The sequence below is a fragment of the Sarcophilus harrisii genome, chromosome 1 (genome assembly GCF_902635505.1).
Source record: "Sarcophilus harrisii chromosome 1, mSarHar1.11, whole genome shotgun sequence".
Taxonomy (NCBI): Eukaryota; Metazoa; Chordata; class Mammalia; order Dasyuromorphia; family Dasyuridae; genus Sarcophilus; species Sarcophilus harrisii.
Genome location: NC_045426.1, coordinates 677,186,192 through 677,718,219, shown reverse-complemented (window position 1 = coordinate 677,718,219; position 532,028 = coordinate 677,186,192). Strand labels below are relative to the sequence as shown.

The 532,028-nt window shown below is 37.5% G+C and overlaps 1 protein-coding gene and 1 long non-coding RNA gene across 4 annotated transcripts; one reads left to right on the top strand and one right to left on the bottom strand.

Annotated features, from left to right (window-relative positions):
- The first annotated feature begins 44,759 nt into the window (after nt 1-44,759).
- On the top strand, nt 44,760-481,792 carry ADGRD1 (adhesion G protein-coupled receptor D1). 3 transcript variants are annotated; one of them, XM_023496952.2, is made up of 26 exons: nt 44,760-45,523; nt 45,663-45,699; nt 64,116-64,199; nt 66,737-66,832; nt 69,634-69,747; nt 81,602-81,781; nt 86,045-86,299; nt 89,817-89,869; nt 90,550-90,705; nt 98,277-98,333; nt 102,745-102,862; nt 104,676-104,786; nt 107,290-107,365; nt 122,319-122,460; nt 284,319-284,392; nt 294,269-294,392; nt 349,004-349,107; nt 355,842-355,953; nt 374,367-374,520; nt 395,001-395,067; nt 418,673-418,739; nt 441,189-441,280; nt 467,397-467,523; nt 470,811-470,852; nt 474,976-475,068; nt 477,994-481,792. In XM_023496952.2, the coding sequence occupies exons 1-26, from the start codon at nt 45,458-45,460 to the stop codon at nt 478,087-478,089; spliced, it is 2,697 nt and encodes an 898-aa protein (XP_023352720.1). In that variant the 5' UTR covers nt 44,760-45,457; the 3' UTR covers nt 478,090-481,792. The 3 variants fall into 3 exon arrangements, with proteins under 3 accessions (XP_023352720.1, XP_031804251.1, XP_031804249.1); XM_031948389.1 differs by lacking the exon at nt 66,737-66,832 and having other exon boundaries at nt 44,762-45,523; XM_031948391.1 differs by lacking the exons at nt 441,189-441,280; nt 467,397-467,523; nt 470,811-470,852; nt 474,976-475,068; nt 477,994-481,792 and adding an exon at nt 424,340-424,580.
- An 80-nt stretch (nt 481,793-481,872) lies between these two features.
- On the bottom strand, nt 481,873-512,231 carry LOC116420816. The gene is made up of 4 exons (XR_004231265.1): nt 511,772-512,231; nt 506,480-506,632; nt 504,594-504,745; nt 481,873-482,050 (listed from the first exon to the last, which is right to left on the bottom strand). It is a non-coding gene; the product is annotated as an uncharacterized LOC116420816 (long non-coding RNA).
- Between the last annotated feature and the right edge of the window lie 19,797 nt (nt 512,232-532,028).

The following is a 532,028-nucleotide window of genomic DNA, read 5'->3' as shown; positions in this document are numbered from 1 at the left end:
TAATGTTTTCATTATGAATTTGGGTGCTAAGGCATTTAGAGTACATAAGTTTAATGTTAATATTAGTTGTTGCATAATGTGTTCCTTATTTATCCCTTTTAAATTTGTGAGCATTTGTTTTTTCTTGGTCAGATAGCATATCATGATTGCATTTTCTATCTCTTTACATTTACTTGATACACAGTAAATTTTCTTCCATCTCAGTTTTATTCTGTTCTGGTTTTGTTTTTAAAATATGTTTCTTATAAGCAATAAATTGTGGGGTTTTGTGATTTTATTGGACTGTTTAATCTATTCATTAAGATAATAGGAATTAGATTTATATTGATTTTTATTTGTTTCTAATATTGATATCTTTTTTTAGGTTATGATTTTTCCCCTTTTCTGATATAAACACAATGCTAAGTCTATGCTTATTTTAGGTTAATTTTTTTAAAAAGTTGGCCCATCATTCTGCTCACTCACAACCTCCCCCATCTCTTTTTTATTACCCCCTTGCCTTTGGATTTTTGCTTATTTGTTAAATTTCATTTTTTTGGTATTATTTTCCAGAAAAGATTTCTCTCCCTCACTCTCTTCCCTGTCTATCCTTCCTTTTCATCTACTCTAGATCTTCTTTCTCTTGTTCATAGCCCCTATACTAATCTAGTCCCTTTCTACTTTCTGGGCTCCTTGTGGAAGCAAACTATTTGAATTACTTACTCTAATCATCTTTCCTCTAAATAATTTTTGCCACTGCCATATAGAGCTTGCTCCTGACTCCCACTTTTCCTTTGTTCCTCACTTCCAGAAAATGGCAATTCCTGCAGTTGATAGAGAGGACACTGTCCCATATCTTTAATTTTTTTTGCCCACCACTGACATACACCCTCCCCTTCAACTCACCCTAATTTTCCAATCCTTCCCTTTCCTTTGTACCTATTCCTCTTTTCTTCTAGATAGATCTTAAGAGTCACTTTCCTCTCATTGTTAGCCTTCAACCTAAGTAGGTGACAACATATTCCCCTCTATTCTCTTCCTCTCTCTCTTCCACGAACCCTCTCTCACATTTTGTAATTTATTCTCAACACCCCTCCCAAATGGAAAAATCACATCAGTAGTTGTGATCCCTTAAGGTTGTGTTCATCATGCTCATGGGCCACTTCTCCATCATTATCTTCATCTGACTTCTTCTGACTCCTCCATCTCCTCATATACATTTAGAGAGAAGTTTCTTACTGTTTTCTCTGTTGTCACTGTTACTAATACTGTCCTTGGCTATTACAATCATTTATCCCTCTTGTATTTCTGTTGTATGGGTGGTTCAAGAAACAAATAATATTTTTACATTTGGTTTTTTCCCCCTAAGAATATTTCAAATACTTTTTTATTATTAAACGTCCATCTTTTTTTCATTTATGGTTAAACTGAGATTTACAGGGTAAATCACCTTGGGCTGCATATTGAACTCTATTGCTTTTCTAAATACATTATTCAATTTCCTCCTGAATTTTTTAGTGGGTGCAGAATAGTCTAGTATTAATCAATTTTCCTTTCCTTTGTATTTGAAGGTCTTTCTCCTGGTTGCTTGCAGAATTTGTCATTGTGAGGATCAAATGAGATAATATTTATAGAACAATATGCAAATTTTAGAGTAAATATAACTATTATTACAGAGCAGGAGATTGAGGCTCAGCCAAATCATCATCTAACATCACATAGGAAGTAAGTGCAGGGGGAATTCCAAATCCATCACTCTTTCCACTGTATCACACTGCCTCTCCTTTTCCTTTCTCAGCACACCAAAACCTGTTGTATTCTTTTCCTTCTTTCTTCCCTTTCTTTCCTTCTTTCCTTCTTTCCTTCCTTCCTTCCTTCCTTCCTTCCTTCCTTCCTTCTTTCTTTCTTTCTTTCTTTCTTTCTTTCTTTCTTTCTTTCTTTCTTTCTTTCTTTCTCTCTCTCTCTCTCTCTCTCTCTCTCTCTCTCTCTCTCTCTCTTTCTCTCTCTCTCTCTCTTTCTTTCTTTCTTTTGCAATTGAGGTTAAGTGACTTGCCCAGGGTCACACAGCCAGGAAGTGTTAAGTGTCTGAGACCAGATTTGAACTCAAGCCCTCCTGACTTCAGGACTGGTGCTCTATCTTTAGACTAATGGTCCTGTATCCAGATTGGCCCCCAATAATAGTGAAGAGCAGTCCTTAGCTGCTGATTAATTACCACTGATAAGTAGCTAAGTTCAGTGGTACCTGAAATAGCAGTGGGAGGCAGACAAATGGTGCAGTGGACAGAGCACCAGCCTTGGAGTCAGAAGGACCTGAACTCAATCCCAGTTGCCTCAAAAAAAAAAAAAAATAAGCCAAACCCCCAAACTCAGAAATAACAGTGGCTCCCTAGATCACCAGTCCTGTGACCAGTATGGACTCTGTATCTATTATTAAGAGAAGCAGTGTTTGTGGAGATGTTAGCCGTCAACTGCTTCTGCTGATGGGGCAGCCCCTGCCTCCTTAGAAGCAAGCCATAGTTACTCAGGACCTAGAAAAGAAAGTTTTTGTCATCAAAGTCCTTGGCACTGTCAAATGGTTCAGTATCAGAAATAGGCAAGGTTTTATTGATGGAAATTGCTTTAAAGATGCATGGCCATCTGCTTTGTTTCTGCACCATAAGGATCATGGGACCTTTCCATCCCATTTGCAGCTAATTCATGTGTTTTCTCTATTAGAATGTGAGCTCCCAGAGAAGAGGGATTGTCTTGCTTTTCAATTTGACTAAAACAGTGCTTTGCAACTCTGTTAAGTATTTAACCATTTATTTTTTCTTCCATTCCTCTCTCCTTTTTTTCTTCCTCTGCTTGAAGATCTCCAGAGTAAAATCACCACCGTTAGAAGCAGCATTAACATCAAGCCTAATTTGCCTTCTTGACCTTATCCAGTCAATCCTCTCCTGTTCTCTCCTGTCCTATCATTTCCTATCCTGTCCTTCCCTGCCCTTTCCTGTCCTGTCCTGTCCTCTGCCCTTTCCTTTTCTCTTCTCTCCTGTCCTCTTTTGTCCTTTCCTCTCTTGCCCTTTCCTGTCCTGTCCTGCCCTCTGCCCTTTCCTTTCCTCTTTTTTCCTGTCCTCTCTTGTCCTTTCCTTTCTTGTCCTGTCCTGTCCTGTCCTTGTCCTCTCCTGTCCTGTCCTGTCCTCTCTTGTCCTTTCCTTTCTTGTCCTGTCCTGTCCTGTCCTTGTCCTCTCCTGTCCTGTCTTGTCCTGTCCTTGTCCTCTCCTGTCCTGCCTGTCCTGTCCTCTCTTGTCCTTTCCTGTCCCCTCTTCTCCTCTCCTCTGCAGGCCCCATGATTCCAAGTCTTGGGCTTATTTCATAGCATTATGATAGAGCTTTGCTCTTACAGGAAGAGTCTTCAGAGAACTCACTGTCAGAATACATCAAATACCTTCAGATATGGCAAAGAACTTTAGAAATGAGGTGCAATAATGTATAGACTAGTTATGGATTATAAGAGCTGAGAGAGATGTCAGACATTATCCAGTCAACTGAAATAAGGTTTAGCAATAAAAATGCTGAGGAAGAATCCCAGATCCAAAGTTCCTATCCAGATCTTCTATGCCCATAGGCTTAGGCCACAAGATTATAAACTATCAAACCCCAAGACCTAAAAGAAACTTGCCTGATTCCATTCATGCTAAGTGGAAACTGTTCCATTTGGAGCCAAAGGATCTGGATTCAAATTTTGACTCTTTCATACTATCTGTATGACCTTGGGCAGATTAGTTAGCCTCTCAGTTAGCCTCATGTGTATTAAGGAAAGGACTGGTCTGGATGACCTATGAGCTCCCTTCCAGCTAGCATTTATATACCTTGAGAATTTGCAAAGCACTTTATTTATCCTATCTCTAGATCAATGATGTTGAACAAATCACTTTTCTTTCTTTCTTTCTTTCTTTCTTTCTTTCTTTCTTTCTTTCTTTCTTTCTTTCTTTCTTTCTTTCTTTCTTTCTTTCTTTCTTTCTTTCTTCCTTCCTTCCTTCCTTCCTTCCTTCCTTCCTTCCTTCCTTCCTTCCTTCCTTCCTTCCTTCCTTCCTTTTTATTTAATAGCCTTTTATTTACAGGTTATATGTATGGGTAACTTTACAGCATTGACAATTGCCAAACCTCTTGTTCCAATTTTTCCCCTCCTTCCCCCCACCCCCTCCCCCAGATGGCAGGATAACCAGTATATGTTAAGTATATTAAAATATAAATTAGATACACAATAAGTATACATGACCAAACTGTTATTTTGCTGTACAAAAAGAATCGGACTCTGAAATATTGTACAATTAGCTTGTGAAGGAAATCCAAAATGCAGGTGGGCATAAATATAGGGATTGGGAATTCAATGTAATGGTTTTTAGTCATCTCCCAGAGTTCTTTCGCTGGGCATAGCTGGTTCAGTTCATTACTGCTCCATTAGAGCTGATTTGGTTCATTTCATTGCTGAGGATGGCCAGGTCCATCAGAACTGATCATCATATAGTATTGTTGAAGTATATAATGATCTCTTTGGCCCTGCTCGTTTCACTCAGCATTAGTTCATGTAAGTCTCTTCAAGCCTCTCTGTATTCATCCTGCTGGTCATTTCTTATAGAACAATAATATTCCATAATTTTCATATACCACAATTTATTCAGCCATTCTCCAACTGATGGGGATCCACTCAGTTTCCAGTTTCTATCCACTACAAAAAGGGCTGCCACAAACATTCGTGCACATACAGGTCCCTTTCCCTTCTTTATGATCTCTTTGGGATATAAGCCCAGTAGTAATACTGCTGGGTCAAAGGGTATGCACAGTTTGCTTTTTGAGCATAGGAACAAATCACTTTTCTAGGCCTTTGCTTCCATTTTTCTGAGGAACCTCCTTTTTACTAAGGAAGCTCAGTCATAGGCCTATAGTTTATTATATCTGAGAGTTTGTAATGACCAATCATATTTCCAGAAGATTGATGAGGAGTCATACTTCTCACCTTTTGGCAGAGAAGTGATGGATGAGGTGCATTAATGTTTATATCCAACCAATGTATGGATTTGTTTTGCATGATTAATTTTTTTTTTAACAAGAGAGGAGTATTTTTGTTTTGTTTTGCTTTTGAAAGGGGATACGGTAGAAGGAGATGGTAAATTGGTACTAAAAAAAAGAAAATAAAAAAATAAAAATAAACAAAAGGGGCAGCTAGGTGGCACAGTGGATAGAGCACCAGCCCTGAAGTCAGGAGGACCTAAGTTTAAATCTGACCTCAGATACTTAACACTTCCTAGTTATGAACCTGAGCAAGTCACTTAACCCCAATTGCCTCAGCAAAAAAACAAACAAACAAACAAACAAGTAAATAAACAGAAGAGAGCAGATGAAAATTCTAGACAAATAGAATTGTTTGGGAAATATGTTCAATTTGAAATATTTTTAAAATTTTATTTTTAATTAATGGAATAAAACAAGCATATCTATAACGTAATACAAAAAAGATTTGTATGTCATTTTACATTAAACTACAAATCTACTATGTGCAACTTGCTATTTCTTTTAACTAGACAATAAAATTATAATATAAATTATTTTTCTTTTAAAAAATTATTTTACAAAACAAACCAAATCCAAGATGTACATTGTGGGGACTCAGTTCCATATACAGCCATCATTTTATGTTCTCCTCGGAACAAAGAAATGTGTATATTTATTTATCTTTGGCAATTTCATAAAAATAAAAGGAACATTTTTTGTTTTAGAAAAGTTGCTTTAACATAGTATTCACACCAGCCACATGGTGGTGCTCCGTCTCCACACTTGTGGTTCCTAATCCCCTGCACCAATTGTGTTGACCTGTAGGAAAGAAATGGAGCGGTATTCCTTTTATTGGGTAACCTCCACAGCAAAGGGTTTGGATGCACACTTATTAATTAATGATCCGACTTTGGTTTTTCAAATTATAAAGAGGTGGAGAGAGCTGCAGCCAATGTGCTCTCATGCTGGAAGAAGAAGGAGATACTCTAAGGAATTGCTGTTGCAGATGGGGCAGCTGATTCCAAACCAAAGGACAGGCTCCTTTCTCTCTGCATCACATTTCTGTAGTTCCCCGAGAACAATCTTGATGTAATTGCATTTTTATGGAGTTATTTGTTCATACTTAATGAAATCCTCCAGCATTGCAAGGCAGTAGGTGGGAGGTGCTCTAGGAAGGGAGCTAGGACTGTGATCGGCCTTCTGAAATGCCAAATGAGGAAGTGCTGCGAGTAAGGATGGCTTTACACATGGTTAATTTTTTCTTATTCCTCTTCTCAAGAGGAAGTATCAGTCCCTTCTGCATAAATGGCCAGTGGAGGAATAATAGGAATAATTATATCATAAATAAATAAAATTTTAAATGATGGCAGAAACATTCCCTCCAATAGCTCTCAGCACATTAGGCAAGCACATACAACAGGGTTTATGCCAAATCCTTTTAAGTCAACAAACAAAAGAACCTAAAAGGAATCAGCCTTAACCTCATTGTGGTGGGGTGGATGGAATATTACTATTTGGAATCAGAAGAACTGGACTCAAATCCCCTCTCCGCCAGTTGGCTTCTGAGTGACTTTGGGCAGGTTAATCCATCTCTTGGACCTCAGTTTCCTTTTCTGTAAAATGAAGGATTGACACTAGATAATCTCTAAGATCTCTTTCTGCTCTAAAACTAGGATCCTTTAAAAGACTGTGTTTTAAGCAGGTCAAGAGAATACAGTCATAATAAAGACATTTCCCAAATGACAGTCAACTATGGCAAAGTCCGGACAAAAGGTCACATAGCCTGGTGGACATTTTTGTGGGACTCTAGAAAGGCTTGTGGTTTGAGGCATTTCTCATGCTTAAGGACAAATTAAGTTTTGGTTCTTAGATAAAAAAGGGCAAGAGTTTGAAGCTATCTTTAACAGAGAGTCTTCTGAACATCTGTGAGCTGATACATTTTTCTGGGAGGGTCATTCATTCATTTATTGATAGTATTTGTTGTTCAGTTGTATCCAACATTTTTGGATCCCATTTGTGATTTTCTTGGCAAAGATGCTGGATTTACTTGCTATTTATTTTCTTCTGCTGCTCATTTTACAATGAGGAAATACTGGCAAACAGGGTTAAGTAACTTTCCTAGAGTCACATCTAAGAGATGTCCCAGGTCAGATTTAAATTCAGGAAAATAAGTATTCCTAGCTGCAGTCCCTGCCCTTTATTTATTGTCACCTTCATGTTTTGGCCCAATGTTTCTGGAAAATATAGCAACTCAAAAAGACAAGTTCAGTGGCTTCCTTGACAGTCCTTAAAATGACTGTACCACCTAACTGCCTCTGGTAGTAGGCATTTCATTAACGCATGTTGAATTCATTCATTCATCCATTCATTCAATAAACAAATACCAAGTACCTATTAGATGCCAGGCACTAAAGAACAAAAAAATAATAATAGATATTATATCATGTGCTGGGTACTGTGGTAAGCATTTTCAAATAACTCATTTAATCTTTACAACAGTCCTAGGAGGTAGGTGTTATTATTATCTGCATTTTACAGATGAGGAAACTGAGGCAAAAAGTGATTAATTTACTTGTCCAACCTTACAAAATGTAAATGTCTGAGGCTTGATTTGAATTCAGGATCATCCTGACTCCAGGTCCAGAGCTTTATTCATTGGAAGAGTAAAACAAAGAGCTTCTTCCTATAGTTTACATTCTGTTGGGGGGAAGGTGGATGACTAACCAATACATTAGTAAATTAATATATTGGTAAAAATATATTGGTAAATCAATACAAAATATATACAAAATTATCATTATCAACATTATTATGATTATTCTGGCCGGGAGAGAATTAACAATTGGATAGATCAGGAAAGGGATTCTAAAAACCAGAATGGAAGAAGAAGAGCATTCCAATTATGGAATGAGATGAAAACATGATGGAATATTGTGTATAGACAGCAGCAAACAGACCAATTTGGCTTATTTGAGTGATTGGGGAGGGGAGTCATGTGACATGTCTGGAAAAGACAGTTCTAGGTCAGATCGTGAAACCAAAATATTTTAATCAAGTGGCAATAAGGAACCACTGAAGCTTCCTGAGCAGAAGAGCGATATACGCAGACTTGTACATTAGGGATATCCACAGCCTTGTGGAGGAGGATTTGGAGCAGGCAGAGATTTGAGGGAGAGTGAACAATTAGGAGGTTATTATAAGAATCCATGTGAGAAGTGTTCTGAATTAGTGTGAGGGCTGTTTGACTATTATAAATCAGAGCAACTAAGTGACTTAAAAACAAATCCCAACCCAATTTCTTAGATTCAGCATGAGTTTATGCAATATTAGGAAAGGTAACATGACCAAGGTCTGTATTCTAGTCAGTGCTATGTTTTTCCAGTTAGGAATGTATGATTGTGAGAGGTGGACTATAAGAAATGCTGAATGCCAAATTATGGTGCTGGAGAAATCTTTTGAGTGTCCTTTGGATAGCAAGTCAAATGCTGAAGTTTAAATATTTTGGCCACATAAGAAGAAGATGGGACTCATGGGAAAAGATCCTAATGTTGGGAAAGATGGAAGGCAAAAGGAAAAGGGAATGGAAGAGAATGAGATGGATAGATGATGTCAGGGAAGCAGTGAATATGAGCTTGCACAGACTTTGGGAGGTATTGGAAGAGAGAAGGATCTGATGTGCATTATTGGTCTGTGAGGTCATATGACTGAACGACGAAAAATATGAAACAGTGGAAGAAAACTTATGTTTGGTTATCTGAGTTCAAATCCTGGTTCTGCAACTTCCTGTGTGATCTCGGGCAAATCACTTAGGATCATAGATGTGGAGCTGAAAGGGACTAAGAGCTTGTGCAGCTTCTTTATGTTTGAGCAGTTAAGGACAGTGTAGGAAATTAATTGACTTTTGAGATCACAAAGTGAGTATGAGAAGTGGACTTGAAAGCTGATCATCTGCCTTTAGCCAGGGTCAATGCTTTTTCCAATATCCCATATTTTTGCTTTTTTTTTGCTTCAGTTTCCTTATCTGTCAAATGCAGGTATTCACCCAGATCACTTCTAAATTTCCTTCAGTTTCTAAATCTCCTGATGTAATTAAACAACCTAAAAGTCGTGCCGGGAATTTTTAAAAATCAAGAGAGAAATAGGAGAGCCAAAGACTCCCCCCCACTCTTTTTTCCCCAACCAACCTGGAAAGTCGCCAGTCGATAAGTGCATCCATCAAACCTATAAAATTGTAACAGTTACTTTTAATAGCTAGTTGATCTCAGACATTAAGACAAATTGTGACAAAGATCCAAGCTGAGCGCCAGAGGGCGGCAGGGAGATGTAGTTTATAGCTCCGAGCCCGGTGAGCAGATTACAGAAGCTAATGCCTGAAGGACAGTTCGCTATAAAATATCTTTGCGGTACCTTCCGGCGCTCCTACATTTATGCAACGTGGTAGTTCTCCAAATGTGTCCCAGAATACCTGGATTACAGCCTGAATCCATAACAAACTACTCGCTGTATATTCGATCCAAATCTGTGTTGATTTAAGTCTCACACAATAGCTCCTTGGTGAAAAATTGGGAGTCCCAGAATCTCAGCATTGAAGGGAACTCCGGAGGCTTGAGCATCCATTCTAGCTGGTACCTGAACAAAGACTTCCTTCTCTGGCATTCTGGATGAGTGTCCCCCCCAGGTTTCTTTCTACAAGGGGAGCTCCCAACCTCCAGAGGCAGACCATCCCTCTTTGGGCGAGCTCTAATTGGGAGGAGATTTTATTTCTTGAACTTGAGTTAAAATCTCCACTTCCCAGATATGAGACTGTGGACATGGGCTTCCTCATTTGTACAATGAAGGGATAGGCTGGAAGGTTCTTTCCACTATTAAATTTATGATCTTATGATGTAATGCTTCCTTTCCCTTCAGGGTTTCTACTCTTTAAGGGAAGCATCCTCCATTCCCTCAGCTGGTTTTTGAATGTGTTTTTAACTATGCAGGGTGTTTGACATCTAGCAGACACATAATAAATGGAAATGAATCTTGGTTGACATCATGTGAGTATTTTGCCAGTGTCCTTCCTGGAAGTGAACACAATTTCCCAGATTTGATCTGATCAAGTTAGTGAAAAGGCACATTTTTGTTCAGATACTAAACTTTATGGCATCCTACTGTACACTTTAAAAGAGGTTATGTGGTACACTTCCAAGCAGACTGGATTTAAATCTGTAAGACTTATATATTCAAGTCTTTCCCCTGACAAATGCTAAATGGGTGACCTTCCATTGAGCAGTTAGAGTGTACATTGAGTCAAGAAGACTTGAATTTAAAGTCTTGGACTTTGCCTTGGACATTTATTAGCTATGAGACCCTGGGCAGGACACTGAACTTCTGTCTGTCTCAGTTTCCTGGATTAAGAAGATTATAATAACACCTACCTCCCAGGATTGTTGTGGGGATCAAATGCACAAAGAGTAGCACAATTCTGGGCATGGAGTAAGTGCCATATAAATGTTAGCTATTATTATTTGTAAAACACTTTGTAAACCTTAATGTTCTGTATAAATCATAACTATTTTTCTAGTTCTCCAAGTAACCCAATGAAATTTGTAATTTGGTCATTTTAGTCATATCTTTGAGACCTCATTTAAGGTTTTCTTGGCAGAAATAATGAAATGGTGTGTCATTTCCTGCTCTAGCTCATTTTACAAATGAGGAAACGGAGGCAAACAGAGCTAAATGTCTCACCCATAACACATCTAGTAAGTGTCTAAAATTATAATTGAACTTAGGAAGATGAGATTTTCTGTCTTTAGGGCTGGCTTTATCCATTTTATCTACCTAGCTACCAATAAAACAATAAATTTCAGGGAGCTCCCATACTGGTAGTTCTACATAATGATGAAGTCACAGATCTAGACCTTCTCTCCTATAAACACCCCCTCCCCTCCAATCACATTACCTTTTGGGGGAGTTGTCACTATTATTTCATATTGTTCACACTCAACTCAAACACTGAGATCTTTAAAACATGAAATATAATTGCCCTATTTGTTCCTATCCTAAAATTGTCAATTTGATTTTTAAAAATTCAGATGTAGGATTTTATATTTATCCCTATTAAATTTCATTTTATTAGACATGTCTATGTGGTCTAACCTGTTGAAAACTATTTGACTTCTGACTCCATCATCTGATGTGGTGACTATTCCTTCCAGATTTGTGTCATTTGCAAATTTGCTATGTATGATATCTATGACTTCAATCTAAAGAACTGGAAAAAAAAGTTGACTATCATAGGACTAAGGATAGAGCTCTGGAAAGGTATGATATACACATACACAATACATGTGTGTAAATACATGAGTATGTGCATATACTGCACACACATTAATGTAGGTTTGTTATGTTACACATACACATACACATTAATGTAGGTATGTGTATGTATGTATACACATATGTTTATACACATATGTACTTTTATATCAGTAGAGAATTCTCTCCAACTTGATAATTGGACCATTAATGAATGAGCCTAGATATTTAACTTGTTCCAAGTCTACTCAACTTATTATATTAATAGGTTGGATCTCTCCATTTTGTATATGACTTTCCATTTTGTATGCAAGGATAGTGTGAGATTTTGTTATTTTTAAATTTTATTAATGCTAATATAAGCCCTCTGGGCAGCATAGTAATTAGAACATTAAACTTCAAGTCTGGAAGACCAGAGTTCAAATGCAGACTCAGACACTAGCTGTGTGACCCTGGACAAGTCAATTAAGTAAAATGGGAATAATATTACCACCTACTTCATAGGACTATTGTGAAGATCAAATGAGATAATTTATGTAAAAGTGCTTTGTAAACTTAAATGCTACGTATTATTATTTTTGTTCTCATTCTTTGGGCTTTGACATTTTTGTTACAGGTCTCTATCATCAATCAAAATAAATAAATGTTAAGGATTGATATATACCTTACAAAGTGCTAAATATTGGGGTTATAGAACAATATGTTAAATTAACAGTAGACAAGCAATCATACCTGGCGATTAGATAAGAAGGGGAACAACTTATTGGCTGGAGAGGAGATCTATTCAAATGACTTTAGGCAATAACCATAAAGTCCAATTCCCAGAAACATGTATAAAATACAGAGATGGAGATAGGGAAGTTTTGAGCTTTGGGAAGCCAGGAGAGTAGAAACTCAGGCAAAGGCGACTACCACTAGGAACTGTTGCCAAGGCTCCAGGAGTGAAGCTTTATGGAGTAATCAGGCAGTAGGAACGTTGGGACGTTGGAACCTTGTTGGGCTACAGACTCAAAGTTTGTAATTCTGTATTTTCTTCCTTTCCTTGAGCTTATGGGAACTTGAAGTCTTTTCATCTGGGTATTAAAAAAAAAAGGTTGTTTACCTTTCCTTCTTTTAAGTGTTTGCTTTATCTTTATAAATAATGTTAATCAGTCATTTGCTAGTCTATATGTACTTATTGGGATTACATATGGGAGAAGGCAATTGAGGGGCATTATCCTGGGGATGGGAGGGAAAGAGAGAGAAACAGTAAGAGAGAGGAGAGAGAGAGAGGAGAGAGGAAAGAGAGAGAGAAAGACAAAGAGAGAGAGAGAGAGAGAGAGAGAGAGAGAGAGAGTGAGAGAGAGAGAGAGAGAAAGAGAGAAACAGAGAACTGAGATGTTTTGCCAGTGTGTTATCTTCAATTGGGGTCTCAGAGCTTGAAAAACAATATAAAGAAAAAATATCGATTCTTTTGTTTCAACTTCCAAGAGCAGAGAGAGAATGTATGTGTGTTTTATTGGGAAACTCATCTAGGCAATGAGTCAGTAGTTGGGGGGGGGGGAGGATAAGGATGGCTAAACTCATCACCCTACTCCACCCTACTACTGCTACAAGTGACTCAATACTTAGATAGATTTCCTGGTATGAAGTTGTAACAAAAGGATTTAAAACTCTCTCTCTCTCTCTCTCTCTCTCTCTCTCTCTCTCTTTCTTCCCCCCCCCAATCTCTCTCCCACTCCCCAGTAGCTTTATTGCTAGATACTATGGTGTCTCCCCTCAGCATGTCTGATACAGGTGCAGTGGTCTCTCTTCATAGTAACATTTCTGTCCTGGATTGATATTAATTAATAAGCTTCACCTTTTTAGGGAGTCATTAGGGGTATGGCCAGTTTCATCCAGCTAATGATATTATTGTCCAGCTAGGCTGCATAGTAGATAGAGTACCTAGACTGGAGTCAGGAAGACCTGAGTTCACTTTTGATTTCAGACACTTACTAGCTGCGTGACTCTGGGTGAGTCAGTTAACCCTATTTCCCTCAGTTTCCTCATTGTTAAATGAGTTGGAGAAAGAAATGACAAACCACTCTAGTATCTTTGCCAAGAAAACCCTAAAATGAAGTCATGAAGAGTTGGATATGACTGAGACAACTAATGACAAAATGATATTATTACCTTTTCCCATTCTATCAAGAAAACACTTGTAGACATTTCCTAAAGGGATGATTTTATAATTAAGCATCTTGTTACCTGTCACTTTATCACTGTGATTTCATTAACTGACAGAGGTGGGAAGTGGAATCGGAGGGGCGAGAAGGGGGAAAATTATAGCATAGTAATAGATGGGCTCATAGAATCATGTATTTAGGACTGGATGGGACTTTAGAAATCACTGAGTCTACTTCCCTGGTTTAACAGATGAGGAAACAGGCAAACAGGGTTAAATGACTTAACCTAGGGTCATACAGCTAGTAAGTATCTGAGACAGTATTTGAGACTAATTCTTCTACTTTACTCTAATTTACCACATTATCAATAAATCAGATGCCAACTGCTCTTTTGCTGACTTCCAACTCCATCACCCCTTTAGAAGAGTAGTGATTAGGAGTCATCATGTCATGGAATCACCTCTGAGATGTCAAGGTCCTCTTCAAGAACAAATGTCAAACAACATGCTAAGAATGCTATGGAGATGAAATCAACTGGAAATGTCCAGTTGGGTGGCTCAATTGATAGCTATGGATCTGGTCCTGGAATCTGGTTCATATGGAAAATTATTGTCATTCCGTAGTGGTTCATTCTGATGAACACCCTTGACCATTACAGTTTAGCTCAGAATCCCAAAATGGGATAGCAGCTTTTGCTGATATTGTCCATGCTTTTTAGTTAGGATTAGAGATTTTTGAACATCAGATTCATTCCACTTTCAGATTCATAACCTAAGTTAATGAGAGTGATAGAATTGATTGCCATAGTGAGGTCATTCTCCTAGAATGATGGACAATAGAATGCCAGGATAGAGCAGATCACAAAGAACTCACCTTCTGATGTTTTCTTGGGAGCTCTGAAGGAGAATCATATGGCCTAACTCCATTAAAAAAATCAAGAGTTCTTATGTAATCTAACTCTGGCTTCATAAGGGTATAGATTTAAGCTTAGAGTCATCCTTGGAATATGGAATCTTATAGATTTGGAGTGAGAAGGGATCTTGGAAGTCATAAAATTTGACACTTTTATTTTACACCAAGATTGCTGGGGGACAGAGAAATTCAGTCACATAGCTAATAAATAGAAAAATCAGGATTTAAATCCACATCCTCTGGACATATACACACATGCATGTATACATATGTATATAAACTCCTACACATGTGTATTTATGTGCACAATGCATGTACATATGTACATATATGTTGTTGTTGTTGTTTGCTCTTTATTCTCAGAGAGAACCATGACTTCAGAAAGGGAATACCTGACTTGCAAGTAAACTGGATTTCAATGAGGGGGGGGGCCTTGTAAGAACCCCTGCCTCACTTTCCCTCCTGAACCATCTGGGTCCAGTGGCCAAATAGAGATCAGGATGACTGGAGATGACCCTGGATTTAGTGGGAGACCATGGCCTTTTTAAGCTAAAGTCTTTAACAGGTCTCAGTTTGACTGAAGTTCAACCCATTTAGTGATTAAGGCTAGATAGCAATTGAGGCAAAGAATCTCCTCTTTCACCTAGGCCCCTCCCCTCCAAAAAAATCTAAATAAATAAATGAATGAATGAATCTGGGAGGGGAAAACCCTGGGATTTCTGGACAAAGCAGAAATAACCGCTATTTACATTCAATCTGAGTCAAACTGGATCCAAAAATGGCCAAATGGGGCTTAGCCTAGGACTATTGATGGTCAATTAGAATCAGAATGGTTTTGGTTTAAAGCCTGGTCCTTAAGAAAAAAAAATCTAGCCAGTAAATTCCAAGATATCTTGGGAGGGTTCAGAGTTACAAAAGAGGGAAAAATGCTTTTAAGAGCATCTGTAGGTAAGGGTATATGTATATGTGTGTGTATGTGTATACATACTATTTTATATATATGTGTGTATATAGACACATACATACATACACACATGCATATATACATATGAATCCAATTGCTCCATTGTCTTCCCAGTGCATTCAGCCCCTGCTACATTCTTTGTGACTGGATTTATGTGGAAGGGCCATTTGGATTGTTGTAAATTTACAGGATACTTGCCACAAGACCATGCCAAGGGTGTGTCTAGCAAGGCCATCTCTCAGTGTTCATGTGTGCATTTGTGGAAGGGGGAGGTGATAAAAAAGGGTGGGGACTTTCAAATTGGGTGGAAGGAGTTCTTTTCAATTTTTATTTGAAGGGAGTGTGTAGCTGGGGTCTTAGTACCAGAAGTAGAGGAACCTTGAGATTTCAGTCATGTCCCATGTGTGCATAAGATTGTTACTAGTAGCCTCCCAGGCAATGTGAACCCTGGAAAAAGCTGATTTCTCAGCAAAATGTCCTTTGTCTTAAAAAAAAAAAAGAATGATAGGTTGGAGGGGCAGGAGAAGGGAGAATCTGGCACAGATGGGGAGATTTATCGTGGTCAAATATTTCTCTAATTGCAAAAAATCAAGTGCCTGAGCCTAAGCCAAGAAAACAAAACCCAAATGTACTGGGCGGAGGCATTTTGGCAAAGCAGATTTGGCTGTAATCATTTTTTAGAAGATATGAAAGGAATTGCCTCATTCTCTGTGATCACTTAAGCCTGACATTTGTCTGTTACTTCAGAAACAATATATTTTAAGGGAAACTATATTAGCTGCAGATGGTGAATTAGTCCGTTAATAGATTTTGTGAATAAATCAGACCATTGATGAACACAAATAAAGAACCTGATAGAGTCCTGATAGGCTTAAAGAAAGGAGCAGCCATTACTGGGTTAAAATTCTTTTTGCAGGGGAGAATGAATATTTTAAGGATCCTAGAAGACACATTTTATATTACTTAGGAAGATAATGGAAACTGATTATAAGGCTACAAATATTCTTGCTGGTTAAAAGCTGTTATAAAAAGCTTCTACAACTGATCAATTTCAGGGTAAGATTCTTAGTTATATTTTAAATGAACAAATATTATTTCATTTGGAAGAAAGGAACTGGGGATGGTATTATTATGGAATCACTGGGTTATCTGTTCTATCCCCTCCCTAGAAAAGCCCAATTTCTTCCATTGTTAAGTTGTGTTTGACTCTTTATGATCCCATTTGGATTCTTAGCACAGATGGTTTGCCATTTCCTTCTCCAGTTTATTTTACACAAGTCCAATTTTTGGTGATCCTTTTGGGGTTTTCTTGGCAAAGAGATTGGTGTGGTTTACCATTTCTTTCTCGACAGCATTTTACTGTGACTTGCTCAGGGTCACAAAGCTAGGAAGTATCTGAGGCAGGATTTGAACTGGGGAAGATGAGTTTTCCTGATTTCAGGCCTGGCACTTTATCCACTACATCACAAAGCTGCCCTAATCTTTTCTGTAGCACCTCCAATAAGTGGTGACCCTCTTTTTATTGATGTCCTCCAATAATGAAGAACCCATCATCTCACAAAGCAACTCAATCTACTCACTATTAGGAATTTTTTCCTTTTATAAACCTAAATTTGTTTTTTTCATATCTTATCCATTAGTCTTGGTTTAAGCCTCGGGGGTCAAGTAGAACACATTTAATTCATTTTCCATGAAATGGTTCTTCACATACTTAAAGACAGCTCTCCTGCCTCTCCTTAGTTTTCTTTACTTCAGGCTAAAAACCCAGTTTTTCAAGTGAATCTCATATTGCATGACTACTGACTGGGATTTCCCTTCCTCCTCTAATTCACTGGTGAAAAACTGTAAGATGTCTATAGCCACTGACGGGAGGCACTGACCTTTCCCTTAGTCAACCAACCCTCAATTCTCCATTGCCCAATTTCCATCATGCAAAAAAAAAATCCACTGTTAGTTGACTAAAAACCCTGAAATATCTTAGGGCCCCATTTCACTCCAACCCTTGTATCCATACTTGGTAGGAGACCATCTGCTTGGCCATTACTCTCCAAGAGTCCTTGGAGTCTTGCCATATGACCCTCTACTTTATTCAAGTCAAGTTAACAAGTCAAGGAACATTTATTGCCTATTCTGTGCCAGGCAATTGCTACGCACAAGGGTTATGAAGAAAGGTAAAAACATTCTTTGCTCCCCCAGGAGATCACAAGCTAATATTTTACCTGTCTAAGTACCACCTGGCCTTTCCATCTGTCATGAAATGAACAGGAACAAGAATGTTATCTCCCAATTAGAATGTGAGCTCTTTGAGAACAGAGACTGCTGCCTCCTTTCCACGCTTTTATTTCCTATACTTAACATAGTGCTTTATATTTAGTAAGCAGTTAAGAAATACTTTTTTTATTCCATTCCTTGAACTCAAGACCTTTCACTATTCTGGTTCCTTAAAATATGATGCTCAGAACTGAACTTAGTACTCAAACATAATTGCTCCACATTCTCCTCTTTAGGAGTATAAAAATTCACAAGTCAGACTGTATCTCTTATTTACATATCACCATTAATCAATGCCATTGCCTAATTTTTCCTTTTGTAGAAAAATTCTAGACTAGCTACAGTTAAATGCTTACGATGAAGAAATCTGTTCTGTGCCCCTGGGGATCTGGTTAGGGATGAATGCTGTGTACCCATGAAGAAACATCAGACCATCTAGAAAGAAATGTAAATGTTTCTTACACTTGAGTTCATATTGAGTTCTGAGATGTCATGTGGTCAAGGGGAAGAAGGATTGAAATGGGAAGTTATCATCACAGGAGGCTTGCCCCCAAAATGTGCATTTTAAACTGGGCTTTGACAAAGAGGAATTCACATAGATCCTTGGGGAAGAACAATAGAAACTTGTGGCATAAAGTATCAAAAAACTCATTGAAAACTGGCTATCTTGTCTTCTTAAGAACCTGACACCCAATGATAAGATCATGGATTGAGATTGTCTATGATGTAATTCTGGATTTGATGATGGGCATAAATTGGGGAGGTAACACGTAACGGAGAACTTTTGTTCATAGCAGATGAAAGGCAAGATTGAACATAGGCAAGAAGGGTGATAGTAGAGAACCAAGACCCCCAAGACCCCCTCTGTAGCAATTCTTAACCTCTTCTTTGTCACTGATTGCTTTGGTAGTCTGATGAAACCTATGAACTAACACTTAAAAATAATGTTTTTAATGTATAAAATAAAATGTGTAGAATTACAAAGGAAAGAAATTGATATCAAAACAGTTATCAAATTAAAAACTCATAATAACACAAGTTTATGAACTCTAGGTTAACATAAACTTTATAAACTTGGAAATCTCTTTGTATATGCTATATTGTAATTGATCCCTAAATTATTATCTTTTACTCCTGACTTTGAATAAAGTCATTGCCTTCTAGCCTTTCTAACTAGCTTGCCTCTTCCATCTCCCACTTCCATCCTTCTTTCCTTTTCTCCCTGCCCCACCCTCCCTCCTCCCCCATTCTCCCCTCCCAGTTCTGAATTCATAAACCATGATCAAACAAACTGCTCTTGCTTTTGGATAATATGTGTTCATTTACTCCCTATTGACATCACTAAAGCATCCCTGAAATTTTCCTGATCATGGTGACCTTCCATGGCCTCTACTCTTTTTATCTCCCTATGAAAATCTTTGTCTTTTGTATTGGTATTCCTAGGGATTAACAAAGTGCTTGGCACAGTAAGTGCTTATAATAACTGACTTTTCAATCATCGATTCATTCATTCTGTGTGACTTATTATCATATGTTGATCGGCAGAAAGAACTGATGTTGTTTAGCCTGGAAAAAAGGAGATTCAGGATAAGCATCATAGCTGTGTTCCTATGGAAGATTGATTCCACTTGTTCTTCCTGGCCCTAGAATTCAGAAATAGGAGCAATAAATAAAAATGACAAGGATGAAAATTTAGACTCTGTGTCAAGAAATGCAGCAACCACCACCAACTTTCCTAATAATGAAAGCTGTCCCAAAGTAAGAAGTGGTGGGTTTCTCATTCAGACTACTCATATTGGGGATTCCTTTCAGATATGTCTTACACTAGATGATTTCTGGGCTTCTTTTCAATTATGAATTTTTGGATCCTGTGATTGTCTGTGATAAATCAGGCACCAGAATGGAAGAATTCACAAAGGGTAGAGAGTAGATTAAGAGTATAAAAAGGGGGCCCAAGGTTAGCACCTGGAGGAATGTTGTGTTTCTTTAAGTGACTGGAAAAGGAATCAGGAAAAAACCCCAAAAGGGAGGGACAGAGAGACAGAGATAGAAACAGAGAGAAGGAAGGGAGAGACAGAGGCAGAAAGAGAGGCAGAGATAGAGATGGAGATGGGGAGGCAGGAGAAAGAGGAGGAAAACCAGGAAAGTGTTAATTGTTTGAATACAAGAGAGTAGAGAATTGAGGGAAAGGGTGGTTAACAATGCTTAGTTTCAGTGGCTTGAAAATCCCTGTGTTAGTGTAATGCTATGAAATTTACAAAATAATTTATGGGAAACAATTTTTCTTTTTTATTCCTTGGTATAAAGCCAGACTTTACCAAGCATATGTCATATACTGGTTGGCTGAAAGACAAAGAAAAATATAAGACATGTCATTTCTTTGGCCAGATTGGGCCAGATGTTCATTAGCAGCAACCATGGTCCTGGTACAGATTTAACGAAGTTCTCTTTATCTCTTTTAAGAGAGATAGCAAAGGCATCTTGGGAGTAACAGGGTTGAACTCCACTGACAAAACTTTCAAATTTAGAGCCTCTTTGGAAGACAAGACTGGACAATGCAGCCCCAGTGACTGGAACTTCTCAGTTTAGAGAATTAGGGCAAAACTCTCATTGTTTGCTTATTGTCTGTATTTTTTATTTGAATTTTCAGAAGATTATTTGCACCTTCTCTTTTGCTTAGAGGCTCTGACAAGAAATGGAAAGCAAAATGAGCTTAAGGCCTTTGGTCAATTAGTTTGATGATTGGAGGTGTCAGGGAATTATTAGTTGGGACCAGCAAAGAATTTCTTTTTCCACTTGTATAGGTGTGCTGTGCTTGGTTTCTCTTTCATTATTCACTTTCATTCCTGTTACTTCTTTAAAGGTTTGGTTTAAAAAAGAATTTTTTTCTGCCCTTATCACAAGGTCCAGATAAAGCTTTCTGAAGGGAATCTCATAGTTTTTCTTTGGGAGCAAAGACTGGTAGTTTCCTGATACTAAATTCAACCTTTAAAGCAGCCATTCCCAGCAAAATTCCCATCATTTCTGAACTTCTACACTTTGCCACCCTGGAGAAAACTTCTCCCTATCGGGGGCACTCTTCTGATTGGTGAATTCCTAGAACAGACTGTTATTTCATGAAGGTACTTGCCCTCAACCCTTTCCAGTACCTCTTTATGTGTTTTTACATATAATTGGAAAAAATAAAATATTAAAATATTCAGGTCACATTATACCTTTTGCAGGAGAACTTGCCTGCTCTCTTCAGCTGTTAATAACAAACCTACTGAGTTTATATCTTACATATACTTATTATATTATATATAATATATTGTATATAATTATTATATATTATGTATAATATATTATTATATTTACATGTATTTATATTTAATATATATTAGAATGTTATCTCCTTGAGGGCAGGGACTCTGCTTTTGCCTTTCTTTTTTATCCCTGAGTGCTTAGTACATTGAGTGGCAAATAGCTAAGTGTTTAATATTTGCTTGTGGCCTATCATTTCCCACTGAATACTTTTTCCTTATCACCCCCTGTCATACTCCCTAGTAATTAAGAAATATTTAAGAAATAATTAAGAAATAAATCAATATATTAGCCATGTGTATTTCAGTCTACACCTCTAGCCCACCACCTTTCTGTTAAGGGTCAGAAGGCAAGTTTCACCAGCAACTTTCTAGAGTTATGTTTGGTCATTTCACTAAACAATATTCTGAACTTTTTCACGCATTTTTTGGGGATATAATACTTCTTTCCTCCTCATTGAAGATTTTTTTTTCAGTCTTCAGAAGAGTTTCCTGTTCTTTCTGAGTCGATTTTTCTTGCAGAATTTTAGGCTGTGGGAGTCTATCTGTCCTTTCCCAAAACTCTTTGTGGTGAGGATTGAATGAGATCATATTTGTAAAAGTGTTTAACATGATGCCTGACATATAATAGGAATTTCACAATTGCTTATTCCATTCCCTTCCCCTTTTGAAAATTACAAATCAAGGGAGGATACTAATCTATGCCAATTTTCCTTTTCTGTTCTGTCACTAATTCTAAGATGGAGCAATCACCCTCTCTCTACTTATTTCTACTTCAGCAAGACTCTGTGTGTGGGTGCAATTTAATAGCAATTTTAAGTATTTGAAGAGCTGTGATGTAGAAGAGGGGTTAGATGTGTTCTGCTTGGCCCCAGAGGATAGAACCAGTGGCAATAGGTGAAAGTTAAAGAAGCAAATTTAGATTTGATATCAGGAAAGAACTTCCTAAAAATTAGAGCTTTCCCAAATGGAACAAGCTGTCTAAAGAGGCAGAGGGATTCTCTTCCCTAGAAAATCTTCCAACTAAGACTGGATGCCCATTTGGTCAGATCCCAGTTGGAGTAGATGGCTATTGACATCACTTTCAACTCTGAGATACTGTGAAATTATTCAGCTGCAAGTTAAATTTAATACCAGGGTGTAAATGGTATAACAAATATGTGAAGGCATCTGTTTTGTTTTGTTTTCTTATGGTATATACTTGAGGCTAAACAAGAGTACCTGGCTTAGAGTCAGAAAGACTCATCTTCATGAGTTCATATCTGTTCTCAGACATTACCTATGTGATCCTGGGTCATTTTTAAGTCATTTAACTCTAATAGTCTGTTTCCTTATTTGTAAAATGAGTTGGGGGAAGGAAATGGCAAGCCATTCTAGTGTCTTTGCCGAGAAAACTGCCAATGGTACCATGAAAAGTCAGAAAAGACTCAAAAACAGCAATCATAACAAACCCATCAAGCAATAAGCCATGCTGATGAAATGCAAATACAAGCACCATGACTGCCTCTGTCTTTAAAGAGTGTGTATTCCAGTAGAAGAGACTATACATTCTGGTTGGTCTTCTAGTATCTAGTGTCTCCCCACTCCAGCCCATTCTCCATTTAATTGATAATTTGTTCTTCCTTAAGTACATATCTGACCCTGTTACCCTCCCCACCTCCATTCCCCCCATCCCCAACACATTCAGTCAGCTCCATTGATTCCCTATTACCTCCAAAATCTTCCTATCTTCCTGGGTCTCCCCTTATTGCCCTTCACATACTCTATAATCCGGTGATAGTAACATCCTTGCTTATATGTCCTAATTCTGAGCATTCCTACTGGTTGTCTTCCATGTCTGAAACTCCCTCCCTCCTCATTTCCATCTTTTGTTTTCCCTGGCTTCCTTTAACTTTGCAGTAAAGTAATTTCTTGAACAAGAAATCTTTTTCAAAAAAGCCTTTCTCTTAGTATCTTTTCTCTGTTGATTATTTCCAGTTGATCATATATATGTATAATATACACACACAAACACACATATAAATATACATCTATATTTTGTTTGTACATAGTTATTTACATGTTGTCTTCCCTTTGGTAGGAGAATTTTGTTAGATGTTCATTGCTTTTCTTGTATATCTTTAGCAAAATGCTTGGCACAAGGAGACAATGAGAGGTTTTTTGGCTTGTAAAGTCTTATTTTATGCGTTGTTGGTGGAGTGGTAAATAAATCCAACCATTCTGGAGAGCAATTTGGAGCTATGCCAAAAGAGCTTATAAAACTGTACAAAGCCTTTGATCCAGCAGTACTGTCACTAGGGCTGTAGTCCAAAGAGATAAAAAAAAAAAAAAAAAAAAAAAAAAAAAAAAAAAAAGGGAAAGGGACCCACATGTGTAAAAATGTTTGTAGCAGCCCTTTTTGTGGAGGCAAAAAATTAGAAACAGAATGGATGTCCATTAATTGGGGAATGGTATGAAAGTAATGGGATATTATTGTTTTATTAAAAATGATGAAAAGGTTGATTTCAGAATGGCCTGGAAAGATTTATATAAACTAATACTGAGTGAAGCAAGCAAAATCAGGAAAACATTGTGCAAAACAACAACAATACTGTGTGATGATCAACTGTGATAAACTTGGTTCTTTTCAGCAATTCAATGATTCAAGGAAATTTCAATAAACTTTGGAGGAGAATGTCATCTGTATCCAGAGAGAGAACTAAGGAGACTGAATGTGGATCAAAACATACTATTTTCATCTTTTTTTAAACTTTTGCTTTTTTTCTTCCTCATGTTTTTTCCCTTTTGTTCTGATTTTTTTTCTCCCAACGTGACTCACATGGAAATATGTAAAAATGAATGTATATGCATAACCTAAAATAGATAATTTAAAAAGGAAAGTCGTATTTTATTTCACATTCATTGATATATATATATATATATATAATAGAATGAATAGAGAGTTGGTTCAGAAATCAGGAAGACCAGACTGGCATCTAGCCTCTGTTACCATGCTGGTTGTCAGACCTTAAACCTGTATCAGTGACCCAGGTCCTTCTTTAAGACTCTAAGTGAGACTAAAAAACTTGCTTAACTACTTTACCTCTACCGTATCTCCCATGAACTCCTACAATCCTGAAATAACAAATCTAGTGTTTAATCATGTCAAGAGGCAGTGTGCCACAAAGGATAGAGAATGGGACTTGGAATAAAGATTAGAGTTCCAAGTCGCCTTCATTCATCTTCATTCTGTTTGATTTTCTTCATCTGCAAAATGGGAATAAGCATAACATCCTAGCAGGGTGGTTATGAAGTTCAAATCAAATAACATGCTGAAATGTGCTTTGTAAACCCTAAAGGTATATAGAACTGTCCATTCTTATTATATTGACTTTTATTTTATTTTATTTTTATTACTTTGAGGGTGTTTGTTGTGTCACTTCAATGAAACTCCTTAAAATAAGGAATTTTGTTTTAAACCACTACATCCATTAAGAGCCTGGCAGAGGGCTGAGTATATTGTAAAATGCTCAATGAATGCAATGAATACTTGTGAACTGAGGTTTCCTCCAAGTTCTATTAGAGCAACAAGAATGATGGGGCCTACAATTTCCTAAGCAGCCTAATTTCTTTCTTTCTTTTCTTCCTTCCTTCCTTCCTTCCTTCCTTCCTTCCTTCCTTCCTTCCTTCCTTCCTTCCTTCCTTCCTTCCTTCCTTCCTTCCTTTTTTCTTTCTTTCTTTCTTTCTTTCTTTCTTTCTTTCTTTCTTTCTTTCTTTCTTTCTTTTCTGAGGCAATTGGGGTTAAGTGACTTGCCCAGGGTCACACAGTCTGGAAGTGTTAAGTGCCTGAGACCTGATTTGAACTTAGGTTCTCCTCACTACAAGACTGGTGTTCTACTGTACTACCTAGCTGCCCTAGCCTTATTTCTTAAAGTAAAGAAAGTCATCACATCAACTGGAACTCTGAGAGTTCTCTCTTAAGCTGCTTTTCAGAGGATCTAAGGAACCTCATGCTAAGTAAAGAGCTAAAAATAGGACAAAAGGCTTTCAAAACACATGGAATTCTTTCATCTATCATTTGCAAAGCCTCCAGACTGGGAGAACAGCTTCTTTCTTTTGGGGGGCCCAAAGGAAACAAAAAATGCCTTAAATATGATGCAAGTTAAGGGGGCAGTAAATCCATCTCGAGCAAGATTCTCCCCGAGGGGCTCATTGGGCAAATAACCAAAAGCCAGAAAGGAAAAAAGCAAGCCAAATAGCAACAACCTAAATCATAAAAGATGAATAGATGGAAAATTAAGCACTCAGTGAAGGGCACTGATGAGTCAATCTCATTTTTCAAAATAAGACAGCTTATCAACCTTTTCCTCTTCCAGATGTCAAGATCTATGATCTCACCAGTTGAGGGTGCCCTCTTCTCCAAATGCAGATCACAGTTTCTCTGCTTTAGTAGAATATTTCATAAGTTGTTGAGGCTGAAAAAATTATTTTAGGGATAAGCATCTCTGGACATAGCTAGGTTGGTTATCCAGAGCCAGATAACTAGGCTGTCTCTGATTCTATATCTGAAATCTTTCCAGCTTGATTAAGACTGACTGAGCATGTTTACGCCTGGCACAGCCTTTAAGAATTTCTGAGCCAAACTTACCGAAATATGAGATATATCAGAGGAGAGACTATTTGAAGTCTACATAAGTAAATAAATAAATATGCCTCAATTTACCCACTTCAACATTTGGGATACATTATCTGAGCAAGTGGAAATATTGGTTGGAATTGCAAGGAACTTTAGCAATTGTCTAAATTCAGATTTCTCATTTTATGGGAGGTATGAATGTGGGAGAGGAAGGGGAAACTGAGGCCAAGAGATGAAATAATTTAGCTAAGTCATATGGGTAGCAAATGATAGAAATAGTATTTAGACCTAAGGCCTTTGGCTCCGTAGCCAATATTCTTTCCATTGTAATGAGAGAAATAATTATTTCTCTCTTGTACAACTAATTATTATTGAATTAGGGCCATTTCTCCTTTTTACTTCCTCATCCAGAAATGAACCAGTGTGGGAACACTTTCTAAAAGACTTACCCAGACTGAAATCTAGTTAGCTTGTAAAAGAAATTCTAACTTAAGGCTAATAGATTTCTTCTCGTTGCGTTTGCTCATATAGGTCTAGGAAAGGATTGTTTCTTCCTTTTGTCAGACAGAAGATACAAAAATTGGCAAGTCTCTTTGACCAAGACTTGCATGATCCAAGTTATGAATCAAGACTCTCATTGGAATATAGCCCATCTCTTCATTGTAATCTTTATTCTCTCATTAATTGTTAACTAATCAGGGTTAATTGCCACCCTAAGGAATATCTGCTCTTCCAAGGAATATAAACAGTGACTCCACTGCCATGAAAGATCTTTGCTCTAAGAGGAAGATGGTCAAATGACTATCCTTTTATTAATATATATTCTGGCTTTATTAATGAAATCATTAAATAATCCAGAAAGTGCCTCTTGCACTTAAAAAAAAAAGTAACAGCAAAATCTGGAATCTTGAATTCTACAAGAGTCTTCCCATCTACAGATCAAGTTATCTACATATTTAATTCATTCTGAGAAACATTTATAAAGCACCTAATACATGCTAGTCTCTGTGTTAGAGCAATAGAAAGAGAAAAACAAATTAGTCTTGCCTTCAAGGAGTTTACTTTCTTTTGGGGGTGATAGAACAAACGCCAAAACAAATGAATACAAAATATATAATAATGAAAGCAAAGCAATTTAAAAGAAGGAGTGGGTACTAATATTTGAGGGGATAAGGAAAGATAAGTAGGAGGTGGCAATAACATTGTCTTTTGAAGGAAGCTGAAAGTCCTATAAGGAAGAGACAAGTCCAGAATTCACTCCAGTTGTGGGGAATCCCTTTGTCAAAGACATAAAGGTGGTAGATGAAATGTCACAAGTAGACAACAGCTATGTAAGAATTACTTGAGAAAAGCAGTGATCTTGATATGGTTTCATTTTTTGATAATGATTGTGCATTTCCTAGTAGCCCAGGACATCTGACTTTCATCAGATTATCCCGGATTGAACTTCTCTCCCCTATTTTTTAGTTAATTCTCTGTCAGCTTGAGAGCTATGGATCTCAGGAAATACCTGTGTGTTTCATTGCTTTCTTTCTCTATGTTTTTTTTTTTTTTAATTAAAAAAATTTTTTTTATTTTAAATAACTTTTTATTGACAGAACCCATGTCAGGGTAATTTTTTACAGCATTATCCCTTGCACTCTTTCTCTATGTTTTTAATCCCATTTTTAAAAAATGGATATTACTCCGTGGAAATATGCAAAAGTTGGAGTTCTCAAAATGTACACTTCAACAGCTATTACAGATATTGCTGCAGCTTTAATATAGGGAAGACAAATGTCTCAAAGATCAATCAACTCTATATTAAAATGGGGTCATTCCCAGCAAAATTCAAAGTAAAGTACTGGAGAAAATAAAAAAAAATTGTAAAAGCTGAAAAAATATTGCTATAAAATAGCCTAATTAGTCCTCAGAAAATAAGCAAAGACAAAGCAAAACACTTAAAAATTCATAGGAATTCTTTGCTGGAAGGATTGTTATTGATTCCTCTATAGAGCACTATAGTCACTTCTTGAAGTTGGAAGAAAATCAAACAGATCAGTAAAACAACCACAAAAAAAGCAGCTAAAAACAGATTTGAAGAAAAAGAATGCTTGTCCTAGGTAGGATAACATAAAGTTTAAAGTATTTATAAATACTTTAAATATTTATAATATATTTATATTTAATTTAAATTTAAATTTAATTAATTTACTTTTATAATTAATTTAATTTAAATATTTATAATATATTTAAATAAATATAAAGTATTTATAATATAAAGTTTAATATTAGAAAACAATATTTTTTACTGATGGAAATCACTTTTTAACTCAAGGCTCTATACCAAAACCAATAGAAGTATCTCCATCAGGTTGTATAACATTCACCACTAACTCTGCAATGTTTTGGAAATTCATTTATGTATTTATTTTTTGGCTGAGGCAATTGGGGTTAAGTGACTTGCCCAGGATCATATGGCTAGGAAGTATTAAGTGTCTGAGGCTGGATTTGCACTCAGGTCCTCCCGACTTCAGGGTCGATGCTCTGTCCACTGTGCCATCTAGCTGCCCTAGTTTTGGAAATTTTTAAGTTCCAACAAGTCAATCTAATTTCAGTTTTGTCCCCATTGAGGGAATGATGTATAATGATTAATATATTGATTTATTGACAAATAGAATTGTTCTAGATTTACATAAATTCCCAAACAAATGAAATACTGATTGAAGTGTGTTACAATCAAGCTTAGACTTGGAGAAATGGTCTTCTTATCAAAGGTGTACTTAATGTCCAAAAGGATGGTTTTATGATGAAGACTCCGCAATGTTATGTCAAAATCTTGTGAACTCAATGCAACTCATGTAAGGCAAGTGATAGTGCAAAATGAAGACTATTAAAAGTTTAAGATATAAACAATTGTAGGGCTTATTTTATGAGTTATTTTTTCCCCAAAGAAAATCGCAAACCAGTGTAGCAAGCCAATTTGACTAGAACATCAAAGACCAATGAATAGAGAAAGACTAATTTGGAACCTCAGCTCTGGAATTCTTTGATTCATATCAATATATTTGGCTAACTTCCTGAGAGTAATTCATTGTAAAAATGCCTGATGGTGCCATATGTTGATGTTGGCAACCCATTTCACAGGGTAGTCTCTATTTTTAAGGATATACCCTAGCTAGGTGGCACAGTGAATAGAGTCAACAGGCTTAGAATCAGAAAGACTCATTTCTCTGAGTTTAAATCTGGTTTCCGATACTTACTAGCTGTGTGACCCTGGGCAAGTCACTTAACCCTATTTGACTCAGTTTCCTCACCTGTAAAATGAGCTGGAGAAGGAAATGACAAACCACTCTAGTATCTCTGCCAAGAAAACTCCTAAATGAGATCAAAGAGAGTCTGACACAGTTAAAATAATTCAACAACTTTTCTTCTTATGACTATCTTTATAGCACTGGCCTTCACAATGCTGGGTCTATGCTAATGCTATTTGAAAATCATTCTCATTCAGAGTGACCTTGCACAGAAAATCAACCTTATTCTTTTCTTGCTCCCCTTCCCAGCTTCAGTTTCTGCTTGCTTGCAATTTCTTTGTGTATTTACTTATGCACTATCTCAGGAAATTTGACTAGAAAGCTAGTTTGAATCTTTTTCTATTTAATCTTCCCATATTTTGATCCTTGTGGATACTCTCATGTAGTACAAAATGCAATCCATCCATACCTGCCCATCCTGTGTGATCCCTATGGATTTCCTCCTGTAACTTAGCTTCAGGATATGCTAATATTTTGGGGGCTTTCTTCTCATTTTCTTGGTGTTGCTTGGATGCCTATAGAACATACAACACATTCATTGGTTATTCTCTCCCTCACTTTGTGATCCACTTCTCTTTTTTTTTCCTCTTATCATTTATTGTTGTTGAGTTGTGCCCAACTCTTTTAGAGCCTATTTCCTTGGCAGAATCCTAGAGTAGTTTGCCATTTCCTTTTCCAGCTCATTTTACAGATGAGTAAACTGAGGCAAACAGGTTTAAAAGACTTGCCCACATTGTATCTGAGGCTAGATTTAACTTCAGGTCTTTCTGACTCTGAGCCTGGTATTTTATCAACTTCACTCTCTACCTGCCCTTCTGCCATCATATATCTCTCCAAAGAGCAGCCTTGCTCCAGCTTTATGTATTTGATAAGATTATTTTATAATTTTTAACCATTTTGTTGGCATAGTAGCCACACATCTCATATCAATTTTCCTGGTATCCTTGGTAAAATTTTATACCTTTATTGTCTTTCTCATTTTATGTTTTCTTCATAAATTAACCAATTATGTCAATAAGCATTTATCAAGTGCCAGTATATACCAAGCCCTGTGATAAGTACTGGGGATAAAAGACTAAAAAGAAGCAGTCACTTCTTTCAAGGATCTTACACTCTATGAGAGGAAACAGTATATATAATTGCTCCTTCCACATCACCTAGATTAGGGAAGTAGTGTCCTTGAAATCTAAAGAATTTGCAGAAATTTTTTTGGCTCTCCCTGAATACCAGAGAAGTTTGACATTTCCCTTTTTCTTTAATTGGGTGTTTACCTTATTGTAAAAGTTGGATCAAGTTTTTGGTCATAGGCTCTGTGTCATCAGCTGTCCTTTTGCAAGCCTCCCACCTTCAAGTCCCATTTAATTTTTTACTCTCACCTACAACATATTGAAATAACTATAGGGAAGATTTCTATAGATTTATACAAAATAGATACACAGTAACTGGGGATGGAGGCCGAGAAGCCCTTGTTTTAAAACCCATTCCTCCAGCAAAAAGGCTTAACAGTTTTATCTCACATTGATTTTGTACTTTATCCCAACGTGGACTCAAAATTCTTGGCAAGTTCCATTGGCTCTTCTACTTCTTTCTACAAGATGGAAGTTGTCCTGGTTTTACCCAAGGTAGCTGATCTTATTCATCCTGCCAACTCAGATAGGAAAGCTGTCTCCCTCCAACCCAAAAAACAATGAATTAGCATCAAAAGGAGTCAGCAAAGGCTGACTACTACAAGCTTCCCCTTCAATTAGAGAGAGAAAGAGAAAAAATCATTTTGAAAGACTCATTCAGGCCTAAAATCTTGGACTGACCCTGATGAAAAAAAAATCCCCAAGCAATGTGCGTGTCTGTGTTGTGTGAGTCAAAGGGAGAAGGGAAAGATGGATAATTACACAACACACGAGAAGGAGGGACGGAGGGGAGAGAGAGGGAAGGAAGGGAAGAAAGAGGGAAGAAGGGAGGGAGGGAAGGAGGGAAACAAAGGGAGGGAGTAAGGGATGGAAGGAGGGAGAGGGAATCAAAGATTTAGACAGAGTTAAGACAGATGAAGACAGACAAAAAGAGAGACTGAGAAAGACAAAAACAGAGAATTGATAGAGTATGGGTATGGACAACGGGAGAGCAGTTGTACATTAATGTCTTATCATCTTAGATAACATCAGCTCACTAAGAACACAAGCAGTCTCTGTGATTGAAGAGGGCCATTCATGAGTTCAGAGTGCAAAGGTGCCCATCCCTGTGAAGAGAGAACTAAAGCAAAGTCCCTTTCTTTGTTATGTTAGGGTGCCTGGTTCCCATCCCCATTGCCCCTCCCTTTCATCCCCACTCTCTCCATTCCTTCCTATAATATCTCCCATGTTTTCTCCTCTACCAGGAAGAATTATGACTTCATTAACATTGATTCCTCTTCTGTGGCTACTTCAGGTTTTGTTAAGTTTTCATTTCCATGGTTCTTCCTTTTAGCAGTTTCCCAGCTTTGGTACTATTTTTCTGTTCAAAGGAAGGAGGGAGGGAGGAATTGACTGTATTCCCTAGTCTCAGGAAGGGTAAATATTGGGGCAATAACAATCTTTGAGCTGCAGTAACACTGACTTCTTTCCTTCTCCAAAGTACAATTGGCTGTAATTGGAAGTAATTGAATCTCTTTTATTAGAGTTCTTAAAGCCAAAGCTTGATGACCACTACTTGTCACTTTCCCTTTTTGGCCCTTTTGTTTCCTCTTCACTAAAAATGAAGGTGGTTGTATGGTGACTTCTAAGATTCCTTTCAGATCTACATCTATGTTTGTGATGCTGGAGAGATTCTTGTTTCGTCATGGATTGAACTAGATGGCCTCCCAGGTAGGGACTCTGAATTTGTATAATTCTTTTTTTTAAAAATTATAGCTTTTTATATACAAAATATATGTATGGGTAATTTTTCAACATTGACCCTTGCAAAAACTTTTCCCCTCCTTCTCTCCATCCCCTCCTCTAGATGGCAGCTAGTCCCATACATATTAAATATGTTAAAGTATATGTTAAATACAATATATGTATACATATTTATACAGTTGTCTTGTTGCACAGGAAAGATCAGATTTAGAAAGAAGGTAAAAATAATCTGAGAAGAAAAAACAAAAATGCAAGTAAACAACAACAGAAAGAGTGGAAATGGTATGTAATGGTCCATACTCATTTCCTAGTGTTCTTTCTCTGGGTGTAGCTGGTTCTGTTCATTTGTGTAATTCTTTTAAAAATAATAATAGCTAGCATTTATAAAGTTTTGTAAAGTCTGCAAAATGATTTATAGGTATTATTGCATTTTATTCTCACAACAACACAGCTTTATAGATATTATCTCATTTTATCTTCACAACACATCATTATTATTATCCATATTTTACCAATGAGGAAACTGATGCAGAGAGCATTTAAGTGATCTTCCCAGGAACACATAGTTGGTGTTTGAGGTTGAACAGTTCAGTACTCCAACCACAGTACTACCATTGTATTCTCTTACCTATTTTTTTCCAGTTTAATCCTAGCCTTCCCTGACTTAGTCCTTCTGAACCCCATTTTACTTCCTCCCAAAATTTTTTTTGTGAAAAACTTTTCTTAAAATTACCAATTCATTCACTGATCTGAGCCCTCCCTGTCCCAGAATATATGCCAAGGGGACAAATGCTAACTGAACTTTGATGGCCATTCTTGGAAGGGCAGACGCCATGTTTGAGAATTTCATCGGCTATTATTCATACAGAATGTGAATTGGACCTAAATGAATGTACTCTGGAAGGAAGATGTTTACTAGCTCACATCATTGATTTTTAAAAAAAAAACTTTTAAACTATATTATTTACTGTATTTATGGTGTTTATTGAATAGAGTCACTGTCTAATGGCCTCTGGGCACATTTCCCAGGAAAAATGGAGAATAAGGCCATTCCTGACATTGTTCCTGCTAACCTAATTAGCTGATAGCCTGGGAAAATGCATAGCCATACCACTTTTAAATGAATATTGCTAATAGTCACTAATTGGCTTAAAGTAACTCATAAAAGAGTTTGTTCAGGACAAGGTTAAAATTATGACCTTTCAGAAACAGCAATGATTCAGTTCAACTTCTTTCTTTCTTTTTCTTTTTCTTTTTTTTTTTTTTTGCTGAGGCAATTGGGGTTAAGTGACTTGCCCAGGATCACATAGCTAGGAAGTGTTAGATGAATGAGATCTTCCTGACTTCAGGATTGGTGCTCTATCCACTGCACCACCTAGCTGCTCCTTCAACTTACTTCACTATAACAAATCTTAATTAAGCAAGGCATTAGATTTACCAAGACAAAAATAGACTTCTGTCCCTGGCTTCAAGGAGCTTACATTCTAGTGGGTAGGGATACAAAAATAATAAGCATTTTTCCATGTGTGAAATAGACTTGAAAAGTGATCTTTATAACCACTGAATCTGAAAGTGGGAAGGGAATTTGATCGTTATTTAGTCCAAAAAAAGAATCTTTACCATATCATATCTGATAAGTAGTCATCGAGCTGTTTATTTGAAGACTTCTGGTGCAGGGAAACTAGCTCCCAAGGCAGTCCATTTCATTTTGGGGCAGCTCTAATTGTTAGGAAACTTTTAATAATGTCATAATTTCCTACATATTCCTATTTATAACTTGTTTGTACATTTTTGTTAGCTTGTTGTTTCTTATATTAGACTGTAAATTCCTTGAGGGCAGGGCCTATTATTTGACTTTTTTTTTTTTGGTATCAGCACCTAGCACCTTGCCTGGCACACAGTAAATGCTTAATAAATATTTATTGATTGATCAATTTCTAAAGGAGGGAAACTAAACCTTTTCTGTATCCTGGATTCTTTTGTCAGTTTAGTGAAGCTTTGGGATTCCTTCTCAGAAGTAAGGGTTTTGGATACATAATATATAAATAAAATAAATACATGATATATAATACATAAAATAAAATACTTAAGATTACAAGGACCTATGATTTCCTCCGGATAAGGAATCTATTTCTACTGAGTAACTGTCTAAAAATCAGAGAGCACAAGTCTCAACTAAGATTTCTGAGACAAGTCCCAGGGATTTGCTTTAGGTCATTAGATGCCCTAGCATCAGAATTTGAACTTACATTTTCCCCAACTCTTCTAATACTAATAACTAGCATTTATAGATGCATTATTGACAGAATGCTTTAAACCATTGGTACTAAACTCAGACAGAAATAAAATCACTAAAATACCTATAGCTTGACTTAGAAACCCACAAATTAACATTATCTATGTTTTGTTATTTTAAAATTTATTTTGTTAAATATTCCCCAGTTATATTTTTATCAGGTTTATGATACTCTGAAATGTTGTAGAATGCTTGTTTGATACTTTACGGTTTATTCAATCCTAGCTCTAGAGCTGGAGGCATATTTGACACTGAAACAACTTGATTTTACAGATGAGGAAACTGAGTCAGAAAAATTAAGGCTCTTGCTTAGTTATAAGCAAGTTATAATAGAGCAGGCAGCATTTGAACTCAGGTCTTCCTAATTCTGTCAGTACTTTTTCCAGTCTATAATGATAATAGATTTTATTTATAAAAATGCTTTAAGGTCTTTAAGTATGAAAGCTCTAGGGACTTTCCAGGTCTGTCAGAGAACTTGATAATTTTACTGATGAGGAAACTAAGATCCAGGAAAGTTTTGAAAAAGGGTACTCAAGTTTTTTTTTTTTTTTAACCATCATAAATAGTCATTGTATCACGCATTATCTCATTAAATCTTCACAACAACCCATGTGGGATAGGTGCCATTATTATTCCCATTTTATAGATGAGAAAACTGAGACATAAAGAAGTTAAATTAATTGTTCTGGTAATCGGTGTCAGAGACAGGATTTACACCCATGTACTTCTGACTCTTGAGTCCAGAGCTTTTTCTACTATGTTGTATTGCTTAGATCTCAAGTCCCATTTCAAAAATAAAAATTTAAGTCTCTGAAAATTCTGCCTCAGCATTTACTGGACAAATCACTGAATTCCTCAGCCTCAGTTTCCCCAGCTGCAAAATGGAAATAATAATAGCTCCTACCCTTCCAGGATAATTGTGAAGGTCAAATGAGATAACATATAAAGTGCTTTGAAAAACTTAAAAGTGTCAGCTATTAGTATTGTTTCTCAGTCCCTGTCACCTGTGAGTGTAAAGGGTTCTTTGGTTTACTGAACCCCTAGTAATGTCTATGTGCTCTAGAGGAAACCTATCCCCAGTCAAGTGGCAGATCCCTGAAACAGTTAATAGCCTTGATTGCTGATTTAGAAACAGTCCAGTGAGAGATAACCCATCTTTCCTGGAATTTTTAGTGAGGCTCTAAGTATTTATGGGAGACAAGACAGATCAGTAATGAGGTCTAACAGCTGGAAAGTGGTAGGAATTCGTTACATTCTCTTCCTCTAGTATTCACTAAATATTTCAGGACTGGAGGTCTCGTAACTATTCTGCCAACTCAATTCCAATGAAAACTGTTTTCTCCACCTCTTGAAAAAGTATTATAAATTCACTGCTTTCACCAGGTAAAGCAAAGGATGGGGAGTGGATGGAAAGACCCCAAGTGAAACTTGTGCTTGCCTCCCTCCATCGAAAGATTCTAGTGAATGTCTGTCTTTATGTGTCTGTACATCTATCTTTGTCTCTGTCTTTCTGCCTGTATCTGTGTGTCTCTAATTGACAAGAGCTCAGCTTCTAAATCCCAAACATGTCTGTCTTTTCTATCTATTCTTTTTTCTCCTCTCTTTGTCTTTCCCCAGCCATTCTACTCTTTTACTATCTTCTTTCTTTCTTTCTTTCTTTCTTTCTTTCTTTCTTTCTTTCTTTCTTTCTTTCTTTCTTTCTTTCTTTCTTTCTTTCTTTCTTTCTTTCTTTCTTTTTCTTTCTTTCTTTCTTTTCCTTTCCTCCTTTCTTTCTTTTCTTTTACCCATTCTACCGTTAAAAATCTTAATGTGCTTGAGATGGGCATCCCTTTAAGTCACTGATGACTGATTAAGTCATCCTTTCAACCTGGTTTGGTCCATCTGTTGAAATTATTTTTTACCAGGGTGTGGCCACTGTGCATGCTATAGCTTCTTGGAGCTACAGGTTAAGAGATAGAGAGCAAGTGAATACCAAAGGCAAAATCATTATCTGATCTATGAGCTTCCTGGTTCTGATCACCAAAATCTGGAATGTGTTGGGGTCAGAGGCTACTGAGTACGAGTAATTGAATTAAGGACACATTGGATTTTGATTTGAAACCAGGCTTCCCCCCCCCCCCCATCCAAAACAAAACAACAAAACTCACACGGTTCTAGTGCTAGTGAAAGAAATCAAGCAAATAAATCCAGTGGGTGCTTTCAGCTTTTAAGGAATCCAGGGCACTGTCAGCTGCCTCCCTCCACCTCCTGCTCCAGCAGAACTGGCAAGAAAGGAACATTCCACAGACACTAGAGAAATAACAAATAGAAAATAAATAAATTGGGGGTAAGCCCAACATCCGGGATACTATAGAAATCTAGTTCTAGGGGTTTCTGAGGGATTCTCCCTCCCCTCCTTAGCTGGGCCCGCAAAGTCCAGGGGCCTAGAAGACAAATGCACCTTAAAAGTAGATCAGGGGCCCATTTAGAAAAGGGAGCAGCTGGGTAGCTCCCCTCCCTAAATCACAAACTACAGCGCAAACGAAGCCATTTTTAGATAGGCAGACGCCTTGTCAAGTGGTTCTTTGCAAAGCCCAAACTGCCAAGTACTTTACAGCCCCTGAGGGGTAAAAGGCACCCAGTAATCCCTAAAACTTGATTAGAGCCAGAGTCAGAGATTGGAAGGATCTTCTGAAGGTCATTTCATCTCTCCCCCTGTCTCTAAACTGAGCTGTCCAGTCACCCTTTCCTAACTACCATGAAAATCCCAGCACTTTGTAACTGGAAGAGACTTGACAGGATGTTTTAGTCCAACAGGTATCTGAACTATCTTCTCTATCACATCCATGATTAATTGTCACCTGTTTTTTTTTTTTTTTTCTTGGAGGCTCCCCCTGAGGGAAGTCCACTATTTCCCCACACTTGGACACATCCAGCCATAGGTTCTAGAACCGGGAAGGGATCTTAGAGACCACCTACTTTAATTCTCTCATTTTACAGATGAAGAAACTGAACCCTGGAAAGGTGATGATGTGTTCAAGGTCCGATCAGTTAAGTCAGAGATTCTTTAACTCTGCAGCCAGTGTTAATTCTATTATTGTACTCTCGCGGCATCAGGAAATTTTTCCTTCTATCCAATAAAAATTGTCTGTGTGATTTTCACCCATTGTTCCACAGTCCCTGAATCATGAGAACAAATCTAATGCTTAAAAAAAATTGTAAATGCCCTCCTTCATTTCATGCCATGGTTTCCCCTCCCTTCCCCTTACCCCCCCCCCTATTGGATTGCCTCTCTTCAACAGAATCCTCCCTTATGACAAATAAATAATCAAACCAAATCCATGCATTGGTCATGCTTGAAAATATTTACCTTGTGATTCAGGCCAGTTCCAATGGTTTTGTAATGGAGAGAGCCATCTTCACCCAGAGAGAGGGCTTTGGGGATTTGAATGTGGATCACAATATAGTGTTTTCACTTTTTCGTTGTTTGTTTGTATTTTGTTTTCTTTCTCATTTTTCCTTTTTGATCTTATTTTTCTTGTGTAACATGATAATTGTGGAAATACGTTTAGAAGATTTGCATGTTTAAGCTATATTAGATCAATTGCTGTCTAGGTGTGGGGGGGAGAGAGGGAGAAAAAAAATTTGGAATACAAGGTTTTGCAAGGGTGAATGTTGAAAATTATCTATGCATGTGTTCTGCAATAAAAAGGCTTAATATATTTACCTTGTTCTGTGCTGAACGATATACTACCTTTCTCTGCTGAAGGAGAGGCAGCATGCTCTGCCTATTGGTCCTTTGAAGTTCTGATCAGTTACTTGTTCTGAAAGATGGCAGTATTTTATGATTTCAAAGAGGTTGTTGTGTGAATCATTCTCCTGGTTCTGATGTATTCCCTCTGTATTAGTTCACACAAATCTCCAGAATTTCTATAAATTCTTCATATTCAGTTCCCCCTCTTTCACATTGATAGTCCTTCAAAAATTAGAAGTCACTTATGTCTTTCTCAAGTCTTCTTTTTTCTAGGCTAAATATCTCCATTTTTCTTTAACTGACCCTTTTGTGATGTGATCTCAAGGCCATTTTTCATTTGTATCATCTTCCTTTGATTACTTAGCAATGTTCTTCCTCCAATTAAATGTTCACATTTGATCATAATATTCCAGATGTACTTTGATTAGTGGAAATATCAGCAAGTCCATTATTACCTCCTTAGTCCTGGGCATTCTGTCTCTTTCTTGTTACAGTCTAAGATTTTGTTAGCTTTTTTGAAGGTTTTATCATTATTGACTAATATGAAGCTAAATCCTCTAGTTCTTTAAAAAAAAACTTCTACATATATTTTCTCAATCTTGGATCTCATCTAAGGAGTCCAGTTAAATCCCAAGTCTAATTCATTTGAGCCAAAGTTCGTAATCAATAATCAAAGAGGCATTGTTCCATAAATTTAAAGATAGCAGTGACTTAAGAAATCATCTTGTCCAACTCCCTCATTTTATAGTTGAAGATACTGAGGTCTATAGAGATTAAGTGATTTTTTTTTTTAGGATTACATTGACAATTATTATTAACCTTCATTTTGAAGAAGATTTACATCACAAGTGGTGTGTTGATTTTTCAGGGAATTGGATTTAAGTGAGGCAGAGTTGCACAAAGTCAAGTCAGTTTCACTGTCCCTTCCAGAGGCATCCAATCCAGTGGCAAGGCAAGCCTGATGATGATCCAGGATGCAATGGATGTCCTTGGAGTCTTGCATGTCCAACCTAGGTCCAAGCTCTTCAGCTGTCTTCATGGATGTTGGAACAAATTGTTCCTATTTGGTGGAACAATTCCTCCCATTCTGCTGGTAAAAGTCTTTACATGCTTGGGATGAGCATCCCTCTAATTCACTGATGAGTTTGAAGCCTATTGGTTCCCCTCAACCTGGTTTAGTCCATGTATTGAAATTCTTTTTTACCAGGATGTGACCACTATGTCTGCTTAGCATCTTGGAGCCACAGGTTAAGAGTGGGGGGAAAACTGCACACAAAAGGTAATGAGTAATAAGGCACTTGGCAGCCCTCACACTAGAGATGGTGGTCTTTCTGTAATACCCCATACATCCCACATAGCTAGTAAGTGATTAAGAAACAACTTGGACCTATATTTTCTGACGTCAAGTCCCATCTCTCCAAGCTGCTTTCTTACTTCGAGAACTACAAAGACAGAAATTAATAATTCCTTCCTTGAAGGAGCTGGCATGGGAAAATAATATGTGCGAAAATAAGATAAACACAAAGAAGTAAATGCCAAAAAAAATCTACAAAGTAGCCTCAAGGTAATTAAAAAAAGTCAAAAAGAGCTAACAAAATCTTAGGTTATATCAAGACAGAAGCAGAGTGCCCAGGACTGGAGAGGTGAGGGAAGAGTTTATAGCCAGGGGAGGTCACATCAGGCTGAAGATATTGGGGCTATAATAATGGACCTTTATAAACCACTAGAATGCAGTTGAATATCATGCTTCATAGTAATACCAACTCTCATTTCTATGGGCTTAAGGATTTATGAGCTGTTTTCTCACAATCCTTTGACATAGATTTTAAATAGTAGACTCTTAAGAATTGAAAGCGACCTTAATACAAAAGGAATCCTTGCTATAATATACCTGACTAAATGCTTATTCAATCTCTGCTCAAAGATCTCCAGGGAAAAGGAGGTAGTTATGTGACACAGTAGAATGATTGTTGGAGATGGGGTCAGGAAGGATGTTGGGACTGTCCAAGGAAGGATGACTAGAATGATCTCTACTTCATGTTCTATGAGGACTGGTCAATGAAACAAGTATGTTTAGCCTGGATAGAACTCAAAGTGATCTGTAGTAGATTTTTTTTTTATTCATTGGTCCTTTTATTAATTATAGGCTTTTTCTTTCTTTTTTTTTTTTAACAGTTAAGCATGGGTATATTAATATATACACATATACATATATACATAAGTATTGAAGTAGATTTTTAAGTACATGAAGATAGTAGGAAGATGGATTTGATTTTTTTCTGCTTGTTCCCAGAAGGCAGATTTAAGCTGGGGGTGGGGGTGGGGAAGCACCCTAATAACCCTTAAAGCTATCCTCATTTAGTCTTTGGAGGGAGTAAGTTCCTCATCACTGGAAATTTTCACCAAAAGTTCAAATGAGCATTTATTCAATTATTCATTTAAGTAACATTGATCATGTAGGTTGCTGAGTAGATTCTTGTTCAGGTATGGGATGGACCAGATGGATTCTGAGGTCCCTGAGGTTCTGGGATTCTATGAAGCTTTATGTTTGTAGATGAGAGTGTTTCAGCCGAGGGATGAGAGATTTTTAGTTTTAAGTTACCTGGAGAATTTCTGAAGACACAAAAGGCATCAAATGACTTTTGCCTGTGGCTGACTGAACCTTCAATCACAATGCTTGCTGGATGATTTGCTAATTACTCATTCTGGTGATAAAGGGGGGGTGATGACAGATGATGATTACATAGTGTCTTGATTATTAAAGTCCTTCCTGTTAATGTATGTCCGGCTTTATTCCTCATCTTCAGCTTTGGCATGTTTTTTCTCCTATTAGATTCTGAGCTCCTCAGGAATAAAGACTGACTTTTAAAAAAAATCTTTCTTTGTATCTCGAGAGCTGAACATATGGTATGGTTGGCACATAGTGCAGGTTGGCAATTAATAAGTGTTTAATGATTGACTCACTGAGAAGTGAGCAGAACCAGAAGTACATTGTGCACAGTAACAACAATGATGATCAACTGTGATAGATTCAGCTCTTCTCAGCAATACAATGACCTAAGACAATTCTAAAAGACTATTGATAAAAAATACTATCCATATCTAGACAAAGAACTATGGAGTCTGACTGTAGATTGAAGAGTACTGTTTTCACTTTTTTTTTTCTCTTGGGTTTTCCCTTCTGTTCTGAATCTTCTTTCCCAACATGACTAATGTTTAATAATAAAGTTTAATAATAAACTAATAAGTTTAATATAATTGTATGTGTATAACCTACATCAGATTGCTTCCCATCATGGGGAGGAGGGAGAATAGGGAAGGAAGGAGAAAAAATGGAAATCAAAATCTTATAAAAGTAAATGTTAAAGAAAATATTGATTTACTGAAAGTGGAGGTGTGCTTTCATGGATGTCTAGTCCCTCCTTATGTTCATGCTGAGTGACCTCTGGTGTGGGGCATAATAACCAGAGCTGGCATTCATATTTGATCGAAATTTTGCTGAGTACTTTGCATACCCTGTTATGTAAGAACCCTGGCTGATACAGTGGGTACTGCAGGCTATCACTGTGTCTATTTGACAAATGAGCAAACTGAGTTTCCATTGTCTGGAGGTAGGATTCAGACTCTAGACTTCTAGACTCCAAACTCAGCTTTCTATACATTCTACCAGCTTGTCTCTCTCCCTGTGGCAATGATTGAATGCCTGAATGACTCAGGTGTTGCCCTTTTGTGTTCTTTGAATGTTACAGATGGTTGGTTTTAAGGTGGCCCAGATGAGTGGTAGTGAGAATTCATTACCTTTTAGCCTGCCGGTTCAGTAGTGTGTGAGAGATGCCAGTCAGGGCAAAACTAGCAATGGAGACAATTGCATGTTGGCCAGATAGTCTGCAGGGAGAATATAGAATTATGGGATTGTAGAAATACACTTGGAAAGAAGGATTTCTGAAGTCATCCCCTTCAAGCTCTCCTCCCATTTAAAAAATGAGGAAACGAAATCCCATTGCAACTTAAATGACTAAGTTTATATGGGGAGCTTGCTTCAGAGGCAGAATTTGAATCCATTTTTTTCAGATACCACACTGTTTATCTTTCTTAAGGGGAAGGGAAGCAATAGAATTGTTTGAGCCCTGGGAAATCTGACCCTGGAAAAAAGAATCATAGCCTAAGTTCCCTCAGAGTTTCCTTACTCCCTGTACTCCACATACTAAATAGCTTGTTGTATGGCCCCTGCCCCCTCTGTAGTAACATCAGCCATGTTTATGAGAAGCAGTGGGGTGAAGTGGGAGAGGCACTGGGATTGGAGCCAGAAGACCTGGTTAAAATCAGTGCCATAAGTAGGGTGAGGCAACAGGATTTTTTCTTCCAGGATGCTTATATTTTTAAAAAGCACTGGCAGCACTTGATGGTTGTGGAAACAACTGAACTCAGTACTCATTAGCACAAATAATTAGTTACTACCAGAAGTTATCAGATGGTGAGTTTATAGTTCACACACTTCCTTGCTTTAGGATTGGAAAGATTTTTTTGGGGGGAGGAGATAGGGTCAGGTACTCAAGCGATCCAGTGTAGTGGAAATAATATTTGTCTTGAAGTCAGAAAGACCTTCACAGATTTTGATAGTGATTCTTTTTTTTTTTTAAAGTTAAATTAATTTATTATTAGAATATCCCTCTTAGTCCTGCATGCATTGGCTAACACAAAGTTGAACTTTTTGATAGTGATTCTGGGTGAGTTATTTCACTTTACTTTTTTGATTTTTTCCTATCAAATGAGAACGATCAGAACACCTGTCCCACAAAGTTGTGCAGAGGAATAAATGGGATTATATATGGGAAGAACTTTGCCAGTCTGGAAGGTTATCTTTAATCATAGATCTAGAATTGTAAGGGACCCAAGAACCACAGAGATTCTAAGATTTTTTTCCTCTTCTAATCCTCAACTACTTTAGTTATAAAAGGGGGATTAGTGGAAATGATATCTATGTCCCATCACCAGACCTTTACACTGACTCCCCCTTTCAACCTCCTACTGGCTATACCGGGAATTCATTTCCTCCCCTTTGCTCACCAGGGGCTTTCTTTATTTCTCCTTCACACTCCTCAGTGTTACGCTCAAATATGCTTCCTCTCTTGCGTTTGCTTTTTTCCCCTTGAGTATCAGTAGGGGAACTGAAAACTTGGTGGAAAGTCCATGGTGATGGTGGTGGAAGGGAGTGGGGAGAGAGCATTGAAGGCTGGAGGCACAGTGTTGCCCCAGCAAAGCTTTCAGAGAAAGGGTATGTAACTGGACTCCAGTCCTGTAGGAAGGACAAAAGAGGGGTTCCTGGGTCCAGTGAGCTGACACCCTCTTGTTTTTGGGAAGGAAGGAATAATCCAATGAGATAATGAATGGTAAAGCCTCTTTCAGATCAAAAAATACTATGTAAATAAATGTCAGTTACATTGTCTCTTTCATAGAATGTAAATAAATATCAGTTACATTGTGTCTTTCATAGGATGTAAATAAATGTCAGTTACATTGTCTCTTTCATAGGATGTAAATAAATATCAGTTACATTGTGTCTTTCATAGGATGTAAATAAATGTCAGTCACATTGTCTCTTTCATAGGATGTAAATAAATGTCAGTTACATTGTGTCTTTCATAGGATTAAATAAATGTCAGTTACATTGTCTCTTTCATAGGATGTAAATAAATGTCAGTTACATTGTGTCTTTCATAGAATGTAAGCTCTTTGAGGGCAGACACTATTTGCTTTTGTCTTTGCATTTTTTCGTGGCACATAAAATTAGGTGTTTTTAGATTGCTAGGTGACATCATAGTGCATAGAGTACTGAATCTGGAATCAGACTTATCTTCCTGAGATCAAATGCAGCCTAACTATATGACCCTGGACAAGTCACTTAACCCTATGTGCCTCAGTTTCCTCATCTGTAAAGTGATCTGGAGAAGGAAATGGCAAACCCCTTCAGTATCTTTGCCAAGAAAACTCCAAATAAGGTCTCAAAGAGTCAGACAAGACCAAAATGACTCAATGTACTGGTTGCCATAGAATCAAAATTCACTGATAAGGTTGTAATTCGATTCAGATTTTATTTCAGTTGGTCCTCCAAACATTTCTGGGAAGTAGGTGATATATTACCCTGTGCCCTCCATTTTCTAGATAAGGAAGCTGGGGCACACAGAGATTCAGTGATTTGCTCACACTTTCTTGTCTAATATGTATTTAAGGTAGGATTTGAATGAAGGTCTTCCTGACATAGAGCTCTATCCATTATGTCATTACCTAGCTGCCCTTCATAGGTCAAACACCCAAAGACACCTCATCTAGTCCCCATCCAAACCTATTTTTCAGAAGAGGAAATAGAGGCTCATGGTGATTAAGTGGCTTGCTCAAGCTCACTTGGGCATAAACATCAGAGGTAAAATTTGAAGCTGAATCCTCTAACTTCAGAGCCAATTCTTTTTCTACCATATTATGCTGACTTCAAGGAACTTACATTGTTAAAAATATAACCAACATCTTCCAGAGTCTAGTGGTGAGAGGGCTCTTTTTTGCGTGGATAACACCATGGGGGAATATATTTGGGGAAACTGAGGCACAGCTAGGCAAAGGGGCTGGCTCTAGGTCTTCCCATAAATAGCATTCAGGATACTCAGAACTTTCCTAGGTATTTTGAATTGTGAAACATAAGAACTGATAATAATAGGTTTGGAAAGAATGAAAGATAAAATTCCCCCGGCTGGGGAAGGGTTAAATATTGCACTACAGCCAACACTTTGGTCAGTGAAGGATGTGTGGGTTTGGTGTTTTTTCCCCCCCTGAGTATCACCTTATTTCTTCCTTCAGCCAAACAAAACTTTGAGTTAAATAGATTTTTCTGTTTGCTCTAAGTTGAAATATTTATTAATATTCATGCTGGCTCAAGTGAACTAGCTGGGGGGTAGTGCACCTCCCCCTCTCCCCAATATTGTGTTCTCTGGTTTGCTTTCTGAACCCAAGAGACTTTAAACATTTCCAATTGTTCTTAACAGACTGGTGTTAGGACCCAGCGAGGAGAAAGCAGCAACAAGATATAAATAGAGAAACAGAATGGGACAAAGTTTGAAGAGAGAACATGACATCACTCAGACTTTCTCTCCACCCAACGAGATCTGGGATGGAGGTGCAAAACATGAGCCAGACAGGGAAGGACTTAGCAAATCATTTCAATTCTACTCCTCTGGAGAAAGCCGGAGTGAGTTTGTGAAAAAAGTTCTCTGAAGAGGTTTCTTTCCCCCATTCCCTCCTTTTATAAAGAATAACTCAGAAGCACAGCTGGATAGACTGGGTGCTCCTGAACACGACAGAGAATACGGGAGACCACATGCTGAATGAGAGAGACTTCTTGGCCCCGAGTGCAGGAAGATTTTTGGGATTGTTTCTGGACAACTGTGCGTTTTGGAATTGGATTGATTTTTCCCACATTCCTCAGCTGTTCTAGTAATGGTAAAGAGTTTATCGATTCCTGAAAGTTGTTGAATTTTGAAAACACACATCCATGGCTCCGGACAAACAACGGGGACTGAGAGGACTTCTGAAATGAATTTTCTGAACTTGTATGAAGATGCCAATTTTACAAGAAAGTGAGAATTAATTTTTCCCAAAAGAAACAAAGTTTTTTTTTTTTTTTCTTTTTTTTTCTGTAACTCACCTCCCTGGAATCTGGCTTGAGCCATTTTAAAAAAAAACCTTTCGGAAGACCACCATGAGGAAACTACCTTCTCTCTTCTGTTGGTGTTTGTGGGTGCTTTTTTTGTTTTTGGAAAAGCAGGTAATTTTCAAAAGTATGAGAGCATAGAGGGTGGGGTAGGACTTGACCAGAATTTTATCAAAATTTCTTTATTATCTTTTGCTTTCTGCCTTATTATACAATATGATCTTTTTTTTTTTTTTTTTGTATGTGTATGCAGGTATCTGGAAATTATCCTCAAACACAGGGACATCCAGGTGAGAGACAATCTTTTTGGCTCAGTCCTCTAAACTTCTGCTAGAGCAGGATGGTCCCTGAGAGCCCCAGAAATCTGTGTTTGTTAAAGCCCAGATGAATTGGGGAATATTGGGATCACCAGCTTCTCTCTCATTTTTTTTTTCTTGGTGTACTACTGCTTTGGGTCTGAGCCTTACTCTAGCTCCCTATTGTGTACTTGCTTCTCACTTCAGATCTAGTGCCGGGGGGCTCACTCTGTCCTGTGTCCTGTTCTATGAAATTTTATTACAAAGGGGACAGCTTGATCAGCATATTTTCCCTTACTGATGTTTCTCTACTGTTTCCCATGTACTGTTCTTTACAACCATTTGTGTATTATGTGTGTAAATCAAACTCCACACATATACACATTCATATGAACCGTGAACCTCATGGTAGATTCAATGCAGTTTTGAAATCTGGGCGGTCTTCTTGGGGTTTTTTAACTTCCTATGTGCTGGTGTCCAAAGGTGAGTGAGAGTAATTGAGAAACCAAAGTTTTATGTTGACTACACATTTCTAGCTCAGCTGTAGACCAGAGAATTTCTCTTTGGTTGATTGGCTTACCTTAATTAAAGGAACATGGAACAGGTATTGCTGAGGCTGGCAGTATCCCATCAAAACAGAAAGATACCGGGGGCAGCTAGGTGGTGGAGTGGATAGAGCACCAGCCCTGAAATCAGGAAGATCCGGGTTTAAATCTGGCCTCAGACATTTAACACTTCCTAGCTATGGGACCCTGGGCAGGCCACTTAACCCCAATTGCCTCAGGAAAAAAAAAAGATAGCCCTGGATAGGACCCAGAGCATAGAATCTGAAGGCAAAGGATGCAGATTCAAATTCTGATTACACTGTTTGATTCCCCATAGGACCTCCGTCAAATAACTTCTCCCTTTCTGGTTTTGTTTTTTCATTTATCAATTGAGGTAGTTGGATTAAGATGAACTGTGTTGTTCATTTCATCTATGATGGAGGCAGTTTAGGGAGCATACAAAGACATGAATTCAAATACAGTCTCAGACAATTACTATTCTATGACCTTTGGGCAAGCCACTTAATCTGTTTGCCTTAGTTTTCTCAACTAAAAAAAAAAGGAGATAATAATAGCACCTTCATGATAGGGTACTTGTGACAATCAATGAAATAATATTTATAAAACTTGACACAAAGTAAGTATTACATAAATGCTAGTTATTGTTATATAAATATAAAATTAGCACAGTGAATACAGTGATGGTTGGAGTCAGAAAGACTTATCTTCTTGAGTTCAACTGTGACAGCTACAAGTCACTTAACCCTATTTACCTCAGTTTCCTCATCTTTCAAATAAGCTGGAAAAAGTATCTTTGCCAAGAAAACCCCAAATGTGGTCATGGAGCATGGGACATAACTGAGCAAAGCATATGATTATATTCACATTAATATGTGATATTATTTACTCCATTAATATTTTATCATATCGTGTCATGTTGCATCATATCATATTGTATATTGTATATATTATAATTATATTACCATGGCATGTTTTCTTATAAATTTACTGTGGGCTGATGGGAGCCTACATAGATAATTGTGATAACCATTAGGAGCCAAGGCTTGATTTGGAACAAGAAGAGCTGGGTTGAAATCCTAACTCTTCTGCTTATTATCCATATGATCACATGCACCCCTCTCTTGGCTTCCTCATCTGAAAAAAGAAGGGAGTTGGATAACATGGCCTCCCTTGATCCTATGGCCTCTGTGCATTTGATAGAGGAGGGATGGAAGAGGAGATGGAAGACTAGAGTTCAAGTCAAGACTCTGACCAGACTGGCTATGTGATCCTGGGCAAGTCATTTAATCTATCAATCCTTCCTATGCAGCTGTTTTAAATCATAATTTGCAGAGAGAGCTTTTTTAATGGTACTTCCCATAATAAAGAAATCATGGACTTAGCCATGTTTCATTATCTTCCTAAGCTCAGTTTCCATAAATATAATTATATGTAATTATGTATGTATATATATTTCTATCTTTATACAGTCTCTCTCTCCTTTTCCCTCTCTGTCTTTCTCTCCTTTCCCTTTCTCTTTCTCTGTCTCTGTCTCTCTCAGTCTCTTTCTTTCTCTATCTCTCTATGCGTGTTTCTCTGTCTCTTTGTCTCCTTCTCTCTGTCTCCCCCCTCTCTCTTTCTCTTTCTGTCTCTCTCCTTCCTTCCTTCTGTCTCTGTCTGTCTCTGGCTCTCTCTTGTCTCTGTCTCTCTCTCATCTTTTTCTCTCTCTCTGTCTCTATGTCATCTCTCTCTGACTCTGTCTCTCTCTCTCTCTATGTGAGGATGCTACAGGGTTGCTATGAGGCTTCTATAAGATAATATGCTTGAAGCATTATATCCAGATGTGCCTATGTACTGCTGGGCAAGTTACTTAGTTTCATTGAGCCTCAATTTCTTCCCCTAAAAGGAGGTGGTCGGACTGTGTTGCTTTAGCATTTAGGGAACAATAATACCATCTGTGCATGCATTGTTGTTCTGATGTTGAGGAGAGGTCTCTGGGAAGCTCCATTCCTTGTCTCCACCTTCTGAAGGAACAAGCTTTTAATGGCCAACCCAAAGATATGTGTTCTTTTTCCTCCTGTCTTCCCTTGTTCCCTTTCTCAGTATTTTCTTGCAGATAATAATCCTGAGAGATTTCCCCACTGCCTAGCACAGTGCTTGCCACATGGTAGATATATAAATTGACTGCATGATTAATCTGGGGGCAACCCCAGGGTATCATGGACATAGTTATCAGCCACTGAGTTTGAACCTGTGAATTTTTAACACAGTTCTGGCATGCCTTGTGGAGAAGTAGCTTCTGCTGTCTTGATTCATTTCTCTTGATAACACAGGTAGGGAAACTCCCCCAACTTCTAAGGTCACATTTCTTTTTTCCCCCTAATTGTTTCTTAGATCCATAAAGGACGTTATTGGATGGTCCAAAGTTTAGAGGATACTGACAGACCCTTTATCAGGCAGAAACAATAAAACTTAGCCCCCAATTAGCAAGAATAGTCAGTAGGAACTAGAAAGCTGTCATCTAGTACTTCAATGTACTCCAATGACCCCATTCCTTTGCCCAGCTATATTTTTTTTCCCCAGGGGTGGCCTCCCCAGCAGTGGTCTTGGTGTCTGGAGAAGGGAATGGGCCATCTTTGTTCTCCCTTTCCCCACCCTGCTCCTTTACCTTATGGCCTTATATTCTGAGGTTTGAGGTCTTTCTCTTCCCAACTGGTTTTGTTTTAAAAAGTTGATTTTAAAGTGCCTTCCCTGTTACTTTCCTGAAAGGCACAATTTGTGGTAATTGCCTCGGGTGCTAGAATTACTAGTTATGGTTTAACTTAGGTCCTTTCTTCTTTCCCGAGAGAGTATGGCATTAACTTCCTTATGGTCTCTCTTTTCTTTTTAAAAAAGTACATTGATGCCTTTTAAACAAAATATTGACTTTATCACTGAGGACCCTTTACCCCCTAGCTAATTGCAAATGAATCAGAGCATCAGATCTGGCAAGGTATACTTTATTGAGTCAGAAATTTACCAGCTGTATGATTCTGGGCAAGTAATTTCATTTTTTTAGCTCTTAGTTTCTTCTTCTGTAAAATGAATGGGTTACACCCATTGACCTCTCTATGATCCTGTGATTTCTTTATTTCTTTTCTACTTTCTCTCCAAGCCACCTCTCACATTAAGCCTTCCCTGATTTGTCTAGTTGTTAATCTTCTCCCCTTCATTGCCTTATATTTGTTCCCAAACTATTTTGTATTTGTTTATTTTGTATATTTTTATATGTACGTGTTTTCTCCTAAACCAGGGCTGGGGGACCTTTTTTCTGCCAAGGACCATTTGGATATTCATTTGCAGGCCATACAAAATTATCAACTTATAGAACTCAAGCAGTGAAAGGTTATTCTACCTAGCCTTCAGCTTATCATCACTTGTGGTTGATTATAAAAATGATTTTGAGGGTCTTATACCTTATTCCCCATCCTTGCTCTAGAGAATAAGGATTGCTTAATACTTGCCATTACTTCCCAAGCACAGTGCCTAAATTAGTGCTTAATGATTGATTATTTCATCTCATAGAATGTATGATTCTTGAGGGGAGGAACTGTTTTATTTTGCCTTTGTACCTCCATGGACAGTATAGGTGCTTTATAACTGCTTGCTGATTGACTGAGAAGAAGAACTTATACCTTTCCATTTTTCTTTTGAAACCAACATAGGCCATTTCATTGATCAGAGGGTTGTTAGTTGTTTTCCTTAGAGTTGTTGTGGTTTTTGTATATATCCTGTTCTCTTGGTCTGTATCAGTTCATATGAGTCTTTCTATGCTTCTCTGAATGCTTCAGGTTTGTTTTTTTCTCATGGTATAATAATATTGTGCTATCCATAAACCTGGGCAACTGGAAGAGTCATCTTCCTGAATTCAAATCCACCTTCAAATATTTAAAGTATGATCCTGGGCAAGTCACTTCATTCTATTTGCCTCAGTTTCCTCATCTGTAAAATGAACTGGAGAAGAAAATAGCAAATTATTCCAGTATCTCTGCTAAGAAAACCCCACATGGGTTCACAGAGTTGGACACAATTTAAAAACAACTGACACAAATCCATAGACCACAATTATTTCAGCTATTCTGCAATCAATGGAGCCTATTTTATTTCTAGTTTTTGACCATTGCAGAAAAAAAAAACAAATGCTGCCATAAATATTTTGATATAAATGGAACCTTCCCATTGCCTTTGATCTTCTGAGGGTGAAGTTCCTTGTGGTGTGATTGAGCCAAAGATTAGCAATTTTTATGTTGGGTAAAGGATTGTTTATATGAGTTTGGGTCACAAGAGTTTATTGGATGGAGGAGTGACACGGACAGATCTTTGTGTTAGGTAAATCACTTTGGATTGGAAGAGGGCTTGGATTGGGGAAAGACTTAGGGAGGCAGTCCTACCAGCAGTAATTATTGCAGCAATCCAGGGATGAGATGATAAGGGTTTGCACCAGGGTGGTGTCACGACAAGGAGGGGGGTGGGGGGAATGCAGTGTAGATGAGAGATGTTGCAAAGGTGGAAAGGACAGTCTGTCACAATAGACTGATTATGTAAGATGAGTGAGAGTTAAGAATCAGAGATGAACATGAAGTCATGACTTCCTTTGACAGTAATAGGAAGGTTAGTAAGGGGGAAGCCCTTTTGGGAGAAAGATAATGAGTTCTTTTTTGGACATACTGAGTTTGAGATGACTATGGGCAGTTGGTGTTTCTGGATTTGTGCTCAGGAGAGAAACTAGAGCTGGCTATCAATGAATTCAATCAATGAATCAACAAACATTTATTAAGTGCCTACTATATGCTAGTGACTGTCTTTCTTACCTAGCCTTGATCACTGAATGGGTGTTGCTTGAGTCAAACTGAGCTTTGTTAAAGACTTTTTGCCTAAAAAAGTCAAGATCTCCCATTGCATTGGGGGATATCTCCAGTCATCCTGATCTCTATCTAGCTCCTAGACCCAGATGGGTCAGTCATGTCATGGCATCCCCTCCCTGAAGTCAAGGTCATCTTTGATAGTGAAGGACAAATAACAAGGCAGAATCTAGAAATGGTACTAGTACAAAATTCAAATACAAAGATGAAATAATGTCTCTCTGCAATGGACTTACATTCTAAGCATATTTTAAAAAGTACCTTAGAAATACATATGGGCAAGAAAATAAAAGTATATATAAATCTGGGCAGTGAAATGATGCAATGGATAGAGCAATCAGCCCTGGAGTTTAAATCTGGCCTCAAGCACTCAGATGCTGTGTGAGCCCGGGCAGGTCGCTTACCCTCATTCATCCTCTCCCCCTGAAGGTATATAAATCATTAATATGAAATTAATAAATATATATAAATAACTTGACTCAAGGTGTTTAAATTCAAGTGAGTTAAAGAGGGAGGACCCTACAAGTTGGGAGGAAGGAGAAAAAATTTTGCATACAACATCGAACTTGAGTTGCAATTTAAAGGAAAGTATGAGAGAAAGAGAATCATCTATATAGAAATTATCATTAAATCCCTGGGAAGTGATAAGTTTACCAAGGGATTGTTTGTTGAGGAAAAGAAGGAGTCCCAGGGCTAGATGCTGGACCACACCAGGGTCAGTGGATATGGTCCATCTAAGGGGACTGAGAGTGAGCAGTAGGAGGAGAATCAGGAGAGAACACTATTTAATCTCAGCCTTTTTATCTTCCATAGTTGTTGCTGCTTGCCAGTCTGGGAAGTTACTAAGGTAGTTTTTGGATTTTTGCCAGTCAGAGGAGAAATAAACTATCTCTAATTCCCCAGTCACTGAGGAAACACTCATGTACACACACACACACACACACACACACACACACACATACAGGGATGATGGGGAAAGGCCATAAATAATATGCCAGTAGAAGAATTTATCTTACTGTTCTAGCTTTCCAGGTCTGGCTGGGACAGCCCCATAGCGATGCTTCTCGCTCCTCGTTATGGATAACCTAATTTGCCATATTCTCCTTTATTTATTTTTTTATCACCCCTTCCTCTCCCTTCACTCCCTTCATTGGCTTTTTCCCACATTTCTGTGTGTACAAGCTGCACCCTTTTGTTCTTCTCTCACTGGCATTGGTTCAAAGCTCTAGGGGGTGATAGGACCTGACACTGGGAAGGATGACTATGGCCGCCCTCCATGGTAGCATGTTCCCAGGACCTTTCGACATTCCTCACAACATGACAGATCTGCCGGGACTTTCGTGGCTCCATTTCAGGTATTCAAAGCACGATCCCCAGTGAAAGTGCTGAGGAAGAGGACGGCCATAGGATACCGCTTCTCTTGTGTACTTACCACATTTCTTTCCAAACCTACAAAGAGAGGTTATTTTCATAATAAATGGAGAAAGTTCTTGCCAGTTGGATTCCCATCTGGGGAGCCCTGTACAGTCCTAAAATATTATAAGCTGCAGGTCTGAAAGTATAACTCAAAATTTGCTCCACTGGAGCATAATAGAAACTGATAGAAAAAAATGGAATGCAACTATGTCTTTGCCATTTGGTATATTGGTGAGATATTAAAATAGTAGCAACAGAAGTCGCCATTTTTGTAGGCTTTCAGGTGGACAAATAATTTCATTTGATCTTCACAAAAACCATGAAAGGCAGGAGATATTTTATTTCCTCCCCTTTTACAGATGGGACAACCATATATATGTCTGGACCAGGATTCATACACAGGGTTTCCCACTTAAGTCCAGCAGTCTATAAATTATGTCTCTGGGGCCATTGGCAGTCATATTGACCTATATCTTTCCAGTAGATTCTAAAGATTGGAAAAGAATGAGGCCGATGACTTTGTATAGCTCCATCTCACTAAAATCCAATTCACTTGCAAGTCAAAACAGTATTCTCCTGATATCATCCATCCTCTTCAAAAAGGAAGGAAGGATAAACAACAAGATAAAGAACAGTAAGCCTCACTGCCTCTAACAATTGATCTTCCTTCCTTCCTTCCTTCCTTCCTTCCTTCCTTCCTTCCTTCCTTCCTTCCTTCCTTCCTTCCTTCCTTCCTTCCTTCCTCTCTCTTTCTCTCTTTCTCTCTCTCTTCCTCTTTCTTTCTCCCTCCCTCCCTTCCTTTTTTTTTTTGTGGACAAACAAGAGCCCATTTCCCACAAATCTACAAATTAGATAGCATAAAGATTAACTCCATGTTTCAGAGATGTGGAAACTGTGGTTCCAAGAAGTTCGAGTTTACATAGCAAATAAGTGACAAAGTCAGGACTTGAACGCCTGTTCTTCTGAAGCCTTCCTCAAGACTCCAGCACCAACTCTAATTTTTAATATGTGAATGAGAGTTTTATAAATAGTGTGGCAGACTTGGGAAAACACAACAAAATGAAAAGGCAGAGATATTGTTAAGTAACTGGATCACAAGAACCTTCCTTTTAGGAAAGGAAGCCTACTTCCCTCTACCTTTCAGTGGCCTCTGCTAGGTGGCACCATATTACACAGAGCATAGTAAGAAGACCTGAGTTCAAATGCAACCTCACTTACTAGCTGTGTGATGCTGGGCAAATGACTTAATCTCTGTTTGCCCCAGTTTCTCCTCTGTAAAATGGGGATAATAATAGCACCTATCTCTCAGAGTTTTTGTGAGGACTAAATGAGATAATAATTGTAAAGCTCTTAGTGCAGTGCCTGGCATATAACAAGCACTGTATAAATGTGTATTATTATTATTATTATTATTATTATTATTAATTATCATTTCCGTTAACTTTCCCTTGATTGCTTAAGTTTAAGTTTGTGATTTAAATGACCTGCCTCCCCAGTCAATATCCCACTGTGCTAGGACATTTGTTTCTTAATGATTTTCCAGAAAAGCCAAGGATGCTCAAAATAAAATAGGAATTCCTCAGAATTAGGGTGAGCAATGGAATTAGACCTAATCAAACCTAATTTTCATTTACAAATACAGAAAGATTTCATGATGGAGGCAACCAGAAGCTGAGGGCTTCTAGCTGATGCTAAATGTGTGTGATCTTAAGGAAACAAAAGTGTTTTACCTGGAGAAGGGAAGGTTTAAATGGAATTTAATAATTGTCTTCGGGTTCTTCTGAGGAAGGGAAAGTAGATTAATTTTCTCTAGCCTCAGGGCCAGTAGTAATAGAAGAGAAGCTGCACAATACCATTAAGTCAGAATTTGAATCCAAGTTATCTTGCTCCAAACACAACACTTTTCTTCAGTATGTTCTTTTTTGAAAACTAAGGTTATTGGGTGCAAAAGATGGATTCTAGAAATCTGAAGAATCTGTTGTGCTTGCCCTTGCTGTTACAAAATCAAACATAAAATGCTTTATCTGTAGTAAGCGCCTGGTAAATAAATATTTGTTTTTGATTTCAAGTTTAAATAACAGAATGTCTCAGTTATGCTTTGAGATGGCAGATATGCTTGTGACTATATCTATGCAGTGCCAAGGAAAGTCAGTCAGTCAGCCGACCAGTATTTATTATACATCTGCCATGTGCCAGGCAATGTGCTGAGGGTTGGGATAAAAAGAAAGGCAAAAATCTGGTCCTGGACCTCAAGATTCTCACATTCTAATGATACAGCATACAAATCTCTGTGTCTCTCTATCTCTTCCTTCTCTCTAGTTATCAATATTATAGATCTTTTTAAATGATATACTTGATCTATCCATTTATTTATCTATTTATTATATATATCTATCCATCTCTTTCTCTGTTTCTGTTTCTCTAACTCTTCTCTACCTTTAAATAGTATATGCATCTTCTATGTTATATCTATCTATATTACATACTATATTTATTTATCTATCTTTCTGTTTCTCTGCCTCTCCTTTCCACCTATCAATACCATATACTATATCTATTTATCTATCCATCTGTACTTTTCTCCTTTCCTATCAGTGTTATATATGCTATCTTCTATACTGTATTTATCTCTATTATATACTGTATTTATCTATCCACCTCTCCCTCTCTTTGTTGTCTTTCATTTTTTCTTGTTCTCTGTTTCTCTCCTTTCTATCCCCAATACTACATATTACCTCTGTTTATCTTTTTTCCTTCCTACCTATCAATTCTATATATTATATCTTTTATACTGTATCTATCTATATTATATACTATATTTATATCTCCCTCTTTTTCCTCTCCCTCCCTTCTTCTTTCCCCCCCCCTCTTTTTCTCTGTCTCTTCTCTCTACCTATTCAGACTACTATATCTCTCTATATTATATACTATATTCATCTCTTTTTCTCTGTTTCCATTTTTCTGCTTCTATTGTCAATACTCTATATTGTATCTATATTATGAACTATATCTATTTATCTATCCATCTCTTTGTCTCTCCTCTCTGCCAATCAATATATTATATAACTATTCATCTATCCATCTTTTCCTTCCTTCCTTCCTTCCTTCCTTCCTTCCTTCCTTCCTTCCTTCCTTCCTTCCTTCCTTCCTTTCTTTCTTTCTTTCTTTCTTTCTTTCTTTCTTTCTTTCTTTCTTTCTTTCTTTCTTTCTTTCTCTGTCTCTCCATGTCTCTGGCTCTGTCTATCCCTATCTGGCTCTGTGCCTCTCCCCACCTCACTTCTGCATCTCAGATATATATATATATATATATATATATATATATACCACACAATTAGAAGGTGTTCTCAGAGGGAAAACACTGGAGACAAAGGTGATGGGTTTGGGGTAAGAGACAGTGGGAAAGGCTTCCTACTGAAAGTGAGATTTCTTCTTAGTCTTAAAGGAAGTGCCAGAAATGAGGAGGAAGAGAGCATTCCAGGAATAGGACAGGTGAGATATGTGGAGGTGAGATCTGGAGTGTTATGTATGAGGTTCAGCAAATAGGCCGGTGCAGCTCCATTTCAGAATACCGGCCAGGAGTAAAGAAAAAGAGTATTAGAAAGTTAGGGTGAAAGTCAGTTGTAAAGGGCTTTAAAAGCAAAACAAGAGATTTTCTATTTGATCCTGGGGTAGTAGAGCTGGTGTTTTGGTAATGATCTGCCTAAAATGATCAATCTGGGGAATTCCAGAACCTAAGTAGATATTTTTATCTGGTATTATTTAGTCTGCCAGTCGACTTTGGCGTGACCAACTAGATTATTGTCAGAGTCCCATTTCCCTAGAAGGAAGGAAATAAGCATTTATTAAGTGTGGACAATGTGCCAGGCTTATAAATACTGTTCTTAGTGCTTTATAAACATTATTTCATTTGATCCTCACAACAACTTTGGGAAATAGATGCTATTATTGTCCCCATTTTACAGTTCAGGAAACCGAAGCAGAAAGAGGTTGTGATTTGCCCACATAGTGAGTATTTGAAAAGGGATTTGAATTTAGGGCTTTCTGAATTCAGACCCTGTGCTCCATCCTAGCTACTTCTAGGCTAACTTTCCTCAAAATGTTCAGAAGTTGAAATTGCCTTGTGGGATGTTAATGGAATAAGATCACTAACACTAGAGTCAAAGGATCTGGATTCAGATGAAATCTCTGACACTTCCTTAAGCAAGTCACTTACCTTATTTTAACCTCAATTTCCTTTTCTGTAAATGAGGGAGATTGGAATGGATTTCCTTTGAGGCTCCTTCCAGCATTTTTGAAGGGGCCTTCTTGCTAACTAAGATTATAAGGAATTTTAACAACAATCTTAGACATTTCAAGTCATGTGGTATGCTGGGAAAAAAAATTCATTGGTTTTGGAATTGGAAGATCTGGATTCAATGTTTGCCCCTAGTGCTATAGAGCATCTACTATTTGACAAGCTTAGCTAAGGAGGCAAAGATAAAAAAATAAAGTATATCTTTCCGCTCTTGAGGAAGAAATACTCTCTTTGGAGAAAAAACATGATAAAAATAGAAAAATATAGAATCAAGCATTTGTTCACTAAGGGACTTCAGGGATTTTTGGGGGGAGATTAGGGTGGGGGCACCTTGTTCATGGGCAGAGGGTGAAGTAGAGATGGTTCATTAAGCAGGAATCACAGGAGGTATTGACACAGTCATCACAGATCATATTTTTCTAGTTTATAAACATGTCCTTTTTCAGATAACTTTTTTTTTATGAAGTGGAAAAACAAACCTAAAAAACAAAACCCTTTTTCACCGGATAGCCGTTGGCTGGCCTGGGTATGGAATGAACAGCTGACTTCTATCCAGTTCTAAAAGAACAGGGACTCCAACCCCCACTGAATACAGCTCCAGGTCTGAGAAGAAGAGGCCAAATACGGTGAAGATGGCAAAAATTCAGTACTGAGTCTTCCTTTTCCCTTGGGAGAAGTTTGCTAGGAGCGATCAAGACAGACTCCTTCATTGGACCTCAGTTTCTTTATTTGTAAAGTGAAGCAAAATATTTGTCAAATACTGACAATTTTGCAGACACTGTAAACTAAGAGCTTTGCAAATATCTCATTTGAAACTTACAATATTTGGGGATAGGTGCTGTTATTATTCCCTTTTTACAGTTGAGAAAACTGAGGCAGACAGCAGTCAAGGTCATGCAGCTAGGGACTGGACTACTCATAGGTTCTTACCATTTTCTGTCCTAGATCTCTTTACCAATCTGCTGAAGCTTATCAATCATTTCACAGAGAAACGTTTTAAAACACATAAAATAAAATCAATAGGATTACAAAGTAATCAGGCTTAAATACAATCTATATCTGTCTCTGTCTCTATCTTTATCTTTCTGTCTCTTTCTCTGTCTATTTCTATCTATCTCTGTCTCTGTGTCTACCTGGATTTTAATTAACAGCCCTTGTTGATCTCCAAGTTTCCTTATAGATCTGGGATCTATATATATAGATCCCTGGGAGCCCTATGAACAGGGACATATAAAAATAGGCCAAAAAAATCTGATTTGTATGGTGTAAAGGCTTCATTTCCCCCCTCTCCCCCTCCAACTTGATATGATTTAGATGTCTTCTGAAGTCTGTTGGAGGGTCTTGAGAAATCTGATGTTTACTTGATCAAACTCTTTCAAAGATTAGAGAGGAAGACTACATTTCTTAAGATGAGCCTAAAATGAATTTTTGTATGTTTTAATGCTTCCGTGTAGCTCAAATTTTGTGGATACTTCCTCAATTTGTACTACTACTTTGGCTATCCAGATAGTGCCTTTTCAAGATGCTAGGTGTTAGATTTCCCCTCTATTTCATGAGCCCCCACCAGTCTTCTTCCTCCAATGATTATTAGTTGATTTTACTTAGCCAACCAGTCCTAACTAGTTTTTAGGAACATATATTTGGGGTAGAAAGGGTGGAAATTTAGGCCATGTAAAAGCAAACATAGATCAACTAAAATTTATTTAAAAAGAAAAGAAAAAAAAGACATAGTCAAGAATAGACTTAGAAAATGAATTGTTAATAAAATCTATGCTTACTGTCTGATGTGATAAGAGTATTTTCATAAGGAAGATTTAAGGAATATATGTCAGTTTTGTGAATTCAATATTAAATCATGTAAAATAAATGATTGCAGCAAAAAGAGGACTTACTGAATATTAAAAAAATTAAATATGTTTAAAAAAAGGAAACTAGTACTTACTACGGTGTTTCAGTAAGAATAGTTGATCCAGTCATCCTTCCAAACCTGGAGTGCATTCTTCTGCAAGTATATACAGAGGAAAATGCATTTATGATAGGAAAAAATATGTGGCAAGGGAATAAGCCCACAGGGCCTGGAAGTCCCTTTGTTGGAAGTCCTTTTCTTCTCTTTGTAGAGCCCATCAGGAATTTTTCCATGGGCACTGACTGATCCAGCTCCTCGTAGAGTCCCAAAGCTGCATTTCCTCTCTGTCTAGTTCATCCTCAGCTTTGATTTCTAATGCTGCCACCTGCTACTGCTGTTCTGGGGACAAATCTAGGAAACCTGGGAGGATTCCCAAGTCTTCCAACCTTTAGAAGTTCACAAGGTTATCCTCTGGTCAGTGGAAGAGGAAATAAGGGTCCTTCTCTTTTGCCCTTTTAACCCAAGGGACTCCTTCTTAGAGGTTTAGTTGGATGGCAAATCCTCAAATGCTTGGATTCTGAATTGGCTTACTATTTTATATAAGATCCACTGGATGGATAGAGAGGAATCTCTTAAGCCAACTCCAGTACATTTCTTGTATAGCTTATAGGTTATTTTATTTCATCCAATGACATTTGCTTCTAAATTGATTGAAGATTTTTCACATTTCCTTTAATGCCTTTAATTGATTACTTAGTTTAATAGAGATATTCTCACCTGATTAGGATATTGGGGCTCCAGTATAGTGTAAGTTTTAATTGGGATAGGAGTGATTTATTTATGGATTCAATTGACCCCAGCCTCTTAGGCAAATACACTCACAAAGAATGGCAATTATTTTAATGACAATCCCTTTTCTTTTCTGGAATGGTTGGAACAGTATGTCCATTGAGCCCTTTCCTAGTAAATCATTTTAATAGTATAGTATGTATTAGTAATAATAACAGTTCACGTCTATTCAACAAAGTTGGAAAAACCTATATCCATTATCTCATTTGAACCTCATAACAATTCTGTGGTGTAAGCGCTATTATTTTCCCTATTTTACAAATGAAGGAATTGAGTTTCAGATAGGTTAAATGACTTGTCCAGGACTACATAGCCAATTAAAGTGTCCTTGGCTCCAAGACCCGTCCTCTGTTCATTATAAACCAATGCATTCTTGCTTAGACAGCATGGTTCGAGTGATTCTGCCTTGTTGCAAGAGTGGTGAAGAACAGGCTCATATGTCTCTACTTTTGTCAATATGTAAACCCCTGCTATCTTTTCCAGAAAGAACTTTTAAAACTCCCCTGAATTAATCAGATGAATGTCTATATAGCCACCTGGTGCATGTATGAGTATGTGTATATACACTTATCTAGGTGAAAAAAAGGGGATCATTCTTTTAATAGAATCCATGGGACCTCTCTATAGGGACTGATTTATGATTGACATATTTAGATTGCCTTCTACAACTGGGAGATCTTTGAATACCACTTTTTTTTTATCCTCAGGAGACATTTTGTTACACATCTATTTGTTTAATCCTTTCCAGTATTCCACCGTTTCTCAAATCAATCAAAAAACATTAGTTACATGCTTGCTATGTGCTTTGTATTGTGCTAGAAAGGCAAAAACAATTCCTGCCTTACATTCTAATAGTTGAAACAACATGTAAGTAACAAAATATATACAAGCTGGATAACATAGCTAGGTAGTATCATATTGGATCAAGTATCCAAATCAGGAAGACTCATCTTCATGAGTTCAAATCTGGTTTCAGATACTTTCTAGTTGTGTGACCTTGGGAAAGTCATTTATTCCAATTTGCCTCAGTTTCTTTATGTGTAAAATGAGCTGGAGAAGGAAATGGCAAATTATTCCAATATCTTTTCCAAAAAAACTCCAATGGGATCACAAAAAATTGGACTTTTTGCTGAAAAAATGACTAAAGAACAACAATAAGATAAATGCAGCAAAGATGCAAGGTAATCTCAGAGATGAAGAAGGCATTAGTACCTGAGGAGATTGGGAAAGACCCCTTGAGGAATGTGAAATTGGAATTATATTAAAACAAATTAAGAGAGACTAAGAGGCAGAGGTGAGAGGGTAAACATTTCAGTGGACATGGGAGGGGGGACAATTTCATCCTGGTCTAGTTAGGTATATATGATAAAAATCTGATGTGCACATTTTGCCTTCACACATATTGCCATACTTTGGAAAAAATAGATCAAACCAGGATCCTTAGCTCTTAACCCCAAGCAGCCTCCAGCTGCTCCTCAATTTACTTTTTGGTTCTTTTTTCATTTTCTTTTTGGCATCTACCAATGTTGGATACCGGGAATCAGGTTGCCACTAGGAAAGAGTGACCTTTCCAACATTTGGCTTTTGTTAGCTTCTCCACCTGGAACTCTGAGTGACCCTGCTGCAACTGGAAAAGATGTTTAGGGAAATCAGCTCTCCTTTATTCTCAGAAGAGTTTATTTTATGAAAGAGAAGACTCTGAAGGCAGAGCATCTGTTCACTGTAGAACTGATATTATTTTTTCAGATGTTTCTTTCAGGATGAATTTTAGAGAAGTGGAAAAAAAGTCAAGGGTAGTTTTTATATTTATATTTTTTGCTGCTCAGAATGAATATCCTAGTAACTGAGTGAAAGGAAGTCTGCGTGGCATGGTGGATAAAGGAAGGTGTTCAGAATCAGGAAGACCTAGGTTTAGTTTTGATATATTTGAGCTTTATGAATTTGGGAAAATCTAATCTCTTAATGACAAAGATATATTTTAAATTTTAAGTTACATATGGGTGGTTGATTTGTGTCAGCAGAGGAAAGTTCCAAAACAGGAATTCCCCTTCACTATTCCAATGGATCTATGATTTTATTCCTTGTGGATATTCTCTCTGTCGATGTAAATTGACATAATACTTACCTGCATGGCTATTGTTCATATCCTCCCATAAATTCAGCAGAAGAAATATCGCCCAATGTATTAGGAGATCTTGCTTGGTTATGAATAACTTACTTCTTATCTCTCATTCTTGATACTTGTCTAGTTCTTTGTTTCCCTCCTACCTAGTTTTTCTATGATGATTTCCTTTCCATTGCTTCTCCTGGGCATTTTTTTCACTTGTGAAATGCTGCTGCTCATTCATGCCCACCATGCACCTGTCCATTGGCCCTGGGGTGATCCACAGTTTCAATTCTTTGGACACTATGATATCTCATGACTTATAGCCCTATAAAAACTTGGTAAGAACATTGGCATTAATAAGATGGACCTTTGTTTCAAGGAGAAGCTTGGGGTCATGGAAAGAACTTTGCAATTTTCCAAAAGCAATCTAGCTTACGCCAATGAAATCAAAGGTCCGGACTGAAAAATTAAAAAGAAAAAAAGGATGTTAGTGGAAACAATAGTAAAGTCATAGATCTTTTTTTTTTTTTTTTGTTTGCTTTTATATATCAAAGTCTCTGTAGAGCATTCGAGGGGTGCGATAATTGTATCCACAGGACACCAAAATATTCTATTTTTTTAAAGGTTGGACTCAATGTTAACCTTTGCTATATATAGCCAGCTCATCTTGTGGGATCAACGTGAATTGAGGCTGTCTACACATCAGACAATTGCAAACTAAAGAAAAATGATTCAGTTATCTGAATAGATTGCAAATGTCTGACATCATAAATTCAGAGACATAGAATTAGAAAGGACTTTGGAGGTCATTGATTTTGACCTATTCATTTTCCAGATAAGAAAATTGAGGTAAAAGTCACCTACCTAAAATCATAGGGCTAATAAGTGGTAGAAGATTTGAACTCAGTTCTTCCTGAGTCCAAGTTTAGCACTTTATTCCTTATCTAGAGGTAAGCACGTTCTACCAGATCCATTCTGGCATCATCTGAATACAACTATGACTAAATTTGGTGCAGTTAAGGTTTTGTTCCAGGGTGCAGAATTCAGAGGGTATTGACAGCATTTATGGTCTTTCAGCAGCATGGAAACAGCAGAGTTTAGGACTTGTTAGGCAATAATAGCAATAGCAGCTAGCATTAACGGAATGCTTGAAGGTTTACATGATGATTTCTGTTTATTATCTCATTTTATCGTCATAAATTCCAGCTAAAATCCCACCTTTCACAAGAACCTGTTCCTGATCCTTAATTTTAGTATCTTCCCTCTGTAGATTATGTCCAATTTATCTTGTTTATATGTATACAATTTGTTTATTGGCTCCCTGATTAGATTGTAAACGCCTTGAGGGCAGGCACTGCCTTTTGGCTTTCTTTGTGATACCCTTGGTACCACATAATAAATGTTTATTGACTGAATGAGAAAAAATAAGAAGCTTCCAAATGGCAGACTGGCATGAAATACCTTCCTTGCTGTTCCCTCTTTCTTTAATTTGTATTTTGAACCAGTTGGTCCAAAAGGGTCAGTTGTTTTTCTTCAGGCACAGAATTCCTAGTTCTGTCTCTGTTTGACTAAGTGGAACAATGTAGACATTGTCCACATTCAAACCAACCTTTGGACCCAATCACTTCTGGTTACTCTGAAAACTTACTTATCTTCTGTCTTTATCAGAATTAAGGAATCTTTGAGCTGGAATGAGAGGCAACACTGGACAAGGAGTACAGTTCAGGTCCCTCCTCAGATATTAACTATAACTTTGGGCAAGCCATTTAATCTTTCTCACTCTCAGTTTCCTCTTCTGTAAAAATAGGGAGTTAGACCTAAAGAATCAATCAATGCTTATTAAGCACTTATTACAAGCCAGGCACTATGCTAAGTGCTTGAGATACAAAAAGAGGCAAAACACAGTCCCTGTCTCGAGGAGTTTACAATCTTGTGGAGAAAATCATATGCTAATAAATACACGGTAAATTTTTGGGGTCCTTTCCAGTATTAAATTTATAATCTTACTATCTTAAGGTCACAATGGTCACCTAATCTAACATGTACTTGTAAAAAGAACATACATAATGTACCTTACAAGTGGTCATATATAGACTTTTTTCTACAATATATATATATTCTATATTTGTATGTATTTCTATACATTTATGTGTATGTATGTGTGTGTGTGTATTTTTCTCTCCCTCTCTAAATTTACTTGAAGACTTTCAGTGAGTTGGAACCCACTATCTCTAAAGGCATCCCAGTCTCTATTGGGACCTTATTGTTAGCAATTTTTCCTGACATTTAGCCTAAACTTGTCTCTCTAGGGTCACTTCCTCTTCCATGGCTCCTAGTCTTATCCTCTGGGACCAAATAGAAGAAAGCTAATGCTTCTTTCAGGTGAATAGCCCTTCAGGTACCTGAAGACACCTCCTCTAATGGTTTTCATTTGTTTATTTTTCTTTATAAGGGTTCCAGGTGTTAGCATCCGCTTCTCATTACTGGCCACTGGAAACTGTGGATGGAATTCATGAGCTTCAGGATACAACAAGAGGTAGACCCAGGGGATCACAGGGGGGCCTTGGCAATGGACATAAACCTAAGAATGTGTCACTGTCAGTAAGTTAAAAAGGAACAGGACAAACAGAAGTGAATGGTATTTGCTTTGAAGCCACGGTAGTAGGAATGGATTTGCCAACAAATATTTTGGCAGCCCTCTTCTTCTCCACTCTTCCCTCCTCTCTGTATAATTTTGCATTTCAGAGACATTTTAATAGCATTTTCAGACATTTTATAACCCAAAGACTAAGAGTTTCAAGTACTTCAGAATCTCATTAAAATCTTTCTTTGCCTACAGCCTTAAAAAAAAAAAAATGTCCAAGATTTCACACTGATGTCTCCATTTAAAATCCCTGTCTTATATTTCCTTATTTAGGCAGAAGTATCTTATTGTAGGTGTGTGCCCAAATGGAGACTAAACAACTCCTTTGCCAAAGGAATGGCCACATTATTAAGTTCAATGATGTCTGAAATAACTCTTCACAGTCGTTCTCAGGTGTTCTTTGTCACTCATAGAAGTCATTTCCCCACCAAACAATGCCCTTATCCAGCCCTGAAATAAAAGATTCTTGTCTTCCTCTCTCCCCTTCCCTTGCACCCTAATCCTTCCCAAGGTATGAAATGTGCCGAAATTATGGTTACAGCTTTATTCAGATGTAAAAAAGGATTAAAATTTAATTTAAAATCTTAAAAATTCACTCTCACTCTGCTTCAAAAAAATACAACATTACTCTGAAATTTTCTTCTCTTTTATAGGGATAATTTTGAATGAAAAGCATTTTTTTTAGGATGTGCTATTCTTTTCTGGAATAAAATTCATTGACAATTCCCTCATAAATGCATTAAACATTTGGGCTACTGTGTACATCAAGGCTTGCATTGTATGTTGGCCTTAACTTTCTGATAGATAATCTATTTCTAGTGAAATGGACTTTTTTCCCTCTGTTTTTTGGTTGGAGATGGGGAGGCACAATATTGCTGAATCCTAGGTTTTTTTACCTTAGCAAACTTCCATTTTCTCCACGTGTGCTATTTTGTTTCATTCAAAATCTTTGAATCTTTCTTTCCAGTTCAGCTAGCATTTTAAAAAAACCTCCCCAGAACCTGTAGAGAAGGGGGTGCAGCTGAGTTAAAGGCTAAGGACTCTGTTAATCCTAGAGTTAGTGTCTGGAAGAGAGACTTAATGGAGAAGATGGCAGACTGAACCATAATGGTCACTTCACCATAACGATTTTCTTCACATTGCCTACTTAGAAGGCAGTAATGAAAGTCCCGCTTGAAAAACCATCAAGTGACTTCATGTCTTTGGCTGTGGCATTTCTCCAAAATATTTTGCATTTTATAAATAAAAAAAAGGTCTCCTTGGACTCTGTGGTATGTGGCCAGATCAGGTCACAGTAAATGATTCCCCATCTTAACATTCTATTTTTCTTTAAATGGTCTCATTAAGGAGCCCAGAGGGAAAATGTCACACAAAATTGAAAGGTATTATTGAAACAATCCTTTGTCCATCACACAGTAGCAGAAAATATTTCAGAGATATATGTAAATATTCTTGGGTATATGGTTTCCTCCTCACCTCACCCCTACTTTATTATTTCAATCTGCAAAATTTGATTTTTTTAGTCCTAAATGTGCCTTTATAACATGGCTTGTTACATAGATTCTGTATTTATTCTCTGGTTAAATAATGTCTTCTCTGTCCAAGTACATCAATTACATAGTAAAACTTGACCCAACATGATTGGTCCATAATGTGGATGTCAAGACTGTTACGCCTAGGTGATAAACAACTTTTCTGCATTTATTTTTTTGGAAAGGGGAGGAGGAAACCTAATTTTTCAAACAGTCATTACTTCCATAATCCTTTTATGTTAGAATATTTCAGTTTGTTCACAAGTCCTTGAAGCAGAGAAGTCCTAATCCATCACTGTGTTTTGCTGTAGGGAAGATGTCAGTCGGCTAAAAACCATGCTGTAAGCATGCAGAAAGCTCTGTTTTTTGTTGTGGCTCAAGTCTCTTGTTTTGTCCATTTGTCATAATATCATGTGAATGTTTTCATCCCATTCTGTTCCATAAGTCATCATAACATCATGATTACATAATTCTTTTTTTAAGCCATTGTGTTGTTGAATTTAGTTTCATACCTCTCAACTACTTAATCTTACGGGAGCTAGTGCTAACAAATTGGATCCCCTTTCTCATAACACCAGCTATTATTGACGAGTCCAGGAACAATGATAACTGGGATTTGGAAATGGATTCTTCATGGTGTTATTGATGATATGATTATACATTATTGGTGTTACTGATAATGTTATTTATTCATTTCCCCAAGAATAAATAAAAGGGGTCATAAAAGTGATGGTGGGGATGGGGAAATTTGGGAAGAAAATGATCCTCATTTTTTCAAGGGAAAAGACTACTACTCCCCAATATGTTTGTTCCTTGCTATGTTGAGAGATATGGTTAGTTCTGTTTGATTCTGTGTTTAACTCATCTGTTCTGCCTTTTTTTTGTTGTCTCACCCAGCATTAAGAAACCACAACTTCACTGTGCTTACCTCCCATAATTCTACCTTTGTATATACCAATGACTCTGCCTACTCTAACTTCTCTGCAACCGTAGGTGAGGACTTAAATATTTTTGTGCTGCATTTGTCAAGCTTGGACCTGCGATTTATTTAAAGGCCAACCTGATTTCCTTATTTGAATTCAGTTACCCCTTTCTAGGATAACAGGGAAGTTCCAGGGAATAGAGTAAAAACCTACAACGAACACTATAGAAAGCAGAGATTAGAAATTGCAAAAAATAATTTGAACTATGGGTATCTATAACATAGGAGTTCTTACTTTTGTTTTGTGTCATGAACCTCTTTGGCAATCTGGTGAAATCTATGGGTCCCTTTTCAGAAGCCTGTTTCTCAGTAAATGAAAGAAATGATAAATTTGAGTTTCAAGTTAGTGAAAATAAATATGTAATTTTTTCCCCCCTTTAACTCATAGACTCCTTGAAATATCAAACAAAGGATCCATGGGTGATCTGTGAATCCTAGGTTAAGAAATCCTGATGTAGCACATAAAAGGGGATGTACATTATCTTCTAAGTCAACAAGCATTTAGTAAGCACCCACTATTTGCCAGGCATTGTGCATGGGACTGCCTGGGACTTCATTGTCCCATTGGGACTACCAAAAAAATGGCAAAAGACAATCTGCTTTAAAGGATCTAACAGTCTAAGGGCAGAATTCAATATGTAAGGAGCTATGAACAGATATGATATCTAGAGGATACATTGGAGATGATCACAGAGGGATGGTATTAGAATTATTGGAGATCAGGCGAAGCTTCTTACAGTGGGTTGGATTTTTGATGAGACTTGAAGGAAGCCAGAAAAGTTAGGAAGTAGAGGTTGAAAAGGGAGAGAGATTAGGCCTGGGGGAAGACAGAGAAAATGGCCAGAGCATCTGTAAAATGGAATGTAGCAAGGAGGTCACAGTCCTGGACAGTGAAGGATATTAAATATAAGAAGACTGGAAAGTTGAGCAGGGAGCAGGTTATGAAGGACTTTAAAAGCCAAACAGAGGATTTTATATTTGATTCTGGAGGGGACTCATAAATGCTGTTGACTTGACTTCAGAATTATAGTGCCAACAGTGGGTCTCTCTTTATAGTTGATCCTCGAGGTGGCCATAAATGTCCATAGACTTGACTTTAGAATTATAGTGTCTACAGTGGGCTCAGGATTCCCCCCCAAGCAGTTTGTTTTCAGAATAAAGGAAAACAAAACAAAACCAAATATAATATCTGTCCTTTTGTAAACATGAATTTGCCCAAGACCTCGCCATAGTCTACATATTTGGGGAGGGGTGTTAAAATCATAATTTTAAAAATTTCATTGGAAACCTCTATTGTGATGATTGTTATGAGTCGGTCACATGTAGTTAAGACTAAATGAGATGCCAGTAAAGTGCTTTGTGAAGCTCAAAGCATTACATAAATATGAGGGATTATTATTATTGTTATCATCATTATTATTAATAGCAACAACAATAATAATCATAACTATAAAGGAAAATTTTCTAAATTTGATCTCATATAAATGTAAAACTTCTTCCCTTTTGGACTTGGAATCCTGTTGAAGTTTTCCAAAGCAGATCTTAAAACATTTTCTTTGTGGATTCTGGTAACATTAATGAATATTTTTTAAAAAGTCCCTTCTCTCAAGGAGTCCTCTTAAACTAGATCATGAAATGATATGTTGCATAGTGGACAAAGTACTTGCAATAAAAAAGACCTGGCTTAAAATTCTGCCTGCCTCAGATACTAGTTGTGTGAATCTCTCTGTGTCTCAGCACTTTTATCTGTTAAATGAAGAGGTTGGATCCAGTGGCCTTTTATGATCCTATCCAACTCAAATCTATGGTCCTAAGATCTCAATTCATTTTGGGATCCAGAATAAACTTGTTGGATTGTCAACATGGCCTAGATTGACTGAGAAAATGACTTGCTAGGTCTCCCCTGCTCTGTAGATTTGCTACCTTTCCTCCTCCCTTAACAAAAATAATGAAAAAAAATCCTCCCACGAAAAAATAAATTGGATGGAGTATGTATGATCATCATTGAGCAGATGCCTTTAGAGTCAGTCATCGTCCTGCTTCTGTTGACTGGAGAAAACTTGGTGAGTTGAATCAGGTGATGATGATGATGAAGGAGGTTTAGATAAGGTCACCATGTGGGATAATCAAGTGATAGGCATGGGCTCTTTAAGGTCAATAAACACATAGTTTAGCAGCTCACGTGGTGTATTGACAACTAGTAAACTAATGAACTATAAACTTTGAATGACACTCAATTTTTATAGTCCTCTCTTATCTTTTCCATAAACCATTTGTACCAGGCCTCTACTGTCAGTTATATTAATATTGGCTCTGGGAATCAAATTGAATTAGATTGGCTATATAAGGACAACAGGAAGTATGAAACAGGAAGATGAAACTGTTTAGATTGATAATTGGCAGACTTATTGAATCATGTATTATTTAAGTCCTCCTCCAGTGGGTTTCATTTAAAAAAACAAAGATTATTTTGAAATTTGGGAATTGGAGCCCCTAATTAGAGCCCAGAAGGAGATGGAGTTTAGGATTAGTAATTTTAAATTCTAGTTTGAACCTAAATATTACCCTTTTAAATTAAGTAAACTATGGAGGTGGGAAAGGAAAGGCTCTAAAGTAATTTCTATAGCAATAAAGCATAGATGAGACTCAGGTCAGTGGCTCAGATCTCCATTGGGAGCTTAGGGAATAGACACTAGTGAGAAATAATATAAAAACCACATTAGTTACTTACATATTTGACTCATGTTCTCAGAAGATTTTACCTCACAGGATGATCAAAGGATGATTTTGTCATTTTTTTCCCCTTGCCTAGACATTGTAGAAGGGAAAGTCAGTAAAGGCATTTACCTTCGAGAGAAGAGAGGAGTGACGTTACTGTATTACAAAACCTCTTGCATTAGTAACCCGGCCCAATGTGATCCTGAAGGTAAGTGATGGGATCCATTATTATGTTCCGAAAATGGGATCTTTTAGGTTCCTTTTAACTCTAACTTTCATTCATTAAGCACACATTTATTAAGCAGACATTATGTTGATACTGGAAATGTAAAGACCAAGATGAGACAAAAGGAGTCTTGCTGTCAAGTAACATTACTCTACTGGGTTGGGGCTGGTGAAGGAGTCAGGTGGATAGGTGGGAACAATTCATGCACACACAAAGCAACACAAAATGCAAAGCAATTTTTGCATTTATAGAGGACTTTTAAGTTTGTAAAGTGATTTACCTATTTGATTGACTTTTTGATCCTCAATAATTCTGGGAGGTTGGTGCTATTGTTATCTCCATTTTACAGAAAAGGAAACTGAGTCTGAGAATGATTTAGGGATTCCTCAGGGTCACATAACTGTCTGAGACAGAATTTAAACTCAAGTTTTCTTGACTCTAAGTCCAGCATTCTACTAATGAGATAGGGGTGGGGAGATGAATAACTAGAAAGGAATAGAAAAAGTCTTGTAAGAACTAGCATGTGAATGAACCTTGAAGTAAGCTAGGAATAACAAAAGACAAAGGGGAAGAAAGAGAATATTCTATTCATGGGGTATACAAAAGTCTGGAGATGGGATATGAATGTCATATTTAGGAAATACCAAATAATTCAGTCTGTAGAATGAATGATTGGGCAAGATGAATTTGATTTGGAGTTTGAATTGCCTATAGACCATCTACTTTCAAAAGTCTACTTTGAAAACTGGTTGTGATTTGGGTCTGTATCTCAGGAGAAAGAATGGAACTAGATACATAGGTCTAGGAGTCATCATCATAGAGATGACATTTAATCCTGTTGGAGCTGATGCTGAGTAAGAGGATTTGTAAAGTGAATAGGGCCTGGGACTAGCACTTGGGAGACTCCCACAGTTAATAGACAGGATGAGAAAGTCTTAGAAGAGGGAGTAGCCAGAGACACAGGAGGAGACCCAAAGGAGAGCAATATTATGAAAATTCAGGGATCCAGGAGAAGGTGAGAAGGGGAGTGGTCAGAATTGTCCCATTTAGTATAGCAATCAAAAAGGATGATGATTAAGAAAAGGATTTTTTTCTAGGCATTTGACTATGAAAAGGAGAAGATATATAAGATTATAGCTTAAGAGTATGGAATAATTAAGTGAAGGATTTTTAAGGAGGGAAGAGACAACCTGGGCATTCATATCTATCTATCTGTCTGTCTGTCTGTCTATCTATCTATCTACCTCTCTCTCCTATTTATGTACCTATTTATCTATCCATCCATCCATGTAATGGACTGAGGCTTGAGTTGATGCACTGAGGTCCCAAGCGTGAGGCTAAATAGTAATTGGACTATACTCTATTAATATACATGCTTGGATAAAGAATGGCCCCGCCCACTCTCTGTGCAAGTCCTGATGTGTTGTATAGGAAATGACGATTTGGGTGGGTGGAGGCAGAGAGATAGGAAGAGAGGCTGGGAGAGATTGGCCTAGGTTCTATGCTTATAGCTGCTGGTCGTGTGGCTGCTGGTCTAGCTAGCTTCTTGACTCAGCTGCACACATTGCTATTGCCCATTCTCTTCCACCTCCGATCTTCACTAAGAATAAAAATTGACGATTTTCCCCTAACCTGAATTCCTGACTCCGGCTGATTTTAAAATACACGGTCTTCACACATCCCTTTATCTATTGATATCTTTCTATCCATTTTATCTCTCTCTCTAATCTATTTACTTACCCCTCTCTCCTATTTATCTACCTATTTATCCATCCATTCATCCATTTATCTATTGATATCTTTCGGTTCACTTTATCTCTCTCTTTCTAATCAATTTATCTATCTCTTTCCTTCTGTTTATCTACCTATTTAGCTATCCATCCATCCATTTATCTATCGATTGAAATCTCCATCCATTTTATCTGTTATCTGTCTGTCTGTCTATCTATCTATCTATCTTAGCAATCAAGGAACCAGTACATAGAGAGAGAGAATAAAGATATATAGATTTTCTTGAAATGGAAATTTATTGTTTTATATTGAATCCTCTCTTATGGTCTGTTATGTATATGAAAAAGTTTTTTTTTTCTCATTTTGTATTTAAGTGTAAAATTAAAAAAAAAAAAGATTTATCCCTCAAACCCCCAAACACAATGAAATGAGAAATTAAAAAAAGAGAAAAAAGGATAAAGATGCATATGTGTGTGTATGTGTCAGAGACAGAGAGACAGACACAGAGAAAGAGACAGAATCAGAGAGACAGAGACAGAGAAACAGAGAAGGGGGGAAACAGAGGGGGGATGGAGAGAGGGAGAGTGAGTTAGAGAGAGAGAAAGAGAAAGAGAATGGAATGGAATCAAGATCACAAATTGAAACGTTGGCTCTGGGGAAAAGGGTCACTTTATCAGAGAGGAAAGAAAGCATAATGATATAGATGGATTTTTGAGGTTACAGGATCATAGATTTAGACCTGGAAGGGACCTTAAAAGTCAAGTCAATGGGAGGGAAGAAGGAGCTCTTGGTAATCTTGGAGTATGTAACTTGGAGTTGACTCTTTTTAAAAAAACAAATTCTCTTTCTGAATTCTGTTAGACTTAGGGCATAGCAAAGCTTATTTGTATTTCCCCGTGTTGCCAATCTACAGTGGACATAGATGGTTTATAGTCTGGTTGGGATTAAAAACAAGGCAAAATGCATTATCCCATGAATAATCCACAAAGTAAATAATTGAGAATTACTCTTTTTCTTCAGAGAAGAAATCAGGCTTCTGGTATTCCAGATTCTGGGAGGAGGGGAGGACATATCATCCCAAATTGAAAACTCAGTGAAGAATAGTTCTTCCACCTTTGAGCCAAGCTCCCTCCTTCTATCTATTTAGTTTTGGCTTGAAACAACTTCCTATATCTAGGAAAAACGATTTTAAAGAAAGCCTTCTACAAAGGCTCCAAAGGTTTTTTGGCGATTACATGGCCTTATCAAAACAACATGGTGATGAGTAAATTGTAAATGATTCAGAGAGACATATGGATTACATTTCATTCAAAATAAACAAAAGCTTTCTAATTCAGCGGGAAAATACTTGAGAAAACATGTTTTGAGCTTTGATGAAACCAAAAAGCTTTGGAAAACTGTTTTGAAGGCCCCAAAACATGGCCAGGTTTACACTTTTCTGACTCAAGCTGTTCCTGAGTTTGAAAAATATTATAAACAGACTTTTATTGTCTGTGCCTCTGAATTAAAAATAAATCAGAGGTCAGAAGATGATTGGATCACAGATTTGGAGATGGAAGGCATCTTAGAGGTCATTTAGACAGACACCTTCATTTTACAGATGAACATACAGGGGTTGAAAGAGGTCGTAAGATCATAGGAGCGTAAATCTTGAGCTGGAAGGGACCCAAGAGCTCATCTATTCCTCATTACCCCCACTTTACAGAGGAGGCATTTACAAGGAAATTCATGTAGTCAATGAGTGTTAGAGTTGAGAATTCAGAGTGCATAGACTGGAGACACGGTCACCAAGGCTGCTTGGTCTGCAATGAATCCTAACTTAGGGAGGCCTGAGATGTCTCTGAAACTGGAAGTTTTACCAAATGAAGGGACCCTACTTGGGCAAAGAGAGAGCCTGCTGTAGCCAGAGTTCCCAGGGGAACACAATCCTAAGTGTAACATGTCAGAGCTGGAACAGACTCAGGAGTCCAACTTCTGTTGGTTGTTTGGTCATTTCAGTCATGTCTGGTTCTTCATGCCTTCATTTGGTTTTTCTGGGCAAAGATGCTGTAATAGTTTTCCTTTTTTTCCTCCAGCTCATTTTATAGATGAGGAAATTGAGACCAATAGGGTTAAGTGACTTGCTCAGGGTCATACAGCTAGTAAGTGTTTGAGGCTGAATTTAAACTCAGGTCTTCTTTTTCCCAGACTTGGCACCTATCTACTACAGTACCTAACTGTCCTAGTCTACAAAGAATCTCCTTTATTTGCAGTGTCTGACAATTCTGTACAAATACATAAAGATCTAAGATGAAGAAATCCTAATTTGAATCCGAGTCCTTTCCATTCCAAGTAATAGATATCTTTATAGTATCTTTAATAACTGGTCATCCAGCCTTTGTTTAGAAAATTCCTATGAGGGGGAAACCATGACATTCTGAAGCAAGCTATTCTATCCTTTGAGAGCACAAATACTCTTCCTCCTTTTTCTCCTTTCCTTCCTTCCTTCCTTCCTTCCTTCCTTCCTTCCTTCCTTCCTTCCTTCCTTCCTTCCTTTTCTTTCTTTCTTTCTTTCTTTCTTTCTTTCTTTCTTTCTTTCTTTCTTTCTTTCTTTCTTTCTTTCTTTCTTTCTTTCTTTCTTTCTTCTTCTTCTTCTTCTTCTTCTTCTTCTTCTTCTTCTTCTTCTTCTTCTTCTTCTTCTTCTTCTTCTTCTTCTTCTTCTTCTTCTTCTCCTCCTCCTCCTCCACCTCCTCCTCCTCCTCCTCCTCTTCTTCCTCCTCCTCTTTTTCCTTCTCTTCTTCCTCCTCTTCTTTTTCTTTCTTCTTCTCCTTCTGCAATCAGGTTAAGAAACTTGCCCAGGGTTACACACTTTGTCTGAGACTGGATTTAAATTCAGGTCCTCCTGACTCCAGAAGTGGTTCTCTATCGTACCACCTAGCCACCACTGAGAGCACCAATTCTTAAGATTTGCCTTACCTCAAGACTAAATTTACCTCTTTGCAATTCCCACTTGTCAGTTTTTTATTTCTGAAACTAGGGAGAGTAGGGAAAGTCTGATCCTCCTTTTCTATAATAAGCCTTGAGACACTAAGAAAATGGTTATCATGTCTTGCTTGGGTCTTTTCTCCATGTTTCAACTTTCTTGCTTGAAGGAAAACTTCGAACATTTCCTGTACTTTCAACTATCCCTTGTATGGCACCAACCTAAAGCCATTGGTCAGTTTAGTTTTCCTTTCTAGGCATTCTGTCTTGTAAATGTCCTTCTTAAAATGTGTATGCAATAATTTTGTTATATTCTGCTCAGAGTAGAAAACAGCAGATATTTATCTCCTTAGTTCTGTGTTCTCTGCCTGTTTTTCTGTAACTCAAGATTGCCTTCATTTTATTAGCTGCCATATTATACTTAGCTGCCATATTGAGCTTACAGACCACGTGGGTTACTTGGAAGTTTAAACAACAGAAAATGTAAATACCATATTTTTACTTATAACTACAAACTCTTTTATTATCAAACTATTGGATGGAGCCAACAACAAGGACGAAGCTCAAGTACCTTGAGTTTTCCCACGTGGTTAGGATAGTCCCAGTGAAACAGAACAGGAGAAAGAATAGTGAAATCTCTAGACAATCTAGACAAAGGATTTAAAAGTGGAAAGGATATTTGAGATGAATGATAAAGATGTTCTGGTGTCCTTTGTCTGACCCTCATTTCTGCAGGATGTTCTCACAAATATTGTTAGTCACCTACCTTTCCATGCTGGGGGCAGCCCTTCTCTAGTCTAATACCTACATTTTATAAATGAGAAAACTGAAACCTGGATAAACCCATTTATTTTGCATATTTTTAAAAAATATACCTACTTATATTCTAGGCAACAACTATTTAAGAATATAAGTTGCAAAGACTTCCTTTGGCCTATGTTGATAGAGAGTTAATCAATGTTTCCCCTTCTCCATTCGAATATAAACTTCTTGAGGACCTGAACTATTTAGCTTTTTTTTGTTTTGTGTGTGTGTACACAGTATTTATTTATTTATTTTTATAAATATATATACATATATATATACATGTATTATATTATTTTTTTATTAAAGCTTTTTCTTTTTCTTTTCTTTCTTTCTGTTTTTTTGCTGAGGCAATTTGGGTTAAGTAACTTGTTTAGGGTCACATAGCTAGGAAGTGTTAAGTGTCTGATGCCAGATTTGAACTCAGGTCCTCCTGACTTCAGGGCTGGTGTTCTATCCACTGCTCCACCTAGCTGCCCCAAGCTTTTTATTTTTTAAAACATATGCATGGATAATTCTTCAACATTAACGCTTGCAAAACTTGTGTTATAATTTCCCCCCCTCTCCTCCCACCCTATCCCCTAAATGGCAAGTAGTCCAATATATGTTATACATGGCAAACCCAGTATTTAACACAATGTCTATCACATAGCCCTTAATATATGTGCTTGTTGATTATTTGATGAAGGGAGTTTCCCAATCCAAAAACTGTAGTAAGTAGTACCACCTGGATGAGAATGTAGGACCTCTGAGGCCATGTTGAGCATACTTTTCTGCATGATGTGGTACATAATTCAGGACTGTTTTGTATTTGATGTTTGCTAGTTAGCTGGAGGCATTCCCAAGGCTGGAGAAATGGCCCCACCATGAGCTCAAACCTCTAAGGATTACTGTGCCCTCTCCACCCTTTTTTATGGACTAACTTTGCATAAAACCCAGAAATGGGGTGGTTTAGGGTGAAGAAAGACATTCTTTAATTAGTCCCGGCAGTCCAAATCTTTTCTCACGTAAAAGTCATGAGTTCTATTCCCTGTTTATGAAAGCTGCAAGGGAAAATACTCTAGAAGCTAGGAGAGCTTCAAGTCTCCACAGCACAAATGCTCTGTAAGCATGAAAGAGAATTCAAGATTGTATATAAGACATTCTCTCATCATTCCATCTCAAAACGCCAAATCTCAGGTATCTGCTTTTGTATCCAAGGATGGGGAATTAATTATCTTTGAGATGGAAAGACTTGACACTTTATCTTAGCTCTCCTCCCCTCCCTTCCCCTCCTTTCCCCTTCCCTCTTCTGTCCTTTCCTTTCTGTAATTGTCCTTTATTCTCTTTATTCCCCCAAAGTTTTGCTTTACTGAGAACTCAAGCAACAATTTCCCCTTGAATGGTCCTAGCCTTTATGTTGAAAGCCCAGTGGATTCCCAGTGAAATCCAATCTGTATGTCCCTGGTTCATTTATACTTAATTCATCAGAATGGTGTTATATAAGGCAGAGGTATGTGCAACATTGAATGGAGGAATCAGATTAATGTAATAGAGAAATATTTAACAAAGTAATTATAAATACAATAGAACACAAATAATGTTAATATGTGTTTTTCTAAGACAACAAGTGGCAGGGAGGGATCCTGATGTGTGGTCAAATGGCCTCCTTCTCTATTGGTGTGAGTCATATTAGATGCCCAAGGAGATCATTTTAAAAAGTTTTTTAAAAACATAAATGGAGGTGGGCTTTCGAATAGAATGTCCACTTAGCTTTAGAAATCAGCTCCAGGATTGATCCTGGCCAGTTTACTTTATCTAATCTTGAGTCTCCCCTGGATAGATTTGTACTTAAAGGAAAGTGTAAATTGGATAATCTTAGGTAAAATGTAATTCAGTTAGCTCCTGCAGTGGTGGAGCAGACTGCCTCTATCTTTTATTCCTAGGTTATTTTCCTTCTGATTGGTTTGACAATACATCATTTGGACCACTCCTGTCAATCATAAGGCAATGCTGATTGTTGGATGTTTTGATGGGGAGGTGGGCTAAGATGTCTTGGGAGCATGGAGCATGGAAGTTCCCTGAGTAGGGAGTTAACTCAAAGTAGCTTCTATTTGTGGGGTAAGCAGAGGCAAGGGTCTCCCCCCAAGCTAGTTTGGGAGTTAGATGCCTTGGGGGGTATGGGAGTAATTACCTTATTCTGTAATGACCTTCAGAAAATGGCCTGATCTTCAGAGGTTGGAGTCTGATGAAATGGATGGATTCACATAATAATTAGTATAATCCAACATTCATTTTCCTCAGGTTCTTTTCAGTCCTAAATATAGTATTCTATGAACCTATCAGGAGTTGAAACTGTTAGCCTAGACTTCAAGAAGCAGTGGTCAAATCAATGAGATATCAGAGGAAGACTAGATTGGAGGGACTTCCTTTTCAGAGATGGAAACATATTGGTTTTTCTGCTTTAAAAAAGTGGACTCTGCTTTTTTACCTCCATATTCTCTCCTGAACTTTTTACTTTGATGGAGGCACTTGTTGAATCTGATTCTCTCATTTGTGTAGATAGAGAAGGATACTGGTATCAATTATTTTTTTGCTGTCCTCCTATCTTCCATTTCAGCATCTATTTCCTTTTCTCCTTTGCTTGTTTCTTAGATACCTACACTCCTAAAAGCTAGTTGCCTCAACTGGAAAGGGCCCAACAAAGTGATTTTCATTATAGTGTTCGTTGACAAAATCTTAAGGTTACTTACAATATTCTTTTTAGGAGTATTTGCATTTTAATAGAAGGCTTTTAAAAGTCAAAAAGGCTTTTGGACTTAGATGTATGTATAATGCAGTTGAATGATTGCTGGAATATGGGTCCAATTCAATTCTGGACTCCATACACAAGCCAGCTATGTGACCTTGAACAAGTATCATTATTCTTTCCTTCCATGCCCCTGCATTTCCCCTCCATCCCCACACCATTTCCTTATTTTAAGACAAGGGAGATGAACAATATTATTCCTCTATCTGGTTATTACCAGACCCTACTTCTTCATCTTGGCTTTTTCCATTCTTTCTCTCCTCCCTTCCTGATTTTGAGTCTACTGCTCTATTCACAAATGCAATGGCCTCTGTTTATCTTTTTTTTTTTTTTTTTTTTTTGGTGGGAAGTATCTGAGAGAAGGGAAGATACTCAAATTTCTTTTGAGCTTCAGCAACTTCAATACTCGACTTTAAATAGACATTTTACCAAATACATCACAAATTATGTACTAGGTTTACAAATCCAAAAAATGAAACAGTTCCTGTTCTCAAGGAGCTTCCATTCTTTCAGTACTGGGCTGATTTCCTCCATCTTACAGTATTAATTGTAGACATCATATCATACCCTGGAGTTAGAAAGAATCTCAAAGGACATTTTACAATCTCAAATCCATTTTACAGAGGAGGAGAATGAGGTTGTCCAAGGACTCATAAGCAGTTTTGGAATTTGACTGCAGCTCCAGATTGCTTCCTACCATGTTGATATCAGGATGCATCAGATTAGAATCAACTAAATCTTCTTCAAGTATAAGACTTTTCAGGCAAAAATCTCCCCACTCTTATTAACCTCTATATTGTTAATTTTTCCTGGGGAAGATATTCCCACACTGCTCTACTACAGGCTTTTGGCAGAAGCAGGATGTCATTTTGATTTGCCCAAGTAGAATTTTTATATGCTGCTGAAGCCGTTTGGAAAAATTGACTTCTACAACTCCTTTTGGGACTTACTTTATTTTCTTTTTATGGCAAAATTATACCACGAGTTTTATTTATTTCACTTTTCAGCATGTAGTTCCAGAGAATGATGAGGCAAGCTATGGCCCTAAGAAATTATGATGAGGTATGAGTTGGGGGCATTTTTCCTGGTTTTAGTGCCACTGGAAGTCTAGGCTTTGCTGATCACTGTTTTTTCCATCATTAAGAGTCTATTCTAGAAGTGACCAAGTATTATTTTTGGACTGGGTTGGTAGTGAGGGATGGTTTCAAGAACAAATGTCTTAGTTTCTTTGTAATTACTTAAGGAAAATAATTGGCTAAGTGGTTTATCTTTTTATACAAAAAATATAGGATTGGGAGGCATTTTGACAATCTGGAGATCTGTCTAGAGGAGGACAATGAAGATGATAGAGGATATGGAATCCAGATCATATGTAGACAAAATATGACATATATTACATATAATATATGACAATAATATGTATTATATTGTATATGTAATAGATAATACATTATTTATAATATATATTGTATATATATATATATAATAACCATAGCAATACTAATAGCTAGCATTTATATAACACCTTCGATGTGCACTCAGCACTTTGCAAATACTATCTCATTTTGATGTTCATAACAATCCTGAGAAGTAGATTCTCTTATGACCCCCATTTTACAGTTAAGGAAATTGAGGCAGACAGAAGTAAAGTGACATCTAAAGTCATATAGCTAGTAAGGGTCTAAGGATGGCTCTCAAGCCAATTCTTCTGACTCCAATCTTAGCATTTTTTTGCATTGCCCCATTTAGCTTGCCTATAGTTAGTTCTTTCACTATCTTCAAAACGTTTGACACATACAGAGAATATCTGGTGTAGGGGGGTGTATGACAGAAGTCTGCAAGTTTTTGAAAGAATATCATGTGGAAGAGGATTTTGAAGGAGATGGCTGAGTTCTCTCAGATTGAGTCTGGGTTTAGAATTAAGTCCCAAAAGAATTTAGCTGAGACCCTGAAGAGGAATAAGCTTGGGGGTAATCTCCCCAAAGGCTTCCATTGTATTAAATTTTTACGTTAAAAGGAGATGTTTAGCTCTTGGAATGAAGACTTCCTAGGAACACAGAGCAGCAAAAGTAATGAATTAATCCTATTATCCTATGGTTCTGTTATTACCTATAGAATGTTGGGAAGCCACTTAATGGTATTTCTGGGTCTCAGTTTCCTCATTTGTAAAATGTGGAGGTCCCTGGAGGCCCTTGCAGCTCTAATTTGTGAAGAGGCATTTAGGTTTAAAAAAGGAAAATAGATCCTTATAATTAGGGCTATTCTAAAGTGGAGCCTTCTTTTGGGAAATAGTGACTTCCCTGGGAGTCTTCAAGGAGAGGCTGGATGATTCCTCCAAATGGTTGTGGAGGGAACATGTGTCTTTGAAGGGTCTGGACTGAATGGGTTCTGAAATATCTTTTAGTATGGAAATTCTGCAGTTGTGTAGAAATGAGATCAGGAAGATTTCCTTCACCTTTCTGACTAAGAAAGGAAAGAGAAAGCAGGTTTTGTTCACTAAAAGCCTCAGCAGCTAGGAACTTTCCCCAATCATTCAGGTCTAATTCAATTCAATCCAATCTAATTCAACAAACATTTATTACTCACTACATTTAAGTCCCTGTTGTTTGTTCATGACATCAGGGAGGTGACAGCATGACATGCACGTGAATTGGATTGAAGTGAGGGTGGACTGTATAAGTCCCCTGCCTTACTTTCCCCTCCAGAGCCATCTGGGTCCAGTGGCTGGAGGCATAGTAAGAAGACAGGAGATGGGACTGGATGCTCTGGGGATACAGGTTAACCATGACCCAATGTCTGCCTGCAAGGCTCTTACATTCTCTTTGTACATAAAAGGGATGGATGGTATACACTAGAGGGAAAACTATATACATAAAGATAGAAAGGGCAAGATTACCCAGGACTAGGGGACCTGGAAGACTTGTGAAGCCTTATGTAAGGGGAGGTCTAAGCTAAAACTTGAAGGAAGAGGAGATTTTTGAAAGGCTTAGATACGGTAGTAGTGCCTTCAGGACATGGCCTAAGCCTTATAGGAGGGAGACAGTTTAGAATTGAGTCCAATTTGGCTAACATAGAATTTGTGAAGAACACTAATGGGTCATATCTGGAAAGACAGGCTGAAGCAAAGTTACAGAGGGTGGCAAATGCCAGGGTAAAAAATTTATATTGACCCATGAACAATGGGGGTTCTGTTGGCTTATTGATAGCCAGTTGAAAAGCGCCTCAAGAACTATTTTGTTTTAAAGAGAAGGACAGACTATTGTCTAAGGTTACACAGGCAATAAGTATCTTAACATAGTTCCTGGCACATAGTTATATAAATGCATATTCTCCTTCCTTTTCCCTATTGCATACAAAAAGAATTGGATCCGTGCTTTAAGAATGTCAATTTGGTGGTTCTGTGGAGGATGTGTTAGCAAGAGATTGTGGTTAAGAAGACCAATTAAAAGTCCATTTTGATGAAAAAATCAAATCAAATCAATTCTGTGCTATGCCTGAATATTGACACTTTCTGCTCTCATTGATCACTGAGTCTCATGTCTTCTTTCTCAGGAGTCACGTTTTCATTTTTCTGGAAGACCCAGGGAGAGCAGCCCAGGACAGCCTTTCCAGCCTATGGCGGGCAGGTTATTTCCAGTGGATTCAAGGTCTGCTCCAGTGAAGGAAAAGGCTTTGTGGAGTTTTACACCCGTGAGAATTCCATGAAGTGGGAGGCCAGCTTCAGCCCACCAGGTAAATCTCAGAGCTATCTGTTAGGCTTCTGCTCGGAGACTCTGAAGGGCAAATACCTTGCTTGATAGGGCCCAAAGCATTCAATGATAAATAACAGACTCGCCATATTCTGATAATAATCCTTAGCTACCAGGTTGTTTGTTTGGTATAAGCGTATTGCTTCTGAGGGTCATTAGGGAAGGTTATAAAACTCACCATTTGAACATGCATTCCCCTTTTGCCAAGGATTACATGTGGTTTTCAAACTGATTCTACATGCATTTATTAAATATCTGTTATACTGTTTGGACATATATAAATATATTGTATTTAACTTATACTTTAACATATTTAACATGTATTGGTCAACCTGCTATCTGGGGGAGGGAATGGGAAAGGGAAGGAGGGAAAAAGTTGGAACAAAAGGATTTGCAATTGTCAATGCAAAAAAATTACCCATGGATATATCTTGTAAATAAAAAGCTATAATTAAAAAAAAATGTATCTGTTATATGCTGGAAACTAAATGAATGTTTCACTCCAGGTTCTTAACTAGCTGGGATTTGAACCTTGGTCTTTTGACCTCAAATTTAGAGCTCTTTCCATAATTCTGAGTTAAAATGATTTCAGGTTGCCTGAGAAACTTTTTATAATCCTCTCCCAAGGAACGTATATTCTATCAGGGGGTGGGGGAGGATACAGCTTGTACACCAAGAAGCAAATGTAAAATACATAAAAAGAAAATATAAAGTAATTGGGAGAACACTGACTGGGGTGGGAGGGAATCAGGAAAAATCATGGAGGGTGTTGAAATGAGCTGAGCCTTTATGAGAGTTAGAAATTCTAAAAAGAGGAAGCAATGTGACATTGGAATTAAAATAAAAGAAGCCGAAGGAATCATTGAAGCTTCTTGAGCAAAGAAGTCACATATTCATAATTTCATCATAATTTTGAAGTTGGTCTTTTATTTTCTATCCCTTATCCTGTATGATTCACTCACTCAGAACAACACAGCTACATTGATCCTTTTCTCATTTCTGTCTCTGGCTGGTTCTGTTGCTCCGGTTTTTGTAGTTTTTTTGGATGTCATTAGGGACTAGTCATTTGGCCACAGCTCTGCGGACAGTTAAATGTTTACCATTCTGGTGACTCTCTATCTTTATGTTTTCTTTCTGGAATAGCTTGTGGAGCCGTGCCCTGGGAGTCACATGCAATCCTAGGCTACAAGAAGTTGTGGTCGTTGGGGGGATGTTGAGGGGCAGGGTAGCAAAGATTTCTGTTCTGTTCTGTTCCCCCTGGCCTGGTCCATTGTAACAATGGAACCAAGAAGGCTCCCTGGAGGAGGTGGTACCCAAGCTAAACCTTAAAGAAGGACAAGGATACTTAGGGGTGGAGATGTGGAGGGAGTACATTTCAAATATTTGCTTATAAACCAGGTCAGTCTGTGATGCCGTGGTCCCAGTGGCCCAATGATTCAGTCACTTGGATAAACTTGGGAAAACATAGAATCTTAAATTGGAAGAGACATTGTTCAGAGCTGGAAGGTGGCTGACAACTGGGAGGGCATTTTCCCTTCTGGAGGACAGGCTGTACCTTAAGGAGCTGCAGATACTTTTGACCTATTTCAGGAGATTTCTTTTCTTACTTTATGTGATGAGCAGTGAGTGAGTCTGGTGGGTGATATATTCAAGACACAGATACTGCCAAACCCCTGAGATGTGTGGGGAGTATGGGATGGAGACAAAACTTCCATCACTCTCCATTGGCTGGGCTTCTACTGCCTGGAGAATGTAAGGGGAGGGGAGAGTCAGACAGAAGATTTAAGAATTTTTTAAAAACATATTTATTTTTAACATTTAAAATAAAAGTTGAGTTCTAAACTATCTTCTTCCCTCCATGATGCATTTGAAAACATGCTATATATATATATATGTATATAGATATATGTATTTTTTTTTTTTGCTTTTTTCTGAGGCAACTGGGGTTAAGTGACTTGCCCAGAGTCACACAGCTAGAATATATTTCTATATTAGGAAATTTAACATTTAAAATAAGTATCAGCATCCTAACTGTTCTTAGAGTGGGACAACTAGGGCTTTGCTTCAGGACACTAATCAGAGAAGTCTCTTTGATAGTTCTTAAACTCTCCTAGCAACAATAAAATGAATTAAAAATGGCCTTTTAAGTCCACTCTTCCATCAACTGGAGTACCTCATCCCCAGCCTCAAGTTGCCTCCCCATCTAAACAGATCCTTAGCTATGGGAGATGGTATTCTCTTTCCCCACCTCTCAGTTGATTTTGTTATGAAAAGTTGCTTGGAGAGAATTTGTATTATTGCTTGCCTCTCCCCCAACCTCTTACCATTTTTAAAAGCTTGTCCTAGGTGCTAAAAATACAAATTACAGCCCTGTTGCAGTTACAAACCATGGTGATGAAAAGCTTCATTTAAGAAAAAAAGAAATCTGACAGAAATTATGAAAACATTTCCCCCCTACAGATACTTTTAAAACAACTCATTTATCCCAACCCTATTTGTATGTGTAGTTATGGAAGCCAGGATTCCGTTAAGCTTTGAACTTAAATTTCCTCGTGCTGATTGGTGTTGGCTTGTTAAACTCAGATTGTTTTCCAGCATGGGGGCATATGAGGGATGGAGAAAGTATGTAGCTGGTGGTATAAACTCTTATTTGTGCACCAAATAGGTTATTATTATTCTCACCTCCAAAGGAGAGGGCAATTATACCTTGCATCGACTTAAGGGTCAAATGTTCTTCAGAGGCTCAAAAATGACTAGAAAGTTGCATAATACTTAGCCAGAACACCTGATGTAATTGCTTTGCAATTTAAAATTACTGGCAGAATGACAGAGGGTGGTTTGCTATTCCAGAGTCATTGTGTTCTCCCCAGCCCATAAGGCCATTATGATCCCCTCACATCATTGTTTGGCAAAGGCACCGGGGTCCTTCTCAGGGGAAGTGGCCCCAGAAATCCGAGGTTCATTCTGGATGAGCTCAGTCTTCCCAAGAGAAGGAGACTGCAAATGTTTATTGGGAATGGAATGGAATAAGGGTAGAGATTGGTTTTATGTAACTCTCCATTGACATGACAAGTCATTTGTGGCCTTTCATGGTATTACTTAGGGGTGCAGCAGTCAGCACAGTGCCTTGGACACAGTAAGCGCTTAATCACAAGCTTTTCATTTATAATTTAAGAGAGGTAAACCTTCTAGGAATAAGGAGGTGATAATCCCACGGTATTCTCTCCTGGTCAAATCATATTTAGGATATTACATCCATTTGTGGAGCTCATTGATTAGCTAAAAGGCAATGGAATGGTAAAGGGCCTTGAGTTTGTGTTACATAATTGAAAGAAAAAAGTCCTAAGGTTGGAGAAGAGAAGAAAGATTTGGATAGACGGGGATTTGGAGTAGCATGTTTTCAAATATTTAAGTGAAAGAAATATTTGGCCTCAAAAGGCTGGAGTTACAAAGAGGTAAACTGAGGCTTGAGATCAGGAAAATCTTCCTAATAATAAGATCTATCCCAAAGTGAAATGGAGTGCTTCACAGGGTAGTGAGATCCCCCTCACTGGAGGTCTTCATGCAGAAACTGGCTGTTCTCCTACCTGCTATGTTATAATGGACACAGCATGAGTTGACCTGGATGGTCACTTTGATCTCTTCCAGCTCTGAGATTCTGTGATTATTTTTTTGACTTGTGCTTAGTTGTAAAGGAGAAAATCATAGCTCCACCAGAGATAATTATTGAAACTAATTTAAGTAAGTTAAAATATACTCAATTTAGAAATATAGGCATTAAAATGATTCCCAGGAAACTCAGGAGTCCCCAGGGAAGAGGAGATCTAGAAGGGATATGCAATGATAATTGAGCATTTGAAGGGTTGTCATATAGAAAATTGAGTTCGTTTAATGTAGACATCAGTGGGCATCTGGAAAATGGGGAGAAGAAAAATTCTCTATAAATTCCTTTCTAAGAATTCAAGCCAAAGTTTGCCTGGGAAATCAGATGAGACTTGTTCTGAGGAATGGATGATCTCTCTGCTCGGGCTTCAGAGAATAGAACTGGTGGCAATCAGGGTCTGGTGCAAAGGTAGGCTTTGATTCCATGAAAGAACAGCCTTCCTGAAGGTGAGAGCAGTCCAGCATGGGACTGCCATCGGAGGTGGTGGGCTCCTTTCTGCTGGGGGTCTTCAGGCAACATGAGGATGGCCCCACCTGTGAAAGATGTGGTGGAGGAGGATTCTGATTCTTTGCTTTTCTCTAGGTCCCTATTGGACTCACATCCTATTCACGTGGAAATCCAAGGAAGGCCTGAAAGTCTACGTCAATGGGACCCTGAACACCACTGACCCAAGTGGGAAAGTATCTCACGCCTATGGGGAGCCCAACGTCAACCTGGTGATCGGCTCTGACAGAGACCAGCCTAAGAATTATGAGAACGGGGCTTTTGATGAGTTCATTATCTGGGAGCGAGCCTTGACACCCAGTGAAATCAGGATGTACTTTACAGCTGCCATCGGTCAGTGAGAGTGTGAGCTGCTTGGGGACTACTTCTTGAAGCAGTTGATTTTGATAGAATCCCTTAAAAAATCAACATGGTGGCAGCTAGATGGTGCACTGGCTCTGGAGTCAGGAGGACCTCAGTTCAAATCCAGCCTCAGACACTTAACACTTCCTAGCTGTGTGACCCTAGGCAAGTCACTTAATCTTAAATGCCTGATCAAAGCAAAACTCTAAAACCAGCAATCCACTGCTTCTACCTCCCATATTGATCTGATTTAATGGTGTAGGAGTTAAAATATACTCAAATAAATATAGTCCTTTCTTAGAACTCTTGTTTCTTAAGATAAAAAAATTAACAATTTGCTTGAACTTCAATATATATATATATATATATATATATATATATATATATATATATATTTTGTGTGTGTGCTAGGAGACAGCATGCTATGGTAGAAAAAATTCTGGCAAGCCCATCTCTGCTCCTGTGACTCAGTTTTCTGGGCCTTGGTTTTCTTATCTGTAAGATCAAAGGGTTAAATTAGATAAGCTTTTAGGTCCCTTCCAATTCTACATCTGTGGTCCTAAGTTGATTGGATCTTTAGTTTCCCAAACTTTTTTTGTTAAACACATGTCTGCTATGTACAAAACACCATGCATTCAATATAATTGGACTAGCATAGTTAAGTGAACAAGCATTTATCAAACACTTACTCTGTTCCAGGCACATAGAGCTAAATTCTGGGGATACAAGGAAAGGTAAAAGATAGTGTTAGCTCTCCAAGAGTTCACAGGGGAAGCAACATGAAAACCATTAAGTACAAAGTATTTTATTAAATACCTACTATGTGCTAGGCATTGTGCTGGTACTGGAGATAGAAAGACAAAGATGAAATAATCCATCCCCTCAAGGAGCTTACATCCTTTTGGGGGAGCCAGCATATACAAATATAAACATATGTGGAATAAACCCAAGGTTGTTTAAGGCAAGAGGGTTGCTATCAATATATGGGATTGCTTCATGTGGAAGAAGGTGATGCTTGAGCTGAGTTTTAAGGGAAGAAAAAGATTCTGAGATGTGGAGATGAGAAAGAAATGAAAAACCAGCCAGTCAAGTGACTGGAACATTAGATTGGAAATGAAAGACTTTTATTCTTAATCCTGGATCTGCTCTTTATTCATTTTATGAACCTAAACTGCTCATTTATTGCCTTTTTGTCCCATAAAATTACGAACTAGAAAAATACATAAAAGATAATTGAGTCCAATTCTCTGATTTTATAGGAAGAAAAATGGACATTTAGAGAGGGGAAGTGATTTATTTGAGGTCACAAAGTATGTGTCAGAATCAGATTCAAACCCAGGTCATGAGATCATAAGAATTCAAAAGGCCATCCTTAGTCCAATTCTTTCCCTTTACAGAGGAGGAGATTATATAATTGACCCACAATCACACGGGAAGTAAATTTTAAATCATGTCCTCCAACTTCAAACCCAAACCTTCTTCCCACTGAAGCATTGCTGTCTTTGTCCCATTGAGTCCAGCGGAGGTTTGTCTGGGATTCAGTGGGAATCATCTTGAGACTGAGCTATCTATCTCTTGTGTTTCCATGCTTAAAAGCCTCAAATAAATTATACTGTCTTAATATTTTTAGTGCTTTAGTTACATTGGAAAAATCTGCTTTTGTATCTGGTTGTTGTAGAGACGGTAACAAACCCTTTTTCTATAACATCACCAGACCCAGGGCTATCATAAATCAATCCCTTTGGTTCATAGTAATGCTGCAAGAACGTCATGTAACTCATGGCAAGTTCTTGCTCTTCGTGCCCTTTCCCTGGGCACTACCGCTTTGCTCTGGGAGAGCTCTGTCTCCTGGGAAGATGCAGAGAAGAAAATTGGTGTCTTAATCCTCCGGGGGCATATGAAGCATGGCTTGCCTCATGCCCCTTGAGAATTGGGGGCCCCATTTGCTCCTTGATCCCTCCAAGATGTGTTAGCTAGTGGAGAGGGCTGGGGTGGAGGTCAGTACATTCTTTCAGGATGTATTCAGGGCATCATGGGACGAGGGGCTGTAGGAGCTGGCAAGGTATAATGATGTCATTTCACAGGCTTTCCCTGGGTCAACAAACATTCCTTTTCTCTCCCCCCCACCAAGAAATCTCTGGGGCTTCAGCTGATGAGAAGTGAAATCTGCAGCTCAGTCTGGGGGCGGGATAAGGAGGTTTGGGAATGAGACATTTTTGCTGGAGATGAGGCAGACACACGTAAATCAAGTGAAATAGATGCAATCTCCAGTCTTCATCTTCTCAGTTAATTGGATGATTCGGAAGTTGAAAAGAGCAGGCTTTCCCCTGAGCAGGAGAGAATCCAAAGATTGCTAAGACTACAAGGGACTTTAGAAATCACAGAATACAGGAGAAGCTGGGTAGCAAAGTGGATAGAGCATCAGCTCTGGAGTCAGGAGGATCAAGTCCAACCTCCAATACTTAATGGCTATATAACTCTATTTTTAAGACTTCCCATCCACTGATAGTAACTCTCCTACATTAAACAACCTTGTCACTTAACTCCAATTGCCTAAAAAAAGGAAGTCATAGAATCTAAATCTAGAACTGGAAGGTGTCTTGGAGGTCATTTGGTTTAATCCCCGAATTTTATAAGGAGGAAAAGAAATCCCATAGAAGTTAGGGCCCCAAGCTCTCATGAGTACTAAATGGCAGAGCTGAGGTTCAAAGTCAAGTCCTCTGATTCCAAATCCATTTTCAAATCATCATACCTCTAGGCAGGAGGATGTTCCAGGTCATTGCCAGTTTTTACCAAGAGGTCCTGAGAAAGACCAATTTTTTCTAATTTTTTCTTGCTGTAATCTGAGCTCTTTTTCTTTGCTTCTTTCCTTCTGGGACAGGGAGAACAGCTGCTGACTCCTTTTCATATTAAACCTTGATGCATTTGAGTGGTGCCCAATAAATAGATGTCAAATGACTGATTTAGTCATATATTATACAGAATAATTAACACAAAAATGTAATTCATCTATCGGTTATAATTTTTATTTTGGGGGAGCGTAAGAAAATTCCATTAATAAAAGTATTTTATTAGCCTTAAATCTTTCCAAAAAGTCTCCTACCCTGGGAATACATATTAGAAACAGAATATGAGTGCCGAGAGAGCCCTCGGATCTAATGCAACTCCAACTAGCTTAAGTTTTATAAAGCTCTTTACAAATATTGCTTCTTTTTATCCTCAAAACAACCCTGGAAGATAGTGGCTATTATTATTAGTGTTGTTGTTGTTTTACATTTAAGGAAACTGAGGCAGATAAAATTTGAGTGACATCCTGAGTCACACATGTAGTATCTGAGGATGGATTTGAACTCGAGGCTTTTTGAGCTCTTTCTATGGTGTCATGCTTAGATGGTTTTAAGTGACCTTAAAATTTTTATAAAGGAAAGAACTTTTTTAGGGAAAAAAATAACAAAAGAGAACTATCCTTTTCGTTCCATTTAATGAAAAATGATTTTTTTTCCCCCAGGAAAGCAAGTATATCTTTCTACCACACCTCCCACTGCTGCAACCAACATGAAGGTAAGAGAATGTCTGGAAGGCTTCTTAAAGCATTTCATCTTCATTCTGGCTCCTGTAACTTCTTGTTAAAAAAAAATCTGCCTCTCAAGATATGTGAAGGTCCTAATGGACTTTATAAACCATTGGCTCATCTTCTGTTCTTAGTGGGTGAAGAGAGGATTGAAAAGAGAGTCTTCACAGCACCTTTGATATGGAATTGGAGGGGAAGGTCATGAGGGTAACAAGGGACACAGGGATTTTCACTTTCCTTCTTTCTTTTTTCCCACATTCTTATTCCTTTTTAAATATATTTTTAGGGGATCTTCATTTTCTCATTTGCATGCAAATAAGGGATAGTATAGGGCAAGGCTTCTTAAACTTTTTCTACTTGCAATCTTTTTGTCTGAGAAATTTTACATGACCTTGGTATACAAAATCAAATATTTACTGATCATTTACAAAATCATAATTTCTCTACCTCTTTATTCAGTTACCAGATCCCACATGAGGTTGTAACCTACAGTTTAAGAAATTGGACTATAGGGACAAACTCATCCTTGATTTTTTTTTTTTTTTTTTTTGAGTTGAGAAGAGCAAGTCTCAGAACTGGGTGGGTCCAATTTCCCTAGAAGGCTATGGATAGAATTTTTAGAAGGAATGACTCATAATATCTTGTCTTGCCTTTATTTTTTCCTTTTTAGGTCTCTACTGATGTCTATTGTCCCATCATAACCAACCTGAATGAACAAAGAAGCAATTCTGAGCACGAAGGGAACATGCTGAGCTACCTTCAGAATATGTCAGTCAGCTTGCCTAATAAGTCTTTGTCGAAGGAAACTGCCTCCAATTTCACTGAGGTAATGCTTCTCCCATGTGGGCCCACTGTGTTGAAATTATCTTTGGGAATAAGCTATGTGTGTCATTGGGATTTTTGTAAATGTAAGAGATGTGAGCACTTTGTAGTTAGAGCACATTGGGATTACAATTAAATCCCCAGAAGAGTGGGATTTAAAGTAAATAGGGTTCTAAATCTCCACCCACATCTCTGTTCTGGTCCCTTAGATTTCTGTTTGACCCCAGAGGTTAGAATGGGACCAAGTTGGTTGGTCCTCTGTTAAAGAGACTTAATTAAACTTCATGTCACTTAACATCTGTTTCCTCTTCTGTAAACTAAACAAAGCAAAACAAAACTTTATAACAATTAGAGTGGATTCTGTTGTTTTGGGGTATATAATCCCTCCTCATTGGAGGTCTTCCAGCAAGAGGCTGGTTGACCGCTCCCTTCTCAGAAAGGTTGCAGATTTGTGATTCTTATTTAAGCCCAGTTTTCTCAGACTGACCTCTGAGGCTCCATGTACTTCACAAAATCTCATTTGGTTGTTGAGGAAAACTCCGAGTTCTTGGAGGCTACCCCAGCAGAATATGAGCTGCCAAAAAAAGAAAGGCTTTGAATGTAGGTCTGTTGACTGACCATGTCTATTTTATGAAATCAGCCTGGATGAGACTTAGGCAGACAGATGGTACAATAGATAAGTGTTGTTTTTGGTGTCAGAAAGAGCTGAATGTGGTGTTACTCTAGAGTAATTTAGAGGAAGATGAAAGTTTTTGGCCACAGAAAGTTTTGAGGATCATCTCCTAAGCTATATAGGGTCTTTGACCTGCCTTGGTAGGTGAATAGCCACATTATATAAATTATTATTTAGTTTTTTGAATTTTTAAAATAGAAATTTTAAAAGTCACCTAAATCCCATCTGGGCTGTAGTACATTTTCACTTTTCTCCATTTCAGGAGCTGGGAAAAACTGTAAAATTTGAAAATGAGATTCAATTAAGAAACTAAGGACTCATAATCAATGTCTTTGAAAAGTCTCAGACCTAGAAGAAGTGGAGTCTATTCAGTTGGGCTACATTGACTTTGTCAGCTTTCCTTTTGCTCAGAAAGATTTAGAGCATATAGGTTCAACAAGAATATATATATATATATATGTACTTGAATTGTTGAGTGTGTGTGTATGTGTGTATATGTGTTTGCATATGTATAATATTATAGCCTTCTTTGAATCACTTACATTTCTCAGGGAAACTTTATAACAAACACACATGCCAAACTTTATATTGAAAAAGTAAAAAAAAAAAGAAAAAAATTCCCAGTTAATCAAAACCAAATCATTTAAAAACTGATATTATATATAATATTCCATATCCATAATTCCCTACTTCTGAAATGAAGGGATAAGGAAAAGCCTTTTAATATCTCTTTGGACCCAAACTTCTGATGCACTTATTAAATGCCTGCTGTATATCAGATACTGTGCTTAGGACACAAGACAGAAAGGAAGTAATCTGTACTGGCAAGGATCTCCCTTTTTCTTTTTGAATTCTTCCAAGAGAGCCTTTTGAATTGGACACCAATTTATGGCACCCTTTGAGGCTTCATCTGGAGATGTTTTACCTTTAGTGTCCTCTAGGTTTGGGGTCTGTTCTTCCCTGACTCCATAAGCCATATTTATGGTCAGAGATCTTTTTTGCTCATTTTAAAAGTTGAGGGCTGCTCCCATGGCAAAGGGGAGACTGTCCCAAGCTTCCTCTATAGCAGTTTCATGCTACCTTGGGGCTGGTGCTGCTGGCTTCCTTCCTGTGCTGGGTGAGAATGGCCAAGTCCCAACTGTTATCTTGGGGTTCAGGAGCTCACTATTTGCCTTCTGTAGTTGCACTGGAGGTCTCATAACTAGCCTGCTGATTCACTGGCTGTTGAAGCAGAACAGAGTAGCCAATGCTGTTGTATTTTAGCTAAGAGACTCCCACTAGATTGTTCCCCCTCTTCCCACTGGATTGAGACAGACCTTCTCTGAAATTCTTCCAAAATATCTTCTGCTAAGAATTTGTTATACTCCAAATATTTGTGGGTTTTTTCACTCCAAAACTCATCAGAGATTTGATCTGACATTGATTCTGAGGGAAGCCAGGAAGAGCTCAAAGACCTATTTACTTTCTGATCTTAGCTCTGACCCCAAGTAGTTCCTGTTTTACAGGGCAAAAACATAGGAACCCAAATAACAGTAGTATTTTATGTGCCAGGTGCTGTGTTAAGCTCTTTACAATTATTATCTCATTTGATTTTTACAACAACCTTGGGAGGGAGGTACTTTTATGATCCCCATTTTACAGATGAGGAAATTGAGGCAAACATTAAGTGTCTTACCCAAAATAAAAAAAAATCAACTCACTTTATCTCTTTTTGCTTCAGATTTATCACCCATTAAAGAATGTGGATCATAATAGCATCCTCTTGCTAGGTTGTGGTGAGAGGATGAAATGAGGTAATATTTGTAAAATTCTTATACAATGACTAGCACTTAGCAGGTACTTAATAAATGCTTGTTTTCTTCCTTTCTTCTTTTACTCCACCCAAAAATGTATCAAAACCAATGAAGTGAATAATACTTTGAAATTGGAGAGGGGGAAGACCAGCTAATTTTCTCCATCGCCAGATGCCCTGTGCTTAGGAGATTTGTACACTAAATACTAATAGTATATACTAAGTTCTGTTGAAAGCAATCCTTCCCAGAAGCCTGCGTTAGTTTTGTCACTATACTTCTTCAATATTCTGTCTTTACTGAGGATTAATTATTCACCAATTAAGTGAAGATGCAGGGGAATGGGCAAAGTAGAGTATTCACACTGGCAGCTTAGCAAAGAAATAATACTGTGGAAAGAGCTGTTTCTCTAGTGTCAGGGGACCTGAGTTCAAATCCCAATTCTGTCATTTATTCCCCTGTGACCTTGGACAATCAACCAATACATAAATGCTTTAAAAATGTCTGCTATATGCTGAGATACAAAGACAAAAATGAAATAGATATTCAAGGGACATACATTCTTTTGAAGTCACTATCTCTCTGAGTTTTAGTTTCGCTACCTGTAAAATGAGGGATTTGGACTAAAGTTATCAGTGAACATTTATTAAGCATTTTCTGAATACTGAGTACTGAATATTAAGTACCAAACAGTTGTTGCCCTTGAAAATCTTATATCCTAACACAACATGTAAGTAAATAACTATTTCCAAGCTGCTTAGAGAGTGAATGGAAGGTAACTTTTGTGTATGGAGTTCTCTTTCCTTTATAATTTTAAATCTATGATCCTAACAACTGGAAAGGTTTAGAGGACTTTGGAATCAGAAGTATAAAACTTTTCTTGTGTTATGGTTAAGAGGGACAGAGATAGTTAAGAGCTAGAAGATCAGTCACAATGGAAGGAACATTGGAAAAGAGAATATTTTAAAAGGTTTTTTTTTCTTTGTTACCTGAGTCAATGATACCCTCTACTTCCTAACCCCAAACCATCAATAGATTAAAAAACTTTGAAATACTTTCATTCTGTGTTAGCTACTGGGGAAACCAAGTCTGTTGACTGTTGAGCACTCCATCAAATGGAAGCCATGCTGGGAAGATACATTACCAAGGGAGTCTCCACTGAGATGAATGAAGCAGAGATTTCTGAAGTCTGCTTTGAGGAAGAACCCATATCTTTGTTGGACCTATTTCCATATATTTCCATGCACCATTTGCACATCAATGGATACCAATGGTTCAACTTTAAAAGGTCTCATTACAGGACATGTCTCCTGTTTAAAGATTTTTATTTATATATATTCATTTTAGAAGGTTGATAGGGAGAAAGAGGTTCTAGAAGGTTGGTAGGGAGAGAGAGGTTCCTTTATGGGCTAGTGATTCAATACTTGCCTTTGAATGAATGAAAAAATATTTATTTAGCATCTACTATGTGCCAGATGCTAAAGATACAGAGATAAAAGCAATAACAGTCCTTGTTCTCAAGAAGCTTATATTCTAATGGTGGAGAGGGGGAACATAGAGAGGAGCTACTAGCCAGGAAAATTTTCTTTTTCTTTTTTTTTTTTTGGCAGTATCATTCTAGATAATGGATAAAGATATAGATATGATTATAAATATATATAGATCATAGATAATGAAAGCACAGTCCCAGGATCTGAACTCAACAACTTGAAGGTAGAAAAGGTTCCATTAAAAAATTGATACTTCCAATACCAAGGACAGCTTTTTGACCCACAGTAGGCACTTAATTCATGCCTGTTGAAATATTTCAATGAGAATTCAAAAATTCTAAAAAAAAATTCATCGGGAAAAAGAAAAAGGGCTTTTATAGGGTAGTTATTTAATAAATATTTGCTGATAGGCTGATGCTGCTTTATTCCCTGTTTTATATTCCAAGAAGCATCCCAGGTAGGTAGTTACCTGATTTCCTGAGCAGCATCCGACAAAATCATTCCAGCCAAATTATGGTTCTGGAAAGTACCAGATACAACAACAATAGATAACTCAGAGTGTTAACAGAGAAAAACAGCACCCCTCCTTCCCACAACTTCCAAACATCGCTTGTTGTGTTATTTATTTATTGCTAATGAGAAGAATCTGTCTCACACCTAATACTGTAGCTGCAGCAGCTCGATATTTAATTGCTGCAAATTAAAACCATCAATTTCATAAGCTGTGCATAACGGGAACATTCGGCTGAGATGCTACTACTCTTGCCAATACGCTGTTGGGGATAAAATGGGGAAAATTAAAAACAAAAACAACAACAAAGAAAACAAGAAACAAATGGCAGCCACCCAAATAATCTACCCACTGATAAGCAGATCCTCACCTGTACCCTGGACTCTGCCCAAGCAGAAGTCTGCCGGCCTCAGGAATTTCTAAAACTTCCCCCATCCACCTACTTGCTTTATAATCAAAAGATCTTAGAGATTGTATAGTTAAAACTTGTTTTATAGGATTAAAAACTGAGTCCCAAGGGCAAGGTCAAGGCATGAAAGATAGGGACTGGAACCAGTTGCCCTCACTCTCAGTCTGGTGCTGCTTCCTGATGCAAACTGGGTAACTCTCTCAAGGTGATTCCCTGAAACCATCCATTCTCCCTCCAGGTACGTCAGCCCAAACTGCCAAGCAGTTAGTTCCATGTGTTCTAAATCACCCCCTTCCCATTTTATACTTATCCCAATCCAATCAAATGTAATCCAACCCAGTCCAATCGAATCCAATTCAATCCAATTCTATTGAATTTAATTCAACAAGAATTGATGAAATACTTGCTCTGGGCCAGATATTGTGTTAGGCACTAGAGACACAAAAACCAATATAAATTAGTTCCTACTCTTTATAGGGAAGGTTATAATCTACTGGGAGGGAAGGGGAGGACACTACATGTTTGCACAAAACCTATATATATATACACACATACATATAATATATATATATGTGTGTGTGTATGTATTCATTACATAGTTACATACAAATAAATTTTTTTCCTGAAAAATGGAATGAGAGAAAGGTCAGAGAAGGCTTCATGTAGGAGATGACGTGAACCTTGAAAAAATTAAGGATTTTTGGAGTCACAGGTGAAGAAGGAGAGCATTCCAGGCATGGGAGTGAAGGCAGGAAGGGGAAACAGTCTTTGCAAAGGCATGTGGATGAGAGATAGACTGAGGCATCCTGGACATCCTGAGCACCCTGATTTAGAAATGAGAGAATGAGATGGGAAATAATGTGAGATAGAAGAGACTGGAAGGGATACTTAGAGGCAGATCATACCTGACCTGAACTGAAAAGTTTTCAGTTTATCCCAGGGAGCTCCTGAACATCCTTAGTAGAAGAAAGTTACATGGTTGGACTTCTTGTATGGTTAGCAGACAGAGTATCTCATGGCTCACTTTGGGAATGGTTTCCTCTTTTCTTTTCTTTTTTCTTTTTTTCTGAGGCAATTGGGGTTGAGTGACTTGCCCAGGGTCACACAGCCAGAAAGTGTTAAGTGTCTGAAGTCAGATTTGAACTCAGGTCCTCCTGACTTCAGGGCTGGTGCTCTAGCCACTACATCACCTAGCTTCCCTGGATGGTTTCCTTTTAAAGGAAAATTTGGGAATATTCTCAGTTCTAGGAATGAGAATTCATTATAATGGATTGACTTTAGCAAAATTCATTGACTTTAAAGTTAAACATATAGGTAACCTACTGGTCTTTCAGTGAACCTTCACATAAATTCTTTTGTGTGACTTCACACGAAATTACCCAGAATTGCTTGAGTACTAAAATGAGAATATTTTAGCAAAAAGAATTCTGAGAGAATAATCTGAGCCAGCCTTGAGCTGAGTAGGATTCCTCTTTATAATGTCCCTGACAAGTGGTTTTCCAGCCTTTACTTATAGATTACCAGTGATGAGGAGCTCACTATGTAAAGAAGAATCTATTCTACAGGTCTCATGGTTAGGAGGTTTTTCCCCTCCTATCGATATGAATTCTGCCTCTGGGACATGTTTTCCTCATTGCCCCTGGTTATATCCTCTTAATTCTGCTTTCTAATGCTGGCTGGCAGCAATCATGTCTCTTTTTTCTCAAACATTCATCTCCTGGAGAGTGTCTGGAGGAGAGCAATCAGATAGTGAGGGATGTCATATGAGGATTGGTCGAAAGAAATGGGCATGTTTAGTCTAGAGAAGAAGATTCAGGGTGTCATGACAACTGCATTCAAGCATTCGAAGGACTGTCCTTTGGAGGATGGATTAGCCTTGGTCTCTGCACAGGACAGAGTCAGGAGTAATGAGTAGAACTTAGGAAGTGGACAATTTAGGTTCAATGTCAGTGTAAATTTCTGCCATGAGGGATGCTGGGTCCAGGGGAGGTCTTCAAAGAGAGATTGGATGGGCCCTGGTTGGGTACATCTTTAAAGATGAACCAGACTAGATGGACAATGATCTCCTGCTGCTCCTAAAATCTCTGTGTTTCGGTGACTAAACATCCTAGGTCTTTCAAATGGGCAACAGCTTCAGGACCTTCAGCATCTCAGCCAGTCTCCTCCAACTAGACACACACCTACTTCTGAAAAATCAGCACTTCTTTTCTTGTTTGCTTTTAAATAGCCTCACACAAGCTGCCCCTGATCTATCTTTCAGGTCTCACGGACATCCCTCTCTCTCCCACACTTTGCAACCCAGCTTTCCTTCTGTTCTGTACTTCTATCTTCATTCTAGGCTGGAATGCCCTTCTTCATACTGCCTCAGGGGCACTCTCAGGTACCTTTTTCTTCATGAAGCTTTTCCTGATGTCTCCAACTGTTAATGCTTTCCTTCCAATAGATGCTGTTTCTTTTTAAACCTGTATATTTATTTGCACTTATAACTGTATTTATATTGTATATATTTTGTTTGTATTTGTCTGCACCATGAGAAAAATAAACTTGCAAGAAGGCATTATTTCATTCTTAATAAAATGACAGCGCAGTGCTTGGCACATAGGAGAAACTTAGTAAATCCTTGCTGATTGAAATTGCCTAATATTGCTCACATAGAGTCTTCAGGATATATACTAAGCAGAATTGTTTTTTTTTCCTTTTAGACCTTCTTAGAAACCATAGGAGAGGTGCTTGTCCCAATTTGGACAGATGAACATGAGGTAAGATTAAAAGTCACCTTGGTTTCCAAAACTTGTCTTGGCTCCCATTTATTTCCCTAGAAATATCACACACAGACTTGCCATATGTGAAAAAATGAATTCCTCTTCCAGGACCTTATGACCAGAAAGTAACTTGGTTCCTGTGGACTGAATAAACTCAGTATATATTAATAACTCTTGCCTAAGAATATCACCTTCATGAATTATTGCGTTTTCTTTTCCTTTCTTCTCCTCCCCTCCACTCTTGTCCCCAATATTCTGCTCTCTTCCCCATTACCCTGTTTTCTTCCCCTCTCCTCCTCCTCCCTTTTCCCTTCCATAATCCTCCCCTCTCTGATACTCCCCTCTCTTTCCTTTTTTCCCCTTTCCATCTCCCTCGGCCTCCCTTCCTTTCCCCTCTCATCTCCATTCTCTCCTCTGTTGCCCTTCTTCTTTTTCTTTCCCCCCCTTTTAAAAACCAGATTTGTGGTTTCACTGGCACAGGGAATTAACTCCTAGTGAGGAAACTCCCTTTGCTAATGCAGTTTGACACTTGCTTTGTAAATTATAGTCTTAGGGAATTGCCCCAAATACTGTGAAATAAGCAACTAGCCCAGAGTCACAGAGATAGTATGAGTCCAGAGGTGGACCTTGAATCCAGCTCTCTGAAAGTGTTCTCTCTAATTGACCACCTCTCAACAAGTGCTAGATGAGGGAAAAAATCATTGCCTAGGGGTCAAGCTGAGATGAATCCCTGGGCCATAGATGGAGGCTGATGACAACATATGGCATCCATCACTGGAAACCCCTCAAAATCCGGGAGGGCTTTGGAGGAGCCTAACTTGGGATCACTAACTTGGGGCACTATAATGCATAGAGTGCTGGACCTGGAGTCAGGAAAACATCATCCTGAGTTCAAATCCAGTCTCAGACACTTACAAGGTGTGTGATTCTGGCTAAGTCACTTAAACTTGTTTGCTTTAGTTTTCTCATCTGTAAAATGAGCTGGAGAAGGAAAATAGCCAACTACTCCAGTGTTTTTGACCCCAAATGTTTTTTTTTTCAACAACCAGGAGGGACTTACTTATAGCATAATATTTGAGAACCTAGGATTATCTCCATATCACAATAAGATTCAATAGAGGACTTGACTCTACTATTTACTAATTTTCATTCTTGGTTCTGATCTGTGATTTCATCATTGTGAGTGACTTCCTATATGGGAATTCCTTCCACCAATAGTAGATCAATTATGATTTTTCCCCAGCGCTTCTTAACCTTGGGTCTCTGACCTTTTTATTTTTGTTAAAATATTTTGATAATTGCATTTTAATCTAATTAGTTTCCTTCACAATTCTATGCATTTTAAAAACATTTGGAGGAGGGGGCTCCCTAGGCTTCATTAGACTGACAAAGGAGGCCCAAAGAGATGAAGAATCCCCTAGACCAGAATGTTGCTTAAGGTACTAGCTATGGTCACCCAGCTAATATGTGTCAATGGCAAGATTTGAATGCAGGTCTTCTGTCTCTGAGACCAATTCTCTGTAAGGTACCTCTGATCATTATTATTACATCAACATGTAGCCCAACAAAGATCAGAGGCAATATGGAATGAGACCAATAATTCATAGTTTGCTTTGTAGTTGCTTGTATTTTGTATAGAAAATGAATTAATTTCTTTTGAAAATAGAAGCATAAAAAACTCATTGTGGTTTATATTGGCAAGGAGACGAAGAACTGAAAGAATCAGGGGACAGATGGCACACCATCGAGGGAGGATGTCTTGTGTAAATTAGAGAAACCAAATTAGACAAGGGTGGAAAAGACGTTTCTTGTTCGAAACCCAGGCAAATGGAATTCATGAAAGAGTTGCCCTTGTATATTGGGAGCATGGGAGAGTGAATGTTTCCCGGTTTCCTTCTGCATGGAGAGACATTTAAAGGACTGCCAAATGGAGAATTTGAAAAGTAATGTTTTATATATAATTTTAAATGAACTTATCACAAATGTTCTGCTGCAGAGTATAAATAATCATGAAATGTCCTGGCTCAGATGTTCCTTTCTCCTACTCTGTATGCATTGAACAGAATGGATGAATCAGTCATCACCTAACAGGAATGCATGCCAGACATTGCACCATTATATGCTGAGCCTATTGGAAATCAGGCAACAGGCCTAGAAGTTTTCTAAAATTGAGCTTTCTTTTCTATTTCCAGCTTGTTAGAGTGTCATGGGAAATCGAGTTGTGGGAGAGCTCTAGAGGACTTTGGCTGCCGATAGATGCTAGAGTTCTAATTGAGGCAGGAGGAGGAAGATGGGTATTGGATGCATGGACATATGGCAGCAGTAGAGAGTTAGAACTAGGGTGGGGTAACTGGAACAATGTCCCCAGAGTCTCTACATATAGAGCATACAAATGATAATGGCCAAAATAACCTATCCCACATATTGTTCAACTGAACTTGTCTGTATTATTTCTTGTATTATTGTCACTTCATGAATTATAAGCTTGATTTCAGGATACTTTTATGCTGTTTGTTCAGGGTCTGTTACTGCTCTGGGAATCAAAATTGTTTCCCAGAATAGGTACTTTATAAATGTTTATTGATGATTGGTTGTGATACTATCAGGGAGGTATTGTTAGAATGTCAAATGCACACTTGCCAAAAAAAGACCATTTTAGGGAGAATTCATACAGGGTAGGAGCTTACATGTTGGAAAAAAGTGATATAAAGACATTCTCAAGGTCTCTGTTAAGAATTTTAGAATGATTGCATGACATGGGAGACACTGGCACAAGACTGCCCAGCATGGAGTGCTCTCATCAAGAGAATTCTGTGCTCTATGAGCAAAGCAGAATTGAAATAATTCAGAGGAAACATGAAATGTGCAAAGTTAGAGAATCCACTCCTAATGTTCAAATGGACTATTTGTGCCCGACCTGTGGCAGAGCATTCTGAGCTCATATTAGTTTGATCAGCCACAGTCAGACTGTACCTCGACTCCAACATAGTGATGGCTCTTCAAGAATGAATGTTTGATTTGTGACTCTAGTGTAGTATTGTGGAAACCAACATTGGATTTGAAATAAAGATCCTTGACTTTATATACTGACCTTGTTGCCCACATTTTGGGTGACTGCTTACCTCTCCACACTCCCCCCAAATCTTCCACTCCCCACCTTAATCTCTTCCTTTATAAAATGAAGCAGTTGGATTGAGAAGCAGAAAAGCAGAAAAATTTCACAAAAGGAGAAAATGCTATGTTGTGGTTCCCATTCAGTCTCCATAGTTCTCTCTCTGCATGCAGATGGCATTTTGTATCACAAATTTATTGGAATTATCTTGAATCATCTCATTGTTCATCACAGTTGATCATTGCATAATCTTGTTGCTGTATACATTGTTCTCTTGGTTCTACTCACTTTACTCAGCATCAGTTCATGTAGGTCTCTCCAGGTCTTTCTGAAATCTGCTGATCTTATGGAACAATAATATTCCATAATATTCATATACCACAACTTATTCAGCCATTCTCCAACTGATGGGCGTCCACTCATTAGTTTCTAGTTCCTTGACACTACAAAAAGGGCTGCTACAAACATTTTTACAGAGACACTGCTGGATCAAAGAGAATGCATAATTTGATAATCCTTTGTGCATAGTTCCTCTTTTTCATTTTTAAATAAATCTGGACATACTGTTGAACTTTAGGATACTATCAGCAAGATTGTATTTCCAGCTATGTCAATGAATGAAAATGGCTTAACAAGCTTCCCGAAGGCAGGGACTGAGTTTTTAATTTGTTTGCTTGTTTATCTTTTTATTTTCCCCATCTAGCATAATTTATAATCCATAAAGAGTGCTAAAGGAATGTTTATTGAATAGAGAAGTCACATTTATATAGCTCTTTATAGGTCTGCATGAGCAACTAAGTGGTGCACTGGGCTTGGAATCCAGATGACTCATGTTCCTGAGTTCAAATCCAGCCTCAGACATTTCTAGCTGGGTGACTCTGGGCAAGTCACTTAACCCTGTTGTTTCAGTTTCCTCATTTGCAAAATGAGCTGGAGAAAGGAAATGGCAAACTCACCTCAGTAGTTTTGCCCCGAAAATCCCAAAATGAGATCACTGAGAATCAGATACAAATAAACAACAAGAAAATGTATACCTAAGTTTTAAGATCAAGAGACTGGTTTTACCGATAGGAAATGAAGGTCTGGAAGTTTAAACAATTTTAAACAAGTTTCCAAGACAAGATCAGAACTCAGCTCTCCGTGTTTTCCTTCCTACCTTTTATGGAGAGTCTGAGCTGATCTCAATAGAATGTTTCCAATGATTAAGTCCACTTTCTCCTTGACATGTTTCTTTTTCTGATGTGATTTTTAAATGGCGTTGTTGTTCATCAATCTCCCCATTTTCTTTTCCCCCAGCAATCTTCGGACATGGTGGGTCTGATTGAAACTATCGACAAAGTTCTGTGGCACATAGCTTCCAATGTGCAAACGTACAAGGTGCCCATTACCATCGAAGGCTCATCTTCAGTGGCAGGTAAAGGAACCTTGGAATCAGCATCTAGTTCTTGTATATGACTGAGAATGGGGAGGGGTAAATCATGTAGAATGGAGGCTGGAAAAATGTAAAGATAGATGCCATTTCCAGCATCACTCCTTCTCCTTTTCCTACCAATGATCAATTAATATTTATTAAAATATAAAACCACAGACTGTCCCAATTGGAAAGCACCTCAAAGGCTATCTAGTCTTCCAAACCATCAATCAATATTTAATTAAGTATCAATTATGTTCCAGGTAAGGAATTTAGAAAGAGGCAAATATAGTCTCTGCCTTTACAGAGCTTTCATTCTATTAGGGGTATGGGGGGGAAATAATTATGAATTGTTTTTCAGTCATTTCAGTCATGTCTAACTCTTCATGACCCTGTTTGGCGTTTTCTTGGCAAAGATACTGGAGTGGTTTATATTTTCTTCTCCAGCTTATTTTACAGATGGGAAAATGGGGTTAAATAACTTGCCTTGGATCATATAGCTAATAAATATCTAAGGCTGGATTTGAACTCAGGAAGATGAGTCTTCTGACTCCAGTCCCAATGCTCTATCCACTACCACCTCACTGCTATGGCAGCTCTATATGTAAGTAGTCTTAGGACCCCTTGGTCAGCAGCAGTTGTAGTTGACACCTTCATGGTCTGGGGCTCATGTTTGGATAATGGGTCATTTCAAATATAGCTAAAGTGGTCCTTGGGTGACAGTCTATTTCTAGGTCCAACTCTCTCCAAATTGATAGCGCACACTAGATCCTGTCACTAGCTTGCTTAACCCTTTGAGAACCCAGGGTTACCTGTACACTACAATGGGGCACAATAAGGAACCTTCAGGAGACTTTTTGAAACTATCTTGTTGTGTATGAAATGATTCTTTGTGGAAACATGACTAGAAACAGGACAGATGTATTCAAGTCAGTGATGCACGAACAGACCGATGTCAGCATTTTCCTGTAGACTTGGAAGCTGAAATCTCTTAATTGAAGCCACATTCTCTCCATTCAGAGCAAGAGAATAGATGCAACAGCGCCTGGAGATGGATAAAGGAATTGAGAATAAAAGAGTCAAGAACAAGGTTTCATAGAATTAGCTGGAACTGTTCAGCAGCAATCTATTTTTCTAAAGAACTAGTCAAATAAAACCAGACACCACATAAAACCAGCCTTTCTATTTTAAAATCTTTATCTCCCTAGATAAGGACATTCTATCTCAGGCCCTGCTTCTTATAACTAGGGAAACATAAGGTTAATTGTTTCATGACTCAGTTTCAACAGTTGTCTGTCTCTCAATGTTTTTATATTAATGCAATTATTTATGTGGGTGATGAGTAAATGACCCCCATTTCCTGTTATTTATTGTCCCCTTATTTTTTATTCTGGTCCCTCTGGCAGCCCAGAAAGGAGCAGGTACTATGAATCTTATGTAAGCTGCCTGTGGGATGGTACAAATTGTCCTCTGAGGCGTCCCAAATGGGGCATTCCAAACTTTGCAATAATTCCTAAAAGCAAAGGCTATTGTGATAACTTTGGGGTCTCTTTGACACCCCAGTTATTTTTCTTTAGCCACACTATTAAGTGATCTGCTTTAGAATGTCTCCCCCACATCTTTTTTCTTTAAAGGAGTTATCTTCCTAAGGTAATTGTCCTCTCCAGGGAGATCATTCTATTTCCTCACAAAACAGCTGGGGTTTTACAATCGAGATTTACAGTAGCTGTTGAGAGAGCAAACTCCACTTTATGGGGAAATCGGGCAGTAAAGGTTATTGATTTTTATCTTCCTCTTGGCTGGTTTGTGCTTGCAGAGTATTCACTGGCCAAAGTGCCCCCCGAGACGATGACTTCTCATCACTACCGCTTCCCCACCCAGGGACAGAGCTACATTGAGATTCCTCGGGAGGCCTTCCATAGCAAAAGTAAGTCATGATTGTACAAGAAAAGCCATGGCTGGGCAGACTCAGCAACTTTCTCAATCTCTACTCTTTATTCTCACCTGAAAGGCTTTTAGGAAGAGGCTACACCATTGTCAAACTTTCTTGGACCTCCAGGGAAACTTGTTTCTAAAAATCTAGGTAAATTCTGTGATTGATCAAAATGGTAATGATGTGTTATTTTTTTCTAATGCAAATTGGGGTTCTTTTGATGACACATCTTGTAACACGAAAAGGGCATGAAGAATCAAAAAAATCTGTATGCTAATTATGGCAAGGCCAGGAAATAATTGGGTAACTTTATCAAGCCACTTAATTTCTTTGTCTTGGTTTTCTTCTCAGGAAAAGGGTGAAAAATAATTCTCCCTGTCTTCTTTATGAAGAACAATTGCCTTATGTTGTATAATAGAAAGTCTGCTGTTTTGGGAGGCCATTGGTTTGAATCCTGACTTTGCCAGTTACAAGTTCCTTATTATCACCTCCATTTTATTCATGATAAAAGTCAGTGGACTCAGACAGGTGATAAGACCTGCTGGTATCAGTCAGCAAAGAATTTGAAACTAGGCTTTTCTAACTCCAATCCTAATGTTCTGCATTCTCTGGGATAACAAGAAGAGGAAATGGAGTGGTAGTAGACCACTTTGTGTTCCAATGTTCTGCAATTTACAAGAGAATTATCCAAACTTATGAGAAATCAGATGATATAAGAAAAATCATGAGATGTGCCTGAGATGATATGTCTTCTTGGTTTTGAGTTTATTTGATTTAGATCTGGGAAGGACCTTTGAGGTCACAGTCTAACTCTTTCATTTAACAGATGAAAAAAAAAGCAAAAACTGATACTCAGAGAGACAGCTTATGAAAGGCAATCATAGGGCAATCTGAGCCAAGTCCACTCGATTTCAATCAATCCCCCTAGCTCACCACCATCTGCTGTTTTTCCTATGACCATCATCCTCTGAGGCCATTCTGTAGATCACATAGGATATTAAGAGCATCTTTACAGAGATGCGGTCAATGGAATAAAGCTAAGAAGAGAGAAAATGAATTAACATCTCTCCAAATCAGCACAATATAAGCTCAGACAGATAGACAAACACACAGAATCACCACTGTTTGCCAAGCTTCCACTTTCCATAAAGAAGGTAATGGGCACCATGACCCCAAAATGGTCAGAATCTTTCCCGACCACATGTGACCTACCTGATATATTCTGATGACTGAGCTCTTCTAAACTGGAAGGGGGGCTTAGGCCTGTGACTGCCACATGTGCTGTGAAAAGGAAATAATTGAGATCATATGGAAATGGGTTTTAGAAAATTCCAAAAATAGCTTGTGTAAAATTCCTTTTTTTTTTTCTCCTCGTGCCCCTCTTGACTTTCTGTTCTGTACGAACCTTGTTCTTAGACAGTTATCCACATGGAAAATGAACTTATGATAACTTGAAGGACCTGGCTTGCTTCCCAAAACTTTACCATGGGGCTTAAGTAAAAGTGAAAAAAAATACCCAAAGTCTGTCTCTCTGAGTGACCTCTGCTAAACCATCGCCAGGACATTATTTCACTTTTCAAAGGCTGACATCAGGAAGAGTTGGAGTCTAGCGGAACCCATAAGGGATATTTGCACGCTGGATGCTACTTGTAAAACTTGCATCTGTCTTCTTGCTCACAAGCTTGAAAAGCTATAAATATTCCCTACGCAGACAGCAAGTAAACAATAAAAATTAAAACTCAGACAGAAACGTAGGTACATGTACACATATACATACACACTCTTAATAGAGGGGGGCTTTCAAAAATCACCTAAAGCTTGCAAGGGCAGCTGGCTGCTGCTGGCCCTGGAGTCCATATGGAGCTTCAGACTCACTTAGTTTAGCCCTCTGGAGTATCCTTCTTGATTCCATGGTCAGCACGCTGTCCTGGGCAGGCCAGTGTAACAGGGGCATGACTAATTCCACTGTGGAGCTCTAAGCAGTGTTGAGTCATTAGTCTGGATTGCAATCTCTACTCCCTGCCCCTCCCCAGGCTTTGGTAGGGGCTTTGCTCTCCCTTCATGCTTCTTCACTGGAACTCACCCTTCATGAGGAAGACGTGCAAAGGGCCCTGTTATTTAATCAGCGAGTCTGGGACCATGTCAGGCCTTTCTCCCAGTAGTCTAAGTTTCAGGGGTCCTCAAACTTTTTAAATAGGGGGCCAGTTCACTGTCCCTCAGACTGTTGGAGGGCCAGACTATAGTAAAAACAAAAACTTTGTTTTGTGGACCTTTAAATAAAGAAACTTCATAGCCCTGGGTGAGGGCGATAAACGTCCTTAGCTGCTGCATCTGGCCCGCTGGCTATAGTTTGAGGACCCCTGCCTCTAAATCATTGAGAAGTCAGATGATACAAGTAAAATCACAAGATATGTCTGAGGTGGAATTTAAGCCAAATCTTCCTGGCTTTGAGATGCCCTGATTTAAAGACTAACTCTTGGTCTCTGCTCTTTCTCAGCTTGGACTACCATTGTTGGTCTCCTCTACCACACAATGCACCGTTGTTTCAACAACATCCAGCCTGCTGACACGAAGTAAGTCTTCCAGGAATGTATTTCTGTGGCCTGAGGGGGAAGGGGGATCAGGATATGGGCAGCTTGTACATACTTCTGGATAGTTTGGGCTCCCAAAGCCTTGTGTTTCACTATTAGTGACAGGGAGATGATTAACAGGAGCAGGTGTCTTACTGCTTAAAAAAAAAAGAGAAAAGAAAAGAAAAGAAACACAAACTGTAGTTCTCTGAGGATTTCGCAAGGCCTTATGTGTAAATCATTACATTTTGCCTTTGAGCCAGACTGAATAATTTATTATTGTCTGACGGAGGCAATAGAATTAGGACCCTTTCTGACAGCCATAAAGTAATAATAGGATAACCACAAGATTCCAATCCGTCATCTTGTTCTTTATAAAAGTATCCTTGTCCTCGGCCTCTCCAAAAAGGATTGCTGTGAGAGTTTCCTGGGAAGGAGTGGGGAGATCCTGGGCAGGGGAAGGCTTTCCTGCTGATTCAAAGGCACCGAGACACTGATTTAGGTTTCCTGGCTTTGGAAACTGGGTATCCCAAACTATTTGTATAAAATCTTTACCCGAAGAGGAAGGATACATGCTCCTTTGAGATCTAAATGCCACATTATCCGGGGCTAATTTTTTAGAAACTGATGATTTAAGCCTAGAGTCATTACTTTCTCTGATGTAATGCTCTTAAGCCATCCATGATTTTGTCCAGTTTCTGCCTCACAAGTGGCCTTGATTTAATCTCCAGTGGGTGCCATAATGAAGTTTCCTTGTTGGAAAATATTGTTCCTTTTTTTTGTCATTGTCTACCCAGTGCCTACCATAGTGTCTGGCATACAGTAGGCGATCAGCAAATATTTGTTTACTGGTTAAGTAGAAGATGCAGTGTTTCTGTGACAATATCAGTGGGGATATCCCCTTGAATCATATGGGTCATACAAAGTTAATCCATTGCCTACCTATCTTGGACAACTCTTGTCTATGTCCTCCCCCAAATTCTCCAATCAATATACGACAGCTGCTTTGCTTTCTCTGGTCATCATGAGGATATCAGCAATGTGCTGGTAAATAAACAATTAACTCTGAACAAAAAAGTACACCAGACACACTTTTAATAAAAATTAACATGTATTATTAATGTTTTCTCCATCACCTTCTTTCATCTAGACAATTAGCAAAACAATAAATTAAACTTTGATCTGTAGCATTTGCCAATTTCCAAGGTGCCAATGCTTACATTAAAATTTGAATAATCAGTTCTAGTTAACTAGTTTGAAATGACTTTGGGAATACTAATATCAGAAGAACATATGGTTCATCCATCTTTTATTCTTTGTTATTGCTATTTGACTAGTACATCAAATTGATTTTGTTTTAGGAGGGAGGAGCCCAAAAGTATTATTCCCCAAGTGTAAGGATTTCTTGCTGTTGGGAACTCCCTCCACTAATTCAGACCACTGCCCATCTATAACTACCTTTTTTGTAGGTAGGAGTTAATCTAGAACTGGATAAGTCCCAGGGAGTCGCCTGAAGCATTCAGAAATTATGAACTTTTCCAAGGACCACAGTTAATTAGCCAGACTCAGGATTTGAATTTAATTCTTTTTAGCTTCATACCCAGGACTTTGTCTATTATACCATGCTATCTTTTGACAGCAATAAGACACAAACATAATTGCAAATCTAAAAGCTTCAAGTCCAGGACTTTGTCCATTATACTATGCTATCTCTTGTCAGCATTTAGATACAAATATAATTGTAAATCTAGAAGCAGCCTATTTGGATAGTGAAGAGGTCAGAAAACTCATTGATCTTATTTCTCTCTGAAGCCAACACTGGCTCAATACTGGGGCATACAAGTTTCTATTTCAGTACCTGGGAGAGGGAGAAGGGTGAGAAACATAAGGATGAATACCTGCTTAACTTGCTCAAGGGATGGTTAATGATAGATGACTTGTTCAAACAGATGCTCCTGTCCTAAGGTTTGGGAAAAGCTACTCTGAACAAAAAATGGAAAAATCTCATTCAGCTTTATCTTTGTCTTAGGAGAATTCATAGTCTACATTTATTATTATTGTTATTCTTAATTTTGGTATTATTATTTACTATATTTATTATTGCATAATTATAGAATGAATATTATATAATATATTTATAATAATAATATTACTATTGTTAACAATATTAATACTAATAATTTCTATTTCTAGAGTGTTTTAAAGTTGATAAAGTTACTATAATACAATACAATACAATAACCCTATGAGGGATGTAAAATGAATATGATTATCTCCATGTTATAGAAGAAAAAACTGAGACTGTGGAAATTTGAATGACTTGCATACTAGTCAGTCAATAAACATTTGTTAAGTGCCTACTATGTGCCAGACACTGTGCTAAGTTCTGGGGATACAAAGAAAAGTGAAAAATAGCTTTTTCTCATAAGGATCTCATAATGAAATAGCATGTAAACAGTTGTACACAAGTAAGAGATATAAATCACCTGATTCCTAATTCCAGGTTCAGTACTCTAGCCACTATTCAATACTGCCTCACTATAGTGAGTCATATGAGACAGAATAAAATGACACAAGGCTTGGGATCAGGAAAATCTAGATTAGAAGCCTGCTCAATTACTCACTCCAAGGCTGTTTTCTTCTTTGTAAAATGGGAATTATAGGAACACCCACTTCCTAGAGGTGTTGTGAGATAACATGTATAAAATATTATAGATATGCCAGTTGTTATTATATTAGCATCATTTATTAAGATCTGTAGGACAATACAGTCATACATGACACCACAGTGTGCAAGAATTCATGAGAAATTAACTTTTGTGGGCTAAAACAGAGAGGACTAAAGCCTTTTCTAGTCTGGCAATAAAAACCCAAGTGTACTCTTTGCAGGAAATGTAGAAGATTATGTTTTTTCCACAAAAAGGCTAGCTTATCTGCCTTAGCTCCAGAGACCACACCTGGGTTTTAGCAAATAATCCACTGTGCTCATAGAAAAGCATAATTCTCTTTGGAGTCTTTCTAAGTGCCATCAGATGTTTCCTCTCATCAGTGCAAGGAAGAGAGTCCGAGTAGCTTAGGATGATTGGAAACTAAGCCTTTTGAAACATTCATAAGCTCTGAGAACATCAGAGATGAAAAGTACCATCCCATTCTGTCCCTCATTTTTCAGTTGAAGAAAATCTGTCCCTGGGGAAAGAAAGGGATTTGTCCATGGGCATATTTTGATGTCTTTTTTCCCCTCTGAATGAAATGTATATGGTATACAATATCATAAGAGAATAGCATTAAACTTTGTGTTGTTACTATTCTTTGAGAAATCCAGGACCAATTATTTGAAGCATGAAAAATCTTTCCAAAGTTCTCTTTCCCTTTCCATTTCATGTGTGTTATCTTTTAAATGTCCTTGTACTTCATAGACACAACCATTAGAAGAGTACAAGAATATTCAGAACTTCCTAGACCAGTCTTAGTTCTATGTCTCTCTTTTCAGTTTTTTGACTTATATATTTTAGTTCTGAGACCTTCAGAGAGCTCCTTGTGCCACCACATTTTAAAAAAAAGATGCCTTCTCATTTTTTCCTCATTGGTGTCTTTCCTAGTGTCTCAGAGCTGAAAAGACTTTGAGAAAGCATTTAGTTCAACTCTATCATTGTATAGCTGAGAAACCAGAGTTTATGGAAATTTAGGTGATTTGCCCAAAAGTTTACAATGAATAAACATAAGAGGCAGAACTAAAACCCAAGTACCCTGAATTCTTGGCCATTGTTCTTTTCATCTCATAATGTTATGGACTCTAAGACATGATAGATGACCTCTTAAAACTTTTTTTTAATAGATATAACATCTGAAGTAAGTACTATTGAATAACCAAAAATAATATCGCAATTGGCTCTCCTCGAATAGAGGTCTTCTAACAAAGATTGAGTGGATGGTCACTTGTTGGGATATGACAGTGAAGATTTGAACTGAGGTGAACATTAGGCTGGATAGTTTTGGAGGTGCTTTTCAGCTGTGGGATCCCATGATTCTGGAGTGATGACCCTGAGGATTAAAATTGTAATGGGTTCTCAACCATCTTTGCACATGGTAGGAATTAGATCCACAGGAAAGTCAACTATTTGACTTTTAGAAAGCAAGGTGATCTTTTCTACAGAAAATTGTAAATGAAGCTTTGATTAAGCCAATATTAAATTATTTCACATTTCCCAAACAATCAGCTATTTTGGGAAGTAGGGCCCAGAACTATCAACCATATCACCCTTGAGCATTTTTTTGTTACACATGTACCCCGTGCCAGGTCTACGTTGAGTTTTAAAGAAATATGTGATATTGTCTCTTTTTTCAAAGAGCTTACACATTTGAAAATGGAGGCAATAACATGTAGAATGTAACCTTGTTAGGGAAAGATCCTAGCAGATGGGAGAACCAGAAAAGGTTTCATGCATAAGCTGACAATTAAGTTGGATCCTGAAAGAAGACAAGAGATGGAGGAGAAGAGGGAGGACATTCTTGCTATGGGGTTGCCAGTGCAAAGGCATGGAGATTGTAAATGAAGTATTGTGTGTGATAAATGTCAAGAAACTCACTTTTATGAACTGGTTATTGAGTGTACAAGGGGAAGTTATCTGTAATAAAGTTGGAAAGGTTGGATAGGGCCAGATTGTGACGAGCTATAAGTGGCAAACAGAGGAGTTTATAATATTTGATCTTAGAATTAGTCAGAGTCAATTGAGTTTTTTAAAAGGGCAGAAAGTTTGACATGTTCTAGGAAAATCTCTTTGGTGACTATGTGGAAGATGGACTGGAGTAGAGAGACACAAGTCAGGTAGACCAGTTAGGAGTCTATTGCAATAGTCCAGGCAACAAGGAATGGATGAGGGCTTGAAAAGGGTATTGGTTGTGGAGGGAAGAAAAGGGGACACATGAGAAAAGTGTTAGAAGATAGAATGGCAAGATTTGGCAGCTGATTGCATAAATGAAGTGCGTATGACAAAAATGACTCTAAACATGTGTCATTGGTAGCAGAAGGGAAATCATGTCAGTCTGTATTTCCTGTGGGTGTTCTACCATGGGAACCAGTCATTTTGCAAAGGGCAGATTTCACCTCATCATGTGGGAAAAAAATGAAAGAAACCAAAAAAACCCGAAAAAACTTCCCATCAATTGGAGCTGTCCCAAAGTGGGCTGCTCTCCTTTTCAGTAGGATACTGGGCTCAGTCTTACTATGGGTCTACAAAGGGACTTATTTGTCAGACATTTGTCAAGTCCTGACTTTATTCAGTCACGTATTAGGCTTAGTGGAGATACAAACTTTACATAAGATACAGTGTTTCCTTTTCCTCTGTGTGTGTGTGTGTGTGTGTGTGTGTGTGTGATCCCTGTAATAGAATATAACCTAAAAAATCATATTGAATAAAATTTGGGGAAAAGTAGAGTTTAATTAAAACTGTTCACAAAAGTACAGCTCAGATGGCCCCTCCTCCCTGAGGCCTTTCCTAATTTCCTCATTGTTAATAATCTCTCACGGTTAAAATAATTTTGTCTTACTCTGTATATGTTGGATTTGTCTGTGTACATGTTGAATTCTTTCAGTAGAAATATAAGTTCCTTGAAGACAGGGAGTATTTTAATTTTGTCTTTGCACTTAGTGTGGGGCCTTGCAAAAAGCAAATATTTAATAAATGTCTATTGAGTGGAATCAAATCTTTGTTATTGTTGTTTGTTTGTTTTCTGGTGAGGCAATTGGAGTTAGTGTTAAGTGTCTGAAACTGGATTTGAACTTGGGTCCTATTGTCTTCAGAGCCAATGCTCTATCTATTCTACTGAACTGAATCAATTGTATAATTGCATTTGAAAGTTGCAAAGTAAAGTGCTGAGAGATATGAGGAAAAGGTATTGCACCCCTGGAAGAAATCAAAGAAGGCTTCATGGGGGAGGTTGCCTTTAAATTGAGCAGGAGATAAGGGAATTTCTACTAAGATATGCTTAGAATTTGTGGTCTTCACAGTCATTGCCCACCTGTGAATCTGTGGTCCTATAATCACAAAATTTTAACGTCTTTTATTCCAAAACACACTTTGTGGGGTCCTGAGTAGTATAATTGGTAAGCTGGATTAGAGATATTGAGCTTACGGGGTTCTCAGAGACATCTAGGCCAATTCTTTCTAATTACAGATAAGGAAACTGAGACCAGGATTGTTAGATGGCTTGCCCTAAGTCACACAGACAGCAAATATCAGAGAGAGAATTTGAGCTAAGGTCTTGGAGTCTAGAGCCAGTCTGATTTTCACTGGCCCACATTGTCTCCCTTTGCAGAAGGATTCTTTAACACTAATTTAGCGTTCCCACAGTTGCATCTACTGTCAGCTCCTGGAATTATTATGCTAATTATTCCCCTTTCTCAGAATATTCCCAGTTTGCTGGGTGAACCATTAAGAAGGCTGTTCCTTGTTGCCTGCTGTTCTGTGCAATTGGAAGGGTAGAATCCTATCACTTTGGCTTTCCTTCAGCTTTCTCACCTGGGGGCACATTCGAATTTTTAGATTTTTGGAAGCTCCTTGAGGAGACGCTTTCTGATACAATCCCTCTTTTGGACTGAAGTCTCTTTGGGCAAAGCCATCACTAGCGAGGGATGACTGAAACTTTGCCAGTCATCATCACAGGTGAGCCCCTCCACTGCCCAATCCATGCTTCATGTTGCTTGTCTAGAATATAAAAAGCTAAATTTTGTCTTCTTTGGATCCTTAGTACTTATCCCATTGCTTGGTATATGTAGGTGCTTAATAAATGTTAGTTGACTAGCTGACATGGTAATTATTTATTAGATGCTGGTTGACTTGCTGAGTGAGGTCTTGAGTGCAAAAACTACTTTTGATGTCCCTGAGTTTGGTTATTTTTCTTGTTGATTGATTAGAAGTCATGTTGGTACCTCTTTGAATCTTAGAGCTCACCACAAAATAGCACATACTAAGTGCTTAATAAATGCTAGGGCAGCTAAGTGGTGCAGTGAATAAAGTGCTGGACCTGGAGTCAGGAAAGATGACTTCAAATCCAGCCACAGATACTTATGAGCTATGTGACTCTGGGCAAGTCACTTAATCCTTTTTTGCCTGTTTGCCTTGTTTTCCTCATCTGTAAAATGAGCGAGAGAAGGAAAATAGCAAACTGCTCTAGTATCTTTGCCAAGAAAATCCCAAAAGGGGTCACAGAAAGTTGGACATGACTGAACAAGAATGATTCTTCCTTGTACTTTATTAAAAAAATTATTTTTATGTCACTTTCATTTCCGATGATTATATCTTCCCCTTCCCTTACTCAGTCATAACTTGTAATAAAGCATGACCTGAATTTCTTTCAAGAAATGAAAGCGGGGAAAAAAAGCAATTCCACAAAATTAATCAACACATTAATTTTGTTGATCAACACATCAACTGAGTCTAACTATGTATGCAGTGACAGTACACCCAAAGTCCTCCACCTCTGCCAGGGAGGGAGCAGGGCACATTTTCTCATTTTTTCTCTAATACTTCTTGTACTTGTACAATTAACCAAACCAGCTTGGATTAAAATGGTGATGGTGGGAAAAATCTTCTATGCTTCCTTTATCTCTCCAGGGGGATACCTGAGGCAGACAGGTTAAGTGACTAAGTGTCCAGGGTCACATAGCTCTAGTGTTTTGGGCTGAATTGGAATGAAAGTCTTCTGGTTCTCTATCCACTGTGTCAGCTAGCTACAATAATAATTATCATTTGATCCTCATAATAGCCCTTAAGATAGGTAGAAGAGGCGTGATTGGCCGTAAGAGATAACATAGTAGGTGTTTAATAAATGCTAATTGACTAGCTGCAGAGAGGCAGCAGAAAGAGATTTAATTTTGCAGATAACAACAACGATGACAGATTATATTTTTGGATTTGCAAAGTGTTTTACATAAGTTATCTCATTAGATCTTTATAACAACTCTGAAAATAGATCCTATTATTATCCCAATTTTACAGGTGAAAAAACAAGGTTGAGACTGACCACACTCACCTAGTCTAGATCTTCGTCCCCTCCCTTGTTGCTTAGTTTCTTTGCCTGAAGTCTTTCCTGCTCTGGTCCATCCAAACACTCAGCTGTCAGTGACTTTCCTTAACTTCAGACCATGTCAACTCCCCATTCAATAAACTCTAGTTTCTGTTGCCTCCAGGAGTAAAGGAAAAATCCTCTGTTTGGCTTTCAAAGTCCTTCATAATCTGTCCCCACCTTCCCAGGATTCTTATACCAGATCCTCCTCCACATACTTTGTTATAGGGTGACCTTACTGTTCCTGAAACATGGCAGTCTGTCTCTTGATAAGTTTTTATCACTGACTGACCCCCATCTCTCCCTCCTCATCTCTGCCTCTTGGCTTTCTTCAAGTCTCAGCTAAAGCCCCCATCTTTGGCAAGAAATCTTTCTCAGTTTTCCTTACTCTTTGTGCCTTCCTTTTGAGAGTAACCCCATTTTGTCTTGTACAGATCTGTTATACTATGAGCTACGTGAGAACACGGACTCAGCCTTCTCTCCTTCCCTCTCTTCCCCCCCTTTCTTTGTTCTTAGCACAGGGCCTGGAACATACTAGGTACTTAATAAATGCTGAGAGGTTAAGTCATTTACTCAGGACCACTTTACTAGTGAACCTCATCTGTTATTGTTGTTCATCCTTCATTCTTGGAAGAGGACCAACTTAACCTCAGAAGTAGGATTCAAATCCTTGTCTTACTAAACCCCCTCTTAGCACTCTGTTCCAAAAGCCCTGAGAAATAAAATCCCAATTGTGGGATTTTTGCCAGCAGAGAGAGGTTGAAAAAAAGGCATTTAGGGTGGGGAGCAGAAAAAGCTTTCCCAGAACACTTTGGTAGGTGGTCCCTGACTCTTGTGGGAATCCATCAATCAACAGAAATTTATGAGCTGCCTACTCTGTACCAGGCCCTATGCCAGGAGATCTGGAGATTTATGATAGGGAAGGTATGGCCAACAAAATCCATTGTGAAGATTCAGTTCATCCTCAAAATAAAAAGATTCCAAAGGAGTAATTTTTAAAAAAGCTATTTTTTAAAAAGGAAAATGCAATTCACCTGACTTGAGAAAACAGGTCTATTTCATGAAATATGTCATCTCATTCTAATTTCACTGAGCTATAAAAACATGTTTTAGAGCTCTGGTCCTATAAAATAGTCAGTGAGCTGCTTTCTGTGTCACTCTCTTTAATAACTCTGTGGCCCCAAGGAACCAAAGACAGAATCACAGAACCTTAGAATTAATTGTAAGAGACCCCAGAGGCCATCCAGTCCTACTGAGGCCTGGACAAACGCCTCTCTATGATATCCTCTGACAAGTGATTATCCAGCCTTTGCTTGAATACCTCCATTGAAGGAACTGGGGGGGTATTTGGCCCTAGAGGAAATTCTCACTCTGCTATTTGTTTCTTGTGTGAGCTTACACAAATTATTTGATACTTCTGAGGTCTGGTTCCCTTGACTGCTTAAAGATTGTCTCTTATTCTTTCTAAATCTTAAGTTTATAGATTTAAGTCTCAGATAATTGTTAGCTGTGTGATCCTGAACAAGTCATTTATCCACCTATCTAGGCATTGAGATGTTTAAGGGACATAGCCAGCTTGTATTGGAGATAACTCTTGAATTTTAAAGCCATTGAGAGAGAAAACCTTCCTTAATCCTTGATTAATGGCACGGAAAGCTAACCTCCCTTTAGGAGCTTGTAGCCAAGTTGTCCAACTACCATCATTTCACAATCAAGGAAATTAAGACTCAACTATCCCAAATGGCTCATCTAAGCTTACACAGGTAGCTACAATTCCTCTTCTTCAGGCTAAACACCCACCTGTTTCTTCAATACTAATTATAAAAATGATAGAATCTCGCAGCTAGAAGGGAGGGAGCTCTGAGGTCATCTGGTCTAGCCTAAGATCCCCAGAATAATTTTGTATGCTGGTATTTTAGTCTAGAGATTGGAGGTTAGCTTCGCATCCCATTAGTCAAAGATTAAGGAAGGTTTTCTTTGTCAATGGCTAGGGAACTGGTTTTAAAGTTCAAAATCTACCTTCAATACGTGCTGGCTGTGTCACTTAAGCATGTCAGTGCCTAGGTAGGTGGATAAGTGACTTGTTCAGGGTCACACAGCTAACAATTATCTCACTCCAGGGCTGGTGCTCTATCCACTATGCTACCTAGCTGTTTTTATATTTAGCTTTCTTTCCTTTCCTTTTCTTTTTTCCCCCTTTCTTTCCCTTTTTTTTTATTATTCCCCTTCCCTTCCCTCTCTCCCTCCCATCCTTCCCTGGGATGCTCTGCCCAAAGAAATGGATTTATTATTCCCCTTCCCTTTCCCTCTGTCCCTCCCATCCTTACCTGGGATGCTGTGCCCAAAGAAATGTATATTTTGATCACTGAAATCTAAGACCATGCCTCAAACCCAAATCATTCTGGATCTCTTTGAAGACCTACAATAGGCCCCACACCAAGCCCCACTTGGTCATTGAACCCTGATTAGCTCAGAATGAATATAAATATCAACTCTTTCTGTTTTAGCCAGAAACTCTGAGAATGTTCCCCTTCTAGATTGAACTTTTATTTTTTAAATTTTTTTTTTATCTTCTGACTAGGTAAAAGAAGCCATTTTCTGCTTCATTTCTTACCTATCCTTAATCATGAATTGAGCATTGTTTCAGTCAAACTGAGACCTGTTAAAAACCTTAGCTTAAAAGGCCAAGGTCTTCCACTGCATCCAGAGCCTTTTCCAGGCATTCTGCCACTGGACCCAGATGGCTCTGGAGGGGAAAGTGAGGCAGGGGACCTTGTGCAGCCCTCCCTTACTTAAATCCAATTTACTTGCACATCATGGTATCATTCCTGATGTCCTGGCCACATTCAAGAATGAAGGACAAACAAATATTTCAGAGAAGGCACCACCTTGCATTAGTAAAGAGCCTTTCCTCCTCTGGGAGTTCCCTGATACTAATGAAATTACCAGCTCAATCCCTGCCTCCACTGTTTTGCTCATTTTTATAGATTCTCCTTGTTTTATGCATTTCTGTTAAGGATCTCAGACTTCACGAAGGGCTTCGTAGCACTATAGTAGATGGTTTGTCTGGGACAAAGTGGTCCTCAATTGTCCTGCAGTATTTTGGGGCTCTGACACTATTCTGGGTAATTTTTGCTTAAGGACACATATCGCCGCCCTTGCAGTCTTGTACACTTGGCAGAATTTTGTAAAAGGCCTCTTTTGGCACAATAAATGATGAAAGAGTGTTTTTCCTTTATGGAGTTTTTTATTGAGAATGTTTCATATTTACAACTCTGGGGAAACTCCAGCATGCTTCTCTGGTCTGTTCCTCCTTAAGGAAACAAACATTTACGTGAAGGACAGGGAGGATGGGTGTGGGGCACACGTACATCATGGGCTGGGTTCCAGCACTATATTAAGCCAAATGTATATACATATCCATATGTTGGCAAACCCATCTGGAGAAGAAAAATAGAATACTCACAGTTCCTAGGAGCCCACGAGACATCATGATAATAGTTTTATATAAGGGTCAAGTGAAAAACAATATGGACAGCTAGATGTCTCAATGGATAGAGTTCCAGAGCTGGAGTCAAGAAGACTCCAGCCTCAGGTAAATTACTAGCTGGGCAACTTATACAACCTGGGTAACTTAATTCTGTTTGCCTCGGTTTTCTCATCTGTAAAATAAGCTGAAGAAGGAAATGGTGAACTATTCCAGCCTCTTTGCCAAGAAAGCATCAAACCTAGTTTTAGATACCTACTAGCTGTGTGAGCCTGGGAAAATCACTTAACTTTGTTAACTTCAATTTTCTTATCTGTAAAATGGGATGGGGAAGAAAATGGCAAACTGCTCTAGTATTTTTGTCAAAAACCCAACCAACCATTGGAGTCATGAAGAATTGGACATGACTGAACCACAAAAAAGGATTTGAAAGGGAGGAAGAAAAGGGGAATGAAAGGGAACAAACATTGATTAAATGTTTCCTTAGTGCCAGGTACTGTGCTAAGGACTTTACAGTGTGTGATCAACCTAGAAAGATATATTGAGTCAAGAAAGGCTGAAATGAAGAAATGCAAGAAATTACTAGATGAGGTGAACTCAGATTTATAGCATTTCAGGGAAGGAGACACAGAAGCAAATACCCCTTTTACTGGGAGATTGAACCTTGAGTCTTGCTTAGGACCTCAGGTTCCCAAAGATGAGAAATGATTCATAATCTTGCTTCTATATTATTTTACAAGTGAGAAAATTAGGGGATTATAAGCAGTTGGCTTGAAGTCACGTCAGTCGAAATGGCAGAGATGAGATTTGATCCCAGATCTTAGTTCTAATCCAGCATGATTTCCATGGTTCAATACTGCCTGTAAATACAGGGCGCCATGGCAATTAGACAAAAGGGAAAGGTGACAATGGAAGCTGATACCCCATCAGAGGAGTGATTCAATATTCCTTGGGTCAGTGGGGATTTAATACCCATGGAGCATAGTGGATGGGAAAATCCTGGTAATGATTTAATAGCTTCTGCCGTAGTATTTTTATACAAGATAGCTCAAGTTGGGGAGCTAGGGAGAATTTGAGGCTATCTGAAGGACAGTGCTACATCTGGATTCTGGAAGAGAGATACAGGAACTAGTGGAAATAATAAAGTCAGCTGAGTGATAGGCTTAGTGATGGGGTTAGGTAGGAACACCTGAGTTCAAATCCTTCTGAGTAACCCTTGGCAAATCATTTAAACTCTCTGTGACTCAGTTTTCTCATCTGTAAAGTGGAGATAATAATAAAAACTACCTTCCATGGTTGTTGTAAGTATCAAATGAGATAGCAATTGTAAAGTACTTAGTACAATACGTGGCATATGGCAAGTGTTAACTAAATCTTAATTATTATTATTATGAATACTTTGAAAATTTTAAAGTGAAGAATGGAATAAGCCTTTTTTAAACCTCTGGTTTGGTGGTACATTGGATAGAATTATAGATTCATAGAATTTTAGTTTTGGGAAGGAATTTAGAGGCCATCTAGCTCAAAACTAAGGGGCAATGAGGTGGTGCCCTAGTGGATAGAACACTGGTTTTGAAATCGGGAAGATTCATCTTCCTGAGTTTAAATTGGGCCTCAAATAATTACTAGTTGTATATGATCGTGAGCAAGTCACCCAATCCTATTTGCCTTAGTTTCCTCATTTGTAAAATGAGCTGGAGAAAGAAATGGCAAACAACTCCAGTATTCCTGCCAAGAAAACTACATGGGGTTGCGAAGTGTTAGACATGATTAAAGTGACAACTGAGCAAAGTATCTACTATGTCCCCATCTCTGTATTATTTCATTTGATTTGTGCAACAACCCAGGGGAAGAGGGTTTTAATGTGTCTGAGAAATGGGTTTGATTGAATTCAGGTTTCCTGACTCCAGATCAAGTACTCTACCCACTGGGTCATCTATCTTGTTCAGCTGAAAATATGGGTATTTGGCTATCATTCAGGTACAAGTAGTTATTGGAGTTATTCCATCAATACAATTTCGCTTTCTCTCAGTAGAGAAAAGATTTATTTAATTGATTAATAAAATAATTAATTTAATTAATCAATAAAAGTGAATTAAGCTTAGTTTCCTTTGGGTTCCTTTGGGTTAGTGGCTTTGTTCAATTTAATTCAACTAAATAAACATTTATTTTAGTTTTAAAATTTTCAAAAGTATTTTATTTTTCCAAATGCATATAAAGATAGTTTTCAATATTCATTTTTGTAAGACTTGGTGTTCCAAATTTTTCTCCCTCTGTTCCTTACCTTCCCCCTCTCCAAGACAGCAAGTAATCTGACATAGATTAAATATATGCATGTATTTTATAAGAAAGATAAAACATAACCTCAATAGAATGGAAGCTTATTGAGGACATGGACTGTTTCAGTTTTATATCCCTAATACTCAGCACAGTGCCTGGCATATAATAGGTATTTAAAAGCACTGGATTTATTCAATCAACGAGATTTATTAAATTTGTCATTGTTGTTTCATTGTTTTTCAGTTGTATCATATTCTTTATGATCCCATTTGGGGTTTTCTTGGGAAAGACCCTGGAATGGTTTGCTATTTCCATTTAAAATTAACTTCAGTTCATTTTACAGATGAGGAAATTGAGGTAAACAAGATTTTGTGATTTGCCCAAGGTCATACAACTAAATGTCTGAATCCAGATTTGAACTCAGGAAAATGAGTCTTCCTGACTCTAGGTTTGGCACTCTATCTACTGAGCCAAAAAGCTGCCCACTTTTTAAGTACCTACCATGCATTCTAGGCCCTGGAGTTGCAAAGACAATAAGAAAGAAAGAAAGAAAAGAAAGGAAAGAAGGAAGAAAAAAAAGAAATAAAGAAAGAAAAAAAGGAAAGAAGGAAGGAAAGAAAGAAAGTCTCTAATTTTAACAAGTTTATATTTTATCAAATTGCTTATCAAGAATCTACAAATTTTAGGAATATACTAGAGAGATGCCAAGGATACAACAAAATTAGATCTTGCCCTCAATGCATCTTTATTCTATATTCATTTAGGAATTTAAATCTTTGGTGGAGATGCATTTTGCTTGAAAATTGCAAAGTGCAGTGTAAAGAATGTAAAGCCATTGATATGATCTTAGATCTAGATTTGACAAAAACCCAAGGGTCCATTCTATTTAATCTTTTTATTATATAGAGGAGAACATTGAAGCTCACAAAGGGAAAGGAACTTGCTTAAGCTTACACTTTTGCTCTTTAGAAGCAGTTGGTGTTCATTTCCTTTTACTATGCTGCCTCGGTAATTAGAAATCCAATGTGAATCTTCAAAGTGGGTTCCAGCTCCCTGCTTTTTCTTTCACTTCCATCTTTTGTACAGTTTGTAATAATTTTCCATTTATTGTCATTTACTTTCAAGGATTATTGAGGCAGCCAACTACAAAAAACACTTGATAATAGCTACCAGTCACCTTATTTCTCTGAAGGTAGAACCACCACCGATGCTATCCCAGAACTTGTCAGGATCACCTCTGATCACTATACGGCTCACACACACCCTGGTAAGTTTTATAACAATGTTGTATTGTCATCCTTTGGTTATTTTGAGAATTGGTTTGTTTTTTGCAATTCCCAAAGTATTAATAACTTTGAGTTGCTGTTATTGTTTTATTTTTAAACAATGCCTGCCACGTGGTCACCTTTTAGTTTAGTTAGTTTTTATAATTCCCCCAAAATTAATACTATTTGCTTTCTTTCTTTCTTTTTCTTTTTTTCACCATATTGTCACCTTGTGGTTTATTTTAAAGATTGGTTTGTTTTTGCAGTTCACAAAGTATTAATAATTTTGAGTTGCTGTTATTGTTTTATTTTTAAACAATGCCTGCCACGTGATCACCTTTTAGTTTGGTTAGTTTTTGTAATTCCCAAAATATTAATACTATTTGCTTTTTTTTTTCTTTCTTTCTTTCTTTTTTTTTTTTTTTTTTTTTTTTTTTTTTTTTTTTACAATGTCCACTGTATTATCACCTTGTGGTTTTTATTAAGGATTGTTTTGTTTTTGTGATTTACAAAGTATTAATGCTGTTTGGTTGTGTTTTTTTCCCCCACTCACAATGTCTGCTAATGTTGTCACCCTGTGGTTTGTTTTTGTGATTTCCAAAGTGTTAATACTGTTTGCTTGGTTTTTTACAATGTCTACCAAGTTGTCATGTGGTTTGTTTTGAGGATACTTGTTTTTGCAATTTCCAAAGTATTAATTATCCCTCCCTTCTCTTTTGAAAATAATATCTATTAAGTTATCACCCTGTGGTTTGTTTTAAAGATTGGTTTGTTTTTGTAATTCCAAAAATATTAATACTGTATGGTTGGTTTTTTACAATTTCCACTATGTTGGTATTCTGTGGTTTGCTCTGGGGTTAGGTTTGTGTTTTGCAATTCCCAAAATATTAATACTTTTTGGGTGTGTGTGTGTGTGTGTGTGTGTGTTTTTTAACAATGCCTACCATGTTGTCACCTTTTAGTGTGGTTAGTTTTTATAATTTCTAAAGTATTAATACCATTTGCTTTTTTGTTTGTTTTTTGCTTTTGTTTTTACAATGCCCATCATTGTGGTTTGTTTTGAGGATTGCTTTGTTTTTGTAATTCCCAAAGTATTAATACTATTTGGTTATTTTCTTTTTAAAATGTCCGCCGTGTAGTCTGTGGTTTGTTTTGAGGATAAATTTATTTTTGCAATTCCCAAAGTATTAATACACTTTGGTTGGTTTTGACATTGCCTGTCATGATGTTTCTTTTGGTTTGCTTTTGCAGTGTCTATAGTGTTAATATCTTTTGATTTATTCTTGCAATGCCCATCATGTTGCCATCAATTGGTTTGTCTTGGTGATGCACACTATATTATTATCCTTTAGTTTCTTTTTTGTGATGCCTGAAATATTAGTACCCTTAAGTTTGTTTTTGTGGTGATTCCTATATTGTTACCTTTTGGCTTGCTTTTAATGATGCGCATGGTATTAATATATTAGTTTGGTTTTGGGTTGCCCACCATGTTATTAAACATTGTTTTTTATAACCTATGAGATATTAATTCACTTTAGTTTGTTTTGGTAATACCCACCATATTGTGCCTTTTTGCTTTGTTTTGGCAACTCCTTCCATCTTGTTATCTGCTTTGTTCTTGTGAAATCAGACCAGTTGGTTTGTTTTTTTTTTTTTTGTGATACCTTCCATATTGCTAACACTTTGTTTTTTGCCACATCTGCACTTCCTGACATATTTTTGGGAATCCCATTACATAACTATGATTTGGTTTGTTTTTGTAACACTTGCAAATAATACCTTTCCATTTGTTTTTACAATGTCTACCATGTTGTGACTCTGGTTTGTTCTTGCATTTTAGAATTTCACAGTTCTCTGTGGTCACACAGGGAGAGTTTCTAGGATGATATTGGTACTGGTGAAAATAAGCATCATCTTATCATGAGTAGCCCCATCTGAATGGTTTTATCATAGTCCTCAAGTAAAAGCTATACTCAGTTTGTGGTGACCATTGGTCTGGTCTCAGTTTCACTACTGGGCAGTAAGACCTTTGAGAAAAGATTGAGGTTGCCTAATATGATCATGCTGCTCCCGTAAATGTTTCTTGAAATGATCATAAACGGACGTTTGGAGAAATAACACTGTTTGATTCTTAATTATCTTGTCTTATTGCCTCTGGCAAGGTAAAGCAATTTGTTTTGGCTGGAAAGAATAGAAATGATTATCCACTTCTATGTTTAAGAATGCAGTGCTCTGTAATACATTTTGGTCTGCTCAAGATCTCTCAATGAGTGAAAAAGATAATGGGAATGGTTGTGTAGATATGTAGAGAAGAACTAATCTTTCTTTTTAAATAGATTTTATTAATATATCTGGTCTTTATACCTACTTTTCTATCTTTCCCTTTATCCATTCCTCTTAGAGAGCCATCTTTTATAGCAAAGAGATTTTTAAAGACAAAGAATTAAGCAAAATTGAACAATACATTTTAAAAAACCTGACATTTTCTGAAATATTCTACAACTGTAGTCCTTTATCCACCCCTGTCTTTAGAAAGGAGAAAGGGGAGGTGTCATCTCATTATTTCTTCTTTGGGATCAAGTTCCTCCTTACAATTCTGCATATTCATTTTCAATTTTTTTGTAACTGTTATTCTTAATATTTTCATTAAACAGTAGAATTTCTTGCTACTTTACTTAATGACATGATAGGATGATATGTGTATACATGCATGTGTTTATATTTGATCAAAAACATATATGTTAGCATGACTGAGCTTGAAACACAGTATTGCTGAATAAATATTTATCTTTTTGATAAATGATTTCCTAAGAATATTTTATTTTTTTAAATAAAATCCACAAGATTTATTGATGCTGCTCTTGCATCACAGTTACTTCTAGACAATCTCTTCCATTCATATCCAATATTTGCACATTCCCTTTTTTTTTTTTTTTTGGCTGAGCCAGTTGGGGTTAAGTGACTTGCCCAAGGTCACACAGCTAGGAAGTGTTTCGTGTCTGAGTCAGATTTGAACTCAGGTCTTCCTGACTTAAAGGGTGGTGGGTGCTCTATCCACTACACCACCTAGCTGACCCATAAATTCCCTTTTAACAAAAGAATCATAGAATTCGGCAGTGGATAGAGTTCTGATCTTCAGGAAGACCTGAATTTAAATCCTGCCTCACATTCTTTTTAACTGTATGAGTCTGGATAAGTCACTTAACTTCTAATCACTTTTGTTTCTTTCTCTGTAAAATAGGGATCCTAATAGAATACATTTCCCAGATTTGTTGAGAAGATTAAATAATATCATAGTTATATAGGTCTTTGAAAACCCTAAAACACTATAAAAAAGTAGTTATCACTATCTAATGAGTGAAGAAGATAAGGGTATTGGTTGTGTAGATATGTACATTTAATTTAATTCAATTTGGCTTAGGGCAGGAATAGGTTGGTATCCCTAGCATAATAGTGGGTGCTTTATATTTATTATTTTATTCATATAAAATGATTTATTTGCTAATATTGCATTGCATTGAATTGCTCAGCCTCCAGTTGAATGAAAACCCTTGAAATGTTAGAACTGCTTATAGGGAAGCAAGAATGCCTTCTTTGAGGATTGGAAGCATTGGAAAAGTTTGTCAGAGCACCAAGTTGGGCATTTTTAGTGGCTCTTAAGGAAATTATAGAACAGAATTCAAACATTGCAAGCCTGTAATCTTGAATATATAAAAGGAGGGAGTGGCTCTTTTTAAAGGCAGTGGAAACCTTACCCTGGGGATTTTGAGGTTGAACATAGCCTAGTCAAGAGAGGAAAATAGCTGCCTGTCCCAGCCTATGATGAGGGAAACCCAGTTCCCAGCAGTCCCCAGCCTCAGCTATGATCACTGGGATGGGAAGGGAGAACAATCGCCTGATGGAAAGATGGAGCACAGAACAGGACCTAGGAAGCCAGGCAGTTTACTAGCATCCAATTTTTTTTTAAAAAATACCACAGAGATGAACTGGAAAGCAGGGGAGAGTGCATATAATTCACAGAAACCTACTGACACCAAGTGTATCATCTGGGGGTGGGAGAGCTTGGGAGCCCCGGAGGGATGAGTTAACACAAGCTAAAAATGACCACCATATGGAGTTTCAGGCAGAGCAAAGGCAGCTCTGCTTTTGGCTAACACAAGACATTGGCGATGGTTTGAGTATTTCAGAAATGTGAAATGGGAAATCAGTCCGATTTCCCATTACCTCCCTCCCACTCTCCCGGTTTCAGCCAAATTGGCCTGCTTGAGCTCTATGACATTCAATCAACCATCTGTAACTTTTGCATGTGTCCCCCATGCCTGAAATGTCTTTCTTCTTCATCTCTATCTTCTGACACCCCTGGAAGCCTTGACTCTGTTCTCCACGTTCTGCAGGATTCACCCAGTTGTTAGTATTCTACCAGCTACAACAAAAATACTTGGAACATCTCACAGTTTTTGTTTACCTAAGTCCTTATTGGATACACTTGCTAGAATTTGAGCGCCTTGAGAATCAGTCAATCCTGGATGCTCCATCCATCCATCAGTAGTTACTAAATCATATCATTTGGGAGGCTAGGGCAGGGGCTGTGTTGTGTTTGTATTTGGATCTGTGTCCCTGATGCCCATCATAGCCCCTTACCCTTAGATGCTTAGGGCATTTATTTGAAATTTATATTTATTGAAATTTAATAGAATCAAATTGAATACCAGCAATAGTAATCATGGCGGGTGAGTTGATCAATTCGTGCACATTTATTAAATGCCTACTAAGCACTGTTAAATCCTGGGTTTACAAAAACAGCAAGAAACAGTCTCTCAGGAGTTCACTGTGAAGGAAACACAAATGCAAACAACTACATATAGGGCTTTGGGTCACAAGATATGTACAGGATAGAATGGAGATGATTAATAGATGGATGGTGTCAGCATCAAGGAGTATCAAAATGGTCAAGAAGGTTTCTCGTAGAGGTAGGGTTTTGGATGGACTTAAAAGAAGCTAGAGAAGGGAAGGGATGGGGATAAGGAGGGAGAGCTTTCCAGGCATGGAGGATGGCCATTGGTCACACTTGGAGTTAGCAGATGGAGGGTTTTGACTGAGGAACCACAAGGAAGAAAGCATGAAGCTTAGGAATGTAAGAGAAGCCCTGAGAAAGGGAAATCCTTTTTGTTTTCAATGTTTTAAGGATCATTGTGGAGAAGAGGGATTAGAGGTTCCACTTGGTTCTAGTGGATAAAAGTAGGAGAAATGGGGAGAATTTTTAGAGAAGTACATTTCTGATTTTATGTCAGGAAAAACTTCCTAATAACTTTGTTGTTGTCATGTGTGACTTTCTACCATCCCATTTGGGATTTTCTTGGCAGAGATATTGCAGTGGTTTGCCATGCCCTTCTCCAGCCATTTTACAGATGAGGAAACTGAGGGAAACAGGGTTAAGTGACTTGTCCAGGGTCATGCAACTAGTCAGTGTTTGAGGCTGGATTTGAATTCAGGTTTTCCTGACTCTAGGCACAGGACTATCCACTGTACACCCAGTTGCTCCAACACTAGAGCTATCCAAAAGTGTAATGGACTGCCTTGAGGAGATAATCGGTTCTCCCTGTTTAGACATTGTCAAACCAAGGCTAGACAATCATACACCAAGGATTTAAAGAGGGGATTCATGCTAAGGGATGATTCATAATAAATGTCCTAGAGGACCCTCCTAACTGTCAGGAGCTATAGTTCTGTGAACTGGAGGGAGCTATCAAAGCAAATAGCACGAGACTTCACAAAGACATCTTAGCCATGATAATTTGACCTGTGACATCCGAAAGGAATATATCAGATGAGAATGAATGTGACCTTCTGGAAGGTAGCATGGTGGAAAGGACAGCAGGGAGGCTTGTGAAGTGACTTGGATAATGTCCCATAGCTAGAAAGTATCTGAGGCAGGATATGAATTCAGGACTTGTGGTCCAATATTTCACCTAGATGTCTTCTGAGCTTTCTTCTAGCTCCAAGTCATTTAACCTCCCTGAGCCTCAGTTTACTTATTTTTCACAAAAAAAGGGATTTGATTCTTCATTTCTATGTTGATTCTGTAATGTTCTATGATTCTGTAATTTCCATGAAGGTCTCAAAATCTTCATGAATTTGGCTGAACGTCTATTCTGGCTGATGGAAACACAACCATTTGGCAAGTGGAGCTGTGAATATACTTAGCCCAAGCTCTCATCACATGATGCTGCCTTTGTTAAGCACATCTGCTGAGAAAGGATGGGAAAGGACCTGGTAAATCACAGCAGATGTCAAGAGGAATGTGGAGGAACTGTAACTGTAGATTGCACAAGAAAGAGGAGAAGGTTCATTCTTTCAGGGAGCAGAGTCATAGGACCAAGAAAGGAGAGTTCATTGAGATAGTGTTGTCTCAGCAAGAGCATCCCAAGATGAAGGGTCCAGTGCAACCCAATGGAGAAATGGATATCTTGGAATCAGCTTCTGTGGATGAGGTGGAAAAGTCATTTTAGTCATATTTTTAATGATTCCACAAATATATTCAAATCACTTTTATCTTCACTATAGATTGGTGGCTTCTCTAGCTGGCCTGCAAAGTTGGGATGGCAGCCCTGTGGGGAGCCTTGTCATGATCCCACATGGTGTGAACTTGGTTCCAAAGGGGAAAGTTGCTGAAGGTCCCATGGATTTGAATCTTGTACTTTGGGCTTCTGATTCACTGTTCTTTTTTGCCTCCCAAGAGAAGGTGGCAGACCTCTCAGAAAATTTGGGCTACAGAGAAGTTGCAAAACACATGGAATATATCTTTGGCATTTTCCTCCATCCTGGCCCTGAAGCCTGATCCTTGAACCTTTCCTATGTCCAGAAGTTGCTCTCTTTGCATCCTTCGGTGCTCTTCTCTCAAGCTAAACATTGATAGGAAAAGAGCCCGATGGAGGGATAGTATGGAGTAGGGGAGAAAGAGACCTGGACCTTAGACTTTACCTCTGCTATTTATACCTGAGTCTTTTGCAAGCCTCCTCCCTCTTCACTTAAAGCCATCTAGGTTAAGTCACAGCTAGTAAGTATCTGAGTCTGGATTTGAACTCAAATCCCCCTGATTCCAGAAGCCATGTTTTATCCACTGAGCCTCCTACTTGTCCTATGAGATAATTCTGGAAAAAGAAGAGAGAGAGAGAGAGAGAGAGAGAGAGAGAGAGAGAGAGAGAACTGGATTTGATATAGCCCCAGATTCTTCTAATTTTCAATTCAACAAACTTCATGGAAGCAATGTTCATTGGAAAGAATACTAACTCTGGCGTTTAAACATGTGAGTTAACAGATAAGGAAACTGAGGCAAATAGGGTTAAGTGACTTACCCACTAAGTAGCTCAGAATAAATATGAACTTGTGAAGATGAGTCTTCACCTCTCCGGGTGCACTAAGACACCACCTAGCAGCCCACTCCTCACTATACCACATCATCTCTCTTTTCTGTAATATTGTCTTTTAAAATTCTAAATATTTGTGCCTTATTCTCTTGCTAGACTGAACTCTGCAAAAGCAAGAACTGTGTCTTATCTAAATTCCATGCCTCCCTCAACCCCAAGCAGGGTCTTGTTTCCTCTATCTGAACTCTTGCTATAGTCCCTAAATTTCCTTGGGCCACAGTTTTTTATCTTTAAAATGAGTTCTTGGCCAAGATGATCTCTAAGTTCCCTTATAGCACAGTAGCTATGACTTTCAGCAATCTAGAGTTCCTACTGTGTGCTAGAGATACAGGAAATTAAAAGAAGGAATCCTTACCTTCTAAAAGTTTACATTCTACTGATTCCCTAAATCTACCTTCCTCTGATAGGAATTATGCAATTAAGTTGTTGATGATTGATAAAAGTTTAGTATGTACAGCAAGGACAGACAATATCTAATTTAACCTTGGTAACTTTTAGCCAAGGGAACAAATCTCTAAGGGTGGGATTTCCAGGGTGGTGTTGAGTGGGTAGGGTAGGGTTTTATTTTGTTCCCCTCAGTGTATCTTGAAATATCTTAAAGCTCCTTACCTACTTGACCTGCTCAGAATTCAGCCTGATTTCTGAAATGTGATGAAGGTCAGTTATGGATTCCACCCTGTGGATCTTTTCAGGAGCTTGTATATCAGTGCACTTTCCAAAAGGGATACTTCCTCAATGAATCCCCAGTGGAAATGTTTTCAATCATAATCTCCCCCAATCTTCTGTTTTATTTTCCTACTCTGAACATTTATAGGATTATAGATTTAGAGCTAGAATGGACCCTAGAGGGTAATGAATACAACCCCCATTTTACAGATAAGGAAACTGAGGCTGAGTGACTTTCCTCCAGTCATACAGCTACTAAGAATCCAAGAGTCCAGCTCCTCAGGTCTTTTCTGATCTCAATTCCAGTAGGCTATCAATTGCAGCCTCCTTTTATATTATTCAATATACTAACTACCCACAGTCTTTAGACTATTAAAAACAGAAAAACCTCTTATATATCATCATTTTGGAAGCTAATCTAGGTCAGTTACTTGAAAAAAAAGATAAAGCCCATACCAGCAAAGCATGAGATCAGTCCAACTGCATTCATGGGTTTGCCTCTTGGCTTTGACCGAAAATTCCTTATTACCGATTCAATGTGATTTAGTGGGTGGGACACTAGGAGGCTGGGGAAGGGGGGGGACTGCTGGACAGATTAGGAGTTTGCTTTGGGTGGAGCCGGGCCTTGAAGATCTCTATGTACAGAATTCCTCCCGACAGTCCAAATTAAAGAGAAAGATTCTACATGTCAGCAATTAAGCCAACACTGGGCAATTATTATTCAGTGTCTGTCTCCTACAGAAGACCCTGCTTGGGGTTGAGGGAGGCATGGAATTTAGATAAGACACAGTTCTTGCTTTTGCAGAGTTCAGTCTAGCAAGAGAATAAGGCACAAATATTTAGAATTTTAAAAGACAATATTACAGAAAAGAGAGATGATGTGGTATAGTGAGGAGTGGGCTGCTAGGTGGTGTCTTAGTGCACCCGGAGAGGTGAAGACTCATCTTCACAAGTTCATATTTATTCTGAGCTACTTAGTGGGTAAGTCACTTAACCCTATTTGCCTCAGTTTCCTTATCTGTAAGATGTAACAATGAGTTGTAAAATAATATTGGAGAAACCACTCCAGTATCTTTACCAAGAAAGCTCCAAATGGGGTCATGGAGAGTCAGAAAAAAAATTGACTTTAAGTAGAAAAAGTTGGGAAGTCCTGGATTTGAGTTTTATATTTTGTTCGGCACACTTAGCACAATGTCTGGCACATGGTAGACTCTTAAAAATTGTTTACTGATTGTTCTCATTAGTTTTGTTCCATTCCGAACAACCCAGTTTATTAAGAAGAACATGAGTAAGTTGGATATTGTCCAACATGGTGGAAGTCTTTGAGCTCATGATATGTGAGAATCAATTGAAAGAACTGAGGAAGTTTAAATTGGAGAAGGCTTAGGAGAGACAAGGTAGCTGTCTTTAAATATCATAAACTTGTGTGAATGGATAGCAATTACAGAAAGACTAATTAATCCATCTCCCTGATGATGGGAGCTATTTGGAAGTAGAATGATTTATTTTGAAAGGTGTGAGTGCTCCCTCCTTGGGGTCTTCAAGCAGGGTCTGGGGAACCCCTTATTGAGTATGTTAGAGAATTCCTTCATATTTGGGTTGAGATCTCATTGAACTCAAATTCTTTGACATACTCGCTGTGTGGTCATGGACAGATATCTCTTGATCTTCCAGTTATAGGTGAGTTTCTGCTCTGCATTAATAAAGGATGTTTTTATGAAGAAAGTTCACTGCAACTATGAATACCTCCTCTTTCTCTCTCCCCAACCAAGAGTAGAGAATTAGAGTATCAAGAGAAGTGCTATATGAAATCTTACAACTCTAAATGGGAAGGATTCATGATAGAGGGAGAACTTGAAATGTATTTGAAAGATAGGTAGCAATTTAACAGACCAAAAGAGAAGAAGGAATCACAGGTACTGGGAATAGGGTGATCCAAGGTGGGAGATGGCCAAATATGATCAAGGGATGACTTTGGCTAGATTATTGAAGAAAGCAATTAGGACAGGGACTGGAAAAAGGATGATTTGCTTCAAATCTTGCCACAATATAGAGACAAAACTAGAGTTGAATTCGTTTCTTTTGGCTCTTGGCACTAGTCTTTTCCCATTACACTATGGAAACTCTAGTTCTCTCCTTGTTTTAGAACAGCTGAAGTCAAGTCATATTAGAAAAATTTAGGAATGACCCAGTACTGAAGAACATGTTTCCAATAAGGAAGACCCAGCAATCCTACTGCAAAATGGAGCCAAGGTCAGATCTAGAAAGATCAACTTTATAGAAACAGGTCTGGAGTTGTCATAGAGGGTCCAGCTGAATTTTTAACTCAGGATACTGTGACTTGAGGATAATTCTTATATACAACCCATTCCATCCATCTGTGACCCTTTTCATCTTCTTAATCTATTCTTAATCTGGCAGCAAGGTCTTGATATCTCAGCTCTAAAATATTCAATAGCCACCCATTACTTCCTGAAAAAAGGTCACTGTTCTATCGCTAAAAAAAAAGGGAATTTGGGAACTATTGGTAGCTTGTTAGGAAAAAAAAGGAGGAGGAGAAGGATGATCTTGAGGAGTAGGATAGAGGTTCAAGTGCTAGACTATGAAAGAGTCTTTGTAATAGGGAGCCCCCCTGAATATTATTGAGTAAGGAGTGGTACACACAGATTTTTGAAGGAGAATTTTATTTTAGCAGTGGTATGGAGGATGGTCTGGGAGAGGGTGGGAAGAACATTCCTAACCACCAGAGCTCTTCAAAGATGGAGTGTGTTGTTTGGGGAGGGATCAGGTTCTTTCTCATTGGAGGTCTTTAAGCAAAGACTGAGTACCCATTTGTCCAATACTTGACCAAATGGCTGCTGAGATTCAATGAGAATGTAAGGAGGAGAGAAGGTGAGGAGGTTATTCTCCTAGCTCAGGTAGGTGGTAATGAGAAGCTGGCTCAAGGTGTTGGGAGAAGGAAACGGATGTGGTTCAATCATCACACTTAATATTTTTTTAAACTTTGGAATCTAAAACAGAGCCAGATGTGAAAGCTTACCCTTTGCTTAACCCCATTCAAGCATCTTCCAAAAAAACCTGACTCTGCTGTCAGAGGGCATAGGTTCAAATCTCACTTTGGCTCTTTACTACCTGTGTGATCAAAAGGCAGCTTGTAGAGTAAAAGAATAAAATACCTGGCTAGGAGTCAAGAGATCCTGCATTCAAATCTAACCTCAGACATTTATATATGAGCCTGGACAAGTCACTCCCCTGTTTACTTTAGTTTCCTCATCTGCAAAATGGGGATAGTGGTTGGATGCAATGACTTCCAAACAACTGAAGCTGAAGCATACTACCCACTTCCTTACAGAAAGCTTAAGGACAGAGACATTTTTGATGTAGAACATTTGCTAAAGTGATGATGAGCTAAAAGCTAGGTATCACTTCCCACTGCTTGAGTTCCATAAGTTGATGATTTTGTATGACCCATGAATAATGCTATAAATATCCAAATGGCCTTTGGCAGAAAAAAAGATTTCCCAGCCCTGATCTAGAAATGCAGAAATTTGTTTTGCTTCACTATGACTATTTGTTACAAGTCCTTTGCTTTACTTTTGCAGTAGGAAGGAGGTGGGTGAGAGGGAATGAAAATAGTTTTTGTTAATTAAAAAATAAAATTTTTAAAAAGAGCAAAAAAAATAAAACAAACAAAAAAAAAAACAAATAGAAGATTGGGATAGTTATTCTCTAAGATCTCTTCCAGTCACTTCTAGTTCCATGGCTTTATGTTCCTAAAAATTCCTTCCTTCCTAAGAGATTGTCACATCCAATTCTTCAAATAGAAAGGAGACTAAAGGGAAAGGAATAAGCATTTATTAAGCACCTACTATATATACACATATCATTAAAATGTGAGCTCCTTGAAGGTAGGGGCTATTTTTATTTTCTTTGTGCTCAGTGGTTAGAGTATCCAGCCTGTTTTCAGGAAGACACAATTTCCTGAGTTCAAATATGGCCTCAAACATGTAATAGTGGTGTAACCTTGGATAAGTCACTTAAACCTGTTTTCCTCAGTTTCTTCATCTAGAAAATGAGCTGGAGAAGGAAATTGAAAATCACTCCAATATTTTTGCCAAGAAAATCCCTAATCAAGGAGGGGAAGTAAAAAAAAAACAAAACCTCATACATGACTAAAAACAACTTATCAATACAAAATAGCCCAAACTTAAGTTTAGTACCCAGTATATAGGAAATACTTCACAAATGCTTATTGAAGTAGGATTTAGAAGAGCACCCGACAACGTCATTCTACAATATACTTTCTTGCTGGCTTCTCTGAAAATTCAAATATCTTCTTGGAGGGTAAAGTAGATCAATCATTTGTATACAACATTTATGCAGAATTTTAAAATAATTTTCACTAATAAAATGTTTCCAAATGGTAAAAAAAATAAAAAAGTCTAAGGGCTGCTCTTTCCCCCTTCACCTCTGTTTTCTTCTTGTTCTGTTTTATAAGGCAACAAAGATCTCCAACCTCACAAAAGAAATAAAACCTGAGCCAGCATCTCCTTCCAGCTATACCAACATAGGAGAGAGAGCAAAGTCTCTCATTCCTGCAATGATCAAATGATGCCCAGAGCAGCTTTCTTGGCTGACAACCAAGGCCTAGCATCCTTAGAATCTAACATTGGGTCCCCAGTTCAATAGACTGAGACAGCCTTTTGATGGTACAGAATATGTCACATTTCAAGGGCTTTTAGTTTCAAGCAGTTTTTAGCATATCTGTCTCTGGTTTCAACTGAAATTTCATCCTACAATTGTACTGAAACCTGAAAAAAGTTCCTAATTTAGGAGGGTTATCCTGTCCCTTCTTCTTCCAGGTCATTTCCTGGACATGAACTCTTGGACATTCCTAGAACAAAAAAAGAAAATTCATTTTGAAGTTTAGAGAAAGGAGGGAATGATTTTTAAAATTCCCTAGCATTTACCATACCAGCAAAAATACTCAGATTGGATAGACACATAGCATAGCCCTCCATGAAATTCTCTAGAGTTTGTTACTCCCCTTCTTCTCTCCATAAAGTATAGTTATTTCTTCCACATTGTGACTTTTCTCATTGTGGTTTTCATAAAGCGCAGGTGGGCATAAGAAATTAAATGGGAATTTTGGGGGAGTTTTACAGAAGCTACAGATGACACAGAGCCTAAGACCAAATATTTAACCCAAATTTTACAATAAGGTACAGTAAACACACCATAAAAGAAAAAGAAAAAAATTCATATTTCTTCTCTGATATGAAAGGGTGAAATTTCACAAAGATTTTACAGATGGGGGAGCACCTCCTAACTCCTGCACTGGGGAAGGGATAATTGTATGTCATTTATTTTTATGAAAGTGAAAGAGAAATGGAGAAGTTGTAGTAGTTGTTTTCAGTAGAAATAGTTCCCTTGTTTTTTGTTTTAAAATCCAATTCATGGCTAAGTCAAGACATCATCCTAATGATATCATTGGTTCTTTGAAAAATGAAGGATGTAGGATGAGCAACAACAAAATACATTTTTTTATTTAATAACTTTTTATTTACAAGTTATATGCATGGGCAATTTTTCAGCATTGACAATTGTCAAACCTTTTGTTCCAATTTTTCCCCTCCTTCCCCTACCCTCTCCCCTAGATGTCAGGATGACCAATACATGTTAAATATATTAAAGTATAAATTAAATACAAAATAAGTATACATGACCAAACCGGTATTTTGCTGTGCAAAAAGAATTGGACTCTGAAATATTGTACAATTAGCCTGTGAAGGAAATCCAAAATTCCTGTAGGCATAAATATAGGGATTGGGAATTCAATGTAATGGTTCTTAGTTATCTCCCAGAATTCTTTCACTGGGCATAGCTGGTTCAGTTCATTACTGCTCCATTGGGACTGATTTGGTTCATCTCATTGCTGAAGATGGCCAGGTCCATGAGAATTGATCATCATATAGTATTGTTGTTGAAGTATATAATGATCTCCTGGCCCTGCTCATTTCACTCAGCATCAGTTCGGGTAAGTCTCTCCAGGCCTTTCTGAAATCCTCCTGCTGGTCATTTCTTATCGAACAATAATATTCCATAACATTCATATACCACCATTTATTTATTCAGTCATTCTCTAGTTGATAGACATCCATTCATTTTCCAGTTTCTAGCCACCACAAAAAGGGCTGCCACAAACATTTTGTGGGCCCTTCTTTGTAACAAAACAATAAAAAAATTGACACACGTTCCTTTCTGGCAAAGTATGCGATATTCCACCCTCATAGTTCCTCACTTGTCTACTGAGAGGAGACAAGTAGATTTCTTCTTTTTTTCAGGATCAAGATGGCTCATAACAAGTATATCGCATTTAGTTTCTATTTAGCATTCTTTTCATTTATATCATTGTAGCTGTAAAATTTCCCTAATACCATAATGACAACAAGCAGTATGAATTTGTTCATGGGAATGGAGAGATTTATGATGATAATCTAGAAATATAGGTTCTTGCCACCAGAAACTCAGAAGGGTTATCTTTAAGGAGTCCAGACTTTTTGTTCAAAGCAAATCATACAAGAAAATGTCAGAAATGTGCTAACATAGCGCAGGCTGTAAAAATTTAGCACCTACCAAATACCTATTCAAAATATGACCTGGTGGCTAGAATTATACATCAGAAGCTCACTATGTTTCATGGGCTGGCAGATGACAAATCCCCACACACAAAAACACAGCTCTCCTAGCATCCTGGAGAACTCAGCCAACAAATTGTGCTGGAACTGAACCCATTATCACCGTGCAAACTGTTGTCCACTGTAGTCCAGGCATAATATTGGCCAATTAAAAATTTAACAAGAACATTCTTAATAGATATTGTTCTGATGAATAATTTTAATCTCCAATGTTCCACATGGAAGAAAAAATATGGAGACTTAACACTGAAGCTCCAAATTCTGTGAAAATAGGAAGAAGTAAGTATCCCATTACCCTATTATCCTGTGTGTTCTTGGACTTGTCCAGAGAATGCTATTAGTACGCCTCCAGAGATGAGCTTATATTTCTCTAACTACAAAAACAACAACAAAAATCCCCCTCAAAACCAAAACCCACTTATCCATTTGTATAATAGAGAAAGGGGAAGAAAACTAGAATTTATTAAACACCTATGTACTATGCTAAGTACTTTGCAAGTCTTATCTCATTTAATCCTCACAATCCATCAAGATAGGTACTATTTCTATTAACCTCCTTTGGACAACTGGGGGTAAGTGATTTTCCTCTTCAGCTAATAAATGTTTGAAGTTGGATTTGAACTCAGTTCTTCTTGCCTCTATCCTCTCTATCCACTGTGTTACCTAGATGTCCACCTCCCCCTTTTTTTGAGACAGGTAATTTTTAAAAAAAAGATATCACTGGGGCAGCTAGGTGGTGCAGTGGATAGAGCACCACCCTGGAGTCAGAAGGACCTGAGTTCAAATGTGACCTCAGACACTTAACACTTCCTAGCTGTGTGATCCTGGGAGAATCATTTAACCCCAATTGCCTCTGAGGAAAAAAAAAAATCACTAATAGACATCCTACATAAGTTTTCTGTAAGCTTATAGAAGGTGAACTATCATCCCCAAATTTCCTTCTTGAGATGAAGCAACATCTTTGGATGTCATTATTTTCATGTTGAGAAATTGTTTGAAAAATGAAAAGAACCAATGCTATTATTAGTCAGACCTCAGGAATCAGGCACTTGGAAGGCTTTCTCTGAGTACAGAAGGTTCCATTTCTTTTGTCACTGTCAGAGAAGCTGACCATTTGGCAGCAGTGTCATGAGGGGGTGGCTGTCAGAGATACACTTATTTGTCCTATATATTGTATGGGAGTGACTCAATTAGAATGTTGACCTACCATTTGCTGATTGAAGCAGCCCAGAATGTGGGGAACTGAAGCTGATTCATGATGATAGAGTGGGGTTGGATGGGATCACATCTCTTTCTATCATTTGCTACTTTGCCTTTTACACACACACACACACACACACACACACACACACATATATATACACACATATTTTATAAATATTCCATGGTAGAATGTGAGCTTCCTGAGGGCAAGAACTATTTATTTTTATATCCCCAGTGTCTGGCACTCAATAGATTTCTCAATTAATTCTTAGTGATTGATTTCTACCATGTAATTTAGGAATTGAATGACATTGTCTATTCAGGACCAATTTTGGAATAAGTGTTTAGACTGCATCTTAGCAATTATATATAAATCAATCCATCAGTCAACTAGCCAATATGTAGGCAGGTAGCAGGCATTTTTTAAATATTCAGTAAGAGCTCTGGGTATATAAATACAAGCAAAAAAAAAAAAAAAGAATACAATACACAAATGGGAGCTGAAAGGGAGGGAAGAAGGGTGGGATGTGGAGGAAGAGGGACAGCTACCTTTCTGGGAGTATGCTGTCAAAGTGTGGAAAGGATGAGGAGGTCACAGATACAGAGGGAAGCTCCAAGATTAAATGATGCTTTAGGCTTGATGCTAAAGTCTGAAAAGTCAGAAGTAGAAATGGAAAGGGAATAGAGATTGGTTCGCCTAGGTCCCCGCTACAAAATCAAGGCCCTGGAAAGAACTCACCAATAGGAGAAGGTGACTGGGATGTTCTTGAGTAAGGGGCTTCAGATATTGAAGGAAGTTCTGAGTTAAGGCAACAATGAAGGAAAAATAATGAAAAAAAATCAGGAAGAGCATTTGAGACTGCTTCTATGTGCCAGGTATCTTCTTAGGGGCTGGGGATACAAGTACAATAAAACATCTTCTGCTCTCAAGAAGTTTAATTCTATTAGAGGGATACAAACTACTCACAGATAGAGGTAGTAGATAGAGAACTGGACCTGAAGTCCTGAGTTCAGATCTAGCATCAGCAATTTATTAACTGTGTGACTGGGCAAACCATTTCACTTCTATTCATCTCAATTTCCTAAACTGGGGATGATAACAGCAACCATTTCCCAGGATTAATATGAGAATCAAATGAGGAAATATTTGTAAAGTACTTATTATAATGCCTGGCACATAGTTGGTACTATATAAATTTAAATTATTACTGTTATTATTAAAGGAAATTTTAGATATATACAAAGTAAGTACATAGTGATGGGAAGGGACTAACAATAACAAAAAAGAGCACTTATCTGAGATATCAAGAATTATATTAAGTTTTTAGGATACAAACACAAAAGATAGTTCTTGTCTTCAATGTGACCATGTTCTAATGAGGCGGACAATACATATTGGGGCTTCTTTTGGTTAGGAAGTTACAAGTATGGTGAGTGGGGCCCTCTAGACCAGACTGACCCACCTTTAGCAGCCATTGAAATTTGACTTATTCTTCCTTTATTCCATTTCTCACTTTTGTCCCTGTTTTTCCATTGACATAGTCATCACTTCTCTCTTGAATTATTGCTATAATTTCTTAATAGGTCTACCTCACTCCCCATCTCTTCCCTCTCCAATTCTTCCTCTGTACAGTTGCCAGAAAAATCCTCCTAAATCATGGGTCTGGTCATGTTATTTAGTTCATTCATGGCTTCCTATTCCTTCTTCTTATTTTTTTTTTCCACTTAATAGTATTTTACTTTCCCCCTAATTATATGTAAAGATCATTTTCAACATTCACTTTTTAAAATAGGTTATTTTCCCAAATACATGCAAAGATAGTTTTCAGCATTCACCTTTGCAAAACTTTTGTGTTTCAAATTTTTCTCCCTGCTTCTCCCCTCCCCCCAATAGACAGCAAGTTATCCAGTATAGATTAAACATGTGCAATTCTTCTAAACATATTTCCATATTCATCATGCTTTGCAAGAAAAATCAAATCAAAAGGTGAAAGAAAAAACATGAGAAAAAAACAAGCAAACAAGCAACAATAATAAAAAAGGTGAAAATACTATGTTTTGATGTGCATTTAGCCACCATAGTTCTCTCTCTGGATGTGGATGACTTTCCATCACAAGTCTATTGGAATTGCCTTGAATCACCTCATTGCTGAAAAGAGCCAAGTTCATCACAGTTACTCATCATATAATATTGTTTCAACATTCACTTTTGTTAAGATTTTGTGTTCCAACTTTTTTTTTCTACCTTCCTCCCTTCTCCAAGAAAGCAAGTAATCTGATATAGGTTATATATGTACAATCATTTAAACATAGTTCCATATTAATTATTTTGGGAAAGAAAAATGAGAACAAAAGGGAAAAACCATGAGGAAGAAAGGACAAACAAACAAAAAAGGTGAAAATAGTATGCTTTGATCCACATTCAGTCTCCATTGTCCTTTCTCTGGATGTAGATGGCATTTTCTATCTCAAGTCTATTAGAACTGTCTTGGCTCACTGTACTGCTGATAGCTAAATCCATCAAAGATGATCATCACACAATTTTGCTGTTACTGTGTATAATTTTCTCCTGATTTTACTCACTTTACTCAGTATCAGTTCATGGAAGCCTTTCAGGTTTTTCTGAAATTTGCCTGCTCATCATTTCTTATAGAACAATAGTATGCTATTAAATTCGTATACCACAATTTGTTCAGCCATTCCCCAATTTGATACTATTTCTTCTTGAATAAAATACCAATTCCTTAGTGTAGTCTTTAATGTCCTTCAAAATTAGGCTTTAATCTATTTTTCCAGACACTTCATATTATTCCCTTTCATGTACTAGAAAAATCATCTATATGACTATTCCCCAAACTCAGTGTTTATCTCCAGCATCCATACATTGGACAGACTGGGTCATGTGCTTTTCTTTTGCTGAATATGGACTCTTGAGCATCCTTTTAAACTTTAGCTCAGGTACCATCTCCTACTGGAACTCTCTCCAGAGCCTTCTCCTATCTCAAATTATCTCCTATGTATAATCTTCCCTTCCCTTCAGAGGAATCTTAAATTCCTTGTAGTCAGTAGCTCTTTATCTCTTCTCCCATCAGGTCATTGTAGTAGCTTAACAAATGCATCTTGAATTGAATTGAATTATTTTTTAGATTGCAATTATAAGTAGATATATTCTCATTCATTACCCAAACGATTGAGCTTTGATTATATACTAGGGAGCCACAGAGAATTTGAAGAGAATGACATAATCCCTGGCCCTGAGGAATTTACAATCTAGAATGTTAGTTCTTTGCTAGCAGGGATTGTTTTATTCTCTGTATTTGTACCCCCAGTGCCTCACCCTGTTCGTGATATGCAATAAATACTTGTTGGTTAATTGATAGTGGGATGGATTACAATGATAAGAAACTTTACTACATAATAGAACTTGATAGACATCATAAAAGTGCATAAAGAGAATGCTATCAGGATTCCCAGAAGAGAGACAGATAACTTTTGATTAGGGCTGTGGGCACCTGGGTGGAGAAATCAGGGAAAATTTCATGGACAAAGTAATATTTGGACTGGTCTTTGAAGGATGGACAGAATCTGGGCAAAAGGAGATGTAGAGCAAGTAGAAGAGAGAATATTCCTGTTGTTGAAGGATAAACATGAAGAAAGATACACCAGGAAAGCATAGATAAGGTGAGGAACAGTGAGTTCTGCCCAGAATCTCAGGAACAAGAGAGTTGTAGTCAGAGATAAGGCTAAGAAATTACATCAGGATCTGAAAAAAAGAAGCATTAGATATGCTTAGGTAGGATTTTATTTTGACTGGTTTGATGATTTGCCCTTCACCATCCCCAAATAATTAGTTTCTGTCCACTAAACAGCGACTGCTTCCTAGTATGTGATTTACAAATGAGTATCTCCAGGATATCTCACGGTACGACTCCCCAAGAAATGCCTTGTGCTCTTTCTAAGACTGATAGAAAAGACCCACAGCTTCTTTCCTTTGGGCTTTTTCCAAGATGGCCCCAAAATTCAAGCTTGGAAAGCTCACAGGCCAGGACCAAAGCTGTGAGCCCACATGGAGGGCATATATTGTTGCCAATTGGAACACAGAGGTCTCTGCCTCATTGGGCACCATACGGTGTCCTGTTTGCTGAGCAGGAAAAAACAAAAAAAAGGTAATATCTGCAAATTGGAGGCCATAGGAAATGTGTCTTGAGTTTGGCTTAGCCGTGGGCACAAGCAGCTAACAGTGGAATTTGGCCCTAGGACAATAAAATGATCACTAAGTAAATTCAGTCGAATCGAGAGAAATTTCTGGATGAATAATAATAGTTAATGTTTACACAATATTCTATATACATTTTCTTCTGTCATCACAACAATATTGTGAGATAGGTGTTATTATTAACCCTATTTTACAGATCAGGAGACTGAGGCAGAAAGAAGTAAAATAATTTATCTAGGTTCATCCAGCTAAACTTTGAATTATGATTCAAATCCAGATTTCATCAGTGATGTCAACTTGTATGGACTGACAAGGGCTAATTGTAAAATTTTCCTTATGAATATTTATACTTTGGAAATCAGCAAATGCTATAAATGTGGGCTAAATTTGCTGCTTTGTTGATTATCTTAATTTAAGGAAGTAATTGAGAAAATGTTAACAATGAAAATTACACTTAAACATGTGTCGGGCATACTTTTTTGGGGGGAGAGAGGAGGAAGTTGTTAAACACTCACAAGCACATTCTTGTCTGTGTCTTCATGGTGTCAAAACTTTATTCCCTTATCCACTTAACTTATTCTAAGGAAACCATATTTATAGGCTAATTGATTTAGAGCTATATGGGATATTGGTGTTCCTTCAATCCCTTCATTGTGTAGATAAAGAAACAAGCCTAGAGGATTTAAATGGCTCTTATAAAGAAGTCACACGAGTAAGAGGTCACAAAAATGATATTGGAACCCACTTTTTTTCTTTTTCATAATTTTAACTTTTTATTGACAGAACCCATGCCTGGGTAATTTTTTACATTATCCCTTGCACTTACTTCTCTGAACCCACTTTTGATTAGAAGTGATATATGTGCCTTCATTCAAGAGCCATCAAAAAAAAATACTGTTTTTCTGTGGAGGGTTTTGAACCAAGTCTTTTCTGATCCCACACCCAGGACCTTGTCTACTACATTGAGCTAGTACCCACATAATCAGGTCTTTGTGGAGTGGAGCTAGACACAAGGGAAGGGACTGAACTAAATGTCCCAATTCATTGCTTTGATACTTGTAGAAATCCTAGTTTAATACAAGTGTTTTGGACCTACAGTCAAGAGAGAACTGGGTTTAGATTTCCCTCTCTATCATTTACTAGCTGCATCACCAGGGGAAGGTCATTCAACCTCTGTGAGCCTCAGTTTCTTTAACTGTAAGATGGGGACAGGTGCTATCTTACAGGGCTAATGTCAGGAACAAAAGAGATCCTATGCAGTGCTTGGAAAATCTTAAAGTGCTCTTTCTTACCAGGGTTTCGAAGCAGGTATCACCTTCAGACATACTCTTACTCTCAGCCATCACTCCCTTCTTCCCCAACAATGAAACTATCCTTCTCTCTGATAGGTAAGTTTTTGCCTTATCTTGCCTGGCAAATCAGTCAATAGATAGGAAGATAGATAAATAGGTAGACAGATAAACTGATAGAAAGATAGAAATAAATGGATAGATGAAAAGAGATAAATGGGTAGATAGAAATATAGAGATAAATGGCAGATAGAAAGAGATTAATGGATAGATAGCTAGAGAAATGGAAAGAGATGGAAAGATAAAGGTAGATAAGTGATACCTTACAAAGAGATAAATGGATAGATAGAACGATATAGAGAAATGGAAAGATAGAGATAAATGGATAGATTAGTGGAAAGAGAGATAAATGGATAGAAAAAGATATTTGACGATATGTAGATAAATGATAGGCATATAGATTAGATAAATAAAGAGATAAGTAGATAGATAGAAAAAGAGATAGATTGAACTTTTTTTAATTAAGTGTTTAGTATGAGATAGGGAGGTATTTTCAAACAAGCAAGGCAAGATGGACTCTTTCCTAAATAAGTTTACATTCAAATGGGAAGATACAGAAAAGCTAGAAAGTCAAGGGGATGGGGATGGTGCTTCCTGGCCACCATTTCTGAATTGTACCACTACATGCAGTATTCCTCCCTTGACATCCCTTGATATCTATCTATATATCTACTTGCATATCTCTCTATCCATCATCTATCTTTATCAGTTTTTTATGTTATCTAGTATCTTTCTTCTCTCTCTGCCTCTCTCTCTTTCCTTTCCCTTCCCTTCCTTTTCCCCTTCTTCCCTCCTCTCTTCTCCTCTCCTGCTCTCTCCTCTTCTTTTCTTTCCTTTTGGTTTTTTTTTTTTTTTTTCTGTTTGTTTGTTTTCCCTACATGAAAAGTGGGAGGAAAGAAAGGACATGGTAAGTAGAAAAGACAATGGAGAAATGAAGACCATGTGCGATTTAGAACAAGAGAATCTGGGTTCAATACTGATTCTTCCATTTACTATTTCAGTGGTTATGGCCAAGTTATTTCAGCCTTCTGACCCTTAGTCTCCTTCTTTGTAAAATGAGGAATCTGGACTCTAAGGTTTCTAGATTTCTTTAGTTTTCATCTAAATCTGTGATTCTATGGAATTGGCTTGAATAAAAAAAGGAATGTGTTAGGGAGTAAAGAGAGATAAGTTGGCACATGCCACGAATTCTTAAAATTCACAGATAATATCACAACCGTCTTTCAGACTCTCCTGCCCTTCTCTGCCCACACACACACCTCAGATGTTTTTAGGACTATTAGTCAAGGGCTGAACACACCCAGATTAGGAATATAAATACTGCAGAATATGGGGAATAGCTTGCTGACAATGAGAGTATAAACACATACACGTGTTTATAGATATAGGTATATATTCATACATACATGTATATAGACACACATACATGTGTGTTTGCAGCCTGATCTCCCCACTATCATGTGGGTTGAGTCAATGGCAAAAGGGGCCAATTCAGAGAAGTTGGGAACAAGAAGTTCAAGCTGAGTTGAAGAAGGAGGGGAAGGTCAGTGGTCAGTTCTAGCTATGTGAATCTGGGTAAGTTCAAGTCTGTAAACTCCATTCATAAAGGAAGGGAAATGTACAAAGTGAGAATTGTGTACACACAATAAAAGCATGTATATGCTCTAGTAGGAAAAGCACAAGGGTCTCTATGACAAGCCGTCATCAAGGATTCAAGCATCCAAGAAGTCATTCTAAGAAGTCTGGTAAAAAATATCAGAGTCCAGTTATGGGAAAGGGAGACATTCAGGAATTCAGTCTCTGAGAAAATAATTAAGCAACAAGTATTATTATTTTTTTGGGGTGTTGATTTATTTAAAACTTAAATACAAAATAAATATAAATATATAATTATATATAAGTATAAAATATATATAATATAAATAGAAAATAGGAAAAGAAAAAAAATCAGAAAAACATTTTCATGTACAGAGCAAAAACAAAAAACATTTTTTTTTGAGCACTTACTATTTACTACACCAGTTTTTTTGAGATAGCTAGGTGGTTCAGTGAATAGATTGCTGAGTCTAGAGTCAGAACAACCTGAAGTCAAATCCAGTCTCAGACACTTACCAGGTGTGAGCTTGAGCAAGTCACTTAATCCTTTTGCCTCAGTTTCGTCATCTGTAAAATGAGCTGAAGAAGGAAATAGCCAACCAGTTGGCCAAGAAAACTTCAAATAGGGTCATGGAGAATCATACAGGACTCAAAAAACTCAACAACAACAGTAATACTGTGTGTGTGTGTGTGTATGTGTGGTAGGATACAAGCCAGCAGAGTTGATAGGAAAGGTTACATGTAGAAAGTAAAGCTTAAGCTAAGTCTGGAACAAAGGTAGACATTCTAAGAGATGAGGAAGGAATATATTCCAGGCGCTAGGGATAAGAAGAAAGAGAGACAGGAAATGGAGGGCCGCATATGAATAACATTAAGAAAGCTATTTTGGCCACACCATAGGGTGTGAGAAGAGGAGTGATGTTTAATAAGTTTGGAAATGTAGATTAAAGTGAGATTGTAAAGGGCTTTAAATGCCAAACAGAAGGTTTTCTATCTGATCCCAGAGACAATAGAGAACTTCTGGAATTAATTGAATAGGGATTGGAATGGTCAGATCTATGCTAAAAGAAAATCACTTTGTTCAGTGGATAAACAGTCAAATGATGTGAATAGGTGGTTTTAATATCAATTGTAAGAAAAAAAAATGCTCCAAATCACTAATAATTTTTATCTGTTTGTCCTTCATTCTTGAAGAAGATCATGACATCAGGGAGGTGAGGCCATGACTTGCAAGTGAGTTGGATTTAAGGGAGGGAGGGCTGTGCAAGGTCACCTGCCTCACTTTCCCCTCCAGAACCATCTGGATCCAGTAGCAAGACATAGATTAGGATGTCGGGAGATGCTCCTGGATGTAGTGGGAAACCTTGAATCTAGTAGGAAACTTTGACCGTCTTTTTTTTTTTTTTTTGAGTTGCCCTACTGGGGACCCCATTGGCCAATTCCAAATGGGCAATGCAGCCCCTCTCCCCTCCCTTCTTCCCTTTGTCCCTCCTTCCCTTTCTTCCTGTAAGTAGATGCTGTTAAGTAGAATTTGTCCAGATTTTAGCAAAGCATTTGTACCATAGAGGCAGCTAAGTGGTGTAATGGACAGAACATTGGAGTTAAGGAAGACCTAGTATTTAGCCTTTGGATACTTGCTAGCTTTATGACCCTCTACAAGCCACTTAACCCTCTTTGCTCCATTTCTTTATCTATAAAATGAGCTGGAGAAGGAAATGGCAAAACACTCTGATACCTTTGCCAAGAAAACTCCAAATAAGTTTATGAAAACTTTGACATGAACAAAATAACTAAACAACAAAATTATAGCATAGGCTTGAAGGAATTCAGGATGTTGAGTTTAGAGAACATTCAGGAAGGCACAATAGTGTCTTTAAGTATTTAATGCATTATTACATAAAAACAAGATTAAATTTGTTCTCTTTGGTCCTAGGAGATGGAATTAGGAGCAATGGGTGGGAGTTATAAAGAAGCATTTAAGCCTGAGGTCAACAGCAACAACAAAAACTTTCTAATAATTAACAACCACAGCACAAAGTGGAATGGGCCATTTCTTTTTCTTTTTCTTTTGTTGTTTTGTGAGGACACAGGGTTAAGTGACTTGCCCTGGTCACATAATGTCAAGTGTCTGAAGCTGGATTTGAACTAAGATTCTCCTGACTCCAGGACGGATGCTCTATCTACTGCACCCCCAACTGCCCCCCAGAAAAAGTTGGCTGATCATTTATTTGTTGAGTGTGCTATTGAGGAGATATGATGTCAGGCATGGATTGGGTTGGGTTGGGTTGGGTTGGATGGCCATCCAAGTTTCCTTCCAAAACTAAATTCTGGGTTCAGAATAGGAGACCATTCCTCTAGAATCAATTGCAACTCCTCAGTTTTGCATTTAAAACCCTTCAAAATCTGGCTATAGCCCAACTTTTCTTACTGATTTCACTTTATTTGTCTTCATTCGGTTATGTTCCATCCAATTTAGTCTTTTTATATAATATTTCATCTGGTGCCTTGAGCTTTGCAGTGCCTACGCCAGGGTGTGTGCCATATCTTGCTTCAATTTTCCCTGAAGCACGCCTCCCTTCCTTCAAAGCTCAGTTCTACACTGAGCTGTGTAAGTGCCATTTCCCCCCTGAAATGACTTTCTCTATATTGTATATTTATTTCTCTGTAAACTTTCATCTCTCTTCTAGCAACTTCCATTTTTTCCAGAAGAATGTAAACTCCTTTAGAGCAGGGCCTTTTTTTCTTTTTTCTTTTTCTTTTCATTTTCATTTTTTTTTTTTTTTTTGCTCTTTATATCCTATTGCCCTCCTTGCATACATAGAAACATGATAAATATTTGTGGTGCATACTGATTCACTGTCATTTGATAATAATAATAATAATAGCTATTATTTTTTGGCTTATAATAGCTAGCAATTATGTAGCTCCCACTATGTGCCACATCTGTTCTGTTCCAGTTACTACATTAAAAACTTTACAAATATTATCCACATTAGTGCTATCTTTGTCCCAATTTTACAGTTGAGGAAACTGAGGTTAAGTGACTCACCTTGAGTAAAATAGCTAGAATCTAAGGCTGAATTTGAACTCAGGTCTTTTTGAAATCAAGCTTGGAGCTCTATTTACTGTTCCACTTAGATCTACTTCTTATTCTAAAAGATCTGGGATTTTATCACTGTCAGTGTCTTTCTCCATTATTAAAAATTCTGACTCCTTTATACCTCAGTAGGCAGACCAATGACTTTTCATTAACTGTCTGCCTTTTGAAGAGCCTCATCTCATTTAACTAGGTTGGCCTTTCATAAGGTGGAAGAAGGATAAAGAGTGTGTGTGTGTGTGTGTGTGTGTGTGTGTGTATGTGTGTTTGAACCACTTGTTTCTGGCATCAGAGGACATGGATTCAACTCCTGCTTATTTCCTATATGATCTTAAGTAAGTCACTTAGTTTCTCTGTCCCTCAGTTTCCTCATCTGGAAAAGGAGACATTTGAACTCCTCCAAGGTCCATTCTAGATCTATATCTGTGGTCTCAAGTCCTTTCCCTACTTTAGGACTCAGTATCCTCATCTATAAAATGAATTGGTTGGACTAATTGCCCATGGAGATCTCTTTCGGCTCCAGTTCCCTAGTTCTATGAAGCTTTTCTGTCTTGAAAGGACCTATTAGGATTCGTGCTCTAGGAATCTCACCATAGAGAACACAGGATAACTTTGACATCAAAAAAACTCCTTATGGACTGACCTTAGTGGAAAAAGAACTAGTAACCACTGGTAACTCAAAGTCAGTCTTCCATGCATTGAACCTCTCACTAGGAGAATAATCCAAATTGTTTGAATAATTGAATAAATTATGAGGACAGAGATTCCAAAAAATAGACAAGAAGGACCAGCATTATAGAGAGTTCTAGGCCACTGGGGAGAGATGCTTAATATGTGATTATGGATAAAATTATTCCGTTTCCTCCTGTGAACTGCAGAAGCCTGTGTTCCCTATTGAAATTCAAGACACTACTCATGTTAGAAACTGATACCTAGTATGACTCTCCATTCATTAGTAAGTATCTTACCTCCTCACTGAAGGAAGGACAAAGAGGGGATTCTAGTGGTGCTTAAAGCAAGTGTATTTTAAATTACCAATGGTAGCTTATATATATATATATATATATATATATATATATGTATATATGTTATATACATTCATATATATGTATATATTATATACACCTAGTATATATGTATATATATTATATACACCTAGTATATATGTATATATATATATATATATATATATATATATATATATATTTTTTTTTTTCTGAGGCAATTGGGGTTAAGTGACTTGCCTAGGGTTCCCACATCCAGGAAGTGTTAAGTGTTAAGTGTCTGAGACCAGATTTGAACTCAGGTCTTCCTGACTTCAAAGCTGGTGCTCTATCTACTGAGCCACCTAGCTGCCCTGATATTTCTTTCAGATGAACCCCATTTTGAAGGAGCAATAGTATGAAAATACCAGGGTTTGAGATGGCTAGTGCCAGAATAAGGGGAAAAAATATTGAAATGGAAAGACCATCTTTTTTCTAAGTCACCTAGCATCTATTAAGTGACTACTATATGCTGGCCACTGTGTGTGCTGAGTGCTGAGGACATATATATGAGTCACAGACAGTCCCTGTCCTGGAGGAGCTTCCATTCAAACTGGGGAAGACAACATTCACACTAGATCTTATGAGGTTCCTGTTTTCCTAGCAGTGTTTCCATCCCCGTGTGTCCTTCTCTTGGAGATTCATATGATAGGCAGGAAGAGGGGAATGTCATGGACTGAAGAGATGAGGTAAAGATATGAAAGTATTTTCTTTTTGTTACTGCAATCTGATTTCTAGGCTGTCTACCTCAGGGTTATTGATTGAGGTTCCAGTGAAGACTTTATATTTTGCCTTTTGGGATGTTATTGGAAATGTACCAATTTGGGGGGTGTGGGCAGGGAAAAAAACGAAAGGGTGGATACAATGTAGTCCCTATTTTAAGAGATGGTTATAGTAGCTATTAAAAAAAATCTTTGAACCAGAAACAGAACCTTGAGGAGAGGCCGCCTTGTTATTGTTCCAGAAGAAGATGGTAATTAAAGCTTGCCTGAGCCAAGGGTCCTCTAGGGTTTTTGGTTTTTTTTTTTTTTTTTTTTTCCCCTGAGTGCTGCTTTCACATTTCTGAGGGAATTTTTGGAAATGTGGGCTTTAGTGAGCTGAAGTGATTTTGTTTGATGGGAATTTGTTGTATGGGGAGGAATACTCTCCTGGACTGGGTGTGGCTCTGGGTGAGTCCAGTATAAATCCGGAAAGGAAGGAGAGACTGCCTTTTCCCAGTAAGAATTGGTGTCTTTGGCTCTCATCTTTCCTCTCTTTCCACATCCCTTTCCCCTTTCCTTGCTTATCTCAATCAATCAGTAAACATTTATTAAGTGTTTACTATATTCTAGACACTGTGCTAAGCACTGAGGTTACAAAGAGAGGTAAAAGCTATCTCCTGACCTCAAGAAGCTTGCAATCTAAAAGAGGAGATAGCATGAAACAAATACATACAAAGTGGGCTGTATACTAGATGGATAGAAAATAATTAAAAGAGAGAAGGCATCTGTCTTTTATACAACTGACAAATTAATATTCCTCAAGCAAAGGTTAAACATTGTCACTTTCTTGTTCTGGCAACATCAATGGTTTCCTTTGCCTTTGGATCAAATACAACATGCTTTTTATCTGGCTTTTAAAGACCTTTACAATGTGGCTCCAATCTAATTTTCTGGAAGTTCTTAAATGACATTTTTTTAAAAAGATGAATGTGCCTCAATATGTTTTTCTTCTGTAACCTTATTTTTTAAAAAAATGCATTTAAAAACATTATTCTGAGAAATGACCCCTAGATTTTACCAGACTTGCAATCTAACACGTAGATGTCCTTATAAAGAGCTTCCTTTCTCTGGGAACATTCAGGCAGAAGCAGATGATAACCTGTCAGGGATATTGTCAAAGGGACTGCTGTATCAGACAAGAAATTTGGCTGGAGGGGATGACCTGTCATGGATTTTCCAGTTCTCGGATTTTGTGATTCAAACTCAAAATCAGGACTCTCCATGATCCCATTTGAGGATTTTTTTGGGGGTAGAAATACTGGAGTGATTTGTTCTCCAGCTCATTTTACAGATGAGTAAGCTGAGACAAACAATGAAGTGACTGATCCAGACTCATGTAGTAAGTGTCTGAATCAGAATTTGAACTCGGGTCCTCCTCCTCCTGCAGGGCCATGTCTATCCATTGTACCACTCAGTGAAGCACCAAGAATATATTTGAAATCAGGGGACCCTAGTTTGAATCTTAGTTCTGCCATTACAAGAGACTGCCCAAGTCACTTCACACCTCTAGGACTCAGTTGTTCATAGTTTTTCAATGTCTTATAGCATAAATTGTTCTTCTGTTTCTGCTCAGCTCATTCTGTAACAGTTCATACAAGTCTTCTCAGATTTTTCTGAAACCCTCTATTTCATCATCCCACTGACATGCTATTGGAAGAGCTATGAATTAATCCAATCATTCTGGAAAGCTATTTGGAACTCTGCCCAGAAAGTTACTCATCTGTCCATAACTTTTGACCTCAATCAATTTAGGAAATTCTTTCTCTAATTGATTTATCTCCATCTCAGAGGAAAAGTTCCTCTTTCTTTTGGGCTAACTCCCCTTTTCTTTCTTTTTCTTTTTTTCTTTTCTCCTTTTCTTTGTCTTTTCTTCTTTCTTTCTTTTTCTTTTCTCCTTTTCTTCTTTCTTTCTTTTTTGCTGAGGCATTTGGGGTTAAGTGACTTCCCCAGGGTCACACAGCTAGGAAGCATTAAGTGTCTGAGACCAGATTTGAACTCAGATCCTCCTGACTTCAGGGCTGGTGCTCTATCCACTGCACCACCTAGCTGCCCCCTAACTCCCCTTTTGTTAATCCCAACTTGCACACATACTTTGGAAACAAATCACAATTAATTGGTAGACACTTTAATATAAATTCCAAATAGATTAGGAATGCAAACAAACATTTAAACAAACAGGTTTCTATATCTAACTCATGATGGTGAGAACTGGGGGTGGTAAGTGATTGATTGTCTTTTTCTTCCACTCTTCCCCCTCCTTCTTTGATTAGAAGAAAAATGAGAAATGAAGTAGTTAGATGGATAAAGGGGAATTGGCATTTCCTCGACTGAAATCCAGGAAAGGAAGAGGAAGAAGAAGACAGGGCCGTGACCTGAACCCTGGAAGGCTCCCCAGCTCTGTTCTACTGGTCCACCACTGTCCACTTCAGTCTGCTCTGATTGGCTCACTTGATTGTGTTTCTCTGCCTTTTTGTATAATTTGCTGTACTCTGAAATCTCAGCTCTGTGTTTCTTTGCTTTCTGTCACAAGGACAACGGCCAGTCTCCCTATTGTTTTGGCAGGAGAAGCATGAGAGCCCAAAGTCCCCTATTTCTTTAGTCTCTTTATGTGGCTTCTCTTCATCATGACTATGTGGCTTCTTTGTGAAAAGAAGTTCCCCATGAGGTCAAAAAAGCCCCAGAAGCTTGGAGAATTCTGGTTAAACCTATGTCCTAGTATTTCTACTTCACAAATTTCCATGGCAACGTCTTTGGGGATGTGTTTTACACACATGTACACACATATTCAATCTATGTTCACTTGTCCACATTGGGTAGGCACATAACATATACATGCATATCTCCACACATGCATACAAATTCACATGTATGTATATACACGTAAGGTCCTTTTGTCCTAACTCCCCCTTTCTTAATCACAATTTGGAAATGAATCATAGTTAAGGAATACATGCTTTATATGTTACACAGATTCTATGTATGTATTCATAAATGCATATATACACACACATGCACACTGTACAGAAAAATCCACATATGCATGCAACACACATATCTATGTGTAGCTATATGACAAGTATATGCATAATAGAAAAACCATCACATACACATATCACACACATGTATCTATGTGCATGTGCACACAACATTGTGTGTCTATGTGCATATGAACACACATAGCACAAAACTATTCACATAATGCAACAATGTAGCTGTTGTATATCTATGTGCAGGGTATAACACATGCACAGTATAACACTATCCACATTCACATCTAACACACATGTATCTATGTGTATTTATGTATAGGGTATACGCACAATATAACACTATATGCACATGTAACACATGTATCTATGTGTATCTATGTATAGTGTATACACACAATATAACACTATATGCACACATAACACATGTATCTATGTGTAGTTCATACACACAGTTTAACACTATATGCACATGTAACACAATGTATCTATGTGTATCTATGTATAATTCATACACACAGTATAACACTATCTATATACATATGTAACACACATGCATCTGTGCATATATGTATATCTCACACACAATATAACACTATGCATACATAACACATGTGTATCTATGTATACACACACTATAACACACTATATCCACATGTAACACAATGTATCTATGTATATCTATGTATAGTATACACACTATAACACTATCCATATACACATGTATCTATGTGTATCTATATATATATAGTGTAATACAGTATAACCCTATCAACATACATATGCAACACATGTGTATCTATGTGTATCTATGTACAGTGCATACACACAGTATAACACTATCCACATATGTATCTATGTGATTTTATGTTCAGTGTATACTTACAATCTAAACTATTCATATACACATGCATGTAATACACATGTATCAATGTATATCTATGTGAATGTGTCTATACACACCTATATATGCACATAGGGCACCATATTTCTATGATATGCATATTACATAGTATATTTGTATATACATGTATTCATATAAATATATGTATATCATTGTTGTTCAATTGTCCAAAGCACATCGCTACTGTCCATGGGATCTTCTTGGCAAAGATACCAGAGTAACGATTTGCCATTTCCTTCTCCAGTGGTTAAGGCAAACAGGGTTAAGCGATTTATCCAAGGCCACATAGCTCGTAAGGATCTGAAGCCAGATTTGAACTCAGGGCTTCCTGACTCCAGATCCAGCATTCTATCCACTGAGCCCACCTAGATGACATGAGCATAAGTATGTGTGCATGTATACATGTGTATATTTATATACAGAATAAATACATGAGGAGACCAGGTAATTTGGAGGAAAGATCATAGCGTAAGCTCTTGAGCTTGAGCCTTGAAGGAGATGAGGGAATCTAAGAGACTGTGATGAGATAGCAAGGAGGTACATTCTAGGTTTTAAAGAACAAACAATGCAAAACTATGGAGCTGGGAAGTGGTGGCAGTCATCAAGGGCATTAAGTAGACTGTGTATGAAGGGGGAGAATGTACTATGTAATCATATGAGGGGTTAATTCATCCTCTCAAGGAAGGTTAACGGGGAAATGATTAATGGGAATAGTTATTGACTGAATGAATTCTTGCTTCTCCCAGAATGCTTAGTTATTAAATTAACATGTTAGACTTATTGGGTTGGGCAGCCTGTGATGTTGTGGGAAAAGCATGGCTTTGGAAATTCGGAGGAACCTAGAATCGATCTGAACGTTGCCACTTTGCATGCATTGTTGAACGAGAAGCTTCACTTCTCCAAGTCCCAATTTCCTAATCTGTAAAATGTGAAAACCAGAGCATCTGCTATGTACCTTTCAGGGCTGTTGTAAGAAAAACTCTTCATAAACCTTAAAGATCTATAGAAAGAGATGTTACTGGTTATAGCAATAGTTCAGCAGTGGAGATCATGAGATTCTTTGGACCACTCAGTTGAAGTAATGTTCCTTTTTTTTTGGATTCTTAAGCTAATGTCTTGCCCCCTCCAGGACACTCAGCTAGTTACCATGTGGCTGAGACTTTTTCATCAATAGGAACTGGCTTGCAATGTGTCTAGACCATTAATAACAGCAATAATACATATTTTTGTAGGACTTTAAGCAGAGCCATAACTAGGATAGGGAGGCCAGAGTACCACCCCAGGGTGCTGACTTAGGAGGTGCACTTTTTTTCATGTGTTTTTGCTCTCTCTTTTCTTGAAATTCTCTGCTGACTCCATGCTGTATTATATCACCTCAGAAAAATTCTATCCTCTTTTCAAAGTTTGTCATTTCCTTCTACAATCTCCTTCTGCTGCCCTTATTTCACCTCATTCTTGGTCCAGGGGTGAGGGAGGGAGGCAGGGAGTAATAACCAGCCGTACTATGGAGACCTAGACCAGACTTTCAGAGGGATGAGACATTCTCTCTCTTTGTGCAATTGTGCCCAATATAAGAAGACATTTGACATTTCTCTGTCTCCTTTGCTGTTTCCAGTACAATTTTTCCTGGGGCACCAGAATTCCTGCTCTGGATTTATGGCACACAAAGTGTTTTGTTCACAACTCCATGAGATAAATAATGGAAGAGTTATCATCCTTATATTAAGATGGCAAAACTAAGACCCAGATGAAGGAGACAAGCATTCTTAAGAGCCAGCTAGGCACTGTTTTAACGTGAGGCAGGTACTATTATTATCCCCATTTTACAGTTGAGAAAACTGAGGCAGACAGAAATTAAATGATTTTTTCAGAATCCACGGGCAATAAATATCTGAAGGCAGATTTGAACTCATATTTCTTGACTTTAGGTCCAACACACTCATCTAGCTGCCTCATAATCATACAGCTTACCCGTGATCCCAAAGCTAGAAAATAATGGAAATGTTGGAAATTGGATTGGAACTCAAGAGTCCCAGCTGTCTCTTTTTCGGTAGCAGAGCTACTCATGATTATGCCAGGACTGAGGAAATACCAAATCCTGACCCTTTCTTAGTTCTTGCTCCCTCAAGAACCTGGGGATTTTGTCTTTTTTTTTGTTTTATGATTCTTGAAATTATAGTTTTTGGATCCAGCCTGAAGAGAGCTAGAAACAAGTGGGATGAGTTCTTGTTAGAGGCACTGACTCTTTGGGTAGGAGCCCTGCCCCTAGGCTCCTGTCATGGCTATTTCTTATGTGTTTGAAATGATTTTTTTTAGCTTCCAAGTCTGACTTCCCTCCACCATCATTCTTTGGTGCACTAGCCAGTCAAAACACACCCACTCTGTCTGCAAATTGACATGCACCCGGGTATGCCTCTGCACAATGATTTCTGAACGCTGTTTTTCCTTGCCCAGCAAGCTTTCATCACCTGGCAAACCCCCTTGCAGTGTCAAAACAATGATGATGGATTCCACCTCTTTTGACAGAGTGGGTGCTGACTGCTGCTAGGGCCAAGGGCTCTGGGTGAAGTCAGAGTTTCCTTCCTGGCCAATCAGCAATCCCACTACTCTACCTGTTGGCTGCAGCTGTTGGCTACTGTAAGAAACATCTGTCAGCAAGGAGGAAAGAGCTCTTGGTTTAGGCTGATAAAGCAGTAGATAGAAAGGAGAATCAGGTTATTAGCTAGCTCTCCAGGGCATCAGCCATCAAGATGATGAAATCCTCCCTGGAGGGTCCCAGTGGCCCTGCTGCTATAAGGGGCCTTAGAATGTGGACATCTTGAGAAAGAAGGCAGCCATGTGGTGTGATGTATGGAGGGATGCAGCTCCAGACTCCAAGAGAGGAAATGTCCTAGAGTGGTTAAGATACTGGATTGGGAATTAAGAATCCGACATTTAATGTTTCATGACCCTGGACGTCATGTCTTTGTGCCTCAGTTTCCTCATGGAATCTACTCATGCTCCAAGGAAGGAAGAGGATGAATTATGTGGGTCTTTAAGGTGCCTTGGTGACTCTGAGATATCCAGGAAGGAGAAGGTCTATCTCCACAGAGTCCATGTTTCAATGACCAAGAGATATGGTTCCAAGTGTTGGCCTCCATGTTTTGGGATTTGTTTCCTGGATTTCCTAAGATGTCAGCTGAAAAAATACAACAGATAGATTTTCTGCTCACATTAGGGATATGGTTGGAAAGGATGATAAATATGGAGCCAATTTAAGTATATAGTCACGTCAGAGTGGCCAACTCAGAGCTTAGATCTCAAGGAATAATAATAGCCTTTGTCCAAGTTTTCTGAACAGCAGGATGCTCTCCCTCATGAGGTCTTTGCAACCATGACTTGGCTAAAATATAATTGAGAGTCTAACTCCTGCAGTGTGTCATAATTAAACAGAATGGGGGGGAAATGGGCTGATAATTTAGCATCCAATGTAAAGTTCACCACTCTGTTAATGCAGAGCCTTGTCACATATACAAAGACAATTCCATTGTGTTGGAGTGAGAAATGAGCATACTTTGGGCTGGTTGTCCTGCTCTGGGGTAACATTATGCTGCCAACAGCCACATTCAGGATGAATGACCTATAGTAATAATGGAACAGTCCTGAGGTATTGTTAATACTATTAATAGATATATCCCATGGGCAATCATTCATATGCTCCCATTCTCAAAACGGAGAAGCAGCACAATGACAAAGGAAATATTGAATTTCATTAAACGCTTTTGTACTTGTCACAGAGAAGGAGAGAATTTGAGCAGTATGTCTGAGCATCCCTTGTAACAGGACTGCACTGAAGGATTGAAAAAGCTATGGGATGTCTGATGCTGGGTGGCTCAAAACCTTAGCCTCCATCTTTTCTGAAGCTGTCAGTTCAGTGAAGCTGAAATTGTCCTAGAGATTTTGTAAAGTGGGACACAATAATTTAACCCTGCAGATAGGCGTAAGTCATTTATCAGCCTGGCAGGTTTCACTTAGAATGGCAAAGAGGAAGATGTTTAATTTTAATTTAATTCTGTTCATAGGATCATAGGTTTATTGATTGATCAATCAATTAATCAACAAGTATATATTAAGTTCCACTATACTGTGTGGACACACATATTCGTGTATGTAGACATTCATAGTTAGACAGCTCCCTCATTTTATGGGTGAGGAAACAGCTAAGGCTTAAAGATGGTAAAATGCCTTGCCCAGACAAAATATTTAACTGTTATGTGCCAAGAATTGGAATTTAAATCTAGTTCTGTGAACTCTTTAAGAGTAAAAAAAAAGTTTTTTTTGCCTTTCTGGTACACAGTAGGCATTCAATAAATACTAATAATGGAATACTATTCACTAAGCTATAGCAGCTTCTTAGCCAATTCAGTTAAATCCAGTTCAACTCAATAAATATTTACTAGACTACAATCAACAGTTGTTCTAGGTGCATTCTTCTGTTTGGAGATAGAATTCAGCGCCAAAGCAAGCAAATACAAAATATATACATAATAATAATAATAATACACAGGTTTTACCAGAGTAAGAAAATAAAGTGACTTGGAATGAGATGGAGGGATTGGGAAGGCTTCATTAGGAGGAAACACTTGGATTGTTTTTTGAAATAAAGTAGGGAGTCTACTAGGAAGAAGTGAAAAAATGAGACTATTAAAGCTGGAGGGACTTTTGGGGGTTAATTAATCAATTCTCATTTTGGGGGAGACTGAGGTCTAGAGAGGGAATGGGACTTGGCTGATTACAGGAACTCCATGGAAGCACTGGGTTTACTTATTGCTAATCCAAACCTTATCCCACCCTATTATACTCCCTCTTGGTTCTTAGAACTCTTATCACTTCATCTCACTTCCCAAACTTTGCTCAAGTCTGAAAGATATTCTAGAAGTGAGCATTGGATTCCATGATTCCCCTGAAATTACTGCAGTGCCCCACGCCACCTGGCATGCTTTTCCCTAGGAGTTTTGCAGCTGGTCTTTTCATGTCCCTTGTTGATATTACTCTATCAACACAGATGCCTGAGATAAGAAATAACTTTGAGATTATCTCCCTAGTTCACAAAATGCAATTGTGCTCTATCGTCTACAAGAGTGTGATTTGGGGCATTTTCCTTTGAAATGGCTTTTAAAAAAAATTTAAGAGGAGGTAAATGAGTGTCATGGAGAGTCATCAATACAATCCATTCTTTTCTTGTTTCATAGAAGTTTACCATCAATGGATCTGTTCTTTAGGCAGCTGTGGCTTATTGCAGTTATAATTAATAGTCTGCAGGTGTTTCTCTCCAGTCCTTGTATTTCCCCTATGTTTTATTTTTGCAGGTGCTGCTAAAACTCATAAGAACATTGCCATCCAAGGAGACCAGCCTGTTCAAAGTTTGGCCATTTACTAGTTTGGGCTTTTCATTCTCTTAGGATAATTATGTGAAGGGACACCAGAGGCCATTCCCTCCTTCCCCGTACATGTTACAGATGAGGAACTGAGGCCCTCAGAAGTGAAGGAACCCAGTAGTTAGCTAGAGGCAGAATGTGGATTTCCAGCCAGTGCCATTTGCATTATTGTTACCATTACCATCATCACCCTCACCAAATATCAGGAAAGAAAAAATAGCCAGATTATTTAATATCTTCTACACCCCCAAATGTTACCCTATCTGTGGAGTCCCCAGAAGTTTTGAGGAGAATTCCAGGATACTATCCCCAAGATTGCTTTTATTAGCTAATTTAGCTTTTGCTATATGTGAATAGTATTTACAATCAGTTTTAAGAGTCAGGAAATAAATAAACATTTATTAAGCACCTACTATGTACTAGACACTATGCCTAGAGATACCAATAAAGGCAAAATATGGTCCTTTCCATCAAGGAACACTGTCTAATGGGAGAGAACACATCCAAATAGCATTGTATAAACACTATGTCTAGGTGAAGTGAAAATAATCTACAGAGGGAAGGCAAGAGAATTTAGGGGAATCAAGAAAGACTTCCTATAGTGACCTTTTGAGTCCAGATATTCTGGTTAAATGAGTAAAGGTGACAGATAGCCGGGGGTTTGGACAATAGCAGGGGCATGATTGGAAATTGTTCTGACAGGGCAGAAGCCAGGTGAAATGTGGCCATTTTCTCTGAATCCACAAACTGTCCTGATGCTAAGAGATCGTAACAATAGTTTTAAGTTATGAAACCCTATTTTAAATCAAAACAAAAAAATTAAAAGTTTCATATAAAAGGTAAAATTTTAGCTGGCTTCTGAAGAAAGCCATGTTGAGGTGAGGAGGGAGAGAATTCTAGGAATGAGGAAGAGGCAGTGAGAATATACTTTTTCATAGATATTATCTGTTTCTTATCAGAACACAGGGGGTAAATACTAAATGTTTTATGGATTCCTTTTAACAGATGAAGAGACAAAAGATTAGTGGAGCATAAAGTCTTTCTATCTAGAGGTTCCCAGGCAATCAGTTTGAGGGCCGTAGCCCATAGGCAGGAGGCAATGTCTAGCAGACTCAAGACTTCCAATCTAGGGCTCTGTCCAGTGTGCCACGTAGTCTCTCATTTGTAGGAGAATTAAAGATAATTAAAATTTCATTTTGTGGTGTGTGTCCTCGGGAATTCATTCATCTATTTAGGATAAACAGTTTGAAGGAAAGAGGAGTATTCCTGAACTTCCAATGGCTATTTCTGCTTTCTTTAACAGAGGAAAGAGGAAACAATCCAAGCTGATTCAGTAGCCACTTGACACTGCATTTTAGAACTTCTAGTCTGTTTTTGAAACTTCCTGGGATACTTGACCTGCTTCTGAAGATTGCTATTTATGTTTTTTTCTCTTTAGAGACACGGAATGGCTGTTCTCTGCCCATGATTGGACTGGTTACATGAGTAATGATGCTGTAGCCAGGACACATTTTAATTCTTAAGGCAAAGGCCATGCCATCAGCCTAGACTGGATAAATGGACTGGAAGAGTCACAGAGGAGAAAGAAGCATGTTTGTACAGGCTGGGAAGGGTGTTGGTTCCAGGCTGCTTTTAGCTTATGTCCCCTCCCATCCATCCTTCACTCTGTGGCCTGAGAAATCTTCCCTAAGTTTAGAGCTGGTAGAATTCAAGAACTGGAAGGAACTACAGAGAGTCAACAAATCCAATCCTTGCCTAAAGCATGAATCTTGTCTAGAGTATCTGATCAATGATGATCCAGGTTCCTCTGGAAGAGCTCTAGGAATGGATCGACAAGGAAATACATTTATAAAGCACTTCCCGTGTGCCAGGTTTTGTGCTAAATCCTGGGGATGCATACAAAATCTGGAGGGCTCCCTGCCCTCTGGGAAATTATATTCTAATGGGACAAGATAATACATAAAAGGGAGCTGGAAGGGGAGAGAGAAGGGTAAAGGAGGGCAAAGCTGCTGGAGAGGAGACTGGAAAGTTTACTGCTAAGCTAGGAGCATAATCAGCATGGTCAGAGCACCTTGTTAAATGGCCCAATGATAAGCTGAAGAGCTTCCATATCAGCTAAGTGATATAGTATAGAGTCCTGAACTTAAAGTCTGGAAAATCTGAATTTGAATCCTGCCTTAGATACTGATTTTGTGTTTTTGGACAAGCCACCTCAGTTCTTTAAGTTTTAGTTTCCCCAGTTATGAAAGGAGAAGACTGGACTCAATAGTCTCTACTTTTCTTTTCAACCCTAAATCTATGATCTTATAGGCCTTGAATTCTTGTTCTACAAGGACTGCTTGAAGGAACTAGACATGTTTACCTGAAAAAGAGGGGATGAACAGAGGATGAAAAAACTGTCTTCAAGTATTTGAAGAACCATCATGGAGAAAAGGGAATTGACTGGTTTTGTTTGACCTAGAAGTCAATTTTAAAAGGGGTTACTTTAGATTTGATGTCTAAAAGAAAAGCTTCTTAACTAGGAAAACTGGTGGAAGTTGTTATAAGCTTCCTAGAGAGGTGGTTGGTTCCCCCTCTTTGGAGGTCTTTGAGCAGAGGTTGGACAGACCACTTGTGAATATGTTATAGTAAGGATTCTTTAGAGGATACTTAGTGACACCATATTGCTTAGAGTTCCAGATTTAGAGTCAGTAGAACTCATTTTCCTGAGTTCAAATTTGGCTTCAGATACTAGCTATGTGATCCTGGGGAAGTTACTTACCCCTGTGTGCCTCAGTTTCCTTATCTTTAAAATGAACTGTAGAAAGAAATGGCAAACCACCCAGTATCTCTGCTAGGAAAATTCCCAAGGGGATCACAAAATGTCACACATGATTCAAAAGCAACTAAAAAAACAATAGGGATTCCTTTGGATTGCACTGAGATTTTTTTTAACTCTCAGATTTTGTGACTCCAAGTTCACTGCTTTTCTCACATGCTGACTTTTTATGAAATCTCTGTATTGAGTGGAACTTCTTAGGATGCGGTCCCTGATGGGAATACCCTGTGATCACTTCATCATTTGAGAGCTTTTGTTTGGTCTAGGTCTTCCATCATCCTTGTTTATGGAGCTGTTTCGATCAGCTCTGTGTCTCTACTGGAATTATAATGTCTTAGTCATAATTGTTGGGCATTTAGAGACAGGGGAAATCCATGGTAGCAAAATGGGGCTGTCTGGAGAATGGCTAATGGATAGGGTTATAAATATATTAGTTCCTGGACCGAGGCTCAAGCCTTGCGGGAATGAGCATGTTTTCCACCCCCTGCACCCATACCCATTGCAGGCTGTTTCTGTGTAGTTGACATCATAAATGCTGGATCAAGGAAAAACTCAGTGTCTTGAATCCTGGAAGATATTCACAAATGATTACTGAGCTTATTTGGAGCATCTTGAGAATAAGGAAACCTTTCACCATTATATTGGTACGTACTTCAGTGCTCTTCCTGTCTCAATAAAATTCGTAGAATCTCAGAGCTAGAAGATCCCTCATAGACCATCTGGCTCAATTCATATCTGAGCAAGAATGCCATAGATAACAAGAAATGGTCTCTGGGCCTTCTTAGCCTTGGTTTTCTCATTTGTAAAATGGGGATAATTATAGCAGTTGTGGGGATCAAAAGAGATAATATTTGTAATGCACTTACACAATGACTGACATGTAGTGGACACTATATATATGTCAGTTTTAAAAAATTTATTATGAAGATTTTGGAGAGGCAGCCTAATTTATTCTTTTAAGGCTTCCATCCTTCCAAGGAAGTTTCCCTATTCCTTAACGGTCCCCCTATGCTCCTGAGATGATCTTCCAATCTAGTGGGAAGAGTTTCTAAGATAGATTTGAGGAGTTATAGAGGATATTATTGCATGGGAAGGGTGGTTGATTAGATCAGAGGCTTCCTGAATCAGATTAAAATATAATTAAAATGTAATTTGTTTAAGAGGACAGTTAGGTGTCATAGGGAATGGTAGGTTGAGTCTGGAATCAGGAAGAACTGATTTCAAATCTGGCTTTAATTACTTACTAAATATATGATCCTGAGCAAGTCTCTTAACTCTGTTTGCCTCGGTTTCCACAGCTGGAAAATTAACTGGAGAAGAAAATTGCAAACGATGCTAGTATTTTTTCCCAAGAAAACCCTAGATGGGGTTATGAAGAGTTTTACAGGATGGAAAAATGACTGAACAAAATTTATTTAAAATGTAAATAACAAAGTAAATAAAAATACAATAGAATATAGATAATGTTGACATATGGTTTTCTAAGTTAATCTGCAGGATCCTTTACATAGTTCAGTGGTCCTGGTTTCTATTTAGGTCTGAAACCATTGGATTTAAATTACTTTTAAGGTCTCTTTAAATTTTGATATTCGATAATTCCTTCAGAAAAGTACATAATGTACAAGGATGATTTTCTTTGGTGCTGATCCTTTGTCATTGACAATAAAGACTCTCAAAGCTAGGCTTTCAACAGAATTGGCTTTCAATTCAATTGAAAAAATATTAGTAATCCACCTACTATGTTCCAGGCTTCATATTTAGTGCTAGGAATACAACACAAAATTGAAAACAATCCTTGTCTTTAAGAAGCATCTGTTCCACTGGGGTGATATAATTTATATACAGATAATTAGATACAGAAATGGAAAATCATTTAAAGAGGAAGGGAGCTTTAACAACTGCAAAATGGGTGTCAGGAAAATCTTAGTGTGTGGGCTTGTACATGAGATGTACTTTTTAAAAAAAATTTAATAGCCTTTTATTTACAGGTTATATGCATGGATAACTTTACAGCGTTAACAATTGCCAAACCTCTTGTTCCAATTTTTCACCTCTTACCCCCCACCCCCTCCTCTAGATGGCAGGATGACCAGTAGATGTTAAATACATTAAAATATAAATTAGATACACAATAAGTATACATGACCAAACCATTATTTTGCTGTATAAAAAGAATCAGACTCTGAAATATTGTACAATTAGCTTGTGAAGGAAATAAAAAATGCAGGTGGGCATAAATATAGGGATTGGGAATTCAATGTAATGGTTTTTAGTCATCTCCCAAAGTTCTTTCTCTAGGCGTAGTTGGTTCAGTTCATTACTGCTCCATTGGAAATGATTTGGTTGATCTCGTTGCTGAGGATGGCCAGGTCCATCAGAACTGGTCATCATATAGTATTGTTGTTGAAGTATATAATGATCTATGAGATGTACTTAAGAACTAGGGATTCTATTATGTGAGGAGATAATATGGAGTCCAAATATCAGAGATAACCTGCACAACTGTGCAAAGACATGGTAGTGATAGATGAATTATACATGGGGAACAGCTAGGAGATCAGTTTGATTGGAATAGGGAGTACAGGTAAGGCATTAACAGGAAATAAGGCAGGAAATGCAAGTGGTAACTATATTGTGGAAAGTTTTATGTGTCAGGATAAGAATTTTATATTTTATCAAAGAGACTATAGGGATCCATGAAAGAATACTGAATAGAACAGTGACATGGTCAGTTCTGTATTTTAGGAATATCAACATGGCAAATGAGTGAAATGGAGAAAGGAGAGAGTGGAAGCAGAGAGACCCAATTAAGAGGCTATTATAATAGGTTAGGAGAGGGATGATAAGTTCTTGATGTTGAAAAGAAGCTATATGAATGGAGAAAAAAAAAGTCATTACTGAAAGAGAATGAGAGAGGGAGCAAGAGAGAAAGGGAGAGAAGAGAGGAGAGAGAGAGAAATGCTATGAAGACAGAATAAATAAATTTTGGCAATTAATTTCATATGAAGAATGAGCGAGAGGGAAGAATCAACAATGACTCCAAGAGGAAGAATCAATAATGATTCCAAGGTTGTAAAATTGATAGATTGGAAGCATGGCTATATGTTCAGTGTCTATGGGAAAGTTTTCTTTTCTTTTCTTTTCTTTTTTATTTAATAGCCTTTTATTTACAGTTTATATGCATGGGTAACTTTACAGCATTAACAATTGCCAAAGCTTGTTCCAATTTTTCACCTCTTACCTCCCACCCCCTCCCCCAGATGGCAGGATGACCAGTAGATGTTAAATATATTAAAATATAAATTAGATACACAATAAGTATACATGACCAAACCGTTATTTTGCTGTACAAATAGAATCAGATTCTGAAATATTGTACAATTAGCTTGTGAAGGAAATCAAAAATGCAGGTGGGCATAAACATAGGGATTGGGAATTCAATGTAATGGTTTTTAGTCATCACCCAGAGTTCTTTCTCTGGGCGTAGCTGGTTCAGTTCATTACTGCTCCATTGGAAATGATTTGGTTGATCTCGTTGCTGAGGATGGCCAGGTCCATCAGAACTGGTCATCATATAGTATTGTTGTGAAGTATATAATGATCTCCTGGTCCTGCTCATTTCACTCAGCATCAGTTCGTGTAAGTCTCTCCAGGCCTTTCTGAAATCATCCTGTTGGTCATTTCTTACAGAACAATAACATTCCATAATATTCATGTACCACAATTTATGCAGCCATTCTCCAACTGATGGGCATCCATTTAGTTTCCAGTTTCTAGCCACTACAAAAAGGGCTGCCACAAACATTCATGCACATACAGGTCCCTTTCTATGGGAAAGTTTTCAAGAGGGATTTTTTGGGGGGATATTAGTTATAGTTAAGTCTCCATTCAAATAAAGAATCTCAATGAGTGTTTGCACTCTCTGAAGTTATAATTATGTAAAATATGGTAATTGGTTCCTGCTCAAAGGGAATTTATATTGAGAATTCAAAAAATTAGACCACTTCAGGGGATTCATTATTTTTCATTATTATTTTTATTAAATTGGACCTAGTTTTTGGTCATGTTGATTTTGAGGTGCTTATAGGATATTGAGTTAGGAAGTCCACAGAGTATCAATGGGGAAAAGACGTTAGAACTCAGAGTGCATGGATTTGGATCCCACTTCTGTCGTAGAAAAAGCCCTTTTAGAAGAAGGGCAGAAGTGGAGGCCAGATTGCAAGAAGAGCAAGATCCCTTAACAAGTAATTGAGCTACCCTAAATGAATGATTTTGTTTATTTGTAACTCTTGTTCCAAAGCTTACTGGTATGGGATTCTCTATTGGTAGAGATGAATGCCTCTTCCTTCATGAAGGACTAGTGGAGCTGATGAAAGGAAAAAGAACTCCTTGTTTTCATCAGTCCCCACTGAGTCCCCTTTGGGGACTCATTTAATTTTAAGCTTCCTGACCCTTTAAGCCTTGAGTTGCTTTGGGTACTTCTGACTTCCAGCTTAGAGAGACAAAATATAGAAGAAGCCAGCTTCACTTAATGCTGCTGAAGGAACAGACTCTGGGAAGGCATGAATGGAATAGGGAGTCTCCATCAAGTTCCTGTTCTAGTTTGTTAGAGACTTCAGGGAGTTTCCCTTGGATCTCACATGTTTGATTTGAATGATCTCACTCCCAATGGGAGAGCTCTTTCACTCTATTGTCTGGTCTATATTCTCCTATTTGCAACAAAGCTGTGGTGAGAATGTTGAGTTGGTGTTAACTTTGCCCCTAAGCACTTTAATCCAGGACCCAGCTGTGGACTATTTGAGCAAGAGGAGGATGACAGTCATTTTTAGAACTTTGATGAGAAGCTCCTGAGACTGCAAAGAACCTCCTCTCTGCTTTGTAACTTTTTTATTGGGGCTTTTATTTTTTGTTAAAAAAAATCTTCAGGACTGCTTTGAAACCATCTTGAAAACCGCTTCTACTTAAAGTTTTTGGAATAGGATTTTAGTAAAAAGATTATTTCTTCAAACCCTTAGGCTCTGAGTGATCCATTGCACCAAATATTTAATAACAATTTGGTCAATGGCAAATCATTTAACCTCAGTTAATGAGGCTCGCTTTTCCCCTCAGTAAATTGAAAGGGATGGCTACATGGTATATAAGAAAGTCCTATCCAATACTGTGACATATTTAACATGTATAGGACTGCTTGCCATCTGAGGGAGGAGGTGGAGGGAGGGAGGGGAAAAATTGGAACAGAAGTGAGTGCAGGGGATAATGTAAAAAATTACCCTGGCATGGGTTCTGTCAATAAAAGTTATTAAAAAAAAGTCCTATCCAGTTCTAGGTCTATGACCCTAACTATCCTTATGTGTAACGAGGACCTTGGGCAAAACCACTTTATACATGGAATCATAGGTTTAAAGGTGGAAATCTTCACTGAAGTTATCAAATCTAATCTTCCTTTTTGACACATGCAGGTGAATTCATGCATTGCCCAGAGTTAAATAGCCAGTTATTGATTTCTTCTACATTTGAAATTATGCAGATCTATTACTTTGTCTTGTTCATTTTTTTATATCCTTTTTTTTTTTTTGTCTGTACCCAGTATTTCAATGAAACAAAGAATCAACAAGGATGCATTAAGTACCTGCCATTTGCTTCTTGTGTGACCCTAAGCAAGTCACTCAACTCCAGGATTCAATTTATTGTTGTCCTATTTGACTCTTCATTTGGATTTTTTTTTGGCAGATATAATGGAATGGATTGCCATTTCTTTCTCTAATTTGTTTTATCAATGAAGAAATTGAAGCAAATGGGATTAAGTGACTTCTCCAGGGTCACACAGCTAATAAGTATCTGAGGCTAGATTTGAATTTAGGGAGATGAGTCTTTCTGACTAGTCCCAGCTCTCTATCCACTATACCAGCTCGCTACCCAGGTCTCAGTTTACTCATCTATAAAATGAGGGCATTGGTTTCTATGACCTCTGGGGTTCCTTCCAGCGTCTGTGGCCCTGATGTGTACCAGGCACTATGCTAGAGCTTTGAGTTACAGACAAAAATGAAATATTCTTATTCTCAAGTATATTTAGTTAGGGAAAACAATAATTGCATATATGCACACCATATGTATATATATATATATATATATATATATATAATATCTGATACAAGTCAATTTGAGGGGTATATTTGTAAAAAGGGAAGGATAAGAAAAGGCCTTAAATAAGTGGCAGTCCTTAAAATGAGCTTTGAAGGGACCTAGGGATTCTAAGAGGCAGAGGTTAAGAGGGGGAGAGCATGTCAGATGCAGAGAATAGTCAGTCCTATTAAATGCACTGAATGACTACAGAACTCTGGGGAACCACTCAGATCCTTCTGAATACAGGTGTCTAACTAAGAGAGGAAGCCATCTAAAGACTGGATGCTGGCTTCTTCTCTATTTTACTAGCTATGTCAAGACTTGACATTCTTTTTAATGAATTTGTCTAGTGCCTTGTCAGAGGAGCTTACAAAACAGCATGTCGGACTGACCACTCAATACAACCACTTCCAGAAGCAACACGCTATTCCAAGTCCTTTGTCAGATTTGTGTAATCATCAAGGAAAGCTTTGTCGCAGACTTCTACCCTCTGTATGAAAATGAAAGGAAGGAGTGTGGTATGATTGAATGGCTGCTGCCCTGAGAAGAAAAAAGAGTTTCTTGGACAATTAGGGAGGCTGTTCTATAATCTGATGCAAGGTGGCAGGTATTTACTTCTAACCTGCTAAGTGAAAACTCTGTAACTCATCTCCAGGTGGAAAACAAAGATGTTTATTAATAATAGCTGGCATTGGCATAGTAGTTTAAGATTTTAAAAGCACCTTTTACGTACTATCCCATTTCATCCTTGGGGAAGCTATGGGGCTCAGTGGATAGAAGACCTGAATTCAAATTCAAATTCAGACACTTACTAGCTGTGACCCTTTTAACCTCAGTTTCCTCATCTGTAAAATGAGCTGGTGAAGGAAATGGCAAATCACTCTAGTGTCTTTCTTGAGAAAATCCTAAATGGGGTCCCAAAGAGTCAAAATGCAATTGAAATGACTGAACAACAACAATTCATTCCTAGAAAGAACTTTGGGAAGAAAACAATTATGGTGATTATTTTTATAGGTGAGAAAACTGAGGATTAGAAAAGGGAAGTGATTTTAATAAGTTCAACCACTATGAGTGTATGAAGTGGGATTCCAAATCAGATTCTTGCCTCAAATTTATTTAGCATTAGAATTTTCTTTCAAGACAATAACCTAGTCCTTAAGACACAGTCTAAAGACACAAGATGCATGCAGTCCAAGTTAGAATAGGTAGCCCTGGGTTTGAAGCACAATAGTAATAATAATAATCTAAATTTTATATAGTATCTACCACTTTCTAGGCACTGTGCTTCTATCTTGTTTGATCCTCACAACAACTCTGAGAGTTAGATACTGTTATTATCTCCATTTTACAGATGTAGAAATTGAGGCAAACAAGTTAAGGGACTTACCCACTATTCTATAGCCAGTAATTGTCTGATGCTGCATTTGAACTCATTTTCCTGACTCCAGGTTCAGAACTCTATCCACTGCAGTGCTCCTGTTCCAGTACCTACTTGGGAGTAAATGATTCAAATCTCTAAGAGTCTCATTTCTTTAATCTGTAAAATGGTACTACTACTATCTTTAGTACTTGCCTTGGAAGTTATGAAGAAAGGGGTTTATAAAAAGCAAAGCAATCCATAAATATAAGCTATCATTATCACAAGGTACTCTGATATTTTTGACAGAGGAGAGATGATTTCTTGTAGGAGAGGGTGGAGAGAAGCCTTCTTGGAAGAGGCAGCATTTCCCTTGATGTATGAAGGATGAGTGGAAGAAAAGTCATTCCAGACGGAGAGGAACCTGCTTGGACAAAGTCATAGAGATAGAGAATTTAGAAAATAGTTTTCAAGCCTATTTTGTACATTTTTGATCTAGGCCATCTTGGGGAAGCTTTGATCAGTAAGAGAACCTTTTCAATTTTACCTTTTTAGAGAGAATTGTGCGGAATCTTGTCTCTCAACTAGTGGAGAAGTTTTGACAGGGCTACGGTAATGCAGACAGTCCAACATTTCTCACAAGAGAAAACTATTTTCCAGAAGAGGATTTGTTGATCTTCTCTTTCTTGATAGGAGAAGCTTCCAAGGCACCAGTAATTTAAGAGATTTATCCAGACAGACATGTAACTGGAGAAAAAGGACTCTGGCAAATGTCTTTGAGATATTGAACCAAGAGCCCAGTCTTTCCACAAATGGCTTGATTCAAACTTACAGCTTTTATCCAAAAGTGAAACCAAGCCAAAGAGGTTTCATGGTGGAATATTCTTTTTATTTAAAGCATCTGCCTTGGAACTTGTTCACTTCTGCAGCATGGATATAAGTGGAAGAAAAGCTATCTATGTCAACCTTCCCTTATTGTTTTTAGATATGGAAACTGAGGCTCAGGGAGAATGATTTGCCCAAGATCTCACAAGTTAAGATCATAGATTTAGATCTGGAAAGGATATCACAAGGCATTTAGTTTAATCTTATTTTCTAAATAAGGAAATCGACTCCTAGGGAGCTCATGGGACTTTCTCAAGGCCTTACGAAGTAGGATCATAAATTTAGAGCTAGAATAGACTCTAGAGACTATTTAATTCAGCTTTAACATTTCACTGATGAGAAAACTGATTTCCATGGTGAAGAAACGATTAGCCCATGGTCATACAAAATGTTGTAGGACCATACAGGTGGGAGAACTTCAGAGTTCATAGAATCCAAACCTTTCATTTTATATTGAAATATCTGGATTGGAAGTGAGGTTTTCTGACTCTGTGTTTTAAAAAAAAAAACCATCATTATCATTTTCTAATGGCTTCTCCCCTTATTCTCTTATATAAATATAGTCAATCAAAACAAATTAACACATTGACCATGTGTGAAAACATATGTCTATTTGCCAAAAGGTGGGAGGCGTGTTTTACCATGAAGTTATCGGAAGCTAAAACTGGTGACTGCATTTATCAGAGTTCTGGAGGCTTTGGATGTCATTTTCTTTCACATCACTACGGTCATCATGTTTTGGGGTTATCATGAGCAGCTGATGGCACAATGGATAGAATGACAGGACTGAATTCAGGAAGACTCATCTTCCTAAGTTCAAATCTGGTCTTGGGCACTTATTAGCTGGATGATCGTGGGCAAGTCCCTTAACCCTGTTTGCCTCAGTTTCCACATCTGTAAAATGAACTGGAGAAAGAAATGGCAAACCACTCCAATATCCTTGCCAAGAAAACCCCAAATAGGGTCATGAAGAGTAGGATGTGATTGAACAACAGCAACAACAATAATAACAACAACATGTAAGTTTAATATGGATTTTTCCCTCCCCTTTGGGTCAAAAAGCACATTCATTAAATAGAAGGAGCTGTGAGCTCTTGTCATCTCTTTCTGCTTTTGATATTTAAACGTTTGTGATATCACGAGCCATTATTGCAGGGACTGAAACATACCAGAAATCACAACCTTTCTCCACAAATATAATATGGATGTCATCAGTGTATAATACCATGGTTACCTGAGGATGCAGCTGCCTTTCAATACTGGCTTTTAAGAGAGATTCCATTATAGGGAACATGTTGGCATTTTCTCTTATGGACAGCAGTATAATGTGTCCTGCTGGAGAAAATACTCCGATTGTACAACCCCTGGAAGTATAGAACTGTTTCTCATCCCGAGCAGCTTTATTACTGGCAACATTTCATGGAAGGCCAAAGCTATAGCCACAAGGGGCTGTCATTTTTGCCTACTGTGAATCCTTAAATGTACCAGCACTCCTGAAAGGGATAGGAATTATGGATTGTAACAGCCCTTCATATAATGAACTTTTCTTTGATATACTTGATGTGCTTGGGGTTCAGAGCCAAGGGAGTAGCTACTATTTCTTTTCTTAGAGATGAGGAGAAAGTCTCACAAAATATTTGTAGCCATTGGTTGATACTACTGATGCTTGAAAGTTTTGTGGCAGATGTTTCTCCTTGTATCTGGGATTGCTGACAGATTTCCATATTTTGGCCATTTATAGGTCTGAGAGACAATGTCCAGGAGTCAATAGTAAGCTGGATTTCCTCAGTCAGGAAGACCAGATTTCCAAATCCTACAACTGATTCTTATTAGCTTGTTGACTGATTGACTTTGGGCTAGTCATTTAGTTTCCTCATTTATAAAATAGGAATAATGATAACATACTAGGAAGACTAGTTTGGTGGGAATCAAAGAATTTGCAAGAGATAACACTTTAAATATTCTCTGTGTGTATACTTGCATATATATATATAAACCATAATTTTGGGCATATATGTGCACATATCCATATATAGTATGTATATACACATACATACATGTATACATGCACATATACACATATAAAGACTGAAAAGGTACATGGGAGCCACTGGATCATGATTTTGAAGCTCAAAGAGACTTTAAATGTCAATGGGTCAAATTACCCTCATTTTTTCAGAGGAGAAATCTTCAGCTGAGAGAGCATTTTTATTTGTACAAAATCACAGAACTAGTAATTTTGCCTTGAGGCTACTTCAAGATCAGCATTCTGTCCACTGGATCACTTTAGTATAAAGGGCTTTAAATGTGAAACAAAAGAGTTTGCATTTCATCTTGGAAGTAATAAAGAGCCCTTGTAGTTGACTGATGATCATCTCTTAAAGTCACTTCCTTCTGGGACATTCCATGGATCCACATTTTGTTTCTGTTTGAAATTAAGTCTACTTAGGGGGCTGAAACTTAATTTTGTTCTGTTTGTGAAATCCAATGCTTGACGTGTGTAGGGGAAATTATTTTATCAGAAGGAGTAGTGACAGTATCCATCCAAATATACTCTATATGTGCAGCCTTGAATTCTTGGCAACTCAAAGCCTTGTTTGGATGCTAGAGATTGAGGTGGCAGTTCCAGGTGTACTTTTGGGAAAAAAGGCTGAAATTCTCCACTGGTGATTCAGTGACTCAGCAAGGTACCTCCTTGAGATACCAGCTAAGAGGATGAGAGTGTGCAGAGATACTACTCTCTGACACTTATCTCTGTCTTTGAGGAATGGCTACATTTGTGCCACTCTAGCAGAAGGGAAAACAGTGCAATATTCCTTTTATTTATTCTGTATTTGAGGTGGAGAATGGCTTATGCTAACATTGAAGTTATCTGAAGGAACCTATTAGGAAATACTGGAAACCAGCCTCTCTGAATTTTAGTTTTCCCAAATGCCTAAAGATGAGTTATTATGAGAATCAAGTGAGATCATGATAAATAATGCTTTGAAAATCTCAAGTATGAAATATGAGTTATTATAATGATTCTTTACCTTTTTCCTCCCAAAGGAGTCTCTCCTGGCTTAGGCTGGGTTTGCTTCTGTGAGCTCTGTGATCAAGGAGCTATAAAAGACAGTCATTTTTGGGTTTCAAGTTAAAGAATCTGAATTCAAATTCTGATGCTTTTACTTACTATGTATGTGACCGTGAGCAGGTCTGATATCAGTTTCCTCATTGGTTACATGAAAAATGTGATTTAGCAGAAATAGTTCTGGTTTTATTGTGTTCAAATCTCACCTCTGACACTACCTGTATGATTTTGAGTAAAGTAAAACCTTCCATGAACCTCATATGTAAAATGAAGGGGATGGATCAAATGATCCTTGTATGTCTTAATCTATGAAACTATATAATGAGTCACCTCTTAATTTCATTTGTTTATTCATCTTTAAAATGTTTTATTGATTATTTTTTACAGTATCAATTCAAAAGAATTCCTTAGAACTCTTCCTTATAACAAAAAAGTATAGTTAAATAAACTAGCCCATTGGCCATGTCAGTTAATGTATGCCTCATTTTATACCTGTAGTCCCTCACTTCTTTGACAGAGGATGTTCTCTGAAGTCAAGATTTTATAATAGCTCCTGCCCTATTTCACAATGGTACAAATAAGTTATTGTGTCAGGATCCCTAGAGCCAACTGAGATTTGGTTTCAGATCTTGCCTGGGATACTTACGAGTAAGCCCCTTAAGATCTCTGAGCCTCAGTTTTCTTATTTGTAATAAGGGACAATAATATCATATTTATATTATTGACCTCATTTGGCTATCAACCATTATTTTTTAAATTCGTGTGGTTCAGTCTTTTCAATTACATTTGACTTTTTGTGACCCTATTTGGGTTTTTCTTGGCAAAGATCCTGAAGTGGTTGGCCTTCTCCAGCTCCAGGTCATTTTACAGATGAAGAAACTGAGGCAAAGAGAGTAAAGTGACTTATCCAGGGTCACTCAGCTAATGAGTGTCTGAGACTAGATTTGATCCAAGAGAAATGAGTCTTCCTAATCCACCTTTTTGCCCTCTATCCACTATGGCACCACTTAGCTGCCCTTTTATTAAATTCTTACTATGTACCAAGCCCTGGAATAAACAATGAGAATTCAAAGAAGGGCAAAATATTCCTTTCCATCAGAGTTTATACTCTAATGGGGGAGACAACATGCAAATAAATATAAAGAACTGCAGAGCTAACTAGCGGGTAGGGATAATCAAGTGTTGTGCAGGAATACCTGGATTCAAGTCCTGCCTTTGGCTCTTCCTACATGTGTGACCTTGGGGCAAGTTGCTCATTCTATCTGGATGCAGTTTCTTCCTTTACAAAATAAATGGGAAAGTTAGATGGACTCTAAGGTCCTTTCAAGCTTAGGATCTATGATCCCACAACACACTCCACTAAACAGAATTAAGAACAAAGAGAGTTTCCCTCTTTCCCTAAATCTAGGGAGGTTGGAGTCAGACAGATGCCCATAAAAATGCTCAGTCATCCTTGTAAATACTGTTTAGCCACATTCTAGCTAGAAGTGCTTTTCTTTGACACGGGAAAACAGCAGCTGGACTCAGATATTCCTAGGAATCGGGGGAGAGTTAGTTGTACGGCCATAAGAACATTTTTCCTTTGTGGACTTTGGAAGGTACCGCTATGGCCAGCTTTGAAATCCCAGATTCCCTTCCAGCTCTGTTTTCAAGGGCCATTCCTTTTTGGGCTTGCTCAGAGCTGACCCTGTGTGGAAGATGTCCTGGTGTGACCTGCAGACACTTTATAAGTCACTTCAGGTCAAGACATATCCTTATTGGAGACCAGAAGGAAGACAAATATCTTCTGGCGAGGTAGAAACAAGACTAATTTTAGAGTCAGACTCAACTAATCAATCAACCAATCAACAGCCATTTACTATGAGCTTCCTCTTTTTCTCTGTTTTTCAGAATTAGATCTCCTTCCTGACTCAGCTCAGAGCCTATGTCTCCCATGAGACATTTCCTAGATTAGAGTCAGCCTGCTTAAGATCTAGACTCAGTGTCCTGGCTTATTTGTTGTGTGACCATGAGTGAATACCTTATTTATCATTCCCTCCCTTCTTTCATAGTATCTCCAGGTCCCAAACATTTATGTTTGAAGCTTAGATCTCTCTGTACTTGAAGTGAAAAAAATGCAAATAAAGAATTTTATAGATGGATTTCCTGGCCAAAGCTAGTGGATTTAGCAAAATCTTTCTAGGAACCTCAGGAGCCATCTAATTCAATTTCATCATTATTTGGGTGAAAAAATCGAAAACCAGGTAGGTTAAAATAATTTGACAAAGGTTACCTAGCTAGCAAGCATCAGAAGTAGTTTCTGAAGCCAAGTTTTATAAATTCTTGGCTGATATATTTTTTCACTGTAGTATGTGGCTTCCCTAAATTTTGAGATGAATCACAGACTTTCCAAGATGGAAAAGATATCAGTGGCTCTCTAGTCCAACTTCATCTAACAAAGAATGTTTACCACAACACGTTTAACAATAACCATCTATTTTTTGGTAGAAGTCCTTGTACCAGGAGGAAACAATCATCGCCCAAGCATCCCTCTTCCACTTTTGGATACTTTTAATGGTCAGGAAGCTTTGCCTTATTTAAAGTGTAAGTGCTGACTATTGGAGTTATATGTACTTTCATATGAATTATTGAAATTGTGGCTTATGGAAAGGTATTAATAGATAACTCTGAAACAGATATGTCAAAAAGAGACTTCAATTCTTGCCTAGAGGAGAACAGGAGATTAGGACCATGAAACTGTCAGCTCTTCTTTCCTTATACTGGACCAGAATTAGATTTCTCTGCCTTACTAAATATTGTTAATCCAGGGGAAATTACTTATATATTTAATTTACTTTACTTATCACTATTGCTTAAAAGTAAATGAGAACCTTCAAGTTTATAACTTAGAACTTTGACTCTCATCTCACCAAATGTTAATTATACAAAAGATTATCACAAATAATAAAATAGCAAACAAATTCAGTTATTCAAGCAGAAAGCAAATGGAAATCAGAGAAGTTGCAGTAATTAGAACATACCTTTACTTTTCTGGTCTTCAATTCTTCTACAAAATTTAGAGACTATATCAGTTGTCTCCTAAGTGAATGTCAGGATATGACTTCAAGGGATGTGTGATCAACCAATCAGAGGATGAGAAAATGGGTCATACCCCATCTTCCAAACAGTAGTCAGTCTTGAAATTTTTCTCTAACATGAAAGTGTGAACCCAAAGTCATACTCAGGGACCTAATTCTGGATAAATCACTTCACTTTTGCCTTAGTCTTCTCATCTGTAAAATGCGGATAATAATAGCACCTATCTCCCTAAGTAGTTGTGAAGATCACGAGATAATATTTGCAAATTATCTTTGCAAATGTTGTGCAGATACTTGCTACTATTAATATTATCCCTACATTTATCCTTTAATATTTCTCTACTCTGTCTCCTCCCACCATTATGCAAGTTCTCAATCTCTTCCCTTCTACATCTACGATCCAGTTTTCTGAGTAGTTAGTTATACCTAAGTACTCTCTGGGAACGAAAAGCAAATGATACTGAAAATTTCCATCTCCTTCCATGCTGATTCTCTGCTGCCCAAATCACCTCACGGCTGTGTCAGGTAACTTCAGACAGTTGACTATAGCTCTGTGTGGTGATTTTTAAGAACCTCCCTTCTTCTTTCTCCTTTTCAGTTTGAATGGTATAAATGAGCAGGTATGAGTGGTTTGCAATATTTGTTGCAAATCTCATTACATTGCCTTTACTCCTAAACTCTTCCTGATTCTGAATTTCCCTACTATTGTCATCACTCAAAACCTTAATGCCATTTTGACTTCATATTCTAACTTTCCTATGTCCAATAAATTGTCAGGTCTTATCATTTCTACCCCATAACACCTTTTTTTTTTTTAATTTTATTTTCACCATCTTCTACTTACATAGCTACTGCCCTATTTCAGCCCTTAACAGCTCTCATCTAGACTATTGTAATAGTCTCCTAATTGACCTCTTTTTCTTAAGCTTGTTCCAACTGCAATCTATGCAACACGAAGATGACAAGGTGATATTTTGAAAGTGCAGATCTATTGGACTACATCATTCCCTTACTCAGTACTTCCTTACTATCTATATTACCCATATTCATAACCATATCAAATGTTATTTCTTTTATACCATATATTTTTGTCTACATTTTAGAATGCTTATACTTTTTGGTATAGTAACACATGTGGAATTTATAACTAGTAAATAAATATATTAAATATTGGGGAGGTGCATTTCCCAACATGTTTTAATGAAAAAGACACATGACTAAAAATGTTTGGACACCACCAGATTAAGAAGACCTCTGAAGTTCCTTCCTTTCAATTGCAAATCTAGGATCACAAGAATATATTTTTTAAGATTTTATATTTTACATTTTAAGAGAGTTTGTTAATATCTTTGTTTTTATATCATAATCATCTTTAGCTTTTGCCCTCCAATCTATCCCAACAAACTTTCTCTAGCAGCAAAAACAACTGCTCAAAGCCATTTGACTGCATATTCAACCTTATGCAGCCATAGTTTTTCTTTTCTTAAATGAAAGAAGGAAAGCACATTTCCTTTTTTATGAGATTTGTGTCAGACTTAGTTAGGGTCTGACTTTGTTTCAATGTGCCGTTCATATATATTACTAAAGATACAGTTTAGTGCCCAAAGAATTTGCCCAGTACCAGGACCAAGAAACTCATAAAACAAAACAAAAAACTGATCAATTTTAAAAACTACAGTCTTTGAGAGTGCTGTCAGAATGGTGAAAGTATGTATTTTTGTCTTCCTGAGTCTGTTTACTGTACTTCTCATTAGTTCATACAAATTTTTCTATGTTTCTCTGAATTTTTCATATTAAATTGTTTCATATAGTATAATGATATTCTATGGCAATCATGTTAACAGCTCCTGCCCATTGCGGCATATATAGCATGGCAGATAGAGTACTGGAGTTGGAATCAGGAAGATTTGAGTCTGAATTCCACCTTAGATACTTTATCGCTGTGTGACTAAATCAATTCTCGCAGCCTCAGTTTCTTCATCTATAAAATGAAAAGAATAATAGCATCTATCTCATAAGGTTTTTGTCAGGATCAAGTGAGGTTATATTTGTAAAGGGCTATTTAAATATTATCTCTTATTGGGCACTCACTTTATTTCTATTTTGGTATATATGGACCATTTCTTTTTGTCATTGGACTTCTTGAGCCCAGCAGTAAGTAGTCAAAGCAATCCATTGATTATGGGTGAGGATCGGGACAATTTAATGACTTTTTTCATATATGAATAGATGTTAGCTGAAATGGATTAAATAGCTAATATTGAAAGAGTATTTTGAGGTTCAAATAAGACTTTAGATTTGTTATCTTATTTGATCCAACAATCTTATGGGGATAGTAAGTACCATTATTGTAATTCCTTAAATTAAACAGATGAAGAAACTAATGAAAGAGTGAAAGGATTATAAGGAGCTAGTGTCTAAGGACATTAGTTGGGAAGGAAAGACATAAGTCAGAGGATTGAGTTCAAGTCCCAGGTATGCAGGCTACTACTTGGATGACCATGAGCAAATCACCTAAGTCCTTTCCACCTCCATTGTCTCATCTGTAAAAATAAAGATATTATACTAGATAGTTTTTGAGGTTCCTTCCCAACTCTATAGGAATCTCAATTCCTAAGGCAGAAAGCCTGGAAACTCCTGAAGTTCAATCAGGGGTCTACTGCTCTTTCCCAGTGATTGAGGGAGGAGGGAAGGGTTTATAGTGACAATGAGTAAGCCCTAGGAAGAAGAAGTCAGGTCAGCTCGGGTCCCTCCACTTGGGAGAGCAGACACACTGTCTCAGTGATAAGCCTGGTCTCTGGAGAAGATGGAGATTTATCTCTCCTGCTGTCCATTCCAACACAGCCTGCAGCTGATAAGACATAAACTGGCTGTCTCCAAGATGCAATGAGAATGAAGGCTTTACAAGAAACTAGGAGATGAATGCTGAGATGAAGGCAGGAATGAGAAGTTGATAAGCTTGGTATCACTCTCTGACTTGCCCATGATTCACACACACCAGGATGAGAATATTTTTATATTTATCCCCATTTATAGGCAGACAGGAGAGGGATTGCTGTTGAAATGCTAGATGGAGTAAAGAACAGATAGGGTTTCTAGTTCTAAAAGGAGATGAAAATCAGTGGTTGAAATGACTTCAGTAAGGACATTGATAGTAATGAAGAAATTGGTGTGATTGAATCATTTTTTTGAATAGTGACCAGGTTCAACAACATTCACAAAGTGTTAGGAGTATACTTTGTCCCAACTACTATGCTAGACATTGAGGATACAAAAACAAAAATAAAACAAGTCATACTGTCAAGAAGTTTATATTCTAAGGGATCTAAGCTTAGTTGTCCTGGTTTTAATAATGCACTTTGATGAAACATCTATCATGTGAAAGGCACTGTATAAAAGTTTGGAAAAGAAAAGAAGAAAGGAAGCGGAGAAGAAAGAAAGAAAGGAGTGAAAGAAGGAAGAAAGGAAGGAGGGAAGGAAGGAAGGAAAGTAGGAAAGAAGAAAAGATGAAAAGGAAGGAGGAAAGAAAGAAGGGAGGAAGGAAGAAAAAGAAGGAAAGGAAAGGAGCAAGATAAAATGAGAAAGGAAGAAAAGAAGAAAAAGGGGAAAAAGGAAAGAAAAAACTCAGAAAAAAAGAAAGAAAGGAGAGAAAAAGAAGAAAAAGAAGGAAGGAAGAGAGAAAAGAGGAAGAAAAAAGGAAGGGAAAAAGGAAGAAAAGAAGGGATAAGGAAGAAAGGATAAGAGAAGAAAAGGAGGAAAGGAAAGAAAGAGAAAATGGAATTAAGAATGAAAAATAAAAAAGAGAGAAAAGAAAGAAGAAAAATAAAGAAAAAAGAGGAAGAAAAGAAAGAAAAGAGAAAGGAAGAAAAAGAAAAACCAGTATGTGACTGTGAGAAGATTATAAGAGTTTACATATCAGATGAATAAATATAAGCTAATGTGAGGCAGAACACTAGCAAAGAAGGGTAACAGGATGTGTTTCTTCTAGGAGTGGGGCACACCTGGGCAGAGCCTTGAAGGAAATTCATAGTTTTAACAAGAAAAGGTGATGAGGGAGAACATCCCAGACATCCAGGACACCCTGCGCCGAGACATGAAAACAGGAGATGAAATATCAAAATATAGTTCCAACCAGTTCTCCCACCCTTGAGTGGTACTCAGCCCTTTTCTGGAAAGACCCAAACAGCTACAATTAAATGGAAACTAGGCAGAATCCTTTGGAGTATGAGAAATATTTCTTTTTTATTCAGGAAGCCAGAGCCCAGAGAATGAGCCATCATCCCTGACCTTTATCAGAATCAACAAGCAGGTTCTCACCAAGAAACAAATGGCTTTATCTCCCTTCCTCCTTTCTCTGTCTGAATACTAACCCATGGGATATTGTTATTCATATGTGCCTGGCGTATAGTAAGAGCTTAATCAATGCTTATTGTTGTATTAAAGATGTCTTAATTTTATCATTTAATTTCAGGATTAAATTGAAAGCCATTGAAGTGGGAAAGTAAAAGAGAATTAGTAGCCAGATGTAGTGGAATGAGCTTCTGATTTGATGTTAGGGAATCTGAGTCCAAATTCCAGCTCTTCTACCTGCTTTCTGTGTGATCTTAGGCAAATCACTTAAACTCAAGGGAATCGTTTTTTTTTTTTTTTTTTTGGTCAGTAAAATTAGAGGGCTGGATAAGATTTTTTCCCCCCTGAGGCTCTCAGAGGAAATGTGACTCACCTATGATCATAGAACTAAGAAGGATCAGAAACAGGTGTGGAACGTTGGTCTTTCTGAAGTTAAATACACAGTCTGTCAATTTTGCCACTTAGGCTCTAAGGCAGGAGGGAATATCAGGAAAGGGTTCTTTGTCCTTGGAAGTCCTCCAGCCACCGGCATACACCCACTTCAGGATGCCAATAAAGTCAGGATCTGCACAAGCAACATCTTCTAAGAAAGAGAAATTGTATTCAATATTTCTCCTTTTCTTTCCAAATCTGGTATGGAGAAATCGCTATATAGAACCTTTGATTGGATTTGATTATTATTTATACTGATCTGTGATTTTCCACATCTGGATTCCTACTAGGAAACTCCATCTATCATTGGGGATCAGCTACTATACTATTCAGCAATTTCTTTCTTTCTTTCTTTCTTTCTTTCTTTCTTTCTTTCTTTCTTTCTTTCTTTCTTTCTTTCTTTCTTTCTTTCTTCTCTCTCTCTCTCTCTCTCTCTCTCTCTCTCTCTCTCTCTCTCTCTCTCTTTCCTTTCCCTCCCTCTCTCCCTCCCTCCCTCCCTTCCTTCCTTCCTTCCTTCCTTCCTTCCTTCCTTCCTTCCTTCCTTCCTTCCTTCCTTCCTTTTTTTCTCAATCAGGGTTAATGACTTGTCCAGAGTCACACAGCTAGTGTGGCCAGACTGGAACTTAAGTTCTGCTGATTTCAGGACTGGGGCTCTATCACTGTGTTTTCTAGCTGCTCTTCCCCCTATTCAGCAGTTCCACTCCCCCACATTTTAGTATTTTATTTTTTCAAATACAGGTACAGATAGTTTTTAACATTCACCTTTGCAAAACTTTGTGTTCCAATTTTTTCTCCATTTCTCCCTCATCCCCCCAGGACAACAAGAAATCCAATATAGGTTAAACAGCCAGTTCCTTTAAACATATTTCCGTATTTGTCATGTTTGCAAGAAAAATCAGATCAAAAGGGGAAAAATCACAAGAAAGAAAACAAAACAAGCAAACAACATCAACAAAAAAGATGAAAATGCTATGTTGTGATCTACATTCAGTTTCCTTAATTCTTTCTCTGGGTGTAATGGCATTTCCCATTCCAAATATATTGGAGGAATCACCTCATTGTTAAAAAGAGCATGTCCATCAGAATTAATCATCACATAATTTTGTTGCTGTTATGTATAATAAGATTCTCTTGGTTCTATCCACTTCATTTAGCATCAGTTCATGTAAGTTTCCCCAGACCTTTCTGAAATCATCATTTCTTACAGAACAATAATATTCCATAACATTCATATACCATAACTTTTTTTAGTCATTCCTTAAATGACGGGCATCCACTCAGTTTCTAGTTCCTTGCCACTACAAAAAAGAATTGCCACAAACATTTTTTAAACTCATGGATCCTTTTTATTTGGCAACTTTTCAAGAGGTACCGGGTATATGGAAATGTTGAGAGATTTGACCAATGTCACTGTCAGAGGCAAGACTTAATCACTTGATTGTAACTTAGAAGATCATCAAGGTGCCTGCGGCATTGAGAAGTTGAATAATTGACTTAGGGTCACACAGCTAATAGAGATATGGGCTAGGATTTGAATATAGTCTTCCTCACTCTCAGGCTAGAGTCTATCCTCTCTTCTGCATCCTTCATGTAAAACTTAATGGAACTCATTCTTATTTCCAGGCTTGAGAGGAAAGGGAGGAAGTGGGAAGACATAGAGGAAACAGCTTGTTCCCATTGAACTCTAGTGAATGTCTTGTTCTTGAATCTCCCCTACAGGGACTGGGGGCCCTGAGAACTTTTCTTTGCATCCTGGATTTGTTGTGCTATTCCTAAAAAAGAAACCACAACACAGTAAATAAATCTTTTTCACAGGGGAGGTTTGAACTAGGGACAACATAGACCATCTGGTCTGGGGTGATGGTTGAGTTTACATTTATGACAAGGGAGCAGCCCTGATTAGCTGGGGCTTCCTTGCTATATGGGTTTCTGTCTAAAATCAGGGTTGTTCTGAGTTTAGACCAAACCCAAGAAGGGGAATGCTTTGGCGTGGAGGACAGCATTCATCTGAGATCAAGGATCCCTTGTTAGTGCGAGCTTTTCTGTTTTGGTGTTGATTCTGTGTTTATCCTGAGGCTCCCCGCTCTGTTTCTAGCCAATCCCCTGGTTACTGTGGCTGAATTTCCCTACTCCTTCAGGGGACTGGGACGGACCATCACTATTTGTGATTGGTAATGGTAGCAGTGGCTGAGGGATGTGTCGTCTGCTGCACATGTGCACCGGGTGAAGAGAAATGCAGGCTTTTTGGGGAGGTTATTATATAAAAGGCTGCTCTGGTTAGTAACCACAACACCAGCTGGGTCAAGAATCCAGAGGCGGGTGGCCAACAGGAACTATATTTCAATGATTCATCCTTCTCATGGCTATACACCTTCCTTTTTGGACTCAAGGCACCATGAGTCTCAGGACCCAGGTTTTCTTGCAAAGATGCTTAATGAGTAACATGTGCCCCTGGATAGAGGCATCTCATGCTTGGGATCTCATTCAATCAGTCCCACTTTTCCCCTTCAGAACTTGTAGTCTCATAGTCTCAGGTCTCCCTTCTCTTACTTTGTCTAGACGATTTCTGGCTTTTTGTTATTTTGTCAAACTCCACATGGGAAGATCAGTGCATTAAAAAGCATTTGTTGGGGCAGACTCTGCCGAGATTGGGTTACACAGTGTGTTTACCAGTGATATCTGCAGTATTATTTTTAAATAGCCCATGAGGACTGTTGCAAGAGAAGGGAATTAGCAGAAAAAGGGAGAGGGAGCAGCAATAGTGTGCTGAAAGGGAGATATGGGGAGGGGAGAGAGTGAATGAGAGAGAGAGAGAGACAGAGAGAGAGAGAGAGAGAGAGAGAGAGAGAGAGAGAGAGAGAGAGAGAGAGAGGGAGAGAGAGAGAGAGAGAGAGAGAGACTGAGAAAGAAGAAAAGAGAGGGAGGAGGGAGGGAGGGAGAGGGAAAATGAGAGAGAGACAGACAGACAGAGCGAGCCAGAAAGAGAGACAGAGAGACAGAGACAAAGAGAGAGGTAGACAGAGAGAGAGAGAGAGAGAGAGAGAGACAGAGACAGAGACAGAGAAAGAAGAAAAGAGAGGGTGGATGGAGGGAGGGAGAGGGAAAATGAGAAGAGAGAGACAGAGAGAGACAGAGTGACAGAGAGACAGAGACAGAAAGACAGAGAGAAAGAATGAGAGAGCAAAAAAGAGAGAGAGACTTGGAATCCAGGCAGAGAACAGTGGGTAGGGAAACCCAAATGACATTTACAGCTTGAGAAATGGATCACGCAAATATCACACCAGAATAATATACAATCAAATGACAAAACTAGTTGGAGGGAAAAAAAAGGACACCTCACCATGCAGTGGGTATAAATATGGAAAACTGTCTTGGCACCATGAATGCGCGTTTCCTAGCCTTGGATGAAGAGAGCCATAGAAATGACAAGTGTTCCCTCCTCGATGCCCTCTGCATTCTGTCAACTGGCAGCCAGCCTGACATTAGTCTCTTGGGGGGGCATCTGCAGACCTCGCAGACAGGCTGACTTGCAGGGGAGGGGACCACTTTGGAGGGGAGCGCCAGGAGATTCACTTACATAAAAAACAACTGAATTCCCTGATAGCCAGAGACTGTTTAGAAGCAGGGAAAAATGGAAAAAGGAAACAGGAGGCAGAACCAGCCTGAGGGTGGTGGTGATGATAATACGATGGCTCCCACCTGCATCGTGCCATTTGAGCCTTAGAACAAACCTTTTAGGTAGGTGGCGATGGGCAGTGGAACATGGAGAGATACCGCTCCCATCTCTTAAAAGCTAGCTGTGGGACTTTGAAGAAATTATTCCGGGTCTCTGGGCTTTCTCTCTCCCATGAAACATTGATCCAGAGCCAGGAAGCTATTTATTCAAACTCGCACAGTTATTTATCAGCACAACCATGGAATCATGGCATGAGAAGGAGAAGAGACTCACTCACATAGGCCATAGTGGAAATGAGGAAACTGGTCTAGGGGATTTCTCCTAGGCGAAGGCCTTTAGGGGCTAGACTTAAATCAAGATGCCCCAAGTCCTTGAACACTGTAACCTTGAACTCTGTACATCACATCTGACCCGGTGCATGAAATATTTTCTTTCCTCATCATTATGAGGTAACTTGGAATCTCAAGTTCTAGTCAAGGTTCAGCTTGTGATATGGAGTATAGAAGATTTCCCCATTTCCCTTATTTGTCAGTGCTTCTCACATGCCCAAACTACTTGGTGGGTATACATACATGTATATTCACACACCCATATATAAAATAACATATATATATACACATATGTAATTATATGTATATATACATCTCTATTTATATCTTATTCTGTATATATATAATATTTCTCCTCCAGAAAGTAGCATTTTTGAGAGTAGGATCTGTTTTCATTTTTCTCTCCATCTCCCTCCCCCCCCTTTCCTTCCCTCTCTCTGTTTCTCTCTCTCTCTCTCTCTCTCTCTCTCTCTCTGTCTCTCTCTCTCTCTCTCTGTGTCTCTCTCTCTGTGTCTCTCTCTGTCTCTCTCTGTCTCTGTCTCTCTCTGTCTCTCTCTTTCTCTCTCTTTCTTCCCCCCCCTCCCCACCGTGTGTCTCTGTCTCTGTCTCCATAGCCTAAATACAGGGCCTAGTACACAGTAAATGCTTAATAAATGCTTTTGAATGGAAGGAGCAGAGCCAGAAATGCTGGTGAAGGGGAGGTATGCTGGTAGAGGAATAGTTAAGATGTAAAAGAATGCACAAAGACTGCTTGAAAGCCGCTGAAAGCCGAATCCTGTCAGGGAGACGTGGAAGGGAGACGTGGAAGGGAGCGACAGGCAGCGGGAGGCAGGAATGGAATCACCACGACCAGAGATAATCATGTTTTTAAGGGTAGATTAAACAGACCCCAAACTCACAAGACAGCAGCCCACACAACAATTACTTTCCAGCGTGAGAAGTCTTATTGTGTAAGATAAATAAACGTAAGTGTTGATTTTATTCTAAGTTGGCAGCAGTCTCCCTTTCTCTACCTATAGATGAGAAGTGACCTCTATGAGAATAGCATGGGGAGTTGGTTACCTATATTTAAAAAATATGTTTTTGATGCCTTTTTTAATATAACCACCAATTCCTGATTTCTTTCTCCAGCCCTCCCTTCCCTTTTTCATCTTTTACTTCCTACTCCCTTCCTCTTCTTTTCCCTCTCCTCCTTTCTCTTTGCTCTTCTTTTCTCCTCTCTCTCCTCCTGTTCTTCTCCTTCTTCTCCTACCCTCCCTTCTCCCCCTCTCCTCTCTTACTCTTTCCTCCTCCCCACTCCCCTTTCCTCCCCTTGTCTTCTTCTCATAATCAAATCTCTCTCCTCTCTCTCTCTCTCTCTCTCTCTCTCTCTCTCTCTCTCTCTCTCCCCCTTCTCTTTCCTCTTCTCTGTCTATCTACCTGTCCATTGGGACAAAATAAACAGTTAAACAAAAATGATTGAAGTTCAATCAATTTTGTTTAACTGTTTATTTTGTATATACACTGTTATATACTGTGTGTATACACTGGTATACACAGTAAATACACTGGTAGTCATTTGTCTCTCCATCAAAGTGAAGGAAGTGGAGGGATTATTTCATCCTTGGTTGTATAGGACCAGTACAAGTTATTACTCTTGGTCAACATTCAGTTGCCTTTTAGAGCTCTTTTTGTTGACATTGTCATTATGAATATTGTTCTCCTGGTACTGGAGTTTCACCCTGAATCCTTTTATACAAACTGATAATCAAGGAGGCCAGTGACATACTGGAAAAACCACTGGTTTTGGAGGCAGAGGACCCAGATTCAAATAGTGCTTCCTATGTGTCTTTTGGCAAATCACTGGATCTTGGTTTCCAAAAATACAAAATGGGAGGATTTTAAACTTAATTCTCCCTTCTGCTCTAGGTCTATGATCCTATAAGTCTTCTCTTGATTGTCTGAATTGCTCATATTCATTATCTCTTAGATGCAATAATTATCACAACCATTTAACACAGCTAGTTTTGTCATTATCTGTTAGACACTCACTTTGTTTCTATTTATTTTTTTCTATCACAAAGAGTGTTTCTGTGAATATTTTGGTAGATAAGGAGCCTTTCTTTCTGTCTTTGGGGTATATTTTTTCATTCCTTGAGAAACAAGGTGTAAATATTAACTCAATTTAATTTAGAGAACTTTAAAAAATTTTTTCTGTATAAATGGATTGGGTGCCTGAAGGGAATATTTAGAGGCTTTTTGACAGAAACAAGTTAAAGCTTGAATATGAATGGCCAATATCACCAGAAAGAAACAGAGAGACACAGAATGGCATAGATGCCAGGAGTTGGCAAGAGAGTCTTTAAATGGCTACAAGGTGCCTGCCCAGGATGACTGAATAATGATACAAGGATATATTGAGTGACCAAAAGTAAGCTACAGCAGTGAAAAGTCTAGGGAATAGATAGTACTATTGTCACATCTTCTGGTCCAGCCACAAGTTAAGAATTGTATTTATTATGGTGAGTCATATTTTAAGCAAAAGAGCCATAAGCTGATAAGTGTCCTGAGGAAAATGAGCAGAATAGTTAAGGGTCTTGTATTCATACCACATGTATATGACTTGAAGGAGCTGGTCCAGGGGTTAGGGAGCAGAGTTTAACCTGGAGGAAAGGAGACAGAAAATCATGATCATTATTAACTGAGAGAGGAATTGTTTAACCTAAGGAGATAGAACAAGGAGAAATGGATGGAAATTATAGAGGCAGCTTGAGGTGGGAAAGACTTCCTAACAATGAAAGCTGTTATTAATAGGAATGGGGTTCTTCTTCACTCAAAGTCTTCAAGCATGACCAGAGAATTCTGGACTGGTCAGATCTTGGATTGGATGAACATAGGTCTTTTCTATAGTGAGAGGTTGTGAATTAACATTTATTGTGAATGATGGAAGAAGTCTGAAAGCTGTTCAGCACCTTGAGCAAGCCAAGGGCAAAAGAGACACAGCTAACAAGAGTCCTGGATGCCCTGAAAGTAGTTGGTTATTTCCTTACTAACTCTCTGGACTTGTGGGCAGAGAAAAAGAGGCTGAATCTTTTGCAAGATCCATGGAGGAATAAATTACTTTGAGTTTAGTTTATGGGAGATGCTGCTATTCTGTTTCATTGACATGTATCCCTCTGGTTGCCTCACTTCATAAGTAATCATTCTTTTACTGAAAAAAAGATGACATATTACTTGTTTTATGAACTTGATAAGCAAGTCATCTAGCGTCTCTGAGGCTCTGTTCCTTCATCAGGATTCGTCTAAATGGTCATTAAGTCTCTACCTCAACCCAGGACTAGAATTATGAAGTCACAAATGAGTTAACTGAGCTACCTTGGCAAAAAGAGTTTCCCTATTGGAAATTCCATATACTAATGAAATCACTGGTTCAGAATTTTTTTTAAATCACATAACAATAATGTAAATAATGAAATATTTAACAATATATTTGACATATTTAATAGTTAAGATAAAATAAATAATGAAAATGATTTATAGATTATATATGTCTGTATTTATAAATTTATATATTTATAGATATGTGTATATATTATTCATTGTATAAAAGATATATTTGTTATTTAATACAATGAAATATGATGCACATATTGTTGAAGCTAAATAGAAAATATTATAGCAATTGGTGTGCATCATTTGGAATCCTTAAAATAAGTCCAGGGCTCTGTCCTGCCCTATGCACATAAGAAATAAACTGAGGACATTAATGCATGTCAATAAAATAATGTAGTTTATTACCAAATATTTCCTTAATAAGCTTCTCATACCTCCCTAGGTATATGTACACTCAGGTTGGGAATCCCTGTGGTTGAGAGTCTCCTTGGTCAGGTTTAGGTTAATCTACAAGGACTTCTGTGGACATTCTATGACACTCAGATGGTCAATGGGATAAAGTTTAGACCTTCATGGAAAGCTCTGACATTAGGAAATCTTACTTAAAAACCAAGTCAGACTTTCAGGCTCCTTCACCTTCAATCCATTCTTTTAACAACCACCAAAATAATCTTGCTCTAGAGCAAGTCTAAATGTGTCACTTCCCTGCTCAAGGAGCTTCAATAGCTCCAGATTGCTGTTACAAGGAAAACAATCTTCCCAATTTGGCATTTAAAGTTCATTAAGTTCATAAAGTTCATATTTTATGAATTGTCTAGTTCTAGCTCAGTCATCTAGGTTTACTGTATATTTTTCTTTTCTTTTCCCCCCACACTCTATTAGTGTAGATTATTCCTTTTTACATACTCTGTGTTCCAGCCAGACCAGTTTCCTGAGTGTTCCTTGAATTATTATTACTGTTATATTGTTCAACCTCTCTTTTCCCCCCTTCTTCCTTCCCTCCCCGACTCAGTAGAGCCCTCAAGCTCTCTGAAAATCAGGAACTGATTTGTCTTTGTGTCTCAGTTACCTAATACAGTACCTTGAAAACAGTGGCACAAAATAATTGCTTCTTGGGTTGGTTTGATTTAATATTATGTTCAAAATTACTGCCACTTATCAAAGTCAAGTTCACTAGTTATCTCATTTCCCACAAATGCTAATCTAAACTACTGGAAGTCTTCCAATCTCTCACGCCCAACTACAGAACTATTTACCTCCCCTTCCTTTCTGCCACCCAATTTCTCCTGCTGACATTGTTTTTATGAGCTGAAAGTACTTGAAATTTTCTATAGAAGATAAATGCTGATTTTTTTTTTTTTTGGCACAGGAACATTTTTTCCCTAGAGGCCCAAGTTAAAGCAAGCTGAAGGCGGATTATCACTTAATGAAAAATAAAAAAGGACAAATTTCTTTTAGGACAGTGAGTGTCAGTCTCTTTCCTTCCCTCTTCTCCCTGTTTTTTCTTCTTACATTTCAATTTTTTTTTCTTTCCTTTCCCTCCCACCTTTTTTTTTTCCTGGCTTTCTCTCTCTTAATAACAAGAGAAGAGTTTAGTTTCCCATTCAACAGAATATTCAATTACTTTCCTGATGTTCTGAGATCCCTAATATAGATCTATGTTTAAAGAACTCTGGTTCTGGTGCTTTATGGTCATGAATTTCTAATCTTTTACTGGGGCAGAGGGATAGGGTTGGACTGAATCTCTTAGCTTCCATTATTGACTCCATTAGCCACCACCTGGAAGTCTTTGCTTGAAAGCCAATAAAGCTTCTTTTCTGGAAGCCTGTCCTTTGATTTTTTGAAAACCACCAAACCCCAAGAACATTAGATTCCCTCTTTTCACATTGGAGGTATAATCTTTTACAGAGGATGAGGGGTAGATATAGGGATGGGATTGGAGCTTAGAGGAAAATGGAAATGACTTGTGACAGCCTCTATGGAAAATGAGATAACTTAAATTTGATAAGTGGCAATGATTTTGAACATAGTATTAAAGAAAAAGACAGCCATGAAGTAGTAGATAGAGAACTGGTCTTGGAGGCATGAAGAGGTAAGTATGTGACCCTGGGGGAATGAATCATTTATATTTTCAATGTTCAAGCAGTTTCTCTAAGTTGGAGAGAGAGTACAGTAGTAGAGGGAATTTTCTTATTTGGAAGTTATTGATATCAATGAAATTACAACTCCATCCCCTGTACCTTATCAGTAATGAGGTTGGTAGTGAACATCTGGAAAAAGGTTAAATAGGCTCCAAAATGGTTACTGAAAATTTAGGACACATTAAAATGTAGAACAGAAGTCAGCTGTCATTTATTATTTATTATTTTCATTATCAATTAATTCATTTGTTCATTCACTTATTTATTTGCTTGCTCAAGCATTTATCTGTTTATTCATGCATTTATTCATTCACTCATTCATTTATTTATTCACTCTATGTAGCTATCTGTGTGTCTATGTATCTATGTATCTATCCTTCTATTTAATGATCAGTTTGTTCATTCATTCATCCACTCCTTTATTTATTCATTCATCCATCATTTATTCATCCATTATTCATCCATCTTTCCATTCACTCATTCATCTATTTATTTATAGCTTACTATATTTTAGTCACAGAAAGAGGTTTGGAGGGAAATATAACCAAGTAGTACAGTTTTAGAACGAATTTGCTTGCATAATGAACATTTGTGGTTTTGTGCCCAAAACTTTCTTTTTGGTCTTCTTTGTATATGGAAATGGCTATCCTTGTATATTTTCAAGGTCAAAATAGCAAAAGAAATGGCATTTTTAAACGGTACAGGGTCCAGAGAAATGGAAATGATATCCTTATAGTATAAGGATCATTGATCAGAACACATCATTTCTATGTGAGATGTTCAGGAAGGACATTAATAAGTTTGGGAGTGTTCAGGACTAGGGAAGGGCCTTGAATTCAAAGCTTTTGAGCTTTGGATGAAAGTAATAATAGGATGGAGAAGACATGGATGGAGACAAGATTAATGTTTTCAAGTATAGAAAACATTGTTATTGTTGTTTGTCCTCCATTCTTGAGGAGGACCAATGACATCAGGAAGGAATGTCATGACATGTAAGTGAATTGGATTTAGGTGAGGGTGGGCTGTACAAAGTCACTTTCTCCTCCAGAGCTGGGGTCAGTGGCCAGAGAGAGATCAGGATGACTGGAGATGGCCTGGATGCAGTGGAAGACCTTGATCCTTATAAGATAAAGTCTTTAACAGGTTTCAATTTGATTAAGGCAACAGCCATTCAGTGATTAAGGCTATGTAAGCATTTGACTAACATGTGAAAAAGAACAAAATGGGGATTAGCTGTGTTCTGCTTGACTCTGAAGAGCCCAACCATTGCAGTGGGTGAAAAATGTAAAGAATCAGATTTAAGCTTGATCGACTGATATTCTGAACAATTGTAGATTGGGCTATTTTGGGATGGCTTTGGGCAAAGGCTGGATGGCCACTGGTCAGATAGGATGGAATGCCAAAAGTGACTCTTCCAGACTACAAATTGCAGAGAGATACCAACCTGCTTTAACAGAAGGATTTTCCTCATCTGGAAGTTCCCTACGTGAAGATCTAGGCAATATTAGTTCCTTTGTCGTTGTTCAGTCATTTTGGTCATGTCTGACTCTGTGACTCCATTTGGGGTTTTCTTGGCAGAGTGGTGGACTATTTCCTTCTCCAGCTCATTTTATTGATAGGAAACCTGAGGCAAACAGGGTTAAATGACTTACCCAGGGTCAAACAGAATGAGTCTGAGGCAGAATTTGAACTCAGGTTTTTCTGACTTCTGGTTTACCATTCCATCTATTATACTATCTAGTTGCCCCATGTATTCTTTAATAATAATATTATTAAAACTATAATAGTATATTATATATAATATTGTATATTCTTATTAGGTTGGTAAGTCCTGATCAATTCAAGTAATGAATTTCCTGAAGCTGTGGTCACATGTTTGTAAATTCACATTATGTAAAGTGTATGCAATATGAAACATATAATGGTTTTGCTCTATAGCATCTATACTAGGACTCCCACTGCCTCTGAAGAACTAAAGAGAAGCTTCCCACAGAGAGCAATGGAGAAATGCATGGCGAATGGGCTGCAACACATAGTGAGGAATTCTGGAGGACAAAAATCAATGAAGGAAAGAAACGATGGGCTAGTCACATGGCTACAGTTGGGAATAATGGATGGATAGCTTGAGTCTTTCACTGGTATCCTTACATTGTTGAGAGAAGGACAGGAGGACCTCGAGTATTTTGGATGGACCACCTATGGCAAACTTTGAGGAGGACATGAATTCAAGTTGCAAAGGATATATAGGCATGAATGCATGTGATTTATATCATTGGAGGGAATTCAGGAAATGATAAGATGATAGATCCATTTGAGCAACTGTTAAGTATAATGGATATATAGGAGATTTTGGGGCAGGGACAGTTTGAACAAGTTGCCTATTGCATTTCTTCCTGTGCTGAGTTTTTGTGATCCAATTTTGTGATCCAATTGTGATTCAATTCTGATCTAATCATTGGTGTATAAGTTTCCCCAGAGATTCCAAGAAGCCCAAAGGCAAAAATAGTGTAAATATAGCCAAATCAAGTCAAATCAACAAGCATTTATTAAGCACCTACATGTGTTGAGGTAAAAATGGTAGATGGTCAAAAGAATGAGGTCGTTCGCTCTGATGTTTGGTGACTCTTTGGAATGGCTGCCTATGAGTGGTGTTCCAGGTAGGTAGGAAGGGAGTGGATTGGCAGAAATGAAGCTAACAAACTGGAGGAAGTGAGAGCAGAGGAGGGACATGAGATTACAATTCGGACAGAGAGCAGATTGAGGAGGCGAGAGGCTGTGGGAGAGGTGGAAGGACAGGAGATTGTGGTCAGACAAATGAATTTCAGAGGTCAAGACTTCAGAGGTGATGGTGAAATTTAAGGTGTGGCCAGTCCCATGGACATCTGAAGAGTTCTGATTTTTGAATAACATCAAAAAATTCATCTCTCTAATATTTAATGCCCCAGGGGGATAATTTTTCAGGGGGTTCTTTTTCCATGCTCAACTGTGAATATTTGCTGCTCCTGTTAATTCCTGTTCCACTGAAACTAATATGCCACCAGCAAATGGGTTATGAGAACTGAAAACCACAGTTTAATTTGAATATTTCAAATAAAAGAGACCAAAGCTTTGAGAGATGTTTTCATAAACATTCCTCCACCCACACACTTTGTCTTAAAGTGCCTCCTTTTGCATTTCCACAAATTGTGGCCATTTTATTAAAAAACTTTCCCACTCTCTCACCATGCTGTTATTAGTTTTTTAAAATTAGGTCAACTTCAATGGTTACCTATTAAGTTTTTTATTTTTTTCTTCCCTATTCAGTTCAGTGCTTCGAAGAAAGTGCTGATATATTTTCTTAGAGGTACAAAGTCACCTGTCAGAAGGGTCTAGAGCAGCAGGCTGTTCCACATTAGGAAAAGGTCATGAAGGTAGAAAATAATTTCTTCTTTTCCCCTCCATTTCATTATCATTTTCAAAAGTATAAAATACTTTTGGAAAAGATATGGGAAATGACCCTAGTTATTGAATACTCAGCCCAGTTACTACCTCCCTTCCTGCTTTCAAACATCACAGTTCTCAGGAAATGTCTAGGAATAAAGCTGAAAGAGGAGTATTGATTGTAGCTGGAAGTTTGGTTTGCTCCTCCTTCTGTATATTAGCATAAATTGACCATTATTAGCAGTGTTCTTCTTTTTGATGGCTGAATGCTTTATCATTAATTCTAAGATTGCCACTTCTTCCTAAACTTCCTAACATTTCTACTTCATAATTTTTTTTTTCTTTTCTTTTTTTTTTTTTTTTTGGTAAGAATCAGGTCCAGGAAATCAGCTACTTTCATCATTTATATTTTTGAATAATGAAACAATCATTGTAAAGACAACAATTTTTTAGCTCTTCTGATTTTGTAGAGGTTTAATGTTCTAGCAATTGTGGGAACCCTCTCCCCATCATCACAATTATAATTTGTTTGTCTGTCTTGTTTGTGATCAGTTTACTGACATTCACTTATTTCCTTCTTCTAAGTGGTTTGTAGTAAATGTCAATTTACTATAATAATTTCTAGTAAATTGATAGTGACTATCAATTGACTACATTAATGATGTCAATTTTTACTGCAATAAACCTGATTATCTTTACTTCTACTTTCATTGATCTTCATCCAATTAAAAAAAAAAAAAACATTCTTCCTGCTTTTAACTCATATATTACTCCTTTATGCATAGTTTGTTAAGTTATAAGGTTGCTTCTCACCCTGTTTTTCAGAGCTCTTTAATAAGGTCTACCCTTTCAAGACAATAAGTTAAATCAACAAGCATTTATTGAAAACCTAAGTACTTACTAAGTGTTGGGAATAAAATGAAAAGCCAAAATAACCTTTGGCTCCAAACCTAATGAAGGAGAAATCATGCAAATACTATGTATAAATAGGTATCTTTATAAGTATATATAAATGAATATTATGCATATTTGATTACATGACTATATAAAGTATATAGATAGATAGATAGATTAATTTGGGAGCAATAATTTTAGAGAGAAAGCTCCACGAGGATCAGGAAAGATTTCTTGCAGTAGATGGGATTTTAGCTGAGACTAGGCAAACGAGGTCCTTCCAGCTCCAGTTTAGCCTAGGCAGGAAGAAACAAACAAACAAACAAAAACCCCCACATTTATTAAGTGCCTACTATGTGCCAGTACCACTATGTGCTAAGGACTTTACAAAAATCATTTCTTTGTATATTAGATACGAAAGTAGAGCAAGACTGTGGTAGGTCTATTCAGCATATCTTTATGGTTAATTGGGATCCTTTCATCTCGTCTTCAATCACATGAGTGGGCAGCTGTCCTTCCCATCTGTGTGCGAACCTCCCTAGGAATGGAGTAATCATTTAAAGTCCTTTGAATGAATCTATTGTTCCCTGGAAGGTTTGATTAACTTTGCCTGGGAATGTAGCCTAGAGGATAAAAATAATTCACAGGTTTCCAGAGTGACCATGTAAATAGCCATTCCTGAAGGCATTCGGAGATATTCTGGAGCATTTAATTCCAGAGATAGGACTGGAGACATGAAGAGGAATAAACGGCAGCTGCATTGTATTTATCTGGGTGCATATTTTATCACTTTTGCTAGACTGAAAGCACTTGCTTTCTAAAGGGCATTCTGCCTTTTATTCTGATTTTGTAATTTTGTATTTGTATTTATAAATTTGTATTTTGTAAATTTGTAATTCTGATATTGTAATTTTTACAATTCCACTAAGGTTCACAGAGATTGGAGTAATTATCCCCATTTTATAGATAAAGAAGTCTTAATAGTAGAAAAACATTCTGAATTTGGAATCTAAGTGATCTTAGGAAAGTCATTTGACCTAAGTGGGCCTCAGTTTCCTAATTTGTAAAAAGAGAGGGTTGGACTAGATCAGGGGTTTTAAACTCGAGGATAGATTCCAGACCAGTCAATCAGCAAGTTTTTATTAGCTGCAGGCCCAGTGTTAAATTCTGGGGATATAAATGCAAAAATGAATAGTCTCTGTCCTTAAGAGCATTCTCTTTGTGGGATCGACCATCTGTAGGGGGTGTGGATGGCCAGGGAAGGGAGATTCCTGGCTAAAGGCTCTCCAAGGCTCTCTCCATTCTAACCCACTTTACCTTGTACCTGAGAACACATCTCCATATCGTTCCATAAACTTAACAAAACTCTGCAGCACTGAAGTCTGCAATTCCCTCTGCTACTGAAGCACTGTAAGAAAATTCTACAATGTCAGGAAACAGGGTGTGTGCCAAGTAACACTTCACCATAAAGAAATCAGGAGGCTAGTTTATATTCTTCAGAAATAGCCTAATCTTTGCAAACCTCTGGAGGGGGTACAGAAAGAATGCTAATAAAACATTTTTCTCTTGGCCTGATGACTTTTATGTGTGTAGGCACAGAGATATATAGATATGGGAAAAATAGATTGAGGATCACTTAATGATGATTGAATATAGAATGATTACACTCTTGTCCCCACAAAAATGAAGCAGTCAGCCATCGATAGGTTTGTTTGCTATTTTCGAATCCAGTCTTCAGGCCTGTTGGATATAGATAATTTCTAGATTTTTGGTAGAGAGATAATACAAACATTCTTTGCATTAAAAGTAGATGACGTCTACTTCTGACCCTCTGGACTTTGCCATAATTTCCCTACCCCAGTCATTTTCTTCTTCCCTTTTCCCCCTTTTAGCTTACTTTATATGTGCAGTATCTTCCTTCTTAGAATTTAAGTTCTTTGAAGGGAGGGAGGATTTTTTTTTAAATTTTGGGTTATATTTGTACCTCCAGTGTTTAGCACTTCCCAGAACATAGAAGTGTTTAATAAATATCTGGTGATTTGTTGATATAAGACATATGGTGTAGTAGATAAAGAGAGGGTCTTTGAGTCAGGAGGACCAAAATTCAAATTTTACTAGCATTACTATCGTAATTTATTACTATTGAAATTTTACACATACTTTAACCTAGGTATTTTAGGCAATTCAAAATATGAGGCATAATTATACTGTTGTTCTGTCTGGGTAGAGGGAGTTACTACACTGGGAGTTCCCTCCAGTAATAGATCTCCTCCCTCAATCCCCGTCCCCTTCTCTCCAGAAAAGGATATGACTATTTTTTAGAAATATTGGAAAGATCATTGTTCAGTTACAGGTTGGATTAGATAATGTCTGAGTTTTTTTTTTTTTTTTTTTGATTCTGAAATTTTGTGACACTATGATGCTTCCTACATACATGATGACATCTGTGGGTCTCATTTTCCTCCCCTCTAAAATGAGAAGATGGTCTCTAAGTTTCCTTCTAGTTCTAGATGCTTATGGAATATTTTGGGGGATTGCTCATATGAGAATACTATGTTCCTTATACTTTTCCTTCAAGAGCCCAAAGACACAGTAATGATATCTAATGACCCCATGAGGTAGGAATAGAGCTCTCTTTTCCAAATATTGTAAGGAAAGGGGCTTATAGCTTTAGTTGCTGGACTCTATTAGGAGTTCCTTTATTGATGTTCACATTTAGGAAATGAATTAAAAGATTTACATAATGCTTTCTCAGAATCTTATGAGCTTGTAGTTGGAAGGACCTTGGAAGCCTTCCCGAATTGAATTGATTTTTGAATGTAAATGCATACTAAATATAAATATATACGTGAGTATAAATCCTATTTACATCACACTCAAATTGGGGGGGTATCATTTTACTTTTATTTGAAGGTCATCCACCACCCAAGATAGCCCACACCACTTCTGGACAACTCTTAGGAAAACTTTTGCTGACTTTAAGCTTACAATTGCTTCCTTTTCAACTTTGACTTATTATGTAGAAGGAATTTTAGTTTAGGTATTGGTTAGACTAGCTTCTTTTCCAGTTCTGTGATTTTTTTTATCATGTAATTTCTAGCGTTATGAATTATCCTCCTTGTTATAATCTGGGTTTTTTTTTGTCATTATGAATTTCAGGCAGAACTCTAGGTCACAGGTTATGGGTCTATGATCTCATACTGTTTAGTACACGTTTCTGACACGTCTAATCTTTATTAAATGTTATATGTCAGGGATTTAAATCTCTTAGAAAATCAATTTCTTCCTTAAAATATACCAAGCAAGCCAAGACGGTGTCTTTAAGCCCTGTTGTATTAAATCAATTGAGCTCTCTTATTTTATTTTAAAAGGATCAATAAAAATAACAGAGAAGTTATTGAGTAGAGTTCTCCAGGTGCATCTCCCTCAACTCTCCTGGATGGTTTAAAAAATGGCCGCTCAAATAAATCTTGATGTATACCATGAATAGAGTGAACAGGAGAATTTTTATCTCTTGATAGGTTCATTTTCAACTTTCTTTCTGGCAAATAAATCAATGCACATTTATTGAATGCCTCTCAAATACATCATGGCTCCTGTTTAGAAGGATCTGATAGGAAAAGGGACTAGGAGATTGTGTGTCTAAGAGTAGAGGAGGGAGGTAAGGCTGGAACCTCTTGGAGAGAATCTTTCCTTTCCTCAACTCTCTCCATTTTACAGATGAGTAATAGAGGGAAGGAGAACTGAAAAAGAATCATAGGATCATATGCTTAGAACTGGAAGGGACTCTTTGAGTTCATCTCCTTATTTCATAAGTGAGGAAAACAGAGGCCCAGAGATGTTGAATGGCTTCTCAGGGTCATAGAACTATGTCTAAGGCAGGACTCAAACTCAGTCCAAACCCAGTAATCTGTTCACTTTGCTACAGTGCTTCCTATGAGGAAATCTTGGAAGAATCCCTATGGATTATGTGAGTTTGGGCAAATAATTTGACCTCTGGGCCTCAGTTTTCTATTCATTTAGGAAATTTTATAGCAATTTATCTACAAAAAGAGACCTGGGGATTTTAGTGGATTGAAAGCTCAATGAATAAATAACGTGATAAGAAAGCCAAAAAAGTTAGGGTAATACTGAGAGGGAGTCAAGGACTAGGAAGGTGATGGTCCCATGGTACTCTGCCTTGATGAATCTCTCTGGAGTGTTGTGTTTAGTTGTGGGCACTGAATTTTAGGATATTGATAAGCTAGAGTATCTACTGTATGACATCCAGGGTAATGAAAAACACTAGCTTTATGTTATATGGTGATCAGTTGAAAGAACTAGAGATGCTTAACCTGGACAGAGAAGTCTTAGAGGAAGTATGGTAGTTGTTTTCAAGTATATGAAGGCTGGTCATGTAGAAAAACAGATCACATGTCAGCTTGATTTTTAGAAAAAACTATCAACAGTTGTTGGAAGTTTTTAAAAGGTAGATTTAAATTCAATATTAGTATATTATTAAATAATAATTATGTATTAATTAGCAATATGATGTTATCTAAGGCTCATATGGTTTTCTCTTCAACAATTTTGGGGAATTTGTTTTAGATTAAAAAATTAAGACTATAATCACAATTGCTCTGTGCTCCCTGTTGGGAATATTCCAAACATTTGGACTTTGGTTTAGTTCTTTGTCTTTTTTTGTGACTGTTTAGTTGTTTTCAGTTGTCTGACTCTTTGTGACTGCATCTCGGGATTTCATGGCAAAGAAATTTTAATGGGTTGCTATTTAATGCTCCAGTTCATTTTACAAATGAGGGAACTGAGGCAAAAGGATTAAGTGATTTGCCCAGGGTCACATAGCTAGTAAGTGTCTGAAACCAGATTTGAATTTAGGAAAATGAATCTTCCTGACTCTAGGTTCAGCATTCTATTCATTATACCACCTACATGTATTTCCACTTAACCATAAAAAGATGGTTGAGACAAAATTCTGTTTCTCAGAAACAATTGAAGCATTGAAGAAAACATATTAGAAAGTTTGGGAATAGACCAGTATTTTTAGTTAAAATTACTTGGAACCTTCATTTAGGTTTTAGTATACAGTTTCTGAATAGGCTTTCTAGGGGGATTAGGAAGATAATTAGGAGGAAGTAAAGAGTAAAGGCTAGTTGTCCAATGATAATGAATAGTTGTGGCCTCAGATTCAGGTGAGTGTGAATAGGTTTGCTTTTAGGATTCAGAATAGTGTTTGGGAGATTGGTTGGAATATTATGCTTTGTTGGTTAGATGTGTGGAGTAGTGGGGAAAATGAAGAGTATGGGAATAGAAAATATCATTCTGGTTTGATGTGGGGGGTACTTCTTTGTTTCTATTTCTAAAATTTTAGAATTAGAATCTTGGGTTCTGAAATAGTATTTCTCAAGTTTTTCAGGATGTGACTGAGTCACAAAATGGTTTTGCTTGAATCAAGGAATTGTGCATGTGTTCTTCATACTCGATTCTGATATATTCAATCAAGGAATGTTCTTATTTACTGTTAAACGAGTGGGACAAACTGAGAAGTCCTATATTTACAAAGAAAATACATAGGGGAAAAAATTAGAACAATTCAAAGTGGCTGCCTCAAGAGGTAATAGGCTCTCCCTCACTGGAAGTTATTAAGAAAAACTTGAATGGTCTCCTATTTACTGTGTTGTTCAGGAGATCCATGACCTAGATAACCTCTAGAGTCTATGATGACATGACCAATGTTCTTCTATGGTCTTTTCCCAATCCATAGCTCTCATCACTTTCCTGCAAGGGGAAAATGCTTTATCATCAGGAGCCCGGCCAGCAGTCTCCAGCCAAAGCCAACAACTCTTAGATACTTGTCACCAAGGAACCAGTGAGGAGATTGGATTGTGCAATACTCTTCATTATAGAGACAGGGTTTGTTTTCATGAAGGGCTCCAGAGAGGACAATGATGGCCCTAGCATCCTGTCAGAATTTAGACAGTGAACCAAGAAAAAAAAAAATAAGGGTCAGGAAAGAAGAAATAGCAGAGGGAGTGAGACAGTTTCTTGAATAAAGATGAATAGGATCTAAGAAGCCATTCATTGGATCTGTGGGAAATGTAACTCATTCATCTTGCCATTTTCCACTTAGAGAAGTCATCTTCCTGCCTGGGATGGATGCATTTACAAGGCCTGTGATCATGAAGTATTACACTCCTGGAGTCCATGCACTTGATAAATGAACCCTGAGGGCCAGACACTCAATACTGATAGATGATGGCTTTATCTGCATTAAACAGGCAGTATCTTTTCTGGTTCTCTTGGTTTTCTGCCGTCAACAAAACTTCTGAAGTTTCTAGGTAGGGTTGGGGAATCCTACTGAGAAAGGTTAGCTAATGGAGTTCCAAGCAGGTTTCCTCTAGCTCAGGCTTGTCAATTCACAATAAAAAACAAATGAAACAAAACACACATATTCTGCTGTTTTATCTCAGTGGAACATGTGAAGAAGCATCTATTTTTGCGCCAACTAAATTAAATTAAAATAACACTTTTTTATAGACAGTATGTTTATAAGTTTATAAGCCTACTAGAGAATTTACCCCTGGCCCCAGGTTCCAAGTCTTGATATTTTTAGATATTGGCTATGTTGCCCTGGACAGATTACTTAACATGTCAGTGCCTCAGGCAACTTTTAAGATTATTAAGAAGGTGTCGGATTGAACTGGGACAGAAAATTTTCTTGCCTGGGGGTTCCTAATTGCAGTGAATAAAAAACCCTGAGAGACAGTTTCTGGGTTATTAGTAACTAATTTATTAGTTAAGCTAGCTGGAAATCAATAAATTGGTGGTCAGTGGTTTCAAGTAACCAAAGATCGTAAGTGGAGACCCTGAGAATTTTAAATACCTTTCTAAAAGGGAATGCTCCCGACAAGTGAAAAATCATCCCTGATTGGTAGATATTGAAGAGGTGGGCTAGAAGTCTTCAGATCATCCTTCTGAGAATGTTGCTTTATCATTAGACTCAACAGCCTCCAGCGATCTGGGCAGGGGAATCCAACTCCATTTAGATCTCTCTCTGTGATGGCTATCTCCTTTATGAGCTGGGTTACTATAAACTCTCTTGGAGAGATACAAGGACAGTGACTCCTTTCCCCAGGGCAAAAACTCACTCCCACTGGATTCTGTTTATATTTTAAACAGAAATTAGATCACCTAGTTGGGTGGGGTCCTTCCTAGGATTATTATGAGTATGTTCTTTGAGGGTTTAGAAATAATTTTATTAATTAGTCATGTCCTTCAGAGACTGACTTTATTTTATTTTAGAATTACTAAATTTGTTCTTTTTTTTTCCCTTTTAAATGGCATTTTTCTCCAATTTCCAAATATAAAGACAATTTTTAACATTCACTTTAAAAAAAATACAATTTTGACTTCCAAATTTTCTCCCTCTTTTCCTCTCATTTTTCCCTAAGATAGTAAGCAACTTGATATAGGTTACATATGTACAATCAAGTAAAATGCATTTCCATATTGGTCATGTTGTATAAGAAGAGACAGAACAAAAAAACTACCAAAAAATACAGAAAGTGAAAATAGTATATGTCTCTCTGCATTCACACTCCATACATACTTCTTTCTCTGAATGTGAATAGCATTTTCCATCATGAGTCTTTTGGAATAGTCTTGGATCATTGTATTAGTGAGAAGAGCTAAGTCAATCATGGTTGATTATAGCACAATGTTACTGTAACTGTGTATGGTGTTCAGAGATTGACTTTCACAAGAGCTGGCCTTAATGAGGAAAGAGAAAGAACTAAATCTGGATCTCAATTTAATAATTAATTCTTAATATAAAAATATACTAATAATTTCTCTCACCATAACAATGAAATAATAGAGAAAGGAACTCCCTAGTTCAGTCCCTTTTCCCTATAATGAAATCATACAATGGGATGAACACTGGGTTTGAAATCAGGGGACATGTGGTCAAACTCTGGAAAGTCACTTAATCTCTCATGATGAGGACCTGCATTAAGAGTTGGGGTTACATATATAAAAAATCTTAAATATTTCCTGTTTAAAAACACTTGGAAAAATCTTAAAGCTTTTTATTCAATTCAACAGAATGTATTAAGCACCTACTACGTGCTAGGCACTTGTTAGGTACACATGGAAATGTACAATTGTTAAAGAGACCTTATGGAATAATGAATAGAGTCTGGGATTTGGATTCAGGAAAAAAACCAAACAAACCTAGGGTTAAATCTTGTCTCTCACATTTGCTAATTATAGACAAACCTTTATTTCCTTCTTTGTAACATGGATATAATGATGTTTTTTCCCCTTAAGGTTAGAATAAAATAAATTTGAAAAATAATGGTATTGCAATCATAGAGCTGTTTTAAGGAGCAAATGTGATAATATATATATAAAGTTGATTTGTAAACTTTATAGCACTTTAGACATATTGACTATTGTTAGTGTTACCTTCACTCAGAGGGAATAGGAAGTCAAATCTTTGGACCAGTCAATGCAATTTGCCAGGCATTTATTAGTGGGATCTAGCATGGCACAGTGATTTAAGTTTTAAGAAGGGCTTTGCTTACAGAATTGATCTTCCGCAATAAATCTGTGAAGCAGGTGCTGTCTTTATTTTACAAATAAGGCAATTGAGAGAGAAAGTAGCCAAATTAATTACGCAGGGTGATGTGAACTTAAGGGTCTCAGGCAGGTATCAAGCTCAGGTTTTCTGTCTCCAAGTCCAGAGTGATATCTACTAAGATAATCACTATGCATATACCAGGCACTGCATTAGGTGCTAGGGAATAGTAAAGTGAGTTTGGCCCTAGTGCTGAGCCGAAAGCCTCTCTCCTGTCTCATGCTGAGCTCCGGAGTTGAGAGGAGACAGAGGCAGCTGTGTCTCCGGGTCAAGACAGATTTATTTACTGTGTGTTCAGTCTGTAATTGTTTTGTAACATCCCCCCTTTGTCATGGTGACAGTCCTCAGGAGAGCTGGACATGGCTTCATTTCCTCCTCCTCTTCCATCCTCAAGGCCTGGTATTGATCTTGTCAAAATTAGCACGGGGGGAGTGGGTAAGCAGGGGCTCTGGAGGTACCATCCCCGTCAGCAAATCCCTCCTGTGGGATGAGAGAATTAGGGTTTGGCCTTGATGTTGAGGAATCAAGTGGGTCAATGGTTTGGCGTGCAAGCTTTCACAGTGAGGAGGGTAGTTTCGTGTCGCCTCCTCCTGAAACAATGGGCTGCCTCCCAACAGGGGAAGGCAGATCATGTCAGCTATCAGACCACAGATGGCCTAGAGGCAATCCACACTCAGCGGTTCTAATTGGGGTCATCTGTGAGTCACAGATTGGGAGCTGGAAGAGACCTTGGAGACCAACTAGTACAAACCCCTATTTTTACAGATAAGGAAACTGAGACCTGGAAAGGGGAAATGCTTATGAAGTATCTAAGATGGGATCTGAACTTTTGTCCTCTTAGTTCCGAGTCCAGTCCCTTGTCCACTCCCCTATGCTCTTCCCTATATTATATTACGCTGCCTACTGATGCTCTGGTTATTCAGTGATGGTCCTTCTGCTGGAAGGAATCCTCCAGATGTAGCCTGTTTTCCACTGCAAAGACTTGAGAATATTTTTAAGACTCTGATGACTTAGCCATGTCAACTTCTCTCTTTGCCAGTGACTTTTCCCAAGATCTATTCTCTCACATACAAAGTCTAGACTTTCTAAAGACTAGCAGGGCTGAAGACTAAGCCCTCTGGATAATTGTGGACTCCATTCTACTGCTTTTTATTTGGCAAAAGAAATTCAAAGGAATCCAAGTCACTTAACCTCTTCTCACCCTGTTACCTCATCTCAAAATGGGGATAAAAATAGTACTAGTTCCTAAGTTGTTGTGAGGATCAAATGAGATTGTGTGCATAAATTGCCTTGTAAACGTTAAAGTGATATATAGATGCTCTCTATAGTCATCATCATCATGATCATCACTGTTATAGATGTATTATTGAAATACTTGAAATGATACAGATCCATCCTATAATGTTGATATGTGCCTTTCCTTTCTGACCAACCCTTGACCATGGCTTCCCTGAGGTACATGTGAACTTGATGGGATCCTTCCTTGCTTTCTCTTGATATCTCAAGAATACCAATGGATCACACCATCATATTGGTTGTCCCATGGTTCTTCAGAGTTCTTACCTTGTAATAAATTCATCTTCTTTAATCAATCACATTTTATTAATATCTTCTAATTCTTTATTATTCCTCATTTTTTATATGTGTATATTTATTTGTGAATGTATCACACTCTCACTCACCATCCGTCTCTCCATTACTATCAGTCATCCTTCCTTCTTCAGCATCTACAGGGTTCCATGGTTTATAATACAATGTACTGTATATACTTGTTCTATATCCTTTCCTTCTCCCCCTTCATCTCCTGATTTTTCTAGCTTCCTTTAAGACCCAACTTAAATTATATCATTTTTAGGAGGCTTTTTCTGGTCCCTTTAGGTACTAATGCCTTCTCTTCCATAGTAATTTTCTGTTTGCCTTAGATAGAGAGGGTATGATGGATGAATGGTATCATTGGAACAATGAACATGAACTTGGAGACATTTCAAGAGATAGTGGAGAATGGAAAAGCCTGGCCTGCTATGGTCTGTGGGGTATGACTGAAAGACTGAACAAAGTGACAAAATATGATATTTGTATTTAGTTGCCTCCATGTTGGTTCCCTCAGTAAAAGAGGAACTCCTTGAGGATAGAGACTCTGTTCTTGCCTTTTTTTCTGTCCTCAGCAACTAGCACAGTTCTGGCACATATAAACACTTAATAGATGCTGGTTGCATGACTAATAAAAATAGTTATAATTTCTATATGGCTTTAAGGTTTGCAAATTACTCAGGAATTATCTCATTTGATTCTCATAGGTATTATCATTATCCCCCTTTTACAGATGAGGAAACTGAATTTGTGAGAGGTAAAGTGACTTGTTCAGGGTTAGAAAATTAATGAGCATCTGAGGCAGGATTTAACCCAGGACTTCTTAGCTCCTACTACAGCATTTTAACCATACCACACATGTGCACATATAATAATAAATTAATTACATGCATGTCTGAACTAATGCAGTTTAATTGATATAGTACTGGAAAACTTACGTACCTATTTTGTGTCTGAATATGTGAATAAGCAAGTCTTTTCTCAGATTCTGAAGTAACTAAGAACTCTCTATAAGTTGTAGACAGTTTGTGATTTTCTTTGATGGCAGGAATAGTTGGGAAGGGCAGTTCTCACATGGAAGAAATCATAGCTCCTCAATGTACAAATGTAGACATTCATATATTTAGAATACACCTCAGCTGTGAACCTTCAGCCTGGGGCTCTGCACAGCTGGAAAAAAGAATGAAGACAAGCCATCTGACAGAAACAAGTAGCTTATAAGCTAATAGAAAATAATGGAAACAGGAGAAAAGTCTCAGGGTTGCAGACTCACTTTTCCTATTTCTGCTTCTCCACATGAATTTTTGGCCATTATATTACCTAGGAAGAGAAGGTCAGATGGTTGGGTTCATGTCAATGAAAACCAAGTCTCCATATGTCCAGTGGGACTTCCTGGATGTGAGCTGGGTGACCATTCCCATCTGGGGAAAAAATCATGGATTTTTTAGACATAGTGGCTGGATTCATCATGGAAGTTATATAACAGGAAATAAGGAAATTCTAACTTGTGGTCCACATTAGAACTTCCTTCATAAGTTCCTTGGGGAAGAAATTTGCGTTTCAGGGACAGCCTGGATGAGATGATTTCTGACTCCCTTTTAATTTGGAGATTCTGTTTGTTCAGCCATTTTTTTTAGTTGTGTCAAACTCTTCATAAGTCCATTTAAGGTTTTCTTGGCAAAGATTCTAGAGTGGTTTTCCGTTGGCTTCTCTGACTTATTTTTAGATGAGGAAACTGAGACAGAGTTAAGTGACTTGCTTAGGGTCACACAGCTAGTTAGTGAATTCAAGAAAATGAGTCACTCTGACTCTACCCACTGTGCCAGGTAAGTATCTTTCGAGATTTTAGGATTCTCCAGTTTTGTGGAATACTGACTTCCTCCTTACGAAAATTGAGAGACCAATGGGCAACTTTTTATAACTTCAGATAAGTCTCTATCCCTCATCTATTCATTTTTATAGTATAGTTTGTGATCTTTGATATTCTGTCAACAAAATCAAGAATCCTTGACTCAAGTCTCAGTTTCTTCAGGTCCCTTATTGTTCTATAACTGTGATACCCTATAACTAATCTAACTAACTAGCTTAGACATAACTAATCCATCCTTTTCTCTTTTAATTAGACACAAATAAGCATATAGAGGTGATGTGATAAGAAGAAACAGACCCAGGAGGTAAGGAGACATTTGCAAAGATATACAAAGATAGCCAGTAAAAAAGTCAAGATTTAAATTCAGGTTGTCTCAATTTAAGTTCGTCTACCATGCTGCCTCCTTTCTAATATTCAAGAGTCTGGAACCATTTCTATACTCAATTCTTGGTTCTTTACCTTTGGCCACAACTAGTCCTGATGTTTGGAGGGCTGATGTATGAAAGGAGGAGTCCTTTAAAAAATTACTTTCAAGGATTTGAACCTACAATGCCAGAAAGAATGGAAATGCTTGGCAAAGGGAGGTGACATGAAATAGGCATTCTTGGGTGTGCAGTGCAGAAGGATGTACTTGGCTTCCATCCCAGCTGGTCCAGAGATGACATACAGATCAGTAATTTATCCCACAATGATAGCATGTTGCAGTGCCAGTAACTTTTTATAGAGCCTATAAAGCTTCTCCCTCCTCTGGGAAAGCATTCCTTAACTGTGGGCTGGATGGTGATCATTTTCAGATGTTAATGTGGCCTTCCTATAGATTATGTGGCTAAATGTATATTAAAGGGACCAGTATTGCTGGGCATCAAGTCAAAATGGGCAGAGCTGGGGAAAGTATGATCCAGTTGTCTTTTCTTCCCTGTGCCTCCTTGGGTGTGGGTCTCCTTACTCTTCTCTGATTGTTCTAAGTTTGAAAAAAAAAGAGAGACAACTTCTCAGTAGAACTTCCCCTTTTCTTTTATCTTATCTCAAATAGCATTTATGAGATTCAGTTCACAGCAAAGGAACTGTCTGGTGCTGCTGGTTCTGTCTATTCAAAAAAAGCAATAGTAGTGGGTTTGAGGTTAGGAAAAAACCTCATGTAGGATGGAGTACTTGAGTTGAGTTTCAGAGAGTTTCAGAGGCTCAGGATTTGAACACAAAGCTTATTGACTTTGAATTCAACATATCTTCTCTGTTATGGTTCCTTCTGTTTTTTTTTTTTTTTTTCCATTGGACTTATTGTCTTCTTATGAAATATCAGTACAATAATGCCTCATCCATAAAATGCTTGAGTAATCCCAAGAATACATGATGATGATCTATTCCATTTGATTATGAATCTGGGAGTGAACACATTCTCTAGTTTCAGTCTTATCTGTGACACACCATTTCTTCCTTCCTTCCTTCCTTCCTTCCTTCCTTCCTTCCTTCCTTCCTTCCTTCCTTCCTTCCTTCCTTCCTTCCTTTCTTTTTTGTAACTCATTTCATTTAACATGTGGGCAAGAAAAAAAATGTCAATCCCAAGTTATCTCTATAACTTCATTGGTATATTAGAACTGAATAGCAAATCTGTTCATTATGGGATTGAATATAGAGACAGAGAAACATTTGAGGGAGATGACAGCAGGGGTGGGCAAATTTCCAAGACTGATCTATGTTTTCCTTGTCTGTATTTCCAGGATTTGAGGAATAAATTGTTGACACCATTGTAATTGTATTATGATCTACTTTTAACTTTAGTGATAAAAACAGCATTGTATTAGAGGTTTTTTGGGGAAAGGGAGGGGGCGAAGTCAGAGGTTTAATAATTTTTTTGGTGAAATTTTATAAAGTTTTGTTCCTGTGTGTTTCACAAGACAGCATAAATGTTCCTTTTTTTAAAAAATAAAGTCAACAGAGGTGGTTTTTTCTATTTTTTTCAACTTTGATGTAAAACAGAATGTCTATATGGTTTTTAGTTTCAAAATGGCAGACTTCCAGTTGAGCTCCTCTGTTTAAACAAATCAAGAAAACTTTATAACAGAGGATGATTTTCTGTATGATAAAATCTGACTGACAACTCTGGACATTATCTTCCTCAAATTATTTTAAGGAGGCTCAGTAAGTAATAGGTCTTTTATAGTGTAAATTTCATTCTTTCTAGATTTAGAACCTCTTTCAAAGGAGCATAGAATTTCAGAGTTGGGGATGATCTCAAAGGCCATTCAATTCAACTCATAATGAAAAGAAAAAGAATCAGCAGAACAGTGTATTTGACAAATGATCATCTAACACTTAGTTGAGGGCCTCTAGTGAGGGGCACCCAAAGAAGTCTGTTCTATTTTGGGACAACTCTAGTTTTCTTTTTTCTTTTTCTCCAAAGATGTGTGAAGATTCATTTATCCTGGTGGAAGAATAATACTGCTCAATAATTTGTTTTTTACATGTACAATCATGTAAAAAATTCCATATTAGTTATCTTGTGCAAGAAGACGTTAACAAAAAAAGAGAAAGGAAACAAGGAACAAAGGAAGGAAGGAAGGAAGGAAGGAAGGAAGGAAGGAAGGAAGGAAGGAAGGAAAAGAAAAAGGAAAGAAGGAAGGAAAGAGGAAGAAGGAAAGAAGGAAGAAAAAGAGAGAGAAAAATAGTGTGATTCAGTCTGTATTCAGGCAGTATCAGAGCATGTTTCATCATATGTCTTTTGGTCTTGTCTTGGATGCTAAGTTACTCACAGTTCTTCACCATACAATGTTGCCATTATTATGTACAATGCTCTCCTGGTTCTGCTCAGTTCACTTTGTATCAGTTCATGTAAGTCTTTCCAGCTTTTCCCGAAATCCTCTAACTCAATCATTTCATGGGCTACAATAGTGTTCCATTATAATCATATACCACAACTTGTTTAGTCATTCCCCAATTGATGGGCATCCTCTCCGTGTTCAATTCAGTGCTGTAACAAACATTTTTGTACAAATATATTTCTCCTTCTCCTACTTTTAAAAAATCTCTTTGGATTAGGGACCTAGCAGTGGTATTGGCAGATCAAAGAGTATGGACAGTTTTATAGTTCTTTGAGCAAAGTGACAACTCTGGTTTCCAAGGAGTTTTTCCTTACATCAGGACTAATCTTGCTCACTGTCCTCTGGAATTAAGCAGAAATAAAAACGTCTTCTTCCACATGAAGACCTTAGAAGTACTTAAATGCAGCAGCATCTTCATTTTCTCCGCCACCTCCCAAATCTTGCCCCTTCCCTACATCGATGTTCTGTCCTTCAGGTTAAACATTCTCGGTTCCTTAAGCCATCTTTATTTGCCGTAGACTCATTATGATTCATCATTTTGGTTACACTCCTCTGGCCATGATCTAGCTCATCGATGACCTTCCTAAAAGTTGTTCCCAGAACTGAACCCAGTACTCCAGATGCCTTCAAGGGTCTAAATCTTATTCCTTCAAAAATGTTTTAAGATAAAAAACCAATAATGAGGACCTGGAGAAAATATTATATGGCTTAGGTCCCTGTGCTTGGCAGAGCTACTGGGAACAATGAAGATTGAAAGTCGCATATGTTTTTCAGATACAGTCACTGTCTTGGTTGCTATGACTTATTTTTTAATACAAGGGAAGGTTCAATGCTCCCCCCACCCTTTGCTATTTCTAGAAATGACTTTAAAGCATCAATAAATATTTTTAAAATTTCCATTGTCTTGCCTTCCTTTTTGAAAATAAAATATATGCATTGACAGGCTGCCTTCCTTCAGCTATAAGAAGGTACTTTAACATTTTAATTGCAAAGATGTGGTCTTAGTTTTCTCAGATTACCCAGGGAAACTCTAAACATAACAGTCTCCCCCAAATTACATTTTCTTAGTAGTCCAGGAAAGAGGGTAGAGAGGGGAAGAAGGCTTTCTCTAAACAAAAGCAGAAGGCTGACTGCTGCCTGTGTAACATATTTAAAAGCTCTATTCATGATTAGTGAGCTAAGGCTTGGGTCTCCCAGGGCTCATGAAAGTCATTTCCCCTCTAAAACAACAATGAGGCCTCTTTTGTCACCTCTGATTGGTGGTTAGTCTGGCTTTTGATTTATGGGGTTGATGAATGGCTCTTAAGGGATAGACAATGGTAATGGGAGCATATCTTGGATTAGCTTCCATATGACATCAGATTTAGTCAAGAACATTCTCTCCTTCCAATTGTTCAAGCAAATAAGGTGCTTTTCTATTCTGACTGGTGCCCCTTGGCATTTGGCCATTTGAAAGAGTAAACTCCATGGGATGGAAATCTCAAGCATTATAAATTGGATCCAGTTTCATTTTCTGTATCTTATTGGTTCCTGAATTTTCCTCTCACTTAGCCACTTCAATTCAGTCTGATCCAATCCAGTCCAGTCCAATCTGATCCAATGCAACTTAATACAATGCAGCCAGTGGATAGAATCAATGGTATTTATAAAATGCAACCCAGTGTAATCAGCACATTTATTTTTTGACAAAGTAATACAATATGGGCATCAATGAAATCAGTGCAATTCAATAATACCCAGTGTAGTGAAATCAATCCAATCAATGCAATGCAATTGAAGAGATTGATACAATCATTTGTGATCAATATGCAATGTCATCTCCGGTGCAACAAAATGTCATCAATAAAGTCATGGCAAGTAATACAATATGATCCAATCTAATCCAACAAAATTTATGGAAGATGATTACTCTGTGCAAGAAAATGTACTTGCTTGACACAAGGGATACAAAACCAAAATTTGCCTTTGCCCTTGTCTTTAAGGATCTTCCATTCTTCTCAGCCTGTGTTACCATTAAGTTAGCCCTTTGCCAGTGCTCATGGCATCCTCAGATACATGTCCTGTTTTGTCTTGTCTTGAAGGCAGAGCCATAACCATTGTATTGTGGTAACCTAAGAATTTAAGGACACCCCCTGTTCTCTTGCCTTCTAATGATATGACCAAGAGCCTGACAGCTGTGTTCTATGACTGTCCAAAGCTGTGGCGATGCCTTATTTTATTTTTCTCCAGAATTATGATGTGGTATTTTTTTCTTTTTTTTTTTTCTGTCGTTAAAGGGGCCCTGGTTAGATATTACCAACTTTCTCCTTCTCTGTCGGGTCCATCCTTACTGTTCTAATCTGGCTCTTTCTAACATTGTGAAAACCTGTGGAGAAGAGGGGAATGGCAGAGATTAGCCCAATAAAGGTGGTCATTGTATCCTGTGCTATCTCCTTGTAGCAGAACAGAGCACAATCTGCTCCGTGTATTAAGGAGCCTGTTCCCAAGGCACCTCCATGGTTTGTTTATAACACAGAGCACATCTGTGGAACTCTACCGGCCCCTGGACAGCATGACTTCACCAGGCCCAGTGAAAGCTTGCCAAATGGCTTCTCTCATTTGGTGGAAAGCCTGGGATTCTTCTCTTTCCATTTACTTCCTTCAGATCTCCCAAGAAGCACACAATTATGTCCTGGTCCTTCAAACTGTCATAGTTAACATTCTTTTTTTGGCATTTAATTTGACTGAAATCAACACCTGTCTCTGAGATGAGACGACCAAGGAACCAATGGGGATGACTGACAGTAATTTAATTTAGTTCAATTCAACAAGCATGAATCATAGGATTGGAGCTGGAAAGACTATTTTATTCAATCTCATGGATATGGAGAAAAGTTACATATGATAAACAGTGAAGTCAGAACTTGAACTTGGGGAAATCACTTAACCCCTCAGGGCCCCAACCAACCCAGCAGCTAAATGATTCCCTGAATAGGATTCTGGGTCTGAATTCAGGAAGAGCTGAATTCAAATCCAGCCTCAGATCCTTGCTTGTCCAGAATCGAGACTCTAAACTCTGCCTTAGTTTCTTCCTCATCTGTAAAATAGGGATAATAATAGCACTTAGATCCCAGGGTTGTTGTGAGCATCAAATGAAATAATATCTGTAAACCCTTAGCATAGTGCCCAATACATATTAGGTATTATATAAATTGATATTTTATAAAAATTATTTATTATAATATTATTATAGTAGTAGGCACATATAAATAAGTAGTATATAGAAGATAGCTATTTATTGTTATTAAACAGCTAAGTGGTGCCATAGTGCATAGAGGACTGAGCCTGGAGTTAGAAAAACTTATCTTCCTAAGTTCAAATATGGCTTCAGATACTTCTTAGCTGGGTGACCCTGGCTAAGACACAATTCTATTTGCCTTAGTTTCCTCAGCTGTAAAATAATCTAGAGATGGAAATGGCAAACTGCTCTAGTAAATTTGCCAAGAAAACCCTAAATGAGGTCATGAGGAGTTGAGCATGATTGAAATGACTCAACAACAATTTATTATTATTATTATTATATAAAAGTTGCCTTTTATATACATTGGTAGAGAGGGAGTTCCCATCATTGAAGTGCTCTATGAAAGTAAAATCATAGATCCAGTCAAAAATAATGAAAAAAAAGTGTTCCCTATGAGGTAGGCTCTGTTAGTACCTATTTTGCAAATGAGGAAATTGTGGTCTAGAGAAGTGAAATAATTTACACAGAATCACATATGTAAGATAGGATTTGAAGCCAGGTCTTCCTGCCTTCAGATCTAACTCTGTCAATTCTGTTGAAAAACTTTTCACAGACAGTGGTAAAATATATACACAAATAAATGAACACAATATATACACATATACACACACATAAGTATATGTACATTTACATGCACACTCAAATATATGTATTTACATAATACACATACATGTAAATTTAAGTACACTTACATATACACATATAAATAAATGCAAATTTATACACATATATACACAACATAAATATATGTATATTTACAATCACACAATACATAGAATACATGTACATTCATATAAGCACATATAAATATATCTACATACATATGTGCACACACATATATACACATGTATATACATATATACATAACATATGTATATATAAATATACACACATACATACACATACATGTTCAGCAGAGGGACACTGTGCCATGATGAGAGAGAGATTGTTGTTGTTTGATAATGTCAGGGACATCCAACTTTTTGTGACCCCATTTGGAGTTTTCTTGGCAAAAATATTGAAATATTGGCATGATTTCCATTTCCTTCTCTGGCTCATTTTACAAGTGAGGAAATTGATGTAAGCAAGGTGAAGTGACTTGCCCAGTGTCACACAACTAATAAGTGTTTGAGGCAGGATTTGAACTCAGGAAGATGGACCTTCCTAACTTCAGGCCTAAGGCTTTATGCACTATGGCACTATTTAGCTGTCTCAGATAGATTATAGAGTACCAATTATTCTGTGGACCTCCATGGCTCATGATCTATGAAAACGCATTTCTTCTGTCCTTATTATTTTCTTCTGTAATTCCCATGTTCAAAAATCAGCTCATCTCCTTCCTCTGTTGTGGGGCCATGAATAATTTCAGATCATTACAAATGCTAAATGTTTCTTTCTTTGAAACCTTTCTTCAGGCACCATGATTTTGTTGCATTGATTTTCCAAATCAGGCTTATAGCACATCATCAGTTGTGAGCATTTCTATTACAAAACAGAGGGGAGTTTGTCAGATCCAAAATCTGTAAATCGTGGGTGGTTGGTTGTCTCTTAGACACCCTTGAATATGTTAGCATTTTAGGAGCTATTATTTGAATATAACTGTGGTTTGGAACAAGGTGGAGAAAAAACCTTTTGCTTAACTTTTGACTTCCCTTGTTACTGTTAAGGAGAGCTGGAAAATATTACAAGTTGGATACCAGATGGTGGCAAATGGAATCTCCTTGATGGAATTCCACCATTCATTCAGCTGTTTTGTTCTTGGCCAAAGCAAAATCTTCTTTCTGAAGAACTTCATGGATACCTTCTGGTTTCAAAAGGTGATCTCTGTCCAGAGACACCTGGAAGTTGATGAATTCCTGCTCTCCTCAAAAGAATGAAGGGCTGACCTCCAAACCAAGGTGATATGCTTTTCTGCCATGGATCCTGTCACAGAATTAAATATATAGAAGTCATAAGATCAGAGATCTAGAATGGGGAGGTATTACACAAGTCCTCTACTCTAACTTCCCCTTTTAAAAATGCTTGGTCTTGGACTTGTAATCTTGCATTTGAGTTCAAATCCTTTCTCAGACACTAGCTATTTAATCCTGTGTAAAACACAATGGGAAACTTAGGTGGTGGCCTGGTGCATAGAGAGCCAGGACCGGAATCAGGAAGAAATCTTTCTGAGTTCAAATCCAGTTCCAGAGAGAGAGAGAGAGAGAAAGAGAGAAAGACAGAGACAGAGACACAGAGAGACTGACAGAGAAAGACAGAGACAGAGAGAAACAGAGAAACAGACAGAGAGAGAGACACACACACACACATAGAAAGAGAGAGAGAGACACAGAGAGCGCTGATTGTTAAATTTTCAGTATGAGCTTTTACACTTTGGAAACCAGAGCAGAAAACAGTACAATCAGGAAATAATTTTATTATTTTGTTGATTGTCTGGACTTAAGATGATGGAAAAATGTTAATAATAATGGCTAAATTTAAAAATATGTCATGGGCTCATCTCTCTCCCTCAACTGGCTGTTAAAACATTTACCAGCACATCCATGTGTGTGTCCCATGTTGGTGTTAGTGGGAAGGAGGATAGATTGGTGGAGGGTTGTGGTTGGTTTTTTGGAGAGTCAGCTCTTGAAATTAAACTCCTGTCCTTGCTCTGGGATGCAGGACACCAGTGCCCCATTGAGTAAATTTGTTTTCTCAGCAGCTGGTTTTCCAGACTGAGCACAAAAGAGAAGAAAGAGCTAATTATTTAGATGAAATAAATGACCTTTTTTTTCTCCTTGTATCTTCTGGCTTCTTGTTCATCCTTCTTTGTACTTGGGACTCTTGAGTCCTTCAGTCCACATGGCATTAAAACTGGTATTTTTCACCCTGGGAATATGAGGTGTTTTGTTACAAAAGCAAGTTATTTATTAAAACTCACTGGACTGTTATCTTTTGTTGCCCATTATGCTTCCAACTTTCCCTCAAGGTGGGTAATTTGAAGATTGTAGTGTGGTCTGACTTCTTTTTCCTTTCTCACTTAAAAATGATAATAATCACAATAGCTGCATGGATTTTGACAGTTTACAAAGTAGTCCCCTAAGGTTTATTTTGTCAGGTGCCCTAATAGGCAGGGAAGCTGTTTACTAGCCCCCATTTTACAGATTGGCTAACTGAGGTTCAAAGGTATAAATTATCTTTTCCAAGGTCTTGCAGGGCAAGTGTCTTAGAGTCACAGAATCAGACAGTTCAAAGTGGTCTCAGTAATCATAAAGTGCTTCGGTAGAGTTTCCTTACTTGGAGGTTTTTCTACATTAAAAATAAAATCACATATCTTGTCTCTGGTATAGGGTGGAGGTGAGGGTCATTTAGATCAAATATTTACTTCTTATTATGGTCATGACTCCAGAGCATCTGAGTGAAAAAAGGAATCTTCAGCCTTCTTGTTATTTTATCTTCATGATGCCCAACATCTGGATATTAAGAAAACATCTGATTGCTGGGCAACATATAAATGCCATCTCTAAGGGGAGCAGAAGGATTTTATTGATGGATGATTCAGACTCTTAGCTTAGAGCTGTTAATGTTCCCAATTCACGAATTAACTTGACAGTTCTGGGTTGGGGGACAGAAGATTTGTGATTTTGTCATCTTTTACTGTTGTCAGATGCTGTTGGGTCCACCAAATATTGGATTGAGAGTTTCATAACCTTATGTTACATTGGAATCATCTCTTCTCACCCTTAAGGCCCCAAGAAGAATTCTGCTATGTTCAGAATACTTTGTGGGTTGACATTTACCCCAAAGTCATAGTTATGAGCTTCTACCAAGGTATTCACTTTTATTGTGAGTCAGTGGGTGCAATTTGTTCAAAGGAAAGGAATTTAATAAAATAGGATGGTTGGAAAAATAACAACAGAGCTTCTCCCCACATACACACACACACAGTGAACCTGGAACCCACTTTTCCACAAATTCACAAACAATCAGAGGGACAAGTAGACATACCTGGGAAATGTGAGTGGAGAGACATATATTTAATTCTGGTATTTGGAATCCCTTGAATATTAGACTTTTGAGATCCATTGTTTAGTTGGGAACTTGGGGCATCCCTTGATTATGTGGCAACCAGACCAATAATTACTTTGTTCTTTCAATACTTTAATGAACTCTGGATACTTTCTCCCAGTTTCCCTAGAGAAACATTATTTTGCATGAGATTTCAATTCTAATCTGAGGAGAGAGATGTTTTCTTATTTAATATTCAAAAATAATTTTAAATATTTAAATTTAAATAAATATCTTAAAAATAAAATGCAATAAAACATAGACAATGTTACATTTAAAAATTAAGTCAATATTTGACCCATGTTTTTATTTGATCATGACACCAAGGATCCAGATAATCAATCAATCAAACTTTATTAAGTATGTACTGGGAGTTGTGCTAAATGATAAAGATACAAAAAGAGGTTAAAGACTGTTCCTGCCCCTCAAGGAAATTACAATTGTAATTTTACAACGTAGGACTAGTCTTGTAATTTTCCTGATATAAGAATACCAGATAAAGAAGCATCTTCTACCAATGTAGTTCTGTTCCTTCTTTTGCAACTGATAATATTACATGGAACATTAATTAACTGAACATTATCTGGAACACTGAGAGGTTAAGCGATTTGCCTTGGGTTGAGCAATTTTGAGTCAGGAGTAGGATTTGAAACCAGGCCTTCTTGTTCCTGAAGTCAGTTTTCTATCCTCGATGGCCTATTGCCTCTCTAATAACATTCATAAGAATTTCAAAGTAGAATCCAGTCAGGGAATCATATTGCTAACTCATATTAACAGAGCATTTTAAAAACAACACTGTGAAGTAGAGAATGTATTATAATCAATATTTTATAAATAAGGAAAGTGGAGTTCTGATGTCAACATTATAGCTCATATTTATATGATAATGACAGATTCTATCTCATTTGATCTAATCATTAACCCCATGGGGGAAGCATTATTATTAGCCAGATTTTACAGTTGAAGAGACTGAGGGTCCAAGAAGTCAGACTTGAATAACTTGCCCAAAGTCACATAGCTGACATGTCAGAGAAGGGTTTCTAACTCAGGTCTCTTTGACTCGTAAGTCCAGTATCCAAATCAGATACTTTTGTGGGGCTGTGAAACCTTAGATATCATCCTGATTCTGAAAGATCATAATTGAGGGTCAAACAGAGAGATCTTTGCCCATGGTGGGCAGGGCTGGGCTGGACCAGAATACAAATAAGGAATGCCAGAGAGATGTCTTCAGAAGGATGACAGTATAAATAGAGAAAATACAACAAAAATTACAACTTAGGGACTGGCCATATTAAAACTGCAGGACAATTGATGGATGACCACCAGGATCCATATAAGAATGTAAACAAGAGTCATGGAGAATGCTCAAAAGACTAGGCCACGTTCAACTGGGCCACGTTCAGCATCCATTGGAGGCATAGAGTACTTGAAAGTAGACTTCTCTATTAACCAGGACTTATATCTGCTCCTAGTACAGTGATCACTGATGTCCACAGAGTTGACTGGAGTGCTTTCAGAATCATTAATGGATGATTCAATTATATTTTGGATACACTATTTGATTATCAAGAGCTCTCCATTTCTAGCCTTTCAAAACCATGCTAGATTAACCAAGCATTCATGTGTCATTTTCCTCATGTATTCGATAAAAATGACAAGGTTCAGAGACATTTTTGTCCAGACCACAGTGAGGAGAGTCCAGGTTTCTGTCCTAACAACTTGCTTTGATTAGATTTGACAAATTGGAATGGTTAAGGAACTAACAGGATGCAGCCAGTTAATTAGCTTCCGGATTCAAAATGACATTTACTATAGTGAGAGAAATTCAAGTAAAAGCTTTTATTTGTGTTCTAGTGACTGAAGAAAAAATAGAGTTAGAGGGAAAGCCGAGGGAAGACTTGGGAAAGCATTTTCTTCATTTAATAGTCCAATAGTTCTTTATATAGGAGCTGTAAATTTTTTTAAAAAATCATAACTATTTTCAATTCAATAAACATGTATTAGGCAACTCATGTGTGCCGGACACTGTGCTAAGTGAAACTTTCATATAATTAGTTTCCTTTATGATGCTATAATGTTATCTTATGCATTTAAAAGTGGTTCTGGGAAGTCACAAGCTTCACCATACTGACTGCCATGATTCTTGTCATAGAGTGCTTTAACACCAGTCAGTCAACATCAAACATTTATATTAAGTGCCTATTGTCTTCTCAGCATTGGGTATAACAGCACTGTAAGAAGAATGCTGCCTCTGAAATCTGAAGTCCTGGATGCAAATCCTATTTTTGATAACACTTATCTCTCTGGTCTTGGTCATATAATTTAATCTATCTGATTTCAATTTTTTCATCTGTTAAATGAAAGGGTTGGTCTTTTGGAAGTTAGAAATCCCTTCAGAGTCTTGAGTTATAATCCTCGGATTCAGATGGTAGTAATACAAATGTCTTTTCCCTCATTTAGTATTCCTAGCACTCAGCACAGTGCCTGGGTTGTGACAGGAGTAATAAATGTCGATTGATTGATTAAAACATAAGATAGTCCTTGCTCTCAAGAAGTTTACATTCTACTGATAGCATATAACATGAAAGGCAGCATAAAATAGTAAAAATCTAAAACAATCTCAATGTAGACCCTGTGGACTAATATGTTTCCATAAGGACTTGTAGAATCTTAGAATCAAGAGTGGAAAGATTCTCGCATTTCATTCTTTCAAACTACATAGAGTTAGCAAATCTCCCCAAAGCATTTCTGACAAGTGACCATCCAGTCTTTCTTTGCTTCAACACCTGTCGTGAAAGGGAAATCAGTATTAAGTGAGTCCATTTTTTTAGCTTGCATTCAAAACTTTCATTTAATGGGACTTATTTTGCAGTTTGTATAAAAATATAAATTTTGAATGGTTCAGTATTTGAACTATAACACAAGAAAAAAAAACCCTTATATTTGGAGTGCAGTTAGGACAGGTGCAGAGCCTGGAGTCAGGAAGATTCATCTTCTTGAGTTCAAATTCAGCCTCAGACACTTACTAAGTGTGTGACCTTGTTTAAGTCACTTTATCCTATTTACTTCAATTTCCTCATTTATAAAATGAGCTGGAGAAAGAAATCGCAAGCCATTCTAGTATTTCTGCCAAGAAAATCCCAACTGGGGTCATGAAGAGTCATATACAACTGGAAACAATTGAACCTCAAAATGTACAAATCACACAATTCCAGGTTTGGAAGTAACCTTGGCAACTATTGAGTCAACTCATTGCTGAGAAAGGAACCTTGGTACAACATTTCCAACCTGCAGTCATCTAATTTTTGAAGCTGTCCAGCGATGGAGACCCCACTTTATCAGGATTAGTAACTTAATGCAGTGGAAAGAAAGAAGAAAAATAAGTATTTATGAAACATTTATTATATGCCAAGTACCATATTAAGAGCTTTACAATTACTTTGTCATTTGAACTTCACAACAACTCTGGAAGGTAGTTGCTGTTATTATAGAAGTAAGGAAATGGAGACTGAGAAAGATGAAGAGACATCTCACCTCACACATGTAGTAAATTTCTGAAGGTTATCATTTGGAAAAGGAATTGACCTTGTTCTTCTGGGTTTCAGAGAGCAAAAACCAGGAGAAATGAGTAAAATATAAAATGAAGTAGACTGGGGGGGGGGGGAGGTGATGGTAGAAACTAACAATTAGAGCTGTCCCAAAGTGAAGTGGGTTATGTCACAAAGTAGTAGAAATTCTGGCCACTGCTGGATTCCCAGGAAAGCCTGGATGACCAGTTGTTGAAGGATTCTAGTTCAGACATAACTTAAACTCAGTGACTTTTTGTGGTCCCTTTCAACCCTCAGATTCTGAGATTCTGGGAAAGCACAATGGTTCCTCAACAAAAACTTCCTAACCCACACCAGCAAAGGTTCCTTTTCAGAAAAAGAAAAAAAAACAACAACCCATTTTTATCCCATGCTTGAACTGTTGTTTTTCCCCTACTGGATCATAAAACTGTGTCCCACAGTCTGTATGCACTAAAGAGACCCAATTACCATCATGACCTGTTTAAAGTTTTTCTTTGAGGTTATATACAAGCAGAATTGAAGAGTTGCTGTTGTTGAGGTGTTTAGTTATTTTTCAATCATGTCTGGCTTTTTGTGACCCCATTTAGGGTTTTCTTGGCAGAAATACTGGAGCAGTTTATTATTTCCTTCTCTAGAACATTTTAGAGGAGAGGAAACTGAGGCAAACAGGGTGAAATGACTTGCCCCTACAGCTAGGAAATGTCTTAAACCATTGCATAAATGTCAGCTATAACCAAAATGTGGCTTTCAAATGATTTGGGAGAAATCAAGCTAGGAGGTCTGAGGAGAACTTATCTCCTACAATTTATTTTGTGGGAAGGAAGAATTGGGGAATCAGTCACCCAGAAAGAGACCTACTGAATGAGCCTGGGCAGTGATATAAATGTGAATTTTTACTGTACTCTGATAAGGAGATTAGGGGAAAATGGAGGGCAGAGATACGAAAAGAAGGAGAGATACTCTCATGGAATGAAAAAGAAACCATGACTCCATATTATTCTACCCCAGACCACATATGAAAGGCTTATGTTTAAAAAGAAATATATAAAAACACAAGACTTCAGTATACAAACAAAGATAGGAGTCACTGGAGGTTAGCAATTAAAAAACCCCACTGTTGTGATGGAAGGTCTGGAGAGAATAAGCCGTTTAGGGATGATCAAAAAGCCATCTCGGGGGATGTCTTGGCAAAGTCACAGCTCAGTGTGAGGCAAGGTCATATTCACAGCCTACAAATATTTGAAATCTGAAACACCAAGGAGGGTGCATAATTGCCAAGCCAGAAAAAAGAGTATGCGTAATTATTTGGAGAAATAGAATGAAATGAAAAGACAATTTTATGGCAGCAAAATAGGTAGCATTTAGGGAGTTATGGAAGTTTTATCATTTGGTGCAATTTATCTATTGCTAAAAATGTAATAACACACCTATTGCTATAAAGGGCCCTGTAAAATAAGATGGGGGTAGCTGCTGGGTGCCATAGTGGATAGAGCATAGAGTGGATAGATGGAGTCAGAAAGAGTCATTTCCATAATTCAAATCTGATCTCTGACATCTACCTGTGTGACTCTGGGCAAGTCACTTCACTCTGTTTGCCTCAGTTTCCTTATCTATAAGATGATCTGGAGAAGGAAATGGCAAACCACTCCAGTATCTTTGGCAAGAAAACTCCAAGTGAAGCCATGAAGAGTTAGATGTAACTGAAATGACTGACAAATAACAACAAAAAAAGGATAAAGTTCCATCTGAGACCCCAGGAGGGCAACTTGGATGGTGAAGCTACTTGAATTCTTGCCATTTGAACATTGTCAAAGAATGAAGGTTAGAGAGTTGAAATATTGAACAATTGAATTGTTTTCAGGTACCTGAAGATGTAGAAATGAGCATGAGTTGAGCCTTTGAGAAAGTGTTAATCTAAGAGGCTGAGGTGAGAATGGATTATGATCTAGGTTTTTTTTTTTTTTTTTTTTTTTTTTTTTTTTTTTTAGTCTGGCATGACCTGCTTCTTTTTTTTTTCTTCTTCTTTTTATTTATTTAATAGCCTTTTATTTACAGGTTATATGTATGGGTAATTTTACAGCATTGACAATTTCCAAATCTCTTGTTCCAATTTTTCCCCTCTTTCCCTCCACCCCCTCCCCCAGTTGGCAGGATGACCAGTAGATGTTAAATATATTAAAATATAAATTAGATACACAATAAGTATACATGACCAAACAGTTATTTTGCTGTACAAAAAGATTCAGACTCTGAAATGTTGTACAGTTAGCCTGTGAAGGAAATCAAAAATGCAGGTGGGCAAAAATATAGGGATTGGGAATTCAATGTAATGGTTTTTAGTTGTCTCCCAGAGTTCTTTCGCTGGGCGTAGCTGATTCAGTTCATTACTACTCCATTGGAAATGATTTGGTTGATCTTATTGAATTAGTCATCATATAGTATTATTGCTGAAGTAAATAATGATCTCTTGGCCCTGCTTGTTTCACTCAGCATCAGTTCGTGTAAGTCTCTCCAGGCCTTTCTGAAATCATCCTGTTGGTCATTTCTTACAGAGCAATAATATTCCATAATATTCATATACCACACTATATTCAGCCATTCTCCAACTGATGGGCATCCACTCAGTTTCCAGTTTCTGGCCACTACAAAGAGACCTGCCACAAATATTTGTGCACATACAGGTCCCTTTCCCTTCTTTATGATTTCTTTGGGATATAAACCCAGTAGTAACACTGTTGGATCAAAGGGTATGCACAGTTTGATAACTTTTTGAGCATAGTTCCAAATTGCTCTTCAGAATGGTTGGATGTATTCACAGTTCCACCAACAATGTATTAGTGTCCCTGTTTTCCCACATATGATCTAGGTTTAAGGCTCAATCTGTACAAAAGGAACCCTTTTGTAGTTATTAGTTGCACTGGGCTGGGAATGGAGATAGAAGACTGATTCCAGAGACTGGCAAACAGGACATTAAACTGGGATCTAGGGTTTATATCAAATAAGATAAGGGAGGTGAATTGAAGCCAGATTGTAAATGATCTGAAAAATGGGTATATAGCTTTAAAAGTAGGACTTCAGATTTTTATTGTCCAGCCTGATGGGTTTTACAGTCTAAAGTTTTATTAAATACCCCTGGGTTGTAAAAAAAAAAAAAAGTATGTATTGTAGGAGTTGAACAGAATTAGTTCAATGTAAGCAACTTTTAAAAAATATCTAGAGTTTTTTCAAAGAAGAATGGATTGATTTCTGAGGTTGTGAGCTTGCTACCACTATAAGTATTGAAACTGAAAAATAGATATTCACCTTCCAGAGATGTTATAAAACAGATTCTATTTTTTTTGGGTGTGCATGGAACAGGGATGATTAGAGTTTCTTTTAACTCTGATACTATGGTTTTGAAGATTTGTTCAAGTTCATATATTCATAGTTACAGAGCTGGAAGCGACCTCAGAGACTATTATGTATGACTCCTTCATTTTGGAGAAATTGAGGCCCTGGAAGTCAAGTGACTTTAGATGGTAGTTGTTCAAGGTAGGATTTGAATTCAGATCCTCCAATTTCAAAACCAATTCTCTTTGCACTAAATTCCTCCACTCTCTTTCTCTTTATATATTTCATGGATGCCAATGAATATAGCACCTGGGTTAACTCTTTCTTTTATTACAAGATTTTTTCTTCTTATACTCGATGAAATCTTTTATACCACATACTGAATGTGAGTCACCACTGGTAATCTGCTGGAACTTGCTTACACCCACCATGCATCTTCTCATTGCCATGGCAACTATAGCTTATTAAAGAGTTACTGGGGTATGTGAAATTGTGTGTTTTTTTCAGGCTGAATTGCCCAAATAAGTGCCCTGCCTTTCTCTTCTTTTTTACTAATAGCACCCAGCTTCCCTATAGAGAGAGGGCAGAAAAGTTCAATGAAAGAAGAACATCAGATTGAGAGATGAAAAGTTAGAGGATTCAATTCAATCAAACTATTTATTAAACCCCTACTAAGTGTCAGTCATGATGCTATCACAATAACAATAATTGATAGAGGGTATATATTTAATATTTGCAGGGTGTTTTAGAATATATATTCTCATTTGATCTTCAAAATAACTTTGAGAGATAGGTGCCGTTATTCTCACCATATGACAGTTGAGGAAATTGAAGCAGACAAGAGGTTAAGTATCTAAGCCTGGATTTCTAGGAGTCATACTAAGTACCATGCACTGGAATTATTAAGACAAAAAAAGACCCTTCTCCGTGAAGAGGATGCATTCATGTTGGGAAGAAGCAATGTGAACAAAGATATAAATATAACATGACCACCCTGGTCCCAATGCCTAAAGGTCAATTGGCAATTTCATTTCTCCCCTAGGGTTCTCTAGTACCTTTAGGGAAATTAGGGGATATCTATTCTCTGTTATTGGCTCAATTAGCTCCACCGATTTTATTCCTTTAATTTAAGGAGATCCCTAGCACCCCAGCTATGTTTAATCTCTTAAGAGTCAGATTAGCTTTGAGAAGGATATATTGATTTTAAAGATTTAGCAAGAATAAACAAATATTCTCCAAGCATGTGGGAATATAGTCTCCCCTATTCTACCTCAGGCCCTGGGAATGGATATTAGATTCATAGTTTAGTTCAGTTCTTATAGCATAGTAGATCATGTTCCAAGTCCAAAGCTCCCTCATCCCAGGCTTGCATCCCGGTACCATGGCTTTCAAGACTTTCCTGCTGGGCTAGCAGCAAAGTCTAACTTGAAATCCTGGTTCCAAGGTTGCTGTGGTTCAAGCTTCTTGGTCCAAGGATTCTATGCTTAGAATTAAAAAGAATTAACAAAATGGATCAAAATCATTAACCTGAATCTTGAGGTCACAAGGCTTAAAGGAGATCGGAAAGTAGATATTTTCCCAACATTAGGATTAGTGCCTGGTGCCTATACGTGGAATAAACAGCCTTTTAAGCCTTTTTTATCCTTTCCCCCACCAAAGATATGATCAGAAAGAGTATGAGATTATCCCAGTCTGGTGGTTTGAAAGAAGCAATCAGTTTTAGCTGTAGAGCCAATGGAAAGAAGCTGCTTCCACTTACATGGTAGAGTAATGTAGAATGTTTTCTCCTAGAAGTAGGTCTCTGGCTTTTCCCATGTATATACCTCGATCTTAGATGATCTGGGTGTGCAAAAAACACAGTTGCATAAAATATATACAAAGTGATTTTGGAAGTGGAAGGTAGAATGGTTCGTGTTTGGAGTTAATTGGAAGTCAACTCAATCCTATCAACCAATTCCTGGTGAACTTTCTTGTTTCACTCTAGGTTTAGGGAGAGAAATCTAGAGTTCTCCTCCCTCAATCAAACAATCCTCAGTGAGGTTCCCAAGATGTTTGGGGCTTCCCCCAAAGGGGAAGCACTTGGGCTCCATGAGGCTGTCAACCCCTCCTTCTACAATAAAAATCAACCCATCCCTTATGAGTCTAGAATACATGGGGCTCTTGCAGTCCCACCAAGGATCTGGCATTTAGGGCCAATTGGATGTCAGTATCTCATCCCTTCAGACTTGGAACCAGTCTTCCCTGAGCTCCCTTTGGTAGGAAAGTAAACTTTTGGGTTGTCAACAGGACAACACCCTAATATTTCAACAAGTCCTTCTTTAACCCCACAGAGACCCATTGAGACATTTATCCTTATGGATTTTTAGTTGGATATAGCACCTCCCAACTGCATGGAGGTGATGATAGAACCCCTAAATTACCAAGAAACAGATGGAAACTAAAAGCCTCTGAACATATTTGCAGCCACCTCCACTCAGCTGGAACATCTTGGAGTTTAGTTCTTATTTTATGTCCAGCAATGCCATTGTCAATTACCCTAAAAGCAAAACTCTGTGTTCCCTGAACAGAACTGTGCCTTCTTTTTCTGCCTTATAAATAGTCCTCCTGATTTTCTTTGATGGAAAACATTGGGATGGATGCTAGATGCAAAAAGCATCTATGGCCATTCATTTCTGTTCTCCCAGTGGAAGCTTGATGACAATATCAACTGTTCTTTTAATTATTAATTGGAACCAGACCTTGAGGTTGCATTACTTTGACCTGTGTTATGTGCACTTCTCATCAATGAGTCATATCTCATACATTTCAGCAAAAGGAGGAAAAATCAGAGTGAAATCTCAAGCTTTGCCTTTATAATAGACATCAGGCACCTGTCTTTAGTCCTTAATTAGTTTGATTATATTTAATGAAATATTTAATAAGAACTAACTTTGTCTTAGGTGAGAGGCAGTGTGACCTGGTAAATAGAGAGGAGACCTCAGGTTTGGAAAGATCTAACACATACTGTAGTCTAGAGACTACAGTTAAGACAATCAAGTTATAGTTAAGACAATTAAGACTACAGAGAATGTTAAGATTATAATTAATTAACCAACATTTATTAAGTGCTTACTATTAACCAGGCACCAAAGATACAATTTTTTTGGTGTTTTATTTAATATACTATTTTTTCAGTCAATCAGAGTTAAATGACTTGCCAAGAGTCACACAATTAGTGTTTAAGGTCAAATTTGAACTCAGATCCTCTTGACTTCTTGACTCTTGCTGATGCTCTGTCCATTGCACCATCTAGTTTTCCTTGAAGATACAAATATAAGAAATGGAACAATTTCTAATCTCATTGCACTTAAGTGCTAACTTGGAAGCAAGAAGTACAAGTCAGAGGAATAACCAGTCAACGTTGAGAAATAGTATTTCTTCATTTGGTGTTCACTCTACTAATGGGTCATAGGGATCCAAATACAGAAATGAATCCCATCCTTTCCCTCAAGGAGCTTACATTCTCCTGGGCAGACTCTAGCAAGAACCTAGTTAAATAAATGCAGACTTAAGAGATAAGAATTGGACGGAGATTTTTCTGGTAAAGGGTACAGAGAAAATTCCTTCTACCAATACAAGTTTTCAACTTACAGTCTTAGAAACCTGCTTAAAACAATGAGATAAGGTTTAGGGACTTGCCTAAGTCACGTGGCCAGTATGTGGGATTTGACTCACTTTATATGTTTTTCTATTCATTATAACATTCAGCCTTTCTAAATACAAATTTACTGAAAATAATTTTAAGAGGGGAAAGAGAGCTGATTCATCTTGGGGTAATGGTAGTTGTAGGTGGTCAGAAAAATACTTTTGTGTGATTTAGCACCTGAGCTGCACTTTGAAGAAAGCCAGGAATTCTAAAAAGTGGGGGTGAGGAAGGGAGTCAGTCCAGGTTTGGGGGTACAGCCTATGCAGAGGTATGAGGTAGGAGATGAAGTGTTATTTTCAGGGAATACTTAGTGGAACTCTTTGTGAAAACATTATTCTCCATTCTTGGAATAGGGTCAGCTTTTTTTATTTACTCAAAGGAAGTAACAACATTAGTCTATGTAATTACCTGCCTGCTTCTCTCCTTCCCACCTCTTTGTAGATTTCTGTACAAAATGTGCATCCTTTGATGTGTAATTATAATGCGTCTCCTAAAATCCCAAGTATTCGACCTTTCAGTTTCATGACTTAAAACACTTCAGAAGCCCCTATATACAAGCTCCAATGCATTCTGTGGTTCTGAACCCATGTGCTGGATGATTTGCGTAAAAGTTTGAGTCCTAAATGAAAACTGGATAAGTAGTTTTGAAATTTTGCTTTCTTATTACATAGTATGGTCGCCAATGGATTTTTTCTAAAAACAAAACAAAACAAAAACCTTTGAATCCAAATATGTCTAAAATACTTTGAATTCAAATAATTTTAGTCATTTTTGCAAACTGGAATCAATATTAATACCAATTGATTTTCTTCATCTCTAAAGGTAAAATTTCAAGTAAAATTGAGCTATTCTGAATGAGAGTTTTTGTAAAGTTCTTGAATTAATCCTATAAATTTTGTAGGTAGATAGTATCCCTTGTTTCCCTCTGATCTGGTAGTTGTCACTGGAGTAGTTGATGCACTTTTGAAATCCTTCAAGCTTATGCAATTTGCATTTGATTTACCCTTTTCTTTTGGCTTCTTGTCTCTTTCCCAGGATATTTCTCCTTACTTAGTCTCTGTAGTTGATGAATTGATGTAGAACAATCTTCCTTCTTCTGCCAAGTGATTCTGAGTAGTGCTGAATATCTGTGGTCAGTCCAGTCAACAGGTTAAGAAGAATTTTTTTTAACTTGCTAAATTGGCAAATATTTCTCTACTAAACAATAGCATGACATAGTTTATAGATGCTAGCATAGGAGTCAAAAAGCTCTGAGTTCAGATCCTGATTTTGATGCTTATTATCCATGTGACCATACATAATTGGATTTAACTTTCTGTGCCTCAGAGTATTGCAAAAATCAAATGAGATTATGTATATAAAGTGCTCTGAAAACTTTAAGGGGCTAGTTAAATGTCAGTGACTATATTAAAAAAGTTATTTAATAACAAACATTATATAATAAAATAATAGCATTTAGTGAATATTTATAAATTTATAATTATATGTATATATAAAATATACATGTATGCCATATATATTTTTTCCAGACCTCATATTTTGTGTGGATAGTCTTTTTCCAATATAGACTGGCAAATCATCAGTAACAAGAATATTAGAGGGTTGTCTAGTATATGGAGGGATTAAATGGCTTTTCAATGATCATAAAGCTAATATATATCAGATGCAGGATTTGTATCCAGCTCTAACTCCAAGGTCAACTTTCTCTACCTCATGCTATATTGTCTATTACATATGCCTCTTAAAAATCTCAACCTGTTATTTCAATATTTCAAAGAATTCCTGGCAAGAAACTTCTTCTATTGATACAGAGATAACCTGTCTATAAACTACTCTAACATTTAAGGAACCCTACTAAACCCTTCTCAATTCTGGAGAGACTGGACTTGTCCAGAGCCACAAAGTCAGTCCTCAGGTAGCAAGATGGTACAATGGGTAGAATGCTGGCCTTGAAGTCAAGATTTTGTTATCTTGTAGTTTTATAACTCTAATTAATGGTCATATAAATTTTCTCAGCTTCAGTTTTCCCATCTTGAAAACATTAAAGTGCTATCTATATAAAGGAACAAATTCTAGTTATTACTGCTATTGAAACTGGTTCTTCCTGACCCCAAGGCAGATTCTCTATTCAGTATGCAAAGCAGCCTCTTTCTAAAGATGTGAATATATATCTATAATCTCTCACTATATGTATATTATCCATACTTATATAATTTATAATTATGTTATCTACTTCATTTGTATCTATATATATCCATTTTTACATATATAGCTATACATATATATGTAAAATATATGAATATTTTTTACATATATTAGTTTAAGAACTGATAGAAGAGAATAGAGTCTTTGAATCTGGGGAAAGCTCTTTAAAAAAAAACTATTTGTGTTAACTAAGGAGATCCTATTCCTCCCTTATTGTCTTTTAGCTGAAACAAAAGAGCAGAGAAGGTTCTTTTCAATCTCATTAGCAATTTATTTCCCATCCCGCTCTCATGTTTGAGTTACTTTTCTCTGTATAAATGAGTTTGATCCTGATTGCTGGCTCTAGATCATGTACAAAGTTCTAAGTTGGACTTTGCCTTGTCTCATTTTTTTTTTATACTGATCTTTTATTTTTGGGAACGTCTTCCAAAAAAAATAGTCACACCCCAAAAAATAGAATTAGAGACAGAAGGAATTTTAGTAGCCACACAGTCCAATCCTTTTATTTACTGATTAGAAAACTGAGGCCCAGATGACTAATTCTGATGGACGTAGCTCTTATCAACAATGAGGTGATTCGGGTTAGTTCCAACAGACTTGTGATGGAGAGAGCCATACTGTGGGGACTTAGTGTGAATCACAACATTTTCACTGTTTTTGTTGTTGTTTTCTTGCATTTTGTTTACTTTCTCAATTTTTCTTTTTTGATCTGATTTTTCTTGTGCAGCATAATAATTGTGGAAACACATGTTATATAAGAATTACACATATTTAACATATATTAGATTACTTGCCCTCTAGGGGAGGGGATGAGGGAAAGGGAGAGAAAATTTGGAACACAAGGTTTTGCAAAGGTGAATGTTAAAGACTATGCATATGTTTTGAAAATAAAAAACTAAGAAAAAAAGAAAAAAGAAATAAAAAGAAAACTGAGGTTCAGAGAAATGAAATGATTGGTTCAGGTCACACAGCTAGTATGTATCTGAGACAGGATTCAAATTCATGTCCTCCTGACTCCAAATCCAGATTCAGATCCAGACCTAGCCACCCTCTCCTCTAGAATGAAAAAAAGTGAAAATACTATGTTTTGATCCACACTCAGTTCCCACAGTCCTCTCTCTGGGTGTAAATAGCTCTCTCTATCACAAGACCATTGGAACTGGCCTGAATCATCTCATTGTTGAAAAGAGCCATGTTCATCAGAATTGATAGTTGTATAATATTGATGTTGCCATGAACAATGATCTCCTGGTTCTGCTCACTTCACTCAGCATCAGTTCATGTAAGTCTCTTCAGGCCTTTCTGAAATCATCCTTCTGATGGTTTCTTATAGAGCAATAATATCCCATAACATTCATATACCATAATTTATCCAGCCATTTTCCAACTGATGGACATCCATTCATTTTCTAGTTCCTTGACACTACAAAAAGGGCTGCTACAAAAATTTTTGTACATGTGGGACCAATTCTTCTTGTAGACAGTGAAGATTTCCATACCCCTTTTAAATCCATGAATCACTTTTTATACACATTGTCTCCTTCAAGCTTCCTAACAGCTCTATGAGGAAGACACTATAATAACACTCATCATCCACAAACATTTATTAAGTGCCTACTATATGCTGAGCCCTGTGCTTAGTGATGGAAATACATAGAAAGTTTGAAAAAAAAAGTTTCAGCCCTGAAGGAGCTCATACTTAATTAGGAAGTTAAAATGCAAATAATTATGCTTAAACCAGGTCAATATAGGGCAAATGGAAGGGACTCCATTTTATTATTTTTCTTTTTTACTTGACTAGACCTGTGACTTTATTAGAGTAAGGAATTTGCTCTATTAGTACAGACTTGAATAGTTGCCTACCCCTATTGCACTAAGTTGTGAAGTGACTTGCTCAGGGTCACACAGTCAAAATGTATCAGAGGTGAAACTTGAATTGTGATTTTCCTCTCTCTGAGGTGAGCATTCTAATCAAGTCAGCAGGTCATTTATTAAGTGCCTACTGTATGCTAAGCACTATAGCCAACTCTAGGGGAAAAAAGCCAATGTGTCTCCTCTCATTGTGTTCAAAGTCTAATGAGCAGGGAGAAGTTGTTTTGCCATTTTGAAGATGAGGAAACTGAGGTTCAGAAACATACATGTCCAGATTCACATAGCTTATAAATGTCAGGAGTTGGAATTACTTCACCCAAAGCAGGAATGAGTAATGACACTGTCTCTAAGAGCAATGAGATGCCGAGGGCATTTTACTGATCGATTTTTCAATTAAAGATCCCAAATTGAATTAAAGTTTTTGAGCTGTTGGAAATCTTAAAGATAACCCAGTTCAACCTCCTTCCTTTATAATTGAGGAAACTGAGATCTAGAAGGGAGAAATTACTTGCCTAAGATAATTATGGCCCGTATTGATTTAGAGCTTTAAGTCTGGCATCTAACTGGGCAAGATGGCACAATGAATAGAGAGTACCAGGCTTGGAGCCAAGAAAATCTGAGTTCAAATCTGGTCTTTGATACTTCCTAGCTGTGTCATTCTGGCCAATTTACTTAACTCTGCTTGCCTCATTTTCTTTATCTGTAAAATGAGCTGGAAAAGGAAATGGCAAAACACTCCAGTATCTCTGCCAAGAAAACCCCAAATGGAGTCATAAAGAGTGGGTCACAACTGAAAATGACTGAAGAATAATTAAATTTGGTAAACTGATTTCCATATGTTATCTCTCTTGATACTCATAACAGTCCTGGTGAGGTAGGTGCTATTATTGTCTGAATTTTATAGATGAGGAAACTGAGGCAAATTGTGATTAAATGATTCCTCAGAATCCCTACTTTTGTAGATGAAGAAACTGAGGCAAATTGTGATTAAATGACTTCCCCAGAAGCCCTAATTTTACAAATTTGAGGCAGATAGTGGTTAAGTGACTTCCCCAGAATGAGAATTCCTAATTTTACAGATGAGGAAACCAAGGCAGAATGTGGTTAATTGACTTCCCCAGAATCCCTAATTTTACAAATGAGGAAACTGAGGCAGGGAACCATTACCTATGGTAGTGGTTCCCCAGAGTTACCTAGCTAATATGATCTGGGACAAGATTTGAACTCAGAGTTTTCTGGCTCCTAGTTCAGTGCTCTATCCATTGTGTGCCCTAGCTGCCTAAATCTCACAGACATTACATAAATAAGTGACAAAGCCAAGGATTAGAATCTGAGCCCTCTTATTCCAAAGTCCATCTTTCTTTATTCTGTATCTCAGTTTTACCAATTGTACAGAAAGTAAGACAGGACCCTGGGCTCAGTTGCCTTGGGCTTTTTACTCTGTGTCCATTTCTCGTTCTGGATCTGAAACGTCAAGTCGTTTATTAGTGTGACTGATGGGGCTTTAACCAAGAGGCCATGAAAACCCTGATGCGTTGGATCACAGTTTCTTTGTGCTTCGAGTCATCAGCAGAATGAGATAATGTGATGACAGGTGATCGAGCTTGCTCCTGGGATTCAGAGATTGAGAAATCTCTAACAGGGCTTTCACAATTGTGGACAAATATTTCAGAAAGGGTGGAGGTTCTGAGATCAGTTCTTGATTTTTGACAGTCTTCCTGATGTGGATAATAAGAGCTCCCATTTATATTAGAGCATTTTACAAAAAAAAAGCTCTTTCCTTACAATCTCACCATGATGGAGGGTAGTGGGTATGGATATCCTGGATGACATGATTTTTTTTTAACAGATGAGAAACCTAGACCTAAAGTTTCCCCAGGTCACCCAGACTCAGAATGGGAAGGAATCTCAGTGGTCATTTAGTCCAAATTGAGCAAGAATCCCCTTTTCTCTATATACCTAATGAGCACCCATCTAGCCTTTGCTTAAAGATCTCCAAAGAGATCCAATCTATTACCTAAAACAGCCTCAGTCCATTTTACTTTTGGATAAATGTAATTGTTAGGAACTTTTTTCCTTATATCGAGTCTAAACTTTCTTTGTTGTACCTTAATTTTACATCAGTCCTTTTTACCACTCTATGGTTCAACTAAATTGACTTTTTGCCTCCACTCCTCATACATGGTACTTCATCTTTTGGCCTTTGCATCAACCAACCCTTATATCTGGACTGTACCTTCTTTTCCCAGTTCTTCCTTCACCTTTCTTCAAGATGGAGCTCAAGTAATATTTTTTCTCCTGAGGGCTTACCTTATCTCCAGGCTATCTCTTTTCTGAGCTATATTCTATGAACTTGTTCACAGAAGAAATATGTATGGTATAAATATATGGTCATTAAATACAAATATCATTAATGTAGTTAAATATAAGGACAGATATTTGGTACACTGGATAGAGTATTGGGTTTATGTATGGTATAAATGCATAGTCACTAATACAAATATCATTAATGTAGTTAAATGTAAGGGCAACCAGATGGTACAGTGGACAGAGTGCTGGTCCTAGAGTCTAGAAGACTCACCATCCTGCATTCAAATCCAGCCCTAGAGACTTACTAGCTATGTGACTCTGGGCAAATCCCTTTCCCCAGTTTACCTCAGTTTCCTCATCTGTCAAATGAGCTGGAGAAGGAAATGGCTATTCTAGTGTCTTGTATCTTGGACAAGAAAACCCCAAATGGGGTGACAAAGAGTTAGATTTGACTGAAATGACTGAAAAACAAGTTAATATATATAATGATATATATGTGCATATATATATACATACGTATATCAAGATAAACATAGGACATGTGAGTAGAAAGTGCTTCATTCATTGTACTTGTCTCCCTAGTGTTTAGAACAATTTGGGGCACACAAAAGGCACTTAATATATTTCTTGATGTTTTTATATTTCCAATACCTTGCCTAGTGCCTGGGATGCAGTAAGTGCTTGATAAATAAATGCTTGCCATTTGACTGATAGGACATACAAGAGCCTGGATCATATTTTCCTGCCTTTCTTTCTTGAAGTCTTTCTGGATTTTTTGTTATAGCCGCCATGGTTAGAGGGCTGAATGGGTTGACATTTTTGTGAACAGCCCAGGATTTGGACTGTCTTGATCCTCATGCTAACTGTGAAAATGTAGGGTGCATTAACTTGATTCTAGGGTTAAAAATCGGAGCTCCAGGAACCAAGCCAGGACCATTTTTCCCTTATTTCATCCAAATTGGACTAGAATCTGTTTGACAGCTTTGGGGTCATGAAATTGCAAGTAAATAAAAGATGTTACTGGCACCCAAAACTGTCACATGCCCACAGCACAATAACAGCCCATTAAAAAAAAAAAACAACTAGAATTTTTGTAGCACAATGTTCCAAGATGTAGATGAGCATCTTGGGGCATTCCCTGAAATGCCCAGAAAACCCAACATATTTTGGACTGAGTGTGTCCTTGCTTGTCATCCTGTTTTCTTCTTCCTCTCCCTCCACCCCTCATGAGGATTTTATCAAGATACTTAAGCACATGGATGGAGCATGTGTTTAGGGATCGTGTTGGCACTTAAGGGCTTGAGAGAGTATCTATGGTGTCCCTGGCCCATTAATTACAGATAAACAAGCAGGACTCGGCTCTAGAGTCCAGGTTCAGGCTTCTCTGATTCACTGATCTATTTGGTCATTGGACCTGCATTTATTAGACAGTTACTGGTTTACTGCCCTACGCTACAGAGAAGATGGCCAATAAGATGGCCTTGTGCTACTCAGGTGAATGATCTCCTCCAGCACATTCAATTCCTAAGGTGATGAATATATTCCAAATACAAAGACTTTCATTGGAAAGCAGCAAGGGATTGTAGGAAAAGAGCTGGTTCTGGAGTTGTTATTGTTCTTTAATCTTTTTGGTTGTATCTGAGTCTTCATGATCCCAATTTAACATTTTCTTGGAAGAGATATTGGCGTAGTTTGCCAATTCCTTCTCCAGCTTATTTTACAGATGAGGAAACTGAGGCAAACAGAATTGACTTGTCCATGTCTAAGGCTGGATTTGAATTCAGGTTTTTGACTCCACGGCTGGTGCTCTATTTATTGCACCATCTAGTTGCCTAGAGTTAAGAGGACCTGGTTTCAAATCCTGCCTCTGTCTTGTGTGATTTTGGGCAACTCATTTAATTTCCTGGAACTTAATTTCCCTCATCTGTAAAAGGAGATAATTAGATTAGGTGACCTCCCTCCCAGCTGTTCATTTCTGGTTAGAAGTAGCTAGATGATGGAGGGTAGGCTTGGAATAAAGAAAGCACAAATTAAAAACCTGCCTTAGATATTAATTGGTTGTGTCATCCTGGGCATATCACTTAACTGATAGCTGCCTCGGTTTCCCCATCTGTAAAATCAAGATAATAATTAACACCTACTTTAGTAGGCTGTTGTGAGGATCAAATGAGATAGCATAGGGGAAATGCTTTCTAATCAATGCAAAAATGTCAGCTATTATTGTTGGGTGTGTAATGGGGGAGATGGTGCAGGAACCTTGGGCCAGGTATGTCTGAACTTCCTGAAATGAACATAAACTATAGTTCTGGTCCTGAGAATAGTTCTTCTCAATGGAAGGGAAAGTGTTAATGGCAATTCTTCCAACAAAATGTGATGTACCCCTGCAAATAATATCTATATCCATATCTATATCTATCTATCTCTACATAGATAGTTATAGATATAATATATAAGATTATAGGTAGATATATATGTTAATATAGGATATATGAATACAAATTTCATTTTTGAGAGGTAGTTAAGGAAAGAGTGATCAATTAGCTAGGTAGCATGTTGGATAGTGAGTTCAAACTGGACCCCAGACACTTACTAGCTGTGTGACGGGCAAGTCACTTAAACCTTTTACCTCAGTTTCCTCATCTGTAAAATAAACTAGAGAAGGAAATGACAAACTACTCCAGAAATTTTGCTAAAAAAGGAAAAAAAAACCCAAATGAGGTCATGAAAAGTTGGACAGTATTGAAAGATGACTGAACAGCACAATGAATAGATGAAGGGAAAGATTAAGAAAGGTCTTATATAGAAGATGGCTCTTGAAACTTATTGGAAGCTAGAAATTCAATGAAACACAGGTGAGGGGAGAGTACATTCCAGACATGGAGTCTAGAACATGCAAAAACTTGGAGGTGGCAGATAGATGTAGAACAGTTATTCCAAATGAGTTTTTTCTTCCAAGTGTCAAATCCATGACTTTTTATTTTTTTAAAAAATTAATATCCTGTGGACACTGGAGTGATCACTGAGGGAAAGATCACAAACAGAAAATAAATGGTTGCAGAATGTGATGAAATTCATGGGTCTGGAAATGGGTATTTCCTAATATTCATTTTAGACCATATTTCTGAGTGAGCGATTGGCTTTTCTGGCCAGAGCGATTCCTCCAGGAGACCCAGAAAATTTTGACAGTCCTATTGATCGGAAACTCAGTCCGGCTGAACATCTTCACTGATAGAGTTGCCTGACACAGTTTTCAGACTTAGTAGCGGCTGGTTTTATTCTGAGATATTCTGGTTTCCTTTCCCCTATCCGCTAAAATTCAGATGCTGTCTGGATCATTGTCAGCACAAATCACACCAATAACACCACACCATATTTCTACAATACTTCACTCTTTGCAAAACCTTTGAAAGAATAATATATCTGAAATCAAAGCATCTAGATTCAAATCCTGTCTCTTAATCTTATCACTTGTGCAATTTTGGTCCTCCTCTGACCTTAATTTCCTTATCTGTAAAATGAGATAATTGGAAATGAATCCAGATCTAAATCTGGGACCCTATGAAGTAAGAAACATTCCTGTGAGACCAGTAGTGAGCTTACTTTGAAACCTCAATTATGCAGAGGATATTGAGTGATAGACTTAGAAAGTCTTGAGTTCAAATCCAGCATCCAATTAACTATATGACTCTGGACAAGTCATTTAACCTCTCTCTGCCTCAATTTCCCCATTTGTAAAATGGGGATAAGAATAGCAACTAATCCCCAGGGTTTTGGTAGGGATAAAATGAGATAGTATTTATAAAGTACTCACTAAACATTTAAATGCTATATAAATAATATGATTACAATCATTAACTATTAACTATTAGCTAACCCCAAATCACTGATGACTCTCAGGAAATCTGTCCAGAAGCTGCAACTAGGACTGAGCAAACAGGGTTTCGTCATTCTCGTTCTATCCAATAGTGTGCTGACAACTGGTTCTCCACTTTTAAGTTTAATCTATAGTATTGTCATTTTTTTTAAACTACAAAATTCCTTTTTTAAAATCCTACAAAATATCCTACAATTTTTTAATTCTATAAAAATATAATAAATCAACCTGATTTATAGCATTTGCTCAAACTAAAATTTTGACTCCAAGCTGAATGAGCTGGCTCCAGCCTACCCCTGGGCTTTTATGCTTTCTTTGATCTTCCTCTTGCCCCAAGGTAACTACTGTTGTTGTTTGCCCTTCAGTTTTGAAGAAGACCAATAAAATCATGTGAGTGATTGTATTGTTCTCTCTAAAATGTAATGTTCTCTGTTAAAGTTTTCTTGGGGTCTCTGGAGGCAGCCTTTGTTTCAGTTTAGTAATCACCACATGAGTAGCCAGAGGTTAAAGCCCAAATCCTTTATTGTCTCTTTCCAAGTCTTGTCTCCTTTCCTGGGGCCCAGTTAGCTTTCTTACAATGTAGATCCTTTATCATCCTTCCTGGGGCTGGGCAGCTTTCTGGAGATCCTTTCAGTATGGCTTTGATGGGGGGGGGGTTGGGGGGGGGGAAGTGCAGGAGTCCAGGTCAGCCACTAGGCAGATCAAAGATTGAATTGAATTTCTCCCCTTGGTTCTGAGAGCTTAAGTTCCTGCCTCCAGTCCTTTGCCTTCTCTCCTAATATCTCTGAATCTCCCTGGCTGAGGCTTCTAGCTTATATGCCCCACACTGAGTACAAACCAATCATTATATCACTAGGAAACTAATGCTAAACTAGATTTAACCATTGTCTCCTCAATTCCACTTAGTCCCTTGTTTCAAGTTCTGGCCCATGACATCTCCTTGTAGGATTAAATCAATCATACTGAACCATGCTAAATTAGATAACTATTGTCTCTATCCCCTGACTTAGTACCTTGTAAGAATCCTTTGTTTCAAGTTCAGAGTTCTGGCCCATAACAGGTGATGTTTTTAAAAATTAATATTTTATTTTAAATTTATTTTATTATTTATTTGTTTGCTATTTAATTCATTATTCATTATTTATTTTTGTGTGTAAAATAATTTTTAATATTTGTTTTTTAAAACCTTGAGTTCCAAATTTTCTTACTTCCTCTCTCCCCATGCCCCCCATTATTGGAGGGTGATGTTTTGACTTACAAGTGAATTGAATTTAAGTAAGGTAGGGTTGTGCAAAGTCACCAGCCTCCCTCTTCCCTTCAGAGTTTCAGGAGTACAATATAGCTAAAAGCAAAGCAAAACTCTCTTAATTCCTTTTCTTCTCCTCAGCCTTGGATCATTTTAAATGTTGACATTCTTGTCACTTTAGTTTTAAATATCACTGTTCTATTCCTTGTATTCATCCTTTGCTCTTACTTCCACATTCATTCGTTTATTCTTTCATTCATTCACTCATTCAACAAGCCCGTGTCTTAACCATTGGGTCACTGCAGTAGATTAGTTGGACATTATGTATAAGGTGTCTTAGAAGTCTTATTGCAGAAATTTGCACACATATATACATAAATATATGTATGTAGGTATTCTTATATACATATGTACATACATGCACAGACACACACATAGAAACAAACACAGACAGACACATATATAATATACACACATATATGTGTATATATGTATTTGTATGTATATATCAATATCATGCGGGGACAGTTTAGTTTTGGTATTTTGATTTGTGCATAGGATTTTCAGTGATAAGAGTCCCCATACAGATATCAGGACCAAGTTTACAAGGATATTTGAAGGATTAATGATTTTTGCCGGGGGGAACTCTTACTAAAGGCATTTCATCCACCAATGCACATGGTAACCCTTATACAACCTTAAAGGAAAGTCCTAGGGGGTTATCTGAGTGAGACAAAGGAAGAGTAGTGTAGGTACTATTTAGTCTTTTTCCTTCTTTATTATTAATTTAACAAATATCAACAAATGTAAATGTTCTAATATATAAAGCACTGAAAAGAGAGTTGTATATGAGGATGTGAATTTCTGTTATAGGCAGATTATTTTGTTTAAAGTATATATTAAATTAAAACTGCTTTGCTTGTCATCTGAACTTCCTTCTATTTTCTTGTGTGTATTTTTTTTTTAAATTATTGAAGCTTTTTGCTTTCCTTTCTTATTTTTTCTTATCTATCACCACTTACTAATATCCTTTCTCCCTTCAATAGAAGTCTTCATTTGTAGAAAAACAAAACAGATCAGCACACTGGACATTTCTGAAAATGTGATTCATTCTAAATCTGTAATTCACCCTTTCTGTCAAGATATGGGAAGTATACTGTCACTTTTATAAAGTCATAGTAGGCTACTGCATCAACTAAGTTTTGAAATCTTTCCATTTTTTGGTCTTTTCTTGTTTTGTGGTGCTCATTGTGTAAATTCTCCTTGTTCTGCATTCTTAGCTCAGCAGCGGTTCATATAGGTACTCTCTCTGAATCCCAATTTGACATTTCTCATATTGCAACAAAGGGCTGCTAGGTAATACCATAGTGCACAGAGGCCATTCCAGTATTTTTGTCAAGAAAACCCCAAATGGGTTATAAAGAGGTGGACTTGACTGCAATGACCAAACAACACAGCAAAGATAACTAGTGTAATAAAAGCCATCTTTAACTGATTGCTATCCATTTTGTTTCCAGGTTACTATTGCAAGAATAGAAACTGATAGAAATATTTTTTGAATATGATTCTTTTCACTTTGTCTTTAGCTTCCTTGGGATATACCTTATAGTACTTTGGCTGGATCAAAGAATATACCTGGCTTACTAACTTTTCAAATTGCTTTTCTGAATGGTTAGTTTAATTTAGAGTTGAATCCATAGGTTAGTGCATGTTATAAACATTCCCATTTTACAGGTGAGGAAACTGGAGTTTGGAAAGGTTAAGAGATTTGTCCAAGATTAACCAGTAAGTGTCACGAGTGAGATTTGAATTTAGATCTTCCTGATTCAAAGTCCAGAACTCTATCTACCATGGCACTATAGTCTCCGCAGATGACAAATTCTATGGCAGGGATTTCTTTTTGACTCTTAATTCTATGTAGAAAGGAAAAGAAGTTATAAATTAAGTCAAAATGAGGAGAAAACCCACTGATTTTAATTTGGGAACATCAGCAAGCTCAGGATTTTCTTGGTCATTTTTATCTTCCCCTCAAACCTCACCATGGTGGTGGCTGACATGCCATTTGACCACTTGTGTAGTGAAGAGTCAGATGGTATACATTAGCTCTCAGAGTTAGGCTATGTTCCAACATGGTGCTAGGCTTTATTCCAACATGGTATTCAACTGTGTTCCAACATGGTGTGCTGTCTGCTCGACACAGCTTTTAAGAGTTATTGTTAAGACTGAGTGGAATCAACTGGCTGGTTCTCTTTTAGGCCATGGTGATAATTATTAGTACAGAATGCACTTAACCTAATATTGACTAAGACTAAGTGATATTCCTGGCAAAACTGGGAAATTGGGAAAATCTTCATTGCCTTGCATTCTTTATTCTCTCTCTCTCTCTCTCTCTCTCTCTCTCTCTCTCTCTCTCTCTCTCTCTCTTTCTCGTTCTTCCCATATCTGTGGTTCCCATTACATTGCTCCCTCTGAACCATTGCCTTCCCTCTGCTCTGAATTTTATTGTTTCATGTGAAGTAGTGATGGATTTGAAATCAGAATAGTCCTAGATTCAAATCTGGATTCTAATACTATCTTCATAACCATGGATACAAAATCTTTCGACATCAGTTTTCATATCTATAAAATGGAACAAATAATACCTGTGGCATATGAGTAGTATGAGGAGCAAATGAAATTGTGTATGTAAGATTTGTGTATATAAGATAAGTGTATGTAACTTTGCAAATTATTACTTTGTTCTCAACTGTTTCAATGGAATTCTGATAAAAATGATCCTGGGACAAATTGTTTCTTGCGATAATTTTCTTATATTTAAAGTTTTATGGATTATCAAGTTGATGGATAAATGGCCACTTTTTGTAATCAAATAAGAGAATTCAGATATTAAAGCACTTTTTGTAAGCTCACTGAAAGCATCTTGATGCTAATTCTCCTAGTGGACAAGATGATAGGGCTGATATGTACTTCATCTTGTACATTCATTGCTTTGATTTTCTCTGCTAGACTTTTATATTTTGAAAGCCTTTCATTTCATAGAATGTGAAGATTTTGATATTTATAATGGTGGAAGTCTTTAAAAAATGTTCTTAAATTTTTATGCATGTGTCATATTCCAATAATTGTGGGCAATAATTCTACATATGATAATGACCAATTTAGTATAGTTTAGTGATGAAGTAATTTTTTGAGTAATGTTTCCCTCAATTACACATAAAATCAATTTTAATATTAATTTTTAAAAATGTTATATTCCAATTCTTCCCCTCTTTCCTCTGCTCCCTCTCTGTAATGGTAAACAATTTGATATAGGTAATCATGCAAGACATATTTCCATGTTAGTCTCCAAAAACCTCTTTAAAAAATAAAGTGAAAAATCATATACTTTGTTCTGCATTCAGAATCGATAAGTTCTTTTTTTGGAGGTAAATTGCGTTTTTCATCCTAATTTTTTTTGGCATTGTCTTAGATCATTATATTGGTCAGAATAGCTTAGTTATTCATGGTTGATTATTGTACAATATTGCTGTTGCTGTGTACAACGTTCTGCTTATTTCACTCTGTATCAATTTATGAAAGTCTTTCCAGGTTTTTCTGAAATCATCCTGCTCATCATTTCCCACAGTATTCTATCACAATCATATACCAAAACTTGTTCAACCATTTCCCAGATGTGTGCATCCCCTTAATTTCCAGTTCTTTGCTTAATGGTGAAATTCTCAAGGACATTTGGTATTCTGTATTTGTAGCGTAAGAGTTTGAGATCTGTTACTTTGTGAAAGCCAACTGGATAATATGTAAGCTATAAGGCTGTTAGGCTAGGTATTTGCTAGATGCCAGCTTTTTGCAACTGTCTATTAAATTGTTTCTATCATTCCCTTGTTTGATTTGGATTGACCCTGAGCATCAAATCACTTAAAAGTCTTTAGAGATAAGCCTTGTATAATTTCTGGTGACAACAGCCTGATCCTGATGACATTCCAAGTTCCTCTGTTTATGAAAACAAATCTGAAAGACTGGGTCATATATTTGATGCTTCTTTGCTTCATTATTAGTTGTGTTGATGTAGATATCAGCTTTGAGAAACCTTTGTCTTCCACTTTTTAACCTAAGCTGTTTCATGTATTCCTTCCAGAGTTAAATAATTTTCATTTACAGCTGACAAATCAATAATGATGATGATGATACAGTAATTTATATTCTTGATATGAACAAATACTAAGAGATTAAGATGTCATCAAGTAGCACAATGGTTAGAACACTGGAATCAAAAATATCTGAGTTTGCATTGTTCTTCAATCACTTACACTGACTTTGCCCACCTGATGGGCAAATCACTTAATCTCTCTGCCTCAATTTGCTCATTTATAAATTGGGGCTAATAGCTGAATCTACCTCTAAGAGTTGTTGTAAGGATAAAATGAGTTAATATACTTAATTTTGTGGTTGTTCAGTGATATCCAATCTTTGTGACCCCATTTGGAGTTTTCTTGGTGGAGATAGTAGAGTGGTTTGCCATTTCCTTCTCCAGCTCATTTTCTAGATGAAGAAATTGAGGCAAAATAATTTGTCCAGGCTCACACAGCTTATAAGTGTCTAAGGCCAGATTTGAAATTATAAACATGAGTCTTCCTGATTCTAAGCCTAGTGCTCTGTCCACTGCACTACTTAGCTGCCCCTGCAAATATTGCTGTTAAATGTAAGCTATACATATATATTATATTGTGTATTATATGTTAGTTACCATCATTGTGGTCATCATAATTTCCATTTTCATTAAAAATGCATTCAAATTTAGTATCAGAAAACCTGGATTCAAGTTCTACCTTTATATAAGGTCAAGGAACCTAATATCACTATGCAGTTTCCCCATCTCTAAAGTGGGTATCATGAACCTGCTCTGCCTCCATTTAAAAGCTCATGTGAAGCACCCCTTTGAAAGTTCTATATAAATCTAAAGGAAAGCCATGATTTCTGTGTCTTATTTTTTAGACAGTGTTTAGGGTTCTGACATTGGGGGACAGAGGAAGACTTTTCATTAGTGACTCTGCAACCCATTTAGTTGAACTGTTATATTGCCTTCTAATTGTGTGTATACATATACATACATGCAAACACACATAAACATACACACATGTATATATACCTCTACAATGCAAATATATACACATACACATATGCATATATAGAAGTATATACACATACATATATAAAAACACAACTATATAGCTAGATAGATATATGTGTGCACGTGTAACCTTTCCCTCTTCCTTTGAACCCCTTAGGAGTCGTGCCTCTAGTTAGTCATTTAACAAACATTTATTTTAGTAGTGATATTGTTGGATCATATAGTTAGTGACTTTTCTAGCATAATTCTGAATTGTTTTCCATAACAATTAGACTAGAGCATTGTTAGTGGATCTGTGAATTGGATAATTGTTCTAGTAGACCAATTCAATGTCTTCTTCCCACAGCCCCGCCAGCATTTAATATTTCCAGATATTGTCATATTTGTTATTCTGATTGACGAGGGATGGAATCTCATCCCCTTGTTTTATGGAGAAGAAAAGAGTCCTAGACAAGTAAAATATATATGTACCAAAGTCTCATTAGCAGCAACAAACAGAATCAGGATTTGAATTTTGACTTTTGATTTCAAATCCAGCATTCTGTCTTGGTGTAAATTTCCATCATGATTCTAAAGGTTTCAACTGAGGATTGCCCCAATCTGTACATGATGATCCCAGATGAGACAAAAACAATTGGCCTTGTTCTGTTATTAAGACCAGAAGGATTTTTACAAAAAATCATTTCCCCAATCTGTCTATAAACAGGTAAGAGACTGTCAGAGGGATGGGGAAAAAAGCCAGAAGTAATGGTAGAAAATGAACTTATAAAGATGTGAGTCATTCTTGTGCTCAGGGTCTGGCATTCAGAGTTTCATTTGAACAAGAATATATCTGAGATAAAAAATCAGCACCTCCACATGAAAAGATATAGACAAAATAAGCTTGGAAACCTACCAGCTGATGAGAGGAGCTGTACTCTGGACAATGTTATCTTCCTCCTCCACTTCCATTCTATCTCTTCTCTCCTCTCTCTCCCCTATTTCTGTTCCTCCTTCCTCTCTTCATTTCTGTCTCTTTCTCCCTTCTCTCTCTTCTTTTTCTCTGTTTCTTCCCTCTCCCTCATTGAGATTTGTTTCATTTTTTTGTCTGTTCCTTTTTTCTGTCTTCCTTTTCTTTCTCTCTGTGTTCCACCTCTCTATCTCTTTTTCACTGCCTCCCTACATCCTTTCTATTTTTCTCTGTCTGGTGTCCAGTCTTCCAGTCTTTCTGTCTTTCTGTCAGTCTACTTTGCTCTCTGTGTCTGTCTGCTAGTAATCCTAATTCTGCGAGTACCATTCCATTAAAATACCCTGTTCAAATGCAAAAAAAAAAAAAAGATTTAAAAAAAATTACCTGCAGACTTCCCTATCTATTCAATAAGAAATACTCCAAGGCTAGAGCAGCATCTGAATGAGTAATTTTTTATACATTTGGCTTGTACGCTTAGATGGGGTAAGCCAATCCATAAGACACAAGAAATCCTAATACATTATTATATCTGAGTTCAATACCACCACTGTCACTTGCTATCTAAGTGACCTCTAGTAGGTCAGCGGGAAAAACATTTAATTTGTAGTCATGGACCTGGATTCATGTCCTGGTTCTGTCATTTATATATATCATTTACTACCCATGTGATCTTGGACAAATCACTCTGGGACTGAACCAAGATAGGTGGCTAGATTTCAGCTTTTTTGGCCACTGGTATTAATTAAAGATCACAGGATATCTCTTGGAAGGGGATCTGAGCAGAAGGCTGAGGTTGAGGAAGATGGGGAATAGGATATAGGAACAAGTTTTGGGAGGACTTAAGATCTAAACAGTGTGGAAGAATACTCAGTGTAGAAATGCCTTCCTTTTGCTTACAGCTACTATTTCTCTCATATGCTTTTCCATCATTCTTCATATATTTACACATATTTATTTCTCCTCATTCCCCCTTTCCCAGTATTTCTTTGGATGCCCTTCTTATTAGAATTCTAGCTTCCTTCAAAGTTCATCTCAAAAGCTATTTGCTCCAGGAAGCCTATTCTGAATGCCTTAGCTCTTATTGTTTCTCCTCACCTGAAAAAAAAAACAACTTTAAAAATCGATTTATATGAGTAGATATTGTTTCTACCAATAGAATATAAGTTCCATGAGGTCAGAGACTTAATTCTTTTTTTCTTTCCATAGCACCTAACATAGTGCCTAGTATATGGTAGACATATGCTTGTTGTTTGAAGATTGATTGAAAGGTTAAAGATAATTATTAAATGAAACCAGATTGAAGCTGGGTCATGAATAATAATAGTCTGGAAAGGAGAAATCCCTTCCCTCCCATATCTGTATTCCAGAAAGTGGTACCCACTGCCATGTCTGCTTTGTCCTTCCCACTCCTAGGATGTGAGGAGATCTAACAATGTGTTCTAAGCTTTTAATAACAAACCAGTAAAAAATGAGTAAGAATGAGGGAGCAGGGGAGTGGTAGGGTGGGGAATACACAATAGCTATGATGTTTAGAGAAATGACTGTAAAGTGATTTGTGTTTACTTGAGAGATCATAAACAAAAAATTGCTTAGATTTTATGAAAGTTGGAAAGGTCCAGAACTGGTCAGGGGAGTCTTCAGAGTTATTGAAGCAATTCCATTCATAGGCCCCTGGGAAGCTGGCTTGGATTCTTCTAGTCTTGTCTGTGTCTTTAATTCCAGGGGTTTCCTGGCTTTGGGACAGGTCTGATTCTTTAAAACTAAAAATAACATTAATAATAATCCTGTTAGTGGGAGAATTCATTCCATATATATTCTCTTGGCCTTAAAATGGGACATGGATGCATGTGTATATGTGATGACATGCAAGTGTGCTTGTATTTAAGGCAGATTAGTGGGCTTTGGGAAGGGTGTGGTTTCTTTAAGTTAATAACACTGGATTTGTTGACAGAATTGGATGGGGTTCTTACTGATGAACACTTCTTTCTTTGAAGACTTAAATTCCCTTGGGCAATGAGCAGAGAAGTTCTCCCATGGATCACTAGGATCTGGCTGGTGTCTATAGTTAGAGAAATGTTATTTTTTTGTTGTTGTTGTTGCTTTTACACAGCTTTCAGCTTTGTCTAATTCTTCATGATCCCCTTTGGATTTTCTTGACAAACATACTGAACAGTTTGTCATGTCCTTCTCTAGCTCATTTTACAGATGAGGAAACTGAGGCAGAGTTAAGTGACTTGCTTAGGGTCACACAGCTAGGAAGTGTCTGACTTCATATTTGAACTCAGAAAGTTGAGTCTTCTTCACTTCAGACCTCGTTACTCTCTCTACTGTGCCAAGAAATGCAGGGGGAAAGAATTATTCTAGTATCAAAACCCAGCATGAATGAGATACTGGGAAGCTAAACCTGTTTTGAAGTGCAAGTTTGACTTCTTTTAAGCAAGCCTGACATAAAATAATTCAATATTATGGAAAAGCTATGAGAGGCAATGAGGTATAAGGAGAAGGAACATTGGATTTTTCTTCACATCACAATATGATATAGTATAAAAGACTTAGAATTGGAAGAGAATATAGAAGTCATCCACCCCAACCTTCTGTTTTTTTTGTTTTGTTTTGTTTTGTTTTTTATTAAGGATGAAGAAAGTAAGGCTAGAGAAATTATGGTTTTCCCCAGATCAGAGCTTATTGGATCTTATGTCTTCCCATTTGTAAAACAGAGTTGAACAAGATGACCTTTTAAGGTCTCTTCCAGTTCATAAATCTATGGTCTCATGAAATTTAATGCTTTGTATTAACCACTGGTAAATATAGGCAAAAAATTTTGAAATGGACTCTCTTTCTACATATAATATACAATATTGTAAACATTATCTATTATATGATTATATGTAATATTATATTATTATATATTATAACATTATATTATCTATGATAATTTGTTGTACATACCTATATAGTTATCCCTTCCACATTGTGAGGATTAGAGGTACAGTGCTTCAGTGATTCTGGAAAATCTGCGTAAAATCTTTTGATCCTCCTTTTGTGTTAGAGAAGAAGTTTGAATGATTATGGCATTAAATAATAAAATGTTGATATTATACAATACTATACATATATTTTGTGCTTTTTCAAGCTTCTAAATTTTTTTTCTGTCATACGCAGGCCTTTGTATATTGAGGTTTCCACAAAACCCCTCCAAAATTCCCATTTAATTTCTTATTTTTATCCACAAAACATCAAAACCATATGGGGAAAATCATGATATGAAAGAGATAGTTGTTTATTACATATTATGTATATATATAAGTACAACATATGTGGGAAGTAAAATAAAATAATTTAAAGGAGGTAGAGACTTAGTGCCTTCTATATAGTGTCGTGCTTTGAAGGGATTCTGCATAATAGTCATGAGGAGGGAGTGTATTCCAGGCTTGGGCTGATCTTTGAGGTCCTCCTTCCAACTCTAATTCTGTGATCCCCTATTTTGAGTGTAACTACCTCGTTTACTCAAGTTTATTTTCAGTTGCAGATTTTTCCCTCTCCCCTTTCCCATCCACAATTACTTTACAAGAGTTCTTCCTTTTGAAAATAAGGACCCTAGGATTCCTTTACTTGATGAGTTCTCTCCATGCATTCCGAATATGAAATGAGTTTCAGTCAGCTTTTCAGGAACACATCTGTGCTGCAAAGTCAGGCACGTTGTAATCAGCTTCAAGTAACCTAATACTTTAATTAAAGAACAAAATGGCACTCACTTGGCAGCAGTTGCTCTGAATAGGTCTGGGCTGTTATTTGAACGAATATGGTGACACTCAAGCAAGTTTTCAAGTGTGATTTGATCAGCCAAGACAGCCGGCTCTGTTAGTTCCCGCTGTCTCCACAAATCCCCTTTTTTTCCTTCTATTTTTTTTTGACTGAAATCACTGTCCAAATTCCTACTTCCCTTCTAGAGCCACAAAAACAGTCCTGGGAGAGTAAAGAGATAGGGTTTCCCCATCTGATTTAGAGTCAGAAAGCATTTGGTCCAATTTCCTTGTTTAATAGATTAGGAAACTGAGACCCTGATTAATAAAGGGAAATTTTGGTAAAGGTATTTGTGCTAAGATCATATGAATAGTGAGTGTTACAAGAGGAATTCAACTTAAAGTTCTTACTTTAGAACCTCTCAGTAAGGATTAGGATTTTCCTTAGAATCCAGGTCTAGAACTCTGAATTTAGGACTTTCCCCCCCTACCTTGTATAATCAGAAAATCTCTTGTCTATTTTTTTCTCCCTTTCTCCCTTCTCCCCACATTGAGAAGGTTAGTAATTTGACATGTTATACATGTGTAGTCATGCAAAACACATTTCTGTGTAAATCATTCTATGAAAGAAAATACAGACAACCCCTCCCTCCAAGAAAAATAAAGAACAGGTATCTGTGATCTGCATCCATTTCTTTCTCTGGAGATGGATAGCGTCTTTCATCATAAGTTTTTCAGAATTGTTTTACATAATTGTATTGCTGAGAACAGCTGAATTCTTCATTGTACAATGTTGTTGTTAACTGTGTACAATATTCTCCTATTCCTGCTCATTTCAACTTTACACCAGTTCATGTAAATCTTTCCATGCTTTTCTGAGTGCATCCTGCTCATCATTTCTTAAAGTACAATAGTATTCCATCATAATCATATACAACAGTCATTCCTTAATTTATAAACATACCTTGAGTTTCCAATTCTTTGCTACAGCTAAAAAAGCTGCTATAAATATTTTGCACATATAGTTCCTTTTCCTTTGGAAAAAAAAATCTCTTTGGGATACAGATCTAATAGTGATATTACTTGGTCAAAGGGTATGCATGTTTTTATAACCCTTTGGTCATAGTTGTAAACTACTCTCCAGAATGATTGAATCAATAGACAATTTCACCAAAAGTACATTAGTATTTTAATCCCTTCCAACATTTGTCATTTTCCTTTTCTGTCATATTAACCAATCTGGCAGGTGTGAAGTAGTATCTCAGTTGTTTTAATTAGCATTTCTCTCATCAATTGAAATTTAGAGCATTTTTTTCATTTGACTACAGATAGTTTTTATTACTTTGTTTGAAAACTGTCCATTCATATCTTTGACCATTTGTTAATTGAGGAATGGCTCTTATTTTGATAAATGTGACTCAGTTTTCTATACATTTAGGAAATGAAGCCTTTATCAGGGAAACTTACTGTAAATTTTTTTTCTCAGTAATGATTATCCATTATCTATTTTCTTCCTGTTTATTCTTTCACCTTGTACCCTGTCCATTCTCAAAGTGTTTTGCTTCTGACTTTTTTCCTCTCCTAAACTGTCCTCCCTTCTACTAGTTCTCTCTCCCTTCTCTAATCCTTTCCCTACTTTCCTACTGGGCAAAATAGATTTCTATACCCAATTGTGTGTGTATATTATATTATTATTAAGAAGGCTTTGTGCTAATTCTGATGAGAGAAAGGTTCATGTGTTTCCCCTCTTCACTTCCTCCATTTCCCCCTTCACTGTCTATTCACAATCTATTTCAGATTTCTTTCTAGAAAAGGTCCCATATTCTATAGGAAGCCTTTCTTAACCCCTCTTAATTCTAATCCCATCCCTCTTAATCATTTCCTATTTATTCTGGATATAGCTTGTTTGTACATAGTTGTTTGGGTTTTGTCTCCCTCACTGGAATTTTGGATTTTTGAGGGCAAGACCTGTCTTTGTTTTGGATCTCTAGTAGTTAGCACCTAGTAGGAGTTTAGTGAATACTTATTGACTTACTGAGTTGGAAGAGACTTTGAAGACATTTAATCCAATCTCTACATTAGTGGAAATCTCTTCTATAAGCTCTCAAAGAAGTATTTATTTAGCTCTTTTTGGAGCTCTTCAGTGAAGGTGAACTCACTGCCTCTCAGAGAAGCCCATGATCCTTTTCAATAGCTCTAATTATTAGGAAATAAATCAGCTCTTTATTGGAAAACCAAAAATCACCATCACCCTTCTCCCTGGCTGTTGTCCCAGCTAAGATGTGTTTTATAAATTATCTATTCAAATCCCCATTAGAAAAAAGAAAAAAAAAGAAGGGAGGGCTTAGTGGGGTCTTACGTCATGCAAACAGCTTTCCAAGAGATGCAGTTGACCTATGCTGACTGTTTCCATCGCTTTACCAGAGCCACTCATTTGTAAAAAGAGTTGAACAGCATTCTGATTGTGAGATGAATGTAGAATTCCATAGGGCCTATGATGGCACACTTCCTAGTTAAGGATGAACACAAAAGCTCTCTCCATCCTTTCCTAGTCAAATTGCTGGGCTAAGTCATCCAACAGGAGAGTCTGGAGATTTCATGGGAAAAACGTCGCCAGGCCCTAATTACCATTGCCACATTCCTGAAGCCATTAGATCAGTTTCCAGAGGGACCTGATGCTTGATTTCAGGAATCACATGGAAAATTTGAGCTGTGGACAAACCTCCAAGAGAGGTGTTGGTATTGGGTGGCGTTGAGTCATTTTGGACACATCAGTAACTATTCATTTTGTTTAAAGACTGTGTTTGTGTGTTGTCTGGAGATTGTGTACATGCTGAGACATCGACCAAAGAACAATCATATCCAATTGCTTTGGGGATTTTTTTTTTGTTTTGCTTTTTTAAACCAATGACTCTGGGTCTTTTGGTTTGTTCTCTGCCTCTGGCATTTTATCAGTTACAGCTGAAATTCAGATGTGCTCCTAGGAAACAGAGAAGGTTCCTCTACTATCCAAATAGTTGGGAAGTTAGTGCTCAGATAAATGAGAATTATGAAGCTATAGGGATACAATGCAGTTAAATTCAATAAGTATTCATTTAGCACCTATTATATACCTGGCATTAGGATACAGAGATGAACACCTCTCAAAGAGCTTTCATTAAACTGGGAAAAGGCAGGGGAGGTAGGGAGATACATGCATAAAGACAAAGTGAATCTAAAATAAATGTAATTTCTAGGTAGGAAAAAGTGCTCATAACTGGGGGGAATCAGAAAAGGCCTTTTATAAGAGTTGGCAAAATGACACATTGACTAAGTCAATTCCTTTTGAATAGTAGTCCCCATCTTGGGATCTTTCTGTTTTCAGTACGATTTAACATCCCAAACACTTGCAGACCTCTGCAGAATGGCTTCACTCTGAGGAGCATAGAGTAAATATTTCACTTGCAAATTTCTGAACACTTTACAAACATTAATGGACAAAGGCCTGTGAAATTATGCTGGACTTGTTGAAATGAAAAGTCAAGGAGAACAAACAGAAAGGAAACCATAATATGAATGCTAACGGAGAATTTTTTGACAAAAAAGTTTGAAAGCCAATTTGAAAATCTGTATTAAAATTATTTTGAAAAAGGCCAGGTAGGTGATACAATAAAGAGAAAGTTAGAAAATTCATTTTCTTGAGTTCAAATCTGGCCTGAGATGCTAACTAGTTGTGTGGCAATGCAAGTCACTTAACCCTGTTTGCCCCAGTTTTCCTAACTGTAAAGTGACCTGGAAAAGGAAATGGTAAATCACTCCAGTCTCTTTGCCAAGAAAACTCCAAATGGGATCACAAAAAATTAGATAGGACTGAAAAATGACTCAACAAAAACAAATTTAAAAAAGTTTTTCAGAGATGGTTTCAGATGTGACTTTTTGGAAGTAGTGATGAAAACACAATTTACTTATGTCAAATTTCTTTTTTGTGCTGAAAACATCTATATTATTTTTCTGTTGAGCCAATTTTTATCATTTCTGCCAAAAGGATTGTCAGGTTTTAGAGATAAAATACCTATGGCATTATCATCATTTACACTATATGCCTCTCTCTGCCCAGTAATCCCCCTACTCCCTGTGGATTAGGGAGTCAGCAAGCTCTGGTTGACTGGTCCTATCAAAGCAGGTCATCTTTTAAAACTCACAGGGATGGCCACTTGTGATACAAAGCTTGTATAATGCTACATCTGTTTTTCCTTTTGTCTCTAAATCTGAAAAAAAAAAATGGAAACCAATTGAATGTATTCTCTTCCTTTATTTCAAAAAATAGGGGATTATGGAAACAAGGGGAAAATTGTTCCCATATAACTTTGATTAAAAAAAAATTCACCTTATATTCAGGCTATTTTAGTCTATTTGCTGGATTACTCAGGATCATGAAGGATGTAAATGAATGTGCAATGAGAATCAGAAAGAACCAGAACCTTCTGGGTCTTTCAGCGATTTTGGCAATCCCCTTCTTTGGAACCTAGAAAAAAATAGCAGAGGATGGAACTCTTTATAGTCATCTGAGCTTTTTGTTGATAGAAATCAGGCAACCAATCAGATTTCATGTAATAAGATGACTTTGCATAGGAACAAATGTAAAGTCTTAAATGGATTTAAAGAATCAGTTTCTCTGATATAAGATGGCATCAGGTATGACTGGAATGCGGTCTTCTTGAAAAAGATCTGGCAGAACTTAATGGATTGTAAGTTCTATTGGAGTGATATAGTAGCCAAAAAAATCTAATCAATCTTCAGGGACAGAGAGTACTGAAGATGAGAATTCATAGTCCCCTCAATCTCTACCCTGATCAAATCACATCTATAGTATTCTCAATTATAGGGGCTATCTTTTTATAATTATATTTATTTATATGTAAGTGTGGGTATACAGATGCTTACATATATGATCTCATTTGACCTTGTATGAGGTAGGTACTTTATTATCCTGATTTTACAGATGAAGAAACAAAGGCACAGTGAGGTTAAATGACTTTCCTAAGATCCTAAGTGTCTGCGTCAGAATTGAACCACAGATGTTTCTGACTCCAAGTCCAGTATTCTAATTATTATGCTACACTGCCTTTTACATTGATAAATGGGGAAAGATATTTTTTAAAAAATAGGGTGATATAAAGAGAAGAGTAACCAAGATGAGAAGGGTCCTTAAGTTTATATCATGTAGAGACAGATTGAAGGAATTGGATATCTTGAACCTAGAGAAGGCTTAGGGGCTAGAGGATAATAAGTTGGCTTGAAGAATTTCATCATGGGGAAGAAAGTAAGCTTGACCTAAAAGGACAGGGCTAGGAAATATGGATAGAATTCCCAGTGATCTTGATTTAGCCTTGATATCGTGAAAACAACAACAAACTTTGGAATAATTAGAGTTATCCAAAAATTAAATGGGTTGCCTCAGAAAATAGTGAGTTCTTCCTAATGAGAAGTCTTTGAACAAAGCCTGGATAGCCATTTGGGAAACATAATAATAATATATCTATGGGAGATCTTTGAGGAAAGGCTGGATGACCATTTGGGGAGTATAATAATAATGTGTTCATGGGAGGTCTTTGAGCAAAGGCTGGGTGGCCATTTGGGGGATATGATAATAACATATACTTATGAAAGATCTTTGAGCAAAGGCTGATGACCATTTGGGAGGGTATAATAATAACATAAACTCATGGGAGATCTTTGAGAAAAGGCTGGATGACCATCTGGGGAATATAAATATAGTATATACTTATGGGAAATCTTTGAGCAAAGGCTGGATGACCATTTGGGGGATGTAATAATAATATGCTCATGAGAGATCTTTGAGCAAAGGCTGGATGACCATTAAGGGAGAATAATAATAACGTATACTTATGGGAGATCTTTGAGCAAAGGCTGGATGACCATTTGGTGGGGTTTAATAATGATGGACTCATGGTAAGTTTTTGAGCAAAGGCTGGATGGCTATCTAGGGACTGTCTAGAAGATCTGAATTCCAATCCTACCTCACAACAACCTTGGGAAGTAGGAGCTGTTATTATTCCCATTTTACAGTTGAAGAAACTGAAGCAAACAGAGGTAGAGTGACTCACCTATAGTTACATAGCTACTAATGTTGGATTTGAACTCAGGTATTTCTGACTTTAGATCCAGTGCTCTATTCACTTAGCTGTCAGCTGCCTTATCTCAACCAAGAGGATATGTAACAACTACCTCCATTACTACCACCAACATCACCCAACCAACCCAGAACTTCCCACAACAGATCTACTTTGCAGATGGAGAACATTGGAAATTTGAACTAATTGAACTAATATTTTTAATAGCCAGGGTTTTCTGTAGTACCTGGCCACCTAGCCCTTCCAGAGCCATCACAAGGCTTGTCAACACATTAAGTCTGTTTCTGCTGTATAGGATACTGTTCTTGGGCTGTTTGCAAGGTTGTCTCTTTCCCAGTGGCCAAAGAATATTTGGCACTAAAGCCAACCTTTTTACCTCAGGGCCTAAACACTCATCCACCCACTTCCTCACCTACAGATGAAGCTAGTCATATTCCATTTACCTCTTTGCTGAAGTATGACATTTCCTTCCTTCCTTCCTTCCTTCCCTCCTTCCTTCCTTCCTTTTTTCCCTTCCTTCCTTCTTTTCTTCCTTTCTTCTTTCCCTTCCTTCCTTCCTTCTTTCCCTTCCCTCCTTTCTTCCTTCTTTCCCTTCCTTACTTCATTCTTTCCCTTCTTTCCTTCCTTCCTCCCTCCCTCTTTCCTTCTCTCCCTCCCTCCCTCCCTCCTCTCTTTCCCTCCTTCCTTCCTTCCTACCTTCCTTCCTTCCTTCCTTCCTTCCTTCCCCTTCCTTTCTTCCTTCCTCCCTTCCTTCCTTCCTCCCTTCCTTCCTTCTTTCCCTTCCTTCCTTCCTTTCCTTCCTTCCTCCCTCCCTTCCTTTCTTCCCTTCCTTTCCTTCCTTCCCTTCCTTTCTTCCCTTCCTTCCTTTCCTTCCTTCCTTTCTTCCTTCCTTCCTTTCCTTCCTTCCTTCCTTCTTTCCCTTCCTTCCTTCCTTCCTTCCTCCCTCCCTCCCCCTCCCTCCTCCCCTCCTTCCTTCCTCCCTTCCTTCCTCCTCCCTCCCTCCCTCCCTCCCTTCTCTTCCTTCCTTCCTTCCTTCCTTCCTTCCTTCCTTCCTTCCTTCCTTCCTTCCTTTTTTCCCAAGGCAATTGGGGTTAAGTGACTTGCCTAGAGTCACACAGCTAGAAAGTGTTAAGTGTCTGAAGCCAGATTTGAACTTAGTCAGGACTTCAGGGCTGGTGCTCTATCCACTGTGCCACCTAGCTGTCCCTGAAGTATGACATTTCTAAGAAATCCATGGGCAAACAGGCAAGTAGACAGACTAGTGTTCTCATCCTCTTAATCCTGGAGTACCTGGTAATTTGTATGGAGGGACCACTATACATAAAAACTACTTTCATGGCATTCTGAATTGCTTTTATGTTCTCTTTGATTTTCCATTATATTTTTTGCAAAAAGCAAATTTATTTTTCAGTTGTCAAGCATTTAGTTTTCCTCTCTTCTCGTCCACTAAAAAAAGTCATTATGACAAAGAAATCTAGTTAAACAAAATAAATTCTCACATTGTCCATGTTTAAAAATGCATGTCTTACTCTTTGAAGAGGTGGGTAGCATTTTTCAGAACTGGTTCTCAAATCATGATTGATCATTGAGATCAGAATTCTTAAGTCTTTCAAAACCTTGTTTTTACAGTGTTGATATTATACTATAAATTGTTCTCTTGGTGCTGTTTACTTCACTATGAATTGATTCATACTGGTCTTCTCAAGTTTCTCTAAAATCATCTTTTTCATCATTTCTTATAGCATAATAGTATTCCACTGCATTCATATATTGTAATTTGTTTAGACATTCCTCAAACTCATAGCCAGTTTCCAGTTTTTTGCTGTTATAATTATTTTTGTACATATAGAACTTTTTCTCTTTCTTTGATCTCTTTAGGGTATAGCCTAATAGTGCTATTTCTGGGATAAAAGGTAAACAATTTAGTAACTTTTTTATCTCTGAGTTCCAAACCACTTTTCTAGAATGGCCGTACCAATTTGTCCTGGCAGCTAGTTAATACAGTGGATAGAATGATGTGTGTGGAATCAGGGAGATCTTCCTGAGTTCAAATCTGTATGATGTGGGCAAATTACTTAATCTTGTTTGCCTGTTTTCTCATTTGCAGAATGATCTGGAGAAGGAAATGGCTAACCACTCCAGGATCTCTGTTAAGAAAACCTCAAATGGGGTCATGGGGAGTTGGACATGACTGAAATGATTGAGCAACAACAAATAAAAATGTATTAATTCATAGCTCCCCCAGGGGCATTTTAATATACTAATTTTCCTAAAGCCACTCTAACATTTGTCATTCATTTTTGTCCACTTTGCCAATTTGATAAGTGTGAATTGGAATGTCAGAATTCCTTTAATTTTTATTTCTCTAATCGTTAGCAATTCAAAAATTTTTTTTCTTATGGTTATTAATAACTTGAATTCCTTTCCTAGAAAACTGATTGTATCCTTTGACGATTTATCAACATGGCTCTTATTCTTTTAATTTTGCATTGATTCCTTAAATATATTGAAAATGGGACTTTTATCAGAGAAACATATTGCATAGATTTCCAGTAATCTGTTTCTCTTTTAATTTTAGTTGATTTGTTGTACAACACCATTTCTATTAGTGATACTCTAGTTTTAAAGTTATTCAAAGATGGGGATTATATACAACTGTCTCTGTTTACTCATTAATGCCTTACAATTTCAATTGTTCTATAGAAAGAATAAATTCTGCTTGTAATCTAACAAGCTTTTTATACTGTAACAGATAGTATTTCTTCTTATTTGGTCCTTGGTCTTCAGTAGGAAATAAATAGTTACAACTGCTAGGTTGCTGTTCTTGTTTTTCTTACTGAAATGCCCCCTTTTCACTGCTATTTCATGAGCTCTTCTGTGATTTCAGCTTTAAACATGGGTCCACTACTCATAAACATATGGTTGTAGCCAGTAGGAAAAATGATTAGACTGTGCATAAAATGGCAGTTCTTTCATTCTAAAGATTGGTTAAGAGAATTGGAGGAATGTGGGCCAAGAAGATAATTAATAACTTTGTGTGCATAGCCAGAAAACATTTCTCATTGCAAGTAAACTCATTTTTTTTTTTTTTTTTTTTTTACTTTGGAGCCAACTAGAATAAATCCACATGTATGCTCATCTTCCATTTCTAGCTTATCGCTTCCTCTGCTGGAGCTCTTGCCCCATACAAGGAGCTGATGATATGTTTGCTATTCTACTCTGTACCTTTCCTACAGTAGATTCTGCTTCTCTGTGTGCTTCCTTTCAGATGCAATAGCTGCTGAATGCCAAGTATAGGAAACTTAAAGAGAATTCTGATCCAGCATTTTATTAGTAAATTTCCTACTGATGACTTGATATGTTGACTTGTTACCTCAGGCAAAGAGAGATTTGAAAATACTGTATGTTCAATTTTGAAGCAAGCTGTTTTAATTCCAGATGTCCATGTAGCTTCAAATGTTTCAGTGATTTTTTTTAACTGTTATTTTTCTGAACATCAAGCAATCTCATCTTGGAGTATTGTTTCTTTTACCTAGACTTATGATTTTTAACATACTGAATTGAAGTTGTGAAAACATGAACCAGGAACCTCAGGCCCTATGTTTCTCTAAAACTTTTTTCTTAATAATGTTTCACAGAAGAGATTTATCTGAGAAAAAAACACATAAGCTGGAGTTAAATTCCTTTCTCTGCAAAGACTGAGAAATAGACTGTGGACCAGAGCACAGAGCAAGCCAGTGAAGGGAACATCTTATTGTTTCCTGTAAAATTGAACCATAACTTCTCTGAGGCAGCAGGAAAAACTCAAGGATAAGGACATGGAGGCACTCAGAGTCAGAATATCACACATGATGGTGTTTCTTCAAGGACTCTGGAATAGCTTAATTACATTGATTGATTTCTCAATTAGTCAGTAAATATGTATTAAGTGCCTATTATGTACAAGGCACTGTACTATGTGTTAGGAATTCAAAATGAGGCAAAGTATAGTCCCTGCCTTCATGGAGCTCACAATCTAACATATAAACAAATATATACAAAACAAATTATATACTGTAAGGCTATGGAAGGTTTCCTATGGAAGGTGGGATTTTAGTTGGGATTTAAAGGAAGCTAGAAAGGTCAGTAGTCAGAGAGGAGAAGGAAATCATTCTGGACATGATGGACAGGCTGAGAGAATGCCTACAACTGAGTCATGGATTGTCTTAGTGATTTTTCATTGGTATTCCAAAGTAAAGCTCAATCCCTAAAAAGTCCCAGTGAGATTTAAGATTAATCAAGCCATTGTGGGATAATGGGGAAGACACCAGTTTTGACCTAGTATCAAAGCTGCCTCTGTGAGCTGGAGACCGAATCTGAGATTTCAATGGTATAGGGAACTCCCCTATGGGAGTGGGCGAGAAAATGCCCACTGCTGAATCAGATCATTCTTTGCAACTGAAGCAGACGGGATGAAGGAAGAGAAATTTCGATTCCAAGGTTTGCATAGGTGAATGTTGAAAAGTATCTTTTCATATTTGGAAAAATAAAAAGATATATTTTTTTAGAACGGGCAATAAAACTAAAAAAATTCTGTGATCTATTTGGATAAATATTAACATGTAAAATTGTTCAACTATGTAGGTGTAGATATAGATGTAGAATGATATTCAACCTGCCCCTTTTATTTGTTGATTCTGTTATCTTGAATAAATTGTTGCTCCTCTTGAGGGCCTTGGTAATGTATAAACATACAATATTTAAGGCCCTCCACTGCTCTGGTCCTATGATCCTGGATATTTTCTTCAATGAGGTGCCTTGATCTTGTCCACAGTGGACAGGGAACCAGCCTCAAAGCTAGAAATCATGGGTTCCGGACATTCCCAACCCAATGCACATGGACTGTGTGACCCCAGGCCACGTAACCTCTTACTATTCCAGGCAATTTTCCAAGACTTATATTTTCTAAGACTTATATTTTCAAGTTATAGAGGAAATTACCTCAGTAGCGAGCATTTCCTCACCTAGGAGTTTCTTGTACTTCTGAAATCATAGGTGTAGTCCCTCTGCCTTGCAACCTGAAAGCCTGTTCTTTATTCCTCAGAACAAGTTTGTGAGGTAGATTGTTATGAATCCATATTTTACAGGTGAGACAGCTAGGACACACCATAGTACATAGAACACTGGGCTTGAAATCAGGAAAACTCATTTTTGTGAGTTCAAATCCAGCCTCAGGCAATTTATTAGCTGTGTGACCCTGGGCAAATCACTTAACTCTGTTTGCCTTAGTTCCCTTATCTGTAAAATGACCTGGAAAAGGAAATGGCAAGCTATCTCTGCCCAGAAAACCCCATGTAGAGTCATGAAGAGATGGACATGGCTGAAAAAAACCTATACAAAAACAACAACAATAATATTTTATGATTTGGAAAACTGAGGCAGAAAAAATTGAAATGATCTCCTTAGGGTCACAAAGCTAAGGCTATTTAGTGTTGAGTCAAGGATACTGACTTAAGAATTGGAGGGCTTTAAGGCCCAGTCACTTACTAATAATTACTAATTACCATTTTATTATTAAAATTATTAAATTAATATTAGATTAATATTATTGCCACTCATATATCTTGTTATTGCAAGTATGTCACCACATTTTAAACTTTCTAGTCTCAAATAGTATAATAATAACATTGGCCTTGCCTGCTATACATGTTTTGTTTTGGTTTTGGTTTTTATAAGCTTTTAAAAATAGAAACTAAACATTTCAGCCATCAATGGATTTGAGGGCCCAGACATTGTGCTAAGCCCTGGGGATACAAAAGGAGGGAAAAGACACTGCCCAAGCTCAGGGATCTTACAATCTAATACAGACAACTAAGTATGTTCAAGAGTCAGATGGGGAAACTGAGACCCAAGAAAATAATGCCCAAGGTCAGATTGGTAGCAAAGGGGAAGACTAGGATGAAGGTAGTTGCTACCTGCAAGAATTGGTATTTGAGTTGGTCTTTAAAGGGTGGGTGGGAATTTAATGGAAAAAGATAGGGAAGTAAATGGCATTTCAGACAGTGGAAGAAAGGCAGAAAGAAAGGCTTGTAAGGAGGATGGCAAGTCATTCCCAGGTGAGGAAATTCTCTCTGCCAATGAAAGGGGACCCCTCTGCAATTTAAGAGACTTAGAGAATTGAGAATTCAGAGACCAAGACTTTGCCATGGCCATATAGCCCGTGTGTGGTATGAACCCAGATCTTGCTGCCTCTGACGTTTGTTCGCTACCCACTAGACAGCACTACCTCTCTCACAAGAAAAATACTGATATTTTAAAAAATGGATTTTAGGAGCAGTGTGTAGCTTGGGTCCATCCCAGAATTTTACTGCTTTTTTTGTTTATGGAAGTGAAAGACCCACATGGAACAGAACTAGTCATGATACCAAAAAGATGGTAAATTTAAAGGGATGAGTATGTCCAAAAGTTATCATTTTCTGCCCATCCAACTGGATGCTCTAAGAAATTTGCTATGAGCACTACTGGGAGAGGCTAGGGCAGAATCCAAATTACAAAGATAAGGCAACAAGAAATAAGCAAGAGGCAGCTCTGTTTCTAAATGACCACCATGGTATCACCTTAAAATGATCAAACAAAATAAAAGAAGAAATCTAGTCTGATTTTTTAGTCTTGCCTCAGGCTTTCGTGAGCTTCCCTCCCAACAAGATGAATATCTCCCTTGTTCTCCACCCATGGATAATTACTGCTGTTCAGTAGGATTACCATTTTTCTCAATTTCCTTCTGTACCAATGTCTCTGCCTCCCCAGGCTGTGTCTGTATCACCTGCAGGTGAACTAAGTCTTCACACTTGTCCCTGGGATTCCTGGGAAGCTTGGGGTGAATTTGTAATAGCCAGATCTCAGTAGTGAGGAAGTGTCACATGGCAGCCCATCCCTTATATAGACTGCATCTTCCCAGCTAATTTCAGCATCATTATAGTTTGGCTTCCTTGAGCCAAAACTTGCCTCAGTAGACACTATGGTAGAGAAGAGGAACACTTCCTCCCTTCCTCTTTCCTTCCCTTCCTCCCTTCCTTCCTTCCTTCCTTCCTTCCTTCCTTCCTTCCTTTCTCTCTCCCTCCCTCCTTCCTTCCTTCCTTCCCTCCTTCCCTCCTTTCCTCTCTCTTTCCTCCCTCCCTTCTTCTCTCTCTTTCTCCTTTTCTCTGACTTTGTGTGACTCTGCAAAAATCACACGTTCCATCGCTATCTATTTTGTCATATATAAAAAAAGGAGATTAGTCTTAAAGACCTCTAAGATCCCTTCTGGTCCTGTTTCTGTGATTCTGTGATCACGCCAGCTTGGTGCTAGACTCTCAGAGTTGGAATCGATGCACCATGGTGCTCCTGGAGCAAACTCAGGAATGGGCTGTCATGTCAGCTAAATCTAAAAAACAAATTATCCTCCTTGCAAAATCAATTGCCTTTTCATCATTCTTTGACTTCTGGCTTTTCCTAATAGTGAGCCATTAAAAATCAATGTGTGCAAATGAGAACCACCTTCCTTGCTGAGAGGGACATCTTAATCCTTCAGGAAGAAACATGGGGATACAAATGGTGGGCTGCAGAGGCAGCAGGCTGGAGCAGGCTTACTTGAAAACTCCTGGGGCTGGCAGGGCTGCCCTGCGTTTGAAGGGCAGGGAAAGCTGGCCCTGGCTTCTGTGAGCAGCCACCTGTTTAAATTTTAGAGAACTGTAAGTTTCAAGAAATGTTATTTATGGGCATTGGTAATGATATTCTGGGTTATGATTTAAAGCGGGTAATGAGTCAATAAGCATTTATTAAGTTAATCATGGGGGATACAAAGAAAGGCAATCTGGTCCTTGACTTCAGAAGATGTCAGTATTGGATGGGGTCTAAGAACCTAGAATATCAGAGATGGGAGGGCCCTTAGAATAGGGAATGTCAGAGCTGGGAAGGCCCTTAGAACCCAGGATGTCAGAGGTGGGAAGGCTTTGGGACCCAGGATGTCAGAGCTGGGAGGGCTCTTAGAATCCAGGAGGTCAGGGCTGGGAAGGCTCTTAGAACCCAGGTTGTCAGAGCTGGGAGGACCCTTAGAACCCAGAATATCAGAGCTGGGAAAGTTCTTAGAACCCAGAATGTCAGGGTTGGGAAGGTTCTTAGAACCCAGGATGTCTGAGCTGGGGGCGCCCTTAGAACATAGGATATAAGGGCTGGGAGGGTTCTTGAAGGGCAAGTCTATTAAACTCTGTTCTGTTTCAATTTCCTTAAACTTCAAAATAGAAATAGCACTTTCCTCCCAGGGTTATTGTGAAGATAAAATAAAATTTATAAAGAACTTTGAAAAGTTTAAAGCACCATATAAGTGCTAGATATAGCAATAATAAAACTAGTCATAATAACAATAATAATTATTTTTGATGAGGAGGTGGTCCTTCTTGGCACTAAGGCCAACCCTACAGGCACTCTTTTGCTCATTTTTTTCTATCTGATGGCCCTCACCATGATTTTCAGTCTTTCTAATTTTCAGTCTCTCTCCACTTACTTGTCTATTGTCTACTTATTAACTTTGGACAATTCTTCTGTCTCAGTTTCCTGATCTGCAAGACGAGGATAATATGTACCTTTCTGGATTGTTGGGAGGATATCCAAAGACAACATATGTAAAGTGCTTTGCAAATCTTAAAGCAGTAGATAAATGCTTCTCCTCTTCCTGCTTCTTCTTCCTTTCCTCCTCTTCTTCCTCCTCCTTTTTCTTCTCCTCATCCTTCTTATTCTCATTCCCAAGTCCTCAATACCTTCAGAAAAAAGTCTTATTACTTTCTATTATTTCCATTAATTATGATTCCACAGCCTTCCTCTTTTAAACTTCCTGAGAAAAGCACCTTCAGTTAGTACCTTACCCTCTCCTCTGCTACCTGACTCTTGACCTCACGTCTCAACTGAAACTACTCCTTCCAAATTTATCAGCTCTTTCCTATCCACTCTATCTGATGGCTTCTTCCCCATGCTCCTCTGTGCTTCATTTGCCTGTTTCCCACTCTGCCTTCTAATCTCAGAAAACTAAACGTTGTAGGTGACCCAAAAGGCAACAGAATGGAACATGGAGAGGATATAAACAAAGGCTTCACATGTTACCATGAGTAGAAACTCCTCTCTGTTTCTTTCTAAATGTCCATCCACTGCTCAGTCTTTTTTGCTGGTTCATCATCCATACCACATACTAACTAGTTATACCCCAAGGCTCTGCCCTGGATCTTCTTCTTTCTCCTAATGACTTCATCAGCTCCCATAGATTTAATGATCATCTCAGCAAATGTTTCCCAGATCAATACATGGTTAGCCCTAATTTTTCTCCTCAGGGCCAGTCTTGTATCACTGGTTGTCTATTGGACTTTTTAAACTGGTTGTCTCAGAGGTATCTCAAACTTGGCATGTCTAAAGTAGAATTCATTAGCTTTGCTCACAAACCCACACTGCTTTCCAAACTCCCTTATTAGAATTGGTAGAGAGTCACTATTCTTCCAATCATTAAGTCCCTCAGCCCATGTATGATTTCTAAATTTCATTTCCCCTAGATATCTAGTCAAAAGTCAAATTTTGTTTCTATCTCCACCACATCCCTCTAATAGATATCTATCTCCAGCCTCCATACTCCTCCACCCTTCAGTTCAGGTTCTTATCACATCTCACCTGGATTACTGCCATAGCTACCTTTTTCTTTTTCCTGTCTCAAATGTCTTTCTATTCAAACCCATCCTCCTCACTGTTACCAAAGGGATTTTTTAAAATTCAGATTTGATCCTGGTTAAAGGGAAGGAAAAAGAGTACAGTCCCTTTAGATGCATTTCTTTTTTTCCCCTCTTGCCTCTTTCTGCTTTCTGGTTATAGGCATGAAAGTTTTCAGCCTCAAATCCTCTCAAAACTAAACTCTAGAAGCTGTATTTATAATGCTCTTGCTAGAATCTCCTTTCCTGATATACAAGGTCCAAAAGTCTGTCTAATTCTTTCAACCAATCCCAAGACATTTCCTCGTCATATTTTGTACAATGGCTTAAAACATTTCACCGTTCACTTATTTTACCTTTGATTGATTGGTTCAATAGAACTTCCTAGAAATGGCTAACATCTAGTTTACATATTTGATAATTGCTTGAGTAACTCAATCAAAAAGGAGTTCTCACCTGATGAAGGTGAGATTGAATGATCTTTTCCTGATAGACACAGATCTAAAAATCTAATTCTTTCAACCAATCTCCAAGACATTTCCTCATCCTTTTGTACAATGGCTTGAAACATTTCACTGTTCACACAAGTTTATATTTTTGATTGATTGATTCAATAGAATTGCCTAGAAATGGTTAACATCTAGTTTACATATTTGATGATTGCTTGAGCAACTCAATCAAAAAGGAGTTCTCACCCGATCAAGATAGATTGAATGAACCCAGTTTCTGTGACTCCAAAGTCAATTATATTTTCACTCTTCACTAACTGTAGTTATCTCCATTGGTTGTAATGTCAGTCCACAAGTCTATTAAATGCTTTCTACTGCCAGGGGTGGTGTTAAGTTCTTGGAATACAAATACAGGCAGAAAGAAAGATAGACTTTGTCCTCAGGAACTTAGATTTTAATGGGGGAGGAAACTATGCTCTAAAGGAGCTACAAAGTATAAAGGGGAAATAAAGAGCAGGGACATAGTAGAGAAAGTCCTGAGGAGAGGCATGAAGACATAGCTGTTCTGGTTATTCTCCTTAAATGGTTGAGCCATTTAATGGAGAAGAGACATTTCATCAGAGGGAGAAGATGAAGGGATTAAAGTGTATTTCCATTGTGTGAATTCTGGGGCCAGAGTGATCTTCCAAGATGAAGAGACCCCTGGAATATCTTAGAGAATTCTAATAGGCTCAGATTTTTAACTACAATATTTTTCTGAATAGGGTTGAAAGTCACAGTTATACAATTTTTTAAATCGCCCAAGGGGCAATGGGGAGGGTCATAACTGGGAACTGGGAGCACCTGAGAAATGTGCCATAACTTAGAAGTGTTACGGGATGAAGGGTCTCATCGGAGAAATGTTTGACCTGAAATAACTAAAAGATGTATAATTAATGGACAGATAGTCTTTGTGTTCTAGAAGTGTTAAGAGAACAAAGGAAGACTTTTGCAATATTAAGTGAGTTTATGGATGATAGTTTCATAGGATAGACAGATAATTGGGTTGCATTGTTGGAAAAACACCCACGTTCATCATCTCACGAATATATTAAAGAATATGGAGCAATAGAGTGTGGGACACATTAATTACTGAATCTGAGGACTTAAGAGGATGTTGAGACTAAAGGTTTCAAGGGTCTCCCAGCTCCCATTTCTCACAGGCTTGTTGTCTGTGTGGGCAAGGCTCACCTCCATCTTTCCAGGCATTTGGGATTTGGATGGGTTGTTCTCACCTCCCACATTTTTGCATAAAATGCGGGTACAGCGGGTGACTCACCTTTATTTCCTATGGCACTGTGACACCCCCCTGTGATAAAAATACTGTGACTACACATAAATACATATGACGCAGCTGGAAGCTTTGGTTCAGCATCAAAAGCACTGATGGATTTGGCCGTGTTGTTAAAGAACAAATCTAAATAAAACGGAGACAAAAAAGGGCTTGCCCTGGTCCTCTCTAGAACAATACTAACAGCTCATATTTGTAGAACAGTGCCTAGTTTTCAAAGAGGAAAATGGAGTTTGAAAAATTCAGGTAAATTGTCCAAAGACAGACCAATAAGTGTCAGAACTGAGCTTTAAACCATGGATCTCTGGAGCTATTTTATCATTCTTTTTTTTTCTTTCTTTCCCCCTTCCCCCAATTTAATATAGAACTTTTGTGGTTGCAAATACAAGGTACTTAGTATTCAATTAGATTTGGGCTCAAGTTTCATTTGTAACACATACTTTCTGACATATATGTGATCCTGGGTTGGTCATTTTACAAATACATATAGTATAGCCACAAATATATATATGTATCTCTACACATATAGCTGTGTATACACACATGTGTAATCATATATGTACCAATATCTATGTATACACACATATGTAATCATATATACATATGAATATACACATACCCACCCCCCACCCCCACCCCCACCCCCACACATATACATATATATATGTATATATATGGAAAAAATTATATATATATATATATATATATGTATATAAAATCAGGGAGCCAGAAGGTTCAACAGATAGAGCACTGAGCCTGGAGTCAGGAAGACTAAGGTTATATGTCCCTGGACAAGTCACTTAACCCTATCTGCCTCAGTTTCTTCATCTGTAAAATGAGCTGGAGGACATGGCAAACCACTTCAGTATCACTGCCAAGAAAACCCCAAATAGGGTCATGAAGAATTGGGCACTACTTAAAAATGACTCAATGTGTATATGTGTATGCATATGTGTATGTGTATATAAAATCAGAGGAGAAAGAAAGGGAGACATTAAGTATCAGCTCCCATGGGGGAGGAAGTATTAAGTACTGTATCAATATAAAATTGATATTATATAGATTATGTAGATAAGTGAACTGAAGGCCATGAAGGCTACCTGGCTTTGACAAATCAATCTGTGAGTCAATGGCATAGCTAGGAGCAAGACTTATGCTTTTTGATTTCCAGGTCAATATTCTTTCTACAATAGCTCAGTATAAACTAATGATCAAAAACCTCTGGAATCTCTTAATTAAGCCCAGAATCCAGGGTCCTTTCAATGTCACTGCACTGTGTCTGAATATTAACTTAGCTAAAGGGAGGAGATCAAGGGAGTCTCCCTCATTTTCTGGGTGGGATCTATCACCCTTGAGACCCCATTAAGTTGTTTGGGTCTTCCCCATCTATCTGACCACACACACTTGGGTTTGTGGTTAGAGCTGATTTTTTTTCTTAGATTAATCATCAAAGTGTGGAGTCAGATGGCTGGGTTAAGTTCCCAGAAATGGTATCAGTTCTTTCTTTGTCTCCAAGTGAGGAAATCTCTGAATTCAGCCAGGGGGACAGGGATTGCTCTGACTCTGAAGGATGCCGAACAACGATATTTTACATTAAACAGTACACATCTGTTAAATATATATTCTGTATTTGTCAGCATTGTGCTAGGTTCTGGAAATGCAAAGATGATGGAATGGACCCTGCCCCAAAGAGCTTAATTTCATCCCAGGAGACAACACAATCTAGTTATATGAAATAAATTATTAACTCTTATAGCAAGTATCTTAGTATGAAAAGTACCTAGCACTGATTGGGACAGAGTGAGCTACTGATAAATGCTTGTTTTCTTTCCCCTGTCCCAATAAATAAGAGAGTGTGTGTTTGGGTATGTATGTGTACAAAGGCATCAAGAAGGGAGATGAAATATTGGATCTTAAGAATAATATAACAACCAATTGTTAAGCACCTATTAGCTCTCGATCTTTGATCTGGGAACTGGCAGGGGTAAAAGTTCAGATAACATATCAGTCCTACCTTCAAGATGCTTATTGTCAATTATGAAAATATGTTTTTACACAATGGCACAGATAAAACCTTTATCAAATTGCTTCCCTTTAGGAAGAGGGGAGAGGAAGAAGAAAATCATTGTGAAGGTTAGGGGTTTTGACTCTTGGTTCCTTGTCTCCATGTAATTTTTTTTGACCCTCCCTTTATGCCAGAGAAGAAATAGCAGTGATATTAATGATGAGGATGACAGCAGCAATAAATAGCATTTATATAATAAATATATAATAAACTGTATAGTTTACAACGTTTATTGTTCACATTAGCTCATTTGAGCCACATGAAAGCTTTGTGAGTCAGGTATTATAATTTTTATTATATCTATTTTATATGAGGGGAAACTGAGTTTCAGAAACATTATGTGACATACATTATAGTTTCATGACCAGTAAGTTTCTGGTCCAGTATTTGAACCCAAGACTTTCTGACATTACGTTTATAGAATGATATTCTTGCTTTTGGGTCAGGAAAACCTGTGTTCAAAAACCCCCTCTGACATTCACTGTGTAAGCATAAGTGAGTCATTGAACCCATTCTTCATTTGTAAAACAGAGACAATAATCCTTCTTGGACTGACCTCACAGGGCTGTTGTGAGGTTGTGAATTGCTTTCCCAATTCTTCAGGGTTCCATCAATGGCAGCTCCTATTCTTATCCACTATGCTGCCTCCCAGTACCAAGTCCTAGACCTGAGAGCATCCCAGAAGCCATGTCGGATTCCTTAATTTTACAATTGGGGAAACAGAGACTTTCCTGGATATTCCCTATGGTCACAGAGGTAGGATCATGTGATCACTGATTTGGAGCTAAAAAGGACCTCAGGAGCCATCTAAATATTTTCTAAATAAGGAACCAGGCTCAGAGAAAGTGATTTGCTCAAAATCCAACAGTCAGTAAGGGACAAATCTGGGACTGGAACCTAAATTCTCAAGTCCTTTGTCCATTGTCTCCCAATCTTTAAGATCAGTTAGAGACCTCTTTGTTAGTTAGGACTCGAGGTTTAAGCCAAGGGTTCCAGCTACAGGCATATTTTTATCTGTATTTAGTTTCTCCTTCCTCATTAATGATTCTTCTCTGGTCGTCAGGCCTGTGACACTGGGAATCAAGGAATGGAGTAGCCTTTCTCTTTGAGCAGAAGGCCTTATTAGGCTAAGCTATTAGGATTAGAGAGAGGCAATAAAGGATTCCCAGACAAATTTGGGAAGATATGCTAGAAACAGCGTCCCAAGGTGACTTTGCAAATGAGATCTGGCATCTTGTGTTCATCTGCTAGGAAAAAGGAAAGAAAGAAACATTTTGCATAAATGAAATAAAATGTGACCTTAAAATTTTTTTTCTATTGACTATTTTGAGTGGGGGAATTTGGCTTGAGTGCCTGAATGTGTTTACAGGATTCCTAGAACTGTTCTTTCTAAAGCTTGATGTTCATCAAAATACATTTTTCAAAGTACTTCTGACCCTACATTTTGAACCCATGTATCATTGAAGGGCAATAGACTTTTAATTCTTTCTGATTCATTCACATACTGAATAACAGAAGCCTAAAATGGTTTTAATTGATGAAATATTTAGTTTCTTTCTTTTCTACCTCTACCCACCCATTGTAATAAAAAGATAGAGAAAAACTTTGAAGCAAATATATATATAGTCACGTCAATACTTTCCTGCATTAGTCATGTTCAAAAAATAAGTCTCATTCTGGACTCTGATCTGTCATCTTTTTATAAGAAGATGGGCAGAATGATTTATGAGTGGGCCTTACAAATCATGGTTAGTCATTTTGCCATTCAGAACTCTTAAATCTTTCCAAGTTGTTTGCCTTTACAATATCCTGGTTATTATATAAATTGTTCTCCTGGGCCTACTCAATTTACTCTGCAGCAGGTTTTTTTTTTTTTTGAACCATTTCTTTCATAATTTCTTATAATACAATAGTATTCTATAACATTTATACAATATCATCTGTTAAGCCAAATCCCAGCTGATGGGTACTCCCTTATTTTCCACAAAAGGAATTGCTATAAATATTTCTTTAATATTGGTAATATTAGTATTTCTTTGATCTGTTTTTACTATAGGACTAGTTGTGGTATGTCTGAGTCAAGGAATACACACAATTTATTGCTTTTGGACAATAGTTTTAAATTATTTTCTATAATGGCTATATCAGTTTATAGATCTATCAGAATGTAATTGGTCTGTTTTCTCACATTTCCTCTAATATTTGTCATTTTTTATTTTTTTCAACTACTCCAAACTGATGTGTGTGAAGTAGAGGCTAGAATTGCTTTGGCTAGTGTTTCTTTATTTAGTAGTAATTTGGAATTTAAAAAAAAATATGGCTATTGATTCTTGGATATCTTCCTTTGAAAACTTCTTGTTCATTTCCTTTGACCAAATATCAGTTGTGCAGGCATTTTTATTCTTAGGAATTAGAATCAGTTTCTCAAATATTTTGTAAATGAAACTTTTATTAGAGAAGCTTGTTGAAAAGATTTTTTTGTTCCATTTCCTCATTCCATTTTCATTTTAGTTGCATTGATTTTATTAAACTTTAAAATTTTTAGTAATAAAATTGCACATTTTATTTTCTGTGATCCTCTTTATACCTTCTTTGGTTAATGGACTCTTCCCATATCAATTGATTTAAAAAGCAATTTCTTTTTTTTTTTTTGCATCAATAATTTGTTTATAATGTCACCCTTTAAGTCAAAATCAGGTAACCATTTAAAAAGTCTCCTAGTATACATTTTGAGGTAGAAGTCTACACTTAATTTTGCTAGACTCTTGTCTAGTTTTCTCCAGCAGTTTTTGTTGAATAGTGAATTCTTATACCATTATTGGGATCTTTGGACTTATCAAATATTGAATTATTAGGTTCGTTTTAATTTCCCTGTTATGTAGCTAATTTGTTCCACTGATTACTAATTTATTTCCTAAACAGTACTAAATTGTTTTGATGATTGCTATTTTATTGTTAAAGTTGAAATCTGGTACTGCTAGGTTCCCTTCCATCATACTCTTTTCCCTTCCATTATTTCCACTGAGATTTTTGACCTTTAGTTCTTTCAGATAAATTTTATTTTATTTTCCTAGCTTTGGTAGATGCTAGAAAAACATTAAAATAATGCTTTGGTAGGTTGTTTGATGTGGCATGAAATAAGTGGATTTATTTAAATGGTTTTATCATTTTTATCATATTGGCTGAGTTTACTTATGCACAATTAATATTTCTTCAATTGTCTAAATCTATCATTATTTCTACAAAGAACAGTAGTTGAATTCATGGAGTTTTTAATGTGCATTTTGGTAGGTATACTTACAAGTATTTTATACATTATGTAGTTATCTTAAATAAATTTCTCTTTACATCTTTTCTTACTGGGTCATCTTATTAATTAATATACAAAAATGTTGCTGATTTCCATAGATTTTTTTTTAAACTTAAAACTTGCCAAAGTCATTATTTCAATGAATTTTGGTTGACTTTTAGAGTTCTCTAAGTTAATCATCATATCAGCTGCAAAAATTGATAGTTTTATTTTCTCTTTGTCTATGCTTATTACTTCAATTTCTTTTTATTGTTTTTTAGCTTGAATTTTCATATTAAATAATATTAGCCACTGATCTTGAAGTCAGGAAGACCTGAGTTCAAATTCAGCCTCAGACACTTAACACTTACTAGTTGTATGACTCTAGGCAAGTCACTTATCCCCAAATGCCTCTGAAAAAAAATTAGTGGTAACACTAGATATCCTCACTTAACCCTTGCTCTTATTGGGAAGGCCTGTAGTTTATTCTCCTTGCCTATAATGCTGGTTCTTGGTTTTATATGGATAATACTTATCATATTAAAGGAAAACTTTAAAAAATTAACTTGCATGGTTGTTTTTAGACATTTCCCCCCTTAGAAATTATAAATATTATATATTAATTATACATAGGTAAATACATAAAGTGTATTTACTTAAATTTTGGACTAACTGCAATTCAAATACTGTCAGAAATAGAATTTATGCAGAATGAAAGGATCTTAAATGCAGTGAAATATCTGGCTATACTTAGAGTCCTAAGTTCTGTTCTGGTGCTGCATTTTGGAAGGAGCAAAAGAAGGTACAGAGAAATGTGATCAGGAGGATGAAATCGTTTGTTATTATTAGTCATCACGATGATAACTATATTCCCTTCAGTTCAATTCAAATCAGCATTCATTAAATGTTAGAAGAATGCTTTTTATAACTTATTAACAAAATTTTAGAAGAATGCAGAAAAGGGAGTAGATTTATTCTACTTGGCCTTGTAATACAAAATGAGATTCAGTGCGTAGAAGTTCCAGAGTAAGAGGAAGATTTGGGTTTCGTATAAAGAAAAATTTCCTAACAATTATAGCTATCCCAACATGTATCATCACTGTATTGTAGGCGATCACATGAAACAAAAAACCTGAATTCACTTTTTTTTTTTTCACTTTTCTCTGGCTCACTGCTTCTAGGCAGATAATCTCATACCATTTATGGTGACTGCCACAAACTCTTCTTGCAAGCTCATGGATCATAAAGATAAAAGAAAAATGAATAAGTTTATTTATAGATCAAAGAAAATGAACAGGACCCTTAATGAACTCATGGGAAATGATAATTCCCACCTGAAAACAACCTACCCAAAGGCTTATATGGCTTTATTGTTGTGGTAGAGGGATTTTTTCAATCATTTCAATTCCCACTGGGGGTTCCTTTGCAAAACTAAAGGGGTTTCCCATTTTCTTCTCCAGCTCATTTTACAGATGAGAAAATGCAGGCAGAGATAAGCGTCTTGCCCAGGATCATCCACATAGTGTCTGAAGCCACATTTGAACTCAGGTTTTGACTCCAAGGCTGGCCCTTTATCCACTGAACCATCCAGCTACCCAGATGGTTCCTAAAAAAAAATCATTAGCTCAAAATATTAATTGTGTAAGGACTGCTTTTGAGCTGCTTAATTCTGGATAGCAGATGTACTTCTCAGGTGCTAAAAGAGAAATTACTTTAAACTCTTGAAATATTCTGAAATGACTTATCACCATCACCATCACAACCACTACCATAATTACCACCACAGCAACAGGAACTCAAATCAATAGGGAATTTACTCCTCACATCATTTTGAATAGGGTCATGGACCTGAAGGAGTCAAGAAAAAGATGGAATGTTGAAAAAGAATGTTTTTTTAAGCTTTCTGTAGAGATAAAAACTAGAATCTATGATGGAAATTGCAGAGAGAAAAAATTAGATTCTGTGTAATGTAAAAATCTCCTCATCTTCTGAACAAGTAAAATAGGCTCCCTTGGAAGGTACTGAGTTTTCTTTTACTGGAGATCTTCAAGTGAAGACTAAATAATAATTTATTAAGGAACTGATAACATCTCTGCTTCTTTCCAACTCTGAGATTCTATGATCTTTCTTTCCTATCTTGATGAAGTAATTGACTTCTCATTTTCTCAAAAGACTCATGCAAACATAAAAAACAAATGTATTACACCCGGGGGATATTTAAAACGATTTTTTTTATCATGAAGACTATATGACAGACGAGCCCCTTTCCTTCTAGAAAATGATTGAAGGTTTATAGGTATTATTTCCTTTGTGCATCAATTTATATGCATATCTGTCTGTACAGTATTTAGTGAAGATAGCAATCTGGGCATGTTGTGCAAAGATGTAGACAACAGAGAAAAAGCACTATGAAAAATTTGGCCTGCTTAAATTCTTTAGGGCACTGTTAGCATCTTTCATCTTTTATGTAGAGAGGAACAGATTTGATAAATGGCCTTATGTAGCAGCCCAGAATTGAGGTGGGAAAGGTCTGTGGCTGGTGGCTGAAGTTACAGATTGCAATTTTGACAGAATTTGCTGGTTGGAAAACTGAGTAGTGAAAAGCTAATGAAAGGTGTGAGGCTTTTCTTGATTAGTGGATGAGTGTGGTGTCCTTTTAGCATAGAAGCAGATCCAGGTCTGAATGTTCTTAGTGAATTGGGACTGATCTTGTTGGACCCTTATTATAGTGTCTCAGAAGAAGTTTGTGGCTACCTTGAATTTAAAAGCTGGGGATGGATAACCATGAACAAAATCAGGCCTTTCTCTCTCTCTCTCTCTCTCTCCTTTTTCCTCTCCCTCTCCTTCTCCCTCTCACTCTCTCTCTTATTTTGTCCATAATTTGACTTTATAAGCCAAAAAGTGGCAACTACCTCATGCATTCCAAATTTGCTGATAACTTATTGGAAAGAATGGACAACACACTGGAAGAGAGAATTAAAAGCCTAAAGATCTTTATAGTTTAGAACAATGGGTAAGATCTTACAACATGAAATGTAATCGGAATAAAATGACTTCAAAATACTGTGTAATTATTAGGTGGGAGAGGTATAGCTTGAGAATTATCGAAAAAAAATCTATTTTAGTAGATCACAAGTTCAATATGAATCAACAGTATAAGAAAGCAGCCCCCAATAACTAATATGATCTTAGAATCCATTAATAGGAGCACAAAATCCAGAATTAGGATTATGATGATCCTGTATATTGTATCCAGATCAAATCATTGTGTTATGCTCTGGGTACTATATTTTGTTTTTATAAAAAATATTTTTCCCATAAAAATATGATTTCATTCCCATTAAGAAAGAAAAATGATCCCTTTTGTAAACATGGAGAGTCAAGCAAAACAAATTCAAGTATTAGCCATGGACAAAAAAATGTTCCAATTAGCACTCTGAATCTGTCAGTTCTTTGTTTACAGTGGTATGTTTCATCATTAGTCTTCTGTAAACATGATTGGTCATTGATCACAGCTCTCAAATTTTTTTTTAATTTTTGAAAAAAATTATTTTATTTTTTGTTATTGGGGTAAAAAAAGCATTTCTGTAACTTAGTATATAAAATATGATGGCAAAGATTGATTTTATAATATATAGCTATTGCATAAATTGTTCTCCTGGTTCTGCTCACTTCCCTCTGCATCAGTTCATACAAATCTTTCCAGGTTTCTTGGAAACTCTTTCCTTTATCATTTCTCATAACACAATATTATTCTATCACACTCATGTATCATAACTTGTCCAAACATTCCCCCATTGATGTTGGGTGCTACAATTTAGGAAGAACATGGATATGTTGGAATGTGTCCAGAAAAAAATAAAAACAAAAATGAACAACTGAAGATATTTAGCCTGAAGAAGAGAAAATTGGGAAAGAATAAGTAGCTATCTTCAACTATTTGAAAAGGCAGCATGTGGAAGGAAAATTACAATTGTTTTATTCATCCATAGAGGTAAGAACCATAACCTATGGATGGAATTTGCTGAGAGGGAGAGTTTTATTCCTCATAACATAAAACTTCCTAATAATAAAAGCAAATCTCAGAGTGAAATGAATTATGTCAGGAAGCAATGCTGCGGCATGTGAATGAATTGGAACAATGTCACAATTTGTTTGATTGATTTACAATAAAATCAACAACTTCTTCCATCATTAAAGAGCTTTTAATAGGCAACATGTCCCATTTTCTGCAATCACTTGGTTTACATGATTTGGCATTTACAAGATTTGATACATTTACTTTAATTCATCATCAAGAAGCAAGAATACATTAGATAAATTTATCTTTGATGGGTACTTCATTTTTTCTCAAGCTAGCATGGGTTATTATATAGGTTTTCAGTAGCATTAATTTAAGTGAGTCCCCACATTAGTGATGCATGTTTATCTCTACCTCTTAGATAAATGTATTAAGCTTTTGTTAAATGGCATTATGCAATGTTGTATTGTGATATTCCGTCCCCATTGTAGGATTTTCAAGCCCATTGAAAGTCAAAAATCCCCCCAAAACATTTTGGGTAGATGTTTTATAGTCTGAAAAAGCTGAGATCTTACAGGATTATTTAGCTTTCTTTTGACAATGCTGTTAATATGGTCTTGGATGAAATCAGGCAATATCATCACTAAAAATTTCCTTTGTTCCATCTTCAGCACCCTAGTCTTTGTGTTCTTTTGTTTGTCACAAGGCAATGATTAGCAGTTTTTTTTAAAACTTATCTTACAAAAACAGTCAAAAAGAGATATTTCTACTCTCCTAGAAGAGATTCCTAGTGTCTTTCTCCTAAGCTCTAATTCCATCTGTTGCCATTGGATATCTCCGACTGGATGTCCCACAGATACCTCAAACTGAACATGTCCAAAATGTAGCACATTATCTCCTCATTGCCTCAGATTCATTCATTCTCAAAACTTAAGTTTTCTACAAACTTTTTTATAGGCACAACTATTCTTATAATCTGCTGAGTTCAAAACTATTGAATCATTCTCAAATCTCTGCCCTTCACAAATGTGTTCTGTTAGTTGGTAAATCTTCTCAGGATTATGCTCATGGTTTCTCTTGTATCCAATTCCCTCTCTCCATTCAAACTGCCACTCATTCAGCCCCTAATCATGTCTTCCTTGTAATATACTGTAGAAATCTCTTTATTGAACTCCTGGCTTCCTATTTTCCCCAACTTTCATCCCATTCCCCTAATCCATTTTTCACACTCTTATTTAAAAACATTCAGGTAGCTGCCTATTTCTCAATTTCTGATGAAACATCCTGAACAATCTGGGTCTCAGCAAACTGATGAAGAAATAGATTTATCTTGACATTTTAATCCTATCAGTTTGCTTCATATTTACCCTTCTAGGTTTATTGCATATTATTTCTTTTTACTTGCTCTCCTTTCTGAATCTGGCTGCTCCCTATACTTGACATTCCATATCCTGACTCCATGCCTGGAATTTATTCTTTTACTATTACTTCATTGAACCCCTAACTTCCTTCAAGTCTCAGTTCATGCACATGATAGTCTGGTGTTTAAATTAAAAAATGACACAGCTGGCAACAGCAGATCAACAAATTTTCCCACAGGTGTTTGATCTAGGAAGCAGACATGGGTCTTCATTTGGGGAAGAAAGCCTCTTTAAGGAATATATAGGGGTTGGAACTGGATTGCAATAGACATTTTAAATTCATCATGTCCAAAACTGAACTAACATCATCTATTATTGTAGAAGCACCCATTCCCCTACATCGAATCTGTTATCATCACTTGATTTTGCCTTTCTAACATTTCTCCAATAAATCCTCTTCTCTCCTCTGACCATCGTCATGACTTTATACCTAGATTATTGCAATAGCTTGCTGATGGGTCTTTCCCTCCTCCGATCCATCCTCTGTTCAGTCATTTAAGTAATTTTCCTAAAGCACTGGTCCAATCATGTCAAACAACCTCTCATCTCTCACTCAACATATGCCAGTGGCTCCCTATTGCTTCGAGGATCAAATACAAAATCCTGTTAGTTTTTCAAAGTCCTTCAAAGCCCTTCCAGTCTTCTTATATTTCACTCCCCAAAATGTACTCTTCAGTCCAGTGGTACTAACCTCCTATTTTATGAACAAAACATGTAATCTTTCAAATCCAAGCATTTTTTCTCACTATCCCCCATACCTGGAATGCTCTGCCTCCTCAACTCTATCCACTGGCTTCCTTAGCATCCTTTAATTAATTAAATTAAGTTTTAATTAAAATCTATGGGAAGGCTTCTCCAACTCTTTTAATTCTAATACCTTTTCTCTGACAATTTTTCTTATTTATCCTGTTGTCTATATTTGTTTGCATGTTATCTTCCCTAATTAAATTGTAAGCTTCTTGAGGACAGATATTGTCTTTTTCCTTTTTTTTTTTTTTTTTGACTCCATTTGACTTGTATCCCCAGTGCTTAGCACAATGCCTGACATATTTTTCTTGTACCACTCTTAATGAGTGCATGGATTGTAGCACACCAGGTCCTTCTAGCCTTGACCACCTTTTGAAGCCTATACAAATTCATGTTCATTGCCTCTGTGATACTAAATGTCCATCTTTTTTCTTCCATCCTCTTCTCCTTTTCCCTTCAATCTCTTCCAATATCAGTTCTTTTCCAATGAGTCCTTTCTTTTCATTGGCCCAAACATGTGAGATTCAATTTCAGTTTTTGTCCTTTAAATGAGTAGTCTGATGTATTTATTCAAGAATTGACTGATTTGATCTCCTTGCTGTCCAAGGGATTTTTTTAAGGAAATTAAAAATATATATCTATATGTCTATATCTATATGTCAGAAATGCTAAGCCCTTCCTTCACAGATGATAATATAAGTTAAATAATACTCAATTCAGAGAGCACTGCAAAAGTTAGTTTTAAATGGAAACTAAAATAGTGAAATGTTAAATATGTCAGTCAAGGGCCAGATTGTAGAAACAGGAACAGCCTCAAAGTCAATGGTAAAAGTAAGTGAATATTCCAAAATTTCTGGCATACAGTTAAAGCAGGCATCAAAAGGATAAATAGTTGCTCAAAAACCACATACTAATAAAATTTTAAAAAAATTAATGAATAGAATATCATTTTAAATATATCAATACATTAGATACATCAATTACATTTTTAAAACTACATCAATACATTAGAAATCAGACTAAAGAATTTATAAAAACCAAAATCAAATTCTGAGGGAAGACCATGGTATTCTATCCCCTCTTCTTTACAAGTATGGTGGACTTAGGATGAACCAATACATACAATGTCAGTTTTTTCATGTATTGGATTTGGAGGGGATGAAAAAGGCACAGACTGAGAAGTGGAGGTGGCATGTTAACCAAAAAGAATCACAATGAATTATTTTAGAAAGGATAGCTATTTCTCTTGCTGAGTTGCCAGAATCATATGAATTCTCTGGTGACAATGAAGGGGTAGTTTCTGTCTGAAATCTCTCTATTTCAACAAATTTTGTTTCTTTCCAGTATGAATTTTCTGATAAGTAATAAAATTAGACCTCCTACTAAAGCTTTTTCTACATTCATGCAAAGGGTTTCTCTTTTATGTGGGTTCTCTGGTGAATAATGAGATTTGCTTTCTGGCTACAAGCTTTCTCACACTCCTGACCATCGAAGGGTTTCTCTCCATTATGAGTTCTTTGATGACAAGTGAGTGCTACTCAGTAGCTGAAGGCTTCCTCACATTCATTACATATAATGTGTTTCTCTTCAGTGTGAGTTCTCTGATGAGTAATAAGTTTTGCGTGAAGTGAAGACTTCCACGTTCATTATATTCAAAGAGTTTTTCTTCTGTATGACTTTGCTGATGTTTAAAAAGACTTGCTCTCTTGGTACAGGCTTTCCCACACTCATTTCATGCAAAAGGTTTCTCTTTAATATGAACTCTCTGATGAATAGTGAGATGGTCCCTCCGGCTAAAGCTTTTCCCACATTCCTTATATACAAATGGTTTCTCTCCAGTGTGAGTTTTTTGATGTACAGTAAGGTATCCTCTCTGGCTGAAGCCTTTCCCACACTTATTACATACAAAGGATTTCTCTCCAGTATGAACTCTCTGATGAATAGTGAGATGGTCCCTCTGGCTAAAGCCTTTCCCACATTCCTTACATAAAAATGGTTTCTCTCCAGTGTGAGTTCTCTGATGTACAGTATGGTATCCTCTCTGGCTGAAGCCTTTCCCACATTCATTACATTCAAAGGGTTTCTCTCCAGTATGAATTCTCTGATGACCAATGAGATATCTCATGTACCCACACAAATGCTCTGCACCATATTTAAGTTCTTGACTTCAAATCCAGTGTTTTGCTAAAGGAATCTTGATGAGACCCACTGGGGTCTCTGCTCTTGGGACTCCAGGCTCCATCTTGCTTCTCCAACAGAGAGATCAGATCCAGTCTGGAAACAGGAATCCCCACAGAGAACAGTTTCTGGTAGTTTTCCAGCATCACACCCCTGTGCAGGGCCCTCTGGGCTGGCTCCTCAAAGTCCACAGCCACATCCCAGAAGGTCATTGATTCCTGAAAGGGAGCCATGAGAAAGCCAGAAGTCATACCTTCCTTGGGCTCTATCTGCTGCCTGGGGAAGAGCAGAGTCTTTACAGGACTATTCCTATTTTCTAGTCACGGGGACTTCTCCAATGAATTTGCCAATTGAGTCAGTTGAGCTGCTGAGTGTAGGACTTCACATGCAGAGCCTCACCTCTAGGGCCCCATGTTGGGCGCCAAAATGTAATATGCTTTCTAGAGCCCCATGTTGGGCGCCAAAATGTCGTGTTTGGACTAGCTCTCTGGAGGATCTCGGCACCAGCCTTGGTCTTAGTGAAGGAGTTCAGGAGGCAGGAGAGCCGCCAGGAGGATGGTCAAAGATGAAATGTCTCTTTCCACTCTTCTCAGCCCTTAAATACCTCAGTATGATTATATCATTACAGCACACTAGGCATGTGCTAACTAGAGAACCATTACATCATCACATCACACTGAGCAAGTGCTAACTCTAGTACCATTACATCACCTCAGCACACTGTGTTAATACATGTGTTAACTATAAGGACCCTGATATTGATATGTACATGCCTCTCTTTACTGTAAGTATCCCTTGCTTCAAGTAGAACACAGGTGGTCACACCCTCCTTGATTTCTCAGGAAGGGTGAGAGCCCTTAGGGGAGATGAGGAGCCAAACCAGACATTGTCATTAGGCTCCCTTTCGGCTGAAGGGTCTTATACCTTACCCAGAGTTCCCCCACTATCTATGGCCCTCTATAAATGAACACAAGTATAAGTAGATGAAATGTCTGTCAGCATCCAGCTTAGGACTGGCTCCAGCACTTGGAACCATCCACCTGGGATAAATCAAGTTTTAAGAGCCCAAGTGTTTGGAGGGAACAAACTCTTCTCTTTCACAATAATCACTAACAAGCTCCCAGGGAACCAGGCAAGTCAAACCACTGCCCTGAGCCTGGGCCACAAGTCATCCCAAGAGAATCCCTGAAGGAGTTGGGGTCTCAAAGTTCTGCCAGGGCTACCACCAACTGCCAGCTACCTGGCCTCAGACTGGGAGACTCAGAGCCCAGGACCCCTGGCTCCTTGCAGCCCAACTCTCCGCAGTGACCTGTGGGGAGAGGGTCAGCCACAGCCAGTGAAGCCCCAGGACAATGGGTGGTCCCAAAAGAAGGCTCAGCACCATCCACTAAGAGAGGCTGACGTCACCCTGGCCTCTGGCCCTTCCATCTGCTGGGACCCCAAGGTGCGAAGTCTTTCCCTTTTCATCAGGCCCAGCCATGACCCCAGAGGAGGCTCCGCCAATGCTTCTTGGAGGGAGGAAAGACGGGCTGGACTTGGCCAGTTAAGGGCTTCTGGCGCTGTACAGGGGATGCAGAAGTGACCAGATAAGAATTGGGGGGCTGTAGACCCCGAGACAGGAGATGGAACAATAACAGGACGCCACGTGGGGGAAGGATAGAGGGCAAGGAGAAGCAGCAGCATGGACCCAGCCGCCTTGTGGGGGAGGAGGGGTGGGGAGGGAAGGGAGGACTCCTGAAAGGGGTGTGGCAAGACCCAAGGAGGGAGGGGAGGCTGTGCACACACACTCACAGGAACCCTAACAAACGCTCACACCCAGGAGCTTATACACATCCACTGTGTACGCACATGCATACAAGAAACCATGGCCACAGAGTTCAAGGACTAGGGCACATGCACGTGCGCACTGTCAGGCCTGATGCTTGACCGCCCTCACTCTGCCTACCACTCTACAGCTGGAGCCGCAGTTGCGTCTATGCACTGTCGGGGGTGGGAGGAGAACACTTCTGCCTGTGGCTAACGGTGGGAGCCGAGGCCCCACGTGCGCAATGACACAAACCACATGGTCTGCCCTCCGTTCAAGGGATTTTCAAAAGTTTTCTTCAGCACCATAATTCAGCGCTCAGCTTTCCGTAATTATAGTCCAACGTTCACAGTAGTAAATACTACTGGAAAAACCATAGCTCTGATTATCCAGACTTTATTGGAAAGATAATGACTCTGCTTTTTAGTATGCTGACCGGCTTACCATAGCTTTCCTTCCAAGGAGCAAACGTCTTTACATTTCATGGCTGCAATCCCTATCTGCAGTGATCTTTAAAGGCAAGAAAATAAAATCTGACATTGCTTCCATTTCTTCTCCCTCTGTTTGCCAAGATCATAGCTGTTTTTTGTTTTGTTTTGTTTTTAATGGTAAACTCTGAGCCACCTTTTATATTCTCCTCTTTCACCCTCACCTGGCTCATAATAGGTGTTTAATAAAGGTTCATTGCCGCGAGCTTGGGCGCTTCTCAGATCTGACCCAAGTCACCTCTGGCTCCCTGTGGGTCACCTCTGCTTACAGTGATAATGGGAGGCCCTCAGAAGCTGTGCTCATTACACCTGTGTGCTCCCAGGATTGGGGATACGCTTTACGGTGTCAGAACAGGACAAACTTCCGGCCTCTAAGTATTAGATTGTGAGCTCCTTGAGGACCAGAATTATCTTGCACTTAACTCGGTATCTTGGATATAATAGGCGCTTAATAAATGTTTATTAACGTATGTGCTGCCCCAAAGGAGAACTCTTTCCTTATGTCCTTACTCTTTAGCATTAGTTAGTCCCTTTTCCAGTTACCTCCTACTTTTACAAGCTGTATTCCACTACCCCTTTATCCCAGTAAGGTCCTTGAGGAGCTTCGAAGCCCGGAATTTTGTAGATACTTCATAGAGGCAGGCTGATTTGGTTGAGCTGGGCTCTCCTGATGTTTTGTATTTTTTCAGGTGTATGAACAGCACAACTGAGCAGTTATTTGGTGTTTTTTTTGGATCCCTTCAGTAAATATATTCTATTTTCTTTTCTTTCAGAGTTGGGAGCAATATAATGCTGCATCAAATAAAAGCAACCGGGTTTTTCTTTATTGTGCATTTTTGGACTTCAGGTATGTTGTCAGTAATTTGGGAATAATAACAGTAATAATAACAATAACTAACATTTATATAGTACCTACTGTCAGCCAAGGGCTTTGCAAAGATTGTCTCATTTGATCCTCACAATAAACCTCAGAGGTGGATGCTGTTATTATCTTTATTTTATAAGTGAGGAGAGTAAATAGCATGCAGGGGTCCTCAAACTACGCCAAGCCGGCCAGATGCAGCAGCGGAAGACAATTATCTCCCTCACCCAGGGCTATGAAGTTTCTTTATTTAAAGGCCCACAAAACAAAGTTTTTGTTTTTACTATAGTCCGGCCCTCCAACAGTCTGAGGGACAGTGAACTGGCCCCCTATTTAAAAACTTTGAGGACCCCTGCACCAGGCTAGAGTCACACAGTTAGGAAGTGTCTGAGGTTGGATTTGAACTCAGGTCCAGGCCAGAATTTTATCCACTGTGCCATTTAGATGCTTCTAATGGAAGAAGGAGGAGGATGAGCATGAGGATGAGAATGAGGATGAGGAGGTAAAGGAGGAAGAGGGGGAGAAGAAGAAGGAGAAGAAGAAAGAAGAGGAAGAGGAGAAGGAGGAGGAGGAGGATGAAGAGAAGGAAGAAGTGGAAGAGAAGAAGAGGAGAAGGAGGAGGAAGAAGAAGAGAAGGAAGAAGAGAAGGAGAAGGAGGAGGAAGAAGAAAAGGAAGAGGTGGAGAAAAAGAAGAAGAGTGTATATGTTTAGTATAAGAAAGGAAAAAGGAAGAAAACTCAGATGACTAGAGATAGAATTGGGGTGATACTAATTATCTCTAGTTTATCTTGTCTAAATCTTGTTTTTACGGAGTTGTTTGCAAGTGCTCTTTCCTCTCCCTTCTCCATTAGATTATAAACTTAAGAACAGGTGCTATTTTTTGCTTTTCCTTATATTCTTAGCGATTATCACAGTATAGAAGGTGTTTAATAAATGCTTATTGACCAATTGTAACATGAATCCTGGGATAGGAGCTTCTATTGAAGTTACTTATTAAACTTTCATTTAGGTTATTTCCTGAAGGAATATTGAGTCAATCAGCATTATTAACTACTTACTATGATATACACATTGTTCTAAGCACTTGGAAAATATCAAAACACAGTCTTCTCCTCCCCAACGCAAATAATCTTTGCTCTCATAAAACTTATATTCTAAGGGGGAGGAAGGAAAGGGAGCACAACCTTGGCTATATATAGCTGTATCTAGAGTGTTCCAAAAGTCTTAATTTAGTTTTAAGCTTTAATAAGTCCAGGCATCTAAACACTACAAACTTAGAACAGATGACATTTAAAAGTTTAATTATTTCCTTTCTTTTACATTTATTTAGCTTTACAAATTTTAAATAATAATTTTTAATTTTAGTTTAATGTTTTGGATGATACTTTCTCAAACTAGTGTACAAGAGGTCTCCATTCTTGCCATCTTGGATACCTGATCTATCTTCATTGAATTTTGTTGTTGTTGAGGGTCACATCAAAGTTGTCAAAAAACCCTCTTTGGGGGGCTGATCTTGAGGCTAGGATTACATATGAAATCTTTTCAGTCACTGAGCAACAGCTGATGAAAGGTTTTATGAAGTTCAAAAATTGACTGGAGCAATGAAGTATAGCAAAAGATGGTGATTATCTTGAATTTTAATAAGAAATATTCAGTATTTAAAAATTTAAGAAATCAACCTTTTAAATGTTTTTATACTTATTTATATTTATACTTCAGAAGTTATTAAAGCTTAAAACTGAACTAAAAAATTTGGGAAACTATAAAACACATTCAGAGTACAGAGAAGATAATCTTGGGGGCAGCTAAGTGATGCAGTGTATAGAACATCAGACTTAGATCAGGAAGACCTGAGTTTCAATCTGGTTTCAAGATGTGTGACTCTGGACAAGTCCCTTAAACTTGTCTGCCTCAGTTTCCTCATATGTAAAATGAAATGGAGAAGGAAATATCAAACTATTCCAGTATCTCTGCCAAGAAACCTTCCCCCCCACAAAAAAAAAAAAAAACTCAGAAAGAGGTAAACATGATTCAACAATGACAACAACAACAAACAATCTTAGGTTCGCTAGCAGCTGCAGAGATAAAGAAAGGACTCAAGCAAAATGAGATGACTGTAGAAAAAAGCCAGAAATTTAGAAGTGGATCCTTTGTTACCAGTAGCTCTAAGTCAATAAGTCAATAATTTTCTCACTGAACTTCATCCTTAATGAGTTGTTAGAATTCTTAAATCATTTTGATGATCTCTGAAGTCCCCTCCACCTTGGAGATTCTAAGAATCTTGAAAAATAGGACTAGAGGAATTGTTACAAGAGGCTGCTAAGAAAAGTTTTTTTTTTTTTTTAAAAGATAGAGAAGACCAAAGCATACTGTGTTTATTGTCATTGTTAAGTCCTTCTTCGTACTATATTTCACATCAATTCCTCCCTTTCTATTCCCAGAAAATTCTCTAGATCTTCTCTCATCACTTATAGATCATTCAACATCTCACAGCCTATTGTATTAGCCTCCTTGGCTGGAGTTAACTTCCCTCCCCTAACATTCCTCCTACCCTTTTCTTGCATGTTCTCTCTACACTATGATTCACAATTTTTATTCTGTCTCTTTCCTGTTAAAAAGCCCACTATATTTTCCCAGTGCCCACACCGTCAAGTCTGCTATCCCAGGTCTAACTTTATTTTTTTTTAACTTTTTAATTAATAGTATTTTGCTTTTCCAAATACATGCAAAGCTCGTTTTCAACATTTACCTTTGCAAAACCTTGTGTTTTCTCTCTTCCCCCCTCCCCAGATAGCAAGAAATCTGTTATAGGTTAAACATATGCAGTTCTTCTAAACATATTTCCATATTCATTATGCTGTACAAGAAGAATCAGATCAAAAGGAAAAAAAAACATGAGAAAGAAAAAAAAGCAAGCAAACAACAAAAAACTGAAAATCCTATGCTTTGATCCACATTCAGTCTCCATAGTTCTCTCTCTGGATGCAGACAGCTCTCCATCACGAGTCTATTGGAATTGTCTTGAATCACCTCATTGCTGAGAAGAACCACATCTGTCACAGTTGATCATCACATAATCTTGTTTCTATAGTGTATGATATTCTCTTGGTTCTGCCCACTTTATTTAGCATCACTTCATGTAGATCTTTCCAGACTTTTCTGAAATCAGCTGCTTGTCATTTCTTCTATGACAGTATTCCATTACATTCATATACCAGATCTAATTTTAAAGTCTTCAAGGTATTATCCCAAACCTGACTTCTGTAACTTTATCTTCCCTATGCTTCCACTAGATTGGGAGTTTCTTTGGGACTGAGCTTGTTTTTTGCCTTTCTTATATTTCCAAAGTTTAGACAGTTCTTGGTACATAGTAGGCACTTAATAAATGTTTGTTGACTGACTCCTCAGCTGTCTCCCTTTCCCAGATAACTTTATTTGACTGACTACCTAGAAGGCATCCTTCCTCCTTTCTATAAGACTAGAAAAATTCCAAAAAGTCAAACCATTAGCCAGAAATTTGTGGCTCATATTATTAACTAACAAATAATCACTTATTAAGTGCCTACTCTATGTCACATTATTATATTGTTGCATATTATATTTTTCTATAATAGAATAATATTATTACAGGTTGTTATAACTTCTTTAGTCAATTAGTTATGTTTGATTCTTCATGTCTCCATTTGGGATTTTCTTTGCAGAGATACTGAATAGTTTGCTATTTCCTTCTCCAGCTCATTTTACATATGAGGAAACTGAGGCACACTTGGTTAAGTGAGTTGCCCAGGTAGTAAGCTATTAAGTAATTCAAATCCTCAGAATTCAAGGTTTCTAAATTTCAAATCCAACGTTGGATCAGCTTTGCCTACAGTAATCCTTCCTGGTCTCTCACTCCTGCTTTAGTTTAAGGGCTTTTGTTGCACAGAATACCTATGAAAAGTGGTCTTGGAAGGGAATTCTATCCCTTTGCTTCCTGCTCCTTGAGGCTTTAATGATAGTAAGCTCCCTGGGGGCAAAGTCCTTTGATTTTTTTTATTTTTATTTTTATTTTTTTGCATGTTATAGCATCGTGGTCCTGTTTGAGAACCAGGGACAAATAGCAACAACCTCTATATCTCCAACATTTAGCTGGCAACTGGGTGGTGCACTGAGTAGAGTCCTGGCTTGGAGTCAGGAAGATCTGAGTTCAAATTTGACCTGAGACATTATAGCTGTATGATCCTTGGCATGTTATTTAATTCTGCTTGCCTCAGTTTTTCTATCTGTAAAATGAGCTGGAGAAGGAAATGGCAAACCACTGCAGTATCTTTGCAAAGAAAACCCTAAATGGGATCATGAAAAATCTGATATGAATGAAACATCTTCAACACTTAGAACACATTGTACATATAATAAGTAATTGTTATTAGTTATTAGTAACAACAATTATGCACCCAATAATTGCTTGATATATTGTGCATATAATTGCATAATAATTCCTTAAATTGTACATAAAATCATTGGTTACGTGATAATTGCATAATTGAATTCAGAAGGTGCCATATAGTAAAACTTGTTAATTAGAATTAGAGGACCTTGACCTCTACCTCATACAGCTTACAACTTGTATGATCTTGAGCAAGTTTCTTTAGGACTCAGTTTCCTCATCTGTAAAACAAAAAGGGGGGCTTGGGCTACATGATCTCTAAGATCCTTTTAAGTTGTAAGTCTATGATTCTATGGATTCCTAGTTTTCTTTACTGCCTGAGAGTTAAATGGATCCTCCATGCTACACAGATGAAACATCTGCCTCCCATTTGCAGAATGAGCATGATGACCCTGAGCAGGATGAGCAGGATTCACAATTACATGATGAAATACCAGTTGCTGGTAGCTGGGGGCTCCTTTGATTGTTCACATCTTTTAATAGTCTGAGAGTATATCTTTCTGGAACTAGTAAAATGAAGGCAAATGTGGTCTATGTGGACAACTCCCAGCCAAAGTGATCTTTGCGAATTCTGGGAGATGACTGAAAACCATTACATTGAATTCCCAATCCCTATATTTTTGCCCACCTGCATTTTGGATTTCCTTCGCATACTAATTGTACAATATTTCAGAGTCCGATTCTTTTTGTACAGCAAAATAATGGTTTGGTCATGTATACTTATTGTGTATCTAATTTATATTTTAATATGTTTAACATCTACTGGTCATCCTGCTATCTGGGGGAGGGGTTGGGGGGAAGGAGGGGAAAAATTGGAACAAGAGGTTTGGCAATTGTCAATGCTGTAAAGTTACCCATACATATAACCCGTAAATAAAAGGCTATATAAAAAACGAACAACCAAACAAAAAGAACAACAAAGTGATCTTTGCAAAGGAATCATTCAACGTGGATTCCTACTCATTGGGACCTTGTTCCAATTCAATTGCTCCATGCTGATTTATTAAGAGCCTACTATGCACTACTCATTGGACAAACAGGGACAAAAACAAAACTGTCCTTGACTTTGAGGGGGTTAAAGTCAATGAAGGGAAATAATATTGGAAAAATAGAATAATAAATATAAAATAGAGGAAGTCTCAGAAACTTTGTACTGTTTTAAACAAAAGTAGCATAGAACTGTACTAGGAAAATATATGTAGAAATACGTGGAGAGAATATGTAGAAAATAAATAGAAAAATGTATGAAAAATATATAGAAAATATATAGAATATATAGAAATATTTAAATTGAAATATACAGAACATGTAGAAAATATAAAAAAATATGGAAAGAATAGAAAATAATTAAAGACGAGGGAAGACCTGTTGAAGGAGGTGCCACTTGAATCATGTTAGTAATTCTATTTTGGCTTTGATTTAGGGGTTCTAAATCTTCTTGGATTGATAGAAAACATAATTCACATCTATAGGAGTAGAAGATATTATGGACCACATTTGAAAATAGCAAATTTCCTAATCATCCATTGCATAAACAGAAATAAATCAATTTATCATATTTTCTTTTTTAAAAATGTTTTATTTTTCCAAATATATGCAAAGATAGTTTTCAGCAGTCACCTTTGTAAAACTTTGTGTTCCAAATTTTTCTAATTTATTATATTTTCTACCTCATAAAAGTATCATACAGTTTAGAGCTGGTATTGGTTTTAAAAATTACTTTTATTTTAAAAAGGAGGAAATTGATGACCAGGGGAATTAAATGATTAGCCCAAGGTCATAGAGCTAGTTGGTGGCAAAACTGGGATTTGAACCCAGACTTTTTGATTGAAAGGTCAGAGCATTTTCCTTTATGACATCTTTTTGTGTGTGTGTACTCTAGACCTCTCATTTCATTGAAACTACTCCAATAAGTTTTAGAGAATTATTTGGTGCCACAGAGAAATTAAGACAAGGCTTGCTAAATTTACATAGCCTATAATCCAGGTCCAGCCCGGCCTAGAAAAGGACTCAATTATGAAGGACTTTGAATGTCAATGAGAGGCTTTTATATTTGACCTCAAACTAGCTGTATGACCCTGTGCAAGTCATTTCACACTGATTGCCTTAGTTTCTTCATCTGTGAAATAAACTGGAGAAGAAAATAGCAAACCACTCCAGGGTCTGCCAAGAAAACCTCAAATAGGTCATAAAGAGGTAGGTACAACTGATAAAGAGCAAACATTCATCATGGAAGACCTGTTGAAATTGGTTTCATTTAAATTTAATAATCTTAAATTTCTAATTGTCACATATAAAGTAAATTATGAAAATAATATATCAAAGAAAGTATTTATTTTCAAAAGCTTTAGTTTTGCTTTCCCCTTCCTCAGTCCCTGTAGTCTCCTGAACTCTCTGAAGCTGCTGACTATAGTAATTTCCTTTTCATTATGCCTTCCCCTATTGAACTTTCTTTTGTGATCCAGAAAGAAAATAATATTTAAGCAGAATCAACTAACAAGGAGGAATTATTAAAATTATTGATAATTTGTTTATTGATTTATGAAATGACTATACTCAATAGACAAACAGTTTATTTTAACAATGGTCTTCAACATGAGTCAATATTTGTTTGCTTTCCCCACTGGACTGGATGCTATAGAGTGGGACCTTTTTGGAAGGAGAAAGTTCTCTTCAAGTACTTCTGCTGGTGTCATTGGAGTTAGCCTGAGACTGATTTGCTCTCTTCTGGCTTTGCTGTAGTATGGTAAACTAATCCTGGTCTGACTGCTCAAATCAGACCATTCATCATGAAAACCTGTGCTTTGAAACTGTTGTAATTGGCTTTCAAGCCATTAGACTAAACCATCATTGAACAGCTCTAAATTATTCCTTTCTAACTTCATCACTCAGATCTCAGAAGCCTATTGAGACTCACCCAGGAGTACAATAGCATCCGTCACTGGTTTCCTCTCTTGCTGTGTTCCCTCAGGAACATTCTTATCTTAAGACTGGCTAGAATGTGCCCCATTCATTGTACACTAATGAAAATGGTGTGGGATCATATTTTTATCAGTTAGTCATCAGAATTACCAGATTTCTAGCTGGTTAAATTTATAGCTGAGATTACAATTCAAATTGAATATTCAGCAAGGAACAACTGAAGCCAATTAGTTTGTTTAAGTTAACAAAAAATGATTTCTCCAAGGTTCACCTTTCCTCCTCCTTCTCCATGCTCTGGGATTATATAGAACCTTCTTAATTTGTTTATTCATAAAAAAAAACCAAAAATAATTTTTTTTTTAAAAAAAAGCTTGAGTTTCCCTTTCCCCCTTACTCACACTACAGTCATTTCCTCATAATGATGCTTTTTCCTATTAAAGCTTCCTTTCTAATCCATTAATTATATTTAAGCAGAACCAGTCAATATAGAGACAGAACCCAACAGTGTATGCAACATCCTATGGCTGTAGGTCCCATCTTTATTTATTTATTTATTTATTTTTCTTTTAGAGTATGCTGTCATTTATTAGAAAAAATTTTCTATCATCATTTAAAAAATTACTTTTATTCTATAATACTTTTAGATAAAATTCTCTGTCATAGATAGAATGTCAAGCTGACATCTAGGTTATCCATATGAACTCTAAGATTACATTCTGTTAGAAGATAACTTAAAGGCTGAAGTGAATAAAAGAACCATCCTTTTTTAGATGAAAGAAATTGTTTTATTTAGGGTTGTCCTTGCTCAAAGAACCTTGACTATAAATTCAGGCAGGAAGCCAGTGGAAAACAAAAATATATTTACCAAAGAAAAACTACTTTAAGATACTTTTTTATTTATCAAAATGTTGCTTTCATTTTGAAAGTTACCTGTTGAATTTTTTATTCATGTAGTAAATATGCTTTGGCCTTCTGGCCCAAATAGGACATTTGCAAATATCCTCTTACACATGTTTAAAAGGAAACATAAGTTGGATATCATAGAAACTTGCAGCTTTAATCCTTTACTTAACTTCAACTTTGCATTTGTCCTCTACCCTTGAGTCTCTTTGTTAAAATAAAACAAAACAATTTTAAATTCCCACATCCTGTTTCTGAGCATCTCTTCCCAGACCCCAAGTCCAGATTGATCTGTAGGTCCCATCTTTAGACTGAAAGAAGGAAGCTGATTTCTTTAATCAGGAATCTGATACCCAGATAGTTCATGAAAATTCATCGGCCTTTGACAGTATTTTAGTGTTGTTATTGCTTCCATAATTGTGAATCTGCATGCGTGTGTGTGTGTGTGTGTGTGTGTACGTGTGCATGTATGTGTGCACATGCTCTTGGTCTGGCTTTCTCAGCTCTATCTCACTTCTCCCATTTCCACACATTTTCTCAATAGAATTTTCAATAAGCATTTATTAAATGCCCTCTAGTTGAAAGACACTGTGTGAAACTGGACAAACCATTTATCCTCCCAATGCCCAAGGCAACTCTTTAAAATTATAAATTGTCCAGCTGGCACAGATTTGTGTTCTAAAGGAAGTAGTCTAATTGGGTATTCTCTATATCAATGAAATTTCCTTCCATGAATTAAATGTTGCTAGTGCTTGGGAATAAAGAGAGAAAAAGAAGATAGTCCCTGTCCTGAAGGAAGGTATATTCTATATTTATATAAAGAAAGGAATTCACAGTATATTCACTGTAATTTCAAGTTATAATGAGGACAGTCCTAGCAATCCATCACTAATTCTTTTCTCCCTTCCTCCCCTCTCTCCCTCTCTCCTTTCTTTCATTCCTTCCTTCCTTTCTTCCTTCCTTCCTCCCTTCCTTCCTTCCTTCCTTTTTTCCTCCCTTCCTCCTTCCCTTTTTCCCTTCCTTTTTTCTACTTATTTTTCTTCCTTCCTTCCTTGCGTCTTCTTTGCCTTTCTTCATCCCAATTTTGGTTTCATTAGTATGGGGAACTCATGGGGAGGGAGCTTCTTTATCAATGTAGATTGTTACCTATTCTACAAATTGACAGTCTTAGAATGTTGTCTAGAAACTTCATTAATTAAATCCTTAATCTAGCTAGAGTGATGTAGTCAGTATATGTCACAGGTGGAACTTGAACTCCGATCTTCTTTATGCTGGGGTTGGCTCTTTATTCACGCCTGCTCTGTTGCTCTGGCTCTCATTTCTTACAGAGCAATGATATTCCATCACATTTATATACCACTTTTCCCACTCACTTCCCAATGAAAGAGCATCCACTTTGTTTCCATTTTTCCCTTTTGTTTACCACAGCAAGTGATACTAGGAACATTTTGTCATCAATAGGGCTTTTATCCCCCTCGTGGTTGGATCATATCACTGTATGATTACTTAATCTTTCTAAAGTAATCTAGCTTCTAGATATCATTCTTTATTTAATCACAAATTATTTAGGAAATGCCAACCAAGTTATGTTTCTTCTTTGCTTTAATCTTTAGCTCTAAAGGAGGCGTCTGGTCAAATCAAGGCTGTGTCCTTACAGAAGGGAACCTCAACTACTCCATCTGCCACTGTAATCACCTCACCAACTTCGCTATCCTGATGCAAGTGGTCCCTCTGGAGGTAAGATCCCTAAGGGTGAGCAGGCTTAATGGGCCTGGCGTCTCTCTTGGCCCAGGGAAGGTCCTTTGCTTAGAGATGAGTGATGGAGAAGCTTGTAACAAAACAGGAGGCTTGATCATCTGGGGCTCTGATCTTCATGGGGACATGGAATGGGAAGGACTGCTGGTCAGAGGTCATGCTTTTAGCCACCATCAGACTTAATGATGATGATTCTGGCTGGTAACATCATTTTTCAGAAATGAAGACTAATGATTTAATGTCACATAATGGGGCAACCTTGAAGTTTGTTCTGAGCCATACTTTAACTCCATGAGTAGGGGATAGATGGCTAATGATAATAAGAATAAAGACGGTAATAATGACAACTAACATTTATATATTTACAAAGCATTTTTTTTGTAACTATTATCTCATTGTATCCTTATAACTTCTGGAAGATAGGAATTATTAGTATTGCCATTGATACACCAGAATCCTTTGGCACTTAGGAGCTATGTTCAGTTCAAAATAAAAAGATCCCCATCCTCAAGGACTTATGTTCTATCAGGGATATGGTCTGTGGTGGTGATGGATGGGGTTATGTGATTTATACAAACAGAAATCAACAAAAAGTCATTTGAGGGGGCAACTAGATGGTGCAGTGGGTAGAGCACCAGCCCTGAAGTCAGGAGGACATGAGTTCAAATTCGGATTCAGATACTTAATACTTCCTAGCTGTGTGACCCTGGGCAAGTCACAGCAAAAAAAGAAAAAGAAAAAGAAAAAAGTCATTTGAGGGGGAATCAGAGAAGACTTCCTATAGGAGGAGGCATCTAATTGAGCCTTAAAATGAATGCATAGCAAATAAAGTGTAAGGCAAGTATAAAAATAAATGGCATAGAAAGATAACATGTGCAGAAATCTATTTTTTGTCATTGAAAATAACTTGTGCAATGATGTAGAAATTTGAGATGAAATAGTATATTCATAAAAACAACTTTTAGATCAGTTTGGCTGGAATGTAGAGTGATAGTAACAATAATAATTAAAATTCACGTAGCTCTTTTCAGTTTGCAAATAAATATGTATATCTATGTACACCTGTATGTATCTATATACTTATATATACATGTATGCATATATTTATTTTATATAAACCTATATATGTGTGTATATGTATTTATATGTAGTTTGATCTTTAAAACAACCTTGTGATATAAAGGTTATTACCCCAATTTTACAGATAAAGAGATTAAAGCAAACTGAAGTTAAGTGACTTGTACAGGATCATACAGTTAATAAATGTCTGAGGGAGAATTCAAACTTGGGTCTTCTGGATTCCAAGTTCAGTGCTCTCTCTGTGTATATACTAGGCTAAGTTAGTGTTGAGTTGTTTTTAGTTATGTCTAACTCTTGATGACCTCATTTGGGGGTTTTCTTGGCAAAGTTACCGTAGTGGTTTGTCATTTCCTTTTTCCAGATCATTTTATAGATGAGAAAACTGAGGCACACAGGGTTAAGTGACTTGCCTAGGGTCACACAGCTAGTATCTGACATTCAGATTTGAACACAGGAAAATGAGTCTTCCTGACTTCAGGCCTGCTACTCTATCCACTGCCTTGTGCTAAATTAAAATGAAATAACCTAAGAAGCTGGGAGAGAAGCAGGCTTAGAGAACTTTAAATGGCATATTTGCTCATAGAGAGCCACTAGAAATTTCTGAAGAGGGGAGTGGCATAGTCAGAGCTTTGGGTAAGGAAAATGACTTTTGCTTCTCTGTGAAGGTTGGAGTGGGGAGAGACTGATAGCCAGGAATCCCCTTTGGAGGTTGTTACAATAGTGGAGATGATGAGTGGATTTTGGTGGTTGTGTGAGAAGAGAGAAAGGGACAGATGCCCAAGATTTTGGGGGGAGAATCAACAAGACTTGGCAACTGGTCACATATGGGGGACACTGAGAGGGAAGGGAGAGGGAAGCTTCTTGAATAGATGAGTGAAACTTTGATTGTGAACCTGAATAAATATTAAGGAACTTGCCTGTGGGCTTTTCCTGACTCAAAATCTAACATTCTACCCACTATGCCAGCTCAGATGGCATAAGATCTGAATTCAAATACAACCTTCGATATATGCTCTATATGTGATTCTGGGCAAATCACTTCACTGCTATCTGCCTCCATTTCCCCTCTGTAAAATGGCAACGATAATACTCCTACCTTCCAGGATTATTGCATAGATCAAATTAGTTAATTATTAGAATAAGAATTTATCTCTTTGGGATTTTCCCCAACAATGAAATCACAGATCTGGATGATGGTGATGATAATACAGGAATACTCTTTGTTTTACAGATGAAGAAACTGAAACTTGGAAGGGTTAAATGGCATTATGTGTCATTTATAATCATGAACTATTGCTTTTAGAAATTTATTCTTCTTCTTTTCAAGAATAGCGGTGCCAAATATCCTCCTTTAATATATAAAATAAATTTTAACATGAAGTATTCATTTTTTGAAGTAATTGTAAAATAAATTTGAATTCAGCCAACACATAATGCCAACAGTGAGTAATTGTTGCCTTGAATGAATGCATAGCAAATAAAGTGTAAGGCAAGTATAAAAATAAATGGCATAGAAAGACAACATGTGCAGAAATTATATAAAGGCAGTGACTGTGAGAGGCAGTTAGGGGGTATGACAGAGAGGGCTGGATTGAGAGTCAGGAAGACCAGAGTTCAAATCCTGCCTCAGATACTTCATAAATGTGCAATCCTAGGCAAGTCACTTTGTCTTTCTCAATCTCAGTTTCTTCATCTGTAAAGTAGGGACAATAATAAGATCACTTACATCCCAGGGCTGTTATAAAGATCAATTAAGATAACATGTAAGATAACATAAAGCTTTGCAAACTTTAAGCATTATATAAATGATAGCTTTTCTTATTTCATGAATAAATAACAATATCTGTTAAATCCCATAAATACCCATCCCATAAATACCATCTTACCAAATGTATCAATGGGTTAATACATTAATTTTCATATTCAAGCAGCTTTTCCTGGTCCCTCTCAATGCTACAACCTTCCCTCAGAGTATCAGTTTATCCTGTGAATATCATGTATACAGATATTTTTTGTGTGTGTTATCTGTGAGCTCCTTCAGGGCAGAGCAAAAACTGTTTTTGCCTTTCTTTGAATCCCTAGCATTTAGGAGATATTTTTATTTGTGTGGCAAATAGTGTTATTGTCTTTGTTCAATTATATTCAACTCTTCATGACCCTCTGGATCACAGAATATCAGTATTGTTCATAGCATTTTCTTAGCAAAGACACTGGAGTGATTTGCCATGTTCCTCTCCAGCTCATTTTACAGATGAGGAAACTGAGGCAAACAGGATAAAGTGACTTTTCAGGGATCACACAGTTAATGATTATATGAGACTGGTTTTGAACTCAAGTGTTCTTGAGTTCTATCCAAGCTCTATCCATTGCCACCTAGATGGCTCCTGACAAATAATAGACACAATAAAATGACTTGATGTGTCAGAAAATCAGCACTTGGGAATATCCATGGTGGGGAATGGGAAGATAATATTGGAAAAGTCTTAGAAGCAGTCCTCACATATAGCAAAGGAGGTAATTTGGGGAGCTGTTGGAGGAGATGGACAGAAGCAAGGGGCTTTGGGAGGACAGCTGCAGAGCAGCTGAATGGGGAGATGTCAGGGTACAAGGACAACATTTACTGAGGTTGATTTTTTTTTAACCAGGAGTGGACCTGAGCTATAATTAGCTTTACATCCATCTGGCACATAGCGAGTGCTTAATAAATGATTGTTGACTGACCGGCTAGCTGCTGTAGAGCAAGGAAACCATAAGGAGATAATGTTTTATAGTTATTAATCCATACTTAGGTAGGGAACCATATTGGCTTATCTCTACTCTCCTTTTCAATTCTGAATCAAAGATAGGGTCAGAATCCTTTGGTGGATTTAGCCCTTGGGTGAAGGATAATATCAATACTTAAAAGAAATTTATTCCAAAATGGCAAACCACTCCAGTATCTTTGGCAAGAAAACCCCAAATAAGGACACAAAGAGTCAGACATAACTAAAAATGGACTGAACAACATTCAACTCTAAAGGTCAAATACTGAAGCTGAAACTTACTTTGGTCACATAATGAGAAATTGGGACTTAATGGGAAAAAATGCTGATATTGGGACAGATCAAAGACCCTCTTTTATTTGTAAATGGGCACAACTCAATGGAAAATTCTAGCCTGAGATTTAGAAAGGACCCTGGGATGTAAGGATCTCACTTAGGATCATAGATCTCAGTCTGAAAGGGACTTCATAGATGATCTCTTCCAACGCTTCCATTTTACAGATGAGCTTTGGGCCTGGAGTCAAGAAGATCTCAATTCAAATCCACCTACAGATATTTACTAATCATATGATCCTGACCAAGTCATTTAACCACTAGCTGCCTCAGTTTCTCTAATTGTAAAATAGTCTGTGTTGGTGGTAGGGAGTATAGATTGGGAGAGGAGCTGTCTAAGGCTTTGTGTAGGTAAATGGCCCATATTGATCCACACACTATCTGAATTCTTCACATTTGAAGGCTGGACTCTCTTGGTTTTGAAAGCACAGCCATGTCCGTCTCTGGGCAGACCGAGGCTCTGACCACTATGTTATCGGGTGGTGTGGTCTTTTTGTTAAGGTGTGGTTCTCAACAGTCCCTGGATGAAGTCAATGAAGCTGAGACCTACTCTTGGATGAGCCAAGTGCTGGACTGCTGGAGGATATTGAGCAATCCTGGCAGGCCATTTGTAAACTCACATTTTCTGCCAGAGTCCTTCCAGCATTTACCCTCCCGGGGAGGGCTCTGTGACAGCTGATGCTGAGTGCTGGAAGGCTGGTAGATGTATTGCTTAGGGCTCTGCTTATTTACTATGATCTGATCATTTATACTTGGGACCTAGGCAAAGGACTTGGTTTATGTATCATGGACCCAGAGCTACCCCTCCTGGCTCCTGGCTCCTCCAAGGAACTTTTCCAGGGTACCTGAGCCTAGAGGCAATAATTTCTTGGAAGAGGACAGCTCCCTGGGTGGTTAGTGTGAAGACCTGAGGGAAGAAGTGAGCTCAGAGGCCTTCTTCCAAGGACATTTAGCAGAGCCAAGATTTGACTTGGGCTACAGTTTTGCCTTCATTATATTTTCCTTTATTCCCATTATTAACATGTTGGAACTGAATAGTCAGTGAGAATCTCAGGCAAATGTGCACCAATTATGAAAGGGACCTAAATACAATCTAGACCAATATGTCACCATGGAACAGGAAGGAGATTTCTGATTCCTGCAAACTTACTTTTCTGAAGTTGTATTGAGTATTTGTAGTGTGTCGGGTGCTCTTTCTGGTCTAGCAGAATATCCAATAAGTCCTTGGATTCAAATCCTTCCTGACCCTACCTGTTTGGTTTTGGGCAAGTTACTTTTAGCTCTTGGGAACTTAGTTTCCCCATCTATATAATGAAGGGATACCCTGGTTAACTGCTAAAGTTCCTTTGGTCACTGAGTCTGATCTTTGATCCTTCTTGGCCAATGAGCAGAAAGAATGATTCAAGAGAGGTATAAGAAAGATATGGGAATATATCATACATTCCTTATTGAAGATTAGTTCTCCAGGTCAGGAGTGGGGCATTTGAAGTCCAACAATACACATTTACAAAAGGGCTGCTAGACATGAGGGTCTGGCTTAGAGCTGAAGCTTTGGGGTTTCTGCCTTCGAAGGCCTAGAAATCCACATACAGGTATGAAATAAGGATCTTGGAAAATCAGAAGGGGAGAGGTCACTGAGGAAGGAGAGTATTCATGTCCAGGCATGGGGGGGGGGTGGCCTGCATGAGGAGGTCAGAGAAGCAAAGATGAGATCTGAGGGCAGAAAGAAGTCCAACTTGAATGGAAGATAAAGTGTAGGAAGAAGAGTCATGTGAATCCAGGATGAAATGTTTGTAGCAGATCGTGGAAAATCGGAACATTTGTAGTTTATAGTTGAGGCAATAGGAATCAATGGAGTAGGGGACCAGCACGGTCAGAGTTTAGATGGCCTTAGGAAAACTCTTTTTGGAGGAGAGAGAGAAGAAGCAGGAAGACCAGCTAGAAAAATTATTAAGGCCTGAGTTGTCAAGAGTGAAGGGCTGGAAATCTGTTTGTCTCGGACAAGTACCAGGGACTTTTCTTAAGGAAAGCAAGTGGAAGGGATGGGCCATGGAGATATTCCAGACCTCTTGAGACCAGGGCTGCTTTTGAGAAGGCTGCTGCAAGATGGTTGGGGATATGGTAAAGAAGCATGGGCTTGAGTTCAACTAGCCAGTTATCAATAGCTTTCTATCTTTGCTTCTTGCTAAATGTGTTGTATTTCGTTACCTGTTAACCTACTATTTTTATTTTTTTCTTGAGATGTAGGGGCTAAGACTGATTTGCCAAAGGAGTGTAGTTTTATCTGTGCCCCTCTAAATTTGGTCAGTCTGGCCTAGTTAAGGCACTATAGATGTGGGGACATAATCGATTATCTGCTAATTCTATTAATTATCAATAACCTTGAAGGAAACCCTTGTCCATTTTTCTGTTTGTTTATGGAAGAATAGAACTTATATAACTTTTTTTTTTCTGAGACAATTGGGATTAAGTGACTTACCCAGGATCACACAGCCAGGAAGTGTTAAGTGTCTGAGTCCAGATTTGAACTCAGATCCTCCTGACTTATCCACTGTGCCATCTAGCTGCCCCTGTATATTCTTTAGAAAACTGAGACCCAGGGAAGCAGAATTGACTTCTCCCTTTGTTCATCCCCCTGTCCACATGTGGCGCACAGATTTTTCCCATGGCTGTTGTTTTTTAGGGTGTGTTCTTTTATTTTTCATCAATAAAATTTATTTTTGGAACTTTTATATTTTTGTCCTAGAGATCAGTTTTGGAATACCAATTTACCGTTAAGACATTGTTTGTTTTTCTTGTCATCTGAAGAATTTGGTCTTGCCATATTTTCACTTTTATGAGTAGGATAGTTATGTCACAATCCTGGCTTGGGAATGGCTGCTAGAGTTCAGATGAGAAATGCCGTAAAGAAAAGTTCTTTGCTAATCCATGACTTGATTCTCTCTATATTACATTTTCTTTCATTGGGGACAGTGGATATGGAAAGGTGATCCATTTAGGAATCAAGTATACTGACTGGATTTGATCCAATCCAATGAACATTCATTAAGTGCCTACTGCATGCAAAATCACTGTGTCAAGTGCTAAGGCAATAAAGAGGAAAAGGCAATAAATAGTCCCTGTCCTTAAGGTTTTATTTTACCTTTCTTCAGTAAGGTGCGCTAGGTAACTAGGCTTCTTTAGCAGCCTTAAACTAGGCTACTTTTTAACTTTCTCTCTGCAAACAATTTGCTGACTCAGCCAAGCAATAATTAAACTTCTACATTATGTTTGAAACTCTGCAGGGAATACAAAAATAAATACAAAGTAAGTTATATTATAAGGTAATAAGTTTCAAAGATAACTTTATTATATTTATTTATTTATTATAGTCTAATTAATGACTGGTCCTGCAATTTTGCTGATTTAGGGAGCTCCCATGTGAGAAAAATCCCTCTACCAATGTAAATGGGCACTTTCTTTGCAAATTGTATTTTTAGAGAGAGTTGCCTTGGGTACCTGAAGTTTGAATGAATTATTGTTGTGTTATTTAGACATTTCACTTATATCTGACTCTTCATGACCTCACCCAAGTGTGATCCTGGGCAAGTCACTTACTCCTGCTTGCCTCAATTTCCTCATCTATATAACGAGCTGGTAAAGGAAATGGCAAACCACTCCATTATCTTTGCCAAGGAAACCCCAAATTGGATCATGATAACTGAACAACCACTACAAAAACAACCTCTTCCAGAATCAAGACTCTTTCCTCCATACCATTTTGCATCCACATAAGCTTTTTGAAGAATTGATTCTCATGGCTCTAATTCAAATTTTCCTAACTAAATTTTCCTAAGTTTCCTAAACTAAATTTTCCATTTTTTCCACTAATACTTAGGGTGAGGTGTATTGAAGCTATGTCTCAAGACACTAAAATTTAGAGGGCAAATAAAAATTAACTTGCACAGTCCTTTAATAGCACAGTAAATTACAATAGTAATTAATTTCCTTTTTGCTCAACTAAATTTTGCTCCTGGCATTGTTTTCATATAATAAATAACAAAATTGATTTGATGGTCATTTCTTGCTGTTAGCTTTAGTCCAGATGTGGAATGACAGGTTAGAGTCCAACAGAACAATTACCTCCTTTGTCCTAGGCACTCTGCCTTTCTTAATGCCAACAAAGAATGGATTACATTTCTTGGTTCCCATATCATCTTATTGACTTACACTGATCTTGGGGTTCACTAAAATTCTCAGATCAAATGAATTACTTTCTAGACAAATGAGATAATATATATGTTAAGTGCTTTGCAAACCTTAATACACTATTTAAATTCTAGCTATTGTTGTCTTTATTATTAGTCATTTATCTACCATCTTGTACTTGAACTAGTAAAGTTAAATTTTTGAACTCCAGTGGTTTATTATGGTTCATTTTTGTGTGTAGCTTGCTTCTTTCTTCTGGAAAGGAACTTATATAGAAGAAACATATCAGAAGAAAGAATAAAGGGCGTTTTACAACTAGTCTGGTTATTTGTCCCATCTTTCACACATGAATCCATTATCTCAAATAAATGCAGATCTTGAATTTCAAAAACAGTAGACCTAATAATACTTATAGATGTGGTTACAGATCTCAACCATATGTGATATCTCTTTTCACATCTTTTCCCCTAATTTGAGGCTGAGTTCCTGTAGAATAGAGAGTGTCTAGTTTTTAAATTTCTATTTCTACACAGTTGATACCTACTGAATCTTTCTATTGCATTCTACTGGGGTCCATAGATGAAACCTGAAGTTGCAGAGACCAGCCAATAGCTCCACTCACAGATATCAAAATTCCCTCTCTATCTACAATGACTCCCTAATTCTCCCCACACTCACTTGCTCTCCTTCTATCAATTTCAGTGAAACCAAAGATGGTTTGAAATGCACATTTGAATCGCATTTGAGATTCGCAAACACCTTTAAGTTAGGGGTTGGGGTGGATTATTATCTTCCATTTTATAGATGACAAAACTGAGGCTCAGAGTAAAGAAATGATTTGTTGAATAAAGTTACTTGTGGCTTAGAAATCAGGTCACTTCTGTTAGTTTTCTTTTCTTTTTTCTTTCTTTTCCTTCCTTCCTTCCTTCCTTCCTTCCTTCCTTCCTTCCTTCCTTCCTTCCTTCCTTCCTTCTTCCTTCCTTTTCTCTTCCTTCCTTCCTTCCTTCCTTCCTTCCTTCCTTCCATCCATCCTTTTTTCTTCCTTCCTTCCTTCCTTCCTTTTTTCTTTCTTTCTTTCTTTTTCTCTTTTTCTTTCTTTCTCTATCTCTCTTTTTTCTTTCTTTCTTTCTTTCTTTCTCTCTCTCTTTCTCTCTTTCTCTCTTTCTTTCTCTTTTTCTTCCTCCCTCCCTTTCTCTCTCTCTCTCTCTTTCTTTCTTTCTTTTTTGTTGCAACTTTAATACTCAGGCAGAAAACTGGGTGGTACAGAATGACTGGGACTTATATTGGCAATGGCATATCTGATTCTCATTCTCATATATCTCATTCTCAAATCTCTCATTCTCAAATATAAATTAATTGCCTAACAGAGCCACTTAATAAATGTTGATTCAATTGAATTGTTTATATCTCTTCTCCCAAATCTCCAAAGCATTTTCCTGTAATATTGACTTTCTTCTACCTGTCTGTCCCACGGCTTCCAAGGTACAGTACTGTCTACCTCCAACCTCCTTGACAGCCTAATCATGAATTCTCTACACAAGCTGGAATAGCCACAACCTCTTATTAGTCAATCAACTAAAGGCCATTTGTTAAGGGGTATGTATTGTGTTAAGTGTATGTGTGTGTAAGTAATAGGGAATATAGAGGAAGGCAACTGGGAACTGCAAGGAGGTCAGGATTGCTGGATGTATGTGGAGTGTAAGTTATAAAAAGAAAGGAAAGGAAGAGGAGACAATGTTATAGAAGGCTTTAGAACACAAATGAATTTTTATATTTGACCTTTTAGGTGAAGGGAAGCTCCTGGAGTTGGTTGACTAAGGGCATGGTCAGACTTGTTCCTGACACTTTGACAGCTGAGTGTTGGATAGATTGGCACGATGTGAAATCTATCAGCAGGCTGTTGTCACAGCCTGTATAGGAGGCAATGAGAACCTGAACTCAAGTGGGACACTCTCAGAGGAGAGAAGATCATTTTCCCCTTCAGCACATTATCCACAGTGCTCAGACAGACATCCCATAGTTCTGCACGTTGAAATCCTATCTTTCCTTCAAGTTCCAACTTGGGTACTTCTTTCTCCATGAAGCCCCTCCCTGCCATTATATTTCACATACGTAAATATGGATTTATAATAATAGAACTTTTTTTTAATCATTTGTACACTTCTATTATATTTAAACCTTTTTGAAGGTAAAATCTGTTTTGCTTCATCTCTATAATGTTCACCCAAAATAATGCATTGGGTACACTTTTTTTTCCTAAATTATTCATTCATTTATTCATTTATGCTAGGGATGGGAGTGACAGGATAGGGATCCAGATTTCAGCAGCAAGGAGAACTCAGCGTAAAAATTTCTGTTGTCGAAGATCATATCTTCATCCGGAGCTCCGAGAATTGCCTGAGGGCACCGAGAGGCAGAGAGGGGCTCTGTTGCACTACATTTGTGATTTGTTTAAAGAATACTTTTGGCAGAGGAGAAAAACAACCAGGTTACAAATTAAAAATCAGGGGAGCTGAGTTCACATATCTTCTTGGATGCTTCTGTGCCCCGGGAAGGACCTTGAACTCATCTAGATCTCGTCTTCTCACTTTCTTCATCTATTAAAATGAGTGTGTTCCAGAGGTAGAGAAGGACAAACTGGCCCATAAAGTAACGCTTCCAGGTCTAAACCTATAATCTAATCATTTGTCCTGGATTTCAAACATCTCTAATTCAATTTAATTATGGGGAGGTCAGCCAGGTGAATGTGTGTGTGTGTGTGTGTGTGGGGGGGGGATGAGGGAGCCAGATAAAGAGGAAGGGGATTCGGACAGTCTGAGAGCGGGGCCCCCTGGCTGGGCTCCGCAGCCGCAGCCCCAGGTGCGGATGCACTAAGATCTGGCCGTCTGCGCCCGGAGACCAGGCTGAGGCTCCCCAGAGTTTCCGGCGAGGCCATTCAGAGACGTGCGGGCTCATCAGGGAGCAGAGACCGAGTCCCGTTCGGGGAGATGAGGCCCCGGGGTCGGTTCCCATCCTCTTCCTGCAGCTAGCGGCTTAGAGCGCTAACGAGCGCGTGCCTTTGAGGACCAGCGGACGCCGCTTCGGGCCGACACTTAGCAGGCGGCGGCGGGAAGCGGCTCCGCTTCGGCTTTGTCTGCAGCCGCTCCGGCCGCTGGCGGGAGAAGCCGCCCGCGGCGGATGCTCCTCGGGCCGCCCGAGCGCGGCCGCTTCCCCTTCTCCTTTGTGTGAAGGCGACGGCGCGTCCCGCGGGCGGAGCGAGGCCGCCTCTGTGGCCAGGGGCCGTTTGCAGGCGGTGGGATAGAGACTGCAGAAACAGCGCGTCTCGGGAAGTCCTGCAGAAGGGCTCCGCGGGACTGGGCGGCCCCTCACTCGCCGAGGCCGTGGGGGCCGCCAAGACTTGTTCCGGCTCGTGAGCCTGGCGAGAGGGGGGGGCTTGCTCAGCGGGGTGGTTGGGGCCCTGGGAGGGTCGCTGCCCGGAGGCCATTGTGAACGGGAGCCCTAGATTTCCCTCCCGCGGCCTCCTTTGCTGCTCTAGGGAGACAAATGATGGCTGGAGGGGTAAGGGGGTCTGAACGAGGGGCCCGGGGGGAGTGTCAGCTGCTGAGTCCTTCTGAAGAGATGGGGACCCTCAAGTGGATCCTCAGGGACCCCCGCAGGGAAGGGGGTTCTTTGGGCTGCTTTTCTTCTTTCATCTTTCCTTCCTTCCTTCCTTCCTTCCTTCCTTCCTTCCTTCCTTCCTTCCTTCCTTCCTTCCTTCCTTCCTTCCTCCCTCCCTCCCTCCCTCCTTTTTTCCTTATTTCTTTTTCTTCCTCCTTTCTTTCACTTATTCATTCTTTTCTTCCTTCCTTTCTCCCTTTCTTTATCTTCTTTTCTTCCTTCCTTCCTTCCTTCCTTCCTTCCTTCCTTCCTTCCTTCCTTCTTTCTTTCTTTCTTTCTTTACTTCCTTCCTTCTTCCCTTCCTCCCTCCCTCCTTTTTTCCTTATTTCTTTTTCTTCTTTCTTTCTTTCACTTATTCATTCTTTTCTCTCTTTCTTTCTTTCTTTCTTTCTTTCTTTCTTTCTTTCTTTCTTTCTTTCTTTCTTTCTTTCTTTCTTTCTTTCTTTCTTTCTTTCTTTCTCCCTTCCCTCCATTTTGCCTTCCCTCCCTCTTTCCCACCTCTTTCCTTCCTTCCTCCCTCCATCCAGGTCTAAACCTACAATCTAATCATTTGTCCTGGATTTCAAACATCTCTAATTCAATTTAATTATGGGGAGGTCTTTCCTTTTGTCCTTACTTTCCTCTCTTCCACCTCCTTCTTCTTCTCCCCCTTCTTCCTCCTCTTCCCCTTCTTCTTCTTCTTCTTCTCCTCCTCCTCTTCTTCCTTCTTCCTCTCTTCCTTCCTCTTCTCTTCCCTTCCTTCTTCCTCCTTTTCTTCCTACTTTCCTTCCTCTCTTTCTCCTTTCTCCTTCTTTTTTCTTCTCCCTTTTCTTTTCTCCTTCTTCTTCAAATCTTAAAAATTAATGCAAAAATGTTTATAAAAAGAGTTGAGAGATTTAGATGGTCAGACAGGTGGGCAAATCCTTTTCATGGAGAAGAGATGGGATAGTACTGCTCAGAACAACATAACTTTGAAATCAAAACAGTCCTGAGAGACTACTGAGTCTAACTCTTATTTTATGCTGAGGAAACCGAAGCCCAAAGTAGAGTGACTCTTCCATCTCATCACACAGCTAGTACAAATCAGGGGTGGGATTAGAATTCATGTCTTCTTGACTCTCAGACCTATACCATGATTTCTCTTATTCAAAGTTCTCTAGGGCCTAGCAAAAAAAGGATCCACATTTTGCCAATGAAATTAGTGACAATCAGGGGAATGTGAGCAGTGAAATGTCCAATCACAATGGTGTTGCTTTTATTTAAAAATGCGTCTTAAATTAAAATTATTTTATGATTCTCTATTGGATTATAGATATAGAACAAGAAGGCCCCTTAGACTTCATCTACTCCAATTCCTACTTTTATAGATGAGGAAACTGAGGCACTGAGCATAAATGACTTGTCAAAGACCCACTGGGTATATGACAGAGCTATGATTCAAATCCAGATTCTTTGACTATAAATTCAGTTTTCTTTCCTATGTTCTACGTTGTGTAGACTTGTGTGGATTATATTGTGTCTAGAGCATGTGAGCTCCAGGAAACAAAGGGCCAGCTTGTCTTTGAATATTGTCATTTACACAAGGCTAGAATGGACCTATGTATATATTAAATACTTTACAAATATTTAATTGAATTCAATCAATTCTGGCTAAGGAGATACTTAAATTTAGGTGCTAAAAGTTGAAAAAAAAAAGAAGCCATTGGGATGTTTTGTATCTTATTGAAGAAATTTGGAGGACTCTTGTCCTTTATGGAAACGTTAGTGATACTGCATTGTCAAATCAGAGGTAATCACCAAATATGCACAATTAAAGGAACCTATGTCATTCCATCAGGCAATATTTGTTTGTGGTTACTGGGGCCTTTTCTTCTCTATTTCAGTTTCTGTATTCACTCCTATTTCTTTTATAACTCATCACCAGTGAAGCTGTGTTAGAGGACACAAATGACAATTTCATGTATTTTAAAGAATGTCATATAGAGGAGGGACAAGACTCAAAGGATTGACTTCTTTTTTTTTTTGCATAATAGAACAAAATAAAGAGAACTCGGTGGCAGGTGCAACAAAACACATTTAGTCTCCATTTATAAACTTCCTAATCGGTAGAACTTTCCCAAAAGGGAAAAGGCTGATTTCAGAGATCATGGTCTCCTTCTCCCTGGAGATCTTTAAACCAAGGTCAGATTATGACTTGTCAGGTATGTTATAGAAAAGATTCTAGGTTGGATTAAGAAGCCTTTGGGTCCCTTCCAAATTCTCTGTTGCTATAATTTTATGAAGCAAGAAGAGCATTAGAAACAGGATAGATATAGACTTACCTCCTGGGTCTCATACTTACAAGTATGAGTTTATGTGTTAAATATAGTATGTAGCATGCCAGTAGTTGCCCTTAGTGTAGGAGGACTTGGTTCAATTTAAGCCTCCGGCATGTATTGAATCAATAAATCTGGGGCAAATCACTCTATTTCTCTGTTGCCCCAAAAACTTACTAAGACAAAGAGAAGGTACTGACCTTCACTGGTTAAGGGAATTTCCTAATCCAGGTGGTCCTTATATCAGTGGTTCTCAAACTTTTTGGTCTCAATATTCCATTACGTTTTAAAAAACTGAGGATCCCAAGGAGCTTTTTGTCCATGTTATGTCTATTGATATTTACCATATTAGAAATTAAACTTGATACATTTATAATTCCATAAAATTAATTACACATAAAATTGTATATAATTATAGTACATGTAATATGTACATATATTGTTTATATAAGTATATAAATTTGTATTTATTACTTCACTTTAAATATCACTGATAAAGGCAGGGAAGAAAGGAATATAAATTTATATAATGCCTGCTATGTGCCAGGCACTGTACTTGGCACTTAAAACATCATCTTATTTGATTCTCACATTAATCCTGAGAGGTAGATATTGTTATTATTCTCATTTTACAGATGAGGCAACTAAGGCAAATAGAATTTAAGTGGCTTTACCAAGCATGCATGTGGAGTAAGTGTCTGAGGTTAAACTCATATGTTCTTGATTCTAGGGCCATAGCTTTCACAATAATCCTGGGAAGTAGGTGTTATTATCGTTCCCATTTTACAGTTGAGGAAACTGAGGCAAACAGAGGTTAAATGGCTTGCCCAGGGTCACACAGCTCTTGTATTTGAGACTGAATTGGAACTCATCTTTTTGATTCTAGGGTTAGTGTTCTATTTACTGTGCCATCAGCAGCCTCTGTAATGTACTTCTTTTAAACATATTTCATGTTGACATAAATAACATTTTAATGAAACATAACAATATTTTCCAAAACAAAACAAAAAATTAGTTAGAAGAGTGGCATTTTAACATAGATTTATAAGACATTTTTGCAAATCTCTTTAATGTTTGGCTGAATAGAAGAAAGCTGAATCCTCATATTTCTTTTGTATTCAATCTGTTGCTATGGGTTATTTGTTGTTAGGTGGCACAGTGCACAGTGACTTCTGGTCCTGGAGTCAGGAAGACTCATTTTCTTGAGTTCAAATCTGTCTCAGACACTGACTAGCTGTGTGATCCTGAGCAAATGACTTAACCCTGTTTGCCTCAGTTTCCCCATCTGTAAAATGAGCTGGAGAAAGAAATGGCAAATCGTTCCAGTACCATTTGTTGCAAGAAGACTCTAAATGAGTTCACAGAAAGTTAGACGTGATTGAAAATGATTGAATAACAAATATGAGCTATGTAGTTGGAAAAAGCAGTAGTTTTGTAGACAAGTTAACATCTTAGTGTTATTATGAAAATAGTCTTGACCTTGTGGATTCTCTGCAAGAGTCTTGGGGACACTCAGGGGTCTGAGGATAACATATTGAGAACTCCTGCTCTATACCAATGAAATCACAATTTTGTGCCAAAAAATAATACTTTTACCATCAATGTCTCCCAGAATTATTAGAAACAACTCTGGCAAATTGTAAAGTGCTTTTGAAATGTGAATTTTTATTCTAAATCAGTTGGACTATTTTAATTCTGTCTTGTGTATTCAAGGTTCATTTATTAGTCTTTTTATCCACACCTGTCCTCAGCTTGACCTAAATGGCACTATTAAAAATGACCTCCCTCCCCCTGCCAAAACCCAGCTCTGGAACTTTTTCCTCTCCCATTCCCCATTTATCTGAATAGCTCACGCTAGAGAACTTCCTTTCTTCTCAGAAATCAATGAGCACTCAGTGAAATGTAGGTGAAGTAAAAAAGCTTCCATTTGAACCTGCCTTGTAGAACAGGCTCAGATTGATGGAAGGGATATCTGACTGTCAAAGAATTTAGAACTGGACAGGTCTTTAGAAAGATCGATTGGCACCCAACTCTGATTTTACAAGTGAAGAAACTAAAACCAGAGAAAGGGATGAGGCTGAGGTTACGCAGGTAGCAGGTGGGTCAGTTGGGGCTGGATCCCAGGTCTCTTGAGGCTAGTGTTCTCTTCTATGGCAGCTGGCCGCTTCTGCTAAAGGATCCACAGAATAATAGTATCATGTCAGAAAGAAAGAGGAAGTAATCTGAGAACCTAGAATGTCAGGCTGGGAGGGCCCTTAGAACCCAGGATGTCAGAACTGGGAGGGCCCTTAGAACCTAGGATGTCAGAGCTGGGAGGGCCCTTGGAACACAGAATGTCAGAGATGGAAATTTCCTCTCCCTATACTTATCTAAATGAAGCTATAAGACTCTTTGTTGGGGATGTAGCGGTGGGGATTCCTATTCAGGTATGAATTGATTTAGATGTCCCGGAGTCCTCTGGTTCTGTAACCATAAGCCCCATAGACTGTGGGAGCCAGAAGCACCACATAATGATGGACTTCAGAGCTGGCAGTGCTCAGACAATGAATCACGGGCTGTCGGAGCTGAATAGCACTACAGGGCAATAGAATGCTAGAGCTGGGCAGAGCTTTCTGGTCACAGACAGTCCAAGCTGGAAGGGTCAATAGAACCATAGAATTTATAGAGTCACCAAATGTCATCCTTGGAAGGAAGCTCAGAGAATGTCTAATCCAATACCTACCAGAATTAGGTATTCTGCCATACAACTGGCCAATGGCCTCTTTGTAAAAATAGCCAGAGGTAGAACAGACTTTGGTAATTGTTTAGTCTAGCCCTCCTCGTTTTCCACATAAGGTGTTTGAGAAGAAGAGAGGGGAAGACATTTGCCTAAGATCATCCCAGTGAGCCAGTACCAAAGCTATACCTAAAATGCAAGTATCCTATGTCTTAGACTGGTACTCTGTGCTATGTCCTCAAGTAAGAAAGTTAATAGCTTGGAACTATTTTCTTTTCTTTTACATGAAATATAAAATCCATTTTATATCTTTAGAATGGAGTTTAAATGGACTAAATGGATAAATCCATTCTATGACTTTAGAATGGAATCTAAATGCATTAAGCTTGTGGTATTGGAAGGAAAGAAGGGAGGGAAGAAATGAGGGAAGGAGGAAGAAAAGTGGGAAGAAAAAAGGAAGAAAAAAGAAAGGAGAGAAGGAAGGAAAGAAGAAAAAAGAAAAGAAAGGAAAGAAGGGAAAGAGGAAGGGGGGGAAAGGACAGAAAAAAACAGAGGAGGGAAGGAAGGAAAGAAACAAGTATTTATTTATAAAGCACTTACTATGTGCCAGGCACTGTACTAAGTTTTTCTTCTGGGAAAAACATTGGATTTGGACCTAGATTCAGTCATTTTATTTGAGACTTTGTACCATATGATTTTGGGTAAATACCTTAATCTTTTGGGCCCTCAGGACCTCACCTGTAAAGTGAGGGGGTTGGACTAGATGAACTTTGACATCAGTAGTCCTGTGCTCCCAAATGCACTTGATTGTCAATAACATTCTTGATTAGAATAATGATTATGGCTCTTTGGTGTGGAACTGCCCCATGACAGAGTCAAGCACAGGGGCTAAGTGGGCTTCTAATTTTTCACTTATATATCTTGTTTATACATAGTTGTTTGCATGTTATCTCACCCATCAAACTGATCCCGAGAGCAGGGACTGGTTTTTTCCTTTCTTTGTATTCCCAGTATTTGGCCCAGCCCCTGACACACAGTAGGCACTTAATCAATGCTTGTTGACTTGACTCAGCCTTGTTGGGAAAGAGGAGGAGGCAGGCTTGATTATGGAATAAACACTGTCATTTTCCAGAACAGATGATAGAGTTGATGAGGGTTTTTGAAAAATCTTGTAAGACTCATGTTTTGACACATCTAACAACGACTCTAGGGAAGAAAGACCTTGTTAGAACGTGATATTCTGGGGACAAGCCCCAGACAAGATCTGATCATCAATTACTTTGAGATGGGTGAAATAAGGGACCCATGTGTATGCTTCAGTTGGCTATGGGAGGCTAGCAATCATACCAGTTTTATTTCAGGAAAGTCATAATGTAGTTGGAAAATCTGACGGCCATGTGGCCTTCAGATGGGAGTTGGCACAAACCTGGACATTGAGTGATTTATTGGCAGCAAGAGGCAAAACTGAAATTAGTTGTGTTTTTATCACTCGCCTGCTTTCTCCCTGTTGGACTTGGACTATCATGCTGTCTTCTCACTGAAATACAGAACATTTGGGCCTCAGGCTCCACCCTCGCAATGGTCACGGGAGGGAAATTTTACCTGAAAGTTTTTACAAATGGAAATTTACCTGAAAAAGATGCCTTTAACAAATATGAAAAATTATTCAGCTGGGGAACAATCTGTTGCCTTGGTTCAGAGAGAATAAAGATATAAGCGATGTAATTAGGACAAATGAACAAGAGAATCACAGCAACTCCATCCATCAGTCAATTAATCATTGAGCAAGTATTTAACCCCTTTTATGCTCTGGATATATTGGGGATACAGAGAAGAATAGGGATCGGAATTTTATTGAGAATGTCCCATTAAGATAAATTGGTACCTTCTCTGCAATCAGAATGTGTTGGAACCAGCTTTTACTGTTCACAAGAGCCAATTGTTAAATTTTCAGTAGAACATTTATATGTCAGAAATCAGCAAATGTTATAAATCAGGGTTTTGGTGACTGTCTAGACTTAAGAAAGTGATGGAGAAAATATTATTAGTATTAGACTTTTAGTCTTTTAGTTTTTTCTGAGTTTTTTTTTGTGGGGGAGGAAAAAAGCCGGTTGTTAAACATTTACCAGCATGTCCCAATCTGTGACTTACAGTCTTAGAGAGTTGCATGCAGCACTGAGAGTTTAAGCGACTTGCCTAGGGTCACACAGTCAGGATGCATCAGAGACAGGATTGGAAACTTGATCTTCATAACTCTAAAACCAGCTCTCTAACCATCTGGTTAGGTGCTAGGAATATAAAATTAAAAAAAAAATGAAGCAATTCTTGCCCTCAAGAATCGCCTTTTTTTTGGATGCAGACAATATCCATCTCTCTATCCATCTGGTCAAATAAAAAATGAAATAGTCCTTGCCCTTGAAGGGATCACATCATATTGGGGGCAGATACCCATATAAGTATATATGAAATACATACAAAGTACAAGGCAATTTTGTCAGGGAGACACTATCGATTGGGGAGATGGTGAAACCCCTCACATAGAAGATGTTATTTGAGTTTAACACTGAGGGAAAAAAGGAATTAACCTGGGGTGAGAAGTGCAGCAGAAAGGACCCTGCATTTGGATTTAAGATTTGGGGTTGAATTCCTACTCTGCTATTTACTTCCATGTGATCTTTTTGTTCTTCAATTGTCTCATTTCTAAAATGACAGTGTTGGATCAAAAAACCTCTGAGGTGCTTTCTACTCTATATCTAAAATCTCTGACGTAATGTTCTAGAGATCCTTTAAAAAATATTAACACCATGAAGAAAAAGAACCATGTCACATATATTCTCTCTCTCTCTCTCTCTCTCTCTCTCTCTCTCTCTCTCTCCCCTCTTACTTAGCACAGTGCTGTATATATCATAATTATTTAATGATTGCATATGGAATAAATAAATGAGTAATCTAGCTGTGAACATCAGGAAAACCACAGTGCTTGGCCAACCAGTTCAAAGGATAACCATTCAGTATAGTAGGATCTTTTAAAAAGTAGAACAATCCCATTAGAAGAGCTAAGTTTTTTATTCTTTCTTTTTATCTCTAGGATGTAGCATATAGTAAATGCTTGATAATTAGTTGTTGATTAATTGTGTTGTATTTGGGGTTAATACCCTATCTCTCACTTTTGCAGATGAGTCAGGTTACCAGAGCATGTCGACTATATGTCTTTAAGGCTTCAAGGTCTAAGTTCTTTCTAATGCAATAGGTCATGAGCCCCCATCAGTGTGTTCTCACCAAAAAGATCGGTTATCATCAATTATTCTGCAATACTTACTTAGTTTTTAGGGATAGAGTAAGAACAGCTGGTACAAAACAATTCCTAAAAGTATGTCTATGATATACTTTCCCATGAAATCTAAGGAAAAGGAGGTTCAGGTTTAGAGAGCACATGTAGCACAGGGATACTCATATCTCCTGGAAATCCCTTTGTTAACATCCTTAAAATGTTCCTCTAAGGTATGGAGCAGCTTTTATTCAGGCTCCTTAGAGAGCCTTAAATCTACCCTTGCTCATGGACCAGAGACAAAGCTCGATATTTATATAGAAAAGTAAAGTCTTCTTTGAGCTAAGAGGGATGGGGAAGAATAAGGGGGACCGAGGCTCAAGGTACCTTTCTCTCCTCCCCTGAGTGATTCTTTCTTATTCAGCATTGCTATCTCCTAGTTTGCTACAAACTCATATTTTCTTGGATTTTGAGCCACTTTTTCATTTTAAACAACACTCCAGGATATGACCAGATTTCTTTAGCCAATCTAAGCATCCTTTCTCTGCAGTATTTTTCACTTCATCCAATAGCTTTTAAGAACTTTTCATACTTAAGTCTGACTCTTGGATTAATTGGCATGTTTTCACCTGGTGAAGGTCTCAAGCTGTAGCCTCTTATCACTTATTTTAAAAGGGTTTGGGTAATTGATCTAGTGACTCAATGATGCTAAATCTTACAAATGACCCATTGATTGACAGATGAAGAGGCAAAGAAGCATCTTTCCAAACAACTGCCAACCCCTTCAAATAGGGTCCCAAGGACAGGTGATTTAACTAAATAAAATAGCTGACAATTTGCCTTCAGATAAACAGAAGATAAGCACAGATTATCCTCAAAACATGAATTCTCTGACATGGAATTGATTTCCCTCAACCTTTATCCAAAACTTGAATCTTTTCTATATTACCCTTGACAAGTGTTCATCCAATTTCTATCTAATGACCTCCAAGAATAGTAAGGGGACATCCTTACCTCCCAGTGTATCCCATTTCACTTTGGACTGCACCTGTCAGGAATGTTTTTCCTTACATCAAGCTGAAATTGAGGGGCAACTAAGTGATGTCATATATGGAATAGGGCTTTTTAAGCTTTTTTCCACTTTTTGCCCTAGAAATTTTTATATGACTCCGGGTATATAGATATATAAATGAGATATATAAAACAAAAATTTGCTGAGAATAAATCATAATTTTTAAATCCCACATTCAGCTATGAGACCCATAGAGGGTCATGAACTAAAGCTTAAGAAGCTTTAGAATAGTGGGTCTGAAGATCCTTAGTTCAAATCTGACCTCAGACTCTAACCAGCTACATGACCATAGACAAGTCATTTAACTTCTGTGTGCCTCAGTTTCCTCACATGTAAAATGGGAATAACACCTATCTCTCAGAATTGTTGTTGTGAAGATCAAGTGTGATAATTATGCCCGACATATAGTAAATACTATATAAATGTTATCTGTTGTTCGTTATTATTTTCTGCCACCATTTGCAACTCCCACTCTTCTGGGACCAAGAAGAACAGGTTTCACATAACAGTACCCTCTTCCAATACTAGAAGACAGCTCTTATTTTCATTTCCCTTCTTTCTCTGCACTTAGTGAGTTTCTTCTAGGCAAAATATCCCCAGGTCTTTCCTCTTATCCTAATGGCTGGATCTCAAAGTCTTCCCCCATTCTGGCAGTCCTTCCATGGATGTGATCCAATTTATCAATTTCCTTTCTAAAACATGGTACAAGGAACAGATCATTATCTTCCAGATGTAGTCTGACCAGGGCTGAGTGCATGAAGCTCATCCTGTCCCTTGCCATGGATACTGTGTTTCTTCTAAAATGGTCTAAATTAACATTGGCTTTTATTTTTATTTTTGCCCTCGTGCTGTTGATTCATGGTAAACTAGCAGTCCATAAAAAACACCTGAAACTTTCTAGCGTTGCCATCTAGCCACCCTTCCTTCCAACCTACGCTGCTGAAATTATTTTTTTCTGAATTCATATTTTAGACTACTTTTTTTTCTACCAGACTTCCTTTTATAACAATAGCAGTTGTCGTACTAGATTTTACTCATCATGCTGTATATGGTTTCATTTTATAGATGGAAATCTGAGGCAGAAGTTAAATGGTTTGTCCAGGGTCACACAGGTAGTAAGTGTCTGAGGCAGGTTTTGGACATGTCTTTTTGATTCGGGTCATAGAGAGGGTTAATTGATGGAGGTGGGAAAAGTTGGCTTGAAGGACTGGAATTATTCTGTTGGTCTCTAGAGAGCATAAGCCATAGAATCATAGATTTAAGCCAAAAAGATGTCAGAAACATGTCATTTAATTGCCTCATTATTTTCACGTGGAAAGTGAATTGTAGATCTAGATTTCAAATCCAAGATAACAGACCTAGAACTGGAAGGGATATCAAGGCCATTGATTTCAAACCCTTCATTCACATTTACAAATGTGAAAAGGCTAAAGGAAGCTGAATGACTCACATACATAGTAAGTAGCAGTCATTCAATCATCTAGAAAGCATTTATTAAGCATGTGCTAAATGCTGGGACACAAAGAAAGGCAGAAATGGAGTCACTTCTCTCAAGGAATATGTACTCTAATGGGGCAGGAATGGCACAAAATGTAAAAAATTACCTACGTACAAGATATATAGGCTGTAAATTGGAGGTAGAACTGAAATTGGAACTCGTTCTGACTTGAAATTCAGGATCAGGGCTCTTTTTACTAATTTTTTTTCTTTCAACAGTTTATTAAATAATTACTGTGGCAAGGAAGAGGGGCAAGGAGACAGATTTTAAGTCTACATAAGGCAAAATGAGCAATTAGAACTGTCACAAAGGGATACTCTGGAAAGTAGTAGGCTCTCCTTATCTAGAGTCCTCAAGCAAAATCTGGATGATCGCTTAACAAATATGGTATAGAAGGGATTCTTACTCAAATTTGTTTGGATCAGATAATTTGAATCTTTGACTTTCAGACTTTGTGATTTTATAACATTTATTTATTTTTTTTTGTCACAGCAAATCTTGAAGTGTTTATTTAGGTGGAGTGGGGTTAAGATCTTCACAAGTGCAGAGAATACCAGATTGATGAAATCATAGGTTTTTTAAAGTACTGGAAAAAGTATTTTAAATAAATACTGCTTCATGTTATTGGATCAGCCCCTATTTTCCAAGTTACTTCCTTCATTGGGAGTATACGGGGTATAGCTGTTTTCAGGCTTAAAAAATGCTTATTGGTTTATTTACATGGATTGATTGGAGGACCTTTCAAGGAGTCTAGCTAGAATGGGGAATGGTGTCAAGTTCTTATTTTATGAAGAACATTCAAAATAACTGGAGAAGAGTAAGCTTGAGGAAGCCACGACAATTATCTTAAGATATCTCAGTAAAGGCCCCTGAACTGGGCTCAGAGGAAGTTGGTGGGTGGTAGAGGCTACATCTATAGATAGCAGAGAAAGTCATGGAATTATGGACATAGAGTTGGGAAGGACTTAAGAGGCCGTGGAATCCAAACTCCTGATTTCACAGGTGAGGAAATTGAGACCTAGGGGAAGCAAAGTACCTGCTCAGAGCTAGAATTTGAATACAGGTCATATGATTGAGCTATCTAGTATCATCAAAATCAAGCATTTATTAAACAACTCTCTATGCTTCAGGCTCTGTGCCATGAATGGGAATACAGAGCAAGGCAAGCAGAGGCCATTTTATGCAATCCTTCTCATTTTACAGATAAGGAAATTGAGTTACAGAGAGCTTGTGACTTGCTTAAGGTTACATGGCCCATAAGCATCATAAATGAGACCAAGTTCTTTAATAATAAATTCATTGTCTCCTTAAGTACATTACAGGGATGGAGAAGAGTTCACAGCAAAGGACAGAAGGGAATGAGCATTTATATAGTACTAACTTAACATCAGGCACTATACTAAGTAGATGACAAATAGATCATTTAATTCTCAGGACATTTTTTATTTTTTTAATTAAATTAAAAAAAAATTTTTTTAGAATAACCTTTCAAAGAAGGTTTGTTATTATCCCCATTTTACAATTGAGGAAACTGAAGTAAACAGAAGTAAAATGTTTTGCTCAGGGTCACACAGCTAGTAAGTGTCTGAAGCTCATTTTGAACTCATGTCTTCCTGACTCCAACCTCACTGCTCTGTGTACTATGCTCCCTAGCTGCCTTATAAATCATAAGATTATAGACTTAGAAATGGAGGGGACTCTTAACATCATCTATTCCAAACCCCTCCTTTTACAGATGGGGAAACTGAGGCCAGGAGAGAGGGAGTGATTTATCTAAAGTAGCATGAGTGCTGTGACAGAGTGAGGATTTGTATGTTAGGATCTGAGTCCAAATGTGCCTTTTTCCACGAGGCCACAATGAAGACACCAGAACTTGAGAAGACCACCGTGAAACAAGGGATCACAGATGGTTTGTTGAGGCAGAAAGCCGAGTCTTTAAAGGGAAATTGACACAGCTGCTTTTAGGTACTTTTACTTTTCCCAGTCTGAGAGGGATGCCTAGGAACCACGATCTAGGGAACACATGCTCAGATGAATATAATTTTCTTCTTTTTAAAAAATTTTATTTATTTATTTAACATTTCCCCCAGCTACATTCAAAACAATTTTTAAAAATTTGTTTTTAAGATTTTTGAGTTCTAAGTTCTCTCCCTTATCCCCATCCACCATCTGTGAAGTAATATAAAATATTTCCATAAAAGTCAAGTTGTAAAAGAAAACAAAAATCTCCAACCCTAATGAATTTAAGGTTAATTAATTAAGAAGTTAGCTTCTTCTTAATTAAGAAAAAAATTTAAATTAAATGAAAAATTTAGTTAAATTTTAACTAATTAGAGAAATTAAAGTTAAAAAAAACTTTTAACTTTAAGAAAAATTAAGTTAAAAGAAAAGAGAGATGCAGGCACACACACACACACACACAGAGAGAGAGAGAGAGAGAGAGAGAGAGAGAGAGAGAGAGAGAGAGAGAGAGAGAGAGAGAGAGAGAGAGAGAGAGAGAGAGAGAGAGAGAGAGAGAGAGAGAGAGAGAGAGAGAGAGAGCATTTCAGTCTCTAGACACAATCAATTCCTTCTCTGGTTATGGATAGGATTTTTCATGAGTGATTTTATTCTCTGGGACAATTCAGAGAGCACATAGCCCACCAAGGCATTTTTGTACCATCTGCCTCCAGGTGGCTGCTTGTAAAAGAGGAAAAAAGGCACCTCAGGACATTGTGACTCATTCATATTTTGATGTATGGGAAATAAAACAACACATGACATTCATCTGTGCAAATTTTAAATAAATAAATGGGTATTTTAAAGCCAGGAAATAGTAACAAGGTTTTAGACTTTAAAAGTAGAAGTTGGCCTAGGTGGTACCCAGGGGAAGACTGCTGGTTTTGGAGAGAGATGATCTGAGATCAGAAACTGTCTTTACTAATGTCAATCTCTCTGGGTCTCAGTTTCTTGAGTTGTTCTTGTTCAGTCCTGTCTGACTCTTCCTGACCTTTTTGGGGTTTTCTCAGCAAAGATGCTGGAGTGGTTTGCCATTTTCTTGTTCAGCTCATTTTACAGATGGGAAAACTGAGACAAATTGGGTTAAATGATTTGATTGGATTTGAACTCTGATCTTCCCAGTGCTTCATCCATTATATCACCTACTTGCCTGCAAGGGATTTTTTCTTAATGTAGACTTCAAGTATCACCTGGTGAATAGAGAATAAACAACAACAAAAAGAAATGGAAAGTCCTATCAGCCTAAGTGAATGAAAAATGAATGTTGTTCATAAATGAGCAAATGTCACATTTTAGAAAAAATAGCTGTTCACTTGAGAGCTCCTTCAAGGCAGAAACTGTTTATCACTTATTTTGTTTTTCTCTCTGTATAATCTCACTGCTTAGCCCAGACATACAGTAGGTGCTTAATAAACGTTTACTGGTTTATTTACATGGATTGACTGGAGGAGATTTAGAGGAGGCTAGCTAGAGTGGTGGATGGCCTTGTTTGATGATCATTTAAAAGAACTGGGACTTTTTTGCTTAGAGAAGACATGTCAAGGAAGACATGACAATTGTCTTAAAAATAATTCAGTGGCAGTCCCCTGGAAGAGGGAGTAGTTTTGTTCCATTTGGCTTTAGGAGTCAGACCTCAGAGAAATGAATCAAAGTCATGGTGAGTTGGACTTAAGCCCAATGGAAAGAAAAATTCCTTTATAATGAGAGCTGCTCAAAGGAGTGGACTGTCTCACAAGGTGGTGAGCTCTCCATTATTGGAAGGGTTCAAACAGAGATTTGATGATGACTTGTTGGGTATAATGTATAAGAGATTCCTGTTTCAGTAGTAGGGGGACTAGCTGGACATTGAGGACCCTTTGAGTTCTGTGAATCAGGGATGCTATATTCCAAGCTCAATGCCATTCCAGAGCATTGGTCTGATAGTCCAGCAAGGGGACAGCTTTCCTTTTTCCCAATTGGCCTGTGACTCATTATTCTAAATCCTATCCAAACACTTATTATGAATCCACTGGTAAATTGTTTAAAATTGTCCTGCCGCAGCTCCTAAACTTGTACAGTGCTTATCAGAAAGATAGCTTTTTAGTGTTTATGGGAGATTTTGTGAGCGGGGACTGACGCTTGTGAACAGTCACTGGATAGCCTTGTTAGGTATTGAAGACCTAGAAGGAAGATAGGACTACCCATCCCATGTAAGTCTGGCCCCCCCAAAATTCTGTGATGCTATCAACATTTCCACTGGCCCCTGAAAAAGCTGGGCAGTTTTCAGGAGTAATTGTGGCAGAGTTAAGTGTACCACAGGGGAAAAGAGCATTGGATCTGGATTTAAAGGTATTGGATTCAAATCTTGTATCAGTTATTGACTAATCTCATGTGAGTTTGGGCAAGCAACTTGATATCCTTAATTTTCTCATCAATAAAATGAGAGGGATTTAATTCTGAGCTCCTTTTCAGCTACAAATCAATGAAATGTGGTAATAATATATATATATATATATATATATGTGTGTGTGTGTGTGTGTACGTACATATATTTATATACATATATGTTTACACATACAAATAAGTAGAATAAATGAATCTTGGAGCAAAAACTGGATATGAATAGGAAAACTTTTAAGGGACTAAGAAGGTATCAATTTATTCAATATATGTTTTATTGAGCAAACAGTTATTTTTGATACAAGGGAAAAATCTAAAGCAGAGGATCTGGATTCCAGATTGGATTCCTGGATTCCAGAAAAATCTAAAGCAGAGGATCTGGATTCCACATAAATCTACTACTTGTTGCCTGAATGACTTTGGGCAAGTAATTGCTCTTGGGGCCTATTTTTTTCATCTATAAAATGGAAATCAGAATGAAAACTCCCATTTCAGGGGGCTGACCAGGTCAATCATTTCTCCATTCCCCACTTAGTTCTGCTCTGGATTTCTCCATCATATTCCCTCACTTCATACTTCTTCCCACTTCTTTTTTAGGTTCTTGTTGTATGTTATCGTCTCTATTCAATTGTAAGCTTCCTGAGGGTAGGGATTGCATTTATTTTCTGTATTTGTATACTCAGCATTTAACACAGTGTCTGACACATAGTAGGTACTTAATAAAGGCTCATGGACTGACAGAACCAGAAAACTTGTAAAGACTCTTCTAACTCTAGATTTATGTTTTTTGCTTCTAAATATTCCCAGGTCTTTTAACATTTTATAGGTTCTAGTACAGAACCCTGGCTATTCATCCAGAAGGTACCAGGCTTTTATTGTAACATTACTAGTTTATTGCCTCATATGTTGCCTAGTTACTGTCTTCTGCATGATTTCTTGCCGACAAGTTTTATTTAGTAATATGATTGAGCAGACTCCACAGCATCTCTCCATGGTCCTTGGGGTCCCAGGAAGTTCTCAATCTTTGGCAGTTGGGATTTGCAGTCCTACAATACCTCTAGGAGACATATTGGTGATAAAGAGATGGGTTTTTGTGTCAGGGAGCAGCTTCAAATCATTGGAATTATTGAGCAATGTTCCAAATATGGTCCCTTCTGTTATCTTATTCTAATTTATTTATTGGTCTGTCTAAAATGTCTTTAGAGATTAAGAGACATACGTGAGTGAAACAAAATCTCATTAGGACCCAATCCTTTAATTTCTGGATGCTTCAAAGGGCATAGACAGGTAATTTCCCTATGTATTAGCCAGAGGGTCTGCCTAATGTGCTCCATGGTTTTTCTACTAAACAGGATTATTGCATGGTACACATGATATGCATGATATCTATGTACAATGGATTACATCAGAGATGGAAGGTGTTTATGCAACCAAATCTAATCTTCATTTTGCAGATGAAAATGGTGAATTCCTCGTGAGTTTTAGTGTCTTGTTCAACATCATGCAGATAGTAAATGGGTCAGCCAGAATTGTAGCCTGGGTTCTTTGATTTACATTGAGGAAGTGTTGCTAGATAACAAATTATGTGAGAAAGATCTGAATGTTTCTGTGGATCTCAAGATCAGTTGGAGTCACCCATATCTGAGTGTGATATCATGGATGTAACGTTTAATGTGAATTTGGCCTGAGGTAAGGGAAGAATAGCTTTGAGGGTTGGGAGGTAACAGCATCCCTGTACTCTGTGCTATTAGACATCTGTGCATCCACTTCTGAGTACCACAATGTACCACAATGATGACTTGGAGAATAGTTAGAGTAAAAGAAATGGAATGGGGGAAGAATACTCAGATTATAGAATGAAGGACTTGATTGCTGTTTTTAAGAGCTGCTGTCATTTGGAAGAGGGATTAGATTTATTAAGCTTGATCTCAGAGAGCATAACTGGGGCAATGATAGTCAAAGTTACAAAGAGACAAATTTAAGCTTGGGGCCAGAAACAAACAGATAAACTAACAAATGAATTAATGAACAAAATCCCCAAATACTCTTGCTAACAATCAAAGTTAGATCTAGGTGGAATTGACTTGGGAGGTTGTAGAAGGAATTGAGGAAAGACTAGATAATCTGGTGAGCAATTCTGTAGTGAGAATTCTTTTTTAGGTACAGGTTGAGTCAGGTTCTAACTCTTGATTCTAGAGTTCTGAGTCTATGGATCTACATTTCACATAGTTTCCCCATCCCCCATGTACCAGAGAACTGATCCTTAGGGAAAAAATGTTCACTGGGAGTTAGAACTTTGAAAAAGGTCTCCTAGAATTACCTTCAAACCTGCAATGCATAAAGAACTTTTGGAGATAAGATCTTTTCTTACCTGACTACTATTTTGGTCAGTGGAGGGTAGCCATGGTTTCCCAAGAACCTTCATTAAAGAAAAGTTAGTGGTTCTAGAATGCCTTTTATGTCTTTCTAGTTAAATGCAAAGGTTTGTCTCCCCACTTCTGCAAAATGAAAGCTTGTAGATTTGGGATATTAAATTGAGGTGAAGAGAGGGAGAAATTTATCCCCAGAGTTAAAAAAAATCTGGAAATCTCAAAACCATTTATGGATATCAAAGTAAATTTTCCCAACTTGGTCACAGCTCCATATAGGTGACACCAGATTTAGACAGCGTGTGGGTGACTAAGTAGGAGTAAAACACATCTATTCATACCCATGAAAGGTTTATTTGAGAAGAGCTTAAAATTATCCGTGCTAAAAATGAACAACTTTTTTTAATGCATGTTTAAAAAAAAACTGAGACCAGTGTCAGAGTTGTTACCAATCATATGTCACATCTAGGGATTACTAAAAGCTATATTCAAGTTATATTTAGGTTTTGCTAACAGTAACCAAAGATCTCTCATTTTCCCCCCACCTTGACATTAATTTAAATTGTAATATCTTGCAGTGATACTCACAGAACACCACAGTTTCTAAAAAATTAAAATAGGGGATCATCAAAAAAGCGATGAAGAGGGAAATGGTGTGAGTGATCAAACAGCCAGTCAATCAACAAGCTTTTGGGTTGTGCTGGTGTGGTGTTGAATTCTGTAAGACCTATTAAGGTAGAGCTGAGGTTCTGAGCTTCAGGGCTATTGGCAATTGAATGTTCATACAAAATCTGGCATCAATATGGAGAGTTCCCAGGAAGAGAGAGAATGCTGGGCTGTCTGAGGAGAGATGAATAGATACAGATGGAAAACAGTGAAAGTTGAACCTTCTGTGGCAATCAGGTGGTTCAATTGGGCTTAGAGTCAGGAGCACCCTAGTTCAAATATAGCCTTTAGCAGCTGTGTAACATTGGGCCAGTTATTTCATCTTCCTCATCTGTAAAAGGAGAATCATAACAGTACCTACCTCTCAATATTGTTGTGGGGATCAAACGAGATGATATTTGTAAAGAAATGCTTAGCACAGTTCCTGACATATAGTAGGCGATTTGTTCTTTTCTGTCTCAGCCCTTGATCATGATAGAATGGTGTTAGTAATGGGATATAAGTGGTCACTGTATCATTACCTCTTCCTCATAGAGACTTTCCCCATTGTGAGTCTGATATATCATGGGTCAGCATAAGAAATTAAATGGGAATTTGGGGGGAATTTTGCAGAAGGTTCAGACTATATGTGAAAGCCAGCAGACTACATAGAAAAAGTTTAGAAACTCAGAAATGCATAAAATATATGTATGGTATTGATTAATCTCATCATTTTTTTTTATCTTTTAATACCTTAATAATTCACTGGTACAAGGGCAGGTCAAAAAATTTTACGTGGATTTCCTAGATCTCAGGGGTTGTGTATTCCTAACCAGTCTCAAAAACAAACATCCCTTTCAGAAAAACCCTAAGTATTTATTTTTTTTAAAGTTTTTGTTGATATCTATTGGTTTTAGATGACCTTAATTTCCAAATATAACCCTTTCCCTTCTAAAAACATTAACTTTGGCAAAAGTAGCTATTAAGTAACGCAATCCAACTGTGTCTGCTTTCTTCCATAGACACCATCCCTCATATCTCCAAAGAAAAGGGAAGAGGATACATTAAAAAAAATCTTTTCTTTGGGACAATATTCTAGGAATGAATGAATGGTCTTTGTTATTGATTGAAGGAACTGAGGGCATCCACCCTGGAGCAGGAAAGGTGTAGGGAGGATAGGAGAACCTTAAGTATCACAAGAAATGTTACCTGGAAGTGGGTTTGAACTTCATTTGTCCCCACAGAGTCTTTTTGTTGTTTGTCTTTCTGCTCTTTGAAGAGAACTATGACTTGGGGAGATGATGCAGTGACATGTAAGTGAATTGGATTTAGGTGAGTGAGGACTGTGCCAAGGGAAGAATCTGGAGCTAGGGATAGGAGTTACAACAAGGCAGATTTAGGCTTCAGATAAGAGAAAAAACAATCCTGAGAGTGATGACTCCTCAGAAGTGGGCTGCCTTGGGAGGCAAGAGTCTTCCAGCAAAGGCTAGAGGTTCATTCCTTGGGGATTTTCAGAAGGGATTTTGTCTTGAATGCAGAGGGAACCAAGTGGCCACCAATGTTGACTCTGGGATTTAATGAGTAGCTCTATTTATGACTTGTTCTTTTGTATGGCTCACAGAAGAACTGCTGATGTTGAGATATATTTACCTTAAATAATAGGATCTTATATCCTTATATCCTTATATTCAGGCACAGGTGGCTGGTGCCTTCATTCTCTAAGGAAAATAGAAATCTGGTGTCTGCTTTATTTGTTTGATTGATTTTTGTGTGATTCTATCCATTTCTTTGGCCTTTCTTTTTTATTATTATTATTATTTTTATTTAATAGCCTTTTATTTATAGGTTATATGCATGGGTAACTTTACAGCATTAACAATTGCCAAATCTCTTGTTCCAATTTTTCACCTCTTACCCCCCCACCCCCTCCCCTAGATGGCAGGATGACCAGTAGATGTTAAATACATTAAAATATAAATTAGATACACAATAAGTATACATGACCAAAACGTTATTTTGCTGTACAAAAAGAATCAGACTCTGAAATATTGTACAATTAGCTTGTGAAGGAAATCAAAAATGCAGGTGTGCATAAATATAGGGATTGGGAATTCAATATAATGGTTTTTAGTCATCTCCCAGAGTTCTTTCTCTGGGCGTAGCTGGTTTAGTTCATTACTGCTCCATTGGAAATGATTTGGTTGATCTCGTTGCTGAGGATGGCCAGGTCCATCAGAACTGGTCATCATATAGTATTGTTGTTGAAGTATATAATGATCTCCTGGTCCTGCTCATTTCACTCAGCATCAGTTCATGTAAGTCTCTCCAGGCCTTTCTGAAATTATCCTGTTGGTCATTTCTTACAGAACAGTAATATTCCATAATTTTCATATACCACAATTTATTCAACCATTCTCTAACTGATGGACATCCATTCAGTTTCCAGTTTTTAGCCACTACAAAAAGGGCTGCCACAAACATTCGTGCACATACATGTCCCTTTCCCTTCTTTATAATCTCTTTGGGATATAATCCCAGTAGTAACACTGCTGGATCAAAGGGTATGCACAGTTTGATAACTTTTTGAGCATAGTTCCAAACTACTCTCCAAAATGGTTGGATTTGTTCACAACTCCACCAACAATGCATCAATGTCCCAGTTTTCCCGCATCCCCTCCAACAATCATCATTATTTTTTCCTGTCATCTTAGCCAATCTGACAGGTGTGTAGTGGTATCTTAGAGTTGTCTTAATTTGCATTTCTCTGATTAATAATGACTTGGAGCATCTTTTCATATGACTAGAAATAGTTTCAATTTCTTCATCTGAGAATTGTCTGTTTTAGCCTTTCTTTAGATCAGTTCTCCCCTATATTTTTTAATGTATTGTTTAATTGTTTCAATCATGTTCAAGTCTTCATAATGCCATTTGGGGTTTTCTTAGCAAAGATCCAGGAGTGGTTTTCCTTTTGGATTTACAGATAAGGAAATTGAGGCAAATGGAGCTAATTGACTAGTGGAGGGTCACACAGCTAATAAGTGTCTGAGGCTAGATTTAGTGTTTTCTTGGCAGAGATACTAGAGTAGTTTGCCATGTCCTTCTCCAGCCCATTTTACAGGTGAGGAAACTGAGACAAACAAAAATCACTGCTCATATTTAGAGCAAGAGTTCTTAATTTTTGTGCTGTGTGATAGATGCTTAATGAAGCCCATGGATCCTTTCTATTTCTGAATTCTTAATTTTCTTAATTAAATTAAATTAATTGAATTGAATAAAATTAAAAATACATGGGATTATAAAGGAAACTGATTACATTAGGGTGGTTATGAGGATTTAAAAAAAATTCATGTACTCCAGGTTTAGAGACCCAAATTTAGGGCCAGAAAGGGAAATTAGATTAGGTCATTATAAACTCTCTAAAAGCCCCACAATGTTCCAGAGTCAGGTCCAGACAGATTACTACTTGAAATTTTAAAAATTGCAAGCAGAAGGCCATATTAGGTGAAAAGTAAAGTGTATAGACTGTGAATCTGTGATCAGAATTTAGTTAATGCACTGGGGAGAGGTTAGCTCAGCTGATAGCTCATTTCCTCTCATCTCACCTCAGCTAACAAGAGCTTAGGTCAGGGGCCCACCTGCTACAGGACTTGAGATATGTTTTTCTAAGGTTTGGGGTGAGACCAAACAGAGAAGGGTCTGTATTTCATTCTGTACATGGAGAAACAGATCTAGGGACAAAGTTATCTATTAAGTCACCGAACAGGATAGGATGTTAGAATTCAGAAGTGACCTGGGAATTAGCCATGCATGACTAATGGAAAAGCTGTCCCATTAGATGGATTGAGCATGGTACCTTCATTTAAAATAGAGGGAATGCTGGTTCCAGGGTTATAGAATAATGCAGGCACCTGAGGCTTTCTTTTGGGTGCTACATGGCACAGTAGATAGATGGAGTCAGGAAGACTCATCTTCCTTAATTCAAAGCAGATGCCAGACACTTTTTTATTAGCTGTGTGATCCTGGGCAAGTCACTTAATCCTATTTGCCTCATTTTGTCATTTGTAAAATGAGCTGGAGAAGGAAATAATAAATCACTCCAGTATTTTTTTTCTAAAAAAACCCAAATGGGGTCACAAAGAGTTAGACACGCCTGAAATAATTCAACAGCAACAAAAGAGGCTTTCCTTGGGTCTCATCCATTTAGGAGAAGATGGGGGCAGAGGGTAGTTGCCTCCTTCTGCTAAGTCATGCTGTGTATTTCTGAAGTTAAGCATCTTTTGACCTTTATCTTTGTTTATCAACAGGGAGGGATCATGTAACTAAACAAATCTCAGTGGGGTCAGGGAGTATCCTTTCCCCCGCTAATGTACAAAGCCATGTTAGAAGCCTTTGGTGTTCCTGCCAAGTCAGTTTTAGAAACTGTAAACTGGACACAGTTAATGTTGATATTGGGGGTTTGCCATGGGAACATCCCAATAGGGGAAATAAAGGGATTTCTTTTAATTAAAAAAAAAATTTCCTCCTGTAGATGAGCCTTCTCAGAATCATATTGATTTCTAGATTGCATGGATCAATTAGTCAATCAATCAACATGTATTTATTAAGTACCTATTGTGTACAAGATATTATGCTAGACAAAAGGGACACTAAAACCTAAATGAGATAGTTCCTGCTGTCAAAGACCTTACATTCTATTGGTTTTATAGAGCAAGGCTTCTTAAACTCTTTCCATTCCTGACTCCTTTTTGTCTGAAAAATTTTTATGTGACTCCAAGAATAAAATTATATCAAATAAGTATACAAATCAAACATTTACTGATAATAAATCATAATTTTGAGACCCCATATTTAGTTACAACTCCCTATATGGGCTCATGAAACCCAGTTGAAGAAGCAGAGATAGAGAGCCTAAGGAATTCTATGGATACTTGATAATATAGTTGAAAGGGTCTTGAGAGATTACCTTGATCACTCCTCTTCATTTTCCAATTGAAATTGAAGCCCAGGAGCAGCTAGGGGGTGCAGTGAATAGAGCACTGGCCCTGAAGTCAGGAGGACCTGTATTCAAATATGGTTTCAGACACTTAATACTTCTTAACTGTGTGACCCTGGGCAAGTCACTTAACCCCAATTACCTCAGCAAAAAAAAAAAGAAGAAGGAGGAGGAGGAGAAAAAGGAGGAGGAAGAAAAGTAGGAAGTGAAGGAAGAAGAGGAGTAGGAAGAGAAGGAGGAGGAGGAAGAGAAGGAGCAGGAGGAAGAGAAGGAGGAGAAGGAGAAGGAGAAGAAAGAGAAGAAGAAGAAGAAGAAGAAGAAGAAGAAGAAGTAGTAGTAGTAGTAGTAGTAGTAGTAGTAGAAGAAGAAGAAGAAGAAGAAGAAGAAGAAAGAAGTAGTAGTAGAAGAAGAAGAAAGAAGTAGTAGTAGAAGAAGAAAGAAGAAGTAGTAGTAGAAGAAGAAGTAGTAGAAGAAGAAAAGTAGTAGTAGTAGAAGAAGAAGTAGTAGTAGTAGTAGAATAAGAAAGAAGTAATAGTAGTAGAAGAAGAAAGAAGTAGTAGTAGAAGAAAGAAGTAGTAGTAGTAGAAGAAGAAAGAAGTAGTAGTAGTAGAAGAAGAAGAAAGAAGAAGAAGTAGTAGTAGTAGTAGTAGTAGTAGTAGTAGTAGTAGTAGTAGAAGAAGAAAGAAGTAGTAGTAGAAGAAAGAAGTAGTAGTAGTAGAAGAAGAACGAAGTAGTAGTAGTAGAAGAAGAAAGAAGTAGTAGTAGTAGTAGTAGTAGTAGTAGTAGTAGAAGAAGAAGAAGAAGAAGAAGAAGAAAAAGGAAGAAGTAGTAATAGTAGTAGAATAAGAATAAGAAGAAATAGAAATTGAAGACCATACAGCTTCTGATATGATTTGTTTAAGATTATACAAATGGCATGAATGGCAAGTACAGAACCAGAATGAATCTAGGTGTTCTAGCTTTGCATTATCACAGATGCCTTATTGTCTTATGGTCTTTAGCCCATTTTAAATTTAGGTTGTGGACACAAGATCTCTGTTGAAAACTTACTAGAAACATAAGATAGAATATATTGGCTTTAAAAAAGAAACCAACTATATTATGATATATAATAATATAATCCCAATTATATGTAATATAACATATATTACATATGAATGTACATATATAACTCTCTCTATATGTATATATGTTACAAGTTCATGGATCTAAAGTTAAAAATCTAGTCAAACCCTTCTCGTTTTACAGAGAGTGCTGAAGCCCAAGTAAAGGAATTAACTTTCCCAAAATCATGCGATCTGTTTAAGAGTTTATAGCAGAAATCAGACTAAGACTCAAGGTTTCTAGTCTAAATGCTCTCTCTACTATTCCAGGCCTGAATGCAATAAAATAGAATTTAATGGTCAGGGCACAGAGGTGGTGCCATATTCTCTACCCAGAAAAATTTCTTGAGTTCAAATCAGACCTCAGGCACTCACTAACAAGGCACTTACTGGGCAAGTCACTTAACTCTGTTTGCCTCAGTTTTCTCATCTGTAAAATGAGCTTGAGAAGGAAATCTAACCACTCCAGTATTTCTACCAAGAGAACTCGAAATGGGTCACAAAGAGTCAGACATGACTGAAAAATGATTGAACAAAAATTCAATGTTTTAGGCTCAAAAAATAAACTGTACCCATGAATAGAGGTGAGGAGATATGACTAGACAGAAGTTCTTGGGGGGGGGCAGGGAATCAAAGAAAAGATTTGAGTTTTAAGAGTTCTCTGAACTCAAGTGAATCCAAAGTAGGGCATGGCAGTCAATAACAATGACAACAACAAACAAACCCAAAGAAGTCTTGGATTGAATAAGAGAAAAAAAGACTGTTCAAATGAGGGCTATGACAATTTTTTTAAAATGTGGTCAGTGGATGTCTGAAATAAAGTGTACAGTTCTGAATGCTTTATTTTAGAAAGGACATTAGCAAATTTGTACAAAATTATGGTGTGCCCAGAGGACAATGATCAGAATGCTGAGGAGCCTGACAACTGTCAGATGAAAGAAATTGTTGAGGGAGTTGGGGAAATTTAGCAAAGGGAAGAGAAATCTGGGAGGGCAGAAAAAAGAGATATGACAACTATCTTCAAGTATTTGAAAGACTCTAGTGTTATGAATCAGAGAAAGGGAAGGGAAGTGGAAGAAGTGGGCATTTATATAGCATTATTATGTGCTAAGTGCTGTTACAAATATTATCTCATTTGACTGATGTATTGGGATTAGCCTTGTTCTGTATGATTTCAAAAACCAGAAATAGGAGTTTGGGGCAAATATTGCAGGAGACCAGATATTGTTTCCATGCAAAGTGAAACTCCTTGACAATCATAACTATCTTGAAGTGGGATGAGTTATTTTGAAAGGTAGTAGTTTCCCCGATCACTGGAGGTCTTCAAACAAAGACTCCATCTCTCATGCATGTTGAAAAGTGGATTCTGGTTCAGAAATGAGTTGACTATTGTTCAGTCATTTCAGTCATATGTGACTGTGGGGTTTTCTTGGCAAAGATACTGGAGTGGCTTACCATTTCCTTCTGCAGATTAGTTTATAGATGAGGAAAGTGCGAAATGGTATTAAAGTGCTAAGTCATTTGCCCAGGGCAGCTAGTTAAAGATCAGTTTTACTGGAGATGGCCTGGAAGATCATCTTTAACAGGTATCAATTTGGTGAGGCAATGCTCAATCAGTGATTAAGGACAAGTAAGAATCTAGACAAAGAATGACTTTTTTTTAACTAGTTAAAAAATTCTAATGGGGAGAAGAAGCTCAAGTTTTGTAGCTGGAACACAAAAAAATTGGTATTTACAATCACTCTGAATTAATCAGGGCTCAAATAAAGATCAGTTAGAGCTCAGTCTTTGACCTATAGTTGGCCAATTAATGAGAGCCAGAATGATTTGGGTTTAAAGCATGGTCCTTAAGAAATACAGCCTGTAAACAAACTTCAAGATAACTTGGGAGGTTTCAGTGATCCTAAAAAAACTTACATTCTTTTGGGCAGTGAATCCATGGATAAGTAAATGATACTTTCTGAAGAGAAGGAGAGAAAGTGAGGGAGAGGAAGGGAGAGGTAGGGGAGAGATGGGGGAGAAGAAGAGAGAGGGAGAGAAAGAAAGAGAGGGAGAGAGAGAAAGAGAGAGAGAGGAGGAGAAAGACAAGGAGGAGGAGGAGGAGGAGGAAGAGAAGAAAGAGGAGGAGGAAGAGGAGGAGGAGGAAGAGAAGGGAGAGACAGAGAAGGGAGGGGGAGACAGAGAGAGAAAGAGAGGAGAGATGTATTACTCAATTGCTCAATTGGTGAATTGACCAGTTCAGTTGGGTCCCCAATGGATCAACTTTACTCAGAGAAGTTGTTGTTTGTCCTTTGTTCAATCATATAAATACAAAGTAAATTTGTTGGAGAGAGAGTGATTAGACTGTGTGTCCATTTTTGGTCTGGAAAATAGAGCCAATATGCCTTCCAACTCTACAATTCTCTAATCCTAAGGTTGGGAAAATTGCCACATGAATCATGATAGTGGGTAACCTCTATAGACTTTGGGAAGACACGTTCCTCATAAGGACAGAGGAAACCAGACAGCTTCAGCCCTCCTTTCAAGGAGAGGAGGACAAAAGAAAAGCCCACTGAGGGAATTTACCTCCTATAAGAAATGAAGAAAAAAAGATTCCTTAAACATTTACCATGGGGCATGCTCATGCCTTGAGTAATTAGGTGGTTCCATGATGAGTGCCAGGTCTAGAATTAGGAAGATTCATCTTTTTGAGTTCAAATCTGGCCTCATATACTTCCTAGCTGTGTGACCCTGATCAAGTCACTTAACCCTATTTATTTCAATTTCCTCATCTGTCAAATGAACTAGAGAAGGAATTGGCAAAGCACTCCAGTATCTTTGCCAAGAAAATCCCAGATGGAGTCATGAAGAGTTGGTTACTACTGAAATGACTGAGGAGCATTCAAAACATTTTCTTACAGACTTTGGGGATACAGATATAAAAAGCAAGAATTATTTTAAAGAAATTTACACTATAGTGGAGGAAGACAATAAATATAAAGGAATAGTGGTCAGAGAGACCTGATTTATTTTGAGAAATCATAGGGATGGTGATGGGGAGCAATAGGCTATTGATTTGACATGACCATTCCTGAAGTAAAACAGCTATTGATTAGATGGCAGCAGTTAAAAGGGATGTGAACCATGGTCTTGTGTCCATGTTTCTATGGCTCTCTCATCAGAACAACATGCTCTTAGGGTGGTTTGTCCCAGGGCTGAGTGGATTAAGTCACCCAGGGAATCATCTCAGGAGGTTCTGGTGGTCCAGAAGGAGTCAGGATCAGTAAGATGACAACCAAATACCTAGAGATGCGAAGGAAAGTCCCCAGATGTAAATCTGGGCCTCCAAGAATATTTCCATCTCTTGTAAACAAGCACCCAGCCAGAAAGTGTACCTTTTAAGGAATAACTGTAATTTCCTTAAATTGTTGCTTAGTTTCCCCAGAGAGCTCCCACACCTTCATGATGCTACCTTCCAGGCAGGGAGCAGCTTCCAGCCTGGCAGGATGATTATAGTACCTTGTTCTCTGCGGTCAGTCAGTCTTAGCATAGAAACCTACCTTGAACCTCTCCAAGCCCGGCTTCTGGGAGAAAGGGTAGAACGTGGGTGTGGGAAAAGAAAATTACAAAGTGTCCTTGTGCATCTGGAGAGACACCCATGGCTACAGCTATTTGCAGACTCTCCGCAGATGGCCTGTGGTCGGAGTCCGGACCAGGTTGGGGCCAGCACAGCTGACCTTTGAAAGCAACCCTTTCATGCCATGCTCTCTTCCTTTTCCAGCCCATTTCTCTTGAGCCTTCTGCCTCAGCTGTCATCCCTGCTTTCAAGGAGCACGTATTCTGTTAATGGAGGACAACCCAGATAAGGGGGTTTAACTGCAAATCACACAGAGAGGCCCCCATGGTCCTTAGGGTATAGGTATAAAGCCAATCGTAATGTATCTTATTTAATGTTGTTTCCACTGATAAAACCACATCCATGTGGAAGCCATTTGTCAACTATAAAATGCTATATACATGTCAGATATCATTACTGCTTCTCCCTGGTGGTCTGGGTGGAAGGTGTTTCAAGGTTATCAGGATAGACAGATGAGAACAATATAGCCCCATAGACTCAGGAAGCTAATTGATAAGATAAGAATGAGGGTAGGGGAGATCTGCCCCTCAGTCTGAGCCCAGAATCAAAGAATATATGTAGAAAGGGATATTAGATATTCTCTAGCTCGATGCTGCCATTTTATAGGTGAGAAAACTTAAAATATTATAAAAATATTTAAAAAAATAAAGTCTAAAAATTAGTTTGGAGATTCGGACTCTGGTACCAAAGTGCAAATCAGCACCATCCAACAAATAAACAATGGGCAAAAGGGCTGCGAATCATGGTCTTGTATCTGGGGCTGGATAGATATGATGGGCAACCTTAGATGGCTCTCTCATCAGAAAAACTATCAGAAGACCATCTGCTGGTCTCATAGCTTCCAACTTTCTTTCTGCTAAAAGATTTTGAATTTCATTTCTTTATCGTGTCTAGTGTCCACCTTGGTTCCTGTCTGCCACGGCACAGTGACTAGAAAATATCTCCTTGATAAAAAGCAAGTTAACAATTCTTTAGTTATAGCTAAAGCTATGAGTCACCTGCCTAACTGAAACTAAAAGTCAGACTGAGTACCCATAGGGTAAAATTACCTGCTTGAGTCCAAGACAGAATCATACATAGTCTAATGAACCAGGCAGCTATTTGACAAAGTGTTAGAGAGCCCTGGTAATGTTTCCCAATACCTAATGGGTATCCTGGGCCTTTAGATTCCATTTTGAATGGGATTGGGGTTTTGCCAAATCAACCTTACAAATACATATTTCAGATTGAGCAGTTTTGGGTGGGCCTCTGAGCTGCTTTGGGTCTTGAATTTGAGTAAGTACAAAGCTAGGTTAAGACCATTGTCTTTTTGCAGGCCCCCATTTCTGGTTTTATTATGTTTCCATGGGCACCAAGATGCCTCCAGGCTTTGTGCAGTGTTCTTCATTTAATACTGTTAAGGTGAAAAAAAAGATTAGATTGACTCTGATCAAAATAGGGGACTTTCCTTTGGGAACCACAGGATGATAAATTTGCAGCTGAAAGGATATCTGGAATAGAGGCAAGGGGGCACATTAGGGGGTGATCTGTCTCTTCTCTAAAACCTGGCCCTAGTCCTGAAAGAAAAGAGCAGAGAAAATGTGCTATTTACCTTGAAGGAAGACAGGAAGGAAAGGGAGTCTGTGTCTCTGCTTATCTTCTTGCAAAAATGAGTCTGCTAGGAAAACTGCCTCAGAAATGCCCTAAACCAGTATCACTCCTGATATCTCTAACCTGTGTTCCTCCCTTGTAGTTATTTTCAAAGAAAAACACCTCTCTGTGTGAAAGGTTTAATGAAAAAGGCCCCTGTTGTGTCCTGACATCATTCCCAGGGCTCCTGCTTCCACAAGTGCCTCTTAAGGTTCTAATTAATATCCCAGCAAAGCCTTCTGCACACTTGGAGGAATGGTGTCTCCCCCTCCTCCCACTTCCTGAGGAAGGCAAGCAGTAACAGCACACTGGCTAGTTTCTCACAGGGAAAATGATGCTCAGGAAGATGGAAAGCAGCCTGCCTGCCACCCCGGAAGGCCTAGGGCAAAGGAGAAAAGCAGCTCTGGTTTCCCCCTTTCAGGGGTCCCAGCCTCTTCTAGGTGGTGTGGGGGCCCTGCTCCCCAATTTTTCAGGAGTGCTGGAGATTCAGAGAGACATCGCTGGGTACCTCAGTTGGATTATTTTGCTCAGCTACAGGGAAGGCAGTTCTGAGCAGCAGAACCCCGGATGGGGATGCTGGGGAAGTTAGTATAGTTCTCCCCCCACCCCCAGTTATCTAGCTCCATCCATGCATCTCAGCATCCTTTGGAGAAGCCTTGGGGCTCCCCAGGGGGCTGCCCCAAAATCCAGAGCAAGAAGCTGCAATCAACATGTTAATTTGTAAAGTCTCCTCCATCCCACAATAAAATGTGTGGGCATATGGGGAACTAATACGAGGGATTATTATTAGGCTAAATATACACATTGTCTAACTCAAAGAAGGCCTCACCAGGCTCAGGGTTAGCCGTCTTCCTGGTGGCAATTAGAAACATTTGTCTCATTGGTGGGGGGTCAGGATTTTCATGTATCTGGACCATCCACTCCTGTCAGAGTTAATTATTCATTTCTTTTCTAATTAGAATCAGATTGCCCTTTAAAGGTAAAACTGCAAAGGTCCATTGATTCTGGATTTTTAAGCAATAAATGTTTCTCGTTAAGCTATTTGAGTTTAAGCCTCCCTTCCGGGGTTTCTTTCAGACAGCCACATGGTAGGGGAGGAGGAAGAGAAAGGCAGGGTTGAGGAGATCATAAGGTTTTTTGGTTGAGGGCAGGGGTTGGGGCTGTAGGGCTCACGCTGCCACATTTCTGTCAGGACCCCAGGGAAAGTTCACCTCTCTGATTGTAGGAGACAGTAAGAGATTAGAATTGTCTACCCATCACAGTGAATAGGGACAAAATTACAGATGGGCAAGGCCAGGCTGGAGCCTACAGAATGCATCTTAATATCCAGCTTCATTTTGCATCCTGGCAGAAGGGGAAGAGGAGAGAAGAGAATCTGGATCCTAAGTGAAACAGATGGTTGTTTGGGGATAAATGATAAAATTGACACTTCCCACTCCTGCCACACACACACACACACATACACATACACACACACACACACACACACACACACACACACCCCTCTCCTGCCTCAATAATTAAAATTCTTTCTCCCTTTTTTTTTCTTTTTAAGGTAATTGGGATTAAGTGACTTGCCCAGAGTCATACAACTAAGAAGTATTAGGTGTTTAAGATCACATTTGAACTCAGGTCTTCCTGAATCCAGGGCCAGTGCTTATCTACTGAACCATCTAGCTACCCTTCAATAATTAAAATTCTTAAAGATTCAATATCTGAAAAAAGAAACAAAGTAAATCCACAGGTGTCAAGAAGAGTCAGTTTCTAGAAAGTCCTCAGTTCTCTATCTTCTGCTTAAATCGGGGCAGAAATTGTCTTAATCCCTTCCTCCTCTTTCAAATTTGTTGAATTTTAATAGATTTGAAAGAAGATCATCGTGGAGGGCAATAGTCACTGTGAAGGGCTGCTAGGTGCCACAGTGGATAGAGTGCTAGGCCTGGAGTAGGGAAGGCTTATCTTTCTTAGTTCAAATCTGGTCTCAGCCACTTAAGAGATGTTTGCTCCTCAGCAAGTATCAGAAGTCTGCTTGCCTCAGTTTCCTCATCTGCAAAATGAACTAGCAAAGGAAATGGCAGTTCAGTCATTCCTTTTTTTTCTTTGCCAAGAAAATTCCAAATTGGGTCAAAAAGAGTTGGATGCAACTGAATAACAAGATAGGGCTGAGTGACCAATAGAAACCTGGGAAGTACATTTGATTGGAATCAGAGGATCTAGGTACAAATTTCAGATTTTCCATTTAGTAAATATCTAGATGATCTTGAACATTTCTACTTAACATCCCCGAGTCTCATTATTATCTATAAATGGGAGGGGCAATAGACAAGATGCCCATTGATGGCTCTTCTAGTCATATATTTTGTTTTTGTTTAATCACTTTAGTTTATAGTTGACTCTTTGTGTCCCCATTTTGAAATTTTCTTAGCAAAGATACTGTAGTAGTTTGCTATTCTCTAGATGTAGGATTGTACCAATATAAGTTTCCTTCCAGCTGTAACTCTATGATCCTAGGTATTATCAACACAGGCTAATTGTACCAAGTCTGTAGGATTCTCAAGTACCCAGACTGAATCACTGGCATGGTATGTAAATTATCCCTTCCCCAGAAGCACCTAAGTAGTACTTCACAGCTCTTTGCTGGGACCTTACCCCTCCCTTCCAGCTCAAGTAGAGGCCAAATGATTATTGAAGATATTGTAGGGAAGGATCTTGGTCCTGTATGGTTTGGACCAGATGGTCAGTGAGACACTTGCAACTCTGGGATTCTGTGATTCTTTAACATCCAAGCAAAAAGCTTTCTTGCACAGGCTAAAGCTTTTGGGTAACAATCCATTACTCTTTGAATATTCTGCAGACTGGAGAACATTATCTAGGAGAGATGTTTGATTTGTTATCATTTTGAATCTCTGCTGAAGGATATTTAAAAAAAAAAACACCAACACAACCAAATCTAACCCATTATATCTACCCCCTGGGAATGAATGTCCTAGTGAAAGATAGAGACAAACTCAACTACCAAAAATATTCCTAAGGCAACTCTTATGCATGAAATGCTATAAAAATGGGATTAAAATATACTTGACCTTCTGTGATTCTTTTTTCTTAAGATTTCCTAATAGCTAGAGGGAAGGAATAAAGAAGAAAGAAAAGAAAAAGGAAAAGAGGAAGACACAGGAAGGGAAGGAAGGTAAAGAAGAAAATACAGAGAAAGAAAGGAAGGAAGGAAAAGAAGAGAGAAGAAATAAGAGAGAAAATGAGAGGAAGAAGGAAAAGATAGAAAAGGAAAGAAGGAAGAATGAGAGAAGACAGAGAAGTGGGAGAAAAAAAGGAAAAAAGGAAGAGGCAGGAAAGGAAGGGGCAAGGAAGAGAAAATAAAAAAGGATAGAGGAAACATGGTAAAATTCCATGGGAAAGAAGGAATAAATAAGAAAAGGAAAGGAGGAAGAAGGAAGGAAGGAGAAAAAGGAAGAAGATGAAGATGAAAAGGAAGGAGAGAATAAAGAATGAAGTAAAAGCAAGAAGGGAAGGGGAGACAAAAGGAAAGATAAATAGGAGAAAGACTATAATAAATCATCCAATCCCAATTTTATGTGATATTAATCTGCAAAATGAGAAAATTCATTCTACTCTCCCATTAGCTTCTGCACATCAAACCTCTATAGGTACCTCTAATTCCATATCTTTAAAACATCTCCAAAACTTCCTGAATTCAATTGAAAATATCATCATACTTCCATATTTTGAATCTTCCTCTCTCCCTTATTCCACAGTTATTTTAGAGGTTGGGGGCAGTCATTCAGTCATTGCAGCATCCAATAGAACAGAAGCTCCTTGAAGAAAGAAATTATTTTTCTTCTTATCTTTGCAATCCCTAGGGTCTAATAAAGCGGTTTAATAAATACATGCTTAAAGCCTGGGAGTCTAGATTCAGATCTGGAAAGAAACCTTTTGAGGATGTCAAATATAATCTTCTCAACTTATAGATGAGGTTCATCTTGGTGAACTGACTTGCCATGTGGTATTGGAAGAGCCAGGATTTGCATATTGGATTTTGGACTTCAGTGCTAATGCTTTTTCTATGATTTAACATGATGTATTTGTTGAATTTCATAAAATTGAATGGAGGAACCCAAGGTGCAGCCCTGGCTAGGTTCATACATACACTCTTCCAGCAAATACCTTTAGTGAAAACGCCACATTTGGAAGGAGTCTAATCCCTGGAGGTTTTTTATAGAAACGGGAATGAGCAGAAACTTTTCGGAAGGGGGTGAGGGTGGGGTGGGATGGGGAAAATGAAGACTCCTAGAGCCAAATGGGCTTTGAGATGGAGTTTTTGGGTGAGAGTCCTGGTTTTCCATTAGACTCATTGGAAGGCAGGAGAATTCCATTTTGGCTTTTAATATGGATTTTCATTTAATAAAACGTGAAAGTTTATAAGAAGCCTGAACTCAGGGCAAAAGGAAAAGGTTTATTCCCTGCCAGAAAATGCTTTATCCAGGGTAACAAATAGCCTCGCCAAGGTTCTAAGAGCAATAAACAAATAACCAAGTGATCCAGGCTTGGCTGCTGGGCTCCCCCTGAGCTTCATCCATGGCCAGGTCCAGGCTTCAGAGACTCAGAGGGGAGAAAAATGAAGCAGGGAGTGTGTGTGTGTGTGTGTGTGTGTGTGTGTGTATGTGTGTGTGTGTGTGTGTGTGTGTGTGTGGTGTGTAAGGATGGATAGGGGAAAACTCAATAATTCTGACAATCTGTGAATTAATAAGAGAGTGTGGATGATTATTGCCCTTCTGCTGATGAGACACTAGACCCCTAAATAACCCAATAAGGTGTTGGTGGATGCTATTCCAGGCTGGATGCTCGGGGCTTGAAGATTCTGTCTGGTAATAACACTGTCCATAGGACATAGCAAGGAAACCTCCTTGTATATGGAATTAGATGAAGTCGGTTTGAATTTATGATTGGTAGGTACTTTTGGTATACTTTGATTCTTTGACCTCAGGCAAGTCTGCTGCCTGAGCTTCTTGCCTAGGCCTCAGTTTATTCATCTGTAAGGAGGTGACAGTTTCTAAGGTCCAATTTAAAATCAGGTGCTTCACAAAATCACAGTATTTGAAATTGGAAGGGACTTCAGTTGTCATTTAGTTTAATTCATATCCAAAGGAAATCCCCACTATTACATATCCAACAAATGGCCATCCAGCTTGTGCTTGAAGACTTCCAAAGAAGGGATTTTCCAGCAGATCCCTTTTAGATAGCTGGATTATCTTTTAGACTCCTTGTAAATTCAGTTATTTCTCCAAGCACCTAGTACAGTGCTTAACACATAGTCAGTATATATAAATAAATGTTAGCTATAATTATTACTGGTCTAGACTAAAACTCCCTTCTGAAGAAACTCCATCCACTAATGCAGGCCAGTGAATTTGCTAAAACTTATATAGAGAATGGCCTAGAAGCCTGAGAAATCAAGTAGCTTCAAGGTTAGCTCTCTACCACCACACATTGCTCTTGGCACCTAGTAGGTGTTTAACAAATCCATGTTGATTGATTGTACATATCTGGCATCCCTTCTCTCACAGATGGATAAAACACTGCCTTATTGGAGGGAAGAATTTCAATTTTTTCAGGGGAAAGAACTGGTTTTATTTTTTGTCATGTCTGGAATCAGACCTTGTATGTTTTAGGGGGACTATTTTACTTTTCAGTACAAGTCTGAGATTTAATGATACAAAGCTCCTTCTACTGAAATAGGCCATGAATTCAAACTGTTACTTCTCTAATTGCCTGGAGACACAGAAATTTCGACTTATTTATGGTCAGATAGCCAAATAGCAATCAGAGATAGAATTTGAGCCTTGTTTTTTGTGCCTCCAAGGCACTACAATCCAGTACCTCTGGCCTTGCCTGTAGAAGGTACCTTAGTAAATGTTGGTTGAAATATTGAATTTTCTCACTCTACATTTCACTGTCTGACTCAGGAAGGTAGGGACCATGATCACCATTTATTTGACTTAACTGGCCTCTCACTAATCCCTTTGACTCTTGCATGTCTGCCCACAGTGCCCATGGTTCCTTCCTTGCTATGAGGTTTTATTGGTCCAATTTTCTTGTTGGTTAATGTCTGTTTGTTCTATAGATTGTTTTTAAGCTCCTTGGAGTCAGGAGATCAGTGGCTGGGTGGTTTCCTAGTTACCCAATACTCTGCTGAACAGCAATCTCTTCCCTGAAATTCTAACTCACTGATAATGTTCCAGACTCTAGATGGTAGAGTAGCTCAAGATATCAGAAGCAAGATGGCAATGGATACAATGGAAAATACACAGAGCTTGAATTCACAGAGAGTTTGACACTAGCTCTGATTTCCGTGATAACTGGTTATAATCATGAAAAAGTCATATAATACAAGTCTTAGATAATAAATTGGGCACCTAGAATGCCTATTGTATTGGATTGTTGCAAGAAGCAAATAAAAATAAAAAATAGCTAGTATTAATAGAGTGTTTTTATGTGTCAGATGCTGTAATATATGCTTTACAATTATTATTTCATCTGGACTTTACAACAATTCTGGGAGGTAGGTTCCATTATTATTCCCATTTTATAGATGAGAAAACTGAAGCCAATAGAGGTTAAGTCACTTACTCGTTCATATGGCTTGTAATTTTCTGAAGCCAGATTTGAACTCAGTTCTTCTGGACTCCAGATTAGTACTCTATCTATCACGTCACCTAGCTGCCTAAATGAGATAGGTGTTTATGAAGTGCTTTATAAACCCACTTATGAAAAGGTACTGTGATCTTGTCAGAATGGGAAACTACATTCACTGATAGAGATCTTAGACCTCTGACTTAATAGCAGAATCCTCCACAGAGGCCTGAGATACACAATAGTTTAATTGATTAGGATGGGAAATCTATGTTTTCTTTTACAACTTGACTTTTGTGAAAATGTTTCACATAGCTTCACATATGATTTCTTAATTGTAGGTGCAGATAAGGGAGAGAACCTAGAACTCAAAAAATCTTAAAAACAAATGTGAAAAACTGTTTTGAATGTAACTGGGGAAAACATTAAATTAGTTAATTTTAAAATAAATTATTGATCTATTGATCATAAAAGAGTCATTGGCAAGGGATGATGATGATGATGAGGATCAGGAGGTGAACCACCTTCTCTGATGAAGAGAAGGTAGGGGATCACAGAAGGTTACATGGAATGGACAGAACTCTAGCAGCTCTTTGAAGGATGAGCAAGAGAAGATTGGCTATGTATTTTGCAATAAGATTATGAATGGCCTAAGGTGCTATTCAGGAGCTAATGCTTTTGGAAAGAGGAGTGATATGATCTAAGCAGAGCATTAGGAAGATTACTCAGGTAAGCTGTGCAGAGGATGAGTTGGAGAATGAATAGATCAGAGTCAGGAAGAACAGTCTGGAAGTCAGTATAATAGCTTAGGGTAGAAGAAAGGATGGTTCAATGTTCTCTAAAACAGGTACAGTAGAAGATGAGAAGAGATTGAGAGAGATTATGAATCTCTTGGCAGTGACAAATTTGGGAAGACAGCAGTTCTTTCTCCTTCACTGCTATGGTCTGGAGGTTTTGATGGACTTCAAGCTCAATATAAATTAGCTGTATGATATGGTAGCTAAAAAAAAAAAAAAAAAAAAAAAAAAAAAAAGCTATGTGATCTTATACTTCATCGAGAGAGGTCTAAATTTCAGGAACAAGTCAGTGATGGATTCTATGGGATCTGATCTGGCCAGGCCACATCTGGGTTTTTGTGTTTGGTTCTGGACTATATTTCAGGATAATACCTTAATACCCTGGAGAGCTTATAGAAATGGAGAATCAGGCTGACAGAAGATCTGGAGTTCACATCATAGGAGGATGGGTTGAAGCCATTCGGAACCTACTTTAGACTGGGTACTGTGCCATACTCTGAACTGTAATCTGGAAGAGGGTTTGGATTTGTTCTGCTTGGCCAAAGAAGGCAGAAGTAAGAGGATGAGTGGAACTGGCAAAAAAAGCAGACTAAAGCTCTGTAACCAAAAAAGTTCCTAACTATGAGAGCTGTACAAAATGCAAAGGGTTTGTTGAGAAAGCAATAGTAGACATTGACAACTGACACTGATACCATTTCTACTGGGGCAGATAGGTAGTACAGTGGAGAAACCCCTGTAATTGGGATAAGAAAACCCAAGTTAAAATCCCATCTCAGACACTTAGTGGCTATGGGATCCCAGGAAGTTACTGAACTTCTGATTCAGTTTCTTCAACTCTAAAATGGGAATCACAATGGCACTGCTGTTGAGATAATATTTAGAAAATTGTGTGGCACATAGTAGGTATTTAATAAATTCTTACGTCCTCTCTTCTGTCTGTTTTCCTTTCCTCATAGATAAAATGGGGTAACAATAGTGCCTGAGATTGTTTTGAGGATGAAGTTAGATAATAATTGAACATAAACTGAAAATGACTAAACAGCCACATACAGATATTACATATAAAATTAATATTGCATTAATTTAAATGAATAAAATATGCAATATTATACAATATATTTTGCATAATGTATAATTATATCACTTAATATTGTCTTATATATAAAATATATAATTTTAAGAATCACTTTAGAGTTCATAGCAGTCTAAAAAGCCATCTAGTCTCATCCTATTAAACCAACAAACATTTATTAAGTACCTACTATATACCAGGCACAGTCATTTTGACTGAGGGTCAGAGAGGTTACATTACATGCCTATGATCACACAGGAAGTCAACGGTAAAGCAGGAATTGGAACCCAAGACCTTCAGTTCCAAATCTAGTTCCGTGGACCCTCTTCTAATAAGCTATCTCTCTCACTTGAGGTTTTCAGGCAAGGAGTTGCCTGGTCATGCCCTTGTTAGCTGTGTAGATAGGGAGGGGATCTCATTTCCAGTATGGCTCCTTCCAGCTCGGACATCCCCATCCAAACTCTGGGTCAAAGATAAAGAAATCCTGATCCCTGGGATTTTGCAGATGCTCCAAAACACTTAAGAGAAGACTCTTTCTTCTGGTCCAGGGCACGTCGGCTCTGCTGCCGGGCCCGCCAGCGAGGCGTCTGCTTTGTCTCAGTGTGGGGAAGCATCCTGGGGCCGAGACAACGGCAGCGCGCATCCCGTTTCTGAGCAGTCTCCCGTATCATAGCAACAGTTGTCCATCTCCCTCCCGCTGCATTTCCCAGCCACGTTCGGCCGCCCGCCCCGGAGCCCCGCGGAAGGTCTGCAGCCTGGCCCATGGAAATCGGGATGGTTTATAAATCAGCAGGAAGCTAGTGATAGCGGAGGGGGGATCGGTGCTCGTCCCTCCGCTCTGCCCAGGCTGCTTCCGAGGCCCCATCGTTACGCTGGAAACCCGGCTTCCCCCTGGGGCCAGAAAGGGGTTTCACTAGGCCAGGGGCGGCCTTTGTTTTGCTCTGGTGCGGCACTAGTTAACGCAGCGGAGGGTCACACACGTTCGCAGGAGTAAAGGCCTATTAGATTATCCCGTCCACAGACACACCTCCTGCTGGGGCCCAATTGCTCCAGGAAATAGACTTCAATAACACCGATTCCCCAGAAATGACAGGCAGAGCGTCGGCTCCCTGGGGGCTGGTCCGCCTTTCTCTGAATCACAGGGCTGGGGGTGGGGGGAGAGTGGAACTGAGTTTCAGGGGGACCCCTAGATAGGAGCAGAGCTAGAACTAATGTGCTCTGGGTTTCCCTTGGAGTTGCTCAGGTCTAAATCACGGGGCAGTTTGGACTGAATTCATTCATTCAATAAATATATGTAATCGCAACAATAATGGCTAACTTTCATATAGAGTTTTAAGGTTTAGAAAATGCTTTATATCTCTCATCTCATTTTATCCTTACAACACCTGCTATTATTACCCTCATTTTACAGATGTGTAAACTGAGGCAGAGGTGAAATGACTTGCCCAGATAGAATGTGTCTGAGGCCAGATTTGAATTCAGGTTTCCTATATTCAGTTCTGTGCTCTATGCTAGGGCTTCTTAAACTTTCTTCCACTCAAGAATCCTTTTCACATGAGAAATTTTTATGGAAGCCTAAATATATAGGTATATAAAATAGGTATACAAACCAAACATTTACTGATAATAAATCATAATTTCCCCATCCCTGCATTCAGTTATAAGACTCCATATGGGGTTGTGAACCACAGTTTAACAAGCTGGGTTTTAGAGGTTGTGCTTCATAATTGCCTTTTTTGTACCTGACACTGAATCCCTTGAGATCAGGGACTGTTGCTCCTCCCCTTTTCTTTTTATCTCTAGCACTTAACACAGTGACAGTATATGTGCTGTTGTTTAGTCATCTCCGACTTTGTGACCCCTTGGATCATACCATCCATTTTTTTGGTTTTGTTTTGTTTTTTTGGCAAAGATACTGGAATGTTTTGCTATTTCCTTCTCCAGTTCATTTTACAGATAAGGAAACTGAGGCAAGCAGGATGAAGTGACCTACCCAGAGTCACACAGCTAGCAAATGTCTGAGGATAAATTCAAACTCAGTCTTCCTGGTTCTATTCACTGAGTCTTCTAACTGCCTCCAACTAGTAAATGGTAAACCCTTAATAAATGCTTTTTGATGGATGGACTAGCAATAAAAAAAAAGTAAGCAAATCCTGGCCTCAAGAAACTTATATTCTATTTTGTGGCTGTCATCTCTTCCAGAGATTCTGGGATGCTGTTATTGCCTTCAGATCTCAGCTTAAATTGATCTGTCTCAGCTTAAGTTGGTTAGTGTTTCAACTTGAAATTACTTTGTATATAATTGTATCTATATTATTTTTTTTTTTTCATGAGACAGAAGCTAAGAGGCTAGGTGATCCAGTGGATAGAACATTAGACTTGGAATCAGGAAGAACTACCTCAGATTACTTACTAACTGTGTGACTCTGGACTGTTATTGAGCTTCTGTGCGCCTTGTTTCTCTCTTCTGTAAAATGGGACTAATAATAATATCTACTCCAAGGATTGTGGATGACATGTAAAGAAAGCTCTTTGCCTAGTTTAAGGTATTATAGAAATATAATATAATAATAATTGTTATTATTTTCCCTATGGTATAATACATAATAGGGATTTAACAAATAATTGTTGATCAATGGATAAATTTTGTGTTGGAGTAATAAATATTAATTATTAAAGTTTATTAATTATTAATTAAACAGATAGAAGGAATGAACTACTTTAGCTAGCTCTGCTGTTTTTCAGTTGTTCAGTCATTTCTAACTCTTTGTGACCCCATTTGAGATTTTCTTGGCAAAGATACTGGAGTGCTTTGCCGTTTTTTTCTCCAGCTCATTTTGCAGATGAGGAACTGAGGGAAATAGCATAAGTGATTTGCCCAGAGTCACTCAATTTGGAAGCATCTGAGGCTGGATTTGAATTCAGGCCTTTGTGACTGTAGGCCTGGGAATTTTAGCACTGCATAAACTAGTTTCTGTGGCTAGCTTTGTACTCTCTTGGAAATATCTCCTCTCAGTATATAAACATGTATATTCTCTAGGATCATATTACCATAGCTCTAAAGCTGGAAAGGACCAGGACCATATAATCCAGGCCCCTCGTTTTGCAAATGAGAAAAGTGAGGCTCAGAAAACTTATGGGACTTTCCTAAGGTTATACAGCTCCTAAGTTCCAGAGCTGATAAGTTGAACCCACATTCTCTAACTTCAAATTGTGGAAAAGAAGGGTCATTTTATTTAATCTCAGTAGAACTGAGAGTAGAGACTATTTCATTCTTCTGGTATCCCCCACTCCAGCATGGTGCCTTGTATATAGTTGGTGTTTAATTAATGTTTGTTAAATTAAATTGAATAACCACATATTAATTTGTGGTGAAAAGATCAAACCAAGTCCTAGGTTTTAATCTATGCTCTTTTATTGATTAATAAGAGATTGGGTTGTTAACTAACTTTGACAGTAAAACTTTGTCCTCCCATGTTTGATAGTTAAATGATCAGGGATGAATCACTTAATTTCTGTGAGCCTCAGTTTCCTTTACAGTAAAATGGAACCCTAATATCTATAATAGCTAATTCATGGAGGGCAGCCAATTGGCCCATTGGATAGAGCTCTGGGCCTGCAGTAAAAACTTTCTGAATTCAAATCTAGCCTCAGACACTTATAAGCTGTGTGACACTGGACAAATCCTTTAATCCTGATTGCCTTAGTTTCCTCATCTGTAAAATGAGCCAGAGAAAGAAATGGCAAACCACTCTAGTATCTTTGCCAAGAAAATTCTGAATGAGGTCATGAAGAGTCAGAAACAATTGCAGGACAACAAGCTAACTCACAGAATTGTTCTAAAAACCAAATATACGATATTCTGCAAATCTTAAGATCTGGAAATGCCAGTTATTATTATGATCCAAATGCACTAGTTTTATATAACTTCACATGTGGTTTCTTAATGGGGGCTGGAGGTGGGGATAAGGGAAATAACCTGGAACTCAAAAGTTTTAAAAGAAAACATTTTAAAAAATTGTTTTAAGTGCATCTAGGGAAAAATATTAAATAAATGACAATCCAAATACACTCAAAATGGGGTCTCTTTTCCCTCCCCTTTCTGGCTTCCTTCCTCCCCCATTCTTCACCCCAGAGGAGGCATTTAGGATCCTGTTCTCTATAAATCCTTCCTCTCCCTCCTCATAATGTTCTCCATGTCTGGCATTTCGGGAAGACATTAAATACCCACCATTTCCCTGAAACGAGCAAGGTCATTGAGTCTCTTTCAGGTACAAGTTTCCCTGAGTTAGGGCCAGGGAAAAGTATAAGAAGCAGGGGCGCCCCGGCTGTGGATGAGAAGGGAGGCCTCCTCTCGGGGGAGGAGGGACTCATCCCCAAGGCGCACGGGGCAGACGGGCTGCGGGATGCGCCCTGACAGCCGGCTCTCCATCGCCCGCTCTCTAACTCATCTTCCTCTCTCACCTTCCTCCCTCTGCACAGCTGACCAGAGGACACCAGGTGGCGCTCTCCTCCATCAGTTATGTGGGCTGCTCCCTCTCCATCTTCTGCCTGACCATTACCTTGGTCACGTTCGCAATGCTGTCGTAAGTCATTTTCACTTTCTACTTCCTGAGCATCCCCCCCACCCCCCAATTTGAGCAGCAGCGTGCAGATGGCAGTCCCCTCCCAGCGGGCTTGGAGCACTCAGGGGGTGGGGATCATCCGAGCAATGAGCAACTGGAACCCCCTGAATTACACTCTCCATATGCACTTGCCACAGACCATTAGTTGGTCCCCAATTACTTTTAATTCCCAGAGATAGGTATCTTTAAATAAATACCAGGTGATTTACTGGCAGCATCTTTGGCTGTTCTCTCCTGCGGACTTGCCCCCTCTCCCCAGTTTCCTAATAGTTGGGAAAAGGTTAAACTTTGAAGTCAGGGAGACTAGGGTTTCTGAGGTCCTTCATTGCTCTAGACCTGAAAATCTATAATCCTCATGATCAAGTCACCTGTCTGGGATTCAGTTTCCCCATTTGTAAGAGGTGGGAGTTTGGTTAGTTTCTGAGATTCTTTATTTATTACTCTACACCTGAAATTCTACCATCCTAATCTGTGTAAGCAAGTCACCTGTCTGGGCCTCAGTTTCCCCATCTGTAAGCTATTAGAATTTAATTAGTTTCTGAGATTCTTTATTACTTTAGACCTGAAATTCTACCATCCTAATTTGTGTAAGCAAGCCACCTGTCTGGTCCTCAGTTTTCCCATTTGTAAGACGTTGGAGTTTGGTTAGTTTCTGAGATTTTTTACTATTTTAGACCTAAAATTAGATAATCCTAGCTTGTGTGAGCTTGAGCAAGTCACCTCTCTGGGCCTCAGTTTCCCCATCTGTAAGATGTTGAAGTTTGGTTAGTTTCTTAGATGCTTTACTGTTCTAGACCTAAAATTAGATGGTCCTAGCTTGGGTGAGCTTGAGCAAGTCACCTCTCTGGGCCTCAGTTTCCCCATTTGTAAGCTGTTGGAGTTTGGTTAGTTTCTGAGGTTATTCATTACTCTAGATATAAAATTACATGAGCCTAATTTGTGTGACCTTGGGTCAGTATCTGTCTGGGTCTTAATTTCCTTCTCTGTCAAATGACAGGGTTGAATTCATTAGATGATCCCTAAGATCTTTTCCTAAATCTGTGACCTGCATTGTAGCCTTCTTGCCTTTGATGCACAAGAGAAAAGGATATGGGCTGAGCTGGAAAAGAGCTGTGTATAACTCAAACTGTGCTGGAAAGCATGATGTGAATTATTTGAATTATGTGAGAATGTAACTAAACTCTTTGTGTATAGATTATTTCAGCTCTTGTATTTGTATTTCCTAGCTCCTAGAATCCTGCCTAGAGCATATGACAGACACTCATAAATACTTGTTGATGGGGATTTCCATGACAAAGAATCTGCTGTCTTCTCATCTATAATTTTTGGGACTCAGAAGACCTGAGTTTTAATGCCATCTCTGGTGCTTACTTCCTCAATTATTCAGCCAAACCATTAATATCCCTGTGCCTCAGTTTCCTCACTTATCAAAGGAGAGGGTTGGGCCAGAATCCTCCTAGAGCTATGTTCCTAAGGTTATTCCACCCTTTCCCTCTACCTTCCCAACTCAGTGTTTCCTTTGTAGAAATCAGTAGGATGAATACAGGCTAAATAGATCAGATCCCATTATCCTGTTGGAGCCAGGACAATCTAGAGACATTGGGAGGCCACATCTGAGCATTGCAGATATCACAGAATCTCAGCCCTGGAACAGGCTCATTTTATGGAGGAAGGATCCTAAGTCCATCAGAAGAGTTGAATAACTTGTCCTAAGATATAAGCTGGTATATGGCAAAATTGGGATTTGAATCCCAGGATCTCCAAGGATTTTGTACTTCCCATTGCACCATACTGCCCCTCCTTCAATTCCCTCTCCAATTTTTCCCCACCCTTAGCCCACTCCATCTTCCTCAGGCTTTAATACTTCAGAGACAAAACAATGCAATGTAATTCAAAGAAAGTAGAAATTAAGAGTCCTATGTTCTAGTCACCCACTCTGTCACTTAGATGTTTTATGACTTCAGTTTCTCTAGAGGCAGATAGATGGTTTAGCAAAATAGGGTGATGGGCTTGGACTCATGAAGACCTTTATTAATTGAAACTCTGATCAGGTCCCCTAATTCTCTGGGATTCAGTTTTGTCATCTATAAAAAGGAATAATAATGGCCCCTCCCTTCCAGGATTATTAAGAAAACAAAATTATAAAGGTGCATGTATGTATATATGTGCATATGTGTGTATGTATGTATGTATATATATATATGTGTGTATCATACACATTCATATATATGTATATATACATAATGCCTTTCATGATTGTTAGAAAAACAAAATTATATGTGTGCATGTACATATATGTATATACACCTATAACTTTGTATACATATATAACAGTCAACCTTAAAACACTGCATAAATACTAGTTATTGTTATAGTTATTATGGGGTTCAAATTATATGATTTCAAAAATCTCACCAGGATCTGACATTTTCTCCATCGTCTCCTTTGTCTCCTCCTCCCTTCTCTCCTGCTGCCTGAGCTCTATTGTTATATGGAAACTCACTTGAGTCCAATCCTAGGCTTCAGGATATCCTCCCTCCCTCATTCCCTCCCTGGCCAACTACGGGCTTCAGTAGTCGGGATGCTGTGGGACCCCGGCTCCATCCTAGACAGTCTCTTTAGTGAGTTCTGAACCCCTTCAGGTCAGTAACCACGTAACTGGTACCTTCCAGGATCCCCCAAATGGCCTAATGGAATGATCAGATTTCAGAGGTCTTGCTGTTGGGAGGTGGCAATGAGCAGCATCTTGTGGATGCTATCACTCCCTGGGATGTGAGCTCCTCACTCTGTGTCTCAGGAAGAAATGGGGCCACTGGGGGGGGGGAATTAAAAAGGGAAGAATCGGGAATGAGAATGTTCAGAGAAAATAGTTGTATCGTCTGCTCGTTAGCCAGAGATGCAGCTTGTGTGTTTCCTATCAGGGCTGCCTATCACAGGTGAAATTATGGTGCTTTTATTAACACCTGAATAGTAGCAAAGAAATGAGTTTCACATCTGTTCCTGAGTATTTAGTATTTTCCTATTGTGTAGAGTTTATCTCTCTCTCTCCCCCCTCCATAACAAACTGGATGTTTGAGCTATTCTGACTCATTTCTGGAATATGGCAGCGCCTCCAGCTCTTTCTGTTCCCTTGGTGACAACTGCATTTGGGATGGAGCCTGTGAGGGACTCAATCTGTCTGGAGAAGCTGGACAGTTTATAAACCATTCCAAGCCCTAGTCCTGTCCCTGCCCTTCAGAGCATTTGGACTGAGTCAGACACCACGCCCACAGCCCTGTATACCTACATATACACATGTATATTCCTTTTTTTTAAAAGGTCAATATTTTATTTTTTTATTGAAGCTTTTTATTTTTAAAACATATGCATGGATAATTTTTCAACAAATCTTGCAAAACCTTGTGTTCCATTTTTTTCCCCTCTTTCCCCCCACCACCTCCCCCTAGATGGCAAGTAATCCAATATATGTTATATATGTTAAAATATATATTAAATCCAATATCACAGGCATGTTCCTTTCCTGACTGAAGAAGAACTGGATGGGAAAAGTGAATGTGAGAATGTATGAGGCATTAGAGAAATTTCCTGGGGATCAGTCATTGGGAAATAAGTTTTAGGTATTTGGAAGCATCAAGAACTGAAAATGGAGGATCAGTGCAGATGGAATGGGAAAGAAAATCTGGAAAAACCTCATTTGCTATTTGGAACAACTAAAGCATACAGTGGATAGAATACTGGGCCTAGACCCAGGAGGAGCTAAATTTAAATGTGGTCTCAAACACTTTCTAATTTTGTCACCTTGGGTGAAATGCTTAACTTATATTTGCCTCAGTTTCCTTATCTGTAAAGGAGGATCATCATAATAGCACTTACCTCCTTTCTGGGGTGTTTTGAGAATTAAATAAGATAATTGTATTTAACAAATTAGTAAAATTTAGCATTTAGTAAAAATTAGCATTTAGCAAATAGTAAAGGATATATATGTATGTATTTGTACGTGTAGATTTACATGCACAATGCATATGTGTATTTATACACACACGTATATAGCCATAAATGCATGTATATACACATATGTATTTTGTACGTATATACATGCATATGCATATATATGTGTTCAACTTAAACTTGACCAAGAATCCATTCTTCAATTTATCCAACAAGTAATTATCCAACCTTTGCTTGGAAAGCTGTGGTGAGAGAATGCCCACTACTTCTAGAGGCAGTTTACTTTGGGATAGCTATAAGTTATAGAAAGTTTAAAAAAAAATTTTTTTTTAGTTTTTCTTGATGTTCAGTCTACATTTATCTCTTTGTAGTTTATACCTATTACTTCTAGTTTTGCCCTCTTGGTCCAACAGAACAAATCGAATCCCTTTTCCATATGACTATATTCAAATACTATAATCAATCAATCTATAAGTATTTATGAAATGCCTATTGTGTGATAGTGATTTGGAGATTACAAATATAAAATCAAAACTATCCCTGATCTTAAGGATCTTATATTCTGCTGAGGAGATTAAAAAAAATCTTCAAGATACGGAAATATAGGGTACAGATTCGCAATGTGCAAAATTATTTCAGTATTTTGCTCCTATTTCAGTAGGGGCTTCTGTTCATTCAGGCACTGGGAATAACCTGGGTAAAGATGTGTAAATTGGTAGCAGGAGATTAGACTATCCTGGGAGGGAACAGGAAGTAGCTCGGTTTGGTTAGAAGGGAAAGTGGTATTATCTTTCCCATGCTTGCCACTTACTCATCCCCAGTAGAAGCATGAACTTTTTCTTCTCCAAGCTGAACAATCCTGGTTCCTTCAAAGAGTTGTCATAGAGCATCATCATCATCATCATCATCATCAACAATGTTTCCATATCACTTAAAGATTGGCACAGCACTTAAAATATGGTATTGCATTAGATCCTCACATCCATCTTGGGAGATAAGTGTTATTATCTCCAATTTAAAGAGGCAACCAAGGTAGAGGGAGGTGAAGTAACTTGATTAGGATCATACAACTAATAATAATTAACTATTAACTGGCAGTTATATAGTATTTACAACTTTGCTTAGCATCTACAATAATTATCTAATTTGATCCTTACAACAATGCTGGGAGATAAGTATTATTTCTCCCATTTTGCAGATGAGAAATTTGAGGCAAACACAAGATAAGTGACTAGCCTAGGGTCATACAACTAATAAATGTTTGTGGCCTGATTTGAACTCAGATTTTCCTGATTTCAGGTCCAGAACTCTATCCAAAACTGAGTCTCTTTCCATGAAGTCAAAATCCTTTCCCGTTGTCTACTTCTCAATGGCTTCTAATTGTATTGATGACCTCTAAAGTCCTTTTATAACTCTAAATCCCATGATGCCAATGAAAGTGGAAAGCAGAATCATAGAATAAGAATGACAAGGACCATCAGAACAGAAGCTATCCAAGCTGGGTGGGTCTTGAGAACAGAGAGCCCTAAGGACTATCAGAATATTAGAACTAGGAGAGATCTTTCAGAAACTCTCTGCTTCAAAGTTATCATGTTACCTATGGAAAACATGAGCCCCAGAGAATATAAATGACTTGGCCAGGATCACTTAGGCAACCAGTAGTTGAGGTGGGATTTGCCCCAAATCATCTGAATCCAAATCCAATGCTCTTTTCCCCAAGGTAGGCTGCTTCTTGATAATTACACTGGGCATTTCCTAGATGTTGGGGTACATGAGAATTTTAAAACACTGTTATCATCTGGCATCAAGTAGCCCTAGATTATATGGCACGGAATCAGGCAAGTTCCTTCCTTGTTCTTCCTGTCACCACTGATGAAACTTCATCCTTTTTAAGGATTGACTTGCAGTTTGGTGATGCTTCATTTTTTGCATACAGATCAAGTTTATTCCTGGAGTAATGCATCCCCCCTCCTTTCCCCTCTGCCCCTTAGTGCCTGCCTGTCTTTTCAAATTATTCAGGAGAGACTGGACAGGGCCACTTATGGATGATTTCTTTTTGCTTTTTTTTTCTTTTCTTCTACTTATTCACACTGAATTAACAGGGAAAAAAAAACAAAAGCAAACATTCTGGGGGTATATCCTATTTCCACCATCAGAGATCTAACTATCTTGCATGCCATCATGTTCCCCATGTCCTTACCATGGAAGGGGCTTGGAGTAGACATCCTGATGGTAAAGTCAAAGCAGCCTCACAGAGGCCAAAAGGAACCACCCATGAGTGTGTTCTGGTACAGAGCAGATTTTGTAGCCTTGGTGAAGGGGGTCTAGATTGCAACACTCATGATATCTTTGAAACTGAAATAAGCATCTCATTCTTGGGCATTGAGGGGCTGGTTGCTATGATTTCCTTATTTTCAGCTCTTAATGAAACCACTAAAAAAAAACCCGGAGAGAAAGGCAAGTTCACAGTAGTAATAGAATACTTCCCCTCTACAATAGATCTGAGAACTTGGGTTTAAATTCTACTTCTTACATTTACTGCCTCTGTAATCTTAGGCAGTCACCTCACTTCCCTAGGCCTCAGTTATCCCATCTGTAAAATGAAGGAATTATGACCTAGATGATCTATGAATTCCCTTCTAGCTTTAGACCTATGGTTTTATGATCTTATAATAAGTTGGGAATCAGCCAGGAGAGATGTACTGTCATTTTTATTGTAATCCTTGCTTTATATTTTTCCCCTCCAGCTCGGTCAGTACCATTCGAAACCAGCGCTACCATATCCACGCCAACTTGTCCTTTGCTATTCTGGTGGCCCAGATCTTACTTCTCATCAGTTTCCGATTTGAGCCGGGAACAGTAAGTAGCCAAAAAAAACAATAACAAATTAAAAAACAAAACAAAACAAAACCCCAAAGCCTAAACCACCTTTTTTGTTTTTATGGTGGATTAAGTGTTATATCAAAAATCTTCCTGTAAGATGTATTCCTGGGAAAATTTTAGAATGGATCTTTCAAGGGATGGAGGATGATAAACATCCAGAAAAAGAAGTGGTGATTAAAAAGAGCTATGTGGCTTCATCAAGAATAAGTAATGCCAGACTAACCTTATTTCTTTTTTTGACAGGGCTATTAAAGTAGGAGATGAGAAGAATGCTATATATATGGTTTGCCTAAGTTTTGGTCATGTATTGGTAAAATAGCTTATGCTGTTCTTGAGAAAAGATAGAGAGATGTGTCCTAGAAAGGTGTGCAATTAAATGAATTTGGAACTGGTTGAATCATTCTACTTAAAGAGTCATCGTTAATGGTTTGACCTCACCTTGACAAGGAAATCTCCAAATGATTGCCTAGAGATCTGATCTTGACTGTTAAATTTTGTTTTTATCCCAGTGACTTAAAGAAAGGCACAGAGAAAATGTTTATAGAATTTGGAAGTGACATCAAGCTAGAAGGGCTAACTAACACAGTTGATGAAAGAATCAGGATCTAAAAAAATCTTGTAAGATTATTATGTGTTATACTGAATCTAATAAAATGGAATTAATCAGAGAGAAGAAGGTGATAATCTCATTGTATTCTGCCCTGATCATATCTCATCAGGATAGTTGTGTTCAATTCTAGATGCTTAAGAAGAGTGTTGATAGAGGTGCAAAGTGTCTAGAGAAGGATTGCCAAAAATGGTGACAGTCCTCAAGGTCATGTTGTATGGGAATCACTTGAAGGAAGTGGGGATGGTTAGCCTGAAGAACAGAATACTCAGAGGGGACATGATAGTTGCTTAGACTTGTTCTGCTTAGCCCCAGAATGCCAGACCAGAACCAATGGGTTGAAGTTGCAAAATGACCAATTAGCCTACTTTAAAAAATTTTAAAACACTTTGCTTTATGAATCATGTTGGGAGAGAAAAATGAGAATAAAAGGGAAAAACCATGGGAGAGAAAAGAAACAGAAAAAAGAAGTGAACGTAGCATGTCTTGATTTACATTCAGTCTCCAGGGGCAGCTAGGTGTCCAGAGTACCAGCCCTGAAGTTGAGAGGACCTGAGTTCAAATTTGACCTCAGACACTTAATGCTTCATAGCTGTGTGACCCTGGGCAAATCACTTAACTCCAACTGCCTTAACAAAAACAAACTAGAAGTACATTTAATCTCCATGGTTCTTTTTCTGGATGTAGATGGCACTTTCTGTCCAGTGTATTGGGAATGCCTTGGATCACCGAACCACTGAGAAGAACCGAGTCTTTCATAGTTAATCATCGTGCATTCTTGCTGTTACCATATACAATACTCTGTTACTGTATTCCTGATTCTGTTTGTTTTGCTCAGCATAAGTTTGCATAAATCTTTCCAGGCTTTCTAAAATCAGCTTGTTCATCATTTTTTACAGAACACATATTCCATTACCTTCATATATCACAACTTATTCATCCATTTCCCAATTGATGGGTATCTACTCATTTTCCAATTCTTTGCTATCACAAAAAGAGCTGCTATAAAAATTTTGCACATGTGGGTTCTTTTCCCTGCTTTATGATTTCCTTGGGATACAGACCCATTTGAGACACTTCTGGGTCAAAGGGTATGCACAGTTTGATAACCTTACCAATTAGCCTAACTGTCAGGAAATACTTCTTAACAATTACATCCCATCACCAAATGGCATGACTTGCCTCCATTCCAGGGAGTAGAATTCTCCTCCTTCAAGTTCTTCTAAAGAATTGAGTCTACTTCCTTTTCATGTATGGATGGGACTAAATTGCCTCTAAGGTCCCTTCCAACTTTCAAATTCTGTGATCCACAATAGGCACTGATTGTTAACTATGATAGTACAAAGGATAGTGGTAATGGAATCACAATTATAAGATACCAGTTGGTAACTGTCACTTTATGAAAAAAGACAGACTTGCTCTGTTTTTATGTCTCATTTTATCTAGCTGTGAAATAAGGAGAGGATTTCCTTCCATCTCTAAATCCTGGAATCCTTCATGGAAAAAAACAATTAACCTATTGACACAGAAGTTATTCTACTTTGCATAGCTGAAGTAGTGTTCTAACTAGGTCGTGCCATAGAGCTTTGCTCCAGGTTGGGGAATTTATAAGGGGCTGACACCAGAATCCCACAGTATATCTATTCCTGATTACTACATCCCTAATGTACTATAAGTTTTGTGCTGGGAGAATTTTCTCTCTTCAAAAGTTTAGAAAACCTATGATGTCCCTGTGTCTCCTGGTGGCCATGTTCTAGCAGTATCTTTTTCTGAGACCAGTTGTTCCAGATGCAAAAATTATGAATTACATTCTGTTTATCCTATGTATCTCTTTTCCACCCAATCCTGAACTCTTCCTTCAACACTCTGGTTCTGCTGGTTGGACCTTTATTTTCTCTTGCCAAGGACCAGGCCTCTTGGTTATTTCCTAGTCATTTCTAAACTGTGATGCTGCAGGCAAACAGGTACCATCTGCCCTCCCTACCCCTTTCCTTCTTTTTAGCTTTCTTTATGTTTTACTTTCCCACACTAGAATATAAACTCCTTGAGGGCAGAGACTGTTTTGCTTATTTAGCATGTAGTTAACTTTTATTAGATATTCCTTCCTTCCTTCCTTCTTTCCTCCCTTCCTCCCTTCCTTTCTTACTTTTTCCTTCTCTCTCCCTCTCTCTTTTCTTTCTTCCTTCTTTCCTTCCCTCCTTCCTTCCTTCCTTCCTTCCTTCCTTCCTTCCTTCCTTCCTTCCTTCCTTCCTTCCTTCCTTCCTTCTTTCCTTTCTTACTTTTTCCTTCTCTCTCCCTCTCTCCTTTCTTTCTTTCTTTCTCTCTCTCTTTCTTTCTCTCTTTTTTCTTTCTTTCTTTTTCTTTCTCTCCTCTTTCTTTATCTCTCTTTCTCTCTTCTTTCTTTCTTTCTTTCTTTCTTTCTTTCTTTCTTTCTTTCTTTCTTTCTTTCTTTCTTTCTTTCTTTCTTTCTTTCTTCTGTCCTTCCTTCCTTCCTTCCTTCCTTCCTTCCTTCCTTCTTCCCTCCCTCCTTCTTTTTTCCTTCCTCCCTCTCTCCCCTTTTTTTCCTCCCTTTCGCTCTTTCTCCCTTCCTTCCCAATCTATCCTCTACTCATCTTCTAACTTTAAATTTCTTATAATTTTATTATCCAAATTAATTATAATTGAAATCCCGACCAAAGTTCTGCTGGAAGCATATGTCTGAAGTTCAGCCAGGGGGACTGGAAAGGAAGAATAGATCTGACCTGTAAAGACTGACAACAGACCCCTCTATGAGAGCCCTGGTGGATAAACTGGAACCAGTAGGTGACCATGTTTGACTCAGCCTTTAGAAGAAAGAAGTCCGTGAAGCAGAGTGATTCACCTCAGGAGACAGAATTTTCTTGGATAGGACCGCAGAAGCTCAGTCTCTGGCAAGAAGCAGGTTGCATGTTCTATTGATCTGAACCCTGCTAATGAGTTAGCCAAGACCGCCATCTTGCCCTGATTATGAGTTGACAGGAATATGATCAACAAGGGATCTTTGCTTCCCCTGTTGGGAAACAGAGCAGTCCATATCTGTGTAAGAATGAGAAGTTAGAGTTGTTTATGCAAATGTATGTAAACACATGTAAATGTAGCCAGTGGCTGGTGCTTTGTTTGATTTTGAATGACTTTTAAAAGTTCCCAGTGCTAACCCAGAGGTCTCACACACAGTGGATGCTCAGCAAATTTTGGTTGAATTGAACTAAAAATTTGATTCTAATAAAGACCCGTTCTTTTCTCTTTGTTTCCTGGCCACTGACACACTTCCACCCCTTGCTCAGACATCTCCCAGTTGTATCTTTAGTCACAAGGAAAACTGGTGAGAAGTGAGGAGACCGTACAGAATCCCTGAAAGTCCACCCCACTACCCGGAAACAAGTTGACTGTTAGTGGGTCAAGAATATCACCTTTCTTCAAAAGGTTGAGATATTTAATTACTCATGGGAACAAGAAAATATCTTTTTTAATAAAAAAAAAAGTTATTTGAGAGAACTTCAGAGTTAGGAGGGACCTCAATGGCCACACACACACACACACACACACACAATTTCTTGTATAACATACCCAATATACCCAACTACTCATCATGTTATCTCTGCTTGAAGACCCCTCCCCAAGGGAGAGAGAATCTACTGTTTCCTGGGGTAGCCCAACCGAATTTGGGCCACTGTAATTGCCCCAAATTGAGGTAATATTTGTAAAGTACTTTGCAAACCACAAAGTACTATATAAATGCTGGCTGTTGTTGCTAAATCAAGTTTCCATTGACCTTGCAAATATATGGACTTGAATATCTCACCACACCCCACTCAGTCTATAGCAGGATGGAGAACTTTTTTCTACCAAAGACCATTTGAATATTCTTGAATGAGGATGAAGATATCTGGCCTAGACTTGGGTGCAAGATTTTTAAAATAAAATGAGCCTTCATAATTTTGGATATACTCACTCAGGAGTCAGGATGGCTTTGCTAAAGGGTGAAGGTATTAAGGTCCTCCTGGGGTGATCTCTGGAGGGCTAGTATTCTGGAGAGTGTATCCCCCAGAATGGGTAGCAAAAAAGTGGCTGGGGTGGGTGGCTGGCTGGGTGTCAAGCATCTTGAGAAGTCTTTTGTCTTTTCTCTCATTGCCTTTTTTTCCCCCCAGAAATCTTTTGTGAATTCAGATAGTTTTCTGAATAGTGTTGTGAGAAGGGACAAACCAAGCTTTCCCCACAGACTCTGTAGCACCCTAGCAAGTGATTCTGATAATCCCCACTAATTGTGTGATTTTAAGCAAATCACTTACCCTCTGCCTGCCTCAGTTTCCTCAATTGTAAAATGGAGATAAGTATAGCACCTGTCTCTTAGGGTTGTTGTGAGGATAAAATTAGATAATATTTGCACAGTTAGTGCAAACCCTGACACATATTATGTGCTATATAAATACTAGTTATTTTTATTAGTAATGATTATTATGATCCTCATAGATCTTATTTGTGTATAGTTTTCTTTTATGTTTTATCTTCCCTATTACACTGTGAGCTTCTTGAGGGAAGTAACTTTTTTTTTGGCCTTTCTTTGGATCCTTAGTGTTTAGTTCATAGTAGCTGGCATATAATAGGTGCTAAATAAATGCTTATTGATTTGTAAAATGGAAATAACAGTAACACCTACCTCACAGTGTTGTAATCAGGCTGGAAGGAAATAATATATGTAAAGTATTTGCAAACCTTAAAATATAATATTTTATATAAATATAAAATATAAGTATATTTTATAAAATATAAATTTTTAGTTACTACTAATTTTAGGGCAGCTAGATGGCACAGTGAGTGGCTAGAGCACTAGAGAGACATTTTTCTTCATGAGTTTGAATCCATACTCAGATACTTACTAGCTGCATGACCCTATTTGCCTCAGTTTCTTCATCTGTACAATGAATTGTAGAAGGAAATGCCAAACCACTTCAGTATTTTTACCAAGAAAACTACAAATGGGATTATGAAAAGTCAAAGCAAATTGTTATTATTAATCATTATTATTTAGAAAGCACACCTTTGTCTTTATATTTCCACAATCTGGCACATAGAAAATGCTTAAGAACCTATTGCTTGTAGGTTGATCAATATCCGCCTATTCTGTCAACTGTAATAAATCACTTTTAAGTATCACCAGGTTCTGTCTGAGGATTGAAGAGAACTTCTATTTCTAGTGTTTATTTAATTCCCTGGCTCTGATCTTCCCACCTCAAAGCTCTGTGATCTGGCCCTTTGGCGGCAGGGACAATGGACTACAGAGATCCAGGGTTTATTTAATTCCCTGGCTCTGATCTTCCCATCTCAAAGCTCTGTGATCTGGCCCTTTGGCAGCAGGGACAGTGGACTCCAGAGATCCAGGGGAAAAGGCTTGGTTCAGCCTCATGACTTACACTGATTAGTGACACATGGTCCATTTGCTTTTCTAAGATTGAGCTGAGATCTCGGTGCACATCAGGGAGTGGGATTCTCATTACCAGGTTTTCACTGTCAGACCGTTTCCTCACTGTTTCCTTGGGAGGGGAAGATGCTGTCAGCAAAGCTTAGACCTTGTCTTGAGTTTTGTCATTGGGATGATGCTGAGAAAACAAGTGTGCTGGGTAGGAAGGCAGCTGTCTTTGGGAGAAAGATGTATGTCTTACTGCATTAGACTGGGAGCCAAGAATTGTGCCTGCTGGTTTCCTGATTTTCCATTGAGTTTAGCAAGTCTGGGTTGCTTTGCCTGCTTATCTGAGTAAATGTCAGGACCTGTTTATCTGCAAGTTCTTGCCCTGGATTTACCCAATTAGAAACTATAGTAACTATCTTCAAAATACTTATAATCTGAATCATTATACCTTTTATGGGAAGAGCTCATGGATTCATATCCTCAGAATTTGTGATTAGTAAGGCAGCTTTTATATCATCAATAAATAAAATGGATTTGCTAAATAACTTAATATTGAAAATAAGATTCCAGTAAGTATATTTATCTACCACAACCAAAAATTTGAAGCACAGAAAGTTAGAACAGATTCAAGAAGCAATTTCCCATTCAATTCTTCCCTGTTGTTATAAGTCAATTCAATAAACATTTATTAATTGCAAGATGCTATTTCTTAAATATTCTTACGTGAAAATTTGGTTCATGTTTTTTTAATCTCTCAGAGAAATAGAAAGGTTGAAATTCCAACTGAGTTAAGTCAGTTTATAGATGGGAGAGTGAGCATAATATAGTGAAATATATGGCAGATTTGGATTCAGAGGGCCTGGGATGGAAAGTCTTCCTCAGACATTTAACTTCTCTGGCTTCCAAGTTCCTTATCTGTAAAATGAAAAAGTTGACTAGATAATCTTTAAGGTTTCTTACTAATTTCATCCATGATTTTTACTGTCTTATCAACATGAATGAATGAAAAAAATGAGTTAGACCTGGAGTCAGAAAGGCCATCCAACCTCAGATGCTTAATTAGCTGTGACTCCGAGCAAGCCACTTCACTTCTGTTTGCCTCAGTTTCTCTACTGTAAAATGAGGATAATAATAGTATTTAACCCCCAGAGTTGTTGTGAAAATGAATGAGATATCATTTGTAAAAAGCTTAAGACTTGATATATAGTAGATGCTATATAAATATTATCTATTATTATTATTTTGAAAAAGAATGTATTAAGAATTTAATATATGACTAAATGTGAGGTATACAAATACAAAAAAGAGACAAAGATCTTTATCTTCAAGGAATGTGCATTCTAATAGGGAAGGCACCACATTTCAAGATATGGTGACTAGGAAAAGGTGTTTGGTCTGAGATGTCACAGAAATGGTGACTGGAGTCATTGGGCAGTCAACAGTCATGCCTTTTCAACAGAATCCATGCTAGTATTGGTTTGATTATTGTTCTTTGAAAAGAAAAGAAAAACTAAAGGAAGGAAGGAAGGAAAGAAGAAAAGGAGATAAGAAAGAGGAAAAGGAGAAAAGAATGAAGGAAGGAAAGAAAGAAGGGAGGGAGGAAGGGAGAAAAGCATAAAAGAAGGAAGGAAAGAAAGAGGGGAGGAAGAAATGAAAGAAGGAAGAAAAGAAGAAAAGGAGGTAAGAAAGAGGAAAAGGAGAAAAGAATGAAAGAAGGAAGGAAAGAAAGAAGGGAGTAAGTAATGAAAGAAGGAAGAAAAGAATAAAAAAGGAAAGAAAGAAGGGAGGAAGGAAGAAAACAAATATTTAATAAGCATTTATTCTGTACCAAGAACTATGCTAGGGATTTCCAGATATTATCTCATTTGATTTCACAACAACCCTTGAAAGTTATCCCCATTTTATGGCTCAGGAAACTTTTGTGTGTGTGTGTGTGTGTGTGTGTGTTGGAACTGGGAATAGGGCAGAAAAAATGACCAGATTGAAGCATTGTCAGGGGCCTAGGCTGGACTAGACAAAATGAGCTATATTTGTGTTTATATAAAGGAGGAAATGTAGTTGAATGGAAAGAAAGACCACTGGATAAGGAGGTAGAGGATTTGGGGTTCAAATTGCACTTTATCATTTACCAGCCAGGTGACCTTGAAAGGTCATCTCACTTCTCTGGACTCATTTCCATTAATAATGCCTTTTAAGGTCCCTCCTGGGTTTAAATCTGAGATTCTGTCATCTATATATGATTCAGGACTTTGAGGCCCCATTGAGAAATATCACAACCTTTTAGAGTCAGTGAGTGACCAAGTCATCGGGTCATAGGCCATTTGATATCATCCAACAAAAAGGAGCGAAGGCCCTAGTTTTTTCTGACTATAATGCTTTTCATTCACCCAGGGACTCCTAGGCAGAAGAGACATTCTAATAAATTTACATTGGATTAAATCGGTCTCACCTTGCTCTTCTGGTCTTCAGAAGTTGCTGACTCTCCTGCCCTATAATACTACTACTACTACTGCTAGCTGATATTGATAGAGTACTTTGTAGACATTATCTAATTTGATCCAAAAGAGTTTTGTAAGACAGATACTGTAGGCTATAGAAATACAGCATCAGAGCTCAAAGAGACCTTTGAGACTATCTGTACCAACCCACTCATTTTATAGATGTGGAAACAGGGGCCCAGAAAGGCCAGGGGATCAGAGCTAGAAGCAATTTCAGAGGTTGTGTAGTCCAGCCCCCTCATTTTATAGAGCAGGGAAGTGAGGGCAGTTGCATTATGGGATTAGATAAAGATTTTAGCTCTAAAGAACAAATATATCTCAGAAGCCATTTAGCCGAACCTCCACATATAGCTGGGCCCTGGGAGGCTATAATGGAATGGCAAATTCTGAGCCATAAGAGACCTTAGAAGAGTAGACCTCAAATGGCCCATTGGTTAGAATTCTGGGCCTGGAATCAGGAAGATCTGAGTTCAAATGTAGCCTAGCTGTGGCGCTCTGGGCAAATCACTTAACTCTGTTCGCCTCAGTTTCCTCATCTGTAAAATGAATTGGGAAAGGAAATAGCAAACTGCTCTAGGATCTTTGCTAAGAAAACTCCAAATGGGTCATGAAGGGTTAAGCATAACTGGAAAATGACTGAACAAAAAAACATCTCAGAAATCAGCTAGTCTACCCTTTTCATTTTACAGATGGGGAAACCGAGGCCCAAGGAGGTTCATAGGATTAAATAAGGATTTTAGATCTAGAATCTGGAAGGGATCTCAGAGGCTAATTAGTTCAGCTTCCATATATATTTTAATTTCCTCTCTGTATATGTATGTGTATATACACACACACACATACACACAGAGGGAATTAAATAACAATAAGATATTATAATCCTTATTTTTCAGGTAAGGAAACTGAGACTTAATGAGATCAAAGGACTAAATCAATGGCAAAGTTTGCCTCTTGATGATATATGTGTGGTCCATTTCCAGTGTCAGGAGCAGAGCTGAAACTGGGGTCTCAATTGAATCTACGCTCAGATTCTGCCTCCTTTTCCCCATCCTTGTTTCCACATAATACTAGGGCAGAGGAGGCTTGCTGGATGTCAGAGCCATGCACTGGCTTGCCCCTACTCTCAGGGGAGAAGCTACTGTTTCCACAACAGGGATAATGAAATCTTCACTCATTTCTGAGTCTGTAAATAGCTTTACTCTGATGGACCCAGAGTGTGAGTGATGATTCTGACAAGTTCTGCAGTTCAGGGAGAAGGCTGTGCCTTGATCCACATCCCTTTGAAAGATCCCTCCGTGGCAGGCAGAGAGTGTGAATCAAATGAGATGATGGATAGGAAGTGATTTGTAACCCTTAGTACTCAAAGGCTCCAGTAGAGCTGTAATTTCAGTCATGTTGGTCTTTCCCCTTACCAGAGACCTGCACATAGTAAAGGGAAGGAAACACCTTTATTAAATACTTACTATGTACCAAGCTTTGCATATGTTAACTAATCTGATTCTCACAACAACCCTTGAAAAGTATCTTCTTCTTAGCCCATTTCGAGGAAAATGAGGCAGAAAGACAATAAGTAACTTGGCTAAGGTTACTAAGGCCAGAATTGAATTCAGGGCTTTCTGATTCCAGGCCCAAAGCTTTATCCACTGTGTCACCTAACTGATTACATTAAAGATAGTTGTAGGATATGCATCCCAATGAGATGACCACTGTAAATATCTTTGTAACTCCCATGTATCTATGGTCTCATCGATATAGATATTCCCTTCAACACGGCGGGTCACAAGCCACCCATGTCTACTCATCCTTCCATGCTCTTATCCTACAAGTTTTCCAAGGGGGATCTATCTACCATTCTAAAGCCCTTCCTTTACTTCCCTTGTTATCTCAAGGAATTGTATGGAGATATCCTTGCTGACTTTCTATCATTCCATATCCTTCACTCAATGATCAACTCAATATTTTTTTTCCTGATTAAACAATTCCTGGATGACATCCTTCACACTGGTTTTCCTGCATGATCTCTAATTGATAATGCACTACAACTTGCTCACACCTCCCACGTGCCTCCCCATTACTCCTTGGCCAAACCACTTCTTTAGTTATCCAGAGATTATGATGTTCTATCTCAAATATTACTAGAAGGACATGGTGTTAAAAAGATGGACCTTTGTATCAGGGAGAAAGGTGTGATGTGACCCTGAAAGGGCCATATAAATGTCAACTGGTATTATAAATTCATGTCCATGACAGAGAGAAAATAAGGAAATGTTTTTGGATGGGATTGTTCCAGTCACCTCCCATTCCTACCTGAAAAGAGAAGCATTATGTGGGAACAGGGAAGGGAGATCCTGCTCACTATTCTGCAACCAGAGGAGAGCACAAACATTACCCCCATTTTCAAAAATGCCAGAAAGTAGATATTTATGCTAACTTCACAAATTCAGGAGGGAGACTTTGAAAAGTTTCAATCCAGTCCATTTCAATATATTCAATCTAGCCTAAACTCATCTAGTCAGACCCAATTCAATCCAGACTAATCCAATCCAACCCAGTCCATTTTAGTTTGAGCCAAAAAGCACTTATATATATCTTCTGTACCTATAGTGTGGAAAATACTATGCTAGGTACTAGAAATATATATATATATATATATATATATATATATATATATATATGTATAATTAGTCAATGCAGAAATATTTATTAAGCACCCACAATGTAGCAAGCACTGTGCTCGACTATAAAAATAGTAGGAAAAAAATGACAACAGTTGCTGCCTGCAAAAGATTACATTTTACTTGAAAACATCAGAGAATCATGAAAACAGTCCAGGAAAGTCCAGGAGTGACTTTAGAAAGTGAATCATTCAGTCAACAAATATAAGAACCAGTCACTGTGCTGGGTATTAGGGATACAAGTGAAAAGTTGTCTCGTCTCAAAAAAATTAAATTCTAATGGAAGAAATAACATGCCCCTATAAGGGTATCCATAGAGCATATACAAAGCAGACACAAATTAAATTGGGCGAAAATGAATAAACACTTTGAGGGATTCCAGGAGGCAGAGGTGAGGAGAGAGAGCATCCTAGTCAGGAGAAGGGTTGTGATGAATAAAGATTAGTAAATGTATCAATTTGGTTGGAATGGAGAGTGCAAAGGGGAATTATATGCACTCAGTCTGGAAAGGTAGAGCAAAGTCAGACTATAAAGTAGTTTAAATGCTCATCTAAAGAGTTTGTATTTTTTTCCAGGTCATAGGGAGCCAATGAAGTTTCTTGAGCAAAGAATTGGAATATTGAAATATCATTTCAGCAGCTACCTGGAGAATGGATTGGGAGTAGGAGGAAGAGATTTGAAAGAGGGAAAGTAATTAGGAATGTACTTTAATAGTCAAGAGAAGAGGTAATGAGGACTTGAATTAGAACTTTGTCTTAAAGTGTCAATTTGGCACTTTTAATAGTCTTAGTGCTAAAACCCCTGCCCTCCCAATGAAAAACAAAAACCAGGTAGTTGAGATGACTGAGTGGTCCTGGGCAACACTGTAATCTGTGATTCTTTCTGATGTCCTTGAGATTGATCTGGGGACCAGTCAGCCAACAAGTATTTATTAATGTACCAGACATTGTGCTAAAAAAAGAACCTGTGATTTCAAAATTCTTCAAGATTTCAAGATTCTTCAAATAAAAAAAACAATATCTGTAAATAATCAGGCCCCTAAAAGATATATGGGAGAGTAGATGGAGTAATCTCAGAGGATATTAAGGTAAAAAGAAAAGAATTGTCTCAGAAAAAACTGGGGATACACAGACAAAAAAAGACCTGTCCTTAAAGAATTTACAATTCTAGTAGGGAATAAAGGGCTGGGAAAAAATTAGGATAGAGACAGAACCGTCCAAGGAGAATGCTAGTGATGGAAGACTGCTCCGTAATTTCATTTTCTTGCTTATTACTTGCACTGTCTTACTAGGAATTCATCCATGACTAAATAATGAAAAGATTTATTCTGGAACTGAATTCCTGTTGTTACGTGTATAATTAAAGGGGCATCTTTTGTGAACTTTGGGGATGAATAGTGTGTTGGATTGAATTGCTATTTTCTGGTTACTAGGAAAAAACTTGAACTGCATTTGATAGTTTCTTGTGATAATTTCCCTTTGAGGCAGATGTGGAGATCATTTGTAAGCAAAATAATTAGGTAGGAATGGTGATGAAACACTGGAAGCCTTCAAGTCAACGGAAGGATATCTGATTGGCTGAAACTGAAGCAATAATTATACAATGGACCAGTGAGCTCTCTCAAGAGCTTCTCCCCCCCAATTTCACATGCTTCATATAAAGAGGGTCATATCTTTCATCCATATTCATGGACTCCAAAACTCCTGATCTGAGCCTAATCTCTTGTTCTTCTTTGTAATCTCTAATTCTGTTCTTTGTCCTTATATTGACTCACTCCCAATTCTCTTACCACCTATGAGTACCTTTAAAGCAATATCATCTCCAGAATGGATTTGCTCTGTAGGTATTTGGTTGGGTCTAATACCTTTTTGCTGACTTCATTTTCTTGCATTCCCTTTCCATTCCTTCATATAATAATTGTGTCCTAAGGTGTTAGAATCCAGATATGATGGTTTCATTCTTTTCAGTGGTAAGAAGATATCACCAAAGAAATGCTAGTAAATATATTCATTCAGTTGAATGCAGAAAAGACCACAGACTCAGCCTAATGGTTATTCTATCTGTGGTAATAGAATTTCTGCTTTGCACATGGCTCCATAGAACCACTGTAGTGACCTTCCTGCTCCTCATACAAGATTTCTCATCTTGCTTTTTTTAGTCTGTCCTCTATGTCCAGAATGCCTTTCTACCCCACCAAGGACTCTTAGAATCAGTAGTTTCCTTCAAGGGTCAACTCTAGAATTACCTTTTACATGAGACCTTTTCTGATCACTTGTCTCTTTATCCCCTTTCCCCAGCTATTTTGGATTTATATTTTAATTTTATATATACTTAAGTGATGCAAGTCCTGTCTCCTTCAGCAAAATATAAACTCCTTGAGGGCAAGCAATGCTTATTTTTATTGTTGTTATTGTTCCTGCATCCTCAGTACCTAATAGTACTATGTACCTAATAGTAGGTACCTTAACAGCTTTAAGTACCTAATTAATATCATTAAGTACTTCATACCATAGTGGTATGGTAGTGGTACATACTTAATAAGTTCTATTTGGTTATTCATTGTGCATCTGTGCTCACAAATAGAAAATAAGTTTTTTGAAGGCAGGTACTGTTTCTTTTCTTTTCTCTCTTGCATGTCTAGTATTTAACCAGAGTGCCTAGTACATAAAAGATGCTTAATATCTCCTTACTGAATACACATCTTTGACTAGCCACCATTTCAGTCTTTGCATTTATTTTTATTTATTTATTTTTTATTCCTTTCCCTTGTAAATAAATCCTAGATGGAGTACATTTATACCTTAGAGTATGTGAGGGTAAGGGCAAAAAGAGAAAGATGGAATGACTGTTAAAAAGAATAATCAAGAGTGTTAGAAACAGGAAATGTTATTAGGGATCAGGAGCTTCATCTTTGAACCAAGAAAACCAAGCATATTGGGAAATCTAAAAGATCAAGAACTATCTAGATTTCCAAATCTTCTAATGAGGTTTTGGATATCAATAAGATTCAGAACTACAGTAATGCAAATGACAGTAGTATGAATAATACAGCCTTTAATGTATAAAGTATATAGCATTTAGAGAGATGAAAAGTGCTTGGTCTTTGAATCTGTTGGAGAAGGAACTAATGTACTGGGAAGCTGACGCTGATAAGGTTTGACATGGAAAATGGAAAAATTCACAAACTCACAAAACACCAGATATAAAAGGAATCTGAGAGGCCATCTTGTCTAGCCCATGTCTGAATAAAAATCTCGTTTTTAATATTCATAATCATTTGGCCTTTGCTTTAAGACTTTTAATTAAGGAAACTTCCTTACTTATAGACAATCCATTTCACTTTTGGCTAGCTCTGATTTTTAGGAAATCTATTCTTAGCCCAAATTTAAATTTACCCCTTTTCCCTCTCAGCTTCTATCCAATACTCTTCATTCTTTCCTCTGGGATCAGGCAAAACAAATCCAATCCATTTTCCAGATGGCTGCCCTTCACATCCATGAAGGATGATTCCACATTCCCTTATGTCTTTTCTTTTATAAGCATGTTATACACAAACACACACACGTATGTATATATGTTCAATCAGTTGTTTCAGTCTTGTCCAATGCTTTATGACTCCTTGTGGGATTTTTTTGGTAAAGACATTGGAGTAGTTTGTCATTTTTTCCACTCTAGCTTGTTTTATAGATGAGGAAACTGAGGTAAATAAGATTAAGTAACTTGTCAGAACTAATAAGTGTTTGAGGTTCGAGTTGAACTCATGAAGATGAGTCTTTCTGACTCCAGATCTGGCATTCTATCCATTGTGCTACTTAACTGCCTGTAAGAAAACCATCATTAATTCATTTAACAATTTAACAATTTTAACAATTTAACTTAATAATTGCTTCCTTGGCAGAACACTCGTCACTACCCTGATTACTTTACAGAGGACCTGCTCCAGATTGTCATTGATTTTCTTAAAATAACTTTTGCCAGACCAAACTCAGCATTCAAAATGTGGTTTAGGAGTAATCAAAGCAGGAGGGGGATTAGGAGTGCAACTTCTCTCGTTTTGATTGTTATTCTTCTCTTAATGGAATTTAGATTGTTAGCGTTCTTGCTGTCTTTCCTTTTTCCTTTTTGATTCATATATAGCTGTTAGTCTCTTAAAAACCTATAAATCCCTCAAGTCACACACATGCACACACAGAGTTGTCTAATTCTGCTTCCTTCTACCCTGTATTTGGGCAATTGCTTTTTTGGACCCACATGTAAGACTTGATATTTATCATTATTAAATTCTGAAAGAGCAGCATGGTGTATTGAATAGAGAGCCTTACTGTGTAGTCCTTCATTTCCTGCTTTGCACTTTCTTTGACATTAAGAAATATTACTGTTGATCTTCAAATGCATAATTTTTTTTACAGTCTGCAGTATGCAAAGATCTAGGTCAAGTCATCTATCCTGACATTTAGTGGTTATATGATCCTAGACAAGTCACATAATCTCTCAATGCCCCAGGTAACTCTAACACTTTGAATGGCAGGATAATAGTTGTTCTGCATTGGTGGGGAATTTCTTGCTATGGATCATAGAAGCATAGATTTAGAGATGGAAGATATTTGAGACATTCTTTACTACAACTACTTCTTTTATTTCACCTTCACCAATGAAATCACAGCTTTTAGAGACCATCTTCCTCAAGCTCTTGAATCATCTTATTAGATATAGCTCCTTGCTTTAGTCTTTCAAGATCTTTTTGAATCCTCACACATGTGGCAAGTTAGTTGGCTTTATAATTGCCTAGAGCCATTGCAGCTATAAGATATAGAATATATTTCCTTATTAGATCCTGGACATAAAAGAGATTTCAAAGGTCACCTTCTGCAACTTCTACAAATGAGGAAAGTTAGATAATTTGTCTAAGATAACACAAATATTAATCAGAGATGGGATTTGAATCCAGGTGTTCTGGAGAAATTTCTAAAGTTAATGAATGCTCTATCTCTTCAAAAAGTATATAAGAGAGAGAAGAGAGGGAGAGGGAGAAAGAGGTACATATTTATATTTATGCCAATATCTATCTATATTTAGAAAGATATATATACCACTCTCTGTACTAGAATAACAGAATATGTTTTGTGTCTATCCTTGTAGACCTAATACCCAGCACAGTGCTGTTCACATTGTAGTCCCTTAAGAAATGTTTGCCAAGGCAACTCGAATTGGATTGAATTAAAAAACTCAAGGCTCCTGTAGCTTTGTAGTACAAAGATATTGTAGGCTAAGGGTGATTCTGATGTGTCCTAAGAATGCAAAAGCATATGCTGTGTAGACAAAATGCTGCAGTGGCTTATTGAAACTAATTGTTTCAATTGCCTTTCTTTCGTTTGAGCTCAGTTCTACTCCATCTGGTGGCTTTAGACATGGCTGTGGGGTGTGATTTCAGCACATAATTGTGGGAGTAAGGTTTTAGATGATTCATCTTGAAATCATCTCAAATGAGTCTGAGGGTGCAGCTGGAGACCAGCCTTGAGTCTGAGCAGGAGGTAGCCCAACACTGAGTGGTTAGAGAATGAAAGAAAATTGCTAAGATATTGTAATGGTTTGATCTAGTGGGGAAAAGTGCTAGGTTTGGAGAGGGGACCTGGGTTTGAATGCTAACTTGTCCACTTATAGGAAGCAATGTGACAAAATAGAATTTAAGCACTAATTTTTGTGTCTAAGGACTGTGATTCAAATCCTTCTTCTAATATTTATTCCTGGTATAACTTTGGCATAAAAAATACCTTAATTCTATTCTCCCTTAATCTCAGTTTCTTAATAAATTAATAATAATAACAATAATCATAATCCTAATAATACAACCAAGTTCCAATAATGAATTTTCTAAAATGGAGCCATTATTTGAATTTGCACTTTATATTTTCACTGGATTGGAATCAATTACCATATTTTATATCATTATAATTCAATCCAATAAATACAAAAGATGTGTAACAATGCAGGGGTTTCATTATTGATCTATTTGAGATCTAATTATAGTCAGCATTCATATAGTCTTTTGAGGTATGAAAAATTTCTGATCTATGTTACACAATTTAAAAGAGAAGATGAGATGAGATGGTCCTTGAGGTCTTTTCTGGATCCTGGCCTTTGATCTTGGAAAAATCACTTAATTTCCCTATGCCTCTGTTTCCTCATCTGTAAAATGAAGGGATTGGAGTACCCCCACATCTTGTCCAACCTCTATAGCTGGTATTTATATAGAACTTTAAGATTTGCAAAACACATTATATATATCATAGTTTGATCCTCATAACAACCTTGTGATATGAGTGCCATTATTATATTCATGTTACAGGGAGAGAAAGTGAGGCTGAGAGAGGTTAAATGATTTGTTCTGGGTTACACAGTGAGTAAATGTAAGCCAAGATTTGAATTCATATCTCCTTGACTCTAAACTCAGACCCTGATTCATTATACTACCTAGCTTTCCTGAAAAAATAAGAGGCAGTCACTCCTACTAGAGGTAAAACTCTAGATAAATAATCAATATAGAAGTAAAAGGATCCTTAGAACTCATCTACTTTAACCCTTTCATTTTGCCCATAAAGCATCTGAGGTTTGTTTTTCTCAGAGCATACAATTGGTATGATTTGAATTCAAGAGTTTCCAGTGCCCCATGCTGTTTCTCCCAACTTATCATTTAACTGGATTTTTTTTTTTGCTTTTCTTTCAACCATTTTGTTCCAGTACCTTTGTTTGGATCAAAGGTTCTTAATTATTTTTTGTGTCCTGGAAACTTTTGGCAGTCTGGTAAATCCTAGGGACCCCTTCTCAGAGTGATGTTTTTAAATACTTAAAATAAAATATGTAATATTGGATTACTTGCCATCTAGGGGAAGGGAGTAGGGGGAAGGGGATTGGGGGAAAGAGGAGGAATTGGAACATAAGGTTTTTCAAGGGTCAATATTTAAAAATTATCCTTGCATATGTTTTGAAAATAAAAAACTTCAATAAAAATAAAATAAAATATGTAGAATTGCAAAGGTTGGTGAAAATAAAGATATAATTATTTTCTCCTCATCCAAGTTCATGAACAACCTGAAATCTATCTCCATATCTTCCTGTTTCAGAACTCTGATGTTAGAATAAAATCCAGATAAGTCTCAAATATTGTTTCTCTGCTTTGGCCATAGATTCCTTGCAAAGTCTTAGCGGTTCTGCTCCACTTCTTCTTCCTGAGTGCCTTCGCTTGGATGCTGGTGGAAGGCTTACATCTTTACAGCATGGTGATCAAGGTGTTCGGCTCAGAGGAGAGCAAGCATCTCTACTACTATGCCATTGGTTGGGGTAGGTTCTGCTTGTGAAGTTCATTATCTTACCTCCATTCCCACACTGCTGCTCTACCATTGATAGGAAAGGAAACTTGAGCAACCAGTGTCTGAGCTAAGAGGGACATTAAAAAGTATCCAAAAAGAGAACCCTATTTCTTAAAATAGAGTTCAAACCAAAAGAAAAAGAAAAAGAAAGGAGAGGGAAAAAGAGGAAAGAAAGGAAAATGAGAAGGAAAGAGGGATGGGGAAAAAGGAAGGATGAAAGGAAGAGAGAAAGAGAGGAAAAAAGAAAAAGAAAGAAAAGAAAGGGAAAAAAAAGAAAGGAGGGAGAAAGGGAAGGAAAGCAGGAAAGAAGGGAAAAAGAGCAAGAAGAAGAAAGGAACAAATGAACAAAGAAAAAAGAAAGAAAAGGAAAAAAGGAAAAGAAAAGAGAGAGAAAGAGAAAGAAGGAAAGAAAAAAGGAATAGAGGGAGTAAAGAAAGGAAAAAGGAATGAAAGAGAGAGAAAAGGGGAAAAAAAATCATCTATCAAACGGGAAGCATATGACAGTGCCCTGGAGGCTGCCTTTCAGGTTGAGGTTTTGGACTGTGTAATTGATACCTGGCATTCATGAATTTGCTGCATCGAATTTACTTTGGCATAAGGAAATGTTACATGTTGCTGGTAATCCCCAAATTGGCTGTGTTTTCATAGGCCACATTATGCAAGAAGCCCAATATGCATGTGCCTTTTTTGTGCTTTCGATTGCAAATATTATTTCTTTGGGAGATTAAACTGAACTAAAATTCTACCCCCTACTCCAGTGGAGAGAACAATTCACCATCACTCACTCACTTCAGAGCGCTATTGCCAGAGAGAGCTAATGTTTAGGCGTAAATAGCTCGGAAGAGGAAAATTTATATTCAAAACTGCAGGGCCAAGAGTTGGAACACTGTTCAGTGGAGTTGGAATGTAGGTACTTTGGTTTAATTCCTAGATCTGTCTGATAATATTTATTATTATTTCTATTTTTGTGTAGAGAGGTGGGCATAATCTGCCCTCTAAGTCTTTGACCCAAGATGGGTTCCTAGCCAATAAAGTCATCAGGAATTTTCCTTTTTTCCCCAAACTTGGTCAGATCATTATAACTTGGCCCTAACGAGGTCCAGCTTGTGATTCTGAACCTTATATGGCTCAGCTTAGCTTAAGGTTAGCACTTCCAGTCTCAGATAGCTGTTTGTCACAAGGGAGGTGGGACAGAAGGATGGTAGCTTATCCCTAGTCCAACTTAGAATAATGCTCTGTGGATGATAGATAAATGACATTAATCCATGTCTGAAAGAACAATAGCGAGCAGCAGCTCTCCTTTTTGGAAAGCCTTTATTCAACAACACGCATTTATTGAATTTATAAAATGTGCTATCCTAGATACTAGTCACTGGGGAGATCCAAAGATAAATAAGACACAAGTCTGGTCTCAAGCAGTATATAGTCTACAGTATCCTGCCTGAGCATTAGAAACATATAAATGTGGGATGTTATAGTCTTTATTAATTCAATTCAACAAGCATTTTATTCATTGCATTCAGACATAGGATTTTATAAAGGCGACCTTGTCCAAAATCATATTTTACAAGTGAAATAAATGAGCTTCAGAAAGAGTAATTGATTCGTCTAAGGATACAGGTGATAAATGGAAGAGCTGGAATTAGAAACCAGGTCCTTTAAATTGTCATTCTGTTTTTTGCCCTATTAATGCTTACTATGTGCAAGACCCTGGGTAGTATCCAAAGCCAGCCTTGTATTATTATATATTTTAGACATATGTACTATATTATAGATATATAATCCATCTATTTATCTTCCTATCATTTTGTTTATCAGTCTGGTTCTCTGTTTACCAATCTATCTTCCTTCATCCTATCTCTCTATTCATCTATCTATTTGGCTGTCTATTTATCTGGTTATCAAGCTGGCTATCTGTTATCAATCTGTCTTCTTCCTAACTATCTGGAATCAAAAGCATTTCTATCTATCTATCCATCCATTCATAACCTATCTTCCTTCTTAGCTATCTTTTTGTTTATCAGTCTGGCTATCTGTTTATCGATCTATCTTCTTTCTTCCTTCTATCTGGCTATTCATCTGTCTATCAATCTGTCTGCCAATTTTTCTGCCTTCTTCCTATCTATCAATTTGGAATCAAACATTTTCTTTCTTTCTTTCTTTCTTTCTTTCTTTCTTTCTTTCTTTCTTTCTTTCTTTCTTTCTTTCTTTCTCTCTCTCTCTCTCTCTCTCTCTCTCTCTCTCTCTCTTTTGCTTTTTTGCTTTCTTGCTTTCTTGCTATCCATCTACCAGGTATCTTTCTATATACTGATGTAGATGAATATGTACATTGATAGACTAAAGAACCCCAATCCTCTTCTATTCAATGACACTGTTTTTTGAGGAAGACACTTCATCTTGCTTCAAGAAATTTTCTCTCACTGTTCACTGAAATGTTCTTCTTCCTTATCTCTACCTTCTGGCTTCCTTTGCATCCTTTAAATCCCAGAATAAAATCTTACTTTCTACAAGAAGTTTAATCCTAGTGCCTTCTTTCTTTTAATTATTTCCAATTTACTCTCAATATAACAGTTATTTGCATGATGTCTCCCTGATTAGATTGTAAGCTCCTTGAGGAGGGGGACTAACTTCTGCCTCTTTTTGTATCCCTAGTGTTTAGGGTAATACCTGGCAAATAGTAGGTGCTTAATAAATGTTTATTGATTGATTTTTTATTAGTCAGTCTGGCTATATATCTATATGTCTATCTGTCTTTCTATTTATCTTATCTATCTATCTGTGTTTGTCTTTTGTCTATCTGCCTATCTATCATCTATCAACTTATTTAACTACTATCTATCTATTCATCCATTTATCCATGTATCTATCTTTAGAAAGCATCCAGTTCAACCCTTTCATTTTTCCTCTCATGGAGAAACTGAGGCCAAGGGACATTAAGTGGCTTGCTCCAGATCAAACAAATAATCATCAGCGGATGCAGGGCTTATATCCAGATCCTCTGACCCCAGATTCAGTCCTCTGTCCAGCCCAATATTTCCTACATATTTTATAGACTTCACCAAGAACACAAAAAGAATTGTTTTGAGACAGGCTAAAAGCGTTATTTCAATGCAGAATATTTCTATCGACCGATAGTCCTTGAAATTTTGATGTAGCTCCCTACAGGGGGAAAAAAAAGCATTTCTTTTTCTAGTAGTGACTCCAAAAGCAAGTTCTGAATAGGGAAAAAGGATAAAGACACCTTCCATGCACACCTAACTCAAAACTCATCAAGTCAGACAAAAGCGAACTTGTTCTATTTCTTGTGTGAATGATGCTTAACAAGGTCCCACAATTAGAAATTGGAAAAAAAATCCCTTCTCTGACAATGGAATTAAAGAAAATGGAAAAAAAAGATACTGAAAAGCAAAATATGCCTGTAATTATGAAGACTTTGAACAGTGTTGTACAACATGCATTAGCCATTCCTCACAAATGAATTTGAAAATGAAATCAAAAGCATTTTTTAAGGAAACCAAAGCTTTATTGCTTTCCTAATTTGAAGAGTTAGTGTATCTGAAGCTCCTTTGGAGGGTTGAGGGTGGGCTAGACCATTTGTTTCTCTGCTTTCTCATACCTTTGTCATTTTAACTCATCTTTGAACTTTTTTTCATAATATTTTTTCTTTCTTTCATTCTTGTTTTTTATTATCCCTTTACACACACACACACACACACACACACACACACACACACACACACACCGTTTTAGCTTTATCACCTGTCTCCGGAGATAATTATGATCTTCTGGAGACAAGCAGTGAGGGTCAGGGACAGCTTCATTAGGTAAAACTAGCAAGTGCTTTGTTTATGGAGAAAAGAAAGAGGGCTCTGGATCTCAGATAATTAAAAGGCAGAGTAGTTTTCTCTCTAGGTCAGAGGAAGAAATGCCATCGTGCTCTGAGGAAGGATGATAGTGGGATCCAAGAGAAACCATCCCTGCTCCCAAGTGATTTGCTCATATTATTTCATAATTGTAGTCTTTCTCTGATCTTCAGGAACCTGGACTGGTAATAGTAGTTATTAACTATATGCTCCAGGTAATCACTCTCCTTTGATTTAAGTGTTTTGGCGGAACAAATAATCAATGGGACTTATTAATCATTTCCCATTTATAAAATCCCTTGAATCTTTTTCCACTGAATCTACTTGTAATATATTAGAACACTGAATTTAAAATGGGAACTTTTAGGTTTGAATCTGTGGGCAAAGTCACTTGAGATCTTTAGGTCCCAGTTTTTTGAGCAGTAATGTAATATAGGCTTTGGACTTGGGACTCCCCTCAAACTGTACTCCTACTGGCAGATTGGGTTCCCTGATAGCAGTTGAAACAACTTCCTTTAGGGTTCTAGAGACAGTCCTGAGGGATTGGGGTGGTTTTCTCATACTCTAGTTCTTGAGCCCCACTGGTATACCTCACTATATGATTATCAGTTAATATCAATATGAGTCCGATTTAATTAGCTCTTAGTCAAGCATATTTACTAAGGTGATATAGTAAGAACTGGGGGCAGAAAACATTCCTCACAAATGTCGGTGACACCTTCTTCCCCCAAGTATGTGTAGTCTGAGGAAAAGTGGGATTAAATTTAGAGTACGAGTGGTGGAGATAATAGCTTACAACTTTGAAAGTAATTTTGCTAGAATCCTCAAAATGTTTTCCTTAAAGAAAAAAAAAAGAAAAAAGGAAAGAGAAACAAGCATTTATTAAGCTCCAACTATGCGCCAGGTATTGTTGAGTTCATAAATATTATCTCATTGGTCTATGCAACAAATTTCGAACATAGGTGCAATTATGACCCCCATTTTATAATTGAAGAAACAAAAGCAGACAGCCTTGAAACTATTTGTCCAGGTTCCATAGCCACCAGATACATAAGACCAGATTGAATTCAGGTTTTCTGACTCCAGGCCCAGTGGATCTTAGTTGGAGTCAGGAAGACCTGAGTTGAAATTTCAATTTAGATTACTAGCTGTGTGACCCTGATGTAGTCATTTAATCCTGTTTGCCTTAATCCTGTGGAGAAGGACATGGCAAACCACTCCAATATCTTTGTCAAGAAAACCCCATGGACAGTATTGATGTGCTATGGGGAAAGGGGGACCAAAAAGTCAGATGTGACAGATTGATTGTACAGCCACAAGGTATGTTCCATCTTTGCTCCTGGATTTCTTCTAGCTTGTTTGAAGCTGCCCCTTCTCAGTATGTCCAGCTTGTCCTAACATTGCCTCTAGGAGCTGCTGTCTTGAAGACACTGTTAGGACACTGCTGAAAAGTCCAAATTCTTGCCCTTCAGTCTCTAAAGTTTGTAAAACCCTTTTCTCACAATGATTCTGTGAGGTAAGGGGTGGGAAGGTTGTCTTAATTTTCCTGATGAGGAAACATTTTAGAGAGTAAAAGTCCCTTGACCAAGAAAACCCAGAAAGTGAGTGTTGGAGCTGTGAGCAAACTGAGATTTCCTGACTCTGGGGAAAATGCTAAGCTCATGGGATCAAAAGTTGGGAGAAATCTTCAACACCACTGAGTCAATCCTACTCTTATTTTCCCAAGAAAATGGAGGCTTCCTGGTCAAAATCACTCAATAAATTGTAAATAGTAAAGATTTGAGCCACGACCCTCACTTCCACTTCAGAGCCCTTTCCCCTTTTCTGTGCTATAGAGTGAGGACAATTTGATTACTTAAAATGCTGTATAAATGCTAGTCCTTATAATTCTCCAAATTCATAAGTTCAGCATTTTTGAAAAGTGGGGAATATTAGGCTTCTTCAATAACAAGATTGATATAAATTAGGCACATTGGAACAATCTGTCTTTCTTTTACTCCTCTCTATGTGGGGTATGGATACAAGAGCATCTTCTCCTCAATCCCCCGCATCATTCATTACTGACTCATGTGGTGGGAGACAACTCTACATCCGTCAACTCAGGTGGGCTGGAAAATTGGATAAAAGCAGCCTTTCCTGAAATCTGGATGCTGCCTTTGAGCTGAGACCAAAAAAGGAAACAGACGATCAATATCAGGCCTTCGACTTTGTGCTCCCACAGCGGAGCTGCCCAAGGAGAGGAATGAAGCTGGAGTGCTTGACTTTGGGGATCATGACCCCACAGACAATGGGGACTCTTAGGCACGCAGTGTAGAATGAAGGCTACCCTGGAGGAATGGCCAGGTTATGAGCTTTACTCACGCTCCTGTGTGCCCAAGTCTCACTTAACCAGCTACCACTCACATTGACAGCTGCCAGAAAACTTTAAATTGTACCCATGTGTGGTTTAGGGATGGAGAGGGGCCTGGCAACTGGAGAGGGAGAACACCTTTCTGTGGTGGAGGGGGAGAGTGAGAAAGAGAGCATGAGATCTCTCTCCAGTGAGAGTCCCTACTTTGAAACCCACCTGGGACGTAATTATCTGTGTGACACTGGGTCAGTCACAACCTCCCTGGACCTCAGTTCTGGTCTTTGGAAAATGAAGTGGTTGGTCTAGATGATGGCTAAGACCTCATGTGGTCTTCATGCTTAATATTATATATAGAGGAAAGGACAAAGCTGAAGTAAGATCCAGGACCTCGAGGCCTTAGTGAGTACTTCTCCTATCTGTCCTGGACAACCTCCTTCATAAAGTGGCTCACTTCTTCATTGTTCCCTCTGGCCTTTCCTTCCTTCCTTCTTTCCTTCTTTCCTTCTTTCCTTCTTTCCTTCCTTCCTTCCTTCCTTCCTTCCTTCCTTCTTTACTTCCTTCCTTCCTTCTTTACTTCTCCTTCCTTCTTTCCTTTTCCCTTCTTTTCCTTTCCTCCTTTCCCCAACTCTTTCATATTTATGTATGTAGTTCAGAATCTGCTGAAACTTACTCTACCCATGCCATAACTTTTATGATTTTAGAGAGTTGCCTGGAGCACCAAGAGGCTCAATAATGTGCCCCAAATCCCATAGCTTATGGTGTCAAAGACAAGACTTGACTCCAAGTCTTCCTCATTCTGAGTCCAGCTCTCTAAAGGAGCCATAACTAGCAAAGGACCACTGAAGCTTTGGTTCTTTACACTGAATTTAGTGGGTGCTAACATCTTTATGAACCTTTAGCAGAAAACAGAACTTAGCATGAAGTTAGCAAGAATGAGAAGTTAAATAAGTTTTAAAAAATAAGTTGTGATAAATTTAGTAAAATAATAAATAAATAAAATATTTAATAAAAATAAATGAATGCAATATTTAATATCTTAATAAATAAGTTAAAAAGAATGAAAGGTTTAATAATAAGTTAAATCTGATGACGCAGATAAATTCCACTCCCATCCTACCAGTGATAGTTTTCTCATCCTCATCAGTATGATTTGTCAGCATCCACGGTCTCTGTTTAATCTCCTCATTCTTCACTCTCTACTCAAGTGATTTATCCCACTTGGCCAGGTGTGATTTGTGGAACTTACTCAAGCATAAAAAATCCTACTTTCATCTCTCTCTTTATCCAGAACACGTTTGCCCTCTGTGGGGTAGATAGTGAAAATATTATTGTCCATATTTTACAGATAAAGGAATTAAGGCTGAGAGATGAGAGGCGACTATGGAAAAAGTTAGGGTTAGTAACTAAAGGCCTTGGAATCAAGAGGGAAGAAAAAGAGAGAAGAGGAGGGAAGAAGGAAAGAAAGAAGGAAGGGAGGAAGGAAGGAAGGAAGGAGAGAAGGAGAAAAGAAGGAAGAAAGGAAGGAAGGAAGGAGAGAGGAAGGGAGAGAGGGAAGGAAGAAGGGAACTTACTAGCTATGTGATCCTGACCAAGTCTCTTCCAAGTGTCCTCACTGGTAAAATATGGTTGGTAAGAATCTGAGGTCCTTTCCCCACACAGTTGTTCTGTGGATTGAGTGAGAAGATGAATATAAAGTACTGGGTTAATTTCAGTTACTCTTATTGTTATTGCTCATGGGGATAGCCCTAGTAAGTCCTGGAGGTGGGATTTGAACTCATGTTTTTTTATGCTATGTCTGTTGTTGTTGAGTCATTTCAGTAATGTCCAACTCTTCATGACCTCACTTGGGGTTTTCTTGATAAATATATTAGAGTAGCTTGCCATTTTCTTCTCCAGTTCATTTTACAGATGAAGAAACTGAGGCAAAGTGACTTGCCCAGACTCACATGGTTAGTAGTGTCTGAGGCTGGATTTGAACTTGGGTCTTCCTGACCATGTCCAAAGCTCCATCCACTGAGAGTATGGATTAAAATTAGATAGATTGGGAAGTAATAGAGTAGGGATACGATCTAAACCACTGAAAAGAAATTCTTTGCCTGTGATGTCACAGATTCATCCATGATAATTTAAAGTCTTTTTTTTCCCCCCCTGAGGTAATTGGGGTTAAGTGACTTGCCCAGAGTCCCACAGCCAGGAAGTGTTAAGTGTCTGAGGTCACACTTGAACTCAAGTCCTCAGGATTTCCAGGCTGGTGCTCTATCCACTGCACCACCTGGCTGCTCTGGTTTAAAGTCTTAATAGTAATCTGATCTGTCCTAAAGTATACCGAGTTCTTCCAAAGGTAATGGGTCCCCCTGCAGCAAGTGCTTCATCCCCCCATTGCTTCATCAACCACAATTACCAAAGACCCAGAAAGTAAAATTCTCAACAATGAAGTCCTTAACACCAACAAGTAGATTAACATTTGCAATGGAGATGATTTTATTATTTATTATTTAAGAATAATTTATTATTCTTATTATATATATATATATATATATATATATATATATAATATAATTATTATTTAAGAATAGCGCTTCTGTACCCTAAAGACCAGAAGACCTTTTCATCGCCCTGTAGCTATTCCCTTCTGTACATCCTGTCTCCTTCTCTTAGATTATTGTGCTCTTCTCACAACACTTTGCACACAGGGAGCACTGAATAAACGCTCATTCCTTCCCCATCGCTTGAGGTTTGGGAGAAAGGTCAGGTACCATTTGCCAACAATGTTGTCTAGAAGATTCATGTTTTAGATACACAGGCTGGTCCAGGTGACCTCGGGGGTCTCCCAGAGCTGAGATTCTCTGGTTCGATGGGATCCACCTCCCTGAGAATTTCTAAATTAAAGCTCACTCTGTAGACCACATACAGGTTGCTTGGACGTTGCTGAAACTGTCCATTGAGCACACATTATCCTTGTCCCTAATCTAGGAGGGCATCGGTAAGTGGTTTTGCCTAGCTTCCTATGGAGACTGCAAGATATATACAAATTAAGAGAACTGTCTTAGGTTATGGCAGCTGAGCAACCTAGCATCTATCTTCATGTCATCTTTCCATTAATTAATTTCATTACAGGCTTATGAACTACATCCTTCATTCCAACCGGTTTGCAGTTGGCACGGGGCCTGAATAAAGGCTGATTTGCATGCAGCTCCAGGCTCTCACTTTTCTGTTATTAATTATAACAAGAATTTGAAAGCTGACCGAGAGCATTTGTTAGGTGGTTTTGCATAATATAAATCTCATTCGAATGGGGGTCCATTTCTTTTTTGCAGAATTTCTTATGGGTTTCACATAGGTCTACATAGCTCTCTTAGAAAATCTGGGTACCCTGCTTCTTGGCTGTGGAACTCAAATGTTTAGTGAAGTGACTGATTCCAAAGCAATTAGAAAGCTGGACTTAATGTCAGAAAGATGTGAGTTCAAATCCAGCTACAAACATTGGTTTACTTTATGACTGCACAAATAATTTCAGTCCTTGGTCTTTTCCCCCATAAAATGAGGAAAATAAAAGCACCCATTTCAAAGGGCTACTATAAGAAGAAAATAATCTAATATATAAAGTGCTTTGTAAATATTAAGTATTATTGTTGTTACCTCAGATCGGCACTATGTATCCTTTGTAGGATCTATCCTACAAATTCAATTCATCATTTCTTTTCTTTTTTGTTCTAAATAGTATTTTGTTTTTCTAAATACGTGTAAAGATAGTTTTCAACATTCATCTTTGCAAAACCTTGTTTTCCAAATTTTTCTCCCTCTCCTTCCTCTTCCCCTAAATAAGCAATATAGGTTAAACATGTGCCATTCTTCTAAACATATTTCTATATTTGTCACAAAGCATCATTTCTTAAATAAGGTCATTCCTTCCTATGGTTAACCATGGTAAATCTCCCTTGGAATGACTTTGTATATAAGGTCATAGAATCTAGAGAGCCTAAATCACAGAAATCATCTAGTCCAATCTTTCCACTTTACAGATGAGGGAACTGAGGCCAGGGGAGCTTGCTTTACTTGGACAAGGCCACAAATATTTTGCATAGTCTTAATATTTACTTATCTGTGTACATATTCTGTTTTCCCAATAGAATTTAATCTTCCTGAAGGCAGAGATAATTTTCAATATTTTCTAATCCCTAACACCTAAAACAAGGCTTTGTTCATAGTGCCTAGTGGATAGAAATATAAACATACAGTCAGAAAGACTCAAATTTAAATTGGGGCTCAGGTACTTGCTAACTGTGTGATCCTGGGTGAGTCACTTCCTACCTGCCTCAGTTTCCTCCTCTGTTAAATGATGATAATAATAGCATCTATCTCACAGTTGTTGTGAGGATAAAATGAAATGTTTGCAAACCTTAAAGTGCTATGTGTAAACAAAAGATATTATTGTTAATATTATTGCTGCTATTGTTCAGTTGCTTTCAGTTGCAACAAATCCCATTTGTTTTGTTTTGTTTTGGGGTTTTTTTTGATCAATGATACAGGAATAGTTTTCAATTTCTTTCTCCAATTCATTTTAGAGAGGAGGAAACTGAGGCAAAAGGAGTTAAGTGTCTTATTCAGGGTGACACAACTAACAAGTATCTGAGACCAGATTGATTCCAGGTCTCCAACACTCTATCCATCCACTGTGCCATCTCACCATCCTGTTATCGTTATTACTTAATAATGATTACTTATTAAATTAAACATGATTACTTAATAATTGTTGTATTGAATTGATATGACTTCCCTTATCCTGTTCTTTTTATGTCTACAGCCTTTTGCTGCCTTTACCTATAACAAATAGTAAAAATAATTATTATCATGACAGTTCAGAGGAGGGAGAGATTATTGGTGAGAGAGCTGTAAAAATAACAGGACATTGGGGAACAGAACATTGAAGCAACTTCCTTGGCACAAAAGCTTCTGGTTATGCTGCCTTTGGATCTGCCATCTTTGTTGGATCCTTATTATCTTTTCCCTTCTCAGTTTTTCCCTCCTCACACAACCTCAGATAAAGCTGTCCTCAAATCCTGCCCTCAAAGAATTTCTATTATATTGAGAGAGAGAATATATACATATATAAATATCTTTATATATGATATATATACACATATATACGTGTCTTTATATAAGATATACAATTATAGTTTAAAATGTATTATAAGCACTTATACAGATGTAATATGTATATGATCATATGTTATATAAGTATATGTGTATGATATTTTCACTTCCTTTCTCCCTTTTCTCTTAACTCTCTTTTAATCTGCCTTCTAACTATCATTCAACTGAAAGGGCTCTCTCCAAGTTACCAAGGATCTCTTACTTGCCAAATCCCATTGTATTTGGATCCCATTGGCCTTTTCTCCAACCTCATTCCTCTTGAACTCTTGGCAGCTTTTGATACTGAATCATCTTTCCCTCTTTGTTACTCGCTTCTCTCTACGTTTCCTTGCTAATTACTTTATTCTCCTTGTCCTTCAGTCTGTCTTAATGCTCTTTCTCAGTCTCTGTTGCTGGATCTTCATGCAAGTTACACAAGTTAAATAGATGGGTATCCCCAAAGAGTCTGTCCTCGGCTCTCTTCTCCCTATATATTCATTCACTTAGTGATCTCATCAAATCTCACCTTTTAATTATTCTCTCAGTGCTCATGATTCTCAGATCTACTTGTAGAGCCTGAAAGAATGTAAAATTTATCATCATAATATTAAACTCTCTAATAGGTTTGTAGCACATATGTGGGCATATATATACTTACATGCATATATCTTTGCATATCTACATATATACATATCTATTCATCCATCAATAGATATAGACACATATTTATCAGTTGTGGACATCAGGATAATTTTTGCTTTTTATATCCACAATACCTCATTGTCTTTGTTTAATCCATGCAAAGAAAACAGGGGTCCCCAACTCCCCCCACCCCTTTTTAGAAAAGCAGCAATGGAGTAAGTATAGGGTTTTGTTTGGATTCAGTCTTTGCCACGTAATTGCTGGAAACTCTGGGCAAGCTATTGCCTCTCTCTGAAATGGTTCCCAATATGTAAAATGGATATCTTTGTATCTGTAATGACTACTTCCCACCAGTGAGGGAGGCTCAAATAAAATCATGCTTGCAATGTACTTTTCAAACTTTAGAGCACTATGTAAATGTCAGTTATTATTATGGAACGACTAAGAAATTATGAATAGTAGTCTTGGGTGATACATCTGGGAGGTGTGTGTGTGTGTGTGTGTGTGTGTGTGTGTACAGGCACGTTATGTGAGGGTAAGAAGGGAGTAGACAGAGAGACTGACAGAGAAACAGGCAAAGATATTGGGAGATAAAAATGAGAGGGAAAGACAGGGATAGAGACAGAGATAGAGAGACAGAGAGAAAAGGAGAGAAGAGAAAGGAAAGAAAGAGAAGGGAAGGAAAAGGAAGAAGAGAGAGGAGAGAGAAGGGAGAGAAAGACTCATGGATATCTATATCTATATACAGAGAAAGAGAGACAGAGATAGAGACAGAGAAATACAGAGAGAAGCAGAGAAACCAGAGTGACAAATACAGAGACAGCAAGACAGAGAGCAGACAGACAGACAGACATGAACATACACAGAGAGGCATGGATAGAAACAGAGAGACAGAGACAGAGAGACAAAGACAGAGAGACAGACATACACAGAGAGACAGAGACAGAGGAGAGAGACAGAGAGAGACACACACAGAGAAGGAGGCACAGAGAAAGACAAATAGAGACAGGCAGACATGTAGCTTAATCAGTAAATTAGCTCACTGAATCAGGATCCCTTCTGAGGCAATCCTGGGCTCCCTAAAACCAGAATAGCAGCCCTCAGCCTTCAGCCTCTCCCTAAGTCTGCTTATAAGAAGACAGACACTCACACAGCTGAATCACACTGTAGAGAGCTTGTTATGGGAAAAAGCTCAGCCAGCCTGACACAAAACTGACACCGGGCCTGGGACCTAAAAGGATGGGAAACTACAAGAGAGTTCGATTCAGGTTGCAGCAGCACCTTCTCTTGGGCTGAGACTATCTCAGTTTGGGAATGGACACTGGTTGCCTGATTATCTGGATCCAGGATGACAAGAGTCTCCAAGCTTTGGAAGTCTCCCTATTCTGGGCTGTGTGTGGGTTGGGGAATTTGGCTCCCAGGTTGAGCCTTACTTCTTAGACACTACAAGAATGATGCATCCAGAGTGATGCTATTCCCTCCCCTCCCCTCCTTCTCCATTTGTCCCTTGGTTGCTGGGTGACTGTTGAGCCAGGAGATTGGTGGCCAAATATTGCCGGATGCTTTGTTCCCCTCTTTTGCTGCTGTGGAGTCCTCATTTCTGAAGTGGGAAGGAATTACTATGCAGTCAGTGAGCTGACTCATTCTCCATATTGAAAGTGCATCTCCATGGCTTTATTTCATTACGTAAATTTCCATTTGGGGCCTAGAGCTAGGAATTTCACAGTTTTGCCTGTGTTGGAGTCTAGGAACTATTGGACATAATTGCCTTTCCTTCTCTTTCCTTCCTTTCCTTTCCCTCCTTCCCTTCCCTCCTTTGTTTCCTTTCCCCATGTCTACAATATATAATACCATCCATAGGTGCTGTGGAAACTATAGAAGTAAATCAGGTCTCATTCTGCCCTTGAGGAACTTATAGTCTCTAGTGGAAAATATCAGCAATATATATGTATGTATATATATATATATATATATATATATATATATACACACACATATATCTATCTATATATCTATCTATATCTATCTATCTATCTATCTATCTATATCTATATATCTATATAAAATTTCAAGATGGGATGTAGAAACTCAAAAAAGGGATACATATGAAATGCTGGAAAAGTTCAGGGAGGGTCTCACCCAATCAATCATAGCTGAAGGTCTTGATATGGCTGGGAGAGGAAAGGGAAATTTTCTTGGTGGAAGTAGATTGGAAATAGGGCCTGAAGAATCGTTAGAAATTTAAACATCTTCAAAGACACAGCCTTCTCAAAGCATTTTTCTTTCCTCACAAGATACTAGCTAGCTCCTCAGTTATTAGGTAGAGAGGCTGTCATTCAGTATTCAGTTTAGGACTGAGCAGGAACTTGAACATAGTTTTCTTTTTGGTAAATTTTTTTTGTTTGGAAACTTATATTGAGCAAGCCCACTACTTCAAAAGCATCCTGTTCCATATCTAGACAGCTCTAATTATCAGGAAGATTTCCTGCATTTCAGTTTTTACTTAATTTATATATATATATATATATATATATATATATATATATATATGTATATATGTAATTCATGCTATATGTTTTGGGGTTGCTAGGTAAAGGTCACAATGACAATACATGGTGTACAAATGAATCTAAAGATTCTTTTTCCATAATTCATGGTCCCTGAAGTTCCAAGACCCACAGATTGGGAACTGTTGATTTATGTGATCTCTAAAGCCCAATCTAGCTCCAAAGGCTTCAGCTTTCTATGGTTGGGATGTTTGCCTTGCATTATTTCCTTTTGTGTTTGTCAATAAACATTAAACCCCTACTATGTGTAACATACTTTTCTAAGTGCTGGGGATACCAAGGAAAGTAAAAAACAGACTGTTCTCAAGAAACTCATATCTTAATGAGGAAAACAACATATAAACAATCATGTGCAAACAAGAGATATAAGGATAAATCAGAGATTACCAGTACAGAGAAAGCACCAGTGTTAAGGAGGATTGGGAAAAGCTTGTAGAAGGGGGGATTTTAGCAGGATTCAGTGTATTGACATAAGGAGAGGAAAAAAATTGTAAAAAAAACTTAATGACTTCCATTCTCATTCCCAAGAAAGTAAAGAGAAGGTGGTGTGTGTGTGTGTGTGTGTGTGTGTGTGTGTGTGTGTGTGTGTTTGGGGAGAGTTTGTAGACTTAATCAGAAAACTGCTGATCAATTAATGCACTCTTCCAACCCCATTAATAAAATTATTGAAACTGAGGGACAGGTAAATGAGAGAACAAGGTGTCATAAAGGAAGTAAAAAGGGCTTTTGATACCCTTTTAGGAAGTAGGAAGAAACTCTTCTTGATGGAATTGAAGGTCATCTGAGTCCTTGGCTAAAAAGATCAATCATCCCCCAATCACCTTTTAAATAGTGAAACAAATTTATCAAGAAAGTAGGCAGTAGAAGCAAATTGAAAGGGTTTGCCTTGTCAGTAGTGGAGAACTCTTGCGAAGCCATCAATCTTTGTGCTCTCTCTTGTGCCTCCAACAGTGGGCAGTAGGAATGGAGGGGAGAAGATTTCTTCTACCTCCCACTGGCCATGGCATATTATAACAGAGCTATTTATTGATTAGGAGACATCATACTCAGCCAGCATGGAGATGGCCCAGAAATACATAGTAAGTAATCAAGGCAGGAGATAACTGGGCCCAAAAAGAACCAACTCCAGCTTCAAAAGAGAGAGAAAGAGAGAGGACCTGGAAGTTGGGAGTAGAGCCGGGTGGAGAGCCATTCTAGGTTTATTAGACCAATGACATTCCCAGAAAAGATTATGTACATGGAAGGAAGTAGGAGTAAGGGAAGCCGTATTTAAGCAAACCTTGAAGTATCATATAAATGTTAGCTATTACAAACTGCAGAGATGGTACTTATCTGTCTTAGAAGTAATAGCCTCTCTTGAGTTCTAATGAATTTGTAGCCAATCCCACTATCAAAGACTTGACAATTAACTTTAAATAGCAAATTTCTATGAAATATACAATTAGTCTTTGAGTGTTCCCTTCTGGCTTACCCTAGTTAAAAGAATTATTTTACTGAAATGTCCAGAGACCATTTGGTCTGGAGACCAAATATCTAAAAGATATTAGGAAAAAAATGTCTGAATCACAATAGCAAAATCTGTATTTGAGAGCATTTTCCTGTTTTATTTTTTTTGTCTACACTTCAACATTCTATTGTAACAATTGGAAAAAATTATGTTTAGGATTGTTGACTGTATGTGTTCACAGTGAGCCAATGACTGATTATATCATGTTCTATCTTGCCAACAAATTTTCTATTTGGTTTTCTTCTTTACAGTATAAAATCAACAGCTAGTCAAGCTAAACATTCTGGATGTGTATCTCTTCCTCTGGGATGTGTGGTGAATAGCCACCTATTTGGGAGAATGAGGATTTCAGGAAAATAAAGTCAAAGTGAAACATACATTTGTTCAGGTTTATTTCTATACAGCACATTGTATTTTCCTTTAACTTAAGCAAAAAAAAAATCAGGATCTGAATGCAGTGAATGATGGAGCCAGAACCCTTATTTCTTTCCTTTCTGGTTACTACTGGAACCTTGAACAATAAGGCTGGTGAACCACAGCATGGCTCAATTGCCAAAGAGAATCAGATTTAGAGGCACATAGAAGCCACATGGAAAACGAAATAAAAAAAGTATACTAATATCTCTCAAGGAGGGATCTTGAGGTCATAGATTTAGGAATGGACTTTAGAAATCATTGAGTCTAATTTTATTTTATTGATGAATAAACAATCCCAAACTCTTGCCTAGAATTGTATAGCTAATAAAGGTCTGAGGAAAGATTGAATCCAGTTTTCCCAGACTCCAAATCCAGGACTATTAGGATTTTTGTAGTCTCTATTTATGTTTAATTGTTGTCTCCCCATTACAGTGTGAATAGGGATTCTTTCATCCATTGTATTTTTATCCCCAATGCCTCCGAACTTGACAACTAATTGGATACGGGAGATGAGAGAATATAAAAAATAGAGGGTGACGAGAATTTTGTGAATGTGGGTGGCTGGGAGATGATGGTGCCCTTGACAGTAAGTAATAGGAAAGTTAGGAAGAGGAAAAGGTTTTTTTGGGGGGAAGATAATGAGTTTAGCTTGGGATATATTATATTTAAGGTATCTATAGGGCATCCAGCTTGAGATATCTGACAGACAGTTGGAAATGCAAGATTGGGTGTCGAGAAAAATTAAGACTGAATAAATAGATGTGAAAATAATTTGCATAGTGATGATAATTGAATTCCATGGGAACTGAAAAGATCACCAAGTGAAATTCCTAGAGCTACCTATTCTCAGTAGATATGACTTGGATGAAGCTCAAGCAAAGGAGAATGAGAAAGATTGGTCAGACATGGAAGAAAACCTGTGGACAAGAGCATCATGAAAACTTTATAGAAAAAAAGGCAAGAAGGTGACCTATAATGTTTAAGACTATAGAGAAGTCAGAAAGGATGAGATGAGAAAAAACATTCACATACATATACATACATATGTGAATTTAAATCCATAAATTTATGTATAAATTCACAAATATTTAAGTAGATTTAAATCCATAAATTTAAGGATTTAAGTGACTTGGTCAGAGTCACATAATCAAATATAAGAGGCAGGACTTCTAGATTCTAAGGCTGGTTTTCTAGGTGGCACATTACATTGCTTCTCCAGATTTCACACTTATCCCCATCAAATTCCATCTTATCATATTCTGTCAACTGTTCTAATCAGTCAAGATCTTTCCTGACAGCATGTGTCTGTCAACCCTCCCTGCTCTTCTTTGCTCTCCAATCTATACCCTACTCTATTGCCAATGGTCTACGGACTCTATTCTCTTATATAAGCACTTATTACATGTCCAGTGGGTACCACATGCTAGGTAAGACATTGAGATAAATAAGAAATCATCTGCATTCAAAAAGAACTTAATATTTAGTAAGGGGATTGCACTCCCAGGAATATGGTGGGGTCTGATCTGACCACTTCTGTAATTTTGTGTTGGGATGTTTGCCTGTTCAGTCCCAAGCACCACAATTTAGAAAAATCAGAAATGAGTTTGACAAAATCTAGGGGATGGTCTTCATCATAGATGGTGCCATATCATTTTGGGATGATTTGAAGCAACTGAGACAGTTTGGCCCAGAATAAAGAAAAATGATGGGGCAGTTAGTGCTGCTGGACCCTAGGCAAGTCATTTAACCCTGTTTGCCTCAGTTTTCTCATTTCTAAAATGAGAAGGAAATGCAAACCACATCAGCAACTTTGTCTAGAAAAAATTCAAATGGTCACAGAGTTGGACATGACTGAAATGACTGAACAACAAACAATAACAACAACAAAGAAGGTTGAAGGTCAAAACTGAAAGGATTTCCATGTGCCAAAGAAATTAGATTTGTTCTATTTGGCCCCAGGGATCAGAACCAGGAACAATGGGTACATGAAAGTTTCAAAAAGGAAACTTCAGACCTCTTGTGGGGAAAAAGGCTGTTATTCCAGGCCAAGTTCTCTTTGCAAGGCTACGATGCTTCTCAGGCCTCCCCGGCCTTTCTGCAAAGAAAAGCAAACATACATATTCATAAGACCCCAAACTTGAGCTGAGAAACAGTGGGTGATATGTATTTATACAGATCAACTAACAACAACAGCAAAAACACCCAAATTGCAGCAATTTCTAACCAGTGCCTTGTAGCTAATAACTGTCGGCTTAGGCACTCAACCAACTGATAAAATCCATTACCAGCCCTCAGCCCAGTTGAATTTCTCTCTGGAGCTGCATCACCCACCCCCCACTCCTCCCCACATAATTACTCAAAAGCAACAACAGCTTGAAGGTTTTACAAGTCAAGAATCCCCATAAGCCTAGTCTACCCTGGTATAGATACTGGATTTCCGGTCAGAGTAATGATGACATATTTATTATATATGAGATTATTGGTGATTACAAAGCATTCTCCTCACAATAGGCCTGGGAGAGAGGTGAGGATTCCTCCTGTTATTCAAAGGTAGGAAGGGACTGGCAAATAGTCTAATCACATTGCTCTCCTACTCAAAGATCTTCAATGACTTCCTATTAAATATTAATTCGTCAGGCTTCCATTTAAAGCCCTCTACTATCTGGCTCCCATTTCCTTTTCTGGATATCTCATATTAATTCTCTCCATGCTTTCTCCTAGCCAATTGAACTGGAGAGTGAGTGCTCTGTCCACTGTATCACTTAGCTGTTTTAATAGCTCCTGTTCAAAGTGACTCCAGCTGGATATGGTGGTCCACACTTGTTCTCCCTGCTCCCAAGCAAGCTGAAGCTAATAGATGACTCTAACTCGGGGATTCTGAGATGCAGAAGGGTTAAGGTGATAGGATATCTGCAGTGTCTAGCATCAGAATGATAGGCAGGCTGCATAAGGAGGGTTGTCCAGGTTAGAAATGACACCAGTCAAAGCTTCCTTGTTGGTCAGTAGTGGGATCAGATTTGTGAATGGCCATTGTACTTTCAGTCTTGGCAAAATAGGGAGCCTTAGTATAAGAAAGAAAGAAGGGAGGGAGGAAAGAAGGAAAAAGGAAAAAGGACAAGAACAAAAAAAGAAAGGAAAGGAAAGGAAAGGAAAGAGAAAAGGAAAAAGGGAAAGAAAAGGGGAAGGGAAAGAGGAAGGGAAGCAGGAAAAGAAAGAGGAAGGGGAGAAAAGGAAAGGAAAAAAAAGAAGTAACCCAATTTAGCTGAATTTGAGAGCAGACCAGGACACTGCTAATTCTATGCCTATGGGTATTAATCTTACAAAGCTCAAAGCATGGCTGCCAAAATCAACCTTTGTTTTCATTTTCCTTTCCCCTATAACTCCTTCCTTCCTCTCATTGACTAGAGTCTCCCCTAACTATAATCACAGGCTTCTCCCTCATCCCACTGCCTTTCTTTTGTTAGCTCTGTCTCTTGGAAATCCCTGTGTTCTTTTAAGGCTCAGTTCCATGGGTACTTCCCATGGGAGATCTTTCAAGTGGTCTCCCTACTAAAAAGCCGTGGTCTCCAAGGGTACCATTCTCTTGCTTTATGTGTGTATTATTTATGCTTATGTATATGTCCATTTTTTTCTTTCTTTCTACTTGTTTATGTGCCAATTCTCTCATTAGAATGCAAATTCCTTAAAGGTGGGAATTGTTTATTTTATTTTTAATATATCTTATCTTATTTTATTGTATTGTATTTGCCTTTCTTTGTATTCCCAGTGCTCAGCACAGTGTCCAGATCATGAATGTGTCTTATTCTCCTCAAAACAGACAGTAAATACCTGTAAGGCAGGGATTTTGTTGTTTCCTTTCACAGCGTTGGGGTCTGGTAGCAGACAATCATTAGATATTTTCTGAATGAATGATTGAGTAAATTAAAATTGAAAAAAAGCCACATACTTTCTTCTGCTTTGATTTTTTTACAGGTTCTCCACTGGTGATCTGCATCATTTCTGTATCCTCCTGTATGGACAGTTATGGAGAAAACCGAAAGTAAGGAATAATGACTGTTGTTGCTTTGTTCATAATTTAGTAATTTGTTAGCTTTATGTAGTGCCTTTTCTGGGGATCTGTTCTGAGAGTTGCTTAAGTATTTTTTGGAAGGTGATGTCTCCTCTTGAATGATCTTTTGATGTGTTTTGCAGGCTCAACACCGTATGCAACGTGCCACTTAGCTGTTCCTAGTCTAAAACCTCCATTAAAAACAAAACAAAACAAAACAAAAAACCCCTGATGTTGATGCCTTTTGCTTTTTATATCTCCATCATTTCCAGATATAGTCCTATATTCACAACCCTCAGAATAGAATCCTCTCTTCTAACAAAGAAAAATAATTAAGTAGGAATAATCTGTAGTAATTAAGTCTGGCTATATTCAACATTTTGTTTCCAGATATCCTTACTCTCTCTGCCTAGAGGAGGAAGATATGTTTTATTATCCATTCTCTGGAATTAAGACCAGTCAGCGAACGAATGAATGAATGAAAGAAAAAGCATTTATTAAGCACTTAGTGGGGATACAGATAGAAAAAAAATGACACAGTCCCTACTATCAGGTTGCTCGCATTCTAATTAGAGGAGACACACATAAAAAATGCAACTGTCAGGCAAATGGAAAGGTCCAGAGATCCTAAGGATGGATGGCAATGGATGGAGGTCTGAAGGTCATTGCAATTACAGAATTCAGCTTCCTTTTAATGCTTTATCTTTGACATGATTACAATCATGATGTATATTGTTCTGGTTCTACTTACTTCAGTCTATATAAGTTCATGCAAATCTTCCCACCTTTCTCTAATTTTTCATCTCTTCTACACATTTAGTATTCCACCACACTGAAGCCTTCTTCCCCTATTTTTTCCCTTCATCCTCTGCTATCACAAAAAAAAAACAACAAAAAAAAAAAACAAAAAAACCCTGCTGCTATGAATATTTTGACATATATGGGTTACTTCTATCTATCTTTAACCTTCTTGGAATGTGTATGTCAGTTGGTAGAATCCAATCCCCTCATTTTAGGGAAAAAGGAGATTGGGAAAGAATGACTTGCCATGAATGGGAATGAAATCTCATGGGGGAAGAGTTCGAATGGTGTGATAGAGCTTAGATATAAATCTCAACATGAAATCCAATGTCAGAAGCAGGATTTTAATTCATCTTCCTGATCTCAAACTACCTCTAAAGGAAATTAGGGTTTTTTTTTCTCCTGATTTATAATTTCATTAGATTTCCTTTCACTGATACAAGACCATGACTTAGTAATTTATGGTGTAAGAGGAAGCCTGTATGGGGACTAGAGAGCTACTCTTCCAAATGGTATTCTCAAATCCTACCTCAATCACTACTGGCCATGTGATAATCCGTGTCCCAGGCAATCCTCAAAACTTTGTAAATACCAAGTACAAAATAAACACTGCTGTATGTTGTAGAATGACATTGTACCAAGCTGAGGTACCATTAGATATTTTAGCATCACAGTATTAGTCACAGAAATCACAGAGTGATTTTTAACATAGCAAGAGTATCTCATGCCCAATTGTAACCTCACAGCTGTGCCCTCCCTTCCTGAGATGTCCTGAGTTTGTGCTGCATTACTAATTACTAAATTAGCATTTAGTTACAGGAATGAGATCAAAGAAGACTGGTGTATATACTCAATTTTGAGTTTACAGTTAATCAATATTAGCATCTATTTGACAAATAATGCCTCTGAGGGGACAGTGACTCCTAGGGGGAACATTCTAGCTTTTTGATCTTTCCAGACAAGATGTAAGTGAAGAGGACAGTTGAAACTGCCATGGAATTACCAGGGTTTCATTAATTTAAAAAAATTTTTTTTTGTTTGGAAAAATAGGGCAGCTGGGTGATGCAATAGATAGAGCTATGGCCTAGGAGTCTAGAAGACTCATCTTCCTGAGTTCAAAATTGGCCTCAGACACTTAATATCTATCTGATTTTGGGAAAGTTGATTAGCTGCGTTTGCCTCAATTTCCTCATCTGTAAAATGAGCTGAAGAAGGAAATGGCAAACTACTCCAGCATCTTTGCCAAGAAAACTCTAATTGGGCCCATAAAGATTTGGACATGGCTGAACAATATGGAGAAGCCTATGGAGAGAGCACTTACTTGGCCTAGAGTCAGGAATTCATATCTGGCCTGAGATACTTACTAGCTGTGTGATCCCGAGCAAATCACTTAACCCAATTTATCTCAATTTCTTTATCTGTAAAATAAACGGGAGAATGAAATGGCAAACCACTCCACTATCTTTGCCAAGAAAACTCCAAATGGGGTCATGGAATCTCTGAAATGACTCAACGACAACAATTCATTGCTGTGATCTCTCTGTGTGTCTGTGTAGGTGTGAGTCACATGGATACCAATTCAGCATCCTGGAAAATATAAATCTTTAGGGGAAAAAACCCAACATTCTGTCTTACCCCAGGCCCCAAGGACAGTATTTGCTTCCTAAGTCCCCTCTAACAGATTTGATAGTTCATCACCAGCCCCCCACATACTCCCAACTGAGAGCACAAAGGATCACCTAGAGTAGGGCTTATCCTGTATTTGCTAAAGGAGTGAATAGAGGTAGGTATGATGTCCTGTGGGAATGATCTGACTGATCTCTGCCCTCTCATTGCTGGACAAATAAACCCAGGCCCTTAGTGTCCTTTCGACTGTCGTTTGAAGGGAGTGGGGAACAGAGAATGGTGAGCAGGGGACTGTCCCTGTCCTCACAAACTTACATTGCCGGATTGGGTTCAAATTCTAGTTAGGTAACTTGCTATTCTTGAGACCACAAGCAAGTGGTTTTTTTGTTTTTGTTTTTGTTTTACCTCTCTAGCCTCAGTTTCCCCTCTGATAAAAGGAGGGAGTCACATTAGCTGATTCCTGAAATTGCTCCCATCTCTAAATCTATCATTCTGATGTCTCCAAAGAGCCCTGGTTCCTCTCTCTAAATCCAGGATTGCTTCCCCTCACCCATTTCCTTCTTCTTCTTCTCTCCCCCCTCCTCCCCTCCTCCCCTCCCTTAAAATAAAACCAAAAGAATTAGATGAAGTGCTCTTTAGAAAGTCACTCCTCTTCAGCTGAGTTGGGGCTGATAGCATGAAAGGGAAAACATCACTGAAATTGTTTAAGAGAAAGCGTTAAACATTTTTATAGCTCCAGGAGACAATGTTTTTTCAGCTGAATTGCTAAACTGGGAGAAATCTAGCCTCCCCTACTTGAGAAGCCCAATTTGCTGCAGATTAAGGCTTTAAAGAAAGCATTGTCTGCTCGCCTTTAGGAATGAGGCTGATTAAACAGGTCCATTGTTCTATCCCAGCCTTGCCTTTCAATACTCCACATTTTTAGAATTGGAGCCCTCTAATTAAAAGGAGAGTTTTCCTTCTGAGATAACACAGCTCTGACACTTCCCTAGGCGAACGATTCCAGTCCTTAGCTGAGCTTCCTACACTGGGGAGGGTACATTCTCTGTTCCTCACCCCGAGGCAATGGAGCTTTTTTCCAGTGTCCTTGCAGGGGATCATAGACCTTGGACCAAAATTTTAGAGAAAAAGGGAATTTAGAGACCTTGACAACAAAAGCCCTCTTACAAGTAACAAAAGACCAGAGTCCTCTGGATAAGTGATTGCATAATTTACTTATCCAGGGTCACTCCAATAGTTAGTGATCAGAATCATTCTATGACTTCGGACCTAGCACTCTGACATACTGTGATCACACAGTGATATCCTGCCTCTCTTAATTTATACAGGTCTCTCTTCTCCCTAAGCTGAGGTATCTTAAAAGCTATCTAGTGTTATGAGGTTTTTCATTCTCATCTGACTCTGTGACCCCATCTGAGGATTTTCTAGAGTTCTTTGCCATTTCCTTCTCCAGCTTATTTTACAGATCAGGAAACTGAGTCAAAGAGGATGAAATTTGTGTCTGAAGTTAGATTTGAAATCAGGTTTTCCTGACTCTAAGCCTGGCACTCTATGCACTATACTACTTAACTGCCCTAAAGACCACCTAAGCCTCTTCTATTTTGCAGATAAGGAAACTGAGGCAAAAGGGAAATTAGAGGATTTGTTGTAGGTCATATATCCACCTATCTACTATGTATGTGTGTGTGTGTATATATATATATATATATATATATATATATGTATCTATATCTGGAGAGGGGTTTAAAGCCTAGTCTATATCTATATATTTGGGGAAGGGTTTAAAGCCTAATACATATCTGGGGAGCTGTTTAATCTTGTCTCCTTACTGGCAGCCCTGTCAACCCATTTACACACTTTAGCTATGAAATCCAACAAACAGGGAGGGTTTAGGAAGTGCCTTTGGTGACTGGAACATGGAGAGAATTCTGTTCATCAGAATTCAGCCTACAGATACCGGTGTAAGGGCTGGGGGAGGGGGCAGTGGTGGGAAACTTTCTTACTGAGCTCATCATCTCAGAGACAGCCTGAATCAGAATTGGAATTTTTCAAAGTGTGATCCACAGATGCTATGCTCATTCCTTCTAAATGGGTTCAGGCCTGTCATTCTGAGGCTTGTGGGCTTCTTCCCCTAAGTCTTCGTGCTCTGGTGAACAAATGTTGAAGGAAACCTTTTACTCATTCTGTTCACCAGCTTCAGAGGGAGAGTTGTTCTCCAAAAAAGCCTCAGAATCTAAGGAAGTTGAGAGGGATGGAGGGATGGGGAAAAGAGGCTTTGTTACATTAAGGCAGATGTTGCTGTCATTCAGTTGTTTTCCAGTCTAGTATCTGATTCTTCTTGGCCCCAGTTGGGGTTTTCTTGGCAGATACGTTGGAGTGTTTTGTCATTTCCTTTTCCAGATCATTTTACAGATGAGGAAACTGAGGCAAAGAGGGTCAAGGGATGTACTTAGGGTCAATAGCGTTAAGGAACTTACTTAGGGTCATACAGCTAGTAAGTGTCTGAGGCTGAATTTGAACTCAGGTCTCCCTAACTCCAGGCCTGGCATTCTATCCCCATGTGCCACCTAGCTCCCCTTTAGTGCATTTGATTTACATTTACTCCATCCATCATTAAGAAACTGCATGTGAAGCAAAACATATCCATAAAAGTCATGTTATGGAAAAAAAAAAAACATCTCCCAAAATAATGGAAGTAAAAACCCTCAAGAAAAATAAAGTTTTAAAAAAGAGAGAGAAAGAGAGAATGCTTCAGTGTATTCAGACAGTTCCTTCTTTGGGTATAGATTGCCCATTAGTGCAGATACTACTCCTGGAAAGGGAGATATCAGGAAAACTCTAGTCCTTTGCTTAGTTTGTTCCTATAATGCATTGAACTACATCATGGTGGAGTGCCTCTAGTGTTGCCTTTGGAGGCAGGAAGACCAGGTTAGAATCTTGCTTTTCTGTAAGCATACCATTCCATTTTCCCATCTCCAGGTCTTTGTCCAGACTGTCTCAGATGCCTGGAATTCTCCATTCCCTCTTTACTCCCTCTTCTTAAAATCTCCAGTTTCTCTCAAAACAAATTCTCCTTCCTTATATGAAGACTTTCCTAGTGCAACAATGAGTATATAACAATAGCTATAGTACAATAACAAACATACTAATAATAGCTAGCATGTATATAGTGCTTTAAGTTTGCAAATCACATTGACAGATAATATTAATTATAATAATTATAATAATATTTATATAATTGTATATATAAATATATAATAATTATAATTACATTTTTTAATCTTCACAGTACCCATATTAAATGGGTGCTATTTTATTTCCATTTTATAGAAAAGGTAACTGAGACTGAGAAGAGTGTCTACTGACTTGTCCTATCTAACTTACCCAGATTAACTCATACCTAATAAGATTCCTGAGACAGGAATCAAATTCAGTCTTTCTGATTCCCAGTCCTGTGCCCCATCTTCCATAACACCCACGTGGTATTACCTCCTCTTGAAATCATCTTAAATAAATGCATGATTGAATGAAAAAATGATTTATGAAGGCTTTGTGCCAATTTGCATCCTATGAGAGAATACAACTTTTTTGAAATCAAACACAATTTCATCTTTGATTTTATCTTCCCAGTGAATAGCACATGATTTGGTACACAATTGGAGTCTGATAAATGCTTATTGATTGACCGGGAGTGGTGACACATTCCTGGAATCCCTGCCATGGGGAAAGGCAGAGGCTGATGGGTGACTTGAAATCCAGAGTTTTTGCTGTCCATAGTAAGGCTGGCACTCGGCACTAAAGCTGTGTTCCTGAAAGGTGAAGAGTCATCTGGCTTGGCAGAGTAGATCAAGCTTCTTGTACCATTAAGTAGGGAAGTTGGGTCAGTACTAGCCACTGTTACTTTAGCCTAGGGAAGATAAGGAAAAAAAGTTTGATTAACTGTGTGACCCTGAGTAAATCATATAACTCATCAGAGCCTCAATTTTCTTGATTGTAAAATAGAGACAATACATTGGGTTGCTCTGAGGCTCAAATGAGATAATGTCTATAATCTGCTTATGGTTCTATATAAATGTAATCTATTTTTATGGCACCAGCAAGCCAGAGGCACCCAAGGATCACAGGGATGGGGAAAAACATGTAAACACTTTGAGTTTTCAGGGGGCCGTGATATCCTGAAGAAGTCTAGACTTTTAATGTTTCAGGAGGGCTTCAGAAGCAACTGGCATGGTAATCGACCCATGGTCCTTCCCACCATGCTCTTGGTCCCACATCTTCTAAATAAAGCTAACAGCATCTTGACTGTGAGAGACTCCAGAGCTAACTGGCCTGTGTGACCACTTGCCCACCTTCCCTGAAAACTCATTAAGAAACCACAAAACAAGTCCTGCAGTGAAGGAACATAAATTTCCTTCCTTAATTGGACTTCCTTTGGTGCTATTTGCTTGAAATTCAGTTTTTGCCAAGAAAATCACCCCCTTTGTAAATTGAAAGCTTCATAAAATTCAGACAAGCCCCAGGTCCCTCTCAGCTTATTTTTTTTTCTCTTAGGCTTCTGATCATACTGCTAGCTAACTTTAGTTATTATGATTCAAACCCAAGATCCTTGAATTTTTTGGGTCCTCTCCAACGAGTGATCCATAATTGATAATAAGGTACATTTTATACAGTGTTTTAAAAAGTAGACAAAGCACTTTCATACATTTCTCATTTTATTCCTACATTAGGTGCTATTATTATTACCATTTTACACATGAAGAAACTAAACATGAGAGATGTCAAATGATCTCATTCCATTCCACCTCATTCTGTTCCATTTCATCCTAGCCTATCTCATCCCATCCTTCCTATCTCAGGGTAACTTAGCTATTAAATGTCCAAGAAAGGATCAAACATTTTTCTTTTTTTTTATTCTGAGTTCAGTGCTCTATCCACATTGACATTTAGCTGCTGGGGGCCACAAGTGGGGAATGAAGAGATGATTATAGGGAAAACAATATGGCTTGGAGAGCTTGTCACACAATCACAGATTCTAAGAATGAGAAAGTACTGTGGGGGCCAAATGTTGCAACCTGTAAAGCATCAAAATTGCCTCTACCACATGCCTGATAAATGGTTGTTTACCCTCTCCTTCAAGGTATCCAATGAGTGAACTCCTTTACTTCAGAAAATCCTGATGTTTTAAAAGGTTTTGTTTAAATTAACCTAATTCTGCTTCTACAAAATTGTCCGCCACCCAATCCCACCTAGCTCTTGCCTTTGAGAGCCAAGCAGAACAAGGGTAATTAATCCCTATAATACAAGACAGAAGGCCTTAAGTACTTGAAGACAGCTGCCATTCTGCCCCACTTCCAACCTACCTTTCAGCTAACCACTCCTGGTTTCCTCAATTTCTGTAAAGTATGATTTCAAGGCCTTTTACTATCTTGATTACCTTCCTGTAGAACCTATTCAATTTCTGTATTCCTTCCTAAAATGAGGTGCCTAGGGATGAACACCACACCCAATCAACAAACATTTTAAAGGTTAATTATGAGCCAATCACTAGATTAAACTCTGGAGATAAAAAGACAAAATATGGATTTATTATAGCAGAATCTAGAAGGACTATCCCTTGCCCTGTTTGAGACATTGCACCTTTTTTTTTTTAATGTAGCTGAAGAACTTATTAAATTTGTTTATTTATTTATTTTGGTTATCATATTAAATTGTCCCATCCATTCTGCTTCATTCTATTTCATCCTCATCCTTCTTGTTCCCATTCCATCATGTATTTCTATTCTCTTATATTCCATTTTAACTAATTCCATCCCATCCCATTCCATTTTTTTCCATTCCATTCTGTTCCATTCCATCCCATTAAATTTCATCCCATCCTATTCTTTTTGGTTCCATTCCATTCCATTTATTTCCATTCTATTTCATTCCAATCCTGTTAAATTCCATTTTATTTGACAAACATTTCCTAGATATTTTCCACTGCAAAGCCGTGTACTTGAAGCTTGGAATAATAGAGTGAAAAAGAAACAACCATGACTTTCAAGAAGCTAACTATCGACTTGAGCTAAAAATGATGTGGACTCAAATCAGCATTATAGGAGATAGTATGATAGGGATGAAATACAGACCTCAAAAAAGGTAATCTGAGAAGACTGAAAGAAGATCACTTTCATTTGTGGGGATAAGGGAAGGCTTTGTGAAAGACATGGCCCCTGAGCTGAGCCTTGAATGAAGAGAATTTCTACAGGAAGCAATGAGAAAGGAGTGCATCTCAAGTCTGGGAAATGTTTCTGGGTGAATACATAGAAGCAGAAAAGATAAGGGTGAGTTGATAGGTGACATTTATTAAACACTTTAGGATTTACAAAGTACTTTATAAAACACATCACTTTCTTCACAGGTTAGTAAATCACAGATTTATCACTTAAAGGGACTTTAGAGGTTACGCAATATATTCCCTTCCTTTTACAGAGGAGGAAACAGACCCATACCCATTGAGCTTAAGTGACTTGTCCAAGGTCATATGGATAATAAGAAGCAGAGCTAGGATCTGAAGCTCACAAACCTTGTAAAGTATGTAGTATGATTACCATTTTATAAGAGAGAAAATAAAGATGAGGAGGTGTTATGTGACTAGTAAATGTCATAGACTATATTTACACTTAACTCTAATTCCACTCATTTTTCTCCACCACACCAAGCTTTCTTCCTTTTTATTTTTAAAAATTTATTACATGTTTATTTTTGGCATTCTTTTCTTTTTAAATTTTGGGTTCCAAATTTTTTTTCTTTTCTCCCTCCCACCCATCTCCCAGCCATTGAAAAGTCAAGTAATATTATGTCAGTTATACATATGGGGATAGCAAGGTGGCCCAAAGGATAGGGCACTGATCCTGGAATCAGGAGAACTTGAGTTCAAATCCTGGCTCACACACTTGACATTTACTAGTTGTATGATCTTAAGCAATTTATTTAATCTTGATTGCCTCACCCCCCCAAAAAATTATACATCAAAACATATTTCCATATTAGCCATGTTAAAAAAAAAAAAGGAAGAAAAATAAAGGAAGTGAGAAAATTATACTTCAATTTACACTCAGAGTTAAACTAGTTTTCCCTCTGGATGGAGACAGATAGCATTTTTCATCATGACTTTTTTGAAGTTGTCTTTTATCATTGTATTGATCAGAGTAGCCAAGTTTTTCACAGCTAATCATCATTAAGACATACTGTTTATAATGATCTTCTCATTCTCACTTCACTTTACATCAATTCATATAGATTTTGACATGTTTTTTGAATTCCTTCTCCATCATTTCTTATTGCACAAGAGTATTCCATCACAATAATATGCCATAACTTGTTCAGATATTCCCCAAATATTGATCGTCCCCTCATTTTCCAGTTCTTAGTTATCACAAAAGGAACTGTACCGTTAGGTCCCTTTCCTTTTATCTTTGATCTCTTTAGGATATAGACCCAGTACTGATACTGCCGGTTCAAAGAGCTTATACAGTTTTATAGCCCTTTGAATCTTGTTCCAAATTGTTCTCCCAACAGTATTTCCAACAATTCATTATTTCCCACGTTTCCTGCAGCATTTGTCATTTATGATAAGTGTAAGGTAATACTTCAGAGTTGTTTTAATTTGCCTTTCTTTAATCAATAGTGATTTTGACCAATAATATGGTCATATTAAAAATGACCATAGATAGCTTTAATTTCTTCTTCTGAAAACTTCCTATTTATATTCTTTGGCTATTTATCAATTGGGGAATGGCTTTTATTTTTATATATTTAACTCAGTTTTGAACAGTATATATTTGAGAAATGAGGTATTTATCAGAGAAACTTGCAGTAAATTTTTGATTGTCTTTGTACCTTTTAGTAAAAATGTGATTTCCTTCACTATCCTTTTTAATTAGGTCTGTTTTTCCTTTTTCTTCATCTTTGATCATGATTGCTACTCCTGCATTTGTTACTTAGCTGAAGCATAATAGTTTCTGTTCTAGCCCCTTTTATTTTGACTGTGTGTGTATTTTTTGTTTCAAGTGTCTTTTTTATAAACAACATATTGTTGGATTATTGTTTCTAATCCATTCTGCTATCAGCTTCCATTTTATGGATGAGCTCATTCCATTCACATTCAGTTATGATTACTGTGCATTTCTCTTCAGTCCATTTTCTTTTATTCATTCTTCTTTCTTTTTATCTTGTCCCTCCTCAAAAATCTATTTTGCTTCTAATTACTGTCTGCCTTAATCCACTCTTCCTTTTATCATTATCCCCTCCCCCCCCTTTCTGTTATCTTCTTTCCCTCCTATTAACTCTTGGGTAAGCTACATTTTTATATACCACTGAGTGTGTGTGTGTGTGTGTGTGTGTGTGTGTGTGTGTTCTTCCTTCTTTGAACCAATTCCCATGTGAAGTTCAAGTATTGCCTGTCATCAAGCTCTTTATTGTTCTCTTCTTTTGTGGAAGAAAAATTTCCCCATGTTACCTTTCCTTTCTTCCTTCTCCTAGTTGTTCCTTCTTTTTCAACCCTTCATTTTTTTTTTTTTTAATTTTGAGATTATTGTAATAATTTGGCTCACATCTGTACCATTTGCTATGTAAACTCCTATTACTATCCTAATAATGATAAAATTCTTAAAAGTTACATGTATCACCTTCCATTTAGGAATATCAACAGTTATTGAGTCTCTTGTGATTTTTCTTTCATGTTAATATGTTTTATGACAATTTTGAGCCTCCTGATTGAATATCAAATTTTCTATTCAGCTCTGGTCTTTTTAACAGGAATGCTTAAAAAATTGTAATTTCATCAACTATGTATTTCCTCTCTCAACAGGTTACATTCACTTTTGCTGCAGAGGTTATTCTTGGTTATAATTCTAGACCCTTTGTTTTTCAAAAGATTAAGTTCCAAGCTCTCTGCTACTTTAACATGGAAGTTGCTATATCTTGTATAGTTCTGACTGTGGGTCCATAATATTTGACTTTTTTTTTTTTCCTGGCTGCTTATAGAATTTCCTCTTTGATCTGGGAGCTCTGGAGTTTGGCTATAATATTCCTGAGCATTTTCATTTTGGTATCTCTTTTAGGAAGTGATCAATGGATTTATTGAATTTCTATTTTATCCTCTGGATCTAAGATATTAAATGATTCTTCCTTGAAAATTTTTTGAAATATGTCTAGGCTCTTTTTTTTTAATAGTAGATTTCAGTTACTCCTAAATATTTTTAATTAACTTTCCTTATTCTATTTTCCAGATCAATTGTTTTTTCAGTGAGATATTTCATATTTTCTTCTATTTTAAGTTCTTTTCACTTTATTTTATTGTTCCTTGATATCTCATGGAATCATTAGCCTCCACTTGCCCAATTCTAATTTTTAAGGAATTTCCTTTGATGAGATTTTGTGTTTTTTTTTTTTTTTTCCATTCAGCCAATTTTGCTTTTTAAGGAGCTTTTTTCTTCAATGAAATTTTGAACCTTTTCCATTTGACCTATTTTTCTTTTTAAGGTATTATTTTCTTTAATTTTTTGTGCCTCACATACCAAATTGTTAATTTGCTTTTCCTAATTTTCTTACATCATTTTCATTTCTTCCCACTTTTTCTTCTACCACTTTTATCTTGTTCTTTAATGCTTCTAGGAATTTTTGTTGGGTTTGGGTCCAATTAGCATTTTGCTTTGAGACTGTTTATAGTTATTTTTACATTGTTGTCTTCCGAGTTTGTTTTGATCTTCCATGCCAATATAGTAGCTTTTTATTGTCAGGTTCTTTGTTGTTGTTGTTTGCTCATTTTCCATCCTATTTCTTGATTTTGAACTTTATTTTACAAATGAACTCCACTCACCTGAACAGAGAAGTCCCTATCCCAACTTCAGGCTTTTTTGTGTTACTATTTTCAGAGCTAATTCTAAGAGGTCTGCAAATTTTTGATGATTTCAAGGTGTTTTGATACTGGAAAAGTTTCAGTCACTATTCTATATATATATATATATATATATATATGTGTGTGTGTGTGTGTGTGTGTGTGTGTATTTGAGAGAGTATTTTGAGTTTATTTGAGAAATGTTTTGTAGTTACTGACCATACTAGGCCACCTTAGTAGATACTTCTGATAAAATTCATTGTCACAATTGACATGACTTGGTGGAAGATACACTGGTGGGGATTTGTGAGCTATAAGATTAGGAATGGATATCATAGGGTATCCCCTTGATACTGTAGCCAAATTCTAGGGATCCAGTCCATAAGAGCCAGTGCAGATTGGGGACTGCATCTCATAGGATATGCTATATTCAAATGTAATAATATATTTGAAACCCTATTATGCTTTAAAGCACTGCAAAAACATTTTATCCATTTTCCCCAACCTATGATATCATCTATTTAGACAACATACATTGAAAAAACTCTCTATCCTCTACCAATGTAATTCAGCAATTTATAATCTTAAGAAGTTGCCTTGCCACACTGAAGACTTAAGGGACTCGTTGGTGATATAGCCAATATGTGCTAGAGTGGAAACTTGAACTCAGGTGCTCCTGACATTAAGGATGGATCTCTATTTACCACCCTTAGAATAATAGGTGCACATAATTTAGAGATAAATGGAACCTTCATTTTACAAATGAGGAAATTGAGTCCCAAAGAACTTGACAAGGATAACACAGGTAGAGGTGGAAGAATCATGTCCTCAGATTGCAAAGCCAATGCTCTCGTCATTACAGATAAACTGCTTTTATTTCTTCTTCCCCTTATCTCTTTTTGTCTCCTGTGATACCCCCTTTTTCTTTATCTCCCTCTATCATTTTCCTCATAATGCTGTAGAATACATAGGGTCCTGAATTTGGAATAAGGGATGGCTAGTTTTAATTCTTCCTCTGACACTTAGCTATGTGCTCCTGAGTAATATTTTTACCTTCGTGTGCCTCATGTAACTAACTCTTTAGGACTTATCTACTTACTGTCAAATCAAGATTTAAGTTAGTGGGAGGAGTTCTCACACTTGGGATTTTCCTCCACTGATCAAGCCTCAAATTCTTATTTTTGGTGTTGACCTAATGGAGTCAGCATTGAATTAAAAGGACACAGAATAGATTCAATCATCAGATTTCACAGCTTTGAAAAGAGATGGGGGGTGGGGTGGGCAAGCAGCCTAAAGTAGGGAAAAGTAGAAATTATAGAAATTCAGTACATTTTGTCTTCATTAACATGAACTAAATGCTGAACAAGCTATTTCCAAGTGAGGGTCTTGACACACATTTGCTTTAATGAATAAATAAGTCATTTGTAACCAGCCTGTTAATTGTTCAGAAATTGTGGCTTCAAGAGAGATTGTCTTAAGTAGGCTACACTCTTTCCCTGCTCTCCATCTTTGCTATTCTAACTTCCTTGGAATTGTGCTTCTAGGGATGGTCGATTCAACAACACTTTTGAAGCTGAAAAAGACATTCTGATGTGAGATCTCGAAAAGTTTGAGATGGAAGAGAACTTAGAAATCCTTTCCCTTACAGGAGAAGAAACCTGCCCAGGAAGGGACAGAACCTAGTCCAGGGTCACACGATTAATAAGTAGAACAGGAACTCCCTAGTAGTACCAGATTGTTGACCACCGATCTATAGTTCTTTTCATTAACGACAAAGAACATTTTAACTCTGTATTAGTGCAATTTGTAAGTGGCCAGAGGCTCAAATTCATAGACCTAGATTTTAAAACGTAAGAGACCCCAGAGGCCATCTTTTTTGTCTCCTCTAGTTTATGGAAATATCATTGATCTGAATGCCAGAAGTTCTGAATTCTGGGCCCAAATCTCACACTAATGCTTTGTGTCTATGGGCAAGTCAGCCTGTTTTCTGGGTTTTGTGGATCACTGATCTAGAGCCAAAAAGGTCTATCTGTCTAGTTCAACTCAACCTCCCTCCCTCCTTCCTTCCTTTCCTCCCTTCTTCCCTCCCTTGCTTCCTTCCTTCCTTCCTTCCTTCCTCCCTTCCTTCCATCTGTCTAGTTCAACTCTCTCTCTCCCTCTCGCTTCCTTCCTTCCCTTCTTTCCTCCTTTCTTTTTCTTCCCTCCTTTCTTTCTTTTTCTTTCTTCCCTCCTTTTTTCCTTTCTTCCTTCCTCCTTTCTTTCTTTCTTTCCTTCCTTCCATCTATCTAGTTCAACTTTCTCTCTCGCTTCCTTCCCTTCTTCCCTCCTTTCTCTTTCTCTCTTCCATTTATCAATACCTCAAGATATCTATGATTCATCAATCTTACGTTTTCCAGTTCCACTTGATCACAAGATCTTCATGAGTTATTGGAGTAGAAGACAATGGTGGCTGGGCTGATGGAAATGAGTCTTTCCAGGCTTATGTTTCCCTTGTTAAGGGAAGTTAAGAGGTCTCCTGAACTTGTCTTTTTGAGTTGCCATAGTTTCATTGAACATTGGCCCCAGAATATGTAAGAGGCCCAGAATGTGTCAAGAACACCTCCAAGCCCCTTCTTCCTCTCCTCCCAAGAGACATAATTTGTTCTTATACCTCAAGCTGGACTTTCTGTGTGTTTTTGGGAGTTAAGACAAGTGGCAGTCATTCTGCACTGATTGAGTTACTGTGTGTGCATCAGGGACTCTTGTAGACAAACAGACTATCCTATCTTCTTTTTCTTCTTCCTTTTTTTTTTTTTTTTTTTTTTTTTTTTTTTTTTTGCTGAGGCAATTGGGGTTAAGTGACTTGCCCAGGGTCACACAGCTAGGGAGTGTTAAGTGTCTGAGGCCATTTGAACTTAGGTCCTCCTGACTTCAGGTCTGGTACTCCATCCACTGTACCACCTAGCTGCCCCAGACCATCATATTTTCATAGCCTCGCAGTTCCCAAGAGAAAACAATACTGCTTTTGCCATCTTAGCTATTCATTATTTTCTTCTCTCCTGACAGTCCCATTTGGGTGGGGATTTCTATTTCTTTTCCTTTCTTTGTTGAAATTTCATAAATATGAAAGTCTCTGTTTGAATTTCTTACTTAAAGTTCCACATGCATGTTTATTTTTCTTGTAATAAATCTAATTGTAACAAAATATCTCATGGACTTGTTATATTGAAAGAAGGAAGGAAGGAAAAAAGAAAGGGAGGAAGGAAGGAAAGAAAGAAGGAATGGAGGGAATAAGAGAAGAAGGGAAGGAGGGAGGGAGAAAGGGAGGAAGAAAGAAAGAAAAAAGAAAAAGAGAGAAAGAAAGAAAGGAAAAGAGGGGAAGGAAGGGAAGGAAGGAAAGAAGAAAGGAAGGAAGGGAGGGAGGAAGGGAGTGGGGAAGGAAGGGAGGAAGAAGTTGTGATATTGTAAATTTTGGCAGTGCTTGGCTATAGTGAGAGAAATTGCTTTCAGACTGACCAGAGACTTCAGATACAGGGCTGGGTACCAGTATGGAGCTCTTTCATGTCCTATCTGTTTCAGATCTCTGGTTTGGGAAGTTTTACTTCTTTACTACTATCTCACACACATCTCTCTTTAGGTCATCCATGACTAAGGGGAGAAAGATAAAGCCTTTTGTTTTTATAAGAGTATCCCAGCCTGTGTGGTTTTGAAAGCCTGATCTGAATAATTGGGCTGGATAATGAAGTTCTCACCAATTCTTATCTGGACTATCATAAAATAACCTCCCAATTATCCTCCCTGTTTCCAGTATTTCTCTCCAATCTATCTTTCAGGCACCATGCCAAAATAATCTTCGAGAAGTTCAGCTTGACCATTTCACCTTCCTGTTTAAGAAGTTTGGTCTTGACATGGCCCAGACCTTTACCTCACTTCCTAATGGTCTCTCATAGCATGCCCTTTAGTCATCATTCTCACTTCTTCCCAACTGAAAACCCTGGACTCTACTTCTGGGTCCCCCAGCTCTGATAAATCACCTTTTGCCTTAACTTGTGCAGGTCTGATCTTCTACCATGTCAAGACAAATAGCCCACCTCCCTTTCTTCCAGAACACTTATGTAAGCACCTTGAGGACAAGGACTATCTTGTTGGCTTTTATTTGTATCCCTAGAACTTAACATAGTAAGTGCCTGATAAATTCCTCTACCTACCCACCCACCTACCTAGCTACCTACCTACCCACCCACCCACCTACCTACCTAGTCACCCACCTACCTACCTACCTATCCACTCACACACCAACCCACCCACCCACCTACCTACCTACCTACCTACCCACTCACCCACCCACCCATACCTACCTACCCACTCACCCACCCACTTACATACCCATCTCCCTCCCTCCCTCCCTCCCTACCTACCCACCTACCTACCTACCTACCTATCTACCTACCTAAGTTTGTCTCTCTGTCTGTCCCTTTAATCTATCTACCTACCATCTATTATCTCTAATGATTTCCTATTGCTTCTATGTTAAAATACCTTCTTCTCAACTTGATATTAAATTCCATTGATGGACCCTTTGGATCTAGCCTGTCTTTCCATACATTTCTCATTACTCTCCTTCATTCAATTTATATTCCAGTTAAACTGTATTACTTGTAATTCCCTGAGCTTTGCATTTTGTTTCTTGCCTCTGTACACTGTGCCTTAATAAATGAACTTTTCCTCAAGATTCAGCTCAGGTCTGTCTCCAGAAAGGCTTTCCTAATCTCCTTGGTTAGTTTTTCTTCTTCAAATTATCTTGCATTTTCTTACTCATTTATGCTATTCCCTGGTAGAGTCTAAGTTTTTTACAGACAGGAGCAGTTTCATTTTTGTCTTTGTATTTCTAGCACTTAGTGTCTTATTCTTTTTCGTTTTAATTGGTGTAGAGAATGTCTGGTTCCTTAACTTTAACCAGAAATTTCTGTACAACTGGTTCTCTTCTTTTTTATTTTATCTGTCTCAGCCTGTTTGACTGAATAATCATTTATATCATATCTCCTAATTGGATTTTTCCAATATTCTTTTTTTTTGGGCCCCTTCCTTCCCTTCCTCTTCCCTCCTATTTTCCCTTTCCCTCCTCTCTCTTCCCCTCTCCTTTCTTCTTTCTTCCCTCCTCTCCCTTCTTTTCTCCACTGCTCTCTTCTCCTCTCTTGCCCTTCCCTCTACTGTCTTCCCCTTCTCTCTTCTCCCCTTCCTCTCCCATTCCATCTTTCCTTCTCCTCCCCTCATCTCTCCTTTATTCTCCTCCCTTTTCTTCACTTCCTTCTTCTTTCTTCCTCTCTCTTTTTTTCTTTGTATAATTATCCCTTCCACATCACAACTTTCCCCATCATGGTTGGGATACATCATGGGTTGACATAAAAAATTAAATGGTAATTTTTGGGGGAAATTTTGTGGAAGTCACAGATGATGTGCAAAGGCCATCTGATGATCCAGAAAAAGTTTAGAAACTCAGAAATGCATAAAATATGTGTAAATTATTGTATAATATTAACATATTTTATCTTTTACTGCCATAATAATGCAGACTTCTTCTCTGGTAAAAAGGGAGGGCCAAAAATTTTAATGCAGATTTCCATATCATGGGGATCCTATTTCAAGGTGATTAACAATGAGGATAGAAGGGAGTAACATGTGCATGCTGTATATGGTATAATAAAGTATACACATATGTAGTACGTTAACACCCTTCTCAGGCACTTGTGAGCAAGTGAAACAATGAAAGTGACCTAAAGTATCTAGGACCCTAACCACACCCCTAACCCCTGTGATGGATAACTATACTTTCTTTCTTGTCACCTTGTGAGCTCCTGGGTTTTCTAAAGCTCTTTTTATATAACACATCTACATACATATCCATATGCCCCATATCACCAACTGCTCATTACAGATTTCTAATTGAGTGTTATGGAGACATCTCAAACTCAACATATTCCAAACTGACAACCGTTATCTCTTCCTCTCTTCCAAACCTTCCTGTTCCTATTGAAGATGTTCCCATCTTTCTGGCCATTGTACTTTGTACCTTTGACTCCTCCTTGCCCATCATCCCACATAGCTAATGAGCTGATGAATCTTGTTCATTCTTCTACAACATGAGTGAATGAAATGGACTAAATTAAATAAATGAATTTTTTATTAAGCACTTACTATGTGCAAATCACCATGATAAGTGCGGAGGACACAAATTGAAAATCAAGAGAGTAACAAGGAACTCATATTCTGAAGAAAGGAGAGCCACCAAAGGGTCTCATAATCCTTGGTTTATAATGGCAAAGCAGAGGGTAAATCCTCTTCTTAAGTGTCATTTCCATTGATAAAATCATATAAGATTCTGATGTCTGATCCTTTCACAGTGATGAGGACATCGGTAGCAAGAACGTTCTTTTCTGCATCTTTACTAGCTATGCCCAAAGCACCTGTAGGAGCATTTGCCATGTCACATCTCCATAATTCAATTCAATAAACAATTATTAAATACCTGCTATGTGCCAGGGATTATGCTAAGTTCTGGATATATAAAAAAGGAAAGGAAAGATACTCCATTCCCTCAAGGAGCTTACAGTCTATTGGAGGAAGAAAGCATATAATTTAACAGGACTTAGATGCACTGGGCAGGAAATGTTGCTATTCTCAAGACTTTAGAGTTCAGGGTCCTGGGATGTGTCTATCAAGGTCTGAGGGGAAATGGTGGTTAAGGTGGCAGTGGTGGATGGACTTTCTTGCCACATACATCTCTCATCTTCCAATGGCTTCTCTCTGCTTTAATTCAAGTTCTGATTATCAGAAGGGATAAGTGGCCTTTGTCAGTAAGAGTCAAAATTAGGAACAGGTTTGCCAAACTTTTCTTTAAAGATACTTTTATTTTCTATGGCTATAGTTTGAGGCTTTATACTCTCATTATAAAAACAAAACAAAAAAAAATCAGCAGGTTGCATATTAATAAAAATGATTCTCCCCCCCGCCCTGAGTTATAGCAATCAACCTAGAATGTTTGATACTATTTTCTTATTTCATAGTGAAAACAAAAGTAAGTATGGTGTCCTTTATTTAAAATGAGTCTGTTAAAAATTTAAGTAAATTATACATTAAAGAATTGTGAGTCCAAACACAGCCTTTTAAACCTTCTTATATGCTCAGAAGGTTTAACGAGAAGCTGCTAATTAGTGTGACCACATATAACACATATGGCTATTTTCATTTTTACAAGATGAAAAATAATATTAAGAGCCTCCTAATTGGTCTCCCTGCCCCAAACATCTTCCCACTGCAGTGTATTTACCACAAAGCTTTCCTTTACTGTTGATCTGACTGTGTGGAATTCCAGTATTTTCTAATGTCTGTTCAACATTTCTGTTAAGCCTTTATAAAGTCCTTCACATACCTAGTCTCACCCTATCTTTCTGGTCTCATGAGATATTTCCCTGACACTTAATGCTTTGTCTTTCAAGCACACTGGTCTTCTCTTTGTTCTTTATCCCTTGCGTTCCATCCTTGGTCTCTGGACCATGTAAATAGCCATCTTCAAAGCCTGGAATGTTCATATATGTTGTCCTCTTTTTTTTTGTCAACATTAGGCTCAAAATGACACATGAAACATTTTTTTCCAACTGTTAATATTCTCCTTCCCAAGCTGGACTGCATTATATTATTTTGTATTTATATTTTGTCTCTCTATAAAATAATTGTATATATTTAAAACCTCCATGAGATCAGGGTTTGCTTTATCTTTTGTATTCTTATCTCCAGTGCCTAGCATAGTAAGTACTTAATAAGATGTTGATTGATTATGTCCTCAGGGATTCTTAATCTTTTTTGTTGTTGTTGTCTTAGACTCTTTTGACAGTCATTTGGTGAAGCCTATAGATCCTTCTTCCAAATAACGTTTATAAATGGATGAAATAAAATACATAACATTACAAAGATAGTTATCACTATATATATATATATATATATATATATATATATATATATATATATCCATCCATCCATCCATCTATCCATCTATCTATCTATCATCTATCTATCCACCTATCTATGCATGCATCCATCCATCCATCTATCTATCTCCAATCTTAGCTCATGGATATCATGTTAATAACTTCTTGCCTTGCGAGGATTTCCTAGGATTAAGGGTCACATAGTTATCATGTTTCCATAGAAGAATTTGAACTCAGCTTTTTCTAAGTTCAAGATTCTCTATCCATGGGCTCTGACATAAATTATATTGAATTGAATGAACTGAACTGGATTTCTAATTTGATAGGATCTATTATTCACCACTGATTTTGCTTTAGAGAAATTGGGGTCAATTCTACATCATGATGAGCCTTCAGAGGAAGAATTTTAATAGGGACTTTTAAATAATGAAATCAATAAGTTTTTTTTTTATTGGTTTGTTTTTTTAAACTCTGGCTTGCAGTCTTCAGTGATATGAATTTCACTCGCCAATTAAGAAGTATTCTGAAAGCTCTCACCTCAGTGAGACATCTGCAAGCAGTTTAAATAATCACCAGGAATGAGAGATGTGGGATAAATGTAAACATGAGACAATTATACATATATAAGGAAGAGGCATATTATTCTATCCTTGCCCTGCAGTGACTAAATAGGAAAGAGAGGCAGTGCCCTGGAGGTTAGCTGGGATGAAGTTTGGAATGCATGTGCCCTGACCCCATTTCATTATAATTAGTACTTAAAATTTAATTTCCATGTTTTCAAATCAGAGTTTTCAGGAAACAGTGCCCCGTTGATGGAGGAACTGTACATGAGCTGATTCGTAAAGTAAAAGACGATTTCTCAGGATATCATGAAGCACAGGGGCTTTGAAAGAGGGAAGAGCCAACAAAGAATACAAGAGGGGACCCCCCATAAAGGGTCACCTAAGCCCAATTGCAGGAGCTCTAGGAATGGTCATCTCACTACCTTCTAAGATGCTGCTTCACTTTTGAACAATTCTAACAATTCCTTTTTGGACAAAGACATGTAGTTTGGGGTGATCTAGAACCCAAGACATGTCTTTTCCCAAGTGATCTAGAACAGATAGACACATCTTTCTGGGCAATCTAGAACACCAAAATGTGTCTTTGCAGGTGATGTAGAACACCAAGACATGTCTTACTGGGTGATCTAGAACATAAAACACAGCTCTTTTGGGTGATCTAGAACACCAAAGACATGCCTGATTCAAGTGATCTAGACAGAAAGACACACCTCTCCAGGCAGTCTAGAACAGCAAGACATGCTTTTCCAGGTGATCTGGAACATGAACACCCATCTTTTGGGGGGCGATCTAGAACACTAAATACATCTCTTTGGGTGATCTAGAACAGAGAGACATGTCTTTTGGGTGATCTAGAATAAAAAGACAATCTTTTGGGTGATCTAGAACAGAAAGGCTAGTCTTTATGATGCAATATAGAACACAGGACACTTCTTTTGGGTGATCTAGAACAGAAAACATGTATCTCTGGGTGATCTATAATGCCACCGACATATCTTTCTAGGTGATCTAGAACAGAACTGCACGTCTTTTTGAGTGATCTAGAACTGGCATATATATCTTTTAGGATGTGATCTAGAACAGAAACACACACCCCTCTGGGGAAATCTAGAACAGAAAGACACATAACTGGGGGTGATCTAGAACACCAAGACATGTCTTTTGGGAGATTGAGAACATAAAAAATTGCCTTTTGGGCAATCTAGAACAGAAAGACATATAACCAGAGGTGATCTAGAACACCTAGAGGTGATATAGAATATCAAGACATGTCTTTTTATGTGATCTGGAATAGAAACATGTTATTTGGGCAATCTAGAACACCCAATTAGGGGTGATCTAGAACACCAAGACACATGGGTTTTGGGGTGACCTGGAACACCAAGACATATTTTTGGGTGATCTGGAACAGAAAGGCCCATCTTTTGGGTAATCTAGAACATGTCTTTCTGGGTGATCTAGAACAGAAAGATGCAGATTTGGGGTAATCTAGAACAGAACAACACATCTTTTTGGTGTGATCTAGAACAGACACACATGTCTTTTGGGGTGTGATCTAGAACAGAAAGTCACATCCCTTTGGGCAATCTAGAACAGAAAGACCATAACGGGGGGGGGTAGTCTAGAACACCAAGACATGTCTTTTGGGGATGATCTAGAACACCAAGAACATCTAAAAAGATTTTAGGTCATCTGAAACAGAAAGACATGTCTTTTTGGGTGAACAAAACATCTAGAACAGAAAACACATCCTTTGGGGCAATCTTGAACAGAAAGACATGTTATCTGGGGTGATCTAGAACACCAAGACACAGCTTTTTGGGTGATCTGGAACACCAAGACATGTCTTTTGGGGCAATCTAGAAGAGACAGTTCACTAGTAGAGACCTGGGGTCATACTTTGAGGTTCTGTGAATCATTCCTCTTAGGGTTTCAGATGAGGCTCTCCAGTGCCCACAATGTCTGACCTAATATTGTTCAAGGAACAAAGTCAAATAAAAAAGTGTGATGAATATGGAATTTAGTGCAAAACACAAATCACACCTGAGGGGCAATCATTTCATTATAATCTGAGCCACAGAAGTGTGTGTGTAGAGTCTAACACAGACCCTTATTGGGTAAGGTAATGGTACTTACTTACTGGTAAAGAATGTTTAGCATGTTTGTGGAGTGAATAAATGAATACAATTTTTGTTGTCATTTTTCATTTTTAAATTTAATATTTTATTTTTCCCAATTACATTTAGAAACAACTTTAACATTTTTTCTTCCAAACTTTGACTTCAAAATTCTCTTTCCTCTCCCCCTCTCATAGAAAAAGCAATTTGATATAGGTTATACATGTATAGTTATGTGTAATATATTAATGAATAACATTTTTGAAAATATTCTGTAAAGCAACAACTGGTTATGGATTTCCTATTCTCATTTTTGCCTTCTTGTGGCTTCTAGCAATGAAAGGCTCTGGTCCAGTTCTGTTTTCCCACTTCTTGCTCCTCTCCACCCCCTACTCCCTCCCAGTAGCCACTTTGAGGCTCTTTATAGTTGGAGCCTCCCTCTCAATCATTCTTTAAGCTTTGCTGGTCTCCAGAAAGGAAGGTAAGGGTGCTATTAATTCTGCAATGTCTCTGGCTGCAAAATTGGACATCTATGCAAGAGAACTTCCAATGGCTGGCTAATTAATGGCACCACTAATTGAATGACCTTGTTCTCCAATTTGCAGCCCAGGGCTAGAGAGTAACTCCTGTGTTCTCTTCTTACAGTTGCTGGTTGTCCTTGGGAAAGGGAGCCATCTGGGCCTTTGTGGCCCCAGCTCTGTTCGTCATCATGGTATGTGATTTCCAGTTGGGGGTACATGAGAGCAATTTGTAAGATTTTTTTTGTAAGATTAAGAGTTTCTGAAACCTCTTAGTTTTGCATGACAGTCATTTCCATTTTTAAACATTCCCATTTAACCCTTTTCATAGCAGAAAAAAAGTTAACAAAAACAGCTGATGTTTAATAGGACTAATCAGTCTAAGTCAAGTCTAACACCTGTGGACCCCCTGCTCTGTCAGGAGAAAGAAAATGTGTCTCATCATCTCTTTTCCAAGTCAGAGAATGGTCGTGACATTTACTCACAGCCTACATGCTTTTCAGTGTTCTTATTTACATTATTGCAGTCATTTTGGATAGATAGCCAGTTAAGACACCCTGATACACATTAATCGTGTGATGTGGATGAAGTTTCTTCACTTCCCAGTGCCTCCTTCAGCTCTCTAATTCTCTGGATTACCTGCGAGTTATTGATTTGTACCAGGGGAAAAGCTTCCATATCAGGAATTCTTGGTGAGGCAATTAGATGTTGCAGTGGAGAGAGGGCTAGGTCTGGAATCAGGAAGACCTGAGTTCAAATCACATCAATCAATTTATTAAGCACCTACTATGTGCTAAGTCCTTGGGATATGAAGAAAAAAAATTCCTGTCTTTAAAGGACTCGTATCTTCATAGGGAAGATGGGAAATATATATGTAAATGTGTACAAGATAATTCAGAATTAGGGAGAAGATGGGTATAATCTTAGAGGAGAAGACATAAGCAGGGGAGAAAGAGGAGGGGAGAATAGGGGGGAGGGAGAGCAGGTACAAACCAGGAGAAGGCCTTTGGCAGCTGAACTGAAGCTTGAAGTAATTTATAGATTCTGAGAGTCAGCCCGAACAAAGCACCCTGCTCGGCACTGGGCAAATACAGGACTCAGACAAGTTCAAGTGTGGAGGCTGGAAATGCTGAGTGAATGTCCGGTTTGGCTTTGCTATAGAATTCCTAACTGTGCTCAGTGAGAAAATGAACAACAAATATTCATTAAATGAAATTGAACTGGGACAGTGTAGACCAAGGAATACATCTGGGCTGATTCTAATAGTAAATCTCAATCTCTTTCTCTGTCTCTATCTCTCTGTCTCTGTCTCTCTCTGCTTCCTTCCTCTGCCTCTCTCTCTGTTTCTCTCTCTTTTTCTCTCTCTATGTCTCTGTCTCTCTCTTTTTCTCTCTCCTTTTCCCTCTCCCTCTCCCCCCCCTTGTCTCTCTCTCTTCCTTTCTCTCTTTTCCTCCTTCCCTTTTCTCCCCTCCTCCCTCTCTCTCTGTCTCTCTCTGCTTCCTTCTTCTGCCTCTCTTTCTCTTTTTCTCTTTCATTCTCTCTTTTTCTCTCTATGTCTCTGTCTCTCTTTTTCCCTCTCACTCTCTTTCTTCTTCTTCTCCTCCCTTTCCCCCCTTGTTTCCTTCCTTCCCTCTCTTTTTTCCTCCCTTCCTTTTCTCTCCTCCTTCCCCCCCCCCTCTCTCTCTCTCCAATTCTGTCTTTCTCTCTGTCCTTTTCTTAATACAATGTCAATTTATTTCTCTGCCCTGCTTTATTTTCCTTCCCCTTTCCCAGAACTGGTGTGAATTGAGCCTAGGCTGTGAAACCTTATCTAGATATTCCCTATAACTTTTTTTATCTTTCTCTGATATGGCTGTTGCATGAGCCTGGCGAGTCTGAGCACTTTCTTCTTTTTAAGTACCTCAGGTCTCCAAAGCCAAGTATCAAATGCTTCCTTCCAGACCCCCTGTGACCAAAAGCTTCTGTCCCAGTCAGTGCTAACATTCAGAAGCTAGGATTAGAGAATATGAAAAGACTTCCATGACATATCACATGCTGCTTGCTCAGCAAATGCATTAATACCAATTTTTTGATATACCATGGGTGGGTCAAGACCCCAGAAGGATGTTTATAGTCCAGACTGGGGACTAATTGGACTGCCAGTGGATATGCCCTTTGACAAACAACCTTTCAACTGGATTAAGACACTCTAACTGGCCAGGACCCCTATTCTGCCAATGATTAAGATGACACTTACCAAAAATGCTTCTATCTTTAATTTTCAAATTCTAATGCCTCCTACAGAAAAGAATCTCCGTATTTAAGTTGTGCATTACCAGCTGTCTGTGATCATGACCATAAATAATTCTTGTAGTACTGATACTAAATCAAACTTTTGGATTTCACCAAATTAAAGCAAAGCTGAGATCTGTAAAAAAACATTAATGTCATCTTGGAGCTAGATATATTTCAGAATATCAAGGAATAAGATAAAAACCTGCATCTCTAAAATATGCATTCCCTTTTCCTTTATCCCCAACTCCAAATTTACTCCCCAAATATTAATTTGGAAGTTAATCTGCCTTTTGTTCAGAGTTGGGTGCCACTGACTATGGAACAGACCTATGCAGTTTAATTAGAAATTAAAGCAGAACAGAAAATGTTTAAACACTTGATTTAGCCTTTCTTAATTAAAATGCTACACAAATGCTCCTGCAGCCATGGGTAGATGCAGCCAGGATCCTCTTTGGCTGATGGGTTTCCAGGGAAGAAAGGAAAAAAATATTCTAGGTTCATTTTTTGTCTTTGCATCCCCAGTATCTAATTAATTAGGGTTTGGCACATACTAGGTCTGTTGAGCAGCTTGATGAGTGAATAAAGCACGGTACTTGGAGTCAAGAAGACTCATTTTCCAGAATTCAAATATGGCCTCAGCCACTTCCTAGCTGTGTGACCCTGGGCAAATCGCTTCACCCTGTCTGCCTCAGTTTACTTATTTGTCAAATGAGCTGGAGAAGGAAAGGGCAAACCACTTTAATATCTTTGCCAAGAAAACCCTAAAATGGGATCGTGGAGATTTGAATATGGTTAAAACAACTGAACAACACTGCAGGATTTGGGTATAGAGGCAGAGAATCTGGAATCAATGCATTTCTTCCACTTATTACCTGGTTGAATCTGCACAAACATAATAGCTGGCATTTATGTAGTACATTTAAAGTTTCCAAAGCACTTTAGGTGGAGTAATTCATTTGATCCTCAAAACAATCCTGGAAGGGAGGTGCTTTTACTAAGCACATTTTACAAATGAGGAAACTGAAACTCATTTGCCCAAGGCAACATAATGGATGAAATCCAATAATTTATGTTTTTTTGCTTCCAAGTCCATCACTTTCTCCACTGTGCCCCCTTTGTTTTTCCTCATCTGTAACATGAGGAGGGTTGAATTAAATGCCTCATAGGTCTCATCCAGTTCCATATCTATGAGCCTAGGATTTAAGTATTTGATTTATGGTTAGAGGCATCAGGTCCAAACAGATCTGCCATTTATCACAGTGTCATCTGTGGCCATCTAAGTGACCTTGGGCAAATCACTTAACCACTTAGTTTTTGGTGTCCCCAGACATAAAACAAGGGGGTTGGATTATATATAATGAGCTCTTCTGCTTAGTATTAAAGTCCTTTATAACTCAGTGCCTTTCCAATCTCCTTCACTCTGTGGTCCAGCCAGACTGAACTTATTATTCCTAATACACGACACTCCTCTTATCTCCTTTTTTTTTGTACTGATTGTCTCCCATGCTCCCCCTCCTTCCCTTCATTTCTTAGAATCACTTGTTTCTTTCAAAACTCAGTTCAAATAGTATGATTCCTAGGAGAGAACTTCCCTGATCTTCTCTCATCTGCCCCCTATCCGATGTGCTTTCGCTACCCAATTGCCTTACACTGATTAGGCTACATTTAGCATATGTTTATATTAGCACATGTTATCTTGCCCATCTCCCCTCCTTCATAAAATATAAGGTCTGCAAAGGGCAAAGACTGGTTTGTTCTTATCTTTATATTACAAGTGCCAAGCTAAGTGCCTGGCAAATAGTAAGTGGTTAATAAATGCTTGTTGAATGATTTAATAAAAGGAAAATCTAATGCCAGAGTGGTAATTCTTTGATTATCCCTTAAATAGCCAATTTGAGAGCAGAAGCTTATTACTAATACAGTTGGCTAATTTTTAGGAAGGTCAAAGCCTTAGGAAGGAAGATTATGTATATCATATATATGTATATATTGACATATGAAGTTACAGATCAGGAATAAATATATACATATATAAATATTTGTACATCCATCAAATATGTAAATATATAAAATATATGTATAAACACATATATTTACATACATAAGTATATAAAAATATATATACACTTTAAGATGTATACACATAAATGTATATACATAATGTTTATTGTACAGCTGGGAGATGCAGAGGATAGCGTATCGGACCTGTAGTCAGGAAGACTCATCTTCCTGAGTTCAAACTTCAGATTCTTACTAGTTGTGTGACCCTGGGAAAATCACTTTACTCTCTTTGCCTCAGTTTCCTCATTTGTAAAATGAGCTAGAGAAGGAAGTGGCAAGTTTTCCAGTATCTTTTCCAAGAAAACCCCTAACAGAATCACAAAAACCAAAAAAATGACTAGACAACAACAAATGATTTATGTATATGTTTAACCCAAAGCAAAGCTATATACAAACTAACAAATAATTTTTGATAAAATTTGAGTTTATATACTATGTCAGTATTAAAAATTTTGCATTTTTTTCTGTTTTTTTTTCAAAACTTATAAAATAGATTAACCAAGTTGGTTTTGGTTTGAAAGATAGTATACTTATCTAGTTTTTACAAAAAGCTTATAACATAATATGTGCATATATACACATATGGTGACTTTTTTTGTCAAGTATTTGAACCTAAAAACTCCTATGCTCTGGAATCTGAGAAGTACACAATTTTTTCTCAGTTTGGATCTCTTTTCTAGGCTTGTGATGTCCCTTCCAATTGTGTGTGTTTTTCAACTAAAATCATGTAATTTCTCTAAAACAAAATATAAATTTCATAACTTAGTTGCAATGATATGAAATGATTTTTCACTATTATTTTGTAGCCTACTGTAAGAAGACAGGGCATTCTGGTCTAATCAATTGGATGATTCTAGGAGTTACTAAGGATTACCAGGAACAACTCTTTAAGGCATTTTTGTTTTTTAAGGTGTTCATTTTCCATATGTCTTTGCTATTTGATTTTTTAATCAATTATATGAAAAAATAGCTAAAATTATAGAAAAAATGTCAGATTTCAAAAATATTTAAAAGAATGTTTTGAAACAAAGTAGCTTGCTGGTGGTCCTAGAGGCAGCTAGATGCCATATGGCTAGAGTGCTCTTTAGAGGTAGCAAAATCAGAGTTGGAATCTGACTCAGGTACCGACTGTGTGATCCTGTAAAGGCTCAAATTCTCTCAATCTCAGATTCCTCATCTGTAAAATAAAAAATACTAATATCACTTTGTGAAGATCAATTATTATCGCTTTTTATAAATACTGTTATAAGCAGTAGAGTGTTTCCAAACTAGCTTTGTCATGGAATTGGCAGATCACAGGAAAACTATTTCTAGAAAGATATGAAGAAAGATCAGATAAAAGTATCTTGGGGGAGATTTTACCCTAAATATAAGAAATTAAGTGTATTTTAATGCCAAAAAATCATCACATATACTAACAGGTTGTAATGCATGCAAAATTTTATATTTACTATTGTAGATGGAGAAGTGAAATTATCATTGGAATTATCTCCCTTCACACTGTGTAGAATCCTGGAGAGTTGTAGAAGGTGATTTGGGATGGTGAAGACTTTAAGAGCATGGCTTACATAAATATCAGTTGAATTATATAAAAGATGGACATTTCTATGGTTCTTCAAGATTTCAAATCAACCAATCAATCAATAAACATTTACTAAAGAGATTACTATGTGTCAGACAAAGTACTAAGTTCTGGGGGTGAAAGGAAAATAAAATTAGTAAAATAGTCTCTTCCCTCAAGGAACTTACATTCTTTTTTTTTTTTTGAATATTTCTTTTCTTAAATAGTATTTTATTTTTTCAAATACATGCAAAAATAGTTTTCAATATTTACCTTGGCAAAACCTTGTGTTTCAGATTTTTCCATTTTCCTCCCCTCTCCTCAAGACAACACGCAATCTGATATTTGTTAGACATGTGCCATTCTTCTATACATATTTCCATATTTGTCATGATGTACAAGAAAAATGAGATCAAAAAGGAAAAAAAATGAGAACAAAAACAAGTAAATAAATAAGAAAAGGGGAAAATACTGTGCTTTGATCCATATCCAGTCTCCATAATTCTCTCTCTGGATGCAGACAGTTCTTTCTATCACAAGTCTATTGGAACTGTCTTGAATCACCTCATTGATAAAAAGAGATAAGTCCATCACAGCTGACCATCACATAATCTTGTTATTGCTGTGTAAAATGTTCTCTTGGCTCTGCTCATTTTACTCAGCATCAGGTTATATAAGTCTTTCCAGGCTTTTCGGAAATCAGCCTGTTCGTCATTTCTTAGAGAAAAATAATGTTTCATTGCATTCATATATCATAACTTATTCAGTCCCCAAAAGATAGGCATCCACTCATCCACTCATTTCCAGTTCCTTGCCACTATAAAAAGGGGCTCTATAAATATTTGTGTACATGTGGGCCCTTTCCTCTCTTTTATGATCTATTTGTGATATAGATCCAATGGAGACAATGCTGTATCAAAGGGTATGTACAATTGATGGCCCTTTGGGAATAGTTCCAAATTGCTCTCCAGAGTGGTTGAATCATTTCACAACTTCACCAATAATGCATTAGTGAAGGATTTCTACATTCTAAGGGAGAAACAGAATGAACATACGTAGATAAACATGAATATAGAAGACTGGCTATGTGGTATAAGGGACTTTTTTTTTTTTGAGAAAACTACTAAGGCAGATTTCCAACTATTCAGTATCTTTTTTCAGTGTCTTAGATTGTTAAGTCTTTGAGACAGGGACTGAGACTGTGTTTCTTTTTCTTTTTCTTTATTGTACTCCCAGCATTTTGCACAGTGCATAACACATAGTAGGTATAATGAATTGTGTTTAATTAATTAATAAATGTTGATTGAATTAGAGCCTGTAAGATGTTATTATTGCCATTTTATAGATGAAATGGAAATTTAGAGAAGTTCAGTTTCTCAATATCACACAGCTAATATATCCTGGGGCAGAATTGAAATCCCAGTCTTCCTAACTTCCTAATTCCTAGTCTCCCGTTATTGTTGAACCCAGGGAAAAGAAGATTAAAAGGGAACATGAGAATAATCTCAAAATATTTTAAGAATTGTCTTTATGGAAGAGACATTAGACATATTTTGCTTGGCTCTAAAAAGTAAACCTGGAAGCAAATACTGAGATTTTGGGATGTTGTGAATCTAGTAGAGATGTGAAGCTATGACTATGGATGAGCTAACAATGGAAGTGTAGAGGAAGAAGTTCAGAAGTCTAAGGGTGGAGGAGCTAGCATTTGTCTGTAGACTCTTTCTGATGGCCATGTGATCATCAGAGAACCCCTTAGAAGCAGGGGAGATATGGCAAGTGTCAGGAGATGATTCATAGGGAGCACATTTGTGGTCACCAGATGTGTCCATGGCATGGTGGAGAGTGGTTTTCCATAATCCCCTGCTTGATGTTTACAAGTGGAAAGAATGGTTCACTTGGGAAAAGCAGTGTTTTTCTCCTAGACCATTGGACTGCACATTTGGGGGTTGGAGCTCATCAGTAGGGGCATGCACTGTCTCAGCCCAAGGATGAATGTATTTGACATTGATGTGGTGCTTTAACTTTTTGCAAAATACTTGCATGCTGCTCATTACATTTCAGTTGTTTTTCCTCCAACCCCACTTCCCCAAACAAAGCAGTGAGGTAGGGTCTGCATTCATTATTCTCCTCATTTTACACATGAGAAAATTGAGGTTCAGACAGATTAGACTTGGTCACCAAGACAGAGTGGGGTTTTGAGAAATGTGGGCTCTGGAATCAGAGAATGTGAGTCCCCTATGATCTCAGCAAAGCTTGGGTCTGAGTTTCCTCATCGTAAAATAAAGGCATTGGACAAGATGGTGGCTGGAATCACTTCCATCCTTTGCAGTCTGCATTTGGAATATCATCTCCACCTCCTTCTCACTGGAAAATTAGACTCTTCCTGGCTTCTCTGTACCTAAAAAGCAGGTAGTTTTGGCCTTATCATGAGATGATCAAAATTACCACAAAATTTCCTTACATTTCCATTCAATGCTACTACTTTCCTTTTGGCTAGATCATGTTTGTTAGAATATAAACTTCTTCAGAGCAGGGACAAATTTGCCTGCTTTTATTTATATCTTCAGAGACTCAGTTGTATTTCTAGTGCTTAGCCTAGTGCTTGACTTAATTAGTACTTAATAAATGCTTATCTTTTTACATGATACAAAAGATCAGAATTGGGATTTGAACCCAGGACTTTCATACTACAAATCAGCTTCCTATCTGCTATTCCTTACTGCTTCAAGATAGGAAAAAAATACCTCCACCAATTTTTTTTTCTGGCCAGAAAGATAGAATTTTAATTAAGTCACTTCTGATGCAGCTGCCTTCCCAAACAGAGTAGGGAATTCTGAATGGCACTGATGGAGCTCACATCTATTTTGCTCATGTCCTCTGCTATTCCCCATAGTTCCCAAAGACTGCAAATCCCTCTTTTAAGCAGGCTATTTCAAGGGCAGAGGAATGGATGGGGAAGGATTTTGTTCTTTGAGCTCCCCATCCATCGCATGACTAAACAGCTCTGAGCCCATCCTCTGCTTGAGCTCACAACCACTGGCAACCACTGGCAATGGCTCCATGGGTAACACTTTGTCCTGGAGCTGTTTTCATCCAGGGCAGTTACTGCATGTCTCCCATTAGGATGCTCTGGGAATCATTCGCAATCACTTTACTAACCCAACCTTTTAAAGGATTACAAAGGATTGGATAAAATGTGTCTTTCACTCCCTTTCTTCCTTTGGGGACCCTGCATAATTATTCACCTCACCAGCTCCAGCTTCAAAAATTTTCCGTAAGAGGAACTAGCCGACTTCAATAATTTAACTTGGCTGTCCAACACACTAAGGGGTTGGGGGAGGGGGAATTAAAAGGAAAAAAAAAGACAAATGGCAAAATTGGGAAATAATCCAATTTTTTAAAGGCAACATTGCTGATTCAGCCTCTGCTGTTTGACTGCTGACTTGAGTGCTATTAGATTCTAGGTTGAGAACAAAACCACCTTCTGCCAAGAATGCAATTTGAATTTTCTTCTTCCTCTGATTTTGGTCTGTGGTACAGGTAGGACTAGTCTCTTTATGTAGGTGCTGATTTATGATGGTTTTTGTTGAAAAGTTCTTCTACCCAAAAGTTCTTCCTCTTGTCACAGTATCTGAAATTCCACCATTAGAGCTTTGTTGTCCTATCAGTCAATGAGAAGGATTCCCTCAAGGAAGAAATGGGGTAGCAGAGGGAAATAAGTGGGTGCTGACTTATGATAGTCTTTGTTGAAAAGTTCTACCCAAAAGTTCTTCCTCTTGTCACAATGCTTGAGATTCTACTGTTAGAGCTTTGTTGTCCTATCTTTCAATGGGAAAGATTCCCTCAAGGAAGAAATGGGGTAACAGAGTGAAATGAAAATGAATCATAATATATTAGATTTAAAATGGCTGAAATATACTTTGGAGGTCAGAGAGAATATCCTCTTCATTTTCATAGATAAAGAATTAAGACCCAAACATATGAAGTGATTTGTCTAAATATAGGTAGTCAGCAAGATTAAAATTAGGTCTTTGGCTCTATGTCCTATGTTCTATTAGTAGAGTTACAGCTCACAAAACAAAAAGTGTTGACATTTACATTTTTGAGCAGTCAGCATGTGTTTAAATACAGGTAGGACCTGGGGCAATCTGAGATATTCTGGTAAGGGTCTTTCCAGTAGTGGGCTGGGAAATATTTAGCATCAAGCATTCTGGACAAAAAAAATTTACACAGGATACCTTTTAAAATTTAATTTTCATTATTACCATTTTCTCCATCACTTTCTCTAAATCTAAATAGTGAACAAAACAATATGTCAAGCTCTGATTTGTTGATTTCCAGAGTGTAAATGCTCACATTGAAAATTTAACAATTGGCTCTTGAGTCATTTCCAGCTGGTTCCAATACATTGTCAGGTGAGGCTTTGATCTAGACCCCTTCCCAGTCCATTTCCCTATTCACATTTCCACCTGGATTTTCAGAGACAATAAAAGAAAAATTGTTTCCCTTATAAAATATAATCTAGTGCTATGAACATAAGAGGCAAAATATAAAAAAGAAATTAGTCTGTAGAGGCAAGTAGAGAAATCATCTTCACATGGTTTGGTTTGTCAACTTGGTCAAAACAAAAGGACAAAAAGAGGGAGGAATACAGTGGGATACACATCTGTGTAAACAGATGATACAAATCTGGCTAATCATTTGGATGACTATGAAAGGATCCCCCCGAAGAACTTTTTAGACTACAATGTTAGGCTGTATTAGCAAGATTCTGTAAATAATAAATAAATCTGTACTTGGGTTCAAAATGTTAATTTCACAAATGTAAGATTGAGACTTACATTCAAATTCTACCTCTGGTATCTACTGTCCCTGTGGACTGGTCAATAAGTTTCTATTTCATTGGTAATATGAAGGGGATGTTGAGATAGCTAGGTGGTATAGTGAATAGAGTTCTGGGCTTGAAGTCAGGAAGACTTGAGTTCAAATGTGGCCATATAACCCTGGGCAAGTGATTTAAACTCAGTTTCCTCATTTGTAAAATGGGGATAATTATAGCATCTACCTCCATGGGTTGATGTGAGGATCAAATGAAAAAATAATAATAAAGTGCTTATTATAGTGCTTGGCAAATAATAAGCACTATATAAATTTTTTTTGGTGTTATAATAATAATTATCATGATAGAATGAAGTACCTTGCATGTGTGATCTTGTAATTTGAAAAACTAGACAATTGGCTGTTTCTAGTCAGTTTGAGCTGCAAACTCAAACTGGAGTTCCCAAATTGGAGCTCCCAAAACACTCCTTGGAGGGAGATTGGGTGGGAGTAGTTAAGTGTCCTATTTACCTTCCTTTTCTTCTACTTGTTTATGTCTTTTGGTACAGAAGATTTTGTCTGAAGTCAGGAGTTTAGATCCAACCTCACATATTTACCAGTTGTGTGATCCTAGGCAAGTCACTTCTCCCTTTTTGCCTCAGTTTCCTTATTTATAAAAATGAACTGGAGAAAGAAATAGCAAACTATTCCAGTATCCTTGCCAAAAAAACCCTAAATGATGCCAGAAAGAGTCAGATATGAGTGATACAACTGAACATCTTAAAATATGTGGAAATAAAAATAATTATTCCTTTCCACCATGGGTGAGGGTGATTTTCTCCATTGAAATGTCCCTAAAAGACTAAAATCTTTAAAATAAAAAAGCTCTCTTATTCTACCACAGATATTCCAGAAGGAGGTAGCAAAGAGATCCATTAGGACTTTGGCCTGTCATCAGCCATCTGTCGTCTTGTTCTTTTTTTTGCCATGTGTAAAGTAAAATTAAGGAGAGACATAAACATCTGTATTTCCTTTATAATGGGAAACAGTGGAGACAGACACCAGATTGCTGGAGGACTGATCAAAACTAAGGCGGATTGTTGACACACAGATCATGCTGATTTTCCCCTCCAGAGTTCTAGCTGGCGACAGGGTTTACACCAAGGTGAATTTTATTAAATATAAGTCTTACAATCTATAAGCCTGATCCTTGTTAGTATGGATATCTGTTAGGATATTTGTTACTCTTGTTCAGTCCTGTTCAGCTCTTCATGATCCCATTTGGAGTTTTCTTATCAAAGATACTGGAGTGATTTGCTATTTCCTTTTCCTCTTCCTTGAAGCCATCAGTTCCCAACAAAGCTCAGCTCACTTGCTACCTCCTCCAGGAATCCATTCTTCATTTCCTCTCTCTCCCCAGTTATGATGATGATGATAATAATAATATTATATTATTATTAAATTAATCAATGTTAATAATCTGATATTAATATAATAATGTATCCATGAAATTCATGACTGATATTTTGTTTCTGCTAAGGAACACTCTTAGTTTCTATTAGGCAATCTATACATTGGAATAGAAAAGTGGACACAACCCAGACGGCCATTTGTCCAATTTTTTAACCTTTCTGTTTGTTTCTCTTATGACTTCTTTGATATGGAGGAGATGCAAAGATATCTTCCTCATGAGAAGCTATTATTCTCTGTTGGGTGAGGGTGGTCAGAAAATGAAGAATGTGCAATATTCTGATTGGAAATGATTGGAGTAGGGATGGAGAGGGAAGAAAGATGCTGTAGAAAAGATGATTTTAAAATAATACCTATGGGAAGGTTGGGCAATAAGCTAAAGAAAAACTTTTTTTATCCTTTTAAATAGGGCCCTTAATAAATGCCTTTTGATTAGTTGACTGAAATTCCTTTTTTTTTTCCCAAATCAAGAAACTAAGTTTCTTGATGTTATGTGAATTTTCTAAGATCATGTAGATTATTCTGAGAAGTAGCACAATTCTGAGAAGTAGTACAGTGATCTAAAACTCAAACAACAATGATCCTTGTGGGGAGCATCTTGACTTAAAAAAAATCACAAATTAACATTATTAATATTTTATTTTAATTTATTTTGTTAAATATTTCTTAGTTACATCTTAATACAGTGATGATACACTAAGTGAAGTTGACACCTCTGGTGTAGTAGATGCCACACTGGACTTGGAATGAGGAAAAAAATAATCTGATTTCTGTACCAAATGCTTAGCCTGCCCAAGAGCAAGCTAATTTCTTTATGAACTTGAAGTGTCTCACCTGTAAAATGGGGAAAATAATAACCCCTTCCTAGATAGGTTTTTTTTGTGTGACTTCAATGAGATAGTGCACATCAAGAGCTTTGCAGACCCCAGAGTTCTATATAAATGTCAGTCATTATGTAGCACATTTGGGAATTGCATCCACGACCTCTGACCGTAAATCGTGTGATCTTTCCCTACTTAAAGGATAAAACAATGTTTTCCTTTAGCTTATTGCCCAACCTTCCCGTAGGTATTACTTTTAAATCATCTTTTCTCTTTGTTTTTTAGTCTGAACAGCATCTTTCTCCCCTCCCCGTCCTTATTCCAACCATTCCCAATCAGGATTAATAGTCCCAAGCATCCATTTGTTCAACCAACAGGTCATTATCTTGTGAGAGACAACAAAGCCGAGAGCTATGGAGGTTCTGTTCTGGGGCTGGTTGCTGCTGGAATTTAGCCATGATTCAAAAAAAAGATGAAAGAATCACATATAAGCACTTCTAGCGGGTTTTCATTTACAATGAATAGGAATAGAGGAAGCATTACTGGAAGTTATTTGCAAGAAAACACAGTAGGAATTGTGAACTCACAGATTACCTCAAGTCATATTTCTCTGATGGCTACCCAACAATTATCAAAGAATCATTTTTGCTCAGGATAAATAACACAACGTTCTGTGAATCAAATTGGGATAGGATGAGAAAAAGAGTGGTCAGAGAAAGAAAAATATTCCCATTCCAGGTTATTCCTTAACTTCTTATTTTAATTATTCTAGCTAACTCACTTTATTCTTGCTAACTCAGTGTTAAGTAATTTCTATTGTTTCTATGCTGCTGGGCAGCAAATTCAGTCAATGCTCTTTAAATTCAGGTCTTGATGTAAGACCCTACTTACTTCACTTTAATTAGAACTGTTTTTGGAAGGAACCTTCAAGGCCATACTGATTAACACCTACCGAAGAATTCTATATAATAGTGATAGTAGGAGCACCAGCAGTAGTGATAATAACAATAATGACTTTTAATAATAATAATAAAATGTTGATGATGATGACGGATTACCTTACTCATCCTGGAAATTGTAATTTCTCTTTGGTACTCTCCAACTTTATTCTCCTTGTGTTTGTCTAATCATCAAATTGAAGTTGGGTTCCACAGAGCACACATAGCTTCTTGCTCTATACAAGCTTTGGATGATGAGGGAATATCTCTGCTTTATCAGCAAGTCCTGTTTTCCCTGGGTGAAAACAGATAAATAGAAATTTGAGGGATGAAAGGACCCAGGAGACTGAGGGCAGTTGGGAAACAGATTGCTCATGAGAAGGTTGAAACATAATTTTCAATGAGATAGCCATCTTACCAAAATAAATGATAATGCTAATAGTCAGATGAAACAGATTACCATAAATATTTCACTTTATTAATCTTCTTATTTAAAAGGGAAGAAAGCATGTATGGTTCCATTATCCCTTGAAATAGAATTGCTGAATGGCTGAATAAATTGTGGTATATGAAAATTATGGAATATTACTGTTCTGTAAGAAATGACCAACAGGATAATTTCAGAAAGGCCTGGAGAGACTTACACGAACTGATGCTGAGTGAAATGAGCAGGACCAGGAGATCATTATATACTTCAACAACAATACTAGATGATGACCAGTTCTGATGGACCAGGCCATCCTCAGCAACGAGATCAACCAAATCATTTCTAATGGAGCAGTAATGAACTGAACTAGCTATGCCCAGAAAAAGAACTCTGGGAGATGACTAAAAACCATTACATTGAATTCCCAATCCCTATATTTATGCACACCTGCATTTTTGATTTCCTTCACAAGCTAATTGTACAATATTTCAGAGTCTGATTCTTTTTGTACAGCAAAATAACGTTTTGGTCATGTATACTTATTGTGTATCTAATTTATATTTTAATGTATTTAACATCTACTGGTCATCCTGCCATCTAGGGGAGGGGGTGGGGGGGTAAGAGGTGAAAAATTGGAACAAGAGGTATGGCAATTGTTAATGCTGTAAAGTTACCCATGTATATATCCTGTAAATAAAAGGCTATTAAAAAAAAAAAAGAAATAGAATTGCAGCCCCTAACTTGTTTCATCAGTGATTTTCTAACACTGGGCAGAAGGACCTTGTCAACAGTTTTATTGAGAGGAACCCAAACTGATGAAACTCTCATTACATTCTAGGTTACACATATCACGGCTCTGGAATCACCACTCATTAGGAGTTTACTGGGAAAGGCTCAAGACTTGAGATCTCACAAATAACTGAGGAGCTAATCCAGGCAATAAACATAGAACAAAGAGCCTAGGCTCTTCTCTTTTTCCTTCTTTAATTTTTTTCTCCCTGAAATCCCAGATTGGTTTCATGACTGCCATTATCTCTTAGTATAATTACACAGCTATGTGGAATGGGTGGCTGTATTTTGCTATGCCTTGTTTCCTAATGCCGTAGCAAATTTTCTCAGTTAAACAAGGCTTGGGGGGGAGGAGGTGGTTCTCATGCAAAATGAAATGAGAAAAGACTGAACTCAAAGAACCTGCAGAATATTTTGAGAAATAGATTCAAGAATGAATCCTAACAGCATGTAATGCAAACAGTTCAACCCTATTGAAATATTTCATTCCAGCTTTTAAATATAGGGACTGAAAGGCAATTAAGGGTGCATGGTTCCTTATTAATCACTTGTAAGCTTTTTTATGTTTGCAAAACAGTTTATAGTAATTTACTATGAGTAATGCTTTAGTGTGAACCTCTCTCCCAAGTCTGTTCTAATCATTCTTTTCTTTTTCTTTTTTTTTTAATAACAGAGACAGAGTAACAGAAAAAAATAAAGTATGTGGCTCAAGGCCACATAGTATTTTAGGAAGTGGGGATTATAATCCCTAATAGTAATATAAAATTAGGGAACTTGGATATGTTAATTCCAGGGACATAACTAGAGTGGGATCATTGGAGTTTGATCCTAGATGTAAATTTGGAGGGTGCTAATAATACATCTGTGAGTATGCTCAGCCCTTTTAAAGGGCTAAAGCCCCTTTAACCTTGTAGAAAATTCATGTTTGCCCTAAACAGACTTCTTCTCCACCAGGATGCATGACATTTGGGGTGTTTGTGGGGGAAATGTAGCATGTTCGTTCCAAGCACACATACACACACACACACACACACACACACACACACACACAATTCTAGTTGGTTCTGGCTACTAGACTGGGGAATTAAAGGTCCTAAGTGAACAGGATACTAATTAATAAACCAGTTTTATGTGGCTATTATGTGTGAAATACTGTTAGCTACTGGACATAGGCAAATATAAAGTAGTCTCTCCCCTCAAGGAATTTAAACTTTAACAGGGGGGAAACAAGGTGTACAAAATTCATATAGAATAAAAACAAGGCTGCCCCTTATCCCTTTTCCCTGACCTGCTGTCAGGAGTATACAGCATTCAGATCATACTGGCTCCTAAGAGCTGATTATTAAATTATCAGTGTAAGTATTTATATTCAGAAATCAGAAATGGGAAAATAGTGCAAATAAGGGCTTGAGTTATTGTTTTATTGGTTATCTAGGGTTAAGAGAATGATGGAGAAAATATGAATAATGAAGAATAAACTTAAAAATGTATCTTGTATGAATTTTTTTCAAGGGGAAGACCTGGTTATTAAATATTTTCCAGCAATCCTCAGCCCATTGTGTTCTACTCTGTCCCATCCTGATTCTTAGAACTGAGGACAAGAGATCATCTTATAATGTGGGATTTGCTCAAAGTGTACATCTTCCTCCCAAAAGGAAAAAGAAAGATAGAAGTTCTCTCTTGCTCCTATTTTTTCCTTTCCATTTAATCTAAGGCAGCTTTCCTTTTGATTGCCCTACTTTGAATGGGAAAACTTTCTCCTTTCCTTTGTCACCAGTGGCTCTGGAGATTGTGGCAAGGATGTCTATCATCTCCCGAGTTATTTTCATTTTATATATATTTCTGTTGGGGCCAACATCAAAAGCCCTGAGCTGCCTTCTGCAGAATAGAGATCAGCTAAACCATTTTCTCTGAATTTCTGCTACCTGAGTCAGTGGAAGGTTAAAGATATCAAGGTATTGGAGAAGGATGAGCCACAGGAGCATGAATTTCAATGCCTATTTTGCTTCTTATTCAAACCTATACTCACACTGAAGGTCATAAAACTGGGGACACCATGGAGACTGTCTTAGTCAAACTATCTCCAGCACCTGAACCATGACTGGTTGTCACCATTATTGGTGATGGTATTGTCATTGTTGGGAAATAGGTTAAAGGAATGAGAATAAACCTTCAATTTAGTTGAAGGAATAGGGATACAGTTGACTCTGTGAGAGCATAAAGCTCCTGCTTTGTTTTGGTGGAGAGGAGGGGAGAAAGAAGTCATGTGTCTAATGATTTTCTACTTCAACTAATTATTCTAACTGCTAAACTCACTTTTGAGCCTCCTTTTTACCCCCTCTAAGTTTCTTTGCCCTGAGGCAATATCCATTTCTATTTTGTTATTATTGTTCAATGATTTTAGTCATGTCTGACTCTTCCTGGGATTTTTGTGGCAGAGATATTAGAGCCCTTTGCCTTTTTTTTTCTTTTACAGTTAAGTTTACAGTTGAGGAAACTGAGGCAACAAAGGATAAATGATTTGACCAGGTCAACTAGGCAGTAACTGTCTGATGCTGGATTTGAACTCAGAAAAAGGGGTCTTCCTGACTTTAGCCCAGCATTCTACTCACTGTACCACCTAGCTACCTTATCTTTATATAGGGAAATATGCAAAATATCTGTAATATAGTGGAAAGATTCCTGGACTTAGAATCAGAAAATTTGGGTTCAAATTCATAACTCTATTTCTTGTAACTTTGACAGGTCACACTCTTTCCAGCTTCCTTCCTCTAATAAAGAACATAATGGTGAACATGAGCAAAGAGGGGCAGTCCACTCAGTATTTGTGCCTACTACATACTGGGGATACAAAGACCACATACACACACACGTATAATTTCTATTTGGGTTAATACATGAAGAAGTGGATCCTACAATGTGCTTTAAGAAGGGAGAAAGGGCATGGATCAAGGAAGGCTTCACTGAGGAGGCAGCATGTAAGCTGAACCTTGACCAAACAGAAGGATTCAAGCAGAAGAAAGAGAAGGAGGAAAAAGAATTATTGGGATCTTTCTCTCTCTCTCTCTCTCTCTAATATATATGTATATACACTAGATAGGATGCTGAATTTGGTCAGTGCATAAATGTAAGTGGGATGCATAAAGGTCAGTAGTGGAAATAAGATGGGAGACCTTTAAATTACAAACTGAGGCACATAGCAAATATGATGGTGAGTCACTGATGGTTATTGAGCAGAGGAGTATCATGATCAATATAGTGTCCTAGAAAGATAATTTTTAGTAGCTGTGTGAACAAAAAATAAGTTGTGAAGGGGAAAGAATGGAGTCAGGGAGACCAAGTAGAAGGTTTTCAAATAGTCCAGATAAAACATCAGGTGGGTTTGAATTGGGTATGGTTTATGTGAAAAAGGCTGATTTTCTAGATATGAGAGATGTATTAGACATGAACTAGACAGAGCTTGACAAGTGATTGAGTGATGAAGGATGAAAAATGGAAGAAGACTCAAGTTTTACTCTTAGGTAATATTCTTAGGTGACTGGGAGGATGTCTATACCTTCAACAGAAATAGGGAAGGTTGCTGGAGGGCTTTTAATACCATAGGAACCCTCTGAGACATATGCTATTTATTATTTCCATCTTACATTTGAGAAAGCTGAGGCTGAGAAAGGCTATGAATTGTCTATATTATCCAGGAATAAAGATTACCTTGCACTGATTAGTACATGCTTTGTAGTTCCAAAGTGCCAGATTTTAGGGGAAAGGATTGAAAAAACTAGTGAGTACCAGGAAGAACATGACCAAGATACTGACAGGGTTTGATGAAGACCCTGACACTTGAATAACAGTTGAAAGAACTGGGAATGTTTAAACCAGAGAAGAGATGCCTAAGGAGGCAAGGGCAGATGTGATCACTGTATGAAAGGTTGTCTTGTGGATTGGAGGATCACAAAATTATAAGTTTAGATCTAATGGGAGATTTGAGATGGGATCCCCTCATTTTACAGGTGGGAAAACTGAGACCCATTGAATTTATGTGACTTGCCCAAGATCACACAGTTAGCAAGAGCCTAACACAAATTCCAAACTCAGATGTTCCCAATTTTTAAGACTAATGCTCTAGTCATTTCAGCTTTTTCTACTTGGACCCAGATAGAGCCAATAGGCTGAAGCAATAGATGGAAGTTACCTCTAGGCAAGTTTCACCTTGATGTAAGGAAAAAACCAAAACATTTCAATAATGTCCCATAGTGGATTAGACAGCCAAAGGAGACAATGGACCCCTCCTCATGAGAAGTCTTTGTGCAAAAGTTGCTTGACCAGTTGTTGAGCAATAGCTGGGATGAGACATTCTCTCAATTACCTCCCTCCCAACTTGGAAAATCACCATGGAATCCATCATTCTTTGAGTTGAGAAATGAATAAATAGTAAAGGAGACAGAAAATTGAGAATATTCTTTCTAGGAGTTTGGTCCTGAAAAAGGAGTAGAGACAGAATAATAGATTAAAAATGTGGAAGGATCAAGCACAGATAAGAAACCAAGTGTGTTTGTGGGCATCAGGAAAGAATCCCTCGTTGATGTTCAATCATATCCAACTCTTCGTAACCCTTTTTTTTTTTTTTGGATTTTCTTGGCAAAGATAATTGAGTGGTTTGCCATGTCCTCCTCTAGCTTATTTTTAGAGATTAGGAAACTGAGGCAAACAGGTAAAGTGATTTGCTCAGGGTCACACAGCGAGTGTCTGAGACAAGTTTTGAACTCAGGTTTTCCTGACTTCAGGACTGGTGCTCTATCCTGTCCCATTTAGCTGCCCCTCACACCTCACAAATGAACAAATATGGACAAAGAGGGGAATAACCAATGATGAAGGTATAAAAAGACAGGCACGCTAATGCATTGTTGGAGGAGCTGAGAATTGCTGTGACAATTCTAGAAAGCAATGTAGAATTATACCAAGTGCCTAAATTCTCATACACTTTGGCCTAGAAATCTCACTGCCAAACTTACACCCCAAAGACGTCAATAGTAAATAGAGAAAGATTCCACATACACCACCATAGACCAAATATTTACATCACTTTTTTTTTTTATAGAAGCAAAGAATTGGAAATAAAGTAAAAATCAGCAATTTTGTTTTTCCCTCTCAGGGTTTCCACCACTTAGGACGATGCCTTGTACATAATAGGTGCTTAATAAATGCTGGTTGACTTGGAATAGCTGTGAAGTTAGTGAGTACACAATTTATTAGTATTTTTACATAGGAAGGAACCAGAGCTTGGAAAGACTAAATGATTTTTCCACAGTGACACAAGAAAAAATATTACGAGAGGATTTGTACCCCATTTTCCTACTGCAAATTCCAATGTTCCTTTCTCTTTGTGCTCTGGCTTCCATCATCCAGCTAAACAGAAAGCTTTCTGTGATATACATGAAGGAGAAAGAAGACCATATATAGATATAATTATATTATATATAATATATAATAATTATATATATACACATATTTATACATACATGTCTATATGGATGTCTGTATTATATATACTTATCTCTATACATGTACACGTATATACATTTGTATTTTCATCTACCTATATAGAGATATATCTTTATGTTTGTATTTATACAAATAAATACATGTATACACACACACATATCTATAACGAGACAGGGAAAGAAGAAGACATTTAAAAAAAAGGCTCTTTGCTTTGACTTTAACTCCCAGACTCCTCCTCTCTTCTTCCTATGGAGTTTACCAGGAGGTACATCAGTCTTTGGACTCTCCCTGTTGTGCCAGTACTTCCACCCCCACTGTTTTTAAAAGACCCAGAAAATATTTTTTCTTGCTTATGGATAAATCTACCCAAAAGGAGGATTTGACTTTCCTTGATAACATTCAGTTTCCTTGAGTGTAATATTTTTTAAAAAGATTTCTATGACTCAAGCTTCTGATGTATTGAAAATATGAGTGTGTGTGTGTGTGTGTGAACTGCTTTTGGGAGGGGAGTTTTTTCTTTCTCTGTCTCTCTCTGTCTCTGTTTATCTTTCTCTGTCTTGGTCTCTCTGTCTCCGCTTCTGTTTCTCTGATTTGATTTCTCTGTATCTGTCTCTCCATCTGTCTCTGTCTCCATCTCTCTGTCTGTCTGTCTTTTTCTTTCTCTCTCATGATGAGGGAGCTGTGTGGTTCAGTGGATAGAGATCCTAACTTGAAGGCAGGAAGAAGAAGTCAAAACCCGCTTACTTACTAGCTCTTTTGGCTCTAGCTCACTGACTGCTTCAATTTCCTCATCAGCAAAATGGAAGTGATAATTATAGCATCTACCTCCCAAAGTTATTGTAAGAATAAAATGAATAAAATGGTAAAGTACTTTGCAAACCTTAAATGCCAGTTATTATTATTTCCATTCACTGAAGTCACTGTTAGTAACAGGGAAGTCATCTTTGACATCTGCAGAAAATAAGTAAATATGTTCCCCAAACTCTCAATTCCTACGATCTCCTTGTACTGCATTCCCGACAGCTCCCGATGTTTACTTCTGTCTCCTGGAGTTAGCAAAGCACCTTCCTCCCACATGAACCATCAGTAGCTGGCTGCCTGCTGGACAGGAACTGTTGATTACACTGGACTCCATACAAAATTAAGTCCTAGCACTTTTTGTTTAAAAGGATTCTATTATTATTACCATCATCATCATTTTAATTATCATGGGCAAAGTAGAATGTTATAAAGAAGAACAGAAAAGAGACTCGTGTGAAATGGAACCTCTGTTCCACAGAATTTTTGTATACATACATGCATGTTTATACATATATATGTATATATGTATGTGAATGTATATATAATTGTGTACATGTGTTGTGAGTATGTGAATGTGGGTACTTGTGTATGTATATGTCTATGTATATGAGTATGTTTATATGTGTGTGAATGTATGTATGTGTATGAGTGTGTATATATTAATGTGTATGAGAGCATATGTATGTGTTTATATGTGAATATATTGTGAATGTATTTTTATGAGTGTATGTGTTTGAATATATGTGTGTGAGAAAGTGTGAATGTATGTAAATGTGTGAATATGTACTTTATATATGAATGTATGTGTAGGAGAGGGTGTTTGTCTATGAAACTGAGCATAATATCAATACAAGTTTCTCACTTTTCTGGGTCTCTTGCTGTTTTCTCTGTATTTTTATTAGTGTTAACACTTTATGCTCATTTTCTTTTCTTCTCCCTTCTCTTTCTTCTAAGAAAGATGAAGAATTTACCAAGAAACAGAGATGATATGAAAAGGAAAGATATCAATAAAATTGAACACATTTTCCCTTTATACTCACATCATTATCACAACTCAACAAAAAACTCCTCACCTCTCCTGCCCCTACCAGAAGCCCTCCCTTGTAGCCAGTGAATAGAGAAAATGAGCTCATTCCCAGCATACTTTGCGTCCTGACTTTCCCTTGTTGGTTTTCATTGGGCAGGTCAACATTGGTATTCTCGTGGCTGTGACCAGAGTCATCTCCAGAATCAGCGCAGAAAACTACAAGGTCCATGGAGAGGCGAATGGTTTTAAGTAAGTCCTGTCTCCATGGCGTTCATGTGGAAACACGTTAATACTTCAGGGGCTCAGAGTGGGGAGGCAGGAGACCCAGAATCTGCTTGTTCCCAGGCTGGTTCATTGCTAGCCATGAGACTATGGCCAAGTCCCTTCTGCCTCTAGACATCAGTTTCCATATTAATAAACGGAGGATGATATACTTTTCCTGGCTTCTTCTTGGGACATTGGTAAAAAATGAATATCCAAGCAAGAGTAACAAAGCTTGGGAAATGGGAAAACACAGCCCTTTATCACGGCTCACATTTATATAGTAATGTGAGCTTTGTGAAATATTTTACTTACATCATATTAGGTAATCCTCACAATAATAATCCAGTGTGGTGGAGTCTCTGTTTATTTCCATTTCACAGATAGGAAAATTGAGCTTCAAAGAGGTCAAATAAGGTATAGCTAGTAAGCATTAGAGGCAGAAATTGAATCCAAGTCATCCTGATTCCAGATCATACTAATCTGCCTCTAATATAACAAACCTTAAAATGCTGGATAAATGCTAGTTACTAGTAACTTCTTCTTCTTCTTCTTCTTCTTCTTCTTCTTCTTCTTCTTCTTCTTCTTCTTCTTCCTTCTTCTTCTTTCTTCTTCTTCTTCCTTCTTCTTCTTTCTTCTTCTTCTTCCTTCTTCTTCTTTCTTCTTCTTCCTTCTTCTTCTTTCTTCTTCTTCTTCTTCTTCTTCTTCTTCTTCTTCTTCTTCCTCTTCCTCTTCCTCTTCCTCTTCCTCTTCCTTCTCCTCTTTTAAGGTCCACAGATGTCATATAGTCCCACTTTCTCATTTTATAAAGAGGTGGCTGAATACCAAAGAGCAATGAATTGTGCTATATTATGGGAGGACTACAACAGTTAGATAACTTAGGGTATAAAGCATCCAGCCTGAAGACAGGAAGGCCTGAGTTTGGATGTAGACTCAGACATTTACTAGCTGTGTGACTCTCGGCAAGCACTTAACCCTGATTGCCTCAGTTTCATCATGTATTGAAATGAGCTGGAGAGGGAAATGGGAAAGCACCCCTGTATTTTTGCCAAGAAAATCACAAATGAGCTCATAAAGAGGTGGGCATGATTGAAAAACAACTCATCATCATTATCAACAATAAGAACTATACAGGAAAAGGAAGATGAAGGTCTCATTGTATTCAACCCTTCTCAGACCTTATCTAAAGTTTTGGATTCAATCTTGGCTTCCATGGTTTAAAAAGGACATTTAGAAGGGGAGAGAGTCCAAAGGAGTGCACCTAAAAGGATGAAAAGCCTTGATCTTAACTTTATGAAAATTAGTTGAAAGAACTGTATGAATTTAACTTGAGAGAAGAGAGACTTTTGGGGCTCTTGTGGAGAAGGGATCTGGGAGCAGACAGAGAACAGAACTAGGAGCAATGAGTGGAAGCCACAAGCTATAACATTTTGTGGAGGATTTAATTTTGAGCTGCAAGACCTATAATTACCTATAATTACCAGCTGTTTAAGCAAGCTCCTTGAGGGTGGACCTTTTCTATTTTCATAGGTGCATACTTGATGTTTACTTAGCACAGAGCCTGGTACACAGTAAATACTTAATAAATACTTATCAAAATCAGCTATGATAGACTTGGCTCTTCTCAGCAATTCAATGATCCAAGGCAATTCCAGTAAACTTTGGATGGAAAATGCCATTCACATCCAGAGAGAGAATTATGGTGACTGAATACAGATTGAGATGTATTGTTTTCACCTGTTTTTAAAATTTTCTTGTGGTTTTTCCATTTTCTTCTGATTTTTCTTTCCCAACATGACTCGTAGAAATATGTAAAAACTATATATGTATAATCTAAAAAAAATCAAAATTAAAATGCAAGAAAAATACTTATTGATTATTGGCCATGGGCAAATCAATGAGCTTTTCTGTCCTCAGTTTTATCGTTTGTAGAATCTGTAAAATGAGCTTAAACATGGTTGAATTTCCAGATGTAAAACTATGGTGATGTTGCCAAGAGGCAAATTTAACATGGATGTAAAGAGGAAAACTTTTCCTCACAATATCCAGAAGTGGGATGGTCTGCTTAGGGAGGAGGTAGCTTCCCTTTCTTGGGAAGTCTCTGAGCAGAGGTTGAAGGACAACACTTATCAGAGGTCAGTAGCAGGGATTCCTTTCACATTTGGCTTAGATTAGATTGGCCATCACAGTTCCTTTTAACTCTCAGATTCTATGGTCCTAAAATCCTATGAATTGAACTCAAATTCTAGATGTAAGATCTATCCTATTATCTAAGTAAGATAAGTTTTGGGCAAGACATTCAACCTGCACAACCCTCAGCTTCCTGCTCTGTGAACTGGCAAGTTCAGATCAGAAAGCCTACAAAATCCTCCCAATCTCTTGATCTATGATCCTGGGATTTCCAAGTCAAACTTAGCCGACTTCCCAGTCTTGCTACCTATGATGGGTCAATGCTTTCCTTATAAATTTACTATGGCTGTATCCACTTTCAGGCTGGAACACTTAGGCTGATTTCTAAAATGCCAGCAATTTTCATCTCTCAGTGGCACTGGCATAATTAAAGTTACTTTTGTTACACTACATCATTTTTGAAGTGAAAGGGAAAACAGTAAATATGCCTGCACCAAAAATCTATAAGACAATTATTCTGCAATGAATTCAAAACATTAGAAATTAAAATGACAAGCTTCCAGAGCCTCATGGCCTTCAGAAACCCATAGAAGGAGGCAGTATATATATAGAGAGAGCTGGCTTGGCCATGGACAGTAGGGATTTATTTGAAATAAACCTCTGCTTGATTGTTAGTGGAGTAACTGACTGTGCTACTCTCCAGTAAGGCCAGTTAGGAGGCTGCCATCATACTGTGGTAGGTCTTTGGTGGCAGAAGATCTGGATTCAAATCTTGTCTCTATTACATATTTCCTCTATAACGTGAGCAAATCATTCAGCTTCTCTGGACTTCAGTATTTTTTTGCTAATTTTTTGCCACTGACCTCTTCAAGGTCAGAATAGCAAATCTCTAATGGCTTCTCACTTCCCAGTATTCAGGACTGTCCAGTCTGGCTGGGAACCATGAAACCTGGATGAAAGCAGCTCACCTGACTTTGAATCCCCCCTCAGCCACTTGTGGAGTCTAAGGAAAAAGACACATCACTTATAAAAGCTAAATGTTGTTTTGTGGCTGTTTTATAACTTAAAATTGTCTCTGATTTTATGAACTCAGTTGGGTTTTTCTTGGCAGAGATATTGGAGTGGATGGCCATTTCCTTCTCCTGCTTATTTTACAGACAAGGAAACTGAAGGCAACAGGATGAAGTCACATATGTAGCTAGATAAGATGAATCTTTTTGTTTTCAAGCCAAATATTCTGTCCACGGCACCACATTTATATTTTGTTGAGCCATTTCAGTTGCTGCACTCTTTGTGATTATATTTGAGGTTTTCTTGGCAAAGACATTGGAATGGTTTGTCATTTCCTTCTCCAGCTCATTTTACAGATGAGGAAACTGAGGCAAACAGCATTAAGTAACTTGCCCAGGATCATACCATTAGTAAATGTATAAGGACAGATTTGAACTCAGAACTTCTTGACTCCAGCCCCAGAAAAACAATAGCAAAATCATCGAACTACTTATTTTTTGAGGATGGTTATATAAAAAATGCAAAACTAAAAGAGCTTTAAATATATAAGTTAAGATGATAGCAGTCATCTAGTGGAAGGGGGAAGGGAGGGAGAAAATGCAAAACTGAAAGAACTTTACACATATGAGTTAAGATGATAGGATCTGGGGGTAAGGAAAAGGGAAGGAGAAAAAATTTGGAACACAAGGTTATGCAAGGATGAATGATGAAAACCATATATATGTTTTAAAAATAAAAAGCTTTATTAAAAAAGATGATATTAGAGACAGCAAATGGGCAGATTGATAGAGATAATTGACAGTTGATAGATGGAGGAATAGGCAAATAGATAAACAACTGATAAACAGATAATTGATAGTAAAGTAGATAATAGGATAGAAATAGAAAGTAGATAGATGGTAGGTAGTTATATAAATGTAGCAGATAGATAAATAGAGATAAATAAATGGAAGTATAGACATATAGAAATCTATATATCTAGACATTAATCTAAATATCTAGACACCTGGGTATCCAGATAGCAGTCTATGTAGTTAATAAATACAAGGTCTTTTGGAATTACGTAGGCACAGGAGCTGGTGCACCAGGAAAGCCTTAAGTAGAAGATAATGCTTACATTCAGCTTTGAAGGAGTACAAAAGTTGTTGGAAATGAAGGTGATTTTGCAGGGATTTCCAGATATGGAGGACAGGCAGTCCAAAGGCAAAAAATGGAGTTTCTTTCCATGAGAGATCATCTATCCCCTAGGGTTCATGGAAAGAAGAGGATGGATAATTTTCCTACTGAGTTCAGCATGAACATGTCAGTGAATTATGGTCTCAAATTAGCAGATGAAGAAAGCTTGACTTATGTTGGGTCAACCTGCTGAAGGATGCAGGTTTCCTCATGTAGGCAGTGACATGGAGCCAAATGGACATTGGAACAGAAGGATAACTAATCCATTCTGTGGCACTTCTTGCACGCTTTGTCACCAAGATCAATGTGGCAATTTCAATAAACAAACTCCTTTGGTCGGGGAGAATCTGCTGAAGGTCAATGAATGCTCCATGGAGCCCCCATCATTATAGGGATCTTGTCAAAGGACCATAAGGGGACCATACCTCATCAGGCATTTAGTCTGGTGGAAACTCTTAGGTGCTCTCTAAAAAGCTTGAAGGACTAGAAAGGAAAGAACTCAATGCATCCCGACAAACATTTATTGAATGCTTACTTACTGTGTGCAAATCACTGTCCTACATACTATAAGGGAATAAAATCCATTATGTTTCCTACTCTATTCCCCTGACTCCCATCATTCAGGTGTTTTATTTATACTATTTATTTGGCATTTATCCCACAGAATCTTGTGTTATTCAGGCAATTCAGTGGTACATACAGTACTAGAACACTAGCCTTGGAATCAGGATGCTGTTAAGATATTTCCTTCTTGTCCCTTTTCCCCCTTTAGGGGATTTCCTTGGCAAAGATATTGACTTGGTTTGCCATTTCCTTCTCCAGATCATTTTACAGTTGAGGAAACTGAGGCAAACAGGGTTAAGTGACATGCCCAGAGTCCCACAGCTAGTGTCTGTGCCAGATTTAAACTTAATAGGATGACTCCAGTCCTGGCACTTAATACATTGCACCATTTGAGTTCATATGCATCCCAGGACATTTACTAGATATGGGAACATGGACAAATCGTTTAACCTCTCAGCCCCAGTTTCCTCATTTTTAACATAAGTGAGGGTTTGCAATCTGTCTTCTCTGAAGTTTGTTAGTTCTACTTCTATGATTCTATGAGCTCTCTACTAAATTATAAACTCTTGGAAGGCAGATACTATTTTTAATCTTGATATCTTATTCCACTTTTCTTGTAGTGGATCCATGGTCAACATTTACCCAATGACTGGATAGATAAGATTAACTCATTCTAAGTGATGCAGTGGACAGAATGCTGGACTTGAGTTCAGATTTCTGCCTTAGATACTTCCCAGCTGTGTGACCCAGTTCTGTGTCATTTAATCTCTGTCTGCCTCAGCATCTTTAATTATTAAATAAAGATCACAATAGCATCTCCCTCACCAGGATGGTTGTGAGGATCAAATGAGATAATGTTTAGCACAATGCCTGAGAACTAGTAGGTGCTTTATAAATACTTATTTCCTTCTTTCCAAGAAGTGAGAGGATGACAGAAAAAGAAAAAGAGAAAGAGGTTTGGGAAACAAAGGAGGAGGGATTGGAATACCTCTATTTTTCTCTGCTTTGGTTTCCATCTTTGCATCTGTAGAATATAATCATTTTTCCTGATATAGATGGTCTGATTTTCATGAGCAGAGATTGAAAAGGTAATCCTGTGTATATGTGTGTGGGCTTTTTTTTCTTTTTAAAGGGGGCTAAATTACACTGGTTTCAGGAAATAAAGAAGAGACATAATAGAGACTAGTGGGTGCCAGCAGAAGTCTGAGTCTCTTGCTGTTCTGCAAGGGTAGTTACTGCTTGAAATCAGCCTTCTCTGGTCAGGCCCCCACAGAGCTGTCTTTCCAGGGTACGCTATTTTGCATCCCATTTGTCCCAAAGATAGAGTCTCGTTAGCTTCATTCCCAGCAAATGACTGAGGCGGGGGCTTATTGCTTGCTTTCTCACTGTCTCCTTGGAAATGGGCCATTGAGTTGGAAAAAATCAGGATCATTTGTGTAAAATGTAGACTTCATAAGTTGGTGAACCAGAAATGATAGCTATCACAACCAGCCACAAAGAAAGCAATTATAACATAATTAGAAAAATCCGAGAACCTTTTTTTTCTGATTCAGTCCTTGTTTCAGAGTTAGCATTTTGCTTGCCTGGGCTCAAGAACTCAATATTCACCCAGTCTACATGTGTAACCCTTTATAAGTTCCTCCAACATGCTTGTTTTGGTTTTTTCTTTGCTGATTGGGCCATTATTGAACTAGATACAAGATTCATAGAATCAATATGGAAGGGGCCTTAGCAGCTATGTGTAGAGTGAACAAAACCTGAGTCCAAATTTCAACTCTTATGAGAACTGTGACCCCAAGTCATTGATCTAACATCTTTGGGACTTGGCTTCCTTATCAGCAAAAAGACGGGTTTGGACCCCATCATTTCCAGCTCTAGAGCCATCTAGAGTTTTACTATCCATCTGCTTTATTTAAATTTGTAGGCAGCTAGATGGTATAGTGGATAGAATATTAGTAATAGTTCAAATTTAGTCTTAAACTTTTTCAAACTGCATGACTTTGAGCAACTCATTTGAATTCTGTTTGCTTCAATTTCCTCAGCTGTAAAATGGGGATAATAATAGTATATTTCAGGATTGTTGCTTGGATAAAATGGGATAATATTTGTAAAGTACTTTGCACACTTTAAAGCTTTATATAAATGCTAATTGTTATTATTATCATGTTAGCTATTATTATTGACAATATTAATGAACCTCTAAATAGTCACAGGCTTTCAATTTCCTCCCTTAAGATCGTTGTGTTTTTATTTTATTTTTTGTTCTTAATGTAACACACAATTTATGACTTTAAAAGCACATTTGGATTCACTCAATGATTGCTCTCTTTCAAGGAGATCATTTCCAGGATGTGAAGATCATAGCTAAATAATTCATCATGTTTTTGTTTTCCAAAGACATGCTCCTATTAATTCTGTATCAAATGTGTCTCCATTACCATTAAACTCTGTCCCTTTTTCTTGTTGGTTATGGGAATCAAGAGTGGATATCAAAATGAGATACTTTGTCTAGAGATCCAAATTTGGGATAAAAAATCCTAGGTATACATACCAATGGCTACATAAGATAGTATATGTAAAATGCTTTTTTTTTTTTTTTAAAAAAAACAAAACACAGAGTATTATATAAATGCTAGCTATGTTAATTCTGCTTGGTAGCATATAGAGACAGCGAGGTGTCCCAGTGCCTGGAGGGCTAGATCTTAAGTCAGTCAAGACCAGGGTTGTTGTGAGGATATAATCAAATAGTCATAAAGCCCTTTACAAATCTTTAAAAAAAATATAGTTATTAGTTGTCATCATTACTATTACTTATACTACTACTATTTCTAACATCACTATCTTTATTACCACCACCACTGCTACTACTATAACTACTACTGTACTACTACTACTACTACTACTACTACTACTACTACTATTACTACTACTACTGCTACTATTACTATTACTACTCTTACTACTACTACTACTGTACTACTAGTATTACTAATACTACTACTATTACTACTACTACCACTACAACTACTATTATTATTACTACTATTACTACTACTACTACTATTACTCCTCCTCCTCCTATTACTACTACTACTACTACTACCACCACCACCACTACTACTACTACTATTAATAATCTTCATTTCTTTGGGAAATTCATTCATCAGCTCTGGGCTTTGATTTACTCATTGGAACATGGAGGGTAGACCAGGTGGCCATAAGGTTTCCTCTAATTTTAAGTCTATTCTCTTGTTACCTTTCTTCCCACTCTTCACTTCCACATGTGGAGATGGGGAGATTGAAGATGCAACACCTGGATATCTGTACTCTGACCCCTCAGACACGGGGCTGGTGACCTAGGCTCTGATCTCGGCTCTGGGTTTGGGGTCAGGAGAGACCTGGGCTCAAGTCCTGCCAACGATAGCTTCTCACCTCCTCCGTGTCAGACACCATCACCTGGAGGCCAGATGACAGTATTACATTCATTAGGGGCAGCTTTGTCCCTTGCAATATCAGTGATACACCGAGGTCAGCTTTCCCTCAGAGCATTTTCATGTGATCATCTTTGTCCCCCAGTATTAGTCTGTTGATTGTACAGGATTAATCTTCTTCCTTTGTTACTAGTAATGTAATGCTGTTACCAGCAGACAACATCACAAAAGTTTATACCATCAATCTATTGAGAAACACCATAGAATTATAACTATAGAGATGGCCTCCAAAAATCCAAGTCCTTTCTTGGGCCTGTACTCTTATGTGATTCTGGGGCAACCAATTTAGCTTCCCAGAGTACCATTATAAGTTTCTGGAAAGGGGCCAATCTACTTTGACAGAGGGATTTTCCACACAGAGAGTTCCTTATATCCCAGCTTCTTAAATTGTGGACTCCTTACTGAGTCTAATAACTGAATATGTGGGTCATGAAATTATGATTTATTTTCAGTAAATTTTGGATTTATATACCTATATACTTGGTATCATGTGAAATTTTTTTAGACTAAAAGTGTTTGTGGGTAAGAAAAGTTTGAGAAATCCTGCTTAATATTAATAAAATAAAAAAATCCAGTTTTTTCCACCCCCCCCCCAAAAAAAAAAACACAAGCTAGCAACAACTGGAAAAAATAGCCCATTAGAACAAGGCAATTTTTTTTTTTTTTGGATCCTATACTCCAGGATCACAATGACCTTTTCTTTGCTCCCTATTCTCAAAAGGGAATCTCATCTTTCTTTTGAAACATTCTATGACGAATCTAATCTTGTTCAGTTGAGAAAAGGAACTGGTAGAGTTTTATACCCCAACCCTCCACCCCTGAGAGATCATCCTGTAGGACAGGATGAAGCACAAAAGACACATAAGAAGTTTTTCTTTGATTGATCCACCTATTAAGATCCATGTTTGTATCTTTTCTCACTATTCTTAGAAATATTTCTAATAATCTGCTCCTTCTTCTTTTCCATTGCCTCAGCCCTAGCCCAGACCTTTAATGCTGCCTGTTGAGGCTACTTGCAAAAGCATCCTACACTTTCTCTCCTACCTTCCAATCTATCCTCTCCTTCATATTAAAGTATAATCTTACCATAAATAGAGATCACCTTGTTTCTCCTCTGCTCAAGAATCATCAACGGCTCCCAATTACTTGTCTAATATAATTCAAACTCCTTGGGCATTTAAGTCCTTTCACAATCTGGCACTGATCTTTTGTCTCATTATTTACCTTCACATGGGCTAAATACCAGACAAATGCCCTAACTCTTCTGCACGTTAGAATTTGTATATATTGTTCTCTATGCCTATAAAATTCTGAGGCCTAAAGTCAGAAAGACTTGAGTTCAAATCCAATCTCAGACCCTTACTAGCTTTGTGACCTTGTGCAAGTCACTTCAGTCTGTTTGTCTCAGTTTCCTCATCTGTAAAATGAACTAGAGAGGAAAATGCAAACCACTCTAGTACATTTGCCATCAAAGTCCCCAATGGGTTCATGAATAGTCAGAAACAACTAAAAAGGACTGAACAATATTTAGGTTCCTTCTGTGTTTTGAACACAGGGACTGAGACTGGGGACTGGGAAATACATGATTTTAGATAAGACATAGTTCCTGATGTCTTGTAATTTATCATCTCCTAAGGAAATGGAACATGTACAGAGAAAACTGGCTATTAGTGAATGTCAAAAGAATCATAGAGAGCTCATAAATAGGAAATCCTTGTACAAAGAGGTTAAGTAATTTGTCTAGAGTTGCAAGGCAAGAATGGAATAGAGATCTTCTAGCCTCCAAATCCAACATTCTCTTTTCTTCCAGGCTGACCATGCTCTCTCTTACACAGATAACTATAATACACATTAATATAAATGTTTTAAGGAGGCACCATCCCAATTTAAGTGCAAATTCCTCCCTGAAGCCTCCCTGGCTCTCTCCAGTTAATAAGAACATTCTCTTTTGGTTCTCATAATTTTAGCTTTTGTTTTACTCTTGATACACTTATGTAAAATTATGTTGGGCTCTAAGGCTCTTTTCAGTTCTAAATCTATGATCATATGATCTATTTCTTAATTTGTAAAATGGGTTGATGATATCTGTAACAATCTCAGAGGGTTGCTGTAAGGGTCACAGGAAATAATAATTATAATTAAAATAATAAACTAATAATCCATCTAGCATATTAATATCATTGCAGAAATGTGTCATTAAGTAGCAAACATGGTACTCTGATCATGGCTGAAGAGAATGATGTTCTCAACTATATTTATATAGATACCATGTATCCCTGTTTTGGGGATACTCAAACCACCCTCTTGCTTCCAGGTAAAGAAAGCCTTAACGTTATAATTTACTGGTGGCACATTATTTCTTCTTCTTCTTCTTCTTCTTCTTCTTCTTCTTCTTCTTCTTATTATTATTATTATTATTATTATTATTGCTTTTTATTGACAAAGCATATGCCTGGGTAATTTTTCAACATTGACCCTTGCAAAAATTTCTGTTCCAACTTTTCCCCTCCTTCCCTCCATCCCTTCCACTAGATGGAAGGCAGTCCCATACATGTTAAACATCACATTGATTATTTCAAGGTCAGAAAATCAGATATTTAAAGCTCAATGAGACCATAGAAGTCATCTGACCAAATTCTCTCATTTTTCAAATGCCAGGAGAGTTGAAGGGACTTCCACCAGGTCACACAGCTAGTCAAAGGTAGAACCAATTTCCAAACTTAAATCCTATGACTGTAAATCTGGGTTTTAAAGTTTTGATAATATGGATCTAGCTGAATATTCCCTTGGTTTTAGGCAAAATTAGAAAATCAGAGGTGGGGTGGAGGAGCAATAAAGATTTTTGTCTTCTCTCTGCACAACAGCGGCCATAAAAAATACGCATTAAGATGGCAAAAGGATGATAATTAGCGAGTCAGAGGAGGTCTGCTTGCCTTAAAACTAATTAAATGATTGGTTCATTGGGTGGGACAGAATAGACATGTTGTTTAGTACACATTTTACTAGACACAAGGGGGAAAATCCTTGACTAGATTTGTAAGAATGGACTTGAAACATGGGCAGAGAAAGTAATAAAAGATTAGCATTGAAGGCGTCCTAGGGAGTTATTGATACTGGGACTATTATTAGTTTGTGTAAGCCAGAAACTCTAATATTAATCAAGCACAGAACCCTACTAACCAAATCCCCCTTCACTTTGGAAATGTAAATGTCCGTTTATTTATGCTTCTTGCAGAAGGGAGTGTGACCTAATTTTAAATAGCAGGGCTCCAGTGCTAGATTCCTCTCCATATAATTATCCTTCACCTTCAGTAATGGGCATGATGGAGAAAAGTCAAAGTTCAACTGGTTTCTTTCCTTTCTTAAGATCATAGAATTGTAGATTTCAAGTTGAAAGGGACCTTGGAACCCATCAAATCTGACCTTCTTTTTGTAAAAATAGATGGGGAAACAGACCCAGGAAAGTGGGGTGAGTGAGCACCACAGGTTAGAGCGGGAAGCGACTGCAGAGACTGGATCCAACTTCTTCCTTGTAAAGAGAATATCAGCTAACACTTATTTATAAGGTGCCTACTATGTGCCAGGCACTGTCTCAGTCGCTTTACAATGAGTATTTCATTTGTTTCCCACAACAACCTGAGAGGGAGATACTATTATTATTATTATTACAGATGAGAAAAATGAAGTAAACATAAGTTTACAACTGCCTTGCCCAGTGTCGCACAGTTTATCGCTGTCTGAAGATGGATTTGCACCCAGCCCCCCACTCTATTTACTTTGTCATCCAAATGTCCATAGATGAGGAAATTGCTCCAAAGGGAGATTGAATGACTTCTTCTAAGTTAACCACATAGCTCATAAACTCACAACCTAGTAGACTGGAGATTTCCTAAGGTCAAGAAATATGTGTTTTTCTTCTCTAACACTTACCACTCTAGTAATTACTTACTAAATTATCAGGTCAATCCAACAAACATTTATTAAGCACGGCTTGTGTATAAGGCTCTGTGCAGGGAACTGGGTATAAACATAAATACACAAAAAATGAAAACTGGACTATTTGTTTGAAAAACAAAGCCTTCAAGTTGCTTCAAGCACACTGGGAGGTACAACATCTGGGCAACCCAAGGAGAATAGAATGCCAGGCCTAAAGTCAGGAAAACCTAAGCTTGAGTTTTGCCTCAGTGAGCTGTGTGACACTGGAAAAATAACTGCATCTCTCTATGCCTCAGTTTTCTCATCTGTGAAATGAGGGGACTGGACTAAGTGGTTTCTAAACTTTGTATTAATTCAAAATTTATTATCCTATGATCTCATGATGAAGAAGTAGATAACAATGAAATCTGGGGAGAGATATAGAGGAGAGAGAGAGAGAGAGAGAGAGAGAGAGAGAGAGAGAGAGAGAGAGAGAGAGAGAGAGAGAGAGAGAGAGAGGCATGAGAGACAGGTGAGAGATGAGAAAGATAAAAACAGCTGGATGGTGAGATAGAGGTAGATGGATGGATAGATGGTAATGTAAAAACAAGATGATTGCTATTCTTTTTTTCAAGTTTTCAATAATATTTTATTTTCCCAAATCTATATAAAGATAGTTTTCCACATTCATTTTTGAAAGACTTTGTGTTTCAAATTTTTCTCTCTCTCTCTCTTACCTCCCCATTCCCCAAGACAAATAATCTCATATAAGTTAAATGTGTGAAATCTTTTAAAACATATTTCCCTATTTGTCATGTTGTGCAAAACAAAACAGATCAAAATGGAGAAAACCACAAGAAAGAAAATATAAACAAATAAACAAAAAGGTAAAAATAGTATGCTTAAATCCATATTCATTTTCCATAGTTCTCTCTCTGGATGTGGATAATATTTTCTATCCCAAGTCTGTTGGAGTTGTCTTGAATCAAAGAGCCAAATCCCTCACAGTTGATCAAGGATGGCTGATATTTTTAAGGAGCTTATATAGTAACAGGGAAGACAAAATATAAAGGGGAACTGTGGGAGGGGGACACCTAAAGGGGAAAATGCAACTGATATAAAGGTGAAACAGTTCAGAAAGTGAGTTCAGCTAGTAATGAAGTGAGCAACATGACTGGGGTTCCTCACAAAATGATAGGCAGGAACTCATCAATATATTAGTAGGCCTCAGGATGAAGTCATACCTAAATGGGCAACACAGTTAGTGGCGAGATGAAACAATCTGGAAAGTAAGTTAAGCTCAAAGTAAAGTAAGAGAGGATTTATTCTGTTTTTCTATTTTTTTTTTTTAATAAATCAGATGAAAGCTTTAAGCAATCATTCTGCCAATCCAAATGGCCCATTTCATCCCACTATTCTTTAATTCAGAGGCAGAGAGCTTATGACCTCTGGAGAATCACATTGAAATAAAGCAGAGTTTATAACTACATTTTGGAAGCATTTGGGGTTATCGTCCCATATATGGATACTAGGGGACAAGCTAGAAGCCTCCCCTCCATTCCCATCTACTCTCACTGTTACATTTCCGTAATATCAGGGGCCTTATGATTACAAAAATCTTGCATCCCTAGAACGGAAATACCACTTTTTAAGATGGTGCCCTACTCTCCTTGAGCACCTCCCCAGCCCCATCCACCATCACGTACGGCTGTCTGGTCCCCCTCTGAGAGAGACAGATGAGGCATCTGTTGGGAAGGACATGCTCTGATGCTGTATAAAATCCATTGGCCAAGTCTCATCTATAAATGCAAAGTGCTTAGTTGTAAGTTGGATGTACCCCATGGCCGTTAATGCATCGGGATATAATGGAGCATGAATCGATAAAGTTGCCAGCAGAGTATGGCTCATTATGAAATACTTCTATGTGGAGAAATGAAAGATTTATTTGTAAGGCTGAACTATTTCTTTTCCTCTCTGGTTTTGAGCACCATCATTTGACTCTTGTATTCATTCATTCAGCTACAGTTCTCAAATGTCTCCTTTGTGTTAGGCAATGTACTGGGTCCTGGGGATAGAGATAAAGATAAAAAGGAAGCAGTCCCTGCCCTCAAGGACCTTATGCTCTAATGGAGGAATAACACATATACACAGATAATAAACACAAAGTGTATTAACAGTAAATGCAAAGACAAAAGGTTTTGCAAGGGTCAGTGTTGGAAAAATTACCCAAGCATATGCTCTATAAATAAAAAGCTTTAATTAATAGAAAAATAGTAAATGCAAAGTTTTTTTTTTTTGGTATGTGGGTGGGTATGTATAGGTGTCAAGAACTGGGGTGATCAGGAAAGGTCTCATATAGGATATAGTAGATGAGCTGACACTTGAAGGGAGTTTCACATTCCAAAAGCAAAAATGCAGAATGTGAGTATTCTAGGCTTGGGGAAACAGCCTTTACGAAGGCCTGGAAGCATGTATAATTGATATCATATCCTCCCTTTTCAATGGATGGAGGAGGGATGGGATGGAAAGGTTGAATTCAGAACTCAAAAGTTTTAAAAACAAATGTTAAAAATGAAAAGGATTATTAGGAAATAATTAAATAGAAATTATGATTAGCAAAGATATAGAAGTGGGATATAGAATATTAAGTATGGGGAATCAGTCAGCATATAGTTTGGCTGGAACGTAGAATGTGTCAGCAGGAGTATGAAGCATAGTTACTCGTAGAGTAATAATTGCAAAAAAAAGGTTGCAAGTGCTTTGCAAATAATCAGTGTTATGAACTGAAAACTTGATGGATCAATAGGGACATGGGTAACTTCCTATTGCCTTCCCTGACCACTTTGATAGAAAGCATCCTTCTGGGGAGACAAGGGAATCAATACAGTGGCTTTACCTTTTAGGTAGTCTTCCAGATGACCCAGGACTTTGCTTAAATTAGTTAGGATTACAATGGGAAAGCTGAGTGGAGTCATCTGGCTTATTTCCCTTTTCTCATAAAATGAACTCGTGTAAGATCCCAAAGTGCTCATTTATGGTTTTATGAATCACTGGGGGATTCTAATTCCTGACATTAGGAGAGGGAAATTCCAGCCAGGGAGATCCATATCTATGATTCATTTTCTTACCCTCATTCATTATGTACTCATCATTCATCGGGGCACAGATCAGAGAAGACTAAATTTTAAGGTAAATCTTGATGATTTAAAACTTCTTTTTATTTTTAATTTATTTTTCTTGTTTTTATTTATTTTTCTTCACTTTACATTATTTTTCTCCAATTACATATAAAGATAATTTGCAGTATTATTTATCGTAAGATTTCGATTTCTAAATTTTTCTTTCTCACTCACTTCCCTCCCCACTCCCCTAGACAGCAAGGAATCTGATAGAGGTTATACATGTACAATCATGTTAAACATTTTTCAACATTTGACTTAAAACTCTAGGAGCATCTGCTGCCCTCATAGCCCTGGTCCTAGTAATAAAATGACAGAAGAGTGTGTCATCTTTAAACCACATAATAAGACAAATATTTAAGTCATCCCAATTCAGAGAGCAAACATTTAGGCAAACAGGCTGTGTTTCTAGCCCTGACGTTGGTCTCCAGAGAAGGCTCTCAGGTTGCTAAGCAATCTTGGGCCTATTTGCATATATTCCCTTAGTGATAGAGCTTTGCCTAGGAAAATAAGTCAGGGAATAAAGTGACATCCATACCTGGAAAGACAACCACACTATGTTGAAAGCCCAATTATTGTACTTGGGGGTTTAAGTACAATTTAGAGACAAATAAAAGTGTCAGATAGAATAGAAGACATTTGGGTCTTCCAGAAGAAAATCTGGGCCCTGGCTTAGTGGAGAAACACATTTAAGACCAAAGGTGAGGAGGAAGGTGCTTTTCAGGGAAATAAATCAGCATCTTAATTAAAATGATAATTAGAGATAATTTAATTTAAAATATTCACTCTGAGCATATGGTAACCTGATCAGGAGTGATTCCCATAATGCCTGGAGGGAATATGTCCTTCCAGTTTTTTAAGCAAGGATTTAAATGAGTTCTATTGCATAGGGTTTTGTTTTGTGTCTTTCACTGGCTATTAGAAGGGGATAGGGTCCTTTCAAAGGATTTGGGGAGGACTTGAGCTTCTGATGGAGGTAAAATTGAGGGAAGTGGGCAATATAAGCTCAAATTTCAAATGCAGAAATGTGCTGAGGACAAAAACCAAAGGGCTTAGTGTTATAGTTTCAGAGACTTAAAGCTGGCAGCTGAGAAGCCTGATATCTTTCTGGTCCATTCTCTCCTTATCCTCCCCCACTTTTTCATGGATTAAGATGCCAAGTCCCAGATAGATTAAAGGAGCTGTCCATGGCCGTACAACAAGCAAAACACAATTGAAATCCTGGTCCTCTGACTTTAAATCTAGATCAGTGTCTTATCCTTCTTACTCTAATCCAAATGTGGGATTACTGAAACATTGAATAGGATCTGATGATCACAAATTTTGAGCTAGAGAACCTAGAACTAGAGAGGATTATCCAATCTATTATATAAGTGAGGAAATGAAAGACCCAAGAAGTAAACCGATTTGCCCAAAATCACACAGACAGTAAATAACAGCCAAGATTCACACTCAGCTTGATTGTGCCCAAATCCAACAGTCTTTCCAAAATATCATGCTGTTTAGACAAAAATCATAGTTCTTCAGTTGATCTTCTGTTGTTCCTTTCCCTAAAATACTTTTAGCTCCATACCCTAAATAGCTCATAATTGTAGAAAACTGTAAAAAGCAAATAGCAGCTGTCTGGGAAAGACATTTAGAACTACTTGCCCCACTAGGCTATTTAATATTATTTAAGTGCCCTCAAATTCATCTATTTACTCACATGTATTTGATAACAATTAACCCCACATTAAGAAGACATTGTTTCAGCTCCCCAAGAAAAGAGACTCCTTGGAGATAAGTCAGAATGAAGTTGGTCTTGGTTGTTCTCAGATTAACTGAAAGTTATTCTTTTTTTTTTTTTTTTAATCATAGCTTTACAAGATATATGAGTGGGGAAAATCATTCTTATAATGCCAGACACATGTGGTTGTAGGGAGAGGATCTTTATACAGTTGGTCCCTTGATGTGTTGTCCATATGATCAGATTTTTAGAATTTTAAAGTTGCAACAAACCCCAAAGTTCTCTATTTCAACCTTTGCATTAGATCCCAGGGAAGCAGCGTCCCTTGCCTTCAGGTTAACACACTGGGGTTCAGTTGTGGGCGCTACATGTTAGGGAAATCATAAACAAGCTAGAGTATCCAAAGGAAGGTAAGTAGCATGGTCAAGTAAAGGGTCTAGATGTAGTACCATCTCAGAATTGAATGAAAGAATAAAGAATTTATTCAGCCGTTACTATATGAAAAGCACCGGCTAAATGCTGGGGACTCAAATAGACAGATAAGAGAGTCTCAGTTCTCAAAGAGCTTACGTTTGAAGGAGGGAGGCAATATATATGGAATATTTCAGCATCAAGTCAGATGAAAAGATCCAATAGTTTTTTAGAATACAATGATAAAGCAGATGGCAATGCTTCTTCCTTACTGTCATTTGAACTGATAAAATCATATTAGTTTCTCATGCTGCACAATTGGATAGTGCCCAGGACTTTGAGAGGAAAAGAGGAAGAAAAGAAACAAGCATTTATTAAGCACCTTTCAGGTGCCAGACTCTGTGGTAAGTGCTTTACAACTATGTCATTTTATCATCATCAAAGCACTTGGAAATAGGTCCTATTATAATCCCCATTTTACAACTGAGGAAACTAAGGCAGGATTAAGTGGCTTGCCTAGTTTGTGAGTGTGGCTGGATTTGAACTCATGCCTTCTTGAATCCAGGCCCAGGATTATATTTACCTTGCCACCTAGCTACCTCTTCTAGGTCTTCAGTATCTGTAGCACTTGCAAGGATAGTTTCCTTGGGAGGGCTTCCTGGAATGATACCTGGGGACACTGATTTGGAACCATTACTATTCCCAAGGTTCTTAGGTTCATGTTTCTAGGCAGTTTCCATCAGAGTCTGAAAGAAAATGATGTGAAAGGTCATGGTGCTGTTGTGAATTGTTGTGGTATTCTGATTAAAGGAATTATGAAGATTTACTCTGGAAAACGAGTAAAGGAAAAGATATGATCGCATCTTCAAGCCTGCCGAGAACTGTTATACCAAGAAGAGTGATGATCCTTATTCATATTGGCTCCAGAGGGATGTAATTATAAATAATTACTGGGAATTGGAGATAGGTAAATGTAGGTTGGATATCAGGAAAAACTTTCCATCAAGTATAGTACAGTATGATATCGAAAAGTGGCGTGAGTTGTGTTGGGAAGAAGTGCTTTCCTCTCATTAGTGTTCTTCAATTAATGGCTAATTGATTCATTTTTTGAACATGCTATTCTAGGAAATTTCAGATTGGGTAAGGTTTGGATTTGTTGGCTTCTGAGTTTTCCCCAACTCCTGACCTTCATTCTGAAATCTTGATTTTCCATTATTCCTTCAGTATTTTCCCATTAGAAAGAGGGATACTCTGTACACAGTAGATATCAAATAAGTGACTGTTGTCTTCATATTTGTACTGGGGACTATCCATTGCTTCTAGCTTCAGAAGATCTTGCAAAGCACAGGCAGCTTGGTACATTTATGCTTTAATTCTTTGGGGACAGAAAGAATCCACAGGCTTTCTCTTTGACAAAATACCCCTATGTCAGATTCTGTAAAAATTTAGAGTCATAAATAAATTGGTTAGAGGAAGAGAATTCCTGCTAAAATAATACTCATGCTCCTAAGCAAACCAATCACATATAATGTGATAAGCCTTGTTGCAGGCTGTAGCTTCAAATTGATGCATGGGGATTTAGCCACACAACTCTAATTAAAGCTAACGAGGGCTGAGCTGCCCTAACCTCATGCATCAATTGAAAGTGTGTTGTGTCTGCTCTCTGTAAGGTGAATAGCTTGCTCCCCATGACATTGGCCCTTTAACCCAGCAGGACACATCTGCAGAATCCCAGAAGTTATCCAGCCAGTGCATTAAGCTGACCAGTGAAAAAGTCCATCTCTTGTTCTGGTCAATTAGAGAGATATTTTGTACTAATTTTGGGGTGCCATCTTGTAGTGTTGCCCCATTATGTATAGCTAGGGAAAGCAATAATGATAAATAATGTTTTTATAACCCTTAATGATTTGCAAAATGCTTTTTTCACAATAGCTCAGTGATGTATGTAGAGTACAAAGTCATAAGCAAGATAGAGGTCACTGGGCTTTTGCATCAAGTCACTGTTATTTAGCAGTCCTTGATAAAGTTCTTCAGTAGCAAAGAAATAGCTTACTTGGCATCTTGTTAACAATATGAAATTGGTAAAGCAAAAAGTTACTAGAACTATAGTATGTATGGTATGTTTTCTCTTCCTAGAAGTGACACTCCAGTGAAATTATTTTCTGACTCTCTTCCCTGCTGGCTATTTTCCTATCTTTCTGATTTCTGGGAACCAACTCCTTCTCCCCCCAATATTTGAAGGTCTATCTCTACTCTCCCTAGGGATTATTTTATGTCTTCCCCCAGTGGTTTGGTATTATTTTTTTTTAAAGCCCAACAATTACTAAATACAATACTGATAGTGTACATTTTTTTTCTCTCTGAATGTTTAATTTTGTATAGGGCATTTCCCATATGGTACCTTCCCGTGGTGATTATTCAGCCTTTCACTGTGGTTTCTAGTCTTTTTTTCTTTGAAAAAAAATTCTTTTTTATTATGAACTTGATGATTATTACCACAACTTTATATATCTATACATATAATGTATATAGATAGATCTGACTACATGTAATTTAATAAGGGAGATGCAAAACCAACACATTTGTCTGTATTCCTTTTCTATACTTTTAATCTTCTATTCATTTCAAAATATTTATTGATGCTTTTTTAAATGTCTCTCACTGCCCACTAATTGTAGCTTCTGGTCTTAAAGAATTGTCTAGGGCAGGGACAGATTATGTGACTTATCCATGGCCACACAGCCATAATTTATCAAAGTTATAACTTGAACTCAGACCTTCTTGACTATAAAGTCAACCTCTTCTTCATGCTATCACTCAAGAGTTCTTAATCTTTTTTATGTGTCACAGACCCCTTTGGCAGTCTGGTGAAATCAATGGGCCCCTTTTCAGAATATTTTAAAATAATTAAAGACAATATTAAATTTCAGTTGGTGGTGAATGAAAATAAATATGTAATTTGTTTTCCATTGAAGATCATGAAATCTATCTATGGACACAGACTAATAACTGCTACTCTGCTTTAAATATTATTACTCCCCTTTTACAGTTGAGAAAACAGGGAAAAAGAGGGTTCCTCAAATACAGTAGCATTGACCAATTCCTTAGGAAAGGATAAGCTCCAATTAATAATATTCTGGCCCACAATGGGGAAGGGAACACAGATACTCCAAGACTGTGCCACTTTATTATTTTCTTTAAATTAGAAAATCAAAGCTTTGGTATCATCTTGGATCCTGATGCTGAACAAACAGAGCGGGGACATAAAGGTAGAGAAGTGAAGGGAACATAAAGGTAGAGAAGCGAAAGGGACAGGGCTGTCTGCTATCTGTCCTGGAAACAATTTTCTCTTTGGCACTTCATGAGGCATAAAACACCAGAGTGAGTCAATCAACAGTGTGCCCACTGGTTCCGGTAAATACACTCGCTCTCAAGAACCAGACCCCAGCCTGCTGGAAGATTCCTTGGGCATTTCTGAGCAACTTGATTGCTGTGCCATGAGTCCCTCATCCTTTATACCAAGCCATGGAAATATGTTTCCTCATGACTTGGGGCCAGGGGTCCTGTTCATTTCCCCTAATAATCACAAGCATGGATTCGCTATTGATTGTGTGGCTTGGTAACAAACAGTGAATCTGACAGACTAGGGTTTTTTGAAGTATAGTATCATTGATTATTTATTAGCAGTGAACAATTGTCAGTTGAAACAGTTATCCTACCAAGAACCTCTTCATCCATTTCTATGGCTGCCAGATAAAGTGGGTTTCAAGAATAGGTCTGGACTTCTTCATGGGAAGCCATGGGAGATGACCATAGCCACTCCAAATAATTTTATGACTCACTGGTAATATGTGGGGAGCATGGAATTAGAGATCCTCCATTAGCTAAAGGACAAAAATACAGATTCTATCTGTAGTTATCTGAAAGTTCAAATCAAGTTGGAAAGAAGTCAACAAGTATCAAGCAACTATTTTGTGACAAGCACTGTATTAAATTCTGGTAATCCTCTCAAAATAGGGGACTTCAAAAGCAGTCCTTGTTTTCAATGATTATGCAGTCCCAACTGTGTACAAACTAGATATGTTTGGGATAAATTGGTTACAAACAAAAAAAGATCTTATTGATGCCATCAGAATACTTACTTTGCCCTTCATTTTTGGGTTCTGACTTCTGGTTCTTTCTTTCTTCCCTCTTCAAAACAGAAAGAGGAAATTTAACCCTTCCCCCTCCAAAAAAATAAGCCAGTAATGTGGGGAAATATGTCTTAATAATACATGTGATATTTATGGCTAGCATCTAATAGAAGGAGAATTGTTCTTTTTGATGTTTAAAGACCTGATCTTGTAGCTATTAAAATATTAATGAGGAAAGTTAACAATAATGATGATGATGATGATGATGATGATGATGATGATATCTGTAGTAGGACTTTGTCTCATAAGTCCTATTTATTTTGAAAGGGGTCTCTCATCAGTAAAGGCGGGGATAGATATGGAGATTTTCTTCAATAGACTACTCTTGTTCACAATGCCACAAGACAGATTTTTCGTTTTTCCTCCTAACCCAGCTCCTTCTTCTTGATGAAAAATGTAGCAGATTCATGGAGCTTTCCATGATCTTAAACATAGATTAACATCAACAACAATAACCAAGAACAAATAACAAACATCAACTTCCCCTCCTTCCACCTCTTCCAGCTTATATCCGATTAATTATGAGAACCTCTTTTGTAAAATTTCTCATATTTGTCTCTTACTTGTAGTTCCTACAGCCACTACACTAGTGGGGACCCTTTGCCACAATTTTTGGTCTATTGTGGTAACATCAGAATGGGTCTTTCCATCTTACTTTTATATAGTTGTCAGAACTTCATTATGTATAAAGGAGCCATGACTAGGTTAGCAAAGAACCATAACTAGGGTAGCCAAACTAATGCTTTGTGTCAGGATACTGAAATTTAGAAGTTATTAATGTCATTATATGAATAATTCTTCATGTCCACTTCTCTCTCTAGGTTAGCTGCACATGATCTCTTTGCCCCACCATTACAGCTGTGATGTATTCCTCTTCTGGCTCACAAATCTATAATGTCCTCCCTTATTACCTATTAAATAAAAAAAAGGGACCTAGGGATCATTTAATCCAGTTGTACCTATCTGGCTATATGTCACCTCTATGTCCCCCATAGCAAGCCATTAATAATCTCTTGGATACATCCAATAAAAGGAGGTCATCCAAAGGGGCCTGAGAAGCCAACATAATTATTCAGATATAGTTTGGCTAAGACATCCTAGGCCCTTCAAAAATTGTTTTCTGTGATCCCCCTTGTAAGTGAAAACTATTTCAGACTTTGCAAAAACTTTTTTGAAAATGCTTCTCCTACACTGCTGTGTATCACAATTATCTGTAAAAGAGGCACATGATGTATTCAGGGAGTGTTAGGCTCAGAGGCAGGAAGACTTAGGTTAAATCAGAAATTTGATGGTAAATGTTTAACAATCATCTCTCTGAGAGAAAAAAGGATATGATACATTTAAAAATCGAATCTGCATTTTTTCATCACTTTCTTAAGCCCAGATGACTAATAAAAAAATAAATCAAACCTGATTTGTAGTTTTGGTGATTCCTGAGATGTAAATGGTCACACTGAAAATTTAACAATTGGCTCTCTGAATACTATATGATCCAAGTGCAGAGCACCACTTATCTTATCTGTAAATTGATGGGGTTGTAGTATATTTCTAACATCCCTTTCAGCTCTAAATCTATAATATTATAAATATCTATATATTTATATATATAATAGATTATAAAAATCTATAATATTATAAATATAATACCCTTTCCCCTGCCTGATAGAACATATCTCCCTCCCTTAGATAAAATAAGACCATACTCTGTCTGAGCTCAGGAGGCAGACACATTCAGGAGTCTGTTTGTTTAGGAGGGAAGATGGAAAGCATTAATGAATTACTCAGAAAAAAAGTCAGTTTCTATACTTAACTTTGCTGTCTCTTTTCCTTAATTTCTTTAATGATGGTTTATGAGTCTCAAGCATCAGACAGGATGCCGGAAATGACACAGAGACCGAGTACCTTATAAAAGGATTAGTTTCCCACAGAACCAATAGCATTGATTGGTGAGTTATGGCCCTCATTCTTAAAAGCAATACAATTTACTTCTCTTGAGTAGTGATTTTTTCCTTAATGGCTGTTAGGGATCATCCATCTGTTTTGGCATCAGCTACTGACTGTGTTCAAGAAAACAAGAAAAAGAAAGCTGAAAAGAGAAGGGGGAGAGAGAGACAGAGAGAAACAGAGACACAGAGAGACAGACAGGGAGAGACACAGAGAAACAGAGGCAGAGAGAATCACAGAGAGACAGAGACAGACAGACAAAGACAGACAGACAGAGACACAGAGATAGAGACAGAGACATATACTTAGAGACAAAGAGACAGAGAAACTCACACATACAGACCCAGAAGGAGACAGAGACAAAGAAGAGACAGAAAGAGAGACAGAGAGACAAAAAGAGAGAGAGACACACATGGAAAGAAAACTGAGCTAAACTTAATGATCTAAAGGTCTCTGGGAAATTTAGCTGTCCAGAACAAGTCCAAAACATCCACGTTAAATGTCTGAATGATTAAAGTAACACACAAGGAGAGGGAAGAAATGGAAATTGGACCCCAAAAGATAAAACAGGCATAAAATGTTTATTTTTCAGAAAAGATTGGAATATTAGAAGGACAGTGGAAGAGTAGGAAAATAGAAAATGATTGGGCAGCATGAAAGAAGAGGTCTCAGAGAGGAGAAATCATTCAAAACTGAAGGTAGTCAGAAGATAAGCTTCATGATTCAAGGAGAATGGCTCAGGTTCAGGAGGGGAATTGCAGCAGATACTTTGTGGAAGGATTGGATTATATTTTAAATGTTTTCAGTAGCAGAAGTTATTACATTTAAATGATGGGATTTATTCTACAAAAAGTGCATTGTGTACCTGTAATATAGAATTGAAATTGTCAAATTGATACTCAGTTTCACTCTGGATTCTGGACTGCACATGGGGCATTTTATTTTATTGGGTCTTAATGTGTACTGGATATCATTCCCATCACTGAGGTGTTACCAATAGCCCCACTACCACCATCACCACCATCATCATCGTTACTTAACATTCAAATAGTGCTCTCCTTTTAGAGATGTAGAAGCCGAAGCCCAATCTATCCTGTTATCTTAACTTCTTTCCATTTTCCCTAAGTCCTTCCCCGTGGGGCTACCCAAGAAAAGTGGAATTTCTCTTCCATCTAGTTAATATGTTTCCTCTGTTGGTGCTACTTCATAATAAATATTATTATATTTAGAAAATTTTATAATATTTATATTATTTATTAAGACAAATATATCCATAGATTGAATGTTTATAAATATTTATTGTTATAATTAATATATTTATAAAGATTTACTGTTTTTATAAATGGTATTTATTATTATAGTTAATATATTTATAAAGATTTAATAACTATAAACATTTATTATAGTCAGTATTTGACATTTATAAATGTTACTTTAAACAAATTTTTATTATTATCATAAATGATAATTATAGCATAGAATCAACCAATCAAGGATTAAGAGGCAGTATAAATAAGAGGCCTACTGAATGGATAGAGAGTTGGCTTCCACACCAAAAAGTTCTGGGTTCAAATCTCATTTAATAAATCAATTTATTTCTTAGTGGTCTATGTTAATGGTTCAGAATTTAAATAGGTGCTACTAAATGGTACATAAAGCTCCCTGAAGGTCTTATGTTGACTTAGAAACACTCAAATTAACATTGTCTAGGTTTTATTGCATTTTTATTCCATTAATTATTTCCTAATTACATTTCAATCTGTTCAGCTGCACTGGGGAGTATAGTAGGCAGAATTTTTGACATCTCTGTTCTAAGTAATGCTCTAAATCTGACTATAAATTTCAGATCTCGAATTTCCTAACCTGTTTCAGACTCAGAGTTTTTGCAAGGCTATTTCCTTATTCCAATTAAATCATGGTTTAGTGTCCTTTCTTTTTCCTCTCTCTCTTCTTCCCTTCTTCCATCCCTCCTTTCCTTCATTTCCTCTCCTTTCCTCCCTTTCTAATTCCTTTCCTCCATTCCTCCCTCCCTCCCTCTTTTTCTCCTTCCTTCCTTCCTTTTTTTATTGCTTAATACTTGTTTTCTTCCCAATCCCTCCTCCATTTAAATAAAAAGTTGAGCAAAATAATCCATCATAATCAATGAATATCTGACAGTATATACATCATTTTACACCCACAGTCCCTCATCTCTCAATCAAGAGAAGAGAAGTATATCAACAGTTTCTTTGGAATTTGTGATTGTTCCATGATTCTGTGATACCCAAAGACAATATCTCAATTGATGGTTAGCCATGACTCTGTGAAAGCTACCCTGTCTATCAACTCTATTATGAAATGCCCATGGCCCATTTCATCTTTCAGGTTGACAGCCAAAGCAGTGGCGGTCCTCCTGCCCATCCTGGGGAGTTCCTGGATTTTTGGTGTGCTTGCTGTGAATAACCATGCCATCGTGTTCCAGTACATGTTTGCAGTGTTGAACTCTTTACAAGTAAGTGAATCTCTGGGGTTCAGTGAGAAGGAACAATCAAGTTATTGGTTAGCTCTCAGAAGACATGGTCTGGAGATTAGTTGTATCTTCATTTGAGTTAACTTGACCTTTTGTACCCCTTTATACATCCAAGGAACCTGTCATCTATGCAAGATTCCCCTTTTGGTCCTTCCTCCACCTCCCCCCAAGATAAAATAGCAGAACAATTACCAAATAAATGGTTTAACATTTCCCTAAAAAGATGGTCAGAGAAACAGTCATATTACACACTATCTCAAACCCAGGGCTTTGGGGAGTAGGTTGGATTGCTTCAGAGTCTGATTTTATCTAGTGAAAAATGAAATTCAGAGAGCGGGGAAATAACATGCTTAATCCATAGTCATAGTTATTAAAGGTAGTTTTGCACAGGCAAAGGGCTGGGTTAAGTTCAGATAACCCTGAAAATGATGGTAAGGGGTAGGGTGAGCTCTTGCTTCAGATAGTACTGAACTATAAATTCCCCTCTACTTCCTCATCCATGCACAAATCCTGATTGTCAGGTTTCCCACAGTGCTTGGAAAATCAATTTTTTTTTCTTTTTTTCTTTGCTTGCTCTTTATCTCATGACTCAGGATATCCTGAATGGTGACTTCAAAATTTTATTTTGTACTATTAGAAGCAAATAATGAAAAGGTCCCTTCAAAGGGCCCTTTCCTAATGCAAGTTAAATGCATAAGCAAAATATTAAACAGACTAAGACAGAGGTCATTGTTAAAGCTGACAATGTTACTGTTAAATAGTGGTCATTATTCTCTTTGAACGGCTATACAATGCACTTACTACACGTGTATTCATGTATGTATATCTACACAGACACACATCTGCCTTTGTTTTATAAACTTCCCTCAATTCTCCAAAGCACCAGAGATAGCAAGAATATAGATATTCCCTATGAAGCTGCAGATTACAACCCTCCAATAACTATCCATTCTGTATGAATCTCATCCATTGTTTAAATATATCACAAAAGGTTCAGCAAATCTCTTTGGAGAGAAGGGGTCCTTATCACTTACCTTCATAGCCAGCCAGATGGCATAATAGATGCAGTGCTACATTTGAGAGTTAAGAAGAGCTGAGTTCAAATGTTGCCTCAAACATATACTGGTCCTATGACCATGAACAAATCACTTTACTTGTTTGCCTCCATTTCCTCATCTGTAAAATGGGAATAATAATAGAACCTACCTCTCAGGATTATTGTGAAGATAAAATAAGATAATCTATGAAAAATACTTTGGCATTGCATAAGTGTGGTGATGATGCCAGTTCCCGTTGTTACTGATGAATTTCCAGAGAACAATCAGAGGTACTCCAGAACACTCTTGGGGTTTTTATTTGATGTGATAAGCTTAAGTCCCCATTTTACTAAAATTTCCTCCAGAGCACTTGTCAGTACTAATATCTTCTCCATATCATTAACTAGCCCCATAGTATGGTTTAGCCAATTAACATCAATTAACTTTTGCAATAGGGCTATTTGTTGAGAAGATATAGCAAGAACAGAGATACAAACATGTTTCCCCATCACCTGAGGGCACATCCTCTCCTACATCACCTTGGTGATCTAGGGAGTAGAGGCTTAATGTTTATTTGATTCTCATAAACGTTCAAGTTCGCTTTCAGATGTAGATTGGTGGGAGAACAAAGCTGCCATCTTGCTTAAAAACCATGGCTTCTTGGATACAGAGTTGATCCACTGATGAACTGATCTTGATGATTCATTTGGGCTGTGCTGGGTTGGGGGCAACTAAATGGTTCAGTGGATAGAGAGCCAAGCCTAAAGTCAGGAAGATGTGAGTTGGATACTTGCTATGTGATTTGAGCAAGTCACTTTTAATTCTGTTTATCTCAGTTTTCTCATCTGTAAGATGTGTTGAGGAAAAAAATGGCGAAGCACTCCAGTATCCTTGCCTAGAAAACCTCAAATGGGCTAGTGAAACATCACACATAACTGAAATAACTGAATAACAAGAGTGGACCAGGCTTCCTTATCTTCAAATCCTGACAAAAAACACATAGCTTCTGGCACCTCACTAGAGTTAGCTACCTTTCACAACTCACAAGGTCTCAGCTTAATCCATTATATTTCTAGTATTCCTTTACTTGTGCCAGGAAAGAATATGCTCAAAGGGGACAGGAAGAATAGATGCTTATAAGCTTCATGTCAGAGAAAATAGGCAGCTGGAAGCAGGATTCTGCTCTATCCGTTTCTGCTAGCTCTTCAGCAATAACAAAATCATCAGCTTTTTGACCTTTTGCTAAATTTGAGTGAGAGAGGGTCCCCCTCCTCACTCCAGTCAAAGAGGCTCATAGCATTTTGTTCATCACCAGGGAAGGAAAAAGAATTGTATATATTTGCCCTCTTCCTATTCCCCCTTTAGAAATTGGTCAGTCAATAAGCATTCATTAAGTACCTACTATGTACCAGGCTCCCTGCTGATCATTGATGATTCAAAGAAAGGCTAGACAGGTATTCTGAATCTGAGAAGCTTTTTTGCATGCACAGATCATACAATGAGTAGATGGAAATGGACATTTTAATACTTGCCTATATTCTTTTTTTGTTTTTGTTTTTTGCTGAGGCAATTGGGGTCAAGTGACTTGCCCAGGGTCACACAGCCAGGAAGTGTTAAGGGTCTGAGACCAGGTTTGAACTCAGGGCCTCCTGACTTCATGGCTGGGGCTCTATCCACTTACCTGCTCCTCCTTGCCTATATTCTGAATTGGACAGCAGGACCCCTTCATTCTAAATCACCAGGAGCTTCTAGATGTAGACTCAACGGAGATACTCGCAAAGCTGAATCCTCATTGGCCAGTCCCTTGTAGGATCTGAAAAGTAGGAGGATTGGACCAGATGTCCTCACAGATTCCTTCCAGCTTGAAACTCATGATCCTGTCCCAAGCTCCAGCACTGGAAATTCATGATTAAACATAGCCTGCTGTTCACTGAAAAACAATATTGGTTATAGGATCAAAGATGTCAAACTGGACATGACCTCAGAGAAATTTAGTTCAACCCTGTTACTTGCCAGCTAAAGAAAATGACATCTAGAGAAATGAAATGATTTGCCCAGTCATACAAGTAGTAAGTGAGAGAACTACCACTCATGCTCACGTCCTCTGACTCAAAATCCCCCTGACTTTCCCCTGGACCCTGAATTGAAGAGGGTTCTCTATTTTTAGATACTCATTTGCTGAAATGTATAAATAGCTGCTAACTTTGTATTCTTATCCTTTCTCCCCCACAGGGATTTTTCATCTTTCTATTTCACTGTCTCCTGAATTCTGAGGTGAGTCTGAGCTTCCCATGGGTAGTAATAAGCTGGTTTTTTATTTCAGCACAGAATTCAGAAACGATTTCCTACTTGGGGTTGGCCATGGCTATTTTGTTCCAGGATTCCTGAATTCTCTTTGCTGTCTGAGAAGACCTGGACTAGAGGATGGTTGAGTTTTTGTCCTTGTTGCTTAGCAATGCCTCCCTCGACTGTTTACCTGATAACTGAACCAAGACTGGAAAAAAGAGGGGAAGGAAATAATCTAAGCTGAAAATCCCCACTATGGAATCCACTCATTGCTTATGCACTCGGTTCAATTCCATAGACATTTATTATGTACCTACTGCATACAGCACTATATTGGGTCTGATACAGAATTGAGATAAAACATGGTTCCTGCTTAATTTAATAGTTTATTAGACTAATTATTAATTATTGTATTAATTAAACTAATTGTTAATTAGTTTAATCAATGAGGAAAGCTAGAATTGACAATATTACATGATAGATATCTTGGAGAGGGGCAAAAGATTGATGTCTGTGATAACTATGGAAGAAGGTCATTATTAACCAGGAGAATAGGGAAGATTTCCTGGAGGAGGTGAATCTGAGTTTCATTTTAAAGTTTGCTAGGAATTCAACCTGGCTATAGGAAGGACTGGCTAAGCAGTGGAAACTGAGGGAAAGTATGTTGTTCAATTATAGAGAGTTGTAGGGGCCCTTTTTATAATTCCCCTTTCCCTCCCCACCCTCAATTTAGAAATGAGAATGCTGAAGCCAGAGAAGTTAAGTTGCTCAATATCAAACAGATTATAAATAGCCTTGAGAAGGTAAGTGACATTCAGCTTCTTTGCTTGTCAGAGATAACCTTCGATTCTCTAAGTTTCCTACAATAAACATCTGGTACTTCACCATGCTTTGTATAACAATAACAACAAACAGCAATAGTAATAATAACAGCAATAGTAATAACATTGATCATAATCAGCAGCATTTATGTGGCATTTTAAAGTTTGTAAAGCTTTATACAAATAATATCTCATTTATTCTCACAATGATCCTGGGAAGGAGATGCTATTATTATCCCCATTTTACAGATAAGGAAACAGAAGCAAGCAAAAGGTTAAGTGATTTCTGAAGAGTCCCACAGTTGATAAGAGTCTGGGGTTGGATTTGAACTTAGGTATTTCTCATCCTAAGCCCTTAGTCTCTCCACCATTTCACCTTGTTGGGACATAACCATACCATAACCAACTCCTCTTGCCCCTTCTTTATCCTTCCCCTTCAGATTGTTAGTAAACCCTTTGAAGGCTGTTTCTTTTTCCAAGCACTGAACACAGGGCCCGACACATGGCAGGTGGTTAAGAAATGTTTGTTGAATCCAATTGGCTGGAATTGAATTAGCTCACTTGGCTTCCAGCAGAAAGCTCTCTAGCTTCAGGTTGAATCTCTGTGAGAGACACCCCCTCCCACTTCCCCAAGAGGCCACATGTTGATCTGCTGTAGAATGACAGCTCCTAACTCCTGATTTTCCAAATAAACTTATAATGGCATCACATGGGCAGGTTAATGACTATGTCCCCAAATGGAGAACATTACAGGAGATTTTACTGTTCTTTGAAGAGCTGGTTTCTGAGGACCCATGAGCCACATTAACAACACCTGAATATTTCAGCTCCTTCTATAAACCTGAAGAGAAGGAATTATCTTTGATAAAAATCTTCAAGAGGATTCCTCATATCACTATCTCTGTGTGGTCTTTGTTTTTCTTCTTAAAATGAATAAAGAAAAAACATCACCAGTTTCCCCAGTGAATAGAGAGGTACTTGGTCCCCCAGGATGGAGTTTGGGGATGGTATTTCACTTGCAGCTAAAGGGGAAATGCTTTATGAGGGATTTCTATTTTTTGTTTCTCTTAATTGTGCTGTCCACTGCTAATATGACCTTTCATAAACAGACTTAGCGGTGAAAGAGACCTCAGTAGTCATGTCATCAAATGACCTGAATAGAAGCTGCTGCTATGTGGTTTAGAGCATAGAGAGTTTCTAATTCTGAGTCAGGAAGATCTTAGTTCAAATCTCATTGCTTGGGTGACCTGGCCATTATCATCTTCATACAGATGATTCTCATAGCTACGTGTCAGTCTCATACTCATCACTGCCTATTAGACATACTTAATCAGACATCTAAAACACAATTTCTCTTTTAAAGTAGCCATAAACTCAACTTGTCTAAAACTAAACTCATTTTCTCCCCCCTCCAAAAATAAAAAAAACTCCACCCTTTTCCCTCATGTTTCTGTTACTGTCAAGGATACCATCATCCTCCCCATCACCCAGGCAGCAAGCCACTTCTTACACCCCTTCTATCAGTCATCAAATCCCTTTCTACATTTATTATATCTCACTCTCTTAGCTCCTCTGACAATATCACCACACTAGTGAAGGTCCTTATCACCTCATGTGTGAACTATTATAATAGCTTCTGGTGGGTCTTCCTGCCTGAAATCTTTCCCCACTTCAGTGCATTCTCCACTCAGCTGTCAAATTGGTCTTCCTAAAATGCAGGTCAGATTGTTCCTTCTCCCTTCCCCCTCATTCAATAAACTCCAGTGGTTCTCAATTACCTTCAGCATCAAATATAATATTTTCTGTTTGACTTTTAAGGCTCTTTGTACCCTGGTTTCTTACTAACTTCCCAAGTTTCTGTTTTCTTATCTATCAAAGGGGATAATAATAGCTGCAGTGCTTGTATCACAGGGCTGTTGGAGGGCTCAGATGAGAGAGAGAGGTAATATAAAAGGCATAGCCAAGATAGAGCGGAAACAAAGAAGCATTTGTGACTTTGAGCAAATTCCCTCATTTCTCTGGGTGTCACATTGTTCTTCTACTTTGTATATCTCAAGATGGTCCATAAACATCATCTATCATGAATATCATGATCAGGCTCCTTACCAATGCAGATCTATTTGAGAAGACAATAGCATTAGGAGAGGTCATAGACCTTCCAGTAGGAAGCTTAGCAGTCAGTGTAGAAGCCAGTGTAAGTGTAGAACTGCCTTAAAAGGCAGTTCAGCTGTGATCTTCCTTATTCTGCTTCATATTCACTCCATATTTGGGGACCTTTCATCCTTAGATGATGACTTTTCTACATTCTTCATGATACTTACCAGATTTTGTCTTGTATTATATTTTTCCTATGTATTATCTCCACAACCAAATTATGAGCTCCTTGAAGTTGCAAACTATTATATTTAGCTTTGTATCTCTCAAAGCACCCAACACAGTGGCAGATACTCAGTAAATATTTTCTAGAAGTAATGAATTAATAAAATATGTAAATAAGGAAGCTGTATAATGGATCAATGAAAGGTGGAGTTAATGAGTGGATTGAATTATTAATTGAATAAATGAATACATGAATGGCTGAATGAATTAAATGGTGAATGGATAGATTAATGAAGTTAATAGATAAAGGAACTGTGTGGATTAATGAGTTGAATGAATAAATGAATATATAAGTGAAAACAGCTTGAAAATACAGCAGAGACATGGACTCTGCATTCAAATCTGGTATCATACTCTTGCTAGCTGGGTAACCCTATATAAGCTACTTAACCTGTTTTCCTCAGTTTCCTCATCTGTAATATAGGATATTAATGACACATTCCTTTCAGGGTTGTTGGAAAACAAGTTGTAAAATACTTAGCACAGTGATTGTCACATAGTAGGTGCTTAATAAATTATGTTAAAATGGGTGAGTGGATGAATAGATAAATTAATGGATGGAATCAATAAATGGAAAATATAAATGCATAAATGAAGATGGAAGAATAAAATAAGAAACTGAAAAGATTAACAAATGGATGGAATGAAAAATGAATTAATGGATAACTTATTGAATGAATGAAGTTATAGATGGATGAGTGAAAGAATTCTTAATTTATTATTTGAAGACTTCTACAATGTTTCAAGTACTGAATAGGAATATTTTACTTGTCAGATTCAAATATTGAATACGATCTTATATTTAATTTTCTGTGAACCCGAGTCCCAGGAATTTATTGGGCTCCTTAGCATCCATCTGAGTTTTGCTCTGAAATCACATCTAATTAGCTCACATCCTCTCCTCTTCACAGGTGAGAGCTGCCTTTAAGCATAAAACCAAGGTTTGGTCCCTCACCAGCAGTTCGATTCGCAACATCAATGTGAAGCCCTTCAACTCCGACATTGTGAGTACCATGTTATACTTGGGGTGTAATCAGCCCCCCGCCAGCCAATGCTGGCTCTAAAGCTCAAGAAAATTTCCAAATGAGTAGATACCCCACAGAGGAAGTCCCATCACAAGATGAGGCAAAGATTCATGTATGTGGGAGCTTTCTGTGGTCTGAGTTGTTAAGGCTTCTTAGAGAACAGATAAGGGAGTGTTTCTCAAACTGAGGCTGACTTATGATCCTTGACCCAAACTTTAGGTGGGGAGTAGGAAATATCTGGTCCTTGGGCCATCTAATGCTTACAAAATCATTTGCTAAGGCAACCACAGGTGATGATGACCTGAAAGCTAAGAACAACATCCTCCAGCTGCTTGAGTTCTATAAGTCGATAATTTCGAATGGTCCACGAAATGATGTTATAAATATCCAAATGGCCCTTGGCAGAAAAAAAGGTTCCCGACTCTTGCTGTAGGTGGATCTGTGACTTGAACATGAAAACTGAGCTGAGTTCATTAACACTGTATATAGCACTTCAAGGTCTGCAAGGGGCTGCTAGGTAGTATGGTAGACAGAGTTGGAAAAATAGTTCAAATCTGAACTTAGACTCTTACTAGCTGTGTGACCCTGGGCAAGTCACTTACCCCTGTTTGTCTTAGTTTCCTCAACTGTAAAATGAGCTGGAGAAGGAAATGGCAAACCATTCCAGTCCCTTTACCAAGAAAACACTAAATGGCATCATGAAGAGTTGGACAGGGCTGAAATGACTGAACACACAATAGCAACAAAATTTATAAAAAATCATTTTCATATATTTATCTCCTTTGACTTTCACTCTAACCCTGTGAGGCAGGTGCTTTTACTGTGTCCATTTTCTAGGTATGGGAACTGAGAGTCAGAATGGATAAATGATTTTCCAAAGAGGGAGAGGGAATAAGCAGTTACATAGCCCTTACTATGCCCCAGGCACAGTGCTGAGCACTTTTCAAATATCTCATTTGATCCTCACAACCACCCTGGGACTCAGTACTCCTCCTGCTAAGAAGAAATGTGTTAATGAAACTTGGGTTCCACGCTCCCTTAATATAGCTTTCTTGTTATCAAGACCATGTCCATAGAATCCAAATTGACATCATTTATTAAATACCTTGTCAGATGAAAATTTAATTTTCTGGCTCATGCCTTGGAGGATCAGAGATCAGTGATACCTACCCAGAATCACTAAATCTTAGTGTTGGACAGGCCCAGTTTTCTAACAGATACAGGAATTCCTTCCATGATTTCAGAGATGTCATGGAAAGAACATTTGAAGTTACAAGCCTTAGAAGACGTGGGTGTGAGTACTACTTCCTCATTGTGGAGGTATTTTCTCTAGATATTAATTTCCTTACCTCTAAAAAGAGGAGAATTAAATCTTCTAAGGTCTAGTCCAGTTTGTGGACAATGAATTCACCATCCAACAAACTAACCCATTCCATTTTTGGACAACTCTGACCATTAAGAAACTCTTCCTTGTATTGAACCAAGTTTAAAAAAATCAATGATAGAGAAAAGCAGAAAAAATAAGCTTATCAAATCAGTTAACATGTTGTATGATAGAATCAAGATTCATTTAGAATATTGGAATGGCTCTAATAAGATAAGACTTAATAAATTAATTTATAATTTACTTGTGTTAAGAAATTCAACTGTATAAGTACATGATGGAGGGGGTTTGGCTAAATACTTTTCATGAGAATAATCTAGGGGTTTTAAGTGGACTTCAAGTTCAATAGGAGTCATGCAGCAAATTCCAGATTGCATTAGAAGAAGCATAATGTTTAGGACTATGGAAGTGATGGTTTTCTTTAATGTCCTTTGGTTGGACCACATCTGGAATATTGTGCTCCTATTAAATCTAATAAATGTACATTCACTCGAGGGCTACCAGGATGATGAGAGGGCTTGAGAATATGCTGTATAAGCATCTTTTGATGAAATTAGGCATGAGAATGAACTAGAGAAGAGGATAGGGTACATGATAGTCATCTTCAAATGGAAGACCCATAATGTTTAAGAGTGATTAGATTTTTCTTTTTGATGAAAGAGGGCAGATCCAGGAGCAAAAGGGGAAGAAGCTTGATGTGAGAAAGAAAGAATAAACAAACATATTTCCTAATGGAGTTAATAAAAAATGGAATGGACTATTTCAGAAGTCAGTGGGTTCTTTTTTCACTAGAATCATTCAAAGAGAAGTTGGATGATCACTAATTGGGTATGTTGCAAAGGAGAACAATTTTCATTCAGGTGGAGGTTGGAGTAAATGATCTCTGAGTGCTAAATGAAATGAGCAGAACCAGGAGATCATTATACAAGATTATACAATAATCAATTTTGATGGACATGGCTCTCTTCAACAATGAGATGATTCAGACCATTTTCAGTGGTTTAGTGATGAAGAGAGAGCACTGTGGGAACTGAGTGTGGTTCACAACATAACATTTTCACTCTTTTTGTTGTTGTTTGCTTGCATTTTTTTCTGGTTTGATTTGATTTTTCTTGAGAGGCAAGACAATTGTATAAATATGTAAGCATATCTTAGCTTTAATACATATTTCTATCATGTTTAACATATATTGGACTACTTGCCATCTAGGGGAGGAGCTGAGGGAAGGGGGTGAAAATTTGAACACAAGGTTTTGCAAGGGCTAATGTTGAAGAATTGTCCATGTATATGCTTTGAAAAATAAAAAAAAAAACTTTAATAAAGAAAAAAATGATCTTTGAGCTGCCTACCAAATGAAATTTTGTGAAATCCTCCTAGCTAGCTAGCTCCTAGCCATGGCTCTTAGTACTGTTTTTTTAGGATCAAGCAGAAAAATTCCCTACCCCTGTACTATTTGATAGGAATGCTCATGTCATCCCTCCATCTTCTCTTCTCACCATTCCTATCCCTTTGGTTTGCAGATGAATGGAACCCGACCAGGAACAACACCCACTAAACTCAATACTTGGGACAAGAGCAGCAACTCAGCCAACCGGATCGACTTGTCAGCGGTTTGACCCAGGGCCAACTTCCCTTCACCTTGAAAAGCCTGCCATGTCCTTGGGCCTCAGCCCCCACCAGAGTCCCACCCTGATATTCTCACAGATAGTGTTAGTTGGATCCTTTCTCCTCATCACTGCCTGGGAAATGGAAACTGGCTGCCTTGCTTGTCGGGTAACTGGTCATCTTCTTAAGTTCACTCTCTTGTATTTAATGGAGCTCACCCCCTGACCATTAGCAGAATAACTCTTGCCCTGGTGTACACTGGATAGCTTGCTCAGTGATGAGAACAGTGGATAGAAGGAAAGAACAAAAGGACCCTCCCCACACCTGTCCCCGCAACGCTGCTGTCTGAAGCCCAGAGCTTCATGGCTACTAGGAACACAGGCTTCCCGAAGGACATGCTTCTGAAATAAAAAAAAAAGGAAGAAAAACTTCTTGTTGAAAGTCTGAAGTCAAAGTCATTGCTTCTTTCTGCATTCTCTGTTTGTACCTGAGGAGTCCAATCATCACAGGGGTGAATACACAGAATACCAAAGACAGAGGCAAAGGAAAGGAAATCCATCTGAATACCCTAAATATTCTGCCTGGAAAAGAGAGAGCTCTGTTCAGCTTTTCATACTGTACTGGAGACTCAAGCCCAAGGAAACTAACTCTCTGCTCTCAAGATACAAATGCATTTAGTAGCCAGCCAGTCTTAGGCAGATAATAGGTGTTTTGTGAGCTACAGTCTATGTGGGATATCATATGTACATACATCTACACATTCACAGCCAGTGACATTTACATAAATCAGCTCATATTCTCTTCAAATCTGTGCAGAATTAAAGCTTGCTTCCGAAATCACCAGCTTTGATGAGACCCACTCTGTTTTCCTGATTGCCTTCCTTCTTCACCATCTGTTGACCCCTAGGTTTGCCTAGAGGTTCTGCCAATCAGACCCTTCCAGTTGTAGCTACCTTTATCCATGAAAATAAGATTTTCATGCTGCCCTGAGGGCAGCAATTGTTTCATTTTAGTCTTTCTTTTCTATCCCTCAGTGCCTAACACAGTGCCTTACTTAAGGTAGGGTTTGAGTTAATGTCTGTTCATTTTTCCTTGCCCCATGTTTCTCAGGACTTATGAATATTAAATGTTGTCGGGATAATGGCATCCAATTTTAAAATAATCCAGCAGCAAATAATAAAGTTGATAAGATCACAGCAAAACGGATAGTTTCCATAGCTTGCAGTCATAGATGCCTTTGAAATGATTGGAAATTCGTGTCAACCTTCACCTGTGTGCTTTGAATAAATCCTGTGAGAATAGAACCTATGAGGCAAAAGAGACAGAATATTTTTATTCTAACATTTTCCAGTGGCTTCTCCCACCCATCATGCCCCTGCCATGAGATTTTACTGCTAAACACATTCTGATATTCTTATTTCCAAAATTCCAATATTTCCCACCAGTCACCACCAGGGGCATCTGTCACTCATTTTTTGAGTGGCTATATATTAAATCATTGTCATGAGCAGAGCTTTCAGATTACTCTAAATGACCATTAAATATTGTAGATGAATTTTGATCTTGGAGTCAGCAGAGCCCTGAGTTCAAATCCTGCTTCTTACACTTCCTAGTTTATGTCCAAGGCAAGTCACTTTTCAGAGCTTTTATTTCCTAATTCAGATGAAAATTACAGTTCATGATAGATCCTACTTCTGGGATCAGAGTAAGGGAGATTTGGTTTCAAATCCCATCCCTGAATCTTACTATTTGTGTAATCCTGGACAGTCATATAACTGATCCCCACCTCAATTTCCACATTTATAGAACAGGAATAGTTATATCAATAATGTTTACCGATGAGGATCAATTGAGCTTATGTAGAATACCTTGCAAATCTGCTATTCTTATAGGGCTATTTAAATGTCAATTATCATCATGATCAGTGTCAAAGTCTCCCTCTAACTAAGTAGTGAATCCATGATAGGTCAAGTCTTTGAGACTGTTCTTCCTTTTCATTTGGCCAACAGGACCAGAGAAGGGGGAGGGACAGTGAAGTATGTGATGTGAACATGGCTGCATCTTCTGCTGTGAACGTGAACGGGTTGACTTTGGCTCAATCCTTTTGGAAATGGCAATAATTGTTACAATGATCTCTATGGGCTGGGCCCTCATGGAAAACAAGGGCTTTATCAAATAAGTGTGATCCATTGGGAAGTGTGCAAACAAAATACCAGAGAATCATACTGTGATGACGGAGCTCCAAATGTTTATGAAACGTATGGGCAAGATATTTAAACCTATTTTTGATACTAGAAGATGATTTTTTTTTTCAAACTGTGACCATGGATGGAGATTGGAACCCATTCCCTTTTCCTCTTTTTGCTGTATGACAAGACAAGTGATGTTAGGGGTGAAATGAATGAGTCCAATTCAGTAAGTTATTAACAATTGTATACTGTGTTTTAGTTTTTGCATGCTTGATTCTTTCTTGTTGGTTGTAATGCATAGGATATAGCGCAGACCCCTCAGCAATGTGGCAATAACTGTTCAAGAAACTTGAAGAATATGCCATTCTGTTGGTGAGGTTGTCTCCCCCCACTGACGCATATCACAATCACGCTGTAACTTATCTTTAAGTATTTCTATGATTATTAAAAATATTATCACCTTGGGGCCAACTGTGAGGGTCAAATATACCATTGTTTTAGTGAGTCTCTTTTCTCCTCCCTATGGACTTTCATCCTCTCAGTTGGGAGAACTGGAACTCATCCATGGTTGACCTTCCTGTACAATTCTGCTCCATGATTTCCAGAAAATGAGCTGATTGTAGAGAGGTGCACACTCATGTGCTAAGGGTCTTCTTCCCCTTGATATTGTTTGGACAATCAATGGAATGCTGAGGCTGTTCAACAGTCATAACCCCAGTTTTGCAATTACAACCAAGGAAATATAATTATAAACAAAAGTTAGTTTTCCATTAAGGGTCAAATCTTGTTTTATCCAGGATGGATAGTATTTGTTTTAATGCAGCCCTTCTAATGTATATTCAATAAATGATGAAGATATGACTTCTTATACTTTGCAATGTGACAGATGAATTAAAAGGAGGGGCAAGGTGTTCCCTGTGTTTGCTGAGACTTTGTTGCTGAATCTTCTCAAGGTCTCTTCCTGCTTTTAACTTCCCTCACTCTATGATTCAATGAAATAGATTTTTTTTTTACTGTCTATCCCATGTGTTTTGCCCCATAGCTTGAGATCGGAATGGCTTGTAAAGAAATAGTGTATTCTCATTATGTGTGTGAGTGAACCTAGAAGTTAGAACACTGTATTATGACTTTGGAAGTTGGAGTTTTTGCTTCTTTAGTTTATGATTAGTCAAAAGATAGTAAAGATGTGATCTTGCCTCAGCTTGATTCTGTTTTTTTGGTCTAAGTCTTATCTCCTTTTCTTTTCACTGAGTCTGGCTGATGTACCCAGAGACAAACAATCAGTTCAGATTTTCTAAACCTTTCTTTCTTAAGAAATAAAAATAGTGCAATGTATTTATGGGCTTGTATATTTGGGCTTCTGCTATATTTCATCAGTGAAACATAATTTGGCCAAAGATGAAATTGTAATCGAAGGAATTGTGACTTTGTAATAGATTACATCATGTAAATGGTAATAAATGCCAGTAAGGCATAAAATTATGCTGTTTTTTTCCAAATAAAAATAAGTCTTCATTTTCTGTTAGTGATTTGTAATCTTTTTTTTTTCACCCTAGTCAAACTTGAGAATTATAAATCTCTTCAGAAAGCATGAGATAGTGACTGAAGGACTGAATAAAAGCATTGATTAGGCACCTACCTTGTATGAGCAGTTAGATGGCTCATTGGATAGAGAGTCAGGAAGACGAGTTAAAATATGATCTTAAATACTAGCTGTATGACCTCGAGCAGGTCACTTCATTCTGTTAGCCTTCCCTTTTGGTTTCCTCATCTGTAAAATGAGCTGAAGAAGGAAATGAAGAAGGAAAAGCAAATTACCAATCTCTGCCAAGAAAATCCCACAGACTACTGGTTCAGGGGGTCATGAGGAGTTGGATGCTATTCAATAATTAAACAGCAAAAATTGTGAGGTTCTGTTCTATGCTTCAGGGATACAAATACAAAAGACAATTCCTGCCTGAAAGGAGCTTACTTTCACATAGGAGGAAGAAGACACATATAGAGAAGGGAAAGAGTGTAGCAAGTATGACTTTAGAATTGTAGTCAGGAAAAACTAGATTCAAATCCTATGTTAGCTATTTAATAGCTGTGTGACCCTGGGAAAGCCATTATCGTCTCATAGTTGCTTTCTCATGTGTAAAATGAGGGGGTGGGATTTAATAGCATCTAATGTCCTTTCCAGCTCCAAATCAATTATTATATAACTGAAAGTGTTAAGCCATTGTGAGTCATAGGAATTTCTATTGTCACCTTCCAATGGAAATATTGATTTGATTTCTGCTTCTAGATAAAGAGGTGGAAAACAGGTGGGGTGCTGATGAGGGGATGTATTTAGTGGCAGATGGTAAGAGGTGTGAGGTAAGAATGGGAATAAGCATTTATGAGCTATCTGCTATGTGCCAGGCCACTATGCTAAGCACTTTGTAAATATTATCTCATTTGATCCTCACAGAAACTCTGTAAAGTAAGTGCTATTATAATTCCCACTTTATAGATAGGGAAACTGAGGCACAATGACTGGGGTTGAATTCAGATCTTTCTGGCTTCAGGCCCAGTGCTCTGCGTGTTGCACCAGCAGCTGCCTCTAAATGGAGTGAACCAGAAGCATAATCTAGGGCTGGCTATACATAAGCTTGCTAGGTAATTAAGAATCTTGTCCATGTCCATGATCTTTAAGGTTATCTTTATTAAGTGGTAACCGATGGAAGAACTGGGTTTGTTCTGCTCAGCTTTTCTTTTTTAATTAAAGCTTTTTATTTTCAAAATATATGCATGGGTGATTTTTTAACACTGACCCTTGCAAAACCTTCTGTTCCAACTTTTCCCCTCTTTCCCCTTCCTCTCTCCCCTAGATGGCAGGTAATCCAATATATGTTAAATATGTTAAAATATGTGTTAGATCCAATATATGTATACATATTTATACAGTTATCTTGCTATACGAGAAAAATCAAATCAAACAGAAAAAAATTGAGAAAGAAAACAAAATGCAAGCAAACAACAACCGAGTGAAAATACTATGCCGTGATCCACACTTGGTCCCCAGTCTCTCTCTGGGTACAAATGGCTCTCTTCATCACAAGATCATTGGAACTGGCCTGGGTCATCTCATGATTGGAAAGAGTCACGTCCATCAGAATTGATCATTGTATTGTCTTCTTGTTGTCGTGTACAATGTTCTCTTGGTTTTACTCATTTCATTCAACATCAAGTTCATGTAAGTCCAGGTCTCTCTGTATTCATCCTGCTGGTCATTTCTTACAGAACAATAATATTCCATAACATTCATATACCACAATTTATTCAGCCATTCTCCCACTGATGGGCATCCACTCAGTTTCCAGTTTCTGGCCACTACAAAGAAGGCTGCCACAAACATTCTTGCACATACGGGTCCCCTTCCCTTCTTTAGTATCTCTTTGGGATATAAGCCCAGTAGTAACACTGCTGGATCAAAAGGTATGCACAGTTGGATAGCTTTTTGGGCATAGTTCCAGAGTGATTACTCTCCAGAATGGTTGGATTTATCCACATTTCCACTAACAATGCATCAGTATCCCAGTTTTCCCACATCCCCTCCAGCATTAGTCATTATCTTTTCCTGTCATCTTAGCCAATCTGACAGGTATGTAATGGTATCTCAGAGTTGTCTTAATTTGCATTTCTCTGATCAATAGTGCAAATCCTAAATTTTCAATAGCCAATAGCTAGCATTTAGCTCTACTGAATGTAACACCAACAGAAAAAAAAAAAAAAAAACTCTTCCTATCCAAAATGAACTCAAAGATTCAGAGTCACAGAATCTTCTAGTTAGATGGAAATTCAGAAATTATCTAGTATCATCTACACCTATATTAGAATTTCCTCTATGATGTCAGCTTTGTGATATAGTACAAAGAGTACTGAATTTTTGAGTCATGGGACCTGAGATCAAATCCCGTCTTGGCAATTTATGAACCCAGTGACCTTGAGCAAATAAATTAATCTCTCTAGACATGTCTCCTCATCTGCAGGAACCTTTGATCCTAACCCATCTTTTGTTCTTTGGACCCCTTTGGCAGCCCGATGAAGCCTATGGATCTTTTCCCCTGAAAAATGTTTTTAAATGAAATAGAATAAAATTCATAGAATTACAAAGAAAACCAATTATACTGAAATATAATTATTAATATAGGGGAAAAACCCCTGCAAACTCAAGGTTAAGAATTGCTGAACAAGATCTTTGATCTTAAATGTGCATTCTATCTCTTCGGAATCTTTCTTTCCAGTGAAAAGAATTCTCAGGGTTCTTATCTTTTGAATGTTAATAGGTTATCTTCTCACATAGAAGTTGTCATACTTAATTGATTAAATTAAGGAAATATATCATGGTTTTGAAAGGAGTCCCATGGTTTTCCAAAGAAGCCAACTATAATCTTTAGGAAATTTTTTTCCCCTCACATGGTGTTAAAAAATCTGTCATTTTCACCCACTGCTCCTAATTCTGTCTTTTTTTTTTTTTTTTTTTTTTTTTTTTTTTGTCAGGCAGGAAAAAAAAGGTAATCCCCTTATCTTTCAAATATTTGAAAACAGTTATCATGTCTCTCCTCAATCTGCCCTTCACCAGGCTAAATACCTGCCATTCTTTCAAATGAGTTTCATGTGATATGACCTTGAAGCACATTCTCATCATTCTCATCCTCTTTAGGCTCCCTAGATTGTTGAGGCACTTCCTAAAATGTGACCCCAGAACTGAATGCAATACTCCAGTTGTGGTCCAATTAGGAAGGAGGTAGAAGGGGCCTCTCACCTCCCTCATTCTGGACACATTGTTCCTTCTACAGTGAGCCAAGTTAACATCATATCTTCTTTCTATGTCCCTATTGTTGTCTCAAATTGACTTGGGAATCAACAAAGCATCTGAATCTGATTTTATTTTATGTTTATTGCATAGACTGTTTATCTTAGCACAGTTTTCCAATCCAGCACTTAAGAAGGTGTTTTTTTTTTTTTTGCTCAAGTATATGTAGCTATATATTTATCTTATTAAATTTTGTCTTGTTATATTTTGGCTCAATGTCTGAACCTATCAAGATCTTTCTGGAGACAGACTCTTTCATCAAACATTTGACAATCATACCATTAGCATTTTTAACCAAGTCACTGACACACATTTTAAATATCATGGCGATGAGAGACAGAACGAGACAGACAGACAGATGGAGACAGAGACAGAGGAAGAGAAAGAGACAGAGGGGCATATACACAGAAAGAAGAGATATACAAAGATAGACAGAGAAGCAGAGATACAGCAAGGTAAAGAGAGAGGCAAAGAAAGAAAGACAGAGAGAGGAGAGAAAGAGGGGAGGTAAGGAGGAAGAGAGAGACAGAGAAACAGACAAAAACAGAAAGATAGAGTCAAAGACAGAGAGACAGAGAGGGAAGTAGAGAAACAGAGAGACAGAAACAGAGATAGAGATAGATATAAAGAGAGACAAGTATATATGTATGTTTATTTATCTATATCTATCTATCTATCTATATCTATATATACAGAGAGAGATGGAGAGACAGACACTCACAGAGGGAGACAGAGAGACAAGTGTATATATGTATGTGTGTATATATATAAATACATATAGATATAGATATAGATATATATAGAGAGAGACAGAGAGACAGAGAAAGAGAGAGAGAAAGAGAGAGAGAGAGAGAGAGAGAGAGAGAGAGAGAGAGAGAGAGAGAGAGAAAGTATCATTGATAGATAAGCAATAGAGGCAGAGACAGAGAAGAGAGACTTGGTGACAGAGAGTCTAGTAACCCATCCAAAACTCAATTAAAATTAATCTGGTATGTCTTGTTTTTGATGAAGACATGTTGGCTCTTTGTAATCACAAACTATCCCTTTAATAATTAATACATTCTAGAATTTTGCCTGGAGCCACAGTCAGTTATTCCATTTTCTTCCTTTTATATCTGAAAATCAGGACACTACTTTCCTTCTTTTCTGTGGCACTCTTCCCATTCTCTTTTTTTTTTATTTTTATTTAATAGCCTTTTATTTACAGGATATATACATGGGTAACTTTACAGCATTAACAATTGCCAAACCTCTTATTCCAATTTTTCACCTCTTACCCCCCCACCCCCTCCCCTAGATGGCAGGATGACCAGTAGATGTTAAATATATTAAAATATAAATTAGATACACAATAAGTATACATGACCAAAACGTTATTTTGCTGTACAAAAAGAATCAGACTCTGAAATATTGTACCATTAGCTTGTGAAGGAAATCAAAAATGCAGGTGTGCATAAATATAGGGATTGGGAATTCAATGTAATGGTTTTTAGTCATCTCCCAGAGTTCTTTTTCTGGGTATAGCTAGTTCAGTTCATTACTGCTCCATTAGAAATGATTTGGTTGATCTCATTGCTGAGGATGGCCTGGTCCATCAGAACTGGTCATCATATAGTATTGTTGTTGAAGTATATAATGATCTCCTGGTCCTGCTCATTTCACTCAGCATCAGTTCGTGTAAGTCTCTCCAGGCCTTTCTGAAATTCACTCTTCCCATTCTCAATAATCTTTCAAAGACTATTGAGAGCATCTTACCAATTACTTCAGGAGTACATCGGGGCTTGGGGACTTTAAATTACTGAGGACACATTGGCCAGCTTTTAACTCTTCTTTAGAAAATGTCTAACTCCATCTGCCATCTTGATGATTTCTTGATTGCTGTGTGTACTCTGACAGATCCACTCATCATTCCCTCCTCCAAGAAAACAGTAACAACATAACATCAACAGTAACAGTAACAACAAAAGTAAACTATTTGGTCCTCCCATCATCTTCTTTATGTAGATAGAGCCATGATACTTATTACCACTGAGGCTGAAAACTATAACTTTCAGCCTTTCCACTCCACTGGAAAACAGGATTCCACTTCTAGCTCTTCCCATCTCTGATAATGAATTTTTGCCTTATATAGCCCATAACCAGGCCAGCACAATACTTCCTGTAAAATCCTTTTCAATCCATTTTCTCACATGACTTTATGTGTAATATTCTCCAGTTACAATGTAAGCTTCTTGAGGCTGGGGATTGTCTTGCTCCTTTTGGAATGTATCATCAACAATTAGTATAGTGACTGGCAGAAAGTAAGTTCTTAATAAATTATCTTTGGGCAGCTAGCTGGTCCATTGGATAAAGTGCTGGGACCAGAGTCAGGAAGACTCATCTTTCTGAGTTCAAATCCAGCCTCAGACACTATGTGACCCTTGGCAAATCATTTCACCCTCTTTGCCTTAATCTCCTCATCTGTAAAATGAACTGGAGAAGGAAATGGCAAATCCCTCCATTTCCTCTGCTAAGAAAATCCCAAATAGGGTCACCAAGAATCTAACATAATTGAAATGACTGAATAACAACAAAAATCGTCTGTCTGTCTGTCTGATTCTGCCTACCTATCTGTTTGTCTGTCTTTCTATCTGTCTGTCTGTCTCTATCATCTATCTATCTGTCTATCTATCTCTATTTATCCCTATCTGTTTATCTCTACATCTCTACCTACCTACCTATATATCTGTTTATCTATCTCTACCTACATACCTACTGATCTGTCTATCTATCTCTACCTGTCTGTCTGTCTCTCTACCTACCTATTTGTCTGTCTGTCTATCTGTTTGTCTAACTCTACCTACCTATCTATCTGTTTGTTGATCTATCTCTACATCTCTACCTACCTACTTACCAATCTATAAACCTATCTGTCTAACTCTCTACCTATGAACCTACTATCTATCTGTCTATCTCTACTTGTCTGTCTGTCTATCTCTCTCTCTCTCTACCTACCTACCTACCTATCTACCTATCTACATGTCTGTCCGTGTGTCTATCTCTACCTACCGACATACATGTCTGTCTGTCTCTCTAGATGCTGTTTGTGACTCTTTTCTTCTTTATGCTCTCCCATTGCAATATCTAATTGGTTGTCAAGTCATATTAATTCTATTTCTACAGAACCTCCCACATTTGTTCTCTCCTTTCAATTCCCACTGTTAGTTTAGGCCCTGATTACTTTTCACCTAGACTATGATAATCACTTCGTAACTGGTTTTTCCAATTTATTGTCTCTGAGTCCAATCTTTCCTTCGTTGAGTTGTCAATGTAGTTTTTCTACTATGCCATTCATATTATTGTACTCCTCTAATTCAAAACTCTTACATAGACTCTGCTCTGACTGCTCAATAAAGCATAAAAGTAACTGATCCAACCAGGCCTCTTCTATTGGGTTTGGATTATGTCCCCGTGAAAGAGGCTGAGAAATCTCATTTCAGAAAGGGATGATGATGAGGTGACTTCCCTTGATCTTAACCAGGTAGGATGAGAAACCACGTTGGTCAGTTAATATCTGATGAATATATTTTCAATTCTGACTTAGCAGTCATTCAAAAGTCTCTTGTTATATGATAAACAGACTGGAATACCTGTACAGACTTTGAATTAGGGAGGAGTGTCCTTCCATCACATATCATCATGCCTTTCTCATATTGCTTCTCTTCATTTTCTCCATATCCCTACTCAACTGAGATATTTTCCACTCTCCTTTTGTGTCCAATTACTTACTGTCATTTTCCCCTTATTTGTAATGCCCTCCTTCCCCAGACCATTTTCACCCACTGATAAAGGTTCTTCCCTTTCTTCAACCCCATCTCTTGTGCTACCTCCTCCCTGAAGCTTTCTCTGTCCCTCCCCATCTCAAGTGAGAGTGACCTCTCTTTCCCATCTCCATGTTTCTTGTTTCATCCTTTGTTCTTATTATACTTTCCTTCAAATGATATTTGGTGATATGAACTGGTCCTGTGACTTCTTCAGGACAGGGGAATTTCCAAATGTGTAAATTCCTTCTACTAATATAGGTCAGTGTTTTCTTTATAACATAGTTTTATTGAATGCCTAGACCTTTAAGAAATGAAGTTACTTTACTAGGGACACAAGGCCAGCATTTATCACAGGTAGGGATTGAAATTTCTGCCAATGCAACTTTCGCTTACTGTATTTACTATAAAATTTTCATTATCCCTTTCAATTCTTAGCTCCTGTAGGAGAGACAATGGCTGTTATTTTATCTTTGCATTTTCCTCACTGCCTAGCTCAGGGTTTTCCTTTCCCACACTCAAATATTTGAAGGATCTAGCTTTCTGTCCTATGGGGAACTGTCTCCACTCACGAAGATGTCAAAGTATTGAGGCCTTGATAGATTTTAAAATTATAGCTGAAAAGAGCCTCAGAGACCATCTTGTCCTAATTTTACAGAAGAAGAAATCAAAATTCAGTGAGAGAAATTCAAAATAGTTAGCATTTATATAACACATTAAAGTTTGCAAATTGTTTTAAATGTGTTACCTCATTTAAGACAATAGGATCTGTCACGTAGGTACTGTTTATTCCCACTTTACACTTGAAGAAATCAAGACAGATTAAGTGATTTCTCAAGGGATATAGCTAGTGTCTGAGGGAGGATTTCTTTTAACATTTAATTTTTATTTTTGGCAAGTATATATAAACAAAAGTTTTAATATTAAAAAAATTTTGAGTTTAATATTGTCTTCCTTCCTCCTTTCCTTCCTAGAGAAGGAAAATAATATGATATAAATTATACATGTGCAAAAAACTTAAAAAAAGATTGTACATATGCAATCATGCAAGACATTTTCATATTAACCATATTTGCAAAAGGAAAGAGACCAAACAAAACAAAGAGTAAAGAAAGATTCTTAAAAATATATTTTAATCTATAATCAAACTCCATTAGTTCTTTTTTAAAATGTGGATAGTATTTTTCATTTTAAGTTGTACAGAATCGTCTCGGATCAGTGTATTGCTGAGAATAGTTGTCATTCACAGCTGATCATTGTACAATATTGCTATAGCTGTGTACACTGTTCTCTTCGTTCTGTTCATTTCATTTTGCATCACTTTATATCGGTCTTTCCAGTTTTTTTTTTCTGAAGTCATCATGCTCATCATTTCTTTATAAGATAATAGTAATACATCTCAATCATATGCCACTACTTATTTAGCCATTCCCCATTTGATGGCTATCCCTTCAATTTCCAATTTTCTGCCACCAAATTAGAGAAAAATTTTAAAATTAAAATTTAAAATAAAAAAATTAAATATTTTTGTACATATAGGTTAAGGGAGGATTTTATTCAGGTCTTGTCTATATCAAGACCAGTACTCTATCTGTGATGTATAGTAAGCATCAGTATTTGGATTTGGATACATGCCTTCTGATTACAGAGACAGGAACCTAGAAAATAGCTTATTATAATATTATGAGTGACACCTGGCTCAGTGGAACCTTCCAATAAAAAAGATAAAAATTTAAAGAATTCCTGAACATTGATTCTCCAAACATTTCTGCTGGTGGAAAGAGAAGCGGTAGAAGAAACTTAAGGGCAGCTAAGTGGTTTAGTAGAGATCTGGCTTTGGAGTCTGGAGGATCTGAGTTCAAATTCAGCCTCAGACACTTACTAGCTATGTGACCTTGGACAAGTCACTTCACCCTGTTTGCCTCAGTTTCCTCTTCTGGAAAATAAACTGAAGAAGGAAATGACAAACCGCTTTAGTTTCTTTGCCAAGAAAACCTCCAATGGAGTCAGCCAGGGTAGGACCTGACTAATTGACTAAAAAGCAACAGATCTAGTTAAGTTGACCAGCCAATAGCCATGACTGTAACAAGTAGACCTTTTCAGCAATGACTGGCTTCAGGGTTTCACACATACATCTATGTTCTAATAGAATTTTAGAAAGCTTCTCTTTAAGTAATGAAATACTTCTATCAGAAGTTTCTTTGGGAATTGTTATCTCATTCAACACTCCAAAGTAATGGGAATTTGCAGCAAATAAAATCTTATTTTTCTTCTCAGAAATAACATTACAAACCCCCAACTGGCTGAAATATTAGCAGAAATCAGATGCTCAAGGAAAGGTAAGCTGCATTCATTTTAACTAATAAAGTGGACAGTGCTTACTGATACTGAAAGATCTTGAAATCTATGGTTTCAGCTATAAATATATTAGGATGTGAAATTGTATTTAGAGCTGATTTAATAATTAAGTGCTTGCAAGTGAAAGATAAATTGAGTTTGTCTTACTAATTTACAGGTAGATGTCAAAACGTATAGGGAACTCTGAAGCAGGAGTCCCTTCTGCAAATGAAATCATAGATCAAAACCCCAAACTCAAACAAAAAACCTGAACCTGTAATGCCAGAGAACTGAGGAAAGACAGAGATTGGCTTTTAATCTTTTAATTGTGGAGAGTTTAAGCTAGTCACCTGGATTGGCACTCATGTCCAAAAATCATTTTGGCGCTGAGCAACTGAGGCAGGGATCTTTTATAGTTTTTTTTTTTTTTTTTAGCTCAACAGGATATATAGCCTGAGTATACAAGGCAGATAAGGGGGATGAGGATACTGAATAGGTGGACAAGTCATAATTCCAGGAGAGGACCATAACTTAGTTCTGACAGAATGAGGGTCAAGATAAGAAGGTTGAGGATAGGAGACAGAGACAGAGACAATACTCAAGAGGAGGGGGAATTAGCCCAGCAAGGACTGAATTAAGTCACCTGGAGTTTTATGACTCAATGTTATTTCAAGGCTTCTTTTCTGACTCAATTCTCCCAGTCCTAATGTCAAGGAAAAGGGAGGGGGATTATAATAATTTTATTCAAGGCATAACAAACCCACACAGGTGTAAATTACATGGCATGAGTCACTGTACATTTTTTTAATAATATCTTATTTTTTTCTAATCACATGTAAAAACAATTTTAAACATTAAAAAAATTTTTTTGAGTTCCAAATTCTTCCCCACTCCTACCTTCCTCCTCTATAAGACAGCAAGCAATCTAATATAGCCCATATGTGTGCAGTCATGCAAAATATATTTTCATATTAGTCATGCTGTGTCACTGTAAAACTAAAACATGCAAATCCACATGTGTTACGATTAAACTTAAAAGCTGAAGTGCTAATTAAAGTTCTGAGGATAATTAATCAACATTTATTATGTACCTGTTGTAACAAAAGGTCCAAAGCAATAATTACAAATTTCACAACCAGTATCTCACTGTCTCAAATGCAATTTATTTTATATTGAAGAAGCCACCACTCCTGAAGAATAAATCCAATATCCAGGATTTATAGCTTCCAACCATTACAGTACTTTACCTTCAAATTAGCATCAAATAAGCAGGTCACACTTCTCTATTGCCTCAGGTTCTCTAATCAAAAAAAGACAAAGCCAGGAGACTTCTCTATTGTAAAATTAGAACTTAAAAATGGATGAATGTATATAAAATGAATTAAAAGCTAGAAAGTCTTAGAATTAGAATATTCTGTAATTGTGACTCTGTACAGAAACACAGACTGATTTAGACATTGGCTGGTAGGTTCCTCATTGGCTTCCTGTGATACACTCCTGCAGTTTGCACACCTTTCATTCCTTCCTATTACAAACTGTAATAAGTGTTGCCATATTCCTACATCTTTTATATGTTTATTGCTGTTAACTCATTTTAGTCAAATCTGACTCTTCGTAAATTCTTTTGGAGTTTCCTTGGTAGAGATACTGGAGTGGTTTGACATTTCTTTCTCTAGATCATTTTACAGATAAGGATACTGAGGCAGACAGATTCATTCACTTATTTATATAGATTTTTTTTGGACTAGGTTGAAGAGGTGATTCTTTGCCTCAATCATATACATAACCTTAATCACTGAATGGGTTCAACTTCAGTCAAACTGAGACTCATTGAACACCTTAGCTTAAAATGGCCAGTCTCTCATTTCATCGTAGGCCATTTCCAGTCATCTTGATCTCTACCTGACCACTGGACCCAGCTGGCTCTGGAGGGGAAAGTGAGATAGGTGACCTTGCCCAGCCCTCTCTCACTTAAATCCATTTAACTTGAATGTCACAGCATCACCTCCTAGATATTACAATATTCCTTGAGAATGAAAGACAAACAACAAAAATAATAATGAGGTACAAAATCTTTCTTTCCTAAGGAACATATGTTCTCATACTTTGTGTAACAGAAATAGAGCAGAAGAAAGCCAATATGGTAGAGTGAAGAAAGCCCAAGGCTTAAGGTCAAAGGAACTAGGATAAATTCTCAACTCTGCTACCTAGTGACTGGATAACTTTGGGGGAAATCACTTTTTGCATCTCAGTTTCAGTTTATTTTTCTGTAAAATGAGGAGGCTGGGTTCAGTTATCTCCAAGATTCCTTTCTGCTTTAATATCATACATATGTTGTTATTTTCACTAGATTTGTAATTTCATCAGTATATCTCAGTAAGGAAAATCCTTCTATCAAAACAGACCATATCTGCTCTACAATTTAATTTCCTAGGGAATAGTAGTCTGCAGTACTGAGAGTTTAAGTCACTTGCTTAGAATCACAAAAATCAGGTATGTGTCAGAAGAAAGATTTGCAATCAAGTTTGTTGAGAATAGCTCTCTCTCTCTCTGTCCATCCTCTCTCAAAGTGCTATATAAAATATATAAATTTAAGTTATTATTATAATTGCTATTATTATTATTATCATTATTAGGCTTGTCCAGAGTTACGCATATATCAAAATTGGGATTTAAACCCAGGTTCCATTACCTAATAGAAGTATCTTTTCCAGTGTATCATTTCAATTTGCCAATAGTAAAATCAGAACCACTGGCCAAAGGATGATTATCTGGTAAAACTTTCATGCTCAGCTGATCCCTTCAAAAATAGTTTCATTTCCTATTAAGTCATTGTGGTCATGAAGAGAAGAAAGGAGTTCAGGGTGAGTTTTTGAATTCCCAGGCACTTCTTGGAGGTACTTCTGGTCCCATATAGGAAGCAGAAGGTACTGGTCATTCAGGACATCATCCAGCAACTAGCTTAACAAAGTGACTGGTCCACTGAATCCTTTAATTATTGGGTAAAAATTATTGCACAGAAAACAATTTAAAGCACACAGAGATGAATGTATTTTCTAAACCTAGTCCTGGAGATTTGGCACAAAGAAAAGAATCAATTTCATTCATCCAGACAACCTTCAAAGCAGATTGAACCTTTTCTCTCAACCATTAATTTAGGAAAGCTATCACTTCCCAGCTGGATGGAGATGCTGTATCAATTCTTATTAATTTATCTATATCAGACAAACAATGGCTGGGAATGGACACCCTGCTTTCCGCAGAATGGATGCTTGATGAAAAATATGGGTGCGGAATTGCTCCATTCACCCACCACTAATGAGTCCCTGCAGTAGGAAAATGGAAGTCAAAACTGATAAACTTCTAAGCTCATAACAAGTGATGCTGTTAATTGATTCCTGGTCATGTGGCTGGATGTGGGTGTGTTTTTGAGACCTTGAGATTCTCCTGTCTTACTTTTTTTGCTTCCCACCCAGAATCAAATAATTGGAAGAGACCTCAGCGGCCAGCTAGTTTAATCTAGATCTGAACAAGAGGCCACTCTACTGCAGGTCCAACAAATGATCAACCAGACTCTGCTTAAAGCTCCCTCAAACCTCCCAAGGCCAGAGACCAAGAGCCCACAAACTCCTGCAATAGCATCTTTCACTTTGGAATCATGATTAAATCTCATGGTTAGGAGACATGTCTTTGGATCAAGCATAAATCTGTCTTTCTGAAGACTTCATCCATTGTTAAGCTTTGTCCTTTGCCATCAGACAGAACAAGTATAATCCCTCTTTTGTGGGGCAGCCTTTGAGTTCAGTTATTTGAAGACCACTCTCACTGCCAATTGACAAAAATAAATTAATATAGATAATACTATTGCAAACGTGGATATTACAAAGACAAAATGAGATCCTATGATTTTAAAGAAGCCATAACTGAGAAAGTTACCAAAATATACATATCCAGGATCTCTGTCTTTCTCTCTCCACCTCTGTTTCTTCCCTTCCCTTCCTTTCTTTCTTCCTCCCTTCCTCTTTCTTTCTTTGTCTCTTTCTTTTCTCTATTTCTCTTGCTATTACTCTATTATCTATATCCATACCTATAAATGTAATTATTTTTATATCATCTATATCTATATCATCAATATCTCTTATCTCTAAGTCATCTATCTCCATCTCATTGCCTCTATCTCATCTATCTTTATATCTCTGTATCTATATATTTTTGCTTTTTTGTATCTGTATATACATGTACATAAACACAATATAGCATCTATAGCTATATATATGTATATATCTATATATAAAACATACATGTCATACATATGCATATTTATGCAATTTTGTCTCTTGTTATACATATGTATTTTTGCAATGTACAATCTGTAAAATCTACATATCTTTAAATATACATCCAATTACATACATACTTATATAAAAATGTAGATTCAGATATGTTCTTGTAGCAAGGACACCCTCCTTGAGAGAGGCAGCTGTGGTTTGATGGAGTGAGCTCTGGCTTTTAAGTTAGTCCTATCTCTCACATATACAGATACTGAGATTTGGGGGAAGAATCTTTGCATTCCCAGACAATTCTCTAAAATTATAACTTGAGAAGCAAGTACTGTTCTGCATCTGCATAGGGAACTTGGATACTTGGACAAAATCACAGATCCATATGGGAGAAAATATATAGCATTTTACAGGAGATGGTGGACAGGAGAACATTAACAACTGGGAGGACAACAGGGAAGTTTCATGTGGAAGTTTATGTGCCTTAACTTTCTCTTTTCTACGGTAATTATTTCTAGTTCCTTTACTTGAGCTTTATATGCTATATATCTAAAGTCCTTCACCACCATAATCATTTTTCTTTTGTTGGTGTCCTTTCTCAGAATGTGTAACTCTGAAATGTTCAGTGACAAGTGAAGGCAACTAGCATTTATTAAATACCTACTATGTACCTTGCAATGAGCTCAGTGCTAGGGCAAAACAAAACAAAACAGTTAATAATCTCAAGGAGGTCACAGTTCAATGAGGGAGATGACATCAAACAAGTATGACAAACAAGATATTCATAGAATAAGTAGATGATTAACTGAAGGTCCTGGTATTAAGGGGGACCAGGAAAGATTTATTGTAGAAAGTAGAATCTTTGCTCCAGGGAGGCCAGGAGAAGGGGAAGAAGGGAGAATTCCAGATGTGGGGGATAGCTTCCAGTTGAGACTATGCAATCTAAATTTGTGGTGATCCAGTTAGCATGGTTTCATAATTTTTTTCACTTTTGTTCAGCAGATTTGGAGCAAAAACATCAAATGGTGCTATTAGTCTAAGATTTGAGCTTAGCAGGGCAAGATATGTGATGCCAAGAGTGTTGAAGAGACTCTAAAGAAAAAGTGTAAAGTTGAACTGGCTCATTATATGGTCAAGTTGGGGAAGGGAAGGGAGTTTAGTAAGTGGGTAAGCATTGGTCAAGAAAGAAACTGATGGGTGAAGGGATTGGGAGTCACTGACAGGATGAAAAAAGGAGTTAAGGATTATTAGGCAGAGATAAAGGTGGAATAACAACAGATTTTGATCAGATTAAGGAAGACCATAATTTTATGAACATGGTATGGAACATTTGTAAGTAGTGGTAAAAATCAAGGCTCTGATCATCTCTATGGATAATTGAGTAAATAATGGGAAATGAATAGATTGAGAAATAGAATCTTTGGTAGACTATCGATGTATGTGCTGAAGTCCCCTAATATGAAGAGCTGATTTAGAGAAGAGAAACTGTGAGTCAGTCACTGACTTCACTGAGGAAAGTAGATTATCCTAGAAAATAGTGGAACAGCTACTGAATCTTGATTGGATGATCAATATGGATTAAAGGAATCAGAAAGGAGAAGAGGTCACTGTGTCATGGTGGTGGAAGGAGAGTCTTGATTTTTTAAAAATCCTGCATCACTGACATTTTCTCCAATACTTTATTAAGTCTGGACTCTAAACAATCAACAAAGTTGAAAAGCAAATGATGATGCGTAGCACCTGTGACACTGAAAATTAAACAATTGTTTTTCTGGTACAAGCAGGTTAGAGCACTCCCCTGCTTATATGATCTTCATTAATTTCTAGTGTTAATTTTTTGCTTACATATATAGTTTCTTTTATTTTTACATGTATAATAGCTTTTAAAATACACATTTCTTTAGGAATCATGTTGGGAGAGAAAAAAAAAACATGACAGAAGAAAAATAAAACAGAGAAAAAAAGTGAACATAGTCTATGTTGATTTACATTCAATTTCCATTATTCACTTTCTGGATGCAGATGGCTTTTTCTAACCAAAGTTTATTGGGATTGCCTTGGATAACTGAACCATTAACAAGAATCAAGGTTTTCCTAGTTGATCATGGCACATTCTTGCTGTTACTGTATTCAATGTATTCCTGAGTTCTGCTTATTTCATTCAGCATCAGTTCATGGCACCCTTTTTGCCATGGAATTTCTAAAATCAACTTGTCCACCATTTATTATAGAACAATAATATTACATTACTTTCATATACCATAACTTATTTGACCACTCCCAACTGATGAACATCTACTCATTTTCCAATTCTTTGTCACCACAAAAAGAGCTGCTAAAAACATTTTTGCACACATGGGTCCTTTTCCCTTCTTTATCATTTCCTTGGGTTATAGACCCAGTAGAGACACTGCTGGGTCAAAGAATATGCACATTTTGGGAACTCACTGAACATAGTTCGAAATTGTTCTCCAATATGACTGGATCATTTCACAACTCCACCAACAATGCATTAGTGGGAAGGAGAGTTTGAAAAGGAGATAAGGAACAAAGAGTATTTTAGCAGTGACTTGGGAATGTGTGTGAAAGTAGAACCAGTGATGAGAAAAACTCCCAAATTCTGTCATCAAAAGGGAGCCATGTCTTAAGGGATCTGCAAAAAAATGGAATGAGAAGGGAAGGAAGAGGTTTAAGATGAAAGCAAATTTGTTACTTAAGGACCAGCATAATGGTAAATCTTTAGTAGGATATTTTCATGGGAACTTATGCAGTGGGTTGAAGGCAATTTGAACAAGGAAGTGGGCAGTGGGGGGAACAATGATGGAAGAGGTTCAGAATCACTGGGATGGAGAAGATATGATGGGGTAGAAGTGTGAAAACCATAGAGGAATGGGTTTAAGTAGATTATGATGTCCCTAAGAGACCACATAATCATTATGAATATATGGAATTTTGGTATAGAATTACTTACAATATGGAGATTCCAGGCAGATACTCAGTAGCTATTGAGTTGGCTACATTGTAGAGTGGTCTCACGGGTCTGGCTGAGGTCTATAGCTGGAAACTACATGTGCTAGATTAAAGTAACTAATATAATTGTAGTAGGTCAAAAAGGGTGCCAGGAGAATTGGTGGAATTGCTTAGTTCAAGTAAGAAGAAAATTCAAAAATGAGCCACAAGACTCTCTCTTAATGCCAAAAAGCATTGAGTCCATCTTATATTCGAATTAATTGACAGAACCAATCATGTTTAGCCTAGAGAAGACATGAAAATTGTCTTCAAATATTTGTACAGTAGATGGAGTGCTTGATATGGAGTCAGGAAGACTCAAATTCACATCCTGCCTCTCAGACACTTACCAGCTATATGACCTTGGTCAAGACATTTAACCTTTGTCTGATTCAGTTTCTTTAACTGTATAATGGGCATAATAATAGCAACTACCTTTCAGGATTGTTTGTTGTAAAAAATAAAATGAAATCATATTTGTAAAGTGCTTTGCAAACCTTAAAGCACTATATAGATTCTAGTTCAGTTCATCTCTCTGCCCTACTTTTCTACTGTCCCAGTGATGTTATTTGTACCAAGCTCCCTTTATCTCAAGTGGAATGTAATTCCCTATTCCATCCATTTTTGGACCAGGGTGATATCCTCAATCTATAAAAGACAGAGAACATAATGCGAAGATACCTGCCATTCTTTTCTTCTAGAGAGTTTTTATCCAATGACACCTATGATGCAGGTTCCCCCTCCTCCTTTTCCTTCTCCTTCCTCCTCCCCTCTCACCCCTGTTCACTGGAGGAGTCATATCCTTACTCTTTCCAAAGAAATATAAATTTTGATTACATATACTTTCCAAGGTATCCTGAGATTTGGGGACTAGATTTTTTTCCTTCTCTATTCTAACATTATTTAAAAAAAAAAAACTGGGACAATTAATACTTTTGTCTCATGTGGTTTCATTTATGTTCTCTTGAAATATAGCTTGGAAAAAAGAGACTGTGATGAAGCCATTTGTGATATAAATGGAGCTACTTGACCATGCCCTTAAGCCCCCAAACTCTGATTTTCCCTGATTGGCCAGTATAGATCCCAGTCTAGGACTCACTGGCTTATTTTGTGGATTTTAATGGCTCAGAGTGAATGCAAATACAACTGCTTCTGTTCTGGCCAGAAATTCTGAAGTTCTTACTCTCTCGGATTAATTCCGATTAATTAGACTTGGCACAGTTCTCCTTCACTTAAATACAATTCACTTACAAGTCAATAAATTATCCTCATGAAATCATTGTTCCTCTTTAAGAAGGAATGATGAACAACAATAGCAACAACAACAAAAACAATGATGAGTTCCTTTTCCATACTGGAAGTAAAATAAGTGCACTTAAATGAAATTTTAAAGGGATCACTTGCTGTTCCTGGGACATTATTAGGATACAAAAATGCCAGAATGCCAGCAAATCACTATTCAACAGGCTACCTTTGGGTTTCCGATGAGAAGGAGCTCATCTAAGCTTATTGAGGGAGAGCAAGCACTCCATAGGAGAGTTTTGTTTTTTAACTTTTGTTTCTTGTTGATCATATGCTAAGCTCAGCTATTTTGAAGCCATCAAATTACTAGAAATGCTGTCAGCACTCTGAATACTTCCATACCCTGGTGAAAAGCCTTAAGTGAGCCTTCTTAGTTGTGGTTCTAACATGTTGATTGAGGTATCATTTTTCTCCTCTGCCTTTGACTATTTATCTGTTTTCAACTGCCACTCTCAAGCCCAAAGGATAATTTATTTCTGGCTTTTTTCACCCTTTAAAGCTAATCAGCGAGTAGTTTATCCTCTTTTCAGAAAGACTACCTAGTTCAAGTCAGGAATAAGAATGACAATCTCTCTAGTGACTTACAGTCAGAAAACAAAATTCACAGTGATGGAAAAGTCAGCAGGCTACCTTAAGAATCTGTTAAACTCAGGGATTAATTAAATTGCTTATTTATAGGTGACTCATTTCTGGAAAGAATTTTTCTTTTTTAATTTGGAAGGATGAGTGTATTCTGGGGCGTGAATGGTCATTGTGAGATTAAGGTCTCAGTGCTTCATCATGGCCAGCAGGCAAACTTGGGTTCTTGGAGATTGTACTAGAAATATCTAATTTCTTTGTCATGCCCTAAAAAGTCAGGGGTTTGTCTATTTTTTCAAATGACATAATAATTGTAAGGACTTAGCACAGTGCCTGACACATAGTAGGTGCTATATAAACATCAGCTATTGGTTTTTTTTATTATTATAGCTTTTTATTTAAAAGATATATGCATGGGTAATTTTACAGCATTGACAATTGCCAAACCTTTTGTTCCAATTTTTCCCCTCCTTCCCTCACCCCTTCCCCCAGATGGCAGGTTGGCCAATACATGTTAAATATGTTAAAGTATAAATTAAATACAAAATAAGTATACATGTCCAAACAGTTATTTTGCTGTACAAAAAGAATCGGACTCTGAAGTAGTGTACAATTAGCCTGTGAAGGAAATAAAAAATGCAGGTGGACAAAAATAGAGGGATCATCAGCTATTGTTTTGTTGGAGGCAGAATCTGAATGCAGGTCCTGTTGATCAGGTTTATAACTTTACCCTCTGGAGAACTCAAACTCTCAGGAAAAAAAAAAAGAAGAGAAACGGTTCAACTGACCTCATGGGTATTTAAAAGAAATCAGTAAAATTAGGAAAGAAGAGTAAATTATAGCTTAATTAAGAAAATGAAAGTCTTATTTTTCCCTTCACCACTCTCAGTAATACCACCTGCCGCGTCTCTCATGGGGCTGACTGATTTGGTAAATAACAATTTCATATTGAGTGATTTTTCCCCCTTTTTCTAATTAAAAAATAACTTTTCCATATCAGCTATGCTGGGGGAAGATGGTCTTTTTCCCATAGGTGCCCCAGCAGGGGGATGGATGATGAGGGGAAAAGAAGAAGAGACCAGAGAACTAGCCCATTTTGCTCACTCCAGCAAGGGCTCCAATGTAGGAAATTACATATTTTAGTTTGATTAAAAGAGTCAGTTTAATCTCTCAAGATTTGTCTCCTAGAAGATTAGCCATTTAATTCCAGTTTCTAGAATTACATATCGAAAAAAAAAATTCAGGTAGGGGATTCCAGGTGTGAAAACTCCTCCCAATGCAAATCACATCTTTCAATGAGTCACTAAGAGCTAGTTGATAAAACTTTGAGTTGGGAGATCAGGAATATCTTAGTCCAAAACCTGTCTCTGACAATTTACTAGGTTGTTACCTAGTCTCTCTGAACCTGTTTTAACTGCAAAATGTGTTATGATAATACCTAGCTTAGAGGGCTGCTGGGAGGACCAAACAAAAAAATATTTTGTAAAGCATTTTTCAACCTTCAACAAACTATTATTGTTCTGCCATGTCTGATTCTTGACCATTGCCTGTCAGGCCTTTCTATGCTCTATCTTCCAAAGTCTGGGTCCAAGCTCATGGTCATTGTTTCCATGAAATCATCTATCCATCTCATTCTCTGCTGTCTTTTTCTGTTGCCTTCAATCTTTCCCAATATAGTAGATAAATCAAAATTTCTCAGAGCATTTACAGGTTGAATGATGGCCAAGGTTACAAAATTGAAATCAAATCTTCCTGACTCCAAACTTGTCACTTTAGCCATGGCTCCATCTGGAAGCAGAGCCCCTTGTCCCAAACAGGCTTTTCATTTTACAGAACAGGAAACAGAGAAAAAAAGTCACAAGCTTGAGATCATACAGTAAGTTTAGGGGCAGGACCAAAATGAAAAGAGAGGGTTTCTGACGATATCTTTGCAAGAGATCATACTAGTTTCTTTGATTTTTGTTTTTCCTTCATCTCCTAGAGTCAATTTCCAATTTCCTTCTGAAATCAGCAGTGTCCAGATTGGGATGTGTGTGTGTGTGTGTGTGTGTGTGTGTGTGTGCACCCATATGTGATAAATCTAAGACAGCAGCAAGCAGGGAAGGACAGCTTTCCACACAATCTGTCACCCTACAGCTGTCACTCTGGGGTTCTGGTTAGCAATATTGATCCTGAGGATTGGAGAGATGATTTTCTAGAGGCCAAGGAGAGGACTGAATTTGTTTGGACTTAATCCTGAATGGAATATTTCTACAATCTTCTGAGACTTCGTAACTTTTATTGCTTGGTTATTGATAAAAAACATTTTTTTTCTATTTTCTATTTATCTATTGATAAAGAGAGAACAGAAATGAATGTTAGATTCACAGTGGCCCAGTCAAAGGAACTTTACTGGTGCATCTCTCTCCTCTGAAAAAGTCCTTAGTAGTTTCAAAATTGTCTCCATGGAGTTTACAGTCAAAGATAACAGTTGTACACCATGTATATACATACACAACAGATTCAAGTCAAGAAAAAAATTAACCTATGTTTTCACTATCTAGTTTTGGGTATTGGGGATGTAGAGATAAAAAATCCCCTCAAAGAATTTCCAATATTATGGAGAAGGAGAATATATTTCAATCCCACTCAAATTCACAGGTCCCTGGAGTATTAATTACAGATATCTCTCCAAGATGACAACAGGCTTTCAATGATTATCCTTTTAGTCTTGTTATTCAACAAGGTCCAAATCCTCTTAATTCTATTAACTCTTAGCCCACAACCTTTTTGCTTGTCCATAAACATAGCTTGAAAGCTATTGTTAAATCTTTGTCAACTGTCATCCTCCAAATTTCAGTTTCTAAGAAGCAGAGATTTCAATGAAAACTTAGAGACCCTTTGTTTAACTCTCCCTCTCAAGATAGGAAAACCTAAGACCAGAGGAGAGAAGTTATTAGTCCAAGATCAGACCATAACTTTCTTGCTTGTCCATAAATATAATTTGAAAGTTTTTTTCATTATTTCTTTATTTTTCTTAGCCCGTTTGAAAACTTCCAGTGATAGGGAACCCACTACTTTTTGAGAAAGTTCATTTCACTTTGGGGATCTAATAGATCGAAGTTGGAGTCCAGACTGTATCACTTAAAGAACTTTGAATTAATCATTTGATTATTCTGAACCCCAGTTAAATGAAAATCATATTACCTTCCTTATCTACTTTATAGGAATAAATGAGATTTGAAAATGCTATCCTTGTGAAAAATGAGTTAGATGATATTGGTTGTTGTTTAGTCATTTTTTAGTCCTATCTCACTCTCCCTGACCCCACTTGGGGTTTTCTTTGTAAAGATATTGGAGTGGTTTACCATTTCTTCCTCTAGCTCATTTTACAGATGAGGAAATTTAGGCAAACAGGGTTAAATGACTTTCTCAGGGTTACAGAGCTAGGAAGTGTCTGAGACTGAATTTGAATTTAGAAAGATGAGTCTTTTTGACTGGTGTTCAATCCACTGCAATGCCTTGCTGCCCCCAGATGACATTACAATTAAAGTGAATTAGGAACTAGTTTAGAAACTCAACCCAGCGAGTCACTGATGGTTAGATGCCCCTTTAGAAGGAGGTGTTTAACAAAGTCTCCCCTAAGGGATCCATCCTTGTTTCTGTGCTGTTTAATAAATTTATTAATATTTTGAATGAAAGCATAGTGGCCAAATTGATCAACTTTGCAGATGACATAGAACAGGAAGGGATAGCTACTATATTGGATGACAAGAAGTTCTTGGCAATCTAGAACAGTTGGCTGGATCAAATACAATGAAATTTAATAAGTACATTTATATTGCATGCATTAAGAAAATTAACTGCATTAAGGGAAACATAGAATCAAGGACAAAGTAAAAGTCCTCCCGTACTCTACCATGTTGTGTTCAGATCTGATTACCACATTTTACAAAGGACACTGCAAAAAGTGCACTGGAGTTAGGAATAGCCGAGTTCAAATCTGGCATCAGATATTTTCTTGTTGTGTTGCCTTAGGAAAGTTATTTAATCTCTTCTGTCTCAATTTCTTTATTTGTAAAACGGAGATAATAATGTTGTTACTTTCAAGGCTTATCGTGAAGAACAAATGAGATGTTTTTAAAGTACTTTGCAAACCTTAAAGTACTAATAAGTGATAATTATTATTAACATTATTACCTAGATGATAAAAGAACTGGATCATTTGAAGGACTTGAGGATGTGTAACTTGGAGAAGAAAAAGCTGGCAAGGCAGTTGGAAATGTGGAACTGATAACTGTCTTCATATATTGGAAGGATTGTCATATGGAATGGATTTGTCATACTTGTCCCTAGAGGAGAGAAGTAGGAACAAAGGGTGAGAGTAGTAGAAATACATATTTAGGATTAATATAGGGGAGAAATCTACTTTTTATTCAATTATTATCCTAGTTTAAACTATAATCACTTTTCATCTGGAGTATTCCAATAGAGTCCCAACTAGTCTCCCTAAATCAAGTCTTTCTTTTGCAATCCATTCTAGAGTTGCTAAATTGATAATCCTAAATCACAGGATTGACCTTGCTGTTCTCTCATCCAAGAGTATAAGACTCCTTATTATAGATTAAAAAACTCCTCTAGCACTTAGAGACTGTCTGAATCTGACTCCCAACCTATCTCCTTTCTCACTCTACATTTCAGTCAAATTGACCTATTTGCTATTCCGCCTGGGTAATATTTTATGACCCAATACTGTGCCTTTGTACCTGCTCTTCACCTGTGTCTTTTGGAACTTTGTATCCCTTTTGTGTTTTTAGCCTCAGTACCTAACACAGAGTTTGGCAAACAGCAGACTATTGATAAATGCTTATTAAACGCTGGATTGATAAGAAGTGATCAGTTATTTACATAAGAAGTAACTTTAGATTCAGTTATCTCTTTGCAATCACATCTTTACCTGGTTAAAACAATATTCAAAACTAATGTGAAATTAAGATCAAAGACAAAGTTAAGGAGATACTGTTTGCAATGACAACAGAGCTGACCTTATTGATTTACATAAGCCATTGAATGTGAAGAATGGAAAATAGAGAAAAATAAAAACATTGACTATGTTGCCATTTCTTGGAGAAAAACATGGTCAAGGTAAAACTAACAGCTCAATGAGGAAGCTAGAAAAACCTAGAAACCACCTTAGTTGTTTGACAACCTCTTTGCCAAGTAGAGAAATACAGCATCCAAAAGCTGGTTTAGAGAACTAGCCTTAATTGTGTAGACAATGAACACCATTAGTTTTACAAAAAAGTTAAATACCATTGGAGAGGAAAACAAGTCTAAAGAAAACAGTATAAAACCAAACCAGATATTTGTAGATTAACAAATCAAGGTCAACAAACAATCTCAAATTGGAACAAACTGAAATTTCCATCCTTAACTATTTTCCTTTGCAATGGCAGTAATACCATCATCCTATTTGGATCCCACTATTTCATTACCTTATATATGATTAAATGGAGCTAGGGACTATGGGAAGATAAAACTGGGATTAGTGCCTGGACCTGAACAATTAAATATATTAAAAATATCTATGTTGGAAGTGGTATGATTTTATAATCATTAAGGGATAGAATAGTTCAAAGAAGAGAAGTTTTAAAAGGAATTGAAAACAGCATGGATGGTGTTTTTACTTATCCCTTTCTCCCACAAAAAGATAACAGACAAGATATCAACAATTGACAATTCATAGAGTGACTTTTTCATCTTTGTAAGAATAGTCAAAGCATGCATTTGAACACACCATTGATAAAAACAGAAGGGAACATACAGGCTATTCAATAGGTCTTTCTACAGCAGATCATATCTTTCAAATCTGCAGCCAGCTGTGAGATATTGAAAAGGTAAAATGCTACCAAGACTATTGTTTATTGATTTCATAAAAGCTTTTGAATTAGTCTTAAAAGCTTTCTTAATGCAGTTATACAAACTCCTTTTGAACAAAAGTCTCCCACACACATATTAAAGCTACAAAAAAGACAGAAGTAACTTTGGAGATAACTTGGTTTAGAGATCCAAAATTCCAGACTCACATATCGCAGAACTGGAAGGAACTTCAGACTTTCTCTAGTTTAATCTGGGTCTGATGAAAAGTCATTTTGGCTCCAGAACATAATCAAGCCATTGCTCCAGTAAGTGGAAAGTTCCTGCCTCTTGAAGAAATCTAGTCCGTCCTTGGTCAGGTTCTAGTTTTTGGGAAGTTTTTAAGTTTATTATTTATCATTTCTGTTTTTCCAACTGAAGCTTATAATAAAATAATGAACATGTAATATACAATAAATATGACACATGATAAATATATAACAAATATAAACATAATAAATGATAAAAGTATAATAAAAAATTAAGATATTCCTCCCACTACCTACCCATTGAGGGGGAAAAAAGCCTGAAAAATAAAACTTTCTATACACAGCTGTATAATCTGGTAAAAATAAATTTCCCCATTAATTATGTCTGAAATGTCTTGTCTGAATTTTAAATTTGTTACCTCTCTTTCAGGAGAGCTTTTCTTTTCCATCAAATCAAAATCTATAATTCTGCAACTCTGGGAGTACATAGAACAAAATAAATCTAATTATGAAAGAATAAAATAAGTATATGAAAAGTCTGGATTTTAAAATTTAAAATCATACATTGCAGCATCTCAATAGGCAGAAATACATAAATAAATTATGGCAGAAATATCTAAATAAGATCTTAATATGAGAACTTTTTTATTAATTTACATTTATCTTGTACATACCTCATATGTACATAGTCTTTTGACTCTGTCAACCCTATTAGAATATAAGCTTTTTGAGGGCAAGAAAGAACGATATATTTGCCTTTTTTAGTATGACACAGTGCCTAGCAAATAGTAGGTGTTTAATAAATGCTTTTTGATAGGCTCATTTGGAAAATTGGATTAATAAAATCTATACAGCTTATCTCACCAGGCTATTGCAACACTCAAATAAGACTGTCAGGAAAAAACTGCAAAACTTAAAAGCATTAAGCAAATGCCAGTCATCATTATTTGTGAAATATTATGGCATAATAGAAAGCTGGGCTTCATACCAGGAAGATTGGGTTCACACTGGTTGTATGACCCTGGAAAAAGAACTTAACCCCTAGGTAATTAATTCCTTGACTATAAATTTTATAGAAGATTCAGATTGTCATTGGTAGAGGGCAAAAAACAATTCTCAACCTTTTTGATTTGGGGACTTTTAAAATTATTAAAGATTCCAAAGAGTTTTTGTTTATGTAGGCTATATCTTTTGATATTGAACATATTAGAAATTAAAAGTGGATCCATTTAAATATTTATTAATTTATTTAAAAATAATAAACCCAATGCATGTTAATATAATATTTTATAAAAATATTTATATATTTAGAAAAGAAACATTGTTTTACTACTTTTTTCTTTAAATCTTTTTACTATTTAGCTTACTAGAATATAGCCAAAGTCTTTGACCAGCCTTTGTATTTACTTTGTTGTGATGGGTTGTTTTAGTTTGAAGTATATGAAGAAAGTCTAGTATCACACAAATATGTGATTGGACTATTTTAAGAGGCAAAAACTATCTCACTATTAGAAGGACAGGATGAACTCTTCTGTCTCTTCCATCTCTTATGTCTGTGATCCTATGATTCAGTTGCAAGAATGATATAAAAACATATAAATATCTATTTATATATCTATCTCTATCTATCCCTTCCACATCTCTATATTTACAAGGTTTGATTCATTTTAAATATGGTCTTTGTTATTTAGACATTTTTTAGTCATGCCCAACTCTTCATATGCGGTTTTCTTGGCAAAGAGGCTGAAGTGATTTGCCATTTCCTTCACCAATTCATTTTACAAATGGGAAAACTGAGGCAAACAGGATTAAGTGACTTGCCCAGAATCACACAGCTAGTAAGAGTCTGAGACCAGATTTGAACTCGGGAAAATGAGACTTGCTGACTCTAAGCCCAGGACTCTATATATTATGGTACAACCTCGTTTTCTCAGGTTAAGCATATTAGTTTTTGGCTTCCCCTCACTTTCCATCAATTAATTCAAGTCCTTCCAAGATCTCTGGCTCTTCACAATTGTCATTGTTTGAGTTGAAAATTCAAATTGAATTGCACAATCATTTGGTTGAAAAAGCACTGGACTTGGAGTTAAGAAAACCTGAGTTCAAATATAGCCCCAGATCCTTACTAGCAAGTCAGTTAACCAAAGTCTGACTCAATTTCTTTATAAAATGAGAGTAATAATGACATATACCTCTCAGGAGAGAATATTTGTATACCTTTTACCAACTTCAAGGCACTATACATGCTCGCTAACATTGTTATTATTGTTTTTATTATTATTCAACAAGTATTTATTAAGCATTTACTCCTTGCCATGCTAATGCTAAACCTGGTTTCAGGAAAACTAATCTCTGTGAATTCTAATCTGGCTTCATACACTTACCAGCTGTCTGACCCTGGGCTAGTCACTTACTCATGTTTGCTTCAGTTTTCTCATCTGTAATATGAGCTGGAAAGGCAATGGCAAACCATCCATTATCACTGCCAAGAAAACCTCAAATAGGGTCACGAAGATTATATCCAACAAAACTGAAAAACAACTAAATAGCAGCACTTGCCAATCATGAAGTTTGTGAATTTTAGGGAAAACAAAGAACAGTAAGAACTGTCCTGCCCTATAGCTAATTATATTCTAATGAAGAAAACGACACATAAATATCTACATGAAAAATATACACAGTAGGCAAATGATAACTACAAAAGGAAGGCAGTAGAACTGGGGGTGGCTGGGAAAAGATCTTCAGAAGATAGAATCTGAACTGAATTTTTAGGAAACTAATAGAGGTGGGAGGTGGAGAATATTTTAGGCAGTAAGAGATATTCGGCAAAAAGGCAGAAAAGTGGGAGATAATGTATTTTGAGAGAGGAATAGCATATAAGCCAGTATAGATGACTCAAAGAGTGAATGGAGGGTGGTCATTGTAATGGGCTGAGGTTTGAGTTGATGCACTGAGGTCCCAAGTATGTGAGGCTAAATAGTAATTGGGCTATACTCTATTAATATACATGATTGGATAAAGAATGGTCCCTGCCCACTCTCTGTGCAAGTCCTGATGTGTTGTATAGGAAATGACGATTTTGGTGGGTGGAGACAGAGAGACAGGAAGAGAAGCTGGGGGAGATTGGCCTGGGTTCCATGCTTGTAGCTGCTGGTCATGTGGCTGCTGGTCTAGCTAGCTTCTTGACTCAGCTACACACATTGCTATCGCCCATTCTCTTCCACCTCCAATCTTTCTTCACTGAGAATAAAGACTGATGATTTTCCCCTAACCTGAATTCCTGACTCTGGGTGATTTTAAAATACACGGTCTTCACAGGTCATCTATAAGAAGACATCATAAGAGGAATCATCCCAAGTTTCCCATTTTTGCATTATTCTCCATTAATTTAACTTCCTTAAGTATAGGGATTGGTGTTTTTAATTTTTATTTTAAAATTGGTGTTCCTAATACTTAGTCCAGTTCCTGACACATAGTAAATACTTAAATGCCCTCTATCCTCATACCCTCCCCCTCTCAATATCTCTCTATCTCTGTCTTTTTCCTCCCTCTCTCTCTGTCTGTCTCTTTCTCTCTGTCTTTGTCTCTCTCTGTGTACCTCTCTTTCTCTCCCCCATCTCTCTGCCTCTCTCAGTCTCTTGTTCTGTCTCTCTCTCTCTTACCATCCATCATCTATCTACTTCTTACCTATCTTGCTATTACAATTAAAATCAATAAAAATATCTCCCTACATATAGATTCCTTACTTTTTAGAATTATATCCTTATCACATAGTTCAGTAGTTCCCAATTTTTTTCTTCCATGAATCCCTTTTAATGACAGAAAAAAAGTGTCATAAACCCTGAGGTAATTTAATATACTACTCACAATATTCACTACAGTTATTTGCTATTTAGGGTGTTATTAAAGAATTTTTAGGATGAACCTTTTGGACTAACATAATGAACCCCTGAGGGGTACTTTATTTGGTTTCCTAGCTTGGGTTAAAACAAATACTTGGATTCAGGATTTCTAGAGAATTGGTATTCAGGAAAACGATACAATTGTGAGCAGAAGTTATTCCTTCTTGCAAGAAACTTGCTCCAATCTGACAATGGGGGGGAGATATGTTGAGGAAAGAAACATGCTCAAAGATAAGAGTTCAGGTGGCAAAATTACATACCTGAAGAATGGACTTGATTGAAGACAGGTAATTGATGCAAGATGTAGGAGAGAGCATTTCTAATCAAACCAGATAGGGTGGGAAAAATTCTTGTGATCACTATCAGTACTGGATTTGGGTGAAGCTCAAATAGAATAAGTTTTATCATTGGGCCCACAAACTGGGGGATCTAACATTTGGATACTAACTCAACATCCCTGAAGCAGATTAAGATCTCACTTAATCAAAAGTTTTAAGCTTCATCCACCTGAAACAGAATTAATGGTAGTAAAGTAAACTGTCTATTTTGCTTCTATGGATGTTGAGACAACTGAGCCTAAGACTTCATATTAGAGCCCTAACATTAGAAATATTATATCAAACAATAACTATAACATCAATAAAATCAGGTTTCCAATCATTATAAAAAACTTGAGAACTGATGAATGGGAAGAATGGATAAAGTTCAGCTATGGAATTGTTGGGTCCAAATGTACAAAGAGATGCAATGTTGGATCTAAAATTTCAAAACTATTGCACCAGAACCTCTCTCTGCTACTTAGATTTTGAGAACATTGTGATGCAATGAAAATAGTAATGGTTCATCTATATGACTCTGGTAAAGTCACTTTATTTCTCTGAAGTTTAGTATTCTTATCAGTAAAAATGGGCTAGTTGGATGGTGTGACTCTTTCCCTCCATCCAAGCCCCTTCCAGGTCTAGAGTCTTCAATCAATTTTGTGACTCTTTCAGATTGCCAAATTGCTCTCTCAAATGCTTACCAAATGTGCTTGAGTTCCTAGATACAGAATCTTTCTATTTCAGCCAGCATTGAATTTCATTATATTTGGCACTTTGGAGAAGGTAATTTCTGATGGGCACAAGATGACATCTCAAGGTACTTTCTAGATATTATTTCATTTGAGCCTTACAACACTAGAATGAAGTAAATACTACAGTTAACACTCTCCCATTTTGCAGATAAGAGAGCTGAGACTCAGATCATATGTTCCTTGGAACATAGATTTAGAACTGAAAGTGTCTTACAAACTATTAAGTCCAACCCAACCCATTTTACAAATTAGGAAATTGAGGTTCAGAAAGTAACTTACCTTAGGATAATATTAGCTCCAAAAAAATCTGAGGCAAACTTCAAACTCAAGGTATTCCTGATTTTAAATCCAGCACCATCTCTGAGTGATCTTGAAGTAGCAAGTTCTTTTGTTCTCTTCTAGGGAAAGCAACTGATGAAAGCAGCATCTGACAAACATTAAATCAGGAAAGAGAGATAGTTGTGAGTTGAATTAGTCAGGATGGGCTGTTTTTGTGGCCAATAGTCTCAGCAGGTCAAGCCAGGACTGTCTTTGACACTTCAGCTACTGAAGACCAGAATCCAAGACAATTGGAACCATTCTTAGAGCAGAATCATGATAATAATAAGTAGGAGTCAGAAGTAAAGAGATGTGTATAGTTCAGAAGCAGAATCATTGATTTAGATCTGAAAAAGACCTTAGAGGTCATCTAGTCTAATTGACTTCTTTTTAGAGAGGGAGGAACTGAATCTTAGGGAGTTTAAATGAGTTGTCCAAGATCACACACAAAGGAAATACCAGAACTAATATTCAAACGCAAAGTTCAAATTAAATAAAGCTCTCTCTGACCTTAAATGGAGTATCAGGTTAGGCAGAAGTCCAGGAAACCAAATTTCTGAGGAGATCTGAGCTCATTCAAAAATTTGTTTCCTGGTTGATTCATTGAATTATATGATCATACCAGTGAAGTGGTAAAATAAGTACCAGGAATAGATTCAGGAAAGCAATAGATTGTAAAAGTATATCATATAAAAATAGTATAATAGAGATTCAGTTCATGACATAAAGAAATTATTTCATAGGTATCCATCACAGGTTACAAAGTTTTGCTTATTTATTATGTGAATAGTATATAGGAGTTAGCAAGAAAAGTTTTTTTTTTTTTGGTTTGTTTGTTTGTTTGTTTGTTTGTTTTAACAATTACAAGGAGAAAGACAAGTTTTCTAATGGAACTCACAATTGACCAGGAAGAAGAAGCCATCAAAGACAAGACACTATGAAGCAAGAGAGAGTAACTCATAGCTAAGGGCTTAAGTCCTGAAAAGTAGTTAGCAAAGATCTTCATCATGAGCACAGCTTTTATAGGGAAAATATAACCATGGGAATTTGACATCCTAACTTGTAAAGACTCAGGGGAGGAGGGGAAAATAAAGGCAAGAACAAAGATTTGTACTGAAATGTGAGGGCTGTCTTAAAAATGCTAACAAGAATCTGAGATAACTTGGGTTACCATCATAGTTATTTTAAAGATGCTAACAAGGCAGTCTAGTTATATCATGGCTTCCTTAACTAAGGTAATAAGACAGCCTGGGAAATTAAGTTCCCATTAAGGTTATGCTAAATAGACAGTCTTGGGAAACTGACCTAATTAGAGTTAACAAAGGAGCAGGATGGGATTCAGATCACTAGGATCCTGTTAGATAATTTTATTTTTAAAATCTATAATATAATAAATATCAACAAAATGATGATTTATTTATTATTAGAACAAAAAAGGAAATCATATCTCAAGTCCTAAATTTCTATTAAGAACACTTTTTTTAAAAAACTCACCATGATAACTTCAAAACTATCCTGCTTGTCTGTGTCTCCTCCTAAACCTCCTACTGTTATCTTTTGTGCATTTATAATAATGCTGTAATGATCTTTTTTCTTTCTTTGACATCACTATCACTGTTCTCCTCTTCTCCCTTTTCTCCAAATACTCTTCCTTATTTAGAAAATTCCTTGTGACAATAATTCAGAGTCTGATTCTTTTTGTACAGCAAAATAATGTTTTGGTCATGTATACTTATTGTGTATCTAAGTTATATTTTAATATATTTAACATCTACTGGTCATCCTGCCATTTAGGGGAGGGGGTGGGGGGGTAAGAGGTGAAAAATTGGAACAAGAGGTTTGGCAGTTGTTAATGCTGTAAAGTTACCCATGTATATATCCTGTAAATAAAAGGCTATTAAATAAAAAAAAAAAAAAAAAAAAAAAGTAAACTGTCAGGGATAGATTCCTTGACCCCTAATTCCATGCCTTCAGCTCACAATCCTGTTTTTATGTAAATTCCTTTGAAATGCTTTGACTTTGATCTTCTATAAAAAAAAAAAAAGAAAGAAAATTCCTTGTGACAAATAAGGATAGACAAGAAAATCAAATCCATGTTTGAAAATGTCCATCCCATTCTGGGTTTGAATTCACCACCTCTCTGTCAAGAGCTGAGTAACATGATTCTCTGGAGTTATGGTTGGTCCTTATATTTTGCTCAGAATTCACAAAGCTTTCAAAATTATTTCTCTTTACAATGTGGTTATGGCATAATTTGTTTTCCTGATTCCGCTTACTTCATTTAGCATCCATTCATACGTCTCCCTCTAGACCCATACCCTTTTGTCATTTCTCAACCACATAATAATATGCAGTTACATTAATATACCACAATTGTTGACATCCAGGTTTTGGGGTTGTCTTCCCTTGTGCTTCTGAATAAACTCCAAGATGCAAAATGAGTTATAGTTAGTAGGGGAACACACACACATACACGTTGAAAAGATATGGAGGGAGAAATAGTGTTAAAGAAAGTTACCTACAGGTAACTGGGGATATGACCAGAAGTTCAAATTTATTTAGTCAGTAAGAAATGAAGAGATAAGTGGCTTAGATACCATGTTTAAATGGAGTCCCAGAAGGAGTTTTGCACTTGTCCTTCTAATCAGAAAGGCTCCAGGGGCAGAGGCTCCAAATGAATTGTGAGTATCAGAGATTCATTGATGTAACATAAAGAAGTTATATCAGAGAAGATGGAGTATAGCCAAAATTATTTGACCCTAGGCCAAGAGAGGCTTCTTAAAAGGTCTCAATTCTTACTCGTGGGGATTTCTGCCATGAACACACATCTACAAATTTATCATGGAAATGTGAGGCTGGGAGGGGGTGAATTTCCCTTTAGTCAAATATGTTTCATAGAAAATTAAGGAAAGAGATTGAGTTGTATAGTATGAAAACTTGAGTTCAAATCTTTCTGGCATTACCTACCTGTGTGACCGCTATTACATCTTACTGAGTTCAAATCCAGTCTCAGACACTTCATAATTGTATGATCCTGGGCAAGGCCCTTCACCCACTTTGCCTCAGTTTCCTCATCTGTAGAATAAGCTGGAGAAGGAAATGCAAACCACTGTAGTATTTTAGCTAAGAAAATTCCAAATGGGTGGCAGAATAACAACAAAAAAAGAGAAATGAGTTCTATAGTATCTGGGATTCTTTTCATCGCATATAGTATCTCGTTTGTCTAGCTCAATAATAATAGCTAGCATTTATATAGCAATTTAAAATTTGCAAAACATTTAATGTGTGTAGCTCTTTTGATCCTCACAATACCCTTATGAGTTAGAATATAATGTCCCCCTTATACAGATGACAAAACTGAGGATAAAATAGGTAGAATGACTTGCTAGAATAACATAGCTAGTAAATGTCTAGGGCTATATTTGAACTTAGATCTTCCTGACACCAAGTTCTAGCTTTCTATTGCAACAACTAGCTGTTTTAAGAATAGAACCCAACTATTAGCTCCATATTAAGACTAAAGTGATTGTTTCTTAAACAAGAAAGATTGTTTCTTTAAATTGTTTAAATGTAAACAATTAAGATTATTTAATTAAGAAATTAAATTTCCTTAAGTTCAATTTAATAAGACTAAATTAAATTTTTAATATTTAATTTTTTAAAAATAAGAAATTATATTCCTAGCATAAAGCTAATTTTCAACACAAAAAATAAATATGCAAAAAGTTAGGAATCAGGACAAAGACCAAAAGATGAATGTGAAACTGATGAAGAGTATGTCAATGTTCTATATAATCAGTTTCATTTCGAAATAGAACTGGATTTCTCACTTCTCTCTTGCTCATTCCAAGTTCAAAGACATATTGGGAAAATTACTTAAACTAAGTCACAGTTATATTTTTTAAAATAATATGCTTGATTCCACTCTATTAACAAGTTTTTCCTTTTATAGTGATGGTGGGCATTTCTTAGCAATGGTTACTTTCTTTAGGCAAGTAGCTATTTGCAAGGTTGGCTGAAAGGGGTTAACAAGCCGTGAAATACTTGCCCTGATATGAATCAGTTATGTTGCCTTTATCTTCTCAGGAGGATTGATTTGTGATTATTCTTTCTCTCATTGGGACAGACATTGTTAGAGAAGATTTAATCAAGAAAGAGTAATGGGCTTAATAGAGTCTGTCCAGATAAATGAGATAATGGCTTGACTCCTGCATGTTATGCAGCCTGTTCAAAGTAATTGGATTTTTTTCTTTTTGGTGGAGACTCTTCTCTATTTATTAACAGAACTTCATTTGTTAAGTGGGTCGGAACCTATTGCATTGTCTATTCCATTTCTTATCTCAGTGACTTTCTTGTACTTTTCCATACTTTTATTTTGCTTTGATGATTACCTGGGAGTTTGGGGCCTCTACAACCTTCAAAGAATTGAAATTGAGGATGAATGGATAAAGCATTTATTAAGCACTTATCATATGCAAAGCATTGTACTAAATATTGGAAATGCAAAAAAAAAAAAAAGAAAAAAGAAAAAGAAAACAATCCCTGCTATTAATAAGCTCACATTCTAATAAAGGACACATCTCTAGCTACAAGTTGAATGGAAAGGTCCCAAGGTTCTTAAGAGTGAGAGTGAAAGTATACAATAATGTCTCTCCTCTAATGTTAATTCCATTGATAAAAATGATCTATTTCTGATGTTGCATCTTTAGATGTGTCAAGAAATTCAGTGGTAAGAACTTTCTCTTTTGGATTTTCAAAAGATGTGGCTATGGCATCATTAGGAGCAACTGACAGACTACATCTCCACAGAGATTGTTTCCCAGGATTATAACTATAGGTGCTGGGATGAAAGCATTGCTACTTCCAAAGCTCCTGGGTTTCAAATCCTGCCCTTCTCCATCCATGTATGAGAGGAGATGGTGGTCAAAGTGATGGTGGTATATTGACTTGCCTGACAGATTAAAGGTTCCCCAGAACACTAGTACTGCTTCAGGATGCTGTATTGCCCCAGAAAAGCAATTTGAAAGGACAGCTGGTCCTTCTGCACAAAGGCTACTTCCAGTATGATGATTGGGAGGGCTGGAAGCAGGATTGTTGGTCCGAGATGGGGATGAGAAAGCAGCTACCATGGATCCTATACTTATCTGGTAGCAATTGGCCAGAAGCTATTACAGGTGGTGACAAGGAAGGTGAGCCCCCTTTTTACACTGATCTTTCACCTAAATATTGGCTATAAGATGGAAGCAGTACTGGTGATTTGGGGAACCACTATTTCCAAGTCCCTTGAATTCATGGTTCTGAGCTATCTCCATCAGGATCCAAGGGGAGATGGTGATCAAAATGGGGATGGTTTTACTTATTCAGCAAATGCTATCATCTGTCTCTACCTGAGGTTGTTCCACTGCTTTTCCTGGTCCTGTAATAGACCCACAAAGGACTTTATAAACATGATCCAGTTGCAAAACATTGCAAACAAGGAATTACAAAAGATAAATGGAATGAGAAATGTATAATTTATAAAGAAGGCAAGTTGTTTGCAGAGTGAAATTGAAGAATAATTGAACAGTTCCTCCTTTCCATGTCTCACTGGTAGTTTTGAAATATCAGTATAAGTCATGAAAAGTCCATCCCATCCTGGTTGGATCCCTTTGGAGTAAACTCAAGGAGAATTGCTCAGGATGAACAGGCACAAATATATTGAACAAATGAATGAATGATTTTGTGAGTGAATGAATTAATGAAAAAAATTAATTGTTTATTATTTAGTAAGCACTGTGCTAAGCAATAGGGATGCAAATAGGTAAAGAAGACAGTTTCTACTTAATAAGCTCATGCTGTAATTTGGGAAGGCAACCCATATGTCTGCACTCTTGCTATATGCATTGATATCTCCATTGTTGGATAAAGTATTCACATTGATCAGACCACAGACCCATTTGAGCTTCTGAGAATGATCCTCATGGATCATAGATAACCGACAGCTCTTACTGATGGATGCTGAAAACTTAAGAGGTTACTTTAGTACCATTTGGCAACCAAAAAGGTATTATCATTTCAGTATGCATTAAGAGAGGCATTAATAATTAGGACTAGGAAAGTGAGAACATCTCTTCAAAAGACCCTAATCAGACTAAAGCTGGATTATTGTGTTAGTTTCTGTGTGCCACATTTTAGGAGGTATACTGATGAACTCAACTCCCTCTAGGATAGTGATGGACTTAGATAATATGTCACATGAAAGTTTATTGAAAAAACTGGGCATGTTTAGCCTGGAGAAGGGAAGACTTAAGCATGGAAGTATAACTGCCTTATTTTAAAAGTAATTATGTGGAAGAGTGGTTGGACAGAGATACAGATATAGATAGATATAAATATAGACATATATATAAATAGATATAGATGTGTATATGTACATGTATTTGTCTTTGGAAGGCATACTTTGGGACAATAGGGAGAAGTTGCAAACAGGTAAATTAAGACTTGATGTCAAGAAAATATGTTTAACAATTAGATCTCTCCAGAACTGAAACAGGCAACCTCATTGGAGCCCTTCAATCAAAGACTGAATGACCATTGGCAGTCATATCATAGATCCAATTCTTATTCAGACATGGGTAAAATTATAAAGAAAGCTTTTTAAATCGTTAATGTAGTGGTTAATTTTTCATATCCCTTCCATTTCTCATACTCTTAGCTTTCCTTAGCTTAAGCTCTGTTTAGTATCAAAGATGAGATTCCATCTGGAAGGATCAGCAGGATGCAAGGAAAAACCATGGACACTGATATAAAGCCAGGCTTAGCATTACACCCCTGTTTGTCCGGTTATTCCACAAATATTTATAAAGCATGTATTCTGTACAAGGCATTATTATTTTTGCTGATTAATCAATTATACTGAGTCTCAGTTTCTCCAGCTGTAGAATAAGATCATGTCTAAAAGTGTTTCTGCTTTTAATATCAAGCTGAGACCTGGGAAAGATATTAACTTAAAAAGGTCAAGGTCTCTCATTGCATCTGGGGTCATTTCCAATCATTCTGAGCTATATCTTGCCACTGTACCTAGATGACTCTGGAGAAGAAAGTGAGCCCTCCCTCCCTCAAATCCAATTTACTTGCATGCTATGGCATCACCTCCCTGATGTTATGGTCCTTTTTGAGAGCAAAGAACAAACAACAATGATAAAAATAATTTTATGACACATCATCATTGAATACTTAAATGGATCCATAATCTGATAGGATCAATCTCTTCATTTTTGCAGATCATAATTCATCCATTCTTTCCTATTTAACACTAGTTTTCTTTTTTCTCTTTCATTGTCTTTTTTTGACATTACCAAGCCAAATGCCTGATAATTATTGTAATGCATTCTTATATTCTCTTCATATTTTAGTCAATTCCATAACTACAGAGATATATTTTGCTGGAAAAATCATTTGTGAAATGTGCCTTTTTCTTCCCAAATTTTATCATCAAAGATACCTTGAATATGGATATAGAATTCATAAAATTCATGAAGATGATATAGTAGCTAAATAGGTTGATTTTTTATGGCCATTCTTTCTAACAAATGTGGTAGGTATTCATATTTTCCTTCATTTTTTCCATTTTGGAGTGCATTTTCCCTCTCTCTTTATTAACTTGTAAAAATGATACCTCAATGCTTTAAAGTGAAGTCACTTCTAACATGCAGGTGCACATTTCATCTCACTCAATATGTTGTCCCAACCTCATTTTTCTTCTTTTCTTTTTTTTATTAATTGTTTTCTTTTTCTGGCTATACATGTATATTAACTTTTTAAACACACATTTCTTTATGAATCACGTTGGGAGAGAAAAATCAGAATAAAAGGGGAAAACCACAAGAAAAAAACAGAAAAAAGTGAACCTAGCATGTGTTGATTTACATTCAATCTTCACAGTTCTCTTTCTGGATGCAGATGGCATTTTCTATCCAAAATTTATTGGGATTGCCTTGGATTACTGAATCATTGAGAAGAACCAAGTCTTTCATAATTGATAATGGCACAATCTTGCCATTATTGTGTATAATGTATTCCTGGTTCTACTTGTTTTACTCATTACTAGTTCGTATAAATCTTTCTGGGCCTTTCTAAAATCAGCTTGTTCACCACTTTTAATAGAACAATTATATTCCATTACTTTCATATACCATAACTTATTCACCCATTTCCCAATTGATGGATATCTACTCATTTTCCAATTCTTTGCCACCACAAAAAGGGCTTCCACAAACATTTTTGCACATGTAGGTCTTTTCCCTTCCTTTATGATTTCCTTGGGATTACAGACCCAATAGTGACCCTGCTGAGTTAAAGGGAATGCACAGTTTTATGGTCCTTTGGGAATAATTCTAAATTGCTCTTCAGAATGGTTGGATCATTTCACACCAACAATGCAACCAGTTTTCTCACACCCCCTCCAATATTTATCATTATCTTTTCCTGTCATTTTAGCCGATCTGAGAGGTGTGAAGTGGTATCTCAGATTCAGAAACACTGGCTGCAAAGTTTTTCCAAGCTTTGTACTTTCCCTTTTAATTTTGTTTGAGTTGATTTTTTTTTTTTTTGTGCAAAAGCTTTTTAATTTAATCCAAATTCTCCATTTTGCATTTCAAAAAATGCAGCTCTCCAAAGATCTGATAGGTAAACTATTCCTTGCTCTCCTAATTTGTTTATGGTATCATCCTTTATATCCAAATTATGTACCTATTTTGACGTCATTTTGGTATGGGATGTGAGATGGAGTTCTATGCCAAGTTTCTGACACATTATTTTTTCCAGTTTTTCAAGCAGTTTTTATGAAATAATGGGTTCTTTTCTCAGGGGGTTATTAAATACTAGATTACTATAGTCATTGATTATTTTGTCATTTAAATCTAAGCTATTCCACTGATCCACCACTCCATTTCTTAGCCAATACCAAATGGCTTTGATGACTGCTGCTTTATAAAAGAGTTTTAGATCTAGTATTTCTAGGCTACCATCCTTTGCAATTTTTTTCCAATTAATTTCCTTGATATTCTTGCCCTTTTGTTCTTCCAGATTATTTTGTTGTTGTTGTTGTTTCTATGCTTATAAAGTAGTTTTTTGATAGTTTAATTGGTATGGTACAAAACAAGTAAACCAATTTAGCTTGATTGTCATTTTTATTAAATTAGTCAAGCCTACCCATGAGTAATTAATATTTTCCCAGTTGTTTAGATCTCATTTTATTTTTGTGAGAAGTGTTTTATGATTGTGTTTATATAGTGTTTATATGGATTTGTCCTGGCAGGTAGATCACAAATATTTTATTTTGTCTACAGTTACTTTAAATGGATTTTCTCTTTTTATCTCTTGCTGCTGAGATTTGTCAGTAATATATAGAAATGCTGATGATTTGCGTGGGTTTATTTTATATCCTGCAACTTTGTTAAAGCTGTTAATTGTTTCAAGTAGGTTTTTGGATGATTTCCTAGGATTCTCTAAGTATATCATCATATTATCTGCAAAGAGTGATAGTTTTATCTCCTCATTGCCTATTCTAATTCCTTTAATTTATTTTCCTTTTCTTGTTGTTAGCACAATATTGAATAATAGTGGTGATAATGGGTATCCTTGTTTCACCCCTAATCTTATTGGAAATGCATCCAGCTTCTTTCTATTTCAAATAATTCTTGCTGATGGTTTTAGATAGATTCTGCTTATTATTTCAAGGAAAAATACCTTTATTCCTCTGCTATCTAGTGTTTTTAATAGGCATGGGTGCTATATTTTGTCAAAGGATTTTTCTATATCTATTAATATTATCAATATGATCTCTGTATTTTTTTTATTGATGGTGTCAATTATGACAGTAGTTTTCCTGATATTGAAACAGCTCTGCATTCCTGGTATAAATCCCACTTATCATAGTATATTGTTATGCTGATAAGTTGTTGCAATCTCTTTGCTAATATTTTATTTAAAATTTTTGCATTGATAGTCATTAGGGAGATTGGTCTGTAATTTTCTTTCCTTGTTTTGGCTTTTTTGGTTTAAGTATCAGTATCATGTTTATGTCATAGAAGGAATGTGGCAAGAATTCATTTTTTATCTATTTTCTAAAATTATTTACATGGTATTGGAATTACTTGTTCTTTAAATGTTTAGTAAGATTCACTTGTAAATCCATCTGGCCCTGGAGATTTTTTCTTATGGAGTACATTGATGACTTATTCAATTTCTTTTACTAAAATGGCCCTATTTAAGGAATTTATTTCCTCTTCTCAATTTGGGCAATTTATATTTTTGTAAATATTCATCCATTTTGATTAGATTGTCAGATTTGCTGTCTTACAGTTGAGTAAAATAGCTTCCAATTATTGCTTTAATTTCTTTTTCATTGGTATTAAGTTCATCCTTTTCATTTCTGATGCTGGTAATTTGGTTTTTTCCTTTTTTTAAATTAAATTAACCAAAGGTTTATCTATTTTTTTTTCATAAAACCAAGTTTTGGTTTTATTAATTAATTCAATAATTTTCTTATTTTTAATTTTATTAATCTCTCCTTTGAGTTTCAGAATTTCTAATTTGACATTTAATTGGGGTTTTTAATTCTTTCTTTAGCTTTTTTATTTGCATGCTCAACTCATTGATTTCCTCTTTCTCTATTTTATTCATGTAACTATTTAGAGATTAAAACTTTCTCTACTAACTGCTTTGGTTGCATCTCATTAAATTTTGCTATGTTGTCTCATTATTGTCATTCTCTTGGATGAAATTTTTGTTTCTCTGATTTGTTGGTTGACTCCCTTATTATTTAGGATTAGATCATTTATTTCTAATTGGTTTTTAGTCTATTTTCCCCTGGTCCTTAATTTTTATTGTATTATGGTCTGAAAAGGAACCATTTACTATTTCTGCCTTTTTGCATTTGATTGTGAAGTTTTTAATGCCCTCATATATGGTCCATTTTTGTGTAGGTGCCATGTACTACTGAGAAAAAGGTGTATTCCTTCTGTCCCTATTCCCAACCTCATTTTACTAAGTGTAATCCCTGCTTCTTTGTAGAGCATAAATGATACTGATGAGAATGCATATGGTAGTTTCTTTGTTGCTAAAAAACAGATCATTGTGAAAGCATTAGGAAATATATTTCCTTATATACCTCTAGTACTTGTCCCTTTCAAATACATATGGTTTCCTAAGCAGGTATCACAGATTTAATACTCTCTGTGGTACTTAAATTTCATGAGTCCTGAACGATATGTTTATTTTTACCAGATCACATAAAGGATATTATTTTTAATAAAAAAATTAATCAAATAGTGAATAATATAAGTGTCAAGAAGGAGTTCCTTCATACAAACAGAAATACATCTTTAAAAAATAAAATAATATGTTTCCAGTTGAGGAGAAATCATATGAGAAACATATATGACCCAGGAATATACAAAAAGAGATATACATATAAAGAACATAAGTGACCTGGCAACATGGATGCCCAGAGCAAATGGCATTTCTAAACCTGTTGTATTGCTACCTATTTTCTGGTGATGTCATCATATTTCTTTTTGCTGCTTTCTGCTTGGTAGTTTCAGTGAAATGGCAAGACTACCTACCTTTCTTGGTATTCCATTGGGATGTGGCTTTTGCATCTGCTAGGGTTTCCACTCTAAAATGTCAAGGACTCAGGCTATTATAGCTCTTTGACACATAGAACCCAGTCGACAAAAGCTCCTAGATATTTAAATCTATCATTTAAAAATTGCGTTTTATCTGCTGCCATTCCAAATGGTTTATTTGGTCTAAAATCTGATTTGAAATTTCTTCTATCTTGCTTCCCACTCTTCAAATCATTTAAGGGGCTCCATTTAATAAAAGGGCAAAAAATATGGGTGAATATGGAATAAAAAGATTCTTTCTAATCCACTATTATGTCCCCAATTATCATACAGACCAGTTGAGGAAAAAGATTGGAAAGGATGTGCCAGAGCTGGGGAGGCTAGCCATCTTTTCCCTACTTCCCCCACTTTCCCAAATGTCCAAAAAATCATTATACTTTATTGATTGTCCTCCTACCTATTGTATTTAACTATGATCCTCAGAGTTTTTGGCCCAAACAGAAAATCCATTCCAGATAGCTGCTTTTTTAATGGCAAACTAGGCCATGCATGGTCTCAATTCTTACCTTCGTCATTGAATGAGCATTGCCATGGACACATTGAAGCCTGGGAAAGGCTTTAATTTACAAAAACCATGATCATATACAGCATCCTGGGCAATTACCAGTCATTTTGACTTTTGTCTTGCCACTGGACCCAAAGGACTCTGGAGGAGTTTTTGTGGATCTCTCCTTTACATAAACACAATTTACTCAAGACATTACCCTCCTGATGTTATTGATTCTCTTTGAGGATGAAGGATAAACAAAATTGCATTTATGAATACAAGAGTATTTTTGAGATTATATGAAGCAATCATGTCTCATTTCAAATGTTTTATAAAACTGATTTTGATTCTCACCATTTTATAAAGCTTTTACTATACATTTATTTATTTATCATCAATCTGACTTCACTAATTTATCTATCTGTTCATTTGTTTATATATGATCATTAAATAATTTGCACATTTCTCTGCTTATTTGCATATTTGCTTATATATATATATATTTTTGTTTGCTAAGTGATTGAATAAAAAGCTGGGACTGGAGTCACAAAGAACTGAGTTCAAATCTTGCCCCATATACTTATAAGCTATAATGACCCTGGATAAGCCATTTAATTTCTGGTTGTCTCAGTTTTCTTATCTGTGAATTGGAGATAACAATAGCACCTACCCTGCAGGGCTACATAATAATTGTAGTTATTTATCTAGGCTCTCTTCCTGTGTTGTGCTTTACAAAAGAGTTTGCTTGGTACTGGCTTACTTAAATGATTCTGATCCTTTATGTTCTTCTCATTGTGGTGACCCCTTTGCATTGTAAGCTTTAGCAGGAAGTGGGGCTAAGATCGATAATTGGGCTTTTAAAAATTTCCCCGTGTTGTTTCTGCCATAGGTCAGGGTAAAAGCTGTCACCATTATTCTTTGTCTCTAGTTATAATTTGATTTGGATTTTGCTCTAACTTATTGATGGTCTGAACTTTCATGTAGCTGGTACTATTAAAATGCTCATATTAATAAATTATTTGTTGTCTGTTAATATAGCTAATTTCATTGTATGTATGACTGTGATGTTGTTAAATACATACTATGTCCAGTATTCCTAACTTTTTTTCAGAAGAAAATATTCATGACAAATGTAGGAAGCTTTGGAGTAGACTTCAACTCTTTGGGTTTTTTCTTTACTCTAAACTGACCCATAATTTCTAAGCTTTTCTTTCTTTTTTTCATGTATCTTTTTCTATTTTGAAACCTCTAAGTATCACCATATATACTGACCTGGAAAGTTCTTCTTGATTTTTGGTATTGCTTCATCCCTTGGAATAAATACCAGTGTCTAAGCTGCAATTATCTGCATGTTGGGATTTTTCTCCCTCTGTGCTCAACACAAGCATTATAAGATATGATCACCAAGTATCTTGTGAAAGATTTCAATTGTCTTTTCCTGAAAACAATTCGTTTATGTGTATGGGATATGGGTGGGTTAGATTTCTAAAGAGAATCTATAAACCAGACTTCCATTTACTTAGAGCTTTCTTTCATCTGCTTTTAGTTGCTGAGAGGAGATCACTATTGATAAGATTCATTTCTTCTAATTCTAGATTGATTCATCAGTCATTGGATGAGCATTTCATATTTAGAGTTCCCACAGACAAGTCTAGCTCTATAGATAGTTTAAAAATTGTATTTTCTAGAATCCACAGTTGCCTTTTCCCCAACCCCAGAACCATTACTATGAGAACATAATGGGAGCACATAGGACTAAGGGACATTTTATATTATTTTTTGGAGGCTGCCGTGGCCAAAAAATTCATAGCCAATTCATAGCTACCCATGCTAAGGCTGGTTCTCAGAAAATAGACTCAGTCTGGAGGAAGGAAAGTTTAGTTTCAGATATGACAGAATCTGCTAGCCCATCTGTACATTTCACTGGGAAAGTTTTCCAAATCTGAGAGTCACCCCTATACCAAGATGAGCCATTAGTAAAGAACATTGTTCAGGACTCTATTCATATACTGAATTTATATTTGTGCCAGTAACACTATAGTGTGGAATGAATCAAAGCTAATAAAAAAAGGCAATTAAAAATCCTAGATTGTTTTAAATCTAAAAGGAGGAAAATGAAGAAGATCAAAAAAAGGTAGGTAGAACAATCCTAATGGAAAACAGAGAAATAGAATGAGTCATCTTTCTTTTTGGCTTTTTAAAATAATTTTCTGACAAAGAAGATGATCTTTAGATTTAAAAAGATGAAAAGAAAAAATCTTAACAGTAAAAGGAAAACCCAAGATAAATAAGGAGATAATAAGCATATATTTAGCTGTCCTTCTTGAGTTCAAATCTCCAGGCTTAGATGAATGGCATCCCAGGGTGCCAAAAGAAAGGGCAGATGTGATTGTAGAGTAGCTATTAGTGATCTTTGAGAGACCATGGGATATACAGGAGAGGAATATACAGGTCTGAAGAAAGACAAAAAGTTCTTTCAGTTTAAAAAAAAGTAAAGAATCAGACTATAAACTAGAAAGTTTAATTCTGATACCTCAAAAAAAAATCCTAGAAAATAATTATTAATGGAATTGTTAGTGATCATTTGGAAAAAGAAGTGACGATTACAGGAAACTAATATTGGAACTGAGTCCTAGAAGAAATTTGCTCACATTCATGATTAGAAGGTGAATGGAGCAATAAATCAGCCATGTCAAAGACCTCTACTACCATTGAGAGTCCAGACATAGATCTCATTACTATTGTCTCTGCCACTTGCTACAGACCACCTGGCCCCTAGGCTAGGATCACTATCTAGACAAGGACTTATCCATTCTCCCCTCTTTTCAAAAATTTACTCAAGCAATGATTATGTCAATTTTAGGATAAATCCTAGATCTCAGCTGCAATTGCTATTGGAAAGACTGTCATCTTTTATTTCTCAATGGCTAACACATTCTTTTCCACTTAGAATTCCTTTGTTTTAGACTCATAGGTTGCCTAAATAAAAGCTCCGCCCTCCTTCAACTACTCCTGGCTCCTTTGTACCCCCAAACTTCATCTTCATCTTATGTTACTCTATCTTCCCCTCCCATTGTATTCTATGCAACTCTGGATCCTAACCCTTCATTTTAAGCATTTTCCTCTCATCTCTCTATCTTGTAATTGCAGAAATCTAGCTCCCCACAGGTCTCCAATATTGGCTGTGAAATGTTTTTTCTTCCTCATCCTACTTCCCAGTCCTTTACTGCTGGTATCTTCCCTGTATGATTATCTCCAGTTTTTCATATATGTTGATATATAATCTATTTTATATATGACATTTACCTCATGTATCTCATTTATTTTATATATAACTCAACTATTTTATATATAACATTTCTCCCTCTTCACTCTCAGATTTGTATTTATACCTCAACAGGAGATAATGGACTGCTAAGTGGACCTTGGTGCATAAATCAGGGTCTGGAGTTAGGAAGACTGATCTTCCTGAGTTCAAATCTAGTCTCAGACATTTATTAATTGGGTAAGTAACTAAATTCTGTTTGCCTCAGTTTCTTCATATGTAAAATGAATGGGAAAAGGAAATGGTAAGTCATTCCAGTATTTTTGCCAAGAAAACCTCAAAAGGGAAGAGTTGGACATGAGTGAAGAATGACTAAACAAAAAAGATAATGAATGAGTTATAAAGACCTGACCTGTGATTTCATTTATATGGCACTCTCAGCTACTGTAAGTCAGTATCTTCTAATCTACTTCAAGCCTTAGAAAGTCTCCTAGAGTACTGAGAAGTTAAATGACTGGTTCAGAAACACATAACTAGTATTTGTTAGTGGTGGGACTCGAACCCACATCTTCTTGGCTCCAAGCTCAAATTCTATTTTTATAGAGCTCATCAACCCCATGATCCTGCACTTTCATTACACCTCAGCCCCATATAGGGGCCTCCAAATCTTATCATCTCTACAGTTCATATTATTTCTTTCCATAACCTATTTTTCCATCTTCATATTGTGTTTTATCCTTCCCAAATATATCTTCTGTTTCCCCTCCAACCTCTAATTACTCACTCCTCCCTGTTTCTCCAGGTCATCACCCCTGTTCTAGCCTCATTCTCCTCCCTTTGAGATTGTGACCCTAGAGTAACCAGTTAAAAATTTACATTGTCTTTTACCCTTGAATCTTTTTTCATTCTGTCCTATCATTATTCATCCTTTTCCAAACAACAGCCTTGGATTATTTCCAGCACCTGCCTTTCAACCTTCATGTTTTGTGTTGCTGAGCACTGTTACTGGAAGAAATCAGCCAACCATCCTGACATGATCCCCACAAATTTATGTTCGCTAGTCTTCCTCCTGGGTTCTCTCGGTCTCATGCCAATCTTTTTACTTTTGCCCGAATGATTCGCTATCATAATCCTTACACTATCTGAACCTCTTTTTCCTTCAAGCCACCCACCTACACTACCTTATTATCTCCATTTCTCCCCATCCACCAGGAGAGAAATTTGTCTCATATTTGATTGAAAAAAAATTAGAGTATTTATCTTGAGCTCACTTTTCTCCCCTATTCCACATGTCAAATATTCCCGCAGCAACTCCCTATTCTTTCCTCCTTTGTTCTATTCTTAGGGGGAAAATGTTTCTTCTTGATAAAATCTATCCTTTGACATACTTCTGACTGCTTCTCTCCTGTTTCCTTTGGGAACTTTCCATTTGATCATCTTCTCTGTCTCTCTGTCTACTTGTCTTTCTCCCTTTCTGTCTCTCTGTCTCTCCCCACCCTGTCCCCACCAATTTCCTCCCTCTCTTTCTCCTCATCCTCTTTGGTATCTCTTTTTTTTCTCTCCTCTTCTATCTTCCTCATTGTCTCTTTCTCCTTCAACCATTATCTTTGTCACTTCTTTAAAATTAAATTAAATTTTCCTAATTGACATTTATTTTTTCTCCCTGTGAAATCCTCCTTCCTCACTAGGAAAACAAAACAAAACAAAACTCTTAGTTTCATATTTAAAATATTCATAGCCAGGCAAAACATTTTATCCATGCCTCAGAATGTGTGCCTCATTCTGCATGCCATATCCATGACCTCTCTTTCAGGGTGTGGGTAATGTTCTTCATCTTTGGTCCTCTGGAGTCAAGATTGGTCATGATATTCATCAGAGCTCTTAAATCTTTCAAAATGTTCCTTTTTCACAATGTTATTATAATAATTTTTTCTTGCTTCTGCCCATTTCGTTCTGTGTTAGTTTATACAAATTTTCCCGGATACATCTGAAACAATCCCTTTTGGTCATTTTTCCTTGCACACTAGCATATGATATTCACATGTCATGTCTGGTTCCTCCTCTGCTGCCTCCAAGTATGCCCAAATCTTTCCTAATGTTAGAAAAAGTTTCACTTGATCCTATCTCTTCCCATTCTATTACCCCATAACTCTTTTTTCTTTCATAATTAATTATCTCACCTTTTCTGATTTCTCTTTGAATTTGGCTTTTGACTCTACTTAAATAAAGCTGTCTTTCTTTCTTTCTTTCTTTCTTTCTCTCCTTCTTCTTCCCTCCCTACCTCTCTTTCTTTTTCTCTTTCTTTCATTCCTCCCTCCTTTCCTTACTTCCCTCTTTCTTTCTTTTGTCCTCTCTTCCTTTCCTCCCTCCTTTCTTCTTTTCTCTCCATCTCTCCTTTCCCTTTTTCCTTTCCTCCCCTTCCTTCTTTCCCTCCCTTTCTCTCTCCCTTCCCTCCTCTCTCTCCCTTTAAAATGGTCTTTTCTTAGTTGTCATCCTTCTTGAGCTCTCTGAAACATTTGAAACTATTGATTTTATCTCCTATGAACTCTCTCTTTCTCTTACTCTTAATGATAACAATTTTCTTGAGATTTTGTACTTGTCATACCTCTTTTCACTCTCTTATGCATAAATAATCACCTACTTCCCATACTCTAGATACAGGAGTATGTGGCTCTAAAACCAAAACTGTATGTACTATACACTTTAAAATTTAATCTGCATTATTAACATTTTCTCTATCACTTTCATAAATCTAGAAATCAACAAAACTGTAAATCAAGCCCTGATTTGTAGCATCTGTTGATTTCTGAGGTTAAAATGCTCTCACTGAAATAGGCTTTCAAAAACAGATGTGAGTTGACTCTAGCATACTCCTGCTTATATGTGAATATTACCCCATTTTTTTGGTCCTTCTTTTGCCTCATGAGTCCATCTCTTAGTGGTCACCTAAACTCACATAGGTTTAAATATCATTTCCACTTAGATGATTCCTAATTTACCTATCCACCACAGATCTCCTGAATTGCAGTTCATTATCACCATTTCCTCCTGGATATCCTCATCTGAATGTTTTATAGGAATCTACAAGTCCAAAACAGAATTCATTTTCTTTTATTCTATTTCCACATGATTCCTAACTTCCCAATTTTGATCAAGAACAGCACAAGTCTAGTCACCCAGATTCCCAACCTAGAAGTTATTCTAGACTGATCCTTTTCCTCTACTCCACCCCTAATCTACTGTCAATCAGTAACTGATTCTTGTTGATTCCTTCTTCACAACTCTCATATTCATACTTTTCTACCTTTTCACGTGGCTGCCCTCTTATTCCAAGTCTTCTTCATCTCACATCTAGCTCCTCTCCCTCTTCAAGCTTTTTGCTACATTGCTGTCAAATTGATATATCTAAAGTATAGGCTAAACTATATTAGCCCTTTGATCAAGAAAGATTACAGATTCCTTATTGTCTCTAAAACCATTAAATCAAGGATTTCTTAAAAGGTTATTATCTGTCTTATACTGTACCGGGATCTCTGGATACAAATAAAAAACTGAAATAATGTCTGCCTTCAAGAGGTTTACTTTCTACTAGTAGAGTACAATGTGGTCACAGATAAATAAATGTAGGATTTTTTTAAGGGGTGGGAAGTATGGGTGGAGATCAGACCTTTGATTTCATTGGTACAGGAAATTCCTGTGAGCAAGCTATCTCTAATGAAGAATCTGTTTTTGACTCAACTTTGTTTAATATTTTTATTAATTATTTTATTACATAAAGCAAAGATGGGGAGTTTTTTCTTTAATATTTTCAGATGCCACAAAACTTAAAATGGCAACGAATACATTTGGTGAGTTCCTTATCCCCCCCAAATCTTAGTGGGCTAAAAATTTGAGTTAAATTGAGTAAGTTGAGGTTTAATTGGGGTAAATATAAATCATTCCATTTAGGTTCATAAATTCAACTTCACATGTTTAAACTAGGAAAGATATAGACTAATAGTTGAATTGAAAAAAAATTGAGATTTTAGTGGGCTGAGTATGATATAGTAGCCAATATAACTTAATGTGTATTTTGTTGTGTTATATAAGAAATTATTTCCAAGACAAACTATAGTTAGTCTAAGACCAAGTCATAACCCTTCTGGTTTCTGCCCTCATCAGACCACATCTGGAATATTTTGCTCAGTTCCAGGTATTTTATTTCAGGAAAGTTGTAATAGCTAGTATAGTATAAAACTTAAGTCTTTTATAATATGTGGCCTAGGTAAATGGACAGGAGATGTTTAATCTGGAAAAAAGGATAGTTTTTTTTTTTTTTTTAGGGGGAAGAAGGCTAATAACAGTTTTTAAGAATTCAAAAGGCTGACACATAGAAGAAGGATTAGAATTGCTTTAGTCGGCATTAAAGAACAGAAGTATGTAGAAATTTTGCAGGGACAGATTTCATCTTGGCATAAACCCATCCCATTTTTGTTAACTTTAACAGACAGGAAGATTTTTTTTGGATTTGTTTTGTTTTGTTTTTTGAGCTCAAAAATGCTAAATTCTGGCAATCTCTAGTTACTTCTGAGAGCAGGAAAGCTATATTTGGAGAAAGAGTCCAAGTGACATAGGATGCTTCTTCTTCTCTGAAATGAATCTTCCTCACTACTTTCTATTGGTTAACCCCAATGTTCCTTCCAGAGCTGTCTGTGCTCAGCATCATTGCCCAACTTGTACCTGAGGATAGTTATATGGTTCATATTTTGTAGATTTCTGAGGTTATCCGGTCTGGCTCACTTATTTTAATAGATCCTG

What these genes read in the sequence shown, in the direction of transcription:
- ADGRD1 (XM_023496952.2), top strand. Translation starts at nt 45,458, where the DNA reads ATGAGGAAACTACCTTCTCTCTTCTGTTGGTGTTTGTGGGTGCTTTTT. An exon ending in CAGCTCTGTTCGTCATCATG is followed by an intron (nt 418,740 to 441,188) that starts GTATGTGATTTC and finishes TTCATTGGGCAG; the next exon opens with GTCAACATTGGTATTCTCGT. An exon ending in GGAGAGGCGAATGGTTTTAA is followed by an intron (nt 441,281 to 467,396) that starts GTAAGTCCTGTC and finishes TTCATCTTTCAG; the next exon opens with GTTGACAGCCAAAGCAGTGG.